Here is a 441,009-nt window from a genome sequence, read left to right as displayed (position 1 = left end):
CAGAGCAAGTGGGTGTGGAGGGACAAACTCAAACTCTCCAGCCAACAGACACTACAGCAGAACAAATGCAAAAGAATAGATATTTCCGGGGGCGTCTGGGTGGCTCAGCCATCTGACTCTGAGCTCAGGTTGTAATCTCATGATCCATCAATCCATCGATGGAGGGACTGAGCCCTGTGTCTGGCTCTGCACTCAGCAAGGAGTCTGCTTCAGATTCTCTCTATCTCTTTCCATCCTGATCACTCCCTCTGTCTCTCAGATAAATAGATAAAATCTTTTTTTAAAAAAATGCGTGTTTCCAGAACTTTACTTGGAGGCAACAACTACTGCTCTTTTGAATCCATTTGCCTAAGCAAAGACTTTTCCACCCAAAGACAAGGTAGTTAGAGAACATCTGAGTTTTCCTTTTGCTACTTCAGCATGGTTTGATGCCATAAAAAAGAATTACATTAATCCATTCCAGAGCTGAAACTCAGGAAAGATGGATGTCAGAGGTGGTACAGACACATTCCAGTGAAATAATGGAGTCATCAGGAAAAGGCTTCCTAAAGCAATAGGAAAAAGTTTAAGTCCATAAAGTTATCTCTCTAGCAGCGTCTCTTCGGACTGAAATGATCTATCACGAAAGGTAAGATTTGTCAGAGCCTCGACTGAATTTAATGCCAGTCATCCTTATATGTTAAACAATTAAACTGTATTTCCACCGCTGGCAGATATGAGACCTTCCTTTTATGGCTTTGTCTTATGGTATAGCTTTGGTTCTGTCTGCAGGATTTCCATCACTGAAATCAGGATTAGAGATGAAGAATCTTTTATATTATTAAGTAGGAAAGAATTATGTGAAGAAGCCAGCTCTAACTCAGAGATAGCTATATTTTAATAAAGCAGAGAGATTCATAAATGACATGTAGCTTTGTGTTAAGATAATATTCCTGAAAGCCTGGCTAATCAGGAGGGGAACCCCCCCAAGAAGAAAACATTAGCAGTTTAATCACCAGGTCGCCTTGCACAACGGACAACTGATAGCATAGTGGCCCACGGTCAGTGTAACTGAAGCGTGACATTTTTCTTGTGCTGCTAGGCCGAGAGACAACGTCTGTCACCATTAGAAAGAAAGAAAACGAATCTTCGAGAGGAAGGCATACTCTTGCTCAAGAGCTGAGAAATAGACCTCTTAAAAAAAAAAACAAAAAACATTAGCTTTCCATCAGAAAAAGCCACATATACGATATAAAAATGCCCGAGCAGATACTATACCATGCAGGGCAATAAGAAAAAGGAGCTTTCTTTGTTGGAGCTGAGTTTCAACAGGAAGAAAAAAAACAAAGGTACGATGTCCATTTGGAGATGCTTTCCTTAGGGCCCAGAACTTAAGTTCATACCATTGTAACCAGCCCATCATTATCTCCTTTCTCACATGCATGTTGAAAAAAATTATTTAGTCCCTATAAAATACAAAATTCTGTATAACTACAGTGAAATGCTCTCATTTGCACAATGCCAAAGCAGGTGAAATGGTAGACTAGGTAAGTTAACTTACGGAAAAGCAGTAAAGATGATAGAATCTACATTCCCCATTAGAATTCCTTGTCTGAATTTTTAAAAAGCTAGAATGAGAACATTTTAAAATATAGTTTCTCATGGCCCTAGGAGTTAGGGATTGATTTATTTTTTGGAGATTTATAGCCCTCATAACTTAAAAAGAAAATGAGGTTGTAGAGTGTGGTAGAAATTGTGAGAGACTCTTTCCAACACCCATTCTCCTTTCTCAAGCAGCAGAACATTGGTTTTTAACAAAATCGTTGCTCAGATAAATTCCTTTCCTGGGTTTCTAAGTCTCTATTATAGGTAGGTGCGGCCTTGTTATTAAGTTCTGGCCCATAGTGAGTGAGAATGTGTGTGTGTGTGTGTGTGTGTGTGTGTGTGTGTGTGTGTGTGTGTGTGTGTGTGTTGTAAAGGATTTGATGGGAGTATCCCTCAAAAGGAAGGAAACAGGCCATTCAGCTCACCCTATCTTCCTTCCTGGAGTATGGATGTAATGGCCGGAGCTCCTGTGGCCACCCTGAACCATGAGGTGATTTTAAGGATGGTAGAGCAGAAATACAGCCCATGCATGGCCTGCTTTCGACCAGACATCTCTCCCATGGGAAAAATACATCTGTCTTATTGAAGCCACTGTTATTTGGAGACTTTCTTTTTCAAATAGTCTGATGGAATGTCCACTCCCTGATAACCAAAGAACTGCTCTTGTTCCTTTTCCTGCAGCTTTACATTTTTATCATTTAACACTCCATTTTTCTTTTTGGGGAAGAAACCCTAGTGAGCAACTCAAAGAAGGAAGGGAAAAAGATCATTGCAAAAAGTGTCTAATCCTCAGAAGATGCCAGAGATAACTTTCCCAAGTCTCTAAAAATATGACAATAAATGAAGTATCTGTTTCAGAGAGAACTGAATTCATAAACATTACAGTTTAAAAAAAAAGAGAGAGAGGGATTCTAACCAGAATATTTTTTATATGACATTTCCAAAGCTTAAAATAACTTCTAACTAAAACTGAATCTTATGCGGGCAGATTTTAACCAAAAAGGTTGTGGCATTGCACGTTACTTACAACACCTTATGACCCACATAGAGTCATGGGTGGGATGACAAGGATGGTGACATGAAGACACCTGGTGTGCCCTCCTTCACTTCAGCTTCTTGCTCAGATGTCACTTTCCCAAACCTGAACGTCTAAAATTGTAACTCACCTGATTTCTATCAGCATCACTCCCTGACACTTTGTATCCCTGTTTACATATATAAATATATATATTTATATATTTATCTTATTTGTTGCCTATATCTTGGGCCGGAAGGTAAACCCCATGAGGCAAGGATTTTTCTCTAGTTGTTAACCTTATGCCCAGAAGACTGCTGGCCCATACCATTTGCTCAATAAATACATGCTAGAAGCTCTGGCAAAACCACCCCACTCCCTGCCCTGATTGTAACCACCACAGCAGTTAGGACGCACACCTAGGTTCCTACAGCTCCAGGGAGGGATGGTTCAGTTGTGGAGAGGCCTGGTGGCCCTGCCTCAGGGCGCACAACCAATGTAGTCACACAGGCCTTGCACACAAGAAGCCCCATACTTGGGGTCTAATGCTCCGTGGCTGGTTGCTGTCTTGAATTTCTGAATTCATTTGATCTCTGCATTTGTGTTTTATAAGTGAAGTTTGATGGGTCAGTGGAGTGTATGCTCCTGGTTTACTCACCATCTTGCCTTCCTCCACTTCTTCCCACCCCAATTCCCTGTCCCAAGTAGTAAGCACCTCTGCCTTTGCTCTTGGCAGGATCCTGGGTGCAGACCCCCAAAGAACCAGGTGGGTCACGCAGGCCCCGTGTGCCAAGTCACCAGGCAAGATCCCAGACAACTATGCGGTTTGGCACTCACCCCACCAAAATCCCCATGCCCGTTCCCAAGACAACGCGACATTAAAGAGAAACTAAAGAAAGCTGTGACTGGTGGAGAGAGAGAAATCATGGGTGAATAAGAAAAAAAGGGTCTTTTTCCTGCCTTTGAATGAGGAATCTGCATTTTCACGTGGCACTGGGCTCTGCAAATGATGTAGCCAGGGCATCTGGCACAGAAGGGAAACGGGCCAAGGAACAGGCTCTGTGCCGGGTCCTGCCAAGCCTAGTCCTGCTGCAGGATGCCCTTTAGGGGGTGCCCTCCACACCCTGGTCCTGTCCACCAGCAGGTGTCAAGCATGCACAGAGCCACCAAACTTCTTCCAGTTCCGGTCAGCGAGTCAAGGGTCTGCCCCTCCCTCATCCATGCGTCAGGTGCACCTTGATGCCCTTTTGGACCAAGCTCTATCCAGGTGTGAATGCACGGAGGCAGCGGTGTGCTGGTAAAGGTTTAAAAACCAGCTCTCCGGGAGCAGGAGCCCTGATATGCAGCATTTGCTGGCTGCCGTGCTATAGATATTCCCTCAGGGCCGATTCCAAGCTACCTGTATCTGATAACCAGTTCACGAAATTCTTGAAAACTTAACAATTGGCTCCCATAAAATAATACAAGGAGGCTGCTGCCCCTTACTGCTTGGAGGGGAGAGGAAAGAGAGCTCGCTGTGATTTCATCTATAATCTGGAACAAGGGACACCTGGGTGGCTCAGTGGTTGAGCGCCTGCCTTCGGCCCAGGGCGTGATCCTGGAGTCCCGGGCTTCTGTCTCTGCCTCTCTCTGTGTGTCTCTCATGAATAAATAAATAAAATCTTTAAAAAAAAAAAAATATATATATATATATAATCTGGAACAACATAGGCAATTCACAAGGAAAAAAAAAACAAACAAACCAAAGAAGCAGCAAATGAGAAAAGACTCTTAAAGTGACTATGAAAACACAAATAAAACAGAGGACTATATTACTTTTAAAAAAGTCAGTCTGATAAAAATGTTAAATCTCGAGTTTCAGTAAGATGCATGACTGGCAAGAATGTAAATCTATGCAGACAGATTTGGAAAGCACTTTGATGGGATCCAGTAAATTCAAAACGTGTATCAGGCCAGCAGTTCCTCTTCCAGGTGAGCTCAGGGAAATTCCCCAACGCAGGCAAGGATGTTCACCCCACATCATCACGGTGGGCTCCCTGCCCCATCACCCAGCTTCAACAGTTACCAAGTCATAACCAGTCTCATTCCAATTTTATCCCATCTGCTTCCCCACTTTCTTTTTTTTTTTTTTTAAGATTTTATTCGTTTATTCATGAGAGACACACAGAGAGAGGCAGAGACACAGGCAGAGGGAGAAGCAGGCTCCCTGCAGGGAGCCCAACGGGGACTCAATCCCAGGACCCTGGAATCACGCCCTGAGCCGAAGGCAGACCCTCAACCACTGAACCACCCAGATGTCCCTGCTTCCCCACTTTCCATACGATACTGAAGTAAATTCCAGACAGCATATCATTTCATCCATAAATATTTCTGCATCCCTAAATAAAAGACACCTAGAATAGGCCTTTGTCAGGTATGTGGGAGAGAAATCCCAGCAGGGTAATCAGGGAAGGATGGATAAAAAGGCAAAGGTACTTTTATGAGCACTCTGGAGTTTGGTTGATTCAAGAGTAATGTTTCAAGTACATTCCCTGAGGAAATTGTCCCCATTCCCTACCGGACACAGCAGGCTGAAGGGACAGCCTTCTGGTGCTTGGCAGATTTGGAGGTCAAATAGAATCTGTGCTAGGTAATCAGCTTAGTGGATAATACACGGAGAACTGCCATTCTCATGGTACTTACAAACTTCCAATGCAGGGGGTTGTCACCTGTTTTCATATTGTCTCCCTTGACTATTGCCCTTTGTTGTCATTATTTGAAAATACGTACCTGATTAGTTATACTCAGTCAATAAAAATATCAAATGTATAAATAGCCACGTGAGAGGTCTTTCAGGTGGCGTGACCTCTGATTGCTAAATTCACTCCCACCTCTCGACTTCTGTCTCAGGGCGATATCTCATGCTTGAAAAAAAATGCATGCTGATGGCAATGACTTTCCAGATTGTTTATCAACATCGATCAAAACCCCCTTTCCAAATTGCTGCTTTGGTCTGTGATTTGCGGAAGGAGCTTTAGGATTTTTGTCTTAATCTGAAAATGAATTAGGCCAGAGGTCGAAAAGAAGAAAAGGAAAAATGAGACACTTTCACATTTTGAGAGACACTGTATTAAAACCTCAGTAAACTGCTCTATATTTAGCCCCTGATTAAGTGCTAGAAAACTCCCAGAATACAACAGAGAACATCATCTCCACACGGAACGTGCTTTCCTAATTCCTACACACTACACAAAATCCTGCAAACCATCTCCTTACTCACTGTCGCTCAGGACAAATCATTACTGACTCATGAGATTTTAAGCAGCAAGCAGCTGGTGGGAAGGGAAGAAAGAAAAAAATGTGCAAAAGCAAGGTGGTTACCCTGAAAACACAAAGATCCGCCTAGCTTTCCTGTAAGAGTAAGTCCCCAGCTCTCCCTAAGGCCTGTGCCACCGTGGATTGAACCTCCACGTAGAACAACGGCAAACATGCAACGAAAGGACAGATGGGACGCTGTCGCCGCAGGAGTGTCAGGTACTCTGAGAGCGAAAGAGGCAGAGCTGTTGCGTCCCCATCACGGAGCAAGAGGCATCCTCCTCAGTGGAGCTCTCCCAATCCCAATCCTATTTTTAGTATAGGTGCTGCCGAAGCAAGCACCCAATCCCAATCCTTAACCAACTTTGTACCTCTCCCCTCTGTGATCTGCAACTCCTGCTCCTCTTTTATAAACCCCTGAACATTCTCGTTACTGATTTCGTTTACTTACAAAGACAGTTGTTCGACTTCCAAATTTCATCACGGCATCTAGAGCCAGGGTGAAATCATATATTTTATTTGAAATAAATGCTTGTCATTCACCCTGGCTCATCTCTTGGGGGTGGAGGGGGTGGAGAGGATGGGGAATGCTCCCAACACTGACTCTCCCTCGTTTTTTGTCCAGCAGCAGCAAGAGTGGGATGGTCCCAACCACGGCTCTGGGGTCACCCACCTAACACCAGCTCATGATACTGAGCCAGACATCGCATCAAGCAGCCTCTGTTTACCCATCTTTAAAATGGGAACAATAATATATCCCAAAGAGGACTGTGTGTCACTCTGACCTTAGAAGCATGACAGAGAGGGCTAACCACGGGACTGAGCATCAGAGAAGCTCCCACAGTTCCTCCTCAAGGCCGGAGACCACCTCCAACTCCTTCTCTGGCCACAGCCAACCAGCCACTTCTCCCCTGGTCTCTTTTACAAAATAAGTGGAGTTAGAGGAGCTCATGAATAAATTCCCGTCCAGGTGTAAGGTTCTAGTAACTCCTTCTGAAATGACTGACCCACTGTTCCTTGTTTTTACAAGATAATACGTGGATCCTAGAGAATGTGAAATTCTGGTCAAGTAAGAGAGCCCCTGCTTCTGCGTATTAAACCTGCACGCGGAGAATCCACTTAAAGAGCTCTGCAATGAGCGCACCCAGAAGGGGCTGCTGGATCTCCTGATAAAAAACAGGGTTTGTGTTTATAAAGCCAGGAGGTGACCTTCCTTTCACCTGGAAAGAAAGGATTTTAGGAAAGGAAGGAAATTGCCATGATCTCTCAAAGTCTGTGTCCCCACATTTGTGTGTGGAATGGACAGCCCTCCCTAAGGGCTTAGACCGGGAGACTCACATGTCCATTAACCTTTATTCGTACCGTATTTGACCGTTTGCAAAGCATTTTCACAACCATTATCTCCCAACGGAGCCAATTCATGCTGAGTCTAAATCCTTTTCCAGAAACCCTGACTGTTTCGGAGAATGTGGGTCTCTCCAATCCATCAAAACCGAGGCGCCTCAGCTGGGCCTCCCACCAAAAAATTATCATTTGGGGGGCAATCTTTGAGAATGTATTTTTTTTTCAACTACATCGTTGAGTCTTTTGAATGTGCATATAAGATGCCATATTTCGTGGAGTATAATGTGTGTATTTTTTTAAGATTTTATTTATTTATTCATGAGAATACATAGAAAGGAGAGAGAGAGAGAGAGGCAGAGACACAGGCAGAGGGAGAAGCAGGCTCCACGCAGGGAGCCTGAGATGGGACTCGATCCGGAGTCTCCAGGATCACACCCTGGGCTGTTGGCGGCGCTAAACTGCTGAGCCACTCGGGCTGCCTGTAATACGTGTATTTTTTCATATTTAATGTCTCTGAATTCATGATGCATCTAGTAATGCAGCCTTAGCTTTCTGTCTTAACCCTGTGAACTGGGTTCAGTACTGTCCCCCAGAGATTCATGTCCACCTGGAACCTTGGATTGTGACCTATTTTGGAAACAAGGTCTCCGGCGATGCAATCAGTTTATGATGAGGTCATACCATGTTGGGGGGTCCTTGATACCACGGTGACTGGTGTCCTTAGAAGGAGAGGGAAGGACATAGAGAGACACAGAGGAGGCACAGGGAAGAAGGCCATATGACAGTCGAGGCAGAGATGGAGGTGACGTGTCTGCAAGCCAACAAGCAGCAAGAGTTACCAGCTCCTAACCAAAGCTGTGAAGAAAGGAAGGATCCTCCCCTAGATTCTTTGGAGGCAGCATGGTCCTGCCAACACCTTGATTTTTTACTTTTAGCCTCCAGAACCGTGAGAGAATACATTTCTGTTGTCTTAAGCCAGTCAGTTTGTGGTACTTTGTTACGAAAGCCTTCGGAAACTAATACACCCTGCAAAGTGTGTACCCGTGTGTGTATGCACACATACACACAACATGCACATGGGTTTGGTTGGTTTTCATTTCCCTTTCCTCACTCATAGGGGAAGGATGAAGAGCATGACCATCTCTTGAGCTGCCAGGTTCACACTGTGCTAAGTGATGTGTCGTAGGGGCCAGTTCACGAATTCAGTCAGTCTTCTGCTCAGTACAGGAGAAATAGAGTCACAGAACTTTGCTTAAACTCATTTTCTTGAATGTTTTGAACTTGTCTTTAAAGGATAAAGCTTAAGGGCCACCTACGTGGCTCAGGTCATGATCCGAGGGTCCTGACATCCAGCCCCGTGTTGGGCTCCCTGCTCAGTGGGGAGTCTGCATCTCCCTCTCCTCTGCCCCTCCTCCCAATTGTGTGTGTGCTCACTCTGTCTCTCTCTCTCTCTCAAAAACAAATAAATTAAAAAATCTTTAGAAAAAAAGAAAGCAATTGACTTTTTAAATAAAAAATAAAGGACAAATCTCTGCATTCTCCATCTGCCCCACAGCCTAAAGGAAGACTCAAGCATCTAGGGAGCAGTAACAATGGGAATAAAGCATCCTTGGAGCTGAAATTTAACCGGGGTTCTGGGAGAATTTCAAGAAGCCAACACCCACACCCACCCCATTCGTAACAAGTCCTTAGAGCCCCAGGTCCTCCTGAAGGTGACCCTTCTCTGCCCAGTCCAGGTACCACTCTCCAGTGCTGCCCTGGTGGTCTTACAGCACAGCAGGTGAAATGTGTTGCTATTTGCATATGGTTCCCTTTCAAGGAAGGAAGGACAGACAGATGGAAGAAAGAGAGGAAGGGAGGGCTTAGCACAGGACCTGGAACCTAGCAGGCTCAGTCATTCCACTCTGCAGGAAACAGAGCTGCTTTGTCATCACTGCAGAGGGATCTTTCCCAAGTCTTTACCTCAGGCACAAGAGGCCCCTTCCATGGCCTCGGACGTGACAGACACACACACAAAGCCCATAGATTAAAGAGCACGTGGTGTTTGGGCCACTTGGGATCCTATGCTCAACACTGGCACAGTACAGGTCATAACTGGACATATACACTGTGCACCCAGGACACACTCATCAGGCCTTGGGGAAATGTTTCTCCACAATTCCTGGCTTCTGTCCTTGAACAGAAGGTGGCTGAGCCTGATCACCTTGGAGATCCATGGTTACGCTGTTACCAACGTTGGAGACAGACACAATTTCCAAAGAACAGAAGGGATTTGGCCAGAGGAAAACACTGAGAAAGACAAAGAGAAAGGCAGATTGGTCAATTTGCCAAATCTTCAAATAGCATAACCACAACAGTGTCTTGCAAAGAGCAGCATTGGTCCCCAGGAGTCCTCTATGCCTTTTTGTCCTTGTTCTTTCATGTCCTAATTCAGGATTGGAAGGTCTTCACAAAGGAATACAGTCTTCACCGGAATTGCTCATGGTGGCCCAGGAACATGGTGCAATATTAGATGATCCATACCTTTCTTAAATATGCTCATAAGTACATCTCAATGTAATCGTATGAAGCACAATGTCTACAGATCTAGATACTGCTTGAAGAGATGGAGAAAATTGCAAGAAAAAAAATGCTAGCAGTTTATATGGTGAAATTCAATTTGCTGTAATCTTTTCTGCAGCAAAGATAATTTGTCACAAGTAATCCCATACAGTGTTTGATTCTGATATATGAAATCTGCAGCTCATTTCTGAATCTAACTATTGCTTTAATAATTTTACTGACAACTTCAATTGATATTGTGTCAACAGAATGAGTTTCTCTGTTGAAATTTAATTTTTTTTTTTTTGAAAGAGAGATAACATGAGGCGGCAGGGCAGGGGGAGGGAGAAGTAGGCTTCCCAGAGCAGAGAGCCCAATGTGGGGCTCCATCCCAAGACCCTGGGATCATGACCCAGGCCGAAGGCAGATGCTTCACCAACTGAGCCACCCAGGCTCCAAATTGAAATTTAAATTAAAAAAAAAAACTATTCAGGAACTACAATGACTCAATAAAAGTTGTCTAAATTAGTACTACTGTGTAGAACGCAAATTATCTGAAAATTTTGCCTATAACAATGTGAATAATGACTCTGCTGCAATACAGGAAAGAATAATAAATATTGTACCACAAATACAGACTGATGAATCTCATCCTTTTTTCTTTTTTTAATAATAAATTTATTTTTTATTGGTGTTCAATATGAATTTCATCTTTATCACTCGGGCAAACATCACCAGACCATTAACAAAGCACCTAGACGTCTACGATAATAATTCAAGTCCGTTTCTTTGATATTTTTGCCGACTTTCTGCAGGTAAAAGCCATGGCTTTATAAATAGAAATATTTTGTTGTTTTGTCATTATGAAGATATATTTGTTGAGGCAGGAGGGTAGAACATATTTTTATGTATCAGTTGGGGGACTTGTTAATGACTTTTAAACATTTGGACACATGGCATGTGGGCCTACCCTCCCACTCTCGCCCTGGGCCCTGCCAATGGTGGGGGAAAGCCTGTACTCTGAGCCTCCAGTTTCAGCTCATGCATGCATGTGGTGGACAGTTCCATTTTAAATCACAAGAGCTCTGATGCATCTCCAGGGGAGGTGCCCCTTTGGCCGGGGAGCTCAGAGGAAAGCCTACTTAGGGGGTATGGTAGGTAGAAACTATTTTCCAGAAGATTCATTCCTTCAGTTTATCCTTCTGCTCCCTACAGGTCACTCCAAGGCCCCAGTTACTGGCTCTGGGCTTTAAGAAAAGGCAGGACCAGGAGTTGGCCAATGGGCAGCTGACCAGAGCTAGGATGAGCATCCCAGTGTAAGGAGTGGGTGTAAGTGGTACAATACCAGGGAAAGGGGGGTGAGTCCACATGAGCATGCTCGAGGAGCTGCCCAAAGTAGATGCTGGGAGGACCTGACATTCCCTCCAAGCCCCCAAGAGCATGAGTAAGGGTGTACCTGGGTGGGGGGGGGGGGTGGGATTAGAGTAGATCTAAGTGCAGAGGTTCCTGAGCAGCCACTAACATCTGACACAGCAATGGGGCCATCTAACTGCAGCATTGGAGGGAATCCTAGAAAATCTGATCCACTCAGTACAAGTGAGGTGTCTCATTCAATCGCTGTGGCTGGGGGTGAGCTCACTCTAAAGCAAACACAGCAACTGAGCTCCACCTCCTTCACCAAGACAAATCCAGAAAGGGCATGACGGTTCCTCCTGTGTGTCTATAATAAATATATCTACACCCTGTGACAAACGGTTGTCCAGTGGCTTAGGGGTGAAGGATCAGGGTGGAAAATCTGGAGTTCTAGCGCTCTCTTTCTGAGGCTGCATAAATCTCCCCTGACTAGCAGCCCGGGTGGCTCAGCAGTTTAGCGTCTGCCTTTGGCTCAGGGCGCGATCCTGGGGACCCGGGATCGAGTCCTGCATCGGGATCCCTGCATGGAGCCTGCTTCTCCCTCTGCCTGTGTCTCTCCCTCTCTCTCTCAATCCTCTCTGTGTGTTCTCATGAATAAATAAATAAAATCTTTAAAAAAAAAAATCTCCCCTGACTAGAGGTACATTCTGTCCCCCGGCAGAGGGGGGTAGTATGCTGGGCATGGCTGACACTGGGGTCAAGAGGCTGCCGCTCAGGGGAGCCAAGGAATGGAAGATGATGTGCTAAGTAGGGGGCGGTGAGTCTTTGGAGATTTCTAATCACCAGTAGCAAATCCAGAGGGACTTCCCAACGGCGGCAGAGTTTGCAGTGCCGTGTCATCTGGCAGCTGCGAGTTCAGTATCCTTTTACCAAATTGGTTATTTGGCTGGTTTTTTTTTTAAGTTTTTATTTATTTTTTTTAATATTTTATTTATTTATTCATGATAGACATAGAGAGAGAGAGAGGCAGAGACACAGGCTGAGGGAGAAGCAGACTCCATGCCGGGAGCCCCACGCGGGGCTCGATCCCGGGACTCCGGGATCACGCCCTGGGCCAAAGGTAGGCGCTAAACCGCTGAGCCACCCAGGGTGGTTATTTGGCTGTTTTAACAACTGATTGTAACTCAGTTGATCGTCAGAGTCAAGAGGCTGATCAGATTTGGGTCTGAAGTAGATGTGAACCACGAAATCACCTCTCAGATGTTACCGAGCAGCTTAATCTGCACAGAACCCAAATCTATATGTAACACACCATCCTCTCTCTCTCTCTCTCCCAGAGAGGCACCAGGAAATCGCAGCATGTCAGCATTTACAGGCCATTTCCAGCACCATGGCAACCTGTACACAACACATAACAGCATCTGGAGATCCTGACCATCAGCCTGAGGCCCAAAGCAAAAGACGGAGCTACAGCATTTAGACAGGAAGCTCATTCACTGAAGGAATTAAAATTAAGGATTTAAGACATGAAGCCTTGATACATTCTTGATGACAATTTTCCTCACCTAACCTAAAAGAGGAAACAAAACTGCATATCTGGTTTCATTCTGACCAACCGGAGTGACTAATGAGTGACAGAGAAGAAGCAGGGTCACTGCAGCAGAGGGTCACTGCAGATGGGCCAAAGACGCACCAGGCATTTATCCTGGACTCCCTAGAAGGCAGCTCTTGGGCGCCTGGGAGGCTCAGTTGGGGAAGCACCTGCCTTCAGCTCAGGTCACGATCTTAGAGTCCTGGGATGGAGCCCCACATCAGGCTCCCTGCTCAGGGGGGAGTGTGTTTCTCCTTCTCCCCCTGCCCCTCCCCTTGCTTGTGCTCGCGCTCTCTCTCTCTCTCTCTCTCAAATGAACACATTAAAAGATCTTTAAAAAAAAAAAAAAAGCAGCTCTCAAAAGATGTAGAGGAGAGCTGCCTGTGTCTCAGGGGCCTGGGAAAGCCTGGCTTGGCTCCTGCAGCACTCTTGGGAAGAACGGTGGAGTCCAACAGCTATAAGGCCACACAAGCACTTGGCGGGCCAAGGGTACCCAGGAGGTCAGAGGGGCTGTGCCAAGGCCCCGAGTGCCAGGCCTCGGGGGTCTGAGGGCCACGCTGGGCAAAGAAAAACCAAAGCATTCTCATTCCAATCTCCCAGCTGGAGACACTAGCACCCTGACCATCTCCCCTCTTTGGTCCTGGGCGGCTCGTGCCTTTCCCCAGAGGCTGCTGTTACCGCCACCACCTTCGTGGGCCCTACCATCACTTGGTCCCCTTAGCTTGTGTGTCCTGTGCCCTTCCAGGCTGTGGCTCCTGAGGCTCTAACTCCTGCTGTCACCACTGTTGAGGGGCCCAGAGGTTACAGAAGGGTTTTGCCGAGAACCTTTGTACATAGCTCCTTCTAAGGCAGCAAGCAGAGGAGTCTGTTGTGCCAAGAAAGAGAAAAGTGACAAAGACGGGCACAGAAGAGACCCAAGGCAGTGTTATAACCACGATGATTATGCTTTCCAATATTTCTATGATCGTTAAGGTTGTCCTCAAGGAGTTAGCATGCTAATGACCCCCTTCCTGTCTGTAAATGAGGCTCAGGAACTCTTGAAAATGTCTAGCCACCTCCCTCTAGTCTGCCCAGGGCAGCTGTTACACCTCCACCTCTGACCTTTGGACTTCATCTGGTTCCTGAGCCTGTCCCTGGATTGTCTCTCTTGCTGGCCTCTTCCAGCTGATGACACATTGGACTGTTTATCTGGCTTCCTGCTGTAACATTCTCCCACAGCCCGGTCAACCCTGGCTTCTCAAGGAGCACCCCTGCTTCTCTAGGGAGAATCAAATAAAAGTAATACTTATTTCTGGGGCGCCTGGGTGGCTCGGTCGGTCACACGTCTGACTCTTGATTTCAGCTCAGGTCATGATCTCAGGGTTATGGGATTGAGCCCCGTGTTAGGCTTGTCAGGCTCCATGCTCAGCAGGGAGTGTGTTTTTTCTCTCTCTCTCCCCCTTTCTCTGCCCCTCCCCATGCTCACATTCTCTCCCTCAAATAAATAAATCTTTTAAAAAAAGATTTTATTTATTTATTCATGAGAGACACAGAGAGAGAGGCAGAGACACAGGCAGAGGGAGAAGCAGGCTCCATGCAGGGATCCCAATGCAGGACTTGATCCCGGGTCCCCAGGATCAAGCCCTGGGCTGAAGGTGGCACTAAACTGCTGAGCCACTCAGGGATCCCCGGTGTGAGTATATTTATGTACATACTCTGGGGCTTTTTACTCACATTTAGCATTTCTACATATGTGTGTGCGTATAAATTCTTTTTTTTTTTTTAAGTAAGCTCTATGCCCAACATGGAGCTCAAACTCAAAGCCCCTAGAGCAAGAGTCACATGCTCCACTGACCAAGTCAGCCAGGTGCCACAATTTCTTTGTAAAGATTTTACTAAATAATTACATGAGATTCTATTTTAGGAGTAGACTAGCAGTTAGCCACTCCCCTACCGCTGGACACTTAGGTTGCTTCTGAATTTGACTTTTTGTAAGAAGAAAGAACTTCCAAAGTCTTGTCTAATGCTCTTGCTTCAACATACACCAGAGGGTGCTTCCATAGCACACACTCTGTTCCATCCTCCAGGGACTCATCCCATTGCCCAGAGATTGACCCTAATTTAGATCAACATTTTACCAGTGATCAGGGTCACCAGGCCTCAGAAGTGGGCACCATGTGATTCCTCCTTCATGGCCTGACTCAAACATAGATACTCATCTTGGCTGTGGCTGCTCTACCCTCTGCCCTGGTGTAAAGAGACCTGGGACTGTCATTCACATGGTTGTTGGGCGGAGTGGACATGAAGTCATTTCTATCTTGTCTGGCTGCATAGTGCACCTGACCATGCAGAGGCTGTATCTAGATTAGGCATGAGAGGTAAGAGACCTCCTTCACCCCCAGGTCCAGGTGAGCTCTCTAGGCAAGCCATTAGCAGAAAGCTCTGCTTTGGGGTTGTAAGCTGCTTGCCTAGTGTAGCCATTTAACAAAATGTTTTCAAAGAACTTACACACACAGGTACACACACATATATGTGATTTCATAGGGAAATGTGAGTAAAATAGCCGTATACACACACACACACACACACAGGTCCTTACCACTATTATGAACAGCACTACAGTGAACATCTTTGGGCTGACCTCTTTCTCTAGATCTCTATTTCAAACACACTCTATGAACACACAAACATTGTATTTATCACTCTTCTCTGCCAATGCTCCCACCTCTTGCCCTCTGGACATCCCAACAGGCAGCAGGAAGTTGCAGAAATCAACACAAAATCTGAAATCAGGATTCCTAGAATGGTTTGGCCACCTACTTCCTGTGCCTGGGGCAAACCACTCAATCTCTCTGAGCTTGTTTCCTCATGTGTAAGATTTAAATTAAGGTAGTGACAACATCTGTGAGCCTCACGGGGTCACAGTGAGAAGCGAAAGAGATCATAGATGGGAGGAACCAGAAGAGGATGGGAGATGAGGGAGGCATCGCTGTTCCTCAAAACAGCACCTCACACCTTTTTCTCTATTTTTGCTCAGAACTTTGATCTCTTGGAAAAGTGTGAAAGGACTCAAGACACAGGAAAAGAGGTCCAAGAAGCCAAGATGGAGAATTATTCCCCTTCAATTCATGGGACATTTGGAACTACTTATTTACATATAAAAACACTTAGTAAGCAATTTAGGAATGGATTTGGAAAGCCCTTCGTCTTCCTCATCTTCACAGTTGCCCTTGGCCACTCTTGATCAAGTCCCCATTTCCTGATACATCACTTCATCTCATATGTCCTGACTTTGGCCTACAATTAATAACAGGCTATTTAACAATGTACACCCTGTGCATTTTACGTATGAAAAGTTAAAAAAATACTCTTACTCTTCTAGCCAATGGCCTTGGGGACTAGAAGGGTCTTTCTTCTTCCAAAGCTATTTTGATAGCTTTGCAAAAAAACAAAAAAAGAAGACAAAAACATGCCTTAGAAATGAGTATAGGGGTACCTGGGCAGCTCAGTCCATTAGGCATCTGCCTTCAGCTCAGGTCATGATCCTCGAGTGCCAGCATTGAGTCCCACATCAGGCTCCCTGCTCGGTGGAGAGTCTGCTTTTCCCTCTGCCCCTCACCCCACTCGTGTTTTCTCTCTCTCTCTCTCCCTCTCAAATAAATAAAAATAAAATCTTTAAAAAAAAAAGAAATGAGTATAGGAGTAGGCTTGCAATCAGAAGTCTTATTCAATAATGAATTACTTTTCAAATTGAATTGTGTTTTCCTTAGACAAAATGCAGAGACAATAGCCATTGCCATGTTAGCAAAACTTATCTTTAGATGATCCTGTGCCCGCAACCTGCCATGCTTCTCCCATTCTCCCAGGGTGAGCCCGAAGAGGGGTCTGTCTTCCACATTCCATCCCCTCCCCATTTCATCCTGTCCTCAGCATGCTAACTGCTGCCCGTGGATCCCCCAGGCTTAGGGCAGGGAGAAAGTAGGATAGTAAAGGAGCAAAAATGTATTTTTACTTATGTGTTATTCTCATTCAGCAGCTCAATGCCCTCTCTCCCAGCAGATGTCTAAATGCAGACTCCTTATGTCTTGGGAAGCACTGGGGGGATGTAGCAGGGATAGAGGTTAGAGACCCACCCACACCTCCAACACTACCCTTAACATCGTGCAGGTCCTGGATGCAGATGAGACACTGTCATGTTGGACTCTCCTAATGCCCCTGCCCCCTTCCTTCAAGGGTAGAGTTGGCCAATCTGACCCACCCAAGAGCTTTTCTGAGTTAACTGCTAGTATACCACTGGCGGGGGGGGGGAGTCTGTGCAATTCTGCAGGCATCAGACTGAGGCCTGACCAGGCAGTTTTCCTTATGGTGAGCACTCCACCGCATAGAGTGGTCTTGGCAGTGCCTCCTTTCTTGGTTTGAGAAGGAAAGGGAGTGGGGGAGACCACAGTACCCACTGCCCATAGGTTGGCAGCCCTTCCCAGCCCATCCTCAATCTTGAAGTTTGCAGAGCCAGTTTGCCCCTGCCTTTCTTTCTGCTGCTGCTGCTGCTGCTGTGATGAGTCCCATTTCTTTCTCTGGAATGTGGACATTTGTCACTCACTGACCTCTCTTCCTAGACAGAAAAAGTTACAGAAGCAAAGGAGACCACACTTCAATCAGCTGTTGAAAATCATTGAACTACACTCATTGCAGAAACAGACTCTGTTTTGTTGTCATTGTCTAGGTTGCTTTCATAGCTGTATAAATAAAACACGAGGAAAGCCACTCAAAGTGGAGATTCCATGTAAGTTTCTGCGACTGCATGGTCACCAGCCCTAGAATTCTGTTCTCAGCAGCAAGACAGCGGAAGGAGCCAGGTGGGCAGAGCGGAACAGGAGACCCAACCCACGGGTCCAGCTGGACTGGGAGGGCTGGCTGGAAATGACCAAGGAGCTTTGTGCCAGGACTTCTTGGAGGCAGGACTGCGGGGGCAGGTAAAGGTGCTCAGTCTGCACTGAAGCCTCACCGAGCAGTCCCGGCTCAGGCCTGGTGCACAGCGTGTGCCCAAGAATGTTTCGAGTCCCACATTAACATTAACATTCAGACAAGAGAAATTTCAGTACCATATGTTGCTTCCAAGAAATTTCATACAATCATTGTGAAGACAAAACGGGACTTTTTCCCAACAGTCTTAAAATGAATTCTGAGGCAAGATTATGAGAAACTCAGTAATGTTGGGAATAATATTTTATAGCTCAGAGGGCCAACTTGATATTTTAAAACTCTGCTAGATCTCTGGAAAACATGAGTGTAGCAATAAAAACATTATAAGAATAGGAGAAGAATCAGGATATAATTTTATTTAGCTCTTTATTAAGCAAGTAAAAGATATTAGGAGGACTTCTGGGTTGAAATGATGGATTGAACACATGCATCTAACTTCACTTCCCCCTGAAATCTCCAATAAAGGGATTAAACAAAGAAACAAGTGAACAAAAATAGAAATCAATAAGAGCAGAGAGAACAGGAGAGGGAAATTGTAACCAGATTTTGGAAGCTGGACATCAAGCTGTCACTGACTTAGGACATCCAAGAAAGTCAGTTCCTACCCAACAGTGAGGATAACTGAGAGCCGTTGGTCTATATGCAGAATCTTAAAAAGGCACTGGAATGGACAATACCAGGGACTTCCAGAAGTGGAGGAAAGGAAATATGCTAAAGTGAGGGTTGGCTGGAGCTATTGGGTAGTAATCACATGGATTCCTAGATGCCCTGCCTAATCTATGTAGCTGCATGACAGCCCTAGCCCCAGTGCCATCTTGGTGAAACAGGATCCAAGATAGGGGATGGCAGGAATGCTCAAAGGTGTGGGCACCATACCAAATACATATGAATGTTGAATATGGAGAGCCCTTGCCTCCTCTTGAACTCCTAGATAGTAGCTGGTATCCAGGCTGTCCCTCTCCACAGAGAGACTGTGTCCTGACAAATCTGGCTATCCATGAGAAAATATCTCAGGTTATGGGCAACAGGAGTGTCCCCCAGAAAGTGATCCACTTGATCTTCCTATGGAGGAGCACAAAGACAGCAAGTCCCGCACACACACACGGAGTGTCCAGTAAATTTTTGAGTTCCCATTTCACAATTAAGGATATAAAACATCTGAGAAAGCATATTATCTAAGGAAACCAAAAGAAACAGAAAAAAAAGAATTTGGTGGAAACAAAAACTACATAGAGAAAAGAAAATTAAAAGAAAAAGCTCTCAGTGAGAGATAACAGACTCTATTACATCATGAAACAAGAATAAGGCACTATGAAAAAGTAGTATCCAGAGAACATCTCTGAAAAACATGAGTGCATCAATAAGGAACTCAACAGAGTTCTGGCAGTGTATTAAGCCAAGAAAAATAGAAAAGCCTAGAGATCAAAAAGGAAGAAGTAAAACTGTATTTATTTGTAGACAAAATGATTATTTATATGGAAAATAATAATCTATAAAATATTGTAACCAATGAGTTTAAACAAGAATACGAGGTCAGTATACAAAAATATTGTATTTATATACAGTAGCAACAAATAGTTAAAAATTTTAATACAAGAAAAAGGGCAAAAGATCCCAATAGACACCCCCCAAGGATGATACACAGATGGTAAGTAAGCAAGTGAAAAGACGCTCAAAATTATGCCTTAATAGGGAATTGCAAATTCAAGTGATGAGATACCGGTACGCATCTAACAGTATGACCAAAATCTAGAACATGGGCAACTCCAAATGCTGGCGAGGATGTAGAGAAATAGGAACTCTCATTCACTGTTTATGGGAAAGCAAAATGGTATAGCCACTTAGGAAGGCATTTCTTTTTTTTTTAATTTTATTTATTTATTCATGAGAGACACAGAGAGAGGCAGAGACACAACACAGGGAGAAGCAGCCTCCCCACAGCAAGACTGATATGGGACTCAATCCCAGGACCCTGGGATCATGACATGAGCCGAAGGTGAAACAACTGAGCCAGGTGACCCTAGGAAGATATTTCTGACAAAACTGAACCTGCTCTTACCATGCAGTCCTGCACTCATGATCCTTGATATTGACCCAGAGGAGCTGAAAATTTATGTCTGCAAAAAACTTGCACACAGATAGTTATAGCAGCTTTATTCATAACTGCACAAACCTGCAAGTAACCAAGATGTCCTTTAGTAAGTAAATGAATAAACTGGTCCATCCAGGCAATGGGCTATTATTCAGTGCTAAAAGCAAACAAGCTATCAAACCATAAAAAGACACAGAAGAACCTTAAATGCATATGACTAAGTGAAAGAAACAAATCTGACAATGCTGAACGACTCCATCTATAGGACATTCTGGAAAAGGTAAAACTATGGAAACAGTAAAAAGATCAGTGGTGGGCATCCCGGGTGGCTCAGCGGTTTAGCGCCGCCTTCAGCCCAGGGTGTGGTCCTGGAGACCTGGGATTGAGGCTCCCTGCATGGAACCTGCTTCTCCCTCTGCCTGTGTCTCTGCCTCTTTCTCTCTGTGTCTCTCATGAATAAATAAATAAATACAATCTTAAAAAATAAAAATAAAAAAAAAGATCAGTGGTTGCCAGGGGTTGAGGTGGGAGAGTAAAAATGAACATGGGGGACACAGGGGATCTGGGGGGCAGGAAACTACTCTGATGGTGCTATAATGGTGGATCCATGTAATTATACATGTGTGCCAACCCAAAGAATGCACAACACCAAGAGTAAACCCTAACATAAAATATGAACTTGGTTGATGATGTGTTGAACGTTGGTTCATCAATTGCTATAAATGTACCACACTGATGCAGGGATGTTGATGAAGAGGAGCTGGAAAGGAGGTACACAGGAATCTCTTTCTCTACTTTCTTATCAATTTTTCTGTGAACCTAGGAGTGCTTTAAAAAATAAAGTCCATTTGGTGCACCTGATTGTCTCAGTTGGAGGAACATGTGACTCTTGATCTTGGGGTTGTGAGTTCGAGCCCCAAGTGGGGTGTAGAGATTACTTAAATTAATAAAACTTTTAAAAATAAGTAAATAGGGATGCCTGGGTGGTTCCGATGGTTAAGCATCTGCCTTCAGCTCAGGTTATGATCTCCAGGTCCAGGGATCAAGCCCCACGTTGGGCTCCCCACTCAGTGGGGAGTCTGCTTCTTTCTTTGCCTCTCCCCCTGCTTGTGCTCTCTCTCTCTCTCAAATAAATTTAAAACAAAATCTAAATAAATAAATAAAGTCTATTAATTAAAAAAATACTATCCTGGGTTCTATTCAGGGAGTCCTTTCTCCACTTAGAATGTTCTATTCTAGGGGCATCTGGCTGGCTCAGTTGGAAGAGCATGAGACTCTTAATCTCAGGGTTGTGAGTTCAAACACCAGGTTGGGTGTAGAGATTACTTAAACAAAAAAAATTTTTATAAGAATGTTCTTTTCTAATATTTTTATGGTTTTGATTTTCACACCTTCATCCTTCAGGAATTAATTTTGGTTAATAGTATCAGAACAATGATTCTATTAGGGGAGGGAGAGGGACAGGGACAGGAGATCAGCTGGATAAAGGGCAGGAGAGAATTCACTGGGATGATGGAACGTATACATCTTATTGGGTGGTGGTAACATGAATATATATCTTTATTGAAGTTTATCAAGCTGTGTATTTTTTAAGGATATATGCATGCATGTTTATTTCTTAAGTTTTTATTTTAATTCCAGCATAGTTAACATACAGTGTTATATTAGTCTCAGCAGTACAATGTAGTGATATAACACTTCCATACATCACCTGGTACTCATCATGACAAATGTACTCCTTAATTCCTTAATTCCCAACACCTATTTAAGCCATATACTTAAGCCCCCCACTTTGGCATGCATCAAATTTTTCTCTATAATTAAAAGTTTGTTTCTTGCTTTGTCTCTCTCTCTCTCTCTCTTTTTGCCTTTGCTTATTTATTTTGTTTCTTAAATTCCACATATGAGTGAAGTCATATGGTATTTGTCTTTCTCTGACTTATTTCACTTAGCATTATACTCTCTAGCTCCATCCATGTCATTGTAAATGGCAAGATTTCATTCCTTTTTATGGCCAAGTAATATTCCATTGTGTATATATGCTACATCTTCTTTATCCATTCATCAGTCAGTGGATACTTGGTTTGCTTCTGAAACTTGGCTATTGTAAATAATGCTGCTATAAACATAGGGATGCATGTATTTCTTTGAATTACTGGTTTTGTATTCTTTGGGTAAATACCCAGTAGTGTGATGTGATGACAAGCATCTTTTCATGTGTCTATTGGCCATCTGTATGTTTTCTTTGGAAAAATGTCCGCTCATGTCTTCTGCTCATTTTTCAATTGGGTTGTTTGTTTTTTAGGGTATTCAATTTTGCAAGTTCTATATTTTGGATCCTAGCTCTTTATCAGATATGTCCTTTGCAAATATCTTCTTCTGTTCCATAGGTTGCCTTTTGATTTGCTGATTGTTTTCTTCGCTGTGCAGAAGATTTTATTTTGATATAGTCCCAATAGCTTATTTTTGCTTTTGTGTCCTTGCTCAAGCCATACTGTACATTTTTAAATCTATGCATTTTACTTTATTTAAAGTATACTTCAGTACACATTAAAGAAGCTTAATAGAAAATTTAGAAGATAAAATTGAAGAAGTTCTCCAGAAAGTAAAAGGACAAACAAATTTTAAATAGTCAAAAAAAGGGATCCCTGGGTGGCGCAGTAGTTTGGCGCCTGCCTTTGGCCCAGGGCGCGATCCTGGAGACCTCGGATCGAATCCCACATCAGGCTTCCGGTGCATGGAGCCTGCTTCTGCCTCTCTCTCTGTGACTATCATAAATAAATAAAAATTAAAAAAAATTTAAAAAAAATAGTCAAAAAAAAAAAGATTAGTAAATTAGAGGACCAATCCAGGGAGCACTATTTACAAAAAACATGAATCTTCCCCAAAAAGAGAGAATCAAGGGGTGCCTGGGTGGCTCAGTTGGTTAAGCATCTGCCTTAGGCTCAGGTCATGATTTCAGGGTCCTGAGATCAAGCCCCATATTGGGCTCCTTGCTCAGTGGGGAAACTGCTTCTCCCTCTCCCTCTGTGCTCTCTCTCTCCCTCTCTTGTTCTCTCTCTCAGATCTTTAAGAGAGAGAGAGAGAGAGAACCAAGATGGTAAAGGAGATGGAACCATCAAATAACTTAGAAAATATCCCGGAAAGCATTCTATATACACATTATAAATCTTAACTTTTCACTAAAACTCACTGTTTGGGGATCATTTCCAAAGTCGGTATGTAAAGGCCTATCTCTCTATAATGACAAGGTGTTCCTTTATGAGATAGCTCATAATTACTCAACCAGTCCCCTAATGGCTGACATTTATGCAGGCTCTAATCTTGTGACACATTAAGTAATATTGCTGGTATCATCTTCACATATTCATCATTTTCCATGTAAGAGTTCCAGGAAAAATTCCTGGAAATTAAATAACTCAATCCAAGGAAATATGTATTTTAATTTTAATTTAATTTTGCCAGACCTCCCTCCATAGAGATGGCACCATTACGAGCCCTTCCTGGTATGAGCCCCGTTTTCCTTCATTCTCAATAATGCATGGTATCAGTGAGCTTTTTCATCCTTGTCAGCATACTTGGTGAAAAACACTATATCCCATTGTATTTTAATTCTCAATTCTCAAGTTGAAGTTTTTAAAAGGTGTTTTTGGGGGCACCTGGATAGTCCAGTCAGTTAAGCATCCAACTGTTGATTTCCACTAAGGCCATCATCTCAGGGTTGAGAGATTGAGCCCTGTGTCAGGCTCCATTCTAGGCGTGGAGTCTGCTTAAGGTTCTCTCTCCCCCTCTCCCTTGCCCTTCCCCATTATCCCTCTCTCTAAAACAAACAAACTGATAGATAAATAAATAAATAAATAAATAAATAAATAAATAAATAAATAAATAAATAAGAAAAAGGTGTTTTGTGTTTAGTATCTGGGAATGACGAGCAATAAAACAAATAATATTGGATTATAACGCAAAGGATAAAATATCCATGAGTCTATGTGGATACAAACTATTAGCTGTATAAATAAGTAACTGTGTGAGAGGTGACAACTCTTTCTTACAGAAGAATTCCAACTATTAAATATAGAAGGAATGGGAGAGTGGTAATAAGAGATCACCATTAAAACATCACAACAATGACTGCTATAGGCAAATTCACTGATGGACGCTAAAAGTTTAGAAACGAACAGGATATTTGCAGAGGCTCAAAAACACCTCACACAAAAGATTTCAGCACTTCAAAGGGAAAAATCATAACTTCATAGCCGAGAAACCCAGCTATCAACTTGAACCAAGTGATCAGGGCTGACATACCAAAATCATGTATTCTTTTTTTTTTTTTTTTAAGATTGTATTTATTTATTTGACACAGAGAGAGAGAGAGCATGGGCAGGGGGAGGAGGAAGCACAGGGAGAGGGAGAAGCAGGCTCACCATTGAGCAGAGAGCTCAACATGGGGCTCGATCCCAGGACCCTGAGAGCATGACCTGAGCTGAAGGCAGGAGATCAACCGACTAAGCCACCCAGGTGCCCCTAAAATCATGTACTCTTGTTGATGCACTGAGAAGGGTACCTCACTCCATGCATCCTTCCTGACAAAGCACAACCTCAATCTAATCACAAGAAAACGCCAGGCAAATATCCACATGGGGGGACATGCTCCAAAATATCTGATCAGCACTCCAGAAGTGCCAAGGTGTGGAAGACGAGGAAAGATGGAAGACCCATCGCAGATGGGGAGATACTTAGCAGACAAGACAATGAATTGTCCAATTTGGACAATGATCCGAATTGGATCCTGGATCAGAAAAAGGACTGCTTGGAAAAACTGATGAAATATGAATGAATTCTACACTGTAGTTAATAGTACTGTGCCAACGAGAATCTCTTAGTTTTGATCATTGCACTCTGGCTACATGAGATGTTGATATTAGGAGAAGCTAGAGGAAAGGTGCATAGAAACTGCATGGAAACTGTATTACCTCTGCAACTCTTCTGTAGTAAGTATACAGTGACCTCAAAATAAGTTTCTTTAAGGTATTTGTTTTCCCCTTGCTGCTCATGTACATTCATTTTTCAATTTTATTTTCTGCCATTTATATAAGGGTTTTTAGGAATTCTTTCTTACATTAGGGAAAATGTGTTTTGTCATATGTGCTACAAATACTTCCTCCCTGTCATTTGTCTTTGATTTTGCCTCTGATAACTTTTTTTTTAAGATTTTATTTCTTTATTCATGAGAGATGAGAGACAGAGAGAGAGAGAGAGAGAGAGAGAGAGAGAGAGAGAGAGAGGCAGAGACACAGGCAGAGGAAGAAGCAGGCTCCATGCAGGGAGCCTGACCAGGGACTTGATCCTTAATCTCCAGGATCAGGCCCTGGGCTGAAGGCGGCGCTAAACTGCTGATCCACCCAGGCTGCCCTCTGATAACTTTTAAGGCAAAAGCTTGTTTCATTTTTATGCAAATTGATTAGCCTTTCCTTTCTGCGTCATGTCTAGAAAGTTATTTCCCATTTGGAAAATTTTCTTCTAATATTTTTATGCTTTCCTTTTCCACATGTAAATCTTTCTCCTGGAATTTATTTTGGGATATTTTTTCAAAAATGGTTACCTAAGTTTTTTTCCAATATTTCCACTAAATTATCCATCTTTTTCTCAGTGGTCTTTTTATTTAAAGATTTTATTTATTTATTTGAGAGAGAAAAAGCGCACAAGCAGGAGGAGGGAAAAGGAGAAGCAGACTCCCCCCACTGAGCAGGGAGCCCAATGCGGGGCTTGATCCTAGGACCCAGGGATCACAACCTGAGATGAGGGCAGATACTTAACCAACTAAGCCACCCATGTACCTCTTTCTCAGTGGTCTTAAATCCCACCTATATTATATACTGATTTTTTATTTTTAGTTAATTTTTAACTAATTAATCCCTGTGCCCAACATGGGGCTTGAACTCATGATCCCAAGATCAAGAGTCTCATATTCTATGAACTGAGCCAGTCAGGTATCCCTGCATTTTTTTCTAACTGCTTCTGAGGTTTCCATAACTAAATATTCCAAAAGAGCCAAGGAGCCTCAGAGAAGGAAATATGATGAAGACAGAACCAGCTCAATCAGATATAAAATGTGCATTTTAAAGCTACTACTAATTCTAAAGATTTGTGTAGAGCGCATTGGCTGCAAGGGCTAATTCATCTCTGCATATAGCACAGTCCTGACAAGAATAGGAAATCGATAAATGTTTGTTGAATGAGTAACTGAGTAAACAGGTTGGGAAAGGTGAAAGAAACTATGTTGTTAGAGCCTACTCTTTATATTTGCTTTCCTTTTTACCTCCATTTTTTTTAAGATTTTATTTATTTATCCATGAGAGACACACAGAGAGAGAGGCAGAGACATAGGCAGAGGGAGAAGCAGGCTCCTCACAGGGAGCCTGATGTGGGACTTGATCCTGGGACTCCAGGATCACCCCCTGACCCAAAGATAGACGCTCGACGACTGAGCCACCCAGGCCTTCCTTACCTCCATTTTTTTACACCCAGTTTACCCTCATGCTCACAACGGTCCAGCCAGGGTACTCAACTGGTGGTGAGGGGTGGACCTAAGATTGGGCCGATAGTCCTTCAAGCCGCCCAGGATCTTGGAGAAGGATCACCTGCAGCTTGCCCAAAGACGCTAGTTCCCCCGGCCTAGTCCAGGCCTAACCGAACCAGCTTCTGTTTGGGGCTGAGCCCCCACTTCCCAGAGCCACTGCCCATCCTGCTGCGGAGATTGACATGGGCCATGTCCCAGGTCTGCTGGACCCTAGTCCTGGACCTGTAGAGTCTTCTGGAGTCCTGAGGTCCCAACCCTTCAGGAGAATAACTACCACAGCTAGATCGAGACACCCAGAATTTTATGTGGCTAACCAGGAGCCTCTTGGGTCAGTCCTGAGAACCACAAGACAGCAGGGTCTCAGATGAGCATGGACAAGGGGTTGGGCAAGCAGAATTCTAACCAGAACCCAACTGCTGTGCATCTTGTACAAACCCTTAAACTCTGTGAGCCTCATCTATATGGTGGGATTTTTTTTGTCTTTATTGAGGTAAAATTTACAAACAGGGACATGCGTAGACTTTACAGTACAATTCAATGAGTTTTAACAAAGAATAACCAAAACCCAAATCAAAATGCAGGGCATTTCCATGAATCCAGTGAATTCCTCGTCAGTTCCCTGACCTTAACCCTTTGTGTGCTCATTGTCTATCCTTAGAGATGATCTTCTCCTTCTTAGATTTCCTATCAACAAAATCGTACAGTATTTACTGTGTCATTTCTGGTTTCTTTCAGCGAATATTTTTGAGATTCATTCATATTGCTGCATGTAACATACTTCATTCCTTTTCATTCATGTCCATTATTGTATAGACATGCTACCATCTGGCCATCCATCCACCTGTCCAAGGACAGTTGGGCCGTTTCCAGTTGGTAGTGATGATGATAAAGCTACAGAGAGCATTTTTTAGTTTTGAGAGACACAGATTTCCATTCCTCTCGAGTAAATACTTGTGTGATAGCCATAGAAGCACACCACTTGTATCTCCTTCGAGAGAACCTGCTGCTTAGGGCACAGATGGCTGACATCTCAGTGCTTCTCCTTGGGACCTATGACCCCAGGTGGCTCCCAGCCAATGACTGAGCAGAGTGGAGACTTGCACCAGCCATTCCTGCAGGAGAAAGGACTTCCCACTGGGGGCCAGGGATCAGAGCCTCCGAGCTCCAGCCAAGATTCAATTAGAGCTGCACTGAGGGCCATGGCTCTTCCCACCTGTTAGGGGCTGCACTGTGTCCCCCCAAATTAATATGTTGATGTCCTAACCTCCCTAGCACCTCAAGGTATGACTGTATTTGGAGATCAGGTCTTTAAGGTGGTGATTTAGGTAAAATAAGGTGGGCCCTAATCCACCGGTGTCCTTGTAAGAAGAGATTAGGATACAGATGTGCACACACAGAGGAGGGACCACGTGGGGACACAGGGAGAGGGCCATGTGCAAGCCTTAGAAGAAACGCAACCCGCCAATGTTGTTGACCGTGGGCTCTCAGCCTCCAGGACTGTGAGCAAATAGATTCATGCTGCTCAGGGCCCCTGGTCTGCGTTGTCTTGTGTCGGCACCCCGGGGGGACCAGTCCACCGCCCAGCCTTCCTCCCAGCCCTCTCTGTGCTCCCACTTAGACCTGCCCCATCACCAGGGGCTCCCTGCTGCCCGGAGCCTTCTCCCCGCCCTTCCCAGGCATTTCCCCCAATAAATGTCTGCCTGTCTGACCCTGTCCAGTGTCTGCTTCCTGGAGGACCCACACTGACACCCCCTGCCAGCCACACCACCCGCGTTCTGGGGAGGTGGAGGCACTGGGGCCGGTCAGCTGGGCAGGCGGCTGGGTCCGCGGGGCTGCTCCGCAGGCTGCAGGTGGGAGCCAGACCTCCGTCCCTTGTCCAGACACTGCAGGGCCGGAGGGCACCGGCCACCCTGCAGGGACAGACCCCGGCATCTCCTGGCCACGGCCCGGCCCAGCAGCAGGGCACGAGCAGCAACGCCAGAGCGGGAAGGGCCTCGCAGGAGCCGCGGGGCCGGGGTGGCTGCAGCGACTGAGGCCATCGAGCACGCGGGCCTGTCTCCAGCTGACCCGGGGACAGAAACAACCGCCACCCCTGGCGCTGCCTGCCTGAGTTTGGGGCGGCCCCCCAGGTGTGTGGGTGCTGGCAGCTTCTCCCCAGTGCCCCACCCACTGCCACACGGCCTGCTCAGGGCCCACCTGCCCACCTGCCCACCTACCACGCGGCCTGCTCAGGGGCCACCTGCCCACCTGTCACACGGCCTGCTCGGGGGCCCTCCTGCCCACCTGCCCACCTGTCACACGGCCTGCTTGGGGCCCACTGGCCCACCTGCCCACCTGCTACACAGCCTGCTAGGGACCCACCTGCCCACCTGCCAACCTGCCCACCTGTAACACAGCCTGCTCGGGGCCCACCAGCCCACCTGCCAACCTGCCCACCTGTAACACAGCCTGCTCAGGGCCCACCGGCCCACCTGCCCAGCTGCCATGGCTGACAGCTTGGGGGGCTGGTCCCCCTGCTGGAAGGGGACAGGGGGGCCGTGGTCAGCAGACACCGCCAGGCCGGTTCAGGGCTTTTCCCAGCCGCCACCTGGAGAAAGGTGGAGAAGGAGGGGATTTCACAGAGAGAAAGCCAGGGTCTGGGTGAAGAGAGCACAAGGATTTGGGGGCCTGAGGGGCGAGGCCTGGGCTTCCGTGGGAGAAGGAGAAAGGAGGCAGGGAGGGAAACCCTGGCAGGCCATGCTGCTCCCCTGGGTTATAAACCACTTTCTCACACATCAGCCTTCGGATCTCATAACCACCCTGTGAGGGAGGCAGGTAATTATCCCCATTTCACAGGTTTGAAGACTGGGGCTCTGGGAGGAGGAGGTTCAGCAACCTGTAAGGCTCTAGTCGTGCCAGAATATCCTCCCCCCTTTTTTGTTTTTAAGATTTTATTTCTTTATTTGAGTGAGAGGGACAGAGAGTGGCAGAGGGGACCACATTCTGTTTGTCCCTTCCTCTGTCGATAGAAAGTTGAGGTGCTTCTACCTTCGGGCTATTGTGAACAATGCTGCTATGAACACAGACGTGCGAGTGTCTCTTTGAGACTCTGCGGCCAGTTCCTTGGGGTATACACGCAGGAGTGAATCACTGCATCGCATGGTGGTTCCAGGTTCAATTTTTTGAAGAAGTGCCAGGCTCGGTGCTCTGTGGTCCCAGAGCAGAAAAGGTCCATTCGAAGGCAGAGTCCTTACTCAGCGAGTGTTTTTACAGGGTTGGAGGTGGTGTCCATGTTGTGAGCATCATGGTGGACATAAAACATGGACTTTGACCCCAATTAACCGGGGACCCACAACTAATGAAGAAGTTAATCCTATTGTTTCCGTAGCTGACTAACCAGGTTAATAGTGTTCGTGTGGTCAACCGTCTGACACTGAGAATCCCTGGAGCGATAGTACAAGACTAAATGGGAATGTGTGAGCATATTAACCATGACTGTGTTTGGGAGGAGCTAGAATGATTTTTTCCGCTACCTTTTTAAATTTTCCTCATATATATGTACTGCTTTTATCATGAAACAAGTTAAAACAATCATTTTTCAACTTTTCTCCCACTATCTCTGTATTCCACTGCTGTTGAGTTGATGTAGTTTTGAACCAGTTAGTCATCGCACACTTGTGTCATTTGCTAACATGCTTAAGAAAATGTTCTCAAAGTCCTTAGCACTTATTTAGTAATTTTTAAAAGCATCATTTATCAAAAAAAAGGCATCATTTATCAAAATGACATGTTTATAATAAAACAATAAACATTCCAAGAAGAATGTGGAAATTATCCAGAATTCCGCACCCGGAGAGAACCTCAGTGATCATTTCAGTGAATATTTCTGGTTCGCACAAGCTCACTTTTTAATTGATTTATTTTCTTAGTTGTTTTTTTCAGTTGATCGTATACATTTATTTTTTTTAAGATTTTATTTATTTTTTCATGAGAGACACACACACAGAGAGAAAGAGAGGCAGGCTCCACGCAGGAAGCATGATGTGGGACTCGATCCCAGGTCTCCAGGATCACGCCCTGGTCCGAAGGGCCTCCTGCTGAGGCGCTCAACTGCTGAGCCACCCAGGCATCCTGATCATATACGTTTAAATATACAAGTATAAGGTTTAAAATCAAGCTTCAAAATGTGCAAAAGAATACACAGAGAAAAGTGCATCTTCCTTAACAATATATCTTGTTATATGTCAATAAATATGTAGACGCGCCTGGTTCCTTAGGAAGGCAGGACCATATCAGATTCACTATCTCCACTCTGTGAAATCCCACACCATGTGCAGACAGGTAACTTCTCTGAAATATGCCATCAAAGCTTTTGCTTTTAAACTCACCCGACTAAGCCTCCCTTCCTATTCCCACTCCCAGAACCCCTTTGCGTCATCAAGCCTAGCCTCACGTATTTCAATGAAATGCCATTGTTTGCAGGACCTTGATATCTGCTTTCCTGTTTAGCACTACATTTGAGAAATAAATTGGCAAGAAAGAAAAAGCTCACCTATTCACCACGAAGGTTTCCTCTTTCTCGATGTCCTGCCTTCTACGAGGCCGAGGCCCTATGGCACGCCCAGCGAGCAGCACCTCTGACAGTCCCAACATACACTCGTATTTTGCAAGGTCATGACAAATTGGATGGGAAGAAAAATCCAGTCGGGGCTGGGTGTGCCTAAAACTGTTCAAGCATCCAGCACATTAGCAACAATCTTTTTTGGAATGTTGCCTCCCCTTGTTCAAAAGGGCAACCGCTAGCATGTGATGTTGTCGTTTGCCTTCTTTGTTTTTGGAGCTGATTCTCCACCACCCCCGGAAGCAGCAATCTGAAGTCTGTTTCCTTAGCTAAATATTTCTCTTTTTCTTCTTCAAGGGCACTTGTATCCGTACACATTTGAATTTGGGGCTACTCCTAGATCCGGGCTGCACTGACTGTGGCTGGGAAAGATGAAAGAAGAAAAAGGAATAACAGGCACCTCAAAGATTCCTTGAACTTTCTGGAGCTGATAGAAAAGCTGAAGAGGCCTTGGCCTATCAGACAAGGTCCCCTGTGTGGCCAGCAAGGGAGGGGTGCCCTGCCAAGCCCAGGGGAGGGTCTAAGTGAGGAGATGGCAGCCACGGATCTACGTGTGCCCACATGCATAACGTGCCCAAGCTCCCACCTCTCGCATTTCCTATCCATGAAATGGGCATTTTCCAGAGCAATTTCTTCCAGAATCTCAGGGGAAGGACAGCAGGCAGGTGCCCGGCCCATTTCAGAAGAAAGTGGATGTTCAGGGAACTCCTCACCGTTGGCCACACCTTTCAGGAAGGCAGTAAAGCACCCTCATCAGGGGATGCCGGGACTCAGGGAAGGGAGAGCAGGTGCTTTGGGGAGGGCCATTTTCCAGCGGGGGTCACCTTGCATCTCTCAAACAGCCCATGACCTTGACTGGATGAGGGAGTGTCGAGAGCCACAGCGGGCTACCGAGTTCTGGTCCTGGCTCCACCCCTTAGAAGTCCTATGCCCTCCACTCATGCCAGTTACTTTATGTCTCAGGGTCCTTAACTGTGCACTAGAGCTAATGGTAGCGGCCCCCAGTCTTCCTGAGGGTTAGAGGAGAACCGTGGGAAGCACGTGCCTGACCTCACTTAGGGCTTGTTAGATGTTAGCTGTGGTTATTGGCCTGAGCACACCACCCCGGGGCCAGCAGACCCGGGACCAGGGACCGAAGCAGGTAGCACTCTCAGGTCAGGTGTGCTGACAGCCAGGGACTTTGCTACTTTACTTTTGCTCCAGATACAGGAAGTCCGAGCGAGGCCGAGTCCCTGAACCCAGCTGCACTTCGACAGAGACCAAGGAGCTTACAAGGTCTGCACACCAGGAAGCCCTCCAGGTGACCATGACAGGTGCCAACCTCGGGGATGACAGTGCTGGTGGAATTTTCTCCCTGGACAGCTCAGGGGGTGGAGGCCAAGGGTGAGAAGGCCTGAGGGCCATCAGTGGCCCAGCTGGGCTGGCCCCCCATTTCCTGGCCCTTAGGGCCCCACAGTCTTTCCTCTCCCACAGGAGCCCCTGCAGCCAAGAGGCCAGATGGGAAAAATCAAGGATCCCTCATATCCTTTGAAGCACTTTTTTTCTAAAATCCAAAAGATAAGAAGGGTGCCTCTTGTGCCAACACACTTATTCTCCTTTTAAAAAAAGCAAACTTCACAGGTTTTAGGCATAGCTGAATCCAGGCGGGAGCTTAACTTGCCTCCCGGACAGAGGATCCACTGGTTGGTTGAGCTGTGTTGAGACCTTTTTTAATTTGGAGGATTGTTTTTTTGTAACTCAGAAGGATGTGTGCTCAGCTCCATTTTAGAATTCGCTCTTTTCAGGATAAATATCAGTCTGTCGTTTTGAAAGGGAACATATGGGCGTCAAATGACCATCATTTTCTTTTAATGGCAGACATGTGTTAATGAATATGTAAATGTCCAGAGGTGAGGCTGGTGAAGCTTGGCTGTTGCTGGGCTGGATTTCTTTGAAATATTCTTTGCACCAGATGGCGTTTGGGCTGCCAGAGACTGAAGCTTGGAGGAAGAGTCTTTGCTTCTCCCTCCCCATCCTTGGGGTGGAGGCGGGGGTGTGGGGGGGTGGGGGGTGGGGATGGGCCCAGGGAGGAGCCCTGTTGGCCGCCTTTTGTGCAAATGGGCTGCACCACCCCACCCACCAGGAGAGAGGGTAAGGAGATACATGAGCCTCTGAGTCTAGATGATTCCTCCCACATGGCCTCAGCCAACTGGGCCTCACTATCATCACCACAGAGGGTAGGTGATGCACCTGTGTGATACACGTAACGTGTCTGGAGCCCAGCAGGCAGTGAGTGTGTTGTGAGTGACAGCAGCTATGGTCATCCAGGCCTGGGCTCCACCTCCACCCACCGGCTTGACCTGGTTTGGGGCTGAGAGGCTGGCTCACTGCCATGCTGCACTCTAAAAAGGGAATATGTTGGGCCACAGCCGCAGAGTAGCAGGAAATAGAGCCTGCTTGCCACCCTGTCATTACTGGCCCAAATGTTCCTCCCAGGCCTCTGTGTCTCCTCATAGGGAAAGGGGTACCCTTTCCATGGAGGTATCCCAGGGCCCCTCCTGCCTCAGTAAGTTGTGCATTCAAATGACTATAGATTTAGATTGTAATGAGCAATCAGAGTTGAGATGGCCAATCCCCCACTGCACCAGTGGCCCAGCCATGCTCTAGATCAGTTAAATGGGAGCCCCATGGTGGGACCAGGGTATTAGTATGTTGCTAGTGCTCCCTTGGGGGATTATAGAGTACGGCCAGGGTGGAATGGGTAGGTAAGCCTCACAAATCCAAGGCCAGTGGTGTTCAGGTATGAGCTTGGCACAGCTGACCTAACTGCCCCATCCTGGCCAGGTTCTAGGCTATTATACAAAGGCAGGGTTTCAAAGCTCAGCCAGCAGGACCTGCTCCACTATCTTAGTCTGGAGGTAGTAGATTTGTCCAGGAGTCTTTGGGGTCAGAGGTCAAGCCTAATGTGGGCTGTGATCCTGGTGGAGTGGTTTTGTACACACCCACAGGCCACGCCTAAAAGATTCCCGGTTCACAAGCACACCCACCCAAGGGCTAAGAACGGCAGCTTGCTGTAGGAAGGGTCTAGCCAGGCCACAGCCTCCCCACCTTCCAGGTCTTTGGTGGGCAGCAAAATGCTAAGGACAGGTCCAGTGATTTTAACAACAGCAACTTCATTATCATCCATTTATTGAGGACTGGCTCAGTGTCTGGCCACTACTGCCTACGTGCATTAACCAAATTCTAACTCCCATGGCATTCCAGTGAGGCAGCAGGTACAGTCCCTACTTTGTAGACAAAGAAATAACCTTGGGAACTAGCTCAAGGTCCCATCAAGAGGAAAGTTGGAAGCCAGAATTCACTCCTTCATGTAAGGGGCCCAATTGCCCCCGATCTTTCTGGCAAACCACCTTAGCCCCTGCTCTGTGTGTGGGTCTGAGGCTGCAAAGTCAGGGAGCCCCTGTCCAGACTTGCACCTGTCAGGGTGTGTGAAGCTGGGGTACAGCTCCTAGTTCTTTCAGTCATGACTCACTGTAGCAAAGCTCAGCTCGACTCCCGGGCACTTCTGCTTCCAGCTATGACACTGCAGCTTCTGTACGACCGATTTTCCCAGCGAAAACAACTAGAGAAACTAGGCAGCACACATATGCATGCACACGCACACACACTCACACACACACTCCCTCTTTCTTTGAAGGCATCTGAGAACTCCTGAGACAGCCAGGGCTTAAAATAATACTAAATAATTAATCAAAAGACAGAAAAAAGGAAGAGAAAAACAAAATAGGCAAGATAAATGGAAAATAAATATTAAAATGGCAGATTTAAATCTCAATATATGGTTACACATATTGGTAAATATTAGTTACTAACTAAGGTTAGTAAATAGACTAAATGCTCCATTAAAAGAACTTTTATCTTTAGAGGTTTGAGGCAAAATGGCACCTTCTTAGGATGGATGCCCATAGTGCTCTCCCATCTGAGAATGCCCTGTTTATTTTTTTAATGGAGAGGAAGGGACTTTGAAAAGATTAACTCATCTGGACAATAATGAAATAAGTCAAAAAAAAGAAAAAAAAAGGACATGTAGAGATGTTAAACATTTGAGGTTGAAATCTGTCTCAAGCTCAAGTGGCAGAGACACACCAGTGGCAAAGGGACAATCGTGAGAGCCACCAGAGAGAATGGACGGATTGTGCTCAGAAAACAGACCAACGGCCGGCTGGTCATGACAGAAGGCAGCAAGCTAATACTTTCTTGAAGGGGGGGAGCAGAAAACTGCACACCCACAATTGCAAACCCAGCAAACGTATTTTTCAAGATGCAAATGAAAACAGAAGCATCAGATAAACTAAAACTACCAGCAGGGCCTCACCGAAGAAACTTCAGAAGGATGTGCATCTGGAAGAAGAATGTGATTGTAGCAGCAAGAGCCGAGGTGCCACCAGGAGCGGTCAGCAGAGGACTCCTGGACAGGACCCTCTGCCACCCCGGAACCTTCTTCTGGCTCCCAGCCTTACTGCCAGCTGCTCTGCCTCGCCCTCCATGGGAGCTTGCTTTCCGTAAGTGGGTCTTCATTATGATCTGGGGGCTCTGATTAGGACACTGCTTCCTAGAGCAGTGATTCTCAAGTGTGATTTGGAGACTCTTTCGAGGGGCCCACAATGTCCAAAGTATTTTTATAATAATACTGAGTTGTCTCTCGCACTCCTGTTCCTCTAAGAGCATACCGTGAGGTTTTCTAGAGACTACGTGACATGTGATGTAACAAACTAAATGTAGAAGCCAATAAGAGCATTCTTCTGTTTTCTATTAAGCCAGATATTAGGGGCATTCAGATAGTTCAGTCAGTTAAGCATCTGACTCTTAATCTCAGCTCAGGTCTCGATCTCAGGGTCATGAGTTCAAGCCCTGTGTTGAGCTCCATGCTGGGCATGGAGTCTACTTTAAAAAAAAGCTATATATTAAAGATTAACAAAAAATGTAAAACAATGCTATTGTTCTCACTAGATTTTTTATTTTAGAAATAAAGCTATTTTTCATAAAAGATATGCTGTGTTCATGTTAATGGCTTACTATAATTTTAAGATAAATTGATTAATTAATTTTGTGGGGAGTATTTTTAAGTAATCTCTATGCCCAGTGTGGGGCATGAACTCACAATCTCAAGATCAAGAGTCACACACTCCACTGACAGCCAGGCAGGCACTCCATGAATCGGTGAATATTTTTAATTTCCTTAATTTTTATTTTTATAGGGATCTTATTAATAAATATAATCTACATAACAATGGCTATTTAGGTTCCTTATTAATTTTAAAAGTCTAAGGGGTCTTAGGACCAAAATGTTTGAGAGCCACTATTTGAGAGCAATAAAAATAAAAACTCAAATGGATGCATCCTACCTATGAAGGATATAACAATGAAGAAGCTTTCTCACAGTTGGAGCACAAAATTTTCTTAATCTTTCACCAAACTAACAGACTTTCATATTTTTTCCTAGTTTTAGGGGCAGCTTTCAAGAATATGTATTCAGAGTTTTTACATTTTTCCTCAAGCTTCTTAATTTCTCTTTTAAATACTAACTACCATGCCCTTAAAATTCTGAAAAACAACTCTCAGAACGGATCTACCAGTAACTTAACTGCCTACCAGGTCAAGGTATAATACTTTTTAAGAAAATACCACAAAACCTAGACTCAAAAACACAAAATTTACAATGTCTGGTATCTAATAAAAAATTACTAGATATGTAAAGAAGTATGAATATGTGACCCACAAACAGGAGAAAAATCATTAGATGCAGACCTAAAAGTGACTGTCTTAGCCAGCATGGCTTATTTTAACAGAATACCATATGGTTTATATACAACACAAATGGAGCTCTCATGGTTCTGGAAGCCGGAAATCTGAGATCAGGATGCCAACATGGCCAGGTTCTGATGAGGACCCTCTTTCTGGTTTGCTAACTGCTATCTTCTTGTTGTGTCTTCACATGAAGAGAGAGGAAGGAAGCTCCCCCGTGATTTTTATAAGGACACTCATCTTATTCACAAGGGCTCCACATTCATGACCTGTCTCATCCTAATTACCTCCCAAAGGCCCCACCTGCTAATACCATTACATTAAGGGATAGAGTTTCAACATATGAATTTTGAGAGGACACAAATACTCAGTCCCTGAGAGTGAAAGGGATAAATTAATTAGGCAAGGATATTTATTTATTTATTTTTAAGATTTTATTTATTTATTCATTAGAGACACACAGAGAGAGGCAGAGACATGGGCAGAGGGAGAAGCAGGCTCCTTCCTGGGAGCCCAATGCAGGACTTGATCTCAGGATCACGACTTGAATCTAAGGCAGACACTCAACCATGGAACCACCCAGGTGCCCTAGGCAAGGGTATTTACAGAGCTTTTATAAATATGCTCGAAGAGTTAAAGAAAAGAGGAACCTAATAGGAGAGAAATTGAAGATATTTTTAAAAGACCCCAAATGGGACTTCTAGAGATGAAAATTATGGTATCTGAAATAAAACTTTTACTGGGTAGAATGAACAATAAATAGAATATGCACAAGAAAAGATCAGTAACTGGATATAGCTACAGAAACTATCCAAAATGAAAGACACAAAGAAAAAAAGAAAACAGAATCTTGTGACCCATGGGATGGTAGCCAGCAGTTTGAGGTTTGTTTCACTGGAGTTCCAGAAAGGGAGGGGAGAGGATGGAACAGCGATCTGAAAAAGTAACTGAACATTTTTCAAATTTGATTAAAAACTATAAACCACAAACCAGAAATTTCAACGCCTAAGCAAGAAAAACACAAAGACAGCGACGCCAAAAAGCACAGTATAATCACCTTGATGAAAACCAGTGATAAAAACGGAGTTTTTAAAAACAGAGTTTAAAAAGGAAGAAGAAAAAGGGACATTAGGAAAACAAGAAGAAAGATAACAACAATTGTAGATTGCAGCCACCAACTATTTAGGCCAGAAGATAATAGAAAAATCACTCTAAGATATGTAAAGAAAAAATCCATCAGAGTAGATTTGTATATATAATGGAAATGCCTTTTAGAAATGAAAGCAACATAAAGACTTTTTTTCAGACAAAAGGGAAAAAAAGCCAAGAGGAATTTATTTCTAACAGAACTGATCTACAAGAAACATTAAAGGCAATTTTTCATTCAGAAAGAAAATAATACCCAGATGGAAATTTGGATCAACACAAAAGGAATGAAGAGTGCCGGATATAATTAATATGTGGATAAATACAAAATTTGTGGACTTCAGATAGAGCTGTATTTAAAGGGAAATTTATAGTCTTAAATGTGTGTCTTAGAAAACAGGTACCTCTATATCCATCACAGGGAGCAAAAGAAGCGAAAAGCATTTAAGAATATGTGAAATTCAGGGCACCTGGGTGGTTCAGTCAGTTAAGCCTCTGCCTTCGGCTCAGGTTACGGTCTTAGGGTCCTGAGATCGAGCCCCATGTTGGGTTCCCTGGCCAGCGGAGATCTGCTTCTCCCTCTCTCTCTGCCCCTCATCCCGCTGTGCTCTCTCTTTCTCTCTCTCCCTCTGTGTATCAAATAAATAAATAAAATCTTAAAAAAAAACGTGAAATTCAATTAAGTAGGAGAAAGAAAATAACAGAGATAAAAGCACAAATGAAATAAACAGATTTATCATTTTTTATGATAAACAAAGTCAAAAGTTGTTTTTGAAAACAAAATATATAGACTTATAATAAGAATGATCAAGAGAAAACAGATACAGCACATGTTACCATTTTTGAGAAAGAAGACATAACTACTCATGCAACAGCTATCAAAAACGCAGCGAGAGACTTGTCCTAAAGAAGTCAATGTCCCCTGAAGTATTTAGGGATAAAAGTAGCATGATATCTCCAACTTGTTCTCACTGATTCAGAAAAAATAAGCAGAAAAAGAAAGACAGAAAGAAAGAAAGAAAGAAAGAAAGAAAGAAAGAAAGAAAGAAAGAAAGAAAAAAAAAAGAAAAAAGAAAAAGAAAAGAAAAGCAGCAAATGGGACAAAATGTAAACAATTGGAGAACTCTGGGTAAAGAGCACACAGGAGTTACTATCCATGCAACTCTATTAGTATGAAACATACAAAAATAAAAAGTCATAAAAATAATGTATTGCTACCCTAAACAACTTTAAGTCAATAATTTGAAAGTTAGATGAGTGGACAAATTGCTTGAAAACAGAATTTACCAAAACTGACACAAAAAAATATAAAGTGTGAATGGTCCTGTATATACTGAATACATTGAATTTTGAATTTAAATGTTTGAACACAAAACACACACAAACATTCCAGGGTACATATGGCTTCACCAGAGAATTCTTTCAAAACAATTTAAGAAGAAATAACTCCAATCTTACATAAACTCTTCCAGAAAATCGAAATAGATGGAATAGTGCCCAGCTGATTTTGTAAAGCCAACGTAACCTTCATTTCAAATCTTGATAAAGACATTCAAAGAAAAGAAAATGATAAGTGAATGTCTTTCATAGACAATAATGCAAAATCCCTTAGCAAAATATTAACTAAATCCAGGGATAAATGGAAAGGATAACACGCCATAGAAATTTACAAATCAAAGATTGTTTTAACATCTAAAAATCAATCAATGTAGTCTATTTAACTAAATGCAAGAAAGAGTCACATGCATTTGATAAAGTTCAATCATCATTCATAGTAATAAAAACTCAGAAAACTTGAAATGGAAGATCATAGAAAGGTAAGAAAACTCCCTGAATCCCATAGAATATCTGCAAAGAAACGATCATAAGCATCTTACTGAGTATAAATTATTGAAAGCTTACCCCCTAGGAACAGGAATGAGACACAGATGTGCCCTACCACCATTTTCATTTAACACTTTATGGATGGCTAAGCAAGAGCAAAAAGGTGAAAAGAGAAGTAAAAGGTATGAAGAATGGAAGAGAAGAAATAAGACTCATTATTTTTGGAAACATGGTTGTATGTATAGAAAAATCAAGAAATACATGGATAAGCTCTTGGAATAACTTAGCAAGTTTACTGATACAAGGTCAATATCAACAAAAATCAATTGTATTTCATCATACTAGTAACAAACAAGTAGAAATGAAATTTTTAAAAATTACTGTTTATATTATGTGTGCATGGATGTACCCATATGTGCACACACACACACACCACAAATACTTTAGGATAAAACAATGAAAGATATGCAAGATGCCTACACAGAACAGTCTTGCAAGAAATTCATAAAGGCATAAATGAATGGGTGGATATATCTGGTTTGTGGATTAGACGCTTCACTGTTATTAAGATCCCCATTATTCCCAATTGATCAATAGAATCAATGCAATCAAAATCCTAGCAAGACTATTTGGAATATGTGGAGGTTGACAAGTTGATCCTAAAGTTTATATGCAAAGGCAAAGAGCCAAGAACAGTGAAGATGAACAAAACTCCAGGATTTCCATTACCAGACATCAACAGTTGTCATAAACCGACACTGTGATAAACAGGCCACTGGGACAACCAAGAGATTAGAAACAAACCTGTATTGGGAGCACCTGGGTGGATCAGTCGGTTGAGCATCCAACTCTTGATTTCAGCTTAGGGGTTGCGGGATCGAGTCCCATGTCGGGCTCTGTGCTTGGTGGGGAGTTTGCTGAGGATTCTTCCTCTCTCTCTGCCCCTGCTCTCCCTCTCTCTCTCAAATAATAAATAAATAAGTCTTTTAAAAAGAAAAGAAAAGGAAAAGAAACAAAGCTGCATTTGATTCAACAAATGTGACAGTGGGGTGCTATAGGAAAAAGGTTATCTTTAATTACTGGCACTTAGCCCGCTGGATATGCATAAAGAAAAAATGAATTTTGACCCTCGGATCACGTAATATGCAAAAATTGTGACCCTTACTTTATACAACATGCAAAAATCAAAATGTGACAAGCAAAACAGTAAAGCTTCTAGAGAAAAACTCAGCAGAAACTTTTCATGGCCTTGGATTAGGTAAGAATTTTTTTAAGAATTAATTTTTTTTAGAAATCTCTATACCAGGACACCTGGGTGGCTCAGTGGTTGAGCATCTGCCTTTGGCTCGGGGTGTGATCCCGAGTCTGGGGATCGAGTCCCACATCAGGCTTCCTGCATGGAGCCTGCTCCTCCCTCTGCCTATGTCTCTACCTCTCTCTCTCTCTCTTTGTGTGTGTGTGTCTCTCATGAATAAATAAATAAAATCTTTTTTAAAAAAAGTTAAAAAAAAAAAAGAAATCTCTATACCCAATGTGAGCTTCAAACTCACAACTCCGAGATCATGAGTCTCATGCTCCATTGACTGAGCCCATCAGGCACCCCGAGATTTTTTAAATAAAATGCAAAAACACCATAAAGGGAAACAGTTGGTAAATTGAGTTGGATTAAAACTTAAAATTTCTGTTCAGCAAAGTAAAAAGGTGAGTCACTGAGCAGAAGGAAGAAGCTATATATATGCATACGTGTACGTGCAACACACACACACAATATGTACATATATGCATATTTGAAAAATATGTCTGGAATATACAAGAATTCTTACAAATCAATAAAAAAGGCAGGTGACGTAATAGAAAAATGAGCTCAAGGAGGAATTTCTCAAAAGAAGTTATTGAATGGGGCAGCCCCGGTGGTGCAGCGGTTTAGCGTTGCCTGCAGCCCGGGGTGTGATCCTGGAGACCCGGGATTGAGTCCCACGTCGGGCTCCCTGCTTGAAGCCTGCTTCTCTCTCTCTCTCTCTGAATAAATAAATCTTTAAAAAAAAAAAAAAAGAAGTTATTGAATGGCCAGAAAACACGCAGAAAGGTGCTTCACCTCCCTACTTTCCAGGTAAGCACAACTTCAAACCACGGTGGTGGCCACTCATCCTAACCACAATGGCTAAAATGTTTCGAGTGAACAATACCAAGTGCAGACGAGCATGGGCTGCTGGAACCCTCACACTCGGCTGTTGGGAGGATAGGCTGAGTGACCGCACTGCCGGCTGCGTCTACTAAAGCTAACCAGTTACATGCCCCATGAGCAGCAATTCACCCTTAAATATATACCCAAAAGAAATGCGCATATAGGTCTCCCCAAACACAGGATGAGATGTCACAACTGCGTTATTTGCACCCCCATCCCCGAAAAGTCTCAAACGTCCATCCACGATTGCACAATTGTTGTCTTCGGCCACACAGATGAGTCCGACAAATATAATGGCGAGTGGAAGAAACAGGCAAGTTTATAAGACATTTACTGATGGTGCCGTCTTAGCGTGGGCTGCTGTAAGGGAATGCCATCGACTGGGTGGCTGCAAACGACACAAATGCATCACTCACAGTTCTAGAGCCCTGAAGTCGCAGACCACGAGCTGGAGCAGGCGGGTTCTGGTGAGACTCCTCTTCCTGGTTTGCAAACTTTCTCATGGCTTCTCTCAAAAAGGCCCTGATCCCGGGACGCCTAGGAGGCTCAGTCCGTTAAGCGTCTACCTTTGGCTCAGGTCATGATGCCGGGTCCGGGGATGGAGCCCAGCTCTGCGGGGAGTCCGCTTCTGCCCCTCCCCCACCCCCGCTCATGCTCTCTTGCTTATGCTCTCAAATAAATAAAATATTTAAAAAAAATTTTTAAGATTTTATTTATTCACTTGACACAGAGAGAGAGCACGAGTAAGTAGAGCGGCTGGCAGAGAGAGAGGGAGAAGCAGGCCCCCCCAGGTGAGCAGAGAGCCCAGTGAGGGACTCGATGGGATCACGACCTGTGCTTTAGGCAGACACCCAACCGACTGAGCCACCCAGGCGCCCCCTGCCAAAAACATTTTTTTAAAGACCCTGATCCTGAACCTGATCCCAGCATGGGAACCGCACCCTGGTGACCTCATCTAACCCTACTCACCGCCTAAAGGCACTGGGGATTAGAGTGTCAACATCTGCATTTTGGGAGGACACAAACGTTCAGTCCGCAACAATGAGAGAGGTCAGGAGGTGGGAGGGGATTGAGAGGGCCCATGGGGGCATTCTAAGGCACAGGTATTCTATTTCATTTTTTTTTTAATTCTGGTACGATTGACTTTTAACATTAGTCTTGGGTGTACAACATTATGCTTCACTATATATATTGTAAAATGATTGCAACAGGGCAGCCCCGGTGGCTCAGCGGTTTAGCGCCGCCTTCAGCCCAGGGCGTGATCCTGGAGACCCGGGGTCGAATCCCACGTCGGGCTCCCTGCATGGAGCCTGCTTCTCCCCCCTCCTGTGTCTCTGCCTCTCTCTCTCTCTCTCTGTCTCTAATAAATACATAAAATCTTTAAACAATAAAATAAAATGATTGCAACAATAAGTGTATTTCTTGATCTTCGTGCTGGTTTCACAGGTACGTGGGCTTTGTAGAAATCTGACAAGCCCTAACGGTATTTGTGTCCTTTTCTGTGTGCATGTGACAGTTTCATAAAAATTTACTCCAACAAAAGAGGAGGGACGGGGAAAGAGGGAGGGGGTGGGGGATAGAAAGAGAGAAGCAGGAAGGGAGAGAAGAGGCCACATCTTCCAGCTGAGGCGGGACTGACAACCGTGCCCCGGGGTCTCCAGGCGCCGGGGCAGGAGGGCCCAGCATCGGCCACAGCGAAGTGCCCGCACACAGGATGCGGTGAGGACAGATGGCCAGGGGAAGGTGCCAGCGATCCCCCCACCGGCCCCCTTCTCCTGAGGGCTTGGATGTCGCTCAGCCTCTCTCCAAACTCTGCGCCCGCTCCCCCCGGGTGGGTGGACGTTTGCGTGCCAGCCTCCGGATGAAGAACGGGGATTAATTTGATGCTGCACCTGGGCACCTCGGAGTGGGCAGGCCGGGCGCCGAGCAGGTGGAGGGCGCGGAAGGCGCCGCCTTGATCGGCTCCTCTGGGCCCAGCCGGTCAGGGGAAGGGAGCGTGTGGTCGGGAAGGGGTCCCCCAGACTGCAGCTGCTCAGGCGAGGCCCCCTGAGACCTGCCTGGCTCCGGCCTGCCGGACACCGCAGAGGACATCGCAGGCTGAGCTGAGCACAGTGAGCTTCCCGAGCGGGCTGCCAAGGCCCGGGGGGCCCCAGGCCCGGCGCTCCAGCTTGTTCTCCAGCTTGTTCTTTGTTTACTTCAATCTGGGACAAATGTGGCCGAGATGGTCTCTGTTGGGTGGACGTTCTGAGTGTGCGATGGTCTGAGAGGAGGCAGGTGGCCTGAGCTCTGGATCCTTCCCTGGCTTGGTGACCTGGGGCACATGGCCCTGCTACCCTTGACTCAGTTCTCTCTTTGTGCCATAAGGGGCTAGCGTCCTGTGCTGCCCAGGGTGGTAGCCACTGGCCACGTGATATGTGGCCATTTAAATTCTAGATTCCAATTAGTTAAAAATAAATAAAAAGTAGGGGTCCCTGGGCGGCTAGTTGGTTAAACAGCCGACTCTCGATCTCAGCTCAGGTCTCAATCTCAGAGTCGTGAGTTCAAGCCCTGCGTTGAGTGTAGAGATTGCTTAAATAAGTAAATCTTTCTTTTAAAAAATGGATAAGGGCACCTGGGTGGGCTTAGTTAGTTCAGCATCGGTCTTAGGCTCAGGTCATGATCTTGGGGTCCCGGGATTGAGTCCCGCATCGGGCTCCCTGTTCAATAGAGAGTCTGCCTCTATCATTCCATCTGCTTCTCCCCCTGCTCAAGCTCTCTCTCCTTCAAATAAATAAAAAAAATCTTTTTTTTTTAAGATTTTATTTATTTATTCACAAGAGACACAATGAGAGAGAGGCAGAGACAAAGGCAGAGGGAGGAGAAGCAGGCTCCATGCAGGGAGCCCGATGTGGGACCCCATCCCGGGACTCCAGGGTCACACCCTGGAGCCAAAGGCAGATGCTCAATCACTGAGCCACCCAGGCGTCCCCAAAAAATATTTTTAAAAATAAAATAGGGATCCCTGGGTGGCTCAGCGGTTTGGCGTCTGCCTGTGGCCCGGGGCACGATCCTGGAGTCTCAGGATCGAGTCCCACATTGGGCTCTTGACATGGAGCCTGCTTCTCCCTCCTCCTGTGTCTCTGCCTCTCTCTCTCTCTCTCTCTCACAAATAAATAAATAAATAAATAAATAAATAAATAAATAAATCTAAAAAAAATAAAATAAAATAGGGACGCCTGGGTGGCTCAAAGGTTGAGTGTGTGCCTTTGATTCAGGTCATGATCCCAGAAACCCGGGATCGAGTCCCATGTTGGGCTCCCTGAGAGGAGCCTACTTCTCCTCCCTCTGCCTGTGTCTCTGCCTCTCTTTCTCTATGTCTCTCATGAATAAATAAAATCTTTAAATAAATAAATAAATAAATAAATAAATAAATAAATAATAGCTTCTTCAGTTGTGCTAGCCCATATTTTAAGTGCTTAGCAGCCACATGTGGCTGATGCCTTCTGTGATGGACGGTACAAATGAACATTTTCATCAGGACTGGACTAGACCAATATGTAGTTTTAAGACATTTTCTATTACCCAAAGCCCAATGTGATCAAGACATGGAATAAGGGGGGTGGTGACAGGGCCCTATTGGTTCTTCTGATCCCACATGGGCCCTCAGGCCCCTCCAAGGGCCCCATTTGTGGAAAAGCTTCCAGCTCCAGGGCTTGCTGATATTTTATCTGTAAAACTAGGTGTCTGGGATGAAGACCTGGTTCGAGACAACAGTAGCCAAAAGTACCAGTGTTTATTTCCAGGCTTTGTTTTCAGGACCTCACATGCTCTGTCTCAGTTAATCCTCACAATAACCTCATGAGAAAAGTATTACTGCCCATCTCTACCTACCGATGGGGCTCAGAGACAGTGAGTAATTTGTCCTACAGCACACTGTTTTTAGGATTTCTTTTTTGTTTGTTTGTTTGTTTGTTTGTTTTTGTTTTTAGGATTTCAAGCCCCAGCTGATTCGGATTCCAAAAGCCACTTCATGGTGCCGTTTTAAGCTACTTCACAGTTCTGGGAGAGGTGGCCTGGAGACACCCCTAAGGTCCCCACTCCATAGTAGGGGTCTGCATGACCACTGGACAGGGAGCAAGTTTGCGCAGAAAGCCTAATGCTTCCCTGGAAGAGCTGGTGTGCTCGGGGGAGGGACTCAGGAGAGAAGCCAGGGCTGGGTGGACAGGCCTGAGGGCCTTGCTGCTGGACCAGAGCTGTGGCCTGGACAGGTGGGGTGGGCAGAGATAGAGCCTTGTTCAGAAAGGACAGAGAATGCAAAGGTCATTCCTACAGAACACCACATTTGCAGTCCTGATTGGAGGACCCCGATTGGCTGAAGGCACCGCATGGACACCAGGCCTGGTCTATCTCCTCTCCTCCCACCCCACCCCCACTGAATATCTCACCTGTGGTTTTTCTTTTAACCTAGGATCACTGTTTATCCAGGTGTGCTCACTTCTTCTTGTCTATATAGCCCGTGAATGTGAGTAAATACATTCAAAAGAGGAGAGTTTTATTAGCCCTGATTGACCTGAGATGCTACCGGGCTTTGCCAATTTCTCCCAGGGAGGGATAGGCTATGGAAGCAGGCTGGGGCAACTGCTGGGATTTGCAGGGTCAGTGATTTTGTAGGATGCCATCCCTTAAATGCCATTTGGATCCTTGAGTAGAGTTTAGACTAGTGGTAGGGTGGTCAGCAATCGAAGAGTTTCCAGGATGTGGGAATTTCAATGTTAAAATCAGGAGGTTCCTGGCAAACCAGGATAAGTTGGTCACCCTCATTGCTGGCTACTCTCCAGGAAATTCACCTGTGCTTTCTAAATGCTGCTGGTCCCACAAGACCTCAGCACCTGAAGGCACTTTGAGAGCACTCAAGCTGAGGGAGACCACGGATACTTGGCTTGACATACGGGCTCTTGCCAGAAACACCCATGCTGTCAATGGACATGGGGGGCCATGTGCCATCTCAGATGGAAACTTTGCTGAGCCTCTGTTCTGAGAGGCTTCAGGAAATGCCCAGGAACCTCAAGTGGAAAAGGAACAAGAAGAAAGCCCTCAGGCAGACGATATCCCCAGTCTCCTCAGGTGAGGGGAGAACATTCCATCTCTCCCGTCTGGAAGGGAACCTGCTCAAGGTTTTGACCAGAGGAAACAAAAGCTAGCACAGCATGCATCTAAATAAGCAGAGGAGAGCAGAGTGACGAGGAGGAGGGAGAGGGCTTTACTGGGATACGAATCTCCTGCCGGGCACCCTGCTTAAGAGTTCACACAGCTCTTTCTTGGATCCTCTCGGGTTAGTCTCATGGCAACCCTGTGATGTAGGCTGGGTTAGGTATTAGCATCAGCCCCGTTAAAGGATGGGTAGACTGAGGCTCAGAAGGTCGCACAGCTGAGTGATGGAACCCACACCCAGTAATTTGGTCCATGTGTGATCTTAGACCCAGGCCTCATGTTACTCCTTCAGGCTGAATATCCATTTGTGGGCTCCTCATAGCTCCTGGACGAGGCCCAGCTCCCCAGCACTAGCAACCGTGGGCCTTGCCCACCACAATAATCTCCCTCGCACACTCAGTCACAAACTACTGGGCACCATGGATAAATAAACGGTGGTACATTCAGACAGTGGGATATTATCCTGGGCTAAACAGAAATGAGCTAGTCAGCCATGAAAAGACAGAGGAATTTTAAATGCATGTGACTAAGTAACGGAAGCCAATCTGCAAAAGGCTATGTACTGTTTGGTTCCAACCATGTAATACTCCGGAAAACACAAAAACTATGGCGACAGTAAAAAGATCAGTAGTTGCCAAGGGTTTGAGGGGTGGGATGAATCGAGAGCAGAGCACAGAGGACTTTTAGGGCAGTGAGATCATTCTGTACAATTCTATAGTGGTAGATACATGACGTTATGATTTGTCAAAACCCATAGACTATACAACACCAAGAGTGGACCCCCTTGTCAGCTATGGACTTTGGGTGATAATGCCATGTCAGTATAGGTTCATCAGTTGTTAGAAGTACCTCTCTGCTGAAGGACGTTGGCAGTTGGGGAGGCTCTGCGGGAGTAGGGGGTATATGGGAACTCTATTTTCTGCTCAGTTTTGCTGTTAACCTGAAAGTACTCTAAAAAAATAGTTTATTAATTTAAAAAAAAAAAACGAGAAAAATACTGGTTATCCGCTGAGCACACCGACCTGCCTCCTGTGTGTCCCAGTCTGTGCACCTGCCATCCACCCCTCTTATGGGCCTGGCCAATCTTCTCTCCCATCTTCCTAGATGTCACCTCCTCCCAAAAAGCCTTCCCTGACCCTCTTTTGTGCTATTCCCATACTCTGAGGATGTGTTTATCGTTTCACATATCACATTGTAGTCCAATTTATTTCATAGTTCTGTCCCATCTGAGCTCACCCTTAGGGTCTGGAATAATGTCCCCCACACCGAAGTCTCTCCATGTCCTGCTGTGGGCTGTCGTGAAGCACACTGCCTCTCTTTAGACTCTTGGAAGATCTTTGAAAGCCTCTCTCTGCACACCTTCCCCATACCCAATTATCCACTGATGTATTCTTTACATCCTGACCAATGATTAACCAAGTGACAGTGTCAGGTGTTCTCTAGAATTCTAGACTGGCAACTCCTTGAGAGGTGTGTATCAGCAAGGGTTTCATACATAGTTGCCAGGAACAAAGATTATTTCTGACTTTGGCAAGAGAAGAGGACTCGCTAGGAGGATTCCAAAGAACACACATTATTAGATAAGAGCTGAAGAGCCAGGACCAGGCTGGGGAGGACCTGAGATATCTCCAGGGATGTCAGGGGCAGAAACACCACAGGCCCTCCCTCCAGCTATGGCCACCAGGTGACTCTGCTCCAGCTACCTTCTTATTCTACACACCTCCCTCAAGATTCAAATTTCACCCTCTGCCACCTTACTTTTTCAGAGCAGGGAGCTGAGATCCAGGAAGGTGTGGTGATTTTGCTCAAGGTCCCAGCATCCTTATTATAGGTTTCTTCAATCAAATAAAGGTCAGGGCTCATTCTGCTGTGTAGCAGTCGCCCTCTGTGCTGATGGTGGGATGCTGTGGAGAGCCCGGCCTTGGCCTCTCCTGGGTCATCTGGATGTCAACTGGCTTGTTCCATTTGGGGGCCACGTTCTTTCACTCTTTTGCTTTTTTGGTCCAGAGATCCAGGATGACAATAGCTTGTCTGTGCTGACAGGGTGAAGTGCACTGTGCATCACATGATTTCCTCATCTTTAGCAAATGTTCAGCTTTAACACCTAGGCTCGTTTCTATCTGTATCAGCTAGCTAATGCTGCCTAACAAATGATTCTAGAAAAGCAGCACCTTATAACAATAGCCTTGAATCTTACTCATAGTTCCACAGGTTGGCAATTTAAGCGGGGCCTGGCTGGGCAGGTCTTCTGGTCTTGGCTCAGCTCCCTTACTTACCTGCAGTGAGCTGAGGGTGGACAGATCTACAGTCTTGGCTGGGTGATTTCATATGTTTGGGGTCAGGTGGCAGGACACACAATCCAGGATGGTTTGGGGTTGGACAAGTGAGTGGGCTCTCCTCTATAATGTCTCTTATGGTCAAGCAGACCCTCATAGGCTTGTTCTCATGGTGGTGAAAGGATAGAAGAAACACAGAGGCCTCTGTTACTTTCTATTACCCAATTTATTACCAAATCATAAGGTCAGTTCAGATTTAAGGAGTAGAGAAATACACTCCACCTCTTAATGAGAGAGCTTATATATTATTGCAAAACTCATTGCAAAGCATTATCCATAATCACCAAAAAGTGGAAGCAATGCAAATGTTCACCAGCTGATGAATAGATAAACAAAATGTGGTATGTCCATATGAAGTAATATTATTGGCCATAAAAAGGAGTGAAGTACGGATTGGTGCTACAACATACGTAGATCTTAAAAGCATTATGCTAAGTAAAAGAAACCAGGCACGAAAGGCCACGTACTGTATAATTCCATTTATGTGAAATGTCCAGGACAGGCAAGTCCATAGAGTCAGAAAGTAAATCAGTGGTGTCCAGGGACTGGAGTGCATGGGGAAGAGAGATGGGGTTTCTTTTTAGGGATGATGAAAATGTTCCAAAATTAGATAGTGGTGGTGGTTGCATAATTCTGTGAATATACCATAACTCTTGAATTGTGTCATTTAAAAGGGTGAATTTTATGATATATTAATCATATCTCAATAAAGCAGTTATTTCAGTAGTAAACAATTGAAACTTATTGCAAAACAAATCTACCAAAATAAGAAGACCTCTTTTTTGGAAATGTATAAATCAAGGCCATGAAATTTGAATTTTTTTTTTTAAGATTTTATTTATTTGAGGGCAGCCCTGGTGGCGCAGCGGTTTAGCGCCGCCTGCAGCCCAGGGCGTGATCCTGGAGACCCTGGATCGAGTCCCACATCAGGCTCTCTGTATGATGCCTGCTTCTCCCTCTGCCTGTGTCTCTGCCTCTCTCTCTCTCTCTCTCTGTCTCTATGAATAAATAAACAATCTTAAAAAAAAGATTTTATTTATTTGAGAGAGAGAGAGAGAGAGAAGGTGCACATGCAAGCAGGGGGAAAGGGCAGAGGGAGAGGGAGAAGCAGACTCCCCACTGAGCAGGGAGCTTGATGTGGGGCTCCACCCCAGGTCCCTGGGCCATGACCTGAGCCCAAGACAGATGCTTAACCGACTGAGCCACCCAATTGCCCCAAATTTTAATTGTTTTTGATGAGCTTTCATCTCTTATACATAGAAATATCTTGATAATTTACCTAAACGCGAGGCTTTAAGATTTTGAGCTATGTAATGGCTCTCATTGTCCTCAATGAGCAATATTTGAAGTAATACAGTGAGCTTTATTGTTGCTACTCAATAAAAATGATTCCACTGGAAGAATTTACAAGTAAACATTATTGATTTTGTGTAGATAGTGCTCGTATAAAGCCAGTAAGGAAATCTAAATTTCAGCCAAAGCTTAAAATATTTTCTGGATGTTTTGACACCTCATGGATACATTGAATTATCTGAGAATGATACAATAAAATATGTAAATCACCTAAATCACTTTAAATCTTTTCTTTAGAAAGCACCGTATTTACTATCACACCAAACAACTATTCAAGAAAATTAAACAGTGTATCATATAGGCTGAGAACCTATAAATTGAAAACCAGAATACTATTTGGATCCATGGGCAGTCTCAGGTACTAAAGCTACAAGAGAGTTTGGAAATTGAATTGAGTCTTCAGGGATGCCTGGGTGGCTCGATCGGTTGGGCATCTGCCTTCAGCTCAGGTCCTGATCTCAGGGTCCTGGGATCGACCCCTTTCGGCCTCTGTCTCTGCCACTCCTCCTGCCTGTGCTCTCATACCCTCTCTGAAAATAAATACATAATCTTTTTAAAATTTTAAAAATTGAGTCTTCGGTTTTATCTTTAATGGAAATTATAAAGTAGGAGTAGCTAACATTTGGAAAATGAAAATAAAGGTGTGGTTTTAGAAATTAATTTTCAAACAGAGATGTCAGTACTTTCAGTACTTTGTTGAGTTCTACAAGAAAGAAATGTTTTGTTTTTTTGCAACTGATAAAGGGTGAGCATAGAAAACTGGTAAAGGAAAGCATGAAAAAGGAACAAAAGGTATTAGAAAGGCAAAGAATTATGATGTGTTTTTGAAAGCAACAAAATGGCAATTCCTAGGGGGAAGAACTGTTAAATTGTCCAGTGAATTACATGAAAACATACTTGCTATTTCATCATAAAAATAAATGAGCATAATAGTGCCTGAGTGGTGTGGTTGGTTAAGCATCTGACCCTTGTTTCAGCTCAGGTCATGATCTCAGGGTCATGAGATCGAGCCCACATGGGGCTCTGCACTCACTGCATGCTCTCGCTTTTGCTCTCTCAAGTAAATAAATAAAAATCTTAAGAATAAATAAATAAATCAGCATAGTAAGCTTTGATGCATTTTAATTTATTTAATCCTAAAATTGGCCAACTGATGTTTGCAAAGCTTTGTGGATTTTTAAGATTATTTATTTATTTACAATAGACGGGGGGGGGGGGGTAGAGACACAGGAAGAGGGAGAAACAGGCTCCACACCGGGAGCCCGACGTGGGACTTGATCCCGGGACTCCAGGATCGCGCCCTGGGCCAAAGGCAGGCGCTAAACCGCTGAGCCACCCAGGGATTCCCCAGCTTTGTGGATTTTAAGTAAAACAAAAATTAATAAAATTGAGCTGACTTACCTGACGTTCTAACAGAGTATTTGTAAGATAGTTGATAATAGAGATTGGCTATACAAAAACCTCACTATGATAAAGGCTAGAAAAATTCCAAATGCAGATGCTGTGGGTTTAGTAGAAACCAAGTGAGTCCAGCGTTCAGAGAAAGACTGTTGATGATAAAAGTGATTCCCTACTTCCTGAGACTCTGTGTCACTAGATGCTATTGATTTAACGAGGAAGCCACTGGAAAAGTTTGATGCAATCCCTAAGTCAGATTGTGGCCCAGACAGGGGCGCCATTTAGCCAGCAACAGCTGTACTGAACAAGAGATCACACCAACAATTTCTAAACTTAAAAAAATGACTTGAAAATTCTTAGAATAATGTGATGAGTAATTTATACTACAATATATACCCTTCATTTTCTCTATCTGTATGAAATGTCTCTATACATCTCAGGTTATTTCAAGAAGAAAATATATTAACTTCATTATTTCTATACTGGTTTATATTCCATATCAGTCATTGAATATTTTTAATATCATCCTGCCCATGTTATAGCAAAGTAGGAATTGTCATCATTCATGTTTTTATTTTTTTTTATTCATGTTTTTATTTCCCCTCCATTCTTTTATGTACATTTTCCAATATATGGAAGAGTAGAAGTATAGTGAACACTCATATATATACTATCACCTAGATTCACCAGTTGCTGAACTCTACAACATTGTCTTTCTCTATATACATGTTTTTTGAACCATCTGAATGTGCACTGCAGACATCATGACTCTTCACCCCTAAACAGGCAGCCTGCATTTCCTAAAAATTGGGAGATTCTCTCACATAACCATCATATCATTACTGTGCTTGAGAAAGTTCACAATTTCCTAATATCATCGAACCCAGTCCCTACTCAAATTTCCCCAAATGCATAGTTTTTTTCCCCAAAGTCGCAGCTGACCCAGGTTGTTGTGTTTCTAGAATCTCTTTTAGCCAGATTGGTCCCTCCACCTTTTTTTCTCCCCCCATGATGCTGACTTTTTGAAGCACTTAGAGCAGTTATGTCATAGTGTCCCATCTTCCAGATCTGTTTCCTCACGACATTGGTTACTTTGTCCCTGTGTGTTTCTTGGATGCTGGAAGTTAGGCCCAATGACCTGATTGGATTCAAGGTTAGAAAATCTGAACACCCACAGGTGAAGTGTGCTCATAGTCACATCACACGAGGAGGCCCATGGGGTCACGGAGTCCCTGTTAGTGAGACTGATCGCTAGATGAAGGGTGATTGTGAGATCTCTCCACTGTAAACAGAGAATTTTGAGACAACCAAGGATACTGGAACATGCACAAAGCACCAGATAATAGCAAGGAAATTATTCTTTTCATTGGGGTGGTAACTGTGATTGTGTAAGGAAAAGCCCTTATTTCCTAGGTAGACACGAAGAAGTGTTTAGGAGTAGGCAAAAAGGATGAGCTGTTGGGAACATGTTTTGAAAGAACAGAGCAATAATTTTTTAAAAGGAAAGAGGAAGATGAAGCAAGAGTGTGGAATAGTTGACAATCCTTGAAACTGAGGCAGGAAAGATCGCGGTTCTTCATACTATCCTCTCTACCTATCATTGAAAACACTACCAGGAGAGAAAAAAGGAGGAATGAATGATTTCGAGACGGTGAGGTGCAACACAGCCAAGCCCAGATGCCCCAGGCACCCCAGATGACCGATTGCGACCTTGGCCGTGGGTTTCTCCCTTGCCCTGGCGACACAGGAGCCAGTGCCTGTGCAGCAGACTCTAAAGCAGGTGAACGTTTTCACCACCGTTTCAAAGGGCAAAATGCCTTTCGTTGGTCTTCACTTTATAAAATCCCTTCATGCTTGTTTGCTTGACAAATTATTTTCCAAAATGGCCAAAGGATGAAGTTGAAAACAAGACCGGGTTCTAAAAGGCAGATCTTGTTCTTTGAGGCGTGGCTCATGCCCTTGGAGCACGTCTCCCGTGTGGCTGCAGGACACTGTTCCAGGAGCCGCACCAAGCGTTGCCTTTGAGTGTGGTCGGCAGAAACCCATCCTGGCCTTGGAGGAAAACCCACCCCAGGAAGGAAGTGATGCTCACGAGACTGCTTTCCAGGCCCTTGCAGGTTTCTCCAGGGACTGTGTGCAACTCTCTTCAGAGATGGTCCTGGCTTCTTCAGGCACCTTTCCTAGGAAGATGTTAAAACGAGGTCCGGCCGGCTCTAAGGTCATCGCTGCTGCGGCGCTTTCTGGTCTGCAAAGGCATTTCTATGCTTCTGAGCAATCCCCCCAACTATCCTGCTGCGGGACAAGCAGCCCCACCCTCAAGCCCATATTACAGATAAGAGAGGTCTCCAGAGGCTGGGAGACTCCTGGGACCACCCAGCTAATAGAGGGGAAGTGGTCCTGATGGAAATCTCTGAGGCCTCTCCCTAGCCTTGACACGATGCTGCATTTGTGCCTACCTTGTGTGCTGCATGATGGCCCCAACAGGCTTAGGTAGGAAACTTTGTCAAGAGGGTTTTCAGTACATGTGTAGTTTGAAGAAGTCAAAATTTATACTAGTTAACTTCCCCAGATGATAACCTTTGGCTTATGGCCTAATTCTCCAGGAACAGGTATCCTACAGGGCAGTTTTATTTGGGTCCCCCTATTTCCATTCAACTGTCACACAACAGGTATTTATTGGTAGCTGCTCTAGGCCTAGCTTGTGCTGGTGCCAGGACTTCAGAGATGAGTCAGAATTTCCTGCCCTTAAGGGCTTCATGTCCCACGGGGGGAGTTAGACATATTACCTAGAACTCTGTGTGACATGCTGAGTGCCGTATCCAGATACCTGCCAGGTACCCAACAGATGTTTGAACAAGTACTTAGGTTGCAAGAACCTCCCAGGTGAGTCAGAAACGTTTCCTGAGGGAGGTGACATTTGACCTGGACCTTAAACAATGAGTAGGACGGTGACAGATTGAGAAGATGGAGAGCTTGATAAGGATTCAAGTTGCATAAATCTCTCAAGTTCCCATCTCACATATGCCAGGTATCTAACTTGGACTTGTTTCTAGAGAGTGGTTAGTTAATGGTCTCCAAATTCCTCCCTCATACCCCACTCTGAAAGGTCTAAAAGTTCTTTTGGATGGTCCACAATTTGGTACAGGTAAACCACATCTTTTTCAAGATTTTATATATTGGGACACCTGGGTGGCTCAGTGGCTGAACATCTGCCTTTGGCTTAGGGCATGATCCTTAGTCAGGGGATCGAGTCCTGCATCAGGCTCCCCACGGGGAGTCTGCTTCTCACTCTGCCTGTGTCTCTGCCTCTCTCTGTGTGTGTCTCTCATGAATAAACAAAATCATTTTTAAAAACCACTAAGGTTTTATTTATTTATTAGAGAAAGAGTGAACACAAGCATGGGGGGAGGGGCAGAGGGAGAGGAAGAAGCAGGCTCCCTGCTCGGGGCTCAGTCCCAGGACCCCAAGACCACGACCTGAGCTAAAGTCTGAGCCACCCAGGTGCCCCTACACCACATCTATTTCTAATCAATCAAGACTAATGAATAGTGGCCTCAAGCTCTATCAAGTGGTGCCCACAACTGGTTGGCCACTGCAAATGTCCCAAGCAAGCATATATTTGCTCTGGAATCAAACACCTCCCAGACCTGTTTGTATGTAGGGTGGCCCGTCAAGGTTCTACACCTGCTAATACTCAACACAAGGTATTGAGTTCCCAAGCAGGAAGGAGACCATACTGAAGAGGGATAGCAAGCAGGACACAGGAATCTAGTTCTCTGCAAGATGAAGGAACTCACTCTGACAGTTCAACACTCCAAAATCTATTTTGTAGGAAGCATATTTGCCTTAGAGAAATATCCTAAGTAACTGCTTCAGTTTCGAATCACTTTCAACCTCAGAGGGCCTTTCTTATGTGCTTCTTGGAAATATAGGAAGTGGGTTCCAAACAAAGAAAAGTAGGATTGGCTCTAGTTTTATTAGGAAAAAAAAACCCATGCCAATGCAAAACAAAATGTAAGATTTCATCTGGAAATAAGATAAAAGTTGAGTGCAGGGAAGTTAGCAGCATCCACAAGGCTAATCTACATTGGCCACAAATCTCAAGCACTGCCATGTGGTGGCAGAGAGATGCAGAGAATCAAGGATGTCTGCAGGATCACCTCTTGGGTGGTGTGCATGAGGTAATTTGTGTTACCAATGACTTGCCATTTCTGAAATCTCTTATTATACAGATACTTATTGCAGAAAATACTAGAAAATACAAACAAGGCTGGGAAAAATCACCTGTATTGCTCTGACCTAGGGAAAACACTGTTAATACCTGGGTGAACATCCAAGGACTTCTGCTTTTGGCTCAGGGCGTGATCCTGGGGTCCTGGGATTGAGTCCCGCATCGGGCTCCTTGCGGGGAGCCTGCTTCTCCTTCTGTGTCTCTGCCTGTCTGTGTCTCTCATGAATAAATGAATAAAATCTTGAAAAAAAAATACTTGGGTGAATATCCTTCCAGATTGTTTTCTATCAACAGCAGTTTACCTATTTTCCCCCATAAAAATCAGACCATGACTTACACTAACCATTTGGAAAATGTTTTTTTTGTTTGTCTGTTTTGTTTTTTTACGATTTTATTTATTCATAAGAGACAAGAGAGAGAGGCAGAGACACACAGTCTGAGGGAGAAGCAGGCTCCATGCGGGGAGCCTGACCTGGGACTCAATCCGGGGTCTCCAGGATCACGCCCTGGGCCGAAGGCTGTGCTAAACCGCTGGGCCACTGGGGCTGCCCCAAACCTGACTTTCTTCACATACCTAAAACCTATCTTTCCATGGCAAGACATTTTTTTGACTTCTACCTCAGTATTTTTAATGGCAGCAGGCTATTGTTTCCATGGGTGTAACACATCTAACCATTCCACTATCATTAGCATTAATTTCTAGTTTTTTGCCTTAAGACAAATGCTAAAGTGAAAAATCCTTTTGGTAAATCTGTGCAGACAATGAAAGCCACTTCTTGGTGCTACATTCAAGGGCACGTCTCCTTGTTGATGTTCTGAGGCCTCACCACTCATGAGGGGGTGCCCTGTTCCCCATCCCAGGGGTCAGAGTAACCCAGAGAAACCCAATTTGGATGTGCCCTGTGTCCTGACTCTTCTGCTTTATTCAGGACATCACAAAAGTCACTGTCAAAAGGAAGACAATTTAAGCGAAATCCGAGAACTTTTCCCAAATCTGTTTGCCATAAAGTTGGAAAGTAAACATTTTCCATTATTTATTAGCACCACATTTGCAGAAGCAATTTCCCTTTCGGTCTCCCAGTCTGGCAGCATTACGGTTTGCCGTGGGAAAGGAGGACTTGGAACTTTGCAGAAGAATGATCTTTTAGTAACTAAAATGAGACGTACGCTCGAGGCAGAGCCGACCCAGAACACAGTTAACAGCCATTATTTCTTTCTATTGTATTTTTATTTTACACTCCCCAGGCTCTTTTTTCGCCTCCTTAAGATACGGATTCACAAAACAGTACATTTAAATCTTTTTATTGAAGCAGTTATTGTTACCGCTCCACTTTGTCTGGAATTTTAAAACCTATATCCCTAGGGTCTGAATGTTTGGGGATGAGATTTCCGTTTTTGTGTTTTGATCCTTCTCCAGAAAAGCCCAATTACAACATGTAATTAAGCATTTCCAGACTTCTAAGTAAGCTGAAAGAATCCGGTCTTCTTTTTTCTCAATAGTTGCAGGAGACAGAATAGAATCCTAAAGGGATACAGGCCACATTTTAAAATCCCCCTGAAAACAGACGACTGCCTTGGGTTTTGGAAGAGATACATCACTTACCAGCAACGGCTCCCACGGAATCCAGAATGCACTTGTTAGCCGGCAGATCCTCATTCGGACGCAGTTCTGTAACTAAGACACTCGAAGGGCACCAAGTGCTGGAAGCTCTGGAAGGTTAGGCCGACTCAGGCTGAGCAGTCTCTTCAAACAAGATCAGTCCTTACGCGACAGGTGCCTTTGGGGGACTTTCTAAGACTCCGTGTTGTACTCGACTGACACCCCATACACACTCCTTGAAACCAACAGAAACATCTTAGTAAGTTGTGTTCACAGATTTCCCCCGAAACCAGCCTTACCCAAACTCCGGGTGCTGGTGCGTTTTCGTGACCATTACACTGTAGTAAGTCTCCGGAGAGTGGCCGGAATGACTACACCGAGACGAGGCCTTTCTGGGCACGCAAACATGAAAAACAACGATACCGTGATTAAATAGGTTTTTATTGTCACATTGAACTGCTTTGTCAGATATACATTGTAGGTTTCAGTATGGCATAAAAATAAAGATATTTTCCTGAATGTCAAAATCTGAACAGAGGAGATGGCAATGGCACTTAAAAAAAAATAATAAATTCACACTGGCGCTGAAGCCGCTAGAAGGGAGCTGATAAAAACCGCAACGCATTTGCAGATAAAGTGGTCTGCAACGTTTCAAATCCAATGGCAGTGGTGTAAGGCCAACAAAACCATGAGAGCAGGAAAACACAGACCCCACAGCGTGGCTCTCTGAAGAACGGCAGTTTTAATATTTCAGTCTACACTGTGTAATTTCATAGTGATACTGAAGCTCAGGGAGTAAACTTCTCTCCAACAAAATGAAACTACTTTTTCAGAACCCGGATTTGAAGCCTATTTGACACCTTCCTTATTCTCACAGGTTTTAGCTAATTCAAAGGAAAGGCAGTTACGATTTCCCAAAGCGTTATAACTTCGTGGGCTGACCTCATCACATACGGTGGGTCTCGTCATTTCCAAACCAGAAGCCTAACGTGCTCATGAATGTCTTTAGTGGTTTCACACATTCTGGGGAAAACTAGAAAACAAGCAGTAATTAAATAAAAATATAAGTGCATCCCAACAGAAAGTCTCTACACATTCCGCCTCTATCCTCCAAACAGCAATTAAAAAAAAATAAGTATGGTTATTCAGATTTAAAATGAATCTTTATTCACCAAGATTCCCAGTTTATTAAACGTGTTTTCCTCCACAAGTAAAACTAATACTAGGATTTGTCAGAAGAGCTAAATGAATTATTTCCCTTATGTATGAACTCAGCTAAATCCAGTGTCTGGAATCTGTTCATCATAAAACCCAAGTCTGGAGCATAACTCCCTTCTCTAATCCACTGCTGTGTGTCCTTCATCTTTAAGACTCCAGAACAGAGACCATAAACGTGGCTAGTGCAACATAGCAGTCACGGTAATTCCCCAAAAGAAAAATAAGTAATTTATTTTATGACATACTTATTTGGATGATTACTTACTGGTAATTAGTATTTCTACATTTTTTTTTAAAGGCAACCATTTTAAGTGACAATATATATCAGGCTAGTAGAAAAAAGTTGAAACAAAGCCCTCTCTTTTGATCTCACAAAGTCATGCAGACAAGAGAAGGTACATCCGATTTGTTCCAATCAGGCTTCTTGGAATTATCAAAATTTCTTTCTGGCAAAGATGAATTTGGCTCATCATAGAAAGGTTCTTTGAAGTCTGCTGCTAAACTCATTTCCCTTTGAAAAAGTAAATTTCAAGGCATGATAGTGCAAGAGGTAAGTTTTTGATTTATAGAACATTTATAGACTAATTGTGCTTAGTCTCTAATTTCCAATTTATTTTAAAGAACAGAAACTATGTTGATAAGTTTCACTTTGCCTAAATTTACCAGTACATCCATGAATCGCACCAGAATTAGGACAATTTGATTATCTTAATGATTCTGTCATGAAATCTGCACACTGTGTCTGCAGGTGAGAACCAGCGACGTGAGGCTCCTACCAGTTCTGTGCCCGAGGACCCTCCTGTTGGGTGGCCAGGGGTCTGAGAAAGCAGTTCTCCCCCCAGATTAAGTCCTCAAAAAACTCTCTCAATAAGCAATTAAGAAAAACAGTGCTAAGTGGAGAGTTTCTTTGTTCAGCTAAATCTGGGAGGTCTGAGTGTTCCTGGAGCCCCCGTCGGGATGTGTCATGGGTCGAGAATCCCTCGAATGGGAGTATTCACTGTTAGAGGGTTCTGTGGGGTCAATCAAATTTTCATAATCACTGTCATCTGATTCCTCAATGCTGTCTCCAGCTGCTCTTTGGGAAGGAGGAAGGTCTGTGCCACTTCCAGGATACTTCAGTCCAGCACTGGTGGAAGCAAAATTGGAAGAACCCACGGCTTGAGGTCGAGGCATAAAGACACTGGTTTCCATGCGAGAATGGCTCAAAGTACTTTCTTGATTGTTTGGGTGAAAATCAGAATAAGGGGGAGGAGGATCAGAGGCCTCTGCATCTCCAAGTGTACTTCTACCTTCAGCAGCAAGCCCAGAATAGGGCATCCGAGGGCTGAACACTGGCCCCAAACTTTCAGATGGCACCTGTCTGCTGATCATCGCCTGCTGCAATCCTGGACAAAAACAGAAAGAAAACTATAACACTTTCTCTTTTTCACAGCTTTGCATCTCAATGCATTACATGGTCAACCTGAATGTTCTAGGAAATGGCAACTGATGACGACTCTTAATTATCTGACATTTGCATAGTACTTCATAATTTACAAATCCTGTTGCTATACATTCATTTAAGCTTCAGAAAACCTTCTGAAGTATTGTCATCATCATTAATATCATTGCTTCCAAATTATTAGCCAAAGAAACCAGAGTTCAGAAAGGTGAAGTGACTTCACTAAGGGAGTGGCAAGAAGTGGAGCCCTGATACTCACACGCAGGTCTTTTAACTGCAGGTCCTGTGCTATCTCCCTCCCCCGTTGATCACTGTGCTCTCAGACTGTGGGGATGGAAGGATGAAATAAACAATCCTTAAAAGTTTAAAAGCCCTGTATTAGATGGCCATTTTCCAGGTTCCAAGCCATAAATATAGCACCTTTTTAAGATGGTAACCTGGGATCAGGACCTGAGCCGAAGGCAGACACTTGACCAACTAAGCTATCCAGGGACCCTTTCTCTTTTTAATGTAAGCTCTATACTCAACGTGGGTCTTGAACTCACAATCCTGAGATCAAGAGCCAGCCAGGTGCCTGATATGGCACATTTTTATGCATACTCTGGAATAGTCCAGGGTATATCTGGACTCAGATATCTGAGTCCCCAGCTTTGAAAAATACTGGTACAGAATTTAGAAAAGAACAAGGAAAATAAAATCATCCATAATTCTATCACCCAGATAACACTTAGACATTTGGTGTAAAGAGGACAAGATGTGGGGGTAAAAGATGTAAATTTTAGGGTTCCCTGGGTGGCGCAGCAGTTTGGTGCCTGCCTTTGGCCCAGGGCGCGATCCTGGAGACCCGGGATCGAATCCCACATCAGGCTCCCGGTGCATGGAGCCTGCTTCTCCCTCTGCCTATGTCTCTGCCTCTCTCTCTCTCTCTCTCTGCGACTATCATAAAATTAAAAAAAAAATTAAAATTAAAAATAAAAATTAAAAAAAAGTCTTTAAAAAAAAAAAAGATGTAAATTTTAGATGTCAGCCCCTCCCCCCTTTTGTGAATTCCAGTTTTATTATCCAGCCTTGTGTGTGTATGGGTGTGTGTGTGTGTGTGTATTTTAAATACATCTGAGATTATATGTTTAGGCCATTTTATTATCCTGCTGTTTCCACTTAAGGTTACATACTCAGCATTATCCACATCATTAAAAATTCGCTTCAATGGCTGTACAATATTCCACCATATAGATATGCCATAATTTGGGGCAACTGAGTGGCTTAGTGGGTTACGCAGCTGCCTTCGGCTCAGGTCATAACCCAGGGTCCTGAGATCGAGCCCCATGTCAGGCTCCCTGTTCAACAGACAGTTGGCTTCTCCCTCTCCCTCTGTGCTCTTACTCTCCCTCTGGCTTTTGTTCTCAAATAAATAAATAAAATCTTAAAAAAAAAAAAAAAAGACAGGCCATAATTTATTCAACTATTCTACTGCTATTTATTCAACTACTCCAATAGATTGTTTCTCAGATTTTAGAATTATAAAGTTGTGATTAATATTCTTGGACTTAAATCTGTCTGCATTTCTGATTATTTCTCAAAAAATATAACACTAAAAATGAATCAGATATCATTTACTCAAAAAAAAAAGGTATCATTTACTCGGAAATATGAATTATATTTTAATTGGTTTCCAAGAATTCTTATTAAATTAGAAAGGTTATAAATTTAATGTACAAATGTTAAATCTGGTGGTATTATAGCAAACAGGTCTGTTTCCATGCTGGAATCAATAGATTCTTGGGCCTTATTCTCATTCAAGCAGCTGGTTCCTTAGCTTAATTGTATCCATTCATCCATAGCTACCAAAAACCAGACATTCAAAGCCTTTGTTGTGACCTTATGAATCAAATATGAAGTGAAAAGGATACTAGGTAACTCCTTTATGTGGCTATGTGAGGAACACAGGACACAGTCCCTACATGCTTAGATTTGCCAGGATTAACTCCGTAAGAAAAACCACAGCTCCTGTAAACAGGTAACTGTAGTCAACACACGCACAGGTCTGCAGCACACACTTCTTGGGATTTACTTTAACTTGCTTTAGCCTTTCTACTTTTATCTTCTTTTTCTTCTAGTTCCAGATACTTGAAAGTACTTCTCTCCTGGAAGTACAAGTGAATGTTCTTTCACAAACAGCCTCATGTGGAGCTTGACAAATGTAGAAGGATTGCTGTGATTCATCCTATGGCTTGATGTTTGCAACAAGAGGTTTCCCTGGTATCAAATGGTGAAATTAATAGGAAACTCACTTCTTTCTTGTTCCTTTTCGTTTTTCCTCTGAGTGATTTGTCTTCTTAATTTGTTCACTTCTGCCTGACAAGATTCAACAACTCGCTCACTCTTTTCTACATCTGCACACACTGCCTGAGGGAAAAATGACAACAAGAACAATTAGTTTCAAATCCAAGCACAAAGCATTCCATGAAGATAACACTGATTGCGACCCTAGGAGGAGCCCAAATGCTTTATCAAGTTAAAAAGACACAAAGTAGGGGATCCCTGGGTGGCGCAGCGGTTTGGTGCCTGCCTTTGGCCCAGGGCGCGATCCTGGAGACCCGGGATCGAATCCCACGTCGGGCTCCCGGTGCATGGAGCCTGCTTCTCCCTCTGCCTGTGTCTCTGCCTCTCTCTCTCTCTATCATAAATAAAAAAAAAAAAAAAAAAAAAAAAAAAAAGACACAAAGTAGAACAAAATCATGAAGGTCCAAGGGACCAGTATTGTTTTTTTTTTTTTTTTGGGGGGGGGGGACCAGTATTGTTGTTCACTCACTTGCGTTCTTAATATTAAGACGATTATGCTATTTAGCCTATAAATTCTTGAAAAGTTAGGGCAAATTGGAAATATTTAATTTTTGCCCTTGATTGTTCATTTTTTATTAAAATGAAAAAAGGATTTTTGATACCAGTCTACCACACAAAGGACGAACAAAAGACAGGAATGAGAAGCTTTCAACTTTATAACGAACAATCAAAAATCAGATGTCACAAATAGATCTAACAGAAAATATTTATAACTAGGGAGATTGGAAAAGAAAGTAAGTTTCAACTGGTGTTTGCAAAGTGGGCCTTATTCATTTGGCAGTGAAATGCAGAACAGCCACTTTGAAGTCCGCTAGACAGTGCCGATAATCTGAAAAGAGCATGGTCACGAATTTAGGACAAAAAGCTGTTTTTTACTGCATGTTCTTTCCATAGCAGAAATCCCAGAAACAGCTGGAAAGTAGGCCAGTCACCAGTTTGCCTGTTTCAAGTTCCCTATCCTGCTAAGTGGGCCGTGACCTGGTGGGGACACTGGAAACTGCCTATTGTATGCTTTCTTCTTTAGCCCCAGGCTAATCATTCTGCTTTCTTCTTTTTCAGCAGCTGCCTAAATTCCCTTCTCTATTCCTTGGGACTTCTTCCTCAAAGCTAGGCTTTCTCCAGGCCTGGGAGAGCGTCTTCGGCTCTACCACTCTCCTTCTTGTTCTCAAAGCCTCTTTTGTTTTTATGGTTTAGGGCAAATTACTCCTAAGAACACACTGGGGATGATGAAAAGATCGTGGGAAAGTACTGTTAGCACCTAGCTCAGTAAGTGGCTGGCAGGAGATGTTTCCGTAAATATTTGTTGCATGAATGCCTAGGAATAAACAGGCTCCACTGCGATCTTCCCACTCGATGGAGGCAGCTGTGGGCAAAACGAGTGACCCAGAGCGAAGGAGCAGAGCTGTACTGGTTAGCAGTGCCCTCTGATGCAGTCTCACCTCCAAGTGTACTGATGGAGACAGATTTCCCAAAAGAAAACTGTTATAAATGGGGTCACGAGTATTTAGAATAGTAATTCTAACGCGGTACTTCAGACTCTACTTCAGGCACATAAGGAGACGGCCTTTTGTAGGCTGGCATGTGAACTAGCCTGCACATCTGAGATTAGTTTGGGAAAGCATATTCTGATGCTTGGATCATGATTCATTTGTCAGCTGAGAGATTATTAAGAATTAAAGTAGAATTAAAAGCATGTGGGCATTATAAATAAGATAAAAACTACTAGGTACATCAGTTACCTGCACTTTCTCCTGAAGTGCGTTATAAACCTGATAAATCGCCCTGATGTCTTTCATGACTCCATCCTTGTCAAAAAAGTCAGTACTGGAAGACAGGAAAAAGATGTCACAAAATTATTATAACTGCTAGGAACCTGGAAGGCATTTTCCCATCACTTCCACCTTGATCTATTATGTAAATGTTGCAACTCCAAATGACTGTCTCAGCAACAATGCCCACACTACTAGATATACAGAAGAGAAATAGAAAAGAACCCCTGTGACCAAGACAACTTAAAAAATAATAAAAAGTTACACATTTTTCAGTGGCCACATTTAGCTTTTGGAACTTTGGAAATATACAGATTCTATCCAAACTTTTATATAAAAAAAAAAATTGTAGCAGTGTTAAAAAAAAGATTATTGGTAAAAATAAACTAAATTTTCGATAAGCATAAAATTCTGACATACAGGGGTGGTGGTCTAGAGGATAGCCTGACTACATTTTTCAGTTTAAATCACATCAAACTTGATTTCACATGTCTCCATAAATCGGTTAAATACTGTTCACAAAAGACAGGAAGACATTTTCATTTCACTTTCAACTCACCCATGCTCTTTGATAACTTTGGCGTAACTCTGAGAAGTATTTGGCACTGAAGATACTTTATACTCCTGCTGGCTAGTATTGCCTAGATTGGGGATAGCAAGGGATATCCTTTGATTATACCTGCAGGAGGATCAAGAGAGATCATGTTAAAGGCGCTGCTCATCCTGATCCATGGGTCTTGGCAGTAGGAGCTGAAGTCTCTACACTGGTGAACTAACAGGCCTCATGGTGCCGCACCTGCTTGCACAGACAACCCCAGGATGCCCGAGTTAGTAGAAACTCAACTGTAAACTCCTGGAGAGCAGAGGTCATGTCCCCATAGCAACCGGCAGAGTGCTAAGGAGGTTGTACAAATTCAGGAAAATACCTACTGATTCATTAATTAATGAAACCTTGTGAATGGCTATTTAACAATTTGTTTTCATTGATGTCAACGTAATATAGTCTACAAGTGAATTTCCAGAAGGAAATCTTTTTGCTATTTATAGATAGACATCATAATCTTTTTTTTTTTTTTTTTTTGCTTTCACAAGTTCACAATGCAAAACCCTCATTAACCAGCAGGTGGATCAATTTTATAATTCTGTCTTTGAAATCGGTTTTAAAATTATAGACTTCCAGAAGCAGTAAAACTGTATTTCTACATAATGGATTATGGAGAAGCAAATGATGATTTCCAGCTGTTTATTCCTGTAAGAATTTATGCATAATTAACATATCTTGCTAATGCTTCTTGATTCAAAAACAATTTTAATTTATACAACTAACAGGAAAATACCTTCCCTCACCACAAAGAAAACTAGCTGAAGGAGAATTATAAAAGCTTTTCTTTAAAGATGCCATAAAATCACATTCTCAAAGTCATAAACCAATTACAGGTACCAACATCTTTACTATTTGAGTCTATTAGGAACTCTTTCTTTACCTTCGATTTGGTCTAAAGAGAACATATTCTAAAGCATGAGTGGAATTGTTGGCGGTGGAGATGAAGCTGAAGAGAAGGAAGACGAGGTCGGGCACCCCAAGGATGCGAGTGAGCTGCTTATGGATAACCTGCTCTCTGTATGACATCTGCTGCTGTGTATTTCGCCGGAATCTGTACCACCCAATAACTTTCTGCAATAAAAACAGAAGGAAAAAGGATGAAAAGTTGCGTGAAATCTTAAGAATTTAATTCTGAAGGTATCCATACAAACATTTGTACACAAGTTCGTAGCAGCTTTACATGCAATAGCTCAAAACTAAAAAAAACCCCAACTGTTCATTAACAAGTGAATGAATAAACAAAATTCCTAGAAGGAAACACAGGCAATAATCTTTTGACATCAACCACAGAAACATTTTCCTAGACAGGTTTCCTTTAGCAAGGGAACCAAAGCAAAGATAAACTATTGGGACTGCATCAAAATAAAAAGCTTGCAGGGACGCCTGGGTGGCTCAGTGGTTGAGTGTTTGCATTAGGCTCAGGGTGTGATCTTGGAGTGCCTGGATCGAGTACTGCACTGTGCTCCTTGCCGGGATCGAGTACCACACTGTGCTCCTTGCGGGGAGCCTGCTTCTTCCTCTGCCTGTGTCTCTGCCTCTCTCTCTGTGTCTCTCATGAATAAATAAATAAAATCTTAAAAAAAAAAAATAAAAAGCTGCACAGCAAAGAAAACAGAACTAAAAGACAACCTGCTGAATGTGAAAAGATATTTGCAAATGACATAACCAATAAGGGGTTACTATACAAAATATGTAAAGAACTCAAATGACTCAACACCAAAAAACAAAAAAAAATTTAAAAAATAGGCAGAGGACATGAATAGATATTTTTCCAAAGACATATGAAAGGATGCTCGACATCACTCATCATCAGGGAAATATAAATCAAAACCCCAATGAGCTATCATCTCACACCTGTCAGGATAGCTAAAAAAAAAAACACACAAGAAACAAGTCCAAAAGGAACCCTTTGTTCACACTGTTGGTGGGAATGCAAACTGGTATAGCTACTGTAGAAGACTGTATGGAGGTTTCTCAGAAAATTAAAAATAGAATTACCATATGATCCAGCAATCCCACTATTGGGTAATTACCCAAAGTATACAAGAACTTGGGGCAACTGGGTGGCTCAGTGGTTGAGCATCTGCCTTTGGCTCAGGACATGATCCCGGGGTCCTGGGATCAAGCCCCACATCGGGCTCCTTGTGAGGAGCCTGCTTCTCCCTCTGCCTATGTCTCTGCGTCTCTCATGAATAAATAAATAAAATCTGTTTCTCTGTGTGGGGGAAAAAAAAAAGAGAGAATACAAGAACATGAATTTGAAGAGATTCGCTCATACTAATTGTCTATTGCAGCATTATCTACAATAGCTGAAGTATGGAAGCAGCCCAAAAGTCCATTGATAGATGAATGGATAAAGAAGTGGTATGTATATACACATTGCAATATTAGCCAGAAAAAAGAATGAAATCTACTATTTGCAACATGGATAGATCTAGAGAGTTTAATGCTAAGTGAAAGAAGTCTGTAAGAGAAAAACAAATGCTACGTGCTTTTACTATGTGTGGAATTTAAGAAAAAATGAAAGAAAAAAAGAGACAAACAAAAAAACAGACTCTTAAATACAGAGAACTGGTCACTGCCAGAGGGGAAGTGAAGGGGGGGAATGGGTGAAACAGGTGAAGGAAAGTAAGAGTACACTTACCATGATGAGCAGTTAGTACAGAACTGCTGAATTATATTATACACCTGAAGCTAATATTAACACTGTATATTAGTTATACTGGAATAATATATTTTAAAAGGGCACAAGAAGACTTGCAAGGATACATTCATTATCTTATTATGTTGATGGTTTCATGGGTTTATGGATATTGCAAAACTTACTGAAGTATATACTGTAAATATGTGCAGTTTATTGTATGTCAATTATACCTCAATACAATGATGTAAGAAGTTAAGCTTCATCAGCTCTAACTATAGGATAACTAAACTGTCTAAGTGAATTAAACTGATATGCTTTCTAGAAGAACATCTCTTATAATGTGATCTGCTGGACATCTGAGAACTTACTACTGGGGTCACTCAAACCTGCAGAATTAGAATGTCCAAGGGTAGAACCAGGAATCTGAATTTAAGAGAAGTTCCTTGAGTTTTTTCTTGTACACACTAAACTTTGAAAATCTCTGTTGAAGAGACAATTAACTTTGTCAGAGAAACAATCTTTACATATTCTTTCCGTAAAACATACTTTTTAAGTGAAAATCCTGTTTTAAGAAGTAAAGGTAGCTTAATATTGATAGTGTCTTTAAATTAACAGTAAATTAAGGGGTGCCTAGGTGGCACAGTCAGCTAAGTATCTGAATCTTGATTTTGGCTCAGGTCATGATCTCAGAACTCTGGGGTCAAGCCCCGCATTGGGCTCTGCACTCAGCACAGAGTCTGCTTGACTTTCTTTCTCCCTCTGCCCCTCTCACTCATGCTCTCTAATAAATACATAAATCTTTCTAAAAAGTAATTAAATAAAAATTAATTAATTAATTAATTAACAGTAAATTTAGATTATGTTTTGGTACTTTCACGTAGGAAGGAAGTGAACCAATTTTTGCTGAGCCCCTGTACCAGGCCCCCAGATAGTTATATGACAAATATTTTCACTACTTGTTACAACCTTGGGGGATGCTTGGGTGGCTCAGTGGTTGAGCATCTGCCTTTGGCTCAGGTCCTGATCCCGAATTTCCGGGATCAAGTCCCACATCAGGCTCCCAGAGGGAGCCTGCTTCTCTCTCTGCCTCTCTCTCTCTCTCTGCCTCTGATGAATAAATAAATAAAATCTTAAAAAAAAAAAAAAAAAGAAAACTGTTAATCTAGAAAACAGACTTAAAAAAAAAATCATCACAACCTTGGGAAGTAAGGAATGTTTTTTCCACTGGGTTCACATCCCATGCAAGGAATTGCAGGGAACAAAGAAACAGCTCCTGTCCTCATGGAGTATTACTGAACATAAACCATAACTTCCAATTACATTAAAGCAATTAATTCTGGGGATCTCTGGGTGGCGCAGCGGTTTGGCGCCTGCCTTTGGCCCGGAGCGCGATCCTGAAGACCCGGGATCGAATCCCATGTCGGGCTCCCGGTGCATGGAGCCTGCTTCTCCCTCTGCCTGTGTCTCTGCCTCTCTCTCTCTCTCTCTCTCTCTCTGACTATCATAAGTAAATAAAAAAAAAAGAAAAAAAAAGAAAAAAAAAAGCAATTAATTCTGATATTCTTTATTTTTTTAATTTTTATTTTTTTAAGATTTTATTTTGTAAGTAATCTCTACATCCAATGTGGGGCTTGAACTTATAACCCCTAGGTCAAAAGTTTCATGCTCTGCCACTAAGCCAGCAAGGCCACCCCCTGAAATTTTTTAAATAAAAAGAAAACCCAAACATTTCTGATAGTGTAAATCTTATAAAAGAGATGTTTTGTCCAACGTCACTGAGTTAATGAGTGATAGCCTGTCTGCCTGTCCTTTCTACTGTACAATGGTAACTTTATAATTCCAAATGGGTCACATGATTGTGGCCATTACAAAGTGAAGAGTAGGGATCCCTGGGTGGCGCAGCGGTTTAGCGCCTGCCTTTGGCCCAGGGCGCGATCCTGGAGACCTGGGATCGAATCCCACATCGGGCTCCCTGCATGGAGCCTGCCTCTCTCTGTGTGTGACTATCATGAATAAATAAATAAAATATTTTTAAAAAACAAAAAAAAAAACAAAACAAAAAAAAACAAAGTGAAGAGTAGATTCTAACAAATTTCCAGGTGATCCTGATGCGGCTGGTCCAGGGACCACACTTTGAAAACCAAAGCTCCAGTTGAAGCCCCTCTACATGTAAAGATGGAGGGGAAAAAAAGGCGCCCTTTGAACATTTACCTTCATTTAATGAAATGTTTAGATTAAAATACCATTGTTTATCCTTTCACAGTGGGAAAATCATAATGAATCATTTCACAATATATATCAAATTAACAATATCATTTCACAATATCAAATTAACACAATGTACACTTTAAACATCTTACAGTTTTTATATGTCAATTGTACCTCAGTAAAGCTGAAATAAAAAATATAATACAGGGACGCCTGGGTAGCTCAGTGGTTGAGCATCTGCCTTCGGCTCAGGGCATGATCCTGGAGTCTTGGGATCGAGTCCCACACTAGGCTTCCTGCATGGAGCCTAGTTCTCTCTCTGTATTTGAGAGCCACATACATTTTAATAAACATAGTTCTAATACACTTTATGTATTTACTTACTACTGTGACAAAAATCTTTACTAGCTTGTATTTTTTAATGGATAATTCTAGCACCCAGAGGACTTTTAAAATTACTATGTATTTATTTTTATATGAATTCAACTTATTAAACTTTTGTTCAGTTCTTGTACTTTTTTTTCTTTCCTTTTTTTTTTAAAGTTTTATTTAGGTAATCTCTACACCCAATGTGGTGCTCAAACTCACGACCCTGAGATCTAGAGTCACACACTCTTCTGAATGAGATAGCCAGGCACCCCAATTCTTAGAATTTTTCGATATTAGATTTGAACCCTGACAACCAGTCAATTTTTTAAGAGTTTCTACCAGCACTTTCTTAAAAAGTTAATATTGATTAAATAGAAAAATACTTTCTACATGTTAAGACATTGTTTAAAAGTACCCGTGTATTTTTAAGCCTAATATTTTATTTCATTTTAAGTAGTTGCCATACCCAGTGTAGAGCTCAACACAGGGCTTGAACTCACAACCCAGAGATCAAGACCTGAGCTGGGATCAAGAGTCCAATGCTTAACCAGGTGCCCCTAAGCCTAATCTTTTAGATGTACCTTTGTAGATAGTACAATAACCCTTTTGAGGTGGTGACCCAATTTTCTATGTTTCCTGGGAGGGAAAAAACCAAACTAGAATCAACGATAAAGCTTTTCAGTCACCAAATATTATGTGTCATCTTTGCTTTTGTACTACAAATGTGGATTTTTGAAAAGAATCCCTAAAGAGTTCATAGAATTATAAAATCCCATAGGAAATACAATGAAATATTAACAATTCCATGGAAAATATAATTTCCAAGTAAATGGAAGCAAAAAACTCATGTATTTCTTTTAAAGATCTTATTTATTTGTTCCTAAGAGACACATAAAGAGAGGCATAGACATAGGCAAATAGAGAAATAGGTTCTCTTCAGGAAGCCCGATACAGGACTTGATTCCAGGACCCCAGGATCACAACCTGAGCCAAAGGCAGACACTCAACCACTGAGCCACCTAGGCATCCCCAAAAACTCGTATTTTTTAAAAAAAATTTTTTTTATTTATGATAGTCACAGAGAGAGAGAGAGAGCGAGAGAGAGAGAGAGAGAGAGAGAGAGAGAGGCAGAGACATAGGCAGAGGGAGAAGCAGGCTCCATGCACCGGGAGCCCGACGTGGGATTCGATCCCGGGTCTCCAGGATCGCGCCCTGGGCCAAAGGCAGGCGCTAAACCGCTGCGCCACCCAGGGATCCCCAAAACTCGTATTTTCAATTGCAAAGGGAAACATGAATAATTGTTCTAGTACAAAATTCTAGAACATCAAAACTATAGATAAACTTTAAATTTTTTTTTAGAATCTTAGTCTCAGGAACTGCAAAGTTAACTCCAGCTAACAACCTATGGTTGGTATACTACAGATCAAAAACAGCAAATCCAATTTTTTTTAATTTTATTATTTTTATTTATTTACTTGAGAGAGAGAGAGCATATGAGTGAGTAGATGGGGGGGTAGGCAGTGGGAAAGGGAGAGAATATGAAGCAGAGGGCTCATTTAATTTTTTTTTCGGTAAGCTCCACACCCAATGTGACGCTTGAACTCACAACCCAGAGATCAAGAGTTGCATGTTTTACTAACTGAGCCAACAAGCCGTCCCCAGCAAATCTGATTTTTAAACCTCCAAATTAATTTGGAAATGTGTCTTTATCTACTGCTGAAAAAACTACCTGGTAGAGTTCTTCTTTTCCAACTTATTTTCAATTATAAAACATTGTTACAAAAAACTTGCCACATAAAGTCCCCCTTCATCAGCTGCACCTCCCCACTCCCCTTCCCAAATTAAACATTTTTAAGTTTGGTTTCCTTCCTTCCAGATCTTTTCCTGTACATCTAAATACTCGTTCTGATTTTTGTTATTACATAAAATAGGCTCAAATTATAACACTGCTTTTTTCATGTAACACAACTTTGACATCCTTCTAGGTCATTACACAAGAACTTCCCTCATTCTTTTTAAGGTCTGCCTCACATACCACAGTACAGAAGTGCCAGCATACCTTACCTGACCGCTTCCCACTTGTGGACATTAAGATTGCTTTCAAAATTCTCGCTATTAAGCAAATTCTCGCTATGCAACAAAACATCCTTGTACGCTGGGTTCGGAGGCCAGACTGCTGGGTTTAAGCTTGGACTCCATCATTATTTGCTGGCAACCTTCAGCAATTTTCTCACCCTTGCTGCCTCCGTTATAAAATGGGGATGGTAAGAACAGCAATTTACCTCCTATTTCCCACACCTGGAAAGTGCTTAGAACGTGGCCTGGCGAAGATTTAAAACTATTCACTAACACTAGCTTTTCATATCTTTGTGCCCAGATGCAAATGTTTACTTGGGCCAGATTCCTAGAGGCTGAAGTACATATTTAAAATTCTGTTATTGCAGGCACCTGGCTGGCTCAGTAGGTGAAGTGTGCAACTCTTGATCTCAAGGTCATGAGTTTAAGCCCCACGTTGGGCATAGAAATTACTTATAATAATAATAAAGAAAATAAAATAATAAAATTATGTTACTGTAAAACTCTTCTCCTAACTGTCTGTTATCAACTTACATTCTCACCAACTACAGCTTCCCCATTTCCCACAGCCTTACCAAAGCTGGGTATTAGCAATCTTTTTTTTTTTTTTTTTTTTTGTAATAGCAATCCTTTTACACTTTTGCTAATCTGATGGGTAAAAAAAATAGTATGTTGTTTCAGTTTGCATTTCCTGACTGAAGATAAACATCTTTTCATTTATTTCTTGGTCATTTGTGGATTTCTTTTTTCTTTTGTGAATTTCCTATTCATATTCTTTATTCATTTTTGTCATTTTAAATTTTTTCATCTATTAAAAAAAATTGTTACTTTTAACATGCAGTGAGTGCTCTAGAAAACTGTGCTCCAGTAAGAATTTTCATGGAATACATTCAGTTTTAGAAAGCATAAGAAAAGTTCATTGTCTAAAATATGAAACTAGGGGCACCTAAGTAGCAGGTGAGTTAAGTGTCTGTCTTTGGCTCAGGTCATGATCCCAGGGTCCTGGAATTGAGCCCTATGTCGGGCCTCCTGCTCAGTGGGGAGCCTGCTTCTCCCTCTCCTCCCCAGCTCATGCTGTCTCTATCTCTGACTCTCTCTCAAATAAATAAATAAAATCTTAAAAAAAAAAAAAAAAATGAGGGACATCTGGGTGGCTCAGTGGTTGAGCATCTGCCTTTGGCTCAGGCCATGATTCCAGAGACCCAGGATTGAGTCTGATGCGGGCATCAGGCTCCCTATGGGGAGCCTGCTTCTGTCTCTGCCTCTCTCTGCATGTTTCTTGTGAATAAATAAAATCTTAAGAAAGAAAGAAACAAACAAACCAACTGGAATGAGGTTGGTGGCTGGGATAGGAAGGATGGACTCCCAAGAGATTCTAGAATATATGCTCCTGGGCAAGTCACTGAAAACAAGAAAGCTGGACAGTGATGCCTGTGACTGCTCTTAACTCCATTTTCCAGGTAGCTGGGGATGGGATCAGATTATGGAAAATGAGCACCTTCTGAGCCTGTCATCATCCATAAACCTGTCTGTCTGTCCTTTCTTCCAGCCTTCCCAGTCTTCCTTTCATCTTACCTGCTTGTCTTTCTGCTTTTCCAACTGACAGTAGTACTGAGGGGGGCCATAGATGGGAAAGGACTTTGACGGCACTCTACTCCTGATGCCCCTCTTCAGACACCTGGGCACCAAGTCCCACAGTGCTTGTTCTTTTTTTCCACAAGCCATCCTTTAAAAGCTTTTTCATAATACAGGCGTCTAAACAAAGGCATTTTGTTTTCTTTTTTTTTAAATTTTTTTTGAATTTATTTATTTATGATAGTCACAGAGAGGAGAGAGAGAGAGAGGGGCAGAGACACAGGCAGAGGGAGAAGCAGGCTCCATGCACCGGGAGCCCGATATGGGATTCGATCCCGGGTCTCCAGGATCGCGCCCTGGGCCAAAGGCAGGCGCCAAACCGCTGCGCCACCCAGGGATCCCGGCATTTTGTTTTCTATGTGACAAACTGAAAACTTTTAATAACTTTTTTTTCCTCGAGGGATGGTTTAATAACAAATCTATTTTTCTGGAAATGACATTTCAAGGCAAAACCGCAAAACACACATATGGTACAACAGAGCAAATTATAAATGAGATCATCAGACAATGCTGCAGCAATAAAACTGGTTCATTTTCAATTCTATTCAGACTTGCTGACCATAGATAATCAGAACGTTATATGCATATGTTGACAGAAATAATAAATACATGACCTTTTGGAAAAACATCTATGTTCAACATTAATTGAACTTGAGAGAGTAACATATCCAAAGATGGTTTAATTACAACTTACATTTTCTAGAATTATTTTTCCTGGTTATAAAATTAATGCATGGATATAAGATATCTGCAAAATTATTTTTTAAATTACAAAATAAAAAAATAGAACCACCCAGAATCAACTCAATTATTTTTAACTCTCTATAGTTCCTGTTTTTCCTTCTGATGTTTACATAATGGAATCATATCATAAATACCTAAATTTTTTTCCCTTGATAGGTCATAAACATTGTCTCACATCTGCAATTTACCCTTAAAATCTACCTAAGTCAACAGAACTCTCATATATTAATATCAAATCACACTGTTTTATTTTACATTCCTTTCTGGTTTTAAATTTAGATGATAAGATAAAGAGTAATTTCCAAATCAGACTGGGCAACAAATAGGACATACCTTTCTCCGATCTTTAAGAATCCTGTCCAAACTCTCTTCGTTAACTTTGCTTGCATAGTCATAAAAACTGGTTTTTTTTTAAAAGAGAAAATATACTTTATTAAAATTGCATAGTATTTTGACATGAATACACTTAGCCTTATGTGTCTATAGGTCACTGAATCCTAAAAGTTGAATCCTATAATCAAGATATAGTTAGATATAACTGCATATCTTCAACAGCCATAGAGAGAAATCAATGTCAATGCTTTACTGATGATAGAAGGTATCTTTTGCCTCAATGAATACTCAAGAGACTGTTACATTCAAAAGTTATTACTTCCAAATGTGGGAGGTGCTGATTCCAAGTAATTAGGAATTCCAATGGCGGTGACATCTTTTCCTTGTTTCTAAGTATCAGTTACTTATGGGGGAAAAAAAGAACACAGTAGCTCATTTTCTGAAAAATGCAGAAAGGAAACGAACATCTGCTGAATGCTTAAGGGGCTTGTCAGTATGCTTTCTCATCTTATTTCATTTCATTCTTGCCTCAATGCTGGTAAGCAGGTATTAATACAGCACAACACGACCCAAGTTTTATTCCCATTTTTGTAGATAAAGATACTTAGGTTAAGTGACTTGCTCCAAAACACAGGTGGTAGATGGAAGAGCTGGGACTGGAAGCCAGGTCTGCTCCTCAAATAGACCTACCTGACCAGGATCCTATGGTGAGCAGGCCAGGCATAATGATGTGTGACCTCTCTTACCACTGGGTGTGCTTTTAGGAATGCCATCTTCCTTCCTCCTCCCACCACAGTTAAGCCCAGGCCTCATAAAGCAGTATTAAAAAACCAAAAAACAAAAAATCCCACTGAACTGGGAATCAGGAGATACCAGCTCCAGCTCAGCTCTGCTTCTCATTGTACAATCTTGGGCAAGTCGCTTAACCTACGTGGCCTCCACTTCCCTTTTCACAAAAGAATTCTAAAGTTTCTTTCAGTTCTAAGAATTATAGGTCTATGATTTAAACTTAGTTAAATCCTTCTGGTACAACTCTACTGAAAGGTTTTTGAGGAATTCCTCAGAAGGGAAGGCAGGGCACACCTAGAAGAGCTTCACAGTCAGGGCCAAATCGGACACTTTCATGGACCAAACACAGTGAATGTATGGACCAGGCCTGAATCATTTCACTTGCTCTGAGATTTTTCTCAAATGAACTGCTTGTCTTGGTTCCCACTCCTCTTTCAATTATGTAAATCTAAAAGTGATAAAGATCTCAGCTGCTTTCAGACTTTGTCCACTTTGTCCATCTTACATGAGAACAATCCTCTGAACTAATTAATGGTTAAGTGTGCGGTGGGGGGATAAAAGGAGGAGGTGGGTCCCCAGGAGTTCTTGGGTGCAAGGGCCTGGGTGTTTGGGCCAGCTGGGAATGGGACAAGGATCAGGGGGAAAGCGGCAGGGGACATAGAACAGGCACAGATAGGCACCAAAATTTGTGGCAGGGGTTAAAGGAGTGCTGACCAGAACGTTGAATCCTACTAATGTGGGCAGCTCTGGAAGAGAAGTACTGGCTTCTGGGAAGGTAGACCGTGCACTTAGGGGGAAGTTTAAGAAAGAGTTGAAATCATCATACCAGCCCAGGTGGACGGCTCTGGGACTGATAGTGCAGGCAGAGGCCCCAATGTTGTCTGAGGAGAAGTCTGGTGGATGGGGGGATACTGGCTCTTGTCTCCCTCACTCACCCTTCTGAATGTGGTTCCTTCCATATCTTTCTCTTGCTGTTGTTTAGTTGGTTTTAGTATATACCTAGTGTGTATTCACTAACATAAACACAAAAAGAAAGGTCCATGTTCTCCTTCCTTACATTTTAAAGTTGAACACTGAATATTTTTTATATACTTCTTAAAAACACCCATTAAATTCTCTTATCCATATGTGACCCTTGATTAACTTCCTGATCTGTGGCTGAAAAGCCCTTGCTTGTGAAGCTGCTTTCACTATAAACCACTGGGGGGCAAGATTTATAGTCCCCTCCCCCTTTCCCGAACCTGACATAGTGCCACACACACATTGGGCACTCAATAAATAAGTGAATTTGGGTGCCCTCAGTTATACCCATGACTGTATAGCCACAATCAGCTACAAGCCTAAATGTATGATTGTATAGCCACGATCAGCTACAAGCCTAAATTCACTAGTTTTTAATCAATTAATCTTTTAATAAGGACTAAAAGTGACAAAGAAGGATACAGCTTACCTAAAAAGTTTTGAACAAGGCTGATGATTATGGATTTCTGTAATCAGAAAGAAGGAACACAGCTTAGTTAGTCATGTAAGATACAGGCAAGTATAAAATAGCCCGTTTGTTTGTTTACCAAAACCTCAAACAATAAAAAGACAGTTTTTCTCTCCTAAATAGGTGCTGTACACTAGTGAAGGCAGTGTGTCTTAACACTTAAACTCAGGGACACATTCTCAGAACAAAGTGCAGAACAAGTTTTGTTCCCATTTGCCCATACACGATGAGCACACATCTGAAAGCTTTTATTCAAGAACATACAGCTATTGTGTGCCCTCATTTAATCTCACCTATTTAAATAAAGCGTAAGAGAGAAAAAGTAACAGCTAACTGGAAGCATTTAATCAAAGTAGACAAGCAGTGTGAGGGCAGCTTGGAGAGAGGAGGGCCTAACCACCCTACCATCAATAACCCACTAATAGCTCAGGACAACTTGGACCAGGTATTTTGATCGGGAAGGGAGGAGGAAACTCTGGAGGCCTGTTAACCCTTTCAAAGATGGTCAGCACCAAGGGAAACATGTCCTTTATAAGGCAGATCCTAATGGCTTCTGGAAAGACTGCTGTGATTAACCAGAGTGAACAATTCCTTCAAGCTCATCAGGGGGCTTAGGATTTGGGTTGCTTTGTAAGACCATGAGACTAATTAACCACTCGATCCTATTAATAACATTCTTCTGGACAGAGACTCATCACCTGTTGTTTAAAAAGCCACAGCTGCAGAGTTCCAGGCTGCAATTTTAATGCAATTAAAATAAAACCACGACCCTGGGGGCCATGGTACTATGCCCATTAGCTTCTGCACTGATGTCAATGCTGCTAAAACACACTCACAGATGCAATCCTTCTGCTGGAAAGACAAATTCATTGCTTGGCATGGCTTTTGACACTGTGATGCAAATAAGAAAACCTCACCCAGAAATTGTTCCTTCTTTTACCACCAAAAATAATACAGTACAGCATCTTACATTATTTCAGTGATACTATTAGTAAAGCAATTAGAATGTGGATCATTTGTAGCAAAAACTTTACAGAGAGTTCAGGAAAAAGAAAAACTCACCTTCTACTTTACAGGAAAAAATATTTTAAGAAAACCCCGAAAGTAATTTCTGAACTCCAAATACACACTGCTATCATCTACCACCAGACTTTTGTCATGATTTATAATTGGGATTAGAAGCACACTAAAGATATGCCCTAGGTATCACGTGACATTTGCTAAAGGAAGTTGAACCTTTCTAAGACTTTTTGCAATGCCTAAGCACTCCATGGAGAAAATGGGGTGAAGGCCTCAAACACAATAAAGTTGTAGATTGGAATAAAGCTGGCTGCCACACTGGCTCATGGAGCTCTGGAAATAGGAAGGAGCAGGGCAGCCTCACCCGGGATTCTACAGTCTGCCATGCTTCCAGAGCTCACCTACATGGCGGACTGGTCATCAGGTACATAAGGCATCTCTCTCTACAGGCATTTCCCTAGAAGGTCTCCCCCACACCCCCACCCCATCCCCATCCAGCAGGCCGATCTTCCTCCCTCTGCTTCTCCTAGGGGTTGAGACAACAATTCCACTACTCCCTCTTCTATCCTTTCCAACAACTGCTGCGGCATCGCCTAATTAAGGAAGCTCTCCAGTGGTTGTCTGCTCCCTCTCCTTCTAGAACTATGGGTGGACAGTTCTGCTTAAAGTGAGTCAGCCCAGCTTTGAAAATTAATATGTAGTCAACATAAAACGCGAGGCACTTGGCGTTCAGAATGCAGCACTCTATATGAAGTCCTTATTGTACAGAGTAAGGTCAAAGTGTCTGTGCGTGGACATTTGCAACAAAAAACAACTCTGGTCAATTTGTTTTATTTAAAACGTCTTATTCTGGAGGTTAGGCTATGCCAGAAAATTTCTTTACACCACTGGTCTGGAATACTACTCATGGCACTTTACCTAATGTTTGGCCTTTCAACCCAGGTTTCAAGCCCCTGGTTTATGTTTCTAAGATGTATTTGTTTTTAAAAGAAAACTATTATAGTTTTCTAGTCCAGCAAACACACTCTGCCCATGAAATCCACAATCATTTCACACAATGAACTGGATATAGCTAATAAATGAAACGTTGTGTGGCAGAAGATGGTTGTCATGGCACTGCATTAACTGGGATCCTATCGATCGGTACTTCTCCGTATCTACAATACCATGGAAACATATTTACTACAAGAACTAGAAGATTTACGAATCAGATACAGTGCACAAAGCTGTAGAATTTGAATTACTTTAGCATTCTATTTCTTTAAAAATAAATAGAATATTCATCATAAGTGCTATTTTTGTGATCATGCTGGGTAAGAGAGCTTTTTTGCATGGTCTGCTGTCAGTTAACTGTGCCTGGCATTTTAACCTTCATATTCCAAATTAGTTTTGAAAATCCAAGTACAAACAATAAAATTACATACATGTTCAATGAAACCATATTATCTATTTTAGGATTTTAAAGAGTTAAGCAAAACAAAAACAAAAACCTCAGTGAAAGAAGTATACAGTATATCAAGTCTTTATTTAACAAGTCAGTACTGTGGGGAGCGGGTTTTATAGCTTAGGTCCTTTAGGAAATGAACTGTTTCTTGTTTTCCCCCAATCCTAACCCCACCTCAATCCTTATCCTGGCCTTCCAATCCATGTACTAGAAAGCTATCAGAACTAGAAGGCTTGAAATTGATGATGTGGCCCCAACATAACCTAACCTTCCAGTAATATATCAAACCAGAAACCACTCACCTTCACATGTTCTGTATTTTCATCGCGTAGAAATAGGCCAGATTCCGTTACCTTATGCATGCACTCCTTGCTCTGTGCTCCCCTGAATACACTGCCCACTGACCCTAAGTTTATCTCCTTCCTGACACCTTTACTGATTTCACCCACTAGCAGCTTTTTTTTTTTTTTTCCAACTGACAGGATTTTCTCCATTCCTTTCTTACAGTACTCATCTTGTACTGTTGTCTGATATTTCTTTCCACACCTCTGGAATATAGGGATGCATCTGGGTATTCCTCTCATTGCCTGGCACATGCCAGGCACAAGCCCCACACACAGATGGTCAGTGAATGGTGGCAGCATAAGTGAAATGTCCCTTGCTGTGTTCTGAGTATCAGGATATGCTGCTGTTTGGTGACTTGTTCAAGGTGCAACTGAAAGGAGTTTGATCCCTAGTTATCAAAAAAAAGACTGATCCGAAAGGGGAAAGAGAGAGAGACAGACACTAATACAAAGACAGTGGATGCATCTATATATAAAATACTCCTTTGTCTTCCCCAGCAATCACCCCAAAATCGACTTTTTGGTTTGTTCTTCAGAAGGCTGTGTAGACTTAGCAAATAGCTCACATAAACAAATGTGAATATCTTTGCTTAGTGCCTCCAGGGAGTACCAGCCCAACAGAACCTTTCATTACAGTATGTGGTGATGATGACAATGGGGAACAGCCCAATATGCACACTAGGGGTTTGCTGTGGTGCGGAAGAGACTATCATGCGAGACAGCACACAGTGATTCAGTAAAAGACCAGTTGGTGGATAAGAGATAGCTTTACAAGCTACCTAAACTTACAGCCACGAACTGCAAGTTCACACTGACTTACAGAACATTTCATACCAGTTATCAGGGCAAATGATTTGCATTGTGAGTTTAGCTGCTTTCTATGTACTCTTTTTATCTTTCAGATTAAAGCCAGTTAAGGGCCAAAGAACAAAACAAACAGCATCAATATAGAAAAAGTATTTCTAAGCTCAGTGATAAACTCACCAATTACTTGCAGAAATTCTGTGTTGCTGATTTGTGAGTCACTGATGCTAAAGGTTTCTTCTTGTCTTACCTCTCCCAGCAGAAATCCTTCCTAAAAGTAATAAAAGAAAATAGATGCAGACTAAAAATAAAAATGATCCTTTTTACTGGAAGAACAACTGGGGGCATTATAATTTTATAATAATTTTAACAATCCAAATTAAGCTTGCCATATAAACTACTACTCTATAAATCAGTAAGACTAAAGCAATGAGATATATCTATTAACTGGATTGCTTGAAAAAAGGATTCCATACACAACGAAATATTTTAATCCTTTCAAAAAAACAGAGGTTTTTTTGGGATTTTAACAAAATAAGTAGAGCGAATTCATTTCCTAAATCCTACTGAGTATAATAACCAATATCAAAAAAGCTCAGGAAGCAGAAATATTCCAAGGTTGTTTTCTCGAAACAGCTTCAATTTATTTCATTGTTTTAAAAGCACTGTTAACGACAGTAGGATGAAGAAGTTAACACAATGCACAACGAATTGCTCTTGTACAGGCTGTGGGAAATGAGGATTTCAGCAAATAAATCACTCACATGAATGTTCTTCCTTAATAAATGCCAAAGTCAGTTTCTTTACACCTTTGGAGAACGTATACCATAAATCCTGGATTATATAGCACATAACCTACTGTGTGAGCACTTGCTGTCACGTTCAGCGCAAGCACAGCTGGAGAACATTAACTCTATATGCCTCAGTAACTTCCCTATAGAGGCTGAACTAATAGGCTGCCTGCAATCTCCCTAGATAGCCACATGGCTTACTCCTTCCCTCCATTTGGCTCTTTACCCTAACAGCACCTGATCAGAGAGGCCTTCCCTGGCTGACGTAACAGAAACAGGGCGTGCCAGACTCTCTGTCCCGTCCTCTGCGTTTTCTTCTGTCTTCTCACCGTCTGCCATATTACATCCTTACATTAATAGACAAACGCCTACACCTACTAAAATATAAGCTCCGTGAGAGCAGGGACTTTGTGTTTGTTCACTGCTATATCTCAGCAACTAGCACAGTGCCCAGTACATAGGAGGTGCTCAATAAATGCTAGCCAGGGATATCTGTTGAAACAACCACCTTGTATTATATACCTTTCTATTCTAGGCTGACCCTTCAAATCAATTAAAGAGATACCCAGTTGGAATTTGTGGGGGTGAGGAGGAAGAGACAGATGCTTTACAGCATAGCTTTTGGATTGGATTTAGGGGAAGGAGTGTGCTAAATTTCCAAATCATCATGTATAGGGCAATTATCAAACTTGAGTAATATACAGATCCCCCTTAAAAAAAAAACTTTCTCAAACCTGAGGGAGTGTTCATGACTTCTAGTTTGAGAAAGTGACTAAAGAAGCTTGTCTTATCCTATCAAAGTCTTTCAGTTACAAGTTCTCATGACAAAAGAGAAGCTTTCTCTTTGTAACAAGTTAATAAAAATTAAAGTGAAAATAATTCTTTAATTCCTACAGAACTTTACACTCTAAGAACATATCTACAGACCTTAGTGTTCCACAGTCTAGGAACTGCCAAATTTAGAAAATAAAAATAAAGGATACCGTTAAATTTGAATTTCAGATAACGAACAATTTTTATGTAATATTTAGGATATATTTACACTAAAAAATGATTTCCTATTTTTCTGAAATTCAAATGTAACTGAGTGTTCTGCATTTTATCTGGCAACTCTATCATAGTCCTCAGTTTGAAAAAGTTATTAGTGACAGCAAAACATTCTAAAACTAAGCACAAAGGAATGCTTCTTATCTATTGGTCTGGATTATCCAAGCCATTGTTACTTTACAGCAGGAGAAGGTAAACTATGGTGTGTGGGCTAAATCTAGCCTCATGCCTGTTAGTGTACAGCCCACAAGCTAAGAATTGCTTCTACTTTTAAATGGCTGAAAAAATAGGAATTAATATTTCACGACAGGTGAAAATGATATAAGAAAATGATATAAAATTCAGAGTCCATAAATAAAGTTTTACTGGAAATAATGACCCTAATTAACTTATTGTCTATTGCTGTTTTCTCCATACAACACCAGAACGGAGTAGTTGCTACAGAGACCACAGGGCTCACAAAGCCTAAAATATTTACTTATCTTGAAAAAGCTTGCTAATCCCAACTCTACAAAATGAGTAGTTTTAAACTAATGTCCTGCCTGGATTTAAAAAAAAAAAAAAAAGAATATGCTACAAAAGCAAATTTTGCTTCAACTTAAAAATATATAATATTGACATCAACGTATCCCACATACGTAATTGTGAGAAGGTTAACATAACCAGCTGTGGTCATACAAAACACACCTGCAAACTACTGTCGTGGTGAAAATTTCCATGAGGTCTAGCACCGTGCCTGGCACGGTGTAGATATTAAAGGAAGAGCTCCTTTTTTTTTTTTAATTTTTTAATTTTATTTATGATAGGCACACAGTGTGAGAGAGAGAGAGAGAGAGAGAGGCAGAGACACAGGCAGAGGGAGAAGCAGGCTCCATGCACCGGGAGCCCGATGTGGGATTCGATCCCGGGTCTCCAGGATCGCGCCCTGGGCCAAAGGCAGGCGCCAAACCGCTGCGCCACCCAGGGATCCCCAAAAGGAAGAGCTCTTGAATTAAGTTATAATAACAAGGGATCCCTGGGTGGCTGAGCGGTTTAGTGCCTGCCTTTGGCCCAGGGCACGATCCTGGAGTCCCGGGATTGAGTCCCACGTCAGGCTCCCTGCATGGAGCCTGCTTCTCCCCCCTCCTGTGTCTCTGCCCCCCCCCCTCTCAAATAAATAAATAAATAAATAATCTTTAAAAAAATATATAATAATCTAAGTAACATGACCATCTCACTGCAGGTTGTAGAAAAACTACCCACTTGTCAACAGGTAGCTGTTGATCCTTACAATAACCCTGCCTTTTACATAAACTGTGATGTTACAAGCTACTCCAAGAACCAGAGACGTTAAAAGGCAACGAAACCACATTTAATACTTCCCATGGACGCTGGGAGTATCACAAACAAACCACCTTTCTGTGGAACTGCATCACATTACTTAAACAGCTGGCAGTAGCATCAAAGGCCTTAGTGACCAGAGACACGGGCTAACCCTAGAGAAACCTAGGCTGTACCTATTCCCGTCGCTACTCTCTACCATCAACACTATAGAGCGAACAGCACCATGACTTCATGCCATCCAACTTACTAACAGGGTGGCCTCCCTATAGATCAGTTTTTATGATTTTTTTTTATTTATTTATGATAGTCACAGAGAGAGAGAGAGAGAGAGAGAGAGAGAGAGAGAGGCAGAGACACAGGCAGAGGGAGAAGCAGGCTCCATGCACGGGAAGCCCGACGTGGGATTCGATCCCGGGTCTCCAGGATCGCGCCCTGGGCCAAAGGCAGGCGCCAAACCGCTGCGCCACCCAGGGATCCCCTAGATCAGTTTTTATTAATGGAAGCTAAGGTTGCAGACATCAAACCGAATCCAGTTCCTTATTCTCTAGGGTAGCATTTTGCTTTGTAATGATGACCACAAAACCCTCACACTGACTAGAGGAATTTGAGTAACTCCCGTCTCTTAAAAAAAAAAAAAAGAAAAAGATCACCTCTTCCGCTTGGTGGACAGATCAGACATGTACTTAAAGACAAAAAAAAAAAAAAAATCATCTAGTTTCGCAAAGAAACTTCCCTCCGGGGCGAATGACATTAAAGGGCCAATTCGTACACTAAAGACCCCGAAGCCGGCAGGCTGAGCTCCCCCCGCGCGCGCCCCTTAGCCCGCGCGTCTCCCATCCCTCCCTCCTACGGAGGCCTGTCGTTTCCCGGTGTCGCCGCGACCAGCGCCGCGGGGCTCGGCACACCCGCCCCGGAGCTGAAGGTGCGACTTGCACGCAGGCGGACCCCACACCTAACGCTCCTGTGGTTCGTTCTCTCCCGTTTTCCATCGAGGCGAAGAAGAGCGCGCGGGCGTTATCCCACAAGGATGCACAGTGACAGCCGCGGCTTCCCTCGTCGCACCCCACGGCCGCCGGTGAGGCCGCCGGGCGGGGCCGGGCGCCTAGACTGGAGCTCGGTCTCCCCGCTCCCTGCGGACCCCGGGGGCCCCCGCCAGTCTAGAAGCCCGACTCTCAGGGAGAGGGGGGCGGGCGCTCCTGACACCGCCGGCGGCCGACCGAGGCAGCGCTGCCAGGAGGGAGAGGGGCCAGGGGGCGGCAGGCACTGAGCGAGGGGGCCCATCCCGGGGGCCGAGGAGCCCCGGGTCCCCAGCTCCTCCGGCCGGCCCCGGAGCCCGGGAGCCCGGGAGCCCGGGGTGGGGGTGGGGGTGGGGCGGCGAGCCGCCGGTGGCCCCGGCTTGGCCGCCGGCCTGGGACGAAGGCTGGAAGCTCCAGCGGCCGCGGCGGGGGGCCCGGCACCTACGTGGTCCGCGTTGCTGTTGGCGCTGTGGAAACACACAGCGCTGAAGGTGTAGCCCGAAATGGAAGCCGCCATGATGGAAATCTCCAAATCCCCCATCATGCCCCGCGGAGGGCACGCAGCCTTCCGGCCGGCCCCGCCCCTGGGCATCCTGGGAAATGAAGTCCTCCGCCGGCGAGGCCCCGCCCCTCCCCGGGTGGCGGGAGGTGGGACCCGGCGCCCGCTCGCCAGGACGGAGAGAGGCTGCTTTGCCGGCGCGATGCGGACCGACCCCGGGGGAGGTGTCCTCTACGTGGGTCCCGCGCCCAGCACACGTCAGACGCTGCCTCTCTTCTGTGTCGCCCTTGATAGTTCCCCAAATCGTGCTTATCTCTTTGCAAATGAAACTCTGCCTAATAAAAGCCAACAGGGGCAGCCCCGGTGGCGCAGCGCTTTGGCGCCGCCTGCAGCCCGGGGTGTGATCCCGGGGACCCGGGATCGAGTCCCCCGTCCGGCTCCCTGCATGGAGCCTGCTTCTCCCTCTGCTGTGTCTCTGCCTCTCTCTCTCTGTGTCTCTATGAATGAATGAATGAATGAATGAATGAATGAGTAAAATCTAAAAAAAATAAAACATAAAAGCCAACACTGGCGCGCTCAACGAGGAAAGGAGGGAGACGATTTAAGCAATTATAGACTTTGGGTTTGACAGACAAGTAACATGCGGTGATTTCCATTGTCAAGACCGGAATGTGGGGGAGGGGAAGGGTGGCACTCGGGTAACCCGCCGCGGGGGGGGGGGGGGGAGGGGGAGACAACGGTGGCTTCGGGGGTGGCTGGAAGGGAAATGGTCCTAGCCACGGAGGCCGTAATAAGAGACTGGATTCCGGGTACCAAAGAACACGAATTTAATGAAAAGTCATGGAAAAAAAAAAAAGATAAAAAAACAGTTAAAATAAAACTTAACAGAGTCAGAGAAAGAAACTCAGGAATCAGGCCACCTGGCTGGTTCAGTGGTTAAGCATCTGCCTTTGGCTCAGGTCTTGATCCCAGGGTCCTGGGATCCAGGCCCCATTGGGCTCCCCAAGGGGAACCTGCTTCTCCCTCTGCCTATGTCTCTGCCTCTGTCTTTCTGTGTCTCTTATGAATAAATAAAATCTTAAAAACAAACAAAAAAGAAACTTAGGAATCATTCTTCAATTCATTCAAAAACTGGACTCCTAATCTCCCACAAGGCTTTCCAAGTTGAGCAAGCAAACAGTACTGTTTTCTGACAGTTGCACAGACCGAAAACCTTGGACTCGTTATTGGTACCCCCTTTGATCCATCAACACATTTTTAAGAATATATTGAGAATCCTCCAACTCACCACGAGCACACCTATTACCTATCATGTGGCCCAAGCCATCAGCTCTTTCCTGGATCATTATAACAGTCTCTCTAACTCAAGAGGCTTGAACTGGGAGCAACGTTACCTCTTGGGGAACATTTGGCCGTGTCTGGAGACATTTTTAGATGTCACAACTTGGGGGGAAGGGTGCCACTGGTGATTTAGTGGTTAGAAGACAAGAATGCTGCTAAACATCCTACAAAGCAAACGAGAGGCCCTACCCCCACATCAGTGGAATGAAATTGAGAAACCCTGTATTACAGTCTCTGCCTTTAACGCCTTCCCTGCCAAACCTATTCTCAACATACCAATTAAACTGGTCATGCTAAAACTGAAATTCAAAATTTAAATCACATTGCTTCTTGGTCTAACCCCAAACCCTTGTAATGACCTGGCTCCTATGAATCAACCATTAATTGATTTCCCTTCCTGTTGCTGCCCCCTTTGTTCCTTCTGCTTCAGCTACACAAGTCTTCTGCTCCCTGGCTATGCCTATCTCCTCCTACCTCAGGGCCTTTGCACTTGCTGTTCTCTTTGCTTAGAGTACTCTTCTCACAGATTGTTGCAAGGTTTACTCCTTTATCTCTTCTATAGATGCCATGATGTGTGACCCATTCCCACCCTTGTGGGATTGATAGATTTATTATTCAGCTACCAGGGGGAGTTGTCTGCTTTCTCCTGGAATTACCCTCAGTGTAAGAATCACTGCCTAGTCATTCCCCCTTTTCTGGGCAACAAACATTTAAGGCTGTATCAATGTAGATGGATAAAGGCCCACCTCCATCCCTCCAATTTGGGGCAATTCCGAAGGGTCAGCCCAGCTCCAAAGTGCTCTATAGGGGAAAGTGGTGCTGGCTGAGGTGCTATTTTAACAGTACCCTAGGCTAACCACTTCCTCCCTCCAGTTCTGTTTCTTTCCCTTCCCCTTCCCCAGGATCACCATCCTGGGAGCACTCCTTAGTAAACTCCTTAAATGTTCATCTCAGTATTAGACTATGCTTCCCTGGGGACACAACCTATGACAACCTCTTGTAGGTTTTCACTTGGTGCTACCCTGTCAGAGAATCTTTCCTTATTGCCCTAATCAGACTGCAGCCCTCATCCAATGTTCTCAGTCTTCTTCTCCTTCTATTTTCCTTCCCCTTTCCCAATTAGTACCACATAATGTCATCTCCATTTTATTCATTTCTCCAGCATATTGCCTTTGTTCCTCTACTGGTGTATTCTGAATTGCATGAAAACAAGAATTCACCTTTGATTTGCTTACTGATATATCTCCAGCATTTGGAATAATGCCTGCCATGTAGATACTGCCCAACACTTGATTGTATTGTCCAATAAATGACTGTTGAGTGAATGTTGCATAAAAAAATGGGTGGGTCCCACAGAAGATGGTTGTGTTTTATCAGCAGGTACTAGAGGGGGATGGAGACAAAAGCTAATAAAAGGAATAAGCCTGGGGCTCCTGGGTGGCTCAGTGAGTTAGGTGTCTGCCTTCGTTTCAGGTCATGATCTCCGGGTCCTGGGATTGAGCTCCATGTCTGAGTTTGCTTTTCCCAGGACCTCAAGACCATGACCTGACCTGAAGGCAGAGGCTTTAACTGACTTAAGCCACCCAGGCGCCCTTGAAATAGATCTATTTTCAACTCTATTTTATAACCAATGAAACAGAACTAGAATTTATTGAGCATTTACCATGTGTCAGGCACGTAGGATTTCACAGGAATTCTCTCATTTAATGTCTACAGCAGCCCTATGCCGTGGGCACTATTATGAAAGGATGTGCCAACTGCAGCTCTGAGAAATTAAAGAACTTGCCTGTGGTCACACATGATAGGGTCAGGACTCAAAACCTGAGTCCAATTCTAGAGCTGCATACCTACCTCCCTTTCTAAAAGACTCACTTCAGAGCAGGTGGGAAAGTAGGGAGGGGTTTTCCAGAATGGCATCCTAAGCCGTGATCACTACAGAGGATCAAGGAAGGTAAAGCCTGGAACTGAACCCTTGTTTTGCCAATTATGAAGTCTTTGAGAACTCTTGAAAGCACAGTGTCAAGGGAGTTGTAGGTGAGCAGGTTTCTACGCTGCAGGGATTGGCAGTATGAGATGGGGACGACGCAACCCAAAATACCCAAAGAGCTCCCCCTGACCTATATAATGGGCACCTGGTGAGAGGGACTGTGTTCCTTGGCACGTTCCACCTTCTCCCTGGTGATGGGCAGCTCCGCTCAGATTGAGCTTCTCCACCCTCCACTAAGAATCCTGTTGCCCTGGGTGATCAGAGGTGGTGCCCCACACAGCCGGCAGGACTAAACAGCCAGAGTAATCCTGGAGCCAGAGAAGGAACTCTGTATAAACAGAGGGTTTTTCCAGGGCTCCATACCAACAACTGTTTATAGCGTTCATCACACACACAGCAAAAACATCTTAAGTGTTGGCAAGACACCAGATTGAAGATGGCCTTATCTTTCACGGGTACTTCTTAATTAGAACCTAAAACTTTTTAAGACTTAGTCACATTCAAGCTTGCTTTCTCTAGCATCCAGAGTCTAGAAAAGATCAAAACAACCATTTGCTCAGGGCAGCACTATTTGGCTGTGGCATTTGGTGGTTTTATTACACTGTAATAAGGTTACTTATGCTTTTTCTTCAGCCCTTTAATCACTATACACATGGATCCCCATCTGTCTTTTACTGTATTCTATCACCAGCGGTTGCTTGAACATTTTAGAACATCCTGTGTAGGAGGAGATGCACATTGGGTCTCAGTTGGGATTTCTGTGAACTGTTGATGCTGTTTACCTCTAGGCACTAACTAGACTTCTATTTGCTGAGTCAACAGAAACATGGTCTAGGAAACATTCCTTTTGGTTGGAAGGCAGCCTTTCTAGGGGTCTTTGAAAGCCTTACGAGGACATTGGACTATCAGTAGTTCATTGCTGCTACAGAAAACCCCCAGACCTTTGGCACCTAAGATTTCTCACATTATTATTAATTTTCAAAAGATTTAATTTAATGGGGCACCTGGGTGGCTCAGTCAGTTAAGAGCCTGCTTTTGGCTCAGGTCATGATCCCAGGATGCCGGGATGGAGGTCTGCATTGGAGCTCCCTGTGCAGCCGGGAGCCTGTTCTTCCCTCTCCCTCTGCCTTTCCCCCTGCTCCTTGTTTCTTTCTCTCACACTCTCTCAAATATATAAATAAAATCTTCTTTTAAAATGAAGATTTAATTTATTTATTCGAGAGACAGAGTAAATGAGAGAGCACACAAATAGGGGCAGAGGAAGAGGGAGAAGCACACTCCCTGTAGAGCAGAGAGCCTGACATGGGGCTCCATTCCAGGACCCCGGGATCGTGACCTGAGCACGACCTGGGCAGATGCCCAACTGAGCCACCCAGGCACCCCGATTTCTCACATTATACTGCAGATCTCCTAGTGGTAGTCAAACCAAGAGGCAGATGAATCTCAGGTTCATTGGTTGGGAGCAACTGGTAGAACCAGTCACCATCTATTTCAAGCATGGTGCAGGTGAGGAAGTTGAAGCACACAAAGGCTAGGAATCTTGGACAAGGTCAGGTGCCTGGTCAGGGACAGAGCTAAGACGGGCATTCGGGCATCTTGATTTCCAGCACTTTGTTCTATGACACTTCGATTCCCATGGTTGGAAAATTTTGGGGATTCCTGGGTGGCTCAGCGGTTAAGTGCCTGCCTTCGGCCCAGGGCATGATCCTGGAGACCCAGGATCAAATCCCATGTCAGGCTCACTGCATGGAGCCTGCTTCTCCCTCTGCCTGTGTCTCTGCCTCTCTCTCTCTCTCTCTCTCTCTCTCTCATGAATAAATAAATAAATAAAATCTTTTTTTTTTTTTAAAAAGGAAAATTTTGGGGGTGGGAGGATGTGGTATGGTGGTGTCTATAAGGCATTTGTTTCTTGGGCATAAATTCCTATGTCCACCAGTGATGTCAAGTCCCAAGAGGGCAGAATGCTATTTTTAAGGCAAAATCTCAGCTACCAATTAAATTTCTGACCAGGAAGCCAAATAATGCAGTGGACTGTCCCAACCGCTTTCCAGATCTGACTGCGACTTGCATGCATGAGGTGGTCTGTGCATCTGCAGTGAGCAGTGTTGGCCTCAGATAGTGTGGATTTCGTATTGCCAGCCTTTCCCCAAAATGTAGTACCTTGAATAGTCCTGTTTTAAAAAATGCAGCTGAGTAACGTTTTGTTGTCGTTGAAGATTTTATTTATTATTTACTTATGGAGAGAGACCGAGAGAGGGCAGTGCAAGGGAGGAAGAAGAGGGCAGAGAGATAGGGAGATAGAGAATCTCAAGCAGACTCTGAGCTGAGTGCGGAGCCCAGTGCCCGGCTCCATCTCATGACCCTGAGATCATGACCTAAGCCAAAGTCAGGAGTCAGTGGCTTAACAGGTTGGGCCGCCCAGGCACCCTCGAAGCTGAGTAACTTCAAACATTGAATTGACTTCATTGAGTGATTCATGACTCCGTGGGTAGAAGGGAGCTCTGAGGAGTCGTACAAAATGTTAGGTTTTTATAGGCAGAAGACAAGGGGGCTTAGGGGGGTGAAGAATGGATTATTGCACCACCTCAAACAAATGCAACACTTGTCAACTATACTTCAATACATCGTCATCATTATGAAAAAGGTTATTTCAGGTAAGGTCACTCTCCCTTAGGGGAAGGCAGGAGGAATCTAGCAGGCAGATGACCTCACCCGTGCCCACCAGAAAATTCCAGGCTGATTGGCTTAAAATTCCATTCCTGGAAGAGGCTGAAAGTGCAGTTAAGTTGCATATTAAGTCTCAGTGATGTTGAGCAAAGCTGACTCCATTTTGGACCTGTTTCTTTTTCACAGTCCCTTAACGTTACACAGCACATAGGCGGGCACTTCAGGAAAGGTGCATCTGACCCTGGCAGCAGGGGGCGGGGGGGGGGCGAGGCCCCGTCGGTGCGGTCCAGGTCGGGGCTTGGGAGTCTCTCCACCCGGGACCGAAGCCGAGCAGGGAAAGCGGGAGGCCAGGAGCAGTAGAGAGGGCGGCCTCCCGCCGCCTAGACGCGCCCGCCCGCGCGTCCGCTCTGCCCGTACCTCGTCTCTATGGCGGCCCCAACGGCCCTCCGGGGCGCCGAGCGGGATGAACTCGGGCGCGGGCGGCGGCGGCTGCAGCGGCGGCGGCGGGGGCGGCGCTGGGGCCGCGGTGCGGTCCGGAAGGGGCAGCCCGGGAGGGGATGGCTTCGCCCCGTCGGCTCTGGGGACCCGAGAGCAGTGAGTGTGGCGTCCGGCAGGGGAGCGTGAGCCGCACGGCCCGGGCTGGGCCCCGAGGAGGGGATGGGGAGGGGAAAGGGAGGGGGAGGGGAGGGGATGGGAGGGGGATAAGGAGGGGATGGAGATGGGGAGGGGGGTCGGGAGGGGAGGGGAGGGGAGGGGGGTCGGGAGGGGGAGGGGAGGGGAAGGGATACGGAGGGGATGGGGATAGGGAGGGGGAGGGGATACAGAGGGGAGGGGAGGGGAGGGGGATAGGCAGGGGGAGGGGAGGGGAAGGGATACGGAGGGGATGGGGATAGGGAGGGGGAGGGGAGGAGGATAGGGAGGGGGAAGGGAGGAGATGGGAGGGGGAGAGGGAGGGGAGGGGAAGAGGACGGGAGGGGGGATGGAGAGGGGAGGGGGAGGGGAGGAGGATAGGGAGGGGGGATGGGGAGGAGAGGGGAGGGGATGGGGGATAGGGAGGGGAGGGGAAGGGGAGGGATGGGGAGAGGGGATAGGGAGGGGGAGGGGAGGGGATAGGGAGGGGAGGGGGATAGGGAAGGGGAGGGAAGGGGATAGGGAGGGGAGGGGATAGGAGGGGGAGGGGAGGGGGATAGGGCCTTGGAAGATGGGGATGACCTCGGGGCGGGGCGTGAAGTGAGGAAGGTAACAGTGGACCGGCTGGAATCCCCGAGGGGCCACCCTGGAGGTGGTTAAGAGGCACTTCAAAGAGTCGACGTGTCAGGGGGTTCGTGGGGTGCTGAATGGGCTCTGAAGCTCCTGGGAGCTTGGCCTTGAGGGGGTCTTGAACCCGAGGGGCAGGCGTGGGGAAAGGGGGGGCGGGGCCGACCGTAGGGCTAGCGAGCCAGGGTTGGGGGCACTGCTAAGGCTCCGGGGATGGGGTTGGAAGAGGTGGGACTGAAGGATGACGTGAGGAGGAAGCGGGGAGAAAGTGATGTGACCTCACTCAGACCGATGCTCAGTAATCCCGAGCCAATTAATAGATGGGTGAACGAATGAAAGGTAAGGATGAGAGAGGATTGCAAGGGTGCAGCGATTCCAGAGAGAGGAACCCAGAAGAGAAGGCAAATGCTGGGGAGGGGGAAACTATTACTTCAAAGGAGTAAATCTTAGAATTTAACCTTCAGGCAAAGCTTGTGTCTGCTGAGTTCTTTGTGAGTAACCACTGTATTGGTAGAAAAATCTGCGTGTCTGCACGTTCTAGTCTGAAATGTGCTGTAATGACACTCTGCCTGTACAGTGAAGTTTCGGACTTGTGTTTGGGGATTCAGGGATCCTTGGACAAAGAGTTGTTTGTATTTTTTTTTTTTTTGAGCTAAGATGTATAGTGTTTTTTATGTGTCAGGTATTGTACTCAGTGCTTTACATGTGTAAACTCACTCTGCTTGTCTGTGTCTTTCATTCTCTCAACACAAGGATGTTAAGAGATGGATCTATGTGCACGTACTGATGACACTGATAATGCTCGAAACTTCTGTCATGAATATTTACAATGTATTAGAAACATTTAAATTGTAATACAGTTTGATTCAAGAATCTTGCTTTGCATTTGATTATATAGTTGGGATGCTGTCTATGAGAGAGAGCTGCAAACTTTTCAAGAATATGGAGATACAGGAGAAATCTGGTGAGTTAGAAAAAAATAGTGGAATTATGATTCAGGAGAGAGAGAGAATGTTGTGTGTGTGTGTGTGTGTATTTGTGTGTGTGTGTCTTTTAAGTGCTTACCCCCAAAGAAAGACAACTCAGGAATCTTGGGAATCGTGGACTGATTCTGGCGTTAGTGGGTAGATTTAAAAAATCTCTCTCGTCTCTCTTTTAATGGTCAAGACTTAAATTTGATAAGAATATAGGTATTCCCTGCTTTTTGAAAATTCACATTATGCCACTTGGGTTTTATGAAAGGCATTAGTACCTGTTTTGCTAACTGAAAGGAATCTAAAGATCTTTGCTTGCACGAAAAAAGGTGAAAAGCAAAAATAGAGTTCACTGTTTTTCAGTGAGCCATTAGAGAGGCAGTACACACTCCTAGCAGCAAGAGTGGCTCTGCCAAGCTCCTTCCCCAGGAACTATACTCAGCATTCCAGCATCAAGCTGTCATAGCTTTAAACAGTATCTGTGAGAGTCTGTGCTTTATCATGATTTATTTTGTGCATCTTTTAGCAAGATATATCTCAAGGTATCAGGTCTAAGAGAGGTTATTTTTGGGGTCTGAGAATGCTCAAAAAATTTTACTGTATAAATTATTGGTCATTGCTTCTTTGTTTTGTGGCCTTTCGCCTCAGGAAAGGTTTCATAGCAATGCTCTGCTTGCAGTTAGTGGGGGAAACCTGTATTAGGAAATTGCTGTCATCCTGTGATTGTCCTTTTACAATAAGCAATAAAATTTTGAGCTCTCAACATAATCAAGTTAATGCTGATGTAGGGAAGCATTAATAAGTAACATAGTGACCTTATCTATTCTGTTCTGTTCTTGGTAGTATTCTCAATAACAGTAGAGGTGTAGCTTAAGTCACAGATGCTACTTCTTCCTTTCAAAAAAGGCTTAATTAAGCATTTTGAATAAGCTGCTTTAATGGAATATAGTTGTAATCTTTGCTCTATATTCCTCTGGTATTTGATTAACGGATTCTCTATTTCTAATAGGTTTGGAGAAGAGAGTATGAATCGGCTAATAAGGTGGATGCAAAAACGCAAGATTCCATTGGATGCTTCAGTGCTTGATATTGGAACTGGAAATGGTGTTTTCTTGGTTGAACTTGTTGGTACTTTTAGTATTCATGTGTTAAAGCCAAATTTTAAAATTTAAAAAAAGTCTTGTAAATGAGGATACTAACCATGTTAATCTAAAGTAGTAGAGCAAAAAAACGTACAGCAATCATACCATTTACTTTTAGGAGCCACATGGTACAAAAGGGAGGCTGCATGGATTGTGAGAAAGCATTAAATGAGAAGTAGGGGGATCTGAGTCCTAGTCTTGGCCCTTCTGGCCTTAGTCTTGACCTTGAGCAAGCCACTTAATTTCTCTGGGTATAGTGTAGGTTCTTTCCAAAGCTTTTGACTAGGTGATCTTAATTGGTTTCTTCTAGCTAAAAACTCTGGAAATTTGTGTGTATAAAAGAAAGATGACCTTTTACACTTCTGGTAGGACATAAATACCTTATGTTTAGAGTGCATGTTTTGAAGAGAGTATTTTGTCTATGGTACTGAGTTTTGGCACAGGTTCTACTAACTAAACCATCACTGTTGTGTATCTGTTGTGTGCTCATTGCTGTGGCGTGTATTGTGGAGAAAATTAAAAATACTTAGGCTTCCTTCTAGATGGCTTTACTGTCTTAATTTTTTCACCATTTATGTAATGGTGAAATTTATTAGGTGGCTTCCGTGTGCCAAGCCTTGTGCTGGGCATTGGCAACTTGAAAATGTAGACCTTGTGCTTGAGTTGTTCTAATATAGTAGAGGATGGACAGATGTATACATAATTAACACTGTAGCTTAATGTGTGTGATAATGGATCACTGAGTATAGAAAAGAGAGCAATTAACTTTGGGGAACAGCAACGGGAAGGGTCTTGGAGGAGCTAATATCCAAGTTGGGTGGAAATTGCAGGGACCGGGGTGTGGTGAGTGTGAGTGAGGTGTAAAGAGGAAGAGAATTTCAAGCAATGAACACAATATTTAAAGATTTGGAGGTGCCTGGCTGGCTCAGTTGGTGGTGTGTGGCTCTTGATCTTGGAGTTGTGAGTTCAAGCCCCATGTTGGGTGTAGAGATTGCTACAAAAATAAATAAATAAAAAATCTTAAATAAAGAAAGACAAAGGTTTGAAGCAGCATATCATGTACTGGACTCATAAACAATTTGGTAAATTAGAATATAAAGTGTATATGTGGGATGGACAGAATGAGGATTAAGTTAGAGGTAGCAGTCATATCATCTGCCATGCCTAATAGATTTTACTTTTAGGCCATGGGAAGCCTTTAAAATGTTTTAAGCAGTGGAGTATGATTAGAAAAACTTACGATAAATGTTTTTGAAACATTAAGGTATAACATATGTACATGTTAAAGTGCACAAATCAAAAGCATGTGGCTCAGTGAATTTTCACAAAGTTAACATACATATGGTCAGCTCTGAACTATCACCCTGGTCAAAAAGTAAAATATTACAGACTCTAGAAAACTCCCCTAAACACCCTACCAGTCCTTTCTAAATTACTCCCTCCTTCCCCTCTAGTGGTAATCACTGATGATGAGGTTTTAACATCAGAGATTAATTTGCCTGTTTTTAATTGTATAAAGTCTTTTTTGTTCTTGTTTTTTGAAGATTTTATTTGCTCATGAGAGACACAGAGAGGCAGAGACATAGGTAGAGGGAGAAACAGGTTCCCTGTAGGGAGCCTGATGCAGGACTAGATCCCAGGACTCCAGGACTTGGGATCACAACCTGAGCCAAAGGCACACACTCAACCACTGAGCCACCCAGGTGGCCCTATTTTTGATTGTATAAATGGAGGGCTCCAGCATGTATTCTTTCCAGTGTACAGATTCTGTGAAATTCACTCAAGTTGTTTGTAGTAACACATTCATTTTCAGTGCTATATAAGATTTAATTATACTGCAGTTTATTCATTCTCTTGCTTACGTTGTAGATTCTCTTGTAGATTCTTTTGGATTGCAGTATAATTATTTTAGTTTTATTTGTAGAGACTAATGATTTATCCTTTGAGACTAATAGTTTAAGTAGATTCAGATTTTTTACATATACAGTTGACTCTTGAACAACATAGGTTTGAAATATGCAGGCCCATTTGTGGGATTTCTCAATAGATATATGTATAGTACTGTAAATGTGTTTTTTTTTTGTGATTTTCTTAATATTTTTCTTACTTTATTGTAAGAATATACAGTAAATGATACACATAACATACAAAATACGTGTTAATCGACTGTTACGTTACCAGTAAGGTTTCCAGTCAACAACAGGCTATGGGGGTGCCTGGGTGGGTCAGTTGGTTAGGCATCCACCTCTTGATTTGGGCTCAGGTCATGATCTCAGGGTCATAAGATTGAGCTCTATTGTGCTGAGCGTGGAGCCTGCTTAGGATTCTCCCTCTCCCTCTGCCCCTCCCTCCTGCTTTTAAGAGCATATGCTCTCTCTCCATCTAAACAACAACAACAAAACCCCCAAATCCCGGTAGACTATTAATAAAGTTTTGTGGAAATCAAAAGTTAAATGCCAATTTTTGACTGCTAGGGGTGTCAGCACTCCTAACTCCTCTATGTTGTTCAATGGTTAACTGTATAATTATGCAGACTATGAATAATGGCAGTTTTCTTTCTTCCTTTCTAATCCTTTATAACTTTTCTCCTCTTATTACACTGTCTAGGATCTCTAATAGAATGTTGAAAAGAAGTGGTAACAGAAGACATCCTTGTCTTATTTTCCCCTTTTCAGAGATTACTTTGAATATTTCACTATTAGGTATGATGTTAGCTTGTAAATTTGTTTTTTAGATTACTTGGTATCAGACTAAAGAAGTTTCTTCCTATTCCTCCTTTGTTAAAAGAGAGAGTGTGTAGGTGTGTTTCTCATGAATCTTGTTATTAAATGTTTTTCCTGTTATTGAGATAATCATATTAAGTTTGTTCTTTAGGCTATTCCTGTTGATGAATTACACTGATCATTTTCAAATGTTAAGTGTATTTCTGGAATGATACGTATATTATCAGCATATATATTATTAGGTTCTGTTTATTAATACTTTGTTTAGGATTTTTGCAGCTCTGTCCATGAGAAAGATCGTCTTGATAATTTAACTTTTGTATAGTGTTCTGGTCAGTTTTTAGTACCAGGTTATGCTGGCATTATTAAATAAGAATGTATTTTTTGAAAGAGTTTATTAATAATTAGTGTTTTTTCTTCCTTAAATGTTTGGTAGAATTCATTGGTGAAGCCACCTACATGTGGAATCTATTAAGGGAAGTTACTTTCTTTTTTAATGTGTACTTATTAAATGTAGTATAATGTGCATAGAGAAAAATGGTCATTTAAGTATATAGCTTTTACAAAATGAACACCTTTGTGTAACTTACCAACCTGATCAAGAAATCATTGTTAGCATCATAGAAGCCCCTTTGTGTCATTCCCTTCTAACGTTAACCACAATTCTGATGTCTGTCGTATGTTAGGCTGGTTTTGGTGTTAGCTGTACTGGTTTTCTCACTGTGGTTTTTAATTAACATTTCTGTTATAACTAATGATGTTGAGCACCTTTTCATGTGCTTATTTGCTGTTTGAATATCCTCTTTGGTGAAATGGGTGTTCAGATCTTTAGGCCATTTTTAAAAAAATATTTTTAAAGATTTTATTTATTCATGAGAGAGAGAGAGAGAGAAAGAGAGGCAGAGACACAGGCAGAGGGAGAAGTAGGCTCCATGCAGGGAGCATGATACAGGATACTAGGATCACATCCTGGGCCGAAGGCAGGTGCTCAACCGCTGAGCCACCCAGGGATCCCTTTAGGCCATTTTTAAATTGGGTTATTTGTTTACTTATTGTTAAGATTTGAGGATTCTTTTTTTTTTAATTTATTTTTATTTTTTTTATTTATTTATGCTATATATATATGGGGGGGGGAGAGAGAAAAAGAGGCAGAAACACAGGAGGAGGGAGAAACAGGCTCCATGCCGGGAGCCCGACGCGGGGCTCCAGGATCGCGCTTTGGGCCAAAGGCAGGCACTAAACCGCTGAGCCACCCAGGGATCCCCTAGATTTGAGGATTCTTTATGTATTCTGGATGTAAGTTCTTTACCAAGAACTAAATGTTTTCTCCCATTCTTTGGCTTCTTTTTTTAATTAATAATACCCTTTGAAGGGTAGGAGTTCTTGATTTTGGTGAAGTCCAGTGTACTAACTTTTTTCTCATATAGATTGTGCTTTTGTGGTCATAATAACTCTGCCTAATCCAGGGTCACACAAATTTTCTCCTATGTTCTGAAAGTTTAAAGTTTTACCTATTACATTTATTTTATTTTATTTTTTGTTTTTGAATTTTGTTTTTAAGCTCACCCACTGTGGGGCTTGAACTCAGAGCCTTGAGATTAAGAATCACATGCATCACTGACTGAACCAGTCAGGTGCCCTTATCTTTTATGTTTAGATTTTTGATTCTTTTGGAATTTTTCTGTAAGGTTTCAGATACTGGTTGAGGTTCTTTTTTTTTTTTTTTTTTTTTTTTTTTGCATGTGACTGTTGTATTGTTTCCATTATATTTTGAAAAGATTATCCTGTGTCCATTACATTGAGTTTTATCTGTTTTCTTTCTTTCTTTTTTTTTTTTTTTCTTCAAGATTTTATTTATTTATTCATGAGAGACTGAAAGAGAGGCAGAGACACAGGCAGAGGATGAACAGGCTCCATGCAAGGAGACCAATGTGGGACTCGATCCCAGGAATCTGGAATCATGCCCTGAGCCAAAGACAGATGCTCAACCACTGAGCCACCCAGGCGTCCTGAGTTTTACCCTGAGTTTTACCTGTTTTCGATATGCTATAAATGATATTATGGTTATACGCTTTATTTAGTTAGTTTTTGATCTCCCCTTCTGCTGAACAGGGAATTGTGAAGTTCTCTTTTCAGAGATGGCTTACAGTATTTCACTGTTTGATGAAGCACTAGGTGGCTTCATTTCAGTGTGATAGAGTATTAAACTATATGAAAATACCAGTTTATTTAATTATGCAGTCATTCGTTCATTTATGCATTTGCTCCCACGTTGAAGGGTACTGGGACTGTTTTTAGTACTCGATTATTAGTGATACTGCCAAACAAATTTCCGAAATGGTTATACTAGTTTATACTCCTGCTGGCAGTGTGAGAAGTCCATCCTTGCCAACTCCTGGTATTGTCAGTTTATACGATTTCAGTGATTTTGGTAAGGGGTAGTGGTATCTCATGATTTTATTATTTCCTGATGACTAAAGATGTTGAACATATTTTCATATGCATCTTGGGTATTTGGCTATTCTTTTTTGTGAAGTGTCTCACTTTTTTTGCCTATGTTAAAATTGGATTGCTTGTGTTTTTCTTATTGATTTGTAGGAGTCCTTTGTATCACATAATACTTTCATCTAATGCATGGCTTGCCTTTTCACTTTATAATAGCATTTTTATTTATTTATTTTTTAATTTTTTTATTTTAAATGTTTCTTTTTTTTAAAATTTTATTTATTTATGATAGTCACACAGAGAGAGAGAGAGAGAGGCAGAGGGAGAAGCAGGCTCCATGCACGGGGAGCCCGATGTGGGATTCGATCCCGGGTCTCCAGGATCGCGCCCTGGGCCAAAGGCAGGCGCCAAACCGCTGCGCCACCCCGGGATCCCTATAATAGCATTTTTTGATAAAAGTTTTTTAATTTTAGTAAAGCTTAATATATCATTAAAAAAATTAGTAGTGCTTTTGCATATTCTGTATTAAACCTTGCCTGTCCTGAGTTATAAAGATATTTTTCTTTGTGTTCTCCTGGGAGCTATGTTGTTTTCTTCGCATTTAGGTTCTGATGAATTGTTGTGCATGTTGTGAGATCAAGTTTGAGGCTTATTTTTTCTCTTATGACTATCCAGATAACCCAGCACCATTTTATTGAAATGTCCATCCTTTCCCCCACTGTACTTTGGTCATAAGCTAAGTAATGCTGTGTGCTTGGGTCTGTGTCTGGATTCTTTATTCTATTCCTTTGGGTTTGTTTGCTTATCCTTATGCTAGTGCCTTGCTGTCCTGATCACTGCAGCTTTGTCTTCATATTTGGTTGATGTAAATTCTCCAACATTGATCTCTTTTCCATTGTGGTCTTGGCTATTGTTAGTTAGCTTTTTCCATCTTTATTTAAATTTTAGAATAATCTTACCACTTTTCGGGGAAAAAAGCATACCCTGGCATTTTGATTAGGATTGGATAGAATTTACAGGTTAATTCAGGGAGGATGCATATTTATTTACATTTTAGACTCATTACTTTTCAGGAAAAAAAAATCGTAGGATTTTGATTCAGACTGCATTGAATTTGGGAAGGATTTAGATTTTTACAGTATTGAGTCTCTGAATCCATGAACATGATATGTTCCTCCATTTATTTAGTTCTTTATATTCTCTCAGTAATATTTTGTACTTTTCTCTGTAGAGATCTTATTTATCTTTTCTTAGATTGATCCCTAGATATTTGTTGTTGTTCCAGTTGTTACTGTTATGCTTTTAAAATTTTATTTTCTAGGAGTGCCTGGGTGGCTCAGTTGGTTAAGTGTCTGACTCTTGCTTTCTGCTCAGGTTATGATCTCAGGGTCATGGGATCCAGCCCCATGATGGGCTCTGTGCCCAGCATGGTGTCTGCTAGGGATTATCTCCCTCCTCCTTAACCCCTTCCCCTGCTTGTACTTTTTCTCTTTCTCTAAATGAATAAATAAAATCTTAAATTTTAAAAAACTTTCTAATAGTTCATTGCTAGTAAATAGAAGTACAACAGATTTTTCTATTAATCTTGTGTCCAGTAATTCAGACATTAATTCTAATAGTTTATTTATAAGTTCTTTTGGATTTTCTTGCATACAGTAATGTCATGTAGTTTTATTTCTTCAAGTTCAACTTTGATGTCTTGCTTATTGAGATACTGTGTACTCTCGAATACAATGTGGAATAGAATTATTAAGGCAGGTGGCCCGTGACACTGCTTAGCATAGGAGGAAAGCTTCTAATATTTCTCCACTAAATATGATGTCAGCTATAGGTTTTTTTAGTCTTTATCAGATGAGGGTTTTCGTTTATATTCCTCGTTTAAGTTTTAATCACAAATGAGTGTTGAATTTGATCATGGCTTTCTTTGATATCCATTGAGATAAGATGATTTTTCTTGATTCTGTTAATGTTGGATTGATTGATTTTAGGGACAGGGTATCTTTACTTTTTTAATTAATATTTTTATTCAAATAATTTTAGGGATTGATTTTTTTTTTCTAAGTAAGCTCTGTGCCCAGTGTTGGGCTTGAGCTCTACCCACTGAGCTTGCCAGATGCCTCTGATTGTTTACTGTTAAAACAAACTTCCATTCCTCAAGTAGAACAAGTCTGATTGTTGTGTATTATCCTTTTCATATATTACTGGATTTCATTTGGTGGTATTTATTTTGCTTATGATTTATATAGTTTCATCAGAGAGGTTAGCCAATAATATTCCTTGTCTGAAATTTTCATGTGAGGTTTTTGTATCAAGGTTTTGCTGGCCTCAGAACTGGATGGGAAATTGCTCGCCTTTTATTCTTTGGAAGAATTTGTAATTGGCTTTGTTTCTTCCTTAAACATTCAGAAGAATTCTTGATGACATGCTCTGGAATGTGGAGTTTTTTTTTTTTTTTTTTGGTAGGGTTTGAGTCAGTTTTGTGTTTTTCAAGAAATTTGTCCATTTATCTGAATTTTTTAAAATATTTGTTTGTTTGTTTGTTTATTTATTTATTTATTTATTTATGAGAGACACAGAGAGAGAGGCAGAGACACAGGTAGAGGGAGAAACAGGTTCCATGCAGGGAGCCTGTTGCAGGACTCGATCCCGGGACTCCAGATGGGAGGCGCTAAACTGCTGAGCCACCCAGGGATCCCCCATTTATCTGAATTTTAAAATTTTATTGGCATCAAGTTGTTCATAATTTGCTGTTAAATTTTTAAAATTTACATATTGTGAAATTGACTTTTTTACATGGAGTTCTGTGGATTTTAACACTTGTACAGATGCTGTAATCACCTTTACAGTCAGGATACAGAATAGTTGCATTCTATATAACCATACATTTTTCCCCTGGTAGCCACTGATCTGTTCTCTATCACTAGTTTTGTGTTTTTGAGAATGTCCTATAAAATGGAATTATGCAGGATTATAATCTTTTGAGATTGCCTTCTGTTGTTCAAAATAATGCTTTTGAGATTCATCCACGTTTTTGTGTGTATCAGTAGTCATTTTTATTGCTGAAAATTATCTGATGTATGGTTATATCACAGTTTGTTTATCCATTTACTTGTTGGAAGGGCATGTGAGTTGTTGCTAAGTTTTTGGCAATTATGAATATGCTGCTATAAACATTTGTGTAGACGTTTTTGTGTGAACATGTTTAAGTTTTCTAACTATATGTTTATTAGAAACTGCCAAGCAATTTCTGAATAATTGTACCATTTTACATTCATATTTCACATACATGAGCAATGTATGATAGTTCTGTATTTTTGCTGAAATTTGGAATTGTCCGTGTTTGATGTTTTAGCCATTCTAATATTTATATACAGCGTCTAATCATGGTTTAGTTTGTAGTTCTCTGATGGCTAATTAATTTGAACATGTTTTCATGTACTTAATTACTTAATTGCTATCTTTATATCTTGTATGGTGAAATTTCTGTTCGAGTCTTCTCATTTGGACTGAATTGTTTGTTTTCTTACTGTTGAATTTTGTGAATTCTTTGTGTATTCTGAATACAAGAATTCTCTGAAACATCATTGTAAATGGTTTCTCTCAGTCTAGCTTTTCTTTTCTTCTCTTAAGAAATGAAAAGTAAAGTTTATGATTTTGATAAAGCCCAGTTTATTGAGTTATTTGTATTTTTTCTATTAAATATCTCTATGTGGGGCTCAAACTCATGACTCTAAGGTTGAATTGCTTGCTCCCATAGACTGAGCCAGCCATGTACCCCTAGTTGTTGTTTCTTTTTAATGTATCATGTTTTTGGTATCCTGTTTAATAACTCTTCGCCTAATCTTTTTTCTCCTTTCTTTTCCCTTAATCCCTTAAAAGATTTTATAGTTTTAATTTTTTATGTTTGGATTTATGATCTTTTTGAATTAATTTTTTTAAAAAAGGTTTTATTTATTAGAGAGAGAGAGAGAGAGAGAGTGAGCACAGGTAGGGGGAATGGCAAGCAGAGGTAAAGGGAGAACCAGGGTCCTGGGATTGAGCCCCGTTGGGCTCCCTGCTCAATGGGGAGCCTGCTTATCCCTCTCTGCCTTTTGCTCCTCCTGCTTTGTGTGTGCTCTCTCTCTCTCTGTCAAATAAATAAAATCTTAAAACAAAAAAAGATATGAGGCTCAAGTCAAGATTCTTTTTAGTGTGTGCATATAGATGTCCCTTTGTTTTAAAGCATTTATTGAAAACACTGCCCTTTCTTTAATTGTCCTTTCATCTTTGCCAAAAATCAGTTTGCCATATTCTTGTATATCTATTTCTGGACTCTATCCTGTTTCACTGATATATGTATCTATCCCTTTGTAACACCACACTGTCTTGATGAACATAACTTTTAGTAAATTTTAAAAGTGGAATAGTGTGATTCTGCCAATTTTATTCTTTTTCAAATATTGTTTTGGCTATCCCAATTCCCTTGCCTTTCCAAATAAATTTTAAAATCTATTTGTATTTATCTACAAGAGAATCCATGCTGAAAATTTGGTTGGAATTGAACTAAAATCTGTAATTTGAGGAGAAGTGACATCTTTACTATCTAGAGTCTTCCAGTCCATGAATATGGTATGTCTCTTCATTTATTTAGGTCTTCCTTGATTTCTTTCATCTGCATTTTTTCATTTTCAGCATATAGATCCTGTATATATTTTTATACTTATATATATATGCTTTTGGGGTATTAAATGTATTGCTTTTTGAAATTCAGTTTCCAGTTGTTTGTTGCTAGAAATCTGGTTGATTTCTGTGTGTTGACCTTGTATGCTGTAACCTTGCATTTATTAGTTCTAGGAGTTTTTTGGTGGGTTTTCTGAGCTTTTTTACATAGACTATCTTATTGTTTATAAATAGGGGCAGTTTCAGTTCTTCTTTTTTAATTTATATGTCTTTTATCTCTTTTCTTGCCTAATTACACTAGGTATGGCTTCCAGTACAGTGTTAACTAGGAGTGTTAACAAAGGACATTTCTGCCTTGTTCCAGTGTTAGTGATCCAATCTATGTGTACATTTCACCATTAAGGATGATGTGTTAGCTTTAAGGATGTGTTAGCTTTAAAAAAGGGGGAGGAGTGTATTAGCCTTAAGATTCTTTAGATGTCTTTTGTCAGGTTGAGGAGATTTCCTTTCTATTTCTAGAACAGATGTTGAATATTTTATAGTCTTATTAAAATTAATTCATTAGAGGGATTTTGCAGTTTTTGAGGAATTAGTCCAGGATATATAAACAGAATTAGACTAAGGATGATGTGGCTTATTCTGGGAATGCATTGTTGGTTCCTTATATGAAAATCATTTAATCATATTAACAACCTAAAAAAGAAAAACCTCATGATTATATTCTTTGACGGGAAAAACTTTTGGGGGGAGTCTGGAAATAGCAACATTAGATCTTTTCATGTTGTTCCACAGGTCTGTGAGATTCTGTTCAATTTTCCCCCCATTTTTCTCTGTTGATTAGATTTGATGTCTTCAAGTTCATGGACTTTTTTTCCTCCTCTTTCTATTCTATAACTAAGCCTACATGTTGCAGTTAGTTGATAGTCTATTAAGGCTTTTTTTTTTTCTCCCTGCAGCTTTTTCTTTGTGGTGTATTTTTGTAGAAGGTAGTTTATTAGTCCCAAATGATTTTCCACAGTGTAGATTTTCTAATTGTACTTCTATCATTTAAAATGTTTTCTGCAGGTTGGAAGTTAGACCTAGAATAAGGTTCAGGAAACTAGAGTTTGAGGGTCGAATCTGGCCTTCCTCTTTTTAAAAAATATTGAAATGTAGCTGTACCTATCCATATACATATATTGTCTGTACCTGTGTATGTGCTGGAGTGGTAGAGCTGAGTAGTTGTGACAGAGACTGTAGACTGGGAAAGCCTAACGTATTTATGCCCTGTTCCTTTAAAGTAAAATTCTGATAATCTGTGATTCAGAGATTTTTACAAACTTAGTTTTTTTTTTAATGAATTTAATAGGTGGTCATTGATATTTGCCTCTGTAGTGCATATTTTGTATTTTTGTGATGTTAATAGCTATTGCTTATATTCTGTGGCTTTTAAGTGTTTCATCTACATTTTTGATGCATTTTTTTTGTTGTTTTTGCTGGGGCTTTATTTATTTATTTATTTATTTATTTATTTATTTATTTATTTATTTATTTATTATTTTTTAAAGATTTCATGAGAGACACACAGAGAGGGAGAAGCAGAGATGTAGGCAGAGAGAGAAGCAGGCTTCATGCAGGAAGCCCGATGTTGGATTTGATCCCAGGACTCCAGGATCATGCCCTGAGCCAAAGGCAGACGCTCAACTGCTGAGCCACCCAGGCATCCCGCTGGGTGTATGATTTTAATTTATTTTTATTTTATTTTTTATTTGATAGTCACAGAGAGAGAGAGAGAGGCAGAGACACAGGCAGAGGGAGAAGCAGGCTCCATGCACCGGTAGCCCGACGTGGGACTCGATCCCGGGTCTCCAGGATCGCGCCCTGGGCCAAAGACAGGCGCCAAACCGCTGCGCCACCCAGGGATCCCCGGGTGTATGATTTTAGATTGCTGTTTTTCCTTTTCTGTTTTCTGGCTTCCATTCTTTATGAGTTATGGCTGCCAGTCTTTTTTTTTTTTTTTTTTAATAGTTTTCTTCAGGAATTTTTTTTTTTTAATTTTTATTTATTTACGATAGTCAGAGAGAGAGAGAGAGAGAGAGAGAGGGGCAGAGACACAGGCAGAGGGAGAAGCAGGCTCCATGCACCGGGAGCCCGACGTGGGACTCGATCCCGGGTCTCCAGGCGCCCTGGGCCAAAGACAGGCGCCAAACCGCTGCGCCACCCAGGGATCCCCGGGTGTATGATTTTAGATTGCTGTTTTTCCTTTTCTGTTTTCTGGCTTCCATTCTTTATGAGTTATGGCTGCCAGTCTTTTTTTTTTTTTTTTTTAAATAGTTTTCTTCAGGAATTTTTTTTTTAAATTTTTATTTATTTACGATAGTCAGAGAGAGAGAGAGAGAGAGAGAGAGAGAGAGGCAGAGACACAGGCAGAGGGAGAAGCAGGCTCCATGCACCGGGAGCCCGACGTGGGACTCGATCCCGGGTCTCCAGGCGCCCTGGGCCAAAGACAGGCGCCAAACCGCTGCGCCACCCAGGGATCCCCGGGTGTATGATTTTAGATTGCTGTTTTTCCTTTTCTGTTTTCTGGCTTCCATTCTTTATGAGTTATGGCTGCCAGTCTTTTTTTTTTTTTTTTTAAATAGTTTTCTTCAGGAATTTTTTTTTTAAATTTTTATTTATTTACGATAGTCAGAAAGAGAGAGAGAGAGAGAGAGAGAGAGAGAGAGAGAGAGAGAGAGGCAGAGACACAGGCAGAGGGAGAAGCAGGCTCCATGCACCGGGAGCCCGACGTGGGATTCGATCCCGGGTCTCCAGGATTGCGCCCTGGGCCAAGGCCAGGCGCTAAACCGCTGCACCACCCAGGGATCCCCATGGCTGCCAGTCTTATTGTCAGTCTAGTGAAGGTGATCTGTTCCTGTGTGTCTCCCCACCCCCACTCCTTGGATGCTTTTGAGATTTTCCTCTTTTTAGTTTTTATCAGATATACTATGCTGGCTTTTTCTTTTTCTTTTCCTTTTCCTTTTCCTTTTCTCCTGTTTTGTTTTCTTTATCTTGCTTTAGGTTTATATTGCTTCTTCAGTCTGAAGCTTGGGGTCCTTCATTGGTATTAGAAAATTCTTACCTGTATGCCATTTTCTCTTCTGCCCTGTTTTCCTTTCTTCTCCTGCTAAGATTCCTATTTTATATGTGTGTGTACATATATATATGTTTATTTATATGTGTTTATTTATATATTAATATATGTTTATATATTTACATATACTTATATATATATACTTATACATATAAATATATATATGTTTGATCTTATACTCTGTTATATTTTGTTTTCCATATTCTTTGCTTTTTTAATTGTCTATTCTTTTGTTCTATGCTTAATAGGAGTATTTTCTTTTGACCTTTCTTCCAATTCACTAATTTTTTTTCTGTGTTTAATCAACTGTCAAGCTGACCTGTGAATCTGCTTATTTTAAAAAATATTTTATTTATTGGACAGAGAGCAAGAGAGAGAGCACAAGGAGTGGGAATGGCAGCCAGAGGGAGAGGGAGAAGTAGCTCCCCACTGAGCAAGGAGCCCAATGCGGGACTCAGTCCCAGGACCCTGGGATCATGACCTGAGCCAAAGGCAGATGCTTAACTCACTGAGCCACCCAGGCACCCTTGAATCTCTAATCATTGCATTTTTTTCATTTCTGCTATTCATTTGGTTCTTTGTCATAGTTTTCAGTTCTCAGAATTCTCCAAGAACTGTCACTTATTTCATTTATTTGAAAATTGGTTTCTGATAATTATTTTATTTGGGCCTCCTGTGAGTCTTTTCTAATGTCATTTCTTCTCCCTTGGTTTCTCGTCATTTTTTTTTTTTTTTAATGTCTCCTTATTTTTCACTGAGTGCCAGAAACCAAATGTGAAAAATGTTGGAGATAGTTTGAGATTTTGGATGATTGTTGTAGAAACCTAAAACATCTATATATGATATTTTTTATAAGTTCTATTGTGAGAAGAGGGAACATAAGAGGAGAACTGGTAAAAGTCAATTCATAGAATTATCCTGGCTTCCTGATAGAGAAGGAATTGAGAGAAACTGGGAGAAAATGATCAGAGTATGGAGTGGGACACCTAGAAGAATTGGAGATTGGCATCGAAGCAGGGATGTTAGACCTTGAGATTAAAATAAAGATAATCAAAGGGAACAAAATTCTGTGGAATGTAATTGATATGTTGCTAGAGTTTAGATTAGAATCAGTCACTAGTAATGAAAAGTCAGGGAAGTCTTAATGGAAGGTATAGGTGTAGGTTAAGTTTTGAAGGAAATAAATTGAGTAAATAGTGAAGAGTAGAAAGACAATTTCAGGCTACATTGTAGTTTTCAACTGCTTTCTCTTCAAATTTCCTTTGAAATTACCTTTGGCCTGATCTAAAAATGTTCAGCATAGTGTTAGGGGGTTGGGGTTGGGGTAAGGACCAGAAGCAATCATACTTTTGCCATAGGCTCCACATATCCTAGGTGCAGTCATGTGGCTTGTAAACTGCTGGGACTATAGCTTTAGGCTCAAAACTCTCTCTCTCTTTTTTTTTTTTTGAGAATTTATTGATAGAGCATGAGAGAGAGAACGTGCACATGAGCAGTGGGGAGGAGTAGAGGGAGAAGCCGACCCCCTGCTGAAGAGGCCATCCAATGTGGGGCGTAATCACAGGACCCTGGGATCATGACCTGAGCCGAAGGCAGATGCTTTACCACCTGAGCCACTCAGGTGTCCTAGGCTCAAAATGCTTTTTTAAATTTATTTTTTACTTTTTTTTAAATTTTAAATATTTTATTTATTCATTTGAGATAGCACAAGCAGGGGGCGGAGGGAGAGGGAGAAGCAGGCTCCCCACTGAGCAGAGAGCCTGACATAGGGTACCATCCCAGAACCCCAGGATCATGACCTGAGAGGAGGGCAGATACTTAACTGAGCCACCGAGGAGCCCCTAGGCTCAAAACTCTCAACGTCCTCTGAGCCTTAATTTTTTGGGGATATTAATACCTGCCCAACCTATTTCACATAGTTTTTGTAAACATTTTGAAAACAAAAAGTGTAACGTGATTAATAATCACTTCACTGGTGGAAAATTGTAATTTAGAATTACAGTGAAGGAAAATTTTTCAGGAACTTACTATGTATGCATTTCATCTATTCATATAACTTAACTGTGCTAAGTAAAATTTATGATAGATTTATGTGTGAATTAGAGCATATTAATATCAGAAGTTAATGTTACATTTTTCTACTAAGGGCAAAATATTATACATACATTCTCACTATCTATGAGAGAATAAATTTTCTTTTGAAATAGAACTCAAATACTATAAAAGCAAATGAATTGTCACTTGATGTGAATTTAAATTCTTAGTTTCTATTTAGATTCTACAATAAAATTTAAACTGTAGATTATTGGATTGTATATGTCACTTGATGTATTAAATAAATTAAACAGTCGCAGTCCTAAAGGAATGTTATAATTCATAAGCAAAGCAGTTTGTTAAAACCTTATTTTAAACTAAAGTATAAAATTGTTTCTCTGTCTCTAGGCAAAATCTGGTTTCTGTAATATTACTGGAATTGATTATTCTCCTTCTGCAATACAGCTTTCTGGAAGTATTATAGAGAAAGAGGGTTTATCTAACATTAAGTTAAAGGTAACTATTATATTACTGTAACTGTTTTGTAATAGGAGTTATAAAGTTTAAGTATTTCTAAAGTATATTTGCTAACTATCTTTTGAACTCAAATTAAGGATTAATTATCAGTAATCCAAATTGAAACATTTCTAAGTAACTATTAAAAATTTCAATGTAGTTGGCTTGGGGAAGTTATTTTCTTCTCTTTCTGTGTGCAGGTGTGTTCATTCTCTCATATTTGCAAATGCAAATAATAGCTAACTTTGGATTAACTAGATCAAAAAGTTGTAAGTACATCAAGTGGTGTAGTGCTGCCAAAGATTACTTAGTTTTTTTTTGTGTGTTCTGTGATCTGTGAGATGACTCTTGGATTTATATATCTAGCCCAGGCTTCTCTGAGCTCTAGAATGATTTAAAAACTGCGTGTTTTGCACTTCTTCCTGGATAGCTAGTAGTCTCATGTAGTCCAAAATGAAACTCTTAATTTCTCTTTAAACCTGCTTTACCCCAGTCTTTCCCATTTCTGTTACTGATAGCACCATTCACCTGTTGTCTTAGCCTAAAACCAACCCAAGGAGTCGTCCTTGATTCTTCTAAGTCCCATGTCTCATTCTGTTGGTTTTGTCTTGTGTATCAGGCACGTGATCATTCCTTGCTGTTTCCACTGTTCCCTCCTAAGTCTGAGCTGCCACCATTTCTTGCCTACAGCTACAGTGGCCTCTTAACTTGGCTCCTCCATTTCTCCTCTTGCCACGCCACTGTCTACTACCACAGGGCAAGCAGAGTGATTTATTGAAATATCAATCAGCTCCTGTCACTGCCTTGGTCATGAGCCTCCAAGGGCTTCCTCATTGTATAGAGAATGGAATCTGAATGCCCACCCCACCTCACAAAGCCCCTCATTTCTTACCTGTTTTCCTCTTTGTCACCAGTATTCCAGTCACACTGGCTTTCTTTCTGCTCCTGAAACATGTCTAGCCTGTTCTTTTCCAGTCTTTCTACCTGCCATTCTCTGTCTAGAATATTCTTGCCCCAGATCTTGTTTGGCTCCTTCTCTCAGTCAGATCTGTGCTCAAATATCACCTTTGGAAGCCTTTCCTATCTTTTCCAAAGCATTTCTCTTCCCAAACCCTGCTGTCTTCATTGCTCTGTTTTTATTGTCTTCATACCACTTTATCTAAAATTATTCGTTTGGCTTACTTATTTGTTGTGTCTCCCTTTAGAGAATATAAAGTGTATTCTCATACAGGGACTCTTTTTTTTTTTTTTTTTTTTGTTTACTATTATATTCCCAGTGACTGAAAAACCCTGCCTATAATAGGTGTTCATAATATACTTGTTGAATAAACGAGTACTTTGATACAGGCGTTTAGCTCTAAACTTGGCTCCCAGGAATGGTGGAGCCATTTTTTGCTTCAGGTATAATGAATATTTTGGTGGGAAGAGGAAAAAAAAACATGTTCTAATAAACATAGAATCTACATTTTAAAATCAAAGAGTTTTAGATAATATGCTATTTATGATTACTGTATTAAGTTTGAATAATCATGAGCTAATTGATTACTTTTTAAGAGTAGCTTTTCAGAATGAAGTACATTGGCAGATTATTGTATTAAAAGAAATTGAGGTAGTTCACAGTTTCAAATGCTTATAATATATTAATAGGTTATTGAAAACGAGTGATATGCTGGTGTATGACCTTCACAACCTAAAGTGCATGATATTTATAAAGTTAAGTAGCTGCAGTTTAAATAGTCCTTTGACTTCGTAAGCTAAGCTTTATGCCGTTCGTTTTATTCATTAGTTGGTTTGTAAGCTGCTGAATTAGGGTGGAGGGACTTCTGATCTACTGTAAGTCACACGACTGTAATAATATCAGCTAAAAATCATCTTATTTTTAATGACCTGTTTGAATTCCACATAATTTTTATCATCTTAAAAACATTTCAAATGTTCTATTTTTTGACGGAAATAACTTTTTCGTAAGCCAGGCTTGCAGGCTCTATTATGTGCTGGTGATATTAGGCAGTACACCTGGCTTTCATTTGTTTCCAAATTTGTAGAGATTTGGAATGTCCAGGAAACCCTGTCTCTCTTACTAATCTTAGCTTTAATGATCTTGGGATGAAGCATGTAAAAGTTAGCTATAAAGTTGAAAATATGTTTATTATATGTAAAATGCCATCATAATTAATTGGTCTTTTTATCCATAACCGTTTACAGATTGTCACTTAAATTCAGGAGAGATTGTGTTACTTGTTCTCATAAGACATTGATTTTTAATATAGGTAGAAGACTTTTTGAATCTTTCCACAAAGCTGTCTGGATTTCATATTTGTATTGACAAAGGGACTTTTGATGCCATAAGCCTTAATCCTGACAATGCGATTGAGAAGAGGAAGCAGTATGTGAAATCCCTCTCTGGGGTGTTGAACGTGAAAGGCTTTTTTCTAATAACCTCATGTAATTGGACCAAGGAAGAGTTGCTAGATGAATTCAGTGAAGGTAAATGGCTATATGTTGTTAATGTGTGCTTACCTTAGGTTTCATGTACTTAAATAGGATTTTTTTCCCCATTGGTGTTACAGTGTTTTAGTGTCCCCTTTGTGGGAATTGCCTGCTTTTCTTCTCAAGTGTAAATGCAAAGGGCAAAGAAATAATATCCAGAGATCCAGAGTCCTTTCTAAAATTTTCCAAGAAATCCTGGCAGTTAGGTACTAACATTTATGAGCCTATAAAAGTTAAGTTCTTTTTTAAGCGGTATAATCTCTTATTTAGAGACTCAAACAGTAAGTAAGTACATATATTGTGCTTCAGACTTTAGTGTACTGATTTACTGGTGATAGTGATAATAGGAATCAGTAATGTGCAAATGGAAGTAGTATTTTTAAAAACCTTACATGAGAGTTTTAATTCTATAAATACTTTCTGTATCTTGCTAATGGTCATTTAGGTTTTAGGATTTATCTTTTTTTCAATATATACAGAACAATTATTTTTAACATTGCACAGAAACAAAAAGTAGGGACTTTGTACTAGAAATACTCCCTATTAATTCTTGAGGTAATCTACCTTTTTTTAAGGCTTTGGTGCCAAGACAAGATCCTTTCTCACTCCATTAGGAAAGTATAATTAGTGCTGTGTCTAATATGTGGGGATCTTGTGAGAATTGAGAATCTGTAATCTATACACAAATATTTTGAGTTCTTTGGCAGACTGTTCCTTGCATGTTTTAAGGAATATTTTACCTGCCAATTTATTCATGCAGCACACAGGCATTTCTGGGAAAGTACCTTGAGAATCCAGGACTAGTATTTGCTTGTTTTTTTTCACAGACTCTTTTTTAGATTAGCATGAAGTTTTTTTTAAAGAAATGGGAGGAATTTTTAGGGTGGAGTATTAATAAATGATATGGTACTAAATTTTTGTTAAAATTTGAACCTCAGTTACCACAAGCTAATGGGAAATGAATTTATAACCAAACTATATGCACTTTATCTTAGAGTTTGTTTTCTTTTTGGTAATAAGGGAACAGGCAGTAGGAGGGAGAACACTTAACACATGTCCTTTTGTGTGCATTCAGTGACTTTGGCAGGTTATATAATGTAAAACTTGAAGTATTTGAGGCTTGAAATGTGAGCTTGTGGTTTCATTACTATTGCCTCTGGAAAACAAGAATTACGTGTGATTTATTGTCTTGTATTTCATGCCATTAATTTTACTATCTTCCATGTTAAATTTGTTTCCCTTAGAACTGTTGAGGCCCTGTATCCATAGTCTTTCCCTCTTCCTGAAGCTTGACAGTTTTAATAAATGCTCGAAGTTAACACTGTGTAGGGCAAGTTTCTTTCCTGGTTTTTAAATACAGGTGTTCTCTTTTACCCCTGGAACCACCAGACAAAAACATATTTGTCTGTCTTTGATAATGAAGAACAGATTCTAGCCGGGTAAAGAGTGCTTAAATTTGTGTCTAAGAACTACTTTAAGTTATATTCAGTTTTAGAGCTTAGTACAGAATTTAAGCAAAATGTTACAATAGGAAATGTTAAATAAACACATACAATTGAAGACATTTTTTAGGCATCTGTATCTGAGAATATGGAATTTGGAGTTGGATACAGAACACTAACAGAATACATGCATCACTGCCGAGGGGCTTGTTGGTGGCTTCTCACGATTGGCTTCCACGGTCCCTTTGGCATAGAGTGAAGCTTGCTTCACTGATCTTTGAAGGTTCTTTTCTTCTTTCCTGATTCGAAACATAAAACTGTTGAAATAAATCTTGCTTTTTTCCTTTATAGCCCTACTTATATAAACATTTTGTGTTGTCATTTGTTTTGGTGAGGTTTACTTAAATCATTTGCCAGATAGTGGTTCTAATTTGATATCCAAGGAAGCTAACTTTCTTAAAACTACTGAATTAAAACGAGTTCAGAAAACTTATTTTACTATGGAAATCACTCAGATTCATTCTGAGAAAGATTGAAAAAATAACCCCAACACAAAAAAGCATATAGGTTAAAATAACTCAATTTGTTACCTATCACTGGAATACAACCACTTTTAAAGTTTGGTGTTTTATTTATTAAAATACAAGAACTTCAGTTCTGTAGGGTTAATCCAAGGAGTTTAAAAGACTAGTCCTGGAAAATTCACATAGACAGCTCCATTTTCTCTTGAAAATTTTTATTATGAAGAATTTTAAGCATGTGTAAAGTTTCAGAAAACAGGCTTTGTACCCACGTACTTATTACCACAGTGGCTCCATTCTCTGGCATTAAAATATATCATGTTATTTAGGCTTGTCCTTCTTTGGAAAAGTTTTCTAATGATCAATTTTAATGAGCGTTTTAATATATAGCTGTTTGTTAAGATTTGGTGAAATTTGATTAAGAATATGAATTAGAATGCATGATGAGGGCAGCCCTGGTGGCAGAGCGGTTTGGCGCCGCCTGAAGCCTGGGGTGTGATCCTGGAGACCCAGGATCAAGTCCCACATCGGGCTCCCTGCATGGAGCCTGTTTGTCCCTCTATCTGTATCTCTGTCTCTCTTTCTCTGTGTCTATGAATAAATAAAATCTTAAAAAAAAAAAAGAATGCATGATGAAACAAAGTATAAAAGACCAGTTGATACAGTGATATATATCCTTTTATATATTTTGCTTGTAAGAGTTATTTCAGCTGAAGCTCAAGGCATAGAAGCTTAGAAAGTGTAGACACCTCCACCTCCCAGGAAAAAAAATCTACCCTCCAAACTAATAGTCCTATCACTTTTCCATGGTTAACTTCCCAGTCTTGCTTGTCTTAAATTTTAAAAACAAAATAAAATAATGTTAAATTTCCATTTTATTTTAAAGATTTTTTTTATTTATTCATGATAGAGAGAGAGAGAGGCATGCAGAGACACAGGCAGAGGGAGAAGCAGGCTCCATGCCGGGAGCCCGACTCGAGACTCGATCCCAGGACTCCAGGAGCGTGCCCTGGGCCAAAGGCAGGCGCTAAACCACTGAGCCACCCAGGGATCCCCCATTTTATTTTATAGTTCAGGAAAATGCCATGTTATCTTATTTTGATCTTTACAAATTCACTGTGAGGTAGGTGGGGGCACTGGTATCTGTAACCTCCTTGCATAGAAACTGAGGATCCTGGCAAGCATACCTTCACCTAGTAAGTGGTAGAGTTGGAACTTGAACCCAGGACTTTTGAAGCCACATTAATTTTTAAGTTCCACTGTGCTGCTTTGAAAGTTAATACTTCCTTTTCTTCCCAGATCCTTTATTATTTCAGTCTGGGTCTTGATCTTTGGTTACGAACTCTTTTTTGTTGTGGTAAAATATATGTAAAGTCAGATTTACCGTTTAACCATTTTAAAGTGTATGGTTTTGTGAAGTACGTTCCCAATTGTTCAGCCGCCACCACCACCTATCTCTAGAACTTTTTCATCTTCTACAAATTCATTTTCTTTCCACATTGTTTGACCCTTCTGTATTAAGTACTTTTAAATGTGTGATGTAAATCGAGTTACTCCATATAAAGCAGTCAGGACAGCGCCTGATACCTAGTTAGACCTTGGCACTTGATAGTTGCTTCCTACTAACTACAGCAGGCTGAGGTAGATGTGGAGTGTAAGGGGTCATAGACAGGACATGGGGGAAAGAGGGATGGATGGAGAGCCTCTCTTTTGCAATTTCATTTTGGGATTGTCTGTTCCTTGCTCAGTTTAAAGTGTTAGTGGGTATGCCCCCTCTGTGCACATCCAGTAGAACTGAAAAATTATCCAGTGAAATTCCATCACAACATAATGGTTTCATAAAAGGTTTGCAAGTACATTGTTCATACACATTCCCCTTTACTGTGGGACTGGGTCCCTATTAAAAGTATTTTAATCTTGTCTGACAGGATTTGAACTTTTCGAAGAGCTGCCAACACCCACGTTCAGCTTTGGAGGCAGATCTGGAAACAGTGTAACAGCATTGGTTTTCCAGAAAACGTGAGACTTTTCACTGGACAAATTCAGTTAGCTTTATTAAGAAGCTCCACATCAAAGTAAACCTGACACAGAAAATGCAAGTGCAAATAAATGCTTAGTAAGTACACAGGATGCACATGTTGAATAGCTATAATGGGTTGGTAAAAATATGAACATGTGAATGGTTGAGTTTTAGACACCAACCGAGAATCATTTAAAGTTTTCTTTTGTATTTGAAATGTAAATATTTTTCTCTTTGATTAAAACAAATTTCCTGTAACTGTTGAACAAGTAAACTTTAAAGCAGTAAATGAATTTACAGAAAGCATGTATTTTTGGTTTTTGTGCCTTGGTCAAAGTTGAATTGGATATAGTTGCTCATTAAGATTTGACGAAACTACTCCAGGGCCAGAATAATAAACACCAACTTACTTAGTGTTTTATTAGACTGTTTATGAAACATAATAAGTATAATATTTTAGATTGGAGGTGGTTATTAAAAAAAAAAACGCAATACCTGGGAAAAATGCCCTAGTTTTCATGTGTATAATTAAACAGAATCAGATAAATGTATGAGTTGATCAAGAAATACTTACTGAGCTTGTGTTTTGCTGCTGATGGCCTTTTATACACTGTGAAGGATAAACAGGAAGTAGGAAAGACAACTAAGAGATCTGTTATTTGGTGTTAAGTTGCATTATGGTATTAAGTCACTGAATCCACCAAATATCTTCTTCTCAAGGAATGTAATTAACCTATTCCTGCTTCTTCATATCAGAGGGATAGTACTGGGGCACCTGGCTGGTTCTGTTGGTAGAGCATGTGACTCTTGATCTCGGGGTTATGGGTTGGAGCACTACAGTGGATAGATTACTTAAAAATAAAATTAAAAAAAAAAAAAGAGGCTAGTATTGGATGGAGGCAGGATTCTTTGGGTCTGACTAAAACCCATTCTCTTCCTCTGGCATATTCTGCTTCCCAGGTGCTAAGTCTCTGCCTTAATGGCACTTACAGTTCAGTGGGGGAACCAGGACCGGTCCAGAGAAAACACTGTCAGAGGAATTGAGTAGTTGAATTTTCAAAGCTCTGCAGCTCCTTTTTGGTGACGGTGTTGGTCTGTGGACTGTGAGTTAGTGAGTCATCCTTCACTACTTTTCTCCATCTCCCTTTTGTCTTAACAGACTTGCCTAATCAAGAACTGAATAGTGTCATTCTTTTGTGAAAGGGTGGTGTAAGCTATATGTGTATATATATATATATAAGCCTTCAGGGACATGAGGACAAAGATGTTTTAGTTAGGACTAATTAGCAAGAGAAACAGTTTACATATTAATGTTTTTGAAGAGATAGGTTAATATATAATGCCATTTTTGTATTTGGGCTGATATTTTCATGTTGGAGCCACAAAACACGTTTTTTAAGTGATAAAATTTTTGATGATTTTCAGCATTTTGAATCTCTTGGGTTTTTGTTTGTTTGGCAGATGTTAGTCCAGTAATGAGTAAGTCTAGCATTACCATCCTTTTTCTTTTCTTTTTGTCTCTGAGTGGGGGCAGGGTGGAGGGAAGAGGGGTTTGATTTAGATCAACATTAATCAACTATTAAGATTACTACCTGCTTTGCAAAAGATAACCGAAGACATTTACATAAGCTTTCAACACAAATAACATTGCTTAAAAAGGTTTTATTTTTAAAATGTAAAGGGTGAGATGTTACTTCAAAATATATGTGATTTAAACTTATTAAAAATTGTGTTGATTGAAAAAACTGCGCAAGGGATTTTAAACCACAGAAAAACAGTTTATAATTTATTGAGGAGGTCTGGTCTTTGTTGTGTTTTCATATTATTTTTTTTGATGTCAAATATGATAATAGTGTAGAAGTACTTTTTTTTAGAATTTTGATTTGTTATGCATGCTGTTTTAAAGCACCACTCTAACAAAATAGGCTTTCTGTGCCACCAGACTGAGACATTGGGTTTGATTCACTGATAGCTTGGAATGGGCCTTTGTTGAAAAGCTCCTCAAGTCACCCTCGTGGCAGGGTATGTATGTTCCATTTGCAAAGATGAAGGATTTGGGGGGATCATGGAGCTGTTGCTAAGGTTAGGAGAAGGGATTTGTCATCTCTCCTTATCGGTTAATCCTGTTGGAAGCCGGCTTCTCAGAGGTTGCAGTTAGAACAAATGGAAGGTCCCAAAATGCTAACAGTAAATTAGTATTTTCAAATAATGCCACACTTTAAAAACCAGGCCAGTAAATGGCCCCAAGTTACTGAAGCAAGTCGTAAATATGTGACTATTAAACTGAGTTTTGTTTAAGGCACATGACTATGTGGGTAACTGGAAGAAATTATACAGTTATAAAAGGGAGCAGTGAGTTCCATAGTAAGTGCTGGTTTCTCTGCATAAGAAGCTGGAATTGTAATTTTATTTCATCAAAAGACACTCTTATTTTGAGGAAACTTGTTTGAAATGCAAACGAAGTTTCTCTCCAGAGCCTGAACGGCATTGTTGCTTCTCATTATGATGTTATTGCTGCATAGCCAGCGCTTCTGTGTGTAGGAAGCGCGCCGGCCTGTCCGAAGGGATTTGAGGCTGAATGGGTGGGTTACACCAATTAACAAATAGAAAGTTTTCAGAACATTGTGTTTTAAGCCAGGTGCACAAGTTAGAGTTGCTTTTTGGGACTGGCATTTATGCATATGAGAATCAAACCTGACACTACTCTTGGCAGCTTGACTGAGGCCATTTTAAAATAAGTACAAACTGTCCTTGAATTGATTTCCCCCCCCATTGTAGTAGCAGCAAGTTTGCCTTTCTTCTTCATCTGTGACATGCATGCAGTTTTCTGTTATTGGGGGGGGGGGACGGGGGAGAAGGGAGGTAAACACGTACAAAAGACTTTTAGTCTTTATGTGAATAATGTGTTTCAGTTTATGTATTTTTAATTTTCTGTGATACTGTAATATAGAACTCTATGTTGACCTTAATTCACATTCATCTGGAGTGCAGTAGAGAGCTTAATTTTTAAGGTATCTATGGTAGCCTCTAACCTTTGAAATAATTTTCCTTAAATTGATATGCAAAGAAATAGAGTATCCCTGCTTATGTCAATAGACTCTGATTTATGTCTTCTTAAATTATTTTATGTATTTATGCATGCACGTATGTGTCTGGTAGTCCATAAGGAAAATATATACAAATGTGAAAACTCAATTGCTCTCCAGGCCAGCATTCTGCTGCTTGGGGAGGCCTGGGTTTGATTTCCTGTTGTTGGCACTGTGAACTAGAGTGTACGTGCTCCAGAGACAGCTTTCTGCTTTGAAAGCAAGAGACCAAGTGTCTTGTGTTCCACAGTAGTAACCTCTTTAGCTAATTGTGTGTGTGTGGGTGTGTTGATGGGCTCTGAAAGGAGTCTTGTCTAGGACACTTCACTGGAAGGAGGCTGCCCATGACCTAGAGTTTGATTGTGGGAGACCAGGAGCATGGTAGGTTGAAGGACAATTGCTTAGTGGGAAAAAATTAGGAAACCCTTGTCATTTCTCTGTTAGGCTGGAAACAGAGATGTCCTTAGATGAAGGGGGAGCACATGAGCATGTTTTATTAACAGTTAATGGAAGAAAATTAATGCTAATTTATTCTTCATACACACCATGCAATTTGTTGGAAAAGTAAAAGAATAGTTTGAAATTCTTTGGTCAATTGATGGATTCCTATGTTTAGGGGCATAGAAATGAAACTCAACATTAAGCAGACAAATACCCCCAAGCCCACAGGCTACATAAATGCTGAATAAAACCAGCTCTACAATAGAACTCTGAAAAGCGAGGGGTAAGAAGCCTAATGAATGATTGAATATGACCTTAGCAAAATCCCTGGAGTGTTGTTGAAGGATCATTCATTTCCAGCTTAGATGTCAAGATGGGCTCCAGTAACCAGGAAAAAAGAGAGCTTGAGTCAGTACTTACTGAGTTTTAAAAATCTTTACAACTCAGTGCATTAGACCGATCATTAAAAGGGCTTCTCTAACTAAATTTTGAGCTGTCACTGTGTAGACCTGTAGTTTAGGCTCAGGGAAACCAAATTAAAAAGATAGGAGTAATTCGTAAGACATGAATGTATCGATATCCTGCTTTTATGGAGTAGAACTTCAAAAACTGGATGTAGAGGCTGGCATAATGTACTTTTGTCATGCTGATACCATTGTAAGAAAGCCTGAGCACCATGAGATCAATTGGACCTTAGAGCATTTGCAAATTACTTGCCCAGTTTATTAGAGGAAGATAGAAAGAAACCAAAATGTACTTTTTTTCATTTTTAAGTGGTTCATTCTGAAGAAATGATAAATTATTTTGTTCTGTTTAAAATACGTGTTATTACTGCATCAGAAAATAAGTATGTTAGTGAGTGATCTTTATTGTGCATGCTGTCCAGAAGCTTTTTAAGAAAAGCAAATCTAACACATTTGTTTCCCCAAATTCCAAAAAATGTAGACATGAACGAGCAATTAGCATATCCTGGATATTATATGAGAAGCTTAGGAAGAAGTATGAAAATACTCCCCATTTGGACAAAGGGACCATTAACTGTATTTCTCATCTTTCATTAACATACTCAGAGATGAAGCAGTTTATTATTCTCCGTGACTATAGCAGAATAGAAGTGCAGTTGGGATGGTCGCCACTCTCCTGCTATGGCCCTCCACACTGCTTGTCAAAGATGGGCATACGCAGGGGGAGGGAGCTAAATGTAGAAGAGAGTGGGTGCTGCCAGTGCACGTTTTCTCGTCACCCCTCCTCTAGTATGAAAATGTCAGTCCTTTGTTCCCATCTAATTTTAGTACATCCTGGCTTAAAAAAAAAAAAAAAAGTTAGGATGCTTTCCAACCATGGAACTTTGAGGGGTGGGGTGGGCGGGGAAAGAGTACAGGAAGGAGCAGTTTACATTCCATATCCGTCTGCCTTTCTGTGACAGCATCTAGTCCCTACTCTGTTGATTCTGGTAATGAAATAAATTTAGATGCACTGAACCAGCAATAATTAAGTTTTCCTTCCATGTCCTCAACAAGAAGTCTAGTTGGAGTCTGAATGGGGAAAATCATAATATGGCATCTAATAGAACATACTGGGCTGAATTAAAGAGCTGTGTACAAGTTTTAGAAGACAGGTCTGAAATCGTGAATGAAAAACTGCATGTTGTCTTATTTAAATGTGACCTTTGAGGCCCATTTGTGATTCAGTGAAACTGCTTTTATGCTGTTGTTTAGAATGAGAATAATATTTGTTGATTTTTGAGAAGCAATCAAAGGCAAGGTACACAAGTCAGAGCTGTTTATTCCTCGTGGAAATCCTCACAGGTCTAGAAGGAAAGCTCTGATTTCTTGAAAAGAACCAGTTGGGTCAAAGAATGGATAACATAGTTTGTTCAAGAGATAGGACTGAGTTCCATATGGCTTTGTAGTTGAAAGTGCCAACTGTCATGGTTATTATTTAATTAAAAAGTAATTAACCAGATTAAACTATGAGGGGAAATCTACATTCTGGACTTCACTATGAAATAAGTCCATCTTTTCCAGAGGTTTCTTGCTTTAGATGTTCTGAGGTTTCCTCTTGGAATCTCTGTATGGTAAAGATGTTAGAGAGCTACAAGTAAGAGGAATTATTTTGTTACTGAGTCCATTTGATTAAGGATTTAATTTGGGATGGGCGGTATCAGATTATTTTCTGAACTTGAAATTTATTTTCGTTCCTTTGATTTTATAGTAACACAGAGTTTAAAAGCTGTTAAGTAATAGAGTAAATATTAAAGAGAAATGATTATTTTTTTAAATACTAAATTTGGGAGGAAAAAAAGATGGTAATATAGGCAGGGTGCTTTCCTTCTTTGGGCTTCAGTTTTCCTTTCTGTAAAATGAGGGTGTTCAGTAGGTGATATTTAAAGTTCTCCTCTACCCCTCTACTAGTCAGTTTGGGTTGCTGTTGACCCGGTGGTTTAAACAGCAGAAATTTACTTTTCACTGTCTGCCTGGAAAGTCCAAGGTCAAGGTACGAGAAAGGCAGGCTTCATTCTGAGGCCTCTGCTCTTGGCTTGTAGGTGGCTGCTCACCTGGCCTCCCTGTGCATGCTTACAAGGGAGAGAGAGTGTGGGAACAGGCTCTCATGTGTCTCTTCTTAGAAGGGTGCTGAGTCCATCAGGAGAGCCCCATCTACACGACTTCATCTAACCCTGATTACCTCTCAGAGGCTCTACTTCCAGATATTATCACATTGGGGGTTAGGCCTTCAACATGTGAATTTGGGGGGGGGGCACACAAACATTCAGTCCATAATATCTGCTGAAATTGATCTAAGATGTAGAGAAGGGCTTAATAGATTTTCACTATATACAGGAAGTTTAAATGCTCCAATTAGCTAAATATTGGTTGTTAGGTCTCTTTAGAGTTCTTTTTCTTTTTTAAAGATTTTACTTATTTATTCACGAGAGACAGAGAGAGAGAGAGAGAGAGAGAGAGAGAGAGAGAGGCACAGACATGGGCAGAGGGAGAGAAGCAGGCTCCTTTCCATGCAGGGAACCTGACGTGAGACTCGGTCCTGGGTCTCCAGGACCACACCCTGGGCTAAAGGCGGGGCTAAACCGGTAAGCCACCCTGGGCTGCTCCCCCCCACCCCTTTTTAAAAAATATTTTATTTATTTATTCATGAGAGATACAGAGACACAGGCAGAAGGAGAAGCATGCTCCATGCAGGGAGCCCGATGTGGGACTCGATCCCGGGACTCCAGGATCACGCCCTGGGCGGAAGGCAGGCGCTAAACCGCAGAGCCACCCAGGGATCCCCTCTCTTTACAGTTCTTAAAGCAAGGTATCTATGTGTATGAGAAATAGATGTACATATAAGACATTTGGAGCGAAAAAATCATGTATTTTTCCATCTAAGACATCTTTGTACATCCATAGGTAAACTTTAGATCTGGGTGTTGATTGTCTTTGATATGTATTTTTGATAATCCAGTTTGTGTTTGTTTGACCACAGCTATGTTTTATTCAGGAAACTCAGAAATTTACATCTGATTGTTTGGTCTCCTTCAATTTTACATATAGAAGGATAGAGATCAAGATTGGGCCTAAGGAAACACAAAGGAGTCCTACTCATAGATGACCTCATTTAGAAGAGTAAAGTCCCAGGGTTCTGAGAATTCTACTCTCTCATGCTACACAGAGTCCCATGCTTGAGCAGGTGGTATGTGGTCTGCCCTTCTCAAGCCTTGTAACTATGGGCTCTTGTCTACTTAGTCGTGGTTTCCCTTCAGAACTTTTCTTCAAAGCAGTTGGGTGTAATGGAGAGAGAAGCAGTCACGGAGACCTGCTGTATCACCGGATCAGGAATATTAAATGAGAAGAATCAGTGTGAAGCAGCTTAGCATAATTCCTAGCACACACGAATAACTAGACTTTTCTCCAAGGACTCTTCTTCCTGTTGCAGCTGATGTATGGACTTGAGATTTTACCCCTCAGTACCATTGAATTAATGTATTCAGTTCAACTGTATTCCAAGAGTGTTTAGATGAGGGAAGAGAGGAGGAGTGGTAGACAAGTGAGTAAGAGTATAGCTCCTTCTTGAGTCTCTAGATAGGCTGGTGCTGAAGCACCTTTTTAAATTTAGCTAAGAAAACAGGACCGGATAGGATGCCAGATTTTCACTGAATGTTCTTTACGATGTGTTTCAGTGGACTCCTTAAGAATACTCAGGTTTAAGATCATTATCTGTTTACGTGGTAATTATTTAGTAATCAAAGTAGGTCTAGTGGGAAAAATGTTCCTGTGGATGCACTGGAACCGGCTAAGGATGCGGTGCACCTTCCCTCAACAGGTCTGCATGCTAAGGCAGTATTTCCAGTGACATGAAACAAGGTAACTAAGAACAGGTCCCTCAACTAATGAAAACTGAGTTGGAGTTGGGTCTTTCTGGGTATCTAGGAAGCAGTGGGCCAAGTTTTTATCATTGATTTCCTTCCACCTTGCATCATATAGATTTGATTTCTTTGATCAGTGAGTCATATTTATTTTCCTTGTTTTAAGTTGAGTTAACGGTGCCTTTCACAGTGACATTTCAAAGTTTGGTGTTGGGTAATACTTTAGTTTATCTGATTTGACCTTAGTTTATACTGGAACTGACAGTATCGTTTATAATGTACAGTGAATTGGTTGTCCTCATCTAGAAAACATTTGGTTTTCAGAATTGTTTATTTAACCTTTTTATTGGTGGGTAGGTGAATATTTCAATGCCTGGGCTGCTTAGTGTGACTAGAGAAATGCTGGCCAGAGCAGTGTCACTTTCTTGAGCTTAAATCTTTGAAATATTTTTAAAAGGTTCTATAGAGATGAGGTCAGTGTGATAATATATGTCTGTAGGATAGACGTAATAAAAGCTTCACTAAAGTTAAGTACTTTAACAGTACTACAATGGGTAAGTGACCTGGTTTTGATCAAGAATTTTTTGTTTGTTTGTTTCTTTGTGAAAGTTAAGAGTAAAGTGGTATTTAAAATAGCAAGCAAACTTCTCATATCAGTTCTTCTCCCTTTCAGGTCAGGTGCAGGGTATGTGCATACAAAATAGGCAAGGCTAGTTCCTCAGGGATACGATAAAACAAAACATCTTTGCTTTTGATTAAAATGGAAGGTTGACAAACTGCTGAGGGAAGTTAAGAAATTCACAGGCTAATATACTCTGGAAGGCACATGTTCTTTTCATACTGCTCCCAGGGATGATTTACTCTTTGGAGCCGGAGACTGATTTTTTTCTTCTTGATATTTTAAATCCAAAGGATTCAGTCTTTAGATTGGGTATTCAGGCTCTGTGAAATCAAAAACTGTATGTATTTTCACAGTTTCTTTTTTCCCTAATGAAAATGAAATTCACTCTGTTTCATTTTTATGGGGATAGGCAGGATGGCAGTAGCTTTGAGCATATCACTAGGCATGAGTTAAAAATAGACTTTTCTTGAGGCAGTGACTTATATGGTGGATAGTTGACAGGAGAGAAAAATTAAGTTAAATTTTGGGCTTATATTGTAAATACAACATCTAAATTCTAATAAAGGATATATAAGAAAAAATGGAAATGGTTTTCATTTGAAGGTGATAGCATAAACATTTAGTCTGGGTGTGCTGTTGAAATATATTCTAGGTAAAACTTAGTGTGTAACAGTATGAAAATACTGTAACTTGTATTTAACTATGTATTCGGTGGAGTGACTGAGGCCAACGTAGGTTATGGGTGACCAACCATGTTAATAGTGATTGATATTAGAGTACTTCAGCTCAGATCATAAACAGATCAGGGAAAGGTCAAGAATGAAATTACGCTTTTCAGTGTTACTATTAAAATAGTAAAATAGGTTTGATAGGTTTTGCATATGCCAGTAACTTTGAATATAGATAGTGAAAAGCCTTCATTATACTTACTTTTGCTTACTTATCATGCATAAACTTTCCAATATATTTTTTCATGCTTGTGTTTTCTGGTAGCACATAACACCAATAGCTACTATTACCTTGCCAAAAAAAGAAAAAAAAAATGTATGTCAAATTGAAATAAGTTTTAACTGTTGCTCTGTTCTTTTTAGCTTTCATTACCCAGAGCTCTTCCATCCATGAGTTGCAAGCGTGACATTTGCTGTGTTTTCAGCACCTGCCAACTTGGAAACCAGGGTTTGTGCTCAGGACTTAGGCTTACAACCCACACTTTGTGGTGCACAATGCCGTCCCAGCTGGCATGCTTCGTACCTCAATGGTGCTAGACGTTCGGTTACAAAGCTGTGCAGAGTCACGTGCACGGATTTCAATAGGCATTCCGCTTCGAGCTGTTTTCAACTCTCGTTTTATATCAGAGGAGTTAGATTGGTATCATTAAATTCACTGCATGGTTATTTTTCAATGAAAATAAATTTGTTTTATGTCGTTCTTGAATCAGAAAGTAACTTTGTCTTCAGGAACCAAAGTACCTCTTTTAAAAAGGTGTGTGTTTAGATGTGTCTCTCTCTCTCTCTGTCTACCTATATGAGAGAGATTCCAGCCAGGGCTATAGTTCATTTTCATCAGTGGAAAGGTTTCAGAACACAGTATGAAAAGGACAGAAAGGAAAGAACAGAAGGATTAGTGGGTCATAACATGGTTATGTAGGTAGGGTCGTTAGTTGTAGATGGCTCATATATGTGGGGACAATTACAGAACTCATTTTTCTGAATAAGATCTACATAAGAGATGGTAGATTCAGATTTTTGGTTTTCATCTGTAACCAAAACTTTACATGTTGTCCAGAGAAATGTATTTTGCTAACTTGTTTTCTTTCAGTAGCCAGTTTCTTTGAAAATGCTTCAGGTGGACTTGGTGATGTCTGTCTTCCCTTCATCTGTTTTAAGCAATTTTAAAAGGTTCTGCTTTGTAAAAGATCTTTTCAGATTTAGAAAGGACAGTGTGAAATGTGAATGACTGGCTTTTAATACAACAGTTGTGACAAAGAGGCAGTGGCTTTTGGAAGCTGAATAAAGGGGTTTAATACACACATCTGCATACTGTGCTGTTGGGTGTGATGTATAACAAGTTTGATGTTTGTTTCACTCACTTTATTCTAAAAAGAATATTCTATTATTCTCAAAGATAAACTAGTTTATCATTTTTTTAGTGGGGAGCTCTTTTTACAGCCATAGGCACACACAGATTTGATGGGTAAAACTGAACAACATTGACTGTACTTGCTTAGACTTCAAAGCTTAGTTCCTTGTTGCTTGAATATCACATTAATTTGATTCTAAAGGCACAAAAATAAAACACCCACTAACTACCTAGGACACTCATTACTACATATCAAAACCCAACCTTTACCCTCCTCTGCATAAATGTGCTTAGGTGAATACTTGATTAGCTTGTTGATACAAGTTATAGTTGGTTACACCCTTTCTTAATAAAATACACCCTTATTGTCTCCTATTGCTTAAGAGCTTTACGCTTGGAATAGGGGAACTCTTTAGAATAGAGCGATACTCAGTTTAAATTCTCCTAGGCAGTTTTGAGTGGATGGGATTCGTGCCATACGCACAGGCATTCCTCCATTTGGTGTTTCTGCTTTGCGCCGGGCCAGGAGAGCCAGTATTACAGTGCTTTATCCCTGGTTTCATATATTGGTCTCAGAGTGAGACTGTATGTAACCCCTACATTTTATATTTCCCAGGTATTTGTGTTTACCCAAGTTAGTGTTGTTGGTCAGTGATAATGGAAAAGTTACAGGTGATCATTTTTGGATTATTTATGTATTTATTCCTAAATTGGCTTATGAATTTGTCTTTAGTTGCCTGGTTGTACTCTAAATCTGGTTTTAATTTGGTTTTGACCTTTAAGGATTGAACAAAGGTAGACAGCTTAGCCCCCCACCCCCTGATCGCAGCTTACATTGCTTTACATCCAGAATGCGACTGAGCTTGTATTTACTCTTCTGACTTGAGCAAAGCTCTCATATACCACCTTTCAGGTAGGACTTTTTAAAAATAATGACTATGTAGTATAGCCCCCAAAAGTGGGGGTGTTTAGGATATACAGGGCTTACTGCATAGTGTGGGAAGAACCACTTAGTATGGAAGGTTAATTGACACAGGGTTTAATGTATATATCTTTTAGCTTTTGGAGATTCAAATCGAGTCCATGAGAAATAGCCATTCATTGGTTAGTAGCACAGCTCCTTAAGCAGGTATTTTAGTTCTGTGCACTTGCAAGAAAGCCTCAGAACCAGAAAAACAGGCTGCTTTAGGTTGGAAAGGAGGCGTTGCAGCAAAGAGCTTGCCATAACCACAATCCTTGGAATTTTGTGAGACTAAAATCATCCTGAAAGCAACAAGAAGAATCATGATTGCGATAATTGTCTCCAGGCTCTGGATGTGCCCCCCCCCCCCCCCCCCGCCCCCAATTTGGTTTTCTCCCTTGACCCGATGAACTAGTAATTGTAGGAATAAGCTGAATGTTTGCCAGCAGGAGTCACTCTAGGCTTCCTAATAAAAAGTAAATTAAACTTTATTCTTAAAGCTCTCAGAGGCTGAGGTGACTGACACTGTGGTAAGATGGCATTAGGGAAGGTGTAGGAGGAGCATTCTCAAATTATCCCTTGTGCCTTTCTTTGTTTAACTTAGGGAGCCTTGCTTGGTTCTCGTTCCTTTCAGAATTGGCCCTTGGTAAATTCTTTTAAAGCAATGTTTATGGAAAAGGATACCAGTGTCTTAGCATTCTGCCTATTAGCTCATTTTGGTTTTTGTAGGACAAATTGGTTACATCCCACATCATCTACTTGAATGAACAGACACCCATCCTTCTCCTGATTGTTGTTCATCGTAATCTTGCAGAAGAAATCACTAGAGTGAGCCGTAGCTGGTGTGAAAGGAGATGTTAGCTAGCTCATGGTTTTCTGAAAAAGAATGGGTCCAGTGTGATGAGAAACTGAAATATTTCAGCAACAGCCATGAAATATAATAGTTTCCCAAGTGCATACAAGCTCAAGAAGTTAATGTCCATTTATGTTTGATACTGGGATTGAAACATTGGATTAAAACCAATTAAATGTTCCTAGAAGCAACAGAAAAAGTTTCCTGATTTATGAATAGACCCATTCAAATGGCGCAGACACAATCCATGTAAAGTAATGAGGTGTTTTGTTTTTTTGGCAAAGGAGAACACAAAACAGGCATAGGGGAGTTCTTTAAAAAAAAAAGAAAAAAGAAAAAAAAAAACCTTCTCTTTAAAAATCTCTTTGGATACAAGGTCAATAAAATAACATACACTGGTAGGACGGAGTGATGGGAAATCTAGGGCTTCACTTCACAAGGGAAACAATCCCCCTCCCCCAGGTGAGCAGTACAATGAAAACACTCTGCTTACTCTATCAGGGCTACATTCCTGAACTTAAGTCAACATCCTAAGTTACAGAACGAAACATGCTCTGCGTCTGCTTAGCAACCACAAATCCTTCCTTCACCAGTCGCATATATTTTGCATGTGGCTTCTGAAGTACACATTCCTTTATTTCGATCAGCGCCTCTAGTTGGGAAACTAGCGCTTTATTTTCCCAAAGCGTGACAAGGCTCGCACAGCCCCCCTCGCTGCCGCCCGGCACGCCGCCGAGAAACCTCAAAACCCCACAACCCGGAAGCTGGGCGTCCGAAGTCCACGCGGCCCGGGGTTTTGTGCCCCAGTTCCTGCGGGGGGCGGCGGCGGCGGCGGCGGCGGCGGCGGCCGCGGGACCCCTGGCTCCGGGCCCGGGCGGTGCGGCGCGGCGCGGCGCGGCCCGGCCGGCCCGGCCGGCCCGGGGCCCCTTCCCGCGTGCCCTTCCCGCGTCCCGGGGCCTCGCAGGCGCGGGCTCGGCGGGCGGCGGGCGGCGGGCGGCGGGCGGCGGGCGGCGGGCGGCGCGGCTCGGCTCGGCTCGCAGGGCGGCCTCCAGCCCCGCCGGCGGCGCGCCGCGACCCCCCCACTCCCCGCCCACCGGCGGCTGCGCGCACTGCACCCGCGCCCGCCGCCGCCGCCGCCGCCGCCGCCGCCTCCACCGCCGCCGCCCGGCCCCTGCACGCCGGCCCCTGCACGCCGGCCCCTGCACGCCGCCGCCGCCGCCGCCAGCCCCGCGGCCGCCCGGGCCCCGCCACGCCGCCCGCGGAGCGCCCGACCCGGACACACGCCTTGCGGGCGGCCGGCCCCACGGCGGCGGCGGGCGCGGCGGGCGCGGCGGGCGGGCGCGGCGGGCGCGGCGGGCGCGGGCGGCCTGGCCGGGGCCGGTGGAAGGGACGAGTTGCGAACAGTTCAGGAAGTGACAAGTCGATTTCCTCCTCCCGGGGAGCCGCTCGGTACAAAGCGCTCGGCGCGGGCGGGAGAGCGTGCGCGGCGGCCGTGGCGGCGGCCGTGGCGGCGGCGGCGGCGGCGGCGGCGGCGGCGGCGGCGGCGGCGGCGGCGGCGCGGACCCCTCGGGACCCCGCCGCGCACAGTAAGCGACCCGGCGGCCGCGCTGGCCCCGCGTGCCAGGATGCTCATTTCGTTCCTTGAAGTGTTGCTGCCTTCCCTTTTTTTTTTTCTTTTTTTCTTTCTTTTTTTTTTTTTTTTCTTCCCCCCCCCCCCTGCCTCGTTTCGCGTCGGGTCGGGCGGCTTCTCGGGGCGCTGAGCGTCGGCCCGGGGCGGGCGCGAGACTTGTCAGCGCAGCCGGGGGCGCGGCGGGGGCGCGGCGGGGGCGCGGCGGGGGCGCAGTCCTGCCTCCGCGGGCTCTGCGCTCCCCCGCGCCGGGACCCGGCACCCCGGCGCCCCGAAGTTCCCGCACCGTTTGCAGACGACTCTTTTGTTCGCGGAAGTTTGCGTCCGCCACCCCCCGGGATGCGGGCGCGCGGCGGCGGGCCCCGCGGCTCCTGGACGGGCCGGGGCGGGGCGGGGGAGGGGGGCGGCCGCGGCGCGGTGGGGGGGTGCGGGAGCGGGGGGGGCCGGCGGGAGCGGGGGGGCGCCGGCGCGGCTTCGCACATGGCGAGGAGGGCCGTGCTGCACGGGCGCCGCTCGACTCCCCTTCCTGCCAGCCCCGGACTTGCAAGCCGGTGGGAGCCCGTTTCCCGCTGGGAGTGTCTGTTGGCGGGGCAGGGGCGCGCGGGGCGAGGCGCGGGCAGGACCCCCGAGCTGCTCCCCGGGGCGTCCCGGCGTCCCGGCGCCCGCGCCCGCAGACCCGGGGGACGGTGCTGGCGGCGCGGGCCGGGGCGGCGGCGGGGCGGCGGCGGGGCGGCGGCGGGGCGCGCTCTGCTGCTGGGGCCCGTCGCCCCGGGAGCCCCCTGGGGCCGGGCTGCCGGCGTCCGGCCGCCGGGCTCGTTAGCACGTACTGTACTTGGTCGGATGGCGAACAAAGAAGGGCGCTTTGCAGCGTCTGATGAATGGGATTCCGCCTCCTGTAGGCCACACTCCGAGCCTCCCGTGCGCTGCAGCCCGCGGACCCGGCGGCGGCGGCGGCGGCGGGCGGGCGGGCGGGCGGGCGGCCCCTCCGGGGCGCTGCACCCCGGGCCCCCGACCCCGGGGCAGGGCCCGGCCGCCGCCGCTGCCGCCGCCGCCGCCGCCGCCCGCCGCCGCCACGGCCGCCGCCGCGCTCGCCTTGCCGCAGCGGGCGCAGATGGAGCCGGGCCGACGGTTGTTCAACGGGAACAAATGTTTGTTGGATTGTTGGATGGCGGAGACAAGGAAGGGGCTGTTTTCCTTGGACTGCGGCAGGAGGCGGGATGGCTTTGTTCATTGGCCCGGGAGGCCGGCGAGCGTCTTGGGCTGCTCAGCCCCGCATTCGCCCGCTTCCAAATGACACACTAGCGTGACACTAGCGTGTGTGTCCCCAGCGCTTCCCGCAGGCTGGAAGGGGACCCTCCTTGCTCCGGGTCCTGGGCTCGGCGGAAGGATGACACCCTGGTGGGAGGACTTGGGGGAAGGAATGGAGTTAGTAGACCCGGTGAGACTCGCTGTTGCCGATCTGGCCAGACTTTTAGTTTCATTTTAATTTACCCACTTAGCAGTAACGGGTCTCAGTTACGGTTTTGATACTGAGTTGCGGATCTCTGGGGTTTGGGTGTTGTCGTTCCCACCCCCCACCCCCCACCCCCAGGCTGTGGACAGCCAGATAAACAGAAAACAGCTATTTGTCCCCATTGATAGGCCTGTGTTACTCTGAGAAGGTTTGACTTTTTTTTTTTTTTTTTTTTTTTTTTTTTGAGCTCAGGACTGGCTGGTGGCCCTTGACTCCGTGGCTGCACTTGGCTAGGATCTGGATGATGCCAGCCATCCTGCAAAAGGATGGAGAGGAGCATGCTGCTCTAGCTCCTAGGATCTAGAAAAGGAAGGGGAGAGGCTTGGGACAGGTCTGTTCCCACCCCACCCCCCACCCCCCACCCCCATGCCCCTCCAGAGAACCAGACGTTTTAAGACCAGTTCAAATCATTTTGGCCAGGGACTCGCTATTCCGCCCCCCCCCCCCCCCCGAGAGGTGATATTGATGTGCAATTATTTTAACATTGAAGACGACTTTTAAATAAAAGCTGGCAGTACTGGTTGTTGCAGAAGTGGACTTGAATTCCGAAGGCTGGCAGGACAAGTAGAGCGTTCCGCAATTGTGATTGATAATGTTTGTAGGCAGTTTCTCCCTTCTGTTTTCAATTTAGGGTATGTCGCGCACGTAGTAGCGTGTTGGAAGTTCATGAAGTTCCTTTAGGAAGAGCTTGAAGACGCCTTCTTGTCATCGTAGCGGCTCTGCTTCATTGACATTTTATGGGAAGCCCTGTTGTTATTTCTTAGGCTCTTTCTCTCCACATCTTTCATCTTTCTCGGTTCCCCCTGTTGGTTACTTCGCTCTCCCCTGGCTCTGTGGAAGTCTGATGGGCTGGGTGTCCTTTAAGCGGGTTCCGGGGCAGACGCCTGAGCCATGCTGGAAGCTCGGTTAGGGCCGGCCTGCCGCTCTCTTCCCCTGCAGGAGACTGGAGAGGAGAGAGTCTTGTACACCCTGGGAGCTGGCAGCAGAGGACGCCTCGGAGCAGCCTGGAGGTGTACCTTTACAGTGCTCTTAAGCAGTACGCCCTTCTCCGCCCCTGCTTCTTGCAGGGGGCCCTGAAGACTGAGTGCAGGACCCACTGGCCGACTGTTGAGTTGATGTTTTATCTGGGCAAGTGTGACTTTCCTGAACTGCACACCGTATGGAAACTTTTTGTTCTTGCCCTTAAAAAAGCCTGAAATAAGCAAATACTCAGACCAGCACAACTGCCATCATAACCACCACCACGCACACCTCTCTGATGTGTAATAAAAGAGACCTGCAGGCGTAATTTGTTATGTAATATGCTGATAATACAAGTTTTGGTTTTAGATGGAAACCAGATGTGGAGGGGCTCTCTCTTTAATTGATCCAGCAAGGAGGACACGTTAATAGATTAACTAGCCCTTGCAAACCCTGAAGGTGATTTCTTTTCTTTCTTTTTCTTTTTTTTTTTTTTTTTTCTTTTTAATTGTGAGGGGAGAATCCTAAACTTGGGGCTTTTTTAAGTCTCCACCTCCCCCCCCCCCCCCCCAGCTTCTTGCTTTACTGCAGCTGTCCTTTTTGTCAGACTCTTCCTCTCTTGAAAGAACCGGTTTGTTGCCAACATGAAGCACATGGCCGGGTCTGGCTGGGCTCAGCGCAGCTTAACTCTGCTGGGCTCCACGCTCCTCCTCGCCTTGTCCAGCTGCTGCCCTGTCCTCCACCCTACAAAACAGGGCCTGGCTGAGGGACTTGCGTGCTGCAAGGAATGTTGACTGGCCTCCCTCAACTCCTTTCTGAAATGTCTGATCATCCAGGGAGAGTTGCTGTTTAAACTTGCCCGGTGAATACACTTTCCAAAATCATTGACTCTCCTTCTCTGATTAATTTCTGTGTTTGTTTCCTGCCTAACTTTACGAGGGTTCTTTCTACATGGCTGAGTCACCTTTATTATGGCCCAGGGTCGGGGACTGCACTGTAATAGCTGACCCCATTAACAGCAGTTTCATTGCGTGCTGGGATGTGAGCTTTGGAAACAAACCCACAGGCTTAGATACGCTGATGTGCCCGGAGACTTGCTTAGAAAATTTTTGTTTTAGCGCAGTTTACATTAACATGATTAATGACCGCGCCACTGAAAAGTCTATATTCAAAAGCAATTTACCGTTCCCTAGGGTTCTTCTTATGGTGAAGTAATTTTCTTTGCCAAACAACTTTGTTTTAAGGTAATTTCTTCTTTGATGTTTAATCCAAACCTCCTGTGCACACAGCTTTGGATCAAGGCTTGGGCTTCGAAAATTGCGGGTTGTGGTTTTGGTGGTGCCTGTCTAACCTTCCTGAACTCGGGTCGGAGGGCACCCGGATTCTTGATTTAGGAAAGCCCTCTGAGATCCTAAGCAGCGGCAGAGTCAGTGCTGGGCTGATCAGGACGGGAGGAAATCTTGCAGGGGAAACTTGGCTTTGGGGTGTCTTGGAGGAGGGATGTAAGGAGGCTGGAGCTGAGGACAAGATTTTTTTTTTTTTTTTCTTCCTTGCATCAACTGGAGATACTTGAGCTTTTTCAAAAAACAGAGACGTCTTTGCTTCAGCCACCTCCTCCTCCTCCTCCTCCTCTTCTTCTTCTTCTTCTTCTTTTTTTTTTTTTGTTAAATGTGGGTGATTGAGAGGGGAAATGCTGATGGGTGGGTCTGAAAGCAGCCTTAGGAACCCGAGAAAATAAAAACACATTTGAAGGACTCTGGAAGATTTTGCATTTCAAAGGGTCTACCTTGTAGAATTTCACATCACGTCAGGGGTTATGGAGAAGTGTGACAGGCACCCCCGCTTCGTTAACGGTCCTGCCCCTCTCCTGCTGTGGGGGCTGCAGGGGAAGCTGTCTTTTGCAGGGGGGCGGGGTGGGGGCCCTTTGGCCAGACTGCGCAGGAAGATCTCGGAAACAACAGTGCTCCTTAGGCATCTGTAGTCCCTGGAGGGACTTTTTCCATGGGGCCGCTCTCAGGAGGTAAAAGCAAATCATGTTGCTAAACAGCCCATTTGACCCCAGAATGCAGGGGCAGGCCAACTCCTGACTGCACTTGCTCTTTTCCTTCGCTTGTGAAACAAAGAAACGGATTCTCCTCCTGCACTGGTATAATGTGGTTCCCTAGTTCCCAAGATTCAGGACCATGAAAAGTTGGGCACAGCAGGCTTCAGCCCAAATGGGTGTGGATTGTTCAAAGAATAATAGCAGTGCCCACTGGTTATTGAAGGCCCACCCTGGGCCAGGGGCTTTGCATACGCTCTCTAATTTTCAAAGCATTCCTGCAGTTACAGCTAAAGAAAGAAATTGAGTCTCCGAGAGGCCAAGTAACTGGCCTCAGGCCACACAGCTGCTAGGCCTAGAGGCTGGTAGTTCTATCCTAGTCTCTCTCACTTCAGAGCCTGGTTGTTTTGCACGCATGCTATGGGTTGGTGTGTTAGAAAGATAGAGGCACTAAGTTCTGTTTAATCTCAAAGCATAAATTTTGTTTAGTCTTGTTAACACCACAGGGAAACTTAGAAATTTTGACTACCTCTTTCTCTCCCTCCTCCTTTTCCTACAGCTTTAAAAAAACTTTTTTTTTTTTTTTTTTTTTTTTTTTTTTTTTTTTTTAAGGAGGGCTTGGGGGATCCCTGGGTGGCTCAGCTGTTTAGCACCTGCCTTTGACCCAGGGCATGGTCCTGGGACCTGGGATCTAGTCCCTCGTTGGGCTCCCTGCATGGAGCCTGCTTCTCCCTCTGCCTGTGTCTCTGCCCCTCTCTCTGTGTCTCTCATGAATAAATAAATAAAATCTTTAAAAAATAAATAAATAAAGGAGGGCTTGGATTCTAGGTCTACCATAGGACCAAAGACAGTGCCTCAGTTCTGAAGACTGAGAAGTTTTGCTTCATCCTTACGGAAGACAGACTCACAAGAAAATACAGTTATTCTTGGTGACCTTCTAGGGGAAATGGGAAATAAATCTGGCAGCCCAGAAGAAGCATCCCCATTTATTCAGATTCCATTTTCCATTCGAAGAGATTGTTAAAAGGGTTTCCAGTGCGGTTGGGTTTTTTGTTTTTGTTTTTTGTTTTTTTGGTTTTTTTTGCTTTTGTAATTCGGATCCCTCAAAGTAAATCATTTTGTGGTGTTTGCCACCCCAGGTTTGTGTAATAACACGTTTTGTTTACATGCCCAAAGTAATCAAATAACTAAACTCAATTGTACAGCCTCCAGTGTGTGGGAATTTGGTATGCCCTAGCTCGGGCTGGGCAGAGGCCCTGCATTCTGTCTCAGACCGATGGCCCTTCGAAGGTTGATCCTGGTTTGGGGGTGGAGGTGGAGTGGGTGGTGTGAGGATGTCTATGTCCAGCAAGGCCTGCCTGGCTGGATCTCCTGCCCTTTCTGCTCCTAAAGAGTTTGTGGGAGATAGCTGGGCCCTCTGTGCCGAGATTTGAGACTCCAGAGCAGTTATTCTGAACCTTGGCTGCACATTATAATCACCTGGAGAGATTTAAAAGAAAAAAAGCCTGATGCCCAGGCTGCATCCAGGACCAGTTACATCAGAATCTTGGAGAGAAGGGGTAGGACGCAGCATTGGTATTTTTTAAAGCTTCTGAGTAGATCCTGTTGTGCATCCAGGACGGAGGAATGAGGGCTGGAATAGACCCCATGCATACCTCTTTTCCCTCACGGACCTTCCTCTTCAGGATTGGAATAAACCTACTGGGATTTTCCGTTGTTGCCATGTCTCAGTGAAGGAGAATCTGAAAGGTACCCACCTCTGGGCGAAGTGCCTGCTGTAGACATCATCCAGGTGGTTCCTCTTTCTGCTGGGCCAGGTCTTGGGTGTGCCTTCCTGCACAGGATTTGGTACAACCCCTCCGAGCCACCACCTTTCTGGAACAGAGAGTGCCGGTTTTATTCAGCTTGTTGCCTCAGGGTAGTTCTAATATGGGGGGGGGGGCTGCCTCCCCACCATCTTTCTGATCTTTTCAGCTTCTTGTTCCTTCTGCAGGTTTGGCACATGGTGATCCTCTGGGGTTCAGGGGAGGGAAGTTGCAGTCTGGGTCCTGGCCACGTCTTGGTGATTCTCAGCAGTTATTCCTTTTCTCCTCAGTCTGCAGCAACTGTCACAGTGTCTAGCCACCTGGGTTTTCTTTTTTTTTTGTTTTGTTTTTTTTTAAAGATTTCACTTATTTATTCATGAGAGACACAGAGAGGGGCAGAGACACAGGCAGAGGGAGAAGCAGGCTCCCTGCGGGGAAACCAGTGTGGGACTCGATCCCGGACCCCGGGATCACGACCTGAGCCGGAGGCAGACACTCAACCCCTGAGCCACCCAGGCGTCCCTCTAGCCATCTCGTTGTACCCAACTGCTCAGAACCTGCCCTCTTGCCGGCGTGCTTGGGATGAGGTGTCATAGAATTATGTTTAGAGTGACCGGGGGCCATAGAGAGCATAAGCTCTGTGGCCTGCTTATGTTATCTGATGGAGGAGAAATCCAACTCCCCCCCGCCCCCCAACCCCAGAAGTACGGTGACTTTGCCAGGGTTACACAGTGGACACCCAGAGGAACCAGCACCTTCGTCTTCTGAGTCCCCTGCTCCAGCATCCTGTTCTCTGCAGAGAGACTCTGAGACGTAGTCTTGCTTGCAGGACCGTGTGCCGTATGCAGCTCGGGCCAGCAGTTAAGCAGAGTCATTGTTCAGAGCCCTTCAGCCAGTGAAACGTGCCATCCGTTGCCCTAGGTCTACTTCATAAGTCCGTGATTCTCACCCTCTCTCCTGATGCTGCTCAGCAGGGATCCATTAGGCTGCTGAGTGCAGGCTCACTGAGCCCCACGCAGAGGAAACAGTCCTGATGGAAAGTACTGAAACCTTGAGCCTGATGAAGAGGGTTTAGGTTGCTTTGGCCAAGGTTTGTCCACCTGCTCTTCTGTGCCTTGGTGGTGGTGACAAATCAGGGCACTTTCTCCTCTGCTGGGAGTTGGGCTGGGGCCTGAGGAGGTGGGTATTTTCTGCAGGCATTCATTTCCCAGGCATTGATTGGGCACCTGCTGAGCGTCCCGAGTGGGGCTGGGCACTTGACTTCATTAGTTCATTTAATCCTCAGTGCAGGATAGATGGCTGAGGGACTTGCTCTGTCCATTGCTGGAAACACTACCACTCAGAGCAATTACTCGCCCGGAGGAGAGAGGACAGTGGGATTTCAGCTCCTGGCTGGCTTCAGTCCTATGTTCTTTCCACCATGCCATGCTCGTTCTTCATCCAGTGCTGTCTCAGTGGAAAGGTGATACAGTTCCTGCAGTAAGCAGGGTCTGTGGTCCAGGAGGTGTTCTCTGGCCATTACTCCCCGGGCACCTCGCTGCTGCTTCTAGGAGGGGCTTGGGTGGCTGTGCTGCGGAGCCTGCCAGGTAGGCCCATGGGCTCCTGGACAGCAGGGCCTGGCCAGGTCCAATCTGCATCCAGCAGCTCCAGCAGTGTCGTGGATAGAGGGTGCTCCTGCTTGCCCGTCCTCCACCTAGGGGTGGCCACCCTCCTCCCAGCTGCCCCCTGCTTGAAGTGCCTTGACGGACAAGGCCCAGCTGGGAGAGGCCTCGGCTGCGCCTGGAATTCCCCTCGCTCTGGCATTCATGTTGGCCAGGGGCCTGGGAGCGGAGGGAGGTTCCATCTGCTGGCTGGGAGCAGCCTTTCTGCATGTTCAGAGGTGGGAGGACTGCGTCCTCTGTAGCCGGCCACCTCCATGCTCTGGGTGAGGAGAGGGAGTCGTCTCCTGGTTGTAGGGGTTTGTGTCTGTGGTTCTGAGGCTGCAGAGGTGGGGTATGAGATTCGGGGGTCCCCGTGATATGGTCCTGGGGGCCATCCTGCTGTGAAGGCTCTCTGGTAAGCACACAGCTCCTCTCTTGCTGGACTGGTTTGCTGCGTGACCCTCTGGGCTCCGGATTTCTCATCTTGCTGGCTCTGCCTCCCAGCGTTTTAAGGAGCACGGTTATAAGAGCCTGTCTGAGAAGCCCCTGTGAAGGGTGTGGTGCCGTGTGGAGGGACACAAGGTAGGAGATGTGCATCGGACCAGAAGGGTAGAAGTTATGCCATGTGGTGCAGGGCAGGCCGCCTTCCAACCGGGGAAGAACCACAGAGGAGCTTTGGGCAAAGCAGAGGTGAGACCCAGGCCTGTGTCATTTAGGGCAAGGGCAGTATTGCACTCTGGAGTCAGTGCCTGGGTTCAGATCCCAGGTGTGCCCTTTGCTGACTGTCTGCCCCTGGGAAGGTGACCATCTCTCCCAGCCTGGGTTCCCTCATCTGGACGATGGCCTTGCCGGCGGGGCAACCCACCCTGTGGGTTTGGGACACTGAGTGAAGCCCTGGGTGGAGACCCTTAGAACCCAACAAATGTCAGTAAGCATCTCGTGCAGCCTGTGGCAGGCATGTGCTGTTGGGAGAACACGGGAAGGATGGGGCAGTTGTCCTCACGGCCCTGGTGGGTGACACCAGGATGAAGCACAGAGCTTAGCTCAGCTGGGTGGGCCAGAGTGGGGCAAGTAGAGCCTTTCCTCACCCAGCATTCTCCACTCTCAGATGTCTTTAAGATTTTTTGGTGGGGGGAGGGTTGAAAGCATGTGTTCTAATTTAGTTTGCAGGTGTGTCTCTTAATAAGCATTAAGACTGGTGAAATCTTTTAAGCTTTCTCTTTGGAAACAAAATCTCTGTTTACCAAGACTGATTGACTTTGGTCTTAAACATAGAAAAGTAAATGCGTATAAGCATCACAGCGTGGCCGCAGAGCCCTGGCTCTGCTCTCACCCACCTCTGAATGCGAGTGTGTTCTTTGCAAGCCTCCAGGGCGGCGCACCTCTGTGACCTGAGAGAGTGGGAGGCACATTTACCTCCTTCTTAGATTCTCTTTAAATTCTTTGCAGCTGATGTCTTTATTTGGTTTTGCCGCCTCTTTCAAGTCCGCAAGCTGCCTTCACGACTGCAGTCAGCATTGGTGTATGTCATGTGGTCACAGCTGGGGCACTCGCCCCCCCAGCCTGGCCACTTCTCACTGACCCCTGGGGTACAATTCCAGTTGGCCCCCCGGACCCCTGTGCCACCTGAACACGACCGGCCATCTCTCCAGGAATAAGAGCTCTTTAAAGCTCATTAAAGCTTTTGAACCAAGCCCTTGACCCAGTTGACAGAGGGAACGGCCTTTACCCTCTTCAGTGGTCACTGGGCTTCTCTTGGCGCAAGCCAGTGATTCCTGACAGTCTCCACCCACATGTCTTCTGAGCATTACACGTCGCCAGCCCCAGCCTGGCATCCTGTGGGGTGTTCAGAGTGGACAGTCTTGGCATGTGAGATTGCCTACTGGACTTTGGGCAGCTTTGGGGGAGACCCCTTGGTACAGGAGGGTGAAGGTTTGATATTATTTATTTGGTTACGGGCAGAGGCCCTGTTCCTTCAGACACTGGCATAGATGGTTGGGGCTAGCTTTGGAGAACCCTCTGCAGAGGACCCACCAGGGTGGTTGGGGTGGGATGGCCTTAACACAGACCCTCCTCTTGGACATGATGAAGCTTTGTGGGTGAGGAACTGTGTCAGGGAGGCATCCTGGCTGCCTCTGTTCTTGGCAGATGTTCAGAACTCATTTTCCTCACCCTCTCTGCCTCTTCAGATGTGTCATCGTTCCTGTGGTGACCACAAAACAGTCTGCCATGCTGGTGGTACCCTAGGCACAATCCACTCAGTCTGTATCTAGTAAACGCCCTGTATGTGTGTCAGGCCCTGAAGAATTCAGAGATGAGTAAAGCGAGTTCCTGTTTTTGCAGAGTTCATAGGCTTGTGTCATGGACAATGAGATGGCAGTTGTTTTTTATTATTATTTTTTATTTTTAGTAAGCTCTACACCCAACGTGGGGCTCGAACTCACGACCCTGAGATCAACAGTCGAGTGCTTTTGTAACTCAGCCAGCCAGGCGCCCCAAGAGACAGCCGTTGTTTTTTAAGTTCCTACTGCGTGCCAGATGAAGCATAAATGTGGTGGAGATGTGTGTGCACAGGGTACTGGTGAGTCCACAGCCCCGTGGGAGTCAAAGGAAGGTCATTTACACTGAGCCAAAGGGAAGAGGGTAGAAAGGCTTCCTGAGCCTTGAAGAATGAGCAGGGATTGTTGAGACAGGTGAAGGATAGGGAGGAGGAGATAACCTCGTTCCAGGCCGGGTAGCAGGTAGCAGCGAGTGAGGAGGTGTGGAAGCATGATGCCGCCTTTGTGGCATTTAAAGGAACAGCAAGTGGATGATAGCCACCCAGACCTGGGCGCCTGGATGAGAAGAATTTGTTGGACTAAGCTGGTCAAGGTCAGGATGGCAGCAGATGCAAATCAAAGGAGTCCTGTCTTTAAGCAGGAGGCTGGGAGCTGGGGAGTCATGTGTCGATGCTTGTACTTTGGGATGCTCAGCATTTGGGGAGTGGCAGCACAGAGTGGATTGGAGCAGACAACTGGGAGCCCACTGACTGAGCCCTGAGAGGGATGTCGAAGCAGGGTGGGGTGAGGGCTGAAGAGGATAGCTCTTGGCCAGTGACTGCCTGGGGAGGCAACGGGAGGGAAGGGGTGTGTATGGGGGTGGGGGCAGTCTTCTCCAGCAGTCCTCACTTGGGGCCATCTCCAGGGAGACTGCCCAGGGGCCCAGTCCTTTTGACCTTAGGGGACCTCCTTGGAGGGCACAAAACTAAGCTGTTTAGAACTGTTTAGAACATAGAGCTTTCGTCAAGTGCCATCTCCTCAGCCAGAGGGACGTGGTCTTTGTTTATTTTTAGCGGGAGCTCTTGCTTTCAGCAGAGACATTTGGGATTCCCAAGAACTTCCAGATTTTCTTGCCTGTGCCTACATGAGAACTAAAGAAATCTAAACGAACAAAACCTTTTGGCATTGGATAAGTTGAAAACATCCTTATTTGTTTTGCTTTTTTTTTTTTTTTTTTCTTAATGGAAAAAAGTAGCCATGTTGGTGTGATTGAAAAAGGAGCTTCCATGCCCTTTGGGCCCTGTCATAGCGTGTTCTCACCGGTGTTCTCCAGGGTGGGGGAGTTGCTGACACAAACACGTGAGAATGTTCTGCCTTGGGTCACCTGACTCTTGGCGCTCCCAAATGCTCCTGTGGCCTCCACACCCTTAGATGCCAGCCCAGATTCCAGGCCCTGTTGACCACGTGGCATGTGACTCAGACCCAGAGGAGGAGAATTTAGGAAAATAACGAGCCTACGAGGATGGGCAGGTCAACGGCCGATCTTGGATTTTGGGGTGCCTTTTCCAAGGCAAACCTGTAGGGTTTTGCTCATCAGCTTTTAGTCCTGAGAAGAGAAGTGAGTTAGCTTTAAATAACGTTAATTTTGGCAGTAAACCTCCCTGTTCATCTAATTCCCAGGGAGATTAGCAGACACTCTCACATATTAGAAAGAAAAATAGAAGAGAGATCGGGCCTGGCTGAGGCTGAGTAGTATGACCTGGAGCAGAAGAGCCACATGCTGGGAGTAAGAGCCGAGCCTGATGGGTCCAACTCCTCAGCTGCTGAGGGCGCGATGGTTCACAAGTGAATGGGTTCTGACTTGCCTTAGAAACCAATCCGTTTTCCAACTTGTGTGAGGTTCAGGCATGTCCCCGAGTGTTACAGAAAAGACTCTAGGGCATTAGTGCTCTGGGATGGAGCACAGGGCCCCAGTGACCACTCTGCTGGGTCAGAGCATGGCCAGCGTGGTGTCGGCTTGCGGATGCCTGAGGAACTCCGTAGGCCTGCAGGTGTCCTGCTCGGCTGTGAACCTACGTGAAAATGCTTGGCCCAGCCCTCCCCCTGCGCTTGTGAAAGAGTGACTGAGCAGGCTGCTCCTGTCACTTTCTGGGGGATCTGTGAGGTCTGGGGGAGACCAGGTGGTTCCCCTCTTGAGTGGTGTGGTGGTGAGTGGCATGGCCAGGGTTTAGGTGCCCCTGGGGGCACTGGGGCTTAACTTCCCGCCAAAGGAAAGAGTTGGGGCCCAGGGGACCAGGCTGGGCCCATTGCTCACTTGGCCTCTGCTTGGGTTTTGGCCCAACCACTGGGCAGTTAAACCAGCATGGTGGTCACAGTCTGTGGTGTCTTAGGGCCCTGGAGGAGAAGACAGTAATCCTGAGTGCTCTCTCCAATGCTCGGGAAAGTCCGTGGCATACCCACTGAGGAGATGGGGGTAGAAGATGTAAGGGGCGCATCTTCCTCCTGAATGTAGGAAGAAGGGCCTGTCATTCAGGCCACAGGTGAACTGGGCCTTCTCATATGCGGATCATGCAGCCCTGTAAGGAATTGCAGAGAGCGTCTCCCTGTGGCTCCATCATAGGGCTGGGATAGTATTTTTCAGTTTCAGAGGACTCGTGGGGGAGGCAGTGCTATGAAGGAAGACAGCAGGGATCTTCATGTGGCTCTGCGGCACCTTGAACCTCATTCTGACCCAGCACAGTCGGGGGAAGCACTCTGGGAGGATGTCTTGTGGTGTGCCAGTGATTGATGGCCTAAGGCGAGGGGTCTCTCTGGTCCCTAGAGGTGACCGGAGCTCCAGAGTGGTGGACAAAACGGGAACCAGGACAGCAAAAGAGCTTAGAGCCCTCAAGAAATTGTCTACTTTGTCTTTCTTAATAGTTTCCTTCACAAAGGAGTGAGCCTCTTACAGTGCAGGCTAGTACGCACGAGCCCAGTCAGATAGAAAAGCCTCCATGGAGGAGAGAACAAGGGCACGGAACCAGGAAGCGGGAGCCCTGGATTCTAGTCCTGCCATTCTGTTGCACTTGACTTGGAACTGGCTACTTAAGTTCCCTGCAGACTGGGACGGGCAGTGCCATCTTCACAGAATGGGGAAGAACACAGGAGACTGGAAGTCGGAGCACCCAGTATGTGTCCGGCTACCATTCACCCGACAAGGACTTTCTGAATGCCCACTCTGGGCATTGTGCTAAGGGCGTTACAGACTTCTCATTTAATTCTTACATCCACTGTAAGAAGTGGGCGCTGTGACAGTCCCCTCCTTATAGATGAAGAAATTGAGGTTTAACAAGGTAAAGATGCTCAAGTTCATCCTGCTGGTGGGCAGTAGTCCTAGGATTTGAACTCCCAGTTCTTTGTTCTTTATCAGAGGTTGGCAAACTCAGCCCATGAGCCAAATCTGGCCCACTGCCTTCTTTTGTAACTAAAACTTTATTGGCACACAGCCATGCCCACTTGTGTTTGGAGTGTCTGTGGATGCCTTCATGCTACGGCGGCAGAGCTGAATGGTGGCAGCAGAGACCCTACGGTCTACAGAGGCTGAAATATTTACTGCCTGGCTCTTTACGGGAACCGTGTGTTGATTCTTCTCTATATGGATGCTGTATGTTCTGTCCAGTATGGTAGCCACTAGCCACGTAGAGCTATTTAAATGTTTTTCAGCTTTCCTGAGGTATAATTGACAAAATTATCAGGTTATTTAAATTAATTAAAACTAAGTGGAATTGAAAGCTCTTCGGTCACACTAACCACATGTCAAGTGCTCAGTGTTGCACAACACAGGTGTAAACCACCACCGTCCTCATAGAAACCTCCACTGGACTGTTGCCCCGTGTGTGGGAAAAGCCAGATTGGAGAGACCCAAAGGTATGGAGGAGGCATTCCAGTGAAGGAAAGAACACTGGACTTTCCTGGCCTAAAAACAGAATTGAAAGAGAGTTCACTGACTCAGAGGTGATGGAGAAACGGGTGACATGATGGAGGGAACATGGGTCCAGAAGAAGCTGCCCCCCAGATTTGTGTATGACCCCTGGGCAAGCCGCCCAAACTGCCCAGGCTGCAGGTCCTGACTGCAGGTGACCAGGTGCTGTCTGAGGGTCCTGCTCTGCCCTGCCACTCTCCAGCCTGTGATCCCAGCTCCTTTCTCTGCAGTCCTTGACTCACCTGGGCGGTGGCCTCGTCACTTGTTTGTGCCTGGCACTTACCCGTCTCTTCCCCCTGCCCCGCCCCCGCCCCACGCTAAGATGGAAACATTTTTGCTCTGATGAAATGGCCGTGTTTTCCATAGACACAGATAAGGAACTCCTTTATTCATTCAGAATGGTGGCTACTGTGGAGCTTCAGGAAGGAAGAGGAGTCCCAGCTCCCTTAGCTCACTGATATCATGTGGCATCCTCCTTAAAATGCTCTTAGCTGCAACACCAAGGCAGCTCGTTGACTAGCGTGGAGGAGCTCTTGTCCTGCTTGGTTCCAACATTCTCTGAATAAGAGTCTCAGGGTGCCTGGGTGGCACAGTCAGTTAGGCGTCTGCCTTTGGCTCAGGTCATGATCCCAGGACCTTGAGATCGAGCCCCTATTCAGTGGGGAGGCCTGCTGCTCCCTCTCCCTTTGTCCCGCATCCCCCCTCCCTTCAAATAAATAACATCTTTAGAAAAAAAAAATATCTTCAGAAGCTAATTAGGGGCAGAGTCATTTTGAGGTGGGAAGGCAAATATATTTGGAGAACATGGGTTTTCAGTTCACTGGACCCAGTCATAACGCATCAGTGCCAGAACCAGCTCCTTCACCTTGTTGCATGTTGGTGGATCTGAGCACAGAGGAAAGCTGTGTGGTGGTTTACTGCTGGGCTGTCCCTGGTCCAAGGATGGCTGCTCTGGGGTTTCTGATGACATGGTGTGTGCTGTCAGGAGTCTGGCCCACTCCTGCTCCCGGGAGTGGCTGGGCCTGTCTGTGTTGAGTTTAAATGGGTACAGTCTGCAGCATAGCCAGTGCCCACTCCCTGTATAGCCAGAATGAAAACTGATAAAGTGCAGGAATAAGCTATCGGGAAGAGTTTTCAGAACCTTGGGCCAGAGTGAAGAAGGGGGAAAGCCAGAGCAGCCTGGATTCAGCCATGGGATAGGTGCATGATGGCAGCCCTTGGTAAGGAGGAAGTTGAGGTTAAGAGGATGCACACAGAGAGGTTTTGTCTCTTGCTTTAAAAAGGAAAAGAATAGCCCCGGAAGGCCAGGCTTGACTGCATGCCCGCCTCTTGACACTGCTTGCCTCTAGCCAGCCACTCCCCAAATGGTCTCCTGTGTCTTCCTTCCGTAGGCAGTTGGAGGGCTGAGAGCATGGCAGGTTGGGCTGGACCCAGAATTGCTCACTGCTGTCTCATCACCCAGAAGTGGGGAGAACTCGCATGTGTGCGTGAAGAACCTTGGTGCCAAGAAGATTACATGGAAATTATTATTATTTTTTTTTTACTTAGAGAGTTAGCTTCTGTTGAGCACCTACTATGCGACAAGCACGGTGTATACACTCTCATCTGACAGTTGTTAGGCAACCAGCCCCAGCCACATCCTTGAGAACGTGGGTTCTGACCCCAGTTCATCTGTTCCAAAGCCCGTCTTCTCAACACCTGGTGTTATCTGTCGTCGTGGACCATGCTGCTGTTTGGAAGGAATCTCTTGCTCCTCTGGATAGGCTCCCCAGTCACATTTTTATCAAGGCCTGTGGGCAGAGAAGTAGGTTGCTCTGCGGGTTGACATTTAAGAAAACCCACTTCATTGAGCTTTCTCTTTTTTAATGTGTTGTGGTACAAGAAGTCTTCGTTTGTCCCAGGCTATTTTGAAATAAAAGGCAGGAAACCCCCCTCTCATTTCTATATCTTGCATAGAAGTCATCAAAACAGAATCCTGTGTTCTGTGCAGGAGATGTGATTGAGGAAGCAGCTGTTCTGTTCACGATGACCCGGCCGAAGCCAGCCATCTGTAGGCGTCAGGCATCCAGAATTGTCTGTTCCATCTGCCGGGTGTACTTGCATTTGTTTAAAGTATTTGGCATGGAAACTCTTTTCCTTCCCCAGCCCCACATTGTGAGAGAGGCCAGAGGGAGCCCTCCTCCTGAGGGCAGGGCAGGCGCCAGGCCCTTCTCTGCTCCCAGTGGAGCCACAGCTCACCCTGGAGAATGGTTGCCAGGCAGGGACACAGACCAGGTCAGTCACCCCTCCCAAGTCCACAAGCGGGGAGGCACGTACTGTGTGGGGTTGGGAGTTTCGTGGCACTACTTTGATGTGCTCAGGATTTCAGACAGTCTGTGCTTTCTAGTCATTTTTGGGCCTTGAGCTAACTCAGAATGAGCCAGGAGTGATGTAGACGGATGTGCGTGACCGGGGTACCGACGCCCAGCGAGTCCCCGAGGCTCTGCAAACCAAGGTGAAACCTTGCCCTACTGGCCGTTTTGGATTGAGCCGTCAGCGTTCGTGAGGCCCGAGGCTGTGTGCTTGTGGTCTGGGGGCCAGATGTGGTCCTGGGGCGTGATTTGTTTGACCCCTGTGATGCTCTCTGAATTTTTGCATTTCTTGACAGTACTTAAAAGCTGGGATTGTACAAAGAAGCCTGGGTTTTCAGCTTTTCCTGACAAGTCAGGAGATTTTTAGCATCACCCTGGGGCCCTCTCTCCCCGACACCTGCCCGGGGCTTAGCCGTAGCCGCCTGAGTAGCTGTCTGCTCCCCGGGGCACACTCTTGGCACACGCGACAGCTCCCACCTGGGCGCTCTTCACCCATTTATGTTCCCTGCCTGGCTCTGGGAAGCACTTGACTTTGAGATCCCTGGGGGTAGACAAGACAGCCTGAGGACAGATTTAGATGTTCTCATTCTCCAGGTTATTTGGTGCAGGGTGAGCAGTGGTGAGTGGCATTTGCTCGTGGCACCGCGCCCTGCTTTGGGTCGTTCCCACCATAATCCTGCTAGGTCTTCCACCTGCAGGCAAACTGACCTAGATCAGCTGGCACTGAGCAGAGGGAACCTGCGGCCTTTATCTCCGTGACACGGCTCCGGGAGGACAGCCCCACATACAGGGCCCTGGACCCAGAAGCCGGCCCTGGCCCCTTCCACCTGCCATTCACCGCTGGGTGTCCTGCAATGCCCAGTGCCCCAGGGATCCTTTCCATATGTCCTCCCTCCCCTCCCCTAGCCCTATAAAGTCCCTCAGGTGCTTCACCCAGTTTAATCTTTGTAGCCTAAAAGTGCCTCCGTGACTTTAACAGCTGCTGCAGGAATTTCTTTTTTTTTTTTTTTTTAAACAAAGATTTAATCTTCAAATTATCTTGACAAGCAGTCTGGCTGCCATTTATCAAGTAGATAACTTCTGCTGGTGGTAGAAAGAGGAAGATTTCTGAAAGCATGAAAACATGCTTAGATTCCTATAGCTCAAGTCTCTTCAGACAGAGATTCAGTGAAGCAGGTGGAAGTAAGGAGAAGATTCTCCAAATGGCAATTTATGTGTTTCCAGGAATTAAGTTTTTCTTCTCACATTCCCCCACATATTATTAGTTACTTCTTTCATTTACCTGTTTGGCTCAGTTCCATTTTTTCCCCCTCCTCCTGTGGCAAATATTCTGCATTTTTTTTTTTTCCCCTTCTGATCCTGACACATTACACATTTCACTAAATGGTCAACCTTTGGGTTCTTACCCTCATCCCAGATTGTTTGTTCCTTACTGACATGCACTGGGATCATCTGTACCCGAATCCCCCCAGGTCCCAGCCCAGGAGAAGTGCTGGTGGTGGGGCCTAGGCCTCATACCCCTTAATGACCCCACGGCCTTCTGCAAGAGACTTGACCTCGATGGACCCCAGGTTTTTCATCTGCAGTGCCGTCCTCCCAGTCACCAAGGGTCATGGGTACCGGATGTACTAACATAGGTTTTCAAATTTGGGGGAGCACCTGAAGCACCTGGAGGGCTTATTACAGCACTGATTACTGGACCCCACTTGTAGAATTTCTGATTCTGTCGGTTGGGGTGGGAACTGAAACTCCGTTTCTGACCAGTTCCCAGGTGAGGCTGCTGGTGGTGGTCCAGGGACCACACTTGGAGAAGCACTGCTCTAGAACCACACCGTGGGAGCGGGTGGCACACGCTCTCGTGTTTACCTCAGCAAGGGTGTGGGTTAGCTCAGCAAACAGGTCCCAGCTAGCGACTTGAATGCCTGCCCTTGGCAGCTCGTGAGCCTAATCTTCCTTTTTATTTTTGTACTGCGTGGAGGTACATGGCTATAAAGCTTTGCATCTTATTTTCTGGGAAACCTAACCCTCAGTGCCCAAAGAGGTTTCACCTCTAGTTGCCATGGACCAAGTGTGTATATCCCCCTCCCCAAGAATTTGTACGTTGAAACCAAGATGATGGTGTTAGGAGCTGGGGCCTTTGGGGAGGTTGGTGGGTGACCAGGTCACGACAGTGGAGTCCTCATGGATGGGCTCAGCGCCTGATAGAAGAGTCTCTGAGAGCCCTCATCCGCCCTGCCGCGTGAGGACACTGAGAGGACGGCTCTCTTCTGACGCTGAATCTGCTGGCACCATGGTCTTGGACTTCCCAGTTTCCAGAACTGTGGGGAAAAAAATGGCTGCTGTTTATATGCCACCCAGTTCGCGGTGCTGTGTGACGGCAGCCCGAGCAGACTAAGACACCTGCCATGTACGTGGGGGCCATTTGTCTTCAGACCTTCATGGTTGTAGTTAGACATCCATTTCCTACGTGTAGGTAATTCTTTGTCCTACAGCAAGCCACCCACTGTCCACCCCTGCCATCCATCCCCTCCTTGTCTGGAACCCTTGATGCCAAAGGAGGGCAACGCCGGTTATTCTGGGTTTTGAACTTTGGTTTCTCAGGTTGGTTTTACCCGTTCTTGCCGAAGCAGGGCCCCTGTCTGGTTGAGCTAATAACCGGCACAGAGATCCTGGATGACCCTGCCTTAGTTGCACCCTCTGGGGCAAAGAGAGGGTGCTATCCTTCCTGCTGTTTGTGCTCTCTGGTGCTTCCCCAGAGCCGGTCCCTGGCCGAGGTGCCCTTTGTCTAGGGTGCCCTGAAATCAGTGTCCCCGTGGCCTGGTGGGAGCTGGCAGGGGGCATGAGAGTGCCCAGAGGTAGCCGCTCTCATCGGTCCTTCCTCTTATCTGACAACAGAGGAGGAGCTAGTCTAGGCTGCCGAAAGTGAACGAGAACTTGCTACAACCGGGGAAACCGAGGCCCAGAGCTAGGAGCTCGTGTGCCTGCATCCATAAGGCCAGCCCGTGGTTGGACAGGTCTGAGTTGTCTAGTTGTCGACTGCCTGCAAAGATTGACTTCATCTCGTTTTTGGTTCCAGTTGTCCAGGGTGAGCCTGAGATCACTGCTTGTTGCATGTTTTTAGCTTGAGTCGGACTGGCTAGGAGGGGACGTTGGTTGCTGGTTTTGCCAAGCTTTGCAGCTTTCCTTGTGGTTCTGTTGTGTAGTGTCCCCCTTCCACTCCTGCTGTTTTAAAAACTCGGGAACAATAAAGCAGTCATGGTTTTGAATGCAGCGTTTCTGTGGTGTTTTTCTGAGTCCTTGCTCGTTACCCTGGTCCCCCGCCATCCCCAGGCCAGGCCCCGGCAGCTGAAGCACATTGGCCCTTGTGCTTTTGTGCTTTCATAGCCGTGTAAACACGTGGTGAGCGCGTGCTCAGCACATGCCTTGAGCACATATTTGTAACTCGGGAGTCCGAGACGATTGTGACATTCTCATATGGGGTTGTGCGTGGCCACTCCCCCTTCCCAAGAGTGAGCACAATTATCGTATTGTGTGTTGGCATTCTGGGTTAGCTGCGTGGGTCAGCGCAGGGGCTGCTGGTACAGTGGCAGAGAGAAATAACTGTTGTGCAGCTTGTATCTTTATGCTGTCATTTCGTGAAGGGAGGAGGTTTGGGATATCCCATCGAGACCCCCTGAGCCCCCTGACTTTGTTCAGCTAAGTAAACCACCAGCCGGTGTCCCTTGTGGCTCAGCGCCTTTGCCTGGTGTTCTTACCGGCAAAGGGGAGGGCAGGACAGGTATGGTAGGGCTGACTCCTGAGAGCTCAAAGGAGTCAGAGTGAGGTGGAGGCTGGGCAGGGGCAGGGCAGGCAGGTGGGTGGCGGCCCGGGGCCACCCTCAGTGGAGAGCCCCCACCTTCCCGGGCTTATGAGGGGCAGTGGCAGCAGCTGGACATGTGGCCCTGGGGCTGCCCGGCTTGCTGGGGTGTTGGACGTGTACTTACTAGCCTCCTCTTGGGATGTCTGCGCTCCTTCCTTGGCTGTGGAACTCCTACCCATCTGTTAAGGTCCGGCACTCAGGCCACCTCCTGCAGGACATCTGCCCAGAATTTACCCCCCGATTTGGGATTAGAGCCCACTCCTCTGTTCTGTGGTGTTCATCATGGTCAAGCACCTCTTGTGCCTTGTGGCATGTGTGCTTGAAGCTCGGTGGGTTGTGTGAACTTGGTTGGGTCCCTTCGTCTTCCTCCCTCAGTCCCTGGCACAGCTGGTCCAGGGGGCGTTGGACCGATACCATGAAGAAATCGGACAGAAGAGGCACGGCGCAGGGCGTGCATGGGATTTGCCTGTTAAACTAACATCCTCTTGTGTTTAGGAGCTCAGTGTCCCACACACATTCAGCTTTTCTTGGACGATCCTGCCCCTCTGCCCTTCCTTTGCTCACCGTGCAGGCTTCCAGGAAACGCTGGCCCCCCGGGGGGGCCCTGGAAGTACTGCCTCCCAGCAAGCCTCGAGGGTGGCCAGTCCTCTCTCTTAGAAGCAGAATGTGGAGGACAAAGCCTAGGGAAGGGTCTGGGGCAGACGTTTCTGAGGATCCTCTGGGAGAAGGGCTGCCGCGGGCATAGGGGCCCTGGCAGAGGCTCTGATGAGCATTCGCAGGTTCCCCAGGAGGTGCGAGGTTGTCAGATAAGGGGTCTTGTGCTGACTGCAGATTCCGCGGGTGCTCCCGTGCTGTGGAGCCCAGACCGCATTAAGCCCAGCCCCTCTGTGGACCGAGAGGTGTTATGCCTCGAATTAGTGTTAACAACACAATTGTGATAGCTGAGGGAAACCCCACAAGCGAGAGAGGTTTCAATAGCTTTTGGCACGAGGAGAGTTGAGACTTGACTTAATGTGGTGAATGCGTTTTTTTTTTTTTTTTTTTTTTTTTTGGTTCAGCAAACATTTCCCAAGTAGCTCTTTGTGGCAGGTGCCAGGGACTCAGGGGACTAAGGGTGGACCCGTGCCCTCCGGAAGCTCACAGTCCGTGGGGGAGACGTACAGCAGCAGTTCATTTCATGCTCCTATCGTTCAAGCTGTGCCAGGTGAAGACGACCTTCCTGGAGGAGGTGACAACTGAGCGGAGTCTAAGAGATGAGGGAGGTTAGCCTGACTGGAGGCTGGGGAGGCCGAGGAGGCCAGGACAGGCCTGGGAGGAGCAGGGAGCCAGTTTTAGCCAGATCAGCGTGAACAACGGTCTGGACGCATGGAATAGCATAGCGTATTTGGGGAAGTATAAGCATGTTGTGTATCTGTGTTTAATTTCTTTAAAAACAGGCAACATGTGCCCATGTTAGAAACTCAGCAGCGACAAGTAACTCTCCTCGTCCCTGTCCTGTCCCCCAGCCACGCATTTCCTTTCCTCTCTGTTGCCCTTTTCTCGTTTATCCTCCCAGAGGCAGATCCTCTGCATGTGCAGGCATATACAGGTCTATGTACAGATAGTTTAGATTTTTTTGAAAATTACCCTTTTTTTTTTTTTTTTTGCATAGGTCATCCTGCATGTGGTTCAAGATTCAAAATGAATAAAATGGTATTCCTTTTTTTTTTTAAGATTTTATTCATTCATTCATGAGAGACACAGAGAGAGAGGCAGAGACACGGGCAGAGGGAAAAGCAGATACCCTGGAAGGAGCCTGATGTAGGACTGGATCCCTGATCCCAGGATCACGCCCTGAGGTGAAGGCAAATGCTCAACCACTGAGCCACCCAGGCGTCCCCAAAAAGGTGTTCCTTGAGGAGTCTCTTCTCACTTCTGTTGCAAGCTACCTGCTTTCCCTCCTTGAAGACCACTGATGTTTCTTTTTGCATCTTTCCAGAGACTTCTGTGTCACTGGAATTATTTATGTGGTTTTACCCAAATGGGAGCTGATGATGTCCACTGCTCTGGTTTTGCTTTTTCCCTCAACTAGACTGGAAGATGTTTTGCTAACAGTATGTATCAAACAGCTCTTGACTGTTTGAAAAGCTGCATTTTGTCCTCTGATGGATGTTTTGGCATTTATTTACTCTACCCCTACTGTTGGGCTGTTAGGTCGTTTCCCATCTTGGCGGCACCAGAGGCGGGTGTTTTCCTGCACACGAGCCGGACTATCTGTGGGGTAGATTCATTTGGTACTTTACGCTCATGTAGCACAAGGGCAATAGAATGGCCTGGGGACTCGGCCCATGATATGTGTTGGGTTCATCTCTCTGGAGGTTGACTCATTCCTCTTTGTGGGAGGCAAGTGAGTTTTAAATTGGGTTCTTCTGAGGGTTTGGGGGAGAAACTGTTTTTATTCCTTTGCTGCCTGCCCTCAGTGACACCTCTGTGATGGAGGGTTCACCTGGGCTCGTGAAGAATGGCCTGCACAGGGCTGTGGTCAGCGGCACCCAGAGAGACTGCCTCCTGGGGACCTGTGCCAGTCTCAGACCCTCAGACCCTTCCACAGCGGCCTGGGCCGGGAAGCAGCCCACAGAGCAGCTTCGCCAGCCCCATCTGCTGGGGTCTGTGGACATAGAGGCCACTTCTGGGCACTTGCTGGGCTTTGTGCTTCATGAATATCATGGCTCTAGTAAATGTTTTGTTGGTTTATTAATAATTGAAGTGAATGAGAGTCTGCCCAGGCAGAGAACTGGCCAGGGTGCAGCGGGGAGAGACCCCTGCATAAGCTTTATACTTAGCCCATAAAGTTGCAATGCCAATTTCTGAACTTTAGAAGGCCCAATTATGTCGTCATGTTACTTGTTTTTTAAAATGTGCTCTGCTTCTTAGTGTATTTTATTTTGCTTTTTATTTGACTCATGCATCAGTTGTTAATAGCTTTCACTTCCCTGGGAGGAGGACCTGTGCCTTCAGCCCCTCCCATCTCCTCTGCAGCGCTCAGTGAGGGCTTGCGGGACGTCAGATACAACCCTGATCCCATCCAGCTTTTCAGGGATGAGAGCCTGCTGTTAGCTCTTCATCGAGAGTGCCCGAAACTTTGTTTTGCTGCCAACATGCTGGCCTCTGCGCAGTACCTGTTAAGTTTCCCCCATCCTGATCCCATCCCCTAATGTGGTCTGACAGCTTTGTTTTCTTTATTATTATTTCCTACTCTGAGGACATTGCTAATCTCTGGCCACCTCCCCTCATCTTCCCCCTGGTTGGGAGCACTGCTGGGTTCATGGGTAGCTCTCCTGTTCTTGTGCATTTGATAACTCGTCCAGACAAAGTTTCTGAGCAGGGCCAGGCCCTTCACACAAGCCAAAGGCCACCTCGTGCTGGCTTAGGGAGGTGCCCCAAGGCCTGGTTCTGGAGTTCGGCTGCTGACTCACTGAGATGGGCTTCCATAGAGCCAGGCGGACCGGCACCCACATCCAGTTCTGGTGGCTCTGGGTTGGGGACAGTGACAGTAAGACAAGCACAGCCGCAGCTGCTGCACTTGGCAGTTTTTCAGGCACTCTGTGGACAGACACTGGAGTGAACCTGTTTCTTTTGGAGCCCTTTCTGATGAGAAGGATGGTGTGCTCACCCTCAGGAGGTGGGTCAACTCTTTCAGGACCCTTGGAGTCTCAGGGCCATCTGGAAGGCTCTGGAATGGCTCAGCAGGGCTTCTAAGGTACCTTTCCCTGAAGCCAGGGGAACCTGGTTGGCTCTGTCCTCTCCTCTTCAGCTCCTCAAGGCCTGTGCCCTCAGCACAAGGAGGTCCTGGTGTCACATCCAGAGTGCTTAGAAGGAAGTGGAGGTGGGGTTATAAATGAGGTTCCCCGCCCTGCTCCTGCACCCACGTCCTGCCAGAAAATAAAAAAGGGCCTCGAGACCTAGTAAGCAGCTGCTCCCCAAGCTCTTTGTATTCATTCCACAGCCAGTTCTAAGTAATTTGGAATTAGATGCCCTGGCTTTGCTTTGCATCAGGACCTCAGCGAAGCCCTTCTCACGGGAAGGAGACTCATTCTCTGTCTGGCCCTTCTGCAGACACATGGCTGTTGTTACACCGATAGCACCCCTTGCCCCCATCATGGCTGCAGCCCATGCCAGAATGAGCTTCATAGGGTTCGTCGTGCCCTTTAGAAGCCCCACCCTGGGAGGTGCCAGAGAGGTGGCTTTGGGGATTTGTCCTGAGAGGAGCCATGGAGTTCAGGTGTACCTGTCGTTACAATAGATCCGTCAGGCAGCTAAGTCTCTCAAGTTTGGTTTGGCAGATGATGCTGGTCTTGAATGCGTGGTGGAGCTTGCCATATGAAGGGGGTAGAGGGGAGAAGGCAGAAGGCTTAGTGTAGATTGTTGCCTGTCTGATTAATTTCTGCACCAGACCCTGTAAAATAGGTTGGTAGATATGACTCAGTCAGATCAGGAAGGTGAAGTCCTGTATGGAAGATGAGGTCAGGGTGTGATCTCTGAGTGGGTGGCAGATGGGAAACCTAGCGGTTCTCGCGTCTCTACCAGTTCTGCTGCAGCCTTTTGGTCCCTCCTACGTCACTTCCAGTGTCTCACTGTGATACTTGTGATTCTGTTTTGAGCCCTCCGGCCCCTGAGATAAAGAGATCCCTGCCCTCTCAGCTATGTCCCAAGTGCCAGCTGCTGAGTGATTACGATCCCTCTGCACAGTGACCTGGCAATTCTGTGAGAGTAGCCCTGGGCTGCAGCCAGGGTTGGAGCTGGAATGCTTCTTCCTGTCCCTGGAGCTTCTGGAGCCACGCTAGCATGAAAGCCACGTGTGTAGCCCAGGCTGGGGGTGGCTCATCTCACAGGAGCAGGAGAATGTAGCTGTCTGTGGACCCCGAAAGTCCATAAATATTTTAGAAAGGAAGAGAGTATTTTTGTTGCAGAGGAGGGGGGCAAAGTTGTGAAAACTGTCGAATAACTAACTTCCTGGGCCTCCCACGAAACTCCTAATTCAGAACTCAGTACCCGTGAAAGACACCAAAAGTGCCCCTGTGTGCTTAAGGACTGAGCTTGGAAAATGAACTTGCACAACGGTCCTGTCTCTGCTGTAAGAGAGAGGGGCTGGTTCTGTAACCCCACCTCCCCCAGCCTCGAGTGACCAGGCGTTGCCTGACCCCAAGATCTCCAACAGAGCCGAATGTCAGGATGGCTTCTTGCTTCCCACTTTGCTGCATGGGAAATCACAGTTGAGGCTCCTGATGGCAGCTAGTAAGGAATTGGCCTTTGCTGTTGTCCTGTTGAGCAGGACCAGGAAGGCTGGCCTGCACACAGCCCACCATAGCAGTTGCTCCAGGATGGGTGCCATCAGCTCTTAACCGTCCTTTCTCACAGCTCATACACCTTTCAGATCTGTTGTTGAGACTCTTTACACACCCAGAGTTCCCATTTGCATGTCACAGGCAAGGACACCAAGCCTCAGAGAGGCCACAGTGACCTGGCAAGTGGCTGCACGTAGATGCTCACCAGTCAGAAATGGAGCTCCTCTGGCCCACGCTTCCATTTGACAGGAGGGGGCCCAGAGAGGGAGAGTGGCTTGGCCATCAGGCAGAGCTGCTCAGGAACAGAGCCAGTGCCAGAGCCCACATTTACTGAACCCTGCTGGCTCTCCCTGGACCACACTGCCTCTTGTTGGGCTTCTCTACTTTTGATTATGCTAAAAATCTGTATATTTATTTTTTTACTGTCTACCTCTTTTGGTTTTTCCTCATGGTTTGATTAAATTCACTGTACTTGTAAATAGGTCTGACTGAAGAATAGGTCATGGTCGTCTTAGGCTAAGTGGCTTAACATTTCAGATTATCTTTTGGGGCCCTTGCTTGTGTCTCACCATCCTGTGTTCTCTGCCCTTCTCACCCTGGTTTGGAGGCGAAGGTGGTTGTCTGGCTCTGTGCTCTGTAAGTACTGGTTCTCTTCCCCTCCCTACCCCTGGTCCCGCATTTCCTTCCTTTTGAGTTTGCTCAGCAAGTTCTAGGCCATAGCACACTCGTATCTCGTGGTGTTTGGTGGGTTAAAATGACATGAACGGTAGTGAGAATTACCGGAGTGCTCATAGGAAATTTGTCTGTCGGTTGTTTCTCATTGATAAATGAGCTCCTGACAAGTCATGCATGCAGCTGGCTTTGGTTTCAAGAAGCAACACCGGCTGTCTCGTTCCCATGTTCAGATTTGTTTTGGCTCTGGATCTCGACACTTTCATGTCCCTGAATAATGTCACTCCCCTCCTCTCGAAATGCTATTTGCTTAAAACCCCAGAAAATCCCTGCAACACCGAGAGTGACTGTGTGAAGTCCCAGAGAACAGAATCCTGATGTGGTTCAGTGGCTCATTTGACTGTTTTGTTTTGTTTTTTTTCCCTTCAGTAAGACAGTCTCATAAAAGAGCTTGGGTGACTTTATTCAGCCAAGGACATGGGGGTGGGTTCCTCTCTAGGTAGGTAATGTGACTGCCAGGCCTTTTCCAGATGTGGACCCTTGGTGGCCTTTGACCACGTGAAGGACAAGGACAGGAAGGGTATATTCTTCTCAGCAACAAAGAAAACACCCCTGAGGGCACACCTTACTCTCGGGTGCCGAGTAAGGGTTGGGTGAGCAGGTGCTTGGTTTTTGCCGCAAGAACATACTTCTTCTCCCCTGAGAGTGTGATGCAGGCACATGTCAGCTGTGAGGCTTTAGGTCCTTTTGCCTCTGCTAACCTGGTTTCTTCCCCCATTTTGTCCAACCAGGGAACCCCCAGTGAGTGACAATCAGTCACGGATGTGAACATCCAGCAGTGCCATCCTAGGAGTGAGGGGCTCGGAGGATTCACAAGCCTGCTTCCTGCCCCCAGCAGCTCCTGCTGTGAAGACATGATCTTTGTTAGCCACAAGCATTTAGTCAAGGCCTGCATTCTTCTTGGAATGATGCTTGCCTGAGGACTTGAGTGCCCGTAGGGACATTCTTCATAAGCCCTCACCTTACATAGTCTCACCTCCTTAACCTTCCACCCTCAGTGGGCAGGACAAGGATCACTTCTTACAGATTACCAAGGATGAAAGAGAGCTTAGCAAAATCACGTAGCTCACCCTGGGTTCTACAGCTCATCTGGGACTGAGCTGCATGGCCCTGTGGCTTCCGGACAGAGATCCAGTTTTCTCCTCCAGTTTTGTTGACTTTGCCGACAGACCTGGATGTCAGGTTCCTGCTGTGACAGGCTCTATGCTGAGACCAGAGGTGACTGAGGCAGGCCCACACCCAGACTGCATGTGGAGGGGAGGGCGGGATGGCCGTGGTGGAGAGGCGATTGGAGGCAGAGGCCCAGGAAGATAGTGGACAGGTCTCGATTCCAGCTGGTGTAGAAAGAAGCCAGGCCTGGGAGCACTTCACAGCTGCCCAACTATACGGTAAGGATAGAAAGTAAGGACTTTATGTTCCACTCACCCTCTCCAGGATGCCCTCTTACCTCCCCACTCCCTGCTTGCAGTGGAACCCCTCATGCTGTGTGTCAGCATTAGCTTCCAGAAGGTTGGTGTGCAGCCTGGGATACCTCAGGATGAGCTGTATAGAGAAGGGGTGTGTTGTAAACCTAGCATCTGTGCTTCAGCATTTGGTCAGTCTAACTGAGAAATCAAATACTTTACTTGAAGGGTAATTATGATGAATTTACAGAAACGGAATAGAAGAGTCAGTGGTTAAGACAAAGATTTTGGAGTTCAGCATATGTGGCTGGAGTCCTTGTTCTGTCCTTCACACCTGGGTGACCTAGGTCACCCAGTCTGTCTGGTGCCTCCATCTGTTGCTCTGTAAAATGGAATAGCAACAGCGCTCACCCAGAGGGACACTCTAAGGATGCCCTCAGCGGAGACTCCAATGCAGTTGCCATGGCTATTCTTACTTTATTCACACTCTGCTAGAAGGTAGACTCTGTGTTACCGCCTATTTCTGCAAATACAGACCAAGAGGACACTAGAAAAATGGTGAAAACAACATGTCATTTCCCCTGGGTTCTGCTCCTACTGTGGAATTCCCTTAAGGCAGCAGGATTTGGTATTGCGCACGTCTGTGGGGGTACCCTCTTGGCTAAAGAGGCTCATTTGCCTCTGGTTGTCTGCATGTGTGTTGGAGGTGGTGGAGGCAAAGCTGTCTGTCCTGAGTTACCCTTCAGGAGGACTTGCAGGCCTGGGAACCTGGACCGAGGGAGTTCATTGCAGCCCCGGGGGTGCATACCCTGCAGCCCTGGGTCCCCTGACTCAGCCTCTGGGCCCTCTTTCCAGCATTAGCTGGGTCTGGGAGAGGATGGACTGGTGAAGTTCCCGCAGCCTCTCACGTTCATCCTTCAGACTCTGAGGACTTGGGTAGAGAGACTGCAAGCAGAGGGCCACCCTGGGAAGGTTCGATTCCTTTGTTTGGCCAACAGGAGCCTGCTGCCCCCACGATTCGGCTCCCCTGTCCACCTTCCGAGCGGTTTGTTGGCGGCAAGAGACACAACCCATGGGAAGGTGCACTTCTCCACATGTTCCTAAATTTGCTTCTGGGTCCTGTCCCCAGACTGCTTTGGTCACACCCACAGCTGAAGTTAGGAAAGTCTAAAAACGCATGCGCCCTTCCTGCAGACCTTGTAGAATGGGGCTGTTTTCCTCCCATTTCCTCTGCCTGATGGGAGGGGAAGTGGAAGCGCTGAGGAATGACTTGCTTGAGCCGTCAGGAAAGTCACTGTCTGTGGCCAAGGTCCTGTTTAGATTTTGCTCTATGAGTGCTGTGTTTAGGGGGGCGAGATAGTCTTCTGCTATAAAACTAACTTGTGCAAGTAGTAAACACAGGATATAGATACTCTTTAAAAGGAGGAAAAGTTTGTCTTGGCAATTCCCAGTGTGGTCAGTTTCTTTTTAAGGGGTAACCCTTCAAAGGGCATTACAGAAGCATTTGGTAAACTCCTTTAAGCTACTTAAGAGTTATATAGAATTTTAGAGTCTACAAAACTTGTTTGCATGTATAAATTCATTTAGCACACAGGCAGGGTTCCTGGTGGCCAGGAGCCGAGAGTCTCTGACCACAGTGGTGTCAGACAGCTGGGTTCAGGGGTTGCAAACGGATGAAGGCACATAGAAGACTGCAGGACAAAAGCAAAAAAGTCTCATGTTAGGGAAGACGCGTGTGAGGGATCAAAGCTGGAGAGGCAGACCCTGGATTCACATCTTGCCCTCACTCACTAGCTGTAGGATCTTAGGCAAATGTTGGAGATGGTTTCCTGGAATCTCAGTCTTCTTATCTGGAAAATGGGAGTTCTCCTAACAGTTGCCCATTCATAGGAACATGAGAGGTTAAGTGAGAAGAGCCCAGCCTGTAGTTGATGCTCAGGGAGGCAGGAGGTTGAGGCCAAGAGTATGTCTGGCGGGTTTGGGGGGTTATAGAGGGAGGTGGGAGCGGGTCTGAGGCTGAGGTGCTGTGATGCTGCATCTGGGACCTCTTGCCGATGGTGGGCAGTGTCACCCGGTGCCCTATGAGACCTGTGTGTGATGTTCCACCCTGCAGGCCTGGTTCTGGGCACAAGTGCTGGGGTGGGGGGTCGGGGCTGTCTTTAGGTAAATGCACCCTTGGGGGGCCAGTGGAGCCCTCTGCACCCGGGCAACAGTAGGTTGGTCGGGGAAATGGGATCATGGGTCAGGAGAAAGTTTGACTTTGCTTTTTGTTCTTTCAATGGAAATGCTGGCGAAGGTGAATCACTGAGTGGAGGCTCCTGGGGTTGGAGCCAGAGAGCATCCATGCCCCTAAATAGACCGGGCACCTGCCAGGAGGAGACCCTTCCTCCTGTGGACAGTGGCACCCCAGATGTGTGTGGAGTGCGAGGCCCTCCATCTGCCATGAGCACTGTGCAGGGAGTCTGACTTACTGCATAAATATGGGCACAGGGGGACGCCTGGGTGACTCAGCAGTTGAGCATCTACCTTTGGCCAGGGTGTGATCCTGGGGTCCTGGGATCGAGTCCTGAATTGTGCTCCCTGCAGGGAGCCTGCTTCTCCCTCTGCCTGTCTCTTCCTCTCTCTCTCTTTCTCTCATGAGTAAATAAAATCTTAAAAAAAATTATATTTACCTACAGTATAATTCATTCTATAGTTCTATGAATTTTGAACAATGCACAGATCAAATGGGCTTTTTAAATTTTGAGAGTGTTGTAAATACACATGTAGTTGTATGAAATAATCAAAATCCTGTCTACCATTTAGTCAGTATTCCCCAGTAGTGACATCTAGCAGAACTGTAGTTGGGGATCACAAGCAGGAAATGGACACAGACACAGTTGAGGTACAGGACATCCCCATCCTCACGAGGGTCCCTTCTGCTGCTTTCTCATCACCATGCCCACCCCCTTCCTGCTCCCACATCCCCAGCCCGAACCCTCATCTCCAGCCCCGGGTCCCCCTCATCTAGTCTTCATTTCTGTCACTTTGCCATTTCAGGCATGTCCTGTGAATGGAGTTATGCTATGGTTACCGCGTGGGGATTGGGGTGGTTTCCCTCTGCATAATTCTCTGGAGAGTCATCCAAGTAGGTGTCAATAGTTCATTCCTCTTTAATACCGAGCAGTATTCCACGGTGGACCTGTGCCACAGTTTGTTTAAGCATTTGCCCCTTGAAGGACATCCGGGTTGTTTCTTAGTTTGGGCCGTTGTGAGTAAAGCCACTGTGAAAGTTATTGTGTGGACATAAGTTTGCATGTCTCTGGGGTAAATGCCAGGGAGACCACTCACTGGGTCGTATGGTAGTGGCTTGAGTGGGCTTTTGAAGGATGCGCTTAGGTTGGGGGAGCAGGTGAGGGGCAGGGGCCCTGCTCTGGGTGGACTTCGGTGGAAAGCATATGCCTGGGAGCTGGCCCACTTGGGTTCAGTTGTAAGATCAGCCCTATGTCCTTGGTGAGTTGCTTTATCTGTCTGTATAATGGGGATAAATGAACCTGTTGTGTAGCCATTGTGTATAAAGTACTTGGTACACAGTAGGTTCTCAGTAGATAGAAGCTGTTCTTCATATGTGCGGGGTCTGTGCCCCAAAGGTGACCTCCAGGAGGCCTTCACCATGCCACCCGTGGCTCTAGGGCACTTCCTTCTGCCTTGGGCAGGGGCATGCTCCCAGTTGTCCCTTCAGAGGCTGAGCCTCCTCCCCACTCCCCTCTTTGCTCCCAGCTTTTCCCTGAGAAGTCCCTGCCTGGCCCCATTCTCAGACTCGGCTCTAAGTCTCTGGACGGGCATTGGCATTCCTTAGTGAACTTGGCCAGACCCATGCCACGGATCAAAGGAATCCCAGGGAATTCCAGATTGTGCCAGGCTCTGCTGGTCTGGATTTGCCTCACAAGGTCTGAGAATGTGCCTGGATCATTTCAGATGTTTCTACGATTTAGCTTCATTCCAAAATGTGTATTGAGCTCATACTGTATTCAGGGCACTGTGCTAGGTATCACAGAGGGCCCCACAAAATCACTCTTTTTCAACCGATCAAAGTAGTCAAGCTCCTGGGGGAGCCCCCAATGGCCACATGATAAAGTCAGCATTCAGAGCTGTTGGTCTGGTTTGCGTCTGTCTTTCCAGCTCCTTGTCCTGGCACTCCCCTCTCCACATACCCTCTGCTCCTGCCCCAGAGTGCTCACCGTGTCCCACACACCATGTAGGGGGCCGGGCACCATGCTTTGCTCACTGTCTTCCCTCTGCTCATGTACCTTTCCTTCATGTTGAGATCTTGCCTATTTTCTTTTTAACCACAAAGGTGTCATACGTACTGGCTGTCGTTTTCAAGCAGCACACAAAGCTTTGCAATCCAAGGGGCTTCTCCAGAACTGCAGTCCCTTCCATAAGGCAGGCATGCTTTTGGGACCAGGCCGTACTCCTCTTGCTGTGTTCATTTCACATTATGTCTCAGAGAGGGTTTCATATCTGCCCCGTAAGAGTTGCCTCGTTGCAACTCTGCCCAAAGTGACATGACATTCCTTTCCATAGTTCCACGGTGATTTGCGTACCCAGTCCCCTAGGGATGGCATCTCGGTTGTCCCCACTCCTGGGCTCTCATGGGTCATTCTGCATATTGTTGGGCCCTGAGCAGAGGCCCCCTGTGCAGAGGCACTCAGCTCCAGCGCTCACTACTCCTGCCTGCCTTGCGTGGACTAGCTCCTGCACTCATAGAACTCTCTATGACCCCTGAGGACAGGGATTGTGCTAGACCTCCTTTCTCCTTTTGGCACCTGCCATGTTTGCTGACCACCGTTGCCAGGAGCTTATGGTGCTTTCATATGCACCCCGCGTGCTGCCTCTGTGAGTCCCTGTCTCTTGTAGGGGCTCCAGTTGGGGAGCAAAGCTGCCCGCACTGCTCCCTCAGTCTGCCTTGTGTTTGGTGCCTATCGGCTGCATCCCAATGGCCAAACAGGTTTCCATGGCAGTGGACTCCCACAGCATCATTCTTTCTGGCCACCTACTGTTTTACCAGAGGGGTAGCCGGTTCCATCCTGGTGGAATTTAGCTTTCAAAAAATTTGATGGACTTTCCTCTTTAAAAAAAAAAAAAAAATCTGAGAAGACAGATCCTTGGGGGTCCACTGCTGAGAAAGGATTGGGACCTACAGTTTCCCCGACGAAAGTAGTGACAGTAGCTACTGTTTATTGAACACACCTCCTCACATGAGCTAGAGCTCCTCACCGAGCAAAAGGCTTGAGCTGTTTTCAGATGATACAGGAATCTTCTGAGGCAGGGAAGCACTGTTACCTGTATTTTATGGATAGAGAAACAGGCTCATAGAGTAAGTAACTTGGTAAAGGTCACTCAGTGCATTTTGAGAGCTGGGATTCCAACCCAGGTGTCCTTGACTTGGGGCTTGAGCTTGTAACCACTAAGCCTTCTTGCCTTGTTAGGGAAGAAGGAAATGGGGGTGGGTGGGAAGGGCAGGTCACCCCTGGGCCTTGGGCCAATGGCCAGCTGCCCCAGAACCGAATCAGGCTACACCCAGAGAGAAGATGGCTGCCAGTAGGCTTTGCCTCTACCACTGAGGCAGCACAAAGGGTCCCTTTGAAGGGAGAGTCCGTAGCATCCCCCAACCCCCGCTCCCCAGCCAAGCGTCCAGGGGGCTGGCGGGCATTTCTGGCTCGGCTTTCTGGCCTGAGCTGGGAGGAGTGGTCTGACATTCTTTCCTTGAGCAGCTCACTCTTGGTCAGAACGTGTTGCTTCTAGACTGAGGTGGTGTTGAAACTCCAGTGTGACCTGGGATCCTACCCGCCACCAGGTCTCTTCCTGAACAGCCAGTCCTTTGAAAATGTATTGATTTCCCCCCTCCCCTTCCCTGCTCTTGCACTTTGGATGAACCTTGTTTTCGAAGAACAGTAGAAGGTAATTTCCCTGTGCCTGCCAGCTGGCCCGTAATTGAGCGATTCCAATAACACCCACTGTAAAGTCTAATCGAAGTAAACAGGAAAATATGATTTACAATCTGGACGGCAAGTAAATACCAGGGTGCAATTAATTTTTACACAGAGCAGCAGATTCTAAAACATTTTCCTGCACTGAGCAGTTTGTTTTTAATTACAGATTAGGAGCTGCCCTTTTCTGCCGTCATCGTCATTATTTTTCACTTTGTGACGGTGATCTTCAGGTTCCTTGCATCCATGTGACTTTCTTTGAAGGTGTGACCACAGCGGGGTGGGATGGGGAAGTAGGATCGGAGAAATCAATGTGTAGAGGCCGAGTTCTCAAATCTGAGCAAAGGGCTATGCTCTTTCAGCATTTGCTTGGGAGGTGACGTGGGAAGAGGTGCAGGATGGCGGCATGAGGGGTCCTGTCGCTGCTGGCAGCCCTGGGTGGTGTGGGCAGGCCCTGCGAGCGCCGTGACTTGCTTGGTGTGGCTCAGTCTGGGGAAGGGAACAAAGCTACAGAGGCCCCCAGTGTTGCAAATGCGTTATTGTTGAAACGGGGCACTTCCAGGGATGGGAGATCCATGCCTTGAAATGGACCCTTCTGGTTCTTTCAGTAGCTTCTGTTCATAACTGGGTGGAGGACAGTAGTCGCCTTGCTGACTGAGGCTGCCTGGGGGCTGGTCCCTTCAGTTTTGGCTGTGGGGTTGGTGCGTGTCTGACTTTCAGCCTTGGGCATATACTGAAACTGTCTGTAAAGCGAGCTGGGTATAAGATGTCACATGACTCTAGTACACGCTGGGGATAGCGGATTGTGACCAACCCAGACCCTGAGATAGGTCTTAAAGGTGCCACATGGCTGAACGGAGACCCATTGCTATACCCATTAGTGCGTTGGCTTTAGGGGTGCCCCAAGGCCGGCATGGGGCTAGGATGGGGGACTCTGAGAAGGGGAACCTTTGTAGCCATAAAGCATCTCCTTTAGCCAGGAGGTAGTTCCTTTCCCGAGCAGGGCCCCAGCATGGGGGTGCGCGGGCAGTTCTCTTAGCGCCCCGGTCTTCCAACTCCTGAATCTCTTGTCTTTCTGTTGTCTTTCCAGGGAGTTGAGCACACCTGGATGTTTCCTGAAAGCACCTTTCCCCAAGTGTAAGCAGCCGGTTGGGAGCTGTTCCTGTTGATGCCAGTCACCTGGGAAGTGCCCAGGAGGTCACCTCTGCCCAAGTCTGCCTGACTGAAGATGGCTCGTGCCCACCCTGGGATGGAGCCCAGCGCCTGAGGTCCTTACCATGGTGATGATCCTAAGTAAAAGCCTCGACAACCAGGGAGCTGACTCTGTAGCATGCAGGACCTTCAGCCCTGAGCTGGTAAGGACCTATTGGGCCTCATTTCTCTGATGACCTTTTTTGAGGCCTGATGTCCAGGTGGGACTGTGCACTGACCATGCAGGCTTAGTGGACTGAGTCCAGAGTGCCCAGGAGCAGAGAGCTCTGGGAGATGTTGCAGGCCGGGGCAGTGGGGCGAAGTAACCCGGAGCCTGGCTTAGTGCTGGCGAGAAGTAGCTGGCAGAGGTCCTCCGGCGCATGAGGAGGGAAGGCCGGCACCCTGGTAAATAATACCAAGCGGGCTTCTGCTGCCCCTGCCAGGCTGAGACTGACATTCCTCGTGGTCTCCACCCGGTACGGGGAGGTGGTTTCCCTAAGGGAGGTGGTGCCGGAGTGGGGGCCGAGATCAGGCCGCTTCCAGAGGGCGGTGCAGAGCGAGAGCTGCTGCCTCAGGAATGTCTTGGGTGGGAGACTATGGAGAACCAAGGCGTGGTCGGCAGCCACGGTGGTGGGCCTCCGCGACCGCTGCCCTCTGCTGCCTTCTCCCAAAGTTGTCCTGTGACAGGACAGGCCTGACAGGCGGCCTGACAAGCTGGGCCGGAGAGGCAGACAGCTCGGCCTTCTCAGACTGAGAACACAGTAGCCTCTTTACTCCTCAGAAGTGAGTGGGACTGCTCCCCTGCCGAGGGTCAGGTCCCGCTCTGGCCAAAAAAAAAAAAAAGAAAAGAAAAGAAAAACCCGAGGAGGAGTTTTGCCGATTAGCTAAGTCCCCAGGACCCTACCGCTTTGGTGGTCGGCAGGGACAGTCAATCCTAGGTCACGATGTCTGGCCCCCCTCCTGGCGCCCTTCACGGCTGCTCCTGAGGGCCCACCTTAGCACCCGCGTGGGCTCCCTGCCCAAGCTCACACCCGGCTGAGAGCAGACGGGCCAGGCTGGGTCTCCAGCCCCTCGCAGGAGTGTGTGAAAGCCGTGGAGACCCGAGGCCTTTACGTACGAGCGTGAGTGTGCCCGCCACTGGGCTGGCGGGCCTCCACAAGCAAAGATGGGTCAGCTCTCTGCCCATTGCGGCTTCCTTTGCAGTTTGCACTGAGTATATACCTGTAAATAGATGCCCTGTCTCCGTCCCCAGTGCTGCCACGCTGGTCCCACCCACTGTCCTCTCTCATCTGGAAATTTGTTGTATTGGTCTCCTGCTTCTGGCCCCTTCGCCTGTTCTCCCCCTGCAGCCAGAGGGACTACAAGGCGGTGGGTCCCTCCTCTGCTCAGGCCTTCTGCTGGCTTCCCACCTCGGGCCGAGCAAGCATCAGGAGGCACAAGGCCCCTGTGCTGACTCTCTGTGACCATGCTGCTTTCTCTGCACTTCCCCTGACCCCTTCACTCTGCTCAAGCCAAGCTGGCCTCCTTGCTCAACATGTCAAGTAGGAGCCTGCCCCAGGGCCTTTGCACTTCTGTGGCTTGGGAAACTCCCCCTTGGCAGGACTCCTTTCCTCTCTTTGTTCATGCAGCTTAAAATTGAACTCTGCCAGAACCGCCCCCTCCCTCGTACTTTCTGCCCTTCCCCCATCTCTCTTCGCTCTTGGCGCCTGTCACTTTCTGACGTTTCAATCTTGTTTGTTGAATGACTGCCCTGAAATGTGAGCTTCATGAAGTTAAGGAATTTTGTTTCTTTTGCTTGTTGTTGAGTGCCCAGTGCCTGAAACCAGGGCCTGGGACGTGGTAGGTGCTCAGGGACATTCGTGGAGCAAGTGGATGTGGGTTCCTGCCGCCCAGGGGCCGCCCCAGCTCCTCTCTGGCTGCTGCTCAGGTTCATGGCTGAGGGGCTGAGGGTGCCGGGATGCTGGGAGGGGCTGCTCCGCTTTCTCCTGCGGGGGCGGGGAGCAGGGGGCAGGGGGCAGGTTCCTGCTGCAATCTGAAGAATACATCTGGAGTAGCTCTGACCAGAAAGGAACCATCTCCAGGGTGAGGGCCACCCAGAGGTCCCACGGGAGGGCCCCTGCCCGCTTCCAGCCGTGCTGTTGGCCTCAGCAGCAGCTGCGGAACAAAGTTCTGTCTCGGGGTCGGCCCGGCCGAGGCTGGCTGTGGAACTGGTCCCGGGGCATGTGGGCCCCAGTTCAGCTGAGCTGCTCTTGGAGGAGACAGGGCCTGAGCACACAAGGTGGCCTTCCTAGCCCTGGTGGGGGAAGGAAAGTCGAGGGAGGCCGGCTTCCAGGCCAAGCGTGCACAGTGAGCAGCCGAGAAGGACTGGGGATCATCCGAGTCTAGGCTGACGTCCGTGAGACGGAAGGGAGGGTAAAGTGAGGGGAGAATTTGCTCTCCCTGCCGGCGAGGTTGGGAGGAAGCGGATGGGGGCTTTGCTTCAGCCGCCTGAACTGGCAACACCATCCTCTCGTAAATACCATCAAGATAACAACAGGAACATGGAAAAGCATTTCTCTTTTGTTTTCTAATCAGGCAAAGAAGATAACAGAAAGGGGAGGGGTGGGCTTCAGATTGAAAAAGAAAACATGAATCACAGGGCACTTTGGAATTAGGGAAACAGGCTCCAGAGGCACAGCAGTGGGAGAGAAAGTCTAGTACTGTCGGTGAAGGTCACCCAGGTGCGCTGGGCAAGGAGGCCTGTAGACCCTCCCCCTGCCCCCGCCTGGCCTCTGAGGTCTCTTGTTCTTTTTCTTTTTTAAAAAGATTTTATTAAAAAAAAAAAGATTTTATTTATTTATTCATGAGAGGCAGAGAGAGAGAGAGAGAGAGAGGCCGAGACACAGGCAGAGGGAGAAGCAGGCTCCATGCAGGGAGCCTGACGTGGGACTCGATCCCCAGTCTCCAGGATCACGCCCTGGGCTGAAGGCAGCGCCAAACTGCTGGGCCACCAGGGCTGCCCTCTTGTTCTTTTTCCAAAAACGAAATGCTGGTGACAAGTGACCAGTCTTGGTCCCAAGAGAGATGTAGGAAAACAGAAAAAAAGGACTGACAAGCGCTCAGCGTTTTGCCTTTCCCGGTGGCGCCTGGCCCTGGGGAGAGAGGGCCGAGGGCCCCCGCCCTGCCCCAGCGCTGGCCCAGCTTGCACAACGCAGCAGTGAGGACTGTGCTTAGTTCCCCTTCCCCCCCACTGCCCCCCTGCTCTGCTGGTGGCTTTCCTCTGCGGAGTGGGCTCTTCCTTCTCGTGTTCTAACATTAGCTGCTGCCGCTGGAAGGCAGCCCAGACGGTTGACCTCGGGAGCAGTGTTCCCCAGCCCCTTCCCGCACGCCCACACTCAGGCCGTGGCCCATTCTCCCGGGCCCGAGTACCCAGAATGCCCATCTTCCCCTGCCCGGCCTGCCTCCTCTCCTGAGCCAGTTTCTCAGCCCTCTGTCAAGTCTGGAGACTGTTCCAGGGGAGACAGTAGAGCATGGCTGTAGGCTGCCTCGCTTTCCCCAACCTCAAGACACTTCCCACGACAGCCGACACTGGTTTGGGGAGCAGGCCTTTGCTCTTGTCAGATCAGCATACCAGGGCTGTGATTTGGCCAGTCAGGAGAGTCTGTGGCCATGCCAGGCCTTGTACTCCACTGCCTCGGCACTGAGGGTCTCCCCAACCCTGAGTTGGCTTTGGTCTCAACAGCCCCAGGCAGGATGGCTGGCCCGGCCCCAGGCTGGCCTGAAGTTAGAACCCAGAGGTGCACAGAGGCCCAAGGCAGTCCGAGGCCTTTTCCCTGAGCAAGCAAAGGCCCTCGCGGGCCTTGGCTGACCCTGAAGCCCGGGGAGCCAGGGCCGTCCCTCTATCTCTGTTGGCATCTTTGAGAGCCTGTATGCAGGGGCGCTCGTCCCTGCTCGGCTTCTCTTCTTCTTGTTGGCATGGCTCTGGCTTCTGCTTTCCATTGCCACAGTGTCACTGTGTTCCTTTTCAGAGGCTGGGGTACTCTGTTCCGCTCATGTGCACGAGTGTGAGCTTGCCGGTATCGCGTTGTGGTTCCCCATAATGCTGTTATGGGGAAAAAGTGATGTGATGGCCGTAGTCAGTGATCTGCAGAACAAAGTCATGAAGAAGCATGGTTATGGCCAGAGATGAGCTCTGCCCTAACCTAGTTGCTCATTGAGTAAAGACCTGAATCGTGTCTTTATTTAAATCAGGCCTTTTTTCTTTAGTCAGACAGATGGCCCCTGAAGCCCCAATTTGATTTCCAGCTTTTGCCTTCCTTGTGGAGGATCTGGTTCTAGAACCTTCTTTTGTGATCTGAGGACTCTCAAAGAGACCAGGCCCTGTCCTGGGGTAGGTTTGAGAACAGAACCATCACAGTGGAGAAGCATAACGGGAGCTGCGCTCTTTGTCCTGTTCTCTGCAAACACCAGCCAAGGCCGGGTCGTAGGAACTCTGAGGCCGGGCGTCCCCAGGGCCTGTTGGGAACAGGCCACGTAATGATTGGCTAGGTCATCCTTCTTGCAGTGGTGCAGAGGGTTTGAAGGTTGGGAAGGGCTGGCTGCAGAATGCTACAGACCAGCAGGAATTTTATCATATACTAGGCATACTGGGGGTTAAAATTGGTCCTGGCCAACCTGGAGTCCAGAAGGGAGCTTGATGTTGGACTCAGCGATACCTGACAGTGGTCAGGGTATGCCTGGGCCTGACGTCCTGGGAAGCTGTTGGTAGAGCTGATGAATTAAGCCCCAGAAAGGGCAGGGACAGGGCGGCTTGGAGGGTTTTGGAAGCAAGTGCTCATGGCAGGTTCCTGTGCCCCTGCTGGGTAAAGCAGCCCCTGTTCTTCCTCAGTCTAGGACTCGGAGCCTCAGAGTGAGAGGGCCTGGTTGGCCACCCTGGCGTCCTGTGCCCATCTCTTGTCAGCAGAGATGAAGGCATAGTCCCGCCAAGACACTGTGTGGTGATGGAGGGACGAGTCGAGTCCCAGTGCAAGCGTCGAGTGGTGATAGCAGAAGAGCTGCTGTGTCACCGGGTCATGCACTTTCACATGCTCGGTGAGAGAGCAGGAATGGGGCTCACTGAGAACAGGGGACGTGGAGGAGGCATTCCATCAAACTGTGAGATCTGAGTGTGAGTGATCACTGCCCTCTTATTCCCTGGGGTGCAGAGTCAGGCCACACGAGGAGCCTGGGCCTGCCTGGCACTGGCCCCCAACTGTCCAGCTGGTGCTTTCTCCCCTTCTCCACCAGGTTTCCATTTGGCATGAGCCCAGTGATTTGGGGAGGTGGCAAGTTCTGCCCAGTGATGTTTCCACTGGCCCTGCATTTGCTGGGTGAGTGGCAGCAGGAGCAAGACAAGCTTGGGCAGACAGGTGGCCATAGCTGTCGGTCACCAGATAGTCACGTGGCACCTATTCTGTGCTGGGACAAGATGGCAGCCTTAAGAAGCTTCATTCTCAGGGGCAGAGAATAATAAGCACAGCAGCCGAGGATCCAGTGCAGGCGGTGTGAACACTCAGCACGGCCTTGTGGAGAAAAGCGTGGGTGGGGAGGGCGCCCTTCAGCTGGGATGGTCAGGGAAGGTGGCTGGAGTGACGCGAGGGGGTTTTGCAGAGAGACCTGAGGTGGCAGCGGGTGTGCCTGTCTCCTGCACCCAGCTTGGCTCCTTCAGGCCTGGTGGCTGTGGGGAGAGGGGTGGCCAGGTTCCATTCTCGTTGCCGTGGGGAGTCGTCGGAGAGTCGTAAGCAGAAGAGCAATGTTGGCTGGCCTCTGTGGGTTCTGGATGGAGGATGGACAGTGGGCCCAGGGTACAGGCCGGGGACCAGTTAGGAGGCCGGCCCCTCTGTGGAGGAAGGGTGGTGGTGGCTCTGAGCAGGGCCGCGGGGGCAGTGAGAAGCACTCTTGTTCCAAGTGTGTGTTCTCTACCCGGGAAATGAACTGTCTGCAGCCAGCAAGGGTAAATCCTTGCTGAGCGAACAAATGACTGAGCAAGGGTGCATGAGCCCCTGTGGCCCGGCCCAGTGGCTTCCCTTTGTAGGCCCAGACCCCAGCCTCTCTGGCACCCACACAGGTGTCAGCAGTCCCTGGGAGGGCCCGGATCTGGAGGGCCCCAATGTGCCCCTCTGTCTGGAACACGCCAGCTTTGTGTAAGGAAAAGCCCAGTGAGCGGTGCTCTCCTGACCAGTCAGCAGCCTGGCTCACCGGCTTGCTTCCTGTTGTCTGTAAACCCCAACTCTCTCCTCAGTGGCGTCTGTGTGCCAGCGTAGCAGACGGGCCGCTCCGGGGTTTTTGCTCTCTTCTGCTTTGCCCGGCCCAGTCCTGGTTTGGGTTTCTGTGGGCTGCCAGCCTTGGCTTGCTTTGCCACCTGCCCCCTCAACCCAAGCCTGGGGTGGGGGCTCTGGTTCCCCAGTGGGTGTTTGCTTTGCCAGTAAGGTGCTCCTGAGCTGTCGGGAGTTGTCTCCCTGGGCAGGCAAGGCCCCTGGCATAGGCCCAGCCCGACTTCTGTCTCCGAACCCTTCCCCTGGTTGGAGCAGGGCCTGCCTGGCATCCGTGGACTGTGCTGCCTGGAGGCAAGGCTCTTGAGCCTTTGTCACCGACTGTCCATTTGGTGACTTTGGTGTGGGCTTTCCGTGTGCATCTTGCTGTGTTAACCAAGTCATTTGGGAGAGAGGCAGATACAGCCATCTTTACCTCTTTCCAGATATCCCCCTGGATGACTGTAGGTCGGATGGTTAAAGTCATCGTGGAATCCAGGAGGGCAGCCTGTCCTGAAAATATAAGGATTGTTTTAAACCAAGGAGGGGGTACCAGAGATGGCTTCCCTGGCCCCATTGCTCCTTGTAGACTTCTTCTGGTCCTTGAGCACCTGCTCCGGTGCTCTCTCAAGGAAGCCGGTCCTGGCCTCCCACGCCCCAGCACCCTGGGCCTGGGTCCTCTCCTCTCCAGTCCCACACTCTCTGTGGTGTAATGGTTTGTCTGTATGACTGTGTCCTCCCTGAAATGGAAGCTTCCCGAGGGCCGAGGCAGGCAACCTTCCCCTCCGTGACCCAGGCTAGGCAGGATGGACCTTTAATAACCTGATTGGATGAACACATAGCTGACTGAGGGCAAAGGTCTCTGAATTGGGGAGCTGGGGACAGGGGTGGGGGAGCTGGGGCACTTGCCGCCCTTTTATCTGAGTGGGCCAGGTGTTCCGAGTCAGCTCCGCCCTCCTCCTTCCAGGTCTTAAAGTGCCAGGGCCTGGGTTCCCGCCCATTTCTCAGACTGGATGCCTGTGTGTCCCTGTTATTTGGGTCTCCTCTCAGAAGTTGGGAGTCCTGTAGGACAGGCTGACTCCTCCGGGACCGAGAGCTTCCTTCCCCGACATGTGCTCAACCCCTAGTGCGGCCTGCATGTGAATAATTACCAGTACTCGTGAGTGGGTCAATGAAGGAAGGAAGGAAGGAAGGAAGGAAGGAAGGAAGGAAGGAAGGAAGGAAGGAAGGAGTCTTAGGAATACTTGTGGCAGACCATCCTTCCTGGGGCCTCAGTGGGCACAGTCTCCTCCTCACCACAGGTCAGAACAGACCCATGCCTCAGCCAGCACAGGGGAGTCTGGAATGTTCTGTGCTCAGGTTACTGTGTAGCCATGGAACTGGACCTGGTCTTGGGGCCCTTGTAGGCGCCACTGGCCTGTTTTTCTCCCAGTGGCCATAGCATTCACTGAGGCTAGATGCAGGGCTTGAGGGGAGATGTGGAATGTTTACGGCGGGAAGGGAAGCCATTGAAATACAGTGCCAAGGAGTTCAAGAGCCATCGCGCTCCGCTGAGACCAAACATAACCTTTGAGTTTCTGTTTCAGTTCAGAGAGGGTGCCTGAGTGGCCTCCTCGTAGCGGCGAAGCAGCTTGCACAGCAGAGGGCCACCCGCTTGAGCTTTACCTAGTGCTTCTGTGTAGAGGAAGAAGAGCTGTTCTCCTGGTGTCTTAGGGGAACGGAAGGAGTTGAGGGTGGCAGATGGGCCTCTGCTCCTCCCTGGGGGCTCTTCCTGTCATCACGAGGCCCCCTCCTCTCCCAGCTCGGGCCGTGGGGAGGCCTCTCTGCAGCCCAGCTTGGTGAACCGTGTGTGTATCATGCCTCCTCTTGCACCCTCCTCCACCTCGTTCACGTGGAAAAATCCCCAAGTGTCAGAAGTCGTGGGGCTTCCTTGTGTGTTTTTTGAAGCCATTAACTTGATTGACTCCATTACTCACTGGAGACTTGGGACAGGGAGTCCAGGTCTAATCGTGGGCAGATGTTGCCTCTTGTAATACTTTTTTCTCCTTTCCCTAATCTGACGTTGGCAAAAGGCAGTTACCCCTTTAATTGTGACTGTAGCGAGGAGTCAGGTGCAAACGTGCTTCTTATGACTTGAAGAGTGAATAGCTTTTCTGGTTGTTTTCAGCACACGCCAAAGAAGATGAGTCAAGGACCGACACTTTTCTCTTGTGGAATTATGGGTGAGTAACCGAGGTCGCTGTGAAGAGTCCTTCCCTAGTCCTTCCATCAGGGCCTGAGTCCTCCAGGTGAGACGCTGGCAGCCCTTTCTGGACACAGGCACAAAGAACAGCAGTGGGGACTCTCCTCTGTGCTCGAACCGTTTCGGTCCTGGGGTGCCGGAGTGGCACCGGGGCCGTGGGGCGGAGGGAGCGGGTGGGTGCTGGGGTACCGCTCACGAATGTCCCCTCCAGCCATAATGTTGAGACTTTCTGTCTGGTTACTAAGGTAATCACGTTCACTTTTATAAATTCAGAAAATGTGCCACAGTGTAAAGTATAAAATAAGAATCTCTGGTAGCTCCAATGCCTAGCGATAACTCCTGTTAATATTTTGGTGTGTTTTTATGTTTTTTGAATTTTTTACATAGCCGTAGTTCGTCTACGATGAACATACGACTGTATAACATTTTGTACGAAAAAAAAATCTTTTTTCTCTTTTCACCGAGTAGTCCTAACTGCCATCATTTCCCCAGTGCACTAGTTGACTATTCCACACAGTTTAATGCATCTGTAATTCTGGGTTGTGTATCAACACGTATTTAATGATTTAACTGTTTCTTGTGTGTTGGGTGGAATGGCTGTTTTGTTTGCTGCTATGATTAACAGTGACTAAGTGTCTAAGTCTTTGTCTTTTGTCTGCTTTTTGGATTATTCCTTAGGAGTTCCCAGCAGTGGCATAGAGAGGCCAGAAGGCAGGAACATTTTTAAGGCTCTTGCTTCAAGATTGTTGACATGCTTTCCAGCACAGTCGTCGTGGTCTTCTGTGCCCGTGCAAGTGTGAATTACTGGTTTTTTATAAGGGGGAGGAGCTAAGAGGAGATGACTGTATTGATTAGATTGGTTTTTCTGTGCTCCAGATAATTGGGCACAATCTCTCCTTTTGCCGTCTCCCCATGACTCCTGCCCCCGGTGGGAACACCGTGTAGGATGAGTTCCTGTAATGTTTGCGTTGAAGCTTTCATGATGGGGACCACTGCAGGCCTTGGGATTCCAGGCCTGTCTTCACAGGACCGTGTCAAGTTGTCCTGCCTTTTTTTCTCAGCCTTTGACTCTGAGCACAGTGTTTTCTTTGTCTTCTTTAGACTCTGTCCTGTAGATGGGGTGATGAGGGTGGAGGAGGTGCTGGGTATGTATAGGGAGCACCTGGCTCCTTCCTCGCAGGGTCGCCAGGACTCGGCCGCCACTCTGGTGTGGGCGGGTGGGGAGGCCCCATTCACATATGGGGAAACCAAGGCCTTAGTGAGGTGACTCCCCGCCAGGCTCCCTTGGCACAGTTGGACCCCGGTCGGGAGAAGGAAGATTGTTTTCTTCTCAGTCACAAGCCACAGCTCTGTGGGAGAGCCCCAGGTGGTCCTCTTGATGCTGCCACCCAGAGGAAATGGAAACAAGGAGATCACCTGGCCTTGGTTTACCCATGTGACACACTTCTGAAACCTGTCCCCACATGGGGCTTGATTGAGCATCTCGTTGGTGGTTAACGGCTTTCAACAAACCCTCAGCGACTTAGGTATATGGCTCAGAAGCTTGCCTCATTGCCTGCTCCGCGGGCTGGACTCTGTTGTACTGTGGTAGACCTGCCTGCCTTCGTCCTCAGCCCGGCCTGGACTTTAGCTTTCAACTGGGCCAGGCTGGTAACATGGGTGTGGAGGTGTCGGTCTTTATTTCAAGGCCACGTGTACCTGATACGGGCTGGCTTCAGGGCACTGCCAGGCAGCAGAGGAATGGCCAGGTGGGGGTCCGTGGGGCCTTCCCTGTCCCACGTGCTCCTCTTTGTGTTGGCCGGCCTCTCCTTGATTTGGGGAAACCCTGGCCCATCTGAAGCGTGTTACCAAGGTGTTCCATTCTCCACGGTTCATTTCAGTGGCTTGTTCTAGTAGGTATTTATTGAGGATCTACTGTGTGTCAGACACTTGGCACAGAGATAGAGTATGAAAGCCCCTGCCCTCAAGAGGGTTTCTGACTAGTGGAGCCGAGAGAGCAGGGAACAGTGAATTCCCCGTGGATTAAAGCCCTCTGAGGTGAGGGCAGATCAGCCCATCTTCCTGTGCCTTGATCCCCCCCCCCTTGTAGATTGCAGTTCTTGGTGGGATTTAAAGAGACAGCAGTGAGGGGGGCACTTGATGGGATGAGCACTAGGTGGTATTCTGTATGTTGGTAAATTGAACACCAATAAAAACTAAATTTATTATATAAATAAATAAATAATAAATAAATAAATAAACAGACAGCAGCACACAGGAGGTGCCAGCTCAGTCCCTCCCACTTTTATCCCCTTTCTGGACACTTGCTTGGGTGGAATGTCAGCATCCAGAGGCCTTGCCAAGCTCAGGTGACTGCCCCTGCCCATTTTAACCTGTGCATCGAGCTGTCGCCCCACCCCGTGTCGTGAACTAGAAGGGCATCCCAGGCAGTGAGGTCTTGTCTGAGGCAGGCCTGCTTTTTTAATGGCACTGTGTGAGTCCAGCTGGACTTTTCAAGAGGGTTTTGAGCCTTTCCAGGACCAGACAATACTCAGCCAAGACAAAATGTCCTATTACTATAATCACCAAACTCCCTGTCTGTCTCCTGGAGATATGGAACCCGTGTTCTGGCCCCAATCGGTGATTGCTGGGGACAGCTTGGCCCTGTGGCTCAGGGCATTTCCCTCCCAAGCCCCCATTGCAAGGGTCCTAGTCAGAAGCCAGGGTGAGTGTGTTTCCCGAGCATTCTTAAGAAAATCCAGACAAGTGCTTTAGGGTGGGGAATGCAGCAGCCTCTTGGCTTCCTCTTATAAAGCCACCCTTTTGAGTAGGCCCGCCTCCCCTTAGATAAAATGCCTTACTCATGTCATCAAGTGCTCACAACAATGTGTGTTCTTTTTAAGTACTTCATGTTATTGTGAGCTGGATGATGGGCCCCTCCCCACCTTTCTCCCCTCCACACACACCCCAAGTTTGGGAACTTGATATAAAGAAGCAGTTTTGAGCTTTCCCAAAGTGGGCGAGAGAACAAAGCCAGGACGAGGTGTGAGTGGCAGAAGCAGGTCAGAGTGGAACCAGGCCACCGCCTGGCCTGGCCTGTTCTGCACCAGGGCCCGGTGCTCCTTATTAGGTTGTGAGCCCAGCCTAGTCCCCAAAGGACTCTTTCTAGCAGAGACAGTGTTTGCCTCTTGGTTTCCTTTATCTCCTCCCATACCATCCCGAGGACACTTTCTATGCCAAGTGGGAATTTCCTCTGCAAGTGGCTTCTCTGGGGAAGAGCCATGTACATGACCGGTTACTGTGTTCTCAACACAGGAAGCCTTGGTCAGGTGGCAGCTTCAGGGCTGTGGCCCGCCCACTGGTCAGCCGGCCTGGCAGGCGGGCAGCCCTTGCTGCCGGCCATGATCTGTAGCGGGTGAAGAGGGCTTAGCTGCACCTTATGGAAGCGCTCTGTGCTGGGAGAGGCAGGGGTTCCCCACAGGTCCTCTGTCACTCGCCGTGGGAGACACTTTTTCATGCTGACCCAGGGGCACACGTGTGTTAGTTTAACGTTTTTTTTTGGTGAAGCAGGGCAAGTGGGGTGAGAGCACGCTCCACTCACCACCCTTGGCTAATTGTACCCATTAAATGAGTTCTGTATCGCAGGGACAATGGACACCACACATTTCATTTTCCTCACCACTCAGGCGAGGATAGACCTGGAAATCAAATAATATGTGAGAAAGCGAATGCAATACCAATTATTGCAAAAGGGCCACTAGGAAAAGTCGTGTAAATACAAGTCAATGAACAGAGAACAAAACAATTCATATGCTTAAAAAAAAAAATTGCATGGAAACCCATAATTACTTTAGGAGTTATGGTAATAAATTATTTATTAATGTAAATTATTTCACAGGCAGAGAACATAGAGAAACTTGAGCAGAAGGATCATGCATTATGTATAAAAGGGAATTGTAAAAATATTATAGCGGCGCTACTTGTGCCACTCTGGTTCAGGTTTGTCAGCATTTTAATTATAAGCCCTTACTTTCTGTGTTTAATTACTTGGCTGTTAGAGTCTACCCTGTACATGAAAGGGTTGTTCCCGGGGGCACGCTCTGTATTAATTCCTACAGGGTAAACCAGTTGGCTGTGTTGAGCTGTGCGGGACTGGAAGATTTCACTCTGAGATTTGATAGCTTTTGGTCTTTTAACTCCTCTATTATTTGTTGTTGAAAATGGGATGTGATTGCACCAGTGTGAGAAAGCTGGCATTGGGAGGTGGGACATTGTAGATTTCTCAGAACGAGTGCCTGACCGGGACAGAAGGGGCAGCCACAGCAGCCCCTGAGCTGCTCCGGCAGTTTCTGGTCTCTGCTGCCACTTCCGTCTCTCACGGGTAGCCCTTTGGAATATGATCGTTGGAGAAAGAGATTATGAATCGAAATTGGCCAAAGGGAGCCTTGTTTTCGTTTTTAAAAGTATATCCACATACAGGCATGCAGGTGTGATTTTTTTTTTTGAATTTACTTTTTATTATTTTCATTTATCATGGGCATACATGTGATTTTTTAGTCCCTAAAATAGTTTAAGGTTCGTCCATACAGAGTGCTTTAAATGTTTCCTTGCACCGTGTATTGGTTTCCAACAATGTTTCTGGAATAAAATACAGACGAGAAGTAGGTGCAAAGTGTAGTTGGCACAGGATAGCAGCTTACGGTGACAAGTGAAAAGGGAGCCTCCCAGGCTGCCTTCTCACCTAGGCTAGCCAGCCTTGGGTGGGGGGGCAGGGGGCCACAGTGGTGCCAGAGGACAGGGAATGACAACTGCCAGAGTGGCTTTGGGTACCACCCACCACGGTGCATTGCCAGCTAGAAAGTGGTCAGGTTCTGTGCATCCTGGCCCCGTGGCCAGAGCGTGGCCTTGGGACTGCAGGCTGTGCTGTTTGCTGGCTGCGGGTCCCTAGGTGAGGCGTGACGCCCTTTGGAAGCTCAGGTTCCCTACCGGTAAGACGGGGAGTGCCTTGATGCCCCACAGTTGAGTCGTGTGTGTGGGATGTGTGCTAGTGCTCTCTCCCTGCCTCAACAAGGATCCCAATGGGGTGTTAGTTCATTAACAGTTAATACACATTTATCGACAGTCTTCTGAATAGTTCTCCCAGCTGCCAGTTCTCTTCTCTTGGTAATGGTGCTCAGCTTTGCTGTGTGCATGGGTTCAGAGATGAATCGCAAGCAGGTGCCCATTTCCCAGGCTCTGTATATACCCACAGCCAGGGTGGGAACGCCAGAAGAGACAAGCAAATCTCACGTTTCTGTCCCTTTAGGACGACTGACTCCCTCCACATTTCTGAATGCTCCTGGAGGCTAGGGGTGGTCACCTTGCCTTATGCAGATGGGGAGACTGAGGCCCATGTTTCTAATGCTCAGTCTGGTGTGTTTTTTACCCCTCTCTACTGTCTGTTGGGGAATCCCACCAAGCCCATTTTTTTAAGAACAGAGGCTTCCCAGAAGCTGTGGCAGCTGCCATGGGCCACCCCTACCTGGCTGGTGAGGGTAGGGCCCTGATTCCCACTCTGAAGGTTACCAGCCACTCAGGCTTCTTCTAGAGCTGCTTGCTTCCCTTGATGGGGCTGGTGGAGTGCTATCTCCAGCCATCCTAATCCCCTATCCTCATGCCTTGGCCAAGGAGCTTGGTGTCCTGTGTCACTGTCCTTGAACCCAAGATACAGCTGACGTTTTATGATTCATCATAGTTGAGAGAGCATAACCGGAGGCTAAGGCCTGGTCAGGCAAAGCCAAGAACCCTTTCTTCCTGACACAGCTTAGAACTGAATCTCCATTCTGATGACACAAGAAAAGAGGCACTTGAGTGGGCCCGGGGCTCTAGAGGTTCATTTAGAAATCTGTGATCCCATTGTGGGATAGCAAATGTCATTCTCCTGCATGGTTTCCCCCTATGGTTTAGTAAAGCTGCCTTCTGAAAGATATCTTTCTAGTTTCCCATCGAGAGCGTTAGTGAGCTCCTGCCCCCAAAGTCAACCATAGAGTCTTTGCAGCCCCAAGGCCAAGTTAGCACAAGCCAACCCACAAGGTAGGGGAGAGAGAATCATCGTCAGCACGAGTAGATAGGTGTGAAGTCCAAGAATGAGTCAGCCGGTCTTGATGGGGCTGGAGACTTGCTACCCAGGCCCAAGAGTCTAACCTCTTGGGTGTGTGCTTTAGGGTGCTTAACCTTTTCTAGAAACCACATTCTGTTGTGGTTCTGTCACCATATGGCAGCCGGTAACAACACAGCACACACGTTTCCAGGGCTGTAAATCTCTTCTAGCTTTTGAACCGAAGAAGGCTGTAGTCCCCCAAGAATCTGGGCCCCTGGGAATTTCCCTTCAAGTTTAAGGGTAGAAATGGAAACAACATTTGAAGTCAGATGCTATTTGTGCTCCTCCAAGTGTTTTCTTTCCTGGAGCCCTAGATCTGCAAACCCAACCGCCTTCTGCCCTCCGCGGTCAGGGTGTGGCAGGACCAGTGCCTTGTGAGCGGGGGCTGGTGGTGGTGCGGATCTGGGCTTTTCCCGTGCCCCCCAGAGGCTTCAAGCTCAGATATCAAGTCTCAGCTTTGAAAGGCCCCTCGAGGTCACCTAGTCAGGCCATCTGTGAGAGAACGATGTACCTTACACACACACCTCCTGTGAACCATGTCAAACTTTGAAGGTAGGCTCAACTGCGTATGGAGCAGCTTCAGAGGAGCAGGGACTACATGGAGCATGTGTGGCCGGTGCCCTCATCCGCCAGAGGCCTGGTGTCGGCGGGACGCCTCAGAGTCTCCCCCCTGGCTTCCAGTGCTGTGCAGCTTGGGGCCCCCACCTCCTGCTGTGAGAAAGGGCCTTCCAAGTACCTGAAGGGTAAAAGGTTGCCTTCTCTAAGGCTCTACGTCTTGTTACTGGCTGGAAACAAAACAAACACCAAAGCAACAACTTTTAATGATACTCTGAATCCAAATTTATAGAAAGTGGAATGTCAAGCCTCAGGAAGTGTCCTGGGTATGGCTAGATGGCCCGAGTGAACGGCCACTCTGACAAAGGTGTGTGAGAACCCAGGCCCCTGTGTCTCCTGTAGGAGTGGTTCTCAAAAATAACCCGAGGAGCTTATTTTTATTTCAGTGCAGATTCCTCCCCCTAGAGATTCTGTATACTGAATTCAGGGGCTGAGTTGAACCAAGGGTGGTTCCTGCCAACCCAAGGGTCCTAAATAAAACCACACTGAGGTGGCCTACAGGTTCCCACTCCAGCCAGACCCACAAAGCGTGGTACCTAGTGATCGAAGAGCTGAGCCCCAGCTGTAGGCACATCATCCAACACTGTCGTCCTAGTTGTGGTGCTGCTGCTGGCAGAGCCTGCTGTGCCCTCACAGGCCCTGTCCCAAGCAACTGTTTGGTTCTTAGAATAGCTCTGTGAGGTCGTTACTGTCACCCTTGGTTTATAGACAAGAGAACTGAGGCTCTGAGGAATTAAACTGACTTGCAGAGCTGAGGTTCAAACCCACGTCCACACCCTTTCCACCATCCCATGTGACCCCTGCTCAGTGGACTCCCCAGGTCCGTGGCCATTGTCACTTCTGAAAGAGTTATAGCTGTCTGTGCAGAGTGATATTGAATGGAGGGGTGGGGGTGTCCAGTATCCTCTCCTCGGAGCCCTGCCGAGGCCCTTTGTCCCGTGTGACGTCAGGGCCAGAAGTTCGAGGCTGTTTGCCATTAAAAAGTAGCTGCTATTCCTGTTTCTTTTGTCTGGTGACCTGACCCAGCAAATCGCTTTCTGTTCTCTGAGCAAAGGGGGGGAAAACACGAGGGCTAAACATAGCCTCGATTGTTTTTACTTTTCTTATATTTTACTTCTTCAAGCCATAAAGATAGTAACAATTAATATATTATCTGCCCCTCAGACAGACCAAGTGGCCACCTGGCTGGTGTGGACACACAGTAGCAGCACTCAGTGTTGGATGAGGCTTTGTGTTTCCAGAGTATCTTAGACATCATACCACTAGGCAGACCCTGGGTTGCTTCACCTGTAACTATCCATGGCCTCCACAAAGCAGGAAGGTTGAAGGCAGAGTCCCAGGGTTGCACCTGCCTGGCCAAGGAAAGGTTACTGGTGCCAAGGATAAAAGACAAGTGAGACCAAATGAACACCCCGGGCCTGCCCTGCAGCTTTTATCTGTGCATTACCCACTCCTTCCTCGACCCATCGCTGGCTAAGGTCAGCTGTGTGCCAGGCTCCATGCTGGGCACTGAGGGGCCATGCTGGGTCTGTGCTCGAGGGCTGTGGCTCAGTGGAAGCAGACCTGTAAATGGATAATTTAGGTTCAGGTGACATCTGAGCCGTAAGATTGAAAATCAGGCAAAGAGCTGCGGGCTAATGTGGAGAAGGCATGTCTACAGAGAGGGTGATGTTTGACTTGCCTCTTAAATGATGAGGAAGAGACCTTTGCTGGAAGGATAAAGCAAGAGAAGAACCGTCCAGGCCTTTGCAAAGGTGTAAGGATGTAAAAGAGCTGGTGTTTTTGCGGAAGCTGCCGATTCACTGCAGACACATTGCTCTCGCATTGAACTGGTGGACCTGGTTGAGAACTGACTCTTAGTCGTCCCTACAGCGAAGGAGTCTTACTGTTAAAGTCATAGAGGCTTACCCTTCAGTGGCGTGGCCCCCGCAGGCGAGCAGGAGCACGTTAGGGTTAGCCGTCCAACCCCAGTCCCCGCTGGGGATTTGATAGCCACCCTAAACACAGAACTCCCACCTCCTGTGCGCTCCTGCAGCTGCTTCATTAATCTTCCGTTTTATAAAGAAGATCTTCAGGACAAATGAGGAGGAGTGTGCTTTATGGGCTGTTTGAGGGATGGTTTGGACTCTCCCTACCTCTTGTCTGACTGCTGATGTCACAGGAAGTCCTCTGTGTCCCGAGTAGAGGGTCTGGATGGCAGCCTAGAATGTTTGCGTTCTTTCTGTGAGGCCACGGCAGCTGCAGTGGGGACAGAGCACGACAGGCATGGGCCTCAGGAAGTTCTCTGGGAGCAGTGAGTGGGTGAGCCTGGATGAGGGAGCCTGAGGGGTCCTGTCACGAAGCACCGAGATCACGAGATGGCCAAAGAGGAGGAAGGGCACTGCCCGATGAGAGGGACTGGATCTTCAGGCCCCCGTTCTCATTACCTCCCTGGATTTGGGGACAGTTCCAGGGCAGCAAAGATCTGAGGGTGGGATCAGTTCTTTTTCATTTCATGGGTTCCCCAAGGCCTGGGACAGAGACTGTCCTTAGTAAGCAGGGTCACTGTGGCACCATGTTGGGGCCTCACTGCTCTGTGGCTGGGCCCGCTGGCTCCCTCCTCAGTCAGCCACATTCCTGGCCCGCCTGACGCCTCCATGCCTTGTCCCAAAAGAGAAGTTGGTGGCCAGCGTTATTCTAAGGGAACTCCCTGGAAGACCAAAGGAGCAAAGCCAGTGGAGCCTGGGGTCATAGGACCTGACCCTGGCATAGCACCAGTGGGCTTGGTGGCCACAGCCCCCACACATTTGGAAATACATTTGTCCTTACAGAAAATGGAGAAGCTGCAGCAAAACAAAAAGCCGGGGGGTGGGGGTGGGGGGAGAAAAAGTGTGTGTGTATCAGCCAGTTCTCTCCCATTTGACCAGGAACACTTTGGTTTATCTTCTTTTAATCATCACATATAATACACATTTTCCAAAGTAGGAATCATGCTATCTATACACTTTTCCTATTCTGTTTTTAGGCTTAGAATTATTACATCATTAATATTTCTCTGCATCATTAATATTCCTTGAAACTGTGCTATTTTCATGCTCCGTGTTCCTACTTGCCTGCTCATTTATGTCGCCAGCACCCGACCGGAGGGCGTTTTGTTTACCATTTTGCTGTCAGTCATATCACTTTGTTGTTGTTGTTATTTAGGGTTTAATTTGTTTATTAGAGAGTGCAAGCACGAGGGGCAGAGGGAGAGGGCGAGTGGGCTCCCCGCTGAGCAGGGGGTCCTACATGGGGCTGGATCCCAGGACTCCCGAGATCACCACCTGAGCTGAAGGCAGATGCTTAACCAGCTGAGCCACCAGGTGCCCCCCGCCCTGCGTGACTCTTTAGCAGAAAAACACCAAATATAGTTCTTCAGTATTTCACTAAAATAAAGGTCTGGCTACAAAGTCATCGTTTCCTCGTAGGCTTAGCTTATTTATTCACGTGTTCGAGTAGAGACCTGAATACGTGAGTTTAAATCGTACCCTTACGTCTGTGCAGGCCAACCCAAGCTCCTTACAGATTTGAACTACTTCAGCGTCCTCAATTTCAGTGAGAAACCAAGAGAAGGCAAGGAAAGTGCTCCGTGATTGGCAGCCACTGGTCACGATGATGATGATGTTGAGCGTTTTGGCGGAGGAGGCATACATCAGTACAGTTTCCAGTTTCTGTTGTCATCAAGTGTTCTAGAGATGGAATTCGGATGAACTAACCTGGTGGCCCTGCCCGCCCCATTTGATGACCCTCCCGAGTCCCAGAGGATTCCCCTTGGTGGTGGTCTCCTACCGGGACATTGGGCCTCAGCCCTGAGAGAGGACGTCCTGCCTCCGCTGCAGACATCCTGCCTCCGCTGCTGCAGGCCGGGGGAGGGCTGGGGCAGATTGGTTTCCCACCTATAAGATGGGGAAGCATTTGGGTGGAAACTGTCGTTGGACTTCCCTGGGAGGCAGTATGGAATGTTGGAAAGGGAGCCGTGCCAGGAGGCCTGGGCAGTATGTGCATCTTGGGCCTCGCTCTGCGCCTCAGTCAACACCGTGGGATTCACATCCCTGCTCTGAGCCTCTGTTTCTCGTCCATCTTGGACCGCATGGTTTTCAAGGGCCTTCCTGGCTCTGAAACCCTTTTTTAAAATGGGCTCTTGGTGAGGAGATAGAGGGCTGGCATTCAGGCCTTCTCAAATCCTGTTTTCTCTTTGTCATTTCTGAACCAGAAAATGACAGATGGCGAGACCTGGACAGGAAATGCCCCCTTCAGATTGAGCAGCCGAGCACCGGCATCTGGGAGTGCCTGCCCGAGAAGTGTCAGGATAGCGCTCTGTGGCACCGAGAGGCCGCTACCGCCTGCGCAGTGACCAACCTGATCAAAGACCTCAGCCTCAGCGACCACAACGGGAACCCCTCCGCGCCCCCCAGCAAGCGCCAGTGCCGGTCACTGTCCTTCTCTGATGAAATGTCCAGCTGCCGGACATCGTGGAGGCCCTTGGGCTCCAAAGTCTGGACTCCCGTAGAAAAGAGACGCTGTTACAGTGGGGGCAGTGTACAGCGCTATTCCAATGGCTTCAGCACCATGCAGAGGAGCTCCAGTTTCAGCCTCCCTTCCCGGGCCAACACGCTCTCCTCACCCTATGACCAGGCGGGATTCCACCATCGATTCGGAGGTCAGCCCTGCCCAGGGGCGCCAGGCTCGGCCACCTGTGGACAGGCGGGCGACATCTGGAGCCCCGACCCGAACCCTGTGGGCGGGGGCCGGCTCGACATGCAGCGGTCCCTGTCCTGCTCCCACGAGCAGTTTTCCTTTGCGGAGTACTGTCCACCCTCAGCCAACAGCACACCTGCCTCAACACCAGAGCTGGCCAGACGCTCCAGCGGGCTGTCCCGAAGCCGCTCCCAGCCGTGTGTTCTTAATGACAAGAAGGTCGGCATTAAGCGGCGGCGCCCAGAAGAGGTGCAGGAGCAGAGGCCTTCCCTGGACCTTGCTAAGATGGCACAGGTAAGAGCCTCAGCCATGCAGGAGGCATCACAGGGGCATCTGGGTGCTTACGGGAGCCCCTGCTGGTCCTGGCACATCCCAGACAAAGGTGGGGTGTCAGTTTCAGTAATGCCCAGGAGTGGGTTATAATTCCTTATTTTTTAAATCCTATTCAAAGAAAGGTGAAATCAAGGTTTGTTTTTTTTTCTTTAGTATTTGTTTTTCTCTGTTTAAAATCAGAGATGCTCTTTCCCTGTGAACACAGTGTTAGTGGTGTAGGAGCAGACAAATGGTGAGAGGTATGGTGTTGGGGGGGCGGGAGACCATTGTCCTCAAACACTGGTGATCCCCTTCTAGCACTTCACTGGAGCCTCTGTCCCTCCCTGCAACACAGGCCAGGACTCAGTGTCAATCAGGTTATGCTGATCTGGAGGTCAGGACTGTGGGTCATGGTTTCAGAGGGTAAGAGATGTGGAGAAGCACTTACTGATTTGATTAAACTGTCAACAACATGAGACCATCAAGAAATTTTGATTGCCACCTTTGTTTTTTTTTTTTTTTTTTTTTTTTAATTTACGATAGTCATACAGAGAGAGAGAGAGAGAGAGAGAGAGGCAGAGACACAGGCAGAGGGAGAAGCAGGCTCCATGCACCGGGAGCCTGACGTGGGATTCGATCCTGGGTCTCCAGGATCGCGCCCTGGGCCAAAGGCAGGCGCCAAACCGCTGCGCCACCCAGGGATCCCTGATTGCCACCTTTGTAATCATCGTTGCTGTTCACCGTAGGTGAGGCCTCCAGCCACGGGCCCCCTCCCTTGCACCTTTATCATCTGTGTCTTGGAGCCCTGCCTTGTGCTTACAGTGAGCTCGGGGCTTGAGTTGAATGAGATGGACATGGAGAGAGTACGCCGTCTCCAGGACAGTCTCGGAGCCTGATTGCCACCTGTGTTTGGTTCTTACTGAGGGGGCCTGAGGCTGTGAGCATGACAGTGAGGCTTGGGGAGGCCCATCCCAGGAAGGACAGTGGGTGTGGTGGGTAGGATGCAGTCTCTCTGTTCTGTGCCTAGGGGACCCTCGGCTCCTTCGTGCCACTATTTGACCATCGTGTTTGCTGACTTTGTTACAGAAGCATTGGTGGCCGCTGGGTGTTAAGGTGTTAAGGGACAGATCCCACGTGGCCCGGCTCGTGCAGTGTGTGGCCGCTTCTGGGCAGGCAGGCTCACGTGTCTGCTCTTTTGTGGGCATGACCACCCTCTTTCAGCGCCCAGAGCTGTTTTTCCAGCTGGCCTCCTTTTGCTTTAGAATAAAAATGCCACTTCTGTTGATGGCATTTCCTTCTCTTCTCCAGTCCCCCTGCCAGCCTGGTGGTTCTCCCCCCAACACACACACACACACACACACACACAGAGGAGGGGCAAGGTGTCTTGAGTCTTGAGCATAGACCTGGCCCCAGAGTGCAGGTTGTGTGGCCCTTTGCTCCAGAGCCGGGCCCTGGCCTGGGGCAGCTGGAGGGCGAGCTCCTGTGACATGCTCCGCCTTCCCCATGTCATTAGGGCTCACCCAGGAGTAGACCTTACCCCCTGCCCCTTGTTGTCCGGGTCCCACCTTACCATCAGTGCTCCAGGAGTGACCCTTTCCTTTTCCTGCATAACGGACATTTTTTGCTTTACCAGCTAGACAGGGATCAAACACATTCATTTACGTTGGATGTGCAAATGGGATTTTTCTTCTCTGGAGAAATTTAAGTAGGTAAAGAGGCTGGAAAGGTGACAGATGTAGGTGACTTCCTGAGGGAAACCCAGAGCCCCGAGTTCTGGGTACGATAAACGGCTTCATTTAAATTTTTAACATTGAGCTTATTTTATTAGCTAATAAGCTAGATAGGTAATAAAAACAACTTACACATGTTATTCTGTTTTACTGCCCACCAGTTGGAGTAGCAGCATTGGCATCAGTGGAGACATTTCCCGTCCTCACTTGGGTAGAAACTGTTTGAAAATATATTGCTCGGTGGGGCTGTGCCCAGATGTGTAGATTGCTTCATTGGCTCCAGGCAGACCTCCAGGATCCTGGGGAGGCCGCCCTGATTGTGCCTGCTTTTCTCTAGCCAAGGCCTGGGGAGGGCAGAGTCCGGGACAAGTGAAGACGGGGCCCCTGGGAAGTGTGTATGCCAGGAGGGGGAGGCCCAAGCCCTGGGGATGGACCCTAAACCTTGACCATGCCTCTAGAGCCCCAGCCAGCCCTCTCTGCACGGGACCCTGCCTACTCTGGCTCCCCCACTGGATAGTTCATGGCCTCACAAAGTGGACCTTGCTTTTGCAGGAGCTTTGAAAGCTAGGCCTGAGGCAACCCCAGTGCCTTTGCAGAGAGCCCTCGATCCACGTGGAACATGTAGGACCCTGTGCCTGGGAATCCCATGAGCCGAGCCTATCACTGGCACACAGACACCTGTCCACGGTCAGGTGACAGCTGATGTGGGACTGCTGCCCCCAGATACGAGCCTCTGTGGGCTGTGGCTTTCTCAGTATTTGTCACTGCTGGGAGGGAGCAGGGTCTGCACAGCTGTGGGCAGAGAGGATTGCACCCAGGTTCAGCACGGCTCTCTTTCTCCAAGCCGGATCTTGAAGTCTTTTTCATGGGTCTTGTGATCTTGGTTTATAATATTCACTTATTTGCAGGGGGTGAAGGTTCTAGTTGAGTATTTTTGTGACTGAGCCCCTTTGTGTGTGTAGATCTGGGACCAGGTGTATGAGATTGGTGCAGAGTGCCTTTACGGTTAGACCTTTGGAGTGACTGGGAGTTGTGACAAACCCCAGCTTCCTGGAGGCGCTGCCTGGGGCTGGGGCCTTCAGGGCTCAGAGCACACCTGCCGGCATGGGGATGAGCACTCGGAGCTTTCCTCTGGCTGTTAGTCAGGGTACCCGGAGCAAGGGGGTACTCAGAGCCCCTCCATCCTTGTCCGTCCTAGCCCCTCCTCCTCCTGGAACATGATGTTCACTTGTAGATCTGCTTTTGGGGGCTGGGGGACATGGGCAAATCAGAAGACCTCCAGATGAGCGGCGGGAGGCTGGCAGCCCTGGGCAGACTGCTTCACATGTCTGTGCAGCAGCTAATACCACAACCACTGCTGCTGTTGCTGCTGCCCTGGGACTGTGGGGAGGAATAAGGGAAACTGTGTGTGTGTGTGTGTGTGTGTGTGTGTGTGTGTGTGTGTGTGTGTGTGAGAGAGAGAGAGAGGAGAGAGAGAGAGAGAGAGAGATGTGATAACATGTATGTGTGTATCTGTGTCTGGATGTGTGGATGTGTCTATGCATGAACGCATGGGTCCATCTGTATCTATGGAGACGTCTGTGTGTCTCCTTGCCTGTCTGTACACACACACACACACACGACCTGGTGCCCTGGCCGGTGCGCAGCAAGTGCTGACAATTACTGTTAACGTTGCTGCTGCACATCCTGGAAGGAAGATGTGAGCCTGTTGTAGACGACTCCAGAGGTGGACCTGGGAGAGAGATGGTGGTCCCAGGAGGCACCCTCCATGCATTAGAAGGTTCCGTGTTTCCTATATTTGCCCATTTCTTTCGTTCTGTTTCCCCCACCCCCCACCCCCCACCGTTTCTGTCCTTGCCATTTACTACTTCTCCCTGTCTGTCTTCTTGCCTCATCTTTTTGAAATGGGAAGGAGGCCTGCCCTGCAGCTCAGCCCAGCCCGTGGGGAGCCCTGTCCTCCTCAGAGCCAAGGGTTGTGAAGTGGTGATGGAGTCAGAATCGCTGCCGCCAGAGGAGGTGGCTGTGTGCGAGCATTTTGCCTCACGCCTGTCACCCACGGAGCTAGGTAGACATGGTCCCAAGAGCCCACCAGATGCCCTTCCTCTTCCCAGCTGCATCTCTGGGCACAGCTGTCCAGCTGGCTGGCAGCAGTGGCCCTCTCGCGTGGTGAGGCTGGGGCGCCAGGGGTCCGTGGTTACAAGTTGATTTCAGACTCCCTGTCTTTGCTCACGTCTTCTTAAAACCTCAATGCCCAGCTTGTGGGCAGGGATGCCGAGCGAGGCTGCAGGTGCCCCAGCCATCTGGCTCCTGAGTGAGAGAGGGTGGTTGCAGAGAGGAGGGTGCCCAGTGGGAGAAATGCTGCCAGGAGCCAGCCCAGGAAGGGCAGCCCCGCCCCGTTCATTGTCATCGCAACCACTCAGCTCACGGAGCAGCTGCTTGAAGGCAGCCCAGAGGGGCAGTCGTGCCCACCCCTGCCCAGGCCACATTTTGCTGACCTCCCTCTCAGCTTTCCCCACGTGACCCCTTCTGCCTGGTGTTTTATGTGAAGCCGGAGCCTCCGTTTGCAAAATGACAATGTGTGCCATTGAGAGCAGGCCCAGCTTGAGCATATGAGTTGTTTACCAGCAGGACTTCTGCTGACGTGATTAGTTACTGCTTCTTTGAGACCTGGCTTGACTACCAAGCACTGGTTGACTCCCAGCGAGACCTGAGCTATGCATGGCCATTTAGACACAGATCACATGTGTGTGAGCAAAGATCTCAGAAAAAAGCAGCAGTTAAAAAGATTACCCACGGAATGCCGCCTTGCCCCTGGGTGTCACAGCCTTTGCTGTCTCTTTAACTCCCAAGCCGGTCAGCTTGCAAGAGCAACAAATTGTATTTCTCAACAGTGCTTCAAACAGAAGCGAGACATTTGTGAGGAGGGGTCTGGATGCTGAAACAGAGGTTTGATTGATCACAGCTGCCCACACACTGAGTCCGCAAGCCTCCCGGAGCAAACCCCCAAACAGGCAGCAACTGTTGTGCTAGCAGATGTTTGAGGGGCCCGGGAAAGCTGGCCGGGGGCGGCTTGAGCAGGGCAGAAGCACGAGGTGGAAAGTCTTCTGCGGGCTGATCCAGGATGAGTCCAGGAGACGGGTCCAGGAGAGCTGGGTTGGCTGGGGCCGTGGGGGCTCTGAGGGGTAAGGAACTGCTGCCAGAGCTGTCGGAGAGCTGTCACAGATGCTCCTCAGTAGCGTGTGGCTTGTTGTTGGCAGGGCGTCCCCGGGTCAGCCTTCCACGCTCTGCCCCGCTTGCCAGTGGGGGTTGCCTGTAACAAAGGAGTGGCCCTCAGCCACCGTGTGGGGTGGCCCGTCGTACCCCTGGCTGCACAACCTCCCTGCTCAGGCGGCCCCAGCAGCCACAGCCCGCCGTGCTTTTCCCTGGCAAAGCCCTGGGCTCAGGCCTGGCTTGCCCACGCCAGCCAGCCACTGTGCTGGGTCTAGTTTCCTGCGGCCTTGCACCCGTAGACCCTTCCTGCTGGCATGGGGAACCGCGCTGACGGCAAACAGAGGAACTCGGGTGGGCGGCCCCTTACAACACAGAATACAGACAGGCAGGAGGATCTGGTGAAGGGTGGTCACAGAAAGCCTGGGGTTTCTAATCGGAATGAAACAAATGCTAAATGTAAAGGCAAAACCCACTGTGAACACATGGGAGTAGTTGCTTCTGATGAGGAAACAGTCGGGACAGGCTTGAACAAAGGTCTTCCTCTTTAAGACTTGGATCATCAGAGGGGCGCCTGGGTGGCTCCATTGGTTATGCATCCGACTCTGGATTTCAGCTCAGGTCCTGATCTCAGGGTCATGGGATCGAACCCCACATCGGCCTCCACGCTCAGCACGGTCTGCTTCTCCCTCTGCTCCTCCCCCCTCCCCCCTTTCATGCAAGTGCTCTCTCATTCTCAAATAAATAAATAAAATGTTAAAAAAAAAAAAAAAGACTTGGACCATCAGAAGGGTGGTTGGCAAGGGATGGCAGCTCTGGGTGCTGATCCAGCAGGTCTGTTCTGTGCTCTCGACAGATGTTGCCGGTCAATTGTATCAGTGTTTCTGGTTGGACTAGGCAGGTCTTAGACTCCTGCTCCATGTTCTGGGCAGCCCCTGCTGAGAGATCTGCCCGGTCAGTCTCTTCACTTGAAAGTGAGGCCCCTCGGGGTCCAGGGGAAGTCGGTGACTTGTCTGAAGCCACATGGTTCCCTAGGACGCTGGGAGGGCTGGAACCTGGGCCTCCTAACTCTGGGTTCAGCATTCCTCCTGCTGCTGTGATTTGTCCTCCGAGAGGACAGCCCCATTGGCCTTTCCAGGTTGGCGACCCCTACGGGACCTAGAGAGCATGGAGGTGAAAGCGTGAGCGCTGGAGTCAGAAAAAGGCTCAGTTTCCCTTTCTGCCACGTTTGAGCTATGTGCCTTGGGCAAGTCCCCCTCTGTAAGCCTCCATTTCCTTGTCTGTAAAATGGGACAGGGGACCCATGTTTCTCATGGGTGAGGGGAGGAGTCAGGAGATGTGGATCCAGCCAGTGGTCAGCACACCAATGAGCATCAGAGGCACACCCTGTGGCCTGTCTCCTGCTGCTCTGGTTCTGGGCAGTTCGCGGGCCTTGCCAGTCCTGGGAGAGGTGGCGTCGGCATGAGGCCAGGGTCCTGCCAGTGGTGGGGCGGGGAGGGCCGAGCCAGAGGCTAGTTTCAATTCTCCCCGGGGTTTCTCTTCTGTCAGAAATAGGCATGTCAGTAACACTGCAGCACCCCTGACGGGTGTTGTCACAATTCAAGGAAACCCCTGTTCAGACACTTGGGTCGCTCTTTGCTGTCCCTGGTTGCAGCCACCAGGTTGCATAAGCAATCCGTTTAAGGTCACTCGGATTGGGGCCGAGTGTTGACACAATAGCTTTCATCTCCCGGGAAAAGAAAAATAGAAGGAGTTCAGCTGGGGACATGCCAGGGAGGCAGCTTTTAGTGCCACTTGGTGATTTTCCACGCTTTAATTGTGAGCCTTTCAGAGCCGAAAGGTGTCTCAAGATGTGAGGCAGCAAAGCTCTGCGGTGCCCAGGGCTGTCTGAGGGCCTCCGCTTTGGATGCCAGTTGTCCAGATGGGAGCCCCTCTTGTTCCCCAGACATGCTTGGAGCATCCTCAGCTGCCAGGCCCTGCTCTGGTCCTGGAGGCCACTGCGCCTGAGGATGTCTCTCTAGTTCCCTCTCCGTGAAAGCCAGAGTGGGAAGGGGCTGTTGGCCACGTGGACCTTGCCTCTGATGCTTCAACTCCGAGGAGATTCTTTGTCTCTGCCGCTCTGAGGTCCTCAGCTGTATCGCTGCTCCCCAGTAGAGGGCCTGGAGCCCAGAGGCTTGCGTGGCTTGTCGGAGGGTCTGAGTTGCCTGTTTGAGGTGTGGACCTGGGGCTCTGTGACTCCAAGGGGGGTGTTTACTTGGTCCCACCTGGTAGATGCTTCTCATATCACAAGGGAGTCAAAGTGTGGCCTGTCATTGGAAGTGTAGCTGCGTTTAGAGTTGGAAGACCCTGGTTGAGACCCCGTTCTGCACCCCGCCGTGCTGTGACTGTGAGCCCTTGGCCTGCTTCTCTGAGCCCTGGGTTTATGACCACGTGTTCTGTGTAGGTGCAGCCAAGAGAGACTGCAGCTTCCTGGGCCCCTCCCCGGGGTCTGAATCAGTAGGTCTGGGCCGGGACCCCCAGTGCCAGGGTGTTTCAGGAGCTCACCAAGGGAGTGGGGTTTGGGAGCAGCAGAGCTGAGCACAGGCCCCGCCTGGTGGCTTTGCAGAGGCCAAGGATGGGCTTCTCTCATGTGGAGACAGCACCAGGACTCAAGGCCCCTCAGTCAGGAGGTATTGGGTCAGCCTGGATTTGCAAAGGTGTGACCTAGAGAAGGGATTCAAGAGCCCGGTTTTCCAGCCTCTGAGTTCTTGGATGGCCCCCTACTGAGTCATTGTGCCAGCAGAGCAGTGGCATCCCCACTCTATAGTGAACCTTCCCCAGCACCAGAGGGGGCTTGGGGTTGACTTATGCTGAACTGGGGACATAGCTGCCTTAGATGTGTCCACAAAAACAGCTAACCGTGTAGCGTTGGACATTTGTGAGGCAAGTCCTTATGTGTGGGTTCTTAAAGGCAACTTCTGAGTTCCTGTTCACCATCTCAAGTCTTGGGCTGAGGGCAGAGTGACTGACCAGGAACCCAGTGTGAGTGTTAATGCCCTGTCCAGATGCTGTGTGTGCTGGGTGTCTCTGGCCTCTGGTGGCCTTTGAAACGGGCCTGGCTTCCAGAGAGTGTTCTCACAGCACGTTAGAATCTGCCTCGTGAAGGAAATAAGCCACGAGGCAGCCCTGGAAGGGCTCGAGGATGAGGTGGGTTGGTGGGAGGCCCACAGGAGAAGCACAGGTGCAAGGGTTGGAGTCAGGAAGGGCCTGGGAGGAGCCCCAGTGTGGCTGGAATAGAGTGGAGGAGGGCAAGGGGTCCAGCACAGGGGCCTCCCTGGAAGGCACTCTGAAGTCCTCTGGCTTTATTCTGAGTGCAGGGAGGGGAGTGACAGTACCCCAGAGGAAGCTCCATCAGGTGGGGTGAGCAGCAGACTGAGGCCCGTGGGGGGACAAGGGGCCTTGGGCAGATGACAGTAGGCGAGCCAAGGCAGGGGCAGTGAGCGTGTTGATTTGAGTCAGAGGCTCAGACGTCCTGGAGGTGTACAGCAGGACTGCCTGGTGACTTAATCTTGCTTCCAGCTCACCCGAGTCACAGACCTCACTGGGCAGAGAAGCCTTCGCCTTAATCCCCGAAAACAGTTTCCTTTAAACTACTCAGGTTAGTGTGTGCTGGATAGAAGTCTGCTTTGCTATCTGACCTGTGGCCCTCACTTTGCCAATATGTCTTCTCGATCTTTTCTCGGTATAAGTGAAGCCTAGTCGATCACCACGATTCATTTGGTTTCCACAAGCATCCTCGAAACCATCCCACCCCCAATACCTTGCATCTCAGTGCTTTGCCACCCAAGGCCGGCTCTCCCTGCTGTTGAAAGTTGACCCCTGCCCTGTCCCCGGACCTCTGACCCCTGTGCCGAAGCTTCTCAGTCCTTGCCCACTTGAAAATGGGTGCCTCTCTGGACGTGGGCTGGAGAAGGCTGGGGTCGCTTAGGGCCACAGGATTCTCTTACAGGTTTGAGGGCTTGTCACACTGGATCGCGCTTCAGCTGTGCCACATCTGGCCTGTTGACAGCAGCTAGGGAAGCAGCTCTGGAAAATGTGGTGTCTGCGATGGCCTCTAGAATCTACTATCAGAGCCTGGGAGCCCAGCCCAGCCCAGAAGGATGCGGGGGAAAGGGATGCTTGATGGACCTAGGAATTATGCCACTCCCTGCCCTCTTCCTAAGGAAGTGGGGATGTTGGGGGAATGCCTCCTGGGAAGGAGCGGCAAGCCCCTGAGAGAGCCCCAGGGAGGGCCAGAGACTGGGAAGCACAGAGAGGTATCCCCGAGGAGGACACGTGCTTAATTGTGAGCTCGGCCCAGCACTGACACGTCTGACACATACCTGTGCCTTTGCCCTGTGCAGCCACTAGCTTCTGCGTGGCCCTCACAGGATGGAAGCTCCATTGTCCCAAGCATGGCTGCAACATAGAAGATCCCCTGTGGACATGGGCCATTTATTTATAACATTCTTGCGGTATCAGCCGTCCTGAATTAACTGCTTCTCCCAGCGTCAGGCCACAGTTGAGAATTAAAGAAAACAAATGCCACGCAGGAGGGCAGACCCTCTGCTGCAGCCCGCAAGCCAGCGGGAACTTGGTTTGACTGCACTTGGAGTGGGTGGTGATTGTCGATTTATGGCCAAATGGTTAACAATGCCTCCTTTGAAAGTTGGGCATAGTAGGGCTCTTGGATGACTCCTTTCGGGGAAGGAGAAGGGTAGCTTTCTTTTCTGTCTTGGAAAACAAAAGAAATGGTTGGTCCCAGAATACAGCGCAACCACCAGAAGCTCCACTCGCAAGCAGTAGTGGTGAGCTCACATGGGTAGTATGTCGCAGTAGGCCACCAGGCGCCAGCCCTTTCCCTGAGATAGTGCAGGGCCCTGTAATGCATTTAATCTGCGTGGAGCGGGTGGTAGTGGTGGTGGGGGCTGCAGCTGCTTCCTCGCCAGAGCTCTGTGCACAGAGAGTGTGCAGAAGGCTGCCTGGAGTGGCCAGGGCCCCGGCCGGGGACAGAACCCACCCTTATGTCCACAGAGAGGTCACCGTTGTTAATTGGGTTTCTGGAGAACTGAGAAGCCAAGACGTGAACACCAGATATGATGGAGGAAGCAACTGCAGGAAGCTGCTCCCACCCCTGCGAGGGTGACAAAGGGAAGAGGCTGTGGTTCTGCAGGCTGCAGCGCTTGGAGGCCACAGGCCCCAGGGCCTGCCGGGACTGAGGACAGGAAGCTCGGTGGAGCTGCTTCTGCGCATGTTGGGAAAGCTGCAGGCTGCAGCAGCTGCCGTGCACGGGACGGAGGGCCCTGCCGGGTCAGGAATCAGGCCGGTGACGGTGACAGACACGGGAAACAGGCAGGAGGACACAGGGCCCCCCCTCCCTCCTCCTCCAGTGCTCCTGTTCGCAGAGCCTCAAGGGGAGCAGATGGCAGAGTCCCCACCCCCCCACCTGTACCCCCTCCCCCGGCTCAGAGGCCAGTGGGCCTGGAGGTGAGCCCCGAGCTCTGGGATCTTCCAGAGCCGCTGTGGGCATGCCTGCCCTCTCCCTGTCACGCAGCTCTGGGGCAAGCATGGTCTCTCCTCCGTGCCACCCAGCATCCCAGAACTAGGGGTGTGTTCTCACTCTTTTCCGCTCTTTACCTCCTTGTCCTCCGTGGTGTCCGATGAGTGCCTGCACTCAGCTGGGCTCCGACGATATCTCTGTAAGCCACACACAATTACCATCTTCATATAACCTACTTTCTAGAAAGACGGGTAGATAGTAAGCAACAGGCGAGAAAATTTTAGGTGGCAGTAGATGCTGTAAAGAAAATAAAACAGGCAGGTGCGCTGTGGATGCCTGATGGGAGAAGAGGGGGTGGATGTGGCCAGCTCCAGGTTGGAGTGACAAGGCAGCCAGTCAGGAGGTGACCTGATGACGAGATGCCTTCAGCCATGCACAGGTGATGAAGGAGAGCATCCTAAGTAGAGGGAAGGGCAAACACAAACGTCGGAAGGTGGGATGGGCTTGGCGGGTTCAGGGCAAAGCCAGCTGTGATGGGGGTCCTGGCGGGTGGGGGGTGTGCAGGAGGGGCTGCGAGGGGTCGGCATGGCTCAGGTGGGCCTCGCAGGCTAGCAGAAGGAGTGGGTCTGTGTGCTGAGCCCAGAGGAAAGCCATCAGGTGTTTGAGAAAGGATCGATGTCATTTGCTTGGTCCTGGACCCTCTGAATCAGCTGCCTTGGGGATCTGGTCTCAGAGTGCACCTGGGAGACCATAGCACCAACCGGTCAGGGTAAGAAGGCATGTAAGTGTTCATCAGGGGAAAGAGGAGGATGACCATGTATGTCCCTGGGGAGGCAAACCAAGTCAGAAATGGCTTCCTTTTCCTCTCAGGAACTGGAAAGCCAGAGCAGTGAGACACTGGGACTTTCTGCATTGGTTTGGGTCACTTGCCTGGTCAGCCTGCTGCCCACACTGTCCCTTCTTGGGAATGAGGGCAGCATGGGTCATGTCGAGAACCTTTAGCTGGAGACCTGCACCTCCTGCGGCCTGGGCCCTACCCCATGATACTCTGGTGAACACATGAACGTAGCACTGATGGCTCTCGCCATGTGTGGCAGTGTGCTTGCAATGCCTACATGTCCCCATCCCCACTGCGCATGTGGGCCAGAGACCAGATTTATGTTTCTGTCGTTACGTGTTGTCTCCATTATAGTCCTGCACAGTGGGGATTACTGTCCCTTTGAGATTCAGAGTGGCACCCAAGCTCACGGCCTCATGTGCCTGTAAGGTCCATGCTTGTCCTAGTTTCCATCCGCAACAGGGGCCCTTGGCAGAGCTCAGGGTGCCAGGCCCTTCCCATCCTGGGTGGAGGGTCAGAACCAGTAGGGGCTGGTGTCACGGAGCTGCGGGTCGGCTGGGAGCAGGTCTTCCTTCCTCAGCTCTGGTGGGTCCTTGGTGGTCAGGTCAGTCCTGGACACGCAGGGCTCTCTGGTTTGAGGACAGTGAAGTGGGCAGGCTGAGAGGTCAGTACCCAGTTCTGGGATGGCAACTGAGCTCTCACATGACATTGCCAGGGGAGCCTGATCTGGCCCCTGCTCCACCAGCTGTTGGAACTGTCTAGACAACCTGAGGTGACGTTTGTCACCGTCCTGGATGAAGTAGGCTACAATTGGATTATTCTTGAAATATGAGACCATTTTGAAGCAGTGACGATGAGCAGTACCCAAATGGGGGCACTGATGGTGACCTCGAAGAAGCTCAGGAAGCTGTGTGAGGAGTTGTGGGCTTCCACAGCGATGCCTGTGGCTCGGCATGAGATGGTGTGCGGAGAAAATGAAGCGCCTCTCCTTCCGTGGACCTCCCCCACTGCCCCAGCCCCAGGCCCTAGAGAGATCCACGATGCAGGGTGCTGGCCACGAGGCCTGTCCCAGAGCCTGCCAGCCCGGAGAAGGGTGGAGACCGTCCTCATCCCAGGTTCGGGACCCCGGTGGGGCTCTTCAGAGGCCGTGCATCCAGGGGACCTGGCCTTGCCTTTGTTTCGGTCTGCTGGGACCTTCTCTTCTTCTTCCAGAGTTGTAGGTGGAACAGAGGGGAGCCGTGAGCCCCTCAGCCCTTGAGCCTGTGCTGGGAGGGGTATAGGGAGTGCCCTGGTCACAGAGCAGGACTGGGAGGACCAAGGCCCGCTGTCTGCAGAGTTCCGTGTGGGGTGTGACTTAATATTTTATAATAGATTCAGTGTTCTAACTAGAGCTCTGCTAGGTGGTGCCCTGGGGCCTCCTAAGCGTGCGTGTATGCGTGTGTGTGTGTGTGGCGGGGAGGGTTCAGTGGTACTCTGTTACGGCCAGTGTCTTCCAGCAGAGGTGACAGTTGTCATCTCAGACCATCTAGACCAGGGATTGGCATACCACAGCCCAACAGGCTGTTGCCTATTCTTGCAAATAAAGTTTTATTGGCACACAGCCACGTCCGGTGACTGAATTGCCTATGGCTGCTCTCATGTTAAAACAGAGATTGGACAGGCCAGAAGCCTAAAGTATTTACTTTTCTGGCCTTTTAAGAGAATTATCCCAGCTCCGGATCTAGATGCGCCCGTGCCTTAGTTTCTCCATGTGGAAGGCGGCTGGACTTCATCAGTTTGTTACTGAAAGCTAGTCGTGGGAAGAGCCCTGGTGCTGTTACCCTGGCGGTCAGGAACGTGGGGGTGATGTAACGCGGCCCACCCGATTGTCTAAAGCTCTGCCGAGCCGAAACTTGGCCCCTGCGTGGCCTTTTCCTGTGCTCCTCAAGTGGCAAATAAGAACACGGTGCTGGAGAGGGGGCAGCGGAAAAGGAGTGGCCAGCGCTTGTGAGTTTTGGCTAACTGGGACCCTGGCGTCAGAACAAGTTCAGCATATCTCAGTGCACAAAAGCGTGATTTTTTTTTTCTTTTTTCTTTTTTTTTTTCTTTTTAATGAAAACTGCGTTCTCACAGTGGCGTTGCTCTGGAAGCGTGTGCTGGGTTGCCTGTCCAGCCCCAGCGCTCTCGTCTTTTCCAGGCCGCTCTTCTGTGGCTGCCATACTTGAGAGGCGTGGGCCAAAGTGAGGATTGTTCATTTCCTTCTGCTTTCACTCGGCCTGAATTTTCTCCCATCCCTCGAAGGATTTTGGTGAGGCTGTTCCTCTCAGTCTGGTACAACAAAACTAAGATGCAGTCAGCGAGGGGTGGCCCTGGGGTTCTCATCATGCAAGACAAACCCCTAGAAAAGTTCACCCTGGCCAGGGATCCAGAAATCTCTCTGCTGGCCAGATGTGTCCTGGCCCTGGAGGCAGACAACCAGCTCGGAAGTTGCTAGAGGATATTAACTTTGTGGTAACAGAGCTTGGCCCGGTGAGGTGGTTTTGGAGCAGCATTGTGAAATAAGGGAGGGATGACTGCCCTGACATTTAAAGGCCTCCGTTGGCCGTGCTTTTATCCTGCGCTCCACCCCGGACTCGGTCCGCAGAGGCTGGCCTGTTCCAGGGCTGACGCCGCCCCACGCCTGGGAAAGCCACAGCAGCCAGCACAGAGCCAGGATGCCGTGGCCTGGGCTGGAGCATCTTCAAGGACCCAGGAACGTGGTTGGAAAGTCCTCTGTGTGACCAAGAACCACTTCCACCATTGCTGTTGGCATCGGCCCTGCTGCGGAGTGGATGATGAGGGAGAGAGGGGCAGGGAGGGGAGGCTGATGATGCGCGGGTACCCGTCTTCCTGGTAAAGAAGGCTGCTCCCTGTACTGCCCCTGATTCCCACCTTGGGCTGTGGGATGGCCACACGGTGGGCGGCTCTGCATGGACTTTAAGGGTACCTGTAAGCAGAGCGGCAGGAAGACCAGGTTAGGGGTCACCATGTTCCAAGGAGGAGTTTAGCTTCACATTCACAGGCTGTACTTGTTCTGCAAGTTCTATCAACTAAACTAAGCTCCTCCTGTGTACGGGACGCTGGGGTGAGTGTGCATCGGCCACCGTCTCTGTCTGAGCGAGGCACGTGCTGCCCTGAGCCCCCAGCTGCGTTCTGGGGCTCTGAGAGAGACCGGGGCACCATGATGAGGCTGCAGGCTCTTCTCTGACCCTCACTGCCACCTGTTGGTTCTGGCTGTCTTGATGCTCAGGCAGCCCAGGACTCGGGTACTGTTATTGTCATGCTGCTTGACCACTGGGGACATGGTAGCAGAGACTTGGCTAATAACTTGGCCCTGGCGGCAGAACCAGTCCCTGGCAGGTGTGGGACTTGAAGCAGGGCCGTATGGCTCGGAGTGTGTGCTGAGCCAGCGCACGGTACCGCCTCAAGAGGCCCAGGAAGCAGGGTCCAAGGAAGGAGGGCTAGAGAGTTCACGGGCAGGGTTAGAAGCGTAGGTAGAGGGGAGGAATGCAGTCCTGGAGTCCTGCCACTGGCAGCCTGTGCCCGCAGCTCCCACCCCTGGGTTGTGGGGCGAGGTGAAGGTAAGTTTGTTAGCATGCCTAGCCTGTTGCTAGGAACTCGTGTGCACCTTTGTGCCTGTCTCCTGGCGTGGGCTTTGTGGGCTCTCACTCTGTGCTGGACTTGTGCAGAAGGTTCTTAAAATGAAACAGGTCTCAGAAAGGTGACACCTCTCTGAGCCAAAACGTGCTGTGGTCTCCAGGAGGGGGTGGAGGATACAGCACTTTGCATCCTGTGTGGGGGCCGACCCCTTGGCAGAGCAGCCTCTGAGAAACACCATTAACATATTAGTGGGATTGGGCATGTGGCAACAGGTGGGAGGGGACCTACTTGATATCTGTGCTGGGGTCCATGGCCCGGAACCCCTGCAGAGGTGGTCTGGGACTTCTGTCCTGAAACCTCCCGGCGTGGCACAGTACAAGGCAGCACTGAAGATGGCCTAGTAGGGTCCCTATTCCCAATCATTCCAGTGTTTTCTTCAGTTGAACATCTAGCAAAGCCTTTTCCCCAGGTACCTGCTGGCCTGTCCCTTTCCCCAGCCCTGGGCAGTCTGCTGGGTGAGGCCAGGCACTGACTTGGGGGAGACAAGTCACCGGTCGTGACCCAGACATCTCCAGAGTGCCCACCAATTCATGGCTTCTGTACTAATTGTGGTTAGTAGGACAGCTGCTTTCAGTGGACAAGTAGGAAAAGGGGCAGAGAGAAAGGAGCCCTCGAGGCTGCAGGGAGGCTGTGGGGCAGACTGGCTAAGAGCAGGGCCTTTGGAAGCAGATAGAGCTGGTTGCAGATCTAGCTGTGGGACCCTGAGCCTCCATTTCCTCATCTGCGAAGTGGGTATGGTCATGGGGGTTAAATGAGGTGATCTCTATCTCACATTGAGGACATAAGGGCACGTAAGACTGAGTTCTTGGCACATAATGATATTCTTGTTGGAGTAGGGACAAACACACATGAACTCAAATGATTTCTGGATTTGTTTATGTGTATTGTTTCTTCTGCTTACAAAATTCACACATGTAAAAAAATTCAGAGTTTAGAAGGTAAAAAAAAAAAAATTACAGTTCAGAAATGTAAAAACACAGAAAGTGAGATCCTTCTGGAATCTACCCCAGAGGTAGCCATCATTAAGTGGCGTGGTTCCCAGTCCTTTCTAAAACTCCCTCCAAGCCCCGGGAGCCCATTGACTCTGCAGGCTCAAATACACTGTGGAGTTATAGGAAGTAAGAATTTGTTCCTTTAAAAGAGAAAAAAATGAAAGAAACAGTCCTTATTAAAACAAAACACATGAGCTTAGCACCAATTTTTCACTCTGTCCAATAAGAAAAGCAGACACATAGCGTCAAAAAAAATAAAGTCACCACAAAATTCTTGGCCCAACACAAAATAGAATTGAATTCTTTTAGCCTCTTTGGTCCAAGGTCTGTGGTGAATGTGTTGATTCTCTTGTAGCCTGAGTGTGTAATAATGCAGGTTCCCTTTAGCATCACAGAACACACTCCGCTGGCTTGGACAACATGCCTCCTGTGATTGGATCAACCCACCACCCGTCCAGGGGGGCCCGTTGGCCCAGTGGCGGTGCCAAACAGAGTTTGACAAGACGCTCCCAGGCTGAGCGCAAGAGCCATTTCCAGCATCAGCCCCGTCCCACAGATTGGGGCAGGAGTGTCTCCTGGGCAGGGCACTCCTGGTGCTTTGGGTTTTGTTCTTTTTGAATAGTCTGCCTGCGTGCTTGGGGAGCTGGCTTGACCAGTTGGCTCTAGCTGACCATTCTGTTTTAGAGCTGCCGTGCCGGGAACACCGCCCACCTGCCATGGCCACAGTCCTGGAGCCCAAGGGCCCCGTGCTCATTCAGGACACGCTCAGTTGTGGGGCTTGCTGTGTGTCCACACTGCCTGTGCACAGCTGGGGGTGTGCATTTTGTGTGAGAAAACCCAGAATGCACCTGCATAGTGTCTGCCTCCCAGGCACACAGGCCTTGCTCCAGGAGCAGAATCTGGGCTTCCACCAGAGTTTCTTTCATGTGCCCGGGGACCCACGTCTGGTCCGTTTCTCTCACCTTCCACTCAGTCCGGAACCTCTCTCTGGGTTCCTGTTGTGTGCCGGGCACCGCTGGGCAGGAAAACTAGAAGCCAGATCCCGTTCCCGCCCTCTGTATGGATTCTGTTCATCGTGGGGCCGGTGCTGTTTGGTGTGTACCTGCTGTGTCTTAGTGTCCTCACCACTAAGGATTCAGTGTGGGGCAGGATGGCCCCGGGCCCTGGTCTCTAGAAGCTTCCCCCTTGTGTGGATAGATAGATGATAAGGAGGAGCAAAGATTATGTCGTAGTGTCACATACACCTGAAACATGGGTGATGGGGGAAAGATGGGCAGAGAAGCGGAGAACCTTCCATGGGGAGGGGTGTCATGAATGACCCCAGAGGCTGAGGCAGGGGACAGGGCCAGGGACTACACCTGGGCCAGCCCCAACTCTACCACTGAGCAGTACCCCAGATGGTGATGGTAAAGTGGTAAAGCCTCCTTCAAGGAGGGACCATCGTCCAGAATCCCAGTGCTGGTTGGTTCTTCCCCATTACCTTTCCTCAGCATCTGATGTGTCCTCTATTCACTTAAGAAAGTCTGGGGGTGAGGGGAGGATTTCTTGGTGGGGAAAGGTGAGGAAGTGTCAAGTTCAGGGAGCTCCTCGTTTTCCTATTGATGTCCAAGAGGGCTATGGCTTCTGGGACCTTTAATAGCCCAGTGGATGTTGGCACAAACCCCTAACTCATGTGGAAACTAAGCTGCAAATGGGCTTCCTGGCTTGTGAGTGGAAGATGAGGGATGACTGTCCTTGAGATTCTTAGCAGCCTCATGTCACCTGGATGTGGCAAGTCATAGTGCCCAGTCCACTCTCTCTGGCTGAGAACATCCAGTATGGTGATGAAGTTACGACTGGGCTGGTAGCCCGAGGGCCTCAGGACACAGTCCTGGACGCCAGAGCTCATATTCTGTGCTACTGTCAGTTAAAAATGGGATCCCCAGAAGCCTGTGACATGTGTGCGCCTAGGGCTCACATAACCTGGCCGCTGTTTGGGGACCTATGGTTCATTTGAGTCTTGCCTATTAGCAAATGATCTCTGTGCCCTTCTGGCCTCTCTTGCTTTTCCAAGAAGCCAGGATGACCTGCTGTGAACCTGCCCTTGGGGCTCCCTGGGCCAAACATGGACAGGTGAACAGTCACAGGAGGGCTCCTTTTCAAAAGCTCCTGGCTTGCAGACTCAGGAACTCCCAAGCCGGAGAGGGTCAAGCCAGTGGCGTCAGGAAGGCTGAGCCACCTGCAGCCTTACCCAGAAGGTGGCATCTCATCAGCCCTGGCCATTCTGGTTGCAGAAAGGAGTGAGCTCCTGCCACCACCCCTTTGAGGGGCTTAGAAGGAAATGGCTCCTGAGCACGAGGGGGCTTGGGCTTGCTACCCCAGGCTGCCCACCCTGTGTCCATGGCTGGTCCTGGGAGGGGAGAGCCTTGGTTGAGTCGGGGGCAGATTCTACCTTGGGAGGCAGCCACTCCCTTCTGCTTGTTCTGCTCCAAGTGGAAAATAAGCTCCTACTGTCCTGCCACCCTCACTGCCATCCCCACACCTGCAGGCCTTGGAACCAGAAGTCCCATCCCACCCCTGGGAACTCCCTTCTTTCCCATTATCCCCAGCGTGGCAACCAGTTAGAAATGCCCCTTTCTGAGAGTGTGTATTTCAGCGCTGTCCCATTTGGGCCCCGGCATGGAGAGGATATCACTGCTCACACCCAGGGGTGGGCAGGGCCAGCCAGGTTCAAGGTTTTGGGTCCTTTGTCCTAAGGGCTTTTTCTGAACAACTTCCTGTTGGACAAAGATGACAGTCATACTTAGGATGTGTCAAGCACAGCATGACGTGCTTTTGTCATTTAATGTTTTGTAATTAGTTCCTTTGGTAATGAGCCTTTTTAAACAGAATATCTCAAAAGCCACGTTCTTCCCTCTTTTTAAAGTTTTTTTTTTTAATTTAAATTCAATTTGCCCACATATCTTATAACACCCAGTGCTCATCCCATCAATTGTCCTCCTTAGTGCCCGTCACCCAGTCACCTATCCCTGCACCCTCCTCCTCTTCCATAACCCTTTGTTTGTTTCCCAGACTTAGGAGTCTCTCATGGTCTCCAAATAAGGGGAGACACCGCAGCCCAGCTGGTGGCTGGTGTCCTTTGGGCTGCTTAATGGCTCTGAGTGGCCATTCTACCTGTGTCCAGGCTGACCTGGGAAGGAGCTAACTGGAGCTACCAGGAGCCTGCCAGGTGGGAACCCAGCACCTGTGGTTTGCTAGCTGAGCCTCTGGCCAGTGCCAGTCAGTGTGAAAACAAAACCTGGAGAGTCCAGCCGGCACCGGCCCAGACCTGGTGTGGCGTTGACCCTCCCATCCATGCAGTGTGATAGATTCATGAAGAACATTTACGCACCTCGTTTCCTTTCTTCTTTGTGAGACCTCTCTGACGTGGGCTGTGCTTATCCAGCTTGTAGATGAGGAAAGCAAGGCTCGGGTGGAAGGACCTGCCCGACATCTGTGGTGAGGAAGTGCCTGCAGAGAGGGCTTTGAGCCCCTGTGTGTCTGGCTCCTTCCCTGACCATCCCAGTGGCACCTGAGCGAAGGACCCACAGCCCATCTGTCCTTGGCTCTTTGCAGAGCCGCATGAAAGTTGAGGGTGGAGAGTGGGGCCTGGTTCTCTGGGCACCTGGTCATGCCCAGCTGTTTCCAGCCTCATAGCGGCCCTGTTGAAACAGAATCAGAGGGCAGCCCTGGTGGCCCAGCGGTTAAGCACCGCCTTCGGCCCAGGGCGTGATCCTGGAGTCCCGGGATCGAGTCCCACGTCGGGCTCCCTGTATGGAGCCTGCTTCTCCCTCTGCCTATATCTCTTCCTCTCCCTCTCTGTGTCTCTCATAAATAAATAAATAAAATCTTAAAAAAAAAAAAAAACAGCATCAGAGTCCTGGGGGTGGGGGCCCCCTTGCCAGCCCCTCTCATACCCCAACCTTCTTGGTATAGAGGAAGCCAACCACCTGAGCCTCAGGCAAAGCTCCTCACGAAATCTGGAAGACATCCCTTCCTAGCTGGCTCTGAGCTTGGGGCTTCATCAGAGAAACTCATTAAAGCCTGTGGATTTCCCTCCAGGGAGCTGGAATGTGGACTCCTTTCCCCAAGGTGGGGATAGAAACCAGTGGAGTAGTTTTGAAGAGCAAAACCTTGCTACTGTGTTTGGGTCACTTGAGGTGCAGGCAGGCAGCTCTTGAGGCTGCTATGAGCTGAGCTCTCTGCAGAGCCCTGGGGGTCCTGACTGGTGGGCTGGGCCCATGGCATCTCCCTTGGGGCCTGGCCGAGGCACTGGCTTCCCCAGGGAAGGCAGCCTGTTTTGTCCACAGTCCCCTGGGAGTGGTTCCTCAAGCCCATGCTGACAAGGGCAGCCTGTGTCAGTATGCAGCCATGGCCGGAAGGGGACAGGAGGGGCCAGTGTCCTGGGGACACACCTGAAAGTTTCTGCTAGAAGGAGTGTCTCCTTGCAGCGGGACTCCTGCTGCTCTCCATACTGAAGGGATTGGGGCCGTGAGCTGGGAGCCAGGTAGGGCAGGGGACGCTTCTCTGTAACTGTGTGACCACACACCATCCTTGTCCCCCAGCACTGGGCTCCTGGGGCTGAGTATGGCATGGCAGCACCGAGAAACACCAACCATCACTCACTTCCTTCAACTCCTTGACTGCAGGCAAAGCCACTGAGGCTTGGAGGAGGAAGCGGCTGTGCTACAGTCACTCAGGAGCTTGTCACCGGGGATGGCAGGCTGGGACCAGACTCGGGGGTGGCTTCAGGCCAGGCTCCTTCTCAGGACTCCCCAAAGCCCATGGCCTCTCCTGCCACTTGACAGCAGTGTGCACTGGCGTATCCTAGTATTGCCCAGAGCCTCCATTTTCTGATCTGTGCATTGGGCCCGAGATGTTTGTTCCTCTTGCCTCCGGGACTTGGTGCAGGTGCGCTGTTTGCACCGTAGGACCTCAGGCAGCCTGCGCACTCCTGCGGTTGTGACCTACTGAGTAGACCTATCTGGAGAATGGGTGATTTCCCCTCTGCAGGGACGAACTTGGGAAAGTCTTGGACCCAAGTAGAAAAGGGCTGGAAATGAAGACCTTGGGGAGATAACTCGAACCCCAGAGGAATTCTTGCACTTTGATGAGTTGGGACCGTGTTGGACTTGACATTCTCCAGGCACATCCTGGAGGAAGGCAATTCCTAAAAAGCAGGGCCCTGTCTTGCTCAGGCCTGATTCCATGGAAGTCAGGACGGCACCTGGTGCACAGTGGGTGCTTTGTGGGTAGGGATGAGGACAGGAACCTGTGAGTGCAGGCTCTCTGGGCCCTCCGTTTCAGCTCATCTCACACATCCTGGGCTCTGTCAGCAGGGGCTGTGTGAGGGACGTGGCAGTCGTGTTGTGTGTCGGTTCTCAGGTCTGCCGACGTGGGGCAGGGGTCAGGTGCCCGCAGGGAGGGCTCGCCAGCCGTCTCTGCAGCCTTGTCCTCCCAGAGTGCTCAGGCCCCAGGGCAGGAAGTCAGCTGACCATCCACACAGCACCGCAGGAAGCAAGGAGGCTGCTGAGCTGGGACATCCATCGCTGGGGAGGCAGGACAGAGGACGAGGTGGGGGAGTCGGATACTTGGGCTGGGCCCCTGGTGCCTGTTTTGGGCCTGGGTTTTTGTCTTAACAGCCGAGCTTCCGGTCACGGTGTCCGTGGGTCTAGAGCGAGACTGGCCATGGCCACTGCCCTTGTGCTCTCCTCCGTGGCCCTCCTCGCCTGTCCTGTGCAGCTCAGAGGCCAGAGCTGCCCCGGAGGACGCCAGGCAGGGCCCTCCATCCAGCTCTGTCCCTCCCCACCTCCTCCTGCCCTCTGTGCCAGCTGGAAGGGGAACACGAGGAGCTAAATCAGCTTACTTGAGGCCTCGATTGCTGGTAGGAGCCTGACAGCAGAGCCATGACAGGCTCTGAGGGCAGGGTTGAGGAATGACCTCTGGCCCTCTGTGCCACTCTGCCTCTCAGCCACCCTTGTTGCTGTGCCTTTGGCTTTGGATTGGTTTGGGCAGGATGCAGCCTCTGAAGAGAGGTTGGGGGGCTGTCAGTAAAAGGAGGTGCATGGAGCCCAGCTGTGCCCCTCACTGTCCTCCCAGCACCTGCCAGCCCCTTCTGTTCTTCCTTCCTTGTTGTGTGAAGAAGTTGGCTTTCACTCTCATTGAAGGCAGGAGAGGGATCAGAGTCTGCAGCACACAAGGGCTACTTTAGGGTGAACTCTTTCCTTTCAGATAGGCCTACACCTCTTAAAACAAATGCCAGTGGCTAAGGGTGGTTGGCTTGATACATTTGTATTGGGGAACTGCAGACCGGAAATTGCTCATCAGCAGGAATGGTTTCCCCTCTACAGTTGGTCACTTGGGGGGCATGGAGGAATAGTACCTTTAGAGTCCAGAGTCTGAACCCTTCCACTCTCTAACCAGGTAACCACTCTGAGCCTCAGTTTCCTTGTTGGAAAATGGAGATAATGATAACTCACCTCAGAGGGTTAGTGTGAGGATCACATAAGCCAAAGGCCATAAAGTACCTAGCACACCTGGCCACACTGCGGGTGTTCAGCAGATGGTAGGCGCTGACCTCACAGTCACCAGCACCATTATCTTCACCTTCATCTTCACCATTACCATCACTGCCACCGCCATTAATACCACCAACATCATCACTACATCATTATCACCACCTTCATCATCCCCTTCATCATTACTATTAACACCACCATCACCACCACCTTCATCACCCCCTTCATCATCACTATTAACACCACCATCACCACCACCTTCATCACCCCCTTCATCATCACTATTAACACCACCATCACCACCACCTTCATCACCCCCTTCATCATCACTATTAACACCACCATCACCACCACCTTCATCACCCCCTTCATCATCACTATTAACACCACCATCACCACCACCTTCATCTTCATCATTAACACAACCACCATCACCACCACCATCACCTTCGTCTAGCATAGAGAGCGCAACCGGGACACCTTGAAGACTTGGCCTCATGCCTGACTCTGAATCAAGTGGAAGTCAGCTCCTGTCACAGATACTGCAGTAACCAGGGCTTCTGTCCTTTCAGGAAGGCTCTTTACCTTTGGCCTTTTCCAACTGGTAGTGGGTTTTCCTTTTAAGAAGAGGTCCCAGTGTTAGTTGCCGTCTCCTTAGTGCTCACTCAGAGTAATAAAGCAGATCCTACAGGATCTTAAAATTATTCTATGCTCAATTATACTACTAAGAATAAAACATTCTGGCTCCATTAGGGAGAAAAGTTGTCTGGTAGATAATTATGTTGTCTCTACGTGTCATCACATCATCTTTTTTTGACTTTGGTTCTTAATGCTGTAAATGTCCCAGTAGGTAACTAGAGATCTGAGTGCACAGTAGAGCAGGAGCTAGCCTAGGGCCAAGCGGGCCCTGGGGGTCATTCCCACCTTTGTTGTTCACTGGCTGAAGGATCCTGGGCAAGTGACTTCTCTGGGCCTCAGTTTGTCTTGATTTGAAAATTGGGGCTAACAGTACCTGCCTTATAGAGGCATCGTGAGCACCGAGGATGGATGGCTTAGTTCCCGGGACAAACACGTATTCAGCAGATGTTAGTGCTTGGGGAACCTGAGGGGGTAGAGAGAATGCAGTGGCACTTGCAGTGCCTGTCCGTGAGACCTGATGCTGTCAGACTGAGTGGTTGGGGGTGGGGAGGGCAGCTGTCAGGTCACGAAGTTTGCCATCTTCCAGTTGGGTACTGTTCGTGGCACGTAGCCTTCATACAGCTGTGTGGACTCAGGCTTAATCTGGAAATTTGTTAGAACTAGCATTGTCCAAATCTTTGCAGTTGTTGGGTTGTTGGCAATACCCTGTGGTATGCGGTGGAGGAAAAATATGTTGGGAGAAACAGCTGCTGACTCACGTGGAGGCGGGCTGGCCAGGACTGTTCTTTTGGCTTCCCACCGCAGCCTCTGATGCCTGGGCCAGTGTGCCAGGCAGCACCCTCTCCACTCATCCCCCATCCCAGTTGGCCAGGAGGGTGGTCAGAGGGTGCCAGGCTGACCCAAGAACAATATGGGGGGCCTCTGCCAAGGTTGGTATGCTGGTATCTACTGAGACAACAGTATTTTCTTCTGGGAAGACTGTGAAAACTTCCAGTAATCAAAGGATGGTTTCCATGCTCCCAGTTTTGAGGATGAAGAGGTGCAGAAGGTTCTAGCTGGAACTCATAAGTGCTGGAGATTTAGGGGACCTTGGTCTGGTCCCGTCACTGCCTATCTGGGGAAAATGGAGAGCGAGGCCCTATGCCCAGGGTCACATGGTAAGGCGGTTGATGACAGGGCAGCGACTAGCCCCGGGTCTTGTCTCACTGCTGTGGCCTGCCCTTCCCACCTGGACACTCTTCCCCGCAGGCCGGCAGCTGTTCCTGCAAGTTGGTAGGATGTGGCTGCCCTCTGCCACTGGTTCCTTCCTGTCTCCTCGGCCCTTACCCTGAGCCTCCCCAAGTGCCTCTCTTGTTGTGGCCAGCTCTTCCCACCGGTCTCCCCAGTGATGCCACACATTCCTCAAGGGCTGGGATGGGGCTTTGTCTTCCCAGGGCAGCCTCCCAAGACTGCTAATCCCAGCGAGGCCTCTTAGTGGCAAGAGGAGCCCTGAGCAGGCGGGGCAGGTGGCGGCGTCCAAGTGCCGGTGGTGCGACCTTCAGCCGTGGGACCTTGGGCAAGTTAGTCTCTCTCACCCTGTTTGCTCATCTGCAGAGCGAAGATAGGAGAGCAACTCTCAGGGCTTGGTGGTGAGAGCGCCGTCCAGGCCTCTGCTGCTACTATTTTAGTGGGTTCTCCCTTTTGATGGCTCACGACATTACTCTTGAGTCTCCTGGCAATCCTCCAAGGGGAGCTGGCTGGAGGAGTGGCCATTTTACAGATGGGGAGTTGGAGGCTCCTAGGGGGAAGGAGATGAGTGGTGACTTTATGCCGGGTGGGGTCGGGCCAGGCCGGGACACGGCAGGCGGGTGCTCATCCCTGCGCCCCCTCCTTTTCCCCAAGCTTTCTGTCTACAGAGACCGGGCTCACGGGTGCTGGGCACACTGTTCTGGAAGTGGCCACTGCCCTCCCCACTCGAGGTTTCCTGTCCCAGCCTCGGCCCTTTGCTGTGCCTGGGCCTTGGCCTCACATGTGGGGCTCCTGACAGATGTTCTCAAAGTCAAGGAGCCTTAGTATCCTCGTTTCCTCCCAGAAGCTTGGGTGCCCCCCAGTGCTCCCCGAGAGAGGGCTTTCTCAAGGAGGAAGAGAGTGCCATTCGCCTTGCAGAAACAAGCAGATTTTCAACATCTGAGGGAGAACTGAGAATGCAGAAGCCTGGGGCTGGCAGCACAGCCTCAGCCTGCTTCACGGGCACGTTCCAAGTGCATTTCCTGTTGACTGTCTCCTCACCCACACCCACTTCCTTTCCCATCCCTCGCCCCACCCCAACCGCCCTGCTGGCTGACAGCTCAGTGGAGCGGCCCCTGTGTTCCACGTTCGCCTCCTGCCTGTCCTGGGTGCCGCAGTGCTATCACCTGAGTCCCGAAGTTCCTGCTGCGTGGGTCTCGTGGAGCCAGAGACATCTTCTTGGCTCCTCTCGGGTCTGTCCTCAACACCTCCAGCAGGTGCCAGCAGGGGCGACCCCAGGGGAGATGTGGGACCCACCACGGGTGACGTGGAAAGAACACAGGACTTCTTCGTGCTCTGCTGCGCCCTGTGACATCGGGCACATGCCCTTGGCTTCCACATTAGCATGTCGGCAACATTCATTTCTCTTCTTACAGCTGTTGTGAGGAACTTAATCATGCTCGTGTGAAGGATCCAGCACAAATAGTGGGTCTCAGCAGGCTGCCTTCCTTTCCTGCTCTTGGCTGATGATCGGAAGAACACTAACGGTTCATTTGGGGCCTCAGAATATAGAAATCAGTATCCAGCTTGAGGCCCTGAAGCACCTGATTGTCACCATGTGGGACTTAGGAGCAGGAGAATGAGCTCAGGCATCTTCTTGGATGTAGGGAGGCTCTTGTATGGCTTTCCATCAGCCATTTACTCAAGCTACTGAGACTCAAATCCCCCACTTACAAAATGGGGATGGTAATAAAGTAGAGTCCCTTAGGGAACTGGCACAAAATAGATGATATTTCATATTGCTCTTACCAGAGCACCCAGCACAGGCCGAGTGGTCGGTAAAACACTGGCCCTGACACCTCACTCTGAGCATCCCTTCCTGACCTCATCCCTTCCCGGACTGCAAACTCCCCAGAGGCAGGGGCTGGTCCCCTGTTCTGGGTTTCCAGCTAGGGCTGGGTGCCAAGAGATGGCCCTGCCAGGAAGCTGTATCACCCTGCCACGGCCCCTGGGCACCTTGGATCTGTGGATGGAGCCTCACTTTAGACCTGGGGAGAACGCTGACCGGATGGCTGACTCTCGGCTTGCCATAGGTACTTCTGCAGTGGAGAAAAGGTACCGGCAGTTCTCCCAGATTTCTTGGGCACCTGTCACGCCTGCCTCTCCCCTAAAGTAGCTGTATGATTCATCTCAGTACCGCAGTCTGACAGTTCAGATAAGAGGGGAAGGCAGGGCTCACGTGAAGGGGGTGGAGGGAGAGCCCCAGAGAGTGACCTTTGCCGCTCTTGCTGGGAGAGCAGGACACTGTGTCATGTCCACTGTGACCCTGGTCCCATGTCCTCAGCCCTGGGCCTAACACCCCAGAGGCCCAGAGCTGGGAGCAAGAGGACCAAGGGAGGAAATGACAGGTGGAGTTGGAACTGTGGGAGCACCCCAGTTTGGGGCAGCTCGTGAGAACGCAGTGCTGTTTGTTCTAAGATTCCTTCTAGCTTCGCTGCAAAGGTGCACATTCCTCCTCCCTCTCCCTGCAGGCACTAAAGGCCCAGGGAAGGTGTTTGAGCCCACCGAGGGGCCAGAGCAAATTTAGTCTGCATTGAAGCCACGGTGGGAGCGTTCTTACTGCGCCTCACAAGTGCCTGATAGTGAGCAAGCTGCACTCACTCATTACGGGGAGCAGTGCTGCCTTATTAAGACTCAGCACCACTGGTGTCTTGGGCTTGATGGTTCTTTGTTGGAGGGAGAAGGACTGTCCCGTGCTGTGGGATCCCTGCCTCCACCCACCAGATGCCCACAGTCCTTGTGCCTTCCCAAGTCACGACAATCCCTGGGGCTGCATTGTGTGGTACAGAACCACAGACTGGAGGGAAGGATCTTGGCCTCCCTGGTGGCTGCAGTCCCTGGGGCCCTGTTACGTGCCTGGCCTCAGACAAGAAATCTGATCCTTCCGAACTGGCAGTGGCAAAGGACAGGTGCCTTCTCAGGGCCCCCTTGGCTGGAGCGCCACGCAGGGTGGGTGGAGCCGGGCAGTGGGGCATCCTGTTAACCGGAAGACGTGGCTGTGCAGGGCCTACTGACCCTGGGCTGGGTTGGTTAGCTTAGTTGGCTCCACATTTTCTGTTCCATCTCTGAGTCCATGTCCCCAGGAGCTGGGAACGATGGTGACGCTGTCTGATGGCTTCTTAACCCTCTCCTCCTGAGCCCCTCCAGGGAGAGCAGGCAAGCAGGCATGCAGGCATTTTGCCAGGCAGCTGCCTGCATTGTGCACCGCTGTTTTTGTGAGGAAAAGTGCCAGAGCCCCATTGCCAAAGCAGAGAGCCATCTTGCCCATTAATCAGGACTTCAGGATCCTTGGAGCCATCTTAGCAACTGCTTGGCACGAGCCCTACTCAATTTACCATCACCTGTCTGCCTTGAGAGCTGGCCCCTCCTGGGAGGCTGCCATAGGAGAGGGAGCTGCCACCAGCTCGGCCTGTTTCAGGGGCTGAGACAGCACCTCCCAGCAGGGCCCCAGGAAGTACTCGGTTAGGAGTAGTGTTGTTTTTGTTATGACTCTCGATTTTCAACCTTAAACATGTAGAAAAAGGAAGCTGGACCGATACTCCTAGGGATTCTTTTGAGGAAGAGGGAGAAGGAGCAGGAGCAGGATGTGCTCACAGAGCACTGTGATGGCCGAGCCCCTGGGCTGGCCCTGGCTGCCCCTTGCTGCACTGAGGGCTCAGCCAGCACCCTGCGGGGCCATGGGGGCACCCTGCACTCCCCCCGTTGAGACTGAGCCTGGTCATTGTTCTGCTGCTGCCTCCAAGGGAGGCGACCACTGCTGGGGTCCTGGTCTCCAGGGCCTGGCTCCTGCCCTGCAGACAGACATGCATACACCTGGCTCCTTCTCCTCTTGGGGCAGAAGGGGAGAGGCAAGTACCATTGGATTCTAGGTGTGACTGGGGCCATCCTCTGCCACCTGGAGGCAGGCGCTCTAGCAGCGCTGGTCCCTGTAGTAGAGGGACCCAAGACATCACCCCTTCTGTCTCCCAGCATCTCAACCAGAGGAGCCTCTAGCTGCCCACCTCTGCGTCCCTCTGCCATTTCCATCGCCGCTGCCACCCCCAGGACCTGTCTGCCCTCGCAGGACCAGCTCTCCGGCTTTGCTCATCTTCCTAGACGGCCCCTCCCAACACCATCTGGGAAACCGACATCCCCAGCCTCTCTGAACAGCCCAGCGAAGTAGCCTCTAGCCTCCCTCTGTGGCAAAAAGCTTCGAGCAGTAGGTTTCTGAGATGTTCCTGGGGGAGGACCTCATACAGCTCAGATGCCCCAGTAATTTGGAGAATTGCTGCCGAGTGCCACACAGATCAGCCAAAATTAACACACATATTGCTGAAAGAACAGAGTTGCTCCCCCCACGTCTTCACATCTTCATCCATTGCTGGGTTAGGCTGGACTGGAATTCTTAAGGACACCAGGAAGGGAGGCAGCAGGGCAGCAAGGGCCCCCCGACTGCTTCTGGGGGGTCTGATTGACCCTCGTGGAGCCAGAGCTCCTTGGTTTGCTGGAAGAGCTTCTGAAGGTGGTGGCCACTCGGCAGTGCTGTGGGGTAGTGGTCTCAGTGTTGGCGGTCCCTGGGCGCGGCCGTGGGTGCCGTGTACGTGCTAGCCCGGCACTTCCGCAAGGTAGTGTGCATCATCGCTGCTTTCCAGTTGAAACAGGCCCAGAGGGGCAGAGTGACTGGGCATTGGATAAACAGCTAGAACATGGCCAGGCCTGGGTCCCTTTCTTCTACCAACCACGATTGTGTCCACAACAGTCAGTGCCCCACAGCTTCCTGGCTTGCTGTCCCCCGGGTGTCTTGGGAGCAGGCATGGGTGGTCGGTGCACCCCAGAGGCGTGTCAGCCCTGGAGCAGGGCCCATTTCCACCCACATCTGGTTTGCCTTGACTTCCCGAGGTTCGGAGGGTGCAGGGAGCTCCTGAATGTCCCAGAGACCCAAGGGACCGATGCCCAGGCAGGCCCTACTCCTTCCAGAGGCCCTTTCCTCCCAGCCTGCCAGTCGCCCCTGGAAGAGCCCAGCATTCACAGTCTCGCCTCGTCTCCTGAGCCTTCTGTCCTCGCTCCTCCCCAGGAGCAGCCTGGGAGGGACCAGGCTTTTAATTAGCCTGGTTCGGGGGATGGCGGCTCTAAAGCCCTGGGAGGTGAATGCAGCCGCCTTGCTTTTGGAATCCACTGCCAGTGGACACAATGTAGCTGTAGGAATGAAAATGAGGGAGAGAATGGCTCACAGGCTGGGGTTTTTAATTGGCACCGTCCTCCCGGCCCTGCGCCCGCCCGCCGGCCCTCCCGGGGCTCTGTTTGGGCGGCCGGGCCCGGGCTGCGAGCGGTGGAGCCTTTCACAGCTTCAGACTGATTTAAGTGGCCCTGTATAGACGCGGGCAGGCCTCGCTGAAAGGCAAGGCGCGGTCCCCACGCCGCCGAGCCCTGGGAAACGTATCGGCCACCTGCGCGTGGTGAATGGCCTGGTGAATGGCCATAACCGCTAAGAGCCCCGCCGAGCCGCCCGGGCTTCAATGGGCCCAAGGCCCTGGCGGAGAGAAAAGGTTTTTCTAAAGCTGCAATTAATTTCTTTCCCCCAATCAATCGGAGGTTGCTTTCTTGTTTTCAGCCGGGCGAGCGGGACGCTTGATTCTGTGCTTCTCCGTTAACCTGGGCGCGCCGACAATTGATGTCCCTCTCAAGAGACAGAACGGCTTTATTTCTCACCGGCCATCGAGGCGGGACTTTTTTGTTTGTGTGTGTGTCTGTCTGTCTCCCTCTTTTTCTAAGATCATCTCAAGCTAATAGTGAGAAAAAAGGCATGTGAGCGTTTCTGCCCAGGCAGGTCCCACAATACCTTCAGGAACGTCCGTTTTTCTTGCTTTCATGGGAACACTATGAGGTCTCTCTTGGAGGGGACAATGGCAAGATTAAAGAGGGAGGGGGCGCGCCAGAAAGCGGGAAGTAGAAAGGCCGTTCAGCCCGGCCGCCCCGGAGCTTTATGCTGCAATTTGAAGGGGTCTGTCCTGGACTCACCCCTCCCTGCCAGAAGCATTGGCAGAAGCCTCTCGGCCCCCACTTAGTTTTACAATGAGAACCAGTTTTAACTGCAAAAGAGAGAAAAGGCCACCCTTTCTCTCGGGAGTCGGTGTTGCGTTTCTACGAACGTGAACTGTGAGTGTACGTGTGTCTGGGTTGGGTACTGACCCACAGGATCTCAGGTTCCTGTTCACTTGGGGACCTTGGTGCCAGGACGTCCTCCTGGCCGCCTTTGTGGCCGAACAGGCTGCCTGCAAGCCAGCCCGAGCACCGTCTGTCTCTCGGACCACCAGGGCAGGGCCCCCTCCCCCCGCCCCAGGCCAGTCCTCCTACAGAGGGGAGGTGCCAGGCTTGAGAAGTGGCATCTGGGGCCGTCCTGGCTATGCTGGCAGCCCGTCTGTCACGGCAAAATCACTGGCCCCTCTGCCCCAACCTTGAAGCTGTCCTGCTTTGGCCACGGCCTCCAGGAGAGGTTTTGGTGAGAGGGGACGGTCTGTCGCTGTGGGTTTGTCCATGTGCTTGACTCAGCTTTCACTCCCCTCCGGTCTGGGGCCCCAGCCTCGTTAGGATCCCTGACCTGTCCGCTGGGCAGATGGCTGATAAGCCTCGGCACAGTCCGTGTCCTTGAGAGGGGAAAGGATAGTGACTGGCCCTGTGCCCTGAGCCCACCAGCGCGACCACTGGCTGCAGCTCAGGGACCTGCCGGTTAGGGCCCCCACGACTCACTCTCCCCTGAGGTTCGCAGGGTGCTGTGTGCACACACCATTTTACTCAGATGGAGAAGGGCCATGCTCATCCAGTGACCTGTCAGTCTCTTCGGCCTCTGTAGGCCTCAGCTTCCTCATCTTCTCCTGCTGGAGGAACAAGTGAGGCCGAGGACGCTGAGTCTCTGCTGCCTGCACTTGGTAGACGCCCAGTTCAAGGGAACAGGAGCGTCAGCAGCTCTTCCCTCTCTGCTTGGAAGACTGAGGGTAGGTGGGGGCCAACGGGCAGGGAACGCACTTGGTTTTGCTTTTTGCCCTAGGCTGTGGTGGCAGCTCCTGCAGGGATTTGAGACCCTTAGCCCTTGAGGCCCGTGTGGCTCTGGGCTCCATGTTCTGAGTGAACCCGGGCCCCTGCCAGTGACACACAGTGTCTGGCAATTCCTTTTTGCGGTAGCTACTTGCAGATGGAAAATGAGGGACTTCCCCATGGGTTCTGTGCTTTTTCCAAATTGTTAAACATTTTTATTTTTGCAAGAGAGAAGTGGGCTCATTTCCTGACTCAGGTGCAGCCAGTGTTGGTGGGAGGCCAGAGGCTGGGGCCCCAAGCCTGGAAGCTGGTCTCCTGGTGGTGGGCACCTCCTCTGTCTCACTGCAGCTCACCTCAGCCTTCCGGACCAGGAGGGGCCACCGAGGGGCCAGAGGACAATTGACCGTGTCGTCATCATCAATCACTGTAGGAATCACCATCATCTTAGAACGATTACAAGATGGCTGAGCTGTGTGTCTGCATCTCTGTGTGTGTGTGTCTCTGTGTGTGAGAGAGATGTGTGTGCACACATGCACATGCATGCATTTACATCTAAGGGGAAGAAGGAGCCAGGGCCGACCTGGGGCCCTCAGGAACACGCCTGGGATTCCGTGCACATCGAGGGTGTGGTAACGGCACTCTGCTGGTTTCTTTTATTTGGTCTTGCTGGTTTGCATCCTCCTTGGTGCTTTCAGCCTTTTCCCTCTGACACATCATTTATCACCTGGGGGTGGGCTCCAGAGGAAAGTAATGTACTCACGGCCTTTGCCCCTTCCTCCCATCTGGCCAAGGGCCTGGCCCCACGTGGGGCAACCTGGGCGCACCCTCCTGCTGGCCTCTGGCCCGGCTGCTGCCTCGCTGGTGTCCTTCCCCTCTTTTCTTCTTCCTGCACTCGGGCACTCGGCCCTGCAGGCAGACTGCCGGGGCTCGAATCCTCCCCACCTACTCCCTGTGTGGCCTTGGCAAGCCCCTGACCCTCCGATGACCATGGTGCACTGCCCCCACCCGGGGCTGTTGTGAGGGTTCAGTGGGATGGTCCCCATGCAGAAGCTCACGGTAGATGCTTAGTAAATGTTAGCTCTGCTTGTCAGAGGCCACACAGCTGCTAGGACACGAGAGCAAACCCCCTAGAAATGCCGACTTTGTTCCTCGGAACCGATGAGATTCCAGGGGATGATGGCTGGAAGTTACAGTAGCTCAACCTTGTGAGTCAGTTTTCTATACGTGAGGAAATGTCTGGGCTTAGGAGTGATTTAGGGCTGCCACCAGCCTTGCACATTGCTCGGGGGCTAGCTCGGACCCTTGTCATCTCAAGAGCCTTTGGCTGTTGGAATTTTTATCAAGGAGCAGGTGAGGATTGCCAGTGACTCTTGGTGGATAGAAATGAGGGTGGGTTTCTTTTCTGGATTTCTGCAGCGTGATGGGTAAGGGCACCGGCCTTGAGCACATGGAGCCGGGCCTAAGCCTGCCCCTGCCCCTGCCCCCTCTGCGGGGGTTTGCAGAGTCAGCCTTGGGCTGTCGTGTCGGGGTGCTGCCCCTCGGGACTGGGTGCTGCGGCGATGGAGGCCGGAGCTTCACCCAGTGCTGGTCTTGGACACCCACCTCAGGTGTACTAACTTGACTTCTAGGTGGCCCTTGAGATGCGGGTGCTCTGTTTGCATATCCTGCCAGACATTCGAACAGTAACGAACAAAGGAGAAAAAATAGAAAGGGAAAAAATAAGCCTATCAGGAAATTAACAGTTATGTTGAGGTGTGTCCCTGGGAAAGTCAAAGAAACAGAGGCCCGCCCTGGCCAACCCTTCCGGAGCCTGCAGTCAGGCCTCCAAGCGGGAGCCACATTTTGCTGGCACACTGACGGCTTGCGTGGAGCCATCCACACGCTCCCTTCCACACGAGGTCAGCGTCATGATTCCCACCCTGGCTCTGAGAGTGGAAATGACTCGTCCAGAGTCCCTAAGTAGAGTGTGCAGGCTTTCCTGTCTGGTTGGTGCTCGGGGCCACAGCCATCCCACCCCCACCCCCACCCCCACCCCACCCCGAGGATGGGCTCCTCAACAGCCTCGTGGGGACCTCCTGGCACCTAAGGAAATGGCTCCCAGATGCCTGCTCCTGGCGGAATCTGGATTTCCTGCTGGGTGGATTTGGCACGGTCCTGGTGGAGGGCCCAGAACCCCCTCCCATGGAGCCCAGGAGCCCCTGCCCCAGTAAGGGTGCTCCTGGGCCGCAGAGACTGAGGAGTGCCTTGGGCTGGTGGCCACGAGTGTCTGGAAGTCCGGTAAGCACAGTGCAGCCTCCCATGGTGGTCTCTGGTCATTCCTCCCTGCAGCTCAGAGGGGCCGGCTGTGAGAGCAGATGGGACCTGCTCAGGTGACCCATGGGGCACTGGGCAGAGCTGGACTCTGAGCCAGGTCTGCTGGTCCAGCTGCTCCAAGATGCAAGCTCTGCCTTGCTGTGGCATTGGATCTGGCTGCAGAGATGGAGCTAGAAGGCAGGTCATCCCAGGAAGGGCACCTGGTGGCCCAGAGTCCCCCTCCCCACCCCATAGCGAAGCCAGCATCTCTCCTGCCTCCAGGTGAGGCAAAGCTCTCAGGTGAGGCAGTCCTCTCTGGGGCGTAGGAGCAACCAGGACCCCACGCACTGCGTCCCTGCCACTCACCTTGGCTCTGCGGGTGGGGACAGCCAGCCCAGAGAAGCGGAATGTGCCCAGGAATGTCCTGCCACACCTGATGCCAGCAGGCATGTCTGTGGCCACCTGCCGTGCTCGGGCAAGCCGGGACACGCTGGCCGGGCCGGCTGGGCCGCTGCCACTCCTCACCCCCACGGGGCTCTGGCGGCCAGTGCAGGCCCACGCGGCCCCTCTGCCCAGCGTGCCTGCGATTCTGCTCTCGCAGTGAGACTCTGCGGGTGAACGCTCTCCTGCCACTGCTCCCTCCCGGGGCTGCAGCTCGGGCCTCCACGCTGGTGCAGCTGGGCCCCGTGAAGCTGTCGAAATCCCGCTGAGCCGGGCCCTGCGTGTGATCTCATCAGTCGCCATCACAGCCCCATGAGAGCAGTTTTATTTCCCCATTTTACAGATGGGGAAAGAGAAGCGTAAGTTGCCTAAGGAGCCAAAGAAGCCCCCGTCCTGGCAACAGAGGCAGGGTTCCGTCCCAGCCAGGCGGCCGTTTCGGCCTCGTACCCGGTAGCCCACCCCGTTCGGGCATCGGGGGTGTGGTGAGCCTGCCCGTCAGCCCGTGGGTCTGGGCGCGGGGGGCCGGGGAGGTGTTGTAGCTGGGCCACGAGGGTGACATGGCCGAGGCCGGGTCTCCCCAGAGGGAGCCGAGTGGACGAGGAGGCCGCGGGCGAGGCAGGAACGGGCTGCTGGGGCTGCTGTGGGCTGCACACCGGAGGCGCGGGGAGGAAAGCGCCTGGACGGCTTGAGCCACGCTGAGCAGAGAGGCCTGTGAAGTCATTCAAGGGGCCCGCGGCGTCCGGAGCTTGGAACGGGGTCCAGCCTCAAGGCGGCCGTCTGGGGCCACTGGGGCAGGGGGACGGCTCTGATTGGGATCTGGTGCCAGGCCTCAAGTCACATCAAAGCTGGTTGTGCACAGCAGCCTCTCAGGGCAGGGCGGGGACACACTGGGCTCACGCGGGACGACTCTCATGGCGCAGGTGGGCCGGGAGCCGGCAGGACTTTCCCAGGACACGCCCGGTGTGCGGCGGGCTGGAGCCAGGGCCAGGTGCCCTACGTCCCCGGCAGGTGCATCTGGGGTGACACTGCCCTCAGAGTCTGTTTGTGGTCTCCTACCGTCGGCAGCCTGCCGTGGGGCCCAGAGCCAGCAAGGGTGACCTTTGGGAACCACCCCTTCCCAGAACAGAGGACAGACGGGGAGGCCCAGAGGGGAGCGGGGTCTGCGTGAGGCCCTCCCGAGAGGCACTAGACCTTGTTTCTGATGCCTCTGCCGGGAACCGTTCTCCCACCTGTAGCACCTTTCCAGGGGAGGGATCGCCCTTGGACTCTTGTCCTTTGACCAAGTCACAGAGCAGGGAGGGTGCCCGTGTCAGCTGCCGTGGCCAGCGTTGTGGTCAGCGAGGAGCCTCTCTGGGATGGGGGAGGGAGCCCCACCTTCATGCTGCAGAAGTGAGGGCAGCTGGACACCTTGTACAGGTCCTCTGGGGCCTCTTGTCAGAGGACCTTGGCAGGCAGGGTACCCCTTCTCTGGGGCTCCAGCACATCCCTGCGCCCCCAGCCTGCCCTCCTGCCCTGCCTATGATGATAGGTGCCAAGTGTGAGGAGAGCCGGGGCTGTGTGTGACCGGGCAGGATGCTGGCTCCTGCTTGTGCACAGGGGTGTGGGTACCACTGGGGAGCCAGGCTCATCCTAAGACGGGGAGCGCCCAGCCAGCTACAAGGGCCGGCCTGCGAGGGGCTTCTCGACTTTGCTTCTGCAGTTTTCTGCGTGAGGCCTATTTGAGCAGATAAGTCAGGTAGCTGTGTTCCTGCAGCATTTGTCTACCTTCCTTCACGATTTAGATTTTGTTGTTGGGGAGGAAAGAAGAGGTTCTCCCCCAAAAAACTGAATGGAAATACAGCTGAGTTTGACACTTTGAATGTAACCTCTGCTTCTCATCTCTTTGCCAGATGTAGAAACATGATGGCAGGTGGAAACGGGCTCCAGCGCAAACACCACACCCGTGGACGCCTGACCCAAATGTCCGTCTCTAGTGTGTGTCCTAAAGTCCCCTCACTCAGCGCCGGGGCTGTTGCAGGCAGGGGGGCCTTCCTCCCAACCCGCTTCTGGCAAACAGGCAGCCTCCTCCTAGCACCACCAGCAGGCAGGGCTGGGCAGCTGCTCGGGGTGGGTGCCACTGGCCTAATTGGACAAGGATGGCATCATCCAAGAGACGAGAGATGGGCCTTGCTGACAGAGCCAGGGCTTGGGGCACGACGCAGCCCCCGGCCCCGTGGTGGGTTGCCCACAAAGCCTGGCCGTGGAAGCCCCACACCAGCCTCTGCTGGGGGGACGGGGAGCCGCGTGGACCTCTGCGGCAGGGAGACGTTTTCCAGGGATCTCCCCACGACTGTGTTCTGTGAAAGCGCCCACCAGCCGCGTGAGCAGGCCCACACGCTGGCTGCCCACACGCAGCTGTCTGGCACATGTGTGGCCCGTTTGCCAGTTTGGGGCTGGCACTTCCTGATGTTTTCACATCCTGTGCTTGTATGAGCCTCAGATTTAATTTGGTGATTATTAAGTGCAGGAACTCAGAGCTGGTAGGGGCTTTCTTTTTTTTTTTTTTTTTTTTTTTTCCTCCTGCACAGTTTTGCAAACTGTCATTTTCAAAAACGTATATAAGCCTCTTTCCTGCCAATAAGGAAAGAAGGAAAATCAACAAGAACTTTGATGGAGACACATGAAAATGATTTAATATGGAGATGGACAGGGCTCCTTTTTTCGAAAATGGAAGTGACCTTTTGAATGAGATTCTGACCTGTGAGTCATGCTTTTCTTCATTTCTGACTTAGTGTGTGTCCTCCTCTTACACACATACACACACAACGTGTGTATTTTTTTTTTGATAATACATTCATATATTCAAAAATCAACGTACAGCTGAAGGTCTTGCTTCCCGGTTAACTGCTCGTGTGTTTCTTGTGATCCTTCTAGAACTCCTTTGTGCAAACAGAAGCAAATAAGGCTTTTCTTATTTTATTCTCTCCTGTCTTACACAAAGGAGGACATGCTCTATCTACCTTTCTGCTGCACTTTGCTATCTCAGATTACAGACCCTGGAGGTGTTTCCATGGCAGAACCGAGCTGCAGGCTTTTCTGTCGTGTGGACGTGGCCTGGCTTTCCTGGGCCGCACCGCCGGGCCCCTGCACCTGCGCGGCCTTGTTCTGCCGTGAGCTGCGGATCTCGCGTGTCCTTCAGACGCGGCAGGTGGATCCCGTGGGGGGTGCACTCCACCGGGAGGACCGCCGGGCCGCGGGTTGTGTGTGAGTCGCCCAGGTGGTGGTGTAGGATTCTGCAGGGGGTCCGTGTTCCCGCCAGCACACGCTGGTCACACGTTGTTTTTGCCAAGTGGATGGGTGACAAGCGGTCTCTGTGTCAGTTTAGTTGGCCTTTTTGTTACCGATCGAGCATCTGTTCTTCGTCTCATGGAAAGCAGTTCACATGTCCTGAGCTCTGCTCATTTGTCCTTCTAAAAAGGTATGAGTAGTTGGTCTTTTTCTTCTCCGTGGTGTGTTAGGGAGGTTCGTTTTCGCCTGCGGTATGAGCTGCAGATCTTTATTTCTAATTTGTTCCTCGTCTTTGACAGCTGTATTGAGATATAGTTCATGTGCTGGACACGTCACTCATTTCAAGTGTAGAAGTTCAGGGGTGCCTGGCTGGCTCGGGGGGTGGGGGGTGGAGCATGTGACTCCTGATCTCAGGGTTGTGTGAGTGCAACCCCCATGCTGGGTGTACAGATTAAAAATGCATTTCAAAAAATAAATTACAAAACCTTAAAAGAAAATAAAGTGTACAAGTTTAGTGGTTCTCATATGTTCCTGAGTTTGTATATTGTCATCGGTGTGTGGGTCACCACAGTGTAAAACGTTTCATCGCCCCCTAAAGAAGCCCCGTCCCCCCCAGCAGTCCCTTCCATCGCCCTCAGCCGCCCCCAGCCCCAGGCAGCCTGTAACCGACACTCTGGATTTTTCGTGTACGTGGGACTGTGCGGCACGTGGTCTCTTGTGTGGTTTTTTCCACTTGGCCTGGTGTTCCCAGGGTTTCCCTCTGTGGCGCGGCAGGTGTCAGGGCTTCTCCTCTCTCTGTCCGGCGAGTATTCCGTCGTATAGATGGCATTTTATTTATCCATTTGCTAGTTGGCGGCCGTTGAAGCTGTTTCCACTTTGGGGGCGTGATGAACGGTACCACGGTGAACATTCGTGTACCCGTTTCCACATGGACGTGTTTTCACTTCTCCTGGGTGTGTGCCTACGGGTGCCATCGCTAGGTCCCACGGTAGCTCTGTGCTTAACACTTTGAGACACTGCCAGACTGTTTTCCGAAGCGACTGTACAATTTTACATGCCCACCGGTGCTTTTGGCATTTTTTGACACCTGTATGTTGTTATCAGGCTTGCTACTTATTTTATGGGTCTGGATTTTAAGTTTTAGAAAGACTCCTTTATCCCCAGGTTATGAAAGAATTCTCATGTTTCTAGGGCTTGTTGCAGTCCTTGGTCCGTGTGGATGGAGTTTATCGTGTACGTGGCAGGAATATGGAGCCAGCTTTTCTATTTTCTTTGTTGACGGCTCCCCATTTATCACACTACCAGCTCTTGAGAATTCCGTCTTTTGCTCTGTGCTGCGAGCGTCCACCTTCACCGAGTACTGAGCTGGGCCCGAGAGTCTCCTTGTGTCTTCATGTGGCAGGGCACCCGTAGCTCTCACGGCTTTCTTACATGTTCTGGCGTCTGGTAGAGAGAATCTCTCCTCCCTGTTCCGTAAAGTTGTCCTGATGAACCTCTTCTGTTTATTTTCCATTAAAAACTTGAGAATCACTTCGTTTGTAGACGGTGGTGTGAGGGGGATGCCATTGATGTTTTAGATTGGGATTGTGTTCAGTTTAGGAATTAACTTGGGGAGAATTTATGCCTTTTTGAGGTCGAGTCTTCCGGTCTGCAACACACCATGTTATTCTGTTTGTGTTCTTTATGGTTTTCTTCATATCATTTTTGCTACTTCTTATATTTCTATTCCTAGAGATTTTACCTTTTGAGTCACTGCCTTGTCTCCTTGCTCTTGAAAGCAGATCTGGATTTAAAAAGCGCATTTGGATTTGACCAACCTGGAGGGTAGATTCTTTCCCAAAAGCCGAGCCCCCCGACCCCTTGGCTGTGCAGTGCTGTGTCCCCAGAGTGCCCCGGGCACATCGCCTGCACCTGAGCACAGTGAGGGGCAGGGGGTGGCGGGAGGAGCTCAGGTTTGCCAGGCACCTTCACTGGCTCCTTGGTGCTCTCACTGCAATCAGTTCTCCAGACAATGCTGTGACTTTGGGGCTCTTCTTAGCCTCGTGGTACAAATGTGGAACTGAGGCTCAGAAGTTTAATGATCTGCCAAGGTCCCGCAGAGGGCACAGGGGAGCCGGGATTCCAGTCTGGGGTTGTCTAGCCTTCTCAGGGCCGCCGTCCTGTCTGAGGATCAGATGCTCTCCTGAGCACAGCCTGCAAGTCAGAGGTCTGGTTGCACATCAACTAGCCTTGCGATTTGGGGCAGGTCTCCTCCCTGGTCTTGACCTCAGTCTGCCAGTCTCCAAAATGCAGTTGTTAAACTGGTTGACGATTTGCTCATTTTTCCTAAAAGGATCCTCTTTCTCTGGAAGCCACTACCTGGAACAGAGATATGGAGCTGCAAGGGCCCCGATGCTTTGTAGTCCTGGCTCCCTGTGCCCTCATGTGGCCCTCAGAGCACCCAGCTCCAGGCAGCTGTACAGAATCCAGTGCCCACCATGCCCTCGAGGGCCCCCCTTCTGTGCCCCCAGTTCTGCTGCTATAGCAGCTGCCCCCCGACACCACATGCCTCCCGGCAGCACGTTAGCCTTGGCCCCCTGCCAGAGCCCTGTGTGCTTTGGAAAGGTCCCTTGACTTTTGTTAGGCAAGGAATTCTCCTTACACCAACCCGAGAGCGAGGTGGTTTCACAAGTCCTGTCCTGAGTGTGTGCTGGCTGGGGTGCACGCCGCAGAAACAAAATGTTTATTTTCTGATTGCCAGAGTGCTGGAAGGCCCTTTGGCACGGGCTTGCACACCTTCTGTGTCCAGGCAGGCCATCTGCCCCCCCGGGGGGTGGGGGGGGGGTCCTGGTGCAGAAACGGTGTCTGCCACAGTGTGGCCTGGGGGACATCATTCAGAGGGCTTGCAGGGCTCTGGGCCACCAAGGCCTGTTCTTGCCCACAGGCACAAGGCCGAGCCAGGCAGGGCTAACTAACCAGGTGAGTCCTTCCTTCTCATCCCCCCAGGCTGCACTGAGCACCTCCTATGAGCCGCCCCCCAGCCAGGCAGTGGTGTGTAGGGTCAGGGCCGCGTGGGGCCAGGCAGGGTGCACACAGGCTCACGGCTGGCTTTCAGAGAGGATGATGCAGAGCTGGGTTTTGCCAGGTAAAGAGGTGCTCAGTAAACATTTGTGGCCCCCACAGAAGTAAGTTGAGGAAGCAGTGGCACAGGAAGCCAGGGACTTCCTAGTAATTGCCCAGAGCCAGTACCATGTCCAGAAGATAGTCCCTGGCCCCCTGAGCTGTTTGATTCTAGAACCTGTGACCTGGGGAAGAGCCCCGGGGAGCCAGGGCCAAGTCAGCAGTGCTCACTGGGACTCAGAGGCTCCCCTTGGGGCAACTTTATTTCCTCTTTTTAGGCTTGTCTGATAGGGTTTCCCTTGTTCCTATGGGTAGAAAAGCAGTCCAGCCCCTAAAAGGCTGCCTCTTGTGCAGTCAGTCCAAAGGTAAGCATTTCACAAAAATGGGCTGGGCCTTGACACAGGCCTGGGCGAGCAGCTGACCCACCCTGTACAGGAAGGGGAGCTTGGCTGTGGCAGGGGCATGGTGGATTAGGTGCCCAGAGCAGAGGGCCAGCCTCCGCAGGGCCCCGAGCAGCAGCCTCCAGTGTGGGCCAGCTTGCGCCCCCAGTGCCCAGCCATCTCCAGCCCCTGCCTGTCACCAGACCCACCCACACTGGCCCAGGGCAGCCTTGGGAGAAGCAGCACCCCCACCCGGGGCTTCCTGTGAGAGAGCTGGCCTTCATGCAAAATTCAGATTAGCCAGAGATGGATTCAAGTTAGGCTCAACATGTGCTGGTACCTTTTTCTCTTCTCTGAGATATTAAAAAAAAAAAACAACAAAAACAAAAAACAACCACCCACCCCAGGAAACCTCATGTCTTGCCTCCTTGGTGGTTTCTGTGCCAACTTCCAGCATAAATGAGACTTAGAAAATTTCCAGGCCGCTAGCCATTCTCGTGGCCTGGTGTTTTCTTGATACTTGGAGAGTTCTGTTCTCGTGAAAGTGTCTGTTTGGGGAGGAAATGCCTCTGCTTAGCCAGAGCCCTGGGCCCAGCAGCTTCCAGCAGAGCGGCTGCAAGGCTCTGGAAAGCTCTGGCCACGATGGTACCAGGGCTGATCATCCTGACTTGTTAGCTGGGTTTCTTTATGCCCATCTTCCTAGAGGGATTGGAGGTAGCTCCCTAAAAATGTGTAACACAAAGAGATCTGCAAAGGTAGATTGAAAAGGGGGGGGGGGGGGAGAGCAGCCCTAACAGGAGGGAGGAAGAGCCAGGCGGGCCTGTCTGGAGGGCTGGCTCTGCCTCGCCTCTTTTCTGAGAAGGGGTGCGCCTTGGGGAGGCATGTTTTGTCCCAGGTCGATGCTAAGGGCAGCTTTGTGTGGGCACTGTGCTCAGGAGACGGCACAGCCAGGGAGAAGGGTCCCAGCAACCGCTGCTCCCCGGCAGACACCCGGCGGGCTGGCTCCCGACGGCCAGACTCTTTGGGATTCCAACAGTCAGCCTCTAGCCAGGACCTGCATTGCTGTTCTAGAAAGGCAGCCCTGGAAGAGCGGGGTCCAGAAGCTCTCTCCCTCCCGAGCTGCTCCACCACGCGTGCTAGGTTCAGGGCATGTGGGGGCCCAGGGAGACGGGAATGGGGAACACAGCTTGCCCTCTTTAGTGGAGGACAGTTGGGAGAAAGGGGACACGCGCTCCAACCACCCATCTTTGCCCCTGGCCTTGTCTGTGGGATGCCCCCACCCCTTCAGCCAGGGGACTCTGGCATCCTGGAGCTGTTCTGAGAGGAGTCTGTTGTCCTCCCTCCCCCCACCCCACCGGCCTTATGCTCTGGGTCTTTATTGGTAGAGCCTGTGGTGCACTTGGGCTGGTAGACAGTTCTGGATGCCCTCCTGGGTTCCTCCAGGCTGGCGTCAGAGCAGTAGCACTAGAGGAAGGGAATGAGCTTGGGAGCCTAAGCTGGCTCGTGCAGCAAGGTGGGGCTGAGCGTCTGTTAACATGAGTCTCCTGGGGGAGGGGGCTGGGTTTTTAGCTTGGAGCCCCAGGCACAGGGGCCCCCATCTGGAGGGACTGTGCCCTTCCTGGACCGTGTACAGTGTGTGTGGGGGGAGGGACTGGCTGTTGAGGTACCCAGGGCCTGACGGGCCTCCATGCACAAGGAGGACCACCCAGAGTCCAGGGGGTGCACTGCAGCAGGTGAGGACCTTTGTCCCTGGGGCTGGGGCCTCCCACCCAGGAGGACATAGGAGTGAATATCTGCACAGAGAGGCCGTGCAGAAGAGGAGCCATTGCTCCAGGCTGGGAAGCCCTGGGGGACGGGTTGGGGTGGGCTGAAATGTGGCTGGCAGGTCTGAGGGGAACTTCCTGACGTTTGGGGGCTCCTTTTGGAAGTTGCCCCAGACTCTAGGACTGGGGTGCTGGGCAGTGTTCCCAGTCACTAGCCCGAGGCCACAGCAGAGGCTCCTTCTGATCTTTGTTACCTGAGCAGGCCTGTGCCCAAGTGGGTGGCCGATCCCTGGGCCAGGGCTGGGCCTCAGGAGGGCAGAGTTTGGGGCAGGGGCCTGCTTGTCCTGGAGCAACCATTCCACCACAGACTGGTGTTCACGTGGCCCTTTGAACCTGTTAGCAGCTTTCCCCAGACATATTTGAGGGCACGCAGGCCTCCGGGCCTCCCAACAGGCCCGTGCAGCGTTCTCCTGTGGGAGCCGGGCTTCTGGGGAGTGCGAGCTGGCAGGAGAGGCTGGGCAGGACCCTGCCCCCAGGGCAGGTGGGCACCAGGAGGCTCACCCAGCATGGAGCCTGGGCAGGACTGCACACTGCCCCATTGTGTCAGCCACATTCCTCCCTGGCAGGTGGGGCTGGCCACCAGCTGGGGCCCTCAGCAGGCTCGGCTTGGTTTTCACTGTGGCTGAAATGGCTGAGTTTTCAGTCAACAAAGTTTTCAAGGTGACATTGGCTTTGCAGCCAAGGAGCAGGTGTCTTTGAGGACTTCTAGGGGCTGGGGTGCAGGGACGTCCTGGGGTATGCTTGTGACAACATTCACCAACCACAGCTGGCAGCTTCTTGCCCTGCTGCCAAGCAGAAAGGACCCGGTTATTCCAGACAGCTGGAGCAGGGTGGCCCCAGGTGCCCTTGGCCCACCTCTTACTTGGCAGGTGGGCTGAGGTCCGTAGGCTGGAGGGTCTTGTCCGGAGCCTTGGGAAGCGTTGGTGCCGGAGCCCGGGTCTGTAACGGCCCGTGTGACCTCAGCGGTCTCCAGGGAATACTTGAGGCGAAGGCAGAGAGGTCCCAGCAAACTGGGGTCCCCGGCACCCTGCTGCTTGTGTGGCTAATGTTTAACATGATTAGTGCCCAGACGCACACCCTCACACTTGCCATAAAGTCAGAGGCAGAGTCCTCCGCCGCCACCCACCTGCACCTTTACCCCATGCCGGCAGTCTGCGGGCGGGCGGTCCGGGCGGGGAAGGTGAACGCAGACTGGGGATGCGCGGGTTTATGCCAGCGCTTCCCACTGTTTCCTGGCCACAGCTCACAGCAGACAGTGCCACGTGCTCAGGCGTTCAGCACGCTGGGCTGATCCCCAAGGGCATCACCTGTGACCCCTCTGCAGCACATCTGGCTTCCAGCGGACACTGTTGTCCGGTCGACACTCATGGAATGTCCTCACACCACAGCTCCGTGGGCGAAGCAGCCTGCTCAGCTGGGCGGGGGTGCCGGGCGTGGCTCCCCCTGCACCAGGGCTCCATGACACCCCCTCGCCCCGCTCCTGCTCCTCCTCTGCCCGGGGCAGCCGGGACACGGGCTCGGGTGGAGGGTGGGCAGCCCCGTCTGGGCGAGGCCACCCGCCCGCTTTCTCGTGCCCCCGACCAGTTCCCCTCCTTGGCTCAGGTCTCCGCAGGACAAGACACTGGCCGGGAGGCAGACAGGCCGAGGGTTGGGTCGGGTTCCGATCTGGGAGCCGTCTCCAGCCCTCGCTGTGGTGGGGTGGGAACGTCTCTGTGCAGTGAGGCCCCACTGAACCCCACGGTGACCCGGGCTTCCGCCAGGGCCTGGGCCAGCATCGCAGCTCTGACCGGCGGCCGGGCCTTCTCCCTTCGGTCCCGGGGCTCTTTCCTAGAGCCCCCACCCCCAGCCTTCACCTTTCTCAGTTAATCAAAAGATCCCAAGAACAGCAAACCCATGAGAACGGTTTGCTCTGGAGCGTTTGGGAACAGCGTGCACACGGCAGGCACAGTCACCTCCTCCACAGAGCTCTTCTTCCCCATTTGCCAAGCCCGTTTCAGCAGCTTGTTTGCCGTGACAGCCGGTGGTCATCTTTATCTCACAGGGACCTGTGAACACTGCAGGCTGTGAGGGACCAGGGCCCTCGGGACAGGCCTGTGATCTTGGCTCCCGGTCCCCGCCCTCGCGCTGCCGTATGTGGTGCGGGGGAGCGACCTGCGCCCACAGGCCTCTCCTCTGCCCCCCAGCACATCTCTTCTCTCGAGTCCCTGTGGGGAGCTCCCCAGGGCGCTGCTGTGGGCACCCCTAGCCGTCACAACCCACCGTCCCGATTTTCGCTCTATTGTGAAAGCAGGTGTTTAATCCACTGTGCACAGTGTTGGGCCTGCCCCCCCTCGAGAACAGCAAGGACAGGTGTCCCCAAGCACCCTTGGGTCCTGTTTGAGCTGCGCCTGCCACTCAGGGAGGCCCCGGCTGCCTCCTTCCCCAGGCTGGCCCCACACAGAGGCAGCACCTGGTGGGCAGGGAGCTCTTGACAGCCACACCTTCCCACTGGGCCCTTGAAGAGCCCTTGTAGAACAGGTAGGGACCAGTGTTTGCCTCTCAACAGGTGGGGCAGCCGAGGCCAGCGAGGCCGAGGGGCCTGCCTGAGGCCCTGGCTGGTGAGCCCAGCCTCCCAGAGGCTCAGCAGAGCTGTGGCATCCACCCCGAGTGCCCGTCGAGGGCACAGGGGCCTGACCCCCACTAGAGGGTCGGCGTCTCCAAGCGGGGCCCAGGCTCACGTGGGAACCAGCTCCCTGCATGGCCAGGATGTCAGCTCTATCCTCCTGGCCCTGTGTCCCACTCCCGCTCCTGGGGTGAGTGGGTGGGTGGGCATTAGACCTCCCTGTGCAGCCCTGCAGCCTGGCGGGGTTTCCCCTGGGCCTGGAGCTCCCACTCCGGCAGTGTTCTTTTGAAGGCCGGAGAGTTTTAGCCTCCCCTTGTCTGAAAAGACATGTTTTACGGAACGTGCCTTATCCTGGGGGTTTGGGGAACTCTCTTCTCAACTCAGCAGGATGACAAGATTTCATTTTGCTGAATTTTTGCACGCTTCCTAAATTTTTTTTTAAAGATTTTATTTATTTGAGAGAAAGTGTCAGAGAGCACAAATGGTGGAGAACGGGGGAGAGGGCGAGGGAGACACAGGCTCACCGCTGAGCGGGAGCCCGACACAGGGCTGGAGCCCTGGACCCCGAGATCGTGCCCTGAGCCGAAGGCAGACGCTTCACTGACCGAGTCACCCAGGCACCTAAATTGTTTTCTGAAGCTAGAAATTCTAGAAGCAGAATTACCCGCTGAAGGACGATGGGTCGCTCTTCAGAAGGGTGGTCTGCACAGGGCTCGGAGCCTGGCCTTCCCACCCGCGCTTCCCCCCTCTGGGTGCTGTGAAGCTCAGGCTCTTTCCTCATTTGTGGGTAAGTGGGTTTTGCGTCTGTTAACGCAGTGTCCTCGGCTGGGTCATCTCTTCGTGCCGACTTGCCAGCGGCCCCTCTTCTTCGCCCGGATGATGGAGGAGCCGGGCTCTCCTGGGCTTCCACGGCCCGGCCCGGACCCAGCGCCACATCGCCCCGGGGGCTGCGGCCAGGCGGTCTGGGGCCCGCGGGCCTCGGGTTTGGGACGGGCCGTGCCCCTCGGTGACTGTGTGTCTGTCTCCCCACAGAACTGTCAGACCTTCAGCAGCCTCAGCTGCCTGAGCGCGGGGATGGAGGACTGCGGCCCGCACAGCCCCTTCGCCCTCCACGTCAGCAGCACCAGGTCCTGGACCGCCTTGCTCTCGGCCTCGGCCTCCAGCCTGGGGGGCAGGACCCCCGCCGGGACCCCGGTCCCTGAGCCTGTGCCCCCGGCCTTCGACGACCAGCTGGCCTGCAAGGAGGAGCAGTGCTGTGAGGAGTCAGGCGGCTGTGCCCTGGGCGAGGGCTGTGGCAGGAGTTGGGGGCCGGCCTCGGCCTGGCGGGACCACGGGGCAGCGGGGAACAGCCCCTGCTCCCTGGACGGCGAGTTGGACATCGAACAGATAGAGAACAACTGAGGGGCGGCGGGCACTCGAAGCGGGGAGCCCCCCTCCCGGGCCAGGCGCAAGCTCCCCGAGGGCAGCGGGTCCCAGGGAGCACGCCCCGGCCCCCCCCCCCGAGAGGCTGGCCCACCCGTGGCCCGGCCACCACGCCACATAGCCGAGCGCCCCCCCCCCCCCCGCCACCAGCACGGGGCCACGTCCACCGTCCACCCAGAGCCCGAGAGCAGCTCTCCCCGCCCCCCCGCCAACCCCATTCCTCGCTGGCTGTCCCGCCAGGCGCCCCGCACGTTTCCCGCAGGGCCCGATGCTCTGCAAGCGGCTGCCAGCGGGGCAGGGGGGCAGGGGGGACTCGTGCTCAGGTCCATCCGGTGGTGTCAAGCCCTTCCCGGCCTCCTGCTCAGGTTCATTTCGGGGGGTCGGCCCCACAGCTTCTTTCACTCCGTTGTATTCCGTGCCTTCTCTCCCAGGTCTCCCTGCTTCAGGCTTGGGAAGGTTCGGGAGACGCTTTCCTCTGTAGTAACACCAGAACCATTTGGCCTTAATTCCAAGCGTGGGAGACAGAGCCCTGGGCTCCCGGGGGGGCTCTCCGTGTCGGGACCCTGGAGGACAGTTGGGCTGCTTGTCAGAGGTGTCTGCACTGGGGAGATGTGGGTGGATGTGCTCGCCCCTCCTGGGGTGCGGAGGGTCTGGCCCCCCTGGCTCGGCCACCCTGGAGCCGCTCGGGCAAGGTGGGCACGCCAGCCTTTCTCTGTGGCGAACCTGTCACTGCGTGATCAGCTTGATTCAGGAGAGTGGGGAGATATCACCAGTAACGGGCAACCCCTGAACACGCCCTCAGGAGGCAGGGCTGAGCAGGTGCTGGGACCCTGGGGAGCCACAGCAGGCTGCTGGGGGTCCGGGTAGCCCTGCCATCTTGCCTGTGCACGCTCCGGGGGTCCCGGGCTGGGGGCTACACGGGCCCCCGCGGTGTTCTGAGCACATCTCAGAACCCCGCCGGTCGGTGGGGGCCGCTGGCTTTACTCAGGGTGCAGCAGCCTCCCCCGGACGAGCGCTCCTGCGGGTCGGCGGGGAGCAGAGCTCCAGGTGCCGTGTCCCTACCGCCGGCTGCAGGCACAGAATATGGTGAGCACACACCATCCCAGCTCCTTTGCACCCCTGGGGACTCCCTGCTCACGGGAACCCCGACCCCCTACCCCGACCCCCTGAGGTTTCTCTCTCAGGCAGTGCGGCTGGCAGACACACTGCACGGGCTCTGCGCTCTCAGAGTCTGGCTTGTAGCAAACTTGGCGTCTTCTGCAGACAATAGCAACCGGGTCGGCTTATGAGCGAGCGGCTCCTTTCCCCATATGGCTAAAAATAACCGGTGTATTCTCTTGAGTTTGCTGACACGTAACAAAGGCACGTCTGTAGCCTCTTTGCTTTTGCTCATCTTGTGTGGACAGCGAGCACCTCACTTCCACGGCGTGAGTACGGATGGTTCTCACCCTCTTTCTCCAAAAGAAAGAGCCTATTTGGGGAACTTTACTTACACCTTCACTTTTTTAGTCGATCAAAAGCGTGGTGCTCAAGATCTGATTTATAGGTGGTGTTTCTTAAAAATCACCCATAAGATGCTGGTAGAGAAAATCTCAACTCAGTGGCCCTCCCAGATTGTGTTGAAAGCCTCAGGATGGATAGCAGAGTGGTTGTGTGGGCACAGGGCAAGGTCCTGGGGTCAGAACCAGTTACCCTTCAGTGGCCCCCCACCAAGGGCACGTCCCCTTAGGACCCTGGAGACCCACAGCAGGCTGCTGGTGGCTCTGGGTAGCCCTCCCATCTTGCCTGGTCCCCACGCAGTGGGTCATGGAGGCCACGTCTTCTTAGAGCAAACCCAGAGGAGGCTGGGATAGTTGTTGAGTAACACCTGGCACCGTATGAATTTAGAGAGCACACGCTGGTGCCCTCGTGTCTCAGAAAGCCCGGGGTGGGCGGTACTGGCACGCAGCCCGCACCAAGAGCGGCCACAGAGGGAGAATGGCCTCTAAGGCAGCCCTTCCTGTGGAAGGAGAGGCAGGGCCCCATCTCCTGGTCCATGCCACAGCGAGGGACCGAGTGCTGAGCCAGATGAGCCTGAGCGACGAGCCCCAGCTGCCTTTCCTCAGGGTCACCAGGCTGTGGGGCGGGTGACCTGCCCTCAGACCCTGCCCTCCAGCCTCCCCCCTCCTCAGGCCTGGTGGCAGCAAGGGAGGCCGAGCCTTCCCGCCTGCTCCCAAGCTGGTCCCATCGTCGACCCGCAGACCTAGTAGTCCCAGGGCACTTTGGGGCAGAAGGTACCCCAGCCCAAGGCAGGGGTTGGCCCTCCAGCCTCCGCAGGCCCCTCTTGCTGTCCTCACTCCCACCAAAGCTCCGAGCCCAAGCCCACAGCAGCAGTGGGGAGAGAACGGCCACCGTCCCCTCTGCTCAGAGAAAGCGATGCCCCTCCGTTGCCTCACGCTCACCTCTGGAGAGAGCCGAGCCCTGTAGCAGGTGCCCCACCGTCCAGGGAGGCGTGTTCCTGCTCCGCCCTGCGGACGCCAGGACTTCTGGTCCGGAGGCTCCTGGAGGCTCACGCCAGGGGCTCCCGCTGAGCACGTGGGGCTCTCCGCGTGGCCGTGGGGGCCCGGCCGGCTCCCCGTCAGGAGCCCCGCCGATGCCCAGGCCCTGCCTCTCCTAGTGGATGCCCGTGAGCTCCTGCCTCTGCAGGGAGACCCGGGAAGCCCAGAGCCGGGAGGACGCGCCGCACCAGGCCGCCTGCCTGCCCGCCCGGGGACCCTGAGGGGCAGGAGAGCGGGAGGGGAGGCTCCCGTCGCCCGCATCCCTGCCTGCCCCGAGTGAGCACCTGCTGTCCGCCCGGGGGCCGGGCCGGGGTCAGGCCTCAGCCTCACCGTTTACCACAAACCCTCTTGCCTTACTCGCCGGCCCAGGGCCCACGGGCACACACACACCCAGGCCGCGGGGGCGCTTGTGCTGATCGTCCACAGATTTTCATTCTCAGAAAGCCTTACTTGTCATCAAAATTTTTGTAGCAGGAAAGTTTTGTGAATTTGTACACTGAAAGGAAATTTAAAGGAAAAACCCACATCGAAAAGAAAACAAACCCCGGCGTTCAGGTGGGCCTCCCAGTGCAGGGGCGGCGCGCCACTGGCCCACTCGGGGCCCTGCCCGTCCGAGCGAGCGCCGCGGTCCTTCGGACACCCCTGGGTGCTGCACCGTGGGCCCCGGCTGGCGCTGGCGTGGGGTGCCCCTCCGTGTCCCCCCGAGGGCACAGCCACGTGCACTCTGTGGCCGCGGGGCCGTCCCCTGAACGATGACCGCCTCGGGCCCGGGGCCCTGGCGTGAGCCGCGTCCGAGCTGCCGTGGCTGGTGTGGCCCAGGCCCCCTGCCCCCCGTACAGGTAGTGACGCCGCATCTTGCCACATCCACACAGCTGGTCACACCCCTCCCGTTGGCTCCAGAGAACACATTGCCTAATCTTTAAAGAGAAAAGAAAAGATTAAAAAAAAAATCCAGAGCAGAGCAGAGACCTTGTAGCCTAGGTAGGATAGTCGGATCTTCTAGCTTAGTCTCTTTGGCAAATAAGTTGTGTTTTCAGTGCGTGGGGGAGAGGTCCCGGGGGCTCGGTGACAGCGCGTGGGCCCACCTGGGGGCTGCAGAGCTTCAGGGAGCGTGGCGGCCGGAGCGGGGAAGGTGTGCGGGGAGGCCCCGGGCTGCGCCGCCCCCTGCGCCCACGCAGCCTGTCCCCCCACGCGGGCCACGACTGTCTTGCACTAGAGCCGCTCTAGTCTCTCAGGAATTTGCTTGTTACTCTTACTGTGTAAATAAAGCTTCCTGGTTCAGTACCCAGCCTCTGGGAGCCTGCCGTGTGGTTTGTCGGCTACGGGGAACTGGGGGGGGGGGGGTCCCCTGCTTTGTCCAAGGGAGCATTAAGCTCTGGGTTGGCGGGTGCAGAGTCTGGACCCCCGGGCCCCTCCGAGCCTCGGGGTCAGGTCTGTGATGCGGACGGCGGGCCTCTCAGCGCTGTCCCCGGGCTCAGATGCAGGAGCTGAGTGAGCCACTGCGAGCAGGAGGGCTGGCCACCGCCACCGCCACCGCCACACTCGTGGCCACAAGGGCGGCCGTCGGAGCAGCCCGGCACCCAGGGCAACGCGCGTGTGCAGGTGTGTGGGTGCTCGGAGGTGCAGGGGCCCCGCCGGGAGCCAGGGACCCCAGGACGGCAGGGTGGAGGCTCCGTGTGATCTCCCAGTCCGGCGTGCTGGGAGCCTGCGCCGTCTCCGGTGAGCCCTCAGCAGCACGGCGGGGCCCCGTGTCCCGCTGGCCTCACGTAGGGCCATCTGCTCTCCAGCCCCGCTTGCCCAGCGATGTGCCTCCCCGGACGGCAGGGCAAGGACGCTGCCCCCAGCAAACGTGCCTCCAGGTTTGCTTGAAAGCAGGACTCTGCCCTGGGCACGGGTGCTGGGCTCGCGGGGCGGCGGGCGCCCTCTGTCCTGCCGTCAGGTCCACGGGCCGCCACGCAGCGGGCAGGCTGAGCAGCTTCTCCAGGTGTGGACAGCGTGGGACACCTGCGGGGCTGCCGGGGAGTCCGTGCCCCAGCCCCAGCACAGCCGCAGGCTGCAGCGCAACCAGGGTGCGGCGCAAACGTTTATCTTCTCGTGGAAAGAGGGTGAAAGGAAATGCCCGTCAGCAGTAACAGAGGTCAGGCTCTGAGTGACTCGGGTTTTTTTTTTTTTTTTCTTTTTTTGTAATACCCGTCTCAATGGGATGCTTTTGAGAGAGAAAAGGAGACACTCCTGGGATAATCACGCCCAGGTGGGAGGTGGCACCATGGGCCCCAGGAGGCGGGCACATGGGCCCCTCTCTGCATCCCCACCTGCCTCTGTCCCCTCCCACCGAGAGGGGCAGGGTCGGGCCCTGCAGGAAGGCCCAGGCCTTTGGAGGGGCCTTACCCGCCTCGATCCCAGGATGAGGGGGCACCGAAGCCACCCAGGCCCAAGGTGTTGGGGCTCGGACTCCTGGCCCTGCTCCCGGCCTCAGGTCACGTTCTCCTGTCCTGGTGCCCACGCTGCCTCCTCTCTCTCGCGGGAGTTTGGGTGGGGCTGCCCAGGCCCCTGCCTCCCTCCAGAAGGACGCACAGAGCCGACCGAGCCTGTTCCCGGGGCGCGGGGCGTCCGTTTCTTATCGGCAGGTCTGCTGCCTCTCCTGACCGCAGCGGGTTATTAGGCCGCTGACTCAGGCCCCAAACTCCAGCCTCACCACAGCCAAAGGCGTCGTCAGTCGGTGGCTTGAGAGCTGCCTGGGTCCCGCGGGGAAGGGGGTTCTGCAGCAGGCCGAGCTCGGGCAGTGGGAAGGACCCGGGGTGAGGGGGCCTGGTCCCCCCTGCCTCCCGCAGGGCTCACTGTGCACCTGTTCAGGAAAGGAACCCCCCTGCCCCACTAGGGCTGAATGGACCGCAGTCCGGAGGAACATTTTGTCCCCAGAAGGAGGACGCCGGCGTGCAGCCACCCCAGGCCACCCCCACCAGGGACTGTAGGAGGGACTAGAAAGGATGAGATGCGGGGTCCGGCCTTGGTCTGAGTCTCAGCTCTGCCCTTGCACCTGCCAGCCGTGGGTGGGCCTCTCTCCGCACCTGCATTTCCTTCTCTCAAAATGGGGAGAGTGAGGACGTCCACTCTGTTGAACCCACAGGCCCCGGGGGCGACACGCTTCCCAGCCAGACGCCGCAGGCATCTGCGCCCCCTGAGCTGTCCCTCGGACACCCTCCCCGTCCCCACCCCTGGGCAGCGGCTTGTCCCCCGACGGCGCTGCCCTGGCCGCGAGCCCCAGCCCGGGACGGCAAGCAAGCTCCTTCCACGGACCCGTGGAAGGAAAAGAGCAAAACCAAAGACCCGCCCGACAGACTGGCCGGAACGTGGCGAGCCCGGCTCCGAGCCGGGGCGGAGGGGTGGGGGGAGGCCCAGGGCGGGCCGCTGATCCCCTAACAAGCGGTAATTAGGGGGCTCCAGGAGGAGCAGGCGATTTGCATGTTCCCCAGCTAATAGGCCACACACCCCTCCTCCCTCGCCCGCCACTGACACCAGCCCCGCCGGTGGCCTCTCATCTGGATGAAAAGACTTGGCCACTGGTCCCTCTTAATCCTGATTTAATGGTGGCCGGCCTGCCTGGGGACAGCACGGGCTCGGGGCCCGGGGCCCAGCCTTTTCTCTCCCGCCCTCGCTTCGCTGCGAATCCTGTTGTGCAGCACCCAGGACTTCTTTTATGGGCAGCTGTCCCCCAAGACCTATCGGTGACTTCGGGATCGATTTGAGGAGAAACCGAGCAATCACGTTATCTGTTCAGCTGATTGATTTTGAAACCTGAAACCCCGGCTGTGAGTGAATTCTGGAAGCCTGTGGCTCGCCACCGCCCCCCGCAGGGCTGCCCCTGAGAGCCGCCTGGGCCCTGGTGGGGCCTCCGTTGCCCCCGAGGGGCTGGGGCAGGTGGGGTGTCCCCGTGGCCCGTCTGAGGCTCAGTGGCTGGGCCCCGCCCCCCCAGACCCCGCAGTCGTCAAACTCTGAGTCAAAGCCCAAGTCAGGTCAGGGCCGTTTATTTCACCAGAGGTCACCCCTGCACACGTCGAGCATGACAGAGTCTGTCGAGTTAGGGCCCCGGAATCACCCTCCGCCTGCTGCCGGGTCGTCAGCGGCCCTGGGAGCTGCCCCAGCCTCTGGGGTAGGAAGGGCAGCGGGCTGTCACCGTTGGGGGCGGGGGTAAGCGGCCACTCCGACTCTGGGTGGGGGCCAGGACGCGGGCAGGGGTGCTGGGCAGTCCCAGGGAGGCTGGCTCACCCCGGGCTGCATGGGCGGTGCCACACGCCCCCACCTTCTCCAGGCCCCTGACTCTGTGCACAGAATGTCTGCTAGAGGGGCCGTGGGTGAGTGTCCCCGGGTCCAGTGAGGTGGGACAGGTACAGGAGCAGGTGCAGCCGGAGAGGGCTCCCAGAGCACCTCCAGCCCACACGCAGAGGATGCTCCGAATCTGGGGGCACCCAGACAGGTCTGTCCCCCGCTCTGACTTCACGGGGGGCAGGCCATCCTGGGGGGACCCGCTCCCCAGGCGGCTGCAGGGAAGCAGAGGTGCCAGCTGGTACCTTCTCCCTGTCGGTCCAGGGTCAAGGGCAGGGGGCAGGGCCATGGGTGGTCCGGGCACTGGGGCAGGGGCGGCTTGAGGCGGGGGGCCGCCCCCCGAGGCTCATCACTTGTCCGCGTGCTGCAGCAGCAGGTCCACGGCCTGGGCCAGGTTGTCCACGTACCCGTCAGCCTTCACCTCCGGATGGCGCTCGTCGCTGGGCCTGGAGGGCAGGGCCACAGGTTACCCGGTCCTGACCTGCCGAAGCCTCTTCCCCCCCATCCCCCATCTACCACAGGCCCGGCCCGCTCCAGGTCCTTCCGCACCAGGTTAACGGATGGCCCCCTCCTCCTGCTCCCTGACCCGGCCTCCCCCCGCAGGGGCACGCACTTCCCTCCCGTTCCCTCTCCCAACCCCTTCCATCAGAGGCCTGCTCGGAGCCCCACACAAGTGACCACTGCCCCCTGCGCCATCTGTGCGGCCGGCAGAAATGTCATACTCTTGACGGTAGGGCCAGGAGCTTGACCCTGCTCTGAGTGCCTTCCTGCCCGAACCCCAGAGGTCACTGTCCTCTGAGGTCGCTCCCACACAAGAGCGGGAGCCTCCTGGCAAAGCAGCTCTCTGGCTGGGTGGGATTTGGGGAGCCAGGACCTTCAGAGCCCCAGATGCTTCCTGACGTCTGGCTGGATGCTGAGCACAAGGGAAGTGAGACCAGGACATCAATGCATACACCTATGGGGTCCACAGGGGACCCCAAAATGGGTGCCCCAGGAAGGGAGGCTGCGGACTGTAGTCCTGAAGTGGAGCAGGGCTCCGGGGGGGACATGCGAGGGGAACTGTGAGAGGGCGGGAGTCCTTGCCGCAGGAGGGACCTGGGGTGGGCTCCTAGGGACATCCCGGAAGTCTTCAACAGCTGTAGGGAGGGTGGGACCTCGTCCCTGGGGCTGCGTGCAGCCGGGGTGCTGTGAGCTGGAGACTCTGGTCCGGGTCCAGAAGACCCCTCCCCACTGCTCATGGGCTGGAGTTGGTGGGGGTGGGGGAGACGCCCCTCTGCAAGCTCACAGCCCTGAGGACCTGCTACTCGGATCACCCCAAGGTCTGACCCAAGCTCCCTGGGAAAGCGTGAACCGATGCCTTCCCAGCAGCCAGGCCACCACCTCGGAAGCTCGCACCCTGGTTTGGAAGGAAGTGGTTGACAGTGGTTCTGATAACATCCTAAGAGCCAAGTTGTCCCCTTTGAAAGGTTTGGTTTTTGCAAAGCGTTTTATCCTACAATGGTTGTCCTTTTGTTTTAAAGAGTCAGCCCAGTGGACCGAGGCCACCTGCCCCAGGCTGGGGCCCCGGGGGCAGGTCTGAGAGAGAGGAGGGCAGAGTGGACAACCTTACGGCTGAGGCCCCAAACCAAGAGCCCTGGAGACACCACAAGGGGCTGAGTGCACGGGGACCCTGACCGCCACCCGCTGGGTCAGCGAATCGAGCAACAGTAACTGTCGTGTCAGTGCAGCTCTTTGAGGGACACCACCCGGCCACCGCGGGAACACAGCAGATGCGTGCTTGTCTATCAAAAGGTTGCATAGGAGGCGGCCACCTGAGCAAACGGTGCGTCGACACCTACTTGTGACCCACCGGTTTCGCTCCTGGGTACACACACAGCAAAAATGCACCAACACGTTCACCAGATGACACGCCCTGGAACGTGCCAAGCAGCTTTAGAGATGACAGCACGAAGGGGGAAGCACACGAGTGTCCGGGGAGGGAGAAGCACTGTGGCGTGAGCACGCGTGAGAGCTTGGAAGGGCTCCAGCTCCGGCTCCACTGCGGCGGGTGGGCCCCAGGAAGCCAGGCTCGGGGAGCCCCAGCTGGATGACCCGCTCAGGGCAAGGTGAGCAATGGGCGCAGCGCGGAGGCCGAAGACGGTTACTTCTCGGCGGCACGTGATCCGGGGCACTGGCTGGCACTGTTCTAGACCTTCACCTGGGTGGCGGTCACGGAGGGGAACGTGTCATTTCAGGGTATTTTACGTGCAGACACACGTACGGGTACGGAACAAAACGTCACCTAGGACCTGACAAGCATGCGGCAGGCCTCTCCCACACTGTGGCCGTTCTCTGTGGCCCCCCCGGCCCAATCCTGCCCTCAAGCTGCTGCAGAAAGCAAGGACTATGCAGCATGGGGCCCCCAAGGCCTACCCAGAGCCTCCCTGGGCCTCCGCCACAGGCTTGCCGACCCCTGGCTCTGGCCACCTGCCACTTTCGTCCACCCAGGGTGGCGCTCATGCCGCCGGCTGCCCGGGGCTTCCGTGGACAGGCCCTCCTGCGGGATGCTTCATCCCCGGAAGGCCAGCGCGCCCCCCTCAGGCCCGCCCAGTGTGCGTCAGGTGGGTGCTGCGGGCCGTGCCCGCTGCAGGGTGCGCGGCTGTCCCCCATCACTCAGGCCCCGGGGCGGGGAGGGGAGCGGATTCTTCCCTGAGCAGCTCGGAGCCCAGGGCTCAGCAAGGGGCACGCAGGTGGGTGGGAGGGGTCCTCAGAGACGAGGCACCCAAACAGGCAGTAAACCCCACCCTGGCAAGCTGTCTGCCTCAGTTTCCCCACCTGTGCCCTGAGCAGAGGCATGGCTCCACCTCACTCAGGTGACTTGGGCAAGGTCCTTGCACCTCTGTGCCTGGCATCCCTGTCTCTAAACAAAGGTCGTAAGAGGACACCTGTGGCGGCTCCAGTGAGGAGCGAGCCGACACGCCAGGCCGGAGGCGCAAGTGCGGGGGTGGGGGGGTTCTTGCCTCGATTACTGAGGACCCGGGAGCCATCGGGGAGCGCGCCGGAGGCCAGGGCTGGGCTGGCAGGGAGATGGCGTGGCGGCCCGGCCTCGGGCCCTGACCTGGGTGGCCGTGTGACCAGGGGCACTGGAGCGAGAGGGGCAGGCAGGCTGGGCCCAGGCCCCCCGCGGGACGAACCCGCAGCCGTGAGGGCACAGCTCGAGGGAGTGGCCGGGGAGGCCGGGGGAGGCTGGGGGAGGCCGGGCACCACCGCTTCCCTGTGCCCAGAGCCCTGGCCTCACCTCTTGCCCGGCCTGGGCCTGGGGTCTGGCGCCGCCCTGGATGTGCCCGTGGGGGCCTCCCTAGCTGTCCCTGGGGCCCAGCGGCCGCTCCAAAAGCCCCACTTCGCCAATGGGGGACGGGGGTACCCAGCCCTTCCCTCTGCGGGGGTCATCGGGGCCGCGGGGACCGCCAAGCAGGCCTCGGGTCGTGCCCGTCCAGGTGCTGATCCCCCGGCCCGGCTCTGTGCCCCCAGTGCCCGTGGCCTCCCAGCTCTCACCCCAAAAACACGAGGTCAGCGTGACTGCCCCAGGGACCCAAACTTCTTAGAGCGAACACCACCCGGCTCATCACCCCAGTCCCCGGGGCTCCCCCCGTCGGACACCCGCCCTGGGCCCCCGGGGCCCCGCTTACCCTTCAGTCCAATGAACTCGACCCCGAGCGGGAACCAGAAATCTGCGGGTGAGGGCAGCCGCCGCGGCCTCCGCAGCAAACGGCCCCGACGGCGTACGCGGCTAATTACGCGTAATTACACAGCATTTAAGCTCAAGAACCCATTACAAGAAGGGATTGCAGCCGGCCGGTGTTTGCCAACACGGGGAATCACGGCCTCTTACGTCTTAATTACGTGGCGCTGCCGTGGGCTGTGGCTCTCTGGGAGCCCGGGTTCCGGGGCACCGGGTCTGGGCCGCCCGCCCCCGCCGGGGCCCCCGCAGCAGCTCCGGCCAACTCGTGTCCTGCGGGGCCTAGAGACGCCGCAAAGACGTGCCCTGGGCCGTGGAGCGGGGAAGGCGATGGGACAGCCAGACAGTGACGGCGGGATGGGATCGCGGGACAGACAGATGCTCACACAGGGAGGGGAGGGAGGAGAAACTGAGTCAGACAGACACAGGCGGAGGGAGGGGGAGGAGAGAGCGAAACAGAAGGTGCTAGAATCGGGGAGGGAAGGAGGCGAGGACAGACGGGCGCAAGGGGGCCGAGAGACAGCGAGTGTGTGTGAGGTGGGGGCCGAGTGGGCAGCGCTAGGCCTCCTGGGTCCTGGTCACCCCCCTGCCCCTCCGTGACGTCGGGGGCCCCCTTCCCGGCACCCCGTGGGGCCCCCGTGGGCTCGCTGCTCGGCCCACCATGACCTGTCCCTACCTCCCCGAGCCTCAGCTTCCCCATCCATACGGTGGGCACATGACACGGCCTCCAGGCTGCTCCGAGAACACCTGGTGCCCCCACCCCAGCCTGCCCTCTGCCCTCCGGGTCACAGGGCGACAGCTCTGAGGGCACTTACAGGAGACCTGTGGGGCCAGGGAAGCTTCCAGGAAATGGGACACGAAGCCTGGCCCTCGTCCCCCACCCCCCAGGGTCCTCCCCGCCCTCCAGAGGCTGGCGTGGACGTCACCCTAACTAGGCAGGAGCACGCGGCCCTCAGACCCTGACCCACGATGGTGGCAGAGGCAGATTCCACAGGTGGCTGCCCTGCAGGGGGCCAAGGCGGTCGCCTCTGCTCCCCGGGGCCCCTCGGGTGGCACCTGGGGGTCGCTGGCGGGGCCCAGGTCGGGCGGGTGGGTCAGAGCAGCTTCCCCGATGCTCACCTGCCCCCACATCTGCCCCTGCTGTGGCCGGACCCTGGGCAGGGTGGCCAGGCCTGTGGTCCTCCCCCGGCCGGCCAGGCGACGTCTACACTGCGGGGAGCGCTCCCCAGACCTGCTCCAGCTCCGACTCCTGTTCACTCACTCGTCCCCACCTCCAGCAGCCCGAGCCCAGGGCCCAGCTGCCCCCTCCTGTGAGCACACGGCCGCTGCCCCCGACCGCGCCACCCCGGCAGGTGCTTGCCGACCTGGGCTGCTGGTGGGGGGGGCGGCTTCCTGCTGGGGGTGGTCGCGCGCAGGCTGGGCCCGGGGCGCGCACCCAGGAAGTGTCACCGCCGAGCGAGTGGACAAAGGCCCCCACCCGGCAGGACGCCGCCTGCCCTGAGCTACTCCTCCACCTCGTGCCCGGTGACAGGCAGAGAACAAGGCCCGTCTGTGCCCGGCCCGCGGGGCCTGACAGGGACAGTCTTTGTGCCGCAGAGAACGGCGGCCGGACCCGCCACGTCCTCGCCCGCCTGCTTCTCCTGTGGGGCCCCGGGGTGGCCTGTCCTCCGGGAGCTCCCGAGGGGCCGGCACCACCAAGGCAGGCCCGCCCCCTGCCCCTGCTCCGCCCCACAAGGGCTGGGGCACGCGTCCCTGTCCTCGATTGTTCTGGAAGCGCCAGGCGCTGGGGGCAGGCCGGCCAAATGAACTCAGGGACGCCAAGCAGGCCGTGCTGACGACGTCAGAGGGCAGGATGGAGGGAGTCGCTCACGGGGCCAGAGGTGACAAGCCTGGGCCAAGGGCATCTTCCCATCTGAGCCGCGGGGCCCCGACCCCCAGAGGCCGGAGTGTGGCCTCCTGCAAACGCTTCCACGTCCACCTGCTGGCCCAGGGCACCGCGGGCCGAACGGCAGGCGGCTGGGAGCCAGAGGGGCGCGGACCTCGCGGCGGGGTGGCCGGGATCCGAGGGGCCGCTCCTACCCCGTCCCTGGGCCAGCACAGGACCGGGGTCCTGGATGCGGGGTGGATGGGACAGATGCCCGGGCCACCCCTGGGAAAACTCCGGGTCCTCTGCCAACAGAGAAGGGTGGCCCTTCCCGAGTCGGCGCCTCCACCCAGGGTCCCCCGGGCCCCTCATCACCTTGCCCTCGAGGTCACCAAGATCACCACGGACACAAGGGCCAGGTGCCCAGCAGTCATGGGCTGCCCCGTCCGCACCCCACCCCCACCCTGTGTCCCCCGTCACTTGTCCCCGGCCCCACCCTTGCCGAACCAGTGCCCGTAGACAGGGCCCTCGTGACCTTAAAGTCGCATGGGGGGAAAATACCAAATAAAAGCCCAGGCCTCAAAGAGCGCTGGGCCCCCCAACCCTGTGGGGCCCAAGCTCCCAGGGCAGGAAAGGAGATGGGGACACGTCCCTGCTGGCCAGCACCTCTGTTGGCGTCAGAGCCCCGCTTGGGTGGCGGCTGTACCCCACGGCCTCCATCCCTGGTGGGCACCCGGGCCCCCCCTCATCTGGCCACCAGCTCCTCTGTAATGAGGGGGAGACGACAAGTAACCCTCCCTCGGGGTCCCTGCCGGGGCCACATGCAGGTCTGAACCACCTCCCACCACCTCCCCCCCCCCAAAGGACTTCCTTGCACCTCGGGTGACCAGGCCCCTCGGGAACAGACAGCAGAGCCAGGGGCCCAACCTCGTGGGGGAGCACAGGCTGGCAGTCTCCCCACCCCTCCACCCCTGCTGGTCCAGGCAGGGCAGGGCCCCACACCCACCCACTGGGAGACACACCCTCCCTACATCTGCACCTGTGGACTGTGGCGACTGGGGGTGGCACCCAGAATGGGGAGCGCCCTGCGGCTTCCTGGTGGTCCAGCCCTCACTGGACGTGGAGGCGAGCTGGGGCGAGGGGCAGGGCTGGGCTAACTGGACACCCTTTCGTTCAGGTGGGTGGCGTCCCTGAGCTCAGAACGGCACCCTGGCTGCCCCACCGTCCAGCTGCGAAGCACCGGGAGGCTCTCCCAGCAGGAGGCACTTGCTGGACCCATCTCAGGGGCTCTGAGCCCTGGTGGGTAAACCAAGGCAGGGGAAGGCAGGCAGGAAGGAATGCAAATAAAGCTGGCCTGGCTTGGGGGATGGGTGAGCCGCAGATGCCACACCCCAAGGACCAGGGCACAAATGTGTGGCCTTTGAGGACCACACTGCACAGGGGCCTGAGAAGCGGGCACCACAACCCGTCATCCTAGAGACGACGACACGGACGCACGAGGGGAAGGCACGGGCCCAAAGTCGCGAGCAGGAAACGGCAGAGCTGGGACTGACCACACGTGTCTGGCTTTCTGGAAAAGTTAAACCCGGGCTCATGTTAGCGAGTCCTCCCTCGCACACAGGGCGGACTTGGCTCCGTCTCACCGATGTGCCGAGAGGCCTCTGGACCCGCTCCAGGGCAGGGGGGACCCCGGGAGGTGCCCCCAGCATCAACAGATGCGGTGGGGACGGCATAGCGTTTGCGGAAAACCAACGAGGAAAATGAAAGAAAAGGGACAGGCGGGATCCCTGGGTGGCGCAGTGGTTTGGCCGCTGCCTTTGGCCCAGGGCGCGATCCTGGAGACCCGGGATCGAATCCCACGTCGGGCTCCCGGTGCATGGAGCCTGCTTCTCCCTCTGCCTGTGTCTCTGCCTCTCTCTCTGTGACTATCATAAATAAATAAAAATTAAAAAAAAAAACATAAAAATTAAAAAAAAAAAGGGACAGGCGAGGCCACCTCCTCCCCGGGCCCCACAGTCCCCAGCAAGGGGTGGGGGGGGCGGTCACCACGCACCCCAGCAGCCCACCCTGGGGCCGTTCCGCGTGCAGGGAGGAGGCAGGGCTGTTTACGGTCGGTCTGGGCCCGCTGGGGCCTTGTCACACAGAACCCCCCACCCCGTCACCCCTGCCAGCTGCTTCCTGGGCGGCTCCCACGGCCGCTCACCTGCAGGTGCGCCCAGAATGGACGCGGGACACAGCCCCGCCCGCGGCTAAGGTGGCCGCCTTGAGGGGTCCCTCGGCACCCCGAGTCCTGCTGGGAGCCCCCCACAGCCTTTGCTCAGTCCACCTGCGCCCCGAGGCTGGACTTACAAGCCGGTAAGCCGGACTTACAACACTTCGGCTTGGGCCCATGTACCGTTTTTCAAAACCAGAAGCTGGATGGGACACCTGGGTGGTGCAGTGGAGCTGGGACTCCTTTCCCAAGGAATAAGTAACCTCCTCCAGGAAGCCTTCCCAGAAGCCCTTCCTTGGGCCTCACCTCCGTCAGGTGCGTGCTCCATGGCACCCGTGCCGACCCCACCGGGGCACCCGTCTCTCTCCTGCAATTGCCTGGCCAGCTGTGTGATGCCCCCAGACTGTGGACTCCCCGAGGTCAGGGGCATCGCCTCATACTCCCGGCATAAGGCCTCGGGTCCTCCGGAGACGGGAGCAGTCGGCAATGGTCCGAGCAGACAGGAGGTGGCCGCCTTCCTTCTGACCACCGGGGGCCGTGTGTCCGGCTCCTCCCGAGCCCGAGCGGCCGAGAGATCTAGGCGTGAGGCCCAGGGCGTCTTGCAGCGGAGGGTGACAGGCAGTTGGGCAGGTGTCTAGGGCCCAGGGCCCCGGCGGCCCGGCCTGCTCGCCCCTCCCCAGCCCTCCCTAAAGCCCAGGCCCTGACACGCGGGCCCACGTGCCCTCCAGGCGCCTCGCCTCCTTGAGGGAGCCCCACTGCTGGGTCCCGGTACCTGAACTCCCCCGTCCGGATGTCGAAGCCTGGAAGTGCCACCCCACGCCAGGGCCAACACGTGCCCGGGCAGCAAGCTCCCTGCACGAGGCCGCGTCCTGAGCAAAGCCGCAGGTGCCAGAGTCCCGAGCGGAGGGCCAGTGATGGGTCTGGGCAGGACACCCGGCACCCCCTGCCATCCCGCCCCCACCGAGACCAGGTCCACCCTCCCTAACGGGGCCCAGGAGGGGGCCCTGAAGCCTGCCAACCCCCACCTGTAACCCCGCGGCTCTGGTGTTCACCCTGTCCCATCCCCCAAGCCGCCCGTGCTGCTGCCTAGGTCACCTCATATACCCGCGTCCCCCATGAGGCCCGACTCAAGGGACCTGGGTCTCCCCCCTCCCCGGGTCTCCAGGACCCATCGTACCCCCCGAATGGACACCTGCAAGGCCTTGGAGACTCGGGCCCAGGGAATCCAGTTGGGACCTTCCAGAACGGAGGCCTGGCTCTGCCATGGGTAGGGTACCCCAGGGCGGGCAGCTCTGGCCACAGCGCCGCAGGGCACCCCAGGCACCCAAGTCAGGCGCCGGCAGCAAGCCACCACATGGCCCTGTGGCTCCCCCAGCCCGTGCAAACAGCAGGGGCGGCTTCTCCTGTCTTCCCTCGCTTTGTTCCCAGAGACCCCGGGGTTCCTAACGACAACGGGATGCTTCCCACTCAGGCAGGGACCGGGCAGGACTGGGGGGGGGGGGGGGGCTTCCAGACGGAGCACGTGGCATCCCTCCCACTGTCCCGGCCCACGGCTGTGCCCCGGGCCGGCCTGCCCACCGTGTGACCTTGGCCAGACACCAGACCACCCGGAGCCCCTGGTCTGGGGCTGAGGAGATGCCATCCTGGGGCTGCACTGGGGCGTCTGGAGACGCTGCAGCTGGCACAGCGCAGGGGCCCCGGCACATGTGCCATCCGGGTGGAGGGACACCCGGCAGGCCCTGGACTGGGGTGGGTCGGGCCCTTTGTGGGCACCCTCTGGCCAGAGGGGAGGGGCTGGGTCCCCAGCGGCTCCTGGGACGCTCCGGTGGGCTCCACGTCTGGAGAGCATGTGCCATCTCCGGAGAAGGTGGTAGGTCCTGAGGGCCAAACACCTCGGGGGGCTCTTGACAGGACCTGGCCAGGCTGTCGGTGGGCACAACGCTCCCGGCTTGGCAGGTGTTGAGTGTGACCATGGGGACCGTGTGCCTGGCCCTGGGGACAGGTGGCAGGGGGCCACTCTGGGCTCCTGGGAGAGAGAAGGGGCGGTCACAGGGAGTCGCTGAGCCAGCCTGTGCCCCCCGCCTGCCCCTGGGGCCTACTCCTCCAAGCCCACAGGACTCGCTGTTCATAATATTATTCACAATAGTCACGGTCACCCAGAGCCGTCTCCCTCCAGGGACTCGGCGAGGGGCCTCGCACGCTTTAGTTCCTCTGGTTTCCACAGCGGCTCAACGCGTGGCTGCTGCTGCCTCGCATCTTACGGCTGACAAAGTGGAGGCTCAGAGAGGGTGAGGGGCCTGCCCGGGGTCGCTGAGCCGCTGCCCGAGCCCGAGGGCCTCGCCGGCCTGGCTGGAAGCACCTGCAGCGTGGCCTAGGCCTCACCAGGCGCCGGGCGGGCTGGGCGAGCAAGCAGCAGGCAGGCCCGCACCTCAAGGCCCCGCTCGGGCAGGGCCCGGGGCCCCTGGGGGCTGGCATCAGGCCTCCCGCAGAGGAACTCCTGACAGCTGCTCAGAATATTTTGATAAAAACATGTTGAACACCTGGTGTTTAGTTTAACACAACTGGCCCGGCCCCTTGCAATATGCTCTCCAAAGGCCAAATCCCCCGAGAAGTGTGCCCGTGCCCCCACCCGGCCCCGGCCTCCCCCAGAAAGCCGCCACACCCCTGCCCCCTTGGACGCTGGGCCTCAGGCCGGCAGGAGACCCCTGGCTAGCCCAGCGACCCTGGGCTTGCACCCCCACGCTCTGGGTCCTCGTGAGGGGGCCCAGGAGAGAGGGAGGGTGCAGGCGGTGGTGCCCTCCCATGCAGGGGGCGGAGGGGCCACTGAGGCCTGGTGTGGCTTCCACCAGCACGCGCAGACCTAGCGGCTGGGCCAGCAGCTCTGGGTGACGAGTGCAGCTGCGGGTGGGGTGCTGTGCTGGCTTCCTCAGGTGCCGATAAGCCCCTCGATACATGAAGACAGAGGCTCGGGATGGGTGGTCACCGCCCGGTGCTCCGTGGCAGCTCGAGGCTCACCCCTGAACCCTGTCCGGGTCTGTTAGCCTGGGAGCAAAGTCTCCCGAGTCAGGGTGCCCCCTGCCGACGAGCCAGGCCGCGCCTCCCCGGGTGCTGCTCAGCGTCCAGAGGCGGGGAGTACAGCCTGACCTCAGAAGTGCGGTGTCGCGACCCCACGGTCTCCGGGGGACGCACGTGGGACCTCATCTACCAGCCTTCGCCTACTTGGCGCGTGTTCCGCTTCCACGGGGTTAAAATGGGCACTTCACAAACCGGGTCCCCCGCGGCCCCTGTGCACGTGCGAAGGTGCCCAGTGTCGGGGCCAGTATGAGCCCCCCCAGAATGGCCCGAGTGAAGGTCAGGGAGCGCTGGCAGGACGTGAGCAACAGGAACTTTCCCACGTGGCCCGCAGGAGGGCCCACCAGGCGGCCCTCTGGAAAAAACTGGTTTGGCAGGTATCCCCTAACTGGAAACGCGTGGAAACCACGTGTGTGACCCGGGATCCCATCGTGCGCACCCGCCCGGGGCACTGAGCCTTTGTTCCCCGAGAGACGGGGACAGAGACATCCCATCAGCTCTGTTCATAAAGACCCCAAGCTAGGAACAGCCCCAGTGCCCACGAGCAGCAGAATGAATAAGTTGTGGTCCAGACAATGAAACATGGAACAACACGGATGAAGAGTTGGCTTTTTAAGGGTCTCGGGTACCGAGAAAGGCACACGGTGACGTTTCTCCAGGACAGCCAGAGGAAGTTAGAGACACGGCTGAGAAACCACAGTGAAGAAGCAGGGAAGCACCTGTGCCACAGGCCTGGGAGCCGGAGCAAAACACGGCGGCTTTGAGCTCCCTGGCGGCCAAGGCAAAGAGGGGAGCCCTGGGGTTACACAGAAGCAGGTGATCGTTCAGAGGGGACACCTTCTAGCGGCAGGGGCCAGCAAGGTCTTGTCCCTGCCCTCTGGAGGGCACAGTGAGGCTCCAGCACCCCGTCTGCAGAAACTCACAGGTCATCCTTCCCAGACGAACAGACTCCTGGCTTCTCACTCTGGGGAGCCTGTGACGTGGCGCCAAGGAGACAGTAAGGCCCGGGGCCCGGACTGCCTCCCCCTGTCCCGCTGGCTTCCCAGCACCTGGCACAGCACCCAGGTCACCGGACTGTTCAGTCCAGGTTTTTCCAAACTAGCTCCCACTTGTGTGGAGACCCCCACCCACCCACCGGCCGCTTCTTGTTCAGGGAAGTCCCTTCTCTCTGGACTTAGGAGCCTCCACTCATAGAATTGCTGACCCTCTGGCCCTCCCACCCTGTCTCCCATTCGTGGATGGATGTCTGATCTCAGGGGCCGACAGGAGACAGGTGGATGCCGGTGGGGACAGGTGGTATAGGGGAGGTGGGCATGGGGCTTGGAGGGGTGCCAGCGGAGGGACGCAGAGGTCCTAGGAGCCAACAGGGTTCCGGAGCCCGTGTTGAATGAGACCCGTGCTGGGATATTACCGTTCAGCTCGGATCCTGCACAGAACAGGTCTCTGAAGATGCCCCCGGCGCGGGGTCACCGGTCATTCTCCTCCCCGGCAGCCGGGCCCAGGGTCTTCACAGAGGAAATGGGCTGAGCAGATCTACCTCCAGTGCCCGGGCCCCAGCCCGCTCCAGAAGGCCCTCCAAAGGCCAACCTGGGGCCCTCACCTGGTGAGGACTGCTTCTCGCATTTTTTTTAAAAAAAGATTTCATTTATTTGAGAGAGAGAGGGAGAAGGAGAGAACGAGTGGTGGAGAGGGGGAGAGAGAGAGGGAGAGAAGCAGACCCCCCTGAGCGGTGAGCCTGATGCAGGGCTCGATCCCAGGACCCCGAGATCCTGACCTGAGCCAAAGGCAGACGCCCATGGACTGAGCCCCAGGTGCCCCAGGACTGCTTCCACCTAAGGAGGCAGCTGGCCCCGTAAACAAACCGCAGTGTGCCGGGCTCGTAGCACTGAACCACGCTCCGTCCTGCGCTCCCGAGCTCACGGCCTTCCCTCACCACCATCAGGAGCCGCCGCCGCGACAGCAGGGTGGCAGGAGGGACGGCACCCGCTCCCCGTGCCAGGCAGGGAGCTGAGCGCTGCCGGCCCGCCTCCCACCTGCCAGCGAGCTTGGAGTGCGAGCTCCTCGCTGCGGTCCTCACGGAGCTCGGGGGCCCGGCGCAAGGCCTGGGGACAGGGGCCCCTTGCACATGGGCTCGGGACTTGCGTGGCCAGGGCCCGCATCCCGCCTGGGCAGGTGACATCCCCCGCTGCTGCGGCACACAGATGTGAGGGCTGAACAGGATGGGGGCCGCCGGCGCGCGAGGGGCCCCGAGGTGAGTGGTCAGGTGAGGCCAGAGGCAGCGGTGCTGACGGCCCTCACAGCCCGGAAGCCAGGCAGCGGGAAAAGCCCAGATCACCCCGAGTGGCCATCCAGAAACCCTTCAGAGGGGCTGCTCTTCCGCTTCCCACCGGCACCCGGACTCGTGAGGACTGTCCCCTGCGGGGTGGGGCTCATCTGCCGCAGCCCTGACTCCGGGGCGCCCCTCCCCATCCTCCTGCGCGTGATCCTGCCGCAGCCACGTGGCGGCTCCGTTTGTCCTTACGCATCATGCCCGGGACGCAGACACGGTCCCCTCTGCCACCCTCCGCCTCCCCGCACCCCCCGCGGATGCTCAGCTGTCGGTGCTTCTGGTGGGGGTCATCCGGGGAGGACGTGGAGGAATATAAAATGGATTATGGTCTTTAACCCCATTCCTGGAAATCTTTCCTGAAGATTTAATTCTAAAGAGACCTCATACAGAGTCTGGCATGTGCAAAGTCTTCAGTAAAAGTTTGCTGAATCGAGGGAAAAAAGTACTTTCAGAGACGTTTGTGACAGTGCTACTCGGAACAGAAAAGGCACCAGTCCAAACGCCCAGCCGCGGGGGAGGACTGAAGCCTCACGCAAAGCCCGCCAGCGCTCTGAAGCGGCCGGGGCCAGGGGGCGGGGGCAGGGGCAGGGGCTGCTGCACCCATGCCCACGGTGCAGGAGGGGGCCGGCCGGAACCCCGAGACGGACAGCCGTCTAGGCGGGGAAGGATGAGAGACAGAACCTTTTGTCTTCCAAGCTCCGCTGGAGGCTGCGGTGATGCCGTCTCAATAACGCACATAATAATGACAACGGTTTCTCGGTTCATCTCGCCACGGCTTCACCCGAGTATTAACAAGGCTGGAAAGTCGAGATTAGATTATGCTTCAGCCCAGACAGACACGAGAGGCCCAGCGACCCCGCCGGGGCCCGGGGCTCGCCAGCCATGGGGACGACAGTCCAGGCCAGCTGTCCCGGGGGCCAAACACTGCACCGGGCACCACCAAAGTCACCTGCTCTGCAGAGGGTATCAGTTCGTTACAGGGCAGGGGCCTGGCCAGGTGCACCAAGGTGACCCCGGGGGCAGGTGGCACCGGCCACGTCAAACGCACCACGGACCACCACCCTGGACTTGTCCTCCCCCGGCCCCTCTGCCCGGGCGGCCAACCATCGGGTGTCAGATAGGCCCAAACCCACCCCCCGCAGGACAGAGAGTCCCAGAGCTCTGCCCAGCATATCCACGGCGGCACCTCATTCATGTCCACGCAGACCTCATGTCTCATCCCCCAGAGAGAAGGACACGGGGACGGGGCGGGGGGGGGTCAGCTTCAGGTCGTGCAGCCAGTGTGCAGCAGGGTGGGACTTGGACCCCGGTTCTGACTTCAGTACCAGCACCTTCCCTGGACCCGCTGGATGAAGCACGACCAGAGGGAAAAGCAAACGAGCCCCAAATCCAAAAGCTGGGGCACGACCCCTCCTTCCTCCAGTGAGGGAATGGAGGCCCAGGAAGGAACAGATGTGGGCCCGAGACGGCCCGGCCACACTGCACCCTAGATGACGAGTGTGTCCTTGCAGAGAGCACAGTGTGGCTCTGGGCACCCAGGCTGTCTGCCTGCCACCCACATGGCCCGAGCAGAAGGGGTCCCTGGGGCCGGGGGCCTCAGTGCCTCCATACGGACAGGGAAACCGCGGGCCTCGAGTGACCCAGCAAGGAGGCCGGTGCCCCTCCCCCTATTTACTTAGCACCTTCCACCCGGGCCAGGTTCCCCGAAACGCTGACGGACGCCACCTCATTCATCACAGTCCAGACGGCACCTCATAAATGGTCAAAGCCGCCCGGCGAGGGGGCCATTCGCTCCGGGCCTCGGGGACGCCAGGCCGCCGGGGCGGCGCACCCCACAGTGGGCCGATTGTGCGCACAGGGTCCCCGGCCAGGCTGCCTGGCTCCTGGCCGGCCGCCGTGCCCTGGACGATTCCTAGACGGAATCTTGTTTTCATCGCTCCCGTCTCCAGCCGGCAGACGAGCTGCTCCTCCGGAACGCTGGCTCAACACGGCTCCGATCCTCCTCAGACCCTGCGCGCGCCCCGCGGGACACAGGGCAGCCATACACCAGCCCCCAACAAGCCTGCCCTGCAGCCTCCGGAAAGGCCTGGAAGCAGCTCCGCAGCGGCCCATCCATCACGGTGGCTGTAGGTGGGGACGGGGACGACGGCGGCCTCTGGCTGCCCTGACTCGGTGATCCTCAGGGGGGCGCTGTCCTGTCTGCAGAGGGGGAAACTGAGTCCTGGAGGAGGAGGGGAACCGGGACACGGCAGCCGTGTAGGCTCAGGACCAGGGTTTGCCCCGAGTTCCGGGAATGGCCCGGTGACACGACTTGCCCCTCATAGCCTCGCAGAGCCTGTTCCCCACCAGTGGCTTCTGGGGCTCAAGCCCTAGTTCAGTGTATTTGGGGGGCTCGGGCACACCAGGGTTCCAGAACCGGCCGGGGCCCATCCGGTGACGGGCGGGAGGGGGGAAGCAGGACCGGCCTCCCGGGGTGCGGTGTGGGCTGACGGTCCAGCGGGAGGCAGGGTCCAGCAGGCCTGCGATGCTGTCCCTTCCCGGTGCCGGGGACGGGGCCCGGCAGGTGCAGGAACACCTCCCCTCACGGCCCCGGCCCGGGCGCACGCCGGGACCACACTGTTCCATCCTGTTCCAGCGCTGAGCACCAGGTGAGGCCCGGCTCGCTGCCCCCTCACCCCCGCCCCTGCCCCCAGAGGCTTCTATTCACTGGTTCTCTAGATAAGCTTGAAGAGTAACTTGTCGGCGTGTGTCCCGAGGTGGGGGAAGGAGAGAGCCGCATAAACGGCCGGGCTGGGGTCTTCCGTTGTCCCCCAACCAAGTCCTTCAGCAGGCGAAGCCCAATTTCCTCCTCGCAGCCCCGGAAAGGGGACTGGGAAGTGCTCTCAGCTCCCCGTCGTCGTCGGGTGGCCCGAGAGCCACAGGAGATGAGGACACTGGTTCTCAAAGCCCCGGCTCCTGGGGCACAGCTGGGGGCTGAGAACTGCCACCTGGGGCCCAAGCTCAGGCAGGACCTGGAGGGAGACTCCCAGCTCCACAGCGATGCTTATGCTACGAGAGAAGAGTCTCCAGCCCTCACCTACGCGCTCACCTTAAGAAACTAGAAAGAGTAGAGCAAACTAAACCCGAGGCAAACAGAATTCATAAAAGGTCAGAGCAGAAAGCAATGAACTGAAAACAGAGAAACAACAGAACGTCACTGAAACAAGCAGCTGGTCCTTTGAAAAGACCGCCTGGAGATGCTGATGCCCGAACCCTACCCCAGCGGTCTTTTCGGTCGGTTGGTCCGGGGTGTGGCCTGCGGGCTGGTCTAGCCCCCCGCCAGGTGCTTCGGATGGGCACCCCGGGCGGAGACCCCCTCGCTCCCAGGGGCAGACCACTCGAGGGCTGGCTTGCAGGAACAGAGAGCAGGTTCCACGCCTGGCTGTGTGGTCTTGGGCAGGTCACTTCCCCCATCTGGGCCTCATTTCCATACCGGACTTTGTCCTAGAGCTGCCACTGTCCACCTGTGCTGCTTGGGCCCTGGCTTCCCAGAGGCACCCGGGGCAGCCAGGGTGGGAGTCAGGGTGCCAGTCCCGTGTCCTGCCTCCCCAGCTCTTCCCCTGAGGGTGGTACGGACTCCTCCCTCTGGGGCGCAGGGTTTGTCTCTCCTCCCTGGAAGCTCCCACCCCAACCGGACACTCGGGACACTACCAGGATGTGCCCTGATGGTCAGGGGGGCGTCCCTACTGCCCCCCACCTCCTCTGGACCCCCAAACAGCACTGAACACAACACCCACCTCATCCCACCCTGCAAACTGCGACCCTCCTTCCACACCCTGGAGGCTGCTCCATGTTCCCAGAGCAGAGAGCCATGGGGATGGGAAGGCCTCAAGCTTTCTGGTGGAAACTTCATGAAAGCAGGGTGATGGGTGAGATCTTTTCTATCTGGGACAAGGATCCTGCTTCTTTCAGAGACAGGCAGCAGTGTGTGCTCACCACAGTCCCTTCCCTGACGTTAGGGGGCACAGCCCATGCTAGGAACCCCTTCTGTGCTGGATTTGCACAGTATTGTGATCTAAGAGTCTCTATCTTTTTTTTTTTTTAAGATTTTTATTTATTTATTCATCACACACACACACACATACACACACACACAGAGGCAGAGACACAGGCAGAGGGAGAAGCAGGCCTCCCGCAAGGAGCCCAATATGGGACTCAAACCTGGATCCTGGGATCACACCCTGAGCCGAAGGCAGATGCGCAGCCCCTGAGCCACCCAGGTGTCCCTAAGAATCTCTGTTTTATGGATGAGGAAGGAGGCTCAAAAAAGGGACCGTGAACTCCCTTGGTCCCAGAGCAGGTAAGTGGTGGTGCTGGGCTTCGGACCCCACGGTCTCTGGGCCCATGGTCTCCCCGCTTCCCTCATCTGCACACCACTGGGTGCCTCTGCTGGGACGGGCCCTCCATGCCAGTGCGGGCAGGCTCCAGACAGATGGGACGGCCTCAGAACTCAGAGCCAGGAAAAGTTCTCTTGGCTCTGATGGCACCTTTGGAGCTCAAGAAAGACCCCCGACAGCGTGCCCTTCATGCCCTCGCACCAGGGAAGACGAGGGAAGGCCAAGTCCGGGGGCCGCACGGCGCTGCCCCTCCCACCGTGGGGAACAGGCGGGCGTATACACAGAGAGCTGGATTATTAATTAAGCCAGGCCTTTCAAAACATCACAGGCACAGAGGAGATGCCAACAGGGATGCCCAGCTGCAGCAAACCCTGTGCAGAAGGTTCCAGCATTTCCCTGCGGCCACCCATGGGCACTGTCACCCTCTGGCAGCCCGTGGCACTTTCCTTGGCACAGACCTGGAAAAGCTCTGTCTCGCTCCGTAGCCCCAGCCTCGAAGCGCTCATTTCCCATACTCTCCCACTCCCGTTCCGTGCGCATCTGGAAGGACAGAGGGGGAGTGTGATGTGAGTGAACGAATGAGCTGTTCACGCCATTCTTTGCAGAGGACGATGGGTTCGAACCCCGCAAAGCCCATCAATCGCACATCTATTTCTCCAAAGGGGCAAGTGGGGGTGGAGAGAGCTTTCCTGAAAGGACTTGGCCTTGAAACATTAAGCCAAACAACTGGAGTTGGCAGCGGCCAGCTTCCGAGCACCGCCAGCCTGAAGAAACGGGCGGCCAGGCCTGCGAGGCAGGGCCGGGAAGAATGAACTCATTCAAAGCCAAGCCGGGGGGGCTGGAGCCCGTGCGCGCCGGGGGCCTGCACGTCAAGAGGCTGCAGCCCGGGGGTCCCCGGGGTCCCGGAGAGCCTGACCTCAGCTCCACCGCGGGCTGCCCACGGGGAAGCACAGGTGTCGCCAACACGTCTGTCCAGGATGGACAGGGAGAGGCCTCGCTCCACGGTGTTGGCGCAGCACGGAAGTCCGGCTCCTGGGAATCATGGGGTCCCGTCCCTGGCTGGCATTGAGGTGGAAGGGGGGTGACCCCCCACAGGCTGAGCCCACAGGGCTCCGGCCCACATCTCCTGTCTGTGCTCCTGCCGGGGGCACGTGGCATGGGAACTGGGCCGGGGCAGCTCCGTGGCCGAGCCCGGGCCACCTTTTTGAAGACAAGTTCTATTTTCATTTATTTTAAAGATTTTATTTATCTATTTGACAAAGCAGGGGAGAGAGCAGAAACAGGGGGAGCGGCCGAGGGAGAGGGAGAAGCAGGCTCCCCGCTGAACAGGGAGCGTGAGCGGGACTCGATCCCAGGACCCCGGGATCATGACCTGAGCTGAGGGCAGATGCTTCGCGGCCTGAGCCCCCCAGGCGGCCCTGAGGCCAGGTTTTAATCTTTGCTGACTTCATCTTCATCTTTGGAGGCGGCTCTGAAGCCAGACTGGTGGGCACAGCTCATCCAGCAGCAGGAGCTCGTGTGGACGGAGCAGTAGAAACGCAGGACCCGAGGGAAGCACGCGAGCCACCGAGGAGGTGCCAGCTGTAAGCTCTGAGATGCTTTATGCAGGAAAAGGCGCCTGCCACGCACAACCCTAACTCCGTTCCACCCACCAGGCCTCTGCGCGCAGCCCGCTAACCCGGGCAGGCACTGCTCCTGCACGCTCTGCCTCAGAGGCTGCTCAGAGGCTGCTCGTAAACCCACAGCCCAGGAACACGGTTTGCCAGGGTCTATGCAGGCTCGGCAGAAGCCATGGTTCTTGCAGACTACGGGCTGATTTCTCCCGGATGGTTTAGTGGAGGGCCACCGTGACATCATTCCACAGTCCTCGCTGGCTGCACGGCTCGGGAGAGCCGTGACTTACGGACGCTCCGCCAGGGTTATGAATAACCATGCTTTGCTGGCAACACGCTGGTCAAGAAAATGAGCATCTGTTTTCCCTACCCTCTGCTCTTCCTTCCTCGGCTCCTAGAGCACAATGCCACATGTGGGCCAGCCCCTCTGCCCCCTGGACCCCCCTCCCCAGGGGACAAGGTAGGCATTGGGCATGTTCCAATGTGCCCCCCCTTGGAGAGCAGGCTTGTCCCCTGCAAGCAGTCACAGCAGGTCCTGAGGAGCAAGAACCCAGCAATATGGATATTTGTGTGCAAACATTTGCAAAACCTTCCCCTGGCCTCCTCCTCCTCTTCCTCCTCCCTTTTTATTTTTTATTTTTTTTTCCTCCTCTTTTTTAAATTAAAAGCATAGCTTGCTGCCCTAGAGAGCAATGCTTCAGGTCGGCCAGAACCCCATGGTCACCTTGGAGGTGAGGCCTAGGCTGACATGCGTCGTGGCCCCAGCTCATGGGGACCGAGAACACACGGAGCCCCTTGAGCTGCAGACACTTGTAAGGTCAGGGCCAGGCTCTGATGTCTCAGCAAATATTTCCTGGCTTTCCTTGTTTTAAACTCAGAGTTTGTTCCAGCCACACTGGAAAATCAAGAGCTAGAGCGAAGGGCACAGAGCAGAGTGGAGGGACCGTGGCAATTGGCAGGAAGCAGGGCACAGCAGGGCTCAGGGGTCTCGTCACATCACTGTCAAGGGCCCGCTGGCCTCAGAGTTGATGGGAGGGATGGAGAAAGGAGTGAATCAAACAGGGAGGGAGACAAAATCAAGGAGCAAAATCAATGAAGTTACTGGAGCTGAGGTGAGAGGCAAGGTGGCCTTGGTCAAAAGGACAGAGAAGGTTGCTCGCTGAGTCGGGGGCAGCCTCACCCTCCTGTGGGGACCACCCTTGCACCCTGCACCCAGGGCCCCCCAACCCAGCCAGGCGAGAGGGAGGAGCAGAGAGCCTGATGCGGGGCTCCACCTGGCCACTCAGATCGTGACCTGAGCTGAAATCAAGAGTCACAGACTTAACCGGCTACCCCACTCAGGTGCCCCCCGAAACCTGGAGATGTCTGACCTCCTTGGGCTGTTCTCCGGGTGCTGGCTTCCCCTCGAGGGAGGTGGATGCTCCCTCCACGCATCTCTAAGTGTAACCGATGTGGGGGGTGCACGGGTCAGAGCCTAGGGAATGCTCCGGAGGTGGCATTTCTTATGGGATTGCAACTTCGTTGTGCTTCACGCCTCCTTCTTGTCCCTTCCCTACAGCTCACCCAGGAACTGCTTTGCTTCTTCATTCCCTGCGAAGACCAGACTCCCAAGCCTCCTCTGCCCTCCCAGGGCCACGGCTGCACAACCACAAACAAGCACTGGGGGTGAAACCAGCTGATGACGACCCTGCTGACACAGACCAGTTTGCCCCAGCAAGAGTTGTGTGACCGGTTTCTTTTTCAGAACAAAGGTTAAGTGGGGGTGTGCACGGTGGTGTGCTAGAGCTGGTTTGTACTGACTGCGCATCTCCTCCCAACTTCACATTCGGTGACCTCGCTTTGGTGGCTTGAAACCAGCAAGGCTGGGAGCACGTATGCCACGGAAAGTGCAAGGGCTACCAATCAGGGCTTCCCCTGCCGCCCCAGAGAGCTAGCTGTTGCATCTAAAGCACACCGCTTGGGGATCCCTGGGTGGCGCAGCGGTTTGGCGCCTGCCTTTGGCCCAGGGCGCGATCCTGGAGACCCGGGATTGAATCCCACATCGGGCTCCCGGTGCATGGAGCCTGCTTCTTCCTCTGCCTGTGTCTCTGCCTCTCTGTGTGTGTGTGTGTGTGTGTGTGTGACTATCATAAAAAAAAAAAATAAAGCACACCGCTTGAACTTGATAATCCTCCACGTTGCTCTGAGGTAAAAACAATTCCATGAGACAATGATTTATACGCTCACATATAATTAAGCCCATGTTCACAGATGTGTGGCAGGGCAATTTCCAAGATAATGACAATAAAACCTAATTACCGTTAATCCAGGGAAGGTCTGCTGAAATGAGCAAACCTTTAATTCTATAAAATTTTTCTGAGTCACTGAGATCAGTATTAGCACAGTGGGGGTCCACAGGAGGGCCACGGCCTCCTTCCTGCCAGCATAGTGACAACAGAATAGCCACACACGAGACAACAGAACGGGACCCTTACCTCGCACCGTAGCAAAAATAAAGTCAAAACGGCTCAAAGATCTGAATGGATGAGCTAAAAACATAAAATTCTTAGGAGAAAACACAGGGTAAGTCTTCAGGGCCTCAGATTTGCCAAGGGGAGGGGAACTGCAAATCAGAAGTGCGATGAGACCACTTCACCACCCGCTAAGACGGCTGGAATCAAAGGGCCCGATCGTAACAGGTGCAGGCGAGGATAAGGAGAAGTCAGAAGCCTGAGATACTGCTGGTAGGAATGCAAAGTGGTGTGGCCGCTGTGGGAAATAGTCTGGCAGTTCCTCAAGTGATTAAAATTAGTTACCATATGACCTGCCAATTCCACCCCTAGGTATATACCCATGTGAAAGAAGCCAGTAAAAACAGACTACTTTTCACATTTCCATTCCTACGAAATGTCCAGAGTAGGGAAACCTATAGGGATAGAGACTAGATTAATGGCTGCTGTGGGCTGGGGAGACGGGGTAGGTTGCTAGATGGGGAGGGTGGTACACAGTTCTTTAGGAGGGGATGCAGGCAGCCTCAGTGGCTCAGCGGTTTAGCGCCGCCTTCAGCCCAGGGCCTGATCCTGGAGACCCGGGATCGAGTCCCACGTCGGGCTCCCTGCGTGGAGCCTGCTTCTCCCTCTGCCTGTCTCTCTGCCTCTCTCTCTGTGTGTGTGTGTCTCTATGAATAAATAAATAAAATCTTAAAAAAAAAAAGGAGGGAATGCAAATGTTCTAAACTCAACCGACAGTGATGGTCACCATATATACTAAAACCTGTCAAATTATACATCTTAAGTGGATAAGCTATGTGATTATAGATGCTATCTGAAAAAAGCTGTTTATTTAAAAAAAACCACATTTTTAAAAAAGATTTTATTTATTTATTCATGAAAGACAGAGAGAGGCAGAGACACAGGCAGAGGGAGAAGCAGGCTCCATGCCGGGAGCCCGATGCGGGACTCGATCCCGGGTCTCCAGGATCAGGCCCTGGACTAAAGGCAGCCACTCAACCGCTGAGCCACCCGGGCTGCCCTTAAAAACACATTTGAAGGGACTGACACGAGCAAAGATGGAAAGTTGACACACCACAGAGGTGGCATTCCATGTTGGTTGCGGAAAGGGTGGGCGGCTGAAGCCCCGTGTCTGAACAGCCGTTGGTTACTATATAGACAATTCGACGAGATCCCTACCTCGAGCCATGCACAGCAGCCAAATTCCAGTAGATTTAGAACCTGAAGGTGCAAAGCTGAACTTTAAAACTCCTGGAGGAGAATTCAGAGTATCTTTCCAACCATGGGGAGGGGAAGATGCCTTGGGCAAGACACAAAATGCATAAACTGTAACAAAGTGATTAACAAATCTTATTATATTCCAATTTAAAACTTTCTTCAGTAAGACACCATGAACTTCAGTAAAAATGCAAACCACAGACGGGGAGTAAATATTTGCAACACAAATAACTGACAAAGGAGCAGGAGGAGAATGTATTAACCGTTACAAACTACATTTGACTCTTAAACATGGGGGTTAGGACCCCTCAGCAGTCAAAAATTCATGTATAATTTCTGACTCCACCAAAATAGCCTATTGTTGACTGGAAGCCTTACCAATAATATAAACAGTTGATCAACTCATTTTTATGTGTCATACATATTATATACTGTATATGATAAAGTAAGCTAGAGAATAGAAAATATTAAGAAAATGAAAAAAGAAAATATACTTACAATACCGTACTATAAAAAAAAATCCATGTGTAACTAGACCCACACAGTTCAAATCTGTAATTTTTAAACGATTTACTTAGGGAGCCTGGGTGGCTCCATGGTTGAGCATCTGCCTTTGGCTCAGGGCGTGGTCCCAGTCCGGGGATCAAGTCCCACATCGAGCTCCCTGCAGGGAGCCTGCTTCTCCCTCTGACTGTGTCTCTGCCTCTCTCTCTGTCTCTCATGAATAAATAAATAAAATCTTAAAAAAAAAACCCACAAAATAATAAAATAAAATAAAATAAAATAAAATAAAATAAAATAAAATAAAATAAAAGATTCATTTATTTAAGAGTGGGGGTAAAGGCAGAGGGAAAGGGAGAGAGAACCTAAGCAGACTCCACGTGGAGCGAGGAGCCACCTCGGGGCTTGATCTCACGACCCTGAGATCATGACCTGAGCCGAAACCAAGAGTCAGATGCTCAACCAACTGTGCCACCCGGCACCCTGAGTCAACTGTCATTTTAAAAGTGACGAGCATTCCATAGTAAAGCGTACAAACGATTTGAACAGATAATCCACAAAGGGGCATTCGGGTGGTCATTAAGCATTTGAAAAAGCGCTCAACCGCACCAAACATACAGGGAGTGCAGTTTATATTAAAATGAGATATTATTACACATTCTCCAGACTTGGAAAAGCTTCTTAACAACTTAGCAGTACCAAGAACTGGCAAGGATGTGGGAAAACAGGATTCTTTTCCACTGCTGGAGCGGACAGGAGTGGTCTCGTCGATGCACTCGGGAGTGGTCAGCAGTATCGAATTCGTAAATGGACAGCCCGGCCGTCCGCTCTGGGCCAGCTCTCCTGCTTCCGAGTCAGGGCGTGCTAACGCTCCCCGATAACAGGAATCACTCAAGTACTGCTGAGAGACAGCAAGGAGTCCGGGCTCCCAAGTCGGACCTGCCAGGACAGACCTCGTAATATGTATGCTTAACCAGCTCTCCACAGTGATGCTTATTGCCCGGCAAGCGGGAGGAAAATTGTCCTAAAGAAAACCTAGCACATTTGCACAAGAAGGCATGCCAACACGGTTCGCCACAGCATGATTTATAATCATGCAAAAATTGGAAACCATCTACACGTCCATCAACAGGAGACTGGAATGCAAACTGCAGGACAGCCATACATTGACACGCTGTAACGTAACTCTGGCCGCCTTCCTGGCCAACCCTGAAAGGCTCATTTCCAGAGGCTGGCCGGGCCTCTACATAAATAGGGCCTATGTGCGATTTTCCCTGTTGGTGCCATGTCGCATGAACGCAGCTGAGGGATACTGGAAGGCGTTCAGTGCTAGGATTCTTCTACCTTTCCAGTAGCTGTTTCCATGCAGAGGCGGGAGTGACTCACACTCGCCAGTCCCACGGTGGCGGCAGGGCCGTCCGGGCGGCCAAACCCTGGTGCTGTGAGGTGCTCCTAGAAAGAGGGGTTCTGGGGTCACACTCAGCCAGCTAGGACACGTGTGCACTTAGGACAAGCACTGGGAAGACCTGCCCGAAAGAGGCAGAGACACCACGGGAGCGTCTGGAAGGCCTTCACGGGGACGTGTTTCAGCACCGGGGCCGTCGGCACGTTAGCCTAAAGCAGCCAGCTTTCCCCAGGTTACCTGCCTGGGAAACCCCTTTACCGTGGAATCCCCTTTACTAGAAACCTCTCTGGGCCTTGAAGGGGCCTTCCAAGCAGCCCAACATGGGGGTGGCCAAAGATAAATCATGCAAAAGGCTCTTTTTTCCAAAAGTCCAGACGGAAATGTGCAAGCCAAGGGTGAGTGCCCACCGGAGGCCAGGCACCGCAGAAGGCTCAGGAAGCTTCTGGAAAGAGCAGCAGGGGCAGAAGATGAATGGCCTAACCCACCGCATCCTGGTGCCATTAGCATTCCCTCAGCCCTGCCCTGGTTGGGCCGCTGCTGGGGACGTTGGTGACCACGACAGTGTGGCCTCACCTCAGGAGGCAGGAGCCCGGGGGCTGGGGGGGCGGCACACATGAGGGAATCATCGCAGAGGAGTTAGAATAGATAATCGCACCATGAAAGGGGCTTTGAGAGAGGACGTGCTGTCTGCAGGGAAGGGAATAAGGGACAAGGGTGAGTAGGCCTGCGGCCACCTCGCCAGGAGGCAGCAAGGCAGCCGTGACACCGTGTGGCGAGGTGGGGAAGGCAGGGCGGGCCGGGCCCCGACGGCCACCTGGCCTCGTCTGAAGAGGGAGGGCTGCCTGCCACCTGCCTCCAGGCCAGGCCTCCCCGAGGGGCCCTGGAAGCCGAGGCAGGCCCTCTGGAGAGTGTCAAGGGTGACAGTTATGAACCTAATTAACTTCTTTCTTTGGATCAATAAAATTGCAGGGTGGGCTCCTTCCAGGGTGCATCTTGCTTCAAAGAAAAGGTTAGACGGGGAACAAGGCTGCACGGGTGGGCTGAGGACGGGCGTGCCCTCTGCGCCCAGGAGGCCGGCGTGGGTCCAGGGGACACCCCATCTCTGATGCTGGAGCTTGGGGGAGCTGCCTAGCAGGTCCTCAGGGCCCAGCACCCGGTCCATCTCCCGGCCAACCACACACCTGGGCCTCATGCCCCCGGCTCGGAAGCGGGGGTGATAAGGGCACCGACTTCCTATCCGTGAGGGTGGCATCAGGCCTAACATCAGGGAGCACTCAGTGAGCACTATTATCATTTTCCCCGTCCTCAGAACGCAAGGAACGGCTCCTGCTTTGTCTCCTTTACAGGTTGTGGCGTGGCTGGGGCAACACACCCAGAGCTCAGGGCCGTCCACAGCCCGGGGTTCAGCAGCCCATCCCGATGGGGTGGAGGCAGGGCCTGGGGAAGGAGGGGCGGGCGGGGCGGCGTGCACCCTGACCTAGGCCCCACGTGGGACCCCGGCCTGGAGCCCTCCCCGGTCCTCCTGCCATCGCTCGCTCAGGGAGGAGGGAGGGCCGGGTGTGCTCACGCAGGGGGATCCAGAACACCCCACACCCCGTGTTTCCGGCAGGCCTGGGGACGGGCTGTGGGGGGGAAGCATGGGGGCAGGATACGGAGGGGGGGGTCTGGCCCAACTGCGGTGGCCCAAGCGTGCCCCCCGAATTCCCTCGCTGCCTCACACTTCACACTGGTGCTTTATGTTCCTTCTGGGTTCTTAATGGGTTTTTTTCTTTAAATATATTTCTGGGAAAGCTGTATTTTTACTCTTGTCCTGCCAGGTTTTTTTTTTTTTTCCTTCTCTTTTTTAAATATGTGTGCACTCCACGAGGCAGTAAAATCTCCACATGAAGTCATCCTCGACAGCTAATAATCAAAACCCTGGGTGTTCAGAGAACAAAGCGATTAAGAAAAGCAGGCCTGAGTGCCCCGGACCACAGAGAAGTGACCGACGCTGTTGAGATCCACACTCGCGTCCAGCTCGTGCCTCAGTTTTACGAACTGCTGACGGCTAACGTCACCACAACACCCAAGGGGCACGAGCCTCTCGGGGGGCCAGCAGGCTGCCCGGAGTCCTTGCCTGCTGCCCCCCCGCTGTCCTGCCACGCTGCCCTCCCACTCACACACCCACCACGCTGCAGGGTGAACACCGACTCTTTCTGGGAGAATTTTACTCACCCAACCACGCACGCAAGGCCTCCGACAGCCAGGGTGTTGAGGAACAAGACGCAGCCCCTGCGTCCCAGAGCAGGAGGCCAGAGTGGATGAAGGGGTCAGGGACACGAGAGCCGGCCCCGGCTTAATCATTGTCCCCCAGACGCTGGCACCCTGATCTTGGAAGCCCAGCCTCCAGGACTGTGAGAAAATCAAGTTCTAGTGTTTCTGCCCGGGTCTGTGGGGTTTTGTTTCAGCAGCTGGAGCTGACTGATACACGGCGTCTGAGCAGAGCGGACGGAGGGAGGAAACGTGATGGTCCTTGGAGAGAACGGCGACCGTTTTGTACAATGTTCCTCAGTGAGTTTGTTCTTAACGAGCTACAGAGCTACGATTCACACGCCGTCTAGGTCACCTGAAGTGTGCAAGTCAGTGGTTTTGGGTATATTACATTATTAAGTTTCCTAAATTATAGTAAAACATACAGAACAAAAAAACTTGCCGTTTTCATCATTTTTAAGCGTACAGTTCAGTGGCATTAAGGACATTCCCAGTGGTGTGCCATCATCACCAACTATTTGGAAAACTTTTTTCTTTAAATATTTTATTTATTTATCCATAAGAGACAGAGAGAGAGAGAGGCAGAGACACAGGCAGAGGGAGAAGCAGGCTCCATGCGGGGAGCCCGATGTGGGACTCGATCCTGGGATCTCGGGATCACGCCCTGAGCCAAAGGCAGATGCTCAACCACTGAGCCACCTGGGCGTCCCTTGGAAAACTTCTTCATCACCCCAAACACACACTCCACCCCGGTTAAGCAGTAGCACCCCAATCCCCCTCCGCAGCCCGTGGCAGCCGCCCCTCTATGTTCTGTCTCCACGTCTTCACGAGCCTGCCTCTTCTGGGCACCTCACCTAAGTGGAATAATACGATTTGTCCCTTTGCAGCTGCGTCTTTTACCCGGTACATCTTCCGGCTTCCTCCAGGTCGTGGCCTGTGCCAGACCCTCGTGCTCACCGAGGCTCCGCCAAACCCCAGGGTGCTTATCCCCCACCAGCCGACGGACAGGTCACTCCCACCTTTTGGCGACTGTGAGGAACGTGTGTGAGGACCTGCCTGCGATTCCTTCCTCGACATGGTTACATCTGAGGTTTTCCCGTGACTCCCGGGCCAGGACACGCGGGGCCGAGCCGCCCTTCTCGGCACATGGTCAGGTCTCAGGGCCGCGCCGTCCGTGAACCTTGATCACCAGGCTAAGGCTGAATCTAAGGATCCTCCTGTAGACTTCCCACGTTGCCCTTTGTGACGGCTGAATAGATGGCATGTTAATGCCACGCAAATACCCTGTTTCTGGAACCTGCCAGGTTGGAGATGGCGAATGAGGGGAGGTGAGGCTACTAGAGGCAGGGGTCGGGGAAGCTGGGTTTAAGGCCTGAGTGGGTCGCCTGGGGGGAGAATGGAGAAGCAGAGCAGTGGGCCTAGGCCCAGCCCTAAAGCCTGTGACATCTGTGACATCTGGAGACCGGGGAGGGGAGGAGCCCAGCTGGGAGACAGAAAAAACCCCACGAGTGACCTCACACTACAAGGGCGTGAGAAGACACATGGCCTCGTGGCCTCAGCAGGAGCAACACTGGAATCCATCCTTAGCTCTTCAAGGGAACAGGCCCATTTCCCCCCTCCGCACCCCTGCCCGCACCCTTCCCTCCCCTGCCTTCCGTTCTCTCCCCACCCGGGTCTCCACACAGCCTCCCTCTCACCTTACGGGGTCCACCTCACGTGCTGCATCCCCTGGAGCAGTGGAACGTGACCACCCCCCTCCCCTGGCCCAGACTCCTCAGGACTTTGTGCCCTTGGAACAGCACAGATGCCCGGGTCAGTCCCTGTGAACTTGGAGCTCTAGGAGCAGCTTCCCTCTCTGATTTTCCACAGGCCACATGCACCCACCCCTCTGCACACGAACCCCCGTCAGCCCTCCGAGCCAGGTGCTGTGTGTGTGAAGTTCTGGGGATCCCAGGTGACTGCGACGTGGTCCCCTCCTCCCCGGCCCTGTTCTAGGCGAGCAGACGAGTCCCGTGTGCACGTTCCTACAGGGAGATGTCCCGGACTCCCACTTTCCAGCAAACCTGTAGCCCTCCGCACTGTTCTGCTTGTTTGGTGTAGCTGTGCGTCAAGAGCCATATGTCAGAAATGACTTACTATTCTGTGTGACGACAAATATTTTGACAGGCAGGGCTCATCTGCTTGTCTTGCAGGTTTTACGCATGCACACACAGACAAAACACAGGGATGCAACTCGCAGAGGCGTCGGGGGAGCCAGCACTGAGGTTTCCAGTCACCTGTGCTGTGCCAGGCACAACCAGACACAGCTCCCAAGGGTGCCAGAGCCTGAGCCTGGCGTGTTCACGGACAGGTACAGCGCGGTCACTGCAGGGTAGCCGGGCTGTGCTGCAGGCCTGGGGCCTGTGTCCCTGGAGGCCGTGATGGTGGCTTTTTATTTCCCAGGCCTCGAACATGAACTCAGACTTGTCTGGTCTCAGGTACAGGCGATCACAGCTCGGGAATGCGGAATCTTCTGCGTACCAGGGGGTACGGGGAAGCTGCCTCACTCCATCCTGTCTCTGGGACTAGCTGCTGCAAGAATGGGACCTCTTCACCTTGGGTCTCTAAACGTTCCCTCTGACCTGGTGCCTGGGTGGCTCAGGCACTGAAGCGTCTACCTTCAGCTCAGGTCATGATTCCGGGGTGCTTGGATGGAGCCTCGCGTTGGGCTCCCTGCTCAGCAGGGAGTCTGTTCTCCCTCTCCCTCTGCCCTTCCCCCTGCTTGTGCGCTCTCTCTCTCTGTCTCTCAAATAAATAAATAAAATCTTTTTTAAAAAACTAAAAAAAAAAAAAAGTTCCCCTGACCCAACAATTCCACTTTGGGGTATTTATTTTAAAGAAACAATCAGAGGTGGGACGCCTGGGTGGCTCAGCGGTTTAGTGCCGCCTTCAGCCCAGGCCCTGATCCTGGAGACCTGGGCTCAAGTCCCACATCGGGCTCCCTGTATGGAGCCTGCTTCTCCCTCTGCCTGTGTCCCTGCCTCTCTCTGTCTCTCATGAATAAATAAATAAAATCTTAAAAAAAAAAAAAGAAACAATCAGGGGTGCCTGGGTGGCACAGTTGGTTAAGCACTTGTTTGACTTTTGGTTTCAGCTCAGCTTTGATCTCATGGTCAAGAGATTGAGCATGACATGGACATCAGGCTCTGCGCTCAGCGTGGGGTCTGCTTGAATTTCTGTCTCCCTCAGCCTCCGCTCCTCCCACTCGTGCATGTGCATTCTCTCTCTCTAAAATAAATAAATACATCTTTGAAAACAAATTCAAGGGCTCAGTGGTTGAGCTCCTGCCTTCAGCTCAGATCATGATCCTGGAGACTCAGGATCGAGTCCCACATCAGGCTCCCTGCATGGAGCCTGCTTCTCCCTCTGCCTGTGTCTCTGCCTCTCTCTCTGTGTCTCTCATGAATAAATAAAATCTTTTAAAAAAAATTTAAAAAGCAATCAAACGAGCATATAAAAATATGTTTGTGGTAAAATCTATATGAAGTTTAGAGTTTAGATAAAATAAACCAATACATGCATCAGTGCTGCTTCACTGATGTGGTAAGTGGACCATGGAAACGTAAGGTGTTAACCAGAGAAGAAACTGGGTGAAGAGCAGACAGGAACTCTCTGCTGTCTTGGTAACTTTTCTGTAACTATGAAATTATTCCAAAATAAAAAGTTTATTTTTAAAAATACACACACATATGTTTGCATAGGAATTTTCACTGCAACACTGTTTAAAATAGTGGAAAGCTAGAAACAGCAACGTCTACCAGTCTGGGAATCGTTAAACCTACAATAGTGCAAGTGTGCTCTACACGCGTGCGGCTGCAAGATGGGGAAGGTGCACCGGGGTATGCTGGGGAAAAACAGGATTACTGAACTTTATACTTAGGGTACAGCCCCAGTAGAGTAAAAAAGTATGCGTTTATAGACACATAAAGAGTCCAGGAGGACAGAGGTCAAGCTGTGAGAGGACTGTCTCTGGGGGGGTGACGATGAGGTGACATCACTCTGCAGTGGACGCATTTCTGTGTTATTAGAACAGAGTGTTTCTTTACAACATGCTTGTACTGCTTTGTGCAAGTGACCGCCACCTCTCCATGCAGAAGCCACCTAACTGGTGTCCCTGCTCCTGCCCTTGCCCCCCTCATCTTATCCAACTAAGCAGCAGAGGGACCCCTTTCAAAACTGAAGTCGGACCACACCTGTCCTCATTGCGAAACCCCACCACGGGCCGTCTTTGCAGAATAAAATCGAAAGCGTTTGGAAGGCCTGCGAGGCTGTGACCCCTCTTATGCCGGCTAATGCTTCTGGCTCCTTCTCTCTGCCCTGGCCACCCTGCTCCAGGCCGTTCCTTCTCCAGAAATCTGCAGGGACCCCACCATCTCCTCCAAGGCTTTGTTCGAATCTCAACTGACCTCGTGTGTTAATGTGGCACCTGCCCCCTGTTCACTATCAGGAAACTCTCTCGTCTCCTCATGCACAATATGATCGTTCACTTAGCATCCCCATCACCTGTCATCTTTGGTGTGGTCCTAGGGGCAGATCGCTGTCTCTCTGGCACACTAATGCCTCTCACGCACCCAGTGTGGTGGGTGCCGGCACCGAGTGGGTGCCCCATGAGCGCAGGCTAAAGGAGAGAACGGTTCCATGTAAAAACACCATAAAAACAAGGTTGCCAGTGACAAGATTCACATCTTGACGTGTTATTTGGCAAGTTTCTTGACAGGAAATGGATAAGCTTAGTCTTTTCCTTACATATATTTTTTAAAGATTTCATTTATTATTTGAGAGAAAAAGAGAGAGAGCATGTAAGCGGGGGGGGGGGCAGAGGAGGAGGGAGTAGGAGAGAGAATCTGAAGCAGACTCCACATGGAGCGTGGAGCCTGCTGTGAGGCTTCATCCCACGACCTCGAGATCATGACCTGAGCCGAAACCAGGAATTGGACGCTCAACTGACTCAGCCACCCAGGCGCCCCATTTCCTTACATATTTTTTATCCAATCTTCCAAAATGGCTGCTCATTCCTTAAAAAGTTTAACTCAGAGTCAACCATAAGACCCAGAAATTGCACAACTCATCATATATCCCAGACAATTACAAATACATGTCTGCCAAAAACCTGTACACAAATGCTCACAGCAGCATTAGGTACAACAGCCAAGAACCAGAAACAACCCAAGTGTCCGTCAGCTGATGAACTGATAAGTCAAACGTGGTCTCGACATATGATGGAACGTCACTCGGCCATAAGGAGTTTAGTACGACGTGCGCTACGACACAGATGAACCCTGAACACGTTACGCTGAGTGAAGAACGCCAGTCACGAAAGGCCAAGCGCTGTGTGATTCCACTGACGTGACATGTCTGCACCAGGCAAATCCGCAGAGACTGAGGTACACCGGTCACCGTGCTGGGGGCTGGGGTGCTGGGCAGAAAGGCCGAGTGGGTATAGGGTTCCTCGTAGGGTGATGGAAATGTTCCGGGATTCGACAGTGCTGATAGTGGCACAACTTTGTGAATATGCTAAAAACCCCAAACCCACCGAATTGCACAGTTTAAAGGGAATTTCACGGTATGTGGATTATATCTCAATTACATTTTTTTAAACCTGGCTGCTTGGAGGGTAAAAGCTCTGATTTGAGGCCGGTCCCAGCTGGCTTGTCCCCTGCATCCCCCAGGGCCCTGGGCCGGCTCACTGCCTGACTCACAGTAGGTGCTTCACGACGGTCGGCTGCACGGAGCTGCCTCAGGTGAACCCCATCCGAGGGCCTGTGTGCCAGGGCCAGGGAGCGGGCCATCCGTGCAGCGGGGCAGGTGGCGAATGCAGGCCGCCGGGACGGCCAGAAGGGCTCTGAGGGGCTCCCACGCGGTGCTGTGGGGACAGAGGGACGCACTTCCTCCAGTGTGGAGCAGGGCCAGGGTGCCTCAGGAAGGAAGGGACAGCAACCTGAGCTCTGAAGGGCAAGTGCTACTTAGCTCAGGTGCAGCTGTGTCTGGAACTGCCGTCCCCTGCACAGTAATCCCGGGAGCCCCTGAAGAGATTTGAGGGGGGGGGGTGTTGGAATACTTGCCGGATTTGCCTCTTAGAAATAAATCTTACACCTAAGTTAATAATCAAAGTCCTCTCCAAGTAAAAGGCCTTCCTCGTCTGCCGTAGGGAACACCTGGAAGTGAGAAAGCTAAGGTACTGGCGGGAAATCGGAACTGCAGTTACCTGGGGAGGGGAGGGCAGACCAGGAGGAGAACCTTCTGGGGGCTGGAATGTTACACAGACGGATTGGGAGGTGGCTCCCAGGTGTACACACACGTACCAGTCCACCAAGCTGTACATTTCAGAATCACACACTTTACTGTACGTTAAGAGACATTCAGGGCAGCTCTGGTGGCTCAGTGGTTTAGCACCTGCCTTCAGCCCAGGACATGATCCTGGAGACCCGGGATCGAGTCCCCCACGTCGGGCTCCCTGCATGGAGCCTGCTTCTCTCTGCCTGTGTCTCTGCCTCTGTGTGTGTCTCTCATGAATAAAAAAACAAAACAAAACAAAAAAACCACCCCAGTCATTACCCAAGGACCTCGTGCCGCTCTGGCCCTGCGCGGCAGGCATCCCCTCTGAGAGGCTGGGCGGAGGCCCCTGTCTCCCTCCCAGGCCCTGGGCTCCGTGGAGGCAGCGACAACCCGGCGGGCGGCCAGGCGCATCCAGCCACCCGGCAAATACTCGTTAGCCAATGAGTCCCACGTGACAAACGGTTCTCAGGGGTCCTGCCCTCCACATTCTCGTTTGCTTTGGAAACCCTGGTTCTCCCAGCTCTGCCTTCAGAGGGGGCAAGACCAAGGCTCACTGCTTGTGCTTCTCATGCAGCCGCGGTGACACCCTAAGCCAGGCACAGGAAGCAACGTGTGGCGGCTGCCAGCACAGGCTCCTCACAGACCACAGGGGTGCGAATCCAGTGTCCCAGGTACTTGCTGTCACTTCATTTTTCTGTCGGCTTCCTGAGGTGAAAGGTCACGGCCAGCAGCACTACCATGTAAAGTTTAAATGAGACTGGTGGGTCCCCCTCACGGGCCTACGGTGAAGAACAGTGTCAGACACTCCCCTGCCAAGCTCACACCTGGGAGAAATGCATCTTGTGGGGACAGATTTAAACCCAGGAATCGGGATCCCTGGGTGGCTCAGCGGTTTGGCGCCTGCCTTTGGCCCAGGGCGCGATCCTGGGGTCCCAGGATCGAGTCCCACGTTGGGCTCTTGGCATGGGGCCTGCTTCTCCCTCCGCCTGTGTCTCTGCCTCTCTCTCTCTCTGTGTCTATGATAAATAAAGAAATAAATAAATAAATAAATAAATAAATAAATAAATAAATAAATCTTTAAAAAAAAAAACAAACAGGAATCCCCAGCAGAGGAGGTTGGGACAAGGGCCTGGAGCATCCAAAGGAGGGTGGAGTTGGGTCCACACCGTCTGGAACTCTGAGACCAAGGCGGAAGCCCCAGCCCTGAGGTTCTGGAGTCCCAGGGAACGTCCCCTCCTCTTCCCCTCCCCTGCGCTTCTCACCCTGGGACCCGTCACTAGACAGGGGGCTCTGCAGGCCTGGAGGCCAGCTCCCGCAGAAACAGGGCGCCTGACCTGGGGAGGTAGGGCGCTGCTTCTGGGCAAAGTGGGGCCACCTGCAGACACCCAGTGGAACCTGTGTGGGTGCCCGGGATGAACAGCCTCTAGGCGCAGAAGTTCACCCTCAGACCCTCGGCCTCTGTCGTCCAGGTAAACAGCGCAGCTGCCCACCCACCTCTCGGCCTCATAGCCTCACGGAGACCTGGCCAAGTTTCTGTTGGGATTCCACTCACTCTGCACAAAAGACCTCAAAAGGTAGAGGTGTCCAGTAAACCAGCTCCCCGAGGGGGTGGGAGTAAACCCTGGTTGGTGAGCGGCTGCCGACTGCCGTGGTGTAAAGACTTCCACAGAGGCCGATTTCAAGCTGCGAGCGTGATGATGCTGAACACGGGAGAAAGGATGTGTAAGCTGGTGCCGGCTCGCTCCACACACCTACACGACCATCACCCACGTCACCTGAGCTGAAAGGTTTAATGTCAACGTCGGGAAAACCAGAGGACAGTGGGCAGACGCCCTGCAGTGCTGGCCGGCACGCACGGCCTCCCCGGGGGGAAGTAAGCGGCATGCCCCTGGGAGGCCAGGACAACCCCTTCGGAGGGTGGGTCCCCTGGGGACCCGGCGATGCCAAGCAGCCTGCTGGCACCTCGAGGGGGCCTGAGCTTGGGGAGGGGGATACGATGACATGTGCAGCCTCCAGGATCTTGCATCCCCACCCCCACCCCCACCCTGAGAGTAACCGGAGAAGGTGCCACCTTCTGGCTCGGCCGGGCTGGGGAATCACTGGGCTCAGGCACCCGTCCCGGGGGCCTCACCTGCTGAGACGCCTGAGCGTGGCATGACAACCCCCACAACAAACACGGCACAGCAGCCCAGCCCAGCCCTGCAGGCCACCCAGGGCCAGGCTGCCCACACGGCGCCCACGTCCCCAGATGCCCCCCGGAGGACAGCAGGGGCACTCTCTCTCCGCTTCGGTGCCCTGTGCGGCTGTATTTCTGAAGGTGTAAAAGCCAGTTTTCTCCCGAACACACCATCATGGAAGGGCAGCCCAGGTCTTCCAACCCTGCTCAGACCCGCTGGAACACGATGCACGGCTGGAGAGACAGCTGGCGGCCACGGTCCAGGCTCTGGGTGCCGGTGTCTTCAGCGGCCACCCGGTGACCCTGGGCCAGGCCATGCGCCCAGGTCGCCAGCTGCATGCCCGGACGAGGGGAGCTGTGCTTCTACCCCCACCTGATGGAACTGGATGTGCCAAGAACTGATACCAGAAGCCTTGCAATTCTTGGGTGAAGGTGGCCACCCAGGAGGTGGCCTGGGGCTGCCTCACTTTCTCGTCAGGCCTGAGCCCTGGGCCTCTTTCCCAGTGACTGCTTCAAAGGACACAGGGTTACATTTAGACTCTGGGCCGAGGCTATCGATTTAAAAATAGTGCCCTTCCTAAAAATAGGTGCAAAATCCGGAAACGCAGCTCGCCGGGTCCTGCTCCCCACAGACTCAACCGTAACCCTACAACACTTCAGAAAGGCCAGCGAGTTCTTGGGGACTGAGGCCTGCACAGCGCGCTGGCAGGCACCTGTGTTCTTTATCAACTTCCAGTAAAGGACGCGCGGAGACCAGTCCTCTCGCTTCTGCAAGTGGCTAAAGACCACGCAAGCAGACCGACGAAACCCTCTGTCTCGAACGCAAAAGATTTCCAAGGGAGGAAAGAAATGTCCTCCTCACACTTGCTCCTTGGCTGGCTGCAGCTGCTGTGGGAACGGGGAGGGGGTGCACCCAGCAAAGGCCTTTGAGTATCTCAGGTGGGCCTCACCTGCTGCCCGCTGTGACGTCTGCAGCATCGGGGCAGAGCGTGTGTTAGCCTGCGTGGGGCGTCGTCCACCCCCAGGCGGTTCTCCCACACCAGCAGGTGGCCTCCAATCCAGCCCAACCCTGACACTGTCCACCTGGAGAAGCATCAGATCCTACAGGTCCAGGGTTCAGTCTCGAGAGATGGTCCCTCTCCCACTTGAGACACCAATCACCGGCCGGGTTGTCACCGGGCTTCTGATCAACCAGCTACAAAGCAGGTCCCCACGCCCTACTCCTCGGGTTCAGTTAATTTGCTGGAGCAGCTCACAGAACTCGGAGAAACATTTCCTTGTGCTCACCGGTTTATTACAGAGAGCATGATAAAGGCTACAGGCCAAGGTCCGGGGCAAGGGTGGGGAAGAGCAGTGACGCCCTCCCCAAGCACGCCACTCTTCTGGCACCTCCACGGGTGCACCAACTCCGAAGCTCCTGGAAGCCCATCCTTCCAGGTTTCTAGGCAGTTTTCATGACGGAGGCATGATTGGTGAAATCACTGGCCTTGGCCACTGAAGTCAAGCCCCTCCTCCAAGGGGTCAGTGGGTAGGTACAAAGTACCAACTCGGATCACGTGGCTGGTTTCCCCGGGACCAGTCCCATCCTTAAGAGCTTTGCCTCAAGTCACCTCAATAGCAAAAACTCAGATGTGGTTGAAAGGGGTGTGTTATGATGAGACACCTTCATCCTCTTACCACCTAGAATTGCAAAGGCTTTAGGAGCTCTGTGCCAGAAACAAAGACGAAGACGAAACCTATATTTCATATTATAAATCATAGTATCGCAGAGCCTAACACGGGACATGTGGGGGCAAGGACATCGCTGCTGAATGGAGACATGGGCTCCTGTGACAACCCTGCTTCACTCCCGCCTCCTGCTTTATTGCTTGGTGGGAAAACAGGCTGGAACAGGTGTGTCTGGCACAGGTGAGGCCCACCACCAGCCATCCGGTCCTGGGAGGCGCTTGTGTCAGAGAAGTGCAGGGCAAGGCCCCAGCAGCAAAGTAGAGCAAAAGTCCTCTCTCTGCTCCCCAGAACCCAGAGCTGTTGTCAGGTGACGGTCTAGTGGCTCAGTGCACCCCATGAGCTCCCTGAGAATAGCCAGCAGAGGACTTAACTTTGCTCATGTGGTTTCCTTTTTTAATATGTAACTTCTCCCATCATAAAAAATAATATAATCATAACACATGTTTAGAACTTAGAGAAAAAACATCACCCATAATTCCGCAGCACAGGACGCTGCCTGTCACCTGCCCCCAGGCCACACCACAACTGCCCCCTCTTTGTGTGTCTCCCATTCCTCCAACTCAGCCACCTGAGCCACCTAAGTATCTTGTCTTCAGAGACTTTCCCCACAAGCATGTTTATCCCAGAATTACCATCACTCTTAAACAGTTCGTCATCAGCCCCTGGCACTTCGGTGACATCACAGGCACTTTTCTGGGTTGCTACACACAAAGGGTCCCCTCTCCTTGTTCCATTGCTTTCTCAGTAAACTGTTTATTTTAAAGTAATTGTAGACTGACACACAGCTATAAGTCTACGAAACATAGATTTACCCATTTCCCTCAACAGTAACCATCTTGCAAAACTATAGGACAGCATCAAAACCAAAATATTAACATCAGTATATTCAAAATATAGAAGGTTCAATCCCTAGGATCCCTCATGCTGCTCTCTGTAGCCACATCCACTCCCCTCTCCTCTGACATCCTCTCCCTAATCCCTGTCAACCAAGAGTCTGTTTTCCATCACTATAATTATATCATTTAAAAAATAATTTTATCATTTTGAAAATGTTATATGCTCGGGGTCAGAGAGTACATAACCTTTGGGCACAGGCTTTTTTCACTGAAGAGTTTATCCAGAGCATCATCTGTTTGTTTCATTTCTTTGCCAAGCAGGATTCCACGGAATGGACAAACTATCCACCCACCAAAGAACATCTGAATCACTTCCAGTTTCAGACTCGGAGAAAAACTGCTATGAACATTCATGTACAGGTTTCGTGTGAATTATAAGTTTTCATTTCTCTGTGATAAATGCCCGGGAGTGCCATCGCTGAGTCCAAAGACGCTTGCATGTTTAGATTTTTAAGAAATTGCTGACCTGTTTTCCACGTGGCCATACCATTTCACATTCCGACCAGCAACGCCAGAGTCGTCTAGATTCTCAGCATCCTCATCAGCATGTGCTCTTGTGACTTTTTTACTTTAGCCGTTCTGATAGGCGTGAAGTGATACCTCTCACTGTGTGGGGTTTCAACCTGCATCTCCCTAACGATTCACGCCACTGAGCATCTTTTTATGCACTTACTTGCTATTTGTGTATCATCTTCGGTGAAATGTCTGCTCATTTTCTTGAGCCCATTTTTTTTCTCCTCTGCAAAACCTGTTTCTATCTTCATGTTCACAGACTATTTCCTCTGTCCCTTCAATTCTGCTACTGAGCCCATCCACTGAGTTTTTTATTTTGGTTATTGTATTTTTCAGTTCTACAATTGTCATTTGGTTCTTCTTTAGATCTTCTATTTCTTTGCTGAGACTTTTTTTTTTTAGATTTTTATTTATTTACTCATGAGAGATACAGAGAGAGAGAGAGGCAGAGACATAGGCAGAGGGAGAAGCAGACTCCCTGCAAGGAGCCTGATGTGAGGCTCAATCCCAGGACCCCGGGACCATGACCTGAGCCAAAGGCAAACACACTCAACCACTGAGCCACCCAGGCGTCCCCTTTGCTGAGACTTTCTACTTTATCATTTGTTTCAAGCATTCTTATAACGGTGCCTTTAAAATCTCTGTCCTAAAAAAAAAAAAAAAATCTCTGTCCTAATATCTGTGCCATCTCAGTACTGGAGTCTCTTGGTTGTCTTTTCTCATTCAAGTTGAGATTTTCTTGGCTCTTGGCATGATAATGATTTTGTATTCAAACTTGGACATTGGGAATATTACTGTATAAGACTCTAGATCTTTTTTAAACCTTCCCTTTTAGCTGGCTTTTCTTGGACATACCTCTGGCAAGAGAAGGTGGTTAGAGCTGGTTCCCCATTTGTCTTCTGTTGACACTGAGGTTGGGGAGGGGATCTGACCAGATCTGCTGGTCAAGAGTGAGAATTCCCTGACCGCTTCCCAATATGGACTCCATTCGCACTCTGTGTGGGAACAAAGTGGGGGTGAGGCAGCCTCATCACCACTGGATGGGAGCAGAAGCACAGGATCTCTGTGTGGTCTCCATTGCTACCCCAGTTGAGGGGCCCTCATTACCACCCGGCTCCTGGCCCACTATTGGCCTTCCCTGATTTACTCCCCACCCCAGTGGTGGGGGCTTATTACAGCCTCATGAGGGTAGAAGTCTAGGCTTCCCATTCAGCCCTGGCTGGCGTAGACGGAGATGGACCACAGTTTTGCTTGGTATTTGGCTGGTATAGACGGATATTGTCTATAAGTTTGCACTCTGGCTATGCTGCCTATTTCCTCATCCTTAGGCTGGAGAGAGTAGGTTTTTGTGGGGCTTTTCTGGCTGTGCCCATTGGTGCTTCCAGATACTGGCCTCTTCAACCTCAAGTCTGGGATCTATGATGCAAAAAATTAATTCAGGGAGCTCACTGCTGTGTTATTTCTCAGGTTGCAAGGTTGCTAGACTGTGTGCCTTCTTCTCTCCACCTTCCACAGTCTTCTTATGTTTGCTTTATCCCCAATGTCCAGGGTCTTTGGTTGTACATAGCAGGAGAAATAGGGAAAGGTATTTCTACTCCATCTTACTGGAAGAAGAAGTCCCTACAAATGCTCTTCATGGTTGAGATTTTTCCTCTTGCAATCAGGGCGGGTCTTGGGTGAAGAAGTAGTGGATGTCCAACAGAAGACCCCTCCGGCTCCCTGCAAAGTGTTTGCTTTGCAGAAGAAGCTGGAGAGCTCTTGAGGTTTCTCAGAAGCTGGGATCTTCCCCTCCACAGCCAGGCCAGGCCATCCTCCAGAGCCCCTTCCCGTGACAGCCCCTTTCTCATCTCCAGGCTCGACAGAGAGAGCACCACATGTGCTCCGTAAGCCTAAACACCAAACACCCACCAGAGGGTCCATTCTTGGTCTTGGCTAACTCTGCTTCATTCCCTTGGGAGGAAAACGTGCAGCCATGAGGTTCCTTGTGCCAGGCCAACGAAAGGGATAAGCATCAGCATTCTGGTCTTTTCTGTGCAGCCCATATAAAAAATGCAGATGAGTCTCTTTCAAAGTTGACAAGTACTGTAAAATTCTGTAAAACTGTACATAAAACATAATATCAATTGTGTTTACAAGATACAAAACAGTGGGGGAACTGGGAGAAAACATTCCAAAATGTTAATCGATATTACTGGTGGGTCACAAAAGGATTTCTTTTAGCTGCTTAAGAACCGTTAATAATTTCCAAATTTTCCGTGTGAACATACCACGTTTAGAAAATTAAAAATCACAATTTGAAGCCAAAACCAACCTTCTCAAAAAAAAAAAAAATTGGACCATTTGAAGCTCTCGCCAGCTGCGTGCCTCCTCTGGACCTGAGCTCACACCTCAACAGTACGAGTTGTGGTCGAGGCAGGACTCTGATGGCGTTGCCCAGGATACAGACCAGACCCAGGACCTGGAAAGTGGAAACGCGCCTCTTCCCTGGGTGCCTGAAGCTGCCATCTGGCCCAGCCCCAAGGCCTTCCAGTGTCGGTGGCACATCGTGGCTGCTCCAGGGAGTCACTCCGCAGATGCAACTGAAGATGGACCCCATGGAATCTATTCTGGGGGCTACAGAGTCAGTGGGACTCACCCCGCACAGGAGCTCTCGGGGCCTGCAGTAGACAGCACCACCAAAAGATCAAAAGTGCAGTAATGCTCAGCACTTCCAGGAATCAACACCCCCGCCCCATACCATGGCCTCCCCCAGACTGGCCAGAAGAAGTCCTCTAGGACGGAGGCAAAATAACTGCTCATTGCCCTGCACGAGCCAGCTCCACAGCAGGATGGCCTACAGCCCGGGGCATCTTCCCCAGCAGACACATCCTCGGCCCCCCCACTGTTCCCCCTCTACAGCCTTGGTGGGTGGCCTCCATTTCAGCATGCAAGGCGGGTTGTAGCTCCCTGGAAGGCTCTGGGCCCTGGGGAAGCCAGATGGCCCCCTGGCTGGAAGTCTGGGACCCACAGCCAGGCAAGTGCAGGAAAGTGAACACAGCTAAGAACCAGCTGGTCTGCCTCATGGGCAGGTGCCCTCGGACCCACCCAGATTCCTCCAGCAGACAGAGCTACCAGAGAGCCGAAGGGCACTTCCAAAATCCAGGACACACTCGGCAAACCTTCTAGGAGTTGAAACACATCTTCAGGTGGCACCATCTTGCAGGGAGCCGTGCACCCCGTAAGCTCCCCCCGTAGTGTTCTTTCTTTGGTTGTAGGGTGTGGAAACCCCGCTCCCTGTCCCTCTGCCATCTGGAATCATCCATTAGCTTCCCGTCACAGAAGCAGGGCCACATGGGGACCCTCGTGCTCAGTAACAGCTGTGGAGAAACCACGGACGGCCAGCTGGGGGAGCAGGGCCAGGCCTGGCCATTGGCTGCGTCTTTATTTATAACTTCTTTTACTTCCAGTGTTAAGGCCCTGCAATTCCAACCAAAAAGGTCGAGAGAAAAATGAATGCCTTGACATTTTTTCCAAACATCCTCTCGGAGAGCGCTTGGCAAGGGGACTTGGTTTTGCTGAGAGCATGAGAATGTCTGTGGCCGCAGAGCCCTCCTCGGATGGGATCTATTTTTGTTTGGTGAGACAGCTGTGTTCTGCTAGGCTCAACACTTGGGACTATCAAGGAAAAACAAAACGTGGAAATGGGGACAAAAAGCTGAACCAAAATAAGAGCGGGTCTTTAGGCACGCTGTCACACGTCCGGTGGGCGGTGAGGAGTGTGGCGAGTGCCCCTGCCTGCTGCCTGCTGCTCCTGACCTTTCCAGGAGGTTCTGTGTTGGAACTGAACAAATACAAGTCAAGCGCATCCACCCACGGGAGAGGCTGGGGCTCCCCACAACTAAGAGGGAGACGGACAGAGCAGCTCAGAGCACGGCTTCCAGAATCACACCACCAAGGGGCTGAGCCCCGTCTGCCTCCTCCCCCTGTGGGCCTTGGGCAGGTGACTTACACCTCCCATCTCTCTGTATCTCACCCAGAAAGTGGGATTACGATCAGGGGCTGTGCCAAGCAATGTGTGTACATGCGTGGATGGCGTGCGTGCAGCATGAGCTACACGCGAGTCTGTTGTGCATGTGGGTAGATGGTAGCTCCAAGGGGCGACGAGGTCCACTGGCCATGACAGGACATCCACCAGGGAGGACATGGGAAGCCCTTCCAGCTGCTCCTTGACATGCAGATTCCAGAAGTGTCATCATGACTTCCTCCCCCTGCAAAGGCCACCAAGTGCACTGCCACCACCCCCTGGTGCAGCCCAGCAGCTGCAGAGTGGCCCTTGAAGTGGCTGGTGCAGCTGTTCAGTTGCAGCAGGAGGACGTGAGGCTACGTGGCTGCTTCCCTCTCACAGCTCTGTGCATCCCGGACTGCCACCCAGAGTCTGTGACCCTGAAGCACCACAGACCAGTCAGAAAGGACAGGGAAAGAAGTGGGACAGGCTTCACTCGACCATCCTTAGTATCAGGACACACGAAAGGAGGGGGCCAGGGCTGTACCCCCTGCTGGCTTCTGTGTTTCTCTCACCAACTCCTGCACATGCTCAGGTTCCCTAGGCAGCCTGTGCTCCCACTCAGCCCAAGACCACCCTGTGGGTCCCCATCTCTCCAGACCACCCCCAGTCCCCTCCTGTGCCCTCACCCCCCGTGGCCAGCCTGGCCCAACATCACCACAGGACAGGAAGGACACCTGATCCCATCGATGGCTATGCCAGGGGTGAGCCCACCAGCTGGGCAACGACGAAGTCTCACGGAGTCCAAGCCCCACGCCAAGACCAGCACACCTAGCTCTCCTCTAGGAAACAGAGTTTCCAAATGGACAGTGACTTACTCTAGGACAGAAATCACTTATTTCTATATCCTTGTTTCTCCAGTTCCTGGGGACACAGGAGTTTGAGCACAAAGCAAACACAAGATGTTGCACATTGACTCACTTTCCCAACACAAAGAGGAGGCTGGGATGCATGCGCTCTGAAGGCGGAGCACACGAGGGCCCCCAGAGCACCACCGCTCATTCAAGTGACATTTGCTGAGCACCAGGCCCTGATCCGCCAGCCGCTGCTGCTGGGCCTCCTTCCTTCCTTCATCAGCTCAGGACCAGGCCTGGAGTGCATGCCAGGACCTCCGTCCCGCCCCGGCCTGGACACTGGGGATGGAAAAATGAAGAAGCCCTGGCCTGGGGGTCCAGCTGCTCTTGGATCTAGTACAGAGAGGGGCCTGTCAAGAAAGCTGTGACCAGGGTACGGATGTGACCCAGATCCTTACGCACACCGGCCACCAGTCTCGCCTGCTGCAAAGCAATTTGCCAACATCTTTTGGTATCTTATTAGATTAGAGAACAAAAAAACAAGCATCTTCTCTTGGGAATAAGTGAGCCACAGACTCTGAGTTCCAACTTTGATGAAATGCAGAGTACTCATTAAAAGAAAAGCTTTGAAAAAATAAATAAATAAATAAAATTAAAAAAAGCTTTGGTTTTGAAAACATACAATAAAAATAAAAAAGGATATAAATATGCAATTTACAGAAGGAAAAAGAATCAGTGACCAAAGAAGCTAAGAAAAAAACCTTTAGTCTCATTAGTAATCAGAGACACTACCCTTTTTTCCATCAATGGAGATGTTTTTGAGAAGCTGACGATACCGTTCAGGGTATCATCACCTGTCGGTGAGCCTGCTGAGGTGCAGAGCACACGGTCCATGCGGATGGGGGTGCCACGGACGTGAGGAGGGAGGACCTGCAGAAGCACCAGAAACCTTAGACTTCTGCCTATCTTTAGACCCAGGAATTCCATGTGTGCCCAAAACAGGCATTCTGGAATGCCCCCAGTTTCATTATCAATAAGAAGAATAATGAATTATTTAAAAAAAAAGAATCATGAATTATTATATGGAAGCTTTAATAAAGAGGTTAATGGTCACAAGAGTGATTCTCCTGCCTTGAGGCAACCAGAAAGTGGGAATAAAATACATAAAACGACAGCATTCAGGCCCTGGACGACAGGCAGGGCAGGGCTGTGGTCCCAGATGAGGGGGAGCAGCGAGGCCAGCCCCCCAGCTGTCCAGTGCAGGGAAAGGGGGTCTACCCATGCTCCGGGGGGGGGGGACCCTGCACCACGTGGGAGGGTCGGGTGACCTGTCCCCAGGTGTCCCATCCCTGCAGGGCCCTCCAGGAGAAGGGATGCCTGGCTGACTACCCCCCCCCCCCCCCCCCCCCCCCGCCAGCAGACCCTGGGCAGGATCTCCAGGGCTCAGTTCTCATTCCTCCTGGAGAGGACACCCTCCCCCAGGATCCTATAGGCTCCTCCCTCTGGTCCATCCAAGGAGATGCTCACCTTGCAGGAGAGGGAGGGGGGTGGGGGCTACAGCCCATCCCATCCAGATCTTTCCTGTTCTCTACCCCACAGAGGGGAAGTGTCTGCATTACCATCCCCTCACTCAGCCCCACTGGTGGCCCAGGAAAGAGTGGGTAGGGGGCTCCCCTTCAAAGGGAGAGAGCAGAGTGACGGTGAGAATGGCTGGTCCTGGCCCAGCCACTCCCTTGCTGGATGAATTCAAACTAATGACTCAACTTCTCTGAGCCTGTTTTGTCATCCATGGAAGGCAACTAGAATGCCAGCTGCCCGGAGCTATAGTCGGGAGTCAGTGAACCAGTCTGTGCAATGCTCAGCTGAGTCTCGCACACAGTAGGTGCTCAGTAAATGACAGCTGCTTATTATGATTTGCCATTTGCTCCCCTAATGTGTGTGCCACCCCCAGCCAACCGCCTGGTTCCTATGGAGATATACCCTGTACACGAGTGCCTCTGTTGGAAAACCTGGTCCTGTCTGGAAATTTCTGCTGGAGTTGTGAAGTCTCTGGGGTCCAGAGTCAGGGAGGTGGGCAGAAATAGAAAAGGGAGAAGAGCCAGCACCGGGACCACTGCACACAGCAGACCAGCATCCTCGTGGTGGGGAGAGCCCAGACCCCAGCCTCCCTGGCCCTGTCCGTCTCACCCAGCCCATCTCACCCAGCCCCTCCCCCCCACACCCCTGCCTCCCTGTAGCCCTGCGTCCTCCAGAGCCCCTGTCAGTGACAGGGGTGGCAGCAGCAGGAGCAGCGTTAGCTGAGCGCACACGGTGGAGCCCCGTCAAGGACCTCGTGCACGTTACTTCAGGGCGCACCTCACTTAGATATGCACGTCACACCCCCGTTAGTGACCCGGGCTCAAGGTGCTTAAAGAACTTCTACCGGCCGAAGTCACAGCAGCTCAAGTGGCAGAGGCAGGAGCTGAGTCCAGGCAGCTCGAGCTAGTGACAGCCCTGCCACGCTCCCTCCCAGCACAGGCTGCGGGCTCCTTCTATCTGCGCTGGAATCCCTCCCAAAGGAACCATATGGTGCTGTCTAAACCAGCACCTGGTTCCCAGAGGACCCGGCTGCAAGGACAAAAGGAGGTCCCTGTCCCTTCCAGAGTTCTGCTGCTTTCCCGGGCAGGAAAAGGACAGATTCCAGACAGATTAGCCCGTGATAATCCACCCCCGGCCCCTCCCCCGTGGACACTGCCTGCTGAGGCTGAGGCTGCCACTTATCTCCCGCTCCGGATGGGATGGGGTCTGGCAGGCGGGCCTCTGCGCAGCTCCCGAAGCTGATGTTCCCAGGAACCCAGCAACATGCAGGAACAGGAGCAATCCTGGCCCTAGCATGCAGCTGCTGACTTTTCCTGAGGTTGGGAAGGGAGAGGGGTGAGGTCTGGAACATTCTGTATCACTCAGCGTTCCTTTCCCTGGACACACAGATTTGGAGACCGTGCAAACGCCACAGGCAACTAAGTGCCTCTAGATTTCCTGGCTGGCTCCCCTCAGCATCAGCCCTGGACGTGGCCTTTGGGGACTGGCTGTGCTCCCCTGATCCTTGCATGGCCTCTCCTCTTGCCACCTGCAGCCCCCCACACCCACCAGGCCCACCTCCCCACCCATGGGGAAAGAGCAGGGCAGTCCCACCCCGCTTCTACCCCCAGGGCAGTGAGGACATAGGTGTAGCCTGGCTGCAGATGCAGGGCATGGAGGGGGAGGAAAGCCAGTAGGTAGACACCCCCCTCCCAGAAACTTCTGAGGCTGGGGTAGGAAACTCCATATTTGGTCTGGTTTTAGTTCCACATGCTGATCTCGTTCTCTCTCTCCCAGAGCTGCTCCGCCAGGCTGAGTCTATGAGCCAGAACTCAAGCTGAGCACTGGGGACGGGGTCTGGCTCCCCTGGTGCGGTTGTCATCGGCCGGGCGCCTGCCACAGAGCCCCGGGGTGGTACCAGCAGGTGCTGACCCCCCCCCCCGGAGGTAGGGTGCGAGCACTTGGTGCAGAGGCCCGAGGTGCAGAAGCCAAGAGCTCCAGGAGGCCACAGAGCACCGCGCCGGCCTCATTATCAGCTCGGAAGGCCAGCTTAAAGAATATCCCAGTAATTGCAAGGTTTTTTGTAAATGTTAATTACAGTTGCCTTAATTAGCTCGGAACCCATTGATCTATGGATTATATTAGGTTTATAAGTGTAATTACCTTAACAGGCATATGGATTACAATTATGCTCCAATTAAACCCCAAGCGCATAGCATATAAATCAGCCGAGGGGGCCTCCTAATTCTTCAGGGTCGGGCTGTTAAAATGCTGGGGCTGGTCCTGCGCACGCTCAGGGGCATTTGCGGGTTTGGAGGGAGGGGGAGAGGAAGGTGGGCCCCATGATCTCTGGCGTCTCCCAAAGGATGGTGGCCACGCGTCCAGCCGGTCAGGCCTGATTTCGAAACGGCTGCGGAGACGGGCAAGGCGCGGCCCCAGCCTGCGGGGCAGTGTGCCAGTGTGCGCGGCATTAAGGGCTGTGCCCGGCCTGGCCGCTGCAGCGCGGCGCCCCCTCAGCCCCGGGCCCCTTTCTTCCCTCAAGGAGATCAGGACGCTCAGCCCTGCAGGGGGAGACGGCTTTCTCTCCTTATCTCTGGAGAGGCTTGATGAATATTATTAGCCTACTTTCCGGGGTGGGGGGTGAGGAGGCCATGGGGGCAGATGGGCACGGCGGGCGGGAGGGCAGGGGTCAGGGCGATGGAGTGCCAGGAACCCCCACCCAGCAGCCTGGGAACCGGGTGACGAGGCGACAGCAAGGAAAGGCTCCGGAGGACAGCCCAGCAGAGCAGGGAGAGAGGACGGAGGTGCCTGCAGTTAGTGGAGGGGATGAGAAGGGTCCTGGGGCCTCAGGACACTGGACCTCTTGCAGGGTCCCTCATACGACCTGCAAGACCACAGGTGGCCCGGCACAGCGGCCTCTGGATGCCCCAGGGTGAGCCCCGGCTCCGAGGGGAGGAGGCTGGCATCTCAGCAGGGGCCAGGGGTGGGAGCCCCCGTCTCCCCTGCACCCTCCCAGCTTGTCACGGCCGTGGACTTTCCTCCTATGGAGGCGGGAACCACTGGCATCTGAACGTCAGAAGGCTCTGGCACTTTTGCCACCCTGGCAAAGGTGGCTCCTCTGGCCCAGGGTCCCAGGCCCCCTCTACCCACTTTGGCTCTTGCCGTTCTGAATCTCCTGCTCAGGGCTTCATCCCATCCCCTGGCCCTTACCTCCCTGAGCTTACGGAGGGAAGTGCCACCCCCACCCGAGCCCATGGGGAGGCAGTGGGGGACAGGGCTGTGCCCGGTCAGCAGGCTTCCAGGAGGGGACTGGGGTGACGGAGGGCGTCTGGGAGGTGGATGTCAATGGCCCAGTGTGACCACCCAGAGGGCACAGGAGGGTAAGAGTCCAGGGCCTGAAGGGTGGTAGGCAGGCTTGGAGTCTGGGGGGGGTGGCAAGGCAGGGGGAACAGGGCTCCACCACTCTGGGGATGGGCCAGCTAGTCATCGGTCACCCGGCCTTTCCCTCTGCTCGGTTTCTAAGGCGGGGGGAGGGTAATGAGGCTGGGGGGATGCTGTCTCCTCGGGAGCCGCGGGGGGCAGATGGGCACCGATGCTGGTGGGCACGATGATGATGAAAACCAGCACCAGGGGAGGTGGCGGCTCCTGTGCTCCCATTTTACAGATGAGTTACATAGAAATAGAGGCACAGCAAGATCACAGAGAGAACCCAAGATCGCAAGTTCGATTCAGACCAGGGATCGTTGCTCAGGCTGTTGGGCTCCGCGCTGGGCTCAAGATCCCCACCTAGACGGAGCCCTTATGTGGAGCACAGGGCGGGCCCCTCGCTGCCTAGGACGGTCTTTACCCCAGGACACAGAGGTGCTGGCAGGGCCGTGAGCGGGCGATTCAGCTCCCCTGGGTCTGCGTGTGCCGGCTGGGCCCTCCTCGCCGCCCTGGCCTCCCTCCCCGCCAGCTGGCATCCCACAGCCCGTTTTCCAGAGTCTCAGCCTGGAGAAGGGAAGCAGCTCTGCCTTCTCCACAACCAGTGCATGTGGGAAAAAGTTGTGCACACGTGTTCACAGGCAGGAAGGGTGGGCCCGGTGCACACTGGGGCCAGGCCCTTACCTGGTGTTCCCCCCTATTGCAGCCGAACCACCCCTTCCTCCACCTACACAGAATTCTACCAGTTTGAACACAAGTACTACAGGGAGAGTGGGGATGGGTCCTCTCTCCTGACAGCACACAAGGGCGGGAGGCAAGGGCCAGGGTCAGCCACACGCCCCCTACCCCACAGCGGCACAGGTCAGGAAAGATGGTACAGAGACGACGGCAAGGACAGTGGACCAGGCTCCCTCGGCCAGGAAATGAGCTCCCCAGCGCCAGAAGTGTTCAAGCCCTGCTTGCAGGCACAAAGAGGAGGAGTCCATCCAACCCCCCGCCTCCAGGCCTGGGAGGGGCTAGGAGACGGGCCATCTGCCTTGCACCCCAAGGTCAGGACATCTGTGCCACCCATTCCCTCATGGCCAGCGATTACCAAGCCAGACGCTTCACAGACACAACCTGATTTGATTTAATCCTCGTAACGGCCGACAGAGAGGCATTACCATCCCCAATCACAGACAAGAAAGGCAAGGCTCAGAGAGTCTGTCACTTGCCCCAAAGTGCCCCATCAGGCAGTGACAGAGCCAGGATTCAAACCCGAGCCTCTGATCGCAGACACCAGGCCCTCTGATGCAGCCAGAAGCCGGCCCGGCCTGGCAGACGCTTCCAGACTATTCCATGAGGGGAAAGAAGGCTCACTCCTGCCAATCACAGCATCGGGCCCCGCAGGAAGCCCACATCCTATGCTCCAATGAAGGGCAAAGACTACCAAGTGGTTTCTTCTAGGAGTTTCTAAGGTTTTACACATAAGACCGAAGCTTAAGAAAAAAAAGAAAGAAAGAAAGAAAGAAAGAAAGAAAAGAAAGCTGGTTTTCAGAAGGAAGGCTCAGAAACAGCTCCTCCTTTTCCTTAAGCTTCTGAATTTAACAAATAAGATTCACTCATCAGAGGGCTCTCTGTCCACGATGCGCTGCTGGAAATGGTCTTGTGGGAAAAAGCTAATTAGACTAGATCTGTATATTCGACTTAGCTCCCGGTCAGGCCTCAACTTGATAATCAACATTGCTACTTACAGGTGAAAAGAGGCCACGCGTTTGAAAATGCGTATATTTATTCTAAACTGTCCCCCTTCTCGTTTCTTTCCCGGTCAGGGTGGCTTGGCCAGTGAGAAGACCCCGCTGTCCGGGGCCCAGGGTCCGGCTGAGGCCCTGCTGGACAAGCTGTGTGGTTGACCCCAACCCCTGGTCTGTCACTTGGAGCTCGAGACTCGAAGGCCCAACCATCGGCGGCTGGGGGGCTCCACCTGGGGGTCTGACAGGCCTCTCCAGCATGAGAAGGCCAAGGCAGGAGTGCCCACGGCCCCCCAGCCCGCTGCCCCCTCGCCGCCCCCCCATCCCCGCCCTCCCAGCCCTGCCCGTCTCTGGCTCTGAAGTATTTTCAGACGAAATGACTAGATGCCGTATTTGTTCCAGTCATTGCTGTGGACAGGCCTGGCGGATACCAGTTGTGACAAAGCACCACCAACTGGGGTGGGGGCGGGCGTGGGGCGTTAGCGGGAGAGGGATTCATTCTCTCACAGATCTGGAGGCCAGGACTCTGAAATCAAGGTGCTGGCAGGGCTGTGTTCCCTTCAGAGCTCCTGGGGAGGGCCCCTCCTGTGCCTTCCAGCTCCTGGTGGCCCCAGGCGCCCCTGGGCAGGTGGCCACGTCGCTCCACCTCTGCCTCCGCATGGCCAACTTCTCCCTGTGTCTTTCCCATCTCTTCCCCTCTGCCTGTGCAGGCGTTAGGGGCCCAGTTAAGGGCCCATCCCACTCCACCTTGGCCTCAACTTAACTAATTAAATTTGCAAAAGACTTTCCAAATAAGGTCATGTCCACAGCGCTGGGAGCGAGCACCCTCACCAGCCTGGGCAGCCTGCACCTGCCGGGACCTCCTTGCAGCCAGAAAGCCTCCCCTCTGCAGCAATGTTGCATCACCAAGCATGGAGCCAAGGTCAGGGGCCTCAAGGTCAAGGGCGGCTGTTCATGTCCCCAGCACGGGGCCCCAGGGAGACCCAGAGTGGAAACCTCCCCCAGGACACGGTGGGATAAAGGCTTACCCTTCTGCATGCTCAAACCTCACCCAGCGGACACGGGGAAGGACAGGCTGCACAGTTACCAGAACTTCTCTTTTCTCCACAAAGACGTACATTAGTAGAAATAATAAAATCATTAAGAGAATCATTCTCTTAAAATCATTAAGGGAATCTAAAGTCCAAACCACTGAAGTGAGAAATTGGAAACAGTTCTAAAACATGAAAATAAGCTTAAGAAAGCATATTTTTTCATTTGTAATGGAAAACGTTGAAAGGAAAGAGGCAGAATATCCAACAACGGGGGATTGGAGGAGTAAGCCAGAGCATCCACACCAGGGACGGGCACGCAGTTATTCAAAAGCATGAGCCAGCACTTCTGCTCCCACTTGGCGGGTGGCCAGGATGCGAAGTGAGAAAAGCAAGGTGCAAAGAAAAACAGTGCGATCCCATTCTTTAAGAGATAAACAAGACGACCCCCATGTGTACCTGCGGGTGTGTACACACGCGGGAGCAGAGACAGAGGCTGAGCAGGTCAACACAGATTATTCCGGGATGGGGGTGGGGGTAGGAGAGAGGAGGCCAAATCGGTGGAGAAAATTTTAAAGACCGTAACAAAAAGGACAATATGGATGGTATAATGTTAAGTGCCAACGCAGAACACAAAATTCTAACTACAATATTATCTACAAACTGGTATGAATGAGGGACACCCAGGTGGCTCAGTGGCTGAGCGTCTGTCTGCCTTGGGCTCAGGTCGTGATCCCAGGGTCCTGGGATCGAGTTCCACATCAGGCTCCCTGCATGGAGCCTGCTTCTCCCTCTGCCTCTCTCTGTGTCTCTCATGAATAAATAAATAAATTTTTTAAAAAAACTGGTATGAATGAGACCTAAATGTGCATATGGACCAAGAGGGACTGTGGAATGTGATAAGGAGAGGGACACTGGGGAGGTGAGGCCAGGGGGCAAGGGAACACAGAAGACCCACACTGGCCACAGGCCACAGGAAACTGCAGGGTGTTCAAGGTAGGGGGCAGGGTGATGGAGAGCGCATTCGAGGTCCTTCTCCCTCCCAGGGAAGATGGACTGGAGGTGATGCAGAATGGGGACAGGATGCCCGTGTTGGTATGACTGAGCTCGGGCCATGGGTGGGGGTGACTCAGTGACGGAGGAGGGTGGCCGGGGACACAGTCTAGGGGGGCAGCGGGGACCATGTGCTCACGGCGAGGCACGACTGGTGTGAGGAGCCCTGGGTGGAAAGGTCAGGGAGGTGGGATCCTGGGCTGGGCGCAGGAGCCCAGGGAAGGCCTTGGGGTCTGGAGGTTATCTTCCCAATGCAGACACCCACAAGGCCTCACGTGGGTGAGGGCCCTTGCAGACACCCACATCCGGTGTGTCCCTTAGCTCCTCTAGCACGGGGACAGCCAGGCTTTCAGAGGGCGTGGCTCTGCATCCTGCCCTGCTGCCCATTAGCTCTGGGACCCCAGGCAGCACCCCTCCCTGCTCACAGCCACGGTCCCCTTAGCTCTCAAATGAGGGCCCTTCCTAATAACCAGATGACATGCGGGCAATGTCTGTGGCCCATGTGCCAGGCCCACCAAGGGCTCAATCCAATTTAAGTATATGTGCTGCCAAAGCGAGCACCCCACCAAGGGCTCAAAAATGGAGCTGTGACCTTCACTGTCGCCACCAGCACCAGCCACCTGCCCTGCTGCCCTGCTATGTGACTGGTCCCACCCAGGGCCCCGTCCCTTGTCCATGAAACAGGGATGGGAGCATTGCCTGATTCTGAATTTTAAGGGAAGGTGACTCAGGAAGAAGGGCACAGAAAGCACCACCTGCAGAAGTGCCCCGTCCCCACCAGCCACTGTCACTGTCATCCTCACAGACATTGCCACCATCATGGTCAACATCACGGCCAAGGCCCCACAGCCATGGAGGAACAGGCCATCAGGAACGCTAAGGCCGGTGCCTCCAGAGGGAGCGAGGCTGCACTGGGACAGGCTGTCCTAGGAGAGTCATCCAGACAACGGGGTGATGAGTTTGGCCTTGTTTGGGAGGCAGCGGGGAGCTGGGGGGTCGTTCTGGGTGGGGAACCGCACAGTAGGTCTCAGCCAGGCTGGCCTGGCTGCTGTTGGAAGGACGAGGTGGGGGCATCATGGAGGCAGAAAGGCTGGCTTTCCGGCTGCTACACCCCGGTTTTGCTGGAGGGAGCAATGGGCCCGCTCTTAGAGGATCGTGAATGGCTGAGCCAGCTGTCACCGCCCCATTGCTTTTGGCCAGGTACCTCCCTCAGCCCTGCAGTCAGGCATGGTCACGTGACCAGTTCCAAAGACATAACTGGAAGTCTCTTACGGGGAGCACCTCTGGGAGAGCTTTTGTATACACTTACAAGGGGACTCTCGGGGATCTCTAGGTGGCTCAGCGGTTTAGCGTCTGCCTTTGGCCCAGGGCGTGATCCTGGAGTCCCGGGATCAAGTCCCGTGTCACGCTCCCTGCATGGAGCCTGCTTCTCCCTTCTCCTGTGTCTCTGCCTCTCTCTCTCTCTCTCTCTCTCTCTCTCTATCATAAATCAATCAATCAATCAATCAATCAATCTTAAAAAAAAAAAAAGGGACTCTCACGGGAGGGGAGCTCACTGGCACGACCTTGAAGGTGACCATGACACCTGGTACCGTGGCAGCCATCTTATGACCACGAGGTGACAATGTGTTCCCCCCAAAGGCCATTTCTAAATTGGGGTAAAAGTCACAAAACATAAAATTCACCATCTCAGAAGGTGCACTTCAGTAGCTTTTGGTGCATTCACAACGTTAGGCACCCATCACCACGATCTACTTCCAGAACATTTCATCACCCGCAACGGAAACCCCGTACCCATTAAGCAGTCAGTCCACCAATTCTGGCTCCCCTGCAGCCCCTGGCAACCACTGATCTATCTTCTATCTCCACAGGTTTGCCTATTCTGGACGTTCCTATAAATGGGACCAGGCAACATGTGGCTTCTCGCGTCTGGCTTCCTTCCCTCCTTCCCTCACGCCATGTCTGCAAGGACCTTGCGTGGTGCCGTCTGCCACAGGGCCCCGTTCTCTTTTATGGTTGAACAGCATTCCACTGTATGGGTACGCCACATTCTGTCTTCCATGCATCAGCTGATGGACATCTGGGTTGTTTCCACTTTGGGGATATCGTGAATAATGCTGCTCTGAATATTCGTGTACATGTTTTTGTTTGAACATATGTTTTCAATTCTTTTGAACCTAATTTTGTATTCATTAGACCTAATGTTGCTTTTTTTTTCTTTTTTCTTTTTTTTTTTCTTTTCTTAAAATGCCCCCCTTGTCCAAGCCGTCTAAACTTCAGGCTTTAGAAAACTTGGATTTACCCTGATACTAAGGCTGGTGGGCCAGAAAGACAAAGACAGCCCTTGTGAACGGCAGTGCCAGCCCGGAGTCGGAGGATCGCCGGCTGGGTTCTTAGGTAAATAACTACCCTGAGGGTTGAGGCCACTGCTGGTAGAGCGTCCTGTCAGCTGCAGCCAAAGGCGTCCTGACGGGAACAGGGGGTCATGACAGGGATCCAGGCCAGGGGCGCTGACAGCGGACGCGGTGGCTGGCTTGAAGTATTCAGGCGGGAGAACAGGAAGGCTTGGCAGCGGCAGGACATGACACAAGAGGAATTTAGGATGGCTCCGGACTTCTCCCGGCAACTTCTCGGGCACAAGTACAACAAAATAATTCACTGTCTTATTATTTAGCTAATAATTTGAGCAAATATTTGGCAGGTACATCTCAGTGCCTGGCAGGGGCCAGGCATTTGATAAATGCGAGTGGCCGATGGCCAGGAATGGAATGATGCGTGCAGCACCCAGCCTGCTCCAGGCACAGCAGGCATGAAGCGACCCTGGCCCTTCGCAGCCACCCAAGGTCAGGAGAGGGTGGCAGTCCAGTGGCACGTCCCTTCCACACCCTGCTGCTCCGAGAGATGCCCCCTGCAGACGCTGTGCCCCTCACGGAGTCCTACACACCCTGGACCTCCCCACCAGCCCGGAGAACGGCAACCCGGCATCACCCCGATTCCAAGCACAGCCCCGAAACATACGCCTCATCACTGCCCCACCTCCGGCCTCCTGGCTCCGTCAGAGCCGTGGTGACGACTGTCCATCGCTGGACTTACCGAGCTGACCGCAGAGGCACCTGCATCCCCCCCCACCCCCCCAACAGAGCTTCTCACCTCAGTCTCAACAAAACGACATCAGCCTTTATGGTAAAGACCCCGGTTACACCTGACAATTTGGGAGAATATTCAGGAACCACAGTAGTGTCTCTCGTGGTTTCTGATTTTCTTGTTACTGAAAACCAGTACGAAGCCTCGGGAACAGGTGAGCTGAAATAACAGTTGGTTTGGACGCAGCAGTGATCATCTGTGACGCTTCTACGGGGAGCCAGGCACGACTCTACGCGACGTGCATGATCCCACTCAATCCCATGGCAGCCTGCGAAGCCCGCGTGATCGGATACCCCCATGTCCGGATGAGGATGTGCATGTCTAGAGGGGTGCACACCGGCTCGGTCACCTGCTCCCAGGGAGCCACCTCCTCTCCCCCAGAGCTTCCCTCGGGCACAGGAGCCCCTCCTCCTCCAGAGGGCTGTGGGCCCAGGCCACGGCTGAGGACCTCGTTCTGCCCTGGGTTGGGGGGTTATGGGGGCGGCGCCAGCAGAAGAAGGCGGAGAAGCTCCATCTTTGGCTCGGCTCTAGGCACCGACACACCTCGGGTACAGGAAGACAGGGGATAAGGCTGGGAGCCACAGCCCCTCGGGGAGCCAGCCCCGACATGCAGCACCATGGCAGCACATGGGTCACACCTCCACGGGTGCCATCCACCCATAGGACCCAACTCTACAGGTGGGTCACACGCAATCAGCATCCAAGTGCTGGTGTCTGTGCCAAGAGATGGCCTCACCCTACCAAAGGCTGGCTGGGCACCAGACGCATTTACTTGTCAGGTCCTGTGAGGTCGGCATCCTTCTCCCCACTTCAGAGATGAGAACACGGAGGCCCAGCCCAGCCAGGCATCGTGCCGAAGCTTGTGCTCACAGCTCTGATCACATTCTTGCCCTCACCCCACATGACGTCGTGGTGATAAGACATAAAAATAGGTGCCAGGTCTCCTGCAGGGAGGGGCTGCCGGCCAAGAGGTGAAGTCAGGGCCTGTCAGTAAGTCAACATGCTGGCTACGCTGGCTTGAGCGGACTGGCCTGCCTGCACTTGGCATCTCAGAGGGGTCCATGCAGCTCTCCAGACTCTGAAGGCGGAATGAGGAGGGGCTCCTCTCTCAAACAAAGACAAGATCAGTGGCCCCTGTAGGGTGCGAACCTGACTTGACTCAGTGGCATCTCTTGGATGTGTCCTGGCCTCTGCCAAGGTCAGGGTCCGTCCAAGGCAAAAGTGCCAATGGCCTCCAGCCAGCCCCTCTTGCTCTACTGCCCATAGAGCAGTATCCAGGGTTCCGGGCACACAGAGGGCCCGATGACAGCCCCTTACACAGCTCCTTACCCCGATGTCCCATTCACACCATCTCTGCACATGAGCCACTGAAGCCCAGCCCTGGCCCCCGGGGGAGAGAGCTGTGCACCCCCTGCAGCTCTGCCCTTAGGCCTGCCTTCTGGCACGCCTGCCCCCCTGCCCACCTGCATTTGGGCACCCGAGGCCTTGCAGCGGGACACCACCCTCCGTCCCACGCACTCACCATGGGTGAGGAACCTGCAGTCACTCACACCACACGTCTAACCAGGGGGTGGGCAGAGCCAGAAGGGACCTCGAGAGACTCCTCTATCCAACCCCCACCTCTTCTGGAGGCTTCGGCCGAGTCACAGCTGCCCCCATGCAGCACCCCGCCTGCATCTGCTGTCTCCCCTCCCAGAAGCATGTGCCTCAACCCTTAGGTCTCATGGTGGAAGAAGACAGGGAGAGGTCTCTGACCAGCAGCTTCTTCCTGGCGCTGCTGGGAATCCCGGCACGTCTGGTGTGCAGCAGGCTTAGGGTCCAGGAGATGGACGCACAGGTCCAACACCGGGACGGGTGGTGCTGAACGGGCCTCCTCGAGGGCTGAGCGGGCAGGAGGGCCACTCCGGCCTCCGACTCTGCACGTGGCTTCCTGGGCCCAGGCTAAAGAGGAGCAGGACCAGGGAAGTGGCTGCATGTGCAGGGCCGGGAGCCCGTGAGGAAACGAAGCTCTTCCTTCTGGCCTTGCCCTGCCCCCAGCTCTCGTCCCCCCAGCAAACTCCCTTGCACCCCTCAGAACTGTACTCGGGCTCTCCCTCCTGCAGGGAGTCCCTGTACGCCCTCTGGGCTAGCTCTGCATCTGTGGGCTCAGCCCCCATGCCAGCCAGCCCCAGAGGGAGAAACTGTCTATACACCAGCTCCCGGCCCCGCGGACCCAAGGTTTCTGCAAAGCCAGGTCTTAGCGTCCCTCTGGCAGGAGCAACACTCAGGGAGCGTTTGCAGAGTGACTGAAAAACCCCACCGTTGGAGAAGCGTCGCTGCCCGATCACGGATGCCCTGACGACGCCACATGGTCCCGCCGCCCACCCAGCAGACCCCCCCCTTAAAAGGCTGACACCATGAGAAAGAAGAGCACGTGTGCTATGATTCCCTTTATAGAAAGTTCCAGAACAGGCAAACCAATCTCTGCTGTTTGAGGTCGTCAGGGTCGTGGTTATCTCAGGGGACGGTGACTAAAGTGACCCAAGGGGGTCTGGGTGAGGAAGGCTGGTCACGTTCTGCTTCCACGGGCCTGTTCACGTCCTAAGCTAGTGTGACCAAGTTCTGTACGCTGTTCTGTACGTTACATGTCAAGAGTAAGTTTTAAAAATATAAAAAGAATCCTGACACCATTGATGGAACCCTGACCCTGAGGCTGACAGTAGCCAGGGGTGTGTGCAAGGCCACTCAGCACCCTCATTAGCCCGGCCAATGAAGCAACACAGGGGCGCTGATTCTCTGCCCTTTGACCCGCTGTCCACGGGGGGGGGGAGGGCATAGGCCACCCCATGAGGAGGGTGAGCCCAGGGCTGTGTGTGCCCCACCAGGCTGGCAGGGGCAAGGCAGGGAGGAGAGGCACACGCATACCCCCAACCCCAGGATCTCCAGGGCCACCCACCACATACACACTTGTTGAACAGGTATGTGGAAGTGGATGCTGGAGCCTGCCCGTCACTATCTGCCACACGTCCTTCCCACCGTGCCACCAGCAAGTCTGCTCCTGGCCCCTGGGGGCTGTGGACCAGCAGGCATGCCCAGAGCCATGAAATGGTCATGTGGGGAGGGGGGCACAATTCCTCCCACCCAGGGGTTCCAGACACAATGGGGTGATAGGGCTTTGTCTGCACAAAGGGGTGGGGGAGGGACATGCCTGGCTCAGACCTTCTCTGTCTCCCAGGCCACCCTGGGGCAGAGGGCTGCAGGTGTCACCAGCCTGCCCTCCTGCTCTGCTGGGCTGGCAGCTTCCCGACAGGTTGCACCCTGGAGGATGCAACCCCAGGCTGGACCCCAGGGAGCTTGGTCGGGAGGCTGGAGGCTGCAATTCAGTGAGGACACAACCACATCCCAGAGACGAGAACACGCTCGGAGCAAGTGACTCCTTGAACATGCCCTTAACTTTTTTTTTTTAAGAAACAGGCAGAACAGGGACACCGGGATGGCTCAGTGGTTTAGCGCCGGCCTTCAGCCCAGGGCCTGATCCTGGAGACCGGGGATCAAGTCCTACATCCCGGCTCCCTGCATGGAGCCTGCTTCTCCCTCTGCCTGTGTCTCTGCACCCCCCGCCCCGTGTGTCTCTCGCAAATAAATAAATAAATAATCTTAGAAAGAAAGAAAGAAAGAAAGAGAAAGAAAGAAAGAAAGAAAGAAAGAAAGAAAGAAAAAGAAAGAAAGAAAGAAAAAGAAAGAAAGAAAGAAAAAGGAAGGAAGGAAGGAAAGAAGGAAGGAAGGAAGGAAGGAAGGAAGGAAGGAAGGAAGGAAGGAAGGAAGGAAGGAAGAAGAACATAATGCTGTGATTCCCTTTGTGGATTTTCCTCTTTGTGCTTTTCTCTACTTTCCCAAAAAGATATAGATTTCTTTTACAATCTGAGAAATTACATTAAATTTTTAAAAAGGAAAAAAAACCCAACCACTGGAAGCAATATCAAAAACGTTAACCCCCAACAGGGTTGATGGGGTTCTTTGGGTAAAAATAGCTTTTCCCCGTGCTGCTGTGTTCCAGCCTAGACAGGCCCACTGAACCCACCACATGGCAGATGAAAAAGAAGACACACCCCAGCACCTGCTCGGTACCAGCAACTGAGTTCGTGGTGTGAGGGGCCCTGGCATCCAGGATGTTCCATCTTGAGATAAAGGCCCTGAGCCCAGAAAGACTCCTGTTCCCAGGCTCCCAAGTCTCAGCCTTCCAGAGCTTCTCTGCTTCGTCCCATGGGCATGACTGCTCCTGGATAGGGGGGTGCAGTCCCAGCTGTGGGTGATGCGGCCTCGGGCAGTGCCCCACATCAGGTGGGTCATGAACTTGGGTCCCTGTGGGGTGTGCATGTGTCAGACAGACAGCTGGATGCCACTGGTGAAACGCAGGTGGGCTGTGCCCACAGGAAGGCCCGTGAAAGTGAGGTGGGCAGGGCGGGCAGAGCAAGGAGGCCATCAGGAAGCCAGCGTGCAGGAGGAATGAGGCCCAGAAAGAGGATTCTGGGAGAGATGGGCCTCCAGCATGGCTGAGCCCCGGGCTGCACGGCTGGGTGGGGTCAGTGGAAGACCGGCTCCCGCTAACTGCCCCATTCCCCCGCTGGTTTCGTCCTGCCCATCTCTCTGGTCCCCAAGTACAGGTAAGGCCCGAGCAGGCTTGATGCAGGAGGGCAGCTCCCCAGCACCTGCTCTCCAATCGGTGTGATGCCACGAGGGCGGGAGCCCCTGGGAAGCCTACAGAGGCCCCTGACACCACCTGCCCTGGACAGCCCCAGGCCGAGCACTCAGACTGGAAACAGAACACCAGTGTCGCTCACTGCTGGTGGCCAACCCCATCTCTGTGCCTGTGTCCTCACCTGTGAATAGGGAGACATTAATCTCACCCAGGGTGGTTGTGAACATCATCTGTAAACATCTACGTCAGTAAACGAGTGGAAGTCACCCTGTGGCGAGCCTCACAGACAGGCCGGGAGCCCCCAGAGGCTTCCAGTTCCGGGACTGTGAGCCGCAGGTGTGTCTCAGGAGAGCCCCTCGAAGCCCCCTCTCTGCTTCCATCTGTTTGGGGCAAGGGTCTAGGGTGGACATAGGCGGCTTGCCACTGGAGCACTCTGGCTCCAACTCTTGGGAGGGACAAGGGCCCAGTCCTGTGGCCAAGACCTAGGAATGGGCTCAAGGGGACAGGAGAGGGGACAAGTGTCTTCTATGAACTGCCAAGTGCGCTGACCCATGGGTCTTGATACCTGTACCTCTGCTGCTCCTGGGGACTGGGGGCCCACCAGGGCCTGTCAGAGAAGATCTGCATGCTCCCCACAGCCCTCAGGCCCCTGCTCTGGCCCTGCCTGCAGAGCCCAGCTGCTGAGCAGTACAGGAGCAGGGGAAACCGGGTGGTTTTCTAGGTAAAGTAGGCAGCGGGGTGCAAGAGGCCGGCCACAGCAGCCCGGGGTCCCTGTCACAAAATCTACTCAAACTGTGAAGGGCAGACCAAGTGAACAGGGCATGCTGGGAAGACGGCCGGGGTGTGAGGCTGGGCCACGGCAACAGTAGGGGTGCCTGGTGGAAGAAGCTGGCTCTCTTCCAGAGAGAGGCTTCCCTCTATTCCAGAGATCACTGCATACAGGGCTCCACACTATAGTGAAAGGTCCCTCCTTGTGTGGCTCCCCTGCTCCCAGCCCCACCACCACATGGCAGGGACCCAGAGCCACGTGGACCAGGAGGGACAGTGTAGGGCCGCGTGCCTGGGCTGCAGGCCCCTGCTCGGGTGGGAGACCCCTGGCCTCTGGAGGCTGACAGCTCGGGCACACCCAGAGCATCTCCCCAGAAACAGGGGCTCACACGGCTGCAGAGGTGCAGTGAAGAGGCTGCAGTGACACATGGACCCCAGTAGCTGCAAGGCAAGCCCCTCCCTTCCACAGTTATCCTGGGGTCAGTTTCCTCAAATAATCACCCTGACAGGAACACCAATAAAAATAACATCACTTAGCATTTGCTGAGCACTCACTATGTGCCAGGAAATGTGCTGAACGCTTTCTGCAGGATACGCTGTTCTATTCTCCCCAACCCGAGGGTTAATACTCATTTCCATTTTATTCTTTTATGATTTACTTATTTATTAGAGACAGAGGAGGAAAGAGAGAAGGAGATAGAAATTGGGGAGGGGTAAAGGGAGAGGGAGAGAATCCCAGGTAGACTCCCCACCGAGTGTGGAGCCTGACATGGGGTTTGATCTCCTGACCCTGAGATCATGACCAGAGCCGAAATCAAGAGTCAGATGCTTAACCAACTGAGTCACCCAGGTGCCCCTCATTATTCCTTTTTTTTAAAAAAAAAAAATTTTATTTATTTTTTCATGAGAGACACAGAGACAGAGAGAAGCAGAGACACAGGCAGAGGGAGAAGCAGGCCTCATGCAGGGAGCCCGATGTGGGACCCGATCCCGGGTCTGCAGGATCACACCCTGGGCTGAAGGCGGCGCTAAACCACTGAGCCACCCGGGCTGCCCACATTATTCCCTTTTAAAGATTAGGAAACTGAGGCCTGAAGGGACTGGAGCAGGATGGGAAGGCAAACAAGTGGCTTTGACCGAAGATGCTTTGCTGCCGCCCCTCCAGCATCCCCAGCCCTCACCCTGGGGAGCTCAGGGGAGGCAGGGGATTTGGGTTTCAGGATGGTCGGTGAGCCACAGGGAACACTTGGGGGCCCGCCACACTTCCTCGAACCATCCAACTGCCCTGGAAAGGGGCCGTGACTAACCACTCCACACTAGCAGTCTGTCTGCCCGAGCTGCGGCAACCGTATTCTCCAATCCCCATGAGGCCGGGATAAAAATAACTCAATCCCTACAATATTTTGAAAAATAAAGTGCCTTGAAATGTCCTGGGAGGTAGCACAAACTTCTCAGGAAGTGCTTGCTTCCTTGGCCACGCCTGTGGCAGGAATCGAGAGGCAGGGGGAGCACGGGGGTGAGCACTCCCAGCGCTGGGGATCCAGGCCGCTCTCCCAGGGCCATGGGAGCCACTCCGAGGCCTACTTTTCTGTGAGGTGCGCGGGGAGGAAAGGACCCAGAGAACTCCTCAGGGTTCTCCACACTCCTGGCCCCCTGGAGCATCAGTCCCCAGAGCTTCACCATCGCCGCTCTCTTCCAGAACCGGGTCGCGAACCGTCGGTGGGCAGCCGCAGGGTTCAGGGCAGAGGGGCGCGGCCCAGCCCGTCTCGGGGAGGCCACCTGTCCGCTGGGCCAGCGGGGCAGCGGGGCTCCGAGCAGCAGCCTGCTCCCCGGACGCTGCGGGACGTGTGCAGGCCAGAGCCCGGGAGCCCCGCGCCTCTCTGTTCTCCCACAAAACATCCCGACGGAGAGAGAAGAGGAGGCGACTGGGACACCACGCTCTGGGAGGCGGGAAGGCGGTGGCGGGGCTGTGAGTGGGTCAGGCCTGCGGAGGCGACACCTGCAGACCGCAGGAAAAGCGACAGCCAACGGCAGGGTGGGCACCGGGCTGGGAGGCTCTGGGGACGGGGGTCCCCAAGGAAGGGGAATCGGATTGGCGGTGCCCAGAAGACGGCTCGTCGTAGCAGAGGTCGAGGACCCAGCCAGGTCCTAAGAGGGTGTTTCTGTCACCTGGGCCACAGCCCCACATCTGAGCCCTGTCCACACCCCTGTCTCTGCTCTGTGGCCGTGTATGTGTGAGGATATAAACCACACGCTTATAACTGGGCAACACAGGCCCAGCAGCGTTTGTTCACGACGCAGCCTACACTACTCAGACCCGGCTCATCTCTCCAGGTCCCACCCTAGAGGCCGTAGGTACAGAAATAGGAGCCAGGAATAGGGAGCTCGGCTCCTAGGGCTGGCCCTCATGCTGGCCACGTGGCTGCCTGGCCTCAGTGTGCCTCATCTGTGAAGTGGGGACAGTGCGATGGGTGAGATAAAGCCCAGCCGTGATCTACACAGGCATAGCCTGTAGGTAGCGTCTTGATGCAACTGCAGAAGCGCCCGGGGAAGCTCCGGGCTCACGCCGCTGTCTGCTCCCGGCCTGGGGCTGGCCAGGGAGGCAGAAGGTGCTCCGGGAGGGCCCGCCTTCCCACCTCGCCTGCCTGCAAAGAGAGCCTGCTCCAGGCGGGCGTGCCTGCCGCCCCCTCTCTGCAGCCCTGATTCAGGTCTCCAGCCCGGGCCCCACTTGCAGCCACAACGAGGAGCCCTGCCACGTGGACTGAGCTCTGACACCCCCAATGTGTTCCTAGGCCCCCACGATATCCCCAGGCTCCATGTGCCCAGGACCTCTCTCAGCAGCAGGGAGGCAGGGGCAGGTGGGGAAACTGAGTCTGGGCAAGCTCCACAGGGATTATAAGTAGAGACTCTGGGGGTTAGACATACCTGGTTCAAAAAAAAAAAAAAAAAAAAAAAGACATACCTGGTTCAACTCCCAGGCTGCTACTGTCTCTGATGCTCAAGTTTCTCATTTAAAACCCAGAAAACTGTATTTACCTACAGGCTGGTTACACAAAGGAGGAAATGTGCCACTTCCCGGACCTGGCAAATGCTGGAATATTCCAAAAAGACTCTTGCCATCACCTGAGAGATCAGGAGGCCTGAGCCACCACATGGCGGTCCGTAGCAGAGCCAGGAGGCCCAGTCCAGGCACCCAACCCCTCGTGGCCCAGTCCCTCCACCCCCCAGCAGCTAAAGGACTTCTGACAGCTTCCAACGTGGCCTGTCAAGAGCCACTGTCCAAACCAATCCTTGCCGGATCCAACCCAACTCTCCTGGGGCTGAAGCTGCGGCACAAGATTTGTTTTTTGTTTTTCTTTTTTTAAAAGATTTTATTCATTTATTCATGAGAGACACACAGAGAGAGGCAGAGACACAGGCGGAGGGAGAAGCAGGCTCCCTGCAGGGAGCCCGACGGGGGACTCGATCCCGGGTCTCCAGGATCACGCCCGGGGCAGAAGGCAGCCACACAACTGCTGAGCCACCCAAGTCCCACAATATTTGTTTTGTTTTTAAACATTTCTGATTGCCAATGGCCTTCTGCCAGATGGGAGCCTGTCCTGCTTCCTGCCTGCCTTCAGAGGGTCCCGTCCACAGGAGCCCTGAAACTCTCTGCTCCCTCCCCTCCCTGCCCGCCTCCAGCCTCCCCAGCCTAGGCTCACAGAACCCTCCGGAGACTTCTACTTCAGCTCCAGGACACGCCAGTTGGGCTCCCTGGAGCCCCGGGGTCCCTCGGCTTGCCCACCACCCCCAGGTCTGGGAGCAGGGGTGGGGGTGTTCGCAGGCCTGCAGAGGGGATCTGGAGCACAGGAGGCACTCAGGAGCTTCCATCCTGGTAGGTGGAGAGGCAGGACAGGAGTGTATTTTAAGCTCTCTTATATTGGGTTGGGGGAGTGGGTGGCTTAGTCGTCTGCCTTTAGCTCAGGTCATGATCTCGGGGTCCTGGGATTGAGCCCCACATGGGCTCCCTGCTCAGCGGGGCATCCGCTTCTCCCTCTCCCTCTGCCCCTCCTCCTGCTTGTTTCTCTCTCTCTCTCTCTCTCTCTCTCTCTCTCTTAAATAAGTAAATAAAATCTAAAACAGAAAACCCACTACTTGGTATGATGGGGTGCCTGGGTATCTCAGATGGTTAAGCAGCCAGCTCTTGATTTCAGCTCTGGTCATGATCTCAGTCTTGAAATTGAGCCCCGAGTCGGGGTCCACGCTGGGTGCGGAGCCTGCTTCAGATTCTCTCTCCTTCTCCCTCTACCTCCCCCCCCCAATAAAAATAAAATATCCTTCAACAGTTTTGCATGAAGACACTGGTGCTTCCCCTTCACTGGCAGGTTCCAAACAGATGAACCCCCTCTTCTCCCTCCTGGCTGACTGTGGCCAGAATAAAGCCAGAAATGACTTCCACACACCACCCGGATCCTGCCAGCCCCCAGACACAGACAGTATCCATGAGACCCGTGAGGCCTCCAGACGGAGCGCTGGGGAGGGAGCCCAGGGATGGCGGGGCCCATCTGGCTGTGAGGTGGGGCTGCACGCATAGGCGGAGGTCGGAAGGGCAGGGAGGGGGCGCTGGTGCCCCTGCCATGCCTGCCTCCCACCCAACTCCTGGCCTGCCTCAGCCTCCCTACCTGTAAACGGGCAGGTGGGGTGGGGATGGGGAAGATCAGTGCTCCTCGAAGCTGTTACAAGCTTTGAAGGAGCAGAACCTGCTGGGACCCTCAGAGGCTAGGACCCCGGGAATTCACAAGGCACCCGAGCCCGACAGGAGAGCTGCTCCAGCTGAATGAGGGGTAGGGTCTGGAAGCCCCACCTGGATCGCCCTCATTTCCAAGGGACCAGAGCAGAACTGAGGCTCGCAGTCCCCAGCCTGATGACCCGGAGCCCACATTCTCTCTGCCCTGCAGCTCGGAGCTCCTCTGGCGCCAGTGAGTGGTTCCTCCCGGCTCCAGCCCCACCTAGCAGGACTTCACAGCACTTGCCCCTGGCGGCTCACTTGATTTAAAAGTCCACCGGACTAACCTAAAACGGTACAGAAACAGATGGAGAAGCAGTAATCACAGGTAACGGTGCTCACGCTGGACTATGGGTTCAAAGGGCAGCTCTCTGACCCCAGGCGAGTTACCTAACCTCTCAGAGATAATAATAGTTAACCACCCCATACAGCTGCTTTGAGGGTAAATGAACTAATAGAACAGTCTCTGGTGCAGTAGGTCCTGCGTCTGTTGCTGTCACAGTTTGTGTTTTCCCAACGACCTTAGGAAGGAGACACATTACCCCACCACCTACAGCGAGGAAGCAAGCACCAGAGAGGTTAAGTAACCACCCTACGGCCAAACAGCTGAGCTGGGATTCACACCCACGCAGCAGCTCCCAGAACCGTGTGCTTAACCACTAGGCTCCAAAGACCAGGGCACACGAGAAGACACTCAGATTCCATGAAAAGTCTTTATTTGGAAATATTTCCAAGGCCTCACTGCTACGTATACAGCTGGACCAAAGAGCTCTTCCCAGCCCTGTGTCAGCCTGAGCCGGAAACCATGAGAGATCTCAGTCAGGAACCGGGGAGGGAGGGAGGGTATAGATAGGCAGGCTCACCTGCACCCGTCAAAGCATCCTGCAAGAGCAACAGTGTCATCTGTAGGATACAGACAGAGCACAGAGAGAGAGAGGTCAAGTAGCCCATGCAGGGTCACATCTCAAAGACTTCATCCCCTGCCCTGGGGCTGCAGAGTAGGCTCCTCCCCGGCCCCCCCGTGCACCTGGGCCAGGGCTGGTCAGGCTGAGAGGTACCCACCCAGGGCCTGGTGCCCACGCTGCTGCTGCTTCCGACAAGCCAGTGCTGCCCCCTCCCTGCCAGCAGCTCTCCTTACAATCCCATGATCAGAGAAAACGCTACAGTGCTCTGGTGAGAAGACCCAGGCCGACCCAGCGCCTGCCTCCAGGTACTGAGCTCCCCAGCACAGGGTCGGTTGGGGGGAAGACAGCGACACAAGTTCCCCAGCAGTGGCCATCTGGCTAGCCCCATGCGGGGCGTCTGCTCCTGAAACACAGGTGACCCTGCCGTGGGGCCTCCTCCTGCAGCCCACCCACCTCTCAGTCATGCTTTGGGGGCTTTCAGAGATCCTTGCCACAGCAGAGGGCTCTGCTCTAGCCCGCCCACCATCTCCAGGCTCCCACCCCGGCTCCCTTGGGTTCTCAGCCCCGATCCCCTAACTCTGTCATTCAGAGCCTGCAGTGTGTCTGGCCCCGAGCCCACTTTGGGTAGGACATGAAGCAGGGCAAACACAGTCCCTGTTGGCCGGGTGATCCCCTGTGCTGCCACCCTCACCCTACCCGCCTTATCTCCCTGCATTCTGCATCTCACAGAGTCCCTTCCAGCCCCACAAGCCCCCTGGACACACATTCCATGCCCGGCACTAGACTGGGGACTCTGAGCCCTACACGCTGCTGAGCACACACAAGAGATGCTTGCAAAGCTGAGCCGCCTTTCCAAATCACTCTGGGTGGCAGGAACGGACAGCCGTGGCGACAGTGGGGTACAGCTCCTTGCATGGGGGTGAGGGAGGCTGGGAGCAGCCACCTGCTTCTCCCCACACAGTAAGCTGGGAAACAGCCAACCGCACCCTCTTTAAAGAAAAGCCAGCGTTTCCAATCAAGCCTCTTCCCTCCGGGGTGAGGCCGGCCCTGTGGAGCCTGTGCCATGCTCCGCCGGCTGCCACAAGGCTAGGAGCAGCTGAGACCAGCTCGGCTGGACCAGTGCTTCCTCCTCCCGGCCCCATCCAAGTACCTAAACTTGTGAGCACTGCCAGCCATCCCCCCACCCGAAGGGAAGGCTGGGAGCCCGTCTGCGAGGATGTTTTGGAAATCGGAGGACATGGTCTCTAGGGGCAAATTTTCAAAGTGGTGTCGTGACTATCCTGGTTCATGAGCCCCGTGATTCTACCCAGAAGTGGGGGCCCGGGGAGCCCACCCTCAGGAGTGCCCCGGGCATCGGGAGGGTCAGGGGGGCAGCCTCGGGCCCTGCTGTGCTGTGCATACGTGGCATCTCCCTGACTCATGTCCTGCAGCTGGGTGTGTATCGAGCTCCTCCTGGACCAAAGGTGCTCAGGATGTAAAGGAAACCGCCCCCCCATCCCCATCTCACAGATGAGACCTGAGGCTCAGAGCTCTTCCTGCTGGAAGCGGCAGCGCCAGGAGGAGCTGGGGTTCCTCTGTCCTGGGAGCACGTGCTCTCCCACAGTAGCGGAGCCCAGGGGACTGCCCGGAAGCCAGCCACAGATGGTCCCTTCTCCCATACGGACACAGACACGACAGGGCTCGGCGTTCATCCAGGCACAGGGACAACGGTGACAGACGTGGGGGCAACTGCCCTGCCACGGCCTCACTGGCTGGGGAGACCCGAGGTTGAGTCAGCTTCTTCCCCAGAAAACAGCACTCACTCTGCCCACCGTGCGGCTGGAAGGGAGCCACAAACGTGACAGTGGCCAGGAACCCGAAGGGCCTCTCCCACCGGGGAAGGCCGTCGCCGCTCAGCTTAACCAGCTCATGCAAGGCATCGTGGGGAAAGCAAACTTGGCAAAGACTCATTGCTTCACTCAAGAATCAGGGTGGGAGAGTAGCCCATGGCCCCCCGCGCTTGGGAAGGGGTCCAGGGCCCCATGTAAGGAGGCTCTGGGGTAGTGAGTGGGATGGCAGCCTGGCCACAGAGAAGCGGGCACCCAGCAGCCTGGCAGGGGAGGAAAGGGCACCCAGCAGCCCGGCTGGGGAGGAGCAGGCACCCAGCAGCCCGGCTGGGGAGGAGCAGGCACCCAGGAGCCCAGTCGGGGAGGAGCAGGCACCCAGGAGCCCAGCCGGGGAGGAGCAGGCACCCAGCAGCCTGGCAGGGGAGGAGCGGGCACCCAGGAGCCCAGCAAGGCCAGTTTGGTATATTCAAGGGGACTGAGCAAATCTGTAAATGGAGAGAGAATAATGTAAACCAGGTGTCTCCCTGTAGGAGAAGGAGGGCGCACATTTGCAAAGGCAGCAGGCTGGGATGAAGCCGGCGGCGTTGGACTGGAATCAGAGGTGCTGGTGTGAACGCACGGGGCTTGAGAGATACGGAAACAGAGGCTCCTGTGGATGGACGTGTGAACTGCAAGTGTCCACCTAGGCGTCCGTGTCCTACCTCTGTCCACGGAGAGGGCCAGAGAGCAGAGACACCCAGAGGCCAGGTAGGAACGTCTGGTGCACTGGGGTTCGATTCTAAGTACCGCTTGCCACTAAAGGAACCGGGGCTCCGTGAGAAGTGGTGAGATAAAGGTAGAACATTATGAATGTGAAACATCTTTTTGCACCAGAAAAGTAAGGGAGGGCTTAGAGAATGGTGGGGATGTGACCCAGAGTTGGCTGGAAAGGGCTGCCATGAGCCACATCGGGGACCATTTGAGCCTCAAAATAAATTATGATAGTAACAGATTATACCTGTTATAACTGAATCAAAGAGAATTCCACTAGTCCACACTGGTATAAGTAAATAAGTGGAGAGAAGGAAACATTCTTCTTTACGGCAGAATGCCAACCACAAACGTAAGTAAGAATGAAGGATGGGATGTCTTGGCAACCATCATAGAAATAATTGATTCAAGAAGCAGCAACAGACGTTAGAGCCAACGAATAGAAGTGGGGTGAGGAGTGGGATTCTATAGTCTCCAAGCATCTCCCCACAAACGGCCATAGATCCCAAAGGGAGGAAAGCCTCTAAGCCTGCATGACTTTACGGCAGTCACCATCTCCATCAATCGACATTACCACCCACGCCTCCCGTTAGGACGCCCCTGAGAAGCACACAGAGAAGCACCACTTCTGGGAGATTCCGGCCCAAAGTGCATAACCCAGGACACATCATGAGGAAGCATCGGGTAAAGTGGATGTCCTGTGATCCTCAAAAGCGTCAACGTCCCGGGAGCTGAGGCGAGGCCTGCAAAGCGCCCCAGCCCGATGAAGCAGTCTAGGGACAGGCCCCCAGGGCCGCCTGCCCCACTCCCCGGACTGGATGCTCCTCTCTACAAAGTAGGGCATCAGGGACCAATGGGTGAATCCTGACCAGATGGGCACATGGAATTTTTTTCTATTCTGGAAATCTCAAAAAGGATTTGGAAATAAGAAGGCTGTGGGAAGTCAAGGGAGTGGCAGATAATTCCGGAGGTGAGATGTGGGGGGGGAGCAGCAGAAAGGGCCCTGGTGTGGGGTCTATCACAGGCTTGTGATGGCCACGGGTTACCCCTGCCCTTGAGACGGTCCCTCTGCTACCCCTGGTTGCCCACATGAAGGGCCCTTCCATGTGGGAGGATTCTGGGAATTCCTTCATTGGGAAAGCTGAGTAAGGGGTGGTGGGACAGGCGGCAGGCACAGCGTGAAGGCCGGCGTGGAGGTGGGGCAGGGCGGAAGCGGCTGGAAGGGCTGCCTCTGGAGGTCACCCAGGTGGTCACCCAGCCTCTGCTGGGCTTGCAGGTTAGGCCAGGAGGCCCCCACGCTCAGAGCACTTGCCGGTTTCAGGCTCCTCGCCCCTGAGAAGGTGCCAGGTGGAAAAAGATAAAAGGGCTGGCGAGCTGATGCGAGGCTGCTCCACCTGATTTTTTTTTTTTTAAGATTTCATTTATTCATTCATGAAAGACACACACACAGAGAGAGGCGGAGACACAGGCAGAGGGAGAAGCAGGCTCCATGCAGGGAGCCTGATGTGGGACTCGATCCTGGGACCCCAGGGTCACACCCTGAGCTGAAGGCAGATGCTCAACAGCTGAGCCACCTGGGCGTCCCTGCTCCACTTGCTTTAAATCTTGGGGCCCCCGCTGGCAGCAAAACCCTAAGACCCAGCACCTCCATGTCTTCGAGGCCTTGGTGAGGGTGCCTGCGAGGGCAGCAGGGGAGGGTGAGGGCCCAGAGGGAGGGCAGGCTCCCCAGGCCTGCTGCCCCAGACCCAGCCGAGACACAGCTGCCTCCAGGAAGAGGGGGCGTGCGAGTGAGTGTGGCCAGCCTGTGGGCTGGGCGGGAGTGTGTGTGGGTGTGCCAGCAGGCCCCCATGTGCAGTCTGAGGGGGCCTGGGTGTGTGTGTGTGTGTGTGTGTGTGGCCTGGGTCTGCGTGCATGAGCATGTGGGAGCTGGGCATGAGTCTGTTGTGAGTGTGGCCCTGGGCGTGAGTGTGGGACTGGCGTGTCACGCGGGAGTGGGTGTGCATCCGGCCCCTCCCGGCCCAGCAGCACGGCGCCCTCTAGCGGCCCCAGCCGCAGGCAGTGCGTGGAGGCAGGGAAATGAAAGCTGAGCCTCCCAGACCAGGGGGGAGGCCAAAGGCGGGGCCCAGGGACCTGCAGGCGGTGAGAACAGGGGGGAAGAGCACGGGGGTGAAGGAGGGGAGAACACGGAGGCGGCCAGGGGGCACCTCCCCTGGGGTCCCGCTCAGGGAGCAGTGGGTCTTCCTGGTGACACCCACCCTCCTAGATGACACAGGGCCCTGGCCTCATAGGGCCGGCCTGGCCCTGCAGCCAGGAGAGCCCCGAGACGGCCTCCTGACGCCCCCTCTCCAGCTAGGGCTGCCTCAGGGCCCTCTGCCGGCGACACACCTGGCCCCCCACCCCATTCTGGGGTCCACAGCGTGCAAGGCCAGAGAAAACCGCCCCAAACATCCCCTCCGAGCTGGGGAGCCTGGGATGCCACCCTTGTGTGGCTGCTCTTCAAAATTGTGTGTGTGTGTGTGTGTGCACGCACATGCGCGTGTCAGCAGGTGTGAAGGGTGAAATGAGGTCACGCCCTGCTGGGCCCCTGGGAGACAATGCCATGGGGAGGTCGCAGACAGCTGCGCACGTGTGGTGGCCCAGAGAAGGCACTGGTTTCACCGCCATGGGGCCCGGAGCCCCTCGCCCTCATCCCCTCTGGATTAAACACCCCGAAAGGTACAGAACGTACCTTGGCCTTGTCACGTCGGAAGGGGAGGCAAGGGGCGCTGGGGGTGCCGTCGCCAGGCCAGCCAGGCTGGGGGCTGGGAGGCTTCCAGTACCAAGAGGCCTATTTTGGTGTTGATTTAGCCTTGTGAGTGAGGAGGGGTCCTCTCTGGGCACCGGGGGGTCAGGGTAGAGCTGCACGCAGGCTTGGGGGTGTTGGGGTCCTTGGGTCGGTTTCTGTTTCCGAACTAATAAAGCTGTGCTTTCATTTTATCTTATATATTTACTTTTCTTTTTGAGACAGAGGGAGAGGTAGCATGAGCAGGAGGGGCGGGGGGAGAGGGAGAGAATCCTAAGCAGGCTGCATGCTCAGTGTGGAGCCCAACTCGGGGCTCGACCTCACGACCCTAGACCACGACCTGAGCCAAAACCAAGACTCAGACGCTTAACGGACTGAGCCACGCAGGCGCCCTGAACTTGTACTTTTAGGTGGTTTTCTTTTTTGGAATGTCCCAAATTCACAAACCTATGGGTGGCGGCACAGGCATACTTTAAAAAAATTACTCTTATTCGGAGTCTTATTGCAAAATGTTTAGAAGACACTTAACGAAATCATCTGCAACATCTGCAAACATCTGCCAGTCTACTCGGATGTCTACACGGCTGCATCTATCTCTACCCGTGGTGGTTTTCACGGCTCTCGCTCAGCCCATGACCTAGAGGAAGAGGCCACAGACCAGGTGGAATTGAGGCCAGGACGGTACCAGCGCCCCTGCCCTGCCTGGGCCTCAGCTTCCACCTCCGCAAGTGGGCAGTGGTGGCGCTGATTCTCCGTGTCTGTCAGTGGGAAACAGGACTAGCCTCCCGGGGTCCTCCCGGGGTCCTCCCGGGGTCCTCCCGGGGTCCGCCCAGGGGCCAGAGGCACAGCAAAGTTCTAGCACAGGTGCCATCAACATCAGCGGACTCAGGATGCATCTGAGGCTTCATTTCGCCCCAGCCTCTGGCTGCTGCCCCTTCTTCAGCCTCCCCAGAAGGAGGCCCGCCAGCCTCTGCGGGCCATCTCTAGGTGATGAGCATGCCCTCCTCTCCAGGCAGCCCATTCTATGTTCAGCTGGCTCTGGGGGGCCCGGGGGCCGTTTCCTCTGAGACTAAACGAGGTTCTTTCTAGCACTTTCTAGAGCATGGAGAAAGCCAGCAGTGGTGTGAGCTGAAGGCCACCATGGAGGTCTCTAGCTACCCCTTGGAAAGGGCAGCATGGGGACATCCTCCACATGTAAAGAGAGGGGAGCCCTGGGGCAGGCTCCCCAGTGGGCATACGTCAGAGAGAAGCCCACAGTGCTGGCCGGCCAGGGAGACCTCAGCGGCTGTGCGGACCAATGCTGACAAACCACAGCACGCTCCTTGCTGTGTTGCTCACGAAACTACGAATCTAATGGCCACTTTACCAAAAAGGCCAGAGGAGGGACCTGCTTTGGGTAGAGCTAGATCCTGATGCTCCAACGACATCATTGGAATCTCTCTCCCCATCCCTAGACTCTGCTTTCTTGACTGTCCACTGCACCCTCGATCAGGGTTCCCCCATCCCTGGGGTGCCAGAGATGGCCACTGGAACTTCTTGGCTTATACTTCACTGGCCATTTTCCCAGGGGTTCTGGAAAATCCTGAGCTAACCCACCAGCCTGACGCAGGTCACTATCCCATCACTGTGGCCACGAGCTCTGCACGCTCCAGACTGGCCCAGCCTGAGTCCCATGCCCAGGCCTGCGCCTGCTGGGGACCTGGGGGTGGATGAGGGTGACCCCAAAGGAACACAAAAATCACAGTCCACGCAAGCCAAATCTAGAGGTGCCCACCACCCCACCCTGTCCATGTCCTGCAGTCCTTCAGAAGACCCCAACCACGGTACCTCTAAGAAGAATGCTAGGCCCCTTGGGGGCACCATCACCCTCACCAGGGCATGCATGGGCAAAATGAGGGGTCCAGACCCCAGGGATACCTGATCCACCCACAGGTGAGGCTCAGGGGAGGCAGCTGGGCCCAGTGTCACAGCAACTGCCCCCCACCACACCTGCGTGCCAGGCGGTCAGCTCGACTGCCCCAGGGACCACTGCTAGGCCGGGGCCACTGGGGCAGGACTGACCAAGTTCCAATCTGCTGGGCAATCAGTCTGAGTCCAGTGCTGAGGGGCTGCTTCTCCCAGATGCTTTCCAGAAGGGGAGCCAGGGGATGTGAAGAGCCAGGGAGGAAGGCAGGGAGAGCCACCCGGGGTCCGATGGGGTCGCGCTACAGGGCAGCAGAACTCCAGTGTGCGACAACGTCAGGAAGCTGGGGGTGGGGGGGCTGCCCCCAGCGGTCCCCAGCCTGAAGACACCGCCAGAGCTGGGGGAGCACACTGAGATCTCGTGGGCACAGCCTGGGTCCTGCCTGTGACACAGGGAACCTCGGCCCAAAGAAAACCAGAAATTGTGTGATCATCAGAGACAAGAGCTGTGTCTTCAAGGATGGGGGTCCCGGGGCCACAAGCCACCTTCTTTTCCTCATTTTTCTGGGGAAGATGCAAACACCAGAGACCTAATGAGTGGATCAAAAGTGTACCTGCCCTGGGGTGTTAGCAGACCGCACACTCTCTCTCGGGACAGTGCACCCTCGCCCCCCAGGCCAGCTCATGCCCACGACACTGGCCACATCCCAGAGCCATGACACCTGGGGGAGGGCAGAGGCTGTCTCCGGGTCTCAGAGGGGCTCCCAGGCGGGGGCTCTCTCAGCCTTTGGGGGGGCAACTGGCTCAGCCCGAGTGGCCAAGGTTTGTGTTGGGTTAGAGGCCGTTCTAACAGCACGAGCTGTCAGGCCACAGTTCCTGCCACGCTTAGAGCGGTGTCCCCCCAGGCCTCACGGCCTCACTCTGCAGCCACCTCCCAGCCTCACCTGGGACCCCCTTCTGGGCACTGCAGAGCCCACCCAAGGTGTTTACAGTTTGAGAACCTTTCCCCTCTCGCCCTGGATGTGAAGCAGGCTTGGTCAGGGACCAAGAAGGGCAACTACTGTCCCCCGACCACCAGCCAAAGCACAGGTAAATGGAGCAGGTGTGGAGGATGCCACGATGGACATGCCTGCCCCTGCCTCTCCCACGCCTTCTCACCCGAGGTGCCTGGGGGCCCCTCCCCAACCTCCTGGGGGGCCCAGCATCCAGATGGACTGGACTGCTGGGTGGTGGCACTGCCCCCGAGACCCCCTAAGCCCATAAACTAAGAAGAACACAGGCCTCTCATTCAAAACAGCCCATGGGCAAGAGGCTGGACGCAAGTGGGGCCCTGTCCATCACGAGGGCAGTGTACACCCACACAAGCAAAGCGGAAGTCCGGCATGACCCAGTAAACGTGACCATATGCACGCCCCGTGACCCAGCAGTTCCATCTCAAGCAAATCTACCATACGTGGACTCACGCCCACGTGCCCGGGAAACATGGATCGGACATTCCTGGCAGCACTTCAAAGAATGGCCAAACCGGGACCCACCCGAGTGTGTCCCCGCCAGGGGAGGGGAAGAGAGAAGTGTGTTCACACCACGGAGGACGCAGGGCCACCAGGACGAACCGGCTACGCTCGGTGAAACACGCAGTAACTCCAGGTAGATGAAGGTCAGCCCAGGAAGACCGACTGCATTCTGGAAGGAAGCAGACCCACATGGGAGAACCGCAGACAATGGCACGCAGCTGTCCCCATGCAGGGTGCCATGGGGCCTCGGGCGCTCTCCGGCCTGCGGGCCCGCAGAGCACAGGGTTGCTCTGGCATCCTCTGGGGTGTGTGTGTGGCGAGTGCCATCTGCAGGGCAAAGGGGGGAGGTGCAGGGCCCCCGCTGCCCAACAGAAGTGCCCTGAGCCCCGATGTGAGCCAGGGAGGCAGGCAAGAACCTTCTAGCAGCTACGGTGACAAAAATTAAAATAAGCAAGTGAAATTAACCTAAGATAGCACCTTTGAGCATGTAAATGGTACGCAACATTATAAACGAGCTTTTCCACATTCCTCCTCTCCCATGCAGCCTCTGCCATCTGTATCTTGGACTTCCAGCCCAGTCTGTATCGTGACCCAGCCCAGTGGTCAGCAGCCCCCCGCAGCTTGTGACTCATCGGCGCAGCAGAGTGGCCCCCGCAGAGACGCCTCGCACGTGCTTTCACGCGCACAGAACCCAGCGTCCCCTTCCACCTGTGGCCTCCTCCTCAGATGGCTCCTTTGCTGCCTTACCTGTAATAGAGCTCCTCTCACTCTGCCCTGCATGCTAACAAATGCAGATTTACGTCCTTTGGGCAAACAAATAAAAAGATATGAAGTTGTAACACCTTCGAGAAAAGACACACTGCGTCCCATCCTCTGCCTGCTAGGCCAGGCGGCTGTCCCCGGAGGTGAGACGGTGTCACCGACAGCATCACCGTCACCTCACCGTTGCTGAGGGCCTGCCGGATGCCTGGCACTAAACAGTTCTTAACGTACAACATCTCCTTAGGTATTTAAAAATTATGAAGAATGGTCATGGAAAAACACTCAAAACACCGTTCTAGAAAACAGCAGGCTGTGCAATAATATAATGCCATTTTTATAAAAAAAATAAAGATATATATGTATCTTATACATTAAATCTACACACAGTGAGCAGGCTAGAAGGATCTGGCCAACTGTTGATGAAGTTTACATCCCTGGAAGACAGTCACGGGGGACTCCGAAAAGCACCAACCCTGGGGCTGCAAAGTAGGACATGGGCAACACCACGCAACAGAGCATCAAGCAGAGGGTGCCCAGTCCCGCTGCTCAACAACAGGCCTGGGTGCTGTACCTTTGAGGGAGTGATGGAATTAGGGACTTTGGGGCCCCAGGCAGCTCTCTTGAAATGTTTCTGAGGTTTGTAAGTGGAGTCTTCCTCACTTCCTCAGGCCAGACATAGCCCAGGGGACCCAGAACACCCTCCTTTGAAGGCCGGTATTTCAGGTGTGCTAGGGGCTTGAAGAGAGCCTCTAGTGCCCTGGGAGCGTCCAGGACGTGGCTAGAAGGGACTTTCTGGCCGCAGACCCCACATGGATCAAACCTTCCCCACTCACCTAGTGTCCACCCCAAATCCCAGGTCTCTTGGGTCTCACACACAACAGAGGGGCCTCACAGTGAGTAAGACCTTCTAATCCATTTCCCTGACCCAGGTCATTTGTTTTCTAAAGATTTTTACATTTATTTTGGAGAAAGAGAGTGAATGTGAGTGGGGGGAGGGGCCAAGGGAGAGAATCTCAAGCAGACTCTCCATGAGCATGGAGCAAGACACAGGACTTGATCTCATAACCCATGAGATCATGACCTGAGCTGAAACCAAAAGTCAGACGCCAGACCAACTGAGCCACCCAGGAACCCCATTTCTCGGAAGACGTTAAGCAGACACTCAGGACAGATACACCCCCCCTTCCCCTCGACCCCCGCCACCAATCCAAGTACCTCTGGGTAACCATGTTTTAGCCAAACCATCTAGCAACCACAAAATTGTATTTTCTCCGAAGAGCTATTATCAAAATTGTCCAGGACAGGTGAGACATTGCTCTGATGTCTAAGACACCCTCAATGGCCCAACAAGCCAAACCTCAATCCCACAGGGCACCTCCCCATGCCCACAAGCAACTACCTAATCCCTGAGAGATGCCTGTTGGCGATCTGCTGAAAACCAGGCTGACCCAGGAAAAGAACACAAGTTCCTCTGGAGATGGAGGTTTGGTTCTAAGGGGTCCCTGACCAAGGACCTGGCATCTCTAAGTTCTGTCTCCCACAAACAGAAGACAGAGCACGAGAGGGAGGGTGACCAGGAGGGGCTGAGTGCCCAGAAGCTGGAAGCTCCATGTGCAGGGAAGGCTCTGACCACCTTGCCCAATGGAGCACGGCCCAAATTCAGCCTGAACAGCTGCAGCCTGGGACGGCTGGAGCCCTTGGTCTCTTGTCTCCACACTACACCCTGTTCAAATCCCAGTTGTGAATCCTGGACCCTGTATCAAAAGCTGCTTTACCTGTCCACTCTCTGCTATGAAAAGGTCAGCTAGGCCCGTCCTTAGGGGACAGTTACAGAGAGGTCAGCAAATGTCCACATACTGTTCTTTTTGGAAAAAATAACCCCCTTTATTTTGGGGAAGAAAACCAAACCAAACCATGGACACCCCAGGAATCCACGGAGGAAGAGAGGCAGGTGAACTGGACCACGTGTGGGGCACTCACCTGAACTTTCCTGTCCGCACCTGCAGGGCTCTCATTCCACAGCGCTGGGCACCACCAACGTCACCCACGATATCGTCCCCAATCATGATGGCCTGCCGGGCAGGGACATGAGCTCAGAAGTGGTATCAGGACAGTTCATTCCTGTGTTCCTTCATTATTTTTTGACACAATCAACTGCTTGATTTAATGTTTAAAACCACTGTCATACAAATTAAACAAGGCAATATTGTCATCATATAGATGAAAAGTCAACCCACCTTGAATATATCTCCTGCTGCTAAACCCCCCACCCCACCAGCCAGCCTCCTGCTCTGCCCATGAGCCGAGTGGCTCTAACAGTGCATGTGTGGGCAATCTGAAATCAATCAGCAAGTGGCAAAGTGCTACAGAGTCCCAAGGCTGTGTGGGGAGGTGACCCCATCTTGCCTCTACTGGAACACAGGCTCAATTTGACCTGCAGCTAAATACTCTGTAACTAGGTGCCAACCACCAGCTCTGTGAAAACTAAATTTTTGGCAAATCTTTGCAGCTCACAGTTTAGGAGGTTTTGCTTTCAATAATGAAGGTACTACCTATAAAAACCAAAATACCGTGGAAACAAAAACACACACACAGAGGAAATGCTTGCAGCCTGGCTGTCATTTCAAAAAGCATCCTGTGGGATCTACTCTCCCACCTAAAACAAACAGAAAGCCAGACAAACTATATGAAGCAAGTTTTCAAGTTATTGGACAACAGGCCATGAAGGACAATGATTTCTGGGACACAGGAAACATATGAGGTGAGCCCTGCAGTGCCCTCAGTTTCCAGACTAGGGTTGCAGGGAGGGAGGACCTCATGGAGCCTGGCAGACTCCTGGAAGTGAGGGACAGAGCCAGGAACTGGGAGACAGAGGCAGTTAAGTTCTCAAGATGAGTCTCAGAAAAGAAGGGGAGGCCCAGAGAGAGAGGAAGGACGCAGATCTGGAGAGGGTCCCTCTGAACAAGGCAGCGTTCTGTTGACTGCTGATCAGCGTGTGTGAGTGAGGAAACCACCAGGGGAAGAATCACACTGAAAAATGAAAGAAAACACTGCCTGGACCTCACACGGGGTTGGCAATAGTGCCTGTTCCCACCAGCCAGACTGGAAAATCTCATAATTCACAGGGCACTGGGTAGCGTTCTCAGAAGCATCTTGCCTTGGTAGAGGGAAGTAATTAGCCTTAGACCCAACCCTGCTCTGGTGCTGCCTCCCAAATCTTAAAAGCTAGATCTGGAAGGATCAAACAGTTTCCAAGTTGCTTAACTACATCTCAGAACAAAGTGCAAGAAATATTTATAGGCACACAAAAATATCCATCACCCCAAAAAAGCAAAATCCACAACGTCTGGCAACTAATTTAAAAAAGTGATCAGACATGCAAAGAAGACAAATATCACACATAATGGACAGGAAAATCAGTCACCTGATCCAGAACACACATGGATGTGGGATTCTGCAAACAAGGATATTAAATTAGTTACTGCAGGGGATCCCTGGGTGGTGCAGCGGTTTAGCGCCTGCCTTTGGCCCAGGGCGTGATCCTGGAGACCCAGGATCGAGTCCCACATCGGGCTCCTGCTGCATGGAGCCTGCTTCTCCCTCTGCCTGTGTCTCTGCCTCTCTCTCTCTCTCTCTCACTGTGTACCTATCATAAATAAATAAAATAAAATAAAAATTTTAAAAATAAATAAATAAATAAATTAGTTACTGCAAGGGCAGCCTGGGTGGCTCAGTGGTTTAGCACCACCTTCAGCCCAGGGCCTGATTCTGGGGACCTAGGATCGAGTCCCACGTCGGGCTTCCTGCATGGAGCCTGCTTCTCCCTCTGCCTGTGTCTCTGCCTCTCTCTCTCTCTGTCTCTCATGAATAAATAAGTAAAATCTTAAAAAAAAAAAAAAAAAGAGGGGATCCCTGGGTGGCGCAGCGGTTTGGCGCCTGCCTTTGGCTCAGGGCGTGATCCTGGAGACCCGGGACGAATCCCACGTAGGGCTCCCGGTGCATGGAGCCTGCTTCTCTCTCTGCCTGTGTCTCTGCCTTTCTCTCTCTCTGTATGACTATCGTAAATAAATTTAAAAAAATTAAAAAAAAAAGAGGCCAGAGATGTTGGCTACATTCTTAAAAAAAAAATTAGTTATTGCAACTATCTTCCATATGTTCTAAAAGTTAAGTAGGGACATGAAAGATAAAAGAAAAGATCCCATTCGAACTTCTAGAGATGGCAACTGCACCAGGTTTTTTTCTGATGGAGAAGAACTGCTTTTATTTTTGATTACTAGTAACAGTGTAACTTACTGATATTTATAACCAATGGTAAGTGAGCAGTACTAAATAATGCTTATGTTTTATTTACATAGGTAGCACTTGAGATACATTATGTCTAGAATGGAAAACCTGCCAGATGAAATTAATACTGGATTACCCAGTACAGAAGAAAATATTAATGAACTTGAAGATACAGTAATAGAAACCACCGAAAATGAAACTAAGAGAAAAAAAGACTTAATAAAAATGAACAGAGTAGGGAGCCTGGGAGGCTCAGTCACTTAAGCATCTGCCTTCAACTAGGGTCATGATCTTGGGAGTCCTGGGATGGAGCCCCACATAGGGCTCTTTGCTCTCAAATAAAATCTTTTAAAAAAAATGACAGAGCATCATCAAGCTATGACATGACTTCAAAGGGCCTGATACATGTGTAACTGGAATCCCTGATGGTGAGATGAGAAGAGGTGACACAAACAATATCTGACTTCCTCCTAATGGCTGAAAAATTTCCAAACACAGTAAGACTCATAAATCCACAGATACAAGATCCCAATCAACACCAAACACAAGAAACCTGAAAAAAATTACATTAAGGCATGGCATAATCAAATTGCCCAAAGTCAGTAACAAGAAGAAAAATCTTAAAAACTGCTGGAGAAAAAAACAAAGGCATATTACATACTGAGAAACAAAGATAAAACATGAGATTTCCCACCGTAAACAACGTAGGTGAGTAGCTGGTAGGGAACCATCTGTAAAGCCCTGAGAGAGGGAGACACACCAACCTAGAATTCTATACCCAGCAAAAGTATCTTTCAAAAACCAAAGGTGAAATAGACATTTTCAGATGTCGTAAGCTAAAAGACATTATCACCAACAGATCCACACAAAAGAAATATAAAAGGAAGTCTCTCAGGCAAAAGGAAAAGGGTACTAACTGGAAATATGGAGCTTCACAGAAGAACAGAGAAAGGGTGACCCACGGGACATGTTGACATTTGTGCCTACTTTCCCTTCTTCTCCTGGCCAACTCCTAACAGGCTTTCAAGACCACTGCCTTTGAACCCTGCTGGGTCCTGAGGCCCTCCCAAAGCCCTCTAATTACCCCCTTGCACAGCATGTCCCTACTGCATTATACTGCTTCACTTCTCTTTTTTCCAGCAAGTGTGAGGTCCCACAGGCAGGGATGTGAGTGGATGCTGGCATTTAGCTAATGACCAGCAAAAGCTTGTTGAGTGGACTGGTGCTTGGATTGAAGGCATGGCTGCCCATGTCTGGAGAGAGGGAGGAGGCACAGCCAACAAGACTCTTCACTGGTCAACAGTGTAGAGTCTACTTCAGTGTTGCCTGAACTGGAGTCATTAGTGGGCCTCCTTTTGCCATATCAATCTGTATTATTAATATTCTTGTTTAAATCGATTCATACTGGGATGCCTGGGCGGCTCAGTGGTTGAGCATCTGCCCTTTGGCTCAGGTCATGATCCCTGGGTCCTGGGATCGAGTCCCACATCGGGCTTCTTGCAGGGAGCCTGCTTCACCCTCAGCCTGTGTCTCTGCCTCTCTGTGTCTCTCATGAATAAATAAATAAAATCTTAAAGAAAAAAAAAAGAAAAGAAAAGAAACAATCAGGGGTGCCTGGTCCAACACCTCAGACAACCAAACATGTTCCCAGATCTATTCTCAAGTCCAGTCAGGAATTTACACGGTAGAGACTAAACAGGCCTGAGAAACCAGACTCCCATGACAAGGTGGGTGTCCTGATGCTGCCAGGACAGAAGCTTCGAAATCAACAGTTATTCCCCAAGTCTCCTCTCTGGAATCCAGATGCCAGGTGTGGCTAACCAATGAACAGACACACAAGCCAAAATCAAGGAAAATCAAATTGATGACTGTGAAGCAGTCACACTGGGGGACTCTTACCCGTGAGTCTGGACTCTGCCTGTGAGGACAGGAGCCCACATGGAGCTTGTCTGCAATCTTAGAGTGGGGCATACAGGGCAGTGGAAACAGAGGCAGGCCCTATATGACCAGCAGAACAGACTGAGCTGAGGATTCAGATGCAGCCACGGCAACCCGGCTCACATTCCAGCTCTGTTATCTCCTAGCTCTGTGGTCCAGGGCAAGCCTCCACTTCAATCTGCAGAATGGGTACAAGCAGTGTGGCATTTAAATGAAATCATGCAAGTTAAGCATCAAAGCCAATGCCTGGACATGAACTATCTGTACATGTTAAAAAAGAAAAAAAATATTAGGAAATGTTTTTTTGGGGAAATTCCTAATCTAGCCCTGATGGAGACAGTCCAGCCTCTATCATGGTGCTTTTGCCTCCAGTGACCCAGCATCTTTGTATCAAGCTGCTTGGGGCCCAGGCAGTGAGGACACAGGGAATCAAAGAGACATAGTCCCTACCCTCATGAAGCTCTCAGTGGAACACAGAAGACAGATGATCATCAGACAATCTCACAAATACATAACCAAGACCTGTGAAAAAGTACAGGAGTCTCTAAGGGGGTAGTGGTCAGGGACGGCTTCCTGCAGGAGGTGAGGTTTTGAGCTTCAATGTGAAGGGCAAGAGGCCACCCAGGTTAGGAGGTAGGGGAAAGGGTGAGGGCCTGTCCGGCAGGGGACCCCACATGTGTACCAACAACCCATCTGCCACCACTCACCAGTGCAGGCCTGAATTCCAGGAAGTACAGGCTAATAAGCCTGAAGCAACTGTCCCTGAAAACATCCAAACAGGCATTCAAAGAAGTGGAGGAATCATGAGGTGTTTGTGGAAAAGGCCAAAGACCAAGCTGGTGCCTCTCTGGAAGCCAGGGAGGTAGTTGCAGGTAAACATGAGGCTCTTCTAACAACCGGCACAGGCGGTGTCACAGGTACCAAGCCCCTGTCACTCAATTGTATACAAGCAGAGGCTGAAGGGGCTCTTCAGCAGTGAAGCCACAGGCAGATCCCGGCCCCAGGAGGAAGCCCGGAGATGGACAATGACCACCAGTATGAAGAACTGTGCCCAATGCCAGCGGCTACCACACCTGCCCTCCCCCACAAGACACGTGAAGAACTTGAAAAAAACTGCATTTCTTCCAGTGAATATTCTAAACTTCATAGGCTTCACTAATGCTCTCTGCTCTCGTCTCTAATCCACATCTCCCGAGTCAGTTTTGCACGTGGGTGACACACTATTTGATTTTAGGTAGAACGACATTGCATCTTAATGTAACCGTTTGGCATTTATTTTTGGAGTAATCTATGGTAACTAAGTGATTCTGATTCTCCACTTACAGGAGTGATCGAAATTCCTTTAAAATACATTTATTTAGGGGCATCGGGGATCCCTGGGTGGCTAAGCGGTTTAGCGCCTGCCTTTGGCCCAGGATGTGATCCTAGGGTCCCGGGATCGAGTCCCACATCAGACTCCCTGCATGGAGCCTGCTTCTCCCTCTGCCTGTGTCTCTGCCTCTCTCTCTTTCTGTCTCATGAATAAATAAAATCTTCAAAAAGGTATATAAATAAATAAATAAATAAATAAATAAATAAATAAATAAATAAATAAATAAAATACGATACAATACATTTATTTAGGGGCACCTGTGTGGCTTGGTGGGTTAAGTGTCTGACTCTTGTTTTCAGCCAGGTCATGATCTCAGAGACCTGGGATCGAGCCCCACATCAGGCTCCCCACTCAGTGGGGAGTCTGCTTGAAGATTTTCTCCCTCTGCCCCTTGCCTGACTCTGCATGCTCTCTGTCTCTCTCTCTCTCACATAAACAAATCTTTAAAAATAAATAAATTTTAAAAATAAAATACATTTATTTAGGGGTGCCTGGGTGGCTCAGTCAGTTAAGCATTCAACTCTTGATCTTGGCTCAGGTCTTGATCTCAGGATCATGAGTTCAAGCCTCACAGTGGGCTTCACGTCCACTTAAAAAAATTTTTTTTTAATTTAGTTAAGTTTTTAAAAATAAAGTGATTTGAAGAATAATTAAGCAAATAGAAGTGCTGGTAGGCAAGTACCCAGGTATGGTAAAAATTGTAAATTTTTTCTAGAATGACTGATGCTGGGGAGTACACTGCCAAATTCAAATGGGTTTAATTTTTATGTCTATCAAGCTCCCACGCAGCTCTGGGGAAATCATCGGTCACCAAAGAAGAAAACAGCCAGTAGCAACGTGTGCATCCTGAGGAGGGAATGGCTGCAGAGCCTGCTGTATGCACAGGTGATGCTGCAAGCCAGGGGTCACCCAGGCCACCATACGCCTCAGCTGGGGGTGGGGGGTGGGGCTGGAGCAAGCGGTGCTCGGCCCCGGGGGTCGCACCAGCCATGAGCCTCAGTACGAGATTCTGCTGTGCCCTCTCAAGGAGTTCTCCTGAAACCATTAAGTCGGCCTGTGAACATGCATCACATTCCAACTTAGGATCCTGTCCATTGCTACCAGAGGCTCCAGGGGCCATCTTGCTAGAAGTTCCTTGGAAATGAAACAGGCCTTCCAATGATTACATGTCAAGCCTGATGCCTTCTGTGCTTGTGGGGAAAATGAAATTTTGTGCACACGTACTCCCCAGGCAGCAGAAATTCCTCCCCCTCAGAACAGAGCCTCTCAGGGTTTCCTGGGCGAGCACATTTGTCGACGTGGCCCACAAAGATGGAAGCAGAGATCTGGGCCCTTGGAGGAAGAACTGTGGAGAAGCAGCAGCTACACTTACGCATGATGAGCCGCTGCCCAATCTAGACAGCGCCCCAAAGCCGCGTGTGACGCTCGGGGAACGAGGGGTGCTGGAGATGCGGGGTGCGCAGCTGCCCGGAGCAGTGATGCCTGTCCGGGCCATCTTGTGGGCTCCGCATACCAAAATGCGCTGGGGCCCCCGGGGATTTCACAGATTTACTATCGGTGAAGGGCAATAATCACGCAAGGAGGAGCAATTATTGCCAAATCATTTAGGATTTAAAAAATCATTGGCAAGAAGATAGAGGTCAAGAGGTGTGCTGTCGGGGGAAATAAAAAACCCCTACCTGTCAGGCCTGGGATGCACTTCCTCTCTGACTGCGATATGGTGAAGGGAGCTCGGAGACACCGCGAGGCTAGACTCCCAGGTACGCAGAAATCCAGTGCTGGAGGGGGCACCGCAGCCCTGCAGGCGGGTTTTCTGCTTCGAGCTCTCACGCAGATGCATTCACCTCTCTTAAATCTTTCCTGCCACCATCCCTTTACCATCTTGGGTGCCAGGGGGAGAAGCCATTCTAACAGGTGATGATGTTTGGGAGCATGACCTTCCAGTGCCAAGGAAATTGCCCAAGCAAGCCTACGTTTCAGACGTTTCTGGTTATCCCAGGACTCTGGCCAGGAGCCCTTCTCCCTCTCGTAGGGCAGCCGGGCTGGTGCTGCAGGAGCACTGGGCTCCGTCCGGATCTCAGCCGGAGGGGGGCACACACGCTCACAGGGAGATGCCTCAGGAGGACATCCACCTAGCGCTCGAGGAGCCCCAGATCTTCAGCCTCCGAGACCTGCAGACGGCTCATTGCCAAGTCATGTCCCCCAGAGTCTGACACATTCGTGAGGAACACCACCAACACAGCACAGCTCAAAGATCACTGTTTTATAAGAAGTAAGACACAGGGTGCGTTAAGGATGTGGGGGATTGCAGCTGGCAAGGAAGGTAAACTGATACCACCTTTCTGAAATAAGCCATGTGCATCATGGCCTCACAACCACCGCACTAGGCAGGATTTCCCCACAAATGATCAGATGTGTACAAAGGATGTGCGTTCATGGGTGTTCGCAGAGTCCAAGAGGGAAAGTGTCAAGGTCCAACAACAGGGGAGGGGGTAACACACATTACAGTAGCCCATGTGAGGAAATACTACATAGCCACAAACGTTATTTTGTGCAAGTGCTTAAGAAGGCACAAAGGAAATTGCTCCCGATGCAATTTAATACGGTGCGTAATATTTAATATTGAAAAAGATCAGGCTTCAAACAGCAGATACAAGATTATCCAAATTGTGCATTAAAAATGTATATATAGAAACTAAAAAGTTGGAAAGTTTAAGCATGCTTTGCGTTTATTCTAGGTTAGTGGGATGATGAACAGTTTTTTTCCTTGTACTTTCTGAATTTTCCCATCTCCTTTAATGAATGTCAGTTACTACATACGATAAAATTCTTGTGCTTTGAGAAGAAAATCTATTTTTAAAAAGGCTCTTGGTGGCGGGGGTGGTGGTGGGGGGGAATGTCTTCGGAAAAAGTAAGGTTTTACAGACACCTTGTGACTGAGATAGATGCCAAGGGCAACCTCAAAGCCAGAACTTCCCGAAACTCCAGACGGTCTCAAACCCGAGGCTGGGGTGATAGGCCTGTCCCTGTCTGGAGACAGAGCTTCACGTTCAAATCAGGGCCTGCAGGAGCAGATGAGCCACTCCTCTGGCTCGCTCTCCCGATGCTCCAGGCTCACGATGTCCCAGCCAGGTGTCCCTGAACTGACACCCAAGACTGTACACACAGATAGGAGGCAGGGCTTGGGCTGGTACAGGGGACTGGGGATGTGTCTTCCATGGATATATGTGATGGGGAGGAGGCCAAGAGAGAAATGAGTGGCCCCACGTGGACATTCACTCCCCAGCCACAGGTCTCACCACTAGGGTAACAGCCTGTCCCCACACCCACATAGCTAGGACGAATAATCTGAGAACCAGCAACAGAATGACAGCACCTAGTCCATGTTTTATGCCTGGCCCTCTTGGGAAAAATCTACAAATCTTGCCCCCATGTTTGATAAGCCGTCCTGAGGGCATCTACCCTCCCCACCTAAGATCGTAACTTCATATTCTATAGTATATATTCTGTCAAAATATATAGTATTTTTCAAAATAGCAAGTGATGCTGTACTACTAAATACGCCTTTTCAAAGTTCAATTACCAAGCCTAGAAATCCCACTATAGGGCAGCCTGGGTGGCTCAGTGGTTTAGCACCACCGTTGGCCCAGGGCGTGATCCTGGAGACCCAGAACCGAGTCCCGCATTGGGCTCCCTGCATGAAGCCTGCTTCTCCCTCTGCCTGTGTCTCTGCCTCTCTCTCTGTGTCTCTCATGAATAAATATATAAAATCTTTAAAAAAATAAAAATCCCACTATATGTTCGGCCCCCTCCTTGAGAAGTGGGGTACCGCAAACGCCTGGAGGGCATGGGGTCCCTAGCAGAATAATCCTAGGATCAATACTAGGGTTTCTGCAACTACTCCCTAATACTGTCCTTCTCAACTGGGGGCAAAGTGGCCCCCGGGGAACGTGTGGCAACATCTGGAGACATCTGTGGTTTCACAACTGGGGGAAGGATTGCACAGGACGCTCCCCCTCCCCCAAAGAATGATCTGGCTCCAAAATGTCAAGAGCACCGAGGTGTAGAAACGTTGCCCTAACCTTAAAATGGAAACGTGAGCTCCGACAAGGACTGGAGGGAGGACTTCGTGAAATAAACAGACACGTGATGGTGCCCAGGTGTGCCCAGCACACGTGGTGCTCCAGCATTCCAGGTCCTTCCTTGCCAAGCCTCAGGCTCCCCATCTGTGAAATGGGTGCCCCCAGCTTCTTGGCTGCTGTGTGCCAGCTTCTGTGCTTACTAAGCACTCTGGTTTCAACAGCCCCAATTTCCACAAAACCTGCACAATTTGCAACGGATGCAATTTCTATGTTTATGGAAAACTGCCAAAACCCTCACATCATTTGGGCTTCAGTGTGAAGGTATAAAACCACCCACTGATTCAGAAGCCTTAAGCCATGAGAAATTAGGTATTTCTAGAAGTAACCTTTAAGGTATGTTATTCTTTGCCTTATTACTGAATCCCGGAAAGGGCCTAGTTACCTCTAAGAGGTTTGAATTTCCAATCTATTAGAGTAATACCAGCAATCTGTTATTTCTAGGCTATTGAGGAAAGGTTAGAATGAAAATTGGATTTGGGTGGTTATGTCCATTCCGCGCAGGAGGAGGACTCAGCAGTGGAAGCGGGCTGGGCCCTGGAAGGAGCAGTTATCAAGGGAAATGACTGGTGATAACTTTATTGATTAAAGCAGCTTGAAAAATTTAAGATTTGCCACAGCCTGGCACTTTGGCAGCAAGATCGCTCCTCGTAGGCATTTTTCATTAAAAATAAAATAGCAGGAACAGAGAATTATTACCTTGTGCATAAGACACAGTTCATTTGAAATGGCCTTATTTTGAAATACTGCCTCAAAACGTCTACACATCCTGAGGCTCAAAACAACATTAACGAACATTCTAGAAAAATGGTGGGGTGAGGGTGTTAACAACATGCAGTTGCCACTCAACTGTCTGTCAAAGGGAAAGACAGAAATGACACGTGAGGGCGGAAGGGAGAATGATAATGTGAGAGGTAAATAAGATTCAGCTTCACTGCCAGAGAAAACAATCCCTCAGCTACCCGGGGCCTCTGACGCTTGCAATCAACTGCCAAAGGGACCTCAACCTCATCACGCACAAAGATTCACGAGGGATCCCCAAACCGAAGCCCACTCCTGGGCCCCACAGCCCCAGCACCGGCCAACTGAGATGCGCAGATTAACTGATGGGCCTCAGCTGCTCTCTGAGGTGCAGGGAGGGCAGTTTCTCATTCAGAATGTAAAAGATGCCAGCTGTGAAAACACCTGAAAAATGCCAAAAAACAAAAAGGGGAGAGGGGACCCATGCCATGTTGAACTACCCAAATATGACCAATTATAATGTCATGACGTGCAGGTCCCCTGGCCTTGTGTCTAAGCAATGGAAGGCAGTTTCTGTTTTCTGTTTGTTTGGAGGAGGTTTTCTGAGATGACTGTGGTCATATTGCTTATATAATTCTAAAGACTCACGTTTTATTTTTATTTATTCATTTGAGAGAGAAGAGAGAGTGCACAGAGGGAGAAGCAGACTCCCCACCAAGCATGGAGCCCAACATGGGGCTTGATCCCAGGACCCAAGCCGAAGGTAGATGCTCGGCCAACTGAGCCATGCAGGTGCCCCTCAATACCATTTTTTTAAGATTTTATTTATTTATTCATGAGAGACACACAGAGAGAGAGAGAGAGAGAGAGAGAGGCAGAGACACAGGCAGAGAGAGAAGCAGGCTCCATGCAGGGAGCCTGATGCGGGACTCGATCCCAGGTCTCCAGGATCACACTCTGGGCTGAAGGTGGCGCTAAACCATGGAGCCACCAGGGCTGCCCTCAATACTGGTTTTTAAAAAAAACTCACATTACATTAGCCTTTCTCCTATTCTGTAACAAATTATCTTAAGAATTTATTCTCTTAAATTTATCCTATGAGTAGAATATAAATATATACGGGGTGCCTGGGTGGCTCAGTCGGTTGAGTGTCCAACTTTTCATTTCGACTTAGGTCGTGATCTCCAGGTCACTGGGTCGGGCTCCATGCTCAGTGCAGAGTCTGCTTGAGATTCTCTCTCTTCCTCTCCCTCTGCCCCTCCCCCTGCTCATGTGAGCTTGCGCTCTCTAAAATAAATACATAAAATCTTTTAAAAATAAATAAATAGGGACGCCTGGGTGGCTCAGCAGTTGAGTGTTTGCCTTCGGCTCAGGTCGTGATCCTGGAGTCCCGGGATTGAGTCCCACACTGGGCTCCCTGCAAGGAACCTGCTTCTCCCACTGCCTATGTCTCTGCCTCAATCTCTCTCATCAGTAAATAAAATCTTAAATAAATAAATGTAAATATATATGCATACACATATTGTTTATATTTAAGAAATGGAAAAGTAAGCCATAATATTTATAAAAAGGGCTCCAATGAAATGAGTAGGAAGAAAAGAAAAGGGCAGGAGCTCTACATACTTGACCATATCTTGTTTTGTGGATTTGATTTTGGAGCCAAATAAGCATTTTACAGAACTATAGACAAATGCAAAAAATAAAAAAATAAAAAAATAAAAAAAAAAACAGATGTAAATGTGGAAAACCAATTCCTTAAAAAGTAGAAGCAAAGTGAATTCAAAAAGGAACTATTCCCTGTAGCTCAGTGTTTTGGCTGTAAATCTCTAGAGTGAGGCGCTCTGTGCAAAAAAAGGAACTTTCAAAAAGAGAAATCTCAAACAGTAAAGGTAATCAGTCCTATCAGATTAAGTGATGAGTCAGGACAGTGACACTGTGATGGCCGCCCAGTCCAGTGGGACAGCCACCACAATACTGTCCCTAACCCTGTGATGGCAGCCCACTCTTGTTTGGCTTCTTTCCCATAGTTTCTGAGATTCAAGGCTTCTGTGCATACCATAGGCTAAAACAAATGAGTGATTCTATTGGTATCCTGGAGAGCCAAGATTTTGTTGTTGTTGTTGTTGTTTGGAGAGCCAAGATTTTTGATGTGGAAAAAGGAAATACAGATAGAAGACTGATAGGTCAAGTACAACCCCACAGGCCTGATGAATCAGAGGTTTCAGTATTAACTCCTGATATAGTTCATGTTTAAAGAGAGATACTTGGGGCCTGGGTGGCTGAGTTGGTTCAGCGTCTGCCTTCAGCTCAGGTCATGATCCTGGGACTCTAGGAGCCCCACAGAGCAGGGAGCCTGCTTCTCCCTCTGCCGCTTCCCCTGCTTGTGTGCTTGCACTCTCTCTCCTTGTCAAATAAATAATTTTTAAAAATCTTTAAAAGAAATATAGATACTTATCTGAGCCTTGTTGACTAAAAAAGCTTAGAGGAGCACCTGAGTGACTCAGTAGTTGAGCATCTACCTTCAGCTCAGGGCATGGTCCCAGAGTACTGAGACTGAGCCCCCCACATCGGGTTCCCCTGAAGGAGCCTACTTCTCCCTCTGCCTATGTCTCTGCCTCTCTCTCTGGTCTCTCACGAACAAATAAATAAAATCTTTTTTAAAAATAAATAAATAAAAATAAAAAAAGCTTAGAAAAGGGGCGCCTGGTAGTTCAATTGGTCAAGCATCTGCCTTCAGCCCAGGTCATGATCCCAGGGTCCTGGGATGGAGCCTTGTGTGGGGCTCCCTGCTCAAGGGGTAGGCCACTCCTCCCTCTCCTTCTGTCCCTCCCCCCACATGGGTGTGCGCTCTCTCTCAAAAATAAATAAAAATTGTTAAATAAAGATTAAAAGACTTAGAAATGATGATCAATCCAGTAGCAACAAGAACTGTTAATGTTCCAATTATGGTTTCTAAATACCACTTTCCACTAAAGTTAAGCACGGCTCTTTGGAAGGAGGGTGAATCCCAGGCCTGAGGCAGGAAATGTGCAAAGCAGATGTGGAACATCCTGTCATAACAGGGTATAAAGAACCTCAAAGACTATTGGGGTCAGATGAGAAGGACCTACAGGTCAACCTGAAGGGTATCCCACAGGTCAAAGATGAAATACTTTGAACAGGAATAAGATCATGACTGTAATGGACAGAAACACATCAAATATGCTTACACCTATCTATTTATAGTGATGTATGTAGTTTTAAATCTCCTTCATTACCTTGGGAGGATGCTAGAGAATCAACTCATTATTTTGAAAACTAATTACCAATGAGAAAGAAACAGGCATTTATCTGGAGTTCCCTATGTGAACCGTACCTCAGTTTGGTGAGTTTTCCTATGCAGAGGTAATCCAGAGGGGAAATAAAGACGGAATGATAGAATTCAAATATCTCCATTCTATAGTCCTTGATGAATTAAAGGAGTTAGCACCAGTCATGAATAGCAACTAATAACATGAAAGGAGAAAACTGGACATTCTGTGCTTGCTGATGGAGGACACGCTACCACCTATAAAGCAGTTATCAAAAAACTGAACCAGATTCTGATCAAACTTCTAGATCTAACTATCAATATTCAGAGAACAGAGGACAGAAGAGCATGTGAAGGTATACCAGAGGTGCAAGCAACAAAATCCAGACTGTGGGAAATTCCATAGGACAAACCACCCAGTTTCCCCTTCATAACGTTGCAAGACAAAAGGGAGATGGAGAGTGGGGGAGATGGGGGGGAATCAGTAGATTAAAAAACACTTGAGAATCTCACTGACCAATCACAATGTAAGAGCCTCATCTGGATCTGATTCAAACAAATTGTAAGCAACATAAAACAATTATAAGACCATCAAAGAAATGTGAACAATGGATATTTGATGATATTAAGGAATTATGGTCGGTATTATTTAGACATGACAACGGAATTATCTATGATTTTAAAAAGAACTCCTCTCTTCTGGGGACACAGAAATATTTACGGTGAAACAACAGGATTTCTGGGATATGATTCAAAATAACCTAGGGGACGAGTGCCTAGGTCGTTCAGTCGTTCAAGCAGTTGCCTTTGGCTCAGGTCACAGTCCCAAGGGCCTGGGATGGAGCCCCACACTGAGCTCTCTGCTCGATGGGCAGCCTGCTTCTCCTCTTGAGACACTGCTTGTGTTCTCTCTCTCTCTCTCAAATGTGTAAATAAAATCTTTAAAAAAAAATCTAGGGGAGAAGAACAGGTGGAGTATAGTTTAAGCAAATGGCTATTAAACTTGAAAGACTATCTGATGGCCAAATACGGGACAATCTGAGCAACAAAACTAAGAATAATGGGAATGGACTGTAACTCAAAGAATAAAACAAATATCCCCAAAGTCCATGTTGGAATAAATAAGTCAATAGGGACAAAGAGGAAAGCTCTTCCTTATAGTAAATTCTAACTAATAAATACAGAAGGAATGATAGAAATACAAAATCATTTGGCAAACACCCCATAATAACTGCTTCAGGTTAAGAATTATCAATGGACGCAAATATTAAGAGGGGAAAAGAATGATGGGAAAGAGGATATTTATACAGTCAACATGCTTTCCCACAAGATACTTATTAGTTACATGGAACAAGAAGTAATTCTGCAGTGGAGAACCCTGGCAGGCAGCACCTCCGGCACTGATCAAAGTGAACCCAAGCAACAAGGGGGTAAAGTACTGTCACAAGCCTCCTGATGGAATGCACCGAGGGCACAGACTGTTTCTGGGACATTCCTGCAAAAATGCATAACCTAAAATTAAATTAGGGTGCCTGGGTGGCTCAATCAGTTAAGCATTTGCTTTCGGCTCAGGTCATGATCCTGGGGTCCTGGGATCGAGTCCCATGTCAGGCTCCCGGCTCAGTGGGGAGTCTGCTTCTCCCTCTCCCGCTGCCTGATGCTCCCCCTGCTTGTGCTCTCTTTCTCTCTCTGTCAAATAAATAAAATCTTTTTTAAAAATAAAAAATTAATTTAATTGTGAAGAGACATCAGGGAAAAACCAAACTGAAGGACAGTCTACAAAATAACCACCCAACACAGAAAGCTGAGCAACTGGCCCAGAAAGGGGCCTGGGGACGCGACTGCTACATGCAACTGTCCCAGACAAAGAGGCTGGTGGGCTGGCTGATGACATCTGACTTTATCACCGTTCTGTGTCTGTTATGTAAGATGTTAGCATCTGGCGAAGCTGGCTTAAGGGCATATGGCAATTCTTTGTGCTAATGTTGCAACGTTTGTAAGTGTGAAATTACTTCAAAATGAACAGTTAAAAATAAGGGTTTTTTAAAGTAGTTGTTAGTTGATCATTAGTGAAGCTCGGTAATGACTACCCAGGAGCTCATTATACTACTCTCTCTACTTGCATAGATACTTGAAATGTTCCAGGATAAAAAGTTAAAATGAGGAGTTCCGGAGATGAAACAGCCACATGCAAGGTACAGACCCTGTTTGGATTTGATTCAAACAAATCAACATGAGAGAACATTTCTGAGACAGCCAGGGAAATTTAAATACGGGCGATGGGATGATACTAAGGAATCACTGTTAATTTTGCAGGTAGCTTTTTTTTTTTCCATTATGATAGAAAGCACACAATTTACCAGTATAACCATTTAAAGCCTACAAATCAGTGGGATTAAGTACATCCACAATGTTGTATGACCGCCACCCCTGTCCAGTTCGAGACATTTTATCACCCCAAAGGGGGGATTCTCCCCATCAGCAGCCAGTGCCCCCTCCCGTCTCCTGGCCCCGGCAACCACTAATCTGTTTACTCTGATTTGCCATTCGAGATATTTCACCTAAAGGCCATATAACATGTAAAATGGGGCCTTCTGCGTCTGGCTTCCTTCACTTACCCTAATGTTTTCCAGGTTCATCGACACAGTAGCATTTATCAGCATTTCGTTCTTTTTATAGCTGAAATATTCCACTGTGTGAATAGACCATATTTTGTTTATCCGTGCATGTGCTGATAAGCGTTTCCATTGTTTCTGCCTTTTGGCTATTGTGAATAGTGCTGCTATGAATATTCATGTACAAGTTTTTGTTTGAACACCTGTTTCCAATCCTTCCGGATGCAGTCGTAGGAGTGGAGTTCCTGGGTCATACGGTGCTTCTGTTTACCTCATCCAGAAGCTGTTTTCTAGAGTGGCTGCTACATTCTGGCCAGTGTTCCCACGTAAGGGTTCCAACTTCTCCACATCCTAGCCATCGCTGGCCATCTTCCATTGTTTTTGTTTTTAAAATTATTATGCATAGGAGCACCTGGGTGGCTCAGTCGGTTAAGCGTCTGTCTTTGGCTTGGGGTCAATCCTAGGGTCCTGAGATCGAGCCCCGCGTCAGGCTCCTTGCTCAGCAGAGAGCCTACTTCTCCCTCTGCCTGCTGCTCTCTCTGCTTATGTGCTTTCTCTCTGTCAAATAAATACTCTTTTTAAAAAATTATTATGGATGGCCATCCAAGTGGGTGTGAAGTAGGATCTCACTGTGGTTTTGATTTGCATTTCTCTAATGACTGATGATGCTGAGCATCTTTTTGTGTGCTTCTTGGCCATCGTTAGGTGTTTTAACATATTGTAGTTATGTCAAAAATAACCATCTATTTTGGAAAGATGTACTATAATATGAAAGGATACCATAACAACAAATCTGGGATTTAAAATACAACAGGGGGGGGAAAAAAAACAACCCACAAGTTTAAAAAAAAAAAAAGAAGGGAATCTGGCAAAATCTCTTATTTACTTTTTTAAAAGATTTTATTTATTCATGAGAGACACAGGGAGAGACACAGGCAGAGGGAGAAGCAGGCTCCATGCAGGAGCTCAATGTGGGACTCAATCCCAGGACTCCAGGATCATGCCGTGAGTCGAAGGCAGATGCTCAATCCCTGAGCCACCCAGGTGTCCCTGGCAAAATCTTTTAATTGTTAAATCTGAGTGATGGATATATGGAGAGAATCACTGCATCATTCTGTAGTTTTTAGGGTATAGGTCTTTTACCTCTTTGGTTAGGTTTATTCCCAGGTATCTTATGCTTTTGAGTGCAATTGTAAATGGGATTGACTCCTTAATTTCTTTCTTCAGTCTCATTGTTAGTGTATAGAAATGCCACTGATTTCTGGGCACTGATTTTGTATCCTGCCACACTGCCAAATTGCTGTATGAGTTCTAGCAATTTCAGGGTGAAGTCTTTTAGGTTTTCTATGTACAGTATCATGTCATCTGCAAAGAGGGAGAGTTTGACTTCTTCTTTGCCAATTTGAATGCCTTTAATGTCTTTTTGTTGTCTGATTGCTGAGGCTAGGACTTCCAGTACTATGTTGAATAGCAGTGGTGAGAGTGGACATCCCTGTCGTGTTCCTGATCTTAGGGGAAAGGCTCCCAGTGTTTCCCCATACTGCATCATTCTATTATTTGTGTATGTTTGAAATATGCCACAATAAAAACAGAAGTTCAGTCCTAGGAAACAAAGTCGTGAAAACCCAGGGTTGTTAATGCCTGTCGTCTTCGTTCATTCAAAGCACAAGCCTCTCCTCTTCTGCCAAGCTCACAAGGCATTTCCTGGGTTCTTCCTGGGGAGCCCAGAGACCTCATGCCTTCTGACATTCACAGATGTCAAGGAGGCTTGGGGGCAGAGGTTCTCAGCTTCTGGGGCTAGGGGCCATCCTTCTCCAGGCACCATGAGAGACCAGCACTCTAGACCCGAACACATGTGGGAAATCCAAGTCCAACAAGGAGGGAGCACCATCCTGGGGGCACTTGCCTCACTGCAGGACGCTGACATTGTCCCCAATGCCATGTCCCAAACAGACATCAGGGCGGCCTAAGGCCAGCTGCAGACACATTCCCATTGTCTTTTCAGTGATGCTCTCAGAAAACCACCTGCTGCTGGGGACCAACTCCATACTACGCAGGAAGTAGGGGGTACTGTGGACACCAAAGTCGTTTAGGTTTTATTTTAAGATGTATGTTGGGAAGGCCATCTGTCTCAAAAATAGTCATCATGTAAAGGTGGCAAGATGCATGATTTTATTGTCACATATTCTTTAAATCTTGCTATAGATGGTCTTTTCAATGAACTGGCTTTTTTGGGTTTTTTGTTTTGTTTTTTATGGAAAAACATCATCTTATTTTATCATTACCAACGTAAGCATTTGATGCCAAAGAGATGAAGGTAATTTCACAAACTAAGAATGTTTGCAAGGACATAAAATTTCCATTTTATTGCGGTTTTCTGGCACACTAGCTCAAATGCACTTGTCTCCAAGCACTCCTGCACAGCTCCTTCGGAGTTATTTCAGGCAGCCTCAACATGTGACTCTGCCCAATACTGTGGGTCTAGAATAAACATATAAAATTTTAATTATTAACTTTTTGATGAATGGGGTAAGAAATAAAGTCAACAGGTGATGGGACAGTCATCAGTTGGACTGTTAATTTCCAACGAGAAACTCAGTTGAAATGTTTCTTCTGATACTGTGGTTACAAAGGAGAATTTTCCAAAAACAAGGGCAGAAAAGTACAATGAAAGAAACTTCTGCAGCTTAGGCCTCTCCTAGCACTAGGCCTCTGAGAGCAGCAAGGCAGAGAACCTTTCCTGCAAGGCAAGTGGGTTTCCAGGATTTCATGTAGTGGAGCTTCCAGGGATAGACTCTCAAGATGTATCATTAAGCTCTACGCTCCCTGGGCTCTGGTCATTTTAATCATGCCCGAAGAGTTAGATATCCATCCAAGTCCAAAGGGCAGAGGAGGAGCACACACATTGGTCTGGTCGTAGGCAAGGGCCAAGTGTTGTACCATGCGAAGCTTTCATCCCCAGACGTGGAGTCGAACAGTCTTGCTTAAGAGACTGACCCCATAAGGGTGGTCAACGTAGGAAGAGCTAGAGACATTCCTCTCCCCCATGTCTTACTGCCACTCTGTTTAAAAGGTAAGTGGTATTAAGAAAATTCAGTTGTGTGTGTTGTTGTCTTTAATGATGCTCTACTGCTACTCCATTTCTTCTTTTAAAAAAAAATTATTTATTTATCCAAGACAGAAAGAGAGAGAACAAGCAGGGGGAGCAGAGGGAGAAGGAGAAGCAGGGAGCCCGATGCAGGGCTTGATCCCACGGGATCAGGATCTGACCTAAGCTGAAGGCAGATGCTTCGCCAACTGAGCCACCCAGGCGCCCCCGCTCCATTGCTTCTTGCTTCTGTTTTTGATGTGTCATCCTAGCCGCCGGAGGTACCACATTAGGGATGCCGTCAATAATTAGATGGGCTATTCCCGACTCTTCATTAATCAATTCATTTGTTGATGCTTCGTATCTGAGTGGCTTCTCGGAGAGTGGGCACACCAAGAACTCCAGCGGCATCCCGTGGAAGGCGCGGGCCGGGTCCCCTGTCCTCTGGCTGGTCTGCCGACACGTGAAGGCACCTATGGGCGACGTGGGCAGTGGCATGTACCCACGGTGCTGAGACGAGCATGGTCTAGATGGCAGCCCGCGACCTTCAGCCGGCCCCCAGCCCCTCACGTCTTCTGTGAACTGTTTTCAATACATTGGTCAATTCTTATCCTTCCGCAGAAGAAGCAGAAGTCACTTAGAAATGGCCATAGGCATTCGTTTCTTTCTGTTACTGAAAATAATTTAACCGGATGAAAGCCTTCAGTAGGTCTCCTCTGTGGTCCTTCTTCCCCTTTCCAGGAAAATCAGCTCTTGTGGGTGGAAGGGTCCCCTCTGGCTGCCCAGCCAACCTCCAAGGCTGCCCGAGCCCTTGAACCCACCGCAGGCCCCAAGGCCACCCTGCCGGAGTGCTCAGGGCCAGAGCACTCCCACAACGGAGCTGCGTCCACACACACTCTTGAGAGAGGCCACCCTACCTCGTGGGCTTCCACCGCCATCTCCTTCAGGGCCGACCGGAAATACTCAGGAGAAGGCTTCCCCACCACTTCGGCTTCGATGCCACAGGCATACTGGCAAAAGACAAAAGGACACAGCATGGGTTGAGAATGAAGCAACAGGTGAACACCACTCTGAAGGCCTCCCTCTGGGGAACCAAGGAAAGAGTGCCCCAAATGGGTGCCCATAGGCCAGGGCCTCCTAGAGGCAGGACACTTGGGCTGAGAGACACATCTCAGAGGCAAGGGAATCGCGACTCCACATGAGGAGGCTATGCTCACGGCACCCCCACAGGCCCCCTGCCATCTGCTCTAAACCCTGAGTACGGCAGGAAGTGGGTCACCCCAACACGGCCACCACCACCATCCCCGCTGGTGCTCTCATTTGCATACTTGCTTCTCCCCTGCCCCCAACTCTGTCACAGGCCCTCCAGGGGAAGGGGTCCAGGGCTCTATCTGCCTGCTGCTTAACCCTCCCACCAGAGTGCAGGTAGGCAGGAGCCAACAGAGCAGTGAGGATGGCAGGCGAGCTGACCCATCGGGGGGGTCAGAGCGGGCACCGAGTGGCTCCATCTGAGCCTGGCCTTGGAAACTAGAGGAGGGAGTCGGGAAGGAGTCCCGTGAGGACACATCAAGCTCAAGGTGCTGCAGGTGACCAGCGTCAGCAATGAGGCAGGTGGTCCACACAGATACGGAAGCCAGAGTCTGAGAGGAGAGCACCCAGTGAGCACACCGGACGCCAGCCGGGGCCACAGCAGGCAGGGCTGGGGTGTGGGGAGGAGCAGAAGGGACAGGAGAGCTGAGAGGCCAAGCTCTGGGGTGGAGAGGGTGCTCAGTCTGAAGCCCCAAACAGGAGCACCTACTTTGGAAACATAGAGGGCAAGTCAGACATGGAGTGCACCCCCACCTCCAGAAAGACCAGAAACATCCCAGGCAGCCCTGATCCCTGAAGAAGGCGCAGACAGACTCAGGGCAGGTACCTCAAGCGCCTTCGTGTAGGCACCAACATCCAGCATCAGGCCAGAGGTCTCCTTGTAGTAGCGTCTACAAAAGAGCAGGAGGGGACAAGGTGAGCTGAGCCCGGGAGCTGTGCCAACAGAGCCCAGCGGCGGGTCACAGTGCCCGGGCAGGAGGACACTGGGTCAGCAGCTCAGTCCCAAGGGCCCCCTGCTGCCAGCCTTATGGGGACGCCAGGGGCAGATGGATCCAGTCCCTAACACAGAGACAAGTGGCCTGTGTTCTGGGAAAGGGCAGAAGGTCCACAGAGCATGTGGTGAACCCCTAACTGCTAATAATTAACCCCTAATTGCTGCCTGAAAAAGAAAACTCCATTAGTTCCACGGCACCCTGCAGCATCACCTATTAGCCAGAAGTCGAGGTGCAGGTTTCACGCGCACCAGATGCTTTTACGAGAAGACAACTATGTCTTCCCTGTCTCACTGGGGACCGACCCAGCTCGGCTCGCGGGAGCCTGCCTTTCTGAGGACAGTTTTGTGACCTCCTGGGAGCGCCCTGCGGCCCCAGCTTCGACGGTCTGGCCCACCCCGGGCCACAGGTAGAACCCTCGGGACACACGGTGGACAGAGCCTGGCTCCTTCTGAGCAAAGCCATTTGACTATAAAAAGGGGCAAAGGTAGTGTTTTTAATTTTTAAAAAATATTTATTTATTTATTTATTCATGACAGACACAGAGAAAGGCAGAGACATAAGAAGCAGCAGCAAAAGCAGACTCCCTGTGGGGAGCCCGATGGGGACTCGATCCCAGGACCCTGGGATCTACCCTGAGCCAAAGGCAGATGCTCAACTGCTAAGCCACTCAGGCGTCCTGGGCAAAGGTAGTTTATTTTTATTTTATTTTTTGAAGATTTTATTTATTTATTCATGACAGACAGAGAGAGAGGCAGAGACACAGGCAGAGGGAAAAGCAGGCTCCCTGTGGGGATATTGTTGAGAGATTCAATCCCAGGATCCAGGATCACGCCCTGAGCCAAAGACAGATGCTCAACCACTGGGCCACCCAGGCGTCCCAGGGCAAAGGTAGTTTAATCTGTGCCTCTCTAACGGCAGGGTTAATGGGAGTCTGGGACCACCACTAAAATGTTTTGAGACCCATCACATCAGGAGTGCTCTCGTTCCCATGCCCTTCAAATCGGGGAGACATTGAACACATATGCAGAGACCCAAAGAGAAGGCAAGTGAGGCATGCTGACCCCAGGGCCAAAATCCAGCTCTACTTCTTTTTAACAGTGGGCCTTGGGGTCCCTGAAGCCCTCTGGGCCTCAGTTCCCTGATCTGAAAAGTGGGGTGGGGGATCCAGGTGCCTATTTAATGGACTGTCATGAGGCTCAAGTGAGATCATGCACGCCAAGTTCTTAACATGACGCCTCGTGTGCAGAAACTGCTCAAAAAACATTAGAAACTATTGTTAGGCTGTTTACCCAGACAGAGCGATAGGCAGTAAGCTATGAGCTGGGCCAGGAAGGATGAACACAAGTCTCCCAATCTCTGGGGGATGCGATCCGTTCTGTGCCTATTTAAATGTTATTGGTGAGCTTCCCAGGAGCTGCTGTAGGGCTGTCTCCTATCCTGCAGCTCTGCACGCCCAAGAGTCCAGCGTGTTCCTCTCTGCCCCCGAGGCCCTGAAGGCTGCAGGAGCCTGACCGCCCGCCTGCACTTGGCCAGCATCAGTGTTCTCTGCTGCCCGATGTCCACCTCCAGCAGCAGCTCCTGACTTCACACAGGCTGGCCTGCAAGGCTTTAGCCAAAGCTTTGCTTTGGCAAGGGCTGGTCCTGTCGGGGAGATCTGGAGCCCATTCAATGAGCCAGCAATGGGGAGGGGGGTGGTTCCTGGCACAACAGGACTCATGGGTCTCCAAGGGAACCCCAGGCTCCTCTGTCAGGGTCACCCCATGAGGGCCAGCCAGGACACTGCATACCTTCAGGAAGATGCTTGGAAATCAAAGAGAACTACTTCCTCCTTTCAGTGCTGGGGTTCTTTTAAAGGGTGACCCCAAAACACAGGGTTAGAGGTTCTTTTTTTTTTTTTTTTTTTTTAAATTTTTATTTATTTATGACAGTCACACAGTGAGAGAGAGAGAGAGGCAGAGACACAGGCAGAGGGAGAAGCAGGCTCCATGCACCGGGAGCCCGACGTGGGATTCGATCCCGGGTCTCCAGGATCGCGCCCTGGGCCAAAGGCAAGCGCCAAACCGCTGCGCCACCCAGGGATCCCAGGGTTAGAGGTTCTTAATTGCATTTGTCTTAAATCCAAAATCCAGGGGCACCTGGTGGCTCAGCTGTTGAGCGTCTACTTTGGCTCAGGTCATGATCCCGGAGTCCTGGAATCGAGTCCTACGTCGGGCTTGCCGCATGGAGCCTGCTTCTCCCTCTGCCTATGCCTCTGCCTCTCTCTGTGTCTCTCATGAATAAATGAATAAAACCTTAAAAAAAATCCAGAATTCAGACATGTATTCTGCACTGACACGGCCTCACCAAAGTGTTCCTTTCCTTCTATTTCCCCATTTCTACAATAAACCACCTTCCAGAGCTGGTCCCAAGTTTTAAGGAATGGCAAAGTAAAGCCAAGTCTGGCCTACAGGAAGAGGGAGACACTGGGTGCTGGGTCCTGCCCATGGTGGCACCACAGTTGGCGACATTCAGGACACAGCTGCCCCAGACCCCTTTGCAGGACTTGGTGACCATCCCAAACCTGGGCTGTCCCCCAGGTCCTCCCCATCTGGTGGGGAAACAGACCAGTCCATGAACAGAGGGGCAGGGCACAGGCGATGACCAAGGGAACCCCATGCTCTGCATGCTCTGCTTGAGGAGGGCTGGACGTGCTGGGGACGGGGAGACAGAGAGCACCCCGGGGACACATCACAGCTGAGACCTGAAGCTCAAGGGAGAGAAACAGAATCATTCAGCCCCGAGGACCTTCTCAGAATCACGCAGCAGCACCCTGCTGAGGACCCTGGGGTCAGACGCTGCTGCAGGCCCAGGCTTCAGCCAGGTGCTCATAAGGCCACCACACTTTGTCCCCTTGCACATCCGTGTGATGACTGCCATGGGAAGGGGAGAAGGGGGGGAGCCCAGAAGGGGCAGAAAGGGGACCAGGGAGGGCCCCCTGAGGAAGGGACTTATCAAGGTGAGCCAGGGACAAAGGACAGAGGTGAGGACAGGCTGACCCAGAAACCAGAGGACAAATTAAAAACAACACCACTAAAAAAAATTAAAAATTAAAAAAAATAAAAAAATAAAAACAACGCCACCTTGTTGCAACAGGCACAGCTCTGTTTGGAGCTGAGGATTCTAGGGGCCTCTGGCCAGTGCCCCGGGCTGGCTGGAGGAGGCAGGAGTTGGGTGTACCTCCCTCTGGAAAATACTCCTGAGGTCACCTCCACAGCAGGACTTCTGGCCCAGCCCATAGTCCCCAAAGTCTTTCTTCCCAAATGACAGGAACCGAGACTTTCTTAAGCTTAAATTTAGTCCCGATGGGAAGGAAAACCCGAGCACGCGGCTTAAAATACTCAATGCAAACCTTGTCTTTGTTACGCTCATTTTTAGAGCCTAAAGAAAAAAACTGACTTCCATAAATCAAAATTAGAAACCTTACAACTTCTCTTTAAACTGAATCCGGGTTTGTTTTGACGGTGTCCAGAATGTTTCTTTATTCGGTGTTCACTCAAGACAACCAAAAGCCACCTTGAAGGCCATCTGTTAGCTGAAAATATTTTTAGAGACACGGTAAATACAAGTACCGGAGTTAATTTTTTTCTAAATATAAAGGCCCAGGTTAGTCGCGAAACCGAAGAGACTTGCCACACCACCTTTTGTTACTGCCCTAACGAAGGCGACAGCAGGCGGGCCTGGGACTCGAGTGTCCCGGCCCCAAAGCGACCAGCAAAGGGCTGGGCAGGAGCAGGAGATAGATCTGATGCTTTAGTCCCCTGCCCTTCCGATTATTCAGCGCGGCCTCCCTTCAAAATGACCACTTGACCTTTCCCACAAGAGCCATTAACCTTCCATAGTCTGTCGCGTAAACAGCTTAATTTTCTGACGGCAGCATGACAGAAGAAATTACAAAGGCAATTCCCACTCTCGGTCCAAACAGATGCCAAATGTAAATCACTCCATTTCCAGGAGGAGGACATTCTGCCCCAGTGCCTCGGCCACCCTGCCTCCTCGGCCTGCCTGGCGCAGGGCGGCCCTCGCAGGCCACGACCCCCCCACCCACGCCAACGGGCCTTGGGCTGCCCGAGAAGCTGCTGACCGAGGCCTGAAAGCTGTCAGTCCCTGTCCCTTGTTTCTGGGCGCCCAACCCAACTCAGAGCCCCCATAAGTCAGAGGCACCCCCGACCGCTGGTCTGTAAAACCAGCCCTTGCCTACTCTTGAATTTACCGCAGGATGACGAAGCTAAAACTCGACAGTTTATTTCTTCTTCAACAGCATACCTACTTTGACTACTACCCATAACCCGGAATAATAATGTTTAATAACGAAGGACGATTTTATTCATTTACTGAAGATTTTATTTATTTATTCATGAGAGAGAGAGAGAGAGGCAGAGACACAGGCAGAGGGAGAAGCAGGGTCCACACAGGGAGCCCGACGTGGGACTCGATCCCAGGACCCCGGGATCACACCCTGAGCCAAAGGTGGATGTTCAACCACTGAGCCATCCAGGTGCTCCACTTAGAGACAATTTTATTTATTATTTATGTATTTATGTATTTATTATTTATTTGATTTATTTAAATATTTTATTTATTTATTCATAGACACAGAGAAAGAGAGGCAGAGACACAGACAGAGGGAGAAGCAGGCTCCATGCAGGGAGCCCGATGTGGGACTCGATCTTGGGTCTCCAGGATCACACTCCAGGCTGCTGGCGGTGCTGCCCTTAGAGACAATTTAAAAGAAAAAGTTTTGGGATCCCTGGGTGGCGCAGCGGTTTGGCGCCTGCCTTTGGCCCAGGGCGCGATCCTGGAGACCCGGGATGGAATCCCACGTCAGGCTCCCGGTGCATGGAGCCTGCTTCTCCCTCTGCCTGTGTCTCTGCCTCTCTCTCTCTCTCTCTGTGACTATCATTAAAAAATTAAAAAAAAAAAACTATTTAAAAAAAATAAAATAAAATAAAATAAAAAGTTTTAACATAAATGAGTTATAACAGAGCTTCTTAATTATGCTGTTCTCTAGTGAGGGGTTGGTGATTTTAGGGACGGTTGATGGACCAAGCCTGGAAGTGGAGGGAAGAGGCCGGTTCCACGGTTTGCGGTGCTCTAAAATTATAAGGCTGTGAGCTCGGAAAGGGACTAGGATGGTGAATCTTATGTGTCAATTTGGGCCACAGCACCAGATATTTGGTCAAATAATATTCTGGATGATGCTGTGAAGGTCTTTCTTGGGTGAGATTAATATTTAAATCCGTGGTCTCTGGGGACGCCCAAGTGGCTCAGTCAGTTGAACAGCTGCCTTTAGCTCAGATCATGATCCGGGGTCCTGGGATGGAGCCTTGTGTTGGCCTCCCTGCTCAGCGGGGAGTCTGCTTCTCCCCCTTTGCCCCATCCCCGTTCATGCTCGCTCTCAAATAAATAAATAAAATCTTAATAAATAAATAAATCAGTGATCTCTGAGGAAACAGACTGCTCTCCATTCTGTGGTGGGCCTCATCCAAGCAGCTGAAGACACGAACAGAACAGTGTGACCTCCCTGAGCAAGAAGGAACCTGCCGGCAGACAGCCTTTGGACTCAGGCCACAGCTCTTCGCCACGTCTCCAGCCTGCCAGCCTGCCCTGAAGCTTCTGGACTTACCTAGTTTCTCTCGGTTCTGTTTCTGTGAAGAATTCTAATGAGGGACACATTTTATTTGTATAATAAACACACTAGAATATTTCTAGTTCCTGAAGGAAATATATCCTCCTTTCCTTAAAAAAAAAAAAAAAATCTCGTTTGCCTATTTTGATAGAGACAGAGCCTTGAACAGATAGTATGAGAAAACCCACCAACAGCACAAGGTTAAGTGACAGCAGACGGTGAGCTAGGTGAAGGGGACAACGGGACGTGGTGAGGTCCACCATCACCTGGAATTGATGGAGGTAGTAGCCTCATCTAAGCTTTTGTGTGCTCAGGAATGTGGGGCCCTGAACCATCAGATCTTTTGATTTTTAAGAAGAATCCAGAAATCTGGATATTTCATATAAAATCTCCCAGTTTTTAAACACACTTGCCCCCTCCCCACCCAATTTAAGATCTTGTGTGGGCCAAACATCTGCTCTCAAACGTAGGCTGGAGGTGACAAGCACAGGCTCTCAGTAGCACTCCTGGCCCTGTCAGCATTTCCTGGCTGGCGACTCCAGCTTACTTTACGCGCTCACGCCTCCATAAGCCCACCTCCAACACAGTGATGCTGCTGCCTACAGCTCACAGGGTTGTGGTGAGAATTAGACAAAATGAGTATATCAAGTGCTTGGACATGGCCGGTGGCCAAAGAAAGGTCCCTCCCTTGACCACTGCAATAGCCAGGCCCCATCCGGCAGGCCCGGGCAGGGAGCTCCCAAAGAGCAGAAGCACCAAAGCTGGGAAAGCCTTCCCCAGAGGCGGCCCCCAAATCTCTGCCGAGCACGAGGCTGGGGCCAGCCTCTACGGTGTTCCTGCTACTTTATGAGCCCGTGATTCTAAAATCCTAGCACTACGTCTGTCAATGAGAGAGTCAGTCTACAGAGCTTTCTGAAAAGCAACCTGATGACATGTTGGAGCACCTCAGAGGCACACATCATCCTAAACGCACAAAGACGTTTATCGTGGCCTTACTTTGTGTAAAGATCAGAATCAGCCTAATGGACATCACCAGGCATCGGTTTAAGAAACTACAGGATATCCTATAAAAAAAATAATAAAAAAAAGATTACAGGAAAACGACGCCACAGAGACGTTTATTTATTGAGTCGAGAGTTGTTCACAAAGTATTATCTGGTGAACAACAAAAACCGGGTGACAAAACTAGGTCAGGTTTGATAATGATGCTCCGAGGACGTCCCTCTGTAATGATTTCTTTGGACCAGAAATCAGTTGGAAAGAAACACAGCAACACGTTGACAGCTGTTTTCTTGTGCAGTGGAATGGAAATACTTTCTGCTTTCTTCTTTTTGCTCGCCTCTATGCTCTAATTTTCCTTCCATGAACATGCGCTGTCTTGGTGGCAAAAGATGTTGAGAAAAATAACCAACGTGGTTTGTTCTTTTCTTTTAAAGAAAAATACAGTGAGGACTGTGCTAAAGGCTCAGAGGAAAATGCTGCTAACAAAATCATGACTTTACAGAGATCTGTGCCCAGAGATGTGGAGCCCGGCCCAGAGCATTCCTCACTAGGCCCGGCCCTCGAGCCCTCTCTTCACTATGTCGGTGTCCCCTGGACACAATCTTCGTGCCTAGTGTGGCATCCCGTGCAAACCCCTCTAACCTTCGGACAGTCAGCACTTGTGCTCTGAGACTTCCATGGGAGCCCCCCCACCCCCCCCACCCCCGTCCGCAGTGACCCTGCCCGGCTCCAGCCCCTCCCAGCCCAGTGCCCACATGGCAGCCTGACCAACCAGCTCCTGAAGTCAGGATCCTCATTTCCTCACAAGTTATTAAAAGAAAGGAAGGAAGAAATGAAGAAAAAAAGCAAGAAAAAGGCATTAGGCAAAGCCTGTGCCTACCCCACACCCTCTTTTCAGCACCATTTACTGATTCCGTAAGTCAGAGACCTACAGAGTGTCGTCAAAGCAGCCAGAAACGCTCCTCCTGAAGCTGACTTACCCTTTTCCCAGAGATATGAGCACAGGATTTTCCAGCTCCATGAGCACCTGAAAGGCTTTATTCATGTTTTGGTAAGAAAAGGCTTCTCCGGCATCTGCAATGACCACACAGTTGGGGTTGGACGTGTCATTCTGATCAAATTCTGAGCGGACTCCTAGAAAGAGAAGGAGGGATAAAGCCCTGGGGTGACGTGGCCTACCTCCTACCTCCTCCCAGGGACACCTGTCAGCCACGTGTGCCCTGCCCCGTTCTCAGACGCGCATCCTGATCCTCACAGCTGCACAGGAGGTGGGCAAGGAAGGGGTATTATTCCCACTTTATAGACAAAGGAATTCCCTTCCCCACAGTTAGGATTTGTTAGGAGAAAGATGGGCCTGTCCCTGGGGCTCCTGCCCCAATACCGGCATTACCCCAGGGGCTACTCACTTCATACCCACAGGCAGGAAACCTACAGCTCTGTAACTGAGTCGGAATATCTGCCTAGAAGACACGGATTCCCGGATATAGACTGAAATGAGGCTGCTGGCAACCTTTATAGGGTTGGTACAGCTGGACCCAAACTGTAAGGACACTGAACATTCTGGCCCAACCCCACAGAAGACAGGAGAGCTGAGACATATACAGGTGCTGAAAAGAAGGAGCAACAGCTGATTCCTGCCGTCCCTGCTCACTAATCCCCTTAGCAAAGCCTCTTCCTCCTTTGCCTTCTCTGCTCTCAATTTTAAATTAAAATCCAGAAAGTTGCAAGGATAAACTGAGTCAGTGACCTTATGCCTTCAGTTCCTAGGACAAAACACACTCTCGCCTATCTTGGTATTAGACATTGACCTTGGGACACCTGGGTGGCTCAGGGACGCCTGGGTGGCTCAGAGGTTGAGGTTCTGCCTTCGGCTCAGGGGGTGATCCTGGGGTCCTCGGATCGAGTTCCACATCAGGCTCCCTGCGTGAAGCCTGCTTCTCCCTCTGCCTGTGTCTCTGCCTCTCTCTCTCTCTCTCTCTCTCTCTCTCTCTCTCTCGTGAATAAATAAAATCTTTAAAAAAAAAAAAAAGACATTGACCTTGCTGGCTTTAAAAACCGAAGTAACCACACGATAACCCGTCCTACCTGCCAGAATGCCAAGATTTACGAAGACAGACACCACCAAGCCCTGGTGGGGAGGCAGGGTGCCTGCAACAGCCAGCTGGCCGGAACATAAAGTCCTCTGGGGAAAGGCTAGCTGTTTCTGATAAAAACTGAAGAGCCACTTACCCTCTGACCCAGCAATTCCACTCCTAGGTATTTATCCAAAAGGACTGTGAAGAAGCACTCCTAGCAGACTTCCTCCCTAATAGCCCAAACCTGCAAATAGCCAGGTGTCCATCAACGGGGGAAAGACCAACCGTGGTATGTTCACTTAACGGAGCAGCACTCTGCAACCAAAAAGAGTAAATACCTGCAACCATACGGCTACATCCCAACTACAGTATTGTTGGGGCTGCTCTGACCCTGTGGATTCCAAAGAAAGGCTGTCCTCAGGGCACCTGGGGGGCTCAGTTGGTGAAGCATCTGCCTTCGGCTCAGGTCATGATCCCGGGGTCCTGGGATTGAGCCCTGTGCCGGGTTTCCTGCTCAACACAGTGTCTGCTTCTCCCTCTCCCTCTGCCCCTCGCCCCTCTTCTGTTCTCTCTCCAGTAAATAAATAAAATATTTAAAAAAAAATCAAGAGTTTTTTTCCATGCCCGAGGCCCTGGGGGCCTGGAGATTGAATAGCCAAGGTCAGTCCACAGGTGCTGTGTGCCTACCTGACCGACCCTTAATCAAAACCCTGGATATGAGGCTCCAGGGAGCTTCTGCAGGTGATGACACGTCGCAGGTACCGTCACACAGCTCTGCTAGAGAATTAAGTATGTCTCAGGGCAACTCCAAGGGCGGGGACCGCTGGGAGGTGGCGCCTGGATTCTCCTGGAGTTCGCCTCTCCCCACTTTGCTGAGTTTAATCTGTGTTTTTTTGGTAACTGAGTCTGACAACTGTTCTGAGACCTGTGAGTCCTTCCAGCAAATCATCAAGCCTCAGGGTGGCCTGTGGTCTGGAGAACCCCTGACACAACTAGATACTGGAAGATTCTATTTATATAAAAATCCACACGAGGCAAACTTATTCATAACAACAACAAAAAAAATCAAAACAGTGTGTGTCTCTGAAGGGTCACGGGATGGGGACTGGCCAGGCAGCACATGAGGGACCTTTCAGGGTGATGGTAAAGCTCTAGATCATGAGCACGACAGGGGTCTGGGATACACAGAGTGGGCGTCTGTCAAAACTCAGCAGAAGTACACTTGAGATTTTTGTACTTCACTGTGGATAAATTTTGTATCAAGAGAACAAAATGTAAACAGATGTTGAACTCTAGTTAATGACGTGCTGAAGTGTTTTGAGGACGTGTACCGACATCTGCTATTTACCTTGAAATGCATCAAAAAGATAAGATGAAGGGGCACCTGGGTGGCTCAGTTAAGTGTCCGACTCTTGATTTTGGCTCAGGTCATGATCTCAGGGTCGTGGGATCAAGGCCTGTGTCAGGCTCCACAGTCAGCACAGAGTCTGCTTAGTTTGTCTCTCCCTCGCCCTGCCCCGCCCCGCTATGCCACACACGCACTCATTCTCTCTCCAATAAATAAACAAATAAATCTTAAGAAAAAAGATGAGATGAAAAGTTGGACGAAGGGATGGGTAGACATAATAATGAAAGAAAATACAGTAAAATGTCATTGGTAAAGTCACGGTGATGAGCATATAAATATTCCCAGTAGAATTCCTTTAACTTTGTTGTATGTTTGAAAATTTCATAATAAAATGTTGCGGGGGGTGGAATCCATCAACGATAAAACTTGGAAAAAGATTCAAAGTCTGAAAACACAGGCATATTTATGGAAAACAGAGGCAGGACTGCAGCCGAGGAGATGCATCTGCTCAAGCTCTATCAGCTCCTCGGACTCATCGATTAATGCGCCCTTCAAGGCAAATCCTGAATTTCCCTCCTCTTCCCACCTCATTCCACCCCCATCCCTCCCTTTGCCCCAGGGGTGGATATTTTCTTTCTTAAGTTTTTCTCTTTCTTTGAGGACCTGTTCTAAAGACACTGGCAGAGATCCCAGATCACAGAGGAAGGATTTTGAGAAAGAGGATTTCTAAAGGCTGGGCATGTTGCCCTCAACTGGCACCAGCGCTATGGATTTGACACTCAGGCCTTTCAGGGAGCACCCTCAACCTCTGGGGGCCCCACTCCTGCCGGGAGGCAGAAAAGTATGCTTGCTTCTGCCAGTGGTTCCTAAATAAAAATACCAAGTTCAGGGGAAGAAAGAGGGCTCAGTGCATCGACAGGGAAGTGTCCTGAATTCTGAAGCACTGCTTATGTTTCTTCTTTTTAAATATTCAGAAAGCACCAGATAATATTGCTCCTTCCATTTCTTTCCCCACTGAGGGCCAAAAGGGCTCTTTCCTTGCATTTTTACTAAGATCAGGATGTAAACCTGGTGCCATTTGCCAGAGCTGGGCTGGTTTTCACAAAGAGTTCAAGTTCAGGGTTGGGGGTGGGGGGGAAAGGCTGGGGGGTAGCCTCCCTTCCTACCTGTTCCCCCAAACCCTGAAAGCTAGAATTCTGCCCCCTTGACAATTCCCTGCCCCCTCGGTCCATTCTAGAACAAAGAAAGCAGGCTCAGGGTTTTGCTCTGCAAAAACTGCTCCAACAGGAACATGCCTCTAAGAATCCTCTGGTGCAAGGCCGGGGTGCAAGGGTCCTGGTCCCCAGCAGGAAGCCCACGAGGTTTCCACCTCACAGGCCCATGAGCACCAATGGCAGGAGCCAAGTGTTCATGTCCTTCCCAGTGGCTTGGGACAGGTGAGAGGGACACCCTCTCTCAGCTGCCACCACGCCCAGGGTCCAGCGGGCTTACCGTCATGGACAAGCAGGTGTGGCCGCAGGCCTCGCTCCTTCAGGATCAGGGAGGCGGCCGGGGCCGGGGCGGTCACCTCGCCCTCCGAGATGTCGAAGCCCAGGCGCCGAAGCAGCCCCACCAGGTTGCCCCGGGACTTCTGGCTCTCGTTGGTGCAGAACCTCACCTTCAGCCGGGACCGCTTCAATCTGGAAGTGGGAACAAAGGCAGGGGGTGCTGTCAGCACTGGGACATGTGGCCTCCGGGGAGGAAGCTAGGTGGTCCCTGCCCAAGGGCAATCGGGACCTCCAGCGAGGGCCAGGCAGCGGCAGCTCCCTGAGGCCAGCCTCGGCTGACCCTCGGGTGCTGGACGGGGTTGCTGAGCTGGAGCCCACCCTTTCCAGGGAACCCCGACATGCCCCACACCCCTCCTCTCCATCCTCACTGAGCTTGTCGCCCGGGGCGCATCCCCGCTCCCTCTGCCTGGGACAGGTCCCCACCTCTTCATCAGAGAAACATCTCTACACCCACGGCCTAGGACACATTCCCTCCACTCCCACACGGGACACACACCTCCTGCTTCCACCCGGGGTATGTGCCCACTCTCTGCCTAGGGCTCATCTCCACACCTTCCATCCGGGAAGCATCTCGACTAATCCCTCTACCTAGAACACATCTGCACTCTCTCTGTGACACATCCCCACTCCTAGGACACACTGCCTCTCCACACGTGGCAATTCAAACACCTCCAGAGACCCACTGGACATGTCCCCTCCACCGACCCAGCCTGGTTAGAGGTCACCTGTGAATGTCCACAGTAATTTCTCTGGACCATTCCACTGTGATTAGCACTTGCACTCTGCAGGTGAGCTACGTATGCCTAATTAACTCTGGATCCATACTTCCCCTAAAGTGCAAAGGCTGAGGGACCAGGCTCAGGTGTGTCTTCTCATTGCTGTCGCTGAAGAAAGGTTTGCCAGATGTTCATCAGGTACACGGATGATCCCAGGATGGACGGAGGGGACCCACGGAGCCCCTGCAAGCCCAGCATTAACCTCAGACGACCTGGAGATGCTGCGGCAGGCCAGCTACATCCACATTTCTTCTTTCCTGAGCTCCCAGGATACCTGCTGCATCCTGGCTGCATTTGGGCAGGTTCTCGGAATGCAAAGCCACAAAGCAGATGCCTAAAGAGCTCCCAGATGCAACAACATCCAGCCCTTCCAGTTACTGAGCACCTACTAAGTGTCCGGCTGGGGGCCAGTGCCCAGAACTGTAACCTGGGACCACAGGCAGGCTCCCCAAGGGGGCCACAGGCCAGGCAGTGGGAGGAAACTTGGCAAAGGAAGGAGGATTTGTGATTGTGGACAGAGAGGTGCTCTGAAGGACTGGATCGGGATGAAGAGACAGATGGGGGTTAGGAGGAGGCAAAGGAGCAGCACCCAGTGGAGGGAAGAGCAGACTGCACGGGAAAGGAGGCATGGCTGAGCCCCCAAGCAAGGGGTCAAGTATGATGGCAGCTGTCCGCGTGGGCCCAGGGCCTAAACACACAGCCCTCCCTGGACAAGCCTCGGCCAGGGCAAGAGGAGAGTCCTACTCAGCATCTGTGCAGAGCTGCCATGTGGGGTCATGGGGTCATGGGTCCCAGGCTACAAGTCAGGTGGCCTGGGAAACCCTAGGAAAATTAACTGAGTATACTAATCGCCACCTAGCACTGTTCATAAATAGGTCTCTAGGGATGCCTGGGTGGCTCAGTGGCTGAGCGTCCGCCTTCAGCTCAGGGTGTGATCCCAGGATCCAGGATCGAGTCCCACATCAGGATCCCCACAGGGAGCCTGCGTCTCCCTCTGCCTGTGTCTCTGCCTCTCTCTCTGTGCATCTCTCATGAATAAATAAAATATTAAAAGAAAAAAAAAGGTCTCTAAATACATCCATGTCAACGGTCTCCAAACACACAGGAAGACATCTTTACTTTTCAGCCATCCTTTCAGGTTTTACATTTTTTATGATATAAATAATACATTTAATACAGTGTTAAGTGCATAATTTATCATTATTTATCAATAAATACCCATGTACGAGAACTACACACTCCAATTTCGTACTCACAGATGGCCCATGTGCAGAAGTAACACACGGAGGAGACCCAGTTACTTGAACTACGGACTTGAAATCAACCTCCATCTGGGCAAGTGAGACCCTAAAAATGCAACTCTGCCCCAACCCCAGTGGTAACATACTTTCTATCCTGCTTTAGGAGTGAGGACACTGAGTCTTAGAAAGGTCAAGAACTTTCTGTCCTTCTCCCTGGATCTGAGGTGCCGGGGACATGGGCTAATTCCTACTTTGCCCTAACACGGGTCCTGGAACTGATACAGTCAGGAACAGGAAGCACATCCACCACAGCTACCCCACAAAGGCGGGTCCAGAGCACGGAAAGGTCTCCTCTCAGGATGGGGTCTCAGAAAAGACTTCCCAGAAGAGCCAGCTCCAACTCAAATCGTGCAGAGCAGACAAGATGGCCAGGGAAGGGTGGGTGGAGCAGAGGGAGGAGCAGTTGCAATGCAGGCCCTGCCTTCCTGGGACCTGGTCAGGCGTCAGAATCTTCGAGCAGCTCAGGTTATGGAAGCTGAGCCAGAAAATGAGGCTGGAGAGGAGGCTCATTGAATGGGTAGGGATGCCTCAGGCAATCTGAACCATCCTGGAGGGGAGGGAGCTCCAAATGCAATGCTCCTTAGTGATGACAGACCTGGGAAAAGGTGGCAGGTCTCTCCAATGTCCGCTTGTCCACCCTGTGTGATGCTGCCCTCATCCTACCTCTGCCAGTATTTTTCTTTCTTTATAACGCTAACCAGTATCTCGAATTCCAACTTTTATCTTTGTTTATTGTCTCTCTCCCAGACCTCTGTGCTCCATGAGATCAACAATGACATCTGGTCCATTCTCGGCATCCCTGCTTCACACAGGGCCGGCACCCAGCAGGCTCCCAACTGCTAAACGACCGAGTGATGAAAAAATCCAAATAACAACCAGTGAGAGGGACCCTTCCTTAGTACCACACACCTACTGCCTCCCCCAAGGGTGTCCTGGGCCTCCAGCCCCCTCACAAGCCCCATCAGAAACAGGCAGGTGTTCCCACGTGATGATGAGCCTCCTGACCCTCCAAGCACTGGAGCTGACAGGTGCCCCTTGGAAAGGAATCTGTAGATCTACCATCAACACAGTGAACACACACCTCAAGTCTAACCATGTCTTAATCAACAGCCCAGGTGGTTCAGTCCTTTCTTAATATTTGTCTTTCCTAATCAGAGGGTTATGAATGATCAATTACACTTAGTGGTTAATTGCCCTTCATAAAGACAGCTTTTGTATTTTTAAATTAGACAGTTAATATATTGTAACTAATAGCATCACCTTGTGCGTTATGGATGGATCTTCATTGATTGGCGCCTGGAATGTGTGATTCGCACCCAAGTTAATGGAGCAGTTGAGCGAAGAAGTGCAGGAGTGTCGGGGGACTAATTATTGCTAATGAATTATGATGTGACCTTCTCAGAACAGTGAACAATCGGTGTGACAGTGAGATGACAGTGCCTCACATCTGCTATTCAGAACGTGACTTCAGATGCTGATGACAAATGAGTAAACACAACTCACTTCGGGACACTTCCGCCACAGGGCGTCCTTTGAAATACTCACCTAAGTTCATAAAACACGTGCTTTAAAGTCAAAGTACTGGTTTTAGGATTAAATCAGTCCCTGAAAAAACTGAATGCGAAAAGTGCGGGAAGTCCCCTCCCTGTGAGTCTGTTCATCCCATCTCGGCCGACTGCACCCCCTTTCTGACCATTTGGGACGAGTCCCAGGTTCTCTCTCTGCTTCTCGTAATCACTGAAAATAATGAAAGTGTGTGTTAGTAACAGAATAAAGCATGATGATGACAATGTTACGTTGAGCCCTGCCTCAGGATCAGCATCTGGGATCTGATGTCATCCAGACCCACGTGGTTTTTTCTGTACAAACATCCCCTGGGCCTGGCGTGCAGGCTGAAGTATGAGCTCAACGAGCAATGAGCCAAGAAATGACAACCACTGTCCCCATTCTACTGCTGACAAAACAGAGGCTCTGAGAGGCAGAGGCCAATAAAGTCACGCGGCTTGTGAGCAGCAGAGCCCACGGCTGTGAACCGACCACACGGTGGCAGCTACAGGGTGGCGTGCCCAGGCCTGCATGGTCCCAATAAGGGAAGTGTCATGTAAGACACAGCAACCCAGGGGCGTGCGTGGAGCACACGTGAGTGTGCTCGGGGGACAAGAGTGTGAGATGACGGGTTGGCACTGAAGGGAAGGCCCTGAATGGCCGGTGCTCTGGGCCGAGTCCTGTCCCCCATCCTGCAGCCCTAAGGAGGTAATGGGGGCTAAGTGAGGTCAGGAGGCTGGGGCTGTGATAGGACAGGATTAGTGTCCTTAGAAGACGCGCCAGAGATCTCTCTCTGCTGCACAGAGGCGGCCACATGAGGACAGCAGCCCCTAGAAACCAGGAAGAGAACTTTCACCAGAAACAGACCCTGCTGGCACTAGATCTTGGGCTTCCCAATAAAGTCTGCTGGAAGCCCCCCCAGCCTGTGGTTTTCTGTTGTGGCAGCATGAACAGACACGACAGCCAGAGAATCAAATCCTCAGCATCTCCCGCCGGGTCTGCTGCCAGATGTCACAGATTTGGCCTTAGGGGCCCTAGACCACAAGGATTCAGAATGTCAGGAAAGCTCCAGCCAGGCACGGCTTCGGGACTTGAGCACAGCCTGCAAGCAAGAGCGGGAGAGCAACTTTCCAGGATCTCAGCATCAGGCTGGGCCCAGCTCCAGGACAGGCTGCTATCCTCACACACCCCAAAACCCAAGAACTCCTGGAACAGGTGTTCTGTTGTGGGGCTCTGATGTCCCCGGATGGGGCTCTGGCCACACTGCCCCTTTGAGACCCCGGGCACCACCTCAGCCTGCTGCCCCCTCCTCCCCAAGAGTCCCACAAGAGTGGGATTTGCCCCCACTTCCTGCAGCCACACCAGATCTTTGAACTGACCTTTACCTCATCCCGGCAGGCCAGGACGAGCCTCTGAGTGACAACGTCGCCTGGTGCAATTATTGTGCATCACATGAACTGGTCCCTTGCAAATCACCTCGGACCTCACACATCTGCTGGCTGTCGGCATCTGCCAGGGGCGCTCACCCGAAAATAATGGAAACCCTCTCATTATGGCTCCATAGCAGGTAGAGCACTAGGGCGATTACTGGACATCCTGACCGACCTTGGCATAGCTCCACAGCCCACTGTCCTCTCTGGCTCACCACAGAGGGGCTGGGAGGGGAGGCCACCCGGGGTGGGGGGCGGCAGGAAGGCTGCCCCAGACAAGGCCCTCCTGACTGTGCCCATCCTCCCTCCTCACTCCAGCCCCGGGGAAGCTGTCACCTTCGTGGGACCCAACAAGGCCTCCGGTCACCCAGAGGCTGCTGACTACAGGCACACCTTAAGTCATCCTTTAAGGCCAGGTTCATGTTTCCCTTCCTCCAGAAGCCCCCCGGACCCCAATCCCCCAGGTGCCCAGGCACAGCCCATCTTCACAGCTCTTGGAGGGTGACAATGCCTTTCTGTGGGAGTCCCTAACTCACCCAAATTGCAGATCTGATGGGCCCACCTGGTAAAGGAACCACATCATTCCGGCTCACAGAGGAGCTCGGGAAGAAAGCCCATGCTCCCAGGTAATCCCCACGCCCCACCCAGGAGGGAGGAGGCCTCGAGCTGAGCAGGTCCTGGATGAGAAGATGAGGCCACCGGCTGGCAGGTTAGACTTGTGACAAATGAAGTTAGTGCCTAGAGGGGACGGGTGACTTCTCTGCCTCAAGAGAAAGCTGAGTGTGCTTTCTTTGGTTTTCTCCTTCCAAGGCTGGTCCCCCGAGAGCTGCATGAGGCCGTCCTAGGCCGCCCTGGGCCAGAGCTCTGGTCTCCAGCTGGGGCCACCACCACCTCTACTTCAGGGGTCAGGAACCCTCTCCCGCATGACAAGTGACCAGGAGGGGGGGACTGAGGGTCACAGAGGGGGAGTCCCCCCCATCCTTGCCTTGGCCTGCTCTGCCCCTGGGGCCACAGCTCAGGAGGTTCTCTGGTGGGGTGGGGGGCATGACTACTAAAAGGGGAACAGCAGCAGATAAACAAAGCTATGCCTCAGTTTCCTTACAGAGAGGAAGTGACATTCACAGCACCTCAGGGGGGTGTTATGAACCAAAACACGGGTGGCAGCGCCTGGACAAGGCCCCCAGCGAACCCCAGTCCCAGCAACCCTGATGGCACCCAGATGTGAGCCTGAGCAGTGCTCTACGGCCGTGCCAGCTGCTGTCTGACTTTAAGATCTCTGGCTGCTTCTCTCATGGAAAGCCACAGGGATTGAAAACACACATTTGGAAGAAGTGAATCCTGCAAAGTACTTATTTGCTCTAAGAACCCAATTTTTTAAAATAGAAGGTCAAACAGGAGCGAGTGGAACAGGAACAGTTTTACAGCAGAAAAACAGTCACTGACGCCTACCAAGAGGCGCCCACACTGATTCAGGGAGGGACCCAGCCTGGCTCCCCAAGTGCCCCAATGATGGGCCTCAGCTGGGGTCAGGGAGCCGCCTCGTGGCTCGAGCAGCCGCAGAAGGGTTTTTGCCCCGTGAGAATAGGTCCGGCTTCCCAGCTGGGGTCCTGCACTTGCACCCTGCAAATGCCTTTGGCCAGGCATCCAGACACCAGACTTTTGGGGTCCCTGAATCCCAGCCATGACATGGGGTAACAGCAGTGCCTGGTCCTCTGCTCTCCAGGTGTGGGCATGCCGTGGGCCATCCCACATGCTGGTGTCACCATTCGACCAGGAACGCCAAGGGGCACCAGTAACAGCTTCTGCCAGTAGCTGGGGCTGGGCCCGCCGCACCTTCCCCTTCCTTCCTACAATCCACCAGGGCAAACCTTTCAGCTAGGCTGACAGCCAGCTGCTCCCCGACCCTAAAGTCCTTCCCCATTCTCCATCTGACATTCTGTGGGCAGCGATGCACATCACTGTGTCGTCAGAGTTCAGGCAAGAAGCAGAGTCCAAAGTCTGGATGGACAGAAGAGAAAGAACAAAGGACAGGGTGACGCACATGGCTGGGCCCTGGCTGGGCCTCTCAGTCCCGACCAGCTGGCTGGTGACCTCAGAGAACAGCGATGAGGTCAAACAGACATTGGGCAGGCTCCAAAGCCAGAGCCATTGCGAAACCCCAGGTGCCTCTTTCCTGTGCCCGTAACCACCTCACCTGCCACCCAACATGTTCTCTCTGACCTGCCTGAGCCTCAGAGCTCAGACCAAAGGGACATGCTGAGTCCACAGACATCAGTTTACTATTTCTTAATAAAGACAACTTAAGGGCAGCCCGGGTAGCTCAGCGGTTTAGCGCTGCCTTCAGCTCAGGTTGTGATCCTGGAGTCGGGGGATCGAGTCCCGTGTCAGGCTCCCTGCATGGGGCCTGCTTCTCCCTCTGCCTGTGTCTCTGCCTCTCTCTGTGTCTCTCATGAATAAATAAATCTTTTAAAAAACTATTTTAATAAAGACAACTTAAAATCAAGTGCAGGGAATCTAGAAACCAGAGGAGAGCTGGGGCAGCATTCAACCAATGGCTCATTTCACAAAGCGGGAGACAGAAACAGAGGGACACAAGGTGCCTAAGGGCATGGGCTGAGGAGTTGTGGCTTCTTGGACCACTCCCCAACCTGGGAGAGTCCGTGGCCAGCCAGTCCTTCCAGAGCACCATCACGGGCTGGTCCGGGCCAGGGGCTGCAGGGGACAGAGGCCAAGGACTCCCGGGGTGAGGTGGCAGAAGGTGGAAGCCCGACTCAGAAGGCAACACACCTGTTGCACCTCTGCCACCTCTGACTCTGTGGCTGAGGCTTCTGACCCGACCCTCTCCAACCTCAGTCTGCCTATCCATAAAATGGGACACTAACAGAAGCTACTTGATTGGGCTGTTGTGAAGACAATAGGCAGAAGCCAGTTCAGAAGCACTTGGCATGTTGCAAATACTCAATAATGCCAGTGAAGACGTGGGTGGGGACAGTGCCAATCACCCCTGTGGCAAGCCCGTGCTGGGGACATCTGGGCCCTTGAGGTGGGCAGTCTGACAGGAAGCCACAGGCTAGTGAACCAGGGCCCAGGAAGGGCAAGGAGGTGAGGGAGCCCAGAGAGCACTGTTAAGAGGGCAGAGGGAGGCTGGGACAAAAATCCAGGGCTGACCATCCTGAAGAACAATCTTCAGGGACAAAGGGAACCCCAACAGCAGCTACCACAGCTCCTGGTGACTGGCTGCCAGTGCCTCCCCAGCCACCCAGTACATCACCCACAGGCTCACAGTGAATTCGCAAGACAATCCGGAAAATGGGTCAATATCCCCATTTACAATGAGGACCTTGGGTTCCGAGGGGATGAGTGCCTCTCCCGGGAGTGGGGCACAGACGAGAACCCCTCATTATGAACTGGCCTCACGAAAATGCACACAAACGTGAATAATACCCTGCGGGCCGAGCTGAGAGATTTTGGGTTGACCAAGTACCAAGTTCAACAGGTGAAAGACTCCGCTTATCAGCAGAAGAACCGCCTCTCCACCAATTTGCTGACCGTTCAGGCCACAAAATGCTCCGTTAGCTCCTAGAGGTGGCACAAGTGAAATGGCAGTGTAAGAGGAAATATCTCACTTGACTTCCCCCCGCTGACACAGGTGGGAAACTGAGGCACAAAAAAAACTATGACACCTGGCTGAGACCACATCACAACCACGGGACAGAGCTGGGACTCAATGCCCAGGGCCTCACCCACAAGAGCTGGCACCCACCCTCTGTTGGGTGATACGAGGAAGCAGCACCCACCCTGGGAGGGCACTGGCCCCGCTCTCCCTCCCCGGGGGGCATCTTTAAGCCAGGCCTCTGAGTCTCTGGTTTCTCCTCCACACGTGGGCAGCATCCTGTCAGCCCCAGGGTCATGGAAATTTGCGGTGGACGCCACTCCAGGCAGGGCTGGGGCCGGGTGTGCCAGCACGGCTTCCCCGCACGTCCTTGGGGTGCTAGAGGCGGGGCGCCTGGGGGGTGCAGTCAGTCAAGCATCTGCCTCCGGGTCAGGTCATGATCTCACGGTCCTGGGATCCAGCCCCACATCCTGGGATCCAGCCCCACATCAGGGGGCTCAGCGGGGGACCTGCTTCTCCTCCCTCTGCTCAGTGGGGCACCTGCTTCTCCTTCTCCCTCTGCTCCTCCCCTGCTTGTGCTCTCTCTCTCTCTCCCTCTCATAAAAAGAAATGAAATCTTTAAAAAATAAACTGTTAAGCTGTCCACTGGCGGGGGCTTCAATATCGTCACTCATCAAAACACTTTGATCATTTCCCTGACTGGCTTCATCGTGGATTATGGACTTGAACAGAGACAATATACACTTGTTGAACTTTGACCTTTTGTTTAATGGGGGGGTCTACCTTGGATTCATTTGGGGGGTAAATGTTCCAAGGCTACATAAGAGTTGGAAAGTCCTGGCTCGGGATCTGCAGGGACTCAGCCTCCTGTGACCTGGGAGCACCAGGGAGAGGAGGCGGGAGTGCGGGGCAGGGGGCGAGGAGGGTGTGATGTCAGGAGAGGGTCTTCCAGGCACTGGGTCTTCAAGTCCTCTGTGCTTCGGGGTAGGAACAGAGAGGAAGGGGTGTGGGAGGAACCACAGGGTCACCCTAGAGGAATGCGTCAGTCAGCGCTGGTGACAAAGGTTTGGACTTCTTGCTCCGTACCTTCCAGGACTAGTGGGACTGTTTACGAGGAGGGAGCCACCCACGAAATGGCAGCAGGAAGTGGCAGGGTGGTCTCGTCAAAGCACCTTGTCCCAGGTCTGGGCTGAGTCAGGAAAGCTCCTGTTGGCTCAAACAAGCTCAACCAAGTGGCCACCCCGTCCTATATCCCCAAGGGACCTCCTCTGGCAGGTGCTGGGCCCCAAGCGGGAGGATGGGACGAGGCAGCACAGGTGAGGCTCCCGCTGTCTGTCGTCGTCGTCGGTCCCTCGCAGTTGTTACTATTGCCACCCCTAGGGCCAGATGCAGCCGGGCGGCCCAGAGTGGAGAAGGGGAGGCCGGAGGAGGGGTCAGTCCTGAGATCTGCAGGCTGGTGACTTCAGACGCCGTTCCCCTGGCCCCGTCCCTCCCTGCGCCAAAACTGCTGGGAGGGGCCTCGCTGGGAACAGGGTCCCAGGGCTTCCGGTGCACCCTGGGGCTTGAGAGGCCCCACCTGGAAGGATGGCTTGTGGGACTGGCGGTCCTGGGTGGGAATTGCTTTATGAAGCGGCCCTGGGCCGAGGTGGGCTTCCTTCCGCCGGCCACAAAAAGGCGGCGAGCGGGGCTCAGCAGCTGTGCTTTAGTGGCCTGAGACAGGACGCAGTAAATGCCCACCTGCCTTTCACATGCAGATGCCTCCGGGGCTCTCCTTTGTGCCGGTCAGCCCCTGCTGTGCCCAGCCCTGCCTCCGAATGGCTCCCCTCCGAGAGCCCAAATGCCCAAGAATGGGCTCCAATAAAGGGCCTGTTGGGGGCACCCCGGGCTGGTTACAGATGTCCCATTACCACGCCCGCCCACAAATCCTAGAGCCGTCAGAGAGCTCGCAGCACCGTTCCCAGCAGCTCCAGGAAGGGGCCTGTGTGGCCCTCTGAAGCCTGGGCCTTCGGTTCCATCTGGGACACTCTGGCCAGGTGACATGTCCAGATCCCAACGCACAGAAGCAGCCGATCTGCAAGGCTGTGCTTCCCCACTCCTCAGCTCCCTGTGGATCACACAGATCTCCCAACTGGGCCCTCGGCTTCACCGGGCAGGGACTTCCATCTGCCTCGTGTCCCGGCAGTTTAGAAGGGCCCAGTGAATACCTGTGGGGTGGGAATGACTGAAGGAGCAAACGCATGTACTGAGAAGCAGGGTGGTGCTGGGAGGGCCATGGAGGCCTTGCAGTTGCACAGACCTGGGGCTGACCTGGCCCAGCCACCTTTCCCACTTCTGCTGGTTCCTGAATCTCTGCGCCTCACTTTGAAAGGGGCCCAAAATCCCACCTCAGGGCTGGTTGTGAAGGTAGCTTTGCAGTCAAGCACCAGCCCAGGATGTGACAGGCCTCCTTCAATCACTGGTGACCGCTATGACGGTGGTCCACGATGTTCTGTAAGGCAGAGTTTATCCTCCGCATATGCTCTATGTCCCCCAGATGGTGGGAACCTTTCAGAAAAATCTGAGGACACGTGTCACTGCAGAAAGTCCAGGAAGGAAAGTAGTGAGCTGCCCCCTCCAGGGTTCCCAGGATGGAAGGTACTGCTGGGAGCCTATGGTGCTGGGGAGCTGCCAGGGGGTGAAAAGCCCCCCAGGACCTCGTCCCCTCCCCATGATGCCTGTCCCTCTGCAGCCGATGTCACCCCTGGGACTTCCCTGGAGCTCCCTTGGATAATCAAAGCGAGCCTCACATATCAAGGAGGCCACAGAATGCAGGGTGTAAAGAAATCACCCTTGGGGCTATGGACACTATCCTTGGCAGGTAGCACCTGTTCCATAAAAGGTTCCTGGGAGAGCCCATGCTTGGTGTGGCCGCTACAAAACAGGGGCATCCTGCATGTGTGAAACATCCCCATGGAAACTCCAAAAGCAGTGGGAAACTCCTGGTACCACACTCACTACCACGGCGCATCTGGGCGCTGGACCTCGTGCGTGCCCAGACCACCCACAAGGAGGGCCCGAGTGTGATCAGTGGGTCACTGGAGGCAGGGCAGAGGAGCTGAAGAGAAGAGGATGGCCAGGGAGCCAGAGCGCACGGTGCTGTGGGTGAGCCTGGGTTCAGGGGGTGCTGGCCACCAAGGGGCTCATCGGCGAAAACCCTACCCACGAGTCTATGCAACTAGGAGCACCAAGGGGCTCATCAGTGAAAACCCTACCCACGAGCCTACGTAACTACGCAACTAATACTAGGCGGGTGCAGGAGTGGGTGAACAAAGGGCCACAAAGCTCACTTGAGAAGGCCCTAGTAGGGGGACCCCTGGGTGACTCGGGGGTTTAGCACCTGCCTTTGGCCCAGGGCACGATCCTGGAGTCCCAAGATCGAGTCCCACATCAGGCTCCCGGCATGGAGCCTCCTTCTCCCTCCTCCTGTGTCTCTGCCCCTCTCTCTCTCTCTCTCTCTCTCATGAATAAATAAATAAATAAATCCTTAAAAAAAAAAAAGATGGGCAGCCCGGGTGGCTCAGCAGTTTGGGGCCGTCTTCAGCCCGGGGCGTGATCCTGGAGACCCTGGATCGAGTCCCATGTCAGGCTCCCTGCACGGAGCCTGCTTCTCCCTCTGTCTGTGTCTCTGCCTCTCTCTCTCTCTGTCTCTCATGAATAAATAAAATCTTTAAAAAGACAGAGAGAGAGAGAGAGAGAGAGAGAGAGAGAGAGAGAGAGAGAGAGGGCCCTAGTAGACCAGGGGAGGCCGGGGACTTGGTCCTGTGGCGTGGGAACCCGGGAGGTTTTGGAGGGACGAGACCATTAGGTCTCCAGGTCCCTGGACAGCACAATGATAAAATCTCCCAGGATAAGGAGCACCCTCACCAAAAATAATACCACCTGCTCTAGGGAAGGAAACCCCCCTCTCAGCCACAAAACAGGCTCTGATGTATTTTAAGACTGTTAGTATACAGCTGTTAGACTTACACAATATAGCTGCTACCAGAGACATCCCAGCTACAAAAATCAGCCTGAGATAAACAAAATCAAAAGAAAACCCTCCTGGCGATCAGTGGGAAGGTGCCAGCGCAGAACCCACACAGGTTAGCAGGCCAGGGACCCCTCCTTACCGCCACCCTAGGATCTGTGCCTGCATTGGTTGGCAGGTCTATGTCAGGGTGGGAGCATTCCTCAGGTTGGCCTGTTGGAAGCCCTGACCTTTCTCAATACCCAGTCCTCCCACAAAGGACTCGAAGTATGGCTCTGGCACAGCTGTCGGGAGTCAGGCAGATTTGGGTCGCCGGAGTCCCTGGGCCATCCCAGCTGAGGCCCTGGCAAGCCCTGAGCTGCACCGGCTTCAGCTGATAAAGTGGAACCACAGCCCCTCCCCAGCCCAGACTGTCAGGGGCCACACAAGGTAGTGAGAGGAAAGCGTGAACACCTAGCACAGAACAGGCACCCTCTGAGAGCAGCCTCGCCCAGAAAATACAGGCAATATAGTCAATGATACTGTAACAACATTGTTTGGTGATTGGTGGTGACTACGCCCATCCCGGTGAGCACTGAGTAATATTCAGAACTGCTGAATCAATATGTTGTCTACCTGAGACCAATAAAACATTGTATGTTAATTATATTTTAATAAAAGAATTCCAGGGGATCCCTGGGTGGCTCAGTGGTTGAGCACCTGCCTTCAGCCCAGGGCGTGATCCTGGAGACCCGGGATCGAGTCCCATGTCGGGCTCCCTGCATGGAGCCTGCTTCTCCCTCTGCCTGTGTCTCTGCCTCTCTCTCTCTCTGTCTCTCATGAATAAATAAATAAAGTCTTTAAAAAAAAAAGAATTCCATAACTTTAATAAATGTATGTATACATGTTGTGCTGTCATGGGGTCTATCATGCACTGAGCACTCAGCCAAAAACTTCAAATACATCACGAGCCATCAGAGCACCTGCCCTGCACCCCCTCTCCACTCCTCTCTATCCTTTCAGGTGCTCTAACCCTACACTAGGAGTCATTCTTTATTCCATCTCTCTGGCCCCCACAATACTCACTGTATCAGTAGGCGGTCCTGGTCCTACTTCCAAAACACCTCTTTCATTCACTCCTTTCTTGCCACCCCCCTGGTCCACATCCCACCATCTCTCTCTGGACCATACAATGGTCTCCTATCTGGTTCCCCTGCCTCTTTTCTTGAGCCCTGCCACCTACTACACTGCCAGGCCATTCCCCATTTTGCAACCAGAGTGATCTTAAAATATTTGTAAATTTTTTTTTTTTTGGTGCAGTACCTTTTTTCCAGCTTTAATGACATATAATTAACAAAATACCTGTAATTCAAATTTACAAATAGGAGATACATTCATGTGGTCCAAAAACGTTAAAAAAAAAAAAAGGTTAATACACAAAGCTGTACAATGAAGAAGCAACCACCCAGCGCCCTCCAATTGTCCGCCCCCTTGCTCTTCAAATAGTGAAACTCTTCTCTCGGTTTCTTTACGCAAACACAGCAGCAGGAACACATCACTGCATTACTGCCTTTTTTCATCCAAAAGACAGACACTGCCCAGCCCATTCTGTGCTTTGCTGTCTTCACTGACAATACGTCTATACGACAGGCACACACTCATTCCTATTTATGCCACATGGTATTCCACTGCATAGATGGGTGGGCCATGACATTTCCCTATTGGTGGATATTTGACCTGTTTCCAGTGTTTTCCTATTTCAAAAATTATTGTCACGAATGACCTCGCACTGATGTCCTTTTCTCATGTATGAGGCAGGGCAATTTCCAGAAGTGGAACTGGTAACAGATAATGCCAAATGTATCTTCCACAAGACAGGCTCCGTTTCCACAAACTCTCACCAAGAGAACCTATGCCCAAAGTTGTGCGTTTTTGCCAAGTTTCTCATATTGAAGAAAAATGGCACATCGGCATAGTTTCAATTTGCATTTCTCTTATCTAAGTAAGGCTGAGCATCTTTCACATGCTTAGGGGTCACACTTATTTATTCTTCCTTATGAACTGTTTATATCTTGCGTGCATTTTTCTATTAGGTTGTTAATTTTTTTTTTTTTTTTTTTTTGCTGTTGACTTCTAGATTTAAGGGCATAATTATAAAGGTCCTCTACTCCAAGATTTCAAAGAAAATCTCTCCTGTTTTCATTTGATACTTACACAGTTTCACTTTTTACATTTCAAGTTCCTTAAAACAAAAATCAGACCACACCGCTTTCCTGCCTAAGATCTTCAGTGACTTCCCAGGGCACTGAGGATAAAATCAGGCACCTCTCCATGACAAGTCCCTGCTACGGCTATGCTCCCCGTCTCCAGTTCTGTGAACATGAATGTGCCAAGCCCTCTTCTGCCGCAGGCCTTTGCAGTTGCTGTTCCCTCTACCTGGAATGTACTTCCTCTGTCCCTTGGCCCAGATGGCCCTTCTTACCCTTCAGTCCAATGCCTTCTCCTCAGAGCAGTCCAGCCTCTCCTCTGTCACCGTCCAGCCAACCTTATGTTTACTTGTCTGCATCCAAGTTTACTGTCCATTTCCGCCTCAGACATGAGCCCCATGAAGACGTGTCTGCCTCAGTCACAGCCCTAAGACTGTGGTCTCGTGCTCCCCCTTACTAGGTCCAGTTAACCCTCAAACACAGTCTTGTTCATGACAGAGCTTCTGTGAGGCCCTTGGGACACCAAGGCAAAGGGCAGGACTTAAACCTGGACTTTAGGAAATGAAGCTCCCAGGGCCATCGGGAGTCTCCCAGGTCTGAGCTGCCCTTCACATGCTCTCCTGGAGGCTTTGTCTCCATTTTCTGACTTCCTGGCTTCTCAAACACCTCCTGCTTCGTGACACAGGACAGTTTAGCTCCTGTACAGACCAGTGGGGTGGGCTCTCAGAGAAGGACCAAGACGCTCACCTAAGTGCCATCTAAGGCAGCCTGGGTGGCTCAGCGGTTTAGCGCCGCCTTCAGCCCAGGGCGTGATCCTGGAGTCCTGGGATCGAGTCCCACGTCGGGCTCCCTGCATGGAGCCTGCTTCTCCCTCTGCCTGTGTCTCTGCCTCTCGTGTGTGTGTGTCTCGTGAATGAATAAATAAAATCTTAAAAAAAAAAAAGAAAGAAAAGAAACGAAACTGAGGTTCAAGGACATGGCATGCTTTGCTGATAATCCCCAGCTCTGGAGCTGAGACTGGTCCCTGGGCAGTGGTGTGCTGGCAAATGTCAAAGACCCGGCTCGCTGGCACAGAGAGGGCTTTGGGCAGGTCCTGGTTGCGTTTGCTGGTTGGTTTCCATGGTGTAAATACTTCCACCATCGCTGATTTCAGGCTATGGGCATGGCACTGAATGCAGAGTCGGGAAGAGATGTGTCCCACCGGCTCTGGAGAAAAGCTGGAATCAGCTTTTGTGTCTCTCATGAATAAATAAATAAAATCTTAAAAAAAAAAAAGTGCTATCTATAGGTAGGTAAACTGAGTCCTAGTGAGGTCAGGCCATGAACCCAGGGCCCTCCAACAAGTGAGTTTGGGAAGCCAAGTCCTGGGCAATTAGCCCTTCCTGGGCTGCCCCTCAAAATCATGGCAGCACTGGCCTGTCCTGCCAATGGCAACTACAAAGCGGAGGGTCCGGTGGTGCCAACCGTCCGTGGTGGTCCTTGTGCGGTCTTCTGTGAGCAAGATGCCCTCCTCCTCCTCTCCCTCCCCAAAACAATTGATGCCAGCACATACGTGATTGAAGGTTCTCTATGAACTACATCAACAAAAGCAAAAAACAGGTGGAATCTGGTATCTTTTATTCAACCTAATACATTCAAATCATTATCACTCCAACACGTCATCCCTAAAAAGCAACACAAGGAGCTCTTTACGTTTCTGCCACCAAGTCTTGGAAAGCGGCGTGGACTTTGCCCTCAGAGCACATCCCAACCCAGCCCGGCCCCATCCCGAGCGCTCAGCAGCCGCAGGACGCCAGGGGCGGCCCGGGCGACAGCGCAGCTCGCACCCGCACAGGCTCTGCGTTGCGCGGGGCGCGGGGTGCGGGGTGCAGGCTGCGCGGCGCCGCGGCGGGGTCCGGCCCAAGGGGGTTCTCAGGGCCCGCGGCGGGGGCGGGGCCAAGCCGAGGCCACGCCCCCGACACGCCCCCGGTAGCGGCCGGAAGCCGTGGGCGGGGGGACCCCGCGGAGCTCCGAGCCTCGCACCCCCCGCGGCCCACTCACCTCGCCACCGCCTCCACGGAGCCAGGGATCGGCGAGCCGCCGTCCTCACCGCCATCGTACAGCACGCCCGAGATGTCGAGCAGCACCCCGCGCACGCCTGCCAACCGCTCGCCCCACGCGGCCATCGCGCTCCGCCGTCGCCGCGGACTCCGCGTCCCAACCCGCGGCGGGGAACGGCGGCCCGGCTCGGCGCGCAAGGGCGCCTGGGAAATGTAGTCCTGGGCTGGGCTGGCCGGCGGGGCGGGGCCAGGCCAGCGGGGCCGGCGGGGCGGGGCCAACGGGACCAGCGGGGAGAGGCCAGCCGCACCAGCGGGACTCCCCGGGTGTCGCCAGCCCCACTCCCGGGTCACACGCCCCCGAAATGGGAGCCGTCTCCCCAGGAGAGCTCAGTGGACAAAAGGCAGGAAAAGCCAAGACAAAAAGCAAGCAAAAAAACCCAACAGTCAACCTCCCTAAAAACCAGAGCAAGGCCAATCGAGACAAGGAGGCACCTGGAAAAGTAGCAAAAATCAAAGACACCAGCGCTGCATTGGTGTCCTCATCCTTTGAAGAGTGTGACAGCCCTAAAAGCAGTGGAGGTAGTTGCACCGACTGGCTGGATGATGGCGCGCCTGGGAAGTGATGCTAAGGAAGTGATTGGAAAGACGGTGAGCGCACCGTCAGCTATCAAGCCAGCTCAAGCTGCAAGAGTCCATGTGCAAGCAAGTACGACATGGCTATAGAAAGAAACATTATGCCGTCAAAAATGAAGACGAGGCAACGACATGGAAAATGCACGTGTTATATGAGAAAACGGACTACGAAACTGCAGTGTGGACTTCAGCTCTGCAAAATTAAGGATTCAAAGGAATAGGGCTGGAAACAAAATGGGAAAGTTAAAAAAAAATGGTAAAGTTGCAAAGTGTTAGGCCAGTGACCTTACGGATGAATTGTTACATTCCAATTACCATTAACTAATTTTTGCGTTAAATAAAAATTGAAAAGGGGAAGTTTCCTTGACTACCCCTCTGACCCTTCCAGGTATTTAGACTGAAACTTGAAGGGCGTCTGGGTGGCTCGTGGGTTAAGCGTCTGCCTTCAGCTCAGGTCGTCATCCCGGGGTCCTTGGATCCAGCCCCACATTGGGCTCTCCTCTGCGCTCAGCGGGGAGTCTGCTTCTCCCTCTCCCCTGTCGCTTCCCCTGCTTGTGCTCTCTCTCTTGTCAAATAAATAAAATCTTAAAATAAATAAACTGAAACTTGAAAAAAATCAGACTTCTCTGGGTGTGACTTAGCTTTGAGGTATCAAAAGAAGACCATAGTAGAATGGCTACTTCATTTAGGTTCTCGAGTCACAGATAGGATGAAGAATTCATCAGAATCTTAGAACTTAATTGTGCATATCATGTGCCAAGTTTACTGGGGAACTGTGTACTCTGCTGATTTTATAGGAGAGATGTAAAATGTAGTTCCCATTCTTTGGAGATTTATAATCTGGTTGTGGGAGAAAAGAATATTAGACCTTATGTTAGCCATGCTTCTTAGTTGCAGAAAATAGAAACCACTCCAGCTACAGGGTTATGTTTATACGAGGCAGTAAGAAGCTTACAGATTTCCATGGGAACTGGAGTTTCCAAGCTCGAGGACTATACAGCCAAGAGCCATGCAGCTATGAGAAACACCCAGTTGCATTATTCCATTGGAGTACTGCTCCATCACTTGGCTCCTAAGATGCCAGGGGAAGTACAGGCCCCAAAGAATCAAATCTGCCCACCACTGTGCCCTTAAAGGATGCTCTCCACCTGAGGCTACCACCTACCTTGCTTTCACCTTGTCTAGCTTGGTGGAACCTAGCCCAATGTGCAAGGGAGTCTGGGAAATGCAGGTTTTAGCCTTCCAGATTCTGTGGTAGGAGAGCTAAGTGAATCAGTCTGGATAATCTGCCATGAACATCATGCTCTATATACATGTATTGAACTTCTGTGGGCTCAGGGATCTGGGTTGCAGAAAGACCTAAGGTGTGATCTTTGCCTTTGAGCCAAGACTGAAGAGAACAAGACATATGCCTTGGAGATTGCTGACCAAATGTGTGCCAAGTGCCAACGAGTAACATAGACACAGCCATGAGGATGGGCTCTTGTTCACCACAGAGGGCAGCAGTGGTTTCTGAGCCGAGAGACAGCCTGAAATGGACCTTGAAGAATGGCTGGCCTGTAGCTTCATGACAAGGAGGAGAAGCAAGGGCATTTCTGCCAGTGGTGGGGAGCCTGCCCATGGTTCTCCCTCTTCTGCTGGCCATGTATGACCTTGGGCAAATCACTTTCTATACCTAGATTATGGTAAACAAAATAATGCCCCTAGAAGGTATCCACATCTTTCTCACAAGAACCTATGAATGTCCTACCTTACCTGGCACAAGTGACTTTGCTGATGTAATTAATCTAAGGATCTTGAAATGGGAGGTTATCCTAGGTGACCCAAATAGGTTCAGTGTAGTCACAAGAGTCCTTATAAGGGAAAGAGGGATACAGGAGAGTCAGAGAAGGAGACATGACAATAGAAGAACTGAGAGAGAGAGAGAGACAGAGAGAGAGAGAGAGATCCAAAAATGCAGCACTAAAAAAAAAAACAAAAACAAAACAAAACAAAAATGCAGCACTACTGGCCTTGAATATGAAGATGCCAGAAGCCAAGAAATGCAGGCAGCCTCTAGAAACTGGAACAAGGAAAGAAATGGATTCTCCTCTGGAGTCTCCAGAAAGAATTCAGGCCTGCTGACACCTTGATTTTAGGGTTTCTTGCCTCTAGAGCCGTAAGATAGTAAATATGTGTTGTTTTAAGCTACTACATTTGTGGCAGTTTGTTACAGCAGCAATAGAAAATGAATACAGAGACTCAGGTTCCTCATCTGAAGAATGACATTGGTCCAAGATAACATGGTATCATGGGCCACTGATAGACTCAGGCCTAGCCCAAAAGTCCATGACCTTTCTTTGGATATAATGCATGAAGGGCATTATATAAGTTAGGGTTGCATTTGGCTGCATGTAACAGGAATCCATCTATATTTGCTCAACAAAATGAATTACTTTTATCATCTATCAGGAAGTCAAGGGACGCTGCCTGGGTGGCTCAGTGGTTGAACATCTGCCTTTGGCTCAGGGTGGCCCCAGGACTCTGGGATCGAGTCCCACATCGGACTCCCTGCATGGAGCCTACTTCTCTGCCCTCTGCCTATGTCTCTGTGTCTCTCAAAAATAAATAAATAAAATCTTAAAAAAAAAAAAAAAGGAAGGAAGTCAAGAGGGAGGCAGGCTGGGCAGGTACAAGAGCTTCCAGGACTATGAGGGAACAGGCACAGGCTACTTCTATCTCCTGCTCTGCCATCCTTAGCATGAGGCGTTTGCCCTCATGTTCTCCAGGTGCCTGCTGTACCCCTAAAACATTATGTCTACATTTAAGGCAAGAAGGCATTTAAGGCAAGAAGGGTAAAGAAAGGGCAAAGGGCCTGCAATAGCTGAGTCTTGCCCTTATACCAAGAAAACAAGCTTCCTCCAGATCCTGATCCAATCGACTCTTGTTTATACCTTTCAGGCCAGAGCTAGTTAAGCAGAACATTAACACTCTAGTGTGCAGAGCTTTGGGCCTATTATGCTTCCAATTATAAGTCTACAAATCACGTCTGAATTTCGGCTTATATGTGAATCCATTCAATCTTCTATTGCTATAGTAGATATAGTATAATCCTTCTGAATTTGCTTGTATCAGCTAGGACTCTTTGGTTGCCAGTAACAGAAACACACTTTCAAATGGCTTAAATTTCAAAGGAATGTATTGGCTCACATAACCAGATAGTCCAGCAATTGATGGCTTCAGGCATGGCTGGTTCCAAGGTAGTGTTCTAGGCTCCCCAGCTCTCCATTTCTTGGTTCTGCCTCATGTGTGGGTTGACCTCCTTCTCTCTCAGTGTGGTCAGGCTTTTTCCAGGTAGCTAGGAGAGAGAGCTGTGACAGTTCCAGCCCAATGGAGTCCCAGGTAAACCACACGGTGAAGAACCTTTTCCTCAACTTGGTCTGACATTTCCAGAAAGAACTCTGGCCCTCTTGTATCAGAGCCCCCAAACTCCTCATGTCTGTGTTCAGAGGGACGTGGCCCTATGATGATCCAGCCTGACCTCGGTGCCCTACCAGACCCTGTATTCACAGTCTTACCACACATGGAATTAGGGAGGAGAAGCCTCTCAGCAGAAAGCAGGGCACTATTACCAGAGCACTATCGTCTAAAAGTTTGTGTCCTCAACAAAATTCGTATGTTGAAATCCTAATGCCGAATGTGATAATAGGAGGAGGTGGGGCCTTTGGGAAGTGATGAGGTCATGAGGGTGAAGTCCTCATGAATGGGATTACTACCCTGATAAAAGCAACCCAGAGGGAGCTCACCCTTCTATCCTGTGACAGCACTGCAAGAAATCAGGCAGTCTGAAACCTGGGAGAGGTTGCAGCAAACCCAAGCATGCTGGCACCCTGATCTTGGACTCCCAGCCTCCAGAACTGGGAACAGTAGACTTCTGTTGTGTATAAGCCACCCAGTCTGTAGCATTTTGTTTAAGCAGTCCAAATGGATAAGGCAAAGAAGGAACAGATACTGTGCAGGCAAAACGAGGGCCCCCCACAGGAACATTCTGTTCTTTTTTTTTTTTTTAAGATTTTATCTCTTTATTCATGAGAGACAGAGAGGGAGGAAGAGACATAGGCAGAGGGAGAAGCAGGCTCCCTGTGTGGAGTCCAATGTTGGACTTGATCCTGACCTGAGCCAATTACAGATGCTCAACCACTGAGCCACCTACGTGCCCAGAACCTTCTGTTCTTATCAAAGTTTGTCTCCCCTGGAAAGTGAGACCAGACCAAGTAAGGTCTGGGTGGGCCAAGGGGTCTTCCGTGTTACTGAGGTAGGCCATGGTAGAAAAGAAAGAAAAGAGCGAGCCATCAGTCGAGAAGTGCCTCTCAAAGTTTCATGTGCATTAAAATCACCTGAAGGGGGGATCCCTGGGTGGCTCAGCGGTTTAGCACCTGCCTTCGGCCCAGGGCGTGATCCTGGGGCCCCGGGATCGAGTCCCTCATCCGGCTCCCTGCATGGAGCCTGCTTCTCCCTCTGCACCCCCGCCCCCCGTCTCTCATGTATAAATAAAATCTTTAAAAAAAAATCACCTGAAGGGCATATTCAAACAGAGGTTTGGATTCAGAGGGTCCGGGATGGGCCTGAGAACCTGCATTTCTTACAGGCTCCCAAGCAATGCTGATGCTGTTGGTCTCTGGATCTAGATTGATGTTTCTCAAATTTTAAGATACATGTGAATTTCCTGGGGGAACTCATTAAAATCTACATCTGGTAGGTCTGGGGTGAAAAGAGATTCTGCATTTCTTTTTAAAAATTTTTTAGGATTTTATTTTTAAGTAATCTCTACACCCAATAAGGAGCTCAAACTCACAACTCCAAGATCAAGAGTTGTGTGCTCTCCAGACTGAGCCAGCCAGGTGCCCTGAGATTCTGCATTTCTTTTTTTTTAATATTTTATTTATTTATTCATGAGAGACACAAAGAGTGAAGCAGAGACACAGGCAGAGGGAGAAGCAGGCTCCCTGCAGGGAGCCCGATGAGGGACCCAATCCCCAGATCACACCCTGAACCAAAGGCAGATGCTCAACCGCTGAGCCACCCAGGCGTTCGGAGAGTCTGCATTTCTAACAAGCTCTGTGGTAGGTTGATGCTGCTGGTCCACAGACCATACTTTAAGTAACCAGAGTCTAGATCCTGACTCTAGAATGATCTCTCATGCCTGTGGCAGCTCTGATATGATCCTGTGATGGGTTTTTTCTTTTTTCTTTTCCTAAAAAGAGATCACTTTGTAGAGGAACATGTTCAAGTCTTTGCTCACTTATGTGCACTTTGTTAGGGGAGGTACTGATTGGACAGGCTGTAAATGATGCTCATCACTGGGTTCTTCCCTCCTTCCTGTTGCTGCCTGGCAGGGTCTCCTAGCCAACACCGAGGTGAGGCTCCGGCTGTCAGTTCTGTTGCTTTTGTGCGACCCGGGCAAAGGTGTGTGGGAGAGGACACAATGTGTGATACTTTCTCAGGATTTCTATATTTCTTCAGCCTCTCTTTGGCCATGGAGCCACCTGCTTCCTGTTTGTACAAATAGCAGGGAGTTAGTTTTATTTATTTATTTTTTCTTTTTTTCCCATTTTTTAAATAATAAATTTATTTTTTATTGGTGTTCAATTTGCCAACATACAGAATAACACCCAGTGCTCATCCTGTCAAGTGCCCACCTCAGTGCCCGCCACCCAGTCACCCCCACCCCCCGCCCTCCTCCCCTTCCACCACCCCTAGTTCGTTTCCTAGAGTTAGGGAGTTAGTTTTAGATAAGTATACTGAATTAAGGGGTGCCTGGGTGGCTCAGTCAGTTAAGCATCTGCCTTAGGCTCTAGTTATGATCCTGGGATCCTGGGATTGAGCTCCATGTCTGGCTTTCTGCTCAATGGGGAACCTGCTTCTTCCTCTTCCTGCTCCCCACTTGTGGTCTCTCTCTCTCTCTCTCAAATAAATAAATAAATAAATAAATAAATAAATAAATAAATATCTTACCAAAAATTTTTTTTAAAGATTTTTATTTATTTATTCATGAGAGACACAGAGAGGCAGAGAGGCAGAGACACAGGCAGAGGGAGAGGCAGGCTCCATGCAGGGAGCCCGACGTGGGACTCGATCCCAGGTCTCCAGGATCACGCCCTAGGCTAAAGGCAGGTGCTAAACTGCTGAGCCACCCAGAGATCCCCACCAAAAATTTTTTTAAGTATGCTGAATTATATGGATCTGGTATCAGACCATCAGCACACTCACATGAGGACTTTTTATTGAAGAGACTACTTCCCAAGGTATGGGTAGGAGTAAGGGGAAGCAGCAAAGAAATTGTACTCAGAGGCTAGCAGTGGTGGAGGTGGAAGCTTTAACACCCTAGGACTTGACTTCTTAATACAGGTGCACAAGACCTATAGCTTGGTGCACAGGTGCGCAGGACCTATAGTCCTACTATAGCTGTAGGACCTGTGGCCTTGGGTGCTGTCACTGCTAACTGGGAGCTGGATAAGGAGAGACTACATAATCTCTTTCCTCCCATCCCTTCTACCCCTACAATTTTCTTTTTTTTAAAAAAAAGATTTTATTTATTTATTCATGAGAGACACAGAGAGGGAGAGAGGCAGAGATACAGGCAGAGGGAGAAGCAGGCTCCATGCAGGGAGCCTAATGCAGGACTCGATCCCAGGACTCCAGGACCACACCCTGGACCAAAGGCAGGTGCTCAACTGCTGAGCCACCCAGGCTTCCCTACCCCTACAACTTCCTTTTGCAAAGGGCATGGTTGCCCAGCATGCAGGCCTGCTTAAGAGCATAAAAGTTATTCCGCAAAGGCACGGGATTTCCCCTGAGGAAGGAGGACCCATGGAGAATCTAATCATGTCCATATCTACACATTTCTGGGTCCTATTTATATTTTCTTTTATTTTTCTTTTTTAATTTTTTAAAAATTTAAAAAATCTTGTTTATTTGAGAGATAGCAAGGGAAAGAGAGCACAAGCAGGGTGAGGAACAGAGGGAGAGGGAGAAGCAGATTCCCTGCTGAACAGGGAGCCCAATGTGATTGCGGAGCTCCATCCAAGAACCCTGGGATCATGACCTGAGCCAAACGCAGACATTTAACTGACTGAGCCATCCAGGCACCCCCAATTTTTATTTTCAGCTTAGCCTGTACCACCTCTTAAGGTGTGGGGTTTCTGATCCATCTTAATCAGACTATAGGGCTTTGGGTTTATGCTATTGGGCCACCATTTATTCCTTTGGAATTTTCAATCTGCTAAATGCCAGGGTGTTGATGAGCACAAAGACAAATGCTGTGTGGGCTCCAACTTTTCTTTTTAAGATTTATTTATTTATTTGAGAGAAGGAGAGAGAGTGAGCCTATGGAAGGTAGGGAGGGGCAGAGGGAGAAGGAGAGAATCTTGAGCAGACTTCCTGCTAAGCGTGATGACCCTGAGCTCATAACCTGGGCTGAAATCAAGAGTCAGACACTCAACCCATTGAACCATCCAGGCACCCCAGTGTGGGTCCCAACTTCAGGAAAGTGAAAGGACCAGACAGTGTGTACCCCATATAGTATGACGAAGGCTGTGCCAATCAGCATCTCTGGACCCTGGCTCTTTGAATTCCAAAATGTGAGAGGGCATGGTGAACCTTGGGAAGGCTGTAAGATGATTTACAGAATCAAAGAAAATGCTGGATAACTAGACCTTGAAAAGTACTAGAACCAAAAGCTCCAGAGTGAAAATTAGTAGATGACTTCTTTCAGGCATTACTGCTGAGATCAAGCAGCCCCAGTTCAGTGCCATGTTGCTTCAGATTCCCAGGAGAGAGAGCCTGAAGAGTCCTGCAGGAGCCCACTCCCACTCCATGGCCAGGACAAGGTGGGGCCCTCCTTGGCAGTCCCACCTAGGAAGGAGGGTGATCTGAGCAGAGTCAAACTACCAATGCCAGAAAAGGAATGAGGATGCTTATCAGACAAAAGGAAGTGATGTCTACCAAGGCTGGCTGGAAGGCTGGGCCCCCCTTGGAAAGGAGTGCCAGGGTCAGCTCGGGCAGGGCAGGGCAGGCCTCCCAGAGGAAAGAGCACTCGAACACAAGAGACTTGAAGCTGAAAGCAGGTTCCCCAGCAGGTGTGGGATTGATAGAATATTGCTGGAGCGACACACACAGGTGTGAGAGCAAGCTCTATCCAGGGTTCCTCTTGTTGCCATGACTAGAGTCATCTCAGGGTATGTGATGGTTCATTTTTCTTTTTAAGATTTTATTTATTCATGAAAGACACACACACAGAGAGAGAGAGAGAGAGAGAGAGAGAGAGAGAGAGGCAGAGACACAGGCAGAGGGAGAAGCAGGCTCCATGCAGGGAGCCCGACATGGGACTCGATCCCAGGTCTCCAGGATCAGACCTTGGGCCAAAGGCAGGCGCTAAACCGCTGAGCCACCCCAGGCTGCCCTGATGATTCGTTTTGTATATCAACTTGACTCGGCCCTAGTGTGTTCAGATATTTGGTCAAACATTACTCTTGGTGTGTCCATGAAGCTTTTAGCGGATGTAAACATTGCAATTGGCAGACTTAATCAAGTAGATTGCCTGCTCCAATATGGGTGGGCCTCGTCCAATCAATTGGAGGCCTAAATAGTGCCCAAGGACTGACTCTCCCCCAAGTAAGAGAGTCCTTGCTGCCTGACAGCGACAGCCTTCAAACTGAGACAAAGGCTTCTTTCCTGTCTTCAGACTCAAACTGAAACATAAGCACTTCCTGGGGCTCAAGCCTGCTGACATTCAGACCAGAACTACACCATTGGCTCTCCTGGCTCTCCAGCTTGCCGGCACATCCTGCAGATCTTGGGACTTGCCAACTCTCATAACTGCAGAAGCCACTTCCCTACTTTATTATTTTTTTTAAGATTTTATTTATTCATGAGAGACACAGAGAGAGACGCAGAGACACAGGCAGAGGGAGAAGCAGGCTCCATGCAGGGAGCCTGATGTGGGACTCCTGGAACTCCAGGATCACGTCCTGAGCCCAAGGCAGCTGCTCAACTGCTGAGCCACCCAGGAGTCCCACTTCCCTACTTTAAAAATCTCCGTATTTTGGGGCACCTGGGTGGCACAGTCAGTGAAGCACCCGCCTTCAGCTCAGGTCATAATCCAGGGGTCCTGGGATCGAGCCCTGTGTTGGGCTCCCTGCTCAGCAGGGGCCTGCTTCTCCCTCTGCCCTCTGTCCTTCTCCCTTCAACTCACGCTCTTGCTCTCCTTCAAAAAAATAAAAAAAAATCTTTAAAAAATAAAAATCTCCATCTCTCTCTCTCTCTCTCTGTTTGTATATCCATGCAGCAGATTGCAGCTGGCTCCCTGGAGAACCTTGACTAATAAGGGTGGCCCGCATCAACGTGAGGGGGAATGTTTGTAAGGATGCACAGAGGCTCACAGGGAACCCAGAAGCAGCCGTAGGGCTGGCCTCTGGAAGAATGGAGCGCAGACAGTGGCTGGTGCTCGCCCATCTGCCTGTGTCTATCATAGCTTCCCCGCTGTGCTCTGCACATCTGTTCTGTTCTGCTCTCCAGGCTCCCACTGAGTCTCTACTTCCTCACTACTTCCATGCCCATGTGCTCCCACAACAGTCGCCCCATCTCCGTATCTCTTGCCCAGTGAGCTCAAGCACCCACCACTGGCAGGAAACATGTCCATGGGTCTTGATCAGACTCCTGGGATCAGAATCCTGGGAGCTAACTGGTCCAGCTCACCTGGTTGAGCTGACTGCTTTAGGCATCCCAGGAATGGGTGTCCCCTCACTCCCAGCCTGGCCCATTGCCCACTCACCGGGATCCAGAGGCTGGGCAGGGCCTCTGAGAAGGCAGCGTGCATGGGCAGGAGACCCAGGCATAACTCATAAGGACCGTCACAGTCCAGGGATCAGAGTTGCATAGGCAGTGGGGTTGGATTGTGAAGAACCTCACATTCAGAGCTAAGGCATTTTGTCTTTACCCCGTGGATCACAGTAGCTATGGACATGCCGTGAGCAGTGATGAGGTCACTTGGCGTGAGCACAGCAAGAATAACAGACTTGGGACCCACAGATGCGCTAGGGTTTTTTTAAGATATATTTTTTAAAAGATTTTATTTATTTATTCATGAGAGACAGAGAGAGAGAGAGAAAAGAGAGAGAGAGAGAGAGAGGCAGAGACACAGGCAGAGGGAGAAACAGGCTCCATGCAGGGAGCCTGACAACGTGGGGACTCGATCCTGAGACTCCAGGATCATGCCCTGGGCTAAAGGCAGGCGCTAAACTGCTGAGCCACCCAGGCGTCCCATGAAGATGTATTTATTTATTTGAAAGAGAAAGAGAGAGTGTGGGCAGAGGGAGAGAGAATCTCAAGCAGCCTCCCTGCTAAACACGGAGCCCAACTTGGGCTCTATCTCAGGACACCGAGATCACAACCTGATCCGAAATCAAGAGTCGGATGCTTAACCCAGGTGTCCCCACAGACGTGTTTCTGATGGGCTAATTTTTCAACATTTTGAATTGGTGGCCAGCATTTAAAACGTTGGACTTGGGCAGCCCAGGTGGCTCAGCGGTTTAGCGCTGCCTTCGGCCCAGGGCCTGATCCTGGAGACTGAGGATCGAGTCCTGCAATGGGCTCCCTGCATGGAGCCTGCTTCTCCTCTGCCTGTGTCTATGCTTCTGTGTGTGTGTGTGTGTGTGTGTGTCTTATGAATAAAAAAATAAAATCTTTAATAAATAAATAAATTAAAAAAACTAAAACTTTGGACTTCTCACATACAAACCCAGCTTCCCAGCTACTTTTGGGCAGCATGGACATCTGGCAGCTCTGATCACTCCAGCTGGCGTTGCACCCCTAGGCCACGGCCGGGCCCTCTGAGGGCTGGGGTCTGCACACCCAGGCGAGGTGAAGAGCCTGCAGAGGTGGAAGGCTGGAGGCGGGGAGACCAGGGAAAAGAAGTTGAAGGCATGAAATTTAGACACAGCTGTGGGGAACAGAGGGCTTTGACACCTACCTTGCAGGAGACTGCCTCCGAGCAATGGACTGTACTTACACACGGAAGCAGGTGCTTCATACACCTGCAAAGTCTCACCTCGCTTCCTTGTCTTTATTCTGCATGTGCCTCCCTGGGGAAGGGCGTTAACATGGCATTCAATGCTCACGGTCAGCAAGAGCCCAGACTGCACTCATGTCCCTGTTCCTTCTGGCTCTGTCCCTTATCAGTTCTCTCCCCATATGTCCTCATCTTGTCACTTGGTATTTCCGACCCATCCCCCCATTCTCCTTCTTCCACTTAAATGTCTCTACTTTTCCAGGTGCCCAGAGCAATTTGGTTTGCCTGGAAATTCCCTTGTCTTGGGCTCCTCCTAGGAGTATCTTGGAACGGTAAAAAACAATGAACATAAGAAATGCCAAAGCTGGATCACCAGCGTACCCTCCCAGGCAGGGCTGGGCTCAGGTATTAGCCGGCAGCTCTTCTTACACATCCCAGCTGTCTGTGTAACTTTGAAGGAAAACCATTCGATAAATGTCTATGATTAGATTTCACCCTGGGGCAGGAATGTGATTCCCTTAGTTCTGAAATCTCACCGCTCTGGGGTCAGATCCCAGCTTTACCACTTCCTAACTCTGGGGTCGTGGACAAACTGGCGACAATAGCAGTGCCTGCTGTGTGGGGTTGTGGGGAAGGATTGGATGAAATAACCCAAAATGAGCGAAGAGCTTAGCCAAGTGCCTGGTCCAGAGCAAATTCCCAAAAAGGATCATCATCAGAAGCAATTAACATGTATTCTACTTATCAATATAACTGCCGCTTTATCCTCTTTGATGCTTCCCCAACATTTCTGAGATAAAGAAGTTGATTTAAAAAAAAAAGTTGTTTTTTTAACCTGTTGATTTCCAAGAAAAAATATTGATTTCTTAAAGCAAAATATGTTGAGTACCCATCTTTCTTTTGGCTGCAATGGGGTTCAGTGGGAAGGCTACCCTTTGAGCTTTCGCAAATCAAAGTCTCCGAGGTGGGTTTTTAAAAGGAATACTTGCTCTGCTTGGCAGCCAGAGTTCAAAGCCCCGGTGGGAAACTGTAAATGCTACCCTTTAATTGTAAATGAACTCTCCAGGGCAACAAGGGGTGTGGAGTCAAGTAAACATTAACACCTGATTCTGCTACTATCAGTAGTTCCCTTTTACAACCCAGAGCCTCACACACACACACACACACACACACACACACACACACACACACACTCTCTCCGTTTTGCAGAATGGTTTTGAATTGAAATATACTTTGGGGAAAGCTGGCCGAGGTCCCAAGTAATGGGGTTGCCCACACGGCCACCCCGCAGTTGACTTCTCTCCTTCTGTCACCAAGCCCTGCCTTATGAAGCTGTCTCTTTGGCATATATGTCCTACCCAGGGGGCTGGCCCAAACTGCAGGGTTTTACCTAGAGAATTTGTTTATTTTATTTCAGGAACATAAGATTTTATCTAAGGTGCTTTGACACAGCTCATAATATTGCTCTCCCTCTGCATAAACAGCAAATTCTTTCCATGCTCACACTGTGCACGTCTCGGGCAGCAGCTCTTCAAGGCTGTGCTGGAATTATAGGCCACTTTGTTTGTGGAATAGCTCGGGAAGCTTGGCACCATCGATTTGCATCAGTGCCTCCGGAATAGCCTTTGCCTTCTCCTTAAAGATACTATCTAAACTGTGAAATTCATTAAATAGCCCCAGAAATGGATCAGGTTATTTAACACAACATCCCTAATGGCGCAATATCTCAGCTGTCTGCACTGATAGCGAACATTGTCTTGGATAGTGTTATCAGCCCAGGACACCCGCTATGAATATTGATCCTGAGCTTGTTACAGCCATCACTTGCCATCAGGACAGGTCAGGGTTGGAACCCACCTAGCATCAAAGCAATTTAAAGACAGCACTCAGGCAGAATTTTAATGCCCATGTTGAAAAAACAAATCAACTCCATGCACAGAGGGAAGGCAGCTTGCTGGATATGGATATATTTATTATATAGGGACACCTCGTGTAGAGATACACGTGTGAGGATGTTAGTGAGTGAACACAAGGCCAAATTGTACCTATGGGAGGTCTCGCTAGCTCCTGGTCATTTACAAAGCAGTGGCCAGAAAGACAATTCCCTAAGGCCCCCTTCCCCTCACCAAATTGATGAATTTTGCCTATTTGTTGGGTGGAGGAATTTCTAAGTTGGGTGAGTAAGAGGGCATATTTTCTATTCCTTCAATGTTGATGGGAAACAGAAAGGTGTTTCTAATGAGTCATCTATTTCCAGAAGCCACACGCATAACCTGTGCTGGACTGAGCTCACATATCAGAAATATAGGGGGGAAAATAAAGGCCAGGAAAATTAAAAATAGCTAAAAGAAGTCCTTAAAGATTGAGTCTTTAAAAACATGGTTTCTCTGTGCTCTTGTCTTTGTCTCCAATTTGTTGCTTCTCCCTTTGCTGCTCCTCTTCTAAATTTAATACCTATCGACCTCGAAGGAAAGGTGATTCATATCTTTTAAACAAAAAAATTTTGAGCCATTTTATAAAGTGAAATGAAAATGACCCAGATGGGGGTTGCTCCTGGCTGACTGCAGCTTTCTCTGTCGCCCTAGTTTGGGTACAGGGTGCCTCTGGAATGCCAGCCCACCTACCCAGGGGGGAAGTGGCTGCAAGGTTGCTAACAAGAGAACAGATAAGAAGACAGATCGTGGGATGCCACAAATATCCCTTCTAGAGCTACCTTAAGGTATCTATTTCTACCCTGAAGAACCTAAATGTGGAAGAGAAGTGAATGTGGGTAGGGAAAAAAGTAAAAGGAGGCTGGGATCAATATGGGGCGGGAGGGAGAAAGAAAAGGATATTAAAAAAAAAAAATCAAGTGAGATCTGGGTGAGAAAGAGTTGTCAAAACACAAAGCAAAGTTACCCTATCGGTATGTGTTCCGGAAGGTTCTGTGATGTGCAATCCAAGTTCCTGGGTGCCACTGTTTATTTCCAGGGCCACCTTTTCTTTGGTTTTCACAGGGCGTGCATTCCCTCTGGTGGGAGGTGGCCAGGGGGGCTGGGGCAGGGCACTTCCCTTCCTGCCTTCCCGTAAAAGCACAATCCATCATAGCTTTAGGACCAGGGCCGGTTTGAATTTCGGCAGGGCTTTAAAATCGGCAGGGAATACAGGGGCCGCCTCTGGGAGGGGCCACAGGTTTGAATGAGAAAAGCTACAAGGAGCCGGCACGTAGGGTCTTCCCTTCAATAACAGATGGGATTAACAGCGCCCCACCCACCCCCGCACTTTAATGAGGGAGTTTCTCCTCCTCTTCCTACTGCTACCTACTCGGACAATATTAATTGCCAAGTCATTGTTTGGAAGCCCCATGGGGGCAGGGAAGAAAGGAGCAGCAGAGTTAGAAGTGGTTCTGGGCAGAGGGGTAGGAGAAGCCTCAGAATCTGCCGCTGGGGCAAATGATCCCTGCTCCTAGACTGCCCCCCAAGCCACAAAAAGAAAAAGGAACGTTAGAATGGGCCTGGCTGCTGGAAGCTTCAGGAGTCCACGGGACGGGGGGGGGGGGGGGGGGGGGAGGGGGGGGAGGGAGACCCGCTCCATCATCTCTGTTCTCTGACCTTAAATTCAAACCGGACAAGCATCTTTGAATCTTTTTTCTTCTTGGGGCTAGAAGGGGAGGTGGGGCCAAAGACGCAGCCTGGGTCCCAGGGACCCAGTTTCTGTTGCGAATGATTGAATCTGTGACTGTGAAGAAGGACTGGAGGGCCTCAGGGTTGTGCCTGGCGACTCAGCCAGGGCAGCCTCCCCCCAACCCCCAGCCACCTGGCTCACCTGGCTCACATGGCTCTGACCCCGCAACGCGCCAAGGTTTCCAAAGCGGCGGGACACCCTAGCGGGGGCCCCTATCTCCCCCCTACTCCTCTCTGACCCCGCGCGGTTAGGCCCCCCGTTTGGGGCAGAAGGGAAAGCCTGGGACACAGGGCAGGTTTAGTCTCCCTCCGCTTGGGACAGGGCAGGATATACTGGAGAGGGTACCGGTCCCGGAAAAGAAGACCTCTGGGTTCAAATCCGGCCGAGGTCACCCGTCAACCTTAACCTCGGGCAAGGCTCTTCTCATCTCTGATTCTCAATTTCCTCATCTTTATTTTTTTAAAGATTTTTATTTACTGGGATCCCTGGGTGGCACAGCGGTTTGGCGCCTGCCTTTGGCCCAGGGCGCGATCCTGGAGACCCGGGATTGAATCCCACGTCGGGCTCCCGGTGCATGGAGCCTGCTTCTCCCTCTGCCTGTGTCTCTGCCTCTCTCTCTCTCTCTCTCTCTCTCTCTCTATCATTAAAAAAAAATTTTTATTTACTTATTCATGAGACACACACACACAGAGGCAGCAACCTAGGCAGAGGGAGAAGCAGGCTTCCCGCAGGGCCCTGATGTGAGGACTGGATCCCAGGACCCCAGGATCGCGCCCCGAGCCAAAGGCAGACGCTCAGCCCCTGAGCAACCCAGGTGCCCTCAATTTCCTCATCTTTAAGTGGGGACCAAGGTCTTGCCAGGCCGCTCCCACCTCAGAGGGATGCTCAGAGAACCCAGTGAGGCCGCGCAAGCCCGGGGGCTTTGTAAACTGTAAATTGCGAGAACCTTAGAGCTTTGAAGCCGCGGTGGCCAGGTCTGAGGCCCTCACTGAGATTCCCCGGCGGGGCAGGAGGTGTGCAGGGCATTGCCTTCCAGTAAATCGCTGCCGGCCTTAATTACATCCCCAATTCAGAGTCACCGGGGAGAAGTCACAAACCCGAGCCCGAGGCAGCGCGTGCATGGGGGAGGGGGCATCCCCAGGATGGAACCGGCCCGCGATCCCTCGCTCGCGCACAGCCGGAGTCCCCGCGGGCCGGGCGGAGGCGCGCGGAGCCGGCGGCGAGGTACGGGCGGGCGCGCGCGCCGGGCTCACGCGGGCGCCCCCGTGCCGAGGCGAGCTGCCCCCGCGCGGCGCGGGGCAGGCGCGGGGCAGGCGCGGGGCAGGCCCGGGGCAGCTGCGAGCGCGCCCCGCACGTGGCGGGGGTCTGGGCCGCGCGAGTGCCAATCCCCGCGCAGCGCCCCCGCCGCTCCGTCCCGGCCCCGCCCCCGCCCCCGCGTGCCCCTCCCCAGCTCCACTTGGCCGCCTGGACCCTCCTCCCGGCCGGAGAGCCGCGGCCCAGCCACAGCCGCAGGCGAGCCCGAGCGCGGCCGTCCCGGACCCCGCGCCGCCGGCCTCGAGCCCGCGGGCGGCGGGCATGCTGGCATGGCAGGACGGCGGGGCCAAGGCGGCTCCCTCCCACCACAAGATCTCCTTCTCGGTCCTGGACATCCTGGACCCGCAGAAATTCACCCGCGCTGCGCTCCCGGCCGTGCGCCCTGCTCCCCGGGAAGCCAAGAAAAGTTTGGCAGAGGCCGACGCGGGGAAGGACGCCAGCCCAGGGGACTCAGCTCGGCAGCGGGAGCCCTCGGGTAAGGACGCGAGGCGGCCCCGGGTCCCGGGAAGCCCCAGCCCAGGGGATGCGATGGGGGGGCGGGGGGGTTGGGACGTGGGTGGACCACCAGGGACCGAGTGAGTGGTCGTTAGCGGAGCCTTCACCAAAGAGAGAAAGCGCACAGGACAAGGTGCAAAGTGTCGCCTCGTCTCTGTGTTGGAACTAAACTGAGGCAGAAGAGAGCCGCCCCCCCCCCCCCGCCCCCGCATCCTGGGTCAGGGATTTGCCTACCCAAGTCCGTCCCTGCTCACCGGCCAAGCCACTTAGCACCACAGCTGTTTTGCTCGCGCTGGAAACTAAACAGCCAGCGTCCACCTTATCCAGGCCCATTCGCTGATGGGGCATTTAGTGCACCCAGCACGTGCCAGGGCCTAGAGCAGAGACTGAGATAAAAGTCACGGAAAACTTCAGAACCTGCGAGGTGTACACAGCATCATGAACATTGCCCCCATTTTACGGATCAGGGAGCTGAGGCTAAATCATGCGTCGGTGTCTTGGAGTGCGAGGTCAGGTGTGCGCACCTAGTGCCCACGTCCAGCCAACTAGGCACCTGCAGAGATTCCGCTGCCCCACGCTCTCGGCCCTCTCTCCCCAGACCCAATCGTCGACTGGGGCGGGAGCAGGGGTGGGGCGGGGTGATGGGAGGCCTTTGGTCCTTTCTCCTGGAAAGCTTTTTCACTTACTCCTAACTCTGGCGGGCACCCGATGAGAGGTCTGCGAGAGTTTGTGTCTGGAAGGAGGGACAAAAGACAGCGGGATCCGTGCTGGGTGGAGCGTGGGCACGAGGTTCCCTGCAGGGACGCGGAGCCAGGGGCGCAAGTCCGAGAGAGGCTGGATGCGGCACAGCCCCCCCCCCCCCACCCACCCACCCACCCACTTCTCCTCCCTAAGTTTGGCGGTGATTGTCTGGGGTCTCAGGGCGCCTCTGGCGGCTGTGCTTGGGCCCGGGCAGTCCGCCCGGTAATTGTTCCGATCGCCCCTCCGAGGGGCTGCGCTCCCCTCCCCCCACAGCCATGATCGATATTCTATTACTGGAGCCTGCATATCTCCTGCCCGCAGCTTGCAGGTACCGACTTCAAACCCCCTTTCCCTGTCTGATCCTAATATTGTTCGATTAAAACTTACCTTTAATAGATGACATCTATCGATCCGGTCCCGCACAAATCTGAAACTCTATTAACACGGCAGGAGAGAGAAGATGGGAAAGAGGGAATTTCACTTTAAAGGGGGGGAGGGGGGAAAGGGAGCTTAATAACTTCTTTTTTTAATTGCTAGGAGTTCCAGACCAAAATAGGCTTCTAGGGACTAGGGAGGGAGGGAGACTGAGCCCTGAACGCACCCGACATCTCGATGTCTCCACCCTTGAACAGTGCTCCCACCCGCCCGATACCGAGCAATATGGTTATTATATATTCTTAATGGGGGATCGTCATTCATTCATTGCAAATTCATTTCTTGGACGTCCGCTAGATGCTAGATAGCGAATGCGTAAGGGGCAAGAGGACACCGCACCCCTAAACCCCAGCTCCTGGGAAGGGTTTGCGAGGATGCGTGCCCGCGGGGTGGTGGAGGGAGCGAGAGGCCGGGGATGCGCAGGGCTGGGGGCGCTGGAGAAGAGGGCGGGGGGGGGGGTCCGGCGACCCCGAGGGACTGGGTCGTTCCGGGCTTCTGGTCACGCTCCCCTTCTCCGCTAGATGCTGCGCAGCGCGGCGCGGGCGCGGCGTCCCCCTTGGAAGGCTCGGAGGCCGAGGACGAGGAAGCCGAGGACGCGGGCGCGCGGCGGCCGCACGGGCGGGCTGAGCGCCTGCAGGCGGCCCCGGCGCGCTCCCCCGAGCCCCGGGCGGCGGCGCTGGCGGCGGCGGCGCGCGGCCCCCGCGGGCTCGCGGGCTCCCCGGGCTCGCCCGGCTCCCCGCGGCCCCGGCGGCGGCGCGCCGAGCCCCGCTGCGCCAGGCCGAGGCGCGCGCGCACCGCCTTCACCTACGAGCAGCTGGTGGCCCTGGAGAGCAAGTTCCGGGCCACGCGCTACCTGTCGGTGTGCGAGCGCCTGAACCTCGCGCTGTCGCTCAGCCTCACCGAGACGCAGGTCAAAATCTGGTTCCAGAACCGCAGGACCAAGTGGAAGAAGCAGAACCCCGGCGCCGACGGGGCGGCGCAGGCGGGGAGCGGCGCGCCCCAGCCCGGGGCGCCGGGGCCGGCGGCGGGCGCGGGCGGCGGCGGCGGCGGCGGCGCGGGGGGCAGCCCGGGAGCGCCGGGCCCGGCCGCGCTGCCCTTCCAGACTTTCCCCTCCTACTCGGCGGCCAACGTCCTCTTCCCCGCCGCCAGCTCCTTCCCGCCGCCGGCCGCCGCCGCCGGGGGCCCCTTTGCATCCTTCCTCGGGCCCTCCTACCTGAGCCCTTTCTACGCCCCGCACCTGTGAACCCGGCGCCTCTCGGGCCTCTCGGGCCTCTCGGGGGCCCACCCGGGTCGGAACTCACGAGTGACTGCGTGGCCGTGCGGCTCCCGGTTCCACCGAGGGGCGCCCACGCGCAGGGACCGCCCCCTCGTGGCGAGCTGCGGCCTGCGCGCCCCTTCGCTCCCGGCGGTCGGGAGGCGCCAGCAGGGGGCACGGCGGGGCGCGCTCCGGCCTTTCCCCCCTCGACTCTCCCCTCTCCCGGCCCCCCCCCCCGGAACCCCCGCGGGCCACGGAGGGGGTCAAGGAGGGGCCCGGCGTCCCCGCTGTCCTCTGCGCTTCCCGCTCCTGCCCCTGGCTCTTCTCCTTCGCTCAGGCTCCAGGCAGCTCTGGGGTCTGCGTGTCCCGAGCAGGGCTGCTGCGGCCGCCGCGGGGATGGAGGGGATGGAGATTCGGGGGAGCCAAGACTTCCTCCTGCCCGCCCGTCGCTCACGCTAGGATGGAGGCTTCTTCCAACCTTTTAGCTCCCTCGGAGGGTAAGCAGCCTCCCCCCTTCCCAAGCGGATTGTTTCCCTTTCCATACTCGATGTTTGGCCCAAACCCAGCGATTCCCCCCAGATACTGAACGAGCTGGGTCCACGAGCACACACACTGCCGCTGTGAAATGGACTATTTTTAAATGCACAAAACTGCACATTTTTAGATCTTCGTTTAAGATTGGGACTTGAGCGCAGTTCTTGTTCCAAACAGATTCCCCACAGGCTGTCCCTGAGAGAACAGGTATTTTACTTTTCTAAGAAGACCAGAAGTTTCTGCTAAGAAATGTTAGTGACTTTCTGGCTAGACTTAACCTGCTCACGCACATGCGGTTCCACTGTCCCGCAGATTTTGAGAGCAGCTTTGACCAACCAGGCCAAGGCCTCCGTTGCTTAAAAATGTTAATGAACGGACTAGTGGCTCAACCAAAATCTTGACGTCTGTGCCTCAGGCCGCCTGTTTTGCTCTGCAGTATTCGATTTGCAATATTTGATACTTCTCATACATCTGTCCTGGCGTTGCCTACGCTCCCAAATAGTGAAGAGTGCCGAGAGAGCACAGCTCTCCTGCTACACACGAAAGTCATGAATCAGACTATTTTTTAAAGGCACAAACTCAACATTTTTAGAGCTTCCCCTAGAGCAATCCTTGTTCCAAACAGACTCTAGGATGGCATAACATGCGAAAGATTGTCACGGGTGTGAAAGAAGTAGTTCTTGGGCTGCAGGAGGGCCTTGGAAGCAAAGACATTTCCATCATGGATCCAACCGTGGGAACTTAACGCATGGCCCTTCGTTGAAACTGCTACTTTTATTATGCCCTTGAAAAAACTAGCTGTTTTATAAAATTCTCATGTCAGATCTGTTTGGAATACTGCCCTTAGTTTTCTATGTATTATGTGTGGAGCTCACATCTCAGAAACCCCAATGTTCCCAAATCAGGTCACGTCTATCTCATTCTCACCTTTGTTATTTGAGGCCCACTGACACCTACACAGACACCATACTGCTTACTCCTCATTGATAGCCTGTGCCATTAACAATTTAATGATCAAAGGCTTCTTATAAAGCAAACCCAGTTTGGTGTCATGAACACATGATACAATTTTAAAATGTCTAGTTCTGTTATAATCAGGAATGATAGAAGATTTCCCCTGCTTCTGATAAATTAAGTGAAAACTTCCTATTCACAGGACTCTTACAAGATTTGAGAATGGGTATCATTTAATTACATATCCGGTACTAATTACTCTTCTCCTTCTATGTTAAACAAGAGTGTCCCCAAACAGCACATTGTAACTTTCTAGAAGACAATTGATGCCACATGAGATTAGAAATGCAGTTACTATAGATGAGAATGTTTTATTCACTTTACCTTTTGAGAAACACTCCCTCAAGAACTGTTCATTGGATTTTGAAAAGCAACAACCCTTGTGTCATGAACAGGCAGTCCAGGTGCACAGAGGCAAGATCTGTAACGAGAAACTGAATTTCTGTAAGATGTGGGAAACATTCCATTTCTCTCAGGTACCAGAGTCACAGAAGACGCCAGTTGAACAGAAAGGGACTAGGGAGGGAGGTGGGAGGCTTATCTGTCTGTGGACTAGCATGGAGTGCTGTCATTCCTCATTTTTCTTGTTTCTACAAATTGTAGCAGTCACTCCAAGTATGTGACTTTGGACTTCTGCTGCTTTGAAAGGCCCAGTGGCTCTCCGACCAAATCCTTAGACTCAATCTATTGATGTGTTTGTCTAATAAATCCTTTTTTGTAATGATTTCTCATTTAACTATTTCTTGTTCTCTGTTGGCCAAGTTTTAAACTAATTTTATAATTATTGGAGTTTGTATAGGATATGTCTCCCTCTCCCTGCTAGTCTCCACAAATCGAGGGTATTTGTTCCATGCTACTTTTTCATGCCATGCTAGATGCTTTTCCAAACCCATGCTAGATAAACACATAGTGGCCGTACCACTGGCAGGCAGTATATACAAACACACAGGGCCATTTTCATGGCAAAAGTGAAGCATCTTACAGAATTTTATTAGTGGCGACGAAATTAGGTCAACACCTAGGTACCAGATTTTTAGGACATTAACTTCTTAGACTTACAAGTTCTTAATACCCCCATGAAGAGCCTGGCAAATTACTTTTTAGGCTTGGGGTGTCCATTGGGCATAGATTTCTTTTCTCTTCTTTTATATTTTATTTATTTATTTGACACAGAAAGAGAGCACAAGCAGGGGGAGAAGCAGACTGCCTGCTGAACAGGGAGCCCCATGTGGGACTCTGTCCCAGGACCCTGGGATCAGGACCTGAGTTGAAGGCAGATGCTTAACCAACTGAAGGCAGATGCTTAACCAACTGAACCACCCAGGCACCTCTGGTCATGGACTTCTGCTGTTAAAAATGACCATGCAGGGCAGCCCCGGAGGCTCAGCAGTTTAGCGCTGCCTTCAGCCCAGGGCATGATCCTGGAGACCCGGGATAGTCCCACGTCAGGCTCCCTGCATGGAGCCTGCTTCTCCCTCTGTCTATGTCTCTGCCTCTCTCTCGCTCTCTCTGTGTCTCTCATGAATTAATTAATTAATTAATTAATTAAAATTACCATTGCAGATCCCCCACTTGAAACCACACAGCCAAGGAGCTACATGTGTTTAAGGGAGGGAGTGGAGAGCATACCGTACATTGAGAAATCCCCATCCATTTTATTGGCACACATCAATTTGGTGTATTTGTCTTTTTAGAAATAACTAATAAGGGATCCCTGGGTGGCGCAGCGGTTTAGCGCCTGCCTTTGGCCCAGGGCGCGATCCTGGAGACCCGGGATCGAATCCCACATCGGGCTCCCGGTGCATGGAGCCTGCTTCTCCCTCTGCCTGTGTCTCTGCCTCTCTCTCTCTCTCTCTCTCTCTCTCTCTCTCTCTCTCTCTCACTGTGTCTATCATAAATAAATAAAATAAAATAAAAAAAAGAAATAACTAATAAGAACCTAATTACCTAGCTTTAGGTGCGTGGGCAGCAGCCTCTCTGCCCCGTGGGGAGTCTGCTTCTCCCTCTCCCTCTCTTTCTGTGCTTTCTCTCCCTCTCTCAGATAAATACACAAAATGTTTAAAAAAAAAAAAGGAACCAACTTAATTAGCTTTAAACATTATGAGTAGGCTAAAAGATATTCTCCAATAAATGCTAATGAGTACACTTAAAAATGTAATTCCACCTTAGAGTCAGTAAATGGAAGCATCTAAGGGTCAATGAAGTGGGAAGAGCCACTTAGGGAAAGAGACACAGGAAGTGCCCCCTCCACCTCCAGCTGGGAGCTGGAGGCAGATCCCATAGGAGCCCAGTTATGGAGACAAAAAGAGAGCCTTGGAGGAGGGTCGCTCTTGGAGGGGGGCAGCCAGAGAAAGCCTTACTTGCCACACCTAACCCTCCGTGGTTCTCTTGAGCTGTGGTTTTCAAGGACTATAGAGGAGGCCCTTGGCCTCTGAGTGGCTGGGCTTAAAGCCACTTCCAACTCTGAGTCCATATGTGAATTTGGCAAGTTCCCTGTGTCTTTGGGGCTCCATTCCCTCACCACGTGCCTAGCTCAGGGGACTACAGAGTCTTTGTGCTGAAAACACTTAGCTCAGTGCCTGGCACAATGAAGGTAGCTGTTATTCCACTTGAAGCTAGAAAGGACATTAAGCACGCTGTACCTAGCCCAACCACCTCATTTACCACATTTTTATTGCAGTATAATAAACGTTCAGAAAACTGAAAATACCAGATGTGTACAGCTTGGTGCATTTTTACAAAAAAAGTACACCTGGCTGGCTCAGCTGGTGGAGTGTGCAACTGGAGCTCAGGGTTGTAGGTGAAAGCCCCATTTTGGGTGTAGAGATTACTTAAAAATAAAATATTTAAAAATATTCACCCTTAATCATCATTCAGATCAAGAAACAGAACAAATGAGCCCCTCAGAGACCCCTTGGGTCCCTTTCCAATAATTACCTCCCCTAGGGTAACCACTATCCCGACATCTAACCACATCAATTCATTGTGTCTGGTTTTCTTTTCTTTTAATTATAAAAATGGAATCCTACAGTATGTACTCTTCCTTTTTTTTATTTTATTTATTTATTCATGATAGTCACACACAGAGAGAGAGGCAGAGACAGAAGCAGGCTCCATGCAGGGAGCCCTACCCCAGACTTGATCCCGGGTCTCTAGGATCACACCCTGGGCCAAAGGCCAGCACCAAACTGCTGCGCCACCCAGGGATCCCCAGTATGTACTCTTCTGTGCCTGGATGTCTTTGCTCAACATTACTTATGAGTTTCATCCATGTTGTGCGTTATTCATTCCTATTCCGGTTGGCGTGTTATTGTATACACAACTTATTTATTCTACTGTTGGTGGGTAAGCAAATATTCTTTCATTATTTTTTTTAAAGATTTTATTTATTTATTCATGAGAGACACAGAGAGAGAGAGAGGCAGAGACACAGGCAGAGGGAGAAGCAGGCTCCATGCAGGGAGCCCGACGTGGGCCTTGATCCCAGGTCTCCAGGATCAGGCCCTGGGCTGAAGGTGGCGCTAAACTGCTGAGCCACCCGGGCTGCCCATTCTTTCGTTATTTTGATTATGGTCTTACACACTTCTTTTGGTAAATGTATCTTCATGCTTTCATCGGTAATATAGCAGTGGGGTTATTGGGTGCACATACGCAGGGCTTTAGTAGATACAGCCAATCCATTTTTTGGTGGTAACAATTTACATCCCCACCTGCAAGGAAGGAGAGTTGTAGGTGTTCCAGATCCTCCCAACACATAGGAACGACCACCTTTATCATGCGATGATCCTGGAAGTAATCACTTCGCCTTTTGGCTAACATCAAGTGTTGATGATTCTGGAAGATATGTAGTAGTATCACATTCTGGTTTTAAATTTCATTTCCCAGTGGGTAACGATGTTGATCATCTCTCCATATGCCAGTTGGCCCTTGGGGATCTGTTTTGGTGAAGTGCCTGGTCAGATCCGCCTGCTGATAAAATAAACTGAGTCTTGGGACGCTTGGGTGCCTCAGTGGTTGAATGTCTTCAGCTCAGGGCGTGATGCCAGGGTCCTGGGATCAAGTCCTGCATCAGGCTCCCCACAGGGAACCTGCTTCTCCCTCTGCCTATGTCTCTGCCTCTCTGTGTGTCTCTCATGAATAAATAAATAAAATATTTTTTAAATAAATAAATAAATAAATAAATAACTGAGTCTTAGAGGAGGTGACTTACATAAGGTCATCTGTATTACCTAAGAAACTGAGACTCAGTGAGGTTTTGTGACCAGCCCAAGGTAACACAGAGAGTAAGAGAACAGCAGAGGGCAACCTGGGTGGCTCAGTGGTTTAGCACCTGCCTTCGGCCCAGGGTGCAAGCCTGGAGACCTGGGATCGAGTTCTGTGTCAGGCTCCCTGCATGGAGCCTGCTTCTCCCTCTGCCTGTATCTCTGCCTCTCTGTGTCTCTCATGAATAAATAAATAAAATATAAAAAATAAAAGAGAGAGAGAGAAGGGCAGAGCCTGAAAGCTGGGCCTAATGACTCCAGGATGATTTTTTTTTAACTGGGAATATCATAGGGTCTCAAATATCAGCCCATAAATTATTATATTAATTACAAATGGAAATGGGTTTCTTTACAGTGCTGAAATCTGGAGGATATTCCTTGACCAACTAATCACATTCATTCACATCACCAAAATTAGACAAATTAACATCATGTCCCTCCTGGTGTAATCGGGATGATTTAAATTGTACATCAGGCCACCAATCATATACAAGTATTTGGTAAAGTTTTTTTTTTTTATTGATCTGATAGCTATTTGGGCATTTTGTAGTTACAGGTAAGTGTCAATATTAGAAAGAAAGAGTATTCCATTGCTCGTCCTTCCTCTGTCCTCTGCCTCTTTCCTTCCTGCCACAGACATGTACGGAGTACCCATTGTGTGCCAACCTTTGTGGATGGTGGGAATTTATTAAGCAAATGAGTTCCCAGGCACAGGGTAGATTACACTCTGTGTATCCCTATCTTTTCTGTGACCATGGTAGTTTATGGAGCCAAAAAAGAGGACGACCCTTTATTTCCTCTCTACCGTGTACTAGCTCTGCAATCTGAGGTGAATTTTTGCAAGTTTTTTGAGCCTGAGAGGTGCACGGTACACTCTCAGCAAATGTTAAGGTTCTCCCTGCCAATGTATAAATTGGCTTATGTAGGTAGCTGACTGAGCCAGCCAGGTGCCCCGGGACTGCATTTTAAATAAACGCTCTTCCAGGCAGCTGCTAATCACACAGTGCTCATCCTTCGCAAGATGTAACCTGGCCAAGAACACTGGGGGCGGGAGAGAACAGTAGACAGTCCACACAAAATAGCTGAGTGGACAATCTTAGAAAATGATTTATTTTACGAAATCGATTCCCTTCTTTGAACCATTTTCTTTCGTGCATAGTTAATACGTTTACAAAATGTTCTCTTTGCTTCTAAATAACTTGCAGATCCGAAGGTAGAAGAGGCCAGGTGTGGGAGAGAGTTAGATAGCACTTACAGAGCACCATATCCACGAGATCCAAAATTAACACGGATGTGCAGGAAGGTTTAAGAATAACCATTAAAAGGCTAGTTTAGGGATCCCTGGGTGGCGCAGCGGTTTGGCGCCTGCCTTTGGCCGGGGGCGTGATCCTGGAGACCCGGGATCGAATCCCACGTCGGGCACCCAGTGCGTGGAGCCTGCTTCTCCCTCTGCCTGTGTCTCTGCATCTCTCTCTCTCTCTCTCTCTCTCTGTAACTATCATTTAAAAAAAAAGGCTAGTTTATTTAAAAAAAAGATAAATAAATAAATAGCTAGTTTATTCCCTTTTTGAAAGTTCTCTTCTGGGGCACCCGGGTGGCTCAGTGGTTGAGCATCTGCCTTTGGCTCAAGTCATGATCCCAGGGTCCTTAGATCAAGTCCCACATCGGGCTCCCTGTATGGAGCCCGCTTCTCCCTCTGCTTATGTCTCTGCCTCTTTCTCTGTGTCTCTTCATGAATAAATGAATAAAATCTTAGAAAAAAAAAAGAAAGTTCTCTTTCACAACTGCATTTTCTTCTAAGGGATTCCAGTTTTGCATGGGAGATTCTCTTTGGTACATCATCATTGTGGCTGGCTAAGTAACTCCAAGTTCTCAGGGATTCAGGGATTCAGAATATTTAGTTCCTATGAATATATCTATGGGAAGAAGGAAACAAATCAACTCCTCTTGGAACCTAAAAATCCCCACTTCCCTTTAAGCAAGATTCTGATGGAATCTTTCTAAAGACATCAAAGTTCAAGCCTGTCTCTGATTTGAAATTAGCTTCCTTCCATATAAATCAGTACAGTAATATTGGTGAATTGGAGCAAATGGCAGTTATTCAGGAGATATCAAAAAGATACCATGTCTTATCTGATAAATTCACAAACAACTTAATAAAAATACCTTACATGTGAGTCACACTTAATCTCTCAAAACACTTTAAGTTCTTTAAGCTTATTTATTTATTTTTAAAGATTTTATTTTTTTATCTAAGAGAGAGAGCGCATACAAACCGGGTGAGAGGCAGAGGGAGAAGCAGACTCCCAGGTGAGCAGGGAGCCCAATGTGGGGCTCCATCCCAGGACTCCAGGATCATGACTTGAGCCTCAGGCAGCAGCTTAACGGACTGAGCCACCCAGGTGCCCCAGTTCTTTTCAATGTGTAAGTAGGAGTGGCCATTCTGTGTTAAGCCATTGAGGAATCCCAGATTATTTTGCACAGCAGCTAGAGTACTGTACTTTTCCCATCAGCAATGTATGAGGGTTCTGATTTCTCCACATCCTTACCAACACTTTTTATTTTTTATTTTTATTTTTTTAGATTTTTATTTATTTATTATTTATTTATTTATTTATTTATTTATTTATTTATTTATTTATTCAGAGAGAGAGGGGCAGAGAGACAGGCAGAGGGAGAAGCAAGCTCCATGCAGGGAGCTTGACGTGGGACTCGATTCCGGGTCTCCAGGATCACACCCTGGGCTGCAGGCGGCGCTAAACCGCTACACCACTGGGCTGCCCTTTATTTTTTATTTTTATTTTTTTAAAGATTTTATTTATTTATTCATGAGAGAGAGAGAGAGAGGCAGAGACACAGGCAGAGGGAGAAGCAGGCTCCATGCGGGGAGCCCAATGTAGGACTTGATCCTGAGTCTCCAGAATCACACCCCTGGGCTGAAGGCGGTGCTAAACCACTGAGCCACCAGGGCTGCCCACCAACACTTTTTATTATTATTATTTTAAAATTAAAGCCAATCTGGGGCTCCTGGGTGGCTCAGGGGTTGAGCGTCTTCCTTTGGCTCAGGTCATGATCCTAGAGCCCTGGGATGGAGTTCCATATCGGGCTCCTCGCAGGAGCCTGCTTCTCCCTCTGCCTGTGTCTCTGCCTCTCTCTTTGTCTCTCATGAATAAATAAATAAAATATTTTAAAAGTTTGAATTAAATTGAAACCAATCTAGTGTGTGAAGTGTATCTCATTGGATTTTGATTTGTATTTCTCTAATCACTAATGATATTGGGCATCTTTTCAGGTGTATGTTAGCCATTTATATATTTTTGAAAAAATGTACATTCAAACCTTCTCATTTTTTAATTGGGTTGTCTTTTTGTTGAATTTTAATAATTCTTTATGTATTCAAAACACATATCCCGGGACGCCTGAGTGGCTCAGGGGTTAAGTGACTGCCTTCAGCTCAGAGTGTGATCCCAGAGTCCCAGGATCACATCCCACATCAGGCTCCCTGCATGGAGCCTGTTTCTTCCTCTGCCTGTCTCTCTCTGTGTCTGTCATAAATAAATCAATAAAATATTAAAAAAACCACATATCCCTCCTCCAACTTTTTTTGTATATTAAAATAAACATATAGTTCAAAGACTCCCTCCTCCCTTCCTTTGCACAAAGACTTATTGAGCACCTGCTGTGTGCCAGGTGCTCTTCTAGCATCTGGGAAGTGCAACAGAGAGATCCTGGTTTATGGATCCAGGCAAGGGAGGAGAGGTGGGGGGAGTGACAATCACAGACGGCTGTGCACTTGGTACAACAGAGTGTAGAAAATGCCATGGCCTTCTTGTCGCTGTTTCTCTATGAAGGAACACTCTCCTTAGCACTGATGTCATTTGGAATTCAGGCTAGACATAAATATGCCACTAATGCCACCTCTGCTGTGCTAGTTCAAATGATCTGATTTGTGTTATACAAAGGTCTTGCCAGACATTTATAACTCCCAGGGTGTGGCAAAACATTGATAAAACACTATTATCATAGAAGTTAATGGGATTACCAGGATAAGTTCCAAGAATCAGTTACTTGTTTTCCTGAGATGAGTCATAATTGTTTCTTTCTCCCTTACAAACTTTCTAGCTCCATCTTAGTTTTCCAAAATAATTGTTTGAAAATATTTTATTTATTTATTTATTTATTTATTTATTTATTTATTTATTCATTCATTCATTCATTCATTCATTCAAGAAAGAGAAAGCAAGAGAGGAGCAAGGGAGAGGAAGAAGCAGACTTCCTGCTGAGCAGGGAGCCTGACTTGGGGCTCAATTGCAAGACCCAGGGATCATGACCTTAGCCAAAGGCAGACGCTTAACCTACTGAGCCACCCTGGTGCTCCCAAAAATAATTCTTTTAAATTTATTTATTCATGAGAGACAGAGAGAGAGAGAGAGGCAGAGACACAGGCAGAGAGAGAAGCAGGCTCCATGCAGGGAGCCCGATGCGGGACTCGATCCCAGGACTCCAGGATCACGCCCTAGGCTGAAGGCAGGCACTAAACCGCTGAGACACCCAGGGATCCCTCCCCAAAATAATTTTAAGTAGAACTACTTTCAATGGTGTAGAGAAATGTATTGCTTCCTGGCAGCAAGGTTTATGGAGTATAAACCCAGGTAATTGGATTTGCCAGTGGATTTCTAATTTTTCTTTCAACTCCAGAAGACAAAAATACTATGTTAGAATAACAATTTCATGGCAGGACAGATATAGGATGTTTTGTCCTTTCTCTTTGGAAGCTTCAATATTTAGCAAACATACCTACAGAAGCAGCTGGGCCTTTGAGACCAACACTTATTTTCAAAGCTGAATCAGATCCCACATAATCCTTCTTTGCTTGCTGTGGGTCAGGCACTGTGTCCCTGGGAGTACACTGGTGCACAAGACAGACCAGATCCCTCTCCTCTAGTCCTGCCACATACCAGTGCAGTGGTATTCCAGAATAAAAAATAGTGAGCCTACATCCCCGTGTATGTATTTGCTTAAATTGTGAAATGTCTACTACAGTGCTAATAGGTTATTTACATTGCAAAATAAAAACATACATTGCAAAGGATAAGATTATAAAATATAAATCAAATTTCTAACATTTCCTTCCTGCACATTCCTATTTCATCCTTACACCCCGTTCCTACTTTTTAAAGATTGGTGTCCTGGGGGCATCTGGGTGACTTGGTGGGTTGAGCATCTGACTCTTGATTTCAGCTCAGGTCATGATCTCAGGGTTGTGGGATCAAGCCCTGCATCCCTGCATCGGGTAGGGCATGGAGTCCATTTGTCCCTCTCCCTTCCCTCACTTGCAAGTGCGCACGCTCTCTTTCTATGAAAGACATAAATCTTTTTTAAAAAAGTAACAAAATAAAGATTGGCATCCTGGCAGACAGGATGATTCCTGATACATTGCTCTTCTCTGCCTGGGCGGCCAGCTCCTTCTGCAGGACTTAGTACCGACTACATTTTGTATTATGTCATGTCTGCTCCTATTATCTGGGACAGCCTGCCTGTTTCTCTCTCTGTGTCTCTCTCTCTTCCTGTCAATTCACCCATATATTTTGGGGGATCTTTTACCTCTCACACTGGAATGTGTTGGCACTCAATCGATTGCTATTAAATGATTGAAATATTTTTTCACTTTTTGATTAGTCTAATTTTGTTGTATTCTCTGGTGTCCAGGGATGGTTCTGTTTTTCTACTACCTTTCTGGAAATTTGGATAACAAATCTGAGGCCACATCACATTAAAAAAGAAGTCATTCATAACTTTTGCCTCGCAAGGGACATAATTTTGTTCTTACCAGTCATCATAGGTGGATAAGATCAATAAACCCAACTGCTTAGAAATATGACCATGCCGGTGAATGCTGCAGTGGGAAACCACTCCAAGTTTTCAACTGCTTTCAATTTCTGCACTAATTGCAAACCAGCACCAGTCCAGGGATAAGTCCAGGATTACACAATAAGTAGCCTGCTTTTCTCTCTCTCTCTCTCTATCGTCTGAGAGCTGGATTTAGAGTCTCAGCCTTGAAATTGAAAATGCAGGCCAGTCCTTTGACTCAGCAATCCTATTTCTAGGACTTTATCCTACAGATACATCTTCATGAAATGTCAGAGATGAGGTTATGTATTGTGACACTGTATGCAATAACAAAAGATTGGAAATAATCTAAGTGTCCAGCAATGGGGATATTCATGCAGCTATAAACAAAAGAATGCAGGCCATCTCTCTGTGTTGACACAGACTGTGCTCCAGGACTTCTTATGTGGCTAGGTAAAAAGAGTCTGTGTAACCTGCTCTTTTGGGTGTTAGAAAGTGGAGGAAATAAGAGCATGCATTTGTATTTGGTTCTATTTGTATGAAGTAACCCCGGAAGGATAAAGAAGCTAATATAAAGGGTTGCCCCTGGTGGAGGATATCGACTGCATTGCTTTGGGGCAGGAGGAAGACTTCTTGGGTTGTACTTTTCATTTGTAAATGAGCCAAAGGTATTAGCTATTTACAAAACAAAAAGAAGTTGCTGGGAGGAGAAAGTGTCAAGAGAGGAAAGTAGTTCTACAGATTTATTTTTAAAAAAAAGAGAGAGAGAAAGAAACAAAGAAAAGAAAAAAACAGCTAGATACACAATTGGAAGGTTTCCAAAGTTCCTTCGAATGTCACTCTTTGGAAATTAAGAAGAAAATTGGAACTGTCTTTTAATAATCTGCTCAGTGGGACACTGGGCTACCTCCCTGGATTTATCACAAGCTTCCTTTAGAAAATTAAACACGTAGGAAGGTGTGACCAGAGCTTGTTCATGGATCAGAAGAGGGCCAGCTCAGAGTGAAATTCTTAACATAAAATCCAGCCCAATTGTGCTTCCCAAACTCCAAGGAGCAGATTAGAAAACTCTAGGGTGGTCATTTGTAGGGCCAGGGTGGGAACAGTGTCTGAGGATCTGAGCAACACTTCAATGACTATTTAAAAAAAAAAGTTGTCTTTTCCTTTTTTTTTTAAGATTGTATTTATTTATTCATGATAGAGAGAGAGAGAGAGAGAGAGAGAGAGAGAGAGAGAGAGGCAGAGACAGAGGCTGAGGGAGAAGCAGGCTCCATGCTGGAAGCCTGATCCGGAACTCATCCACGGGCTCCAGGATCACACCCTGGGCCCAAGGCAGGCGCTAAACCACTGAGCCACCCAGGGATCCCCTGCCTTTTATTTCTTTCCCACCCCCCCCCCTGCCTTTTCTAAACGAAATTTACTTCAGCAGATCCCAGTAATAAAATATTGTTGCCTTTTTAATTTCTCAAACTTTCTAAGTACAATACACAATTTACTTAGATTTCAGTAGGAATCTGCAGAACATGGAAGGGTCAAGGCCAGATGATGATCATGAGGATTGCATGCAAAAGAACCCTTACTCATCACTGTAAATAAAAATAATAATGCCCCCGTGGCTTGAGCCGCTGGGTAGCTTTGAGGTAACTGGATGTTTTAGAGTGTCACATCTGTCTGTGATCCTCAGGACAACCCATTTTACAAGGTGGGTAAGTGAGCCATGGGGTCTCAGGTTGCCAGCTAAGGAGCGGAGTCAGGATTGACTTCTAGATTGTCCAACTTCAAATAAAAGTTATCCAAGTTTTGGCACTCAGAGTTGGCCTTCACGGAATCAATAAAAAAAAGTCATTGCAAAATATGCTGGGCTTCTTAGTACCTGGACAGATAAGGATGTAAATATTTAACTAATACTTGAGGTTTCTCTTATGTTTTAAATTAATGAGCAATATAAATATTTTCCAACGTGAATGGCTGCAAATTCCCTAGAGTTTTGTGAAAATTTTTACTTTAACTTTTTATGTTCTTAGTTGAAATTCCTTCTTCTGGACGCCTGGGTGGCTCATCGGTTGAGCATCTGCCTTTGGGCCAGGGTGTGATCCTGGAGTCCTGGGATCGAGTCCCATATCGGGCTCCCTGCGTGGGGCCTGCTTCTCCCTCTGCCTGTGTCTCTGCCTCTCTCTGTGTGTGTCTCTCATGAACAAATAAATACAATCTTAAAAAAAGTTCTTCTTTTTTTAAAAGATGATTCATTTATTTATATGGGGGTGGGGAAGAAAGGGAGGGAGATAGGATCTCTGCTCAGCAGGGAGCCCAACAGGGGGTTCTCAAGACCCTGAGATCATGACCTGAGCCACCATCATGGGTTGGATGCTTAACCGACTGAGCCACCCAGGTGCCCCTGAAATTCCTTCTTCTGATTGTCTCAAGCATGGAATTTGATTAAGATGGAATACCTGACTTCTTTGCTTTTCCATTACCTATTTCTTATAACATTGACTGGCACCCTTTACCTCGGGAGTCTCGGGTTTGTCTTTAAAAGTGTTAGATTACGTCTTTAAAGCTCTTCAGTGCCAAAACAAAACAAAACAAAACAAGACTCTTCGGCTCTAAAATCTACCATGCACTTACATCTCTCTATACATATGTTCAAAATACTTTATTTATTATGTTTCATTATTCAGAATTAACTGACTTTTCAGCTCCACGAGCTGAGTCTCTTTAAACACTACCTGTTCAGCTGATTGAAATAGGCTTTACTTCTAGATGGGTGAGCCAAATCAGTCTGGTTGACCTCCTCAACCTCCCATTCTTTCTTTACTCAGCCTTTCAAGCACAAGGTGTCCTCCAGCTACAGTCACCAGTTCCCAAGGCCCTCTCAGAGGCCCCCCATATGGACCCAGTTCTGTCTCCATGAGATATGGAGATCTCATGACCCATGCTAAGGACGGGTCCACCTCCTTCCTTCCAGCACTCATTGTTATAAACTTACCACACCCAGTGACATTCCTTAAGCACTTAGATAACTAACAGGGTGTTAATGAACAATAATGGTTTGAAGTGTTCTCTTTTCTTCAACCCGGGGGTTTCTAGGTCTTTAATCTCAATGGCTGTTACTAATCCAAGAATGGGGAAGGCTTTGAGCAGCCTGGGTTTCTGGAATCCCAGGATCATACTCCCATAATGGCCACTTGCTCTGCCACTAATTCCTGCCCCCAGGAATGCAGTGTAGAATAATCATTTCTGCTAAAGGTACCACGAAGATGGGAGGCTGTAAAAATCCTGCAAAAACAGGCTCCAGCTTCAAGAACTTTATAGAGTCAGCGGGATGATAAGACACAGACAGAACTACAGGTATATGGTAGTGAAACAAAGACTGCAGGTGTGTGACCCCTGTGGCCTTTGTCACTAGGGAGTGTGTCATGTGGAGAAGGAGAGGACCTGCAGCTAGCTTGCTCTTTCTTTCTTTCTTTCTTTCTTTCTTTCTTTCTTTCTTTCTTTCTTCTTTTTCTTCTCCTTCCTTCCTTCCTTCCTTCCTTCCTTCCTTCCTTCCTTCCTTCCTTCCAAGATTTTATTTATTTATTCATGAGAGACACACACAGAGAGAGGCAGACACACAGGCAGAGAGAGAAGCAGGCTCCATGCAGGGAGCCCGATGTGGGACTCAATCCCGCAACTCCAGTATCATGCCCTGAGCTGAAGGCAGGCGCTCAACCACTGAGACACCAGGGTGTCCCACCTATTTATTTATTTAGAGTGCATGCAAGCAGGGGCAGGGGGAGAGAGAGAGAATCTTAAGCAGATTCCCTGCTGAGTGTGTAGCTTGGATGTGGGGCTAGATCCCACAACCCAGAGGTCATGACCTGAGCCGAAACCAACAGTCAGATGCCCAACTGACTGAGCCAACCCAGGTGCCCCCATGCAGCTGGATTTCTTTTTTGTTTTTTTCCCTTTTTTTCAAGATTTTATTTCTTTATTCATGAGAGACGCACACATACAGAGAGAGGCAGAGACACAGGTAGAGAGAGAAGCAGGCTCCATGCAGGTCCCATGCAGGGACATGGGACTTGATCCTGGGACTCCAGGATCATGCCCCGGGCTGAAATCAGGTTCTAAACTGCTGAGCCACCCAGGCATCCCTGCAGCTAGATTTCTTAAGTGGAGTTCAGCTGCTGGGGAGGGAATGGACGTACTCGGGGCAGACAGAACTATCAGAACTAGCGTTTCAGTTGCAGAATTTCTGAATCTCTGCCTATCATTCCCAGGTCAGAACTAAGTTCAGAACTTTTACCATCTACTCTCCGGCTCTTTTACCATCTACTCTCCAGCTCTGCTCCTGCCAGATCCCTTCTGGTCCTAAAGAGGTTTACTCTCCCCCAGACACAACTGTCTACCCCATCTCAGTGCAGTAGCAGCAGGAGGGAGTCATGTATGCTACTGGGTCTTTTGTGAGGATATTTTTCTAGGTTGAATATAACCTGGGGGAAGGCAAATTTCTCCTGCTGGGTAAAAATCACGAAACATTTATTTTCCGAGTCTCTTGATCAGAGTTTCTCTTTGGCTGTCAGCTTGGATTTTTCCTTTTTAATTAATTCAAAGCCAAGTATATGTAGGCTGCACTAAACAAGTAATAAGAAGGTGGATAATGAAGGAAGTAGTGAAAAGTCAAAGGCCTGCAGAATCCATAAGTTATTTTTCTGGTCATTGAATAATTGAGACTTGCCTATAGGGGAAAATGAAGGGGGACGCTTGGGTGGCTCAGTGGTTAAGTGTCTGCCTTTGGCTCAGGTCGTGATCCTGGGGTCCTGGGACGGAGTCCCACATCAGGATTCCTTGCATGGAGCTTGCTTCTCCCTCTGCCTGTGTCTCTGCCTCTCCCTGTCTCTCTCTGTGTGTCGTGTCTCTAATGAATAAATAAATAAAATCTTTTTTTTTAAGGAGAAAGTGAAGACTCTTTTTCTCTTTTTGTGTAGTTATAGCTTTTTTAGATGATCAGGGTTGCCAGATATCACTTCACTCCTGTTGAAAGAGCACTTCTTGAGTTTCTTTCTCACTAAAGTAACCCACGTGCTTCTTGCCTGATTCAAAACTCCTTGTGGAACTGGGCATGCAGGCACTCAAGGGACTTTGTTGAGTGAACTAATAAAATTAATTTAGGTGTTGGTTATCTACTGTAGGGTCAGTCTTTATATCTCCCTGATTTATGGCTCCTGAATAGTTAATTACTTGAATATATGAATAGTTATAGAGACTCAAAAATCTTTGTAAAGGATGTTTTGTTTTACATATTCCTAGCTTGCACAAGTAAAAAATTAGCATACAAACAGAACAGCTCTGTTTCTTGGTTGAAAACAAGCTGCTTTCCAGTCCAGGCCTTCAAGGTCATGTTATGCTGCAAAATAACACAGCAGTAGAGAAACCATAAAATATTATCATGTTCTTTGTACCTATTGCATTTTTTTTTCTGATAAGAGAGAAGAGATAAAACCCAGACATTCTCAGGAGTTTCTCACATTTGAAAACTTTTTTTGTTAAAGAGCATCTTATCTGAGAGTCCAAAGGCATTGCAACATATTTTGATGTTCCACTCAGATCTTGGGCGTCATGCTCCCCTTCGTGAACTCAGGAACACCTGTCCCTACTTGCTAAGGCTTAAGAGAGGATTCCTGGGCTCTGTAAGAGTTCCCAAGAGCTGGGCTTAGCTCTATATACCTGCCCAGGTTTGTAGAACAGGACCTTACAGAAACTATCCCTCTCTGACCTGTTGGGTAGAATGACCTAACTTCCAAGAAATTACACCATATTTAGAGTTGTGGAGGCACATCAAAGAAGTAAAAGACAAAGTCCTGCTCTCAGTGAGTGCCAGAGAGCATGTGGTGTGGCTGTAACAACTGGAGTAAGTGACCTTGGTCTGGGGAAGGGGGAGCCAAGGAGGACCGAATTCCTTTTGGTGTCTTGCTCTGGACATCTGCAGACACAGGCCATGCTGTTTACAGGTCTGGTTCTGTGCCCTCAGCATTTTCCAGCCCTGACCACGAAGCTTTGGGTTTACTTTCTACTCAGCTAAGACTAATCTTAGTTGCTTATGTGTGTTGAATGTCTTCCATTTGCCTCTGTACCCCGTCTACTCTCCACCCTTTCCCACCAGGTCTGTGTCCCAGGAGAGTAAACTGCAGAGACTTCCCTAAAGGGGCTCCCTAGGTCTTTGGCTTCCTAATGTATTCAGCCCATGGAGAATTCTGGTAGGAGATGGGAGATCAGGGTCTTATCACTCCAGTGCCCTCCCAGGGGGGTCACTGATGACCACAGCTTAGGCAGGTAGCTTCTCCTTTCTTCCTCTCTTTGGGGTTTCGGAACACCTCCCTGTCAGCTTAGGGTTGACAATGGTGCTCTGACTCTGGGCTACTTCTCCATCCTTTTTTTTAATTTTTATTTTTAATAATTTTTTTTTAAAGATTCCACTTATCTATTCATGAGAGACACAGAAAGAGAGGCAGAGACACAGGCAGAGGAAGAAGCAGGCTCCATGCAGGGAGGCCAACGTGGGACTCCACCCCGGGTCTCCAGGATCACGCCCTGGGCTGAAGGCGGCGCCAAACCGCTGAGCCACCTGGGCTGCCCTACTTCTCCATCCTTGTGGTTTACCCGTCTATGCTTCAACAATTCCTTTAACAAATGCACCTCAGATTTCCAGTTTGGAGTGTGCCATTTTTTTCCACCTGGAATCCTGACTGGCCACAAAAGTCTTTTCTTTCTTTTCTTTTCTTTTCTTTCCTTCTTTTTCTTCCTTTCTCTTATTATTTTTAAAATATTTTATTTATTTATTCATGGAAGACACAGAAAGAGAGCCAGAGGCCTAGGCAGAGGGAGAAGCAGGCTCCTCCCTGCAGGGAGCCTGATGTGGGACTGGACCCCAGGTCCCCGGAATCCCGACCTGGGCTGAAGGCAGATGCTCAACCACGGAGCCCCGCAGGCGCCTCTTCCCACCCGATTCTAATACGAGATTGTCCTGGACTGTGCACTTTGAGTTCTGGGTTTTAATTATGCCTGGTGGAGGGCGCTCCAGACAAACGTACACGGGGTGGGGGGTGGGGGGGCGGGGGGGGTCGCGGTCATGCAAGGGTCTGCCCGCAGCCAGGAGGAGGCGGGCAGGGCAGTGCGCGGTTCAGCTGCCGTGATGACTTCCGGGGGTGCGGCGGGCGGGGTTCGAGGGGTCCTGCAGCTGAGTGTGGGGTTCACTGGGTGGCCGCCCCCTCGAAGGCTCTGCGTGACAAGGGCCAGGCAGGGAGCAGGGCCCGGGAGCGCAGGCAGGAGGTCGAGCGGGTCGTGCCGCGCCCCGCGGCTGGGGCCCAGCGGACGTTCCCTCCTGCCCATCCTCGTCATCCCGCCGGCCGAGGGCGGACAGCGAGCGGGCGGGCGGCCCCGAGGCGCGGGGCAGGCAGACGAGGAGCGCAGCCCCTCCCGGGAGATGCGGGCGCCGCTGGAGCCCGCGGCGGGGGGCGGGGCGGGGCGGGGCGGGGCGGGGGCGGGGCCGGGGCGGGCCCACGCCGATTGGTGCTCAGCCCTCCGCCGCCAGCCAATGGGCGGCGAGGGCGTCTCGGGGGCGGGGCGGAAGCCGCGTCTTAGGCTGTGTGACGCGCCGCCGTCGCGCTGCCGCGCTGTCGACGCCGCGTGTCCCGGGCGGGTGCGGAGGCGCTGCCAGGTACCCGCGCTGGTGCGGAGGGGCCGCGGCTCGGGGGGGGGGGAGGGCCGGGGAGGGCCGGGCGCCCGCGGCGGCGGCGGCGGGCGGGCTCCGCCTCTGCGGCCGTGTACGCGGCGGGCACCGCGGGGCCCTGGGCGCGGCGCATCCCGGCGGGGAGCGGGGGGGAGGCTGAGGCAGCCCCGCCTGCCGGGGCGCCCGGGTCCCTGCGCCTGCGGGTGTGCAGCGGGAGGTGCTGGGCGTCGGCCCCGCGCACGGCGGGCACCCCGGGGCCTGAGCTCGCCCGGAGGCTGTGTCCCGGGCGCTGCGGAGCCGCTCAGGGAGCCGCGGCCTCTGCTGGGGCGGGGGGCGCCGGGGGAGACGCTCGGGAGGGTTGGAGGCCCCGCGGGCAGCGCCCGGGCCCACCTGCTGGTCCCCGCCCCCCCCCCCCCCCCCCGCGTCGTTTTCCCCTACGGCCTCGATGCAGAGACGGAGCTGGAGCCTTATCTCCAGCAGCGAGCGGACTCCACGGGGCGGTGTCCAGGGATTGGGGCCAACAGGGGTTTCAGCTGGAAGACTTCGTCCTTAGGGTTCTTCGCCGGCGCCGCTGAGCATCCGCGGATTCCGGGTGAATTCGCCGGGGCCGCTTGTTCTCAGGAACCTGTCTCCGGGCTCCTGCTTTTGGTAACTCTTCTCGCTTTCAGTGTGACCCCCCCCCCCTTTGATAAGGTGATGCTTATTTATTTATTTATTTAAGATTTATTTTTATTTATTTATGATAGAGAGAGAGAGGCAGAGACGCAGGCAAAGGGAGAAGCAGGCTCCACGCAGGGGGCCCGACGCGGGACTCGATCCCGGGACCCCAGAATCGCGTCCTGGGCCAAAGGCAGGCGGGAAACCGCTGAGCCACCCAGGGAACCCCCCTCTTTTTTTTTTTTTTAATTTTTGATAAGGTGTGATAAGGGAGAAAAGGAGGAGTGAGTTTGAAATGCATTGGCCTTAATAAATGACGAATCTTTTAATTTTCTCAGTTCTAAATCTCCTCTCTGGGGTTGGGGGTTGTTTCCGTAGGCAAACCGTTTCTCTCCAGTTTGAGCCTGGAAGTGCTCTTCATGTAACCCAGTTTCTTTACTTACCTCTTTGAAATGAACAATAGACTGTCTTTCATTAGGATGACTTGGCTTCATCTTTGGAAAATCTAGTTCCAGACGCTGAAAAAGTTCCAAGTATTAGAGTCTTTTTTTTTTTTTAAGATTTTATTTATTTATCCATGAGAGACACAGGGAGAAAGAGGCAGAGACAGAGGCAGAGGGAGAAGCAGGCTCCATGCAGGGAGCGTGGCGCAGGACTGGATCCCAGGACTGGATCCCAGGACCCCAGGGCCACGTCCTGAGCTGAAGGTGTGGCGCCAAACCACTGAGCCATCCAGGCTGCCCTCAAAATCGTTTTTAAAAAAGATAAATGCACTTTTTAATTTTTAAAAAAATTTTTTCAAAATTTGACACCACGAGCAGGGGGAGTGGCAAGGCAGAAGGAGAGGGAGAAGCAGACCCCCCTCCCCCCACAACTGAGCAGGGAGCCTTACATGGGGCTGGATCCCAGAACTCCCGGATGGAGACCTGAGCCAAAGGCAGGTGCTTAACAGACTCAGCGACCCAGGAGTCCTAAATGTATTTTTCTTTTTTTTTAAGATTTTACTTATTTATTTGAGAGAGCAGAGTGAGGGGTGGGGGTGGTTGGGGGGTGCACAGAGAGGGAGAAGTAGACTCCCCGCTGAGCAGGAAGCTCCAACTCTGGGCCCCATTCCAGGACCTGGAGCTCTTGACCTCAGCCAAAGGCAGCTGCCTAACCAACCAAGCCACCCAGGCACCCCTGAATCTCATATATTTTGAAATAGGAACTGGGGCACCTCTGTGCTCAGTCAAGCGTCCGACTCTTAATCTCCATTCAGCTCTTGATCTCAGGGTCATGAGTTCAAGCCCTGGCTGGGCTCTGTGCTGGGCGTGGAGCCTACTTAAAAAAAAGTAAAATAGAGAGGAATAGACTAAATTCTGGAGGTGTGTGGAGGGTGTAGTCTGGCAGAGCCAGTCCTTTTTCAATAGTGATGGTGAAGGTGTTTGCCAGTGACGCAGTTGAGTTGAATCTTAGCCAGATTATGTACAAAAAAAAAAAACCCACCAAACTTGTTGGCAGAACTTTAAAAAAAAAAAAAAAGGGACTGTATTTGTGAATGGTTACCTCAAGAAAAGTAAATATTTGACCAACATAGTAAAGCCAAATTTATTCCACAAGTGGAATATTTTAAGTGGTTTTTTTCTTTTACAGTAATTAAAAAAAACTATTTTATAGTGCGTGCTAAATTAATGCTTTAAAATGCAGCCTTTTATGGACATTCTATTTTAGGTATGTTTTCATGTAGGCAGGATGGATTAGATAGAGGGGAATAAAAATAGCTTGAAGAAGGACTTTGTGAACTATGTAGATTACTGAAAACAATGTTAAAATTTTCCGGGTCAGTAGTAATTTGTTTTCTCCAGCACCTGAGTATGGGCCTTGGTTAAATGCATGACAACAGCCAGGACTGGTTACGTTTATACCTATTTTGTCTCCTAAAGGCCTTTAAATTTAATGAAGTAAAGTTTTAAAAGTTTGTTTTAATCCCAGTGCGTTAGCAGACAGTGTAGTATTAGTTTCAGGTGTGCAGTTACATGATTCAGCCCTTATTTTTGACACCAGTGCTTATCACAAGTGCACTCCTTAATCCTTGTCCCCCGTCCCCCCCCTTACTCTGCTCCACTAACCATCAGCTTGTTCTCTATGGTTTAGAGTCTGTTTCTTGGTTCCCCCCCTACCCCATGATCCTTTGTTTTGGCTCTTAAATTACACATGAGTTAAATCATATGGTATTTGTCGAAGTGAACTTTTGATGGAAAGATTATAGTTGCTTCTGGTGATTTCTTAGAGAATGCTAGCTTTCTCTGAGAGCTAGGCTCAACTCGGTTAGTGTTGGGTGATTTAATCACCTTTCTAGATGACCTTGCTCTCTCTTGCTGCCTTGACTCCTTTAGGAATCCTAAGTGTATTTAGGAATGCTCTGATGTATTTGGCAAACAAAGGATACCAGTGAAATGTCCAAACCTGGGCTGGGTTCTGGGAATGCAAAGTGAATTTTAAGATATGGTTACTGTTCTTTTAAGGAGCCTACTGGAACTCTATTTTTTTTTAAGATTTATTTATTTATTCATTCATTCATTCATTCATTCATTCATGAGAGACACAGAGAGGCAGAGACATAGGCAGAGGGAGAAGCAGGTTCCATGTGGGGAGCCCGATGTGGGACTCCATCCCAGGACTCCAGGTTCACGCCCTGAGCCAAAGGCAGACGCTTAACTGCTGAGCCACTCAGGCATCCTGTCCTACTGGGATTCTAGAAGGGGGACCCGCATGAAGACCAGTGTCCTAAAATGTTAGGACCTGTGATAAAAATCTGCAAGATTTGTGGGAATCTTCAGGAGGGTCTTATGTCATAAATTCTATGGGTGAGGGTGAAAGAAAGCTAATGTATATCGAAAGAAAGCTAATGTATATCGTATTTATGCATAGAAAAACGTGATTATAGAATTGCAGGTAATTTTCTTGTCTGTGTTTCTGATTTTTTTTTTTTTATCAAAAAATTAGAAGAGTGGGATCCCTGGGTGGCTCAGCGATTTAGTGCCTGCCTTCTGCCCAGGGCATGATCCTGGAGTCCTGGGATCGAGTCCTGCGTTAGGCTCCCTGCATGGAGCCTGCTTCTCTCTCTCTCTCTCTCTCTCTCTCTCCCCCCCTTCCCCCTCCCTCTCTTTCTGTGTGTCTCTCATGACTAAATAAGTAAAATCTTTTTTGAAAAATATTTTATTTATTCATAAGAGACACAGAGAGAGGCAGAGACATAGGCAGAGGGAGAAGCAGGCTCCCTGCAAGGAGCCCGATGTGGGACTCGATCACGGATCCTGGGATCAGGACCTGAGCCAAAGGCAGACACTCAACCGCGGAGCCACCCAGGCATCCCAATAAGTAAAATCTTAAAAAATTATGTCCACAGGATTCTAGTTATATCATCACACTCCCAATTGCAGGACTTTTCTCAGTTGAATATTCAGAATTCATCTTTAAAAAGCCTTGAGGACATTATTACTGTTTTTATTTTTTAATTTTTTTTACTAATGTTTGAATGTTATTGTTTTGGTAAGTTATTATTTTTTATTTTTTTAAGTAAAGATTTTATTTATTTATTCATGAGAGAGAGAGAGCGAGGGAGAAGCAGGCTCCATGCAGGGAACCAGGCTCCATGCAGGGAACCGGATGTGGGACTCCAGGATCACGCCCTGGGCTGAAGGCAGGCGCTAAATCGCTGAGCCACCCAGGGATCCTCTTAAGTTGTTATTTTTTAATAAGACTGCCTGAACTCTACAATAAATGGATCTTTTGTCCCATGTCTGTTGCAAATTAACTGAGCAAATACCTTCTTATATAAGATGAGACTGTTGAATTTAGGTAATTTCAGAGATTTCCTTTTCACTCTGAATACTGTGAATCAACCTGTTAATGAACTTAAAACATGCTAATCAGGGGGCGCCTGGCTGGCTCAGTTGAAAGAGCTTATGACTCCTGATCTCAAGGGGTTACGAGATTAAGCCTCACATTGGGTGTAGAGCTAACTTAAAAAAAATGCTAGAGTTTTTAGTATTTTTTTAATACTTCACTGCATAGTGCCTCTCTGCCTGCTTCTGGTCACAGAGCTGTAGACCTTGATAGCAAAATCCTTACAGAGTGTAGTTTTTTAAAATTTGACCCTGTCCCCGAGATACAAATGAACTTCTAGACCTAATTGTTGTAATCCAGCCTGCACTTCCTAGGGGAAATGACCTCTGCCTTTCTTTTAACCACAGGCAGTTTTCTCAGAGCTTTTCAAAGCTTCTTTTCCCCTTGGTTTTGTTTTGTATGTTGCCTAAGCTTTCTCTGTCCAGTGTGACAACCTAGGCAGACCTTCAGCTTCATTTGTTGTAATAACTTTTTCTGATTATAAACGTAGTTCATGATCATTAGAAAATGTGGGAAGTACAGAAGAGTAGATAACCAGTGAACATTTTTGTGCCTTTTCAGGTGGTTTTTCTTTATCTTATTTATAATCTTGAACGTTTTGTATATATGGTTTCTTTTTCACTTAAACACATCATAAAACACCTCCATGTCATAAAACTATAATTATTTTTAATGACAATATATTATGTATGTGATTATATTGATCCGTTTTTATTGTTGAATATCTTTTATGCATGAATGTTTCTCCGCATTCCTGAGTATTTATAATAGGATCTTCTGAGTGAAATTACTGGTCTAAGAGTACAAACCTCCTAAGGCTGTGATAATGGCTATAGTTCTTTGTTCAGAGTATGCCACCATGGAACACTGTGTTTTATTGCTAATTTGATCAAGGCAAAAATTGCGTTAATTTTTTAGTTGGTTTAATAGAGCATTAATTCTTACTACATAGAGCATAAAAAGGCCAAGAAATAAAGTTAAAATCCATGTTTTAGACTTCACAGTAGTACTTTGGGGGAAGTTCTGTCTCATTTTCTATAGCTAAACCTTGCATTTTTGCTAGCTGCTATCTCCAGTCTGTTAGTTCCTAAATAATGTGCGTTTCTGAGATAAAACCTGGTAAGAGCTAGGACCTTCTTAGGAAAATGCACTTATGCGTACAATTCTGCATTTTATTTCAGGAGTTATTGGACCTTCTGAAGACTCTCCCTGGACCTCAGATTAAAAGTCTGTATTCTGATCTGAACCGTGGGAAGAAAGGATAGTCGGTGAGTCTTGGCAAACTGAGTGCTGGATTTTGTTTAGTAACTGAATTTCTGAACACACTGGATTTACCAGGTCGAGCCAAGCTGAAAGGGAAGTAAGCCAAGCTCCATGTATTAAGTTTTTGCTAATTTGGCAGCTCAGTTTGAGTGCCAGGAGGTTGTGTGATTTGACTTGTCATTCATGGGAACTCTGTCTAAACATGAGTTAAGTAGTCTTTTTAAAAAATAAGTATAGACCAAAAAAAATTAACTAATTAAAAAGACCTAAATATGCTTAATGTTTGGCAACTACTTAAAAATATTCTATTTTGGTGGGGCGGGGGAGGAACAGAGGGGGAGGGAGAGGGACAAGCAAACTCCATGCTAAGTGACTGAGCCCCACCCCTGAGATCTTGATCTGAGCCCAAACCAAGAAACCAAGAGTCAGAAGCTTGACTGACTGATGCAGGCACCCCTGGCAACTTTCTATTAATCCTGAAATTGTTTTTGTTTTTTTTCTTTTTTTTTTATTTTTTATTTATTTATGATAGTTACACAGGGAGAGAGAGAGAGGCAGAGACACAGGCAGAGGGAGAAGGAGGCTCCATGCACCGGGAGCCTGATGTGGGATTCGATCCTGGGTTTCCAGGATCGCGCCCTGGGCCAAAGGCAGGCACCAAACCGCTGCGCCACCCAGGGGTCCCCTGAAATTGTTTTTAAAAAACATCTTTAAAGATCATTTTAAAAGATATGGTTGCTATGCGTTTTTTTTGTTTTTTGTTTTTTTGTTTTTTTTATTTCCTTTTTCTTAGCTTCTTCCATAGCTCAGTCTTTACCTCAAGGTTTCTGGTGACTATTAATGGGACAAAGAGAGGCAAAGCCATAGGGAATCATTGTGGTGGGGCTAGTTTTAGGGCTGGTGGTGACAGATGAAATAACCAAGACTCTGAAATAGAGATTGTGAGGAAAGGCTAGTTTGCTCAGTGATATTTAGGTTTTGTTACTAAAATTCTTAGCTCATTGTAGTTTGTTTTATAGTTACTGATTACCTTTATTTCCTTTAAATAATTGCTTTTGTGGTGCAGTTTTTGGTTTCTAGAAGCAACCGTCCTGGCAGAGTAAAGTGTTTTTTGGGACTTACCTGTTTTCACCTCTTATGTGTGTATATGTAAATAAATGTATATAATATGTATTTTATATAATGCATAAAATTTTATATATGTGTGTTTTGATCTGTTCACCTTATTGTAAAAGCTTTTCAAAAGCTGTTATAAATTACCAAATATTTTTTTCCTAGTCTGTTTGCCTTTCACTTTTGTTTCTGATAATTTTTTTTTTTATAAATTAATTTTTATTGGTGTTCAATTTACCAACATACAGAATAACACCCAGTGCTCATCCCGCCAAGTGTCCCCCTCCGTGCCCGTCACCCATTCACCCCCACCCCCCGCCCTCCTCCCCTTCCACCACCCCTAGTTCATTTCCCAGAGTTAGAAGTCTTTATGTTCTGTGTCCCTTTCTGATATCTCCCACACATTTCTTCTCCCTTCCCTTATATTCCCCTTCACTATTATTCATATTCCCCAAATGAGTGAGAACATACACTGTTTGTCCTTCTCCGATTGACTTACTTCACTCAGCTGTTTCTGATAATTTTGTGCTGTAGGAATTATAGATATGTGAGCTCAATAATAGATTTTACATTTTGTAGTTTCTGTCTATGGTGTTATATACTTTTTTTTTTTAAAGATTTTATTTGTTTATTCATGAGACAGAGAGAGAGAGAGGCAGAGACATAGGCAGAGGGAGAAGCAGGCTCCATGCAGGGTGCCTGATGTGGGACTTAATCCTAGGATTATGCCCTGGGCTGAAGGCAGGTGCTAAACCGCTGAGCCACCCATCATCCCTATGGTGTTATACTTGAAAACACCCTTCCCTTCCCCCAAGAAATCACTGTTTCCACTCCACACCCATTCTTTTTCCTCTAGAGCAGTCCCTGTTTTATTTGTAGAAGCCAAATTCTTTCTCCATGTTTCCATTCCTTACTTACAAGGAAGGAGTTGGTATACGAGGTAGTTCTCGTCCCACGGTCACCTCCTTCTCTGATTTGGTCTCCTTACTGGGACAGATCTGAATGGATCCTGTCCCCCACCCCCGCAGTTCCTTTTTAAGGGGTGCTCAGTCTGCAAGGTCAGGTACCACCTCTTTAGCCTCCCCCATATCCCCCCCCCCCCCCCCGTGCCTGACTCCCCCTGACTCCCCCAGCGTGAGTTCCTTGTCCTTGGAGGTACTCTCAGTGCTGATGACCTCAAAAAAGTCTGTGTTTAATAAAGAAGTCTGGAGTGGCATAGAAGATTGTAAGTGAAAGGGAAAGCCCCTGACCTCCCATCCATAGTTTTTCTTGATTTCCTTACCTATTACAGCCTGCTGTAGTGTTTGTCAGGTTTCACTCTAAACATTCATGTGCTTTTTCCCCTTAAGCTTCCCAGGTCTCTGTTCTCTCTCATTTGCCTGATTCTTTGCGGGCTGTGGTAAATGGGTTAACACATGATGAGCTGATGTACATGGACTCTGGGAACATTCTTACTCTAACTGCCTTGTCTTCTTTTTGAATAGGTGAGTGGTATTCCTACTTGAAGGAAATGATGTTTTCCAGACTAGCTCATTTGCAGACCGTTGCTGTGCTCCGTCGTGGAGTTCATTCTTCAGTAGCTTCTGCTACGTCTGTTGCAACTAAAAAGACAATCCAAGGCCCTCCATCTTCTGATTACATTTTTGAGCGAGAATCTAAATATGGTGCACACAACTACCATCCTTTACCTGTAGCCCTGGAAAGGGGAAAAGGTACATTTTGAGTTAATCCAACATCCCTTCTCTCTTTTGCTTGAAACCTTTTAAAAAAATTGCTTTAAAATTTTCTCAGTATACATTTTTCCAGGTGCATTTAATTTCTCTATTACAGATACAGTTAATTCAACATTTATTGAGTTTCTAGTGCTTGCTGTCTTAGCTACTGGGGGGAGATACATAGATGATCTCATTCAGTCTTTGCCATGATGGACCTGGCCAAGAACAGATGTCAGATACAGAAGTGCTATCGTTTTTTTCCCTTGGCATAATTTTAGGCTTAAAAGTTACAAAAGTAGTACAAATAATTTTGTTTTACTCTTCACCCAGATTTTTTTTTTTTATTTAAGATTTATTTATTTGAGAGAGAGTAGAGGGAAGGGGCAGAGAGCGAATCCTTAAGCAGACTGCCTGCTGATCACAGAGCCTGACTCAGGGCTCCATCCCAGATCCCTGAGATCATGACCTGAGCTGAAATCAAGAGCTGGTGATCCAACTGACTGAGCCACTGAGGCACCCCTCTTCACCTGGATTTCTTGAGTGCTAACATTGTTTCACATTTGCTTTATCATTTTCTCCCCCTCCCAACACACATATGCACTCATGTGTGTGTGTGAGCTACATTTTTTCCTTGGACTGAGAGGAAATTGCAGACATGTGATGCCTCTTTATGCCTAAATACTGAGTGTGTCTTTCCTAAAATACAGGACTTTCTCTTACATAACAATAGTGTAATTATCAAGATAGGGACATTAACATTACTACAGCATCATTATCTAATCTACAGACCTGATCAGATTTTATTTGAAATCTGTCCTATTGTAAAAGGAAAATCTCATATCATGGGTTACATTCAGTTTTCAGGTCTGTTTAGTTTTCTTTAATCCAGAACAGTTCCTCAGTCTTCATCTTCTTGATCTTGATGTTTTTGAAGAGTACAGGTCAATAATTTTGTAGAATGAACCTCAGTTTGTAGTTGGCTGGTAAGGTAGTGACTGCCAGCTGTCTTCAGTGCAAAGATACTATGTTGCCCTTTTGAATATCTTGTGGAGACATGATTTGAGATTGCACACTTTTACTCACACTTTTAGCATCCATTAATTGTTCTCTGCCTGAATGATTACTGATAGTTGCCAAGTGGTGGTTTAATGCACGTTTTGAAATAATAGCCTTAACCTAATAAAATCGAAGTTTACTACTTAGCTCGGGGCCAGAAGATGGTGTATAAGAGTATTAAACATTTAGGGCAGCCCAGGTGGCTCAGCAATTTAGCGCTGCCTTCAGCCTGGGGTGTGATCCAGGAGACCCGGGATCAAGTCCCACATTGGGCTCCCTGCATGTAGCCTGCTTCTCCCTCTGGCTGTGTCTCTGCCTCTCTCTCTGTCTTTCATGAATAAATAAATAAAGTCTTATTTTATTAGTAAAATAAGTAATAGTAAGGTTTTTTGAGGAGATAAGATACAGAAGCACTTAACACAGCATGTTAATACATGGTAAAACTTAGCTGGTAAGCTACCTAATACGTTTTATTTATTTATTTATTTATTTACTCACTCATTCATTCATTCATTTATTTATTTATTTATTTATGATAGTCACACAGAGAGAGAGAGAGAGAGGCAGAGACACAGGCAGAGGGAGAAGCAGGCTCCATGCACTGGGAGCCCGATGTGGGATTCGATCCCGGGTCTCCAGGATCGCGCCCTGGGCCAAAGGCAGGCGCCAAACCGCTGCGCCACCCAGGGATCCCTACCTAATACGTTTTTATATTTATAGTCCATTAAAATATTTTAAGTGTATATAACTTAAAATTTACCATTTTATCCATTCAGTTCAGTACCACTAAGTACATATTCAGTGTTGTAGAGCTACCACCTCTAGTCCCAGGACTTTATTACCCCAGAGGACCCACTATAACCATTAAGTAGTCACTCTCCACTCTCCCCTCTTCTAGAACCTGGCGGCCACTAACCTGCATGCCGTCTCTGTGGATTTGCCTATTTTGGATATTTCATATAAATGGAATGGCCACAATATGTGGCCTTTGTTCCTTCTTTGACTTAGTGTAATATTTTCAAGGCTTACCCATGTTGTAGCATGTGTTAGCACTTCATTGCTTTTTATCTTTTTATGGTTGAATAATACTTCATTATATGGGGGATCCCTGGGTGGCTCAGCGGTTTGGTGCCTGCCTTCGGTCCAGGCATGATCCTGGAGTCCCTGGATCGAGTCCCACATCAGGCTCCCTGCATGGGGCCTGCTTCTCTGCCTCTCCCTGTGTGTGTCTCTCATGAATAAATAAATAAAATCTTAAAAAAATACTTCATTATATGGATAGATCATATTTTATTCATTCATCAGTTGATGGACATTTGTGTTTCCACCCTTTGGCTATTATGAATAGTGCTGCTATGAGCATTTGTGTACAAATTTTTGTTTGAACACCTGTCTTTGACTTTTTTGGGGGTATACCTAGGTGTGGGATTGCTCAGTTGGATGGTAACTTTATGTGTGACTTGCTGAGGAGGTGCCCAGCTGTCTTCTATAGAGCTACTGCACCATTTTAAAATATACATGAGTTGCAGTTTCTAGCAATACATGAGTTACAATTTCTCCATGTCCTTTACACCACTTGTTTTCCATCTTTTCTTTTCTTTTTTTTTATTTTTAAAGATTTTATTTATTTATTTATTCATGAGAGACACAAAGAGACAGAGAGAGGCAGAGACACAGGCAGAGGGAGAAGCAGGCTCCATGCAGGGAGTCTGATGTGGGACTTGATTCGGGGTCTCCAGGATCAGGCCCTGGGCTGAAGGCGGCGCTAAACCGCTGAGCCACTAGGGCTGCCCCACCATCTTTTTCTTTTCTTTCCTCTTCTTTTTTTCCCTTTCCCTTCTTCTCTTCTTTCTTAACTATTACCATCCTTATGAATATGGAATGCTATTGGTGAGGTTTTGATTTCCATTTCTCCAGTGATGGAGATATTGAGTATTATAGATGTTTTTTTGCCATTTGTATATCTTCTTTGGAGAAATGTCTATTCATTTTCTTTGCCCATTTTTTTTTCTTTGCCCATTTTGAATTGGGTTTTTTGCTGTTGAGTTGTAAGTGTTCTGGATACTAGATCCTTAGCAGAATGGATGTATGAATTGGAAATATATTCTCCCATTCTGTTGGTGGTTACAGTCCACAAATCATGATTTTTACGTTCTGTAAAACTTCTGTTTTAAATTTCAAAACCCAGTATTCTAGGAGTGAAGGTTTCACTCCAGACTTTATAAACCTTTTCATGTTATGGTGTTCCCGTTAAATAGGTAGTTTCAAGCTGAACAAACAATTCCTTGTAAACCAGAGTATTTATAACGAACCCTACTATGCTTGAGCTAAAACATGCCTTAACCACAATTCTGTGTTAAGTAGAGGTTCCTGTGTAGGTATTCAGAAGGCTTGCCAACAGTTTTCATCTTTGAACTTTATGTAACTCAGTGATTTTTCTAAGATGACTCTCTTTATTTATTTAGGTATTTACGTATGGGATGTAGAAGGCAGAAAATATTTTGACTTCCTGAGTGCTTACAGTGCTGTCAATCAAGGCCATTGCCATCCAAAGATTGTGAATGCTCTGAAAAATCAAGCAGACAAACTGACCTTAACATCCAGGGCTTTCTATAATAATGTACTTGGTGAATATGAAGAGTATGTTACTAAACTTTTCAACTACCACAAAGTTCTTCCTATGAATACAGGTAAAATATTTCCTTTTGACGTTAAATAGCCAAGAAAATAATCTTACTACTTTTTGATAATTAAAAAATTTTTTTTTTAAACTGAAAAACTTTTTTCTTTATAGGAGTGGAGGCTGGAGAGACCGCTTGCAAACTTGCTCGTAGGTGGGGATATACCGTTAAGGGTATTCCAAAATACAAAGCAAAGATTGTTTTTGCAGGTATGTGAAATTCAGCGTTAACCTCTGTGATAGGAACTTAAAATGCCATTACTGTTTTAATTTACTGATAGGATATTTCCAGTGTGTTTGCCTCATCCATGATACATTATTTGCTGAATGTTTCATAAAAATTGAGAGATTTCCTCTGGGGAAATTATCTCCAAGTATTTCTACATAAATGAGGTTTTTCTCTGCTAAGTAACTTCCTACTTCCTACTCCCTAAAACGAGCGATTAGATGATTTGTTTGTCTTCTGCTTATCAGATTTTTTTTTCTTTTTTTAAAAATTTTTATTTATTTATGATAGTCACACACACACACACACACACACACACACACACACACAGAGGCAGAGACACAGGCAGAGGGAGAAGCAGGCTCCATGCACCGGGAGCCCAACGTGGGATTTGATCCCGGGTCTCCAGGATCGCACCCTGGGCCAAAGGCAGGCGCCAAACCACTGCACCACCTAGGGATCCCTATCAGTTTTTTTTCATAGTAGGTTTCTCCTTAAATAGATGGTCTTTCTGGTATTTTGTCAGGTTGCTGAGGTTGGATTTTGTTAGAGTGGGGCCATGTCCTAGTTGTGATATGAAGTTTGAATCTTAGTATTTGATGATTTGTTGTACCATGTTGTCAGAAGCTGTTGGAAGAGGAGGACTGGAGTTGCCCTGGATATATTTCTGGGAATGGTTGAGAGGAATGACTTGGATACTGATTTGGGAGGTGAACAGTTAATTCAGATGTTGGAATCTGACCTTCTTCCTCTCCAGCCCTACCGTGTATTAGCATCTTATTTTATTTAAAATTTACTTTTATTTTTTGAATAAAATAAAAGGGTGTATGTAATTAAAGTAGACAACTTGCTGAGCTTGGAGGTCAGTGTTCACCCATGAAACCACCACCACAATCTATGCCACTACCCCAAAAGTTTCCTTTTGCCGCCTTTTTTTTTTTTAAGATTTTATTTATTTATTCATGAGAGAGAGAGAGGCAGAGACACAGGCAGAGGGAGAAGCAGGCTCCATGCAGGGAGCCCGACATGGGACTCGATCCCAGGTCTACAGGATCACACCCCCAGCTGAAGGTGATGCTAAACCACTAAGCCACCAGGGCTGCCCTCTTTTGCCTTAATTATTGCTAGTTGTACTTTTTTTACTCTTTTTTTTTTTTTTTTTTTTTTACTTGAAGTATAATTACCATACAGTGTCCTGTTAATTGCAGGTCTACAATGTAGTAATTCAGGATTCTGTACATTCTTCAGTGCTTATCATGTTAAGTGTACCCGATGCCCTTTATTTCACCCATGCCCCCCCCCCCCACCTTCTCTCTGGTAACTACCAGTTTGTCCTCTGTATAATATAGTCTGACTCTTAGACTCTTTCTAATGATGTTCAATTGCTAGATTCTGACTTCTTGGTAAAGCTTTGATTTTAATTTTTAAAAACATGAAGTACAGACAAATTTATCATTGCTCGTGGTCAAAATTCATTCTTTTGATGGTTGAAATTGTTAAATATTCTGATGGCCAGGTGTAGTTATCATTTGGGCGTGATAGATTATTGTTCCCAAAGAAGTCTTGGCTCAGCTCTGTGACCTGTTATTTTGGAATCTTGTACCTTAGTTGTAGGATAGCATAACATAACTGTTTCTTGCAAACAAAAATGGCATTTCTGGTGATTTTCATTCTTACAGACTATTGGTCTCTTACATATTAGCAAAAGGTGTTTTTTTTTTTTTTGACACATCTGCCTTTTTGTCACACATCTGCCTTTATTGGGAGCAGCAGGTGGGACACTTCCAGCAATAGTAAAAAAAAAATTAATTTACAAAAGCAGGAGTTCAGTGAAGCCACCTGGTTGGAACCCTTGGGTGCTCATACATAGATGCCGACCCAGAGCAGCAGAAAGAGGACTCCAAAGCCCATGAAGAGTGAGGCCACCAAGGAGATGAGGAGTTCTTTTAGATATCCCGAGTGTACTTGGTGGAGGTGACCTCATAAACAAAGACCCAGGTGGTAAAAAACATGCCAGTTGCCAATAGCATCACAGTCAGATGGGGGAAAACCGCAGGGTTCACTGGGCTGGTGTATCTTCTCATGGCCTCGAGCTCCATTTCGCCAGGTATAGGGTCATCCACCATTGCAAAAGGTGTTTTTATCTGTGTACTGAAAGCAGCTGGTGAGTGTGGGGTAGAGATCGAGCTGTAAGTCCCTTACACTGGCAGAGTAAGGCACAGAGAAGGAGACTCCTGAGTCTGTGCGGAGGAGAGCAGATATAGGTTCCTGGTCTGACAGGTGCGCTTTCTTTTTTCTTCTGTTTTTTTTTAGAGAGTGTACACTGGGAGGAGTGGGGGCAGAGAAAGAAGGAGGGAGAGAATCTTAAGCAGGCCCTGTGCCAGCTCAGAGTCTGTCATGGGGCTCAATCCCACAATGCGGAGATCATGACCTAAGCAGAAATTGAGTCAGACACCTAACTGACTCAGCCACCCTGGTGCCCCTGGTGTATTTTCTTTTAAACAAGCCTGGTCAGAATCAATGTGCTGTGACTGGTGGACAGGTAGGGTGGGGGTCTCTCATAGGTGGGAGATCCTTTGCAAGAGTAGTAGTATTTAGAGGTGCTTTAAGCCAAAATACAGTAATTCAGTACTGGGTTAATTGAGTTGGTGCTGGCAGAGCTGGTAAAAGTTTTTTAAAAAAGGTGGGGGAACCCCCTCCCCCAAGCTTCTCTGTTACTCTCCATTATTTCATTCCATGCTTGAATGTAATCCAGTTGAAATTATTATTTTTAAAGATTTTATTTATTCATTAGAGACACAGACACAGGCAGAGGGAGAAGCAGGCTCCTTGCAGGAAGCCTAATGTAGGACCCCATCCCAGGACTCCAGGATCATACCCTGAGCTGAAGGCAGATGTTCAACTGCTGAGGCACCTAGGTGTCCCCACCTGAAATTATTTTATGCATTTGCTTTACTCTGATTCGGGTTATGGTGTTTTTTCCCTCTAGCATTTAAGCAAACTTGCTGAGGGCAGGGAGCCCTCCATGATGACCACTCTGTCCCCAACACCTCGAACAGTGCCTGACCTACGTAGTAGGGCCTCGCACTTATTAACCAAATAAAAATATGTTCCTGAACAAAAAAAATAGTGTCAGTCATTTAGCACATGAAAGATTATAATACCAAGAAAGGCAAATTTGAAAGTGTTTAAATTGCCTGAGGATGTTTTCTGCAAATGAAATTTAAAGTTCATTCTGTAGTATTGGTTTTTTAAAAGGAAAATAGTAATTCTCTATAAAGGATATTCTTCTCTTATTACTGTTGTAATGCTCCATGTGTAGACAAACGTGTTGAATCCCTCAGTTGTCAGAGTTTGGGATAACTGGAAAAAAAGACCAGTGTTGACCCTCTGGGGCTGCATGTACAGTCTAGAGGTTCCATAGGGGAACCTCCAGTATCAGGTTTGTTTTTTTTCCCCCCTAATATCAGGTTTTATTTTAACAAATGAAAGCTCACTGCAGGCTCCATAAAGCAAACCTTCATTTAAAAAAAAAATCAAACTTCTTAAGGTATTTTTTGGGGACAATGCTTATTAAATTTGGAGGATCTTTCTGAAATAGTCTATTTTTCCTTTTCAGCTGGAAACTTCTGGGGGAGAACATTGTCTGCCATCTCCAGTTCCACAGACCCGAGCAGCTACGATGGTTTTGGACCGTTTATGCCAGGTTTTGAGATCATTCCATACAATGATCTGCCTGCTCTCGAGGTATTGCATGTAGCATCACGGGGCTTGGGCTCAGAGCAAATAGAAATTCAATTTGTTAGGGGTGCCCAGGTGGCTCAGCGGTTTAGTGCCACCTTTGGCCTGGGGCCTGATCCTGAGGACCTGGGATCGAGTCCTGCATCGGGCTCCCTGCATGGAGCCTGCTTCTCCCTCTGCTCTGTCTCTGCCTCTCTCTCTCTCTCTCTCTCTCTCTCTCTCTCATGAATAAATAAATAAATAAAATCTTAAAAAAAAATAAAAAAGAAAAATTCAGTTTGTTAAATGTGTGCTTTGAAAGTAGATTTGGGACTGTAATAAACATCTATCTCATGTAAGTTGGGCCAAGGTGTCATACTAGTCTCTTGTGACAGTCGGCTAGTTTCCAGCACGAGGAAGTCCGGTGCCGTGGTCTCATCCTGAGAACCAGCTACTTTCTCTTTGTATACTGCATGAGTAGCAGAGTATGTGGGGTTTTTTCCCTTTATTTTTAAAAAAGATTTTATTTATTTATTAGAGAGAGAGAGAGAGAGAGAGAGAGAGAGAATGAGTAGGGGAGGGGCAGAGGCAGGGGAGAAGCAAAGTCCCAAAGTGGGGCTCTATCCCAGGACCTGAGCCGAAGGCTGATGCTTCATTGCCTGAGCCACCCAGGCGCCCTTGGATAGTGTATGTGTTTAATTTCTTTACTAGATAAAATTGCTCCATTTTCACTTAGCCTTTTAAAATTCTGAGTGGAGAAAAAACAAAAAAAATTATGAGTAGAGGACTTGTAAAATAAAAAGATTCACTGAAAATGTCATTCATTCATTCATTCATTCATTCATTCATGAGAGACAGAGAGGGGGACAGAGACACAGGCAGAGGGAGAAGCAGGCCCCATGAAGGGAGCCTGACACGGGACTTGATCCCGGGTCTCCAGGATCATGCCCTGGGCTGAAGGCGGTGCCAAACCGCTGAGCCACCTGGGCTGCCCAGAAAATGTCTTTTTAAAAGCTATGTTTTTTAGTTTTTATAATACATTAACTGTATTAGAGAATATAGAGTAGCTTAAAGCTGAAGTGTTTAGAGCTTTTGGTAACTGTCAGAAATATTATATGCGGTTTCTTTTTTTTAAGATTTATTCATCTGTTCTAGAGAGAGATTGAGAGCATGTTGGTGGGGAAGGGTAGGGGGAGAGGGAAAGAGAGTCTCAAGTAGAATCTGTCTGGAATGCAGAGCCTGATATGGGGCTCAATCCCATGACCCCAATCATGACCTGAGCCAAAACCAAGAGTCTGACACTCAACCAACTGATTGTGCCACCCAGGTGCCCCAGAAATGTTATATACTCTGAAGTCAGAATATAAGTTAGTACAAAAACTAAATTTGCATACATAAAAATATGTGCGGTGTGTGATTTCAGATTTAACCTATTTTTAGCCTGTGTAACCAAATAGGATAAAAAAGGAAGTTACTAAAACTTATTCATATTTTTTTGTAGCGTGCTCTTCAGGATCCAAACGTTGCAGCGTTCATGGTAGAACCAATTCAGGGTGAGGCGGGCGTCGTCGTTCCGGATCCCGGTTACCTGATGGGTGTGCGAGAGCTCTGCACCCAGCACCAGGTCGCCCACCTTCCATCTGCCTGCCTCGCTTAGGGCTGGTCGGGTTGGGGCAAAGATGACATCACCTTTCCAGCAGGGGGAGACTTCATTTTGAGAGCCTCAGAACTTTCTAGTACACTTTATCAGCAGCCTGCACAGAAGCTGACTTTTTACTAGCCCTGGAAACTGGCCAAGACAGGGCCGGGCAGAGCTGCAGACTTCCTGGCCCCAACTGTGGTTCTTTCCTCTCCACTCCTGCAGCCTCTGCTGTGATCCTTCTCAGACCCTTGCTTATTATATCCATCTGTTCTCTTCCTCTTCCCACCAAACTAGTTCATATTTAAGAAGTAGTAACTATTTGATGAATGTTTGGAATAAGCAAGTGAATTAATCTGTTTCCAGAGAGTAGTTTTATCTAACTGCGCGTTCCACCCCACAACAAAATGCCCAGTCTCTACCCTGAAGAATAGAGTGGAATGGGCCCCCAGGGAGACTATGGCCTGACCTAGGAAGTAACTGTGTGTCTATAGGGTTTTCATAGGATGCTGCTGACATTATGTCGGTAATTAAAAGGTTCCCACAGTTCTGAGGGGATATCAGGATGACAGATTTGTGTGGGGAATAGTTCAGTGTGTTCCCCGTGGAAACAAAATCGATAATTACTGTATTCTGTCGTTTCCCACCAGGTTCTGTTTATTGCTGATGAGATTCAGACAGGATTGGCCAGAACTGGAAGGTGGCTGGCTGTCGATCATGAAGGGGTCAGACCGGATGTAGTTCTTCTGGGAAAGGCACTTTCTGGAGGCTTATACCCTGTAAGTTGTAGGTTTGGCCTCTCTCTCACACCCCTACTCTCATGAAATCTGTCCTTAAGATATTCTTACGTCAGCCGGTTGTGACAGTGTGCATTCCAATTCCTGTGGTTTGGGTATACGTCTCCTGTGCTGCATGTCACCTGGAATGCATAACAGAAACATTTCAGAGTTCCAGGGGGTCGATCCACTGAGTTAATTTTAACTGGAGAACTCGTGTGCCTTGGAATTGCTACAGCATTTGTTTTGGACAGAAACATTTTACCCCAGAAGTACACTTAGAACCCTGTGCTTTTTTCCATTGTTCACAAGCCCAGCATTACTAATTGTCTAAAACCATGACTGATTAACGTAGAAGTTGGAAGAAATTTGTTTTAGTTTTGTCCTTGAGTTTACCATTCAGAGCCAGTCATTGGTACTGGAAGAAGGGTAAAGGGCTCTGAACGTAGCGCAGGGATGTTGTTTTCTAAGCAGTTAAACCAAGCATTTCACCTTGAAAGTGGAAAGAATTCTAAATTCCGTCGTTTTTTTTTTTTTTTTTAAATTCCGTCATAGAAACCACTTTTCCTCTTCGTTCCAAAATGCTCTTGTTCTGTGCCATTGAAGCGTGCCCGATGTGCTCGCACTGGGCTTAGGGCCTCACCAGTTTGTCACTGGCAGTTATGATGAAAGATGTGCAGCCCTAGTTAGTGGAAGCTTTATGTCAAATTTAATACCAGCTTCATAAATATTTGTGTTCCCGGTGTGCTGAGAATGGGAACAGTTAGTCTGAGAAATGATTTGGTTGGTGCTGAATTCTCTCTTGCAGGTATCGGCGGTGCTGTGTGATGATGAAGTAATGCTGACCATCAAGGCGGGGGAACATGGGTCCACGTACGGAGGCAACCCGCTAGGCTGCCGAGTGGCCATTGCAGCCCTGGAGGTAAAGACTGACTCTGACGTCTGGTGTCTGTCTGTGTCGACGTGACTGAAATTTGAGCCCATTGATGTCATGAGAAATATAATAAGATTGCCAAGCATCATAGAATATGAAGTCCAGAGGAAGGACAATGCATTCTTAAAAAGTAATTTAACCTTGAACTAGTAGATGGGAATTCTCCAGGGGCTTCTGAGTTACAGTCATCTGGGAGTTTGGGCTCGTAGATCCTGGGTGGCTCTGAGAGCTCTTACTCTGTGACCAGACCTGGTCTGCGAGGCTATTTTTGTTTTTTGTTTTTTAAAGGTTTTATTTATTTTATTTTAAGAGATAGTGCACAGGAGAGGGAGAAGCAGACTCTCCGCTGAGCAGGGAACCCGAGGAACAGGACTTGATCCCAGGACTCCAACATCACGATCTGAGCTGAAGGCAGATGACCTGAGCTGAAGGCAGATGCTTAGCTGACTGAGCTGACCAGACGTGCCCCCTTGATTTTTTTTTTTAAGTGTCAATTTGAATGCTTTTAGACTTATTCCTTAGGTGCCTACTACAAGGCACAAAATTATGTGATTAAGTAAAGGGAACTATTGTAGTTTAAAAATTAGTTTGGGATGCCTGGGTGGCTCAGTGGTTGAGCATCTGCTTTTGGCTCAGGTCATGATCCTGGAGTCCCAGGATCGAGTTCCACAACGGGTTTCCTGCATGGAGACTGCTTCTCCTCTTGCCTGTGTCTCTTCCTCTCTGTCTTTCTGTGTTTCTCATGAATAAATAAATAAAATCTTTAAAAAATAATAAAATAAAAATTAAAGTATATTCAGTCCATTGATTTATTCAACTAAGAAGATACCAGTTGCATTAAAGAAATTTTTTAAAAAAGATTTTATGTATTTATTCATGAGAGAGAGAGAAAGAGAGGCAGAGACACAGGCAGAGAGAGAAACAGGCTCCATGCAGGGAGCCTGAGGTGGGACTCGATCCTGGGTCTCCAGGATCAGGCCCTGGGCTGAAGGCGGCGCTAAACCACTAAGCCACCTGGGCTGCCTGCATTAAAGAAATTTTAATTCGTATTTTGCCAACGAAATCAGATCGAGGATAGACTTGTGATTAAAGTAAGGTTCCTTTTTTTTTTTTTTTTTTTTTTTTAAAGATTTTACTTATTTCTTCATGAGAAACACAGAGGCAGAGACATAGGCAGAGGGAGAAGCAGGCTCCTCACACGGAGCCCGATGTAGGACTTGATCCCGAGACTCCAGGATCATGCCCTGGGCTGAAGGCAGACGCTCAACCCTGAGCCATCCAGGTGTCTCCCCTAAAGTAAGGTTCTATTTGAGCTTGTATATGTTTAATTAGAAACTAAACTGGTTGGGGCGCCTGGGTGGCTCAGTTATAAAGCATCTGTATCTTGATCTCAGCTCAGGTGTGGATCTCAGGGTTAAGTTCAAGCCCCACAGTGGGCTCCATGCTGGGTGTGGAGCCTATTTAAAAAAAAAAAATAGGGGTACCTGGGTGGCTCAGTGGTTAAGCGTCTCCCTTCAGCCCAGGGTGTGATCGTGTGATCCTGGAGACCCGGGGTTGAGTCCCACATCAGGCTCCCTGCAGGGAGCCTGCTTCTCACCTGCCTATGTCTCTGCCTCTCTCTCTCTCTCTCTCTCTCTCTCTCTCTCTCTGTGTGTGTGTGTGTCTCTCACGAATAAATAAAATCTTAAAAAAAAAAGTTAAACTGGTATAGGCTTTGGAAAACAGAAATGAAAGTCCAGTGACTGATCTTTATCTGATCATGTTCTTCCTTTGCTTATAGTCCGCGTTTCCTTCCAAAGAACAACCTAAAACAGGGTAGTCTTAGCATTTGTGTAATTTCTCTTTAAACACAGGTTTTGGAAGAAGAAAACCTTGGCGAAAATGCAGAAAAAATGGGTATCATCCTGAGAAACGAGCTCATGAAGCTGCCATCTGACATTGTCACTGCTGTCAGGGGGAAAGGATTACTAAATGCTATTGTTATTCGAGAAACCAAAGGTATGGACACAAATATTTTATTCAAGATGTTATTTTTATGGGAAGGACCAAAACACATGTGGTGTTTTATCTGCTTGTTGGGTTCCCCTGTTTGAAATTGTTGACCAGGTCTTTTACACAGAGTTATCATCTGACTTCAGTTAATGGTCTCTGAAAGTAGAGCCCAATCCTACAGGAAGGATTTAACTACTTTGACCTGTTTTTGTTCTGTGACATCATTTGTTATTTTGCCATAGGTTACTGATGTGGCACTTGGAGATGCCCAGTTCCTTGCTCTTACTGCATGGAGCACTTCCTAGGAAGTTCCCTCTTGTTGTCTTACCCGCCTCATTCAAATACTTAGAATGGCAGTAAAGGTGGCAGGAGCAGCAGTCACGATGACGAGTGACGACGAGTGACGCTGCTGATGGTGATGAGAATAAACCCCCCCCCCCACCACTAACTGAGTGTGGGGAGTTTCAGTATGCTGTCTGTAGTAGCCCTCAAGGGCTCTCTGCTGGATTTTCCTGTGATAACCCTTCCTTTTAAAGCAGGGATTCCAACCTTGGCAACCCTTTAGAATCACCTGAGGAACTTTTCATTTTTATCTTTTTATTATTTTTTAAGATATTTACTTAATGGGGCACCTGGGTGCCTCTGTTGGTTAACGTCTGCCTTTAGCTCGGGTCGTGATCTTGGGGTCCCAGGATAGAGCCCTGTGACCAGCTCCCTGCTCAGCAGCGTGTCTGCTTCTCTTTGTCCTTTTGCCCTCTACTGCCTCCCCCTCATGTTTTCTCTGTCTCTCAAATAAATAGTCTTTTTTTTTTTTTTTAAAAGATTCATATATTTTAAAGAAAGCACTCATGCTTGAGTCCATGGAGAGGGGCAGAGCGAGAGAGAATCTCTGACAGATTCCACACTGAGCACAGAGTCAACATGGGGCTCAATCCCATGACCCTGAGATCATGACCTGAGCCAAGACTAAGAGTTGGACACTTAACCGACTGAGCCACCCAGGTGCCCTCTGAGGAACTTTTAAAAACTTAATCCAAACCTAGCTTCCCCTTGGAGGTTCTGATTCGATGGGTCTGGGAGGGGCCCCAGTACCCTTGGTGATTCTCTTTTCTTTTTTTACCCTTGGTGATTCTCATGAGCAGCCAGCGTCGAGAACCCTACCGCAAAATGAGGAGAGTTAAAAAAAAAAAAGTCTCTTTCCACAAGCTCCCCACGGGGAGCACATCCGTTTTTGGGAACGTGCAGGGTTTACTGTGTTTGAGGATCACTTAGCGAATGCCCATTAAGTTCCATGTATTCTCCCCAAATTCTTTTTGCATTGGTCCCTCATAATTAGTACAACAGCCTTAGCACATAATTGTTTTGCTTGGTCTTTTTTCATTTTTGAAAGACTTAACAAATCTGTATGTCTAATCATACCATTCAAACCTAGTTATGCACTTGCTGAAAAATAAACTCATTTTTAAAAATAAGAACAAAGCAAGCTTGCAACCCCAAGCCGTCTTTCTTTAGTAGGCCCTGGGGGTTCTCTTCTGCCGGGCGGCACTTTGATCAGCATGTGCGTTTGGCCATTTTTCTTTAGATTATGATGCTTGGAAGGTGTGTCTACGGCTCCGCGATAATGGACTTCTGGCCAAGCCGACCCATGGCGACATCATCAGGTTTGCACCTCCGCTTGTGATCAAGGAGGATGAGATTCAGGAGTCCGTGGAAATCATTAACAAGACCATCTTGTCTTTCTGAGGAAGGACAGTTTTCAGTGGGGTCCGGTGCCGGCGGAGACAGTTCGAGCAAGTCCTGGAGCGCTCCTGGGCCTGACGTAGGCATGTGCCACTCCTCAGCATCTTCAAGGACTTTTTTTTAATATACATTTTTTTTCAGTTGATGCATACTAGAATGACATTTATAAACATGCAGTTTGCTATGTAACGTGACTAAGAGAGTGGAATGGCATCTCTATTCGACTGTTTCTGTGTGCGTATGTGCTTTATAAGGTGAAATGTACCCACCTGTATATAGAGAACCTTTTAATCAAGCCCTTCAGTATAATTTATGTGTTTTTATCGTTTCCTTACTGATACAAATGTTTTGTGTTTGAGAAAGTTACATGGGATAGTAGTACAAGGAAGACTTGCTTAACCTTATAAAGTTAAGTTCTCATCATTAGTTTTTAGGAAGGATTAATGGTTAAGCTTATATAAAATACTGGATTTCAGGAAACTTCGTAATGGCCAACACCAGGGTGTATCCTATGAATGTCACTTTGAATTGGGAGTTAATGTTTAACGTTCCCAAATTATGTTTTAAATGATTGATTTGTAAGAAAGGTTTATTTTCAGTGTTTCTTGACATTTAAAGCAAAGCCTCTATTTAAAGCGTCTGTTTTGTGATCAGTGTGCTATGACGGCAGTAACCGATTACCTAACATTTTTAAGCTCTTTGAGACTGTACTTGTTTTATTTTGTGTTTTCTAAGAGCATTTCAGCAGCTTTGGTGGTATCTAGAAAAATAGAAATTATAAAAAGAAAGTCTCTTATTATACTCCCTTCTCCCCTTTGACAATAATTGCTTTTTTTCCTATGCTTATTGATATTTACCATTTTTATTAAAGTATCCTTATTATGCATAGTATTGTGCAATTTTCCCCCTCTTTTTAAAAAAATCTGAATATAGTATTTTGGATGCTTTTCTATGTCAGTAATTAGAAGTTTATCTCACTCTGTGATGACTATCATGTAAATGTATTGTAATTTCATAATGGGGGACATTTGAGTTGTTTCCAGTTTTTCACTCTTTAAACAAAGCTTGTGACTACTTTATGTTTATATAGTATATGTGTGTGGAGGAGGTCTCTAGGGGTGGATTGCTGTGTCAAAGGGAATGAACTTTTATTTATATTTTTTATTTTATTTATTTATTTTTAAAGGATTTTATTTATTTATCATGAGAGACAGAGAGAGAGGCAGAGACACAGGCAGAGGGAGAAGCAGGTTCCCTGCAGGGAGCCCAATGTGGGACTGATCCAGGGACTCCGGGATCATGCCCTGGGCTGAAGGCGGTGCTAAACCACCGAGCCATCCAGGGATTCCCTATTTTTACTTTTAAAAATAATTTATTTTTAAGTAATCTCTATACCCAGTGTGGGGCTTGAACTTACAGCTCTGTGATTGAGAGTTGTAGGCTGTACTGAGTCAGCCAGGCAGCCCGGGAATGAACTTTTGTTTTTTTAATTTTATTTTTTTAAAAAGGGATTTTATTTATTTATTTATGCATGAGAGACATAGAGAGGCAGAGACACAGGCAGAGGGGGGAGCAGGCTCCATGCAGGGAGCCCGATATGGGACTTGATCCCGGGTCTCCAGGATCCCACCCTGGGCTGAAGGCAGCACTAAACCGCTGAGCCACTCGGGCTGCCCGGGAATGAACTTTTAAACGCAGTTAGTGCCATGTGGCTCCCTGCAACTCCTGGGTTCCAGTGAGTTACCTCGTAGCAGCGTGGGGTTCGTGACTAAATGTGTGAATGGTTACAGGAGGGTCTGCTGGTACCATGATGGCAGCGCTTAATGGTCTGGGTGGGCCATTTAAATGATTTAAATGTTTACAGAGGCTAGACGGGTCTATCTGTGACACTGGAGCATGGTTTCCTCCCAACACGTTCAGAGGCAGCCAGTTTTCCATCCCTGGTTTGGACTCTAGGGCTGGGTATTTCTGGTGCTGGTGCCAGTCTCAGCCTTCCCTCCAGGCCAACCGGAGGTCCCTGATGGGAGCCTCCAGATGGCCTTGAGGCTGCACATTAGAACCACCGGGCTGCTGGAATCTCCAGGGTAGCACCAGAGCATCAGCAGGCTTAAAGCTCCCCAAGAGGACTATGTGTGCAGTCAGAGTTGAGAAACCTGGCTCAGGGGCCTTCCTAAAATGCAGATCCTAACTCGGTGCGAGCGGGACTGAGTGCATTTCCAGAGAGCTCACAGTGGGCTCCGTGCAGAGGCAGCCTCTGATGCTGCCTTCCGGCATATGATCATCAGTCAGGAGTCCGTTTGATTTGCATTCAGCAATTCTCACCCATCAGAGAAGCCCTGGAGGCTAGGTCAGTTCAACAGACCAGTAGGCTTCCTGCTAACTTCTTTGCAGGCCTTACCAGCTTGAGAGAGGACCCAGGAGGAAAGCACAGGGTGCCCTGGGGAGCAGTTAGAACCCCGGGTGCAGGAAGAAGGTGGGATGTTGGGTGCAGGAAGGTGGGATGTTGGGGAGTCTGGAATTCCTTTGGCCTCAGTGGAGGAAGGGCGGGAAGCAGGGAAGTGGGATGATGCTGAACATACTAGAAAAGCTGCGGGGGTGGGGGGTGGGGTAGGGGGTCATGTTGCAGACCTGTTCACCCAGCGCAGGCTTCCTGGTTTGCTGGCTGTGTTTGTGGGAGGGGGTGTGTGGGATGTGGAGAACCAGGAGGAAAGACCCACGTGCTTGCTGCACTTTATAGTTTGTGGCGTGGGGAGCCTGGTGAGGGGAGCCCAGGTAGTGGGGAGGCAGGAAGGAGGTGGAGGCTTTGGGATGTCAAGCCAATGACTTGTCTTTAGAGCCTCATTCTCCCCATGGGAGGAAGTAGGGTAATGCCTACCTTTCTGGCGAGGTCCAAGCATTGAGCATTGAACCCTAGAGGGTAGGGGGAAAATCTAGGTCAGTAACCTAAGAGGTGCGTGTGATCACAGTCAGGGGCCCCCACCCCTCTCCGAGGAAGAGAAAACCGGTAGATGGGAGTGCTAGCCAGAGGAGGTGATGGCGCAGAGTTAATGGAGCTGGCTGTGCCCTGACAGGGAGGAGCGGCCTGAAGCAAAAGCCATGGAGAAGATAGGAGGCCCATACAGGCCCTGAGTTGAATCAAGCTCAAGGAAAGGTGTTATTTTGCATTTATAATGGTCACACAGCATGTGTTGATTGGCTGGAGCTGCCATAACAAAGTGCAGAGGACTGAGTGTCCGTAAGTGGCAGGAATTTATTTTGCAATTCTGGAGTCTGGAGGTCTGACATCAAGGTGTCTGCAGGGTTGGTTTCTTCTGGGGCCTCTCACATGGTCTTTCGTGTGTGTGTGTGTGTGTGTGTGTGTGTGTGTGTTTATAAGGACACCAGTCACACTGGGTCAAGGCTCACTCTAATGACCTCATTCTAACTTAATTACCACTTTAACGACCTCATCTCCAAATACAGTCACATTCTGGGAGTTAGGACTTCAACCAATTAATCTGGGAAGAGGGGCACAATTCAGCCCCATTAAGAAACCCCAGCGAGGATTTGTTCTTTGCATTTTGACTTTCTAGGACACCTGATCTAAATTTATCCTTGCACACATAAGAAAACTGAGGTTGGGTAAGACCTGATTTACCTAGGACAGTACATGAGGCAACATTACAGTGCATTTCAGGCACGAGGAATTAAAAGTTCCCAGCCTCTTCCCTATAAGAGAGGAACACACCATCTGGGGGCCACCTGTAGGTATAGATGTGTGCTTAAAGCTGGCTGCAGACAAGGGTCACCTGGTTTGCTTAAAAAATGAGTATCAACATCTAGGCTTCACAGCAATTGCATCAGAATCTCTGGAGATAGAGCCTGGGAATCTGTATATTGGATGCCCCCCAGGGGAGTCTAATGTGCAGCCTTTGCAAAATGGGTGTTGAAGGTAAATGTGTGAGTGGATGAGTGTGAATGCAGGGGTCATGCACTCAACTTACCATGCCAGGCACTGGGCTTGCACTGGGGGGCCACTGGTGAAAGAGGACTGCATGGGTTTTTTTTTTTTTTTTAGTACATTAATTTTTTAAAAAGATGTTATTTATTTATTAGAGCGCACAAGCTGGGAAGACTCAGAGGGACAAGCAGACTGACCGCTAAGCAGGGAGCCCGATGTGGGGATTGATCCCAGGCCCCCGAGATCATGACCTGAGCCAAAGTGAGAAACTTAACTGACCGAGCCACCCAGGTGCCCCTAATTGGTACATTTATTTGAAAGCAGTACCACTTGACTAACCCCAGAGGGGAGGCAGTGATTCAAAGAAATAGCATTTATTAAACACTGTGTGCCAAGCACTATTCCAAATCTGTTGTTTTACCACAGGTACAATCATTCCCATTTCACAGATGAGAAAACTAAGTCTTAGGGCAAAGAAACTTAGGTTATTAGGTTATTAAAATAATAGTGGAGGCCTAGAGCCCTGGGTGGTCTGTCTGGGCCAGGTAAGCTTCTCTGGGGAGGCAGGGGGTAGTCCCAGGTGGCCCAGGGGCTGGGGGGACGGGGGACAGACAGTGCCTTCATTTGTCTGAGGAGTGGTTGAATGGCCCCAAGTGTGCGTAAAAGCATTTCAGTTTGTTTCTAACTTGGGTAATGGATTCTTCTTTTTTTTTTTTTTTGGGGGGGATGGATTCTTAAAAACACCAGCAGGAGCCATTCAAATGAGTAATATATTTAAAAAGCAGCTTAGTCCACTTAGGAAAAACTCTTTGGGATATATTTCAGGACTGACTCTACTGTTTCATGCATGTATAATGGCTCAGAGGAGTTTTATTAGCTCCCAGCCTTTATTTTGATTAACTTGCAAATGAGATCCCCCCCCCTGCCATGCACTTGTCCAGTCCCACAAATCATTAATGAAATATCTGAGCTAATATGGCTTTTATAATTTGCATCACAAAACCTAAGTGCAGAGCAGATGGTGGCTAAAGATAAGTGGGGGTAGAGCAGCGCTGGTTGAAAGCAGCCCGTTCAGTAGGACTGTGGCTCTGGCTGCTGGGCCAACGGGCCGCGGAGGGCCTGGGTGCCTTCTGACCTTGGCGGGGGGAGAGGGACAGTGAGAGCTGCTCGCACGATTCCCCAGCCCCCAGCCTAACGACCCGGGTGGAAGTCATGACTCCTGGAAGGGATTTAAAAGTAAAGATGCGGGGGTGGGGGGGGGTGGCATCCCTGGGTGGCGCAGCGGTTTGGCGCCTGCCTTTGGCCCAGCGCGATCCTGGAGACTCGGGATCGAATCCCACATCGGGCTCCCGGTGCATGGAGCCTGCTTCTCCCTCTGCCTGTGTCTCTGCCTCTCTCTCTCTCTGTCTCTTTGTGTGAGTATCATAAATAAAAAAAAATTTAAAAAAATTAAAAAAAAAAAAAGAGTAAAGATGCGAACAGCATGCAGAGCGGCAGGCCTTCCCCCAAGAGGACCTGTTGCTCGGACCTGGGTGCGGGTCCGTGTCTGCCCGGGAATTCTGGAGCCACGGAGGGTCCACCGCCAGTGGTTGGGTGTTGGAACCCGGACCTGGGGGAGGGAGAGGACTTGCCCGGCGCACACAGCCATGCGGCAGGCCTGGGACCAGGACCTGGGGGCAGCCTCCTGGTTTCCCAGACTGTGGGATGAGGGCAGGGGTGGCAGGCGGGTGGCAGGGGAGCTCTTCCCTCTGCGGGAACCTTATGCAACGAGGGGTTGAATCAAGCCAGTATTTCTTCAGGTGTGGCTCTGGCGGGGCCGGTCTCTGGAGGTGAGGCCCGCGAGGGACTTGGGTGGGCCTGGGCCCCTAACGCTGGGCTCTTGGCGCCCCGTGAGCCCCCCGGGGGTCTGAGCCCCGCAGACGGTGTCAGATAGGGACCTGCCAGAAAGCACCCCCCGCCTTTTGTGAGGTTCGCGTCCCCCAGTCTCAGGTGTGTAGATCCTCTTGTGACTTAGTTATTCCTCTGAGTCAGCTCCTTGGAAACGGGAGGTCCCATGACTGCGGGGAAGGGGCTTCGGGCTGCGGGCAGAGGACAGGGCCGTGGCCGCGCCCCTCGACCCCTCGACCCCGAGACCCAGGCCCCTCCGCAAGCCCGGGGCGGCGTTTGGGCCGAGCGCTTGCAGGCCCGGGCGCCTCGCGGCGGCAGGGGGCGCTGTCCGCCAACTTTTGGTCCCGGCGCCCGCGCGGCGGGTGCGCTCAGGGGCTGGGGAGCGGGCGGGGGCTGCGCCCCGGGGTCGCCGGCGGTCCCTGGGCCCGCGACGCGGAGCCCGGCGGCGCCCGGGGTGCGGAGGCGGCTTCCGTGACCCTCGGTTATTGCTGTTAAACCCGCGCCTCGTAGGAAGCTGGAAAACGTGGGGACGAGGCTCCCGCGGGGGCTCCGCAGACGATTGCCCGGGGTCGCGCCCCCTCTCGGGGCCCACACGTGCCCGTGCAGCGGTGCGGGCTCCCGGGCGTGGTGACCCGAGGCCCGCGGCCGCCGCAGCAGGGAGGGGTCCGCCTGTGCACCCACCGGGCAGGGGCAGGGGGCGCTGTGACCCCGCGGGCGGGCCCTGCTCACCCCCAGGGGCTTGCGGCTTGGGGCCCTGCAGGGCGGTGCAGGGGCGGGGGGTGGAGGGGTGGGGGGGTGGGGGGTGGCTCTCTGGGCCTCGGTGTGCCCCGGTGGCTGGGGGAGGGTGGGATGTGGGCCCTGGTGCTGGCCTGGCTGTGGCTGCCTGTCCTGCCGGGGTCACCCAGAGAGTGACCGGCCGCTCCAGCGAGGTCTGGCGGGCCCTGGGTGTGTGGGTGCCAAGGGCAAGGCTGCCCGGGACCCAGACCTGAGCTTACCGCTCTCTTCCTGGGTGGGAGGGACATGGAGGGGCAGCTAAGAGGGGTGATATCCCTGCCACTCCAGGGAGGAGTGCCCCGGGGAGGGGCCCTGGCAAGCTTCCCGGCCCCATGGCCTTGGACCACTTAACTCATTCACAAGATGGGAGCAAAGTCTTGGGTTGGGGAGAGCGCATTGGGTTCTTGGTCCTGCCTGTCTCCGCCTCTGCCCCTGACCTCTCCTCTGGGAGTCCTCAAGCTCCAGAGGGCCCTGGGATGGCCTGAGACTTGATAAACGTGCTGATGCCCTGGGCCCTGCTCCCAGGTGGGTTCTGTAGGTCTGGATGGCCCCAGGAATCCTGCAGGGAACAACCCTCCTGGGGTCTGATTGTGGATCCCATGGACCCCAGCGCTGGGTCAGGAGGTGCTAGGCTAACAGAGTGGTGGGGAGCTACCCACTCCAGACCCATTAACCCGCAAGGCCTTGTCAAGAGTGAGGGATTTGGGGCGCCGGGTGGCTCAGTGATTGAGCGCCTGCCTTCAGCTCAGGTTGTGATCCCAAGGTCCTGGGATTGAGTCCCACACTGGGCCCCCCTCAGGGAGCCTGCTTCTCCCTCTGCCTGTGTCTCTGCCTCTCTCTCTCTCTCTCTCTCTCTCTCTCATAAATAAATAAAATCCTAAAAAAAGAGAGTGACGGATTTTAGTGATTTGGGTGGGGAGCTTTGGGCAGGACCTGAGTCAGTGTTTCACTTAGGAAGGCTCATTGCCCCCAAGGAAGTGAGGACACCCTGGGCTTGGGTGACCTGGAGGTCCTAGTCCCAGGTTCACCTGCCCAGTACCTGTCCCCTGGAGTACACCCAGGGGTCTGCACAGGGTCTCAACCTGATGAGTGAATAATGATCCTAGCCTTCCTGACTGAGGGCCAGTTCATGCTTTAGAGTCATGAACCCCTACAGCAGCCCCGCAAAGTTGGTGGTACCCAGACCCGGTCCCAGGGAGGCCATACAGCTCTTAAGAGTCTTCAGACTTCAGGAGGAGAGGCTTGACCCCTGTGGAGTCTGGTACCCACCTCGCCGGCCTGTGAGTGGAGTTAACTGAAACTCCAAACCCCATGCTCCAGACAACAGTGCTCCCATGTTCTCCAACCCAACAGTGGATGGGGCTGGTTCGGTAAGCAGGGTCTGGGGTGGGGCTGGGTCCAGCCTGGTCTGGAGGCCAGGGGTGGGGGAGGTGGCTCCCACCAGTGGCTTCTGTGCCCCTCACCTGTTTCTGCTGCGTGGGGCCGAGCCCCAGTCCCCAGGCAGAGCTGTGACCCCATGCCACCCCACCGGGAGCCTGGCCCTCTCTGGAGGTGCTCTGCTAGTTTGTGCTTTGGTGGAGTCTGGGCACTGTCCTGCGGTGAGGAGGAGTCTGGGCCCCCCCCAGGGAGGAATGTGCGTCTCAGATGAGCCTTCTCTAGGCTGCTCTGGTGCAAGGTGGGGGAGCTGGGCAGCCCTGGGTGTGGAGCGAATTGGGCTGCAGGAGCGGTGCCGGGTCCCTTGTGCCAGAACTCAGCCTCCCCTCCTGCCTGGCCTTGGCTGTTTGTGCTTCTCGCCTCCGGAGTAGGTTTGTTTGGGTTGACACCCCCTACAAACAACCAGCCGAGGCAGCTCTGTGGCAGCCAGACCTAGCCCTGCCCATGGCCAGCCACTTTTCCAGAGGAAAGCGCGGCCTCACAGGAGCCCCAGCACGGGCCAAGGGGCGAAGTCAAACTTGCATGGAGGGTAAATAGCCGAGGACCCAGGTTGGCCTGGTTGGGATGCCGGCTGGCTACAAAGGGACACTGTGAGGAATGCCCTCGGAGCAGAAGGGACCCATTCAGTTGTCCCAGAACGGGATTTGCCTGCTAATTAGGTGGGGAGGACCCTGGCGGTGGGTGGGCTGCAGGAAGGGGTTTGATGGGGAGGGCGGGAGCCAGTGGTCCTGTCGGGAAAGAGCCTGGTGGCTCTGACCAGCTTGAACCAAAAGCCCAAACCTGGCCTTGCAGGCCAGCTGCTCCAGAACCCTGCGGGGAGCTTGTTCAGAAATGGCACTGCTGGGCGCCTGGCTGGCTCAGCCCGTGAAGCACTGGACTCTGGATTTCAGCTCGAGTCATGGTCTTGGGGTGGGGGGATCGAGTCCCTCGTCGGGCTCCACGCTTGGCACGGGGTCTGCTTGGGATCCGTCTCCCCCTCTCTCTCAGAGGGTGCTCACGTGCTCTGAATAAATAAGATAAATAACCTTAAAAAAAATAGCAATGCTGTCCCAGTCCTCCCCGACATAATCCAGCCCTAGGTGGGGGACTTAACATAATGCCAGGTCCCTGCCTGGTGCTTTGAGAGGTTCAGACCTTGCACGCTGCTCCCCTCAGCAACCTGGGCAATGGGGGCAGAGACGGGGACCCCTCTAGCCCAGGGGCAGGAGGAGGCTCACAAGCGTTGTGTTCCTTTTTTATTTTTTTTAATATTTTATTTATTTATTCATGAGAGACACACAGAGAGAGGCAGAAACACAGGCAGAGGGAGAAGCAGACTCCACGCAGGGAGCCCGACGTGGGACTTGATCCTGGGTCTCCAGGATCACGCCCTGGGCTGCAGGCAGTGCTAAACCTCTGGGCCACCAGGGCTGCCCCAAGCAGTGTGTTCCTTTCCTCAGTGCTCCGGGCACCTAGTTCTCATTGTCCATGTGCCTTGTCGTGAGAACATGGCGAAGAACCGGGTGCTTCCGTTTCATCTCATTGTTGTACCCATTGCACAGGTGACAAAGCCGAGGCTCTGCGAGGCTGGCCGATTTGCCCAGGGTCACACCGTGCTGCAGCCAGGACTTTCTCCACGAGTCTGCCATTGGGGGGTGGATGTGATGATGTGGAAAACCCCACAGCGATGGGACTGTGCAGCCCTGTCGGGAGCCACGGTCCACATAACCCCTCGCTCCCTGTCCATGTGGCCTTGCCGCACAGAGGACCAGCTTCAGGGGCGCGCGGGACTCTAGGTGGGGGAGGCGAGGGAGAATCCCGCAGAAGTGCTGACTGATAGTGTGAAGACAGGCCCCGGGGGGCCTGGGAAGGGGACCCACTTCTGTGCGGGGACGCCCACCCATGCACAATGGTGGCAGCTGAGAGTCATCTCTAGACCCTTCTGGAGGTGCGACTATTTTTACAATACCACTAGCTCGTGTGCTTGGAAATGGTCCGAATGCAGCTTGGTGGGCATCTGCTGGGCTCCTTGAAGGTCACCTGACTTTGGGCCCACCCTCTAGGCCTGGCATGCGGGCCAGCACCCAGAGGACACTCGCCGAAGGCTAGTGTGAGTGCCGTAAGTGCATCCCAAGGCAGGGGTCGCCAGGCCGAGTGGAGCCAGGCTGCCCGCTGCTGGACTTCGTGCGGGGGGCTGCGCGGGGCGCGGCGGTCCCGCGAGAGGCAGAGAGGCTGAGTGGGCTTGAACAGGGCTGAGGGGTCC

General features: G+C 50.1%; 6 protein-coding genes and 1 pseudogene across 12 annotated transcripts; 4 read left to right on the top strand and 3 right to left on the bottom strand.

The window, feature by feature from the left end:
• Positions 1 to 58,425: 58,425 nt before the first annotated feature.
• ABRAXAS2 (abraxas 2, BRISC complex subunit) lies at positions 58,426 to 85,998 on the bottom strand. The gene is made up of 9 exons (XM_055300453.1): positions 85,900 to 85,998; positions 81,458 to 81,548; positions 77,627 to 77,663; positions 75,388 to 75,454; positions 66,259 to 66,449; positions 65,334 to 65,453; positions 64,745 to 64,829; positions 62,954 to 63,068; positions 58,426 to 60,606 (listed from the first exon to the last, which is right to left on the bottom strand). Exons 1-9 carry the CDS (start codon positions 85,996 to 85,998, stop codon positions 60,137 to 60,139), a joined length of 1,275 nt encoding a protein of 424 aa, XP_055156428.1. The 3' UTR covers positions 58,426 to 60,136.
• Positions 85,999 to 91,826: 5,828 nt separating this feature from the next.
• On the top strand, positions 91,827 to 127,229 carry EEF1AKMT2 (EEF1A lysine methyltransferase 2). 3 transcript variants are annotated; one of them, XR_008667113.1, is made up of 7 exons: positions 92,394 to 92,542; positions 94,104 to 94,169; positions 95,189 to 95,303; positions 110,703 to 110,810; positions 113,081 to 113,297; positions 117,192 to 117,379; positions 126,887 to 127,229. XR_008667113.1 is itself a non-coding variant. In XM_055346366.1 (6 exons), exons 3-6 carry the CDS (start codon positions 95,251 to 95,253, stop codon positions 117,284 to 117,286), a joined length of 477 nt encoding a protein of 158 aa, XP_055202341.1. In that variant the 5' UTR covers positions 91,827 to 91,935; positions 94,104 to 94,169; positions 95,189 to 95,250; the 3' UTR covers positions 117,287 to 120,062. The 3 variants fall into 3 exon arrangements, 2 of the variants coding, with proteins under 2 accessions (XP_055202341.1, XP_055202340.1); XM_055346366.1 differs by lacking the exons at positions 92,394 to 92,542; positions 126,887 to 127,229 and adding an exon at positions 91,827 to 91,935 and having other exon boundaries at positions 95,189 to 95,307; positions 117,192 to 120,062; XM_055346365.1 differs by lacking the exon at positions 126,887 to 127,229 and having other exon boundaries at positions 117,192 to 120,060.
• On the top strand, positions 92,467 to 237,164 carry FAM53B (family with sequence similarity 53 member B). Of its 3 annotated transcripts, none has more exons than XM_055346364.1 (5): positions 92,467 to 92,542; positions 166,225 to 166,489; positions 174,762 to 174,816; positions 185,801 to 186,579; positions 232,949 to 237,164. In XM_055346364.1, the coding sequence occupies exons 2-5, from the start codon at positions 166,412 to 166,414 to the stop codon at positions 233,315 to 233,317; spliced, it is 1,281 nt and encodes a 426-aa protein (XP_055202339.1). In that variant the 5' UTR covers positions 92,467 to 92,542; positions 166,225 to 166,411; the 3' UTR covers positions 233,318 to 237,164. The 3 variants fall into 3 exon arrangements, with proteins under 3 accessions (XP_055202339.1, XP_055202337.1, XP_055202338.1); XM_055346362.1 differs by lacking the exon at positions 92,467 to 92,542 and adding an exon at positions 131,190 to 131,274; XM_055346363.1 differs by lacking the exon at positions 92,467 to 92,542 and adding an exon at positions 158,491 to 159,147.
• Positions 237,165 to 239,884: 2,720 nt separating this feature from the next.
• On the bottom strand, positions 239,885 to 368,570 carry LHPP (phospholysine phosphohistidine inorganic pyrophosphate phosphatase). Its single transcript, XM_055300583.1, has 7 exons — positions 368,384 to 368,570; positions 351,431 to 351,618; positions 347,497 to 347,650; positions 339,681 to 339,744; positions 338,683 to 338,775; positions 318,280 to 318,371; positions 239,885 to 240,644 (listed from the first exon to the last, which is right to left on the bottom strand). The coding sequence occupies exons 1-7, from the start codon at positions 368,506 to 368,508 to the stop codon at positions 240,548 to 240,550; spliced, it is 813 nt and encodes a 270-aa protein (XP_055156558.1). The 5' UTR covers positions 368,509 to 368,570; the 3' UTR covers positions 239,885 to 240,547.
• Positions 368,571 to 385,300: 16,730 nt separating this feature from the next.
• On the top strand, positions 385,301 to 387,953 carry NKX1-2 (NK1 homeobox 2). Its single transcript, XM_055345897.1, has 2 exons — positions 385,301 to 385,514; positions 387,232 to 387,953. The coding sequence occupies exons 1-2, from the start codon at positions 385,301 to 385,303 to the stop codon at positions 387,951 to 387,953; spliced, it is 936 nt and encodes a 311-aa protein (XP_055201872.1).
• Positions 387,954 to 407,215: 19,262 nt separating this feature from the next.
• OAT (ornithine aminotransferase) lies at positions 407,216 to 431,817 on the top strand. Of its 3 annotated transcripts, none has more exons than XM_055300530.1 (11): positions 407,216 to 407,321; positions 413,060 to 413,146; positions 415,739 to 415,966; positions 419,491 to 419,715; positions 419,820 to 419,915; positions 423,551 to 423,678; positions 425,153 to 425,275; positions 425,941 to 426,069; positions 426,875 to 426,988; positions 428,854 to 428,998; positions 430,575 to 431,817. In XM_055300530.1, exons 3-11 carry the CDS (start codon positions 415,765 to 415,767, stop codon positions 430,733 to 430,735), a joined length of 1,323 nt encoding a protein of 440 aa, XP_055156505.1. In that variant the 5' UTR covers positions 407,216 to 407,321; positions 413,060 to 413,146; positions 415,739 to 415,764; the 3' UTR covers positions 430,736 to 431,817. The 3 variants fall into 3 exon arrangements, with proteins under 3 accessions (XP_055156505.1, XP_055156508.1, XP_055156507.1); XM_055300533.1 differs by having other exon boundaries at positions 407,314 to 407,333; XM_055300532.1 differs by lacking the exon at positions 407,216 to 407,321 and adding an exon at positions 407,916 to 407,981.
• Positions 421,364 to 422,328, bottom strand: LOC129493879 (transmembrane protein 258-like; annotated as a pseudogene).
• Positions 431,818 to 441,009: the final 9,192 nt, after the last annotated feature.

The sequence above is a fragment of the Nyctereutes procyonoides genome, unplaced genomic scaffold (genome assembly GCF_905146905.1).
Source record: "Nyctereutes procyonoides isolate TBG_1078 unplaced genomic scaffold, NYPRO_anot_genome, whole genome shotgun sequence".
NCBI lineage: Eukaryota > Metazoa > Chordata > Mammalia > Carnivora > Canidae > Nyctereutes > Nyctereutes procyonoides.
This window is presented reverse-complemented; position numbering and strand designations above follow the sequence as displayed.

What these genes read in the sequence shown, in the direction of transcription:
- EEF1AKMT2 (XM_055346365.1), top strand. Translation starts at nt 92,412, where the DNA reads ATGAACTCGGGCGCGGGCGGCGGCGGCTGCAGCGGCGGCGGCGGGGGC. An exon ending in GTGTTTTCTTGGTTGAACTT is followed by an intron (nt 95,304 to 110,702) that starts GTTGGTACTTTT and finishes CTCTGTCTCTAG; the next exon opens with GCAAAATCTGGTTTCTGTAA. An exon ending in TATCTAACATTAAGTTAAAG is followed by an intron (nt 110,811 to 113,080) that starts GTAACTATTATA and finishes TTTTTAATATAG; the next exon opens with GTAGAAGACTTTTTGAATCT.
- FAM53B (XM_055346364.1), top strand. Translation starts at nt 166,412, where the DNA reads ATGGTGATGATCCTAAGTAAAAGCCTCGACAACCAGGGAGCTGACTCT. An exon ending in GGACCTTCAGCCCTGAGCTG is followed by an intron (nt 166,490 to 174,761) that starts GTAAGGACCTAT and finishes GGTTGTTTTCAG; the next exon opens with CACACGCCAAAGAAGATGAG. An exon ending in TTTCTCTTGTGGAATTATGG is followed by an intron (nt 174,817 to 185,800) that starts GTGAGTAACCGA and finishes TTTCTGAACCAG; the next exon opens with AAAATGACAGATGGCGAGAC.
- NKX1-2 (XM_055345897.1), top strand. Translation starts at nt 385,301, where the DNA reads ATGCTGGCATGGCAGGACGGCGGGGCCAAGGCGGCTCCCTCCCACCAC. An exon ending in TCGGCAGCGGGAGCCCTCGG is followed by an intron (nt 385,515 to 387,231) that starts GTAAGGACGCGA and finishes CTTCTCCGCTAG; the next exon opens with ATGCTGCGCAGCGCGGCGCG.
- OAT (XM_055300530.1), top strand. Translation starts at nt 415,765, where the DNA reads ATGATGTTTTCCAGACTAGCTCATTTGCAGACCGTTGCTGTGCTCCGT. An exon ending in AGCCCTGGAAAGGGGAAAAG is followed by an intron (nt 415,967 to 419,490) that starts GTACATTTTGAG and finishes TTATTTATTTAG; the next exon opens with GTATTTACGTATGGGATGTA. An exon ending in ATGATCTGCCTGCTCTCGAG is followed by an intron (nt 423,679 to 425,152) that starts GTATTGCATGTA and finishes ATTTTTTTGTAG; the next exon opens with CGTGCTCTTCAGGATCCAAA.
- ABRAXAS2 (XM_055300453.1), bottom strand. Translation starts at nt 85,998, where the DNA reads ATGATGGGGGATTTGGAGATTTCCATCATGGCGGCTTCCATTTCGGGC. An exon ending in AAAGTTATCAAAGAGCATGG is followed by an intron (nt 64,830 to 65,333) that starts GTGAGTTGAAAG and finishes CCTGTCTTCCAG; the next exon opens with TACTGACTTTTTTGACAAGG. An exon ending in CACTTCAGGAGAAAGTGCAG is followed by an intron (nt 63,069 to 64,744) that starts GTAACTGATGTA and finishes TTTTTCCCTCAG; the next exon opens with GCAGTGTGTGCAGATGTAGA.
- LHPP (XM_055300583.1), bottom strand. Translation starts at nt 368,508, where the DNA reads ATGGCCGCGTGGGGCGAGCGGTTGGCAGGCGTGCGCGGGGTGCTGCTC. An exon ending in TGGCGGTGGAAGCCCACGAG is followed by an intron (nt 318,372 to 338,682) that starts GTAGGGTGGCCT and finishes CCTGCCCGGCAG; the next exon opens with GCCATCATGATTGGGGACGA. An exon ending in GTGCGGACAGGAAAGTTCAG is followed by an intron (nt 240,645 to 318,279) that starts GTGAGTGCCCCA and finishes CCTGCCCTCCAG; the next exon opens with GCCCAGCGACGAGCGCCATC.